The sequence below is a fragment of the Macaca mulatta genome, chromosome 2 (assembly GCF_049350105.2).
Source record: "Macaca mulatta isolate MMU2019108-1 chromosome 2, T2T-MMU8v2.0, whole genome shotgun sequence".
NCBI classification, from domain to species: Eukaryota; Metazoa; Chordata; class Mammalia; order Primates; family Cercopithecidae; genus Macaca; species Macaca mulatta.
In genome coordinates, this window is record NC_133407.1 from 94292241 (window position 1) to 94868956 (window position 576716).

General features: G+C 38.6%; 2 protein-coding genes, 1 long non-coding RNA gene and 3 pseudogenes across 14 annotated transcripts; 3 read left to right on the forward strand and 3 right to left on the reverse strand.

Moving 5' to 3' along the window:
- Nucleotides 1–152578: 152578 nt before the first annotated feature.
- LOC144339055 (uncharacterized) lies at nucleotides 152579–445790 on the reverse strand. Of its 12 annotated transcripts, XM_077991697.1 has the most exons (10): nucleotides 444902–445790; nucleotides 444062–444199; nucleotides 440353–440491; nucleotides 439594–439743; nucleotides 438984–439151; nucleotides 425370–425455; nucleotides 340544–340619; nucleotides 298006–298055; nucleotides 216034–216174; nucleotides 152579–152908 (listed from the first exon to the last, which is right to left on the reverse strand). In XM_077991697.1, the coding sequence occupies exons 5-10, from the start codon at nucleotides 439129–439131 to the stop codon at nucleotides 152873–152875; spliced, it is 537 nt and encodes a 178-aa protein (XP_077847823.1). In that variant the 5' UTR covers nucleotides 439132–439151; nucleotides 439594–439743; nucleotides 440353–440491; nucleotides 444062–444199; nucleotides 444902–445790; the 3' UTR covers nucleotides 152579–152872. The 12 variants fall into 12 exon arrangements, 3 of the variants coding, with proteins under 3 accessions (XP_077847823.1, XP_077847826.1, XP_077847824.1); XM_077991700.1 differs by lacking the exon at nucleotides 216034–216174; XR_013413663.1 differs by lacking the exon at nucleotides 340544–340619 and having other exon boundaries at nucleotides 152593–152908.
- Nucleotides 179416–180528, reverse strand: LOC706634 (glutathione S-transferase theta-2B). The gene has a single exon (XM_001106693.5). The coding sequence runs from the start codon at nucleotides 180462–180464 to the stop codon at nucleotides 179730–179732; it is 735 nt and encodes a 244-aa protein (XP_001106693.2). The 5' UTR covers nucleotides 180465–180528; the 3' UTR covers nucleotides 179416–179729.
- Nucleotides 258914–260417, reverse strand: LOC100428954 (eukaryotic translation initiation factor 4E pseudogene; annotated as a pseudogene).
- On the forward strand, nucleotides 277254–290591 carry LOC106996988 (uncharacterized). The gene is made up of 3 exons (XR_001443091.3): nucleotides 277254–277978; nucleotides 280944–281083; nucleotides 286233–290591. It is a non-coding gene; the product is annotated as an uncharacterized LOC106996988 (long non-coding RNA).
- LOC106996982 (ribosomal protein uL30-like pseudogene) lies at nucleotides 416935–419574 on the forward strand (annotated as a pseudogene).
- A 53382-nt stretch (nucleotides 445791–499172) lies between the features above and the next one.
- On the forward strand, nucleotides 499173–499659 carry LOC114676175 (group 10 secretory phospholipase A2 pseudogene; annotated as a pseudogene).
- Nucleotides 499660–576716: the final 77057 nt, after the last annotated feature.

Genomic DNA, 576716 nt, shown 5'->3' on the forward strand with positions numbered 1-576716 from the left:
AAGACCCTTTTTTTTTAGGTCAGTTAGAAAGATGGGTGAAATACCCTTATAATTTCAGCATTATACCTTTCTTTATATTTACTCATTATACCTTTACTCATTATACCTTTAGTTATACTACAGAACCGTTCCACTATCTGTTATCTATTTGCATGAGTCTCTTTTAACTGATTTTCAAAAGTGGTTACATATACTAGGTGTTACACTTACCGGTTTGTTTTGTTTTGTTTTGTTTTAATGGAGTTTTCGCTCTTGCTGCCCAGGCTGGAGTGCAGTGGTGTAAGCTCGACTCTCACTGCAACCTCCGCCTCCCGGGTTCAAAGGATTCTCCTGCCTCAGCCTCCCGAGTAGCTGGAATTACAGGTGCATGCCACCATGGCCAGTTTTTGTTGTTGTTGTTGTTGTTGTTTGTATTTTTAGTAGAGACAGGGTTTCACAATGTTGGCCAGGCTGGTCTCGAACTCCTGATCTCAAGTAAAGGTGATCCTCCCGCCTCGGCCTCCCAAAGTGCTGGGATTACAGACATGAGCCACTGCACCTGGCCAACACTTACTTTTTAAAAAGGACTTAAGTGAAATTCTGTTAGGTAGTGAAATGCCTTCAAAGCATATTAAACATCTGAAATACTTTCATGCAAGGGCCCTGAGTATTTGGTAAAGTGTTTTGTGAACGTTTGTGTGGGTTTGTTTTTCATAGCTCATTTATTCTTTTTTAGTATTTGATTCTTTTTTAGTTCTTGAGCATATTTAACAAATAAAATGTGTTTCATAAAACTTCGAATTTTCAAAGTAAGTTTCAAAATGCATTCTTTATTGTAAGTTCTAGTTTTTCAGGTATAATTGCTTGTCTTCCTATTTCTGTAATTTATGTATAATGACTAAAATCAATAATGACATCTGTGAATTAAATAACACTGTATTTGTCCTGACTTCTATAATGCTCTCTTGGTTACCTAGTGACATAACTGAGCATTTGAGCAATCACTCCGTGTAGTATGAGTTAATATTGTTTGTACTGAACATACAAGGAAAATATATATTAATTTTATTTAATTAATAATATATTCTAAGATCATCAGCTATTGTTTATTGAGCACTTATTATATGCCAGGAAGTCTGCCAAGGGCTATCCAAATGCTGTTTCATTTCACCTTTGCATCAATCCTCTGGGAGAAGTATTACTAGCATTTCCACTTTACAAATGGGGACACTGAGGCTCAGTAAAGTTAACCCAATGTTACACATAACACATTTGTCAGACACCAAAGCACCTGAGAACTGATTCATCTCTATTTAATTCTGGAACAACGCCACTGCTCATTTTGGAAATTCAAAAGGTATTTTTGTTAGGAATTGATTGTTTTGTTACCAAATCAGTGAGGAGTATTCAAACGGCTCGTCTTGGAATCCCTGTTAAGCATGCTTTCAAAAATTTTCAGAAGACAAAGTGAAGAACAATTTAAATTGTCTATAATCTGACTACAGGACCCTGGAACATTCAAGAAATTTCATGAATTCAGTTAAAAATAAAAGTAAAGGAAGGAAAGAAGAGAGAAAGAAAGGGAAGCAGTAAGGGAAGAAATAAGGAAAGAAACAAAAAAAAGGGGACAGAAAAAGGAAAGAAAAGCATCAAATTAAAACCAGGTTGATAAAATTTTTCACTTTTCCCAACTGCTTGCAGTGGTACTGTAGAGATCACAGCTTGAAATGGCCTGACCACTTTAGCAGCCACACAGAATCTTAGATCTTAAAATGTTCTGTTCTTGAAGAGGGACTGGTTTTATTCAAAAGCCACAATCATTTGTAATCTTGCTTTGCTGGAGAATTAAAACAAATGCAGCGGAATTATCCAAACCTTTTAAATTAAATAGAACTATGTAATCAGTTTACTAGACTTTTAGAGTTTTTAAAAATATTTCTATTTTCTATTTTCACATATATAGGTTATCAATTTGGTTCATATATATTAAACACATAAGATAGTTTGTATATTTGTGTGTATAAACTCATTCACTATATACACATTATATATATAATTATATAGAAACACTTCTTAAATTTTGTCCATTTATTTGATCTCAAATAATTATTACCTTACTTTGATTGACAATGGTACATCTGAGAAAACAGGAATGATTTCAGCAATACTCCTTCCATAGCTGATTATCACCCCATTTTTTTACATGGTTATTATCTATAAAACAACATGCATGCAAAAATAGTCCCACAATCCTTTCTAATATTTCTTCTTTCATTATATACAATACTTCCTTATTTAAGGAATGGAAATTTTCATGTAAAAGTTAGCCCCCCTCCAAGTTTGTTTTTTTTTTTTTTTAGATGGTGTTTCGCTCTTGTTCCCCAGGCTGGAGTGCAATGGGGTGATATCAGATCACTGCAATCTCTGCTTCCCGGGTTCAAGCAATTCTCCTGCCTCAGCCTCCCGAGTAGCTGGGATTACAGGCATGTGCCACCATGCCTAGCTAATTTTGTACTTTTAGTAGAGACGGGGTTTCTCCATGTTGATCAGGCTGGTCTCGAACTCCTGACCTCAGGTGATCTGCCCGCCTCGGCCTCCCAAAGTGCTGGGATCACAGGTGTGAGCCACCGCGCTCAGCCTATCCTCTCTCCTTTTTTTAAAAGATGTTCTTCACAAGTACAGAAACTTACTTAAAAAATGGTGGCCAGCCTTTCATACCAGAAATCAACACTAATAATTGTATTAAAAGTGAATAAGGACCCGCAATTTTAAAATGAGTTATGAAAATATAGTACATGTAATTACTATTAATGTTTATTTAATAATACAATACAAACCATTGGTAATATTTACTTATCTGTAATTTTTTAGAAGTTGGTTTTCCTCTTCCAGATATTATATTCTAGGGTCACTTTTCCTCTCCTATATGAAGGTAAGTGTTTGAGAAATACAAAACATCTTTCATCCAGTCTAAGCAAAATTCAGAAGCTAAAAGGAAGGAATTCATTCAAAAGGAAAATAAATTTTATTTCCAATTATCCAGTCTGTTCATATTTCCATTAGAGTTGGAATTAAGAGTTGACTATACTTGCCTACATAATCTTGCATTTATCTTTCCTACCTCAAGAATTTTGTAAGCCTGGAAAGGTGGTTCACACCTGTAATCCCACACTGTGTGAGACTGTGGCAGAGAATCTCTTGAGGTTATTGGTTCAAGACCAGCCTGGACAACACAGTGAGACCTCGTCTCAAAAAAAAAAAAAAAATTAGCCAGACCTGGTGGCACATGCCAACAACTCCAAAGTACTGTTCCAAACCCCTCAAGTAGGACTCCAAGTAGTACTCAAGAGTCCCAGGTAGTCTCAGCTACTTGAGAACCTGAGGCAGGAGGATCACTTGAACCTAGGAGTTCAAAGTTGCATTGAACTATGATCATGCCACTGCACTCCAGCCTGGGTGACAGAGCAAGACTCCATCTCAGAAAAAAAAAAAAGAATTTTTGCATATATAAAAGTGTGCTACCATCCACCTGATGGATTATTGTGCAGTCACAGAAACTTAGGCTTAGGAAGTATTTATAATTAAGACTTTATAAACATGAAACATGTTTATTTTAATTATGTGGAGGCAAAAAAGTAAGGTACAAAATTACGTATGCAACATGATTACAGCTACGTAAAAGAAAAATAATAGAAGGTAATATATGAAAATGTTAACAGCGATCGTGTTGGGTGACAGAGTTATGAGTGATCTTTCTTCGCTTTTCTCTGTATTTTCCAAATTTTGTATAGAACAAGTATATGTGATTTTCATAATATAAAAAGCTTCATTCAAACTGAAATGTGTGTGAGTTTAGTCATATTTTCAAGTGATGTTTAAAAGCATTCTTCCATTTCACTGGAATTATTTTACATCCAGGCAAGAAAATTCAGTTTGTGCCAATAAAGAAGGCTTACCCCCAGTTGGTAGGTGTGCTGGTAAGCATCATCTGGATGCAAAGCAATTGTGTGTGGGAAGAAATAAAAAGAGAGGGAATGGTTAGAACAATCAGATAATAGGAGTAATGGAAGAGTACTCTATTTAATATAGGGGTCCTATTGACTGACTTTAGTTTAGTCCCCACAGATGCTATCACTGAGTTTTAATAATCATTATTAGTAATTGGTTCATAAGTTTTTGTCTCCGTATCCCACTAAATGAAAATGTTTTTCCACCCTATAACAACAATTTTAAAGAATGAGATTAAAAAATAAAACAAAAACATTGGTGACCAAACTACTGTGTTTTTATTTTATTTTTTTCTGGCGGTAGTTATGAGAAAAGACCAACTGCAAAAATGAGAGTTACTAATTGTAACCCTCAGAAACTTAGTTTCTTTTTCCTTGTCAGTGAAATGAAGACGACAAACCATATTTTATAAGGTAGTCTAGAGAAGTGGCCCCCAAAATCAAGTATGCTCAAGCTAGTGGGTGAAACACCACACACACACACACACACACACACACACACACACACGTATGTGCTATGCATTATAATTTTATATACACATACATTTATTTATCTACCACTCTGCTGACTTCAGCGTTCCATGGAGTGATTGACCTGGGGCCACTGCTTGTTGCGTGTGTCAGATGACCGTGTCCAGGAAGGACAGTGAGGAAAGGAAGGCAGATCGCATCAGGGGGCTGACAGGGCACCCTCACCTGTTAGGCTGCTTTCACCACATTGTAAAGCATTATGGTTTTCTTGTGTTCGGCTAAAAGGAATTGTGGATTATATTATCTGGTGTAACTAAAGTATCCTTTACAAATTGAATGAGCAGCTTAAAAAGATCCCTGTAGTAAAACCACATACTGAAATTAATAATAATAATGTGAATTCAAATGAACAAGGAAATGGCAAGGCCAGCATGTCTCCTAGTAAAATCGCCACTCTAAGTTAAGGATAATGATGATATGTTTAAGCTTTGATATCATTAATAGCAAGCATAAAAACAAAGTGAACTTAGAGCTAGATCCTATTATAAACTGATTAGTCAGGATTTTCATAAAACATGAAGCATACTCAATTGTCCTTGTTAAAATATTATTAGTTGTATATTTTGAAGGCAAAATATTATAATAAATAATTATAAGCAAAATATTCTAATTTATTTAAAATAAAATTTGTTTTATATTTATCAGATTCTTTTTAAATCCCTGTTTTTGTGCACATTTTATAATGTATGTAATATAGTGGTAGTGTCGAAAATATATATAGTCAATCAATGAATATGCATATTTTGTGGATACATGTTCCAAATTGTGAAACTGCTGGGGTGTATGATCAAAGAAGTTTGGCAACCACTGGTTTCAAGGACTGGATCTGAAAATATGTATAAAGTCCCAGGAATAGCACTTGTCACCAGTGGTTGTCAATCTAATGCACTAAGGAAATTCTACTGAGGTGACTGTCAGTGAGAACTAAGAGATATTTTTAAATTCACTTCAGTTTATACCAAGTCTTTATGAACAACCTCATTCTTGGTAGGATATTTATATCACATCTGAGGGCACCAGAGGAGTATCCAGTGATCCATGGGCTAACCCCACTTTTCACCAGTACAGAGAGAACAGAAGGAGGCATGGTAACATGATGGGCTTGAGGCTGGTTGATTTCTGACTCATCCAGATAACTTATCCAGAGAAGTGACGATGATTTCATTTCTAGTAAAGAAAGTGACAAGTGGTATAAAATAAAAATATAATGTAACAATGCTTAGATAAGCCAAATCAGTGTCCAACTCAGAGAAATTTGGATTTTGGCAATGAAAAACTTTAAGTAAATATAGCAATTGGCTTATATAGTTATATAGCAAAATATTTTTTCTCAGATGAATTAAAAATATCATTTATTGGTCCTACATCTTCTCAGGTCAAGTAATAAAAAATTTTAAAAGATGAGCAATAATAGTTATTTCGCCCTCCGTTATTAGATGGTTTCAATACAGGATTAGAGAATTTAGCATAGTTCTTCCCCAGCTTTGCTGCAGAACCCCTGCATTCAAGGTTCTGTTACACTGAGTGAGACAGACTGTTGTGAGAAAGAGGGAGGAGAAATTCACAGCTAGAGAATATTCAGGACCCACATTTCAGCTCCTGAAGTGTTATCTCATTTAAATGTTTTGTATCTGTTAGGCATTCGTATTTGTAACCTGTTAGGTAAATTAGCAACCTTGTTTGTTTCTTCCCTATCCCCTCCTTATTTCCCCCTTCAACATATGGACATTTAAAAGAAAATCAATAAATGAACAAACACAAAGAAAAATACTTGTTTGGAAAATAATTTTGACCCTAACTCTTATTCTTGAGGGATTAAATGATACAAGAGCGAGGGAAGAACTGGACAAATGTGTCTCTCACCTTTTCTCACTTTCCGCCTTTCTTGGACTCTCCTCTCCATCTACTGGAATGTTAAAGAGAGAAAGTTCTTTGGCCCATACATGGTTGGCTCATTCAAATTCCATATGCATTCAGCTGTGCAACTGGGAGAGGCCCTCTGTTTCCTTGGCGCGTTGGGGAAGCCAACATAATTGGATCAGCAAAATTATTGAAGGTGATATTTGAAATAAACAAAAAGCAGAAAGGCTGGGACCTAGAACAAAACAGTGGTTGAGAGATTTCAAAGAATTTCTTCTGACAGATTTTAGAGGGATGTGTTTTCTAAAATCGTAATTCACTCAATGCTTCTAAACACAGCACAGGGCAACAGCAGCCCCTCTCCCTGTCCAAATGCCTGTGCTGCCGTGTGACTAAACACAGCTCCTGCCACTTTCCCAGTTCTGATTTTCTAGCCTTGTGAGAACATCCAGCCATTTAGGGGGTGTCACTCAGGCTTATCCTTTTAATCGGAGGCCTTAGAAGAAATGCCAGTTTGTTTTTGGAGACAGTTAATCTGACGGAAGTAAATTCAAGTTTTGGCAAAGATCTGTGGTAAGATAGAGTGAAAAGCTGCCAAACAGTATTATAAGAAGAAGAAGAAAAGGTACGACCTCCCCAAGTCAAATGCCAGCACACCTACACCAGTTTCAATCAAGCCGTAGAAAAATAAGATATTTTTAGATGTATTAAGCCTTAGTGCTTCTTTGCCCTGAGGGCTGTTTTATTACCACAGAAAGAGCCTGCAATCGCTTTTCCCTGAGGTTTTTATAATTTAATATGAAATGAGCTTTTAGAAAAACTACAAAACAAATCTGAACAGTTACTCCTCCACCTCACCCCACTGACCACAGAGGCCACCATTTTCTCTCACTTTGCTTAATCTCTGAGCCCTTTCCCGCAGCTCTTCAGACAGCTGTCCAGTTCTGCGGGCGTCAGATGAATGAATGCACCTCCTGGTTTGGGTTGCCTACGCCCATCATACTGGCTGAGTTATTGTCACACTGCTGAGCTGATGGCTAAACTGAGACTCCAGACGAACTTGTGGCATCCTGGAGGCAGAGCTGAGTAGCAATCGAAGCCTCCATTGTCAGAGTTACCTGTGGATGGGATCTAGTTGATGCTCTGGCCTAAGACCCGCTTCTTATAAATAAGGAGACTGAAATTCAGGATGGCTGTGGTGGACTCAACATCATGTTAGTCATTAAGTGTTAAGTAGAGAGTATGGGTTAGAGCCTGGGTTTAGCCCATGGGTTTTCCCATGTCACCTCTCTGGACGTTTTATTCATACCAGAAAAATAAGAGTGCTCATTCAAGGAACATAAAGTGCTTCTTTTTCCTTCTTCTGCCTCTTCATCCACTGACAGGTCACAGGAGCCCTTCTCATGCCACACTGTGGTTTGTGATATTTCGCTCCCTGGAATGCCAAAGAGAATGCTGCCATAAGCATCCCTTTACCAAATTCACTGTGGTCATGGGGCAGAGGGGAGGGAGAGGGCAAGGAAGTTCCGAATAACACTCCCTCCGGCAAAGGAGGAAGAGTGGTGAGTATAGGTGATTGGATTTCTTTAATCCCATGTTACAACTGAAGCCACCAAACGGAGCGGGGTATGCTCACAACAGCAATCCCTGTTTGCCAGGAACTATAATTTGAGCCATATGAAACTACCCACATTCAACCATTTTTGACCTACAAAAACAGCAATCGCATATAATTCGACCTAAATGGTACTGAGCAGCCAACTACATGCCAGGAACTCTGTCAAATGTCCATCAGTAACTCAACCCTTCAAATCACCAGTGAGTTCAATGTTTTGGTTCTTCCTAAGCAGATGAGGTAACAATGGCTCAGCAAGGCAATGAGATTTACCTAAACCGTAGGGCTGGGAAGGGAGCATGGCAGGATTTGGCCAATTTGGGCTCACTCATTCCTTGTTCCTTCATGTTTTCCCGGGTGGAGGAAAAGAGTGTTCCTGCTGCTCACTCCTCACTTCCTCTCCCTCTCACCTCCCCTCAGTCCTTCCTGCTCTTGGCACCAGCCTTTCCTGCTCAGGGTCCATGGTGTTCTGGCATGGAGCCCATGACCCTTACCTCCATAACCCTGCACCATCCATCAAGCCTTCATTGGGAGGTCCCCCTCCCCATTCTCCCATCGCTCTCTTGGGTTTATCCATTCAGCCCTCTGATCCCAGGTCTGGCTCTACCTGAGAAGCTCCCTGCTAGAGAGTTATCCTCCTAAACCCTAGGCATCCACTCCGTTCCTTCCACCTGCTGGCTCCCAAATAAAGATGACCTGGGTCTATGCTTAGGACTGGGCTTCACAGACCTTGCCAGTCAAGTCCCTGGCCACAAGACAGTATAGCCTGGCCCAGGAATCCTTGCCCAAGGGTTACTAAAGAGAATTTGAAAGTTAGGTGGCTTTTAAACTTGAGTAGAAATGACATTTTAATTTTCATGAACTTTTCACTGAAATTTGGCATTTTCTTCCATTTTGAATGGAATAAAACAGTAGAATTCACATACCTATAACTTTGTCACCAACAGAAGTCACGGATATTTTCACTTCCAATTCCAGTTATTGCTGAAATACTGTTACATTCATCACAACTTCCAAATCATGACCTGCCACCAGCTGTTATTATTTTATTTATCAACAAAGAAGCACATCTATTTTAACAACAAAAATTTGCTTTTTAATATTTGGTCATTAAATCTTAATGCATTTGGGTTTTTTCCCAGCCTATATATTTTATTTTATATATTTTAAAGCAATTTTCTGAGAAGGGATCCATGGGCTTTGTCAGATAGCCAAAGGGGTCTGTGGCACTGAAATAGTTAAAATCCCCTGGGCCACAGGCTAAAGGGGCAGTCAGTTAGGGTTGCATCTGAATCCTGCCCCCACCAGCTGCGTGGCCCAGGAAGTAGCCGCTGAGCATCTAAGCCTCACAGGTCTGTTGTGAGGCTCAAATGAGATGACACCTGCAACACACAGAGCACAGCACCTAGCAGTCAGGCTCCCAGATGCTAACCCTTCTTATTGTTGGGCCATCCCACCCTGTGGTGTCACTGGCCTTACACAGTCCTCTATAGCATTCAGAGTTGGATCAGAGGCAGTTGGTGATTTCAAGTTCACCCTTGGTACCCAGTGCTCTTAAGGTCCTTCTCCGTACCCACAGACTCTCATGGAATGTTGACTCTCTCAGAAGCAAGGAGTGATTCTTGGGGATTTCCCCCCATCCAAGCCACTGGTCATCAATAAGCAATCCCTGCTTGATTTTCATGGGGCCATTTCTCTATCCAAAGAGGGAGTTTTTACCAGTGGACTTGGAGTCAGACTTCAGTTCTACCAACACTCACATCCTGTCCTGGAATAGACACTAGTCTGGGTAAGTCCCTTCACTTCTCTGCACCCCCGTGGAAGCAGCCAGGAAATCTCTGGCTTGTCCTCTTTTTATAATTTAAATTTTATTTTTTAAATTGACACATAATAATTATACATATTAATGCATAATGTGATACATAGTGATGTATACATCATAGTGATGTGTAGTGCATCATCATATACACTACACATGCATATAATGTGTAGTGATCAGATCAAGGTTATTAGCATATCCGTCATCTAAAACATTGATCATTACTTTGTGTTGGGAACATTCAATGTCCTTGTTCTCTTCAACTGACTGTTGTGCAAAATGAATGAGAGAGAGAGTGCAATGGCCCTTTGAAAACTGTGAAGTGGGATGTAAATGTTTGCCACGCACACCTCCCTCTTCCTCCTCTATGCCTCTGTGTTTGTTTTCTCCTCTGCCAGCAGTACTTTTCTCTAACATATTTCCAGGCCTGACTCAGATGGTGCCTTCCCCAGCAATATGCCCTGATGGTGTCATCTGGGAGATACAATCGTCCTCCCCTTTCTCCTATCACCCCTTTATTTACATCAGTCATTCAGCACTCTTCACTTTCTACTTTACAGCTTGTCTTCCCTGCCAAGTAAGCATGCTGAGGGTGGGATCATTGTCTAATTCCACTTTATATAAACAAAGCATTCTGAGGGCAGAACCATTGTCTAATTTCACGTTGTATAAACAAAACCTGTTGTATTATAGGTCCCTGCCTAAATTTATGAAAAAATATATGAAAACCTTCTTAAAAATATATGGAAAAAAACCATTAAAATATATGAAAAAACTCATTAAAAAACATTTTTCAAGATGTTGAAGATAATTCCTACCCTACAGGAAGGTTAATGGGGAGATAATAAATAAAAACATGGGATAGCTCAAGTGCAAAAGCATTATCCAAACACCATACTCTGAGCTCTGAAGGAAAGGCAAACGGCGAACTCCATGGGCTGGGGATGGAGATATGATATTGTAGGGAGGGCTTCCTGGAGGAGGTGACTATTGCCAAGAGATGAGTAAATGCTGGACTGATAATTTGAATGAAGCAGGAGGGACAGGTGAGGTACTAAGCATGGAGAATTACACAAAGAGAAGACCGAGACTACGGTGCATCTATTCACTCTTTCATTTTCTCTTTCCATCAACAAATCTTTAGCGAAGACCTGTTCTGTCCCAGGAAGAGCCCTAGATAAACTCAGATAATGGAGGGCAACTGATGTGCCATGACAATTATTACTGTGATAGTAAGAGTGTAGCTGTGTCTGTAGTTCCTACCAAGGGCACCACTGATGCAGGAATTCTGGATTGTCGAAATCTGGCAAATGCCATGTTTAGTGGGGGCTCTTCATGAGCAGACCATGTTTCTGCATAGTGATAGGTGGTCATGAGTGACACCAACAGACTTTTCATCCCTGGGTGACTCACAGGACACAGGGACACTCTGGAGGTTAATGGTCACTGCAGCTGTTACCTTTGAACACCTATGGCAGATGGTTTTAGATCCCTCTGAAGAAAGAAAGGCTCTTTCCTAATACACTTGTTTTGGGATCCTTAAATATGCATTTTCGTAACTAGTTGTTCTTTTGTTCCAACTATGCACCAGACATTTTCTGTTAATCATCTCATTTAAAATGCTCAGTGACCCCATGTGAGGTGAATTTCTTCCCCCCACAGTTTACCAACGAGAAACAAAGACAGATGTTAAGTAGCTTTCCCAAGGTTACACAGTTTGTAAATGTCAAGCTAGGTTATGGTGCAAAGCTAGTGTTTTGTTTTTGTTTTTTAACCACATAGTTCTATATCCATGCCTTTTCATGTTACACTACTTATGTTAAAGCTTCTGGACATATGGGGTTGGTTGGAGACATACTTCACATGTACATACTTGTCATACCCAGAGAAAACGTTCCAAAACTGAAGAAGAAAAATGCTGATCAGGTCTATGCTGGGAAAAGTAATATGAACCTAACATTTTAGAATGGATTCTTTAGAATTCAAAAGGACTAATAATAAATATGATGTGGCCATTATTTTTGGTGAGCAATTAGAATAGCATTATCTTGACAGAATTGAATTTCCATGAATGGAAGTAGGAAGAGTACTTCAGAATCTGGCACATCTTCACTTTTATGTTTGAAGTAGGCACTGGAAACAATGTTTTCCTAAAAACTTCAAAAGCCCACTTATCGTTGGAAATTTGTTCACGGATATATGTAGCTGTTCTTTGGCACTGTTTTGTAGAATGCTTTAATATTCCATTTCAGAGGCTCTCTAGCACAATCATACCAATTCAGCCTTCATTCATTCACGCATTTAAAGAATTAATTTAAAGTTGCGCAAAGAACCATTTGAAATCCATAGGACTTGTAGCTCCCGCCAACTGAGTCATGAATATGCTTATATTTCTTCTCATAACGATGTGTTTGTTGAGCACAGATGTGTGTGTGCACAGGATAGCACAGATCTAAGTCTATGTGCATGCCCACATACACATACACACTTTTGCATTCATAGGTACATGTGCTGTGGAATTGCCTTCTAGAGGTTGATTCATTCATTAAATACATATTACCTGGCACACTCCATGTGCATCTCTTCTAGACAACTGCATGGCATTCAAAGGATCCTCAGATCCAGTCTATTGATGGAAAGAAGCCAGAGGAAAATAAAATACTAAGTACCCAACTGAGAAGTGCTGTTACTTAATCTATGGTAAGTGAGTGGTCAGAGTTGTAGAAAGAACAATAATAGTACTCATGGCCTCATACCAGAAGAAGCCACGTCTTTAGCTGCTAGTGCTAGCTGCCATCCCCTGAACTCTTATCATGTGCCAGGCACTTTACAGACGTTATCTCTGGTTCACATCCTTCTTTCTAAGGTGAGAAAGCAGACATTAAGGGACATACCTAAGGATACACAGAAGCTGAGGACAGAAGCAGAATCCACACCCAGTTCTGCAGGCTGCAAAGTCCTCACACTTTCCACTTCACCCATTGCTCCTCTTCACTCCTTTACTTCTTTTCGCTCCTCAGAAAAAACAGGAGGCTTTCCTGTAATGGAACAAACCGAGGCTCATGGCTGGGGCTATGCTTTCCCTTCTTGCGGCCTCCACAGGACACACACATGGGTGCCAGGAGATGGAGCAGAGTGGCAAGTTTGGGAGAATGCTAATAAGAGGGGAGAAATTCCAGACTGGGAATAAGCTGAGCTAGGAGGGGCTGGGCAGGCATTGCCAGAGAAGCCTGTTCGTGTCAGGGACTTTGCTCTGTGCAGGCACACATGGTGGGTAACGAGGCACTCCCTCAGCCTTGGAACCCTCCATATCTCTCATGGCCCCAGGAAAGACCTAGGCTCAACACAAAGTAAAATAAAAATGTAAGGCCCTGTCATAGGACCTCTGGGGCTATGAGGGTGGACCAGCAGCCTACACAGCAATAGGTGGCTCTCTGATATCCCATATTCACACCTCCCATAGATAGTACTGTCTGTGATTCATAATGTTATATATATTGATGCACACACATTTTCATATACATGTTAGAGATAAGAGTGGTCGACATCATTAGAAGACAGCTTATTTATAAAACAACATCCTTCTGATAAATTTTCAGTGGTAAAAACTGGTGTTGGGAGTACAATTTATTATTTCTATTGTTAAATCAGAATAATGTTAATTTTTCTTGCTAAAGTACTTAAGTGCCCTTATTTTGTTTTTACTAGGCATATTTTGTTGTTGTTGCTGTCGTTTTTGAGACAGAGTCTCGCTTTGTCACCCAGGCTGGAGTGCAATGGTGCGTTATCGGCTCACTGCAACCTCCGCCTCCCAGGTTCAAGTGATTCTCCTGCCTCAGCCTCCCGAGTAGCTGGGACTACCGGCGTGTGCCACCACATCCGGCTAATTTTTGTATTTTTAGTAGAGATGGGGTTTCACCATTTTGGCCAAGTTGGTCTTGATCTCCTGACCTCAAATGATCTGCCTGCCTCGGCCTCCCAAAGTGCTGGGTACAGACATAAGCCGCTATGCACGGCCTGTTGTTGTTATTTTTGAAGGAGTAGGAGTTGATTTTGTAGGAGAGATATTAATGGTGTCCTTCATATTAAATGATGATTGTTTGATGCCTTAGACCTCAGAAAATTTAAAGTTTAATAATCCAACTTAACACCTCACATCATAAGGTGAGAATGTTTAAGCAGTTTGCGTGAGTGCCCAGTGAAGCAGTGGCGGGACCTCCTGACCAGCACAATGCTGGTTGGGCGTTATGGCAGCGCAATGGCTGTGAAGAAAACATGACGGAGGAGTGCTTTTCTCCTCCTCTTTCTCTTCTTCCTTTGCTTTATTCTTATTCTCCAAGAAAAGTGAAGTACTAGGCTTTTATTTTCTAAATAAAATTTTTATTTTAGAGTAGTTTTAGACGTACAGAAATATTGCAAAGATAACAGTTTCCATATACCCCACACTGTTTCCCCTATTATTAACATCTTACATTAGTGCATACAGTTGTCACAATTAATCAACCAATACTGATACATTGTTATTAACTAAAGCCCACACTTTATTCAGATTTCCATAGTGTTTTTTTTTTTTTTTTTTTTTTTTTTTTTTTTTTTGAGATGGAGTTTCACTCTTGTTGCCCAGGCTGGAGTGCAATGGTGCAATCTCGGCTCACCGCAACCCCCACCTCCTGGGTTCAAGTGATTCTCCTGCCCAAGCCTCCCGAGTAGCTGGGATTACAAGCATGCACCACCAGGCCTGGCTAATTCTGTATTTTCAGTAGAGACAGGATTTCTCCATGTTGGTCAGGCTGGTCTCGAGCTCCTGAACCTCAGGTGATCAGCCCGCCTCGGTCTCCCAGAGTGCTGGGATTACAGGTTTGAGCCACCACACCCTGCCCAGATTTCCATAGTTTTTACCGAATGTCTGTTTTCTTTTCCAGGCCCCCATCGGGGACACCATATTACATTTGTTGGTCATGTGTCCTTAGGCTCTCATTGGCTGTGATAGTTTCTCAGAATTCTTTATTTTTGAAGACCTTAACAGTTTTGAGGAATACTGCTCAGATATTTTATTGAGTGCCCCTCAATAGCGATAAGATTTGTCTGATGTTTTCTCATAATTAGAATGTAATTGTGAGGGGAGGGAAACCACAGAAGCAAAATGAAATTCTCTTCATATAGTGAGTCTCCATTTTTAACATAAGTAAAACACCTGGCACATTGGGTATACAGCAAGTACTCACTAAATATAAAGAAATGTCAATAAATGTCAGAATTCTTCCTCTCCTCCCTTTCCCGGGTCAGTTTGGTAACCAGAAAATCATTTGTATATGAAATATCTTTACTATGTGTCAGTTCCTCTCCTCTAGGAAAGGTGAGAACCAGAGAGAAGGCAGGCTTGACCCCACTGTGTGCCCCCAAAAAGGTAATCTCTGTGGTATGTGACAACAGGCAGGCTCTTTGCTGTGTGTTCTTAGTGGGTTTGGTCTGTGGGGCAGTAGCAGGAGTTCAGAGGGCAGGAGGAGAGTGAGATGGGATATTTGCTCTGAGCTGGGAACCCCCTATGTTTGGTCGACACGGACTGGCTGCCTCCCCCAGTGCAGGCCCTTGCACTCAGCCCTATTCACAGCAGCAACCCTCCCTGGTTCTTTCCCTGCTCCTCTCCTTCCCCTGCAGGCTGAGGGGCATGATGGTGCCTCCACGCTGCCTATCCAGGGATCTGCATTTTCTGTGACTGGTTTCCACAAATCCTGCTTATAACCCTGTAAACTGTTTCTTTATTTAACTCTCCTCAATTGCCCATTTTGAGTCATTCTCTCACCAGGGTCTTGACCGATAATGTCCCCTATATAAATTTGGATACAGAAGAATCGAAGGGGCTTCTAACAGGTCAGGTAGTCAAATAGCATCTATTGAATTGTGTCCTAATAGGATGGTTTCATATGTTTAGAGGATGAATCACTGGGGCAGAAACATCTATGCTACTGTTCTCTGTCTTTCTAATGCTCTTCAGAATGACCTTTGCAGGCTTTTCCATTTATTTTAATGATGCTGCCATTACACAAAATATTTTTGGAATTCTAGAATCTCTGCTTGAAAATTATATTTAGAGACAGTTTAACTTATAGTGATCTTACCAAACTTGATTCCTCCTTTCTTCATCAACCTGAGTTTTGCATCACTTTCAACTATTTCCAAAATCAAACTCAACTTCAAAGAGTGAAGATTTTGCTGGTGATATTTAGACCAACACGGCATAGTTTCCACAATATTTTTTTTAGAAATGAAAGAAAAGAGAGGGTTCTGGAAGTGTTAAGCCACGGCAAAATTTGAAATAAGTATAGAGCATACATAGGTGGCTACTTTAGGATGGACTGGATTCATTTACATGCATAGATTCTTCTGTGTTTGCTTAAAAATTTGTCATTAGACCATAATAACATAGTGTTTTATAATTCAGGTTCTGAGGTCTGACTGTCTAGATTTAAATTCTGGCTTCATCATTTATTATCTGTGTGTGACCATAGGCAAGCTGCCTAACCTCTCTCTGCCTGGAGCTTCTCATCTGTAAAATGCAGACAATAAGAGTACCAATGTTGTAGGGTGTTCTAATAATTAAATAAATTAGTATTTGTAAAGCATTTTAAATTGTGCTAGAATATAGGAGGAAATCAATTATTAGCTATTGCATCATAAGTCTTGATTAATGACCATTAATTTGCAGCAAATTGGTGCTGTAACTATATTTTTATATTCTTAAATCTTATTAGTTTAGTTGATGGTAGTTATCTTCATTAGCCACTACTAACATGCAAAAGCAAGATTTGTTCAGAGATGAATAAAGTGAAGAAATATACTTATATTTACTTTTTTGTTTTTACGACCAAAAATTGAGTGTTCTTTAAAAAGAAAAATGTCTCGGAAGAGCTAAAATTTCTGACAACATTCGACTAAATAAGCCCCAAGGCTGGGAAAGGAATTAGCGTTGGCTAATTCACCAATTGTTATGGACCTCAGTCCCCCACATATGCCCATGCAGAGGGAGAAAAGTGAGAAATATCATTAACAAGTGTATTTGTTACAGTAAAATGACATACGTAGAAATTGATTTTTTTCTAAATATTTCAAATAAACACAACATTTTATAATTACTCAATGACAGGTTTTACTTTTAAATTTCTAAGCTATAGCACACTCCTGGGATATAAGTAAATACACACACACACAGACACACACACACACACATATTTTTAACTATTATACAGTCAAATTAAGTTGGCTGGAACTACTGAGCAACCCCATGAATTAATGAGGTAAACATTTGCCCCCACTGGGATGTGGAAGACTTCCAGGACTCCCAAGCTTACACCTGCAGAAACCGATGATTCACCTCTGAGTCATTCGGCAAACGTTAGCAAGGAGAAGCCAGCTGGGATACAGAGGATGCACTTGGCTGCTGGCTCTCTCTCGCTTTCCTGGAATAATGACATTAATGACACTTCCAAACAGCTCACCCAGTCACAAAGTGGGAGATTACAAAATCCATGTGGCAGCTGATTTCCTAATAGGATGCATTAAACAGGACATTGCATGTTTTATGGGCTAGGGTTGATTAAACTAGAAGACTTAAAATATGTAGCTAAAGTGGTTGAAAAATAGGCCTTGGAAGTTCAGATCAAAGCATTACAGAGGGGTGATTAGATAAATAAAAAGTTTAAGTCTAACTGAGCAAATAATTGCACATCCCCTGAAAAGCTCAGTTCACAGGGATTGATCAAATGTGAGTCACCCCAGGCACAGATGTCTTTCTAAGAATATTTCTTTTAATTTTTTTAATGTACATCAAAAGAAAAAAAAATCTGGGCACTGACCAGCAAATACTCCTGTTTGTATAAGAAAAGCCTCTTTAAGATACTGACAAATATATATGTATTCCTCATGGTTTAAATAGGCCATTTTCTTTCCTTTCTCTTCCTTCTCAGTCTATAGTAAAAGGTTTTTCCTCTTTTAACATAGATTAATAGAGCTCATCTAAGAAAATTCTAAAATATTTCTGGAGTCTTATCTTGTCCATTATTACATAGAAGTTAGATTCAGGTTTATGTTAAAAGCATGTCCCGATATTTTTTTTCCTAAAGAAAAACATACCACTGGAAACACTTACCTTCATCTAGTTAAAAAACAAAAACATTTGCTAAGCTTATTTGTGCATTGGTATGTGCCAGACAGAACTTATCTCATTTAATCCCCATGACAATGCTCAAAGGCAGGTTTTCATATTTCTATTTTATATGTGATGAAATGGAAACACACTTACAGATTAAATAACCTGTCCAAAATCGCAAGGTTGGGAACTGGCAAAGTGAAGTATGAGCCAAGACCTAACAGTGGGCTTTTCCCACCTAAGGTCACTTCTTACAGTCATTCTCTAGCGTCCACAAATGTGCAGTACTACCTAGATTTCAAACATTTCTATGAGCTGATCTTCACTGATTTTTTGAGGCAAGATCCCAGTCTTATTTCTTATTTTGCAAAAAAAAATCTGATGTAGAGATTATGGCTTTCCAAAAACTGCATAATAATATCAGACAGATGAGCAGGTTGATGTGCACTCACAGCCATTAGGTTTCAAGTCTGTGATTTGGCCATCAGTTCCCTGTGGCCGGGTGACCAGGGGAAATATTTTGGTACCAGGATTTCTTGGTGAGCTCTTGTTCCTGCCCCAGAATCAGCAGTTTCTTTGGGAGCAACATTTGTCTTATTATAATATACCCAAGAAAATGGTGATCAAAATTATTATTGATGATATTTTATACCTTATTTACATACCACTGATAGCCAACACTCTTTTTTTGGTATCAACACCTTATTTATTAGAAATTTTTTACTCAGAAGTTTTACCAATGTTAGAAACCAGAATTTTGATAATTCATTCCACCAAATCAAAGAAAATAAACATGTCTGCTTTCACATACGTTCCCATGAAGATTTGCCAAGAAATATCTAAATAACGTCAAGAAAAATTAGGGGAAAAATAAACATATTTTGAAAACTTAATTGTGGTGCAATTCCTTTCTCTTTTTTCATTTTTATTATTATAAAATATCTAAAACAGAGCCATGTACCTTTAACTCATACCAAATCAATAACAGATACCGTCTTTCAATTTTCTGCCTTACCTACCTCTTGGCTTAATATGTTCTGTACATTGCTTCCCATTCACAGAAAGGGTGAAGGGCTGGGTTTTGTTTCTTTGTTTGTTTGTGCAGAGATGACCACTCATTGGGCTACATGTATCCAACAGTTTTGATAAAGAACCAGAGAAGTAGCTGGTCAGCCGCCTGTGGTACATATGGTCTCACTCACATGAGCTGGCTTTCTACCAGTTTCTAGAACTGGAAATACTCAAAGACAGAGCAGATCAGTGGAGACAAGCAGAATGTAGGTTGGTGTTCCTTGTAGGGCTGCACCCCAAAAGATCAAGCAGAGGACTCAGGTGAAGAGGGAAGCAGACCGATAAATGATGAGAGACACACAGAGATGAGGGGGATCGTGCGGTCTCCTGGAAAGAAATGTTTTCTTGATTACTGACTACCTTCTAGGTGCCTGTTCTATGAGACCTGCCCATAATTCCCACCTATGGGTCCAATGACATTTCCTGTATTCTCACACTAACAGCACCCAGGAAAACCTTGATTTTTCTACTTGAAAGCTAGTTTGGGTTCTAATACCCTTTCTGAAGTTTGTTTACTCAAATATTTCTGCAACAGGTTGTTGCTTTATATTTCAATTCCCCCTCAGACAGAAAAGGGCAAGGAAACAGCTTAGCACAGAGAAACAGCCCTTCCCTCAGGGAGTCAGACTAGCCTGGTCCAAATGCCAGCTGTGTGACTTTGAGAAAGCTGCTAAGTTCCCTAAGCCTCAGTTTCTTCACTGATAAAATGGTATTAGCTCATAGTGTATTGTCTTAGTTCACTTGCGCTGCTGTAACAAAACACCACAGACTGGGTTGCTTAAACAACAAAAATTTATTTCTCACAGATCTGGAGGCTTGAAGTCCAAGATCAAAGTACTGGCCACTTCAGTCACTGGTGAGTGCTGTCTTCTTCCTAGCTTGCACATGCCCATCTTCTTGCTCCATCTTCACATGGCAGGACAGAGAGAGAGAGAGAGAGAGAGCGCACTGTGGTCTCATTTTATAAGGGCACCAATCTCATCATGAGGGCATCATGTAAACCTTATTACCTTCCAAAGGTCCTGCCTCCTTATACCATTGTGTTGGGAGTTAGGGCTTTAACATGGGAGTTTGGGGGAGGACATAAACAGTCAGACCATAACAGGTACTATCAGTAAAGCAACTAGCAAGAGCTCCGTAAATGTTAGTCATTATTATTGTCACTCAGATACCAAACTTAAGGAAACAGATAATATTACAATAAAGAGTGTCTGTGTACCCATCTTGACAAATATTGAGAGACAAGCATTTATTGTGCCAGAGTCTGAAAGACACAAATAGGAATAAGGCAAAGTTGCTTCCCTCAAGGAGCCCCTGGTCTCCTGTGCTCTTTGGAAGACTCTGCTCTAGAAGACATCCTGCTCTCCTTGAGGACCACCCTCTGTTTTGCGGGGAAGATGACTAGCTATGGAAAAACATCCAAGACAGGCCTGGAACACACACCTGTTGCACAACTATACAAACCATAAGACAGAAGTCATTAGACAAACATTCAAATTCCAGCTGTTGTAGTTGCTGCCTTTGGCCAAGTCACTTAACCTTGTTCAATTCAGCTTTCTTTTCTGTGGAATAGGAATAATATTTATTTATTTATTACTTTAAAATCTTCATGTTTTTATTATCATTGCATCAGAAAAGATGCTTATCTTGCACTTTACAGTGTGGTGTCTAAGAAGGAGACAGCTGTGCACAGCATCGCGACTGCAGAGTCCCTGGGGTGAATGGGGAATCATCACCACCATCATCATCATTATTGTGTTAGTCCATTCTCACCTGCTATAAAGATACTACCCGAGACTGGCTAATTTATAAACAAAGGAGGTTTAATTGACTCACAGTTCCACATGACTGGGGAGGCCTCAGGAAACTTACAATCATGGCAGAAGGGGGAGCAGGCACCTTCTTAACAAGGCAGCAGGAGAGAGTGTGAATGTGTGAAGGAGGAACTGTCAAACACTTCCAAAACCATCAGATTTCACTCATGTAAGAACTCGCTTACTAGCCCGAGAACAGTATGAGGGAACCACCCCCATGATCCAATCACCTCCCTCCCTCGACCTGTGGAGATTACAGGTTCCTCCCTTGAGATGAGATTTGGGTGGGGACACAGAGCCAAACCATATCAATCATCATTTACTGTATATCATACCCCATATATGTCATATCTGACAACTACAACCCTAATTTGCAGAGTTATTGTGAGAATTAAATGAAATGTACATAAAATCAGCTATCTGTAGTTATCTCATACAAGAACTCAACAAATGTTCTTAAAATAAACATAACTAAAGCAAGCATAGTCCCTCCTTGTCAGGAGGGTATGTGAGGAGAAAGGCTCTGCCCTATCAACACATTTATCTGTAACAACGGGCAGAGCTCAATAAATTGCCATAATATACTGAGGCTGTGGCTCCATGAAGACAAACTTACAAGCAGAGTGGCCGAGCGTTGTGAACTTCTGTCCTTGTCCTCAGGGATCCACCAGCTGGGGGTCCTTGCAAGTCCCAGTGTTAACATTTAATGTGCTCTGGCACCAAAGATAAAGCAAACATGAAAAGTTTTTCCAGTGCTACCTAGGTTTTCACTGATTACTTTAGAAATCATTCACATATTAAAAATGAAAAACAAAACACAGCAAGCCTAAAATAGGGTTAGTTCCTTTTCCCCTAAAGCATTTTTCCACATTCTCTTTGTCTCATGGAAATGAAGATTCAAAGGAAAGTTTTAAGAGTGATACATGACCATTTTTTTCCCCTAAATTTAGATTTAAACCTCAATGAATATTAATGGGGAGAGTGAACCAATATAAAATAGTGTTTTTCAAAGACTGATAGAGCATCCTTCTCAGAATCAATTGAGATCTTTGTTAAAAATGTGGATTCCAGACTAGTTATCTTGACCCTCTGGGGATGAGGCCTTGGAATCCCCATGTTTAACAGGCTTCCCTGAGGACTGACTCTCACACACAAAGATACTGGGGAAACTCTGATAAATGAGGATAAAATTTTCTGGACTTATTTTGCCTGCAAACAACACCAGCTAATTTTTAAAACAAACAAAGCAATAACAGGTTGATTTTAAAATGACAAATGAGAAGAAGGAGTACCTAAAAACATTTCTGACTTAAATTCAGTTGTCCTTTGATATCTGCTGGAGACTGGTTTCAGGAACCATAGCATAGCAAAACCTGAGGTTTCTCAAGTCCCTCATATGAAATGGTGTAGTATTTGCATATCACCTATGTACAACTTCCTGTATACTTCAAATCATCTCTAGGTTACTTATAGTATCTATACAATATAAATGCAAATGTAAATAGTTGTTACACTGTTTTTAATGTTGTATTGCTATTTTTATTTTTAAAATATTTTTTATCTGCAGGATCTGCAGAGGCAGAACCTGAGGTTACAAAACCATGAGTATAAAGGGACGACTGTAGTAGCAAACTCCAATTTGCAAACAACCATTTTACCAAGTTTGATCATAGGGCTAGTCTAAGCTTACCAATGCGTTAGGGACCATCTAATAATTTAGAAAGAAGAAAGTGTGTGTGTGTGTGTGTGTGTGTGTGTGTGTGTGTGTGTATTACCATCAAGTAGACCAAAATGTTAAATAACTACAAAAGAATAGGGTCACAGAATCACGAATTACATCTCTTTGATGCATAAAAGTGCCAAAATAATCTCAATACTCCAGAAGACTCACCGTATATTAACCAATATTGTGTGCCCACCCTGTTGGACACTGACCTAGCCCCTAACATACAAAAATCAATCAAACATAGTTCTTCTCTCCAGCTCACTAGCGCCGTGATTCTTAAACAGTACAGGCTTCCACAGCCCTTTGAGAGTCTGGTGAAACTTAAAAGCTTTTACGCCCGAAAAAATGGACATATGCACAAACACTTGATTTTGAATATGGTTTCAGGGGACTGGTGGAGACTTCACTTAAGAATCTCTCATCAAGAACAGGCACAGAGTATGAATCGAGGAGTCTCTGAATTCTGGAAGGTTGATGGTGTTCCCTTCCCACAGATGTTTCAAAACACAATTTAACTGTTTTAAAGACATAAAAATGAAGTGTTCTACATTAAAATTGCATCTTTCGAGGTCTTCTAATTGCCCATTTCTGCTTTTGTTTGTTTGTTTTTTGTGTTGATGGTTTGAGTAGTTTGTTTTGTTTAACGCCTCTGCTTTGCCAGAGCCCAAAGTGTGTATTTAAGTTTCCTGTGGATAATTTAGCAATAAGCAGGAGGGAAACACTGGTCTCTCCACATATTTACTACATTACAATATAGGACGCTACAAGCTCTGAGAATGATCTGGGAGTACAGAGCAGAGGGCATGGGAAGAAAGTGTCATCTCAACACAGTTATCCAAATACAAGTTCTGAGCTCAAAGGAAACGTTCTATTAGTGGTGCTAAGGGAAGGAAGTGACTCTCAGTTAACAGACAGTATCCCCAGGGTGCCCTCAACAATCCCTTTGGGCTAACCAGTTAGAAAGGGCATATGTGATGCTGGTATGGAGAACAAAAAGGGAAAGGCATTTGGGTAGCATCAGATGTTCTGTCCTGTTTTCCAACAAAAGATACCATTGAACACCTACTAGTGGTGAGGACTGGGGCAAGGTAACGTGTGAGCCAACATGAAGCTGTGGGCAAACAGAGGAGAGCAATGGGGAAAGATGAATCAAGTGAGAGAAAATTCCTGCCACACAATAAAGGAAGGGAAAGGGAAGTGGACGAGGCAAGGACAGAGGAAGTGGCCACACTTGGAGGACTGTGCTTTGCAATTTACCCAAATGTTGCTAACAGAACAAAGAGGCTCCCAGAGCAAAGACCCAAGTGACCTGGGTTCCCATTCAAAAAGGATTTCCATTCTTATTGTTCAAGTTATTTACCTCATAAGACATTTGTTTTTAACTCTCTCACACACATTGACCCATGTCTTCTCAATCACCACCTGCTTTCTCCCAAACATCCAGAGAACAGTTGACTGTTTGTTTATTTATACTCGGACTGTTTCCAAAATGGATTTATGGCAGTGGAGCCAAGAGGTAAGTCAAATTTCAATGTTAAAAATTCATCACTCTAAGATTTTTTCGTATCTTTAGCTAGACAATACCCTATCATTAGAATGTTACGTTAGGACTTCCAACACTTTATATTCAGGTGCTTCTTTCTGCTCACGTAATAGAGAAAAGAGATCTCTTGTCCTCAACTCTGTGCCAGTTGCTTTTAAATATTTCAAGGCAGGGTATCAGGAACCATATTTTCAGATGGAGAGTCAGCCATGCATGTGAAGTTCCCGGTGATAATAACTACCATTTCAAGTGTACCTGCCATTTTAACATAGAACCACATTGAGTTCTCACAGCAATCTTTTAAGGAACTGATTGCTAAAATGTCTTCATTTTATTTTATTTTATTTTATTTAGCTCACATTCTACAGATGAGGAAACTGAGGACCAAAAAGGGATTTATTGACTTGCTGAGGCACATTGCTAGTAGGTAACAGGTTCCAAAGGCAGGCCTCGCTGGATTCAAAGTCCTGTGTTTTGCTTGAGGGTGCTTTTCCTTTCTGAAAACAGGGAGAATTTGGCAAAGGTGTGAAGCATCAGAGGTAGCCCTCAGTACCTGTGGTCCTAATGTAGAAATGGATACTTGCACAGAGCATTCCTTCTGAAACACACCTTTGCTATTAATCCATCCCAAGGATTTTATTCACTCTGTCCACCTAAATGAACAAGGTTTGCTTTAGCATCACTTAGGCAATGCAAACATCACCTTCCCCCATGGGAATCTTTTTCCTGTTTGAGACTGTTGGTTCAGGCCTGGATTTGTGCATGTTTTGCCTGGCAGATCATTGCCACGAACAATTTAAGTGACAGTTCAACAGAAAGGTAAACATACTGTTTTCAAACACCAGTGTTTTCAAATACCATTGCAGAAGTAAGATGATTAAATTAAGACCCTCAGCTGCAAATTTTATTTTTTATACAGTACTTTAACTTTTTTAGGGGGTAGAGGCAAAGTCTGGACGTAATTCAAAGGGAAATGGGGATTTAGCAGGATCCAATCAGGAGTTAATTAGCCCTTTATATGCCAGAAGCCTGTGAGTATTCTTCAACTAATTCTTGGTTCTGTAATTTGTGCCTAGAGGAATTTTGAGTCCAGGGTAAAAGTCAGAGATTCCACCAAGATTCCAGGATGAATACTCCGACCTGCGTTAGCAAATCAGCTCTTTTGTGGAATGTTCCCCTGTTTCCACATGAATTGACATGGCTTTGTATTTCACCAGCCATTCTTTTCTAAGTTAGTGACCGAGCAATGGTTTTCAAACTGTTTCTCAAAAATGAAAGGGGGACTTCCACTCCCCTCACCCAATGCTTGATATGAATCTTTTCCTCATTATCCATTTAAGGTCATCTTTATCTCAATAAAAATAGTGATGTTTTCAACAAAAGATTATTTTTGTTCCCAACCATAACCAACATCAACTCAAAGTCTACTCCCTATGGCTTGTGAGCCTGGATCAAAGATGCTCCTTTCAAAAACAGACCACCAAAGCCAGTAATACATAGGTTGACAGAGCCGGAAACTTGAAGACAGGCGGGGCCGCACGCAGAGACAGGCACTCCGTAACAGTTTTAGTGACAAATGTGACTGACTGAGATGGATTGACTGCCTTTTTTCTGTCTTTCTTTTTTTTTTTTTTTTTGCCACTTTTCATTTGTTTATGGAAAAATCTTAAAACATAAGTTAATGTATATTTCTTACAGAAAATTTAGAAAACGGAGATAAAGAGAAAGAAAAACATGAAAATTCTGTGTTCTGCTACACAAAGGTAACCACAGTTAATATTTTGGCATATTACCTTCCAGGCTTTTAAGATACACATAATATATATTTTATATGAAAATAGATCATGTCATAGGAGATTTCTTAAAAATCCAAAGTTTTCAAAAATCACTTTATAAAATATCATGAGTATCTTTCTATGCCATTAAAAGTTATTTTACAACATCACTTTTCTGTCTTTATAGTATTCCATTTTGCATTATTATTCATTTTAACAGGAAAATATGAGAGTGTCTATTGTTTTCATAACCTCAAAGACAGAGTATTATCTCTTTTTAATGTTTTCTAATTAGGCAGGTTGACAAAAGGGAAATATGATTTTATTTCTCATGACTTTGATTCTTAGTAAGGTTGTTTACTCCTATATGTTTGTTTGTATTTCCCTCTATAATTGTCACGTTTGCATTTCTCACTATGTATTGCTTATTTTGTTTCCTGACTTTTCAATGGCTTTATAAAAGCCCCTTTGTAGTAAGACTACCAATCATTTTTTCTGCCATCTGTATTAAACATTTTCTTCAATTTGTTCTTTGTCTTTTAATTGTTTATTTGTTTGTTTTAAACTTTTTATTTTTGAACAGTTTTATTTATGGGAGAAGTTCACAAGTAGTACAATGAGCTCCCACATATCCTTTATCTGGTTTTCTCTGTTACCTTACATAATCACAATGCCATTATCAAAATTAACATTGGTACAATACCATTAACAAAACTATAGACTTTATTTAGATTTCACCAAGTTTTTCCACTATATTTTTCTCTTCCGGGCTCCAATCTGGAATACCACATTGCATTTTGTTGTCATGTTACCTTAGTCTCCTCCAATTTAAAACAATTTTAATCTTTCCTTAATTTTCATGACCTTGACACTTTTGAAGAGTACTTGTCAAATGTTTTGTAGAATGTCACTCAGTTTGAGTTTCTCCACTGTGAAGTTACCGTTTCTCTCTTTCCATATTCAATTGTTAAAAGGGAGTCCCTAAGTCTAACCTGTACTGAAAGAGGAGGTGAGCTGATTTCCACTTTCTAGAAGGAGGAATATCAAAGAATTTGTGGAGATATGTTAAAACTAGCACATTAAGTAATAAACATTTGGGAGTGGAGATAATTTGAGGCTATGGAAATGTTCTGTTTCTCTTTAAAGTTTCACCCACTAACTTCAGCATTCAGTACTGGATCTTGCTTAGAGAGATTATTACTGTGGAGTTCTAAAGGTAATTTTCTATTTTTTCTCATTGCTTCTACATTTATTTATTTATTCATTTAACTTTTATTTTAAGTTCAGGGGTACATGTGCAGGTTTGTCACACAGGTAAACTTGTGGCTTGTGGGTTTGTTGTACAGATTATTTCATCACCTGGGTATTAAGCCTAGTATCCATTAGTTATTTTCCTGATCCTCTCCCTCCTCTCACCTGCCACCCTCTGATAGGCCCCAGTGTGTGTCGTTCCCCTTTTTGTGTCCATGTGTTCTAATCATTTAGCTCCCACTTATAAGTGAGAACATGAGGTATTTGATTTTCTGTCCCTGTGTTAGTTTGCTAAGGATTACGACCTCCAGCTCCATCCATGTTCCTGCAAAGGGCATGATCTTGTTCTTTTTTGTGGCTGCATAGTATTCCATGGTGTTTATGTACCACATTTTCTTTATGCAGTCTATCATTGATGGACACTTAGACTGAGTCTATATTTTTGCTGTTATGAATAGTGTTGCAATGAACATATGTGTGCATGTGTTCACATTATATTATAATATAATAATTAAATATAAAAATATTTTATATTATATTTTATATTATAAATAATTAAATATAAATATAATAATATAATTAAATATAAAAATATAAATTATAATAGAATAATTTATAATCCTTTGGGTATATATCCAGTAATGGGATTTCTGGGCTGAATGGTATTTCTGTTTTTAGGTATTTAAGGAATCATCACACTGTCTTCCACAATGACTAAGCTAATTTACACTCTCATCAACAGTGTATAAATGTTCCTTTTTCTCCACAACCTCATCAGCATCTGTTATTTTTTGACTTTTTAATAATATCCATTCTGAGTGGTATGAAGTAATATCTCATTGCAGTTTTGATTTGGATTTCTCTAATGATCAGTGATGTTGAGCTTTTTTTCATACAATTGTTGGCCACATATATGTTTTCTTTTGAAAAGTGTCTATTTATGTCTTTTGCTCACATTTTTATGGGGTTTTTTATTTTCTTGTAAATTTGTTTAAATTCCTTATAGGCACTGGATATTAGACCTTTGTCGGATGCATAGTTTGCAAAAATTTTCTTCTATTCCGTAAGTTGTCTGTTTATTCTGTTGATAGTTTCTTTTGCTGTTCAGAAGCTCTTTAGTTTAATTAGATCCCATTTGTCGATTTTTGCTTTTGGTGTCTTCATCGTGAACTCTTTGCCCATGCCTATGTCCTGAATAGTATTGCCTAGGTTGTCTTCCAGGGTTTTTGTAGCTTGGAGTTTTACATTTAAGTCTTTAATCCATGTTGAGTTAATTTTTGAGCATAGTAGAAGGAAGGGGTCCAGTTTCAATTTTTTGCATATGGCTACTCAACTATCCCAGCACCATCTATTGAATAGGGAATCCTTTCCCCATTGCTTGTTTTTGTCAGGTTTGTTGAAGATCAAATAGTTGCAGGCATGCAGCCTTATTTCTGGGTTCTCTATTCTGTTCCATTGGTCTATGTGTCTGTTTTTGTATAAGAACCATGCTGTTTTGGTTATTATAACCCTGTAGTATAGTTTGAAGTTGGGTAGCATGATTCCTCCAGTTTTGTTCTTTTTGCCTAGGATTGCCTTAGCTATTTGGGCTCTTTTTTGGTTCCATATGAATTTTAAAATCGCTTTATCTAGTTCTGTGAAGGGTGTCAATGCTAGTTCAATAGGAATAACAATGAATCTATAAATTGCTTTGGGCAGTATGGCCATTTTAATTATATTGATTCTTCCTATTCATGAACACGGAACATTTTTCTATTTGTTTGGCCATCTCTGATTTCTTTGAGCAGTGGTTTGTAGTTCTTCTTGTAGAGATCATTTACCTCCCTATTAGCTGTATGCCTAGGTATTTTAATCTTCTTCTGGCAATTGCAAATGGGAGTTCGTTCCTGATTTGGCTCCTGGCTTGACTGTTGTTGGTATATAGGAATGCTAGTGATTTTTGCACATTGATTTTGTATCTTGAGACTTTGCTGAAGTTGGTTATCAGTTTAAGAAGCTTTTGGACTGGGACTATGGGATTTTCTAGGTATATGATCATGTCATCTGCAAACAGGGATAGTTCGACTTCTCTCTTCCTATTTGGATGCCTTTTATTCCTTTCTCTTTCTTGATTGCCCTGGCCAGAACTTCCAATACTATGTTAAATAGGAGTGGTGAGAGAAGGAATCCTCGAATTGTGCTGGTTTTCAAGGGAAATGCTTCCAGCTTTTGCCCATTCAGTATGATGTTGGCTGTGGGTTTGTCATAGATGATGGCTCTTATTATTTTGAGGTATGTTCCTTTAATACCTAGTTTATTGAGAGTTTTTAACATGAATGGAATTTTATCGAAACCTTTTTCTGCATGTATTGAGATAATCATGTAGTTTTTATCTTTAGTTTTGTTTATGTGATGAACCATATTCATTGATTTGTGTATGTTGAATCAACCTTCCATCCCAGGAATGAAGCCTACTTGACCATGGTGGATAGGCTTTTTGATGTGCTGCTGGATTCTGTTTGCCAGAATTTTGTTGAGGATTTTTGCATCAATGTTCATCAAGGATATTGACCCAAAGTTTTCTTTTTATGTTGTATCACTGCCACGTTTTGTTATCAGGATAATGCTTGCCTCAAAGAATACGTTAGGGGGAGTCCCTCCTCCTCAAGTTTTTGGAATAGTTTTGGTAGGAATGGTACCAGCTATTCTTTGTACATCTTGTGGAATTCAGCTGTGAATTCACCTGGTTCTGGGCTTTTTTGGGTTGGTATGCCATTTATTACTGCCTCAATTTCAGAACTCATTTTGGTCTGTTCAAGGATTCAGTTTCTTCCTGGTTCAGTGTTGGAAGGATGTATGTGTCCAGGAATTTATCCATTTCTTCTAGATTGTCTAGTTTACATGCATAGAGGTGTTCATAATATTCTCTGATGGTTGTTTGTATTTCTGTGGGATCAGTGGTAGTCTCCCCCGTGTCATTTCGGATTATGTTTATTTGAATCTTGTCTCTTTTTTTCTTTATTAGTCTAGCCAGTGGTCTATCTATTTTATTATTTCTTTCAGAAAACTAGCTCCTGGATTTGTTGATCTTTCGAATGGCTCTTTGTGTCTCTATCTTCTTCAGTTCAGCTCTGCTTTCAGTCATTTCTTGTCATTTGCTACCTTTGGGATTTGTTTGTTCTTGGTTCTCTAGTTCTTTCAGTTTGATATTAGGTTGTTAAATTGAGATCTTTCTAACTTTTTGAAGTGGACATTTAGTGCTATGGATTTCCCTCTTAACACAGCCTTAGCTGTGTCCCAGAGAATTTGGTACATTGTATTTTTGTTTTCATTAGTTTCAAAGAACTTCTTGATTTCTGCCTTAATTTCATTATTTACCCAAAATTCATTCAGAAGCAGGTTATTCAATTTTCATTCTATGTTTATTATATGGAATCCTTCTATAAGGAACGTATGTCCCTTCTCTCTCAAAAATACATTTTACTTCAGTGGCTAAACAATGTCCCCAAAGGCCTAACCTGTTTATCTGCTCTGCTTTCTGTGCTGTCACTTTTCCTGTGATGGTACAAAGGTTCCCATGGTATATTAGTTTTCTACTGCTGCTGTGGCAAAGTACTAGAAATTTGGTGGCTTTAAACAACACAACTTTATTATCTTACATTTTTGGAAATCAAAAGTCTGAAATGGGTCTCACTGGTCTAAAATCAAGGTGTTGGCAGTGCTGTGTTCCTTCTGGAGGATCTAAGGCAAAATTCATTACTTTGACTTTTTCAGCTTCTAGAGGTCACCACATTCCTTGATTCATGGGCTTCATCCTCCATCTTCAATGTCAGCAGTGTCTGGCCAAGACCATCTCATACTGCAATCTATCTGGTTCTCCCCTTCTGCCTCTCTCTTTCACATATAAGGAAGACCTTTGTGATTACATTGGGTTCACAAGGATAATCCAGGATACTCTCTCCATCTCAAGGTCAGCTGATTAGCAAACTTAGTTACATCCGCAACCTTAATTCCCTTTTCCTGTATAATGTATCATAGTCACAATTTCAGGAATTAGGATGAAGATATCTTTGGGAGACATTATCTGTCTGTTACACAGAGCTATAAACTTTTTCATCTGTGAGCACCGGGAGAAAGAATGAAATGGAGAAAAAGAGAAAGAGAACAATTCTATCAGCCTCAACAAGTGTAATACAATAGAATTAGTTTGTATATGGGACCCTGATACATAGCTCTGGGCCCTCTTTATTTTGGGGGTCAAATGAGTTCAGTTCTGAGACATTATTGAGAAAGATCAGATATTCAGGGCCTAGGCTCCTTAGGTACAAGTAACCCTGAGCCAAAAAATCATTCTTATATTTAAGGGCTACAGACTTCAATTAATTCAAGGACCAAGGAAATAAACTATCATTCCAAACTGACCATTAAAAACAGATTTTTGAGGGGAGACCTTACTAATTCACATAACTATTCTTGATTAGATACAAGCTATTCCAAGGTTCTCTTGAACCTAAAGCGAGGTATTCAGAAACTGGCTTCTCTAGTATTAGTTACTTTGACCTTGTTAGAAGCTGTAAACTCTTATTCTCCTTTGTACTAGGAATTTTCCCTTTCTTCTCTTTTAGATTTAGTGAGCAGTACTAGGTAACAGGGATTTTCTTTTTCTTTTATATTGTGAGTCTCTATTTTTTGTATAAAAGTTCACTTCATCCATCTTCCTTCTACCCCTCTTATTGAGGGCTCTTGTTCTACTCTACTGCACACAGAACTAGAGGAAAATGTTCTATTATTCTAAAAGACAACACAAAACAAAACAACTGGGCTCACCTTCTCTATTGCTTATAGCTCCCTCGAGTGGTATGACTTTTCAGTACTTGGGAAGAACAGGTCTTTGGAACCATCTAGACCTGATTTCAAATTCTGTTTCTGCTTTTTAACAATTATGTGCTTTTTGAAAAATGAAATCTCTTGGAGCTCTATTTTCACCTATTCATAGGCTAGAGTGGTCATTGTCTTTGCCATGAAGGCTAGTTATCAGTCATTGTCTTCTATTATTCATCCATCGAACACCTACTATGTGCTAAGTTCTTGGTATGAAGAACACAAAGGTAAACATAATCTATACAGTAGATTGCCTTCATGTTGCTTCCAATCTAAAGGGGAAGACATACTAAAAATCTTAAGACAGTGTAACAACCATTGTGCAATGGTGACTTAAGTAAAGGGTGATAGACAAGAATTTAAGGGAATCAGATGTCTTTTTAAGTTTGCTAGAGTTTGTTGCAGTTGTAAATGTACATGTTTGCCTCTGCTGGTTGATAAGTTCTTTGAGAGCAAGAACTCAGTCTTCTTCATTTGCATAAATTTATCCACCAGAGAAAGCAAGAACTTAATGGAAATCTGTTAAGTCTAGGTTTTCATGGTGGATACTTCAAATTTTATTGCTAAATGAAATGAATTCAACTGATCATCATAAAAGGACTAGACTTTGGGCTGTTTCATGGCAGTCACTGCTTCCCTATAATCTTGATACCCTTAATATCTTGTTTAGGGTCAAATGCATAGCAGCTACACAAAACATTATTGTTGAATAAATGAATGAACAAACTTGGAATCTAAAAGTACCTTTGTCTATCACTAACCTTCTCATTTAAATAAGTGAAGAAACATTCTTTATGAATGTTTGGGCTAACTGAACACTCAAAAGTCATGATAAATATCATCTTGTTCTTGTATGTCTTAAATATGCCCCGCATGAATAAGGTGTGAGATTTACAATCTCATTTCTCTATGTAAAAGCTTTTTATTTGGCTTCAAAGTCTTCAACTTCACAGCAAAATTTCATTATGTCCCAGTTGAGTTCTGTTTAATGGAATTAAATTTCACCCCTTCTAATTATCTTTTGGAACAGACAATCTTTACAGAATAATTAGTAATAGAAGAACATAATGGATCATTGTCTTTATTACTGCAAAGAAATCCTAGATGCTGCTCTAAATCTTAAAAAAAGATCTCATGAAATATAAAATGTATTGAATCCTTCCTCTTAAATTATATAACATTTAAACTTTGTCAACATAGCTTAAAGATTAGGGGAGGTAATTATTTTCTTGCTTCGCTTGAAATTATTTTATGAAACCACCTTAATGATCTCATTCAAATTAATTATGCTTACAATTTATTTTCAATATTTTTATTGGTAGGACATTTTATTATCCAACACAATTTGACTGCATTGTTTTCACTCATTTTGGGCTTTATTTTGCTTCCATGGACTTTTTTTTCTTGCCTCTAACGTAAATTCATTAGATTATATATATAGAATACAAAAGAGGGCTAAAAACATAGCTACTCCAATATGAAAAACAGATAAGATCTAATTAAAAGTAATTCGACTTACCCATCTGAAAAACCATGGTACCATTGGAAAAATTTCATAAAACATAGTTCAATGAAAAATAAATATCCAAACATGGTTCTTTTATTTAAAAAATTGAAAAGCACCAACACACACACACACACAAAATCTCCTTTTCCTTTTTCCACATTGAATCAATTAAAACACCTTTAAAAAAATGGAAGATGAAAAATGTACTTGAAAAATGAGTAAGGTCCTTCTTGGACTTGTAGTCTTTATAGTTTAATTTGTTGAGAATTTAAAATTACAGTAATTGCCCTTAAATAACTGACATTATTTGACACTACAACAACAGAGGAGTGGAAATGACTGACAAACACACAAAAGACTTTTGTTATCTTTGTTTGTCTGCCTGAATAAATCTTAACAAGTATTTCAAAGATTTAAATTTATAGCATACTTAATCGCCATTAGATGGCCAATCCTATTGGCTTTCAGCTAAGTTTCACTGACACTCAACATTTTTCGTATCAACTTCTTTAACACATCTAGTTAGTCTCAACAACTGTTTTTAAACTAAATTATTACCTCTAAATTAAACATTTTGATAAAATACAGGCAAACCTTAGAGATATTGCATATTTGGTTGCAGACCATCATAATAAAGTGAATATCACAATAAAACAAGTCACACAAATTTTGTGGTTTCCCAGTAAATGTAAGTTATGTTTATACAATACTGTAGTCTGTTAAGTGTGCAATAGAATTATGACTTTTTAAAAAGCCAATGCACATACCTAAATTAAAAAATACTTTATTGCTAAAAAATGTTAATGATCATCTGGGCCTTCAGTGACAGTGAATCTTTTTGCTGGCGGAGATCTTACTTTGATATCAGTTGATGGCTGCTGACTAATCAGGGTGGTGGCTACTGAAGGCTGGGGTGGCTGTGGCAATTTCTTAAAATAAGACAACAATGAAGTTTGCTAGATTAACTGTCTCTTCCTTTCACGAAAAATTTCTCTATGGCATGGGATGATATTTGATAACATTTTACCCATAACAGAACCTCTTTCAAAATTGGAATCCTTTTAAACCCTGCTGCTGTCTCATCAACTAGTTTATGTAATATTCTAAATCTTTCATTGTCATTTTAACAATGCTCATGGCATTTTAACCACCAGTAGATTCCACCTAAAGAAACCACTTTTTTTGCTCATCCGTAAGAAACAACTCCTTATTCATTACTTTTATCATAAGATGACAGCAACTAAATCACATCTTCAGGCTCTATTTCTAATCCTAGTTTTCTTGCTATTTCTACCACATCTGTGGCTAATTCCTCTACTGAAGTGCTGAACATCTTAAAGTCATCCATGAAGGTGGGAATCAACTTCTTCCAAACTTCTGTTACCATTGATATTCTGACCTCCTCCCATGACTCACAAATGTTCTTAATGGCATCTAGAATGGTGAATCCTTTCTAGAAGGTTTTCGATTTGCTTTACCCAGATCCGTCAGAGGAATCACTAGCTATGGCAGCTATATCCTTTCAAAATGTATTTCTTAAAGAATAAGACTTGAGTAAATGTTGTGTTAGCAGGCACAAAAACAACACTAGTCTTCTTGTACATCTCCATCAGAGTTCTTGGGTGACTAAGTGTGTTGTCAATAAGCAGTAATATTTTGAGAAGAATTTTTTTTTTCTGAATAATCGGCCTCACTAGTGGGCTTAGAACACTCAATAAACCGTAAACAGATGTGCTGTCATCCAGGCTCTGTTGCTCCATTTACAGAACCCAGGCAGAGTAGATTTAGCATTATTCTTAAGGGCCCTAGGATTTTTAGAATGGTTGATGAGCACCGGCTTTAAATTAAAGTCACCAGCTCCCCTGGCTCCTAATAAGAGCCAGCCTATGGCTTTAAAGCTTTTAAGTCAGGCATTGACTTCTCCTCTCTAGCTGAGGAAGTCCCAGATGACATCTTCTTCCAATATAAGGCTGTTTCATCTACACTGAAAACCTGTTGTTTAGTGTAGCCACCTTCATCAATGATCTTAGCTGGATCTTCTGGATAACTTGCAGCAGCCTCTCCACCAGCACTTGCTGCTTCACCCTGCACTTTTACGTTATAGACATAGCTTTCTCCCTTAAACTTCATGAACAAACCTCTACATCTTCCTCACCTCTTCCACTTTTACAGAATTGAAGAGAGTAAGCGCCTTGCACTGGATTAGGCTTTGGCTTAAGGGAACGTTGTGGCTAATTTGATCTTCTATTCAGATCACCAAGTCTTTCTTCATATCAGCAATAAGGCTGTTTTGCTTTCTTATCATTTGTGTGTTCACTGGAGTAGTACTTTTAACTTCCTTCAAGGACTTTTCCTTTGCATTCACAGCTTAGTTAACTGGTGCAAGGCCTAGCTTTTGGCCTATCTCAGCTTTCAAACTGCCTTCCTCACTAAGCTTAATCATTTCCCGCTTGTGATTTAAAGTGAGAGATATGCAAGTCTTCCTTTGACTTGAACACTTCGAGACCACTATAGAGTCATTAACTGGCCTAATTTCAATATTGTTGTGTCTCAGGGAATAGGGAGGCCTAGGGAGAGGGAGAAAGATGGGGGAATGGCCAGGCGGTGGAGCAGTCAGAGCACACACAACATTCATTGATTAAGTTGATCATCTATATAGGGGTGCAATTCATAGCACCCTGATAGTAACATTTGATCTTACAATAGTACTATCAAAAGCACTGATCACAGATCACCATAATAGATATAATAATAATGAAAAAGTTTGAAATTCTGTGAGAATTGTTCAAATGCGACACAGACATGAAATGAGCAAGTGCTATTGGAAAAATGGTGCTGATAAACTTGCTTGACACAGGGTTGCCACAAACTTAATTTGTAAAAAGCATGTCTCCTAGGTGCAATAAAGTAAAGTTCGATAAAATGAGGTATGACCATCTGTAGAATTTAATAGTATTAATTGAGCTAAGTAGAGTCTCTTCTTTTATCTCCCCCTATACTGAGGACTGACTTGTTAGGGGAGGGGTGTTGAAATGGTGATTTTGAAAAATATAATTGACTGTCTACCTTCATGTAAGTTGTTAGGTTGGTTAATATTTGGTTTGATGATTTCTTTCTCAGAAAATCAAGTACATTTAAGAAATCAATGCCCAAGCCATTTATTGTGATTTAGATGTCAAGTAGAAGTCACTTAAAGAAAATCAAGTCTGCCACACAATTTAAAATTCCTATGAAGAATATAGAATTCAAATGACACCAGTGAAATATAGCTTTATTTTTTCATTATTTTTATTTAAATATTCAATTCTTATCTTTTCCTACTTCTGAAGAAGACATAACCTACAAACAGACATAAAGCATTTCTTCTTGAAGCCATGATTTTATTTCCTAGTGAAAATAAACATTTAAAACAATTAAATTGCAATATTCCCTTAATTGGTAACACATTTGACATTTAAAAAATGTTTTCCCATAAATTCATTTAACATTTGCCTGGCTGTAAAAAAATTCATCTCCTTCTTGTATTTTAACTTTGATGTCAAGTTCCATCCATACCAAACAAGAGGCATAACTGCTTCTATGTGCATTACAGTATAGTGACTTTCTGTAAGGAAATACTACATATGACATAAAGAATGGTCTTTTGGCATGTGAGCACTTGTAAAATAGCAACTGTATTAGGTTTCTATTACATTAGGTCACGAGTATGAATGGGGCAGAGGGGGCTTTAAGTTCACTAATGCATGGTCCACCTCAGAAGAAAGATTATCTGGTTTTCTTTTTGGATGTGCTCCTCTTTGTCCATGATTACAGCCTATTTCTTCATGAAATTAAAAGATGCTAGCTTGTTTATTATCAGAAAACAAGTTAATTGTTTGTACTGTTTGTGTATATCTATACAGGCTAAGTACACACAATTACGACAACTCAATTTTTCCTTTAGTTCTCTTCTAGTGCCTTTATGAAGTCAATGAAAGCACAGCCTACCTATCCACAGTTCTAAGGACTTTTCTGCTGGAGCTATTTGTTGCATACTAGCTATTTACACTAACTGCCTAATTAACCAGCCGAAACTCTGATTCATTCCTCTGGCCAAATAAGGCAATTTCCTTCCCTCATTCTCATCTGGTACACGTGAAATGTCCCATAACTTTAGATCTGACATTGTCATTGCAATGATACTCTTTCCTTTCCTCTCTTTCCAAATGCTAAAACCTGGGAGCATCTTTTTCATAATAGCTAATGAAGATTTCACCCAATTTCACAGGAAACAAGTCTCTTTTCAGATCTAAAGTCTTTCAACAACTTCTTAATGTGAAATCACTGAGATGCTTTATTTTCAATTCAACTGTTGCAACCCCATTCTCCTTTGAGCTGAGAATGTTCTGAGAATCTTGATTATGCATGATGAATTCAAAATTATGGGGTTTGTCTCACAGACCAGGAAACATCACCTTAATCCATAGTTACTCTAATATTTGAGCCAGTATTTAAAGAGAGGCAATTAACAGTTGGCACAAGGTGGAAATTATTTTGGCAACTCGAGGGTTAAATATTAATTGACCTATTAGTTTTCAATATTCAGTTATTTAAACTCATTTATACACCATGACAAGCAAATGAGTCTGATGGCAATGTCTTCACCCAGCTTTCAGAATTGTCCTTCCTGTGAACTTAGCTGCTCCTAAGCTGATAGGATCAGCAAACTTCCTGAAGCCTACCGGGAGATTGGTAATGTTCAAAGAGTTGTCCAGGAAAACAAGAAAAGCAAATGTTCTTAATCTTTAGGGCAGAAGGAAGGGTAGGGAGAAATTTTAAAATACAACAAGGAATTATTTCCCTGTTGATTGCATTTTGACAGGAAAGCAGAATGTATTCTTACATTGTTTTTTTCTTTAAAGATTTATTTAAGGTAAATCTGTGTTCAAAATTGGGCTTATCAAAAGAGGGAAGATCTTGTGAGTGGCAAATACCGAAACATCATCTGAGGAATTATAAATTGATTGGTTACATATTAAATTAATCTAGCATTTAAATTTAGACTCAGTATGGCCAATTATTCAGCTATAGTTGTAACAGATACTCTTGATTTTATTGTTAGTGTTTGAAAATGTGTAATAGTGATAGAAGAGATCTACCAGTTTCATTCAGGTGGTCTCCAGTAACAACATTAATTTGGAAAGTGATGTGTAAATGCACAATTTTGCCACATGTTTACTTATAAAATCTCTATTCATTTGTGTTCTATTCAATGCAAGTTATATGGTTTGGATGTTTTTGCTAGTGACATCTTGACTCTAGGTTGAGATTATTTGAGAGAGAACTTTTTACCAGCCTCTAGCAGGTATTAGTGGGTTTACTTTGTCCTTATCAGACTTAGGAGAAATAAAATAAACTTTCTTCTATAGTTACTGGTGCAAAGATTGATCTATAGTCACTACTTATCTTCATGTTATAAATTCTTAGGGCAAAAACAGAAACGTTTACTCACAGTTTGCTTGATACCAGAGCTAAAGTAACTTGATTATTCTTTTCTGGTTTAAAACATGTTTTAAATGACCAAGTGAAAGAAAAAAGCAATTAGTACTTTTTTTTTTTTTTTTTTGCATTACACAATACTAGATGAGTGATATGTTAAGACTTTTGTACATATATGTTTAGAAGGACACTCATTTGTAATAATTAGTTAATAGACTATTTAGCAACAAAATGTTCTGTTAGGAGACACACTTTAATTTTTTCCAAATCTCATGTTCATAATTGTCCCCCACTGTTACCAAATACATTATATTGTTAGAGCAATGCAGTAAGAAACACAACACATCTTTGTTACTGAAAACATTTAACAGTCAAGTTGAATTTCATAAAATATTTTATGACAAAAGTTGAGGGAAAAGGCACAAAGAAACAACACAAATGAAATTTAAATTTAATGAATATTCTGTTGCTGCCTACCAGAGGGAATAAACATTTTCACATTTATTTTCTCTTTTAAGTATACCTGGTAACTGTGTAGCTTTCCCCTCCTCACTTCTATTTGGTTCTCTTATTAATTCATTAATAGCTTTACTTAGATAGAGGACCACACAAACATACCAGCATTTTGCTAAGTTGCACACAGCCACGTTAGAGGGAAATAGTAATTGATCTGTAGCTCCTAGATATCTGGCTGTTGATCTCAGTCATACACAGAGATTCTCAGTCATACCCAGGAAACAAAAGGTCCAGAACAGTAGGGCTTTCTTTTGAAAGTAGCTGTATGCTGGCTATTAAACGTTAAGGCTGGTTCTATGCAAGGAAATAGTTGTATATGCTCCTCCAAGAAAACCCCTTATATCTGTCACATTCCTACACTGAGAAAAGCATTCTGGTGCTTTCTGAGATAATCATATGCTTCTCAGGGTTTTGTTATGATTTTTCTATTAAGGCCAACAACGCACAATATTGGTGGGGATGGCTTAGATCTGATCAATGTTGTGGTAATACACAATAATATCTAAACCCTTTTTAATACCCTGCTGTAAAAATGGGGATGAGAAATACCATTTACTGAAGACCTGCTCTGTGACAGGCACTGCATATATTGCAGATACTGCAAATACATTACATAAACTATCACACCACAACAAACTCATGAGCTAAATACCATTATTTTCCTTCCCATTATGCAGATAAAGAAACTGAGACTCAGATGTAGTAACTTTCCAAAATTGTTTGAATTGAGACCTTACACAACTCTGATTAACTTGCCAACCGATACCTAAAAATAAAAGCCTCAGTTGGGTGGAAAAGCTCTGAAAAACATTTTCGTTCAGGACAGTTCAACAAACTATTGTAACCGGAGAATTTTTCAGTTTGAATAAGTCACTTGTTTAAAACGTGGGATGATTCCTGGCCTTGCTTAAAGTGCTAATGGAGTGGCCAGCCTGTGTTTTCGGCTGCTATACCAGGTAAATGGAAGTCCACTCACCACTCACTGTGTGTGACAGTCTATTTTTCTCCCACTGTGGAGTTTTTGTGTTGATGCTTCTCTAAAACTCTTTTTTTTCAGAGTGTGAGCAGGATAAAAATATAAAAATACAAGGATACAATAGTGTTTTTAGAAACACCCTATTTGTTGAAATTTTCAAAGTATTTTCATGGGTAGCAAATACAGCATGTTTTGTTAAGTCTTCCAGAAACATCCAAGTCCTGGATTACTTATATATGAAGATTGGTTATATACAAGTATACACTTCTTATTTGATTCACCAGTAAGACAAAATAATTTGATTCCCACATAGACAAAATTATCCTAAAATGCAATTCAGGATAATCATTCCTTCTCAGATTTTATTTTTTCCATCCTGTTAAAACCAAAACGCAAACAGGATTGGGGGAAAATTCTCTAGTCCAGATAGAAATGCAACATGCAAAGAAAACGCTACTAAAAATGGCACCATACATAGGTATACTTCAAGTAAAATTTTTTTAAAAATTAAAGGAAAACAAAACCAGAATAAATATTTTCATAGCACACTTAAAAAACAAACAAAAAAAGGCACCATAAAAAATCAAGGCTCCTAGAGGCAGATAAAACCTCAGACTGGGTTTAGTCAAGCAGGATACTGAGAATATTTTGTCACAGTTTACTTAATTTTACTTCCTTTTTGTCTGCCTACAAAACTTCCTTCTACCTTAAAGAGTGTTTATTATTATTACTATTATCATTTAATATAATTGACACAGGTAGTCTTTTGAAAGAATAATAATGAGATGGACATGTGGGTCTCTGGCTTTTGGAGAGGGTTATTAGTAAGTCATTTGACAGTAATAGACTGGAAAAATAATTTGTGGCCCATGTAAGTGACAAAATATCCTTAATTTGAAGACATTGCTTATAGCAAATGTTTAGGAGTTGAGAACCCACAGGACTGTTCGGTAATGATATTGAGTCTAAATGCAATGGTAATAAGTAATCCCTTATTATAATGATACCACTTCCCATTTATTGAGGGCTTACTATGCACAAAGCACTGTTCTAAGCACTGACATGCATTATCTCTTTATAGTTCATAACAATCTCTATGAGGGAGTACTATTATTGACCCCACTCTACAGATGGTGAAAACAAGGCTTAGAGAGATCAGGTCACTTGCTCAGTGCTACAGAGTAAGTTGTTAAGCTGAGATCTAAACCCAGATCTCTTTTACCCCAAAACCTGTTGGTTTAATCTACAACACAACTTTGCCTTCTGTACTCTGAATCCTAAAATAGTCAAGCTGAAAGCAACCTCTGAGGCTGCAGTCCAGCCTCTTTCTTGTACGTATGAGAAAACTGAAGTTTTAAAAAGGAACTATGTCTTTCCCATCATCCTAATAACAAATTGGTGACTGAGCAGGCCTAGAACTCAGGTCTCTTGCCTTCAATTCCAGAGAGAATGCCATTCTATCATTTAACAAAATTTGCATGATCCAGGAGACTAGAAGACTAGCTCTGCAGTTTAACACACACACACACACCCCAGATAAAATACCAAAGAGCTAAATTCAGGTTGCTTCTGTGTTTTCTAACTTGCAGCTGCTTCATTGCAGGATCATACAACACATGATGCGACAGGGACTTAAAGCCACACATAAAACATATTAAATGTAGTCAGCAGTGATGAGATTTGGTACCAAATAAGAAGCTTTAATTAATTTTAAATGGTGCTTTTCATAGTGTCAAAAGCTCAGTCCACTGAAGTGGAAAAGGGGGTTGGAATGGCCAGATCCTAGCAACCCAGCTAATCTGGGCCCTTCTGAGCAAGCTCATTTGGAATTCTTACATCAGTGCATCGGCACGCCGAGGTGGGGCTCATGGGGACAAACAAAATAGCAACCCCAACTTCGACACTACTCAGAATCCCGCATCCCGGGGAGGCCTGAGAGTTCAGCTGTATTAAGGGGCCGTTGGAGTTTCCCTGTTATTTGTCTACTTTTTGAGGATTAGAACTTCCGCTGGGCTGTGTTCATCTGTGCTGAGAATTTAAACTCGGTGCATGCAACAACAGGAACAGCGAGATCTGCTAGAAATGTTCAAAAAGAAGTCTGTTGTGACTTTTAAAAGCTGTTAGATGCACAAAGAGCAATAAATTGAAGGGTTTCCGATTTCTTCTGGGAGTCTATATTGAGTAGTGATTTCTTTTTCTATTTCTTTCCCCTCACATCATAAGCCTTTGTTTCAAGGCTGTGACCATACAGATATTCACCATGTAAACCTATGTGAGTAGTATCATTTTAGAAAGGCTGATACATTCATGTGGTTTGTACACCCACACACCCCCCCCCCACACGCAGATGAACAGGAACCTTCTTTTTCTCTCCATGACATAGAAACAGAAACTATCGTTATGGTCCTTCTTCCTAGAGGCTGCAGAACCATGTAGTAAGAAACAAATAGTAAGGACTAGTTGAGATTTTCTGTGACCCAATTTCCTGGCTTTACAGGTGAGGAAACTGAGGCTCAATGTGCCATGACAAGAATGAGGACATGACTCCAGATTTCTCCATTTTCCTGTTCCTTTCATTATTACTCAGCTCATCATTTGTAGGTATTTGTTTATAAGAGCAGAATCTAAATAAGAGCCAGGTACCAGTTGGGAATGTGACAGACTTACTATTTTTAATGTAGGAACTATGTTATGTATCATATTGATGACAATAACGAAAAAAAATTGTGACTAGTTCTTAACAAATGAAGCACTCATGTGGGTCAACAATCATGGATCAAAAATATTTTATTTCTCCCTATTACTTTATCTTACATAAATGCACGGCTTGTCATGTGAACATAACTAACACAAAATAATTATAAGTTTCTGAAGATCATCCATTTATTGACAAGATTTATAAGCTTTTTTCTTTTTCCCCAAACTCAGACTTGATCTGTTTTGTCCTCTACAGAAAGAAAGAGTAAAACATCACCCATTCCTCACCCATGCTCTCTGTCCCTGTTGTATGAACAGGGGTCTAGAATCAAGACCATCCTGCAGCCTAGGTGATTTGCTATTAGTGGTAGGAATGTGCACAAAACAGTTTAGGCCAGCATCCAAAAGCACATATCTGTTCAGTGATCTAGTTCCTGAAAAGGAACTAGAAATGATCAGGTTTCCATCACAGGATTTTTAGAAACTTGATATTGGCAAGATTGGAAATATTTTAAGGAGATTATTTTTAAGGCGTTCCCGTTTTTTCTACATTTCTAGCCTATATCAAATTAGAGTGAGAAAGAAAAGGAAAGAGCTAATAGAATAACAATTGTACTTTGCATTACATTGAAGAACACTGATTTTCTAGCATTCATTTTTAATATTTATTAATGAAAAGTCACAGAAACTCAGGTAAACTCTTTACTGATGGTTTTAAACATTCTTTTTTCTTGGGGTACTTGAGATATCCTTTACAGTTGTTTAAGTCATTTCATTAACTCTGTATTGAGTATCCCTATAGGTTTTTCCCCTGCAAACAATTGACTTTTCTTTTCTATTTGTCCTTTTGCCTCCTTAAACACAATCCAAATATGGGATGTTGGTATTAGTGTGGTTATTACTGGACTTTTGAAAGCATCTCTTTGGTGTCATCTACCAATCATTCCACTCAGAAGAAAAAAAGTAAAATTGAACGGAGCCTGCTTATCTTGTTAATAATAGTAGCTCTCATCCTAGAAATATTTTATACAGTACTCATTCAATATCTTCTGAGAGATGTGTGTATGTGTATAAAAATATTTTTAAAAATAAGAAAGTTCTTGGCATACATGAAGTATAAAACTACCAAATATTAAAATAACAGAATCAATAGAATTTATAAATAGATATTTGCTTTGCCCATCTATACCACAAAATGCAAATAATATATTAGTTAAAACTTAGAATGGAAAGAAAAATGAAGCTTAAATGCTCATCTGAAAACATTCTTTGTTTGCATGTAGGGATGTGCAGTATGAAACTGTCTCTCTCAGCTCAGCCACTTAATAACTAAGTAAGGACTAAGGTAGCAGGTAATAGATCTTGTAAGTACAGAAAATGGAGGGAGTTGTGGGAGTGAGTGTGGGGAGAAATCCAAAAAGCGTTTTGGAAAAGCAGTAACTTTGTACACACTTTTAATCATTGCTGAGAAAAGGGTAAAGAACTTTTGTTAGCCTTATATAAGTTCAACAACAAGAGAGTAAAGGTTAAGAATCCTACTTTCAGTTCTAGTGTGGAATTAGAAGTCCATTTGCCCATCAATACACAGGGGATTTGCACATGAGAATGAATGGGAGTTACATGATCAAATCCTTCAGAGATCTGTGAGAAAATAAACTCTAACAAGAATATTTGAACTATCTTTTATAACAGATGGATCATCATAATAGACATGCATATAGGAATTTTAATATTTCAAGAGTAATGTATAAGTACATGTCTGAATATATAGATGTGTATTTATACCTCTATAAAATATACGATATATTTGAAATCTGCATGTATCTATGTGATTATGCACTAATTCTAGTCAGTAAAACAGCTCATTAAGTGCTCCTAGTATTTTGTGTGTGTGTGTGTGCTGTTTTGAGGACATGATTACAGCATATAAGATTTAATTTAAACAATTGAGATAATACTATGGAAAAACTCAAATGCACTTCATATAAATTTTTCTTTTGCTTTCTTTTTTCTCCCTGTTTTTTTTTTTTTTTTGGTAGACTCAACCATAAACACACAAAAATATGTTCATTACAATTTTTCTCAGAGGAGCCTTTTCAACAATAGATAAAGCATCTCTATTTTTCTTTAAAAAGGCCAAAAGAAGCAAATTTTCCCTTTTCCCTTACAAGCAACATTGTGGATTTTCACATGCAGATTTTAGCATAAAACATCTTCTCACTGTGGGAAAAGTGGTGCATTCTAGTACAAATTAAGATAGATAATTCTTATACTAATATGCATATTATAATATTAAAACATATACGGAGGTGGATGGAAGGCTAGTGTTTATTAGACTATTTCAGTTCTTCATAATCTGTTTGCTTACTCCTATAGCAACTTGTTGATAATAGGAAGTCTTTTGTGAGAAACGGCATGAAAAACAATAAAAAGCATCAGATTTAATAAAGTATCTAAGGAAAGTCTTAAAATGACACCCACACTATGAAGGGAAAGCCAAATTTGCTTTTTCTGAGGGGAATTTGTGTTCGTCAGGAAGGGTTCCTGGAGGCTTTGTTTTGAGGCCTTGATGTGTGACCAGTGCGCTACGGGCCGCCCTTCACCCTTGCCCTTCTTCTACCACGGCTCTGCCCACCCATACTGACACCGCAGGGGGAAGGGTTTCAGAGCAGAAAGAATCAAAAGCTGAGGGACGGGGGAAAAAAAGTGCTTTTCAGGGTCTGATGTGTGGGAATCAAATGAGAGGCCTAGCTCAAATCCGGTCGCCAGGCAACCAAAGTGATATGCTGAGGGAATATCATTAAAGTTGGAAAGTAAGCAGTCTCTCTGAATTAGTAAACCAACCACAGGATCGACGATGCACCGAACTCTCTCAGTGCTGGAGTGCAATTTCTCCAAGGCGGACAAGCGGGGGGCTTTGCTAAGTGTAAGGGGGAAAGGAGAGGGAGAGGGAGTGAGAGAACGCAGCTGATTTGTAGAGTTTTTTCATAAAAAAAGACAATGGCTGTCCAGACATGGAGTTGGTGGTGAAATATGGTAACTGCCACGGCTGCAGCTGGCTCTCTGACACAAGATTAATAAGTTGCCGTTTCCTAGCCGACCAGAACCTAGTGGGAACTATCCAGCATTTTATCTTGAATTGTGGGTAACAGCCTTACTGCAAGCTGGCCTAGTTTACTGCTCTGTTTTTTCCACATCTCCCAAAGTGCAGCAAACATCTGTGACTCTAATGAGGTCATCATTGAGGGTGTCCAGCGAGCTGGGCCCTGAGAACTGACCTCACCTCTGCCTGAACATAAAGTACAAGTGCTGTGGGGAAGCAGGACAAATTAAATGGGGGAGCTGGCACTTGGCTGTGAGTTAAGCTCTTAAGAAACTTTTTGCTGTGATTAAAAAAGAGAGGGAGAGAGAGGGAGAAAGAGAGAGGGAGAGATTGAGGTTCAGAAATGACAGTACAACAAAGCAGTAGCAAGCCTACAGAATTACATTTAGGCCTCACTGATGAATATTATCACTGACATGAACAAGCAAAGCTTATCTAGGCCTTCCTTCTTGAAAGGCTGAATAAAATTGAATTGCCAACTTCTGCATTTTACCACATTTTGGTGGAAATGTCTCAGAGACCTACATGATTTAAAAGGAAACCTGGGTGAATTCAACCACAAAGTGTATATATATGTTTCTGACAGCAAAATTTCAAGCATTATAAACCATGTCATATCATTTATAAGTAATTTGATTACAGACACAGAAAACAAATCAAACTTCTCCAGATAGGTCTGTTTTTGCCCTGCAGTTATTCCAACAGAGGAATGGTTTTTATAAATAACATGACCAGGCAAACATGCAAACACAACCCAAAACTGCATTCAAACCAGTGAACTATAATAATTTTGTTTAGTCATCAGAGGAAAGAACATTGAAGACATGACTCTACCCACTGCTTTCTTAAAACAGTCCATTTCAATGGAGTGAGAAATGTAAGCTTTCAAAAGGAAGAAAAATGTTTTAAGTTTGGAAGAAAAAAAGCATATTTCTGAAAGTTTTCTCTATCATTTAATATATAAGTGTATCGGCCACATGTTGAATATGTATTGTTCATTTTAGCTACATCTGTTCTCAGTGAGAACAGTCATTCTTGATTCCTAAAAAAGAATGGCTATGTGGATAGAGTCCAGAAGGAGAAAAAAAGATGGAGGTCATCTTCAAAACTATCTAGAAACCTTCATTCATATGTATTAACTCACTATGTATGCAGATGTATTTTTCCCTGAGAGCAAATCCATGAAGCCCAGAATGACATGTCATGGTACTTTTACAAAGATTTGATTTTTAAAAAGTAGGCATATGACGAGATTAAATCTGGCAAGTTTTTATCTTATTATTCTCATATTATTATCAGGCTCACTGCAGCCTTGACCTCCCTGGCTCAAGAAATCCTTTTACCTCAGCCTACTGAATAGCTGGGACTATTGGCATGCACCACTATGCCTGGCTAATTTTTAAAAATGTTGCCCAGGCTGGTCTCAAAGTCCTGGGCTCAAGTGGTCCACCTGCCTTGGCTCCCTAAAGTGTTGGGATTATAGGCATGAGCCACTACACCCAGCCTCAGTATTATTAGACCAGATCTGATGCAAGAGATACAGAGGACTTCCAATAGAAACATATCCACTTTCTCAAAAGCTAGTAAATGTTATACAAAACTTTCGTTTGACTAAATATGTAGTATAGGTGGCTGGAGACTGAGAGGGCAGGAGCAGATAGGCTAGATAACAGAAAGTGTTAGCTATTTCTGATTGATATGAGCCTTTCCACTATGATATCAAGAAGGAAATCAAGGAGCTGTCTTAATTTATAAATAATGGATATTATGGATTGGGAATGATTGTGAACACGTGCTTTAACTTAGGACATTTAGGATGAAGGGTTTAAACAGTAATGCTAGCAAAAAGTTCTAGTGTTACCTGCAAGTCCCTCAATTTGGACAGCAGAAATCTATCCCATTACACTTTTTCTCAGTTTTCAGGAAGGGCCTGCCTAATGCCCATTTCAAGGCTGAGTTTATTTTTTAAATGCAAATGAAGGAAGTGTTGCGTTCAGCTTTGCAAACAGTTTTCAGAAATCTTGTTGGCCTACATTTAGCTGGGAAGCAGCACCCAGTACCAAGTGTAGGGGCTCAAACAATCAAGTAGTTGTTTGCCTCACTCACATTCCTGAGGCAATCTGGTTCCAGCTGAACTCCTTGGGAACAGTCTGGGCTATGTACCCCTGGGGCATCTGCCCCAATTAGCATTGACCCTTGTGGGCCTCCTTGCTGGCTCTAGGTTGCTCCCAACCTCTTGAACTCTGGGTAAACCAGATTGCTTTAAGAGCCTCCAAGCTTTCCACAACCCCAAGATGAACTGGACATCCAGGCTCACCAACAGAAATTCAGTCACCCTGTAGTGGCCAAACCAACATGGCCTCCTCCAGGTTCTCTGAGCCAGAGGAGAGACCCATGTGGTGGGATTATTGCTATGACTAAGGAACAGCAGGAAAGAAGGCTCAAAGAGTGCTTGGCCAGGCTAAACTCAGTAGTATGTGGAGAGAGTACACAAGGCCTAAAGCCTCACAGAACTGGATCTTGGATCTTCTCTAACTAGCTGGGTGACCTTGGCAAGTTACCAAACCCTATCAAGTTTCAATTTCCTCATGTGTAAAATGCGGACAAAGATATCTATCCTGCAGTACTTTTGTGAAAATTAAATGGTTTAATGCATGTAAACATGTTCAATAAAATGTCTGGCTTATAGACAGTCCTCAGGAAATGGGAGTTAGTTACAAAAAATAAAAAATAAAACCCATCATGTTTGACCAGGGCAATACTACTCCTGAGAAAATTCAGGCCCACATAATTCTTGAAATCCCTCTTTTTTGTTGTGGTTCATGATCCATTTGTTACTACCTCTTCCTTTCTTAGAATAAAAATAACCCACGACTAATTTTTGTACCTCTCTCGCCTAGCACTTCCAGGAACTGTGAGGCTAACAGAAGGGATATGCAACACGTTCTGCATCCTTGAGGATCTGACTGCAAGAACAGCACAGAAAGAGCATGGCCCAACTCAAGAGGGGTCTAGACATCGAGTTGCACAGGACTGAGTGTGCACAATGGGATTTGAGAGAAGTATTGGCATGGGCTGACGTGATCAGGGAAAGCTACACGGAAATGTTGGGTTTGGTGAGTGTCTCACAGTGAGTGACTACTATGAACCAGATACCGAGGCAGAGCTAAGTAAGGTGCAGCCTTTGCTCTAAGGAGCTTAGAACTAGTGAAGAAAGACATATTAACATGCAATTTTTAAATGGTGCAGTGAGTGAGTGCTAGGAATGGCTTTTGGGAGGAGAATATTGTTAAGAACATGGAAGGAAAAGGGCTTAAGTTGGCTTTGCAGGATGAACTGGGTCTAAGTAAGTCCTAGGCAGGTGGATCAGCATGAACAAAGGTATAAGAGTGGGGAAACAAGCCAGGTACCCCTGTGTGTGCATGTGTGTCTGTGTGTCGGGATGGGGTGGGGGCGGGGGAGGATAGGGAGAGAGGACAATAGAGTATATAAGTGGAAGAAAAATATAGGTCGAAAATTAGATCCAAGATTTAAAAAGGAATCGATTCCAAATAGTTTTCTTTCTGTTTATTGATGTGGCAGATGATCACACTCTGATGGTCCATGGCCGGTAGGTTATAAAGGCTAGAGATTTTACAGTTATGGCTTTAGTGAGTGAGCTATGCAGTTTATTCACATTTCAATACACTCTTATTTCCCAAAGAAATTTCACAGGCTGATGGGATCAACCAGAGTGGGGATGGAATCAGGAGTGATTGTTGTGAGTTGGTTTTCTGATCAAGGCTTTCTCTTAGAAACTAGCCCAGAAAGCAGAAATCTGGGCCCGAGTTTCTGCAGCAGAACCCACTGGCCAGGCACTGGGTCTGGGGTAGGAGTAAAAGGACTGTGAGGACTGGGACACAGACAGCACTTTTGGAATTGGCTAGGAGAAAGGAACTAGCACTAGATACTGCTTTGAGACTCTCTGAAGACCCCTAAATCGCAATCCAATACCCAGCAAGTCCTCTGCTTCTTTGGCTTGAGTCATCTCTTGCATTGGCTGATCCCTGCTGGTGTGGCTGTCTGCCATGCATGCCGGGGCCAGAACAGGAACGGTGTTGAGGTTCTGGATCCTTCCTGACAGGGTCATCCAAGACTCTATCTCGTGGAATTATCCATGTTTATTGATTATAATCTCTGAGCTCTAGTAGTTCAGAAGGTCTTCAGTGATATAACAAATGCTCCTTTGAAGGAAAAAAAAAAAGTAAGAGCCATCATGAGCTTCTTCCCTTAGTGACAAGAGACCTGGGGACATCTGCTTCTCCCACCACTGGGACTGAACACTACAAAACAGTAGTTCTGCTGTGTGACTATTTAAGTGGCACTGGGAAGAGTAAGCTATTGAAGTACAAGCACTCCACTCATTTGGAGTTTCCCTTCTTTTATCCAACATTTATTAAGCACCTATTATGAGCCAAACAAAATGCTAGGCACGGTTTCCATCTTCAAAAGCTTGGGGTTAAGAAGAGTGAGAATGCTGGTAGAAGCAAGCATAAAACATGGATCGAGGCCACAGGAGTTGGCCTTGGGATCAGGAAAGGCTTCACGCAGCGGAGACAGAAAACACCGTGGAACTGTTGACAGGGTTGCATGTGAGGACACGTGGGACAGAGAGCTAAAGCAGGATAGGCAAGCAGGCCATGAATGTCTTATACAGCAGGCCAATGAGACAGAGTTTTATCTTGAAGGAAATAGGGCATCACAGAAGGTCTTAAGCAAGGAAGTGGCATAATCGGTATTGTGTTTTAAAGCAGTCTTTTGGCAGCTGAAAAGTGGAAGCGGTGATGGGGCAGGAAGAGACTGCAAGTCTGTGAGGCAGACAATGAAAATATTATTAGTTACCATCCTATGGACGATACATTTTAGATGCCTGTTAGTTTACTTGACCAAATTCTCAAGGCTCCCCAGTGGAGTTTCTTGAGGACAGGGACCCATGTTTTTTACTGTAGTGTGCTTTCCTTTGTCTAGACAATCCTAGTCCATAGCAGGCACTTGCAAATGGCTGCTGAATCAATGGCAAATCTAGGGTGAGGAATCAGGTTTCCAGTGCTCCGACTAGAGCTTTTTCTACACCCACACAGTGGTTTCCCAACAAGGGTCTTATTTTGGAAATGATTAAAGGTGGGGGTAGCAGCTTTGTGTATTAGAGCCCAGTACCATTAGACCCTTTGTGAATACTGAGTGGAGCAGGCCAGTGTTGGAGAGGGGAGCTAAAGAGGTGAAAAGTGGCCGGGCACGGTGGCTCATGCCTGTAATCCCACCACTTTGGGAGGCCGAGGTGGGCTGATCACCTGAGGGCAGGGGTTCAAGACCAGCCTGACCAACATGGAGAAAACCCATCTCTACTAAAAAACTAAAATAAGCTGAGGGTGGTGGCACACGCCTGTAATCCCAGCTACTCGGGAGGCTGAGGCAGGAAAATTGCTTGCACCTGGGAGGCAGAGGTTGCAGCCAGCCGAGATTATACCACTACACTCCAGCCTGGGCAACAAGAGCAAAACTCCATGTAGAAAAAAAAAAAAAGAGGTAAAAAACGAGTGTTCCCTTTAGTCTCCAGTGCATTGTTAGGGTGTGAGGCATTTTAGTAGGAGCTGCAGCCAGTAGATGGCTAAAAAGGAGGACTTTGGGCAATCCAGATCAGAGAGAGGTCATTAAGCTCTTGGGAGAGGTGGGAGAGAGACAGAGAAGTTTCTAGGAAGTAGTTGGAGACTAGGTTAGGAGAGAGACAAAGCAGGAGGAGCCCTGCTTTGATGTTTTGTTGCTGGCCTGTACCCTCCCCAACCCTCTACCCTGAAGGCAGAGAGGAGCTTTTGAGCTTCCATCTTTGTCTAGTCAGTTCCTTTTGCCATTAGGCACCCATCAGCTTCGGCCCACCCAGAATGTAGAAGTGAGGTATAAGAATGCAGGTAAAGGCTGCACAGCACACGGCTGCATGGGCTCTTGAATCTGAGCTCTGGGATATTTTGGCCTCAGTTTTCTCATCCGTAAAATGGAAATAACAGTACACACTTCAGAAAGTTGCTCTGAGGATTTAATAGATGATATTTGTAAAGAGTTCAGCATAAGTGTCTGACACAAGTTAGGAACTGAAAAAAAGATTTGCACTGGTTAGTTTCAGGAGCTTAGGAGATGAGAAGGTCATGGAACCAATAATTGATGACCCCAAGATGCATCTCTCAATAACGACATTAAACTTTATAATCGGCCACCAGATGGCTCTTGAGAAACTTCCCTTATGTCCATATCTGCTCCTGGTGGGGCTGAGGGATCGGGCTCCATTGTAACAAGCAGAGACACCCAGAGCAGTGGCAGAGGGAAGGCCCTGATGATGGCCAGCAAGGAGAACCAACAGAAGGCCTCGGGAAACCCTGGGGTGGCCACCCAAGAAAGCCACAGCCAGCAGCTGGAAGGAATGCTTAGAAGTTTGCCTACATAATCATTTTTTAAAACATACCAGACTAACCCAAACTAGGAAACAAAGGAAATACAGTCATATCTTCAAATGCAGCCTATCCAGTGCACCATCCCTAACTGTGACCCAGGAAATTTGAGGAACTGAAGTACAAAAGGGGCTGTATTTCTTCTATCATCCTATTTATCATGGACATCACATACAAAAGTAAATAAAGCATTCAAAAAATATTAGAAAAACAGGCAAATTCTTATTTACTTTCAATAACTCAAAGAACCTTTATTCAAAAGAAAAAAAAATCTATAGCAGATTTCTCCAGAAAAATTTCTGATTGAAATATTGACTTATTAGCATTTGCACTGATACATTTTTCCAATTATTATAAGAACCTTGGTATTTCTTATAGAAACTAAATCAGTAGAAAGATCAGCTAAGAACATATATAATAAAGTGTGAAACTGTATTTAAGTTATACCTAAAAAAACAGAGCAAAAATAAAAACATTTGATATTCACTTTTTTTTTTTTGAGGTGGAGCCTCACTCTGTCGCCCAAGCTGGAGTGCAGTGGCGTGATCTCGGCTCACTGCAAGCTCCGCCTCCCAGGTTCAGTCAATTCTACTGCCTCAGCCTCCCAGGTAGCTGAAACTACAGGCACATGCCACTACACCAGGCTAATTTTTGTGTTTTTAGTAGAGATGGGGTTTCACCATATTGGCCCGGATGGTCTCGAACTCCTGACCTCATGATCCACCCATCTCAGCTTCCCAAAGTGCTGGGATTACAGGTGTGAGCCACTGCACCCGGCCAAAATTCACTTTTAAAAATCTGGCCTAAGCCAATGGACAGAAATTAAACCAGTTAATTATGTACGAAGATGAATATTTATTATAGAATTATTATAATGGCAATCATTAAAACTAAACTAAATGTCCAACAACAGGGGACCTGTTAAGCCCATGCAATAGAATGTTATACAGTTATTAGAAATGACCAGCCTGCCCAACATGGTGAAACCCCATCTCTACTAAAATACAAAAATCAGCCAGGAGTGGTGGCGCACACCTGTAATTCCAGCTACTTGAGGCTGAGGCAGAAGAATCACTTCAATCTGGGAAGCGGAGGTTGCAGTGAGCCAAGATCACACTACTGCACTCCAGCCTAAGTGATGGAGTGAGACTCCATCTCAAAAAAAAAAAAAAGAAATGATGTATGTAAATGATTTTAAAGATATGAGAAAATGCTGAAAATATAATAGTAAATAAAAAGGATGCAGAACTGCAAATGAAGTATGATATCACTTATGTGCACCGTAACAAGACTGGAAGTTACCAATTAGCATACTAAAATGTTTAACAGTGGTTATCTTTGGGTGGTAAGATTATGGATGATTTTCATTTTATTTTCTATTATAAAGATTTCCTAACTGTATATATTATATGCATGTAATACTTTTTAATTGGTTTAAAAACACAATAAAATTACCCTGCCCGGTTACAGTTGTTTTAGGCCTTATAAAAGGAACTAATTATTTCTGTTCATAACAAATTCCACTAAACTTTATAATAGATATAAAATATGAGTTTTGAACAGAGTCCACTCCCACCCCCAGATCTCCCAGTCTCCAAGAGATTCTGATTTCTAAAGCTATTCACAAATCGCACCACCTGCCCCACCCACCCCATTTTTTTCTCCATCCACTGGTAAATTTCTGTCTTAAAACACACATTATTCTTTCTCTCTTATATTAATGAGGTAGAAAAAAAAGATAACAAACAGCCACACTGAGTGAGAAGGTACATATGGGTGCTTTGTGGCATTTTGTTGTTGTTGTTGTTTTGTTTTGAGACACAGTCTTGCTCTGTCGCCCAGGCCAGAGTGCAGTAGCGCAATCTTGGCTCACTGCAACCTTCTCCTCCCGTGTTCAAGCAATTCTCCTGCCTCAGCCTCCCCAGTAGCTGGGATTACAGACATGCACCACCACGCTCAGCTCATTTTTCTTGTGTTTTTAGTAGAGACGAGGTTTCACCATGTTGGTCAGACTGGTCTCAAACTCCTGACCTCAGGTGATCTCCCCACCTCGGCGGATGCTTTGTTTTGAGTCAAAACAGTATTATAAAAAAAATATATGATTTTTAAAAAAGCAATCCCTTGTTTTACAAATAATTCACATTCATACATTCACCGTTAGAATCTACAGTAATGAATTTAAAATACAATTTGATTTGTTTTTTCTTTTTTTTTCCTTTTGAGATGGAGTCTCACTCTGTCACTCAGGCTGGAGTGCAGTGGCACCATTTTAGCTCACTGCAACCTCCACCTCCGAGGTTTAAGCAATTCTCCTGCCTCAACCTCCCAAATAGCTGGGATTACAGGTGCCCACCACTAAGACCAGCTAATTTTTGTATTTTTGGTAGAGTTGGGTTTTCACCATGTTGGCCAGGCTGGTCTTGAACTCCTGACCTCCAGTGATCCGCCTGCCTTGGCCTCCTAAAGTGTTGGGACTACAGGCGTGAGCCATGGCGCCCAGTCACAATATGATTCTTGAAGGTATGAGTTTCCGCAGCTTCTTTTCTCAGGATCCATTGCTTTCTCCATCTCCTGTCAATCCCCAGGTTCCCCTTAGACAACTTATCAGGCTCTAATTTGTAAAGAAGCTCAGGCAGAGCTGCAGTGAAACTGACTGGAAAAGGCTGTTCTTGAGGTTGGGATTAACTTAAGGCAAGTGAGACACTTGCTTTGGGCACAAAATTTAAGGATTAGGAGGTGGGGAAACAAAAAACTCATAATCAAGCTCAACACTATCTCAATGTAATATTTTTAAGCATCAAAATTAATGCAAAAATCAATGATAACCAAACATCGAAATTTTGAATAAAGTCCAGTACCACACCAAGACACCAACCCACATTGGAGCCTAAGGAGAAAAAAAAAAAAAGTACACCACCTATAAACATGTTTGTATCTACTTTTTTAGCAGTTAATTTTTCCTGGAACATTAAAGTAGTTTAAACCTTTTGAAACATTGAAATATGGGTGTATTTTTATTCCTAAAGGAATGAAATAATACAAAAATCACTCCTCAAATTCAGTGATTTCCTCAAAAGCAACCATAATGAAAAGGCCCAAAGCTCTGGGCCAAACACTTAACAAATATAGTGTCTTAAGTACACTCAATTGTGGGTTAAAGTTCCTATCCCAGGTTAGGAACTGAGAGTCCAGATTCAAGGAGAAGACGTCCTGCAACTATGCCATTCGGTTCACAAACATTTACTGAACGCCCACTGCATGTACATCAGTGCATAAGACAGATTCGAGGCTGATATCGTGGGACTCATGTTCTGCTGAGGCCTTCATTAATTGGCTTTTCTTGCTTGTTTTTAATGAGTCTTTATTTCTAACCAAGCTTTTCTTTTTCAAGCTGCTGTAAATTTACTCACTGCCCATCTATGTCATTCTTTACGCTATTGAAATACGCTGTCTTGCTCTAACTCTTGCATTTAACACTGGACCTCTATATTTTCAGTGATGGTTTATTTTCCACATGCATAAGTCTTTCCTTTCATACTGCCTTTGCTTTTCCTATTTCTTGCTTTGCTGAGCTCAGTGCTTTACACATAGTAGCTGTTCACCAAATATTTGAGGGTCACTTGATTGTTGAATGAATGAACCAGTGAAAGAATCAGCAAAGGAAGGAAGAAACAAATGAATGTACCTGGTCCCTGGAGAGGTGGAGGGAGGAAGGGAGCAGCATCATCATGTGCCATCTTGCTGTTTTTGTATGTTCAATATATGAATGTGTAATTGTGTATGCATTGTTTGTGTATGTTCAATAGTTGCACCTTCACGGGTGGGATAGAAACAGCAGGATAAGCCCTTCACAGTTGTATTGTCTCAGAAGGACAGCAGACTGGGAGATCTGTGGTATATTAGGCAACTCATTCCCCTCACTGAAAGGGTCTCTGTTTCCTCATCTACAGAATAAGGGAGCTGGATTGTGAAATCTAAAGTACCTTTCAGTTCTAACGTGGATTGCATTCATTGTTTCTAATGCTATTAATACCCAGTTAGTGTAGGTGCCAATAAGCACTGCCTTGGATTCTCTTGTGCTTTTGGTTTTATTGGAGAAAGAATGCCCTTTAATTCTACAATAGAAATATGAGTCAAGAAAAGGGCACAATCATGGCGTTTCTTCTTGACGAAGATTCCAAGAAAAAGCTGTGTGATTCTAAGACATCCCTCTGTTCTCTAGTAATTTTAACGTTAAAATGAAACCTCAAACAATAACCTCAGGTTTCATCTAGGACAAAATATCTCTGGTTTAGCATGTTCTACTTTGAGAATTTTTGTACTCAACTATGGGGTGAGGGTAGAGGAGCATTATTTGGCTTTTAATTTAGCCTTTAAGACAATTGGCAAATCAAATGCCAGATCCTAAATACTATTACAGTAACTAAAATTTGTGAAGTGTTTTACAGTTTACACAGAAATTCTCACATTTATATTCCTATTTAAGCCTCATGACAGTCCTGTGGACTAGGAATTCCTTCCCATAGTTCTCTTTTTCTATGTGAGGAAAATGAGCTGAACTTGTGATGCCCACCTTCAGATCCCAAATCTTCAGCCCCTTACAGACACAGATTTTTAAAATCTCTTTCAAAGAGGAAGGATCCAAAATAGAACAGGCATCTGACAGAGTCTGTGGCATTGTCTCTCAAAGATTAGGGAAAGCATCCTGCTTTGAAGGGGTAGGTGAAATAAATCAGCAGTTCCCCCAAACCTGGCCTCATCCTAGACCTGTGGACTCAGAATCTCCAGGGAGTGGTTTAAATTTCAGTTTTGAAAAAATTTGAAAGCTTTTTCTTTTTTTTTTCTTTTTTCTTTTCAGAAACAGGGTCTCACTCTGTTACCCAGGCTGGAATGCAGTGATGTGATCATAACTCACTTCAGCCTCAAACTCCCCAGCTCTAAGTAATCCTTCCACCTCAACCTGCCAAGTGTTGGGATTACAGACAACAAGCCACTGGGCCTGGCCTCAACATTTTTTTCTTTTAAAAATATTTCTTATATAAAGTTTTAATAAATATTTATCCAGTGATAATGTATTTGTAATTTCTCCACTTGATGAAAAAAGTTGCAACACTAAGTTTGGTTCCCTTAGTTTTTAGTTGTGTATATCTGGCTGTCTATGTATTTCTAAGAACGTTTTTGGACTTTTCGTATAACTGAAAAGCCTAGAAAACAGTGATGTATACCTATTACTTTTACTGTATTAATTCCCTACGTAGAAATCTCTAATGATCTTTCATTACTACCAGACTAAATACTATTGCCTAAGTCTAACTTGATGACAAGCAGCCTGCTTGATTTCATCTGCTCTGAGTTTTTTATTTTAAGCTGTAAAATGAGGTTGTTTGACTAAATAGACTCTAAAATAACCCTTAGCTCCCACATTCTATAGATTTATAAGTGTCATAGATATGAGTACAGTGGCATTTAAAGAACAATAAGCAAAACATTCTTAGGGAAGGCTCTTCCTGAAGACGGGAGTAAGAATGGCTTGGGAAACCCCACATTTCCTGAGTGGTATTGGCCCACTTGAATGTGGTTTGGTTGTCAACCACAGAAGTAAGAATTCCACCCACTTCTGGTGAGGTAGCGAGAGGAAACATCCTTCTATTGAATTGAATTCTTACGCACATTTGTCAAAATATAATTAACTAGAACATCATGAAGTAAAACATAAAGGTCGATCATTATAATATTGACGCAAATATAAACTGCCCAGATGATAATCTAATGTTAACTTTCTCTAATGTGTCACACTTAGATCTTTCAAGATTTTTGCTTTATTTAGCGTTAAGGACTTGTATCTCTTTCTGATTAAATGAATTCATTTCTCTTTCCTTTCTTCCTTTCCTTTTATCTTGCTTTTCTTCCTTCCTTTCTTACCTTCATCTTTCTTTCCTTCTGTCCTTCCTTTCTTTTTTCTTTTTTAGTCCATTGGCATCTTTAAAGGAAAATCAATATCACTATTACTTGTTTTAAACCATCCTATTACATGCATGGAAAGGAGTAAATCAGAGCAATGAATGTGTGTTGTGAAAATGGATAATAAAGCGATGATAGATGACTATCATCGCGGTTGTTATGATACTGTCAAATTAAATGCATGTACAATATGTCCATTCAGAAATCCAGCAAAACACAAAAACTATTCCCTTTTTTGCCTTTTTTGAAGCTTTGTTTTAAAAAGACACCTTCCTGTCACCAGTGCTTATAAGTGAATAAAATGAAATTGATGCCTTGCAGGGGAAAAAAAGGAAAATACTTCTTTACTTTGTATTAAGAATACGTGACATCTTTGCTGTCAGTGATAGTGAAGTGAAATACATACCAAATATGTCTTGACATAACTTGACAGAAATGTATGTCTTCTTTTCTCTCATTTATTTTTGTGATAAGAATATGTGATTTTGCTGCCAAGGAAGCTTGTAATGTTGTAGAGAAATGGAAATGAATTGTGTTGGGCATGTCCAATTCCCCCTGACAGAGTGGCATAAGCTATAGTACTCAGGCAGCCTTGCAGAGTCAACAACAGGCCTCAGCCAGCGAGACCCAGGCGCTGACATTTGTCAAAACAACTTTCCTCAACACATCAAAATGTTCCTTTCTCTTTTGTGTTATTCAGATGTGTTCGGGTAACTACATTTTAGAAAATGGTGACTGTCAAAGAATCATTGCCATCCACATGTGAATGATATCAAGAGGAAAATCTTAACTTTCCCACTGAAGGATGAGTTTATTCCATTTTGATCATTCATAATCCGTGAAGGTCTTTTAAATTAAACCCCAAATCTAATGTAACTAAAAGTATGCTATTTTTTTGTGTGCTTTTTCCCCCACAATCTGACAAAAGTAAATGACACCAGTTGGTTCTTTCTAATTTTCAAAGCATTACACAGATTGGTGTTGTGTGCTGGTGTGGGTTTGGTTTATTGTTCTTGAGTTAGTATGATTTTTACTGTCATTACCTTTCTTAGAAGAACTCAAATCGTGTGGGTACCACTGGCCCTTTAGGAAGCATTCTATGCTTAATTTCTTACTCTATTGCTATGGAGTAGAGAAGGTTAGGTGAGGTGGGTACTAAGTACAACAAAATGGTATTTTATGTGAACCTCCAATTCTGTCTTTTTGGGACTCTTTTAAGGATACACACACAATTTCTAGAACCCTAGCAACAGTTTCTACAATAAATGGTGTTTGAAGCAAGAATCTCTTACCTAGGGCAGACAGAAAGAGAATCAGCCCAGCAGTGTAATCATTGCTCTGCTGTTTGAAGGAATATTGAGCTCAGATGCCTCCAGAAAGCCCACCAGGCCCAGAGGCACTGGACAATAAAAGGGGAAAAATAATAGACGCCAATGCTTTATTAAGTATATTTTTTTCTCACTTAGGTGCCCATTCCCTGGTCAGACAATTAGTTGAGGTTCTTTCCAGAGAAAGTGTTACCCACCAAGAAAAACTCTTTTAACCTTTCAAAATAACAAATATCTTTAATGACTTTTATCCCCTTTCCATTGACATCACAGATACAATGTGGCCTGTCTTGAAGTCAAGCCCAAATTGAAATCACTGCTGGCAGGGACAGGAAAAATAGAACATTTGACAATAAGAGTGACAGATGAAGCATTGGGAACCTTGAAAGGGAGAATAACTCAAGCTATGACCCAGGACAGAAAGACTGCACCTTAGTAAAATACCTGCCCAATCTGTAAGTTAATAGGCAGGTACATTTGCACATGATAACGGGCTAAATCCAACGCTTGATAGAAGTTGGTATTATTTTCCATGTACATGTTTAAAAGGAAAGCTGAACATGCTTCCTAGCAAGAACCTTTTGATTATAACCAACAGTTCATCACCACACTTCCTGGGGAAAACATTTTTATTTGGTTATATAAAAGGGTAACACTTATTAGGAATATATCTAAAGATAGGACTTCTGAAATTTACTCTTGCTACAAATGATTATTTAACATTTATAAGAGTAAAGTTAAAATATGTAAATATATATACACACACACATATATATGATAAAGGCAACTTCATATAATATCCCTTGACTGATTGGCAGAAGGGAGAAACTTTATATTTCATGACTTACAAAATCCGTTAGTTGCATCTCAAATTTTTCTTTTTCTTTTTTTTCATTGTACTTCATTTCTGATTACTTGGATTAGGGGGAGAAACCTCAGTAGGATCTGCATCAATTCCTGATTGCCTGGGATTGCTTTGTTGTTCACCTTAGATACCTTTAAAACATGATTTATTTAAGCCTATTCACTCTTAGTTGGTTTGGTGATTGGTAGTAAAATTGTTTTGGTATCACCCATTGGAGTGAGAATTTTCCCCACATGATGGCCATTGTAGGTCTTTCACATCAGGTGTACTTTACTTCTAGAGTTGTCAGAAAAGAATTTAATTCCAGTAATTAATTATTTGAGACAAGTTTCCCAAGGAGTCCTCAGCTTAGGCTACACTAGAGGCACTACATTCTATTCATACAATATGAAACCTTTTAGGTGATATGAATAATTAAGTTTTACATCATTGTGGAATAAACACATACGCCTACATTTTCACTGAAGTATGTAAGTGGATGGTTAAGAAAAAATGTGTGTTTCCTTTTGTGGATAATAATGGCAGACATATTGTTTATTTTGCCTTTGATATAAATTTAAATCAAACAAGGATGGTTCAAGTTAGCACAGGGAAAATCCAGTTGCTTCCCTGGGTCCATCAGCATCTTAATCCGTTTTTCAAATGTTTTGGAGTCTTGTAAAGCTTGAAACTTTTTTTTTTTTTTTTTTTACCATTCTCCCTTTCCCTTATAAGACAATATAATTTTAAAGAAAAACTTAATCCATATGTTTGTGATTAATCTTTACTAAACTCATCAAAATGGTGTTTTGTAAGAGTGATTTGGTGTCCAACAAGTCTTTTGAGTCTCTCTGTAACAGGCCTTCTTAATGCCATTTCTCTTTGAAGCAAGAAGTTGTGTTTTGCCAACAGTAAAGAAATTCAAAACCCCAAAGGGTTGAAATCAGTGTGAAACTTCAAGCCCAAGGGCTCTGTGGGGTTCTGTACTTGGCAAATGGCTACTTCCCTTCTAACTTTGAAATACCTTATTTTCCTCTCACAAGAAATGCTCTATTGTTTTGCTAAAATATGTATTTAAAATAATCTTCAGATTCTTTAATATATAAAAATATATACATTAAAAAGTGGGGCCTAACGTTTAATTTATTCTAAAGCAATATTATTTGGTTATCCATTTGGATTTTCCTTTGATCCTCATTTTCTGACCCTACACATCTTTGTGATTTGGATTTACCCCAAGATTTACCAGAAAAGATGACCATGAAGATCCTACAAGCTGGAAGTAAGTGCTGGGTAGTTACTGGCTTTCTTCCCGAGGTAGCTGAATAAAGGACATATTTCTTAACGTACTAAGCTAATGTCTCACACTATATTTCATACTTTTATTTATGTTGACAACCAAAAATTCAATGCAGAAGATTTTGAATAATGTGCTCTATGTCACAAGGTGAACCATAATTCACAGTTGTAGATGTTTGCTAGTTTTTCAATGTAGCTCATTTCTATTTATACGTTTAAAGGAAGACCTGTATAATTTCAGTTAGTTTTTATACAATAGGCGAGAGAGAGGAGAGAGAGTGCGAAAGAGGAAACAAAATAGTATGTACAGCAAGTTAAACATCCAAACCACTATGGTCCTTTGTCCTGACTGCCTTCTGGCCATGAAGTGGGAGTGCCCTCTAGTGAAACTTTAAAATCATTGGAAGAGATTGGGTGTAACGTGATTAAGGTTTCCAACTAAATTCTTTTCTTCAAAAATCTTTGGGCATTAACAATTTGCATAAGTTTTGAATGAGAGTTAGAGAAAAACACAAAATACCATCAAGTAAAACTATTCCTTTGGAAAACAAATACAAATGAATATATTACTGTCAATATCAAAAAGTACATGTCTGCATGTCTTTATCATCTATCTATCTATCTGTCTATCTATCTATCTATCGAAAGATCCCAAGGACACATAAGTAGCATATAACCCACATCAGGGCTATGGTTATCTAAAAGAAAACATTTAAAAGCATAATTACCCACTTCTCAAGAAGACGAATAATAAATAAGTTACTTTGGAATGTGAAAACAGTAGTAGCAATACACACGAGTAAACAAGAAGTGAAAAATACATGTTGTCATCTGTATTATTCCAAATCTCTTTGTAGAAAGCAGCACATGCTCATTGTGATAAAATCTGAAAAAGTACAAGGCCAGGAGTCAGAGTTCTTGCCCTGGACTTCACTTACCAGCTGTGTGAGCTTGGGCAAAACATTTAACCTCTCTGAGCCTCAGGGTCATCATCTGCAAAATGGGGCTTAAGAACACCTGCCCTGCTACCTCATAGGGTAGTACTGAAGGAGATAAAGCATGTGAAAAGGCTTTGAAGTAGATGAAGTTCTATACTGTGAAGGTATTATTTTTCTGACTTCTCTCTTCTTTCTACTGAGGAAATTTCAAGCAAAGTCCCCTTTCAGGATGAAGAGGGAAAGAAAGAAGACCCTTCGAAAATTCTCTGGAGTCAGGAATCATTGACAAAACATCTTTCTTCACAATCAAAAAAGGTCACAGAGAAAGAAACAGGTGGCGCCCGAGGAAGGATGCAGGGTTAGAAATTACCGTCGTGGAGCCGCCAGCTCTCCCGGACTAGGCTGACGCCCACGTGGAGGGCCCTGGGCCAGGAAGCACGGCCTGGGCAGCCTGTGCTAGAGCCGGCTGGGCAGCAGCTGGTGCAGGAGTCAGGAGCCGTGTCCCCTCGGGTTTACGGCAGCAAGAGTTTCCGTGAGTCTAATCTCCACCTTGCACAGAGAGAAGCCCAGCAGCACGTATGCTCCGCACCTCTGTGGTTTTAATCCCCCCTCTTCGTGACCATCCACGCAAAACTGTTCCCTCTCTGTTGTCTTTTCAAAACCGAAAATATTTTCATTTTGTTTATGCCAACATAATAAACTCTTCATCTGAGCAAACAATCTGGTTTTTCCTTTTAGTTGCAGTGAGTTTAATTTTAGATTTGTGCTATAACAATTCCTTACTTTTCTCCACATAAAGCTTGTTTTTAGTGGGATGTGGTTTCTCCCTAGCTGTGTTTGCTTTGAAGAGAGTTTTACGTACTTATTTTTAAAATCAACTTGTATAGGTACTTTAAATCAAGACACTAAAAATTTCAGATTATTCAAAAACTTTTCCCTTTTTTTTTTTTTTTTTTTTTTTTTTTTTTTTTTTTTTAACGGCAACACAGGTATCTCCTACGTATTTATTGCCTGGATTTTCACTGTTTATCTTCTGGATGTACATCTTTCTTTTGTCCAGAGTGAGAAACTGTTTCTAGTTTCTTTACTCAGAGGTACTTCACATTGTCAGACATGCATAATCAATCTTGTACTTAAACCTTTGTGAGGAACACAACAGATGGATAATGGGAACATGGTTGCCATTTGGGGTCTGGTCAATTCATGAGCTGCCTCTACAGCCATGACTCCGGTGTATAGGAGAAAAACCATAAAGTTAATCTCTAAAGCTATCTGACAGGTCCCGTGCCTGCTGTTTATGTCCTCCCTCCCCATTTGATCTAAACAGTTGGCATGGGGTTTGAGGGGTGCCACTTCTTCCTCAGAATAAAATTAAATAAGATGTTCATCAGGTCTTCCATTGCTCACGGATTTATCTAAGACAAGTGACCAGTTTCAGTTGAATGACTGGAAGCTCCCATGTCCTAAAATTGCTCTTGGCTAAAGCTAGAGTTCACTTTGTCTGAGCTACATGCTCGTGTATTGCTGGAGCACCACGACTTCTCATTGAAACTTTGGGTTCCTTCTGTATTAGAACCTTCCCTGACCTTTGCTGAACACCACAAAGAAACCAAATGCTAACCTCTGTTTGTCTCAAATTTTCCCCTATTAATGCTTGGTCCAAGTCTACATTTCCAGCCAGTCTTTCATTTAAAAACACAATCTCATTCAAAACCTGCCTGGTAACTTTATCACTGGGGTAACTGTTACCTATGATGCAGGGCTGACCTGGGTCCTTGTAGCACTTGACATCATCTTTTGGACGGGTTACAGAGCCTTTTGAGGGAGTTGTTAGAAGCAGGCTCACCCTGCAATGCAGAACCGGTCACAGAAGAAAATTAGTGCATTTATCTGTCAGCATTAGACTAGATTTTCAATCCAGTTCACTAGTCACAGGGTCTGGTTTTCTCTTCCTCTGGGAGATGAAACTGATATGCTGGTAGGTAGTAAAGGTGTCAGTTATAAATTGGACCGTTGAAGCACGCACACACGAAAAATAGACGAGAAGACTTTAAGGCCATAAATTTAGTTCAAGGCAAAGAATTTCCCTAAAAATAGTCCCGCTTGTTAAAACACTATAGGAAGAATGTATGTCAGGTAACCGTTGGCATTATCAGAACCAGTTCACATTTCTTTTATGGGAACCAATGTTTGCAATTCTCTCTCCAGTGTGCTATTCCTTTTAACTACTTGAGGGAAGACAGGCTTTTGCTGACTCTGGTGCTAAATAAATAAATACCTTGATTGGTTCCTCTTTACTGTTTCATACATAAGTGAGGATGCAGCAAGTCTGACTTGCAAACAGAAGGGGCAAGTTTGGCAGACACCACCAAGCTTCTCCCTGTGTTCTACTTACTGCTTACCTACCATTTAACTAAATGGGGCTCCAATATCAACTCAAAAGAAGCATATGACCTTTTCCTAACTCATTGAGTTATCCTGTTCTAAATTGGTTGTTTCCTACCCTCAATCCTATAAAATTATTCAGGTGGAAACCCTGAAGACCAACCTAATGTTAATGACCCATTACTCAGACATAACACAAACTAGTGGTTAAAGTAAGAATGTTCAGTGTCCAGTGACTCCCATACTTCAAACCAATAAAGCCAATGTGCCCACTCAGTTTGATAAATATTAAGTGTCTGTTGACCCGGAACCACTGTGATGAACTGTGTGGGTTTACAGACACTACCTCTTGACTCAGAGAGCTAATAATATAGATTGAGTGATCCCCGACAACTCATCATAGAATAAATCAGAGTAAAATAAGAATTTAGTAGGGGCAAGCACCAGTAGCATATTATGAAAAGAACAAAGAAAGGAATCCATAATATACCATATAGGTAGTAGTTTAATTCATTTATCATTTAAACCTTTATATATGTCACCAACTACACGTCAGGTATGGTGCTAGATATTGAAGATTTTAAAAACCTTCCCTCCATGCAGCTATATTCTCTCAAGGGTAACAGAAATAAATAACTACAATCTATCTTTACATCCAACCACTTCCTTCCTCACTATATTGTGTCTTCTCCTAGGACGGCCTCATCTTATTCATCTGTGTCCTTAGAAAAGCACCTGGCCCAGAGCAGGTGCTCAATACATGTCTTTCAAAAGGAATGAATGAATGTTAAAATGTGATATGTGTGATAATGTTTCTAAGAAGCTTCACTTTTCCTGGATGATGGGGAAAGTGTGTTGAAAATGAAGATGTGGAGAATGACTCCTAAGTTTTAGTAGGGCCCATAGTGGATAGGAATGCTATCTATAAACTCTACAGTGAACACAAAGGAGAACTAATACGAGGAAAGGGAAAGGGAGAGACACTGAGCTGAATTTGGGACAAGTTGCACTGGAGGTACTAGTTGTATGACGTTCAGCTGGAAATGTCTAGTAGGCAGCTTAAGGATTGGCTTAGAGCTCAAAAGAAAACTTGGAGTTAATTTATCAGTATGTTGAGAACATGTAGATTAAGAATAGTATTAAGGACTGCTTTGATCTAAGTATTTGTGTCCCACCCCACCTCACCCCCATTTTTATGTTGAAATCCTAACCCCCAAGGTGATGGTATTAGAAAGTGGGGCCTTGGCTGGGCACGGTGGCTCCCACCTGTAATCCCAGCACTTTGGGAGGCCGAGGTGGGCAGATCATGAGGTAAGGAGTTTGAGACCAGCCTGGCCAACATAGTAAAACCCTGTCTCTAATAAAATACAAAAATTAGCCGGGCGTGGTGGTGGGTACCTGTAGTCCCAGCTACTTGGCTGGCTAAGGTAGGAGAATCAGGAGGTGGAGATTGCAGTGAGCCAAAATTGCGCCACTGCACTCCAGCCTAGGCAACAGAGCAAGACTGGGAAAGAAGGAAGGAAGGAAGGAAGGAAGGAAGGAAGGAAGGAAGGAAGGAAGGAAGGAAAAGAAAGAAAGGTTTTCCAGGATATAATCGGTTCATGTCATAAACAGGATTAGTGCCCTTATAAAATAAGCCTAAGGGAGCTAGTTCACTCTTTCCACCATATGAAGGTACAGCAAGAAGGTACCATCAATGAACCACGAAATTAGCCTTTACCTGTTGACACCTTTATCTTGGACTTTCTAGCCTTTAGAACAGTGAGTAATAAATTTATGTTGCTTATAAGCCACTCAGTTTATGGTATTCTGTTATAACAATGCAAATGGACTCAGATAAGAACTAAATTCAACTTAATAAAAATTTATTGAGCATCTACTATATTTGAAGTAATCAATTTAAATAGGTAATCCCATTTGATTAAGGAAGTAATCCTTAGACTGAAATATTTAGCATCTAGTGGAAGGAACAGGTTAACACCTAACTCTTTGTTGAAGATGAGAATGTAATGGCTGGGTGGAGAATGAAAGCCCGCAGTAAAGCTGTGACATAGCAAAGCAGGGGGCTCTGGACTCAGACTGCTTGGGGTTAAATCCTAGATTAGTGTGGCTTTGGTGAATTACTTAATTTATCTGGATTATTTGTTAAATACAAGAATAATAGTGTCTCTTCTTAGGATTCCTGAGCATTGAATAAAATAACACAAAAAGCAGTTACTTAGAGATTGAGTGCTCAAATATTAGCTATTGGAGAAAGCAACATTATAAGCTGGCGAGTCAGTTTTCAATCTTTCAGTTTCACATCTCTGCGGCTCTCGTTATTCACAGAGATAAAGGAATAGTGATGCCATAAACTGAAGAAATAAGAAATACCATACATGTCAGAGAAATTTATTTCAGCCTTATTTCTGTAAATTGGTTCTGATTTCTAATTAAGCATTTAGGAAAGAAAAGCAATTCCAAAGTTGGCATGGATGCACTGGATTCCTAAACCATTAGCGATTGATTGAATGAAAGAAGAAAAATAACACAAATTACCTCCATAGCTCCAATATTATTGCCACAAAAAAGAAAGCCCCAATAACCCCACAGATGGATGCAAACATCAAAACCCATAGTTTTAACTGAATGATAAGTGTGCTTGTTACCCCATAACCTTTCTGTGTTATGTCACTTTCTTCCTTGAACTATGGTTGTTTTTGTCCTGAACCTTTTCCCCTGTTATGTGTAAATTCAATATCTATTAAATAAACCAAATAGAGAAATGGAGTCAACTGCAAATAGAAAATGGAGATTATGTCTCCTACTTGAAACAGAGCTGAGAGGTCTTTGGCACAAAGAAAACAAGGACTGACATTCTTGTAAGTGCATGTGTAGGTACAAAATGGTAAGCCTGGCCAAATCATTTTTATTTCAATGGGAATACCATACACAGGAAAAGGAAAACATACATGTTTCTTAGCCAGCACAATCTCCTTCTTACAGAGAGATTTTAAAGTAAGATCAAGATCCAACAAAAGAACATTTAGTTCTAATCAGTCTTCCTGGGAATTCTAGTTCCAACCCAGATGATGCTTCAACAGCCCCATATCTCACCAAGAACCAGCAAGGCCCCCAAGGCCACCTCCCTGTTGTGTACAAGCTGGGAGGCAAGCTATTGAGATTCTTCTGCCTGGTAACCACTGCACTGGCCAACTTGGCTAAACTAGTTCTAGTGTAGATGCATCTAAGACATGGCATTCAAAAAGAAGGCCTGAAATACAGACATTCTTTCAAGAAAAGGGGATATTGCTTTGTAAGAGTGAATCAAAACTCTTCCAGAGGACATAAGGAAAAAGAGAACATGGGATTCTGGAATACTGAGGACCTTTCAAACTCTAGATTACTGAGACTTTTGAGGAAACACTTTGTCTTTTGCTTAAAGTTTTCATTTGAATGGCCTTCTAAGCCAACGGTTAAGTAAAGTGGACAATCATTGCAAGAGAAATTAATTCTGGAATTTTCTTCCTGAATATCAGCCTATAGTACCCTTCTTCCTCTCACATCTAACTTCTTGAGTTCAAAGTATTAATTTGTTTGTAAATTAATCTGCAAACTGAACTTTTTACCATATGCTGGACTAAACATAACAAAATAAAGTGAGCTTTTCACATCTCATTGCACTAAATAATGATATTAGTCCTAACTAAAAATAAAACTTCATTAAATATTTTTAGTATATATAAACGTTTAAAATCTATATATCTTTTCTGCAAAGTATCTGAGACATTCTTACTTTTTCTTCCCTCAGCAATTTGGAGTTCAGATTGTGTGGCCAGACTTCTGTGGAGGCTCACTAGGAGTGATATAACAGTCAAGCTCCTTTGTTTAATACAGTCACCTTTTCCATGATGTAGTTCAGGGTACCCTAGAAATTTTCCCTTCACCAATATGTCTCCAAGTAATTGAGAATCTATTGTTTTATCTCATTTGCTTTACCCAATTTCACTTACCCAGCATCTACCACGTGCTTCCTATGTGCCAACTCTAGGACAAATGCTTACAGTGTAAGGCAAGGTATGAGTTCAGACCAGTCCTCAAGAAGCTGAAAAAACTAGCACAATTTTCTGCTTTTCCTCCAGTTCGTAAAGCCATTCAGACTCAAACTTGGCATGAAAAACAAAATACTTATCACATATTCTCAATTACAAGTGGGAGCTAAATGATGAGAACACATGGACACATACAGGGGAACAATACACCCGAGACCTACTGGAGGGTCGAGGGTGGGAGGAGGGAGACGATCAGGAAAAATAACGAATGGGTACTGGGCCTAATACCTGGGTGATGAAATAATCTGTACAACAAACCCCCATGACACAAGCTTGTCTGTGTAACAAACCTGAACATCCTGCACGTGTACCCCTGAACTTAAAAGGTTTTTTTTTGTTTTTAAAAAAAAGAAAAAGAAAATACCTAACAGAGATGCAGAGACTCTCAATTATACAGTACTACTTAGTGTTGACCCGTTTGGCTTAATATTATTTTGTTTGTTTGTATCTGTATTTGCTTTTGTGGGATTGCATTAGATTACTGACTTGCAGAGACAAATATGAATTGTAGGACATCTAGACTGTTTGGAAAGTTTGTTTTAGGCATGTACCCACATGCAACTTGTCTCTTAATAAATAATTTATGATGATGATAAAAATGCAGATGAGATGCTGTTCCTTGAAAACACTAGGGTATAACATTCTTGCTTATATCTTTTTCGCAGAAATTGAAATCATTTAAGAGTAAACTTACCCTTAGGGGAATAAGTGCTACTGCGGAAGGAGAATTGTATTTTTCCAAATCATTTTCAATTAAACATCTACAAGTCCAAGATCTCTGGCTTTGTGAGGGCATCAAAAAAATGTTTGGCTTCTTCTGGTAATGAATTATACCGGCTCTCTCAGATTTTTTTTCCTGTTTCTTTTGCTCAGAAAATCCTGTAATTTTTTTTCTTTCCATTGTGTTTCCCCAACAAGTATAAAAGGCGCTCTATTTCAAAAAACAAAAACTGAGATTAAGTCTCAGCCACATCACATACTGCTTATGTGCTCTTAGGGAGCCATTGACCATTCTAAGACTCAGTTTCCTAACCTGTGAAATGAGCAGAGCATGCCAGTGCTGCCTATCTCCCATGGTTGCTGAGACCAAGCCATAGGATGCCCTATGTGTACAGTAGTTTTTTACTGGAGCTAAATTTTAAAAATTATTATTTAAAGAAACATGACATAAATGAGCAGAAAATACACAAAATGAAAAATAGCATACTCAAAGGCCCCTTTACAGTTTCCACCTCTACATATAAAAATAGCTGCAGCATTATTTGGAGTTGCAGAAGTAATAAAAATTAGCAATATTGATCACTTTTTGAGCTCTTATTGTAACAGAGGCACAGAACTAAGTCCTTTGCATGGATTATCTCACTGAATTTTTACTACTTCATAGTACCATTATTACTTACATTTTACAGAAGTGAGACTTCAGAGGTTAAATACGTTCATGGGCACACCGGGAATGTCAGCCATGGCAGCCTGTCTCCTGAGCCCACACTCTTAATCATATTTTTAGGTATGAGGAGGCTGTAAGGCAAAATTCTATCCTGAATCCAAAGTCGAGTTTCCAAGCTCTTGGTGTAATGTATAGCATTAAGAACCAAAGGGAGAGCTGGAGTTCACAGCTTTAGGCCTCCTTTATTTGTCAGTACACAAGAGCACATGGAAAGGGCACAGAGACAAGTGGTGCTCAGATAAGCATGACCATCAGACAGGACATGTGACAGTGGCCAAGGACAGAAACAACTTGTTAGTTGAGTCCTGGTGTCAGACCTGCCAACCATATTCCCACATCACGAAGAGAAAAGTCCAGTAATCAGCATGTCATGGTACCTCAATGCATAAGAGCAAATCAAGCTACTCTGAAGAAAACTATTAAATTAGAGGCTAGAGAAAATATATTAATGTATAACAGCTCAGCACCATTAGCAATCATCTTTGCTACCCTCAGAAGTCCATATATGGCAGGTGCTATGAAAAGGGTGATCACTCTTCCCAGCCATACATGGGAGTCAGAGAGCTTCTTTCCCCTCACTGGGCCCTCCCCAGGTATGGGCACTTGGCCAGCCTGTTTCTGCTCAGGTTTGGGCTTCACTGTGTCCTCAACATCGAGGTGAGTGGCTCTTAGGTCTCCCCTGGTCATACTGGGAACTTACTCCCTTTCTCTCACTCCTGAACTGACGCAACAAAACTGAGCTTTGAATACAAGCATATTGCTGTTCTGAGAGCAACACAGGGGATCCTTGGCTTTCTTAGAACCAATATAGCTTCACATGTAAGTGCACTGAATCCAACCAGGCACTCCCTTTTCTTCTGTAGTAAAGATGCCTCCGAGCCTCCTCGATTCTGTATGGGGTTAAGACTCAGCCCTGGGTTCAGGCTGGCACTAACAAGCCCGCAAACATCCTCAGAGCAGAATGGAGGAAGACACAGGTGAAACAAATCAAACAGAACAATCAGGGGTGAATTTTCAGTGTGACCCAGCATGGAGATTTCCTGGCGGGATTTCCATTAACACGAATGGGACTAAATCCCTACACACTGTGTGGAAAATGTGCCTCTAAGTGCTCTGCAGCATTATGCCTGAGGGAACAAAAACACCAACTACCCAAACTAGACGAAGTACTCCTGGGGCTGAGATTCTAACATTCACCACAGAAGGTGTCTCAAGTCATAACTGTCCTGGGTGAGAAAAAATGGACCCCCACTCGGCTGGACACCGTGCACTGAAAATAGGAGGGCTGTCCAGTACCTGCCCAGTGGTACCTCTCCTTGACACAGACTTTGATTGCGAGTAGATGTGGTGTTCCACGCAAATGGCCTGTGTTTGCTAAAATGATTTCCCTCCTGTCCTGATTACCTGAAATTTCAGTAAACCTTAGCGTTTCATCATGCCTACTGGAACCACAAACATAAAGGATGATAGTGCATGATTCATTTTGATGTGGTTTTATGGCCTCTACAAAGTAAACGTTGCAAAGGGCTCTTATGCTAGGATCAAAGAAAATAGTCAAGAAATCACTTAGCTTGCCCACTTTCAGGGAGCAATTTTCTTTCCATAGCATCCATAGGGTGGTTCTGAAACACAAGTCTGATCACGTTGCTTGACTTCTCAAAAATCTTCACTGACTTCCTTATTTCTCTAAAACAAGGTTTAAGCCTCTCTGCAAATTATTTTTCTACTTCATGCTCCACTATCTCTCTCCATGTATTCTATGCTCTGAGTGTATTTTTCTATTTGCCATTCCTCTAAATGAAGTCACCTCTGGTTGACCTACTCATATTGTTCCTTTAGCCAGAATAGCTCCCCTCTAGCGATCCCTGTCCTCTATCTACTTACTCTTCCAAGTCAAGGTTGTACATGTCATCTTCATTAAACATTTCTCATGTCAACTTAACCAGTTACTCCACCATGCAATCTCTGGACCTGTATTGCAGAATTCATTGAATTCTGCTGCCAGCCACTTTAATTTCTATTACAATTTGTTCTTTTCCTTTCTGTTTCCTCAAGTACAGTGTAATCTCCAGAAGAGCTTTCCCAATCTTTGTATTCTCCACAATGCCTTGCATGTAGGAGGTTCTTGACTAATGAGTGAAAGTTAGGGGTTTCACTACTACCTTTTATCTTAGCACCAAGTTTTCAGCTGGGTGTGGTGGCTCACACCTGTAATTCCAGCACTTTGGGAGGCCGAGGAGGGCAGATCACTTGAGGTTAGGAGTTCGAGACCAGCCTGGCCAAAATGGTGAAACCCCATCTCTACTAAAAATACAAAAAAATAGCTGGACATCGTGGGGGGCACCTGAAATCCCAGCTACTTGGGAGACTGAGGTGGGAAAATAGCTGGAATCCGGGGGGTGGAGGTTGCAGTGAGACAAGATTGCACCACTGCACTCCAGCCTGGGTGACAGAGTGAGACTCCATCTTAAATAAATAAATAAATAAATAAATAAATAAATAGAAATAAAAATAAATAAAAAAATAAAAATAAATACCCAGTTTTCTGTCTCCTATAGGTCATGGTGATGAAGATGCTAACTAAAACGAAGTCATTACCAATACTCCTCTAGCTGTTCTTTCACCCATATAACAAACGTTTATCAAATACCTCAAATGAGTCAGGGCACTGTACTGGGGGCACAGTAGGACACGGTCCCTGGCCCTGGAGCAGCTTGCAATCTAGACAGCAATGTAATGACAGCTAAGTGTTAAGGAGCCTCACTCTGTGTGATGAAGTTTGTTACAATTGCGTTTGCACAGAAAGGATGTGTTCAGGGGAATGTGACGTTCAGGGGCTTTTCTCCTAATGGGCAGGTGCCTAAAAAGCTGAGTTGTAGCATCAGGTGACAACCTACCTCACCAATAAGTAAATTTGGCAAGGCCAGGCAAGATTGCGAAATGAGGCAAAGTGTGTCTTTGATATTAGGCTATCTCTCTTCTTGTCCTTTACCCCAACTCCCTAAAACTCACCACCTGCTCCTTGACTCTCCACTCTCCAATTTATAAGGCGATTAGTCTATTAATCTTTGATGCATTTATAAAGTAAGATGGACTGGCTTAAGTTTCTCTTGCAGAAGGTTAAAGAAGGGAGCATGGCTCTATATAAAGAGTGCAGGCTTTGGAAACTGACATCCCTCAATTTTGAGCTTCAGCAATTCTTATCTGAGTTACCTGGAAAAAATCATTTAAACTCTCTGAGCTACATTTTCTTCCTTGGGCAAGTTTCTTAAACTCTACTTCCCTCAGCTGCTGCTTCTTAAGATATTAACACTTACCTGGCAGGGCTATTTTAAGGATTAGAAATATTGTATATAAAGTGCTTAGGCCACACATGGTAGACACTAAAGCATGATAGTTATTAATCGATTCTTTAAGTGGGGTTCTTGAAGAGATACAATAACTTGTTCAAGCACTGGTTTTGCTAGTGGTGGAAACTCAAGGCAGAGTGATAAGCAAATAATGAAAATGTGTGAGGGCCCCAAATGGCGAGCTCTGAGTGTCCCATGAGTGCCCCTGGGGTGGCTGTGTGTGTAACCCACAGGTCATGGGATAAACGGGGTGCTGTGATTTCCCAGCTCTGCCAACGGTATTAGCATGGGAATCCGGGTAAGTTGCTAATCTTCTTGCCTCAATTTCCTCCTGTTTAATATGTATCTTGAGATCGCCTCCCCTGACAAGGCAATTTTGACTAATGTACAGTCAAGCTTCGAGCTCCTTGGGTATAGTGAAGCCATAAAAGCCACAGGTATTACTATTCAATTCAGGGCTCCTGTATCTGCTGTGAGACTCAAAGCAGTGGTGTTCCTTCCCCCACCCTCCTTGTAATATTTGGTTTCTTTGAGTTGCTTCATCAGAAGAAATACTGAGTTCTCCATTTCCTGGCTCACTTTCCCACTGACGAGGGTGATGTTAACACCAAGTCCCAAATCATAGCTAGATCAATTTTATAACAGCTGTGAGAGAAGGGCACTAGCCCTAGAACACAAACACACTTTCTTTTCCAAGAAAGACTGTAGTTCCCTTAGTGTTAACTTCCCCTTGTTCCCCTCGATGCCTCCCCCACCTTCCCTTCCCCTCCTGCCACCAGCACGACCCAGATCACATTAGAGTCCCAGAGCACAGGGAACGGTTCTCGTCTATCCGTCACCAAGGAGGCAGACGGGACAGGGGGAACAACAAGTCATTTGTACCTGATGAGGAGGACACTCCTGGGAAACAAACAGATGAGCCACCCCATGAATCTGAGCCATTCTCCGAGGTAAACAGAACTGCATGAGAAACCACCAACTATCTCCAGCATCGCCCTTCCCTCGCTCCCTGCCCTCTGGCAGCCGGGTGGGGGACATGAAACTGTAGCTTGGACCAATATCTGATTCTGAGAAAGTTAACCCTCACAAAGGTGATTTTCTTTTCCCTCAGTCTCCTGGAATTGAATAACCACTTTCTATTACCTTTCTGTAAATAATGTTTTTATTTGAGAAGTATGTGTCCATAGAAAATAGGGAAAACTAACTTTCAGAAAGTGACCTAGTGTTTGGATAGGGAGTGCCAATTACTAGGCCAATTAGTGCACAGTAAAGGAGAAGTACTTTGAAACATGTTTAGGGTACTTTTCTTAAAACACACCCCCACACACATCAAAACAAAACAAAACTGAGAAACAGTTGCTTCCATGAACTGTTACAAGGCAATTGGAATATTGATTAGATCCCACAAAAGCATTCTAGGACACAAACCCAGTGGAGAACCCGAGTGGAGAACCCAACTGTAGTTTGTTGTGAATACTATGATTATCTCTTAATTCTATATATTGTAATAGTGAATATTAACACTGATGATGGCTGAAGAGTTGGGTCTGCAGGTCAGGTAGCCTGCCCTAGTGGTGGAATACACACACTGGGCTATGCCACGTTACAGAAAAATGATCTCTCTGATCAGTAAAAGAAAAACAAAGTGAGTGACGTGGTAGGTAAGGAGGCATAGACAGACGTTTAGGAAAGGCAAGCTTGGAACCCCAAAGTAGCATAAAGCCCAATTTCTATCATTTTAAAATATGTATTCTTTTTAAAAAACATGAAATGTATGCTTGAACTTGGCAAAATGTGAGCAACCATAAGAAAGCTGAAGGGACTATTTTTATCTTGTGTTGAAATACAAGTGAATTAATGCCTACACCAAACACGGCATTAGAAAATCACGTGACAAAGTTTTATTTTATTCAATGTGTTCCTAACTACTGGCCTAAAAATTACTGCCCTACCCCAAGAACATAACATAGAGCTAGTCCCTTGATATCTACTCTGCGGAAGCCAAACAGAGAAGCTCTTCTTCTTTGGTAGGGCCTGTCATCTGGTCTCCCCTGTCCCATGAAGGAAGGTGATGAAGGATAGGTTAGGATGCATGAGTCCTAAAGAGAGCAAATCCCTTGGGACAACCACCAAGAAAAATCAAAGAAGAGACATCACCTAGCAACTTCTTACAGAACAGATGAGCTGCTCCTATGTTAGCTTTCCAAAAGTCACTAATAACTACATTGGACCTCCAATCACCTCTCAACTATTAACACTAGTAAGAACAGGAAAGAGGAAGAAGGAATGAACTAATAGTTTTTAAACATTTATTTTATGTTAGGCATTAGGCTTTACATATATCATTTTGCTTGATTTGCATAACATTTCTTTAAGGGAGGCATTATTTTAGACAAATACATTGAGGCACAGAAAAATTATGTAACTTGTCTTCTGAGGTTTGTGTATGTTTAAATTTTTTAGAAAACTCAGAAAGCTAAAATCCTAAAGGACATCATTTAGAGTTTTGCATTCCTTGAGGATCCTTACAACTAATGATTTGAAAACTCATCCTATACTTTTTCAGAGAAGAGAATATAAGTCGTTCTACAAGCATTCAAAAAAATTGAGTGTCAGGAGTTCTAAAGGGTGTTCACTGGTTTGATGCATTTTTAATGTATATAGGACATGAAAGAGTGAATTACCCACAATAAAACCTGTTCATTCACCTTCTTAGGTGGAGTAAATAAGTAGGAGAAAGATTTAGGGTAGTGAAATGTAACAACCACTTGTATAAGCTTCCACCCATGGAGACGCTCTAGAAAAGAGTAAGAGGAAAATCGCCTCTCAAGGAAATATAACTGTCATAGGAAAAATGAAAAAATACCCTCAGGCCTGGAGTCAGGAAAATTGGGTTCGAGCCCATTGCCTCTTTTAACTTGCTGTGGGACCTCAGGCAAATCTCTCCACTTCCTTGAGCCTCAGTTTTCTCATCTATAAAAAAAGGGAATTGGGCCCTAGGTTGTCCTTGCCATGCTACTTTTTAATTCCAACACACTATTATTCCCTGAGAGGTAATATTAATAGCTATGTCCTGGTTTGGCTATTTACACCAAAGTGGTTTAGGTCGGTGGTTCTGGAACTTCAGGGAATCCCCTGGAGGACATGTTGAAATCAGACCAGGCTGGGCTGCTGCCCTGCAGTTTCCAAAATAGTAGGTCTGGGGCGGGAACTCTGAATTTATGTTTCTAAGTTCTCAGGTGATAGCGATGCTACTGGTGGAACCACACTTTGAGAACCACTGATTCAGGACTTGAAGGCTTTTCAGTAGATTAAAGATAAATGTAAGCACCTATCAAGGTCAGTTCATTCTAGTAGGCTACAGACTGCATTTTTAAGTTAACCTAAAATACTCTGAAACTATCAGGATGTCAGAGCTGGGGTAATCGGGAAGAAACATATGTTCCCATACTCTAGAAAGGTCTCCTGTAAAAGATGGGTGGCTATGTTTGCCTTGTATATATCTTTCTGGACCTATTCTACCAGGCACTTTTGAGACTGTTTAAGAATTAAGAAAATCAGCTGGGCCAACATGGTGAAACCCTGTCACTACAAAAAAGTGCAAAAATTAGCCAGGCATGGTGGCATGACACCTGTAATCCCAGCTAGTCGGGGACTGTGGCAGGAGGATTGCTTGAACCTGGGAAGTGGAGGTTGCAGTGAGCTGAGATTGCACCACTGCACTCCAGCCTGGGTAACAGAGAGAGACTCTATCTCAAAAAAAAAAAAAAAAAAAAAATATATATATATATATATATATATATATATATATATATATAAAAAACAAAATCACATTTGTGCAAAAGTGGGATGAGTGTATTCAGGCACTGGCTTTGGTCAGGCTTCTAAGTTTGGGAAGCCATAAGCCAACCTCTCCTCTGTCTAGGCTCAGACCTACCCCAGCGACCTACCAGAGACAAATTCCTGAAGTCAATATCACACAGTGGAGTCAGGCTGCCTACTCTCTATTCCTTAATAGCTAACAACTATTCCACCTTGAATCTCTCATACCTCTTTATTTCATCTATAAAAATGAAAATGTTAGCCTCATAGGATCGTCATGAGGATTACATGAAATAATACACCTTAAGCACTTAGAATCTCTGGCACACAGTACATGCTCAATAAAAGCTAAGTTGTTATTTCACTCGTTACCAGAGAATATAACCTTAAACTATCTACTCTCCACCTCTGAACAAATGTACAAGTATAACATAGTCAAGGAAAATATTCAAGGAAAGGTCAAGAAAAGAGCCTCAAGAATGCGCTGCCCATCCACTTCTCTAAATCAAGCCATCATCACAAAGGCTACATGCTTAGACCACACTTTGTTTTGGGGGCTGAGTGTCCCCAAATTGTAAAATTGCTTTTACTAAATTTAACTTTGGCCTTAGTCATGTCCTGAGAGACATCATAAGTAGTTAAATGTAACTTCCTTTGAGGTAGGGATAGGAAAATGTCTTTTTCATTGCACCTTGTCCTCTTTAGAAGGAGCCACTAAACTCATTTCTCCTGAGCAATGTGTTATTGCTGTTCCCTTCATATTTTTATATGTTCTTACATTGTATTTTCCTCTTGTTTTTAGTCACCAGTAAGCTAAGGGCTAAATCTGTGTCTGCCTCCACTATTGTACAGGACATAACAGCATCTGTTCACTTGTGCCCCGGTTTTCTTTCCTTACCTATACTTGACTTACTCTTCTAGCTTGATTTTTCTCGTCTCTTTATTTTATCATTCGGAATTGCATGTATTTTTCAGCCTTTTCCAAGATATTCTGGATACAGTCAAGGCATAAATGAGTAAATAGATTAAATGATTCAGATCATATAAGGCTACAGAGAATTATCATATTTTAAAAATTTAGTGTCTGGTGAGGCAATATCCTCTTCATTTGATTTATAGTTTAACATTAGGATAGAACATGTTTTCGTCCAATGAATGATTTAGTAATCATTCTCCTTTTCTTTCCATAAGGAGAATTTTTAGAAGATTATAGCTTTAAGATACTAGAATACTTAATAGAAAGAAGACTTCATAAAATAGTGCACACATCACAAAGAAAGCATAAATCCCATTCAGTCTCAGGAAACGTATATATGTCTTAGTGATGTAGGGCCTTGCTCTTGCCTGCTGGGAGGGAATGGAAGGCTGGTCAGTATCGTGACCTCCCTGGGAAGATGATGATTTAAGGAAACCTGTGATGAACCATTTTGATAAAGTGAAATAACCTTTGGAAATTTGAGCATGAACCTTCCTGCCTACCACTGTACCCTTACCTACTGGGTGAAACAGTTTTTAAAGTCTAGGATTTTGTGCTTTAGGCTTTCTCAAAGCAAGACCCACCATTATAAATAAGTCAAATTCAGAAGCCTCAGCCCTCGAGGTGAAGCTCAATTTTCTTTTTGTGTGGACGTTGTTTCATGACATGGTATGATTAAATTGCTGTCAATGAAGCAATAATCCCTCTGGGAATTACAAGAACAAAACCCTTTAGTGAGCTTTCCGATTCTCACATCTAACAGAAAGACACAGGCCCTGATCCCGAGGAGCACTGAGTGCTGTCCAGCTGCTAGAACTCGCCAGTGCTGCATCTTCATTGCCCTTCCTCTGGTTCAGTTCCCCGCCCAGAACTCCAGGGAGTGACAGCTGTGCTTGGGCACCTCGTAGGAGGCTCCAGAGGAGCCTGCACTGCAAAACCTCCCGGCCAGAGCTCAGCGGGGAAGGCACTTCTTATCACAGCAGATTTCCATCCACCTGTTTCCTCGGCCTTCCTCTCTCAGCAGAGTACACTACACGGCTTTTTAATTTTGTGGGTGAGAAGGACCTTTTTCTTATTCTTTCCTAAGTTTCTCATCATTTTGGATCAGCATCTCCCTACTCCTTACTGGGAGTAAGGAGTATTCTCTATTTCATCCATGCCCACCATATTGCCTTTCTTTCCCACAGAACAATATTTGCATTTTCAGAGGGCTGAGTTTAATTTTGAGGCAAAAATATAATATAGTCTTCAAAAGATGTCTATGATCATGGAATTCTCACCATGTTGCACTCAGATTTATCTTAAAATTAAAAAGTACACATTTAAAATGTTCGTTTTTCCAGCAATCAATCTTAGCATCACTAAAGATAACCTGATATGATATGCCTCCTGGGAAATGTAATACATACGTTGATTCACCTAATTATTTTTCCTTCCATCATGGTATTACTTACGTACTGTAAAAGTCAAAGTAGCTCAATGAGTTTTGAAAAATCGATGCACCCATACTACTGTCCCCAAATCAAGATACAGAACTTTTCCATCACCTCAGAAATTCCCCTGTGCCCCTCTGTAGTGAACCAGCATCCTCTGGGCCCAAAGTCATATGTTCTGATTTGTAACATCATAGATGAATTTTGCAGGCTCTTGTACTTCAAATAAATGGGATCATATTGTGTGTACACTTTTGTAAATGGCTTCTTTCTCTCAATATAATGCTTTCAAGCTTTATCCATATTGATGTGTCCATCACTAGTTACTTCTTTTTAATGCTAGGTAGTATTCCATTGTATGAATGTTTTACATTTTCTTTATCCATTCTCTTGTTGGCAGATATTTGGATTGTTTCCAATTTGGAGTGACTGTAAATTAGGAGTGATTGCAAAGAAAGCTATTATGGACATTCTTGTAACAAGACTTTTATTGTGGCCATGTGATCTGATTTTTCTTGGATATACATGTAGAAGTAGAATTGTTAGGTCTTCTCTGAAATATTCCTGCCAAAAAATGTCTCTAATTTGTATCAAGAAAGGCCTATATGCCCAACTTTCAGTTTACAGGAAACAAAGAATAGAAGAAAAAGTTAAACCACCACTAGAAAGCAATGACATTTATATGACAATTGGCCTGCTCTCCAACAAGTCAGTGTCATGCAAAAAAATATGTGGGAGGGGTTGAGGGGGAGAGGAGAAAGGGTGGCATTGGTTTGGATTCCAAGAATTGTAAGAGTCATCATATCCAAATGTAATGTGTGGTCTTAATTGGATCCTGGTTTAAACAAACCCAGCTATAAAGATTGAGTATGAATTGGGTTTTAGGCAATATTAGGAAATATTTGTTAATTATATTAGTCGTGATACTGAAAAATTGTCATTATACCGAAAGTATTCTTATTAAACACTTAAAGTGTTTAGAGGTGAAATATAATGTCTGTAATTTACTCTGAAAAACTTTAGCAGAAAAAAGTATATGAGGCAAATGTTAAAAATTATTAAATCTAAGTGATGGGTACATGGGTGTTGGTTACACAATTCTCTTTTCTTTTACCATGTGTTGGAAAATCTTCATAATAAGAGGGAAAATTATTTTTGATTATATTAAATATAATTGTTATATTCGGTTCTAGTAATTTAATGTTTTATTTCCATCCTGTTTTAATCCATAGAAAACAGGCCCTTTTATTTGTTCACTATATTTTTCCTAGTTTAACTCAGTAGATGGCAAAATACAGAGCCAGTGGGGCTACAGTAACATCTTAAAATAAGTTCCCATTTAATAAATGCCCTACTTACAATAGTATCAACATAATTGACAATTTCTTAGACTAGAGATCATTATCCAGTGAGCCATAGCAAGTTGCAAAGCAGGGACAGAATAATAGATTTAGATTTCAATTTATGAAGCCCTTTGTAAAAGCTGCAGGAATTGGAAACATTAAAAATTTTCAAGACATCTCTACCTGTCTCTCTAACATGTTGCAACACTGTAGAAAGTTTATTTTACAGGAGCAACTTCTGTTCACAATATTCTAATTATGAATATCACAATATTCTAATTATGAGTATCACCTTCCACCACCCCAGTGATTCATAGCATTCTTGTCAGCTAAGTTAAACTCTGTTTTGTCTGGTTAAAATGATTTGGTATTTTGCACAAACAGATCACAACTTCTTTCCTCCCCATTCAGAAAGGAAGTCTCTCTTGCTCCCCTCAGAGTGGTATTCATGCAGGTCAGCCCTTCTGCTCTCTTCACCAGCTGTTTTGCCCTCTTTTCCTCAAATGTATTATCATCGTTTCACCGCATTCTGCTATTTTAAATCAAGAGAGCCCCACAGTCAAGGACGGCATTCCTCTTTTCCACCCAGTGCTTTCCTTAATGTTTGTTGAAGAAAGACATTTACTAGTGATTAAAACAATAGGAATATGGAGAAAGAACATGATTTAAGATAAGCATTTGTTCAGGGACATTTCTTAGGGCTCAGATCTTGCGTATAGGTGTCTGGTGAGGACTGCAGGATGTGGAGTAGAGTATACTAGAAAGGATGATGTAAATTCAAAAGACACAAACAATGAGTTTTTTTATTAGCTGCTGTGTGGCCTTGGGCAAGCCACTTAACATTTCTTAGCCTCAGTTTCCCCAACTGCTCAGTGCAGCGTTCAGATCAAATTATTCCAAGATTGTATAAGTTCTAATATTTAACAACTGCTTTTAAGACCTTATAAGTCTGTTATAGATAAGAAGACATTAACTGTGCAATTATTAGATGATTAACATATAATAGGAGAAAAGCTCCCAACCATTAAGAAAATATTTGATTTAAAACTATGAAATTTTTATCAAAAAAAGTTGGAGAAAACTAATTTTTCCAAGAGATATACTATAGCTAATAAACATGCACAAAATACTGCTTTTGTCTTCTATTGACAAGAGAACGAAGATGGAGCCCCTGATGAAAGATAATAAGCAGATCTGTTGGATTTCTCTGAACGGCAAAAGGTCCTATAACAATTTGGGAAATTTAATCAGTGAGCAAGACCATATCAAGTCAAATGCATTTTTGCCGAAGCACGAGACGTAAAAATAGGATCAACCAAATTCACATTCAGACGTATCATTGTAGCTGCAATTGCTTTCCCCCATAAGTCTGCTTTCATCTCTCACCTATTTGTATTCACTAATACTCTCTCATTGTCCTTAATTTTTCCCCAATTATTTTTTTCTTTTATTAAAAACAGACACAACAGATTAAGGATGTAAAGTTGAATAGCACAGCGAATTAGTCAAAACAGACCTTTGTAATGGCACACAATAGTTCCCCAAGGTGGTTTGTTTTATCCCCTTTCAGAGTTGGGCTTCTCCCTCACTCCACCTTTCCTGTCTTAGTCAGGCTTTGTACCAACCAACTTCCCTCAGCTTGGACCAGCTAGGGTCAGCTGGAGGTGAAGCCCTAGTGAGGTGATGGGAAAAAGCGCAGTCTGGCTTGGGATGGGACTCTCTCATGGTATCATTTAGAGGTCATGCTTTTTACCCTAGCAGATTTTCATAGGGTCCTTCATTAAAAATTAAGATTCTACTACATTACAAAACAGTTTGGCAGGCTACTAGAAATTGCCATAAATAATTTATCAGCTCGTCCATTCTGATTTCTTCCAAATACTATCTTTGTTATTTTTAGCACAAAGCAAATCATATCTAACTATTGAGTTCAGTGGAGATGGAAGAAAAATGACACCAAGTATAGCATTTAACCAAATTATGGGAAAGCATTTTAATTATCTTCATATCTTATTATATCAATAAATGATAGACAATATATGATTGAATTTAGCGGTGTGGACCCTGTACTTAACAGGAAAATGTCATTTGAATTAAAAGAAAGCAGACTATTGAAGCTCCAGGCAGGATTGGCTGAAATAGATGATCCCTAAATTATATGACTCAATTCAACCAACATTAATTGAGCCCTCTTATGGTATACAAAATAAGTGAGTCAAATTCTTCTCCATATAGACCTCTCAGTGTAGCAGATATTGCTGAATAAATTGACTGGCTGGAATACAAATTGCACATTCCCATGAGAATGATATGATCTATGTAATAAAGGTTAGATCACAACAAAACCCCTTAGCCCATACTGTGAAGCTCATGTAGAATTCTCAGAATTGTTTGGAAGCCACACACTGAACTACTCTGTTTCCATCAGAAAGATAATTCTTTGATTCAACTCAGGACAGAAAGACATTTCCTCTAGCGGTGTTTCTACCACCTTTCCTGGCACGTGCAGCAAAGATGGAAGAACAGTGGTTGAGGCTGGAACTAAAGAGGAAGGAGAAAAGTGAAGTGGCTCTGGGGCCAGCGTGTATTCATGGTGATCCTGGTGGCAAAGGCAAGAGGCATGGGTGAGCTCCAGTCAATGGAGAGGAGTCAATCAGTAGGGTTGATTATGTAGTGATAGCCCGTGCCTCCCAAGCACTAGTCTAGTAGAAGGGTTTGAGGGGGTCATACTAATAGAAACAAAATAGTGTTCGTCTGCCTGGATCCCTACCCACAGAATAGTGGCAACTCCATTCTTTCTCACACTCAAGGTGTTTTGTGTGCTCCAGAATACAGGTTCTACACCACAAGGGGCTGCCCATTCTGGTCTCAACAATGACTAGGCACACCCCTGGATATCAAGTCAACTCCTCTGCCACTATGACTCTTTTCTGCTTCTAACACTAGCTATGTGGGTCCCAGATCACACCAGGAAAACCATCAGTGGCTTCTGATGTGTAGCAAAACCTCTAATCCTTGCTTTAATTCGGCTTCCAGTAGTCTCAGAAGTATAGAGAAAAAGATACCAAGCCACGTCCTCCTGCCTCCATTACACTCTGTTAGTGGGCTCACAAGGCAGTCCTGACTCACATTTCTTAGCATTAGGCTGCAGTAATTCAGCTATGTTAATATACCTTCCCTGTTAAAGCGGCAGTATGAAGCTGAAGCCAGAAAACAATCTGAGTAAGATACAGAATGATACACCATTGTTGTTGGACCCATTCTGTAAACCTCATTCTCTTGGTTTGTGAAGTTACCTTCCATGAGATTGCTCATTCTCTCCTCTTACGAAATCTCTGATGGTCTATCCTAGCAACCTCCAGACCACATCTGAGTTTGTATCAGTACACAATACCTGAGGTCATTGCCCCACGATCCCTGTTAAAAATGAACAGTTTATGAGTTGGTGTTTATAAGACAGGGAATTCATTCATACAAGTATTTCATAAAAGAGTAACAATGTTCAGAACATAAATTGAATTTAAAATGTTTTGACTACTAACATACGATCACGTTCTAAACTCCCTGGAGCACAACTTGATGAAGTCCTTCCAGTTTTCTGTTTTTCTAACTAGTTCTAAGTCTTACTCGAAAGGATAAAACGGCCTATTTAGGGGACTGTTAAGAGGGATGGAAACAGAAAGGGTGCTTCGAGAATGTCACAGAGTGTGGCAAATTGATAGAAAGGGGGTGTCAGACCAAGACTACCTTAGAACTATGCCACCTACAAGCTACTGGCGCCAAGAGCAACTCCGGTGGCTATGCATGTATAATTGCTTCAGCAACAATCTCAATAATAACTAACACTGGCATGGCGCTTACAGTTAATGAAATAAGAGCACATTCTTTATCTCACTTAATCCCCACAGTGAAGTGATTTATTAGTATTCCCAGTTGACAAATGAAAAAAATGAGCTTAGAAAGACTAAGTAATTTGTCCCAGATTTTCCCAAGTAGGAAAGAAAGCTAAGGTCCAAACCCAGGTTTTCTAAGATTACATCCCATTGTCTACCCATTGGCACATACTGCTTCCATGTTCGCTCATGGACATTTACTCCACAATTTCTCATCAAGGGCCTATTTAGTGCTAGTTACTGTTCTAGACCCTTAGGGGAAGGATGTTTAAAAATGAGCACCCTCAGAAGATTGTCTTTTTAACTTAACTTTTTATTTTGAAGTGATGACAGCTTCACAGGAAGTTGCAAAGAGGAAAAAAACAAACAAAAAAACCCTCAGGGAACTTTTTACCCATGTAGGAAAATAATGTGTATCCATAGGTGTCTACAATGCAGCCCAGAATGCGTTCTTGTTCTATGCTAACAGAGGGACTCTGGGAAGATTTGGGCAGGAGTGATCGTATTTGGGTAATTGGGCAAGGCTTGCTTAAAGAAGTGGAATTTGGATTGACTTGGAAGAGATGAGTATGATTTCTATTAACACACATAGAAGTAGACGGGAAAAGCATTCCAGGGACAGACACTAACTTGGGCAAAGATACAGAGATGGGAAAGTGCAGGGCAGGTTTAGGAAAATAGAAAACGTCCAAGGGGGAGAAAAAGTATATTTTTAATAAGCTTAAATTCCAAGCTCTTCTCTATGGTGTGTTCTGTTGAAAGGTCAACATGAATGGAGAGAGATGGACTTAGCCCCTTTTCTTGAACATCCACAGGGGTGGGCTCAGAACTCTCAGCGCTAAGAAAGCTACAGCTTTGTATTTCTCTGGTACAGAAATCCAAAGGACTTTTATTTGTAGAATGAAGAAGGCATTCTCAAAGTTTTTCTTAGAAAAGTGATACAGTAAGGGTGAGCAGAGACTTAGTAAACTAAGTAAAAATGGGCTTCCAGAATGCTGTTTCTCCTTTTCCTAATTCAGACCAGCATATTTTCTATCTTTCCACTTGCCCACCTACCCTAACCTTGCACTAAAACAGACTTAAGGTTTTTATAATAATGCACACAATTCAGCAATACAGTTTAAATTAAAAATAAAATGAGGCAAAGGTATTTATCAAAGGGATGCTGTGCAGATATTGTTCATTCCATTAGTCAGAACCCTAAGAACAGCTAAAGGAGACGTTTCTCTCTAGCCTCTTTATCCACATTTTTGTTCTTTGTTTGAAAAATTGGTTTGTTTTCATTTTCACATATACACTGAATCTTGTAACTGTTAACAGTGTTTCCTTCTTTTTAGTGGCTTCTAGAAATGGCAGAGCCGAATTTGTGCCTCACGTTTAGGAAATATAAAAAATATTTCATGTCTTAAATTTTGTGCATCAACCTCACTTTTGGCTCTACAGCCATGAAAACATTTTGCCCTCCGATCAATCTAAAGTTAAGAAATACATAAAGTATTCTAACTTACCTGTGTAGGTTTTTTTCTTAAGAAAATTTGCAAGAGTGTTTTCAAGCAGGACAAATATAATTTCACTAGGAAAATAGAATTTGGATATCTCCACTATGAAAAGCTATAGTTGAGTCAGAAAATAGCAAATCTATTGTGTCCCTTTTTTAAAAACAATCAATCTTTTTGAATATTCCCCAACAATTCCCCACCCACACCTCCACCTCACCCCGAATAGTCTTCAAATAAGCATTTGGGAGAAAAGCATTAATAATAAAGCCAATCTCTTCAGGCACTTTCACACATACAGCACCACTGTCAGCTTGAGAGTCTTCAACAAAATATTTTTAGCATGTACATTATATAACACTGGCTCCATAGAGAGCCAAACCACAATACCTTGTTCAGAGTAGGTGCTCAATAAATACTTGTTAATTATATTTAATGTGTGCGTGCGTGCCTATTTACATTGGACCCACCGATAAAAGGATTTTTGCATGGTAAGCAAAATACAAAAATTTATTTACAATCACTCAATGTTATCCTCAACTTTAATACGGCTATAGTTGAACCTAGTTACACAGTAAGCAGAAGCTTTCTTTTAATCCAACGAGCCTTGTCGCTTTGATAAATTTAAGTCTATCCCTTCCTGCTACTTGTTTTGCTGTAACCACTGCCTTGTCTATGGGCTCTTGATAATAAAGTATTTCTGGGTCTTCCATCAGGGAAAAAGAATCACAGATGCAGCTTTTCTGGTTGCTCCCCCACTCTACCTGTTTCAGGGTGTGGAGGAGAGGGAACTAGAATCCACAAAAGGATTCGGCTCTGACTGCCTTCCTTCACCTGTTCAGCAGGTGGGCCCCAGGTGAGCGCCAGACTCCTGCGTTCGGCAGAGTTACTCTGCTCCTTTGTTTAATCACTAGTTGCTTTCTCTGCCTGTTTGTTTTTCTGGTTTGGTTTCCTGTTCTGTTCATTAGTCAGTTCGTTCTTCCTTGTTTGTTCTGTCTCCTGTGTGTTTCTGCAGGTTACCTCGCTCCTCAGCACCGGAAGGCTAAGATCCTTTGTTCCTTGTAATCTGCCTTCCCGTGGTGGCAGGGAGTTGTTAGACACATGTGTACATGCTCAGTGTACAGGGAGAAGGCTAAAGAGTTACCTGAGCACGATGAGTTTGTAGAAATGGCCAGATCTTTGGTAAAGGAGCAATTCTCACCTTCCTCCTTAACCCCTACGTACTCAAAGGATTTCTAAAGAGATATCTTTGGAGTAGGGGGTTCACACTCTCGAGTGCTGGTTTGGTTATGTTTTGTTTTGTGTTTTAACTTCTTAACTCAGCATACTTTTTACCAAGTAAATATGTACTTGTGGTGCTTAGAAAGTTGAACACAACAGCAAAGTGCTATACACTCTGAAAAACAATTCCTATAACCAACTGTAAAAAAAGTGAGAGCTTTTTGTGGTCTCAGCTGTCACACATAGACTCATTTGCCCCTGGTAAGGGCCATTGTTGAATATGTGATCACTTAAAGTTTTGGAACAAAAGAGTAGGATGAGATGCTTTTCAAGTTTCACTGCCTGTTTTTGAGCTTGTTTTAAATTTAATTTGAACAGACTCAGGCTGCTCAAATCAGAAATTTGGGCTCACAAAAGAATCTTGATTATTATGAACCCCCACTAATTTGGAATTTTTTTGCATTTGGAATCATTCTAATGGACTTAACAAGAATGTGCTTTATACATGTGAGGGAAAAAGCAAACTCAAAATTAATATAAAATGCAGCTATCAGAATGCTTAGGCAAAATTGTTTCTAAGTCCTATAAATAGTAACCCAAACCTCTCAAGTCATAGGAAAATCACTTGATAAAAATGTTGAAATCTTCGCTCCTGGAGATTGTGATGCAGTTGGTCTGGGGTGGGAATTGGAAAGCCATATTTTAGTGAATACTTCTCAGATGATTCTATTAGACAAGTTCCAGAAACCTTTCTTTTGAAGCATCCATGAAAAATGTATACAAAAATTACAAACCAGTATTCTCCATTGAGAAACCAACTTTCCTCTGCCACTAATTTCACTACTTAGGAAATATCAAGAATCTAGTTATAACCATTGATTATACCTGAAAGTAATAATTCAATTCCCAAAGCAAGCATCTCTTCAACACCTTGCTGTGCAAAACATTGCCCTAGGTACTAAGGATTACTACAAAAGTCAGTTCTTGCCTTTGAAAAGTTAATTATCTAATGATAAAGTTACACTTATTCATTCAGTATTTCTGAAGTATCTTGAATAATTTTTTTTCTGAGTTATGTATTCATTAAATTAATACATACAGAGTTTCTATTTTATGTCAGGCACTGGGCTCGGTAACTTGAAAATATCTCCCCTGCCCTCCAGGAGCAAGTGTGGAGGAAAATCAAATCAGCTGACAAATGACAGTACACGCTTTGCCTGCTATGACACAGGCAAGCCTGGAGTGCTGTGAGAACACGGGGAAAGGGTCCCTAATCTAGCCAAAGGGGTGTGTGTAGGGTGTGTGTGTGTCTGTGTGTGTATGTGTGTGTGTTCAGGGGTACAGGGAGGTAAATACAAGTTTACCTCAGGGCCTAGTGGGTAAATACAAGTTACTGGGGTGAGGCAGGCATGGAAGAGTGTTCGTAACAAAGGCACGGAAGCAAGAGACCTGTGTGATGGGTGATGCCAAGTCGTTAAATAGGACCAGAGCTACATTCCTCCTACTTAGGATTATTGATATACAACTTCATTCTAATATTCAGATATTGGTCTCCTAGGGAGGGGGCCAAAATGAACCAAACTTTTCTTCATTAAAATAAGTTGTCTGTACACTTGTATACGGGTGTGTCAGGATTTAACTCCATATTGGAATTTTATTGTAGAGCTGTTATTTTGAATAAGAAAATACATCTAATATAATCAGGTGAATTCAGGAGTGAGAAAGACAGAGGAAGAAAGAGAGAGGTAGAGAGAGAGAAGGCAAATCATATACTTTCACATCTTCAGAATTCAAATCATTTTACTACTTCTGTGATTTAAATGTTGTGATTAGAGTCAATTTTCTTCATAAAAATCATCAATATTATAAAATTGCATCTCTAGACCTGCCTATTAGTTGTTGCTAAATGAAGTTGTTTTCATTTCTTTACATTTAACAATTCCTGTGTCAACTCACTTTACTAATAAAACCAATATTCACTTTAACTTCCCCTATGTCCATCTTTTCTCAGTTTTTCCCCTTTGAAGCATCCATGGTTTTAGTCAGAGCAAAAGCAAATCAATGAATGTTTGAATTGAAAATGACCCTAATACAACCAATGTCCAAAAATTTGGACCCATTTTATTATAATTATTTTACTATTTTACAACATATTGAGATAACACAATTTTTCAATTGGGGTGTTCATAAATCAAATCTTTTAACATATTAAGGGTTTGGAATTTTAAGTTTGTACTTATTAACCACAATTTATAGCTACAAAATAGATTTAGGGATATCTGACCAGAGTTGCCCTGTTCTCATTAGCTGTATATAACACACCACACAACACCTTTCAGAAATTGGAATTAGAGAGCTGGTGTCTCCCAGAAAGCTGCCTCAGGGAAGCTAGAAGAATGATGTACTTTTACTCTGTGTCAGTCAAGCCCTGTTGTAGACAACATCACATTGCTTCCTTTTTACAAATCAGACACAATTCCTGCTGCAATGAATTTCTAACAGAAAATAATAGGAATACATCATTTTGGTTTTTCTTTTCAACCATGCAATCAATCAAACATTTATTGAAATACTGCAATCAAGAAACAAAATCAACAAATATTTACTGAGCCCAGTAACTTTGGGAAGGCCTGTTTCCTCAAGGATCTTACCTCTTAGCATTGTAATCAGTGCACTGGGAGGGTCAGAAGACATGCAGAATGTAGCCCAATTTTTAAACATGCAAATAACCTGGTTGGGAAGGTCAAACCAACACACACTAACCAAAAAGTAAGCTGCGCACAGTGTGGCTTTTGGATACTCTGGAGTGGACTATTGCTGTTGGTGAGTTGTAAAGAATAAGGCTAGAAACATAGGATGTGAGCTGGATTATAGAACTTGAAAGCTAAAAAGAGGTGCTTATTAGCAGGAGGGAGCCACTGTGAGTTCCTGAGTTTGGAATGACATAGTGAAACTGCACTTTAGGAAGATTTTTAGGTCTTTAATTATTTCCTCCCACTTCTCATTCATCTGGGAGCCAAGTAATAGTATAAATTATGCATCTCAAAAATTGTCATCTGATTTAACTAATGGACCGTGAAATGTAAAACACAGTGTCTGCTCACATTTAAAGATGATGAAGCCAACGGCTGGTGGGATTAATGTCTACGTAAAGCAGGCCCGAGGTGACTTTAGACCTCAGACAGACAAACTTTGATCTACTAAAGACTACTGCAATTAGCAATAGTAGCGCAAAACAAGAAACCTGCTTGTTCCTGTAATCAAACTGTCCCTTAAGAAAACTGTCCCTTAAGAAAGATTGACAAATATATAAAATGTGTGCCAATTCTTCCTAACTCTCAGGCCTAGGGCTGGTGTCATTAATTGATGACTGGATTCTTTTTTGCTATGTTCTGATTGGCCTCACAGTACTTCTCAAAAGCTCCATAGGAAGTATCTAACTATTGATTGGAGCTGTCCTTGAAGATAAAAACTGTTTGTTACTCTGCACTAACAGGTAACTTTGCCTAAAACAATGGCTAAAAAATTCTCCCAATTAACTGTGCCCACTTACTACAATATCTTTTTGTAATCCCACAATATCTTTGTGTCCTTTGGTTTATTATTTAACATTAGAAGAAAGGATTCTCAAAATTCTGTCATCCTTAGATCCAGTATAATATATTAAAAGAGTGATCTGTGTCATGGGTGTAGGTCACAGTTCGGGTACACAGACACAAGTGCGCTAAAAGCACCTTGCTAGAGAACTCCTCAGAATGAGGTCTCAGTGACAAGAGGACCTCAGAATACCTATCTCTTTCTGCCCTTCTAGGGTGCGCTGAATGGCAGTTAGAGAAGCATAAAATGCTTCCATGAGAGACAGAATGTTGAATGCTGAAGATGATGGTAATAAAAATTATTGAGTGTTTACTATGTGCTACTCATCTAAAAGCTTTCTCAACCCTATCTCATGTAATTGTCACTGTAACTCAGTGATAGAGCTATTATATCCCATTTTACAAACCAGGAAATTGAGATTCAGAGAAATGAGGGAACTTTTCCAAGGCCATACAACTATTAAGCAGCAGAAACATGGTTTGCACTTAATTCTGTTTGATTCCACTACTAGCGCTGTTCAATGGAACCTTTTATGATGATGAAAATGGTCCATACCTACAGTGTCCAGTACAATAGCCACCAGCCACATGCACCTGTTAAGGACTTGAAATGTGACTAATGCAACCGAGTAGCTAAATGTTAACTTTGTTTAATTTATATTTAAATACGAATAGCCATATGCGACTGGTGGCTACTGTATTAAACAGCATAGCACTGGACTATGAATCCTATGAGGACAGGTCACGTTGTTTGGCTGATGACTGTATCAACATTTAGCACAAGAGTCTAGCATATTTAATACACAATAATATTTTAAACAAACGAGTTTAAAATTTGTGCACATAATTCATGTAGAAATCTTATCCCCATGACACCAACTCCTTGGAAAACTCACTGAAGTTCCTCATGCTTCAAGACTCACCATCACCACCAGGATAAAACAGGATAATAATGAAGATAATGTTATTTCTCTACCTCAGTATACAAGGAAAAACTAATCAAAATAAGCCAATTTTGTGAAGAAAATTTTACCTGTAAATCATCGATCACTCAGAGGATAAAACCCAGTTCTTTTCATCTTTCTCAGCAGAAGAAAAAACATTTTTACTTGATACAAAGAAGCCAAGTGAGTTAGAAGTCATCTGCCTCTTTTCTGAATGGAATGGAAAAACATTTCTCTCAGTAAATGTTTATAAATATGGCAATACCCATCACTGGAACCAAAAGGAAGTCAAAATGTAGTTTAAGAGTATGTGGATAATTCCAAAAGTGTATCTTAAAAAGAGAAAAACCCAATGCCCATTTTTTTTTGCCTGCATGATGTCAAAAATCTAGATTTATTTCCCTTCAGAAAAATATATTACAGGCTAAGCACAGTGGCTCCCACCTGTAATCCCAGCACTTTGGGAGGCTCACCTGAGGTCAGGAATTCAAAACCAGCCTGACCAACATAGGGAAACCCCATCTCTACTAAAAACACAAAAAAATTAGCTGGCCATGGTGGCAGGCACCTGTAATCCCAGCTACTCGGGAGGCTGAGGCAAGGGAATCATGTGAACCCGGGAGGCAGAGGTTGCAGACCTTCTGAGAGCAGACCACTGCACTCCAGCCTGGGCATCAAAGTGAGACTCCGTCTCAATAAAACAAAACAAAACAAAATAAAATAAAATAAAATAATATATGTGTGTGTGTGTGTGTGTGTGTGTGTATAACATAAATCATTTCAAAGGTAGCTTTAATTAAATACTTTTTTACATCTTACTAATATAAAATAATGTCCATACTAATATGAGGTGGTACTGGGGTGGCAACTGTTGATAGCTATTTTATTTGAGACAATTTGCAAAGGTACTGTAAGAAACTTTATCAAATCCTCCTAAAGCAAGAAGGTGCTCTCCTGATACCTTTACTTTTGGTCAGGTTTCTATGAAATCAGTGTGTTCCAAACTTTAATGGGCATAAAACTACTCAGAAAGCTTGCTAAAAAGGCAAACTAAGTCATCACTTACAGAGGTTCTGATTCATGAAGTCTTAGAAGGGCCCAGGAGTCTGGATTTAAGCAACCCTTGTCATTTTGGTTCAGAGCTTAGAACCATACACTTAGAAATGCTGTAAATTCTTTACGGTAATTCAATTAAGGGAACCGGGAAAAGATTTACTTGATAGAATGTCTCCTGTCTCAGGAAGCATGAAAAATTGAAATGCTGGGGTCAAGGATACACTGTAGACTGTCCTGCTGCATCAGTTTCATTAGTCCCATCCCCCTTCTCCCTACCACCACCATTTTGCATTTTTGAAGTCATTGATCCCTTACCCCCAATTCTCAAAGTAAGCATGGAATTGCTAATCAGTTTGAGCCCATACTCATTGCCAGCATGGCCTATACTGGTCTATCAGAGTGAAATCTAGGACTTTTGTTTGGTTGGGTGAAGGATACTCTATCTCTCTTTTCCTGGCCAGGTATGGGAAAGAATGCAGTTTCAGTAACTGTTGGCAGCCATCTTGCAACCATGTGGGAAATCAGGCTTGGGATAAAACTGACACCATGAGGAAAAAGCAGAGCAAAGAGACAGACAGGGTCTTTAGGGGGATTGTTGAACTAGATAAAACCTCTACACTTCTCTGTTACTTAAGTTAATACATTCTCCCATTGTTTTGTTTAAGTTTTCTGTTTTTTGGAACATAAAAAATCCTAACTGATACGGGCTGCTGTCTTAAATTTTATACACCCATTTTTCTTTCTTAGCTTTGATCTCTGTGTCTCCAAGATGTTATTCTGCTGCTTCCTCTCCAATATCCCTCTAAGCATTATGTAAGGGCAAGGTAAATGTCTAAGTTTTCACTATTCACTTACCCCTACCATACAATCGCTACAATGACCTTGCAATTCCTCTTCTTCACCTGCCACTTTCTCTTCTCACTGGAACTGAGCCATCAGATATACAAGTAGTTCTACCTCCTGGCAAAGAGAGCTGTTAAAGACCCTTTGATTGATTTAATGAAGTCCATATCTTTACAAGAAACTGCCTTTCCAAAGGCTTGATGAACGTAGTAGCTCCCACTCAGAACCCTCTGTGCCCTTTTATTCTTGCTTCCCTAGGATTTTAGGTGCATTTCAAAAGCATTTAGATATTCTCCAGCATTTGGTTCTTTCATGAAATATCTTTTCATATATTGTCTAGTTGCAGTAGAAAGAGATGAAGATGCAGAGGAAATCACAGTGGACATCCAACAGAAGTCAGACAGCCCCTTGCAGGGACCTTAGGGACAGTTGAATAGATGAGGCCACCAAAGAAAACCTTGGGCTGCCAATCCATCTGTACAAGAAGTAGTAATTGTGGGATTCGGTGCTCTGAAGACAGAAAGCAGAAAAATTCACCCTTTTTCCCCCTTTCACTTAAGAATATGAGAGCAAATTAAATTTAAAAGCCAATAGTAAATACTAAATCTAAGAAGTTTGCAAGGCAGAAGGAAACAAAAAAAGTCCAATGAAATTTCAATTTTTTTTCATGGCTTTGGGAATATAGGTAGAAGAATTTTTACTAAAAACTCCCTTCTAATTACGTCATGGGCTAAACGGAATTGAATCAACTAAGGCCTATAGGATATTTTCATTAATCTCTTGTTTCCAAAGGAAAGACCAAGGAAATCAAGTGTTCATCTAAAGAAATGTTATCACCAAACTTATTTGTTTGTCTATTTATTTAGTTGTTGCTGTCTGCTTTATCACTTATATAATGTTAACATTCTTTTAAAATGGGCAGATGGACCTCATTCAAGTTCTGACAGTAACTCTTTGTTACTAGTACAAATGGCTTCAGAGGTATTTAATTACCATTAGTAGTCATCCGTTTGCTCCTAGCTGGTGACATTTGGAATAGTAAGCAGGCAGCATTCTTTGTGTCCAGTGAGTTCATAGAAAGTTAAACCTACTTTTGACAACAGACTCAAGCTTAGTTACCATTAACCCCTCTTCAGTTACTGGATGATGTGTTTGAACAGTATGAATGATTAATGAAGGCTAAATAGCCCAGTTTCTGTCTTAAAACCTTTTTGTTAACTGCTGAAGAGTTGAGTGACTGACAAGGTGAGTTCAGCTCAAGAAAGTATTTCTGCAATCCATTGCTTGCACTTTGAAAAAAATTAATTTGTCAGCTATTTATTTTCAAAAGAATTGGAAAAATTTAGAAATGCTCACCTTGATGCCTTTTCTTTTGCACAGACGAATACCAAAGACCAATATTTTTATCAGCTTGGCATCAGAAAGTGTACTTTGATTGCATGTCTAAACTAGGGGTGTGACTGATTTCTTTCAATGAAACCAAGATAAAATGTTGTCAACTAGTAGCATCCCATTACAAAGCTTCTGAAAGTAGCCCCTGAATTTTCCTGCAGCAAATTCTAGGATAGTTCTTGGGTAAAGGCCAACCTATCATCCACTAAGCTGAGAAAACTACTTATGTCTGCAGCTTATTCGAGGTAGGTAGATGTGTAAAGATGTTCAGGACATTTGCCGTCTGATCTGTGAGGAGCATCCCTATAGTTAGCTCCTCCAGAGGTATCTTTTGCAAAAGAGATTACAGAAGAGGCCAGGCAAACTGGACGCTAAAAGAAAGCAGAGATTAAAAATTCATGCAGAGGACCAAAAAGGTGAACCTGACAGCTGACTCTAAGAAACAAAAGTACACAGGAGAAAAAAAAAAATCCAAGCAGAACTTTTAAGGAAATAATACAGTCTGGGAACATAGTTTAAGCATATCTTTATATGCGTATCTTTAAACAAACTTTATAGGCATTGCCAGAGGTTTCTTTAACTGTGCCTTAAATTTCATCCTCTTCACTTTTATAATTTTATAGCATTTAGGGTGTCACTTATGATGTACTTGATCACTCAGATAGCCCAGAACTTGAGATCCACAGCAAGTGACACAGATATGTTGATCCAAAGGCCTTTGAAAAAAAAAACAAAAAAAAAAAACCAAACAAAATTGTTATGTCATGTTTGGTATCTATTACCCATTTCCAAATAAAGTGCTTCATGGTATTTTTTAATTAATTCTATACCAATTTTTGTAAATGTGCCTTTTCCATCATTTTTATCAATTATGTATTGTTATAGCTTAAGCATTTCCTCCCAAAGACAGGAAAGTGAAGTGAGACCTGAGACCTGAACTAGTGTTTCCCAAAGAGAATTCACAGGCCCATCTCATTTATTTATTGATTCAACAAACATTTTATTGGGCATTTATTATGTGCCTGACAGTGTGCTAGGCACTGAGGATACAGAGATGTTTAATATCCAGCCCTTGCCCACAAGGATCTCGCTGTCTATTTTAATAGACAAGTAAGGATAATAGCAATAGCTTATATATGTTAATAATGCTTGACACAGCTCAGGGCATGCAGACAGTGTCCAGGAACAACACATTGTGAATGTGTGGTCAGTTAGAAGAGGATTTTGCAGAACCAGCAAATCATATGAATTCTGATGAAGGCATGATTAGCCTTCAATGTTAGGAATCTTCACCCTGGAGTGGATATGCAGCTGACTAGGACAGCTCATAAGACAAGCATGAAGCAAGGAATTTCCTGCATTAGTCCTCTTAAACCAGGTCCCACACAACAGCTAAAAGGGATGTCTAGATACTACCCAGAACTCATCTTGGTCTCCATAGACCCTTCTCGCCTAATTCCCACCTTGTTCATAGTGTGTCCAGGGAAATAATAACCAAGCTCCTGTATGCAACATATAGAACTGAGCACTTTCTAGTTTTATGCTTCTATGTTGAGGTAAGAGGAACAGATCATCTTACTTCTGGTTTCTTCCAGGAGCATTCAACCCAAGTGACCGGCCACATGGGCTGCTGGATGAAGTTCATGAAGTTTCAAGGTGCGATAGTAGTCGAGGAGTGGTAGCACATGGTTTCAGACTTTTCCCTGGCAAGCACTAACTGGAGATGGAGGTAGCAGCAGGGTAAGGAACAGGACAAGCCAGGCCTAGGAAGTGTCAGGGAGGGTGTGTGGGCCACCCAGAAAGCAAAAAAGGCACATCCATTCCAGCACACCAATGGCCTCTAATTGGACAATTTCAATTTTGTCAGAGGCCTTTGTCTCAATGGCTTCTTCTATTAGAGTCTTCCACATTAGCTCTTAAAATAACGGATGACCTTACTGGCAGAAGAAATCCCATTAAAATCAGAGGAGCTTGAATTTAGATGCAAAAGTCTACCCAATACCATCAACGTTAGTTTGGGGCCAGATTATCAAAAGTAAAAATTTTTGGCAGGAACAAGTGAGTGGGTTAATAAGCAGAATACCACAGTACTCAGAAATCCTGCTAGTGGGGCAGGGGCAAGCCTAAGGAAAGAAGAGTTTCGCTGGTGAGTTGCAAAGAGAGAACTTGAGCTGGACAAAATGTTCAGCTGTGTATCCTCAGTGCCTAAACAGGATACGCAGTGTGTATTCACCTGTATATCCTCATTGCCTAAACGGACTCAGCAAACTTGTGTTCAACTCCTGTTTCTATCTCTTACTAGCTGTGTGACTTCCAAAAAATTATTTGTCCTTTCAAGGCCTCAGTTTCCATATCTGCAATATGAGAAAAGGAAGAAAATATATCTCCTAGGGCTGTGAGAATTAACTGAGATAATCCATGTCAAGAGTGAGAACAGTACTTGATATTATGTAAGTGTGATACAAGTGTGCAGAAAATAAGTGAATAATGTCACGAAACCTCAGAACATGCCTGTGATATCAATACTGTTACCTCCAACTAATAGATGAGTAAACTGAAAGTGAGAAGTCCTAGATAAGTTACCCATATTACTTCATTTTCACACTGCTGATAAAGACATACACAAGACTGGGCAATTTACAAAAGAAAGAGGCTTAATGGACTTACAGTTCTACAGGGCTGGGAAGGCGTCACAATCATGGCAGAAGGCAAGGACCAAGTCATATCTTATGACGGAGACAGGCAAAAAGAGAGAGAGAGAGATCAGGTCTCGTAAACCATCAGATCTCGTGAGGCTTATCACTATTGCGAGAACAGCACGGGAAAGACTTGCAGGCATGATTCAATTATCTTCAACTGCGTCCTCCACAAGACGTGGAAATTCAAGATGAAATTTGAGTGGAAACACAGCCGAACCATATCCTTACCCAAGGTCACGGAGCGTAGGATGGCAAGTCAGGATTTGCACCCGTATCTAAATGCTTGTGTAGTCTCTGTTCTTTCCCATTGATTCTATACTGTACTCACTCGTTTTTTAAAGTTGGTCTTCTTGCTTTGTTTAAATGTAAGTGTGTTTGTATTTTTTTTTTATTATACTTTAAGTTCTAGGGTACATGTGCATAACGTGCAGGTTTGTTGCATATGTATACTTGTGCCATGTTGCTGTGCTGCACCCATCAACTCGTCAGCACCCATCAACTCGTCATTTACATCAGGTATAACTCCCAATGCAATCCCTCCCCCCTCCCCCCTCCCCATGATAGGCCCCTGTGTGTGATGTTCCCCTTCCTGAGTCCAAGTGATCTCATTGTTCAGTTCCCACCTGTGAGTGAGAACATGCGGTATTTGGTTTTCTGTTCTTGTGATAGTTTGCTAAGAATGATGGTTTCCAGCTGCATCCATGTCCCTACAAAGGACACAAACTCATCCTTTTTTATGGCTGCATAGTATTCCATGGTGTATATGTGCCACATTTTCTTAATCCAGTCTGTCACTGATGGACATTTGGGTTGATTCCAAGTCTTTTGCTATTGTGAATAGTGCCGCAATAAACATACATGTGCATGTGTCTTTATAGCAGCATGATTTATAATCCTTTGGGTATATACCCAGTAATGGGATGGCTGGGTCATATGGTACATCTAGTTCTAGATCCTTGAGGAATCGCCATACTGTTTTCCATAATGGTTGAACTAGTTTACAATCCCAGAAATGCTGTTTTGGTCCACAATGATAAGGATCTATAATGCTGGGAAACATTTCTAATTTCTTTCTGTTAACATGCCCAGAGCATCTCAGTAGCAGTGCCTGGGAGCACTCACTTCCTCAAAAGAGCTGCAATAACTTGGACCAGTCACCAATTATCAGGGACCCAAAAGACTGGCTTTCAAAGAACCAGTTATAAATAATAATAATTTTATTTACTCTATGATCTAGGCAATGCACACAGACCATGGAACGTGCAGGCAGGAAAGGATGGCAAGACATATTTCTGGCTTGGCCAATTTTTACTTCTTTCTGCAAGATTGGACTAATTCCAAAAGGCTCCCACCTCCTGTGAGAAGAACTAAGGGACCAGAGAGAATACATTCATCAAAACCTGCTCAAAACAAAGGGCTGCCTCTGCTCTAAGTCCCTTAAGCTTCTCAGAGGAAAGGTGTCATTACATGTGAAACATACAGTTGGTTTACTAAGCCTTTGGCCTAGCACAATCACTGTAAGCAGGCTCATCACTTTCCTGTTCCACTGGCCTTTGCTGTTTTCTTGGAAATACTTGTTTCATCACACGCGTTGGACAATTTCAACTTGCCTATAGACTCTCTTAGGCAACAGTATCTTGTTTTATTTTTAACTGAATCTCAGTTTTGTTGAAAGTACATGAAATTTGTATCTGGGAAGATGTTTGGGGCTGCAAAACTAAAAATAGCCTAAGCAAAAAGGAAAATGTATTATTTTGTGTAATGAAAACACTGGAGCCTGGGAAGTCTTAGGTGAGTGAATTCAGCGATTCAATAGCACCATTGTAGATCGAGGTGCATTTCATCTTTTCTCTCTGTTAATGTCAGTAGGTCAGTTTTATCGCTCTTGATTGCAGGTGACAACAGTATCCAAAGGCCAAAGAGTATCTCTCTTCTTTGGATCCATTTTTAAGAACAAGAAGAGTCTTCCCAGAAACCCCCAGAGCAGACTGTCCCTCAAGTTTCATTAGACAGGTTTGGGTCATTGCCCACCAATCTCTGACGAGAGGTCAGTAGACTACTCAAGATCCACTTCCTGAGGCTGCCAAGAAGCCCAGGATTCATTGAAGCACAAAGCTGCCCAATGTCTTTATTCTGTGAACAAAGAAGACTGGCAATGGGCCTTGGGTAGGAAACAACAATGTCTACCCTGATATATGAAGTCATATAGATCTGGGTTTAAATCCAAGCTCAACATTTATAAACTTAGACAATTTCACCTCTTGAAACTTTAGTGCACTCACATGTAAAATAGTACACTCACATCTACCATAAGGGTGGTTGGTGAGGATTAAACAAGGCAATATTTGTTAAAGGTACAGTAGAGAGCTTGGCACATAATTGTTACCTAATACCTAATGGTTTCTCCTCTTTCTTTTTTGCCTCCCTTTTGGAAAGCTTTCAGCATATATGTTTCCATTAGAAACAGAGGACTTTCTCTTTTTCTCTCCATGTTTGTGTAGTCTATTACTCATTCTCCTGCCTTTTCTTGTGATTTCTGGTCTTGCAACACTATTAGTGGTGCTTTTTAAAATGTGATTATTTCTTGTTATTAATACTGCTATTGGAATAATTTATAAATGTGTAACATAAAATGATACTTGCCCAAAGTTCACATCTGGCATTGTATTTGACCCTGATAATGTGGTCAATTGGGGATGCTCCAATTAAAGGTAATGAACTGATTTATTTCATTGTAATTTGTTATTTTTCATAAGTGAGAACCTTCCCTGCACTTTGTCCAGTGAGTATACCCACACATTAGTGTTGATCAATTGCCAGCAAGCATTTAGCGAGTGCCTTTGTTGATATGACTTAGGCTGTTTCTTTGCTCTATGTACTACTTGAGGAGAAACTTAAGAAAGGAACATTCACATATGTTATTATTAAATAAGCTCTCTGCTGCCCTAAGAAAGAGACAAGTATTTTGTTTGCATAGCAGAACACACAAAGGGCTCATGATGATACGTTGGTTCAGATTATTATTAAACGACAAATCTATTTTTAAAAATTGAAGATTATCTTTAACATGTATGAGTTGTAACTGCACCTAAGTAAATTCTAGATAAAATATTTATTCTGCCAGAAATGATGGTCTCTTTTTAATTTTACTTAGAGTTTCCAAAGATTTTAAAAAATATATATCCAAAGAGAAAATGCATCCATTCTTCACCAATCAATCTTTTATTAAGCACCCGGCAACCCTATATTAGGTGAAGTAAAGGACACAAAAGTCAAGGAAGACCTGGTCCTGGCAGTCCAGTGAAAGAGAGAAGACACATCCAATCAGCTCGTGCAATGCAGGACCGTCATGTGGAGTGTGAGAGGAACTGGAGTGGCTTCTAATATTGTCACAACTGGTTGGTGGCCCTGGGCAAACTACCTATCTTCCATGGGCTTCATTTGCAACATGAGTGATTTGAACTACAGAATGTCTAACAGCGGTCAAATTCTAAAATTTTAGCATTCTCAAGTATTTCAAAAATCACTAATATCTGGAGTAGTCAGCAAAGATTTGCAGGATGAGCTAGACTTGAGGTGGGCTTTGAAAAACAGAAGGAGGGAATGTGTTAAGGAAATTTGAGGGAAGGAAAGAAGAACACAGAGCTGCAGGAATTAAAAGTAGCAAGTAATGACTCTGAGTCAGGGGTGTCACACCTGCCAATGTGAGAAAATGTCTTGGGCAATTGCCTTAGGAAATCCAGTTGGACAATGAGCATGGAGCAAAATAGGAGGCTCTTGAAATCTAGGCTGAATGTGTTAGCCTTGATGGTGTTCATGTATAGGTGGTTTCTACCTTTTATCTCCTCTTATTAAATTCATTTTCTCTTCCTCCACTCTTTCTCTTCCACTTCTTTTTCTTCCTTATCCTTTTTTTCTTCTTTTGTTTCTTCTTCATGTTCTCTTTCTTCTCATGACTATTGTAGTAGTGTTAATAATTTACAAGCACTTTTACTTACATGATATTTTTAAATAAAAAAATAATGCATGCCATTCACAGACTCCTCAGAATTCAGACTCTGGAGCTGGAAAATCTGGGTTTGAGTTCCTGGTTATACCGCTTACCAACTGTGTGAGCTTTGACAAGTTTTCTAAGTGGCTGGGGTTCAATATCCTCTGGCAGATGAAGATAATGATACTTTCTAAATTTTGTAAGAATTAAATGACCACCCAAAGCACTTGGGACAGTGCACAGTAAATGGTAGGTCCTATGTGTGTTTTCTATTATTTGGAAAATACCTATAGGGTCATTTTCTGTCCTGTCCATATGGATCACAATATGCATGTTTTTCTAGGTTTTTGTGTCCAACATCTACAGTATGTGAACTATTGACAACTTTCACATAAGAGAACTGGAGCTCCATCTGAGTGAATTATTTAAATGTGCTAACTAAAATTTCAAGAGCATTTAAAAACCTTCTGAGCAAGACTATGTCTTGAAGTTGCAGCCATTTTAATTCGTTTCACCTTCTCTGCCCCATGATCCAGAAATCTCTAATTGTACCGTTGCAACCTCCTGCTCCCTGTCACAGATCTGACTTTACCTGCTACTATTTAAATTTTATGAATCATGCTCCCTCTGTGTGAACTCCTGAAACCTCTGAAACTAAATGAATAATTATCGAGATGAAATTGTTAACCGTTTTAAAAAGATGTTGTAAAAGACTTGTTTTCTCTATGAACCTTTTTTTTTTTTTTTTTTTTTTCTGGTTGTCTCCAATTTGCAGCCATTAGCATGAAGAAAAATGTCGGCTATTCCTCCAACGAAGAGAGGAGATTCTTAGAATCAAGAAGTTTGACATTCTATAAGCAAATACTCCCTCTTTCAAAAAAGGCAGTAGGAGTGTGCCATGGCAACCTCTTCCAGGGAACAACTTTAAGGTTTGGCTTAGTGCTCTCCTCCATATATCGACTTCAGTGGGAGCACCCAGCATGAATGTCAGTGAGAAGACAGCTAGGGCAGGGAGTCCCCCAGTAACACAGTGAGGCCATATCTCAATGGAAAAGCATGTTCTTGTAATGAGCTGTTTATTTGAATATTGTTTTGTTTTTAAAGATTGTACGTTTGAATTTATGCCTTTGTTTTGGAAATACCTCAAGTAGAAGTGTCAAAATGGAAAGAACTAGTTTCCTTTGCCTCATAAAGAATTAAATAGACCTAGGAATTCACCTGAATTTCAGATTTGTTTTCAGATGTGACATGTTATTGGAAACATCTGAAATGAAAGCGCCTTCATCATTCTTAAATTTGGTGATTTGAAAATCTCATTTTCAAATGCACTTTTCTTATTTCCTCATGTTACATGCGTAGTAACACTTCCATTTGTCTATTTTTGGCAGAATGATGCAGGATCTATTTGCCAGAACAATTTTTTTGAAGACCCAGGCTCTCATCATTTCAAGACAAGGGGTCCCTGGATCAAAATAGAACCAAAAGTTTCATTTGGCATCAATCAACCTTGTCAGCAGAGGCCAGGGATTATCAGCAGAGACCAGGGCTTTTATCAAGACGCAGAGCACAAGTAAATCCTATAATCTAAATTTACAACGTTTATGACCTGGAAAGCAGCCCCAGGTAGGCAAAAACTGACCTTTTTCTACTCCTCCAAAACACCTGCTTGATACTGCCTTATCCCCCACAACACTTCTCCACAGCGGTAATCTTGAAATGTTTATGCTTAAGTCGTGTCTTCCAAATTAGCCTCTAAGTTACTTTAGGGCAAGAGCCATGTCTTTCTGTGTCCTGCCCAGTGTTAGGACTGGGTCCTCAGGAAATACCTATTGAATGAACTTACATCTTTTCACATCCTTTCAATTCTGTCAACCCACATAAGACTGGCTAACAGCAAAGCTGTGGGGGAACCTAGCCTACGTTCTTTAATCCAGAATCCCTGAATACAGCTAGCATGGTTCGAGATTAATAGGTACACTGGACAGTTCTTTGGAGCCCCATGATATTATTGGAATGCTTTTACTTTGAGATCTTGACTTCCTAATGTTAACAGAGCTTATTTAGGCGGTAACCTAAAATCCCTGGAAAGATATCACTCTGGAAAAATGAGTAAATGACATCCAATCAACCTTGCAACATCTCTGGATAGTTGGTATCTACTCCATCTAATTATTCCTATGAAAGGTAAGTTGTCTTTCTTACATTTCTGAAATGTGGCCTGAGGTACCTCAAGTAAGAGTAGTTACCCACTGGCTGGTCAACTGTGCCGATATAGAAAACATACTTGACTATATTTCAGTGAGGCAATAAAAGACACTATTTAATTTCAAACTTTTTATTAATTATGTCTTATCAGTCCCTTTCTCCAGAATATACCAATATGATTCTTCAGTTCAGTTCAGACATCCTAACTTTCCATTTTACATTAAATGGGACATTTTAATATGGAAGCTTTTGGAAATAATTAGAATTCACATGTTTTTTTTTGTAATCAGAATTTTAAAATTACAGTATATAATTACAATGTACTATAAGAAATTGTCAAGTGGATAACCTTGTTGCACTGAAATGTTTTTGCTGTAAACAAGTCTATCCTTTAATGGAATATTTGTCAGTGCATGTATCAAAGAAGCACTCTCAAGGCATGTGCTTAGAAGTTAGGAAATAATTATATTTCCAAACATAATCTTTTTTAATCATCCCATTTTGTTTTACTTAAAAATAACCTGTGGGTTTCTAAGACAGGCACAATTATCTTTGATCTCAGCTCCAAGGTACCATCCTTCCAGAAAATGATTTGGGGCAGGGGGAAACAAACTCAGAGGTCAACTTTTATTTTTCTTTCCCTGAAAATCCTCACTCTAATTGCAAATAAATACGCTAGCAAGGAACTGCCTAAGTTTAGCTGCTAGGTTTTTAAAGCAAGATAAGCTGGAAAGCACTGAATTTATAGTAATATTTAACAACTCATCCATGCAGTATTAATACATAGTGATTTTCAGTGGTACATAGACAAGGCTAATTTCAATTCAACAAATTTCTATTGAGCACCTAAGATATGCCGAGGACTCTGCTAAGTTTTGGGGGCACCAGGGTGAAGATGATAAAGTTCTTGACTTACAAAGCTTAGTTTCTGGGGAAGACAAAAAGTAAATAAGCACCTTCAGTAAGTTATGCTCAAATTGGCACGAGAACATGGAAGAGGTGGGGTGGTGAGTTCTTAGTGGAGGCTTCTGCCATGCACAATGCCTGGGCTGACCTGTGCAGAAGTGTTTTTGTAGGTGGGAAAGGTGATAGAGACAAAGTGAACAACACAGACAGTCAGTCTGGTGGTTTAGGGAAACAGCCTGGTGTTTTGGCAATGAAATCTCTTGGATTGGGGTAAGGTAGGGAAAAAGGCCAGCACATGCCTGGCCCCTGTCATGTGCCACAGAAAAGTAGGAATTTTTCTTGTTCCAAATAAGAACTAGTCCCAGGCCAGGCTCTGGTCTTCCAGAAAGGTACAATCGATAGGGCTAATCCCAAACTACAATGTTGAATGTTCCTTGAGAGCACTTTTTTTTTCTTCTTTTTTTTTTTTTTTTTTTTTAATTATTATTATACTTTAAGCTCTAGGGTACATATGCACAACGTGCAGGTTTGTTACATATGTATACTTGTGCCATGTTGCTGTGCTGCACCCATCAACTCGTCAGCACCCATCAACTCGTCATTTACATCAGGTATAACTCCCAATGCAATCCCTCCCCCCTCCCCCTTCCCCCTCCCCCCTCTCCCCTCCCCATGATAGGCCCTGGTGTGTGATGTTCCCCTTCCTGAGTCCAAGTGATCTCATTGTTCAGTTCCCACCTATGAGTGAGAACATGCGGTATTTGGTTTTCTGTTCTTGTGATAGTTTGCTAAGAATGATGGTTTCCAGCTGCATCCATGTCCCTACAAAGGACACAAACTCATCCTTTTTTATGGCTGCATAGTATTCCATGGTGTATATGTGCCACATTTTCTTAATCCAGTCTGTCACTGATGGACATTTGGGTTGATTCCAAGTCTTTGCTATTGTGAATAGTGCCGCAATAAACATACATGTGCATGTGTCTTTATAGCAGCATGATTTATAATCCTTTGGGTATATACCCAGTAATGGGATGGCTGGGTCATATGGTACATCTAGTTCTAGATCCTTGAGGAATCGCCATACTGTTTTCCATAATGGTTGAACTAGTTTACAATCCCACCAACAGTGTAAAAGTGTTCCTATTTCTCCACATCCTCTCCAGCACCTGTTGTTTCCTGACTTTTTAATGATCGCCATTCTAACGGGTGTGAGGTGGTATCTCATTGTGGTTTTGATTTGCATTTCTCTGATGGCCAGTGATGATGAGCATTTTTTCATGTGTCTGTTGGCTGTATGAATGTCTTCTTTTGAGAAATGTCTGTTCATATCCTTTGCCCACTTTTTGATGGGGCTGTTTGTTTTTTTCTTGTAAATTTGTTTGAGTTCTTTGTAGGTTCTGGATATTAGCCCTTTGTCAGATGAGTAGATTGCAAAAATTTTCTCCCATTCTGTAGGTTGCCTGTTCACTCTGATGGTAGTTTCTTTTGCTGTGCAGAAGGAGAGCACTTTTGTACTGATTTCTGTAGCACTCAGAATGGCTCGTATAAAAATCCCCAGACTGTGCTGGAATCCGTGGGCCTTTCTTGCTACCATTCTCTTTATTAAGGAAAGATTCTCAAATGATTACCTGCCACATTTCAGTTTCTACAGAGACAAATGATAAATGATCAGACACTGGCCTTAAGGAATCTTCAATCCAGCATTTATCCTTGGTCCCATCTCCTTAGGACTCAGGGCACTCCAAGGTGGCAAGTAGCCAGGATGACAAACAAAGCCACACTGTGTTGAGAGAAGACTATCTACTTAGCCCTCCTTCCCTTTCCAAGCAATATGTGTATATGTATATAAAGAGAGTGTGTGTATGTGTGTATGTCCATGGACTTCCTGAAGATTCTGCCTTTGTCTTCAGTATAATCAAAAGAAATACAACTTTCAAATTATTCATAAATGTTTTCATATTAGCTTCTTTAGGAGCTCTGAGAGTGTTTTAATACTTAAAAATTTTTTAACATTGGTTCCTTTTATGCTAAGATATGGAAGACAGATGTAAAAAATATATAAGCTTTTCAAAAAATGAAGAATGTTTTTCCATAGGCATTTTATATTAGCTGAAAGGGGAGAATGGCATGGGCATGAGACAGTGGGGGATATATTTGGTTCGTAAGAATTGACATCACTAATTAACAATTATTGAGTGTCTTTTGGGTGCAGGGTGCTGGGGCTACAAAGGATTTTGGTGAGTGGTACCTGCCTTCATGAGCCTGGCCATCACCCTGAGGAGGTAGATAAGCATCAGGGCAGGAGCATGGGAGACTAGATGGGGAAGCAAAGGCACAGAGCCAGGGGTGGTGTAGGAAGGCTTAGATGATAAGAGGTTTTTGCATCTAGAACATTGAGCAGCAATAACAGGCATGAGAGACATAGGGGGATTAATAGGATACTATGTCCCCGAGAATCAGCCCTATCTGCCCTTTTGGCTACAGTGGGAAACCCTAGACCTTTGAGAAACCATTATGGCTTGTTAGGCTTCAGGAGGGAGAAATTCTGCCTGCTCTGGCAAGAGAGGCTCCTGACTCGCACTCCTAGTGGGCAGCTCCTGAAGGAGAGGCTGTCGCCTGGAGCAAGGGTGGTGAGGTAGGCTGTTAAAGCTTCCAGTATTTGGAAGTCTGGTCTCTGGCCCATGATGACCTCTCTGGACTTAACTCAGATTTTGCAAATTCATGGTAGCTAATGTTAGGGTGACCATATAATTTATTGTCTAAACTAGGAAACTTCTGAAAGAGAAAGAGGGCATCAGTAATAACTGGTCACAAACAACAGATTTAAATGAGGACTCTCCTGGCTTGAGATGTAGAGTCTCCCTCGCTGTTAACCATCAACACCTCCTAACGCATGGCCATGCATGATGCCTGCTGGTGTTTTAGCATAGTTCCATCACACACACCTTAATAATCAGAAGAAACAGAGGAATTTAAGGCAATGATCAGTTAATCCTGAGAGAGGGAAGCCAAGTTTCGCAACTAGAGAGAACCCAGAGTGTTACTAATAAAATAATCCAAAATATCATAAAATAATTAACCATACTTAAGTAAATAAATTCCAGCTGTAATTCATTCCAGAGCACAACACACAGAACTGCCCATGTAAGAAGCAGTTCAACAATGAGAACATATGGACACATGGAAGGGAACATCACACACTGGGGCCTCTCAGTGGGTGGAGGTCAAGGGAAGGGAGAGCATTAAGACAAATACCTAATGCATGTGGAGCTTAAAACCTAGATGACGGGTTGATGGGTGCAGCAAACCACTATGGCACATGTATACTTATGTAACAAACCTGCACATTCTGCACATGTATCCCAGAACCTAAAGTAAAATAAAAGAAGCAGCAGCAGTTCAACTGCAAGTCACACTTGCGTGGGGTATGCTCTCTTAATGTTAGCTTGGGGCTCCTATAGGATACCTGCTCTGTTTTCTCTGTCCTCTGGGTTTCTTTTGCAGGTCTTTCCTGGATGCCCCAGTTTGTTTATCCCGATGATCACTGCCTGTATCTTTTTGGGGGTCCCCAATGCATAAAATTCACATTAGCTTATGAATCAGGTGAGATAATCCCAAACACATTCTTCAAATGCAGTAAAAATCTTTCTAACCATTTATATTAATCTGATATAAAAATCAATGAACAGATTGGAATTTAATATGATTTATAAATTACTGGGAAGTGGAAAAAAAGACTCTTTCCTTGGGGACACCGATTTGTGAAGGCAGTGTTTGCTTTGGGGACCGAGTTTAAGTATTAAAAATTTAAACCTTATAATCATAGGGGCCTTTTTGTTTGAAAGATGACCTAGTGTAATAGAAAAACCTAGATTTTGAAGCCTGACAGATTAAGTTTAACCTAACTATGTGACCTTGAGAATATTTCTAAACTTCTCTGAGTTTCTATTTCCTCATTTATAAGCAGGCATAATAATCCTCACCTTTCAGAGTTGTAAAATTCCGAGATCATGCGCACAAAGAGTTGAGCACATTATAACCACTCAGAGTTGAGCACATTATAGCCACTCAATATGTCGTAGCTGTTTTATCATCAAGGTGACCAAAAACATTCTGGGAGAAGAGGGGTGATATTCTTTACCTACGAATTTTATAAACACTCCTAAAAAGGTTCTTAGAGAAAAATCTGACTTGAGAGCACAAGATTTAAATTTGTGATGTTACTTCAATTGCAAAAGTTTGTTCAGATGACCTAATCAGAGGATTAATGAACCATCTTGACTGTGATGTGGATTACCATGACCTTCCTCTTGTTTTGGAGTTGGACACGTGGTGCTACCCAACTGAACGAAAATAAGGAATATTTTTAAACGCACTGTGCCATGTCACTTCCTGCATGGTGGAACCCATTCACAGACAAGGCAGATACAATGAGGACTGTTAGGAAAATAGAGGAATGAAAGGCACATATTGTTCCCCTGAGTCCATGGCAGCCACTGAATAATGGCGTTTTCTTATGGGTAAAAACAGGTTTGCTTTCAGAGCATTTCTCTGTATTTTCCTTGGATCCAGGACTTGTCAGCGAGGACGCAGAAAAACGCAAGAATAAGACTCAATCAGCAATAACTCAACACTCATAGGAAGGATGGTTTTCAAAGACAAGTAGGAAGCTGTTTGTAATTTGAGCTTCTAAAACCACTTAGGGAAGTTCACCAAGTTTGAGAAAAACATGAGTATCTCCCTTTGTGACCAGGTTGCATAATACTATGGAAGGCCCCACCAGGCGAGTGCCTCATTTGTGTTACCCTATGTTTGCTCCTTATGTTTAGGATTCAGCAAGGTTTCAGTGAAAAGGACCCTGGAGAAGGTTTGTAGTTTACGGCATTAGTACTTACAAAGGAGGTGTTTACACTTGTAAAATGATTTCAGAACAACCCTCTAATCTTCCACAAAACTCTCCCCTGAGAGTTTAGTCCCTCCCAACTCTGAAGAGGGTCAAGGCCTTTCACTTGATAAGTAATAAAGTTTATTGTCACACATCCTGACTTATTACAATTTAAATTATATCAAATTTTATATGCATATTAAAAGTCATAGGCTTTTAATCATCAGCATTTTTGCTTCATAACAACCTTAGAAAGAGATAGGTGGGTAGAAAAATATTCTTGTTATTATTATATCAAATTAGTATTTTAAATTATTTAGATTAGCTCTTTTGACAGGGGAGTAGAACTGGAGTTGGAAGGCACATACAGAAAAGAATCAAAATTACACATAAATACATCCTTCCATCCTCCAACTCAGCAACTATATTTCTGGGAAGGTACCCTCCGTGAGTAGTTACCCAGATGGATAAGGATATGCATACGGTAATACCCACTACTGCAGTGTTTGGGGTAACAAAAAGCTAGAAACAAATGGAATAGTATGGAGTAGTTAAAAAGAATAAGGAAATAGTAAGGAATAAAAGAATAAGGAATAAGGAATAAAAGAATAAGGAATAGTATGGAGTAGTTAGAAAGAATAAGGAAACTGTAGGCTACTATGTAAAAATGTCAATAATAAATTGCATATCAGCATGTATAACATGACCTCATTTGTGATGATAAAAAATGAGGAGCTAGCTGGATAAACAGATATTTACATATACTTACAGAATTTTCAGAAACATGCTCTATAGTTATTCAGGCCTAGAAGTTTGGAACCAGAGTGGAAAGATGGACTTATACTTTTCATCATGGACATATGGGTAAGCGTTTCTGAAATTTTTACAAATGGCAAAAATTTTGCTTTTTAAAAAATTTATAAGAGGCTAACTTTTAAGTGTGTATGAAGTTTTACATGGAAGGAAAAAGAAGAAGGAAAAATAGTCATGAAGCTTACTATATATGCCTGACACCCAACTCTGCATCTGACATCTCATCTAAACTTTATGACAACTCCATAAGGTAAGACTTACCTTTGTTTGTGAATGAAAAGTGAAAGTCCCAAGAAGCTGATTCATTACCCTCACAAGCAACAAATGGCTTCAACCCAATTTACTGAGACCACAAAATCCCCATGTATGCATTTCCGTAGGCCATACTAATATAATTGTGTCTAAAGGTCATGAGAATAACACCAAGCAAAAGAACAAATACTCTAACTTCTGTTAGAACCCGAAGCATAAAACTTGTTCCACAACGTCAGCCCTGTGACTGTGTAAGGTGATCACCAATGGTAGCAACTGAGAGCTCCGGAATGGACACTTGTCCTCATTAATAGCTCTGTAAATATGCTCATAGAGTTGTTGCACCAAAAATAAGTTAGAAGCAAATCAGAATGGAGCTGACTCAAAGAACAAAGTTGGGGAGAGAGATTAAACAGGCAGCAGTGAGCACTGGCTTTGCCAGGTTTCAAAAATCTCTTGTTCCACTCAGGATTCTGAAATGAAAGCAAATTTCTTTTTTCTTTCAAAGCAAAATGGTAAAATGGAAAACTAATTTAATGTTGCCTTCAAAATAAAATAAAAGTTACCTGTTTATAGAAATGTTTTGCCTTTCCAAGGTTAAGAAATAATGGAATAAGATCCTATGAAATTATTCATTTCTCTGTGATTTTTTTTCTCTTTGTTCTTCTACAGTTCAAAAATATTACTGACTTGCAAGTGACTCCTCATGCTAATATGCACAATATTTATACATCTCTAAGTAATACCCACTTGCCCAGGAGCATTCCACACAGAAAAAAATAGAATTTTATGTATCATTAAGCAGTTTCCAAAGTGTCAGCAATTTCATGCAAAGCGTCAGTGTAATGACTAGTAGTTCTACTTGCTAAATAGCAGAGTGTTTGGAAATTTTTTAACTGCTGCACTGGATACACCTGGACTCCCTGAATAAGCTAAACTCTCCCTCCCCATCCATGTGAGTTCAGCAAATATAAGCAGCCCCCTGCCAGTGATTTCTCTCTAGGAAGGAGGGCCCGGAAAGGTGAGTGTAGATTAGAGGCTCTAGCTGCCCCAGTGGCTGCCAGCAGTGACCCAGTGGTCAGAGTTAGCTGCATATTTGCAAGACTCAGTACAAAATGAAAATGTGGGGCCCCTTGCGTAAAAAGCAAAAAAAAAAAAAATATGTGTCATTTAAGGCATTCACATAAAATTTTGTCCTCTTTTCTGTGGTCTCTCAACTTGTCATGGTGTTTTTATTTGCTATTTAATGTCTTTCTAAGTAAAGGATAAAATTAAAAATTTACCTTATTTGCATGAATTTTTCTGTTCGTCATGCCAATTTTATCAAGGAGCATTTAACTTAAATGTAGTATCATTGAAATTACACAATTTGTTTTTCATAGTTCATACATGCATATGTATTTTATTCTTGCCAGAATAGTGGAAACATTGCACGAACTAACTCAGTTGTTTTTATTTTACTTTTTGACACTTGCACATGCTAGTAATACCCTTATCTTATTGATAAGCAAGTAAGGGCTGAAAGGAAAAGAAACTATGAGTTACCCTATCTTTCCCTTTTTTTCCATGTCATCGTTTTCAGCATAAGTGGGTAGCTAATACAGGGAAGTAACACAAGTGAAAAAAGACTTGATGGATTACTTGGTCTTTTGTGGTTCTTAAAATGGCATTGCTTTGCATTAGAAGCAAGTTCTGTACTCACTTTGAGTCTCACTGAACTTCCTCACGTCGCAAGCCCATGAGAATTCCCTGCAACATGTCCAGGAGGGCACCATGACTACTCTATGCAAATGAGAAGGCCAGCGACGACTGCACACATTGTGTGTATTTCCTCTATTCAAGTCTATGCTCCACTGCCCCATTGGACTTAATTTACAAAACACGAGTTCTAAGATAAATTATTACGAACTTTAAAACAGTGACAAGAGCGATTCAGGCTCTTCTGAGTGAGAGGCCCTGTGATTGCACAGGTCATATGTCCATGACCATGCCCTCTTTAATCACCAAAGGCAACACCGTCCTGCTGGATAGGAGAGCAATGTCCAGGGGTGACAACTCTGCAGAGGGAGAAGTGAGGTGGGTTAAAAAAAAAAAAAGTCTCATTCAGGAAGAACTGGACAATGATACACACAAAAAATATCATTCTAGTTTACTCCCAGCCTGATCAAATTAAGATGGTCAAGTTGGTCGATACTTTGCCAGAGCATTCAAAAAGGTTTATAGTCCTTTAAAAATTACAGTTTGTTGTCAATGCGATCTCCAGCCAATATATATTTAAATATGTCTGTCCAGCACAGGAAAACATTCAAATGTATTATAATATAATCAGTGATAACAATTCTCATCTACCCTTGGAATGACAGTTACACTGTGCTAAAATGCTAAATATGTATGTGAAACCCTCACCTATTTATAAAGGGTATCTCTTAAGTTCCTAAAAATCCCAAACTAGAAAAAACAGAAATGTTTTAACATGAATATCCTATGAAATATTTTCTCTGTATATCTTCACACCTTAAGTTTATTGCCTTTTCAATTGTCACTAAAAGTCTATTCCTCATTCATTGGGTATTGTTGCACAAATCAGGGGTACATGTGCAGGTTTGTTATATAGGTAAACTTGTGTCATGGGGGTTTGTTGTACAGATTATTTCATCACCCAGGTATTAAGCCTACTACCCATTAGTTAATTTTCCTGATCCTCTCCCTCTTCCCACCCTCCCCCCTCAAGTAGGCCCTAAGTGTATGTTGTTTCCCTCTATGTGTCCATGTGTTTCCATCATTTAGCTCCCACTTTTTTTTTTTTTTTTTAAATTCTGGAGTACAGGTTGTGCAGGTTTGTTACATAGGTAAATGTGTGCCATGGTGGTTTGCTGGACCTATTGACTCATCACCTAGGTATTAAGCCCAGCATGCATTAGCTGTTTTTCCTAATGCTCTCCCCTCACTTTGCCCTCCTCCCCCAATAGGTCTCAGTGTGTGTCATTCCCCTCCCTGCGTCCATGTGTTCTCATTGTTCAGCTCCCACTTATAAGTGAGAACGTGCAGTGTTTGGTTTTCTGTTCCTGCGTTACTTTGCTGAGGATAATGGCTTCCAACTTCATCCGTGTGCCTGCAAAGGAAATGATCTCATTCCTTTTTATGGCTGCATAGTATCCCATGGTGTATATGTACCACATTTTCTTTATCAAGTCTATCATTGATGGGTATTTGGGTTGATTCCATGTCTTTGCGGAATAGTGCTGCAGTGAACATATGTGTGCATGTATCTCTGTAACAGAATGATTTATATTTCTTTGGGCATGTGCCCAGTAATAGGAGTAATGGGATTTGCTGGGCCAAATGGTATTTCCGGTTCTAAATCTTTGAGACATTGCCACGCTGTCTTCCACAACAGTTGAACTAATTTACATTCCCACCAACAGTGTAAAAGCATTGCTATTTCTCCGCAAATTCACCAGCATCTGTTGGTTCTTGACTTTTTAATAATTGCCATTCTGACTGGCATGAGAGATGATATCTCATTGTGGTTTTGATTTGCATTTCTCTAATACACTGATGTTGAGCTTTTTTTCATATATCTTTTGGTTGCATGTATGTCTTTTTTTGAGAAATGTCTGTTATGTCCTTTGTCCACTTTTTAACGGGGTTGTTTTTTTTCTTGTAATTTTTCTTAAGTTCCTTGTAGATTCTAGATATTAGACCTTTGTCAGATGGATAGATTGCAAAAATTTTCTCCAATTCTGTAGGTTGTCTGTTCAATCTGGTGATAGTTTCTTTTGCTCTGTAGAAGCTCTTTAGTTTAATTAGATCCTATTTGTCAATTTTTGCTTTTGTTGCAATTGCTTTTGGTGATTTCATCATAAAATCATTGCCCATGCCTATGTCCTGGATGATACTGCCTAAATTTTCTTTTAGGGTTTTAATAGTTTTGGGTTTTGCATTTAAGTCTTCAATCTATCTTAAGTTAATTTTGTATAAGGCATAAGGAAGGGGTCCAGTTTCGATTTTCTGCATATGGCTAGCCAGTTCTCCCAGCACCATTTGTTAAATAGGGAATAATTTCCCCATTGCTTGTTTTTGTCAGGTTTGTCAAAGATCAGATGGTTGTAGATGTGCAGTTTTATTTCTGAGTTCTCAATTCTGTTCCATTGGTCTATGAGCCTGTTTTTGTACCAGTGCTATGCTGTTTTGGTTACTCTAGCCTTATAGTATAGTTCAGAGTTAGGTAGTATGATGCCTCCAGCTTTGCTATTTTTGCTTAGGATTGTCCTGGCTATGTGAACTCATTTTTGGTTCCATATGAATTTTAAAATAGTTTTTTCTAATTCTGTGAAGAATGTCAATGGCAGTTTTATGGGACTAACATTGAATCTATAAATTGCTTTGGGAATGAATTATGTTTATTGATTTGCATATATTGAAGCAGCGTTGCATCCTGGGGATGAAGCCAACTTGGTCATGGTGGATAAGTTTTTCAGTGTGCTGCTGGAGTCCATTTGCCAGTATTTTATTGAGGATTTTTGCATCAATGTTCATCAGGGATATTGGCCTGAATTTTTCTTTTTTGGTTGTATCTCTGCCAGGTTTTGGTATCAGGATGGTGCTGGCCTCATAAAATGAGTTAGGGAGGAGTACCTCTTTTTCAATTATTTGGAATAGTTTCAGAAGAAATGGTATCAGCCCCTCTTTGTACCTCTGGTAGAATTCAGCTGTAAATCCAACTGGTCCTGGGATTTTTTTTTTTTTGGTTGGTAAGCTACTGATCACTGCCTCAATTTCAGAACTCATTATTGATCTATTCAGAGATTCACATTCTTCCTGGTTCAGTCTTGGGAGGGTGTATGTATTCAGGAATTTATCCATTTCTTCTAGATTTTTCAGTTTATTTGCAAAGAAGTGTTTATAGTATTCTTTGGTGGTGGTTTATATTTCTGTGGAGTCAGTGAAGGTATCCCCCTCATCATTTTTGATTGTGTTTATTTGAATCTGCTCTCTTTTTTTCTTTATTAGTTAAGCTAGTAGTTTATTTTACTGATTTTTTTTTCCCCAAAAAATCAGCCCCTAGATTCATTCATTGATTTTTTTGGAGGGTTTTTTTTTTTTTTTTTTTTTTTTTTATCTCTCTACCTCCTTCATTTCCACTCTGAGCTTTGTTATTTCTTGTCTCCTGCTAGCTCTGGGTTTGTTTGCTCTTGGTTCTCTAGTTCTTTCAGTTGTGATATTAGGGTGTTGATTTGAGATCTCTCTCGCTTTTCAGTGTGAGCATTTAGTGCTATAAATTTCTCCTCTTAACACTGCTTTAACTGCATCCCAGAAATTCTGGTACATTGTCTCTTTGTTCTCATTAGTTTCGAAGAACTTCTTTATTTCTGCCTTAGTTTCATTATTTACCCAGAAGTAATTCAGGAGCGGATTGTTCAATTTCCATGTAGTTGTGTGGTTTTGAGTGGGTTTCTTAATCTTGAGTTCTAATTTGATTACACTGTGGTCTGAGATACTGTTATGATTTCAGTTCTTTTGCATTTGCTAAGGAGTGTTTTACTTCCAATTATGTGATAAAATTTTAGAGTAAGTGCCATGTGGCTCTAAGAAAAAATGTATATTATGTTGTTTATGAGTGGAGAGTTCTGTAGATATCTATCAAGTCCACTTGGTCCAGAGCTGAGTTTGGGTCCCAAATAGCATTGTTAATTTTCTGTCTCAATGATCTGTCTAATACTGATGGTAGGGTATTAAAGTCTCTCATTATTATTTTGTGGGGGTCTAAGTCCCTTTGTGGGTCTTTGGGAACTTTTATTTTATGAATCTGGGTCATCCTGTATTGGGTGCATATGTATTTAGGATAGTTGGCTCTTCATGTTGAATTGAACCCTTAACCATTATGTAATGCCCTCGTCTTTTTGCCCTTGTCTTTTTTTCTTTTTTTAATCTTTGCTGGTTTAATGTCTATTTTGTCAGGAAACTAGGATTGCAACCCATGCTTTTTTCTTCTTTCCATTTGATTGGTAAATTTGCCTCCAGAACTTTATTTTGGGCCTATGGGTGTCTTTGCACATAAGATGTGTCTCTTCAATATGGCACACCAATGGGTCTTGTCTTTTTATCCAGTTTGCCATTCTGTGTCCTTTAATGGGGGCATGTAGCCCATTTACATTTAAGGTTACTATTCTTATGACTGAATTTGATCCTGTCATCATAATGCTGATTGGCTAATTTTGCAGACTTGTTAATGTAGTTGCTTTACAGTGTCATTGATCTGTGTACTTCAGTGTGTTTTTGTAGTGACTGGTAATTGTTTTTCCTTTCCATGTTTAGGGCTTCCTTCAGGAACTCTTGCAAGGTGACCTGGTGGTGACAGAATCCCTCAGCATTTGCTTGTCTGAAAAGGATTTTATTTCTAGTTCATTTATGAAGCTTAGTTTGGCCAGATATGAAATTCTGGGTTGGAAATTCTTTTCTTTAAGAAGGTTGAATATTGGCACCCCATTTCTTCTGGCTCATAGGGCTTCCACGGAGAGGTTCACTGTTAGTCTAATGGGCTTCCTTTTGCAGGTGATCTGGCCTTTCTCTCTGGATGCCCTTAACATTTATCCCTTCATTTCAACCTTGGAGAATCTGATGAGTATGTGTCTTGGGTTGATCTTCTCATGGAGTATCTTATTGGGTTTCTCTGGATTTCCTGAATCTGAATGTTGGCCTGTCTTGCTAGGTTGGGGAAGTTCTGGATGATATCCTGAAGTGTTTTTCCAATCTAGTTCCATTCTCCCCTTCTCTTTCAGGTACTCCAATCAGTCATAGGTTCAGTCTTTTTACATAATCCCATAGTTCTTAGAAGTTTTGTTCATTTTTTTTTTTCATTCTCTTTTCTCTAATCTTGTCTGCCTGCCTTATTTCAACAAGATAGTCTTAAGCTCTGATATTCTTTCTTCTGCTCGGTCAATTTGGCTATTGATACTTGTGTTTGCATCATGAAGTTCTCGTGCTGTGTTTTTCAGCTCCATCAGGTCATTTATCTTCCTCTCTAAACTGGTTATTCTAGTTAACAACTCCAGTAATCTTTTATCATGGTTCTTAGCTTCTTTGCACTGGGACAGAACATAATTCTTTAGCTCAGTCAAGTTCACTAGTAACCACTTTCCGAAGTCTACTTCTGTCAGTTCATCCGTCTCAGCTTCAGCCCAGTTCTGTGCTCTTGCTGGGAGGTATTGCAATCATTTGGAGGAGCAGAGGCATTCTGGTTTTTGGAATTTTCAGTGTTTTTTGCACCGATTTTTCCTCATCTTCATGGATTTATCTACCTTTGATCTTTGAGGCTGTTGACCTTTGGATGGGGTTTTTGTGTGGTCTTTTTTGTTGATGATGATGTCACTTTCTTTTTGTTTGTTTTTCTTCTAACCATCAGGACCCTCTTTTGCAGGTCTGCTGTAGTTTTCTGGGGATCCACTCCAGACCCTGTTTGCCTGCGTATCATCAGTGGAGGCTGCAGAACAGCAAAGATTGCTGCCTGCTCTTTCCTCTGGAGGCTTTGTCCCAAAGGGGCACCAACCTAATGCCAGCTGGAACTCTCCTATATGAGGTGTCTGATGACCCTTGTTGGGAGGTCTCACCTAGTCAGGAGGCACAGGATCAGGGACTCCCTTAAGGAAGTAGTCTGGCTGCCCCTTAGTGGAGCTGGTGCACTGTACTTGGGGAATCCCCCTCTTGCAGACTGCCTGGACTCTTCAGAGCCAGCAGTCAGGAAAGATTAAGTCCACAGAACCTGAGACCATGGCCGCCTCCACCCCCAGGGAGATGAGAGTTCTGTCTATAAATCCCTGGCTGGAGTTGCTGGAATTCCTGTAGGGATGCCGTGCCCAGTGAAGAGGAGTGGATCCCAGTCCCACCTAGAGAAGCAGTCTGGCTACAATCTGCCACAGCTGCTGTACTGCACTGTGGGGAATACCGCCCAGTCCAAACCACCCCGCCTCCCAAGCACTGGCGGGGAAAAACCACCGACTAGAGCTGCAGTAATGGTGGTTGCCCCTCCCCGCAGGGACCTGGTCATCTTAGGCAGACTCCAGGGTGCTGTGCTGGCCAGCAGGGATTGCAAACCAGCGAGTCTTAGCTTGCAGGGATCCATGGGAGTGAGACCTACTGAGCAAGGCTGCTTGCCTGCCTGGCTTCAGCCCCCTTTCCACAGAAGTGGATGGGTCTCCTGCCTCTCTGGAGTTTCAGGAGCCATCGGATTATGCTCAGTGTCTGCCCAAACTGGAGTCGCCGAGTGGAGCGGCTGCCACGGGTCTGCCCAGTTTTGTGCTTGGGACCCCAAGGCCCTGGTGGTGTAGGCTCACAAGGGAGCCCCCTGATCCACAGGTTGCAAAAATCCACGGGAAAAGCGTAGTGCCCCAGGTGAGTAGCATAATCCCTCACTGTTTCCCTTGGCTGGGGGAGGGAGGTCCCTTTGCCCCATCCAGCTCTCAAATTAACCGTCACCCTTTCCTTGCTCTCCATGGGTTGCACAAACCACCTAGTCAGTCCCAAAGAAAGAATCAGTTGGAAATGCAGAAATCACTCACCTTTTGCATTTCTTTCGGTGGGAGCTGCAGACATGTGCTGTTTCTACTCGGCCATCAGCTCCCACATCTAAGTGAGAGTATGTGGTATTTGATGTTCTGTTTCTGCATGAGTTTGCTAAAGATAATGGCCTCCAGCTGCATCCATGTTCCTGCAAAGGATATTATCTCATTGTTTTTGTGGCTGCGTAGTATTCCATGGTGTTTATGTACCACATTTTCTTTATCCAGTCTAGCATTAATGAGCATTTAGGTTGATTTCATGTCTTTGCAATTGTGAATAGTGGTATAATGAACATATGTGTGCATGTGTCTTTACAATAGAATGATTTTTATTTCATTGGATATATACTCAGTAATGGGATTGCTGGATCAAATGGTATTTCTGTTTCACATTCTTTGAGGAATCGTGACATGGTCCTCCACAATAGTTGAATTTGTTTACATTCCCACCAACAGTGTATAAGCATTCCTTTTTGTCTGCAACCTAGCCAGCATCTGTTATTTTTTGACTTCTTAATAATAGCCATTCTGATTAGCATGAGATAATATCTCATTGCAGTTTTGACTTTCATATCTCTAATGATCAGTGACATTGAGCTTTTTTTTTTTCATGTATTTGTTGGCTGCGTGTGTGTCTTCTTTTGAGAAGTGTCTTGTTCATATCCTTTGCCCACTTTTCAATGGGGTTGTTTGGTTTTTTTCTTGTAAATTTGTTTAAATTCCTTCTAGATCCTGAATATTAGAAATTGTGAGATGTATAGTTGCAAAAATTTCCTTCCACTCTGTAGGTTGTCTATTCACTCTATTGATAGTTTTCTTTGCTGAGCAGAAACTGTTAAATTTAATTAGATTTTGTCTGTCAATTTTTGCTTTTGTTGCAATTGCTTTTTGGGTCTTCATCATGAAATCTTTGTTTGTTCCTATGTCTAGAATGGTATGCCTAGGTTGTCTTCAAGGGTTTTTATAGTATTTGGTTTTACATTTCAGTCTTTAGTCCACCTTGAGTTAATTTTTGTGCATGGTAGAAGGAAGAGGTCCAGATTTAATATTCTGCATATGGCTAGTCAGTTATCCCAGCATCATTTATTAAATAGGTAATCCTTCCCCCATTGCTTGTTTTTGTCAGGTGTGTTGAAGATCAGATAGCTGTAGGTGTGCAGTCTTATTTCTGCATTCTCTGTTCTGTTCCATTGGTGTATGTGCCTGTTTTTGTACTAATACCTTGCTGTTTTGGTTACTGTAGCTTTGTAGTATAGTTTGAAGTCAGGTAGTATGATGCCTCCAGCTTTGTTCTTTTTGTTTAGGGTTGCCTTGGCTATTTGGGCTCTTTTTTGGTTTTCCATATGAATTTTTAGAAAGTTTTCTCTAGTTCTTTGAAGAATATAAATGGTACTTTAATAGGAATAGCATTGAATCTATAAATTGCTTTGGGCAGTATGGCCATTTTAATGATACTGATTCTTCCTATCCATGAGCATGAAATGTTTTTCCACTTGTTAGTATCACCTCTGATTTCTTTGAGCAGTGGTTTATAGTTCTCATTGTAGAGATCTTTCACCTCCATGGTTAGCTGTATTCCTAGGTATTTTATTCTTCCTGTGGCATTTCTCAATGGGATTGCATTCTGATTTGGCTCTCTGCTTGTTTGTTGTTGGTGTATAGGAATGCTTGTGATTTCTGCACATTGATTTTGTATCCTGAGACTTTGCTGAAGTTGTTTATCAGCCTAAGGAGCTTGCAGGCTAAGTCTATGAGGTTTTCTATATATAGAATCATGTTGTGTGCAAACAGAGATAGTTTAACTTCCTCTCTTCCTATTTGGATGCCCTTAAATTCTTTCTCTTGCCTGATGGTCTTGGCCATGACTTCCAGTACTATGTTGAATAGGAGTGGTGAGAGAAGGAATCCTTGTCTTGTACCTGTTTTCAAGAGGAATGCTTCCAGCTTTTGCCCATTCAATATCATATTGGCTGTGGGTTTTTTGTAGATGGATCTTAATCAACACCTAATTTATTTAGAGTTTTTCATGTGAAGTAGTGTTGAATTATATTGAAAGCCTTTTCTGCATCTCTTGAGATAATCATGTGGTTGTTGTCTTTAGTTCTGTTTATGTGATTAATCACATTTATTGATTTATGTTGAACCAACCTTACATCCCAGGGATAAAACCTACTTGATTGTGGTGGATAAGTTTTCGATGTGCTGCTGGATGTAGTTACCAGTATTTTGTTGAGGATTTTTTACATTGATGTTCATTAAAAATATTGGCCTGTTTTCTTTTTGTATGTGTCTCTGCCAGGTTTTGGTATCAGGATGATACGGGCATCATAGAATGAATTATGGTGGAGTCACTCCTCCTCAAGTTTTTGGCATAGTTTCTATAAAAATGGTACCAGTTCTTCTTTGTACATCTGGTAGAATTTAGTTATGAATCCATCTAGTCGTGGGCTTCTCAGATTTTTTTTGGTTGTAGGCTATTTATTACTGCCTTGCTTTCAGAACTTATTATTAGTCTGTTCAGGAATTGTTTCTTCCTGGTTCAGTCTTGGGAGGGTGTATGTGTCCAGGACGTTATTCATTTATTCTGTATTTTCTAGTTTATGTGCACAGAGGTGTTCATACTATTCTCTGATAGCTGTTTATAACTCTGTGGGGTCAGTGGTAATATCCCCTTTGTCATTTCTGATTGTATTTATTTGAATCTTCTCTTTTTTCTTCTTTATTAGTCTACCTAGTGGTCTATCTTATTAATTTTTTTCAAATTGGAAAAAATTTTTTCAAACTGGATTCATTGATATTTTGAATGGTTTTTTGGTGTCTCTATCTCCCTCAGTTCAGCTCTGATTTTGGTTATTTCTTGTCTTCTGCTAGCTTTGGGATATGTTTGCTCTTGTTTTTCTAGTTTTGTTAGTTGTGACATTAGGTTGTTAATTTGAGATCTTTCTAACTTTTTTATGTGGGCATTTAGTACTATGAATTTCCCTCTTAACACTACCTTAGCTGTGTCCCAGAGATTCTGGAATCTTGTATCTTTGTTTTCATTAGTTTCAAAAAACTTTTTTATTTCTGACTTATTTCATTATATACCCCAAATTCATTCAGAAGCTGGTTATTTAATTTCCATGTAATTGTATGGTTTTGAGTGAATTTCTTAGTCTTGATTTCTAATTTGATTGTGCTGTGGTCCAAGAGATTTTTTGTTATGATTTCAGTTATTTTGCATTTGCTGAGGAATGTTTTACTTCCAATTTTGTGATTAAAGTTCATAGTATGTGCCATGTGGTGATGAGAATAATTTATATTCTGTTGTTTTTGGATGGAGGGTTCTGTAGATATCTATAGGTCCCTTTGATCCAGTGCTACTCAGATTCTGAATATGTTTGTTAATTTTCTGTCTTGATAATCTGTCTAATATTGTCAATGGTGTGTTCAGTTCTCCCACTATTATCATGTGGAAGTCTAAGTCTCTTTGAAGGTCTCTAAGAACTTGTTTAATGAATCTGGGTGCTCCTGTGTTGTGTGCATATGTATTTAGAATAAGTAGGTCTTCTAATTGAATTGAACCCTTCACCATTATATAATGTCTTTCTTTATCTTTTTTGATCTTTGTTGCTTTGAAGTCTGTTTTGTCTGAAATTAGGATTACAACTCTTGCTTTTTTTCTGTATTCCATTTTCTTGGTAGATTCTCCTGCATTCTGTTATTTTGAGCCTATGGGTGTCATGTGTGAGATCGGTCTCTTGAATACAGCATACCATTGGGCCTTGCTTTTTTATCCAACTTGTCACTCTGTGTCTTTTAAATGGGGCATTTAGCCCATTTATGTTCAAGGTGGATATTGATATGAGTGGACTTGATCCTTTCACTGTGCTGTTAGTTGGTTATTATGTTGGTTTGGTAGTGTGTTTGCTTTATAGCGACACTGGTCCTGTGTGTTTAAGTGTGTTTATGTATTAGCTGGTAGTGGTCTTTTTTTTCTATCTTTAGTGCTCCTTTCAAGATCTCTTGTAAGGCATGTCTGGTGGTAACAAAATCCCTCAACGTTTGCTTATCTGAGAAGCATCTTATTGGTTCTTCACATAGGAAGCTAGGTTTGGCTGGATATGAAATTCTTGGTTGAAAGTTTATTTCTTTAAGAATATTGAATATAGGCCCCAAATCTCTTCTGGCTTCTAGAGTTTCAGCTGAGAGGTCATTACTTAATTGAGCAATTATTTCCTAGTGCTGCGATAGATACAAGGCATGCAACAATGAAGAAGGGAGTTGAGGCATCTACTTTAAGGAGCTTTGGAGTTGATGGGGAGGATAAACAATAATGTCTTGCTGAGAGAAGTACTTATTAATGTGCGTGTGTGTGTGTGTGTGTGTGTGTGTGTGTGTGTGTGTGTATGTGTGTATGTGCATGTTAGCATGTGCATCAGGTAGGTGAGAAATGGAAAAAAAATTGAGGGGGGGCAAGGGGTGTCAGGGAAGGCCCCCAAGGAAGGCCTGGAGGAAAGGAAGAGAGGCACAAAGAGGAAGTAGGGAATGGAGAGTTGAATATTTTTTACAGTCAAGTTAATAGTATATATGAAAACCAAAAGTTGGGAGCAAAAGGTGAGGCAAGACATATTGGAGTAGCCAAAGGAAGCCCAGGCTGAAGTGGTAGGCAGAAGGTCTTAGGTACTACATTAAGAATGTTGGACTTCCCCAGAGTGGGAACTCAGAAAGGCATATCAAAGGAGGTGGTGCTATTAATACAACAGGTCTTGCAAAATGATGACAAAACCAATGTATTGTAATTCAACATAATGAATTACACCCAAGATCTCAAAGCCAGGAATCTATCTTAGGAAGGGCTTCCATGGCCTCTGCCTCTTGGCACCTTGGTCTCTCCAACCAAAATGGAGCAGGTATCAACTAGTTCCTTCTTGAGAGAGCACTTTGCTTCCCGCACGTGTTTCATTGCCTGAGATCCATAAAGCAGCTTATACCAAAAGAAAAAAATTAATCATATTATATTGCTAATGTATTACAAGAGATTATAAGTTCCAGGTGTAATCACCAATTATGCTCAGTTAATATTCTCTAAATAATACACATTAAAATTAGCTGAATAAAGGCCAAACACTGAGCCACAATTCTTAAGATCTTATCTCTTAGTTGAAGAGCTGAATTGGGGGGGAAATCTGTATCTGGCATAGAAGATTCATTGTAACATAAAGTACTTTTGCCTTCTAGTTCCTTGAGGTATAATACCCTCTTTCATAAGATTTCCTGAGTTCTTTCAGGATATAGTCTTTTAAAGTATGCCTGTTATTCATATGTAATTTTCAACCAGGTTCTGACAAATGCTAATGGAAGAAAGGTGCCCATCTTTCTTCCAGTTATAACTTCCATGTTCTCTCAGTTATAACCACTGGGTTATAACACATAGCTCTTTCTGTTATAACGTGGTCAGTACCATCCTGTTTAGCACCAAATTAGTCTCTAAATGTTCTGTTTCCATTGCTTTTGACTTTTTAACCACACATCATATCATGACTGCTATAGGCTTGGATGTTTCACTATGCCCAGAATAATACTTATGGATTAATTTCAAGAGCCCCCATGCCTAAATCACTGCAGTCCCATCTTAACAGTAGTCTGCTTACTGCCGCTTCCTGGTCACATGATCGTGAAAGGCAAGCAAAACTGGAGAGGGTTAGATATTTCCAAGTCCAACTGAAATTGTGAAAAATAAAGTGCTATAGTGACCACAACTGTGAATTGTCAGAAATCATTTCCAACAGCAAACTGGTATAGCTTTTTACCTTCCAGGAAGGATTGTGTCCATCATAGCCTTTAAATTTCATAGATGAAAAAAAATTTGGTAAATGAACCAATCCCTTTGCTACATCTCCAACAAATTAATTGACCAGTTAACAATAGATTCTAAAATAAAACTTTGAACCAAGTGAATTTTTTTTTCTTTTTCTCTCTTTTTTTTTTTTTTTTTTTTTTTTTGAGATGGAGTCTCGCTCCGTCGCCCAGGCTGGAGTGCAGTGACTCCATCTAGGCTCACTGCAAGCTCCGCCTTCCAGGTTCATGCCATTCTCCTGCCTCAGCCTCCCGAGTAGCTGAGACTACAGGTGCCCACCACCACGCCCAGCTAATTTTTTGTATTTTTAGTAGAGACAGGATTACACCATATTAGCCAGGATGGTCTTGATCTCCTGACCTCGTGATCCGCCCACCTTGGCCTCCCAAAGTGCTGAGATTACAGGTGTGAGCCACCTCACCTGGCCTGAACCGAGCGAATTCTATCCTTCACACCAGATGATAAGCTCAGTCAGCATTTTGCTAAATCAAGATTAAAAGGTATATTTAAATATTGTCTTTCTGATGATCAGTTTGAAAAAGACAATTCAAGCCTTTGCTAATTATTCTTCCTTGCTATAAGCCTTGGTTTTTATTTATAACAGAATCAGAAGAAAAGTTTGCCCACTTTGTTACCTACCATGATTTCCACTGAAATCCTTTTGCAAAGTATGTGTTTTCATAACTCTAGTTTCAGGAGATGCTTTCTAAAAAAGTTCAATGAGAAAGAAGTTTCATGGTCAGAGATTTTAGGGAAGGATTACAAATTATGTCACTTCTTGCACATTTACAATAGACATTAGCATAGTAAAGCCACTGAGAAGTCCTACAGTGGAGAAACCTATGTAATTTTATTTCACTCAGACTCCCCAAACTATTTGACCACAAAAACCTGTTTTCAAATAGCACCTATTAACATCCTGTGGAAAAGTGGTCCATTGAACATCCTCAGAAAGGATGCATTAGAGCCAAGAGACATCCAATAAGGCCAAGATATTTTCCAACCCTCAACTTTACTAAATAACTGGACAATTTAAATGCATTTATTAAATTACTTAAATATTAATCATTTTTAAAATATACATTTTAACATCAACTATCTTACTGTAAAGTTCCAGTCATTTAATACAAGCACTATATCCACACAGTCTCTGCCCTTTAGGAACTGCTAGTATTTTTGAATAAAAAAAAGAAAAGATGCATTTCCTTAAAGGGAAGTTGCACAGAAAAGCCACATGTGATTATGTAAAAATTAGTGGGGCAGAATTAAGCACTATGAAAGTTGAAAGGAGGAGGGCAATTGAATCCACATTATCCACTTTTAGAGACAATGGCAAAACACATACACACCCTTTGTTCCCTTCTGCCTGTCATTTTTTCTTCCTTTCCCAGAGACACTCAGAATGCAAAATGTGTTATTTGTTCTGTGCCCACAGCTTTGGCAGGTTGGGATCCCTACATTGTTAAGCTGAAAGGCATTCAATATTAAATTTATTGTCAGGAAGTCATAGATTTTAGGTCAGGGTTAGAAGAAAACTCTTACCCTCATCTAAGCCACCACATCCCTTGCCTGGCCCACAGTGGTATCCTTGCTGCCACCCTGGCCCCCTTATACATGGTTCCCCAGGCAGCAGCCAGAGTGATTCTTTTCAAATGTAAATTTTACCCCGTCTTTTTTTCTAGTGGTTTCCCATCACAATTAAAATAAAACCCAAATTCTCACCACAGGCTACAAAACCCTGCAGTGATCTAGCCCCTGGCTACCTCTCCCATCTACCTCCTACCACACTCCTCCCTCACAGAACTACAACCCCACTGGGCATCTCCTTCTTCTCCCTTGAAGGCCTGCACACTTGCTGCCCTCTTTCCCCCTGTGGCATTTCTCCTACCTTCATCAGGTCTCTGCCCAAATGTTGTCTCCTCAGAAAAGCCATCCCTGGACCCCTTACCTAAAATAGCACACTTATTCCACACCTCACTTCCACTTAATCCTCCATTCTCCCTCATCTTCTTCATTTTTCTGCAACTGGCTTATTGCTTTAAAAATATTTATGTATTTACTTGTTGACCTTCTTGAGGGAGGGGACATGACTCTGTTTTGTTCAGTGTTGCAGTTCACAGTGTCTGGTACACATGAGGCATTCCATAAATATTTGTTGAATGAGTTAGTCAATCATTGAATGATTGAATGAATAAATTTACAGTAGAATAAACATGCACAGCAAAGCAGGATATATGCCAAAGAATATCTGAATAAATTAGAAAATATACACCTTCTCATAAAAAATCCAGCAGATGAGTAACTTTTATGGTGGCACAGGAATTCCAAGAACTTCCTCTGAAGAAAGTCACTTATAGCTGGATGACTTTGCATAATTCACTTAGCTTTTTTGTGTCTCCAGTTCTCTTGACTGCAAAAGGAGAACAATAATAACTACCTTGCAGGATTATTGTGAGAATTAAAAAAGATAACATATATGAAGTTCATAGGCCGGCTGTCTTCCACAGTGGATGGTCATTATTATCAATTCCCCAAAGCTTCTTTTATAGAATTTCCTTAAATAGAAAAGTGCCTTTCATAAGGTCAAAGTGAAGGCCCTTTGGCCTGCTAATACATGAGAAAAATAATTATTCATGAAATGTATGGTAAGTATGAAGCAAATACGTTTTTTAAATTATTGTTTTGAACTATCTAGACCACAAAACCCCTCAGCATTCTGAGGCTATGGACAGGTGATACATCACCTATCCACTAATTTTTTTTTGCTTTCAGGGGACCTCTTAGCTTGTCAGGAGAAAGCTACGTGAAGAGTTTCAACAAGAAAACGCTTTGGTTTTGAAATAATTTGAGAACTCCAAAGAAGTTGGAAAAACAGTATAGATTCCAAATAACCTTCACCCAGCTTCCACCAATGATATTGTGCACAACCATAGTAGAATGTCAAAACCAGAAAATTAACACTGGTCCAATTCTATTAACTTAGATACAAAACTTATTTGAGTATTCATTAAGGATCTTTTCTAATCTTAGAGTTGGGAGCTAATTGGGATCATATCTTGGCTCCATTAATCAGGCTAATGAGACAAACTTACAGATGAGTACATAAAGCTCTAATTTATGTAATTATTTTCATTTTCAAGTAATTTTAGAATTTTATTTGCTTTTAGAAGCTGTTAGTTTCTACCTACATAGAAGTCTGGTCTACCCATTCTGTAAAAGCAAAACACAAAGCCCTTCACAGTTCTAAAGAGATGTAGATAAGAGAATCCCTGATTTTAACCTCTAAGTTCAAGACCCTTATTTCCCTGAAAAACTAATTCCTCCTTTTCCTGTTAGTTCTGGATATTGCTGTGCATCAGTATTGAAAGGGAAATAAAGCTGAGGCAGGCCCAAAATTCAGCAAGCACTTGGACTCCAGCTAGAGGAGGATTGCGGCAGAGAGGAGCCATCCTCATGCCTAGGGAGGGCCTGAAGGTCCTGTGAGAGGCATCCTCACTTGTACTCCTTCAGCCTCTGCAAGTGCAGAAGCCACCTGCAGCCAGGCTGGTCACACACAGAAGGGCACATGCCAGCTGTTCCTCACCCAGGAGATATTCTCCTTGCTGCAAAGCCTCCCCACTCACCACTTCTTCCAGCTCTGAATGTGACAAATTAGCATCGAGTGAAATTTGTTAATTTGACATAACAAAAAGATATGCAAAAGTGTTCTTTAAAAAAAAAATCTGAAAATACTAACACAAAGTCAGCTATAGGTGAAGTAGTGGCATTTTTTTGTTTTGTTAACTGAATGTTGCTGTTTTCCTCTCTTGTGTAACCCCACTCTGCAGGGTGGTCCACTTGAACTAATGAAATACGGCTTTAAATGTTATCAGCGTGGAGATGACTCATGCTCCATAATTAGAGTGCCTTGGGACTGAGAACAGAGTTTTCGGTTTCAGGGCCATCCAGGTTTAACTTTTGATTCTTTATAAGATTTTTTTCCAAAATGTGAAGATCTTGTTCCAGAGAATAAAATAGATTGATCATGGCAAAATTATATCAAAGTACCTCTCTTTTCCCTTAATTCGTGTTGTAATGAAAGATTATAGACTATGGAGCCAGGAAACATGAGTTTGAATCCTAGCTCCACAATTTACTGAATGTTTGAATTTGGGCAAATCTTACCCTCAGTTTCCTCATCCATACAATGGGTAATATAGTATAATACTATCTACTGGGTTTGTTTGGTGAATCAAAGAAGGTCATAAATGTGAAAGTCCTTTGCAAATAAAAGAATTTTACAGGTATGTGCCGGGTGCGGTGGCTCACACCTGTAATCCCAGCACTTTGGGAGGCCGAGATGGGCAGATCACGAGGTGGGGAGATCAAGACCATTCTCGCTAACATGGTGAAACTCCGTCTCTACTAAAAATACAAAAAAAAAAAAAATTAGCCGGGCATGGTGGCGGGCACCAGCTACTTGGGAGGCTGAGGCAGGAGAATGGCCTGAACCCGGGAGGCGGAACTTGCAGTGAGCTGAGATCGCGCCACTGCACTCCAGCATGGGCAACAGAGGGAGACTCCGTCTCAAAAAAAAAAAAAGAATTTTACAGGTATGTTATCATTGCTATGTCACCTGGAGGAAACATAAAATCAAAAATCCCATTTAAATTCGTTAGAACATTTTAGTAGAAAACTTTAAATGTCATGCTAATGAAATGATTTGATAGATAAGCTTTTCCTTTCCTTCCTTTTTTTTTTCTTTCTTTCTTCTCTTTTGAACTAGGGAATGAAAAGAGTATATAAAGAAGAGATAGAAGCTATCTTTCTTCATAAAGTTCTTCGTAAAACAATCTTCATAAAGTTCAGAAAATGTGCAGTGTCCTTTTTCTCCTCATGAATATTCTCCACAAAACCGTGCCCTGAGTCTTGCCATTGTGGAAAATCTGGAGGGAAAGCCTAAAGCCAGCCTGCAAGAGAGTTTTCGTAAGTCTTCATGGTATGAGAAAAATAACCACAACTTGGTGAGCTAAATTAATTAAATTTACATGACTGTCATTTATCCTGAGATTATGTCCTTCTTACCTTATTTAGTGTAAAAATCCCCTTTCTCTTCTGAAATGATGGTGATAGTGGATGGCAACTGTTTTGTTTGTTTTCAGTGTCCTTACTCTGCGAAATAAGAAGTTGGCTACCCTATGTCAGGCCCCAATTATTTTTTGAAATTGGACTGGCCCATGACATGCCAATCTCTGGGAACCCTTGGCTTGGAAGGTTAATTGGAGATGGCAGGAATGGCGGTGGGGAAGCTGGTTCAGCTGCCTGTGTTTTGCTCCCTTCCCCAGAGCCCGCGGGGCCCACTGCCCCACATCCGGGCTGTCGCCAGTCCCTGGCTGTGTATCTGCGTCCCAGCCCCCCTGGCTCCTCATCCCTGTCCGCTTCCCTATCCCAGCCTCTCCTGGCTGGCGTCATCCTTCTAGACACAGCTTCGTAAGTTTGCCATGTGCAGTGACCCTGTGTTGACACCGAGCCATGATACAAACTATGGGATTGTAATGAATCTCTAATTACCCACAGTACCTCAGAAAGTCGTCAGCCTTGCTGCTCAGCTATATTCCCCACCAATTTGGTCATCACCAAGCATTCAGACTGCAGCCAAACTCTATGCCTGGAAACTGGGAGCCCCCACGGTCTCAGCCAAATGAGGCTGGCTCTGCAGGCTTCTGGGAATGACAGGATGATTTGCTCCCTTGTTATGAATCAGAGAGGGCGTTTGCACATGAATCACTTAGCTCTGCGTGGGGACCCTGTTCTCAACTTTTATTTAACCTAGTAGGTTAGGCTGAGTGGATGCTCAGCAACCCTAGGGTGATTGCCCTTGGGTGAGGTGGGGGCGGGGTAAACATTTTTAATTTCGTGGGATAATTCTGAAATCTTACTTCTTAACCTAAGCCCAAAAGGGACGTGATAACTTGTCTAGGTTTAATAAAGTGACAAGCAGCAGATTTTTATTTTCCAATAGAAAATGTCATATCTTACCAGTGGGGAAAAATAGCTTCAGAAAAATGACAACAATAATATCCCGGCTCCCCCAGGATGTGCTAGAAATTAAGCTAGAGGCTGTGTATACATTATATCTAATCTTGACTAAGACAAAAACACAATCGACCAGCAACAAAGACATTTACAAACCAGAAAATTGAGACTAGGACTGGTTAAGTAACTTGTTCAACTCATATTGCTAGTAAGTAGCAATTTGTCTTGTTCTGAGGCATGGGCTTTCTAGGAATATTTAATACTTGGAACTTAAGAGAGATCACTGGTCTTAAAGGGAAGACGATCTTTTAATTTACTATCAGTTCTGAGTTGAAAAATTACTTCTGGTTTTCAAAATAAGTCATAGAATTTATTTTTTTAAAGATTGAGTGAGATAATCAGCATGAAAATAATGACTTGAAAAAAGTTAGTAAAATACTCGAGAAAGTGCTCAACTAAGTCAAGAAACATTTCAATTCAGATATCCCTGATGCAAACATTAACTATTCTTTTCAATATTCAAATATCCCCTTGCATGAGACAGGTGCTGGGGACATAAGCATGCATAAGACACACTCCACCTTCAAGGAGCTCAGAGGACATTACTGATGTTGTTCTTATTTCCCACATAATATAGTATTAAAAGTTATATTTATAAAGTACCGTATTTGAAATTTTTTAGACCAGGTTACTAACTAATATTTCTCCAGTTTTTTAAAACCAAGGCTTACCATAGCATGAACGATGTCATACTGTTCAACTTGTGTGAGTTGAGGATGCCTTTGGCCACTCGATATTCAGGTTATATCCAAGCAATGTGAAAAAATTGTTCAAGGAATAAATGTATGTATTCCATGGTTGTGTTTTAAAACAGAAATGAATGAGCCATAGAAAGTGGTCATGTAACTATGTTTCTGAAGAGAGTCTGTTTTCCTAGCGTCGGGACATGATTTTAGTCCAGAGGCTCCTTGCAATCCAATTAGTTTCTCGAATTCACAAGTAATTTGTCCTTTCTGTTGTGCAACAAAGCTTTGTGATGAAGATAGCACTACTCTGTTCTTGAGACTTCCAGCCTTCTCCTACTACCTAGAATAGACAATAGAAAGTAACTTTACTCATAGGGAGCATTTTTCTAATTAAAATTTATAGTTCCTAAATCCAGAGTCTCTCAATCATGCCATCTCTCACCTCATCAATAAACTAATATGAAGTTTTAGCTGGAAGGGAATTTGGAGATGAATGTCTTCATTTTACAGATGAAGAAACTGATGCACAGAGAAGTGAGGCGACTTCAAAGACAAACTGAAAAAATCTGGTATACAGGATGCTAATGGAATATAAAGATGTTCTACCTGGGGTGAGAAGTTGGCATTACTCTGTTTTGAAGGTTTGCTCCCACTGTGATGTTTCCTATATGTCCCTCTCAAGTCAATGGCAGTCTCATTGTCTTTCTAAACAAGAGCCACTTCCCAAGAAGTCTGTTAATATTTTGGAAATATAAGTTCAAGCAACAAGATAATTTAGGATGTACCTATATGAATTGAATATAACATAGGGTTCCTAAAACCTTTCAAGCATTGTAGTTATTAATAGCTACAACTTACTGAGTACCTTTCGTACGTCATGTATTATATATAGTGTATCACTCATTTTCACAGGCCAGAATCTATTATGAATCCCGTTTTACAAGCAAAGAAACAAGTGATGTTCCTACAGTCATGCAGATTGTAAGTGCAATCAAGTTTCATCCACTTCTAAAGATCAGGCTGCTCCGCTCCCCACCATCTGTGAACCCAAGCCCCAAAATAAACAGAGGAGAGTAGCCTTGCTCCATTTTCAAAGCACATAAAATTGTTGTATCGCGAATTTAAGGCTGGGAGGAAGTTTTACACATAACATACTTAGCTGTGTCTCTCCACCTGCTAGGAGTCTCAACCTGAGTCATGGTCCCCTTTGTCTCACTACAGCCACTAAGTCGACAAAAGTATTCCTCTCTGGCTCAAGAAGAATGAAAGACGGGAGTTATGCCTCCAATGTCCACTTCCAGATCAGCCTTAAAGGAATAAGAAGTAAGCATTGCGTAGGGATCTTTCCAGGCAAAAATGTGTCTTTAATAATATTCCCTTGCCTTGTTTCTACTTGGCAGTTGAAACTGAACTCCAGAAAATATCTATTAAAATTTACCCATTCAGGCCAGCCGCAGTGGCTCATGCCTGATAACCCCAGCGCTTTGGGAGGCCAAGGTAGGAAGATTGCCTGAGCCCAGGAGTTTGAGACCAGCCTTGACAACAAAGTAAGACTCTGCCTCTACAAAAACTAAACATTAAAAACAATTAGCCAGGCATGGTGGTTCGTGCTTGTGGATACTGGGAATTAAAAAAAAAAAAAAAAAAAAAAAAAAACTTGTTACTGTTTCTTTGTGGGAAAAATACTAATGTATCAAGAATATACAATTTTCAAATACATTTCATTGTGGTAGAGAGAGTTCTTACAGTTATTTGATGTGGTTCTAAGATTTCTCACCCTCTCTTGTGACGAGATTGAGATAATCTGCCTAATTCTGGCCAATGGATCATGTAAGTGAATTACGCAGATTATCTCAATATCTCAATATCACTTCTCCTCTGAGGTACATTGGAGCCTGAGGTGGCAAGATTGCTTGATGCCAGGAGGTTGAGGCTGCATGTTCATGCCACTGCATTCCAGCCTGGGTGACAGAGCGAGACCCTGTCTCAAAAAAGTAAAATAAAATTTACACATACAGCAAAGAGGCTTAAAGAGGATTGGCTATTCCATTTTTGTTCTCTTCAACACCCACTTGGATCCAAAGTAGAGAGATAATGAACCTTTCTATAATTCTACTGGAAGACAAAAGAACACAACTACATTGTTAAAGAAGTCAGATAACTGTCTAAAACAAGGCAGCAAACAGAAACCAGCCAATAGAATAGATGTGGGTGGGTTTTTCCCAGCCATGCAGTTGTGTGTAAAGTATTAGACGGCTTTGATGGATTTCCCCTGCATAGCTCAGTACCTTGCACTCATACTTAAAAAAACTTTTAAATAAGAAATTGAATTGATATTTTCAGATAAAAGGGTAGTCTATTTGTGATTATAAAATTAGTAATCAGCATGCTTGGGAGCTTTTCTAGACAACAGAGTGGTGAGCCTAAGCTTCTGGGTTCTCGAGCCAGATAGCCTAGGCTTGAATCCCAGTTGCATCACTTCAACTATGTGACCATGGGTATATTCCTGACCTTTCTGATACTGTCTCAGCTTTTTCTGTAAAATCGGGATAAAAATAATACCCATTTCATGGAGTTATTGTGAGGATTAAGTGAATTAATATATGTAAAACACTTTGAAAGGTGCGTGGTACAAGGTATGTGCATGATAAATGTTCATTCTTAGAGCTTTAGTGTTTTGTTTTAAACAGGTCTTTAATAAAGCTAGTATATGTTGGAACTTGAACAAGAGGGAAAAAAGACATTTTGCATTAAGTATGTACTTTTAAAGCACTCTACTGCTGCCTCCTGTTTCTTGGTGTTCATCTGGGTGTGAACATGGAACTCACTCTGCATAGACAGGAAAGTCACCGTATTGCACTGGTGACTCTCATTAACACCAGTGTTTGGGAGTGGAGTCATCAGCTGGGATCGACTCAGTGAGATCTCAGGGGAGTCATAAGTCGTAGCCCAGCTGCAATATTAGAAGGAATTACTTCTGGCATGTTTCCTGCCATTTGGTATTTGCAGAGTATTTTGTAATCTTCTGGTTACCCTTTGCCCACCTGCTTGTACCTAGAGAGATGGCAAATCTTCCTTTGCTTAACAAATTCTCCTAGATTAATGGAGTAACTCAGAGTAAGAAATAAGAATGAACCTCAAAAGTTTTTTACTTTTATCCTCAAGTTTATTTCTGTGGTAAAACTAAAATAATTTAATCTTTGAGAGATCAACAGAAACAAGAGAATAATAATATTAATTATTGCTAATATGTGTTGAGTGTTTATATATAGTGTTACATATAGTATTCTAAGCATAATACTATGATGCAAATATTCTTATTCCTTCTCTGAGAAGGAATGACATGAGAAAACCAAGACATAGATTCAATATTTTGCCCCATTTGCATGGCTGCTGAGTGGTAGAGAATTCAAATCCAGACAGTCTCACTCTGGGGCCTATGTTCTTCACCGCTGTGCCATAATAGAATCCTGCTTGAGTCCATGACCCAATGAAGTAATTCAGACCTTTCTGCACTCTCTCTTTTGAATGAGAAAATAAATGATGAAGTTTGGCCTAAAATCATGTACCAACATGCAACAATGCAGAGGGGATCACTAGGACAAAGTGGCTATCTGAGAAGCTCTCCATCTATGTCCTTGGTAAATTTCTTACCATTTTGAGTCTTCCTTAGACGGTCAGGAACTTGATTTTTCTAAGACACTACAAAGGATCCCATTTCTCAGGGCTTAGCTCATATTAAGTAGGCTTAGAAGGACTGGGAGGCAAATCAAACTGCCAAAATATTAATCTCTCCTAACATCAAAAAACATTTATTGAATGCCTAAGTATTGGTGATAAAATGGTAATTCTAAGAGTCTCAAATAAAATCCCTGCCCTCATGAATTTTACATTTCAAATGAGAGGAAAAGGTAATCAAAATATAAATGTCTGTAAATCAATCATACAATATCAATTACTACTGAAGTGCTATGAAAAAAATAAAGCAGGAAAATAAACAAAGGGTAGAGGGATGCTACTTTAGATTGAGTGGACGGTGAAGGGCTTTTTTTTTTTTTTTAGACAGCGTCTCGCTCTGTCACCAAGCTGGAGTGCAGTGGTATGATCTCGGCTCACTGCAACCTCCGCCTCCCGGGTTTGAGTGATTCTCCTGCCTCAGCCTCCCAAGTAGCTGGGACTACAGGCATGTGCCACCACGCCCAGCTAATTTTTGTATTTTTAGTAGAGACAGGGTTTCACCATGTTGGCCAGGATGGGCTCCATCTCTTGACCCCGTGATCCGCCTACCGCCTACCTTGGCCTCCCAAAGTTCTGGGATTATAGGCGTGAGCCACCGCACCCAACCAAAGGGCTTTCTAAGGGGATGATCTTTGAATAGAGACCTGGGTGAAGTAAGGAAGCAAGGCAAGTGGATGTGAAAACAGTGTTCAGATAGTGGAAAGAGCAGGAACAAAGGTCCTGGGATGGAAGTATGCTTGACATGTTTAAGAAACAGATACAAGACGAATATGATTGGCTTTCAATGGGCAAGTGAGGAGGACAGTGGTAAGATGAGGTGAAACAGGCAGTTAGGGGCCAGATCACAAAGGGCCTTATAAGGTCATAAGGTTATGATAAGGAGTTTTGGATTTTATTCTAATATGACAAATTATTGGAGGGTTTTGAACAGGGGAGTGACATGCTAAGGTTTGCATATTAAAAGGACCACTTAAGCTACAAAACAGAGAATTGACTAAAGGCAGACAGAGTGGCAATAAGAAAGCAAGATAGTACAGACTGCAAGGTCAGCTAAGAGATAATGGTATTCTGGAACAAAACAGAAAATAGTAACAGGGGTAAGAAATAGTGCTATCTAAAATGCATTTTGAAGGATGAACTCCAAGTTGGGGAGTGGTGAATAGAGACGAATATTTGAGGAGAACCAACCAAAATTTTAGTTTTGAACATGATGAGTTTAGTAAGCCTGTTAGACATCAACATCAGAAGGCAGATTTTGAGCAGGGATTTTGATAGTCTGTAGTCGGTATTCTGTAAAGGAGAGTTTGGGACTAAAGGTAACAATTTGGAAGTCATCAGGATACAAGTGGTTTTCAAAGCCACCTGAATTGAACTGGATTGAATTGGATTCAATCCCTCAGAATAGTGAATGCAAAGACAGAAGTCCCATGAATTTAGCCTGAAACAACTCCAATTTAGAAGCAGAAATAAGAAAGAGGGTAAAGCAAACAAGACTGAGGAAGACAGCCAATGAGATAGGAGAAAAGCCAGCAGCACACATTGTCCCCAAAACCAGAAGAAGAAAATGTTTCAAGATAGTAGGAGCATTAGTTATATTAAAATATTTATGAGGAGTAGAATATGATAAGTAGTTGAGATTTGACTATTGAATTAGGCAACATGGGGGATATTTATGTCTTTGGGAAAAAGAACTCAGCTGAGTGGTATGAAAGATAGCTTGGCTGGGATGGTAAGGAAGCAGGTTAGGTAAGGGAACAGGTAAGGTGAGGTAGCATCCAATAGACAATAGCATCCAACCAATTGAGTCAAATCACATTGACCTAGGTGTCTGTTTTATGAACCATTGTATGTTCATTTTGAGATTTAACTTCCAAGAGTCTTTTTGTTTCTACCACCTCCAGGTTTCTTGAAGGCACTTTGGTATGTCCATGTTGGTGCCAGATGTTAGTAGTGAGGCAGGTTGTATGTAAGTAGAAACAAGGGATATAGGGAAACTCTCTATACTTTCTGATCAACTTTGGTGTGAACCTAAGACTGCCACTAAAAAATAATTTATATTTAAAATTTTTTAAAAGTATAAACAGAGCTGAATATTATTTCTTTGAAAAAATAAAAAATTAATAATTTACCAGCAAAGCCAATCAAGACACAGGAGGGAAGGAATGAGTAATAATACACATGAATAACATAGGAATAAAATAAATACTACTAGATGAAAATCTAGAGAAAATAAACAGAGTGCAGAGATGATAAAGCAGAGATTATAGAGATTAAAAATCAAATTTCGATTAAAAAGATAAAAATAGAAATCCAGATATATGAAAATCATTAGTATTTTCTTAAGTTAAAATTGTAAAAACTTGAGTTGATCTCCCAAATATCTGACACTTGAGCTTCTAAATAAACATGGGCAAAGTAAGAATTCAAAAAAATTTAGAAAATATTTTGAGCTGAATGATAATGAAACAAAAAATATCAAAATTTATCAGATGCAGCTAAAGCAGTGCTTAGAGGAAATTTGTAGCTTACATTAGAAAATAAAAAGGTTTTAAAATCTGTGATCTCAGTTTTCAAATTAAGAAACTACAAAAGGAAAACAAATTAAGCTTTAAAAGGAGAAAGGAAATAACATAGATTAGTGTAGAAATAAATAAAATAGAAAACAAAAACAATAAGGAATATGAACAAAAGCAAAAGTTGACTCTGTGAAGATTAATAAAGTTGATAAACCTATAGCAAGACTAATCAAGAAAAAGATAAAATGAAAAGAGGGCATCAATTTAGATTCTAGAGACATTGAAAGAACAAAGGAATACTAAGAATAGTTTTATGCCAATAAATTCAACAGTTTAGATTAAATGGAGCATTGTTGGGAGACACACAATTTATCAAAACTGACACAAGAAGAAAAAAAAACCTGAATAGTCCCTAATCTATGTTTAAATTTGAATTTATAATTTTGAAAAAATTCTCACAAAGAAAACTCCAGATGCAGAGTTCGTTCCCATGAAAGAAATAATACTAATTTCATGCAAACTATTTCAAAACATAGAGATAGTTTTTAGCAAATCCTGACAAAGATATCACAAAAAAAATTGCAGGCAAATATCCTCCATAAACAAAGAAGCAAAAATTCTGAATAATATAATAGCAAATCAAATCCAGTAATATATAAAAGTAATAATGCATTATAACCAAGTGAAATTTATCCCAGGAATGCAGGTAGATTTAGCATTTAAAATCTATCAATATAATATACCACATTAACAGAATAAGGAAAAACGTTAGCATTCCAAATAGATGTAGAAAAAAGTACTTAATAAAATTCAGCACTTATTCATGATGCAGACTTTCAGCAAACTAGAACTACAAGGCAAATTCTTCAATCCAATGAAGTACATCTATGAAAAAAAACCTCAGCTAACATCAACTTGATAAAAATTTGAAGTCTACTTCATAAGATCAGGAACAAAGCAAAGACGTCCACTCTCACCACTTAAATTAAAAAGTCACTTAAATTAAAAATCACCACTTAAACCACCACTTAACTTAAAAACATTGCAGTAGAGGTTTTGGAATTATAATAAGGAAAAAAAAAAACGTAAAGGAAGGAAAAGTGAAGAAAGAAGTCAAATTGCCTTTATTTGCATACAACATGATTTTATATGTAAAAAACTCAAATAAAAAAGGAACTACTATAACTAATAAGTGAACTTAGCAAGATTGTAGGATAACAAGCCAATATACTATAAGAATTCTATTTTTTATGTTCTAAAAACAATAAATGAAATTTTAAAAATGCCATTTGCTACAGCATCAATATTTCAATATTCTTTGGAATAAATATAGCAAAAGACATGAGATCTTTAAACTGAAAATTAAAATTTTCCTTAAAAAAATGGTCTAAATAATGAAGAGATACCATGTTCAAGGATTGGAGGACCCAAAACTAGTAGATGATGACAGTAATTATAATTTCAATAGCACTAGATGGTAATATAAAATAACCTAGAATATCTAAGACAATGATAAAAACAGAACAACAAAATTGGAGGACTTACTATGATGCTAAGTGAGTAAGAGAGTATGTTATGGGCATAAGCATATTGGTATGTGTTATTAGTGTACATATCAAAAGAACAGAATAAAACATCCAAAGACAGGCTTCCATAGGGGTGGTCAATTGATTTTTATCAAAGACATCAAGACAATTCAATAAGAAAAGGAAAGTCTTCTCAACAAATAGTTCTGGAACAACATGATATCCAAGGAGAAAAAAATGAACTTTGATTCTCTATCTCACATCATGCAAATAATAATAATTTGAGATAGGTTATAATCTGAGTGTAAATGCTAATATTACAAATCTGATAGAAGAACACATAGGAGAATATCCTGACAACCTTGAGGTGAAGCGAAAGTTTCTTAGGATACAAGAAGTGTTAACTCAATAAATTTGATACATTGCATATCACCAAAATTTAAAACCTCTGTACATCAAAAGACAAGATTAAGAGAATAAAAAGACAATCCACAAATTGGAAAAAATATATTTGTCATTTACATTTCTAACAAAGGACTCATATATATAAGATATAAATACCCATAAATCAACAGAAAAAAGACAACCAAATTTTAAAATGGGCAAAAGACTTTAGCAGGTACTTCATAAAAGAAGATATATGAAAGACAAATACGCCCATGAAAGGATACTTTAAATATTACTCATTAGGGACATGCAAAGTAAAATCACAAGCAGGTATCACCACATGCACACTTGAACAGCAAAAATTTTAAAAAATGAAATACTATATATGGGCAAAAAAGTATTACACAGGAAATCTCATACATTGCTAGTGAAATGTAAAATAGTATAACTACTTTGGAAAATTGTATGGCTATGTCTTACCAAGTTTATCATTCACCTGCTCTATGACTCAGGAATTCCACTCTAGCTTTTTATTTAAGAAAAATGAAAACAGATTCACAAACAGACTTGTACAAAAATTTTCACAGCGAAAGTATTTGTAATAGCCCAAAGTGGAAATGGTGGAAATGTCCATTAAAGGAAAATAGATAAACAAATTGTAGAATATTTATACAATGGAATACTACTCAGAAATAAGAAGGAACAAACTATTAACACACGAAGCAATATGGAGGAATATAAAGAATATATTTGAGGGAAAGAATCCACATACTGCATAAAAGAAAAGAGTAGGCATAAGTCTATTTATATGAAATTCAAGAACAAACAAGACTAATCTATGGGTTAGAAATCAGAAGAAAAATGTTTCTCTGAGGTAGAGGGCAGGATTCCCTGGAAAGTGGCATCGAAGAACTGTTTGCTGAGATTAAATATTCTATATCTTTATGGATGCTGATTATGTAGGTTTGTACATTTCTCAAAATTCTCAAACCATCTGTACATTTGCTATATATAAATTTTAAGGCCGGGCATGGTGGCTCACGCCTGTAATCCCGGCACTTTGGGAGGCCGAGACGGGAGGATCACAAGGTCAGGAGATCGAGACCATCCAGGCTAACAAGATGAAACCCCGTCTCTCCTAAAAATACAAAAATTAGCTGAGTATGGTGACGGGCACCTGTAGTCCCAGCTACTCGGGAGGCTAAGGCAGGAGAATGGCGAGAACCTGGGAGGCGGAGCTTGCAGTGGACCGAGATTGCGCCACTGCACTCCCGCCTCGGCGACTGAGACTCCGTCTCAAAAAACAAAAACAAAACAAAAAAAATTAATACACTAAAAATTAAAAATTGTACAAGTAGGCAAAAATAACACATTCTAGGAAAGAAAGAAGTGATAAGTCTGACTCAATTATTGAAAAGCTGAAAGGTTCTAAAACAATGGAAAAAAATGAATCTGCAGTTCGAAATCTTCTTAAAAACAAATTACCAGGCTCTTTCTGAATAGAGAAAAACAGGCTTTGAGATGTGTGTGATCTTGACAAGAACAGATCAGGCAAGGACAATTTTAAAAAGTTAAATTACAGGCTGAGTTCACCTTTGAACTTCAATGTAAAAACCCTAAAGGAAATGTTATCAAACCAAGTCTAATGATTTTCAGAAAGATGCTATTTTATGGCAGGTTGAATGTAATGTGAGTTAAACACAGGAAAATCTCTTATTGTCATTTACTGTGTAAACTGGCTAAAGAAAATTCCATGTAGTAATTTCAATAGAGGCAAATAGAATCATCTTATCTTCCTAGGAACAAATAAAAAGATACTCAATTTTACTAATAAGCAAGGAAATATAAGTTAAGAAAAGATATATCATTTTACAATTTTTTTTTTGGCTCAAAATTAAAAATGCCAAGGTTGACTAGAATGTGGATCAAAGGGAACATAGCCCCGCTGACAAAGTGCAAATTGATACATTCATTTTGGGGGAACAGTTGATGTTGCCTATAGAACTAGGCTCACTCTTTGACCCAGCAATTCCATTTCTAAGTATATATTGAGAAACAAAAGAATTACTGTGACAATTAGAGGTAGGTTTGTGTATTGATTTGGGTGGGAAGAGGTAGAGTGTTTTAGCCATGGGATAAAAAGGAGACCCCAGAGGTCGGGCGCAGTGGCTTACGCCTGTAATCCCAGCACTTTGGAAGGCCGAGGAGGGAGGATCGTGAGGTCAGGAGTTCGAGACTACCTGAACATGGTGAAACCCCATCTCTACTAAAAATACAAAAATTAGCCGGACGTGGTGGTGCATGCCTGTAATCCCAGCTACTCAGGAGGCTAAGGCAGGAGAATTGCTTGAACCCTGGAGGCGGAGGTTGCAGTGAGCCAAGACTGCATCATTGCACTCCAGCCTAGGCAATAGAGAGAGACTCTGTCTCAAAAAAAAAAAAAAAAAAAAAAAGAAAGAAAGAAAAAGAAAAAGAAATAAAGAAAAAGAAAAGAAAAAGAGAGAGAGAGACCCCAGAGACAGGCACTGGTCATGTCTACCCAAGCTCTGTCATTGGAAGAGAAAGTCTTACCTATGTGATTTGGGAGTATCTGGTTCCTGGTTTGAGATAAAGGTGACTGCTTGCATTAGATAGATATCTCATATTGTTTTTGGCTGATGTGTTTAAATATTCAGTTAATATAAAACTCTTTGTTCTGACACTCTGTTCATCAATCAATATCCTATTTCCCCTGTAGACCTGCCTGTAAGAAGGGAATAGATAATTCACCTAGGTTTTTGACAATTTCTCATTCCTGAGGGTAATTTCTTTAAAAGTTCAAAAACTGGCATCTAATTATGATTTGGATCCTCATATACTTTGATTATAGGAAGAGAATTTTATGCCAATCTAAATTATCTGGACATATGTCTCATCGAATTCCTAAAATGGGCATTCTGGTTTGCATGATTCTTGTGTGCCCTGGACTTAGTGTAAGTTTCTCCCTCAAGAGATGATGACTCCCAGCACTGATTGACAAGCATAATTTCTGGATCTTCATCAGAATTCAGATCCAGCTATTCTCATCTTAGGTTGACAGCACTATCTTACTTCATCTTCCAACCCCTGTTGTTGATTCCTGCACTGATTATGTCAGTGCTCAACTAATAATGAAAATTAAGTTACAAGTTAGAACTAAAATATATGAAATCATTTCTAAAACTCAATAAATTTGAAAAGTCAACTAGTTATATCTGTAAGTATGTAAAAATTGGTATAAATAGGACTTCCTAGCCAGAGCAATCAGACAAGAGAAAGAAATAAATGGCATCTAGATAAGAAAAGAAGTCAAACTATCTCTCTTTGCACACTACGTGATTCTATACCTAGAAAACCCCATAGTCTCTGCCCAGAGACTCCTGGAACTGATAAATGACTTCAGTAAAGTTTCAGGATACAAAATCAATGTACAAAAATCAGCAGTATTTCTATACACCAAACATCCAAGTTAAGAGCCAAATCAAGAATGCAATAATGTTCACAATAGCCACAAAAAGAATAAAACACCTAGGAACACAGAAACAAGGGAGGTGAAAGACCTCTACGATAAGAATTACAAAACACTGTTGAAAGAAATCAGAGACAATACAAACAAATTGGGAAAACATCCCATGTTCATGGATGGGAAGAATCAATATTGTTAAAAAGGCCATACCACCCAAAGCAATAGACAGATCCAGCGCTATTCCTATCAAACTACCAATGATAATTTTCACAGAATTAGAAAAAACTGTTCTAAAGTTCTTATGAAATCAAAAAAGATCCCAAATAGCCAAAGCAATCTTAAGGAAAAAGAATAAAGCCAGAGGCATCACACTACCTGAGTTCAAACTATACTGCAAGGCTGCAGTAACCAAAATAGTATATGATATTGGTGCAAAAACAGACACATAGACCAATGGAACAGAATAGAGAACTAATAAGTAAAGCCACACACCTAGAGCCATTTGATTTTCAACAAAGTTGACAATAACAAGCAATGAGGAAATAACTCCCTATTCAATAAATGGTGTTGGGATAGCAGGCTAGCCATATGCAGAAGATTGAAACTGGATCCCTTCCTTTAACCATATGTAAAAATCAACTCAAGATGGATTAAAACTTAAATGTGAAACTATAAAACTATGAAAACCCTAGAAAATAACCTAGAAAATGCCATTCTGGACATGAGCCCTGACAAAGATTTCATGACAAAAACTCCAACAGCAATTGCAACAAAACCAAAAATTGACAAATGGGGACTAATTAAACTAAAGAGTTTCTGCACAACAAAATAAACTGTCAACAGAGTAAACAGACAGATGCACAGTTTGTCAGATGGTAGTTTGCAAATATTTTCTCACTAGAATGGGAGAAAAGACTTGCAAACTATGCATCTGATAAAGGTCTAATATCCAGAATCTATAGGAAACTTAAATTAAGAAGCAAAAACAAATAATTCCACTAAAAAATGTGCAATGGACATGAACAGACACTTCTCAAGAGAAGACATATATGTGGCCAACAAGTCTATGAAAAAATGCTCCATATCACTAATCATCAGAGAAATGCAAATCAAAACCATAGTGAGATATCATCTCACATCCATCAAAATGGTTATTACTAAAAAGTCAAAAATAACAGATGCTGGCAAGGAAGCGGAAGAAAGGGGACATTTATACCCTGCTGGTGGGAATGTAAATTAGTTCAGACATTGTGGAAAGCAGTTTGAATATTTCTCAAAGAACTTAAAACTACCATTCAACCCAGCAATCTCATTACTGGGTAAATACCCAAAGGAATATAGATTGTGCTTCCATAAAGACACATGCGCATGTTTGTTCTGTTCATTTATATACCTAAAGGAATATAAATTGTTCTACCATAAAGACACATGTATGTGTTTGTTCATTTATATGCCTAAAGGAATATAAATTGTTCTACCATAAATACACGTCTACATGTTTGTTCATTTATATACCTAAAGGAATATAAATTGTTCTACCATAAAGACACATGTACGTGTTTGTTCATTGCAGCACTTTTCACAATAGCAAAGACATGAACTCAATCTAGATGCCCATCAATGGTGAAATATGGTACACATATACCATACACCACGGAATACTACACAGTCATAAAAAAGAACAAAATCATGTTCTTTGCAGCAACATGAATGGAGCTGAAGGCCATTGTCCTAAGCAAATTAACACAGGAAGAGAAAAACCAAACACTACATGTTCTCATTCATAAGTGGGAGCTAGTCATTGAGTACACGCAGACAAAAACCAAAGGGAACAATAGACTCCAGGACCTACTTGAGGATGGAGGTGGGAGAAGGGTGAGAATCGAAAAACTACCTGTCCATATATTGGGTACTGTGCTCATTACCTGGGTAATGAAATAAGCTGTACACCAAACTTCCATGACACGTAATTAATTTACCCATAAAACAAACCTGCACATGTACCTCTTGAACCTAAAATAAAAGTTGGAAAAAAAGCTGCTGAACACAAACACAAGTACACGTGTACACATGGCACCTATACTTTGAAGTCAGTTTAATTAGACAGGATTTTTAAAAAGAGTTTTAAACCTAGAAAAGATAGGCCTATCATGACCAAGCACTGACCAGTGGATGAACTATCTACTTGCAGATTTACCTAATGATAATTTTGCTATTAAGATGATAAAGAGCAACATACATAAGCCGTACAAAACCAGCTGAACCCATTAGGTCTTGAATACAACCATGTTTCACAGCAGTCACATCTTACAAGTCCTTTGCTCCTTTGGTTGACTTTTTTTTTTTTTTTCCATCTGACATTTTTGCCTGTCAACGAATAATGCTCACTCATTGCTGCCTCTGGCCCATTAATTTTGCTTGGCTCTCTTTGAAATTTTGGACAACATGCTTCTCAGGTGATTGCAATGAGTCAAGTAGAAAAAGAGGTTGTCAACAGTCCCAGTGAGGTCCTAAGGCTTGGCAGTGGGTCTCATGCAGAGCCTGGTGCTGTCACCGCGTCAATCAGCCCTGGAGCACACTGTTATTATCACAACCAGTCATTCCAGACTGCAATCACAACAGGAGAGAAGAAAGCCTTCTCTTCACAACTGACTGCAAGCAGCTTGATCCCTGTAACCTTGAAAAGTACAGGAATGTCACAGGTAGGAGTTTCCCTGCGACACATCTACATCTCCTTTCTTCCCACTGCACTGACCCCTCCTTCACCCAAATCTTCATTCTTCTCAAATTGGAAGATAGTCATGAATGAGACTGTGTGAGCACAAGAATCTGGCTACAAGCCAAAAGGACAAACTAAAGGTATCACAGAGGTGAAGGAAAGGTATAATTTTGGAGTGCTACAGAAGAAAAATCCAGAGGCAGAGGCTTCAATCTCTGGGGGCACCTGACAGTGCTCTTTGTGAATGAAAACTGATTGCTAGCTTCAACTAGTGATTCGTAGCAGGGCCCATTTCTGGACAAAATTAAAAAGAATGCAAAGATCGTCATCTTTTTTGCCACTTGCATTCATGCCCTTCTTTCCATTCTTTTACAAGGACCTTTTCCCTAAGTTCCCTAATTACCCAACTGGCCCTTGATGCATGCTTATGTTGGAAAGAATCATCCAATATATCACACAAATATTTAAGGGACTGCTATGGTTTACTGTGATGCTTTTTCTGGAGAACTTGGATTTGAATGGAGGATACTATCTCAATTCAGAGAAAGAAGGCTTGACTGGGGACTGTTTGCTCCCCTTGATCCAGAATCAATTGCGGCTTAGTCAGTCTAGAGCTAGAAGTCATTTCCTCATGTGTTGGTGAGAATAGCATGTGAACAAGGCTCATTTAAAGCTAATAACAATTATAGCCATAGCTGCTAGTTATTTAATACCTACTCCACTTACCAGATGCTTTTATCAGTTATTTCATTCAGTCATCACAATAACAATATTAAATAGATACTGTTATTTCCATTTTATTGGTAAGGAAACTGACAAGTAATTCTAAGCCACTAAGCATTAGAGGTAGTAAAGGGCTGAGGGGGACTTTGAAAGACCTGGAGCTCTCTATTATAGAACAACATCTCAAGAAGCAAAACTTCAGGTAAGTTCTAAAATTAAATATTAAGAGTTTTACTGGATTTCTTTTTTTATCACTTTTATTTTAGGTTCAGGGATACAGGCGCAGGTTTGTTATATAGGTAAACTGTGTGTCACGGGGGTTTGGCATACAGATTATTTCATCACTCAGGTAATACACATAGTACCCAATAGGTATTTTTTTTTTGATCCTCTCTCTCCTCTCATCTTTCACTCTCAAGTAGGTCCCAGTGTATGTTGTTCTCCTCTATGTGTCCATGTGTTCTCGTTGTTTAGGTCAGACTTTTAAATGAGAACATGCCGTATTTGGTTTTCTGTTCCTGTGTTAGTTTCCTTAGGACAATGGCCTCTAGCTCCATCCATGTGCTGCAAAGAACATGATTTTGTTCTTTTTTATGGCTGTGTAGTGTTCCATGGCGTTTGGTGTATATTTACCATATTTTCACTATTGATGGGCATCTAGATTTCATTCATGTCTTTGCTATTGTGAAAAGTGCTGCAATGAACAAACACGTACATGTGTCTTAATGGTAGAACAACTTATATTCCTTTCGGTATATACCCGGTAATGAAATTGCTGGGTCAAATGGTAGTTTCAAGTTCTATGAGCAGTCTTCAAACTGCTTTCCAAAATGGCTGAACTAATTTACATTCCCACCAGCAGTGTATAAGTGTTCCCTTGTCTCTGCAACCTTGTCAGCATCTGTTATTTCTTGACTTTTTAATAATAGCCATTCTGACTAGTATGAGATGATATCTCATTGTGGTTTTGATTTGTATTTCTCCAATGATTAGTGTTGTGGAGCATTTTTTATATGCTTCTTGGCCACATGTATGTCTACTTTTGAGAAGTGTCTGTTCATATCATTTGCACATTGTTTTAGTAGAGCTGTTTGCTTTTTCACTTGTTATTTAAGTTTCTTATAGATTCTTGATAGTAAACTTTTGTCAGATGCATAGTTTGCAAATATTTTCTCCCATTCTATAGGTTGTGTGTTTGCTCTGTTGATAGTTTCTTTTGCTGTGGAGATGTCATTTAGTTTAATTAGGTCCCATTGCTCAATTTTTGATTTTGTTGCAATTGCTTTTGGAGTCTTCACATGTAATCCTTGCTAGGTCCTATGTCTCGAGTGGTGTTTCCTACGTTATCTTCCAGGGTTTTTAGAGTCTGATGTTTTACGTTTAAGTTTCTAATCCATCTTGAGTTAATTTTTGTATATGCAGTTTCAATCTTCTCCATATAGCTAGCCAATTAACCCAACATCATTTATTGAATAGGGAGTCCTTTCCCATTGCTTGTTTTTGTTGGCTTTATCAGAGATCAGATGGTTGTAGGTGCGTGACATTATTTCTGGGCTTTCTATTCTGTTCCATTGGTCTCTGTGTCTGTTTTTGTACCAATATCATGCTGTGTTGATTACTGTAGCCTTATAATACAGCTTGATGTCAGTATACTGAATTTCTAATGTAGTAGTATAATACAATCATGACACTGAAAAAGATTAGTAGAACATATCACCTGCTTTATCCACCTACCCCAAAGGAACACTGTGATGATTCAAGAACTTCTTCAAACACCTGAGCCTTCTTCTAAGAAGACCACATATTAGAATACATCTCTGTTTCATTATTTTTTTTAAAAAAATCATATTCCTAGACATGGGTAAAAAAGAAAATGTCCACGCATTCTAAAAAGAAGAAATACTGGCCAAGGTAATTTATAGATTCAATGCCATCCCCATCAAGCTACCAATGACTTTCTTCACAGAATTGGAAAAAACTACTTTAAAGTTCACATGGAACCAAAAAAGAGCCCGCATTGCCAATACAATCCTAAGCCAAAAGAACAAAGCTGGAGACATCACGCTACCTGACTTCAAACTATACTACAAGGCTACAGTAACCAAAACAGCATAGTACTGCTACCAAAACAGAGATATAGACCAATGGAACAGAACAGAGTCCTCAGAAATAATACCACATATCTACAACCATCTGATCTTTGACAAACCGGACAAAAACAAGAAATGGGGAAAGGATTCCCTATTTAATAAATTGTGCTGGGAAAACTGGCTAGCCATATGTAGAAAGCTGAAACTGGATCCCTTCCTTACACCTTATACAAAAATTAATTCAAGATGGATTAAAGACTTAAATGTTAGACATAAAACCATAAAAACCCTAGAAGAAAACCTAGGCAATACCATTCTGGACATAGGCATGGGCAAGGACTTCATGACTAAAACACCAAAAGCAATGGCAACAAAAGCCAAAATTGACAAATGGGATCTAATTAAACTAAAGAGCTTCTGCATAGCAAAAGAAACTACCATCAGAGTGAACAGGCAACCTACAGAATGGCAGAAAATTTTTACAATCTACCCATCTGACAAAGAGCTAATATCCAGAATCTACAAAGAACTTAAACAAATTTACAAGAAAAAATCAAACAACGCCATCAAAAAGTGGGTGAAAGATATGAACAGACACTTCTCAAAAGAAGACATTCATACAGCCAACAGACACACGAAAAAAAGCTCATCATCACTGGCCATCAGAGAAATGCTACCACAATGAGATACCATCTCATACCAGTTAGAATGGCAATCATTAAAAAGTCAGGAAACAACAGGTGCTGGAGAGGATGTGGAGAAATAGGAACACTTTTACACTGTTGGTGGGACTGTAAACTAGTTCAACCATTGTGGAAGTCATTGTGGCGATTCCTCAAGGATCTGGAACTAGAAATACCATTTGACCCAGCCATCCCATTACTGGGTATATACCCAAAGGATTATAAATCATGCTGCTATAAAGAGGCATGCACAAGTATGTTTACTGCAGCACTATTCACAATAGCAAAGACTTGGAACCAACCCAAATGTCCATCAATGATAGACTGGATTAAGAAAATGTGGCACATATATACCATGGAATACTATGCAGCCATTAAAAAGGATGAGTTCATGTCCTTTGTAGGGACATGGATGAAACTGGAAACCATCATTCTGAGCAAACTATCACAAGGACAGAAAAACAAACACCGCATGTTCTCACTCATAGGTGGGAATTGAACAATGAGAACACTTGGACACAGGGTGGGGAACATCACACACTGGGGCCTGTCATGGGGTGGGGGGAGGGGAGAGAATAGCATTAGGAGATATAACTAATGTAAATGACGAGTTAATGGGTGCAGCACACCAACATGGCACATGTATACATATGTAATAAACCTGCACATTGTGCACATGTACCCTAGAACTTAAAGTATAATAAAAAAAAAGAAAAAGAAAAAGCAATATTGTAGATGCAACTAGGTAAGAATATGCCCACAGATTCAAAAAAATTTATGAACCCATATAGGATAAATAGAAACAGAACTATAGCTGGGCAACCAAAGACAAAGAGAAATCTTAAAGGTGGCCAGAGAAAATAAGATATTATTTTTAGAGCAGCTACCAAAAAGACTGAAAGCTGAGTTTTTACCAAAACGATAAAAGTCAAAGCTGAAAGGAAAATGACTGCCAACATGAAATTTTATTACTGGTGCAAATAATCTTCTAGAAAGAAGGTAAAATAAAAATGATTTCAGACAAACAAAACCTAAGAGAATTCATAGTCAGCAAGTCTAAACTAAAAGAAATACCAAATTAAGTTCTTTTGGCAAAATAGAAATTATTTCAGATGGAAGTATGGTAATGCATGAAGGGATGAGAAGCACTGGAAAATGGCAAACATGCTGCTGATACTAAATAAAACTTGATTACTTGGTTGTTTTAAAAAAAAGAGGAAATAATATACATAATATTCTTTGACTAAAATGCAAAAATTAACAAGATCAAAAACCAAAAAGGACTTTTCACCTAGAAATTAAAACACACGTTATTAAATAACACTTGGGTCAAGAATATTATATTGAGGAGAAAACCCAGACTCCAAAAGTATATACTGTATGATTTTATTTATATAAAGTTAGCAAGCAAACAAATGCATGGTAATGAAGATTAGAATAATGACCAGGCACAGTGGCTCACATCTGTAATCCCTGCACTTTGGGAGGCCGAGGTGGGCAGATCACTTGAGGTCAGGAGTTCAAGACCAGCCTGGTCAACATGGTGAAACCCCATCTCTACTAAAAATACAAAAAAATTAGCCAGGCACGGTGTGCACCTGTCAGCTACTCAGGAGGCTGAGGCCTGGTAATCGCTTGAACCTGGGAGGCAGGCAGAGGTTGCAGTAAGCCGAGATTCCATCATTATACTCCAGCCTGGATGACAAAGCAAGACTCCGTCTGGAGGGAAAAAAAAAAAAAAAAAAAATTAGAATAGTGGTTACCTTTGAATATTGACTGCAAGTGGGCACAAATAAACTTTCTGGGGTGTAAAATAGTCTAAATCTTGATCTAAATGATGGTTGGCAGATCTGAAAGCTTTCCAAGCTGTACTATGAAAATCTGTGCATTTTAATATATATAAATTTTACCTCAATTTAAGTAAATCAACTAAAGTAACTCATTACACTAAAAATTAGAAGAAAAATTGTATTATCACTTCACAGTTACAGAAAAAGAATTTAATAAAATTCATGATCTGTTCATTTAAAAAAACTAGGAATAAGAGGAAACCTCCTCAATCTGATATAGGGTGTCTTAAAACAAAAAACCATACTACTGTAAACTGAATACTTAACATTGAAGTACAAAAACTTTCCTCTAAGATCAAAAATAAAGGAAAGATGCTTGTTATCTCAACTTCTACTCAATATCATACTAGAGAGAGCAATAGAGCTCTGTCCTTATTTGCAAGTGAACGACTGTGCATGAAAAAAACCAAAATAATTTAGAGATAAATTACTATATTTAATAAATGCATTTAGCAAGATCTCAATACCCAATTTACAAAAACTAACTGTATTTTATATGTAAATAGAACTATTAGAGAACTAAATTTTAAAATAGCATTTACAAAAACGTTAAATACCTTGGAATAAATCTCAGAAAATCTAATATGCACGAAACTTTAGAGAACTCTATTTTTATTTTTTTTTAATAATTTCAACTTTTCTTTTATATTTAAGTGGTACATACGGAGGTTTGTTACCTAGGTATGTTGTGTGATGCTAGCACTAAAGGTATGATGAATGCCTTCTCTCAAGTACTGAGCATAGTACCCAAGAGGTAGTTTCCCAATCCTTCCTCCCCCGCTTTCCTCCCCACTCTGGTAGTCCCCAGTTTCTGTAGTCACAATCTCTTATGACCTGGAGTACTCAGTGTTTAGCTTCCATTTATAAGTGTGAACATGCAGTATTTGCTTTTCTGTTCCTGCATTAATTCACTTAGGATAATGGCCTCCAGCTGCACCCATGTTGCTGCAAAGGAACAGGTTTGGGGTTTTTTTATGGCTGTGTAGTATTCTATGGTGTACATGTACCACATTTTCTTTATCTAATCCATGATTGATAGGCACCTAGGTTGATTCCATGTCTTTGCTTCTGTGAGTAGTGCTGTGATGAACATGCAAGTGCCTGTCTTTTTGGTAGAACAATTTATTTTCTTTAGGATAATTACTCAGTAATGGGATTGCTGGGTTGAAAGGTAGTTCCATTTTAAATTCTTTAAGAAATATCCAAGCTGCTTTCCACAGTGGCTGAGCTAATTTACCTTCCCACTAACAGTGCCTAAGTGTCCCCTTTTCTCCATAGCCTTGCCAGCCTCTGTTGTTTTTTTAACTTTTTAATAATAGCCATGCTGATTGGTATGAGATGGTATCTCATTGTGGTTTGGATTTAAAGTTCTCTGATGATTAGTGATGTGGAACATTTTTTCACATGTTTGTTGGCTGTTTGTATGTCTTATTTTGAGAAGTATCTGTTCATGTCCTTTGCCCATTTTTTAATGGGATTATGTGTTTTTTGCTTGTTGAATTGTTTAACTTCCTTACAGATTCTGGACATTAAACCTTTGTCAGATGCATAGTTTGCAAACATTTTCTCCCATTCTGTAGGTTGCTATTTACTCTGTTGGTAGTTTATTTTGCTGTACAGAAGCTCTTTAGTTAAATTTGGTCCCACTTGTCAATTTGGGTTTTATTGCAATTGCTTTTGAGGACTTAATCATATATTCTTTCCCAAGGCTCATGCCCAGAATGGTGTTTCCTAAGTTCTCTTCCAGAAGTCTAGAAGTTTGAGGTCTTACATTTAAGTCTTTAATCCATCTTGAGTTAATTTTTGTATATATCGAAAGATAGGGGCCCAGTTTCATTCTTCTGCGTATGGCTAGTCAGCTATCCCAGCACCATTTATTGAATAAGGAGTCTTTTCCCCATTCCTTATTTTTTTCAACTTTGTCAAAGATCAGATGTCTGTAGGTATGTGGCTTTATTTCTGGATTCTTAGAACACTAGGTATTGTAAACATGTTAGTTCTTCCCCAAATCAATTGCTAAATTCAATGCAACTACAATAAAAATCTCAGCAAAGTTTTTTGGGGGGATTGAGGGAAATTGACGAGTTTTTAAAATTAATTTTTGAAATGCAATCAACAGGGCCAGGCACAGTGACTCATGCCTGTAATCCCAGCACTTTGGGAGTCCACGGCAGAAGGATTGCCTGAGCCCAGGAGTTTGTGGCTGCAGTGAGCTATGGTTGCACAACTACCCTCTAGCCTGTGTGACACAACAAGACCCTGTTCCTAAAAAAAAAAGAAGAAAAAAATTGCAAAGAACCAAGAACAGAAAAAATAGTTTTGAAGAATACATTTGGAGACTCAACACCACTGAATATCATGCTTTATTAATTAAGACAAGGTGGCACTAGCGTAAGCTTAGGCAAATGGACCAGTGAAGCAGAAAAAGCAGTACTAAAATAGATTCTGACATACGTGATTTATGACAGAGGTGGCATTGCAGAATTGTTGGTAAAAGAGAATTGGCAACATATAATGGTGGACCAATTAACTACCCATACAGAAAAGAATTAATCTTGATTCCCACATGTGTCATGTAAAGAATCAACTCTAGATGGTTAGCAGATCTGAAAGGGAAATTTAGAATATGACATACGAGAATACCGCATGATCTCATCATAGGCAAAGATTGATCAAACAGGAAAATAAAAGCAATAACCATAAAGGAAAAATTATGAATTGGATTATATAAAACTTAAGAACTCCTGCTCATCAAAAGACTCATTTAGAGAGTTAAAAGGCAAGAGACAGAGCAGGAGTCCATATTTGCAATACATACATTTGACAAAGCATCAGAACATGTAAAAAATTTCTTTAATATAAAGAATTATTTTCCTTTTAATAAGACAGACAATCCAATACAAACATGGGCAAAGGACTTGAACAGGCATCTCACAAAGATAAACTCTAAACAGATAATAAAACGTGAAAAAAATGTTCTTTCATCATCAGGAAAGTGCAAATCTAAAACTACAATAATTAAATTTAAGAAGATTGATAATACCAAGTTTAGGTGGAGCAATAGAAACTCTGACACACTGTTTGGGGGACCATAAATTGGAGTAATCACTTTGAAAAACTGTTTGGAAGTATCTACCAAAGCGGAACACATGACATGATACATTGCCCAGCAAATCGTCTCATGGGTATATACCACCCAGAAATGTACCAGAAAGTATGTATAAGAATGTTCATAGTAGTGTTATTCCTAATTGTCACTAACTGGAAACAATCTATATGTTAATCAACAGATCAGATATTAAATTTTGGTATATTAATAAATGGAATTTTATTCAGCAATGAAAATGAATAAACTTGTTACATGCTGCAACATGGAAGAATCTTACAAGTGTAAGGTTAAGTGAAAGAAGGTAGCATAAAAGAGAAGCAAGACTATAATTTCACTTATATAGAGTTGGCGCACAGGTGAAATAAACCTGTAGGTTTGAAAGTCAGATAGTGGTACCCTCTGGGGAGTACAGAAGCCGTAGTGACTGTGAGGGAACAGAGTAGGGTTTTTGATGTTCTATTTCCATGGATGCTCTATTTCTTGATACGTTAGGGGTTACACAGGTATGTTCACTTCGTGAAAATTCACTGATATGTATACTTAATGATTTATTCTCTTTTAGTATATTATACTTCAGTGGAAAAAGTATTAAAAAGGAAAAACGTTGAGAGTATGAATATGCAAAATAAATAAGTGGAAAATAGTTATCAAAATGAGGGAAACTGTTTTAAAAATAGGACTACTTTGCACAACTCAATACAAATAAATTTGAAAAGCTAGATAAAATAGGTTATTTTCTAGAAAAATATAACTTACCCTAATAGAAACATATAATCTAAACATCCTAATTACTGAGAAAGGAAGAAAGAAAAGAAAGAAAGGGAAATAGTACAACTGTATACATGAAAAATGCAAAAGAACAAATAAGAAAGCTGTTTCAAAGAATAGCAGAATTTAGTACAGTAGCAGTTTACAAAGTCATCGTGCAAAAATCAATAGCCTTCATCGGTACAAACACAACAGCTAGAATATGCAGTAGAAGACATCTTATAGGATGACCAAAAAGGAAAATAAATATCCAGAAGTAAACTTGACTAGGAAATGTCTCAAATTCATGTAAGGAAAACTACAAAACATCCCCCCAAAATAAAAAATAAAATAGAGATGAACAAATGGAAAGACATACTGTGGTTTTAGATTATAAAGCTCAATATTCTGAAGATGTCAATTGTCGTTCAGTGCAATATTTAAATGCAATGTGATTTTAATAAAATACCATCATGCTTTTTTCAGGAGCTGAACAAAATGATTATAAATATTATTTGGAAGAACAATAACCTGGAAAGCCCTGAAAAAGAGGAACAATGGAGTTGGGGATAGGGGAAGAGTAGTCTAGCCTCATTAAATATTAAAATATAGTTAAAGTTTCTATAAGTAAACCATTATGGTAGGAATAGACTGAGCAGTGAACAAACCAGAAAATTCAGAAATTAATCCAATGCATTTGGAAATGTACATGAAAAAGGTAGCATCTCAGATCAATGGGAAAAAGATATACTTTCTAATAAAAAGTATTTGGATAAGTAGAGAACCACATGGAAAAAGATAGTGTTGGATCCATTCTTCATACCACACACAAAAGTAAATTCAAATGTAGCAGAATTAAATGTTAAACTCTAATGAAACCGTGCAAGTCCTAGAAATAAGATTTGAAAAAACATGGGATAATTTCTCTTTAATTTGGGAAGAAGGCTACTTTCCAAACTATGATTTGACCAGAAGAAAAAAGGGAAAAAGTGATACATTTAATAATACATAATTTTTAAAAATTGAATACAAAATAAACATGATAAGAAAAGTAAAAAGTCGAACAGCAAACTGAATAAAATAGTTGCAACTTGTGTCACAAAGAGTTAGTAATTAAATATATAGAACATTTCTAAAAACTGAGAAGTCAAAGGCACAAAATCCTATAGAAAAATGGGATAGAGATAAAAGCAAACATTTTAGTCAAAAAGAAACAAAGCCAGGTGCAGTGGCTCAAACCAGATTCTCGTGACTGGTGAGGGTCTCACTCTGTCACCCAGGCTGAAGTGCAGTGGTGCAATTATAGCTTACTGTAACCTCGAACTCCTGGGCTCAAGTGGTCCTTCCACCTAAGCCTCCTTAGTAGTTAGGACTACAGGTGTGAGCCACTACACCCAGCTAATTTGTAAGAATTTTTTTTTGTAGAGACAGAATCTCACTATGTCATCCGGGCTGATCTTGAACTCCCGGCCTCAAGCAACCCTTCCAACTCACTTCCCAAAGCTCTGAGATTACAGGTGAACCACCATGCCTGGAGATTGGCAGTAAATGTTCTAACACATTTACCCTTTGATATAAAAATGCTACTTATGAAACTCTATCACAAATATCCACTAGCAAAATCTAAAGACATTCAAATGCATCAAATTCACAAAACCATTCATTAAAATGGTTTATTAAAAAATTCGTAAATGCAAAATACTGTAAACAACCCAGATCACTAGGGAAAAGATAAGTTTTGGCACATCCACAGAGTGGCATATTAAAGAGGAATATGGAGTATCTCTATACACTATTATAGAATGATATCTAGTGCATAATGCTAGGCAAAAAAAAAGTTGGGGAAGTGTATAGTAAAATGTGTGTGTGTGTGTGTGTGTGTCTGTGTGTGTCTGTGTGTGTGTGTGTTATATTAGCTTCTTACCTAGTTTAGTGGCATAACCACACAGAATGGAAATGTCCCAAGTAACTTTAAAATGCAGTATTTTGAATATTTACCCCTAGTGGAATACTTGGCCCTCCTTGTTTGTGGTTTCTGTATCCATACAGTCAACCAAACACAGATCAAAAATGCTCAGAAAAAAATTGTCTGTACTGAACAGGTACAGACTTATTTTTCTTGTCGTTTTTCCCTAAACAGTGCAGTGTTACAACTGATTACATATCATGTACATCGTATTAGGTATTACAAATAATCTAGAGATGATTTAAATTATATGGAAGGAGGTACATAGGTTATACAAATACCATGCCATTTTATATAGAAGATTTGAGCATCCTCAGATTTTAGTACTCCATGGAGGTCCTGGAATTGGTTCCCCTGAAATACTAAGAGAAAACTATATATTCTAAGGACCAAAAAAATGGCAAATACAACTTAAACTATTTTCAGTAATCATACTGTTGGTTGTAGTCTTCATATTATTTTTCTGATTCTGTTGTATATTTACCGTAGAGTAAAGAAAGTAAGTATATTAGTGCTGCTCAGAATCAGGAAGGTTTGTGTGGAACAAAGGAATGCAGATATAAGAAGAGTTTCAATAAAAAGTCTATAATCCTGAATTTGACCTGGAAATAGTGTGAAATCGTGATGTGTTTTGCCATAAAAAAAATTCTTATTCCTTAGTTCTGTCCACTGGAAAAGCCTAGAAGCAATGGCCAATCCAGAAGCCATAGCCACCCCCACCATCCAGATAGTGATCTTCACACACTACTTCCCTTTCAAAAGATCCAGGGCTCCTTGGAAAAATGGCTGATCCCAGATATGGGTCAAGAAATGTATGACATCTTGTCACACAAGAATAAGAAAAACATGATTAGGACTATTCAAACTTTGTCAAATGGATGCAACAGCCAGCTTGAAAAGGCCCCCACTAGCTAATGATAGAATAATTTGAGGAGCAATACAATAATACAATATCTAAAATGAATCGAAACTTACCAAGTATGTTTGAATTCATAAGTTGATAATGACACTTCAAAAAATTCATTAGTTATGTTTGGAAAATGTTAGAGATCTAATTCATTATTTTCAAAACTGGTTAATACAGAAAAAGAATTAAGGATTTATTCTTCCTTAATTGTGCTAACTATGCCACAAGGTAAATACATAGCTGATAAAGAATGTTTCTGTAGAGAAGTATTCAAGCTAGTAAATGAAGAAAGAATAATAGAATAGTGCATTCTGAAGCTCTTAATGAATTAATGGATCGAGGCAATGATCATTAATGGCTGTTAACATCTCAAAAAGAGAGACAACCAGACATTATATGCCTCCTGATGGATGTACACAATGTCACTTGTAAAATATTCTTACTAAAAAAAGTCAAGCCTGAGTCTGATCAAGCATCTATATCACGCTACTAATTCGTGGAAAATAAAAGGAAAATAAAGCATTCTTAATACCAAGGGGATATGAACAGCCAAATCCATAGATGAAAAACTACAGGACAAACCTCAACAAATAAATGGTAAGAAGAAAAAGATGGAGAACAGATATATTAAATATGCCTTAAGAGACACGTTATTCAATTGCAATGTATGGGCCTTATTTGGATTCTAATTTAAGCAAACTATGTGCAAAACAGTCATGAAATCTTTGACCAGGTATCAAGGATATTGTTAATTTTGGTATGATATTATGGTTATGTTTAAAGAAAGAGTCCTGATTTTTTTTGGAGATACATATTAAAATATTTACAGATGAAATAATAAGCATCTGAAGTTGCTTTAAAAGAACACAGCTAGGGTACCCAAACAAGTAGGGATGAAACAAGATCGACCATAAATTGGTAACTGTTGAATCCGAGTGATGAGTACCTCAGAGTTCATTATAACATTCTCTCAACTTGTTTAGATTTGAAATTCTTCAAAACAAATTTTAAAAGTTCAAAACATCATTATTCCTTTTCATTCATCCACGCATTCATTCAAAATATATTGAGTAACTACCAAGGATTTGAAAAGGAACAAAAACCTTTGGATTTACATAAATCTGGAGGAAAATTTGACATATTAATACAAAATAGAAAAAATAAGGGCGGAATTCTTTCCAATAAAGATATCTCCCTCTTCTCCATTCAGGTCACAATAAAAGCATTATATTTTATCAGAGCCAAATAAACTCCTTTGGCGTTGCCATTCGCCCTCTCCTCATCTAAAACAATATATTCTTGGATGAGTCTCTAGGAGGCGAACTTCACTCTATCCCTACGTAAATTAATAAAGTAGGTGAGCCTGTGTTCATCAGCCTCGGAACACCCCTTTCAGGGCCTTTTGTTAGCTCCACGCAGATGTCCTACCACAGCCCTGCCCTCCCCCACTCCATCAACTTGCCTGCCAGTGGAATATGTTACCTTTATAGGTGTGTTTGATTAAGCAGTCATTGCACTGTATTAAATGTTATGATATGTATTCAATACATTCAAAAGATATGTATTTTGAAATACACATAGGTATGTGATTTCCACACAGAATATTAATTACTGTGGTTTTAAAATTAAGATTCTTCCTAGAACATCTGATATAATTATAGGCACTCTGACCAACATTTCAATTAGTCCTAGTTATGATTTATCTTTCATAGTATATTCTAAAAGAATAAGTTACTTCTCTCCAAAGAATTCAGCTTGAATTAATCATTTTTATATCATCTCACTTTTTTATGTCCTCTTTTTTTAAAAAACTAAACACTAGTTCTGTAAAACAAGGTACACATTAATGAAGATTTAAAAGATTTCAAATGGACCTTTTAGAGAAGAAAACAATGAGACATAGGTCAAATTTCATAAAGAAAAGGACAGGAGGATTGCTTCACAAACAAAAGAATCAAATTACACATTGATGCAAGGTGGCTCTTGTCTGCTTTACATATCAGGAAAGGGTTTGTAGAACATTGGACATCACACACGAAATGTGTCAAGTACAGAATTAGGAAAGTTAAAAAAGCAATATGCATATTGTATCTGTATAAATAGATATGTATACATGTTTATTCATGTGGCTATGTATAAATATAACCAGAGAATGTTTTGAAATCATTGTTCCGATGATTCAGCATAGGAGGTCAGAGAGGAAGGTGGGCATAGCATCCAAATGCCTTGATGGTCTCTTGGCCAATGTGGAACAGGAATGACAATGTACTCTAGTTTAAACACAAATAATAGGCTGATGTGTAAAAAACATAAGGAAAAACTCTTGGCATAGATGTTTAAGATGTATGTGTGTTAAATTATGAAATATCTATTGCAGTTATTCCCAGACTTTAGTGAGACCGAAGATGAATATAAGAAAATGTTTAAACAATGACTTTGGCATATGAATACCAACTTGCTCTTTTTTCAAGTAAATACACTTTAAATTTCCATCTGCTGTTTTTTTCATTTTATTCAAAATGATATTTTAATGAAAAAAGTAGAAAAGACATAATTTTTTAACAGAAAAAGGAAACAGTCCCTTCTCTAATCACATAGACAGTCTAATGACAGGTATCAGTCTGGATACCATTTTAGCAGAGCTGATTTTTCTTTTATTAAACTCTCTTAAAATTCAAATTTTATAAATAACCTATAAGCACAATGCAGAAAACTTGAAAAAGCACAGAAAATCACTAAGAAAAAAAATAGCTCGAATCTCCCATCCCAAGATAACCACAACTTGGTATGCATGCACCTGGCATTTTTAATAGGTAACTGATAATTTTTATAAATCATAAAGCTATTATTCTGTACTGTTCTTGTATTTTTTTATGTAGCACCATATCGTGAATATTTCTCGAGTATATATTCTTCCACAATACGATTTTTCACAACTGAATACTATTATATTTACATAAACATAGAATCATGTACTTATCCCCTAATTGTTGGACATTTGTGATACTTTTTCCCTTTTTTTCTATACTAAGCAATACTCACATTTCCTGGGGTCTCTTCAGGTGCTGTAAGAAGAGATCTGCTTCACAGGACATCTCTTCTCCTCACCCCCATTCATGTAGAATCTCAGTCTCCGACATCCCTAAGGGTCCCTAGGGCTAGATGTTAATGTTCACTAACAGGCTGGCTCGGGTCTGGGCTAATGATTCTTGTCAGTATTCTCTGGGCACAGTGGTATCCTCTGGAAACCACTGGTGTCCCCAACAAGCTATAAATGATCTACATTCTGTTTCATACTTGGTGGAAGCCTAACTCTCATCTTATCTTTTGTGTCATTTTGTTTTAGAGGGATTCAGACCACACATTGTTGCTTATCCCACAAGGCTCCTCATGAAAATAATTTCTTCAGCTTCTGCCTGCAGGCCCTCTTTCTGCAGACACCAGACATTAAAGCTTGGTTTAGTCAGGGGGGCAGACAAAAATGTGGTTCCAGAGGCCCTGCTTCCTCAGGCTCACCCAGACAGTGGCTAAATGCCCCCTAGGCATAGGCGGGACTCCTGCTGTGAGGAAAATTTTGGGCCGCCTTCTCTTTCTCTCTCTTTCCCTGGAATAAATTCCTAAAAGTGACTGTGTATGTTTTCAAAGGCTTTGTATGTTTTTCTGGGCTAAAGTATGCCTCCCCGCCTCAGATTCAAATACTGAAGCCCTAACCCCCAGTACCTCAGAATGTGACTGTATTTGGAGATAGGACATTTAAAGAGGTAATTACATTAAAATGAGGCGGGTAGGGTGGGTCCTAATCCAATCTGACTGTTGTCCTCAGAGAGGAAATTTTGACCCAGAAAGAGAGAGACACCAGGGATTCACACAAACCGAGAACAGACCATGTAAGGACGCAGTGAGAGGGCAGCCATCTGCAAGCCAGGGCGAGAGGCCTCCGGAGAAACCAAACCCGCTGCTCTTTGGGCTTCCAGCGTTCAGAACTGTGAGAAGTAAATTTTTGTCGTTAAAGCCCCTCAGTCTGTGGTACTCTGTTATGACAGCCCTAGCAAACTAATACAAATGTATGCTCCAGAATTGGGCACACCGCATTGTACTTCTCATATTATTTTCTTCTTTAATTGTTGCCAGGAAATGGCAGAATGTCAAATCTGGAAGGATCTGCGGATCCAGGCGCACCACCACCAAGCGGTACTCACTGGAATTGCTCGCACAGCTTCTCAACATGCAAGTCCTGAAGCCCCTCCTCGACTGACTGAATCAGTCCTCAGGGATGGGGCCCAAATGTGTGTATTTACAAAACCTTTCCCCAGAATTTACAGGACATCTAATTAAAAAGATCACTGACAGCTCTCACTAAAAAATGAGATTGGAAAACAAAATGGTATCATCTCTAAATAGTGACTGAGCAGTCAGCTTTGTTGAGAATCCTTTCCAGTAAATTGCACCACCTCCTTCTCTAGGTAAAGCGAAGTGCTTGTACCTGTCTCCAGTTCACATCATAAGGATTTCTCATCAGTCCACCCTTAGGACTTTCCTTGCCCTGAAGTGATGATTACGATAATGAATATGTGGATAATGATCATAATAGGAGCTGCCATACATTGAGCACCTTCAGGCTAATCACTCTGAAAAGAGATTTGCATAAATAACCCATTAGTCCTTATAAAACCCTGAGAGGTTTGTTATTATTTCAGTTTTTCAGGTGAGTAAATGAAGGCTCAGAATTAGGTTCATGACAGTATCAGAAACAAAGTACATCCTGGACTTGGAACCCCAAACTCTTGGCCATTTGAAGTAAACCATGATTCTTTTCAAGTGACTCAAAAAGAAAATCTTAGTTTCTAAAGGGATCTCAAGAAAAGAGAGTCATATCTCAAAACCTGGGTGGGCATATCTGTGTTGTCCACATGGAATGAGGCAAACTGTGGGAGAGCAGGAATAGATTTAGACCCACTCGTTGGAGAGGACAGGTACTGAGGGCAGGTATTGAGAGGCAGCCCAGGCCATAGGAAACACATTATACTCAAAGTTCTTGACAGCACCTGAAAGATGATAAGTCCTTGCAAGCTGGAACATAGGGTCCAACAGTAATAAGGTGAAGCCTCTATCGGTGAAGAGAGCCTGGAAGTGACATTTGGAAGTCTGTCACCACCAGTATGGCTCAGGTGAAGAATTTGGTGGAAGTAGCATGAAGGAGAGGGAATGTAGAAAACTGGGTTTGAATTCTATCCCTTTTGGCTACATGGCTTTGGGTAAGTTCCTTAGCTCCACTAAGCCCTGTTTTCTCCTTTGTAAAAAGAGAATGACAGCCTCGTTGGTGATGGGAAAAACTAAAGGCAGTATGACTTCAGGAAGGGCACAGCCTTTAGTGGTCAATGTAGAAAGAATAGGTTATTATACTTGGAGTTTGAATTGGCCAAAGCAATGCTGACTCTCATTGTGTAAAAACTGTGGGACAGGTTGTCAGCACTGGGATTTCACTCAGAGCAAAAGGCAGATGTCAAGAGATCATCATCAAGGCACAGGTAGAAGTAGACTGGCTACAAGAATGGCCTATTTCAGAATCACGAAATGCTTGGACTAGGAGCAGCCTACAGGTGAGGGTCAGAATGTGTGTGTGTAGGGGAAAGGGGAGGGACTGGAAGCATAAGACAGAAAAAAAAAAGGGCAAAAATGTGACCCATAAAATCTATATTATCCCACCATTCCTAATAGGATATATTTAGATACAGGAGCTCATCATTTAAGCAACCCTGGCATTAGGACCGAAAGCACTTCCTTTGAAATCAGATGGAGCCAAATGTAAATTTTTATTTAACCTATCAGCCTGGGTTTTTTTTTCTCGATGTTCTTCCCTTCACATCCAGGCTTTAGCTCTTTAGTCACTTATTCATAGTTCCATGCACAGGTGTTTTTCCACTGTATGTGTACACGTTTTAAAGTCCAGATTCTGTAAAGTTTCACTCTAGGCTTTTATCAAAAAACACACTTTTTTTCTTCCTAATCAAGAATATTTAATGGCTACATTGCCAGAATTTCGCTTTTGAAAGCTTCTCGATAGGAAGAGTACCTATGACATAAGGGAACTCAAGGAAGAATATATTGAAATGAATAAATGGACCAACAAATGACTAGCTGGATGCAGTATCAAACCACATATGTATTCAGACCAGGGCAGGAGAGAGGAGGAGTCAGATTTATGTCTTTTTGGACATTTTGAAATATAGCTCCCCAAGCTCTAGATTTTATTTGACCTGCCTTTCCTTAACTTGTAGGAATACACACGACCCTTTTCTTTCAAGATTTCTGTCACTTCCATTTCTACAGCTTTTTTCCTCTTGCTTCCTTCATCTTTTCACTAAATTAAGAAGATGGTTGGCTGAGAGAAGGTTTGGAATGAGATACACTTTTTATAATTGAAGAAAACAACATTTTACAGATCTTTAAAAAATATAATAGGCCGGGCACATTGGCTCACGCCTGTAATCCCAGCACTTTGGAAGGCCGACGTGGGCAGATCACAAGGCCAGGAGTTCGAGATCAGCCTGGCCAATATGGCGAAACCCTGTCTCTACTAAAAATACAAAAATCAGCCAGGCATGGTGGCGAGCGCCTGTAGTCCCAGATACTTGGGAGGCTGAGGCAGGAGAATACCATGAACCCAGGAGGTAGAGCTTGCGATGAGCCGAGATCCCGCCACTGCACTCCAGCCTGGGCGACAGAGCGAGACTCCATCTCAAAAAAGAAAAAAAAGATAAAGTAGAGAAAACATTGTTATTATTGGGATTAAATTAGTATGTTATCTGTTTCTGGCATATAGTTCAGAGAAATTCCTGGTTTGGGAATACAGAAGAGGTAGTCAGAGGAAAGGTGCTTGGGGTAGTGAGCTTCTTTCACAGCACTGAGCAAGCAGTAAGGGCTACGCTCATCCCAGCTCTCTCATAATATCTTTCCAATGAATTTCTTGTCATTACAGGCAGTCCTTTATGCAATCTATGATTCTGTATGTCACACACTAGAGTGAAACAAAGACCAGCTAAATGCCATAAACCATCCAGAAGCCTTTTTGTTCCTCTAAGGAGACCAACAAATCTATTCTTATTGGTATTCCTGTTAAACCCTTATAAATACTGGTTAGTCCTCCATGGCCATTTAAGAGACTTTTACATGGTTTTTGAAATGCTCTCCAGCCATATTGCTTTTATCTTTTTTTTTTTTCCTTTATTGATTTTTCTCCTTAAGACTTTAATTCACTCTTCTGCAGTTGCTACAGTCAAGAGAGAAATTCTGCAGATCACATAGAGATAACATTCCAACCCAGACTGGGTCACACCATCTCACATAAGAATACCAGCGTCCTGCAGATAACCGGTCCTTTCCTGCTTTTCAAGCCCTTTTGGTCTCTCTTTTCATTTTTTTTCTCTCCTTTAGTATTTGAGACTTAATCTTTCTTCAGTCTTATTCTTCATGCTGAGCTCATCTGAAATGTACCAATAATTGCTACCAGCTAAATCTGGTTTCATCATTCTGAAAATTCCTCATTGAAAGCAGCCCTGTGGAATAGGAATCTGATCATTTCTACAAGTTAAAGTGACATTTGGCATGTAGCTTTACCAATACACTATCATGTATGTATAGATAATTCCTGAGTGGGTTTGGTTATATTTCTAAGAGGTACGGGCATATAAAATTTAGCTAAATGCTTCAGCAAAATACCATTTAATTCTATTAAAGTATCATCTAAGTGGCAGCATTTTAAAAAACCAAAGGGCAACTAATCCTTTATGGAGTTTAATATTCTGCTGAAAAGCATCTTTACCTTTGATTGCTAAGTAGACCAAGTCTTGGATACACTAGGAGAATGACTGCCTGATCTACTTCGTCCTCCAGACATTGTATCTATTAAATTCAACAAATATTTTCTGAGTTTCTACAACGTGCTAGCTACTACATGAATATAGAGTTTAAAAAGGTATTGAATATAGAGTTAAAAGAGTCAAACTCACACTTAATATGTATGTATTGTAAGCACATATATGTTTGTTGCAGCATTATTCACAATAGCAAAGACATGGACTCAACCTAAATGTCCATCAATGATAGATTGGACAAAGAAAATGTGGTGTATATATACCATGGAATAGTACACAGCCATAAAAAGAACGAGATCATGTCCTGTGCAGGAACATGAGTGGAGCTGGAGGCCATTATTCTTAGCAAACGAACACAGGAACAGAAAACCAAATGCCACATGTTCTCACTTTTAAGTGGGAGCTAAATGATGAGAACACATGGACACATAGAGGGGTACAACACACACTGGGGCCCACCAGTAGGTGGAGGGTGGAAGGAGGGAGAGGATCAGGAAAAATAATGAATGGGTACGAGGCTCAATACCTGGGTGATGAAATAATCTGTATGACAAACCCCCATGACACAAATTTACCTATATAACAAACCTGCACATGTACCCCTGAACTTAAGATGAAAGTTAAAAAAAAAAATACAAACAAACAAATGATATGAGAAACACATATTTTGAAATATATACTGTGATTGATTCTATCTGGAGGATCAGGGAAGGTTTCCTGAAGGAGGTAACATTTACAATTTTAGATTAAAATATCTTCAGGTAAGACCATTAATTCGTTCCTATACAAGTTCTGCCTTTATCCTTCAGACTGAAGAAATCATCAATATCAGTGTGACATGAAATCACTGATAGTCCTGTAATTTCTAAAGGTACTGGCAACATTTCACAACTCGTTGCAATTATCTTCACAATATCGTTGAACATTAAAGACAAGAGAGGCACAAGGCATGCCTGAAAAAAAAAGTGAAGTTGATTTTAGAGCTTCCTTTCCTTTCTCCTGGTATCTTGTTTCCTCCCCTAGCCCACTAGCATCAACTTTGTGTCTTAATCCAGCTATACCCTGCGATGTGCTAATTGCTAAGTTAAGCATGAATTCCTATCCTTTCACGTGTTTGAATTTTAACTGGGAAAGGCGAGTCCTATTTGCTGGGAAATGCGGAATAGTAAAGCTAGAGCGGTGGAATGATTGACATTAGGGTTGATATCTGGAGAAGTGAGAGCCACCTAGGTCTCTTCCAAGGACTGAATAATGTACAAATCCATGGCACTGTATAGTCAAAATATTACTTACTGGGATAGATATTTCCATTCCAGTTAGAGGGTACACTGGTTTTTCTCGAGGTCACAGAACAAAAATATGGAGTTGCCAGGAATCTGTCTCTTCGCTTCTCTGTTCTAAACTCCCTTAGACCATCCTACATTAGCTCTTAGTATTTATTATTAATTTATTTTATTAATTAAAACAGTTCAGTTAATAACAACATACACTTGTGTCGTGATTTGTAGTTTACCCCCCTGATTTCATGTGATCTCATTTAATCCTCAAAAAAAACCAAAGGATAAAACTGAGGCACTGAGGGGTGGAGAGACTTGTCCGAGACCACACAGCTGTTGGCAGGGCTGGCACTGGCCTGGCATGTGAGGGCCTGGGGTCTGTAACCTCTCTCCTGCCAGGGAGGAAGCTACCGATGTGTTTGGGCTCAGCACGCTCCTACAGCTGTCCACTGTGCGCTCAGTTGAAGAAGCCATTCTCCTAGACAGAGGGAGCTCTTCTGTAGTTAAGGATATAAAAAGAGCTGTGTTCTAAGGCCAGCATTTTTCCCCAGTTCCTCTCAAGGTCCATTCAGAGCCTAGCGTCGCATTTCTGGAGCCCAGGCACTTTAACTGTTATTATTTTGGGGTTTATTTTTTTGTTTGTAGAAAGAGTCCAGGACATGTTGCATATTTATGACCCCAAAATAGGAAGTGTGTGATGCCCACTCGACCGCAATGAATTCCAAGGCATAAAGGCCCCAGAATCTCTGGATACAAGAAGTCCCCACTCTGCCATCCCTTCTTGAGTGGTGTTAGTGGACTTCCTATGTGATCCCGAGGCGGAGTCAGCTGGTGTAAGAGTTGGCAACCAGCTCTGCTCCATAAACGGCATTCACTTAGGAAGCACGACTGGCGGCTTCATGCGATTGGAGAGAAAAGGGGAGAGGGGGAGGTGAAGAGAGGAGGAGGAGCCCTCGGCAGAATTCCAAGTTCCGTGGCACAGGCCCCACGGAACTCTGGAAACAAGAATCAGGCTTGGGCTGCGCAGGTTCCAAGTCACAGGGCTTCCATGGCTGGCAAGCGTCGAGCCGGAAATTCAGTTGAATAGAGCCCTAAATGTTTTTTTGTTTGACATTCATGCTTAACAGAAAATGATGAATCCATTAGCAACTCCTTCCGTTGCCAAAAGAAACAGACTTGCACTTGTAGATTGCTTTCATTCTGCGCTATCAAGCCTCTGCATGTGCTGCTTTCTCAAAGCTGACAGTCATCTATCATTTTTAAATGGGTTTAGAGGTACAGTCGTCTTTGTCTGAAGTGTGTGGATGTGTCAGCGTGAATGTGACTCATTAAAACAGACTGACCCAAACAGTTTAAATGGGATTCACAGTAGGGGGAAAATGTTTTATTTGAGGTTTGTTTGGAATTATTTTGAAGTTTGTCACTAATTTTGAAAAACAATGGGCTCATTTTCCTAACTTCTTTTTCTTCCCTGAGATGTGTCTAAGAGAACAAATAGCTATATTATGCACTGTCTCAAAAACATGCTCTTTGGAAATGAAAAAAGTTTCTAGGATTATGAAATGTCGAGAGTTCCCTTGTGCTCTAGAACATTTCACATACTTAAATGACTTCATGAAACTCCCCCAAGTTTCTCTCTCTCTCCTCAAACCCTTATCCCCAATCCATAAATGACATCTTTGAACATAATCTTTAGACCCGTTTTTCATCATTTCTATTAGCCTTTCAAGGAATGCCTTTTGAAGTCAAAGATTTAACATATGGATTAAATCTTCCATAAAATGGGTTTAATATTAAGAGAAAAACACCTGGCTGTATGCATCTGGGTCACAGGACATTGTATTGTTTTAAATGCTTCAAGATGTTCAATAAAATTGAATATGGCCAAACTCATCTCCAATGTGGGCCTGTGCGCCCTCAAACCTGTTTCCTAATGGCTCTTTCTCTCTCGTCTTGCATCAGTATGAAGTTCCTAAAGCAATAATAGAAGGGCCAATAGCAGAAATTAAGCTCCAAGAAGATTTATATATATCAATGAAGACAAAATTAATTTATTAAGAGTTTCATGGCAATTAGTATAATTGATCTTCCAAGTTTTCTCTGTGGGCACAGAGGGAGATATTCAAAATGTTTAATACCTACAAGTCATGGGCACAACCAAGCAGAACAGACACCGTGGCAGGGTCCTGGAAGCCCCTTGCTGGATGCAAGAGATTAATGGAGCCCCAGCATTGACATCAAGGAAGCTGGGACAGTGTGTTGGGGCAGGAGGCACTGAGAATACTGGTTATTTATTAACACGTATAGACAAATTTCAGTATTTTAATACGCAGCTGTACCAGTGTGTATTGGCTGAATTCCAGCCATACTTTTACTCCTTCACTGCATAAACTCCTAGGATTTGAGAAAACAAAAGCAGGAATACCTCCTGTGTTTGAGCATTGCTGTATAGCTTCCCACTTTTTTTCATGTACAACCCCAAATAAACTGAGTGTCTTCTAAGGCATCAAGCATATTCAAGCTGTTCCCATAGGAACAAATTGTTGGTAAAAGTGAAGAATGAGGATTAAAACATTTAAAAGGGTAAAACAGTAATTACGGTATTATTTAAACATTTTTAAAATAAGCATAGTTTCTTAGTCTTCACCCCATTTTACCCAGAAGACTTCTGAAGTTTTAGCACTGCAAGGCACATTTGTAGAATAAAATATGTAGAATGTGTATTTAACTTATGTCATACCTTTCCTTTAAGGAACTAAAATGAGTTGTCATAATGATTTGACTTAATTAACCAATTCAGTCATTCCTTGCCACCACCACCACTCCCAAAAAAAGGTAATTCAAGGCAAATATTATGATACCCATTTGCACTGGAAATGCAAACAAATGCAATCTTTAAGATCCTAAGCCTCTAGCCAACCAAAGACTAGCTCAAATCCAGCTCTTGCATCCAAGACTGCTTTGATTGAGTTATTAAGTGATCCCACAACAAGTAACATCTATGTAGGAAGAAGGGGAAATGTGAGCACTCTAAGACCTCATCCTTTAAGGAAGTATAATTGGATGTCTCTTGTGTAACTTAGGCCATTTCAGAACTTAAGATAAATACACATCAAATATAAGAGGGGAAAAGAGGAATGCATTGCTTTTATTCCACTGACAGAAAGAAAAAACAGTTTCTATTGAAATACACACAAATATATTTTAAAACATTTATTAAAGAAAACACAGAAAGACCAAATGGGATGGACGGAAAGTTATATTCCCTCTAAAGTTACTGAGAACTAAAATGCAGCAATTTATTTCCAATTTTCGCAGATAACACGCACTATAGCAGGAGAATGCCTTTCTGTTCGAAACTCCTATATTCAAGTCTAAAATATTTTATTTAAACTACCAATTTATGTGCTACATACAACTATATCCTCAATATTTATTTTAAATATTATATATACTTTATAAAATATTTCAGTACAGTTACTGAAACTACAACCACATGCATTTTATTGAATATCGAAAGATAAAATGCAGGCTTTGGAGTCAGACTGTGTGAGTTTGTATTCTAGTGTGACCACTTTGTGGCTCTTTAACCTTGGACAAACTTCTGTCTCTGGCCCCAGCTCATAGAACAGATCTATTAACATCACGTGGTGAGGTGATAAGGACTAAATAAGATATGTTTGTAGAGTTCCAGCATACTGAATGGTAGAGAGTAGATTTTTGGGGTTCCTCCCTCTCCCTGATACATCTTCCTTTTTCTCAGTGAACATTTACCTTTAGCAATCAAAGACATTAATGATTGAATATCTGGTCTTTCTACTGCAAGGTTAGAATTTCTTCAAGAAACAATGTCAATGCAACTTCAGGAATACCTGACCCCTCCTCCTGTTTTTAACCACTCAGAATCTGTCTCCATCCTGGACTATGTGTAGTTCCCAGTATCATATTTTCTGATGGTCTTAGAACTTAAGCCACCATTCCCTGCCACACTGATACCACCTTGCTGATTACTTAACCAAGTGATTCCTTTCAGGTGGAAGAGATGTACCCGGGACCTCTGTAGAAGCAGGTACAAGCTACCAAAATTTCCCACTTTATTTGTTTTGAGTTTGGAATGAGCAACTACTAGGAAAGGAAGAAAATTTTATAAACTATTTATAAAATCACATTCATTTAAAAGCTAATTCTACCCTTGATTGAATTGCAAATAGAACTAAAATCTTTCTTGGTTCTCATATTACACCTTTCCTTTGCTAGTTTAGGCATTTGTGACCTTTGGCTTTATTAATTTATTCAGAAAGTATGTATTGAGTACCTACTATGTGCTGGATGCTGAGTAATTTAGACACAATTTGTGAATTGTGTCTTCTTCAAGTCAAGTCTTCCTTCTTCCAGTCTTGTGGTTCTCAAACTTTAGTGTGCAACAGAATCACCCGGAGTGATTTGAACGCATTGATTATAGACTACTCCCCCAGGGTCTGATTTAGGAGGTCTGTGTAGAGGTCTGAGCATTCACATTTTTAATCTATGGGTTCTGGTCTAGGAAACACTTTGAGACCACTTTCTATATTGTTTCTAATCTATTTGCCATAACGATCACATGCATTAACCTCCTAAAATATAATGTCACTCTATAGAGTAAAAACCCTGTTTGGTTCTCCAATCCATAAAATAAAGCCTTATCAAAACCTTCAGGATATGCCATTCAAGGTTGCTACTTTTCTAGCCTCTCCTTCTGATGATGATTACACATGACAAAATACTCTCCACTGTACTGTTCCTTTCTTAGTTAAGTTTAATGCTATGCCTATCAAATATTATATTGACCCTTTTGGTTCTTTGGAAGCTAAAAGTTTTGAACTTTTCATTTATTAAACAAAAGAAGACAAGGGGTATCTATTGGCTTTTGTAAGTATATTGGCTCAGTGGGCACACAAAGCAACCGTTTAGTAGTAGAAAGAAGTAATAGCATGATGGAAGGGAACCCTGCCAAGAAGGCCTAAACACTGAAAAAATGTCTTTAAAAATACAGATTTAAATTGAAGAAGTATCTGATAACACCAGTCAGTTTACTCATCAATAGGCTGTTTTTGTTTTACAATTATGTGTCTGAAGATAGTAGCAGGAAAAGAGGCATCACTGTGCAAACATTAGTATCTCACACAACTGCATCAAAGAGAAAAAATAGAACACTAGCTTTCATTTTCATTCAGTGATATTAACCTAAAATAACTTACCGTAGTTTTGTTTGAATTCACCAGGTAAAGTTTTAGTATGTGGTAATGACTACGAAGGAACATTCAAAGTATTATACCTATTTGTGTTGACACACTTTGTGAGAAATGTTGTTTGAAATATGCATTGAAATAAAGCATCTCCAAATAACTTGAATATATACCCCGGTATCATCAAGAGACAAACTATGCTATTGGATTATTAAACTCATCTAATTAGGGAGAACTGAAGGTAGAAGAGGAAATGGGAAGGAGAGAGAAAGAGGTTATATATGGACAGATAAAATCATGAATGGTAAATACAATTTTTCTCCCTTTCTCTGAAAACTTGTTGTGTTCATAGTTGTTATTTTTGAAGACATCTTATCTATGGGCAAGCTTCTACTTTTTCACTGCAGAGAGGTGGAAAAATATTAGTAATAAAGACAAGCTTAATAAAAGTGCTTTGGAGTGTTTGTGTGTGCATGCACGTGCATAGGAGGCTGGGGCATGGTGGGAGGCAAGCCTAAGCCTCTGTTCTGTTCAATATGATACCTATTTTTGTTTTGTTTTATTTTTATTGACTGTTCATTTGCTTTTTAAAAACCTTTGTTTGACATTGTTCAGAGAAGGCCCAAGAGCGTGTCCCTACATTTTCGGCTAAAGAGTCATAGGATGACTGGGTGGTTTTCCAATTCCTCCTCCTAGGGCAGCCAGCAAACTGGCCATATTCAGGCTCTCCGCCACTGCTGAGGTCTTGAACAGGCTCTGGAAGAAACAGTTGTCTAGAGGGATTTGTGACAACTATAATCAAACAGCACATTTGTAAGATTAGTGAATGAATTCCACTGAATGACATCTGATGACCACCATGTCTTCAAACCATTGGAAAGACAGCTTGAAAAGACAAGCCTAAAATTAAACTTTTTTATGATTATCCATATTAAACACACACACACGAAACAGCAATCATATGCATAGATCCTCTAGTAGTGGCCTGGTACGTGCAAAGAACACTGGATTTGGAGTCAGGCACACTTGGGTTTGAATCCCAGCCTTAGAGCTGAAACTATAGATGTATTCTCTACCTCTGTTAACTGTAAAACAAAAGTGGTGCTGTGTTGCAATTAAGTATACTGACACATATAGTAAAAAACGCCTGGAACAGAGTCTGGCAGACAGTAGGAACATAGCAATTAACAACAGTAGCAGTAGAACAAGAAATGATTTGATAATTTTTTTTTGGATAGGGTCTCATTCCTGGATTGTAGTGGCATTTTCATAGCTCACTGCAGCCTCAAACTTGTGGGGTCAAGCAATCTTCCCACCACAGCCTCCAAAGTAGCAAAGAATTTAGGTGCATGCCACCATGCCTGCCTAATTTAAAAAAATTTTTTTTTTGTAGAGGCAGGGTCTCACTACATTGCCCAGGATGGTCTCAAACTTCTGGACTCAAGCAATCCTCCTGCCTCAGCCTCCCAAAGTGCTGGGGTTACAGGTATAAACCACTGCACCTAACCTGACTTGAACTTTTATATATAGCTTTCCTTGGAGGTCAGTCCAAAGGTGGAACTAAATCTGGACTACACTTCTAACTTCACACACAAACTTTTACACTAAGATTGTTTAATGCATACTTGCTCTATAAAGGAAAGAATGAATGAGACAAAAATAATCATACTTCTCTAAAGATTATCAGGTTGACAGAATAAAAGTTTTCTCAACAGGTGCTCTGCCAGATGTATCAATAAATGTTTTTCAAACACCTACTAGGTGCAAGACACTGTTCTTAGAGCAAAGAAAGATGACTAAGAATGATATTAACTTTATAAACACAGTGGCTTAACCTCACCAATTGTGGCTTCAGATAGAATTACCCACAGTGCCCAAGCTTCACCTCAGATCAATCAAATTAGAATCTCTGGGAATGAGATTCAGACATCAGCATTTTTCTATATTCCTGTGGTGATCCAATATGTAGGCAGATTGAGAAGGAATGGTCTAGGAGCTATGTGGGGAGATAAGATGAATGTGGGTGAGTAATAATAATGTGAAAGATAAAGGAGTATTAGTGGAAAAATAAGTATCAGAAGAATTAGAAAGCATCTAACAGCAAGAATATCCATACAGAGATTTCAAGAAAGAGTCAGCATTTGAGCAAAGTTTCCACAGATGCTGGATTAACACAGGTGAAACATGGACAGACATGAGGTCCATGGCAGTGGGGTGGCAATATACCATGTGAAAAAACAGGAGATACCAGTAGTGTCTTGAATACACAAAGAATAATGATGGACTCAGCTTTATTTCTAAACTTTCATTTGCACACAACAACCCTGCCCCTGCCACATTTAAGTTTAGTTTTACAACTATTTGGACAATCTTAAGGCTCAAATTTCTAGATTTTTTTTCCTTTAGATCTTAAGTTCAAAGAACATAGACATTATTCAACAACTCTTAGATATTTTTATTTTATATCCTAACAAAGGATTTGATGTGACTTACAATTTTATAGCACTTGTAAAGTAGCAATCATTTTGAGGCAGAACAGAAATCACCTAGGAAAAAAAGCATTATTGTGTCAGGAAGCTACAACGATATTGTTTCTGATATTGAGTATTAAATATAGCCCTGAGACTCCCGGCAGTCAATGCAACAAGGGAAATGTGAAGCCTTACTCTCTTATAAAGGAAGGTATGTAGTTTATTTGAAAGGGAAATACTATCTTATTGCTAAAGTCTGGGAGGAATGTATTACATATGGAAAGCACATTGCATAACATAATGAAAAATACCTTTAATTCTCTTGTTCATCTACAACTTGGAGAACTTCGCTGATTTCAACTCATGCTGAGACTAAGGTCTCTCTAAGGTGAATTTTTAATTCACCTTCGTTTGCTGAGATTAATCAGACCAAAATGATGTGCCCATTCTATTTAGAGAAATGTATACCTGCTACAATCGCTCAACATGGGAGAAAATACCAGCACTGATCTTTCCACTTTCTGGCTTTGTTGATGTCTTAGCATACACAATCTGTAAACCTTGTATTTTAATTCCTCTTTGGTGCCAAGCACAATGCTTAAAGAATCATTTGCCCACCTATATTGTTCCAAATGCATCACATTCTTAAAAGGAAACATGGTTAGTAAAACCCTCTTGAAATTTAAGGCATTTGAAGGAGTTATATTCTTAAGGCATTAATTCATCATATTAAGGTATATAAGCAAATTCTTATAAGCTTTCACATGCCCAATTTGGCAAGGGATCATCCATATGAATAGTCCTTTGTTTTCACTCCAATGATGTATACAGGTTTTCACAGAACTCAAATTGATTCTAGCAATTATTTAAAATTCCTCAGAAATACCTTAAATCTCATATCTTCATTTCTGAGTAGGGACAATGCCAAAATGCCAACAGCTGAGTACTTTTAGATTAAAGGCAACATCCCTTTTGACAGCCTTTCACACAGATCCCGGCAAACAGCAATTCATATAAATCACACACATCTAGTGTCTCACTTTATATGACCTGATGGGGAAATCCTGTGGTTGACTAGTGGAAGATATGAACCTGGGCAATAATTTCTTGAGACTGCTTCAAAGCCAGTCCTACTCAAAAACGATGCTACACGCAACAGGTCATGTTTTAAGTAGACGGTTGTACGTTGAGGTCTATTATTGCATTGCCTTGTAAGATCACATATCAACTTTTTTGACACTTTTAATTATAGCTATAGCAGCAAATTATCTCATACCTATCTACATGTCTACATTTTTAAAGTATTGCCCTTTATTTGAGAAATTCTCCTCATAAATATACTGAGTTATTTTCTAAGAATGCACCTAATGTTGAACCATGCTCTCTTGTTTCCTCCTCAGACCAACACAATTTGTCATGTACAATAACTGGATGGGGTTCAAGATTCAGTCATTGAACATGAACAGAAAGACATGGAAACAGTTTCACATGAAAATGCAGGTCAGAATCAACTTGCTGAATTTTCCAGAACAGAGATGGCAAACACGCTTATACACACTAATGCTTTTTACAGAAAGTGGACATAAACTAATTGATCACACACGTTTCTCTCCAAGAGTTTGGACATGGTCTCAGAACTCTCTTCAACCAAGGACATTATGTAGACATTAATGATTAATCAAAGGGGCACTTTGTTGAAACTTATTTGCCATCCCTCTCCTAAGTCCTCACATTGGCATAGGCCCGGGAGGGAACCAACCCAACCCATCTTAACAGCCCAACTCAAAATTATATCAACCCTTTCACAAACATCTCTAGCAAGTAACCAATCACCAACATGCTGAGTGAACCAGACACATGCAAAAGGGTCCACAAACTCACGTGCAAAAAGACTGAATGATTAACTGACTGTAAATAAGTAGAAACAACTAGAAAGGTATGAATTACCTTCTAGGTAGACTTCTATTGCCATGCTTACTATTCAGTCTTATCACAGCTCTTTGAAAATAAAGGCAGTGGAGGTGGAGTTTGGGAGGAGGTGAGGTTAATTGCTTTGTACTTTATTTCCTAAGAAGAATATTTTATACCTAGGAGTGAACTCTCAACTCTCTGGCATACCTGCATTACTAGGAACAGTGTGTAGAGCTCTCTAAGGATAGGGCAGTCTAAAAATTATCTTAATAAAGGGAAAGATGAGTTGGGAAGGGTCCAGGGATAGAAGAGTCTGGGGAAGGGGCAGGAGTCCCATGCCTTGTGGTTCAGTTTTTACCGTGATTATTCTTGTCCATTCAGTTCCCTTATCCAACTTCTGTGACATCAAACCCCCTCTTCCTTTTCTCTCCAAAATACTGGATCTTATTGAACTAATTAAGGAAATTTACACTAAAGTATAACTAACCAGCACTTTCAGAAAACATTTGAATCCAAAAGAAAGACTTGTTAATGTAAATGAACCTCTAAATTTTGAATGAATCTCTAATCACATAGCTTATCATCTCTTAATTTCCCTACCCAAGTCAATTAGTGTCCCAGGAAATAAAATTCATGGTATTTGCTATCATTTCATAAATTGCAGCTAAATGCTGTATCTTTCCTAAACCTTAAAAGTTACTGTGCCTTCCAGTATTCCAGTGTCCATGAACACTTGAAAATCTTTGAAATGTTTCTATTAAAAATATTGTACCCTAGAAACTACAAATTCTTGCAAATCATCAGCATTGTTTGGGGCGGGGGTCGGGGGAGTTAAATAGCAACTTTCCTTGTGAAGTTTCTAACTATTCTTCATTCAGTGTAGATCTTTTTTTTTTTTTTCCCTATTCAAAGTGTTTGGAATCTTTATTATATTTAAAACACTGATGACATTTACCAATTTTTGAGTGTTCTTCACGTTACTGATTTGTAGGAGTTTTTTATGTATTGCAGATTTAGTCTCTTACTGGTTATGTATGCTGTACCTAAGGAGAAGCAGCACTGCCAAGGACACAGTCTTGCCTGTGCAGAGCTTCACATGAAGCTGGAGACAAGGGACTGGGGCAAGATGGAAAGATAAACAGGGGCAAGTAAGTAACAGAATGAATCCTCATGGCGAATCTCCTGGGCCCCATTCCAGACCCTTCAGGGGATCCTGGCAATTCGAAGTAGCATAGTCGGATAGACCTCTGGTGGGGGTGTTGGGAGGGTTTTCTTGGCCGCCTGTTCCAGGGTGCTCAAGATGAGGCTGTGGGCCTCCTGGCACAGCTCAGCACCCAGGAAAGCCTCCACTCGTTCACGCCATGCTGCCAGTCGTGGCCGTCCCTTGAATAGTTCGTAGCCGACAGCCACCGGCTGCATCAGCTCCTCCAGCGCCATGAGATCAGCCAGCGTCACCTGCTGGCCAGCAAGGAAGAGCCTGTCCCCCAGGAACTTGTTCTCCAGCCATTGCAGGGCCTGGTCTATGGCAGTCCTGTTGCGTTCCACCTTCTCTTCGGGCACCTGGACCCCAATGAGTGGCCCCAACACCTGGACCCACATGGGTACACCAAAGGTGCCGCGGATGCAGTCAGCATGCCAACCCAGGTACTCATGAACACGGGCACGAGCCTGCAGGTCAGATGGATACCAGTGGTCCGCCGTCTGGTACTTACAGCTCAGGTAAATCAGGATGGCTGAGCTTTCGGTCAAGATGAAATCACCATCCTTGAGCACAGGCACTTTCTGCAGGCTGTTGATCTGGAAGAACTCCTTGCTTCTGTGCTGCCCTTTGATAATATCCACAGTGCGCAGTTCGAAGGGGATGCCATTCTTCTTGGCGAAGATGTAGACGGCGCGGCTGGGCTGGGACAGCAGGTTCAGGTACAGTTCTAGGCCCATGGCGGGGGCTGCAAGGACAGCGGGGATGGCAGTGAAGGCGCTGATGGCGGTGTGGGCAGCGGCTCCATTCAGTGTAGATCTTAACCAAAGGTCAGTTGTTTAGCGGCAAGATGCATATACTCAAAAGCAAAGACACAATCACAAAAGGAAGTAATACCAGCACTTCTAAGATCTAAATAACATTGCAGGGATTATTCTAATTGTACTGGTGGCCAAAAAGACTGCAGTGATTATTCTAGCGTTCTATGTGAATTTTATTGGCTGAACCACATAATTTTTGTAGTCAAGGATATTTGGAAATTGTAACTGTGACAAAGATTTTTTTTTAATAAATATGGTATATATACTGTCTTATCTGATAGCTGTTCCAGATATTTATAGGAAACTCCTTTCTTCAAATGATTTGGTGAGGCATAGTCATTGATGTGCCCTAAGCCTAATGGAAAGCAGGCAAAATGGAATAAATGTTAAGTCATACACCCAATATTAAATGTGGAGTTGATCACTTTTATGCCTAGGATTTCATTCAGCCCCTTTGGTTAATAATAATAATTAATGGCATGCCTCAAAAGATTAGAAAACCAGCTCCTCTGCATTTCAAATAAACCAAGTCTTACAAGAGCACAAAGTATGAACAGGTAATTTTTGTCATGAAAACGTTCATCTTTTTCTTTCATACACAAGTAAAAGTATCACGTCTCACATTGAGTTGATGAGAACACATCAATCTCTGATCACCTGGTACTTTAAGAGCAGATTCTGGAGGACTCGTCCATTCAACAAGTTTATTTGTATGGTATAATTTCTAACTTTATTTTTCCCCTGAACCCTGGGGCGAAAATGTCACCTTCTGCTACCATGCTAATTCAAAAATAAGAGGCAGGTAGCTGTCCCTATGGTGACAGAGTCTCATTTTACCCCCCAGTCCATCTCCAACCTGTTACTAAATTACTAAGCACTGGAGCGATGCATCAAAGAGCACAGGGAGATGCTGTTAAGGTAATGAAACCAAAAACCATTCACTTAAAACATGTTGTGTCAGCTTGGAAATAAGGGTGAAATAATCCCTTTATTTTCTATTGCCATCCTTCTAGGCAACCACCTAACAACTGTTCCATTTTCTAGGTTACAGAACCAGGTCCTCACCCTGCACAAAAAAAATTACCTCCCAGAGGTGGAACTGACTTTCTAAAGCTCTTGCAGTTTGGGCATAAAAAATATTTTTTAATATGCTCAAAAACATGTATTTTGACTTTTTCATATCTTCATTATACTATATTAAAAATAAGCAGTTAGACATACTTTCTTTGGAAGCAATTTTAAGTGTCTATTAGCTATAAAAAGCAATTACATTTCTTTAGAGCATCTAAGAATCCAGGAGGCCAAGAACAAGATTTTTCCCTCAGTCATGGTTTTCAAAGGGTCGGCCAAGAGAATTGGGACAGGCTGCATTCCTTACTAATAGTGCACCACAACACGCTTTAATATCCTGCCGAGAAGAATCTTTTACTTTGAAATTTAAAGTCTCATCTGACAGGACCCATGCCTGCAGGAGCCTCAATTTATCTGCTCTAGAGGAAGAACGGCAAAATCCAATCTGAGAATCCAAACCTTTGTTTCCATGGTGAGGTTTCCAAAAAGCTACTGAACATTCAATTCTGCCCACTATAGTTATGGGGTGCGGGTATATTTAAGAATCTACCTTAAGTTAACACAAAGGCACACAAAACATCAGTCATTTCTGCAACTAGAAGCGAGGTCATTGTGGGATGACATTATATTTACCTTGAAAGGTATTGGGATTGTGTGCACCTGTTCACTTTTCTGAAAAATGAAGGGGTTGAACTAGATGATCTCTAGGGTCCATTTTAGGTTACACTTTAACTAAGAGGTTAGCTAACACTAACCTTGATCAAGTCACTCAGCCCACCAATGTGTAAGTTTCCTTCCAGTTCTAAAACCAATCCACAAATCTCTATATTATTTTAGGGGGTATTTTTTCCTTTAATATAAACAGATAATTTTAGAAATAAGATTAGTGTTCTCCATACTATCTGAGATTGAGGGTGGAGGTGAAGGGTAAGGAGCAACTTTTTGTTCCAGTAGTCACCTTTATGGGGAAGTAAGATGGGCAAATAAATAACCAGAATTCAGATCAAGGAAAACAGGTTTAAAAAGGTAAAAATATGGTAATAAAATAAAATAATAACAATTGTGAAAAGCAATATTTCCCTTTGAAACTAATGTCATAGGTCTTTGCCTACTTACCTTTTTAATGTCAAAAGTCTCTTCCCAAGCAGCCTTAAGTTTTTCAATGAACATACAACTAGCTTTTTCAAGAGTCATTACTTGAAACTACTCCTCCACCAAGTTTAGGTAGACTTGGGCCCAGTATGAGGTTTTCCTATAGACTAGGAGATATATTAATTAACCTGAGGCCAATGCAACAAAATAAAATTCCTGAAGGCAAGACAGTGTGATGTAACAAAAAGGATGTGGAATTTGGGTTTAGAGGGCCCAAGCAAAGCAAACTTTGTATTCCTCACTCTGTCCTTTTCTAGCCGTGAAGTTGGACAGTGCTTTGAATATCTCTGGGCTTTGGTTTCATCATCTGTAAAATGATGGATAATTACCCTCCAGAAATTATTGTCATAAGGATTAAATGACATAATGGGGTAAGTGGTACAACTTCAATAAATACTTCAATTACCTGTTGAATTTATTCAATTTCAATTCAATAAATGTTTACTAATGGCCTACAACATGCCAGGTACTACATAAGGTGCTATAGATTAAACGATGGAGGGGAAAAAAAAACACCCCATGCCATTGTTACTCTCTGAATAGAAACAATCCAATATGGCCATTGGCATCTGAAGAACTGACTTGTCAGATTAGACATCAGATGCTATGCTGCTCACTTGTTCCACAGCATAATCTTTAAGAGGAAACAGTTGTTTAAACTGCCCAATCACACCATTCTTCAGAGGCATGATATTCTCCTTTGCTCAAGAAATACTGACAGATCAACTGCTATATGTGGAACACAAAAGTCTTAGCTATAGTTTTTGCTGTTAGGATGTATATACTTCTATAGGGAAAGAAGACATTAACCTATGGCAAGATTTAAGAAAAAGATGTAACTAATTAAATTTAGGAAATGCTCACTACGTCTTCAGAATTTTGCTAGGGCTCTAGAGGATAAAGTAGGAAATATATATGGCTTCCATCCTCAAGGTATTTACAGTCTATTGGAGAGAAGGGAACTAAGGCACACAATTTGCTCCTACAAAATAGTGCATGATTATATGTCAGATGAATCAATGAGATGCCTAAGCAGAGGTTCTGTTGTTGGTGCTATAGGAACTGTGGGCTACTATCCTCAGAGAATGATCTAAGGAGAAGATTAGGTTTTGCTGAACTTTTAAGAATGGGTAGAATTTTAAATAGATGACTATGACAGTAGAAAAGTTAAGGTTAGGGGAGCCTATATCCAAAAGTCTTCATGTTAAAAGAAAAATGAGCACTGCATATTCAGAGGTTAAGGAGCAATATAAGATCAGGGTGGAAAGACAGGGCACCTTCCAATGGTAGAAGAATCTACAGTTCTACAATTTAGTGTTTTAAGTTCTACAATTTACTGTATTCTACAATTGTTTTCCCTTGGTCCTGTGGCAGATAGCCGAGAAACCCACTGTTACTTCGTGTTCCTGTCAATTGAATGCTTAGACCATGAATGACGCGTTCCACCAAAATGTACCAGTTATTATTATTATTATTATTATTATTATTATTTTGTTACTGAAAATATGGCCAAAGTTGAAACCACTCAGTCCATTAAATAAGCTGTATTTTAGGGCCTAATTACCATTTGACAGTGAATAAAGCGGGGATACATTCAGACAAGGCCCAGAAAGGAAATTGGAAAGGGGGCAAGGGATCTGGTTCTCAAAAGTGAGGTTGTTTTTACATTACTGTTTCCTATTTCAAAATACAAAACAGTGGGGAAGTGATGGAGCCAGATGTAAGGAAAGAGATCAAGAGTTGAGAATATGGGCACTGCTTCTGGACACTCCAACTTACTCAAGCTAATATTTTACTCCTTTAAAAGCCATGTTTATATACATTATCTTTTCCCCAATACATGCCTTTGCAAGTGACTTCTAAGTACATATTAAAAGTTGATACATACAACCTTTTCAAATAAAGAATCAATAATACCTGTATGAATGGCTGAGAGCACTTTGAATTAAAAATGTATGCATATATTTACTGAGCATTATTGAGCCTCGGTGAGAACCTTAAGGTTTTTCTAGAGTGGTGGCAAAGGCCCAAGGCTCTTAAACTAACTACTCCACTTCAGTCATCTGGAAGTACCAGAGATATAGAATTATAGAGAGAATATATAGAAAAATAGAAAAACCGAATGAAAATAATACAACTCTTTCTCTTCTAATTTAGTGTCTAATTTAAGCATTTGAACGTTTTTCAAAGTAGTCATTATCTAATATGGTGTTGTTTTGGCTCAATTTAACTTAAGAAGTCAATTTTAATAAATCTGTCTATCCTGGAACGCTTATGCTAAATATTGCTGAAAAGGTATATATAACAGAAAGCCTTGAGTTTCTCTGTTTGTAAGATGATAAAAATTTATCATAATTTGAAAATTCTTCTATGTCTTTTTCTACAACCCAGCTACCTAACAGTATCAGGAAATAGGAACAAAGGAAAGATAATTTTAGATAGTTAATGTGCCAGTGGTAGGTTTCTCCCTGCAAGCAAAACCTGGAACTTAACTTTAGATGGCAGATAATTTCCCCCCTCCCCTGCCTGCCAACTTGTTTGTTGTTTCTAAACAAGCCCTTCAGTTGATATTTATTTTTAATTTAATCTACAGGTCCTTTGTCTATAATTACAATTTATTTGAGCCAGTCCTTTGTGACTGTAAGTTTAAAGGTAAAAACGTTTTAACCAGGTGCATTTTACCATTTTGTTATTGCTATTGTCAAAAGAGTAAGAAGGAAGGAGGAAGGAAGAGCACATAAGGCAAACATGTCATGTTGAATACCTAGATCAGAGAGCAGAGCATATGTCCCAGAGGCAGGCTATCGAGTGCAAATCCACAGTGCACTAGGAGACTTACTATTGGAATTCAAAATTACAATACATCTCTTTTGGATGAAAAAGTTCTGCTACATTGGCAATGGCTAGTACTATTGAAGACCTGCTCACCTTTGACCCAGCAATTCTAGTCCTTGGTATATAGATAGAAAAACTTTCATACTTAGGCACACAGAGACATGTAAAAGATTTTAAAGAAATATAAACAATGCTGACAAACAACATATATACTCATCGTTAACAGGGGAATGGATATAGCGTGTCATGGTCATACAACTGATAAAGTAAAGGGAATTAACTAGAACTCTGTGAATCAACATAGAAAAAAGCTCACAAACACAATTTGAAGCAAAATAAATAACACTTGTACAAGTAGATATGTGGCATATTACCAGGTATTGAAACTTTTAAATTGTGCAAAACAACATTATGTAGTGATTATTGATACAAACATATGTGGTAAAAGCATAAAAGCAGTGTAGAGTACTGAATGCAATAGTGGAGGGGTAGACAGTGGACTTCACCTATGTCTGTAAAGGTGTATTTCTCAAATAATTTGAAGCAAATATGGCAAAATGTTTAGAAAACCAAACAGGGATACTTAGGTATTAATAGAGTACTGTACTTTTCTGTAAGGTTGTAATATTTCATTTAAAAAAAATTGAACAAGAACAAAAGCTTACTGGCCTCGATGAATTTTTTTTAGGTTTTAAAAATTTTATGTACCACATTTCTTTGTTTTTCTCTTCTATTTAAGTTTTTGCTTCTCCACAAGCATATGCAAGAGCTTTAGAAAAAAGATTTACTAATAATTCTTCAAAGAAATTAAACAGGGAATCACAAACAGAAGAATCTTCTACAGTTCTAACCAGATTATTTTCAACTGGGCTGAATTTTTGAAATGATAGGTCATTTGTCACACATATTAAAGTTAGAGAATTTGAAGACTTCCCAAAATATCAGAGCCCAGAAGGCTCTGAGGATGCTCCAAGCATTTGAAAATGGTTGTCTATTTTCTCCTCAATCATTTCTAGGGGCTTTCACTTCTTAAGTTTAACTAAACTTCTTCCAATATTGCACCCCCCATCAGTGTCATTCTGGAACAACATATTCTCTTTGGGCACATGTGCACTGTTCATTTTTATCTGCATCCACTTTTGAGAGCTTTTAATAGTTGCCTTTCAGGCTACACAGTAAGGTTTGCCATTCTCGTGGAAATATGAATGAACGCTTACTTCCTTTCACCTGTAAAGTAAACTCAATCTAAGTAAATCAACTTATAAAGGGTTGGTCTGGCCCCATGAAGTTTCCATTTGCAGATGAAAGTTTTCAATTTAATCAATCTGTACTTTGAATATAATCAAAAAAGAAAGAAGACATCAAGGTAGGATTCCTCTTATTAAAAATATATTTTCCATGGTTACATTTCTCTATTTTCTTATTTTTATTTCTGAGGAGCTCAGTGTCATGTAATCTTCAATAGAATGGAAAATTCTCCAACCAGCAATAATCCAGGAAGACATCAAAAACACCCAGACAGAATAAGGCTAATATTTCTTCACCAGGTGTCTAGCCTCTTAATCTAGTGATAATATCACATTCCAAAGGAAAAGGCACTGAGACCCTCCCAACTACTGCTCTAAGCACTTACTTCTGCACCTAGGATTACCAGCTTGTTGAGCAGCAAACATTCTCACCTGCACCTGAGGTGGGGGCTGATCTCCAGTTGCTGAGAACAGCAGCATTTAAGGAGTAAATGAGAGCCCAGGAAAGCTTTGGTTCTTTAGAAACCAAAACTCAGCAGCAAACTTGCTGGTTTCAGGTGCAGGTGTCAAATTATCTGGGGATTCATTTATGCTTCCTGAGACTGTGGCCTTTCTTTGGAATTTAGAATTTAAAAGGTGGTCTTTTCTGAAAGGGTGTATTTTAGGAGGCTGTATTTTATAGGTGTGTTTCAGATTCAGTTAAAAGGATGGCACGGCACACCCTCCTTGTCAGAGGATAAAGCCGGAGACTCCTCTGTGGGTGATATCACATCAGACCCTGAGTAGGGCCAACGGTCTGATCTGATAGAATGCTTGGTGAAGAGAAGTACAGGGAAACAAAGCAAAGGACATTTTGGATCCCATGTATTGTCCTGTTGCTGTGAACTCACCTTAGACAACACAATTTCCCTCTGAAAAATAAAGCGTGGCTATCAGAATACTCTTTGTAGGATTGCTGAGTGATCACTCTGAGGCTGTCTTATGGAGGAGAGGACACAGAAATGGAGTAAAAAAACATGGGTTCTAACACAACTTAGCCACTAAATTGCGGTCTACAGCATCGTTATCTGTACCATTAGAAGAGGAAGGGCCTGAGTCAAGAAATCTGAATTCCAGCTACAACACGTTGGAATCACTTGGAAAGTTAAAAAGTAACAACAATGCCCTGGCTGGCCTCTCCCTAGAATAACAGAATTAGCATCTCTGGGAGGTGGGCCTTGCATTAGGATTGGTTAAAAGTTCCCAAGATGGCTGGACGAGGTGGCTCACGCCTGTAATCCAAGCACTTTGGGAGGCCGAGGCGGGTGGATCATGAGGTCAGGAGTTCCAGACCAGCCTGGCCAACATGGTGAAACTCTGTCTCTACTAAAAAGACAAAAATTAGCTGGGCATGGTGGCAGGCGCCTGAAATCTACTTGGGAGGCTGAGGCAGGAGAATCGCTTGAACCTGGGAGGCGGAGGTTGCAGTGAGCCAAGATCATGCCATTGTACTCCAGCCTGGGCGACAGGAGCAAGACTCCATCTCAAAAAAAAAAAAGAAAAGTTCCCAAGATTATTTTAATATAGAGTTAGATTGAGAATTCGGGTAGCGTTTTCATACTTCAAGTAACTCACCTGGAAGCTTACTAAATGTAGATTCTGATGCAGTACGTAAGGGATGAGGCATTTTTAACAAGCTCTCAAGTGACGCAATGCTGCTGGTGTACAGATCATACTTGGAGTAGCAAGACACTGGATGATTTCTAAGCACCCTTCCAGCATGGTGATTCAGTGAGTCTACTTTAGCTTTTGCTTTCAACAGAACAGCCCCACCACAGACTGTTGTTGGATAATTGAGAAACTTAAGTCTCCCTTGCTTTCTCTGCCTCACCACTGCCGCACACACCCTTCCCACTCAAGATCGCCTAGATCAGAGAAATGCTTTCTCTATTGCAATGCGCTCTGCTAGGCTTTGTGAAATAATGTCATGTTCTTTAGAATTTAGGAGATACTTTAGAATCTTTTGTTGCTTACGTGACACCAAGGATATTCATTACCCTTGAGTGGTATGATAGATATAAAAACTACAGGAGATTTGTGGGGGATTCACACAAATAACGAGGCGCTCACGATGTGCAGAGCTGAGACTATGAGGGGATACATACCGGAACATCTCACCCAGGAAGGTGGATGCACGTGGGCGTACAGGAGTAGGATGCAGGCTGGAGATTGGAGTGGCTTAGGGAAAGCTTCCCAGGGAAAATTACTTTCAAGCTAAGATCTAAAGATGAGCAAAATTTGGTGGTTGGGAGGGGTGTCCAAGCAGAAGAAATTGTAGTGTAAATGCCTATATGTGAAGGACACACTGAGGAAATTGGAAGTAGCTCCATTTGGCTGGAACATTTAAAAAAAAAAAAAAACATGAAGATTGCAGTTAAGGGGTAAGCTGTGGCTAGACAAGACTGGGTAAACCATAAGAAGGAGTTGAGTCATTATTCTAAAGGAAGAGGAAGGCATCAAACGGTTTTAAGCAGAAGAGCAACATGACACGCATTTTCAGAAATGACTTACCGTGTGCTGCGTGGGAAATGGATCATGGAGGCAGGCATATGGGTTAGAGGATGTCTCAGTATGCTAATAATAGTGGAGAGTGAGTCAGGCTAGCTATTCCATGTCCAAGAAATTCTGCAGATACTTGCATGCACAAAGATGTTTGGGCACTAATGCTTATAATAACAGAAATTTGGAAACACAAAAAATGTCTATTAACTTGGCACCAGTTGTATAGTTTCTGCTATATCCATATTATGAAATACCATGTGGCCATTAAAAAGAATATAGTAGATCTGTATGTACTAACATGTAAAAAGTTCCAAGACATTTTATAAAGTGAAAAAAGCAAGTCACAAGATAATTATATAATATGGATCCCATTATATAAAAACAAAAATAATATATTCTCTATATTTATATTGTATATGTGCATGTAAATAAGTAGAAAAAGGACTGAAAGGATACATCTCAAACTGAGAACAATGGCTTTCCTTAAGAAGAGAAATGGGAGATAATGAGACACTTTCACTCTCTATGCTTCTATTTCGCTTAAGATATTTACAAAAAGTAGTTATCACTTGTGTAATAGAAAAAAAGAACATGAATGAATTGCTACATTGCATAGTTTAATTCATCAATAGCACGAGTTTTATCTTCATTATGTCTGACGATTCCTATGATTTTAAATTCCAAATTTCTAAACAAAAATTAAAAATAAAAAACCTTTTAAGAATTTAAGATTCTAAAAATTCCTCCGCTTTCCCTTCCAAGGCTATGTCCCAAGGCCACCTTTCTTTTCACCTTAACAATCCTCTTCACTTTAATCTTTCCTCTAGTTTTCATTATGCAGCTACCCTAAACCTAAGATAACTCAGGACACAATCTAAACTTCCAGCAGTTGAAAATAATTTTAAAAGATTAAGTAACAAACAGAAATCAACAGAGATTGAAAGAAAGAAGTTTTTCTCTTCACCCTTCTGGGCACTGAGAATTTTCAGTGCTGCCATAATTTTCTAGAAAGATCCTCTGATGACCCCTGAAAACAATCCAGGACCCCCCACAGCTGCCCTTGGATCCCAGTATAACCAATTCAGCTGTGCACTGAAGGGAAAGTTATAAATTGCTTAGAGGAGGAGGTTACAAAAGAGAGCGACCAGCCTGGCTTTTGTTAGGGTAAATCTGGGCTCCCCAACCTGTTAAGATGCTTTGAAAGAGGTAACAAAATGATCTATAAAGGCGAACCAGTGGGTGTCATTTCTTTAGATAATCAAAAACCTTTTGATTGGGGAATACACAAAAGGCTGAGGAAGGTTAGTAACCCTGGGATAAAAGAAAAATTTCCTTCATCAATTAAAAAACAGTTATGGAAAAATGGGAACTAGAACTCCAATTTCCCAAATGGAGAAAGATTAAAATGTTGGCATCATTCAACATTTATTATATTCAACGTACAATTTAAGGGGCTCTCTTGTAAGAAATCAATTACCTAAAATTAATTTGAAATATTGTAAATCAAAACATGAAGTGTAAAAACAAGGATTTATTTTCTAATTAATAAAAGTAACAATAAAGATTTTTATTTCCATTCTAGTAGACATTCTTTGGCCTAGTAACCTAAGATGCATTCACCAGCACTCACACAGCACCACATTCTAATGCTGTTCCTCCTTTTCTCTCCATTCTTAATTTTTTACTTGCATTTTATTCAAATTCTGTGGAGACTCCAATATTTAATCTGAATTGTTTTTGCTGTTTTACTTAGTTCAAAGTCATTAAGTCTTAGTCTTATCTAAACAAAGTCAGCACAAAAATGACAGCAACACTAAGCTTATTGATAATAAAATTTGTAGCTTATTTTTTTTCCCAGAGAAACTAAAAAACTCTTCAAAGACACTTACCACTTAATAATCATTTAATATGGCCAACATGCTAATATGGTACATGTGTTAGAAAAAGAATAACAAAGTCTGTATCATGCCAATTTAATCCTACAGTCTCTAGAAAACCTCCAAATTGGTGAAGCATCATAGAGGCATTGTATTTGCAGTGGGTACTTAGAATTATTTGGCTGGCAAAGGAGAGCAGAGCAAGAAGATGCCAACCATATGTAAGAACAGAGTTGACACAGTGACAGCCAAAGCAGCATGTCTGTCTCATCAGCCTGCTCCAAAATACAAAGGCAGTGCAATGGAGCCAGCTTCTTGAAGGCCAAGGAGTCTATGTGAAGAGGAGATCAGAACAAACTCAATGCTTTACATCCTGTAGAGCAACTAAGATGGAAAAAAAACAAAAACAAAAACAAAAAAAAAACGACTATCTCCAGGGTTGAATGATAAATAATCCAAGTACACAGATCTGATACAGTAAAGTACCCGTACAATGAAGGATATTACCCAATGCAGGATAACTATGGCAAGGGCTGACACTTTATTGCAGTGTCGCAAGAACTTGAAGAGGATTCCAACAATCTGGAGTCTTCTGAGCCTGCTCATAGTTCAGCAGCTGGCTTTACATGCACTGAGTTTCTCCTACAGCATCCTGCAGTTTCCTAACACCAGTTCCAGCCCAATGCCTATCTGTGATCCTGTTTTCACCACTCCATGGTAAAATTTGAAAAATATGGGCAATAAAGTGACATTGTTTTTTTAAAAAGTGCAACTAATTTATTTATTTTCAAATGCTCTTACCTTTATGAAATGATGGCTATAAGAGATAGTGGTGACTTTGTTGCAGTAATTGTTGTGTTATTGCAAAAAAAAAATGTGGCTAAGCTGTGGTTTTTTTTCCATTAAAAAATAATTTGTTAAATCTAAAGATTTGGTGACTTTTGATGAAATGGTAACAATTCTGGCTGAAATCAAGTAGATTTGGTCAAGTCTCAGCTCTGTCACTTTATTAGCTAGGTGACCTCTTCTAAGTCTCTGTTTCCTCACCTGTTAAGTAGAAATAACAGTAGTGCCAACTTCATAGGTTGCCATGAAGATTATTGAGATAATGCTTAGCACAGAGCACAGTATAGAATAATGCTCAAATGTTAGCTTTAAAAAAAAAAAAAGCCAGAAGAAACACTAGTCATCATTTCTGGCCCTCAGTTTTCTCATCTCTCAAATGAGGCATTTGGCCTCAGAAAGGTCTACATACCCTCTAATTGTGACATCCTGTATTTCACCCCATGATTCTAGTTCTAATTCTTCTCATCTATTCAAATCCACAACTTTTCACAGGCTCAGGCTGAATAAATTATGATCCATCCATATAATGAACCACCATCCAGCCATGGGATGACATCCACATATATTATTGAGGGGGAAAAACATAGTTACAAACAGTTATTAAGAGCATAATTTGATTTTTATAAAATCAAATAACAGCATAATTTGATTTTTATAAAACGAAATACATAGAAATGGTAATTTCTAACTCATCCTCCACCCGCCCCAATTACTCTAGGCCAACACTGTCTCACAGAAATATAATGTGAGCCACAATATAAGCCGTATGTGGAATGTCAAATTTCTAGTTGCCACATTAAAAGAAACAGATGAAATTTATTTTAAATATATATTTTATTTATTCCAATATAAGCAAAATATTCTCATTTCCATATGTAATCATTACAAAAAATTATTAATGAGATATTTTACATTTTTTATATTGTCTTTGGAATCTGGTGTGTATCTTATACTTACAGTACCTTTTAATATAGACTAGCTGTAACCAATAGCCACATGTGGTTAACAGCTACTACATCAGACAGCAGCTCTAGGCAAGTAGTCCCCGTCCTCACATTGAATTGGAATTGTCAGACTGAAAGGAGATTCCATTTTATTTATCTCATATACCTATTGTCTAAAACCATTTCCAATGCCTATTGGATACTTGACAGCGATTAATTTGAATGAATACACTTAGTTCCAAGATGGGAGACTTTGCATTTTTAGTCCCCACGTTAATCATAGAATAAAAGGCATTGCACAACTCCTTAAGAAAGAGCATAGAAATTTTGAAAAGCATCTCCCCTAAATCACACCTCGCAAGTCATCTCCTACCTTGTATAGGAGTAAAATCAGCCATACAGAAATGTAAGATATGCCCACAAAATGACCAAAAAAAATTTAAAAGACTAAAGTTAATGCCAAAATATATATTATAGACAAACGAATGTTAAAAGATAGGTGGGTTAAAATAAATGAATAATAAAAACTTTATTAAATGCTTATTATGTTTTAAATAATTTACATATCTCCTTTATAATCTTCACTAAAGCTCTGTAAGGTAAGTCAAGTTGGAGGAATGACACAGAGGAGAAAAATTTGGCTGTGAAATTGTTAAAACAAACAAAACCACTTTGGGTTTAAATCTTAGCTCTATGACTTAAGGCAGTTTTCTTAATGTCTCAGTTTTTTCGTCTATAAAATGGTCATTAAAAAAATACCCTTGATTGCTGTGAGGATTTGATTAATTGTCACATAAACTTATGAATGATAGCTAGCATTATTATAGTAGGATTCAATTAAAAACAGGAGCTATTGTTATCATCTTGGTTTACAGAAGGAGAGACAAGTTCAGAGGAATAAAACAGCCTCAGTGTCATGTAGCAAGTAAGTAGATGAGCCAGAATTCAAACCCAGATCTGTCCAACTTGGTGAGCCCATGCACTTTGCACATTACCATGCCTAAGAAGGTCTCATGGCAGAGGCCATAATGTTTGAAAACAGGAAAGACATTTTACAAGCCTATTCACATGGCAAAGGATATAGACGGAACACGATTTCAGGAAAAAGGCACCGCGCTGAACTGAATCAGATCACAGCAGGGAACTGGAGGAACTCAAGGTGAGTCAGTACAGAGAGTTTGGCTTAAGGGAGGCCTTGAGCCAGTTGGAGGAGTTGAGACTTGATTGCCGCCTCAATCCAGTCGTAAATCTGAGAAACAGTTGACCAATCTCTGTGCAATTATGAAGCTCTTCTTTTTCAAAACTTAATTCCTTAGGCTGATAGGAACATTCCTTTATTCAAGTAAAGGCTGAACATATGCTTCTCTACACTTTTCAAATCCTACCCTAAATTTGTCTTAATCCTTTGAGTCTACAGGAGGAGTGGCGTTCATGTTCCCGTATATTAACTGGGTTGTGAAAGAAAAACCGACCAAACTCTTTTCTGTGGTTAAAACATTGCAACAACCTTGCTCAGGTTAGATCCTTTAGCAGAACCTTTAAACCATCACAGCTGCTCACCATTAGTTACCCTTTCTCATTTGGCTGTTTGCCTAAACCACCTCATCAATGAGGTATGAGCTACCACACCTGGCATGTTTATGTTTGAACCTAGTCATGTGAAGAATGTTATAAAAATATACTTTTTTAAAATGAAGAAAGTGCAGGTATGTATATTTAGAATCTGCATATAAATATGCATGCACCCATATACACATGATAACATATGTTTTTAAGAAACACATGTAACCAGGGAGTCTCTCCAATTGAAAAGATTATTTACCAAAAACATTCTAATTATTTTGTTTTTCTAAAGGCTATTCTGTATTTTAAAATTGTTTATTCTTTTTCTCAAATGATTTACTTTGGCATACATTATTGCCTTACACACATAATGAAACAAAAATCTACTAGCAAAAATTACTAGTAAAAAGAGGATAAAGTTTCAGGGAGATTGTTATTAACTTTTAATAAAAAGTTATGCCCTGTGATATAAGTTCATAGGCAATTATTTCCCATACTTTTCTAAAACAAATATGTGTGTGTGTGTGTGTGTATATACACTTGCCAATTTGAAATAAACTGGACAAAAGATTAAAATTGACATCTTATAAATATTTTTAAAGTTTGCAGTCTTCTCAACAAGAAAACAAACTAGACATTACTGATAAACTGAAACATGATTGAAAAGCAAAAAGTATTGTAATTACTCAAGACATTTTCTCCTCCTCTGGCTTGTTAGAGTCCTGGTGGTTTCATTATGTGACACTTTTCAGCACTTTTAGCTGGTTTGTGGCGCAACCCCCCCCAAAGAAATAAGAAGAGTAATTTTCAAAAGGAACTTTTATTTTTAATATGGATTGATTTTTTTAAAGGCAGCTCCAAGCAGCCCAGTATATCAAACAGGAGCCATCACACCAATCCCAACACATCAAGGGGCAGTTTTAACACGTGAGGTTTGTTGTTTCTAGCAGGTATCCATGTAGCGAGAGAGGTCACCACTCAGCGAGGTGCTTTCTTTCTGGTGTATAAGAAAAGAAATCACCAGGAATAAGGGGGGAAATGGGCTTGGGAAACAGGAGGGGACCTTGTCAATCTCCAAGATGCTAGAAAATGATCGTGGAAGTCTTTTGTTAGGGAATCCTATAATGGTATTGCTGCTCATCTCTTGTGGACACGAACAGCAACTAGCCTAAGATGGTAAGGGCGATAGAGGATTAGACAAATCGTGAAAAGGCCCTGGAAAGGACATTACTGGTGTTTGGAATCATAAAGGCCAAAATTGTATCATTATTTACTCTCAACAGCAGTGTCCTTATAAACACAAGTGCTTGGGAGGAAAAAACTGAAGGCATACATAAAATGTTTATTAGGAGTGAATGTGTATAAATTATTTTACAAATGAGGGAAGAACAAGCTCTTATAGGACTATTCTTACATATTCTTAAGGGTCATAGACAGCTTCTTTTAATGTTAAGAATGTATGCTACTTTTAAGAGAAGGATGTTAAACTTGTTCCCAATCCCTTTTATTTTAAACATATGTATCCCTGAGAAGGTTAGCATTGTGCTGGAAATAATTTTGATGCATATAACAAAGCTATAAAAAAGAACAACAGGAAGAGATAGGTAAATGTGTGAGGTTTCAAAATAGCTGGTAGGCTTGTAAGATCACAGAGCAGGTTCCTGGCATTACCCACTAGGGAGAATAACAGAATATTCCTGAATCTTGGATTTCAGGAAACTACATTGTAGAGCACTAGTTTCTGAACACACAAGTCAGTCTCAGCACATATCTGTCAATCACCCCACTGACACAATTGAAAAGGAGAATATTCTATAAGTATTTTTATAGAAGACAGAATCCAAGTTGTGTTATTTAATAAAGGTAAGTGTATTTTGACTAAGATCAAACAATATTTCATCAACTAACTAAATCCCTTTTCCCTGGGTATTTTTTCTAAAATGATTGTTTGGGGGAAATTTAAAATTCATTATTTACCAGTAATTTGGATGAGTTTTTTTTTTCATTCAACTAATAATAGTAAATACAAAAACAGCAATAGTTACAATACTAATCATGAGTGTTTGTCTAATAATGTAGAGTCACCGTTGATGTGTCAAGCACTTGCTCAAGCCAAGGGGGGATACAGAGATAAATCAATCTCTGCCCTTATAGATTCCAGACTAATAAGGGAGATAAACATGGACCTAAATGATTATAATACAATCAGATAAGTAATCACAGAGTTATCTGTAAAGACCATGATGACCTGGAATTCCGTACATGCAGGAATTGCTATTAAGTGCTTTTTGAATGAAGAGAGTAGCCATCTGCCTGATCAACCTACATGTACATTATTCTGTCATTCTCCCCTTCTCTTGGTTGGACTCCACTTATAGCCTATTTGACCTATGTCCCTGGCCAGACCTTTGGCCAATTTCATAGACCTAATTCATTCTAGTCATTAATATCCTGTTGCATCAAAATACAGTATTGGGTGGGGAAAAGTACAGTACTGGAATTATTTCTCCCGAGAAGAGGCAAACCAAAGCTTCCCTAATAGCAATTAAATGTTTCAGAAAGCACAATAACTTTTTTCCATATGTTGGGAAATAAGGCAATCTTATTAGACAATTAGAAGAGTCCTGGACTTGGATAGGGAAACTAATTCATTGTGAGTCTGTAGGCAAGACATTTTCTGAAAATCTGCCCAAGATTTATATCACTTCTGTACTTAACTGGGTTTGCAAGGCTATTTCTTTCTATGCATTTATTTTGCATTTAGGGTAAGAAACCACCAGGTGGACTCATGAGCCTTTTTTATAGCCTCACGGTTCAAACAGCTAGGCTCCCTGCAGGTGTAGTTCACAAAGAAATACAGCTTTTTTTCCCCCATGAAAACAGTTAAGTGCAAATATTAAAAATATAAGGACTCTTTTTCTAGAAAGAATACAGAACACAGAGCAAGACTTGGAGGAGTAAAAACAGCATAGATTTTTAGAACTGGAAAATCTCTTCTTTCTAATTCAAACTCTGAAATGATGGCCCAGAGTAGCTCAGTGACTTTACTAAGGCTACACTGCCAATCTAGGGAAGAATTGAGAGCAGAATCCTAATCTACAAGCTTCCTATTACTCTTCTACTGAACACATTCCTCACATAACTTGTGTTAATGACTCTTTATAACCCACCAAGGCTTCTTTTCACACTCAAGTTAAGATAGGATATTTCCTTAAATTCACCTTGAATCTCTTAACCCAAGTCTGTACACAACTTTGGGACTTTTTAGGACATTCAAAGCCCCTGAGGATAAGGCCCCACATAATAACTCCTCACAAGACAGGTCTTGTCTTCCTGCTTATAACTCCTTAAGAACTGCCACCACTGCCTGCATACCTCCTGCTCCTAGTCCTTGTTTTACATATAGTGGCAACGTCAAACAAGGAAAAAAAAAAAGAGATACGAATGATAATAATTGCTTATACAATTGTCTCAAGCAAATGGAGAGGTTTTATTTCTTTTCCGTCTGGACTAATTCATCCCAAACATCTCCATATTCTGACTTTTTGATACTTTCAAATATAAATATATTGTTATGTTTACTCTTTAAGTATTTGTTCCTTGAAGAGACGTTTTCAAGCACCTATTAGGTGCCAAGCAGGGTTACTGGGTACCGGACCAGCAGCAAAGCCACACTGTGCCTGCCCTGATGGTGCTGACACTCTGAAGGGGAGGGGGTCCAGGGAATGAGCAGCATGCAAATAAATATGTATGTTTAGATTATACCGTGAGTGTAAAGGAAAACAATGAGGGAAATGAGAATGAATGCTGTGAGTATCTACTTTAAATTGAAGTGGCAAAAAAATTACAGCTTCTTTCCCATGATTTTTATAATTTGTCTTTGTGACAAAATCTGTACTTTTCCAGTGGGATGCTACTTGTTTTCTCAGAATAAAACTTTCAGAAAAAGAGACACAAAATAATTTCTCCATATCACCTTAACTTCCTTGTCTATAAAATAGACAATCATAATGTTCCTCAGCCTACTCACCTCATATAGGTACTTTGTGAATAAAATAAGTCCATAAATGTGAGGTTGCCTCCAATATGTCACATATTATCTAGAACAACTAATAGCATTTATACTGAAGTAGACTTTTTAAAAAAAGAATAACAGCAATACATTTGGAAACATCGTGACGAACTGAAAGAAACATTATGTCTCACCACAGGTTTTGATGGCAATTAAAGATGCCCACTTTCTAAAAATGTAACAAAACTTAGGATTCCCAAGTGAGCCAGCAAATGTGCCCCTTTTAGCTTCTGTGCCAGTATTATAGACTCTGCCTTTAATTTTGTTTAACTGTAATAAAAGCTTATCATGCAGCCAAATCCCCACAGCAATGGCCTCAAAGTTCTGCATGTGGAAGCCTGCTACCTTTCAGCTTCCCCGTTAAACACCTGTTCTGGGCTTGGGCCATGCTTCTGGTTTCTCCTTCAGGTGGAGAGTCTTGCTGAAGGGGACAGGCAGGTATTTTTGCTGTCACCAAAGAGAGCTAATTTGGGAGGCCTAATCTCACAAAGGGGCCAAGTTTCAGCTCTCACAGTGTTAGGTTTAGAGTAGAAGGAGCTCCACCCAGAAATGCAACCTGAATACTTCCCCCTTTGCCCCTCTCCTGTCATTGCTGAGAATCCTCTAAATAACTGACACGTTTTACAGATCTCAGGCAACCAGGTCTGCATGGGAAGCTCCCATTCTTTCCTGTCATCATACTAATTTAATACTTTCCTCCTCAGATGGATATAGCACTCTTGACAAGCAGTTGCCTTGTGGTTTATTTCCGTTAATTCAAACTCAGCAGTAAGTTGATAAATTAGTTATGGGGATTGAAGGAAGGAAGAATTTTACAGGTGTGAATTCTTAGCCATGTCTGATCCAAATATTTCCAGAGGAATCATATGCTAGGCAAATACCATCTCCCCACTTTCCAGGCCCTTGTATCTCTGAACAGAAAAAGTTGTCTTTTACAGGCAACAATTTTGCAATTTTGTTTAACCATAAGGATGAATCTTTGCCAGTCCTCCTTTCCAAAGCACTACTATGGAATAAAAACCCAGTTTCATTCAATAGTTTATTGAATAATAAAGGTTGGTGATGCCAGTCACTGATTTCATTTCCAAACTGACTTAAAATGTATAATAGTGCTAGCAGCTGTTGACCATCTTAATGCTGGTGAGAAACAAAAGTAGTTACTCTCTGTCCCAGACCATTTTGATTTTAGAATGGAGAATTCTGTGCATAAAATATTAGCTTGGAGGATTTTGTCATCAAAGTTTTGGAGAAAGAGCAAATAATGTCTCAAGTACCTGCCTACTCAATCATAATCACTATTTCACAAGTAGGGAAGTAAATTCTCAAAAAGCTGTGCACGATTTTTATAGTCCCCAGAAAATTCTGATGGCAGATTAGCCTTGAGAACAATTACAACTGAGAACATGGTTGGACTCTTGATATTGACTTATTTATTGAGCATCTACTATATTCCAGGAACTCTGGATCATCTGTGAACAAAACAAAGATTCCTGCCTTTATAGAGCCTACATTCTTGTGGTTTTCAAGAATAACGTCCATATATTTTTGGGGAACTATGTCCCTGTTAATTGTTTCACTACATGTTTTTGTCCTACAGTTCTGGAAGATGGAGCCAACACACACACACATACACACAATGCACTAAGTACACATGAGCATGTTTATAAGAATTGAAGTAAAACTGGAGTGATGAGGGCCTCCTAAAATTAATCAGGAAAAGCCACTGGGTTTAACAAGCCTTGATCCTCTGTTTTGTTTTTGTTTTTGTTTGTTTTAGAAAGCAATAGCTATTAAAACAGGCAGGAAAGAGAAAAAAGTCCCAGGTGGGGAATACAAGAGGAAGCGCGCACAGACTGGAAAGAGAACACGAGTCCAAGAAACAAGGGGAACCATTACAGATAAGGCCAGAGTTCAAAAAAACTTGTTGTGGAATTTTACCTTGCCCATTTTCTTCACAGAATAATTAACAGAAGCATTAAATATAATATGTTAATATATCGACATATTATAGGATGGCTTTTCAAGAAAGAAGTGTGTTTTCCAAACACCAGCCATGGACAAAACCATAGGTTAAGGTCAATCTCCACAAGTCAACAGGCTTTTGTGAGATTAAAGAGTCTTTTGGAAGAGTTAACAAATTTTCAGTGTCTTCTCAGTCAATTAGAACTTATATTTTGATGACTTACCTCAGTCATTTATTAAGTTGAAAAGATTTAATGTGCAATGCAAATGTTTAAGGTACATAATAAATTTGTTGTAAGGTCAATACAAGAGATGTTTTCATAAAACATATTTGGCATAATGTCACCACCCTGCTCACCAGGGAGATGCTTAATAAATGACAATCTGTAAAAGGTATCTCTAGAGTCCACTGGCCCTATCGATTATGATCAAGTAAGCAGGTGCTTGAGAAATTACCAGTGATTTTCAATGTTTCCAATAGGCCAATCCTTTTTAATACTAAAGAAAGCACCTCCCAACCCCCAGGTAGTCATTTTTTTTTTTTTTTTTTTTTTTTGGAGACGGAGTCTCGCTCTGTTGCCCAGGCTGGAGTGCAGTAGCATGATCTTGGCTCACTGCAGTCATTGTTTTATCATTACTATGCAGACAGTATGTGGCGCTTGTACCTCTTTCAGAAGCCCACACTTCTGAGGTAGAGATGTGGAAGCCCAGTTAGCTGATTGTGGCCTTTCACCCACGCCCACCTTTCTGGTTATCACAACATTAGCACAACTATATATCCAGCATAAACCGTTCTGCTTTTATCTGCTAACTAGTGATGCTTGGGGTACTCAAAGTAAAGGCTCATTGGTATGTAGAACTCGATTTTCTTATCCCCAATTATATAAACATATATTGAATAAAATACTTTTTCCTGACCCAGGTTTTGGCTTTAAAATGATGTTAAATAGAAGCCCAGATTGAGGGTTCATTCACTCTAAAAATACATGTGAAGGAAAGGCATTGTGTCTTCTGGGCATTTGTATTTCCAATAGATTTTACAAGGTTATCTAGGTTGTAGAAAGATTCAAATCTTTACAAAATCTTCAGAAAGATTTCAATGTCATGTGACCAGACTATCAAATGGTATTTCAAGTTATTTCCTAGAAAGGCCAAGCGACCTATGGAATGTCTATTAATAATTTTTTTAAAGCTATGTACTGAACTCTAGCTCTGCCTCACTCTCTCACATGTTCCAGTCTGCCAATTCACTTCACTGCAGCCCAAAGCAGAGGGGAAGGCAAAGACTACAGTCTGGCTCTCAGGGCTCACTCTACTATTCACTATTTACGTATGTAATGTCAACTCTCTCCCTTTCTCACAATCTCTCTGTCATGAACTTCTTCAATGGAATCACAGTGAATCAAATCTGGAGCTCTTTCCATCCCTGTTGCTAACAGCCTCAATGTACATCTCCGCATGGGTGGTGGAATGGAGACTGAGGATTTCCTCCTCCTACCATACCACCCCTGGCTCTGTGCCATCAAGGTGAGGACAGATATTTACCTGCCAAAACCCCACTCTCCAACACCTCCCTCACTAATTTAAAAATGGTAAGCCTAGTAGGAAAAATTAGAAGAAATAAACAATAATACAAGTGATGACTCATCAAAGCTTAACTCTCAGTGCAAGGTAATCCACATTGCATTGAATCCTCTAATGATTATTGTTTTTACACTTCACAATTGTTGCAGATAAGCAACTCTGTTCACATTATTAAGCACCCCCCAGCTTCAGCTTTCGGGATCACGCGGTTGCAAGAGGGCACATAACAAGCCAGTTGGGCCATTTCTGTTGAGTAACCTTTGTTGTCTTCTCATTATTATGCTTCTGTGACCTTGGCATTCCTGATCATGACAAAATTGTGTCAACTCACTGAAGAAAGAAGGACCATCAAACAGTACTCCAAGCCACGTAAAGGGATTGTTCAAAACTTCTTTAAAATCAAATGAGCCAGACATGGTGGCTCACATCAGTCTGCAATCCCAATATGTTGGGAGTCTGAGGCAGGATGATTGCTTGAGTCTGAGTTAAAGACCAGCCTAGGCAACACAGAAACACCCTATCTCTACAAAAAATAATATTAATAAAAATTATTTAGACATGGTGTCGCACACCTGTGGTGCCAACTCGGGAGGCTGCTGCAGGAGGATTGCTTGAGCCAGAGAGATTGAGGCTGCAGTGAGCCATGATTGTGCCATTGCACTCCAGCCTGGGTGACAGAGTGAGACCCTGTCTCAATTAATCAATCAGTTATTCAAGTAATCAATACTCTAAGTAAAGGAGAATAATAGAGTACTATCTCTTCAAGAAGGGAGCCACAGTCCTGTGTCACAGATTAGGTTTAGCTGAGTGTTTGGAAGCCACTTTACTTAAGGGAAAGCTGTGAGTTTAAGACAATGTCTAGCTTATGTTATGTTCAACCATGAATATGTTTTAATCATACCGTTTGGCCCAATCCCTTCTATGTTAGTGATATTATTTGCCCCAATCCGTTTTATGTTGGTGAAGAAAACTCACTGTGACTAGGTAAGCACCTGTAATGCCGTTCAGATATCTTTATAGAAAGATCTAGAAATTGCACTTAATTCCTCTCCCTTTCCTCTCCACCTGTTTAATTAAGTCTTAATTTTTAGTAAGGCACCTCCCTGACTTTTTCTTTCTGCCCCAGGACATCCTTGAAGGAAGTAGCTACATCTCAGAGGAGGCTCCTTGGCAAAGCATTAACCCAGGGACTGGCATTTCACTTTCTTTCTTTTTAAGTTCCTTAGGAATTGAGCTGTTCCTTGGTGCCCTGGAGTTTTCACCCACTGCTGACTGCTGAGGGACCTCAGCCTGGGTCTGCAAGCTGGAGAAAGAGCCCTCCTCCTGCAGCAAAGCTCAGGCCACGGTGAGCAAAACATCATTGCACAATGGTGCAGTCTGGAGAAGGACCCCTCTTCCCGCAACCAAACATCAGGCCAGCCTGTTGTGACTGCCACAGAGTTGACGCCACCAAACAGACTGAGGAAAGAGTTGGCAGCCACAGCTTCACACAGAATTTCTATTCGGTCTACTAGAGACCCACAGCCCGTGGGGGCAGGGAGTGATGGTGGAAGTAAGGATACATAATCTTATCCCCTCTAGAACTCCAGCTAGGATGCCCAGATATTCAGGCTGGTGAGTTTCTTCAGTTTTGCCTTAACCGAGACTTTCTACTTCTAAGAAAAGATGGGAGAAAACTACCAAAGACTTTTTGGACACTTTAGACTCTTAAAAAACAACCATTTTATGGTTAAGTGTAAATTAAATAATGAAACATGTGGGTTGAATTTTCCTTAAAATGCACAAGGGTTTTACAATTAAGTGGAAAATTCTCCTGCAAAATGCATTTAGAATTTGGTTTCTTGCCATGGTATAAATATTTGAAACAGAAAAACATCTCAAAACATAGTTTAAAACTTTCAAGAAACTCAAAATAGGATTTATTCTGGCATCCTGGTATTAATAATTGTGCTACTACTCTTTAGACCATGAAACTGAAGCAACATTCAAAAGACTCTTGTAATTCATTATGTAATTCAATTATTCCTGTATTAATTTAACAAATCTTTCTCAGCCACTTACTATGGCTCAGGCACCGTCCTAAGCTTTTTCTATCCTGGTCTATGAGGCGACATTGCATCCTAACAGTATTTTGATATTGGAATTAGCTCTCAAAAGGATGAGTCTAAAAGATGTGCATTAAATCCTGGACTAAGCTCCAGAGGGATAGGGGTTATGTTGTTTTGAGAGAGCTTTGGCATATTTTGAGAAACCTTTGACAGATTTTGTAAGAATCTATCACTTCGATAAAGAAACCATTAGGTTAGAGGTAAGGAAATAGCTAACATGCGTTTTCTTGCCTCTTACCTGCAACTGCCCATATAAGTCTGACAAGTGAACAATAAATCACTTTCTATGGTTAACACAGAGAAGGACCACTCAGAAACCCTTTCAAGAAAGTGATTGGTAGCCAGCTGCAGGCAGCGTGGTGAGCTGACATCTTCTGGCTGGAGACTTCTTCAAGACTGGCCCAAGTGTTGGAGCTGAAGTCACACTTTGTTTCGGGGTCCCCTGGCCAATGACTAAGGCAGTGACATGAAGCCAGTAAGGCAAGTTGCAAATGGGCCTCCTCTAATGTGCAATCTTTGCTTCAGAGCTCCCTGTTGGGTTCGCAGAGCCTTTGTCAGGCCCACGGCACAGTCTGATATCTCCCTCTGCCCACGCCTGCTTCTCCCTTTCCTTTCCCAGGGTTGGCTGCCTGGAGAGCCCATCCTGCAGCACTTCTGACAACAAAGGTTTTGCTGTCAAATATTTTTTGTTTCATTGTCAAAACAGATATTTAGGATCTAAATTCTAATAAAACTGTTTTCACTAAAGAAAATTTCATTCCCTACTCTGTAGGCACTACATTTCTATGTTAGAAATGAACAATAGATATCTAGGCATCTGCTAGATGGACTGTTTTCTTTTGCATTTCTCTGACATAGAAATTTCAGGACATGCATTCCAAAAACGTAACACTAAACTAACAATGACCACATGGGCAACTCAATAAAGTATAAGAATCAAATAAATCTCTCTATTTATTCACATACTATGATTCATAGGAAAGAAAAGGAAAGAGAAAAGAGGGAGAGAAGAAGGACAAATAAATCTGGGAGGAGACCAGGAAAGAGAGGGGCAGCACACTGGTGACCAGGGACACAAGTAACTTGTATTTTTCTTCTGAATTTAACAGGAACTCAGGCCTATTATTTTCCTTTACTTGTCATAATTTCTTAAAAGTGAAAAATCTGTACCCTTACAATAAAATGTAACAAAAGAGTAAACCTTTGGTTTCTCTGGGACAAGTATTCTGTATGTCTTGTAAGACATTTTATTTAACTATAAACCGTGAAATTTGGCCTTTTAAAATTGCCTTTAATACCACCTTGAAGTAATGGAACATATACTGGTCACACTTATATAACTTTGTGCTTGTTGTTTGAATTCTTCAGGTAGAGCAGAGTTGGTGAAGGACTGACTAATATCATTACCTGCAGTTCTTGCCTATCCACATGCAAATGACAAAGACAGTAAGTCACTGACATCCTCTTTCTTATTTGCTCTTTACGTTCCCTTACATCAATCATTCTTCTCAAACTTTGCACACTAAAATCACATTCAATGGATAGGAGGCATCTTAAAAAATATGGATGCCTGAAAAGGGCTTGAATAAATATTTCTTCAGAAAAGATATACAAATGGCTACCAACCACATGAGAAGATATTCAACACACTTAGTAAATACAGAAATGCAGCCGGGTGCGGTGGCTCACGCCTGTAATCCCAGCACTTTGGGAGGCTGAGGCGGGTAAATCACCTGAGGTCAGGATTTGAGACCAGCCTGGCCAACATGGTGAAACCCTGTCTCTAATAAAAATACAAAAATTAGCCAGGTGTGGTGGTGGGCATCTGTAATCCCAGCTACTCAGGAGGCTGAGGCAGGAGAATCTCTTGAACACGGGAGGCAGAGGTTGCAGTGAGCCGAGATCACGCCACTGCACTCCAATCTGAGTGACAGAGCAAGACTGTCTTGAACAAAAAAAAGTAATTACAGAAAAGCAAATCAAAACCACAATGAACTGCCACCTTACACCTACAAGGGTGTTGTAATTTTTTTAAAAAAGGAAAATAAGTGTTTGCAAAGATGTGAGAAAATTGGAACCCTGGTACATTACTGGTGGGAATGTAAAATGGTTCTGCACTATGGAAACAGTTTGACAGTTCTTCAAAAAGTTAAACTTAGAATTACCATACAACCCAGCAATTTCACTCCTGTATACCCACAGAATTAAAAACAGGTACTCAAACAAATATGTGTACACATGTGTTCACAGAAGCACTATTTACAATAGCCAAAAGGTAGATATAGCCCAAATATTCATCAACAAATAAATGGATAAACAAATTATACTGTATCTATAGAAAAGAATATTATTCAGCCATGAAAAGGAATGAAGTGCTGATATATGATACAATATGATGAACCTCAAAAAGATTATGCCAAGTGAAGGAAGCCAGACACAAAAGACCACATATCGTATGATTGCGTTTACACAAAACATCCAGAATAGGCAAATCCATAGGGACAGAGCACATGCTGGTGGTTGCCTGGAGTTGGGGGAGGATGGGAATGAGGAGCATCTGCTTAACCTATACAGGGTTTTATTTTGTGGTGATGAAAATGTTTCAAAACTAAATAGAGGGGATGGTTTTTCAACATTGTAGCTATACTAGATGCTACTGAACTGTTCACTTTAAAATTGTTAATTTTATATTATGTGACCCTCATCTTAATTTAAGAAAGAAAGAAGAAAAAAAGAAAGAGAAAGAAAGAGAAAGAGATAAAATGTCTTACAAGACATATAGAATACTTGTCCCAGAGAAACCAAAAGGTTTACTCTTTTGTTACATTTTATGGTAAGGGTACAGATTTTTCACTTTTAAGAAATTATGACAAGCAAAGAGAAAAAGAAGAGAAAGGAAGGAAGGAAGGAAGGAAGGAAGGAAGGAAGGAAGGAAGGAAGGAAGGAAGGAAGGAAGGAAGGAAGGAAGGAAGGAAAGTGAGCAGTTAAAAAACATATATGGGTGCCTGGTTGCTGCCCTGGATTAGATAAGTAAAAATCTCTTAAAGCCTAAAATTCACTAATTTTAAAAGTTCTCTTGGTGGTTTTATTGTGCAGCAAGAGTTGAAGTGGGCCTCAGTTGTAGCTTTATGAAGATGACTAGGGCCGGGCATGGTGGCTTATGCCTGTGGTCCCAGCACTTTGAGAGGCCGAGGTGAGCGGATGACCTCAGGTCACAAGTTTGAGACCAGCCTGACCAACATGGTGTAACTCCATCTCTACTAAAAATACAAAATTAGCTGGGCGTGGTGGTGCACACCTGTAATCTCAGCTACTCAGGAAGCTGAGGTGGGAGAATCACTTGTACCTGGGAGGCAGAGGTTGCAGTCAGCTGAGATTGTACCATTGTACTCCAGCCTGGGCAACAAAAGCGAAACTCTGTCAAAAGAAAGAAAGAGAGAGAAAAGAAAGGAAAAGAGAGAGAGAGAGAGAGAGAACACACTAGCTAGATATTCAAAGTATTAATACTTTAGATTTTGAAGGTTACTTTTTTGGGCCATTTATTGAAAAAATTAACAGAGCATTTACAATGTGCATCATACTACCTGGTACTTTAGACAGATACTTACAAAGAAAGAAAGACGAAGGGAAAGATAATTCTTACTGAGAGTTCTTATTAAGCACAATAGTTTTATTAAATAAAACTACTGCTTACTACTATTTATATACTTTATTAAATATTATCTCAATTACTCCAACAGTTACAGTTACTTTGGGAGCCATTGAGTTAACATTTAATAAAGTATATAAACATCAGTAAAGTAGCTTTCTTTACTGACCAGGAAAAGGAAGGTCAAAGAAGTTATATATACTTTTACTGGGGCCCACCATCTGTTGAGGGACAAAGCAGAGGTCATTTTCAGTTCTCAAGTGTGTAACTAATAGCATCCTGAGGCTCCTGGCGTGGAGGGAGGTACAGATTTACCTGCAGAGCCAAAGTCCCTATGAACTGTGGATGAAAGCAGAAGCTTTGGAGCAAAACAGCCCTGGATTAAAACCCCAGGTCTGCCACTTATTCATCTGCCATATGACAGGAGCCAGGCTAAATAAGCCAGGTTTCCTCATCTGTTTGATGGGATAATAATTCCTACCTATTTAATTGTTGTAAGGATTTAAATGAGACAACAGCTATAAAGCACTTAGCATAGTGCACGCTCCATATAAGCACTCAATAAATGGCGTCTCTTATTTTTTAATTTAATTTTTGATAATTTTGCTCCTAGTTCCTAGGGAAGGATGAACTCTGACCCCCTAGCCATCCCTTTTCATATTGAGCAGTAAGTGTCGCCAGAACTGGACCCCTAACCATCCCACTTATTTTCTTCAGGACAGCCTAATACTATTGTTCTCTCCTATTGTTCTATCCAAATGCTAATTTCTAAGAGACTTTAAAACATTTAAATAGCAGAATTTACTGGCACAAGTTGATCATAAATTCAACAGACATAGGAACTAAAGACATGCATCTATTTTAGGGATAAACAAGCTAATTCTAGCCTAATTTTGTTCATTCTTATAAGCACACTTTTTTTGTAATGTGAACAGATGAATTTTACTGCAGGACTAATTTTATTTTCTTATTAAAGTTTTTTTTTTTTTTTGAGATGTGCTAAAGGACACATTCCAAGAAGCAAGAGTGTAATTATAGATTTAGCATCTCCTGTATGGCCTGACAGAAGTCTACCATCACTTAGGAAGCCATTACAGCATATACTTAATGTCAGCTTGATAGAAAAAAACACTTTCATAGGTTCTCTTTGATTGACACATTTGAAATGACATCAGTTTCCAGCTTTAAACCCTACTGTTATTAGGTCTCTGTTGCTATTTATGTTAGAAATATGTGCACGTGTGTCAAAACAATATATCAACTTTGCTGATTGGCTGCATCTAGATTCTGTTGCCAGGGGTAACAGAACAATTGCTTTTAATCTTTCCAAAATTGCTTCTTGTGTGTGTGTTTCTTTTTAATACTTGGGGTTTTCAGGGATTTTTTTTCACCCCAGAGCAAAAATAAAGAAATTTTGTCTAGGAAGAAAACGAACACATATTGTCTGTGTATACTAAAATGAAAATTAGATGCAAAAGTGTAGTTGTTATATTTGCAAATTTCTGTAGCCATCTACTGTAGATACTGTGATAGTCCTATATCCTTAAGGCTAGATTGACCAGGAAAAGGCAATCTTTCCTTTCAAATGATCCAGCACCCAACCATTTGCCCCTCAGGTTCAAGGTCTTTTCTCTTATGGTGGAAGGCCAACTTCATATACTTTATTGAAGGGTAAGAATGTATATGAAATAAAATAATGTGTCTTTAAAGCTTTGCTCCATCTTTCCTGCCTAATTGACTGGGCAGAGAGTCATGAGCAACTTCTTATTGATTATGAATCCCAACTCCAGCCTCTGAACTTTTGAAAGATTGAGAAAATTGATCTACATGCTCTTGTGCATGTACATGCTATGCCTATAAATTAAACAGACAGATTTTTCTGTATAAGGTTTTGTTGTTTTAACAGCTCAGACTTCATTAGGGTATCTGTTAGAATGGTCCTGAATATCAACTTATGCTAATTTAGGATCGTGAGGACTGTGATGGGACCCAGGAATTTGGTTTTAACCATTGATTCTGAGGCAGATAGTCCAAGGTCTACACATGAAGAAATATTGCTTTGCTTTGCACTTTCCACATAGCACATACTTTCCTAAAACAATTGAGCAAAACTCCAATGACTATGCTCAGTCCTGTACTTAGATGAAACGGCAAGTGCCTCCACAGTAAGGTTTTCTCAAAGGCACCATCCCCTACCCCTTACACCTAACCTCGCTCCTGAAAAACCAATCAACCCAAACTAAATACCCCAAAATGTATTCTGCTTGATGGCCTCTCCCATCCATTTTTGCAATATTTGAGACTTTAAGAAAATGCAAGTAGTCTTGGGAGGTGTAACACCTCAAGTTATGACCTATGACCCTCCCTTGAATGTATAAGAGGCCTTGGCATAATGAAGAAAGATGACAAAAAAGCATAAGAAAACTGGATACCTGATGTTTTTGGTTAAACTGTGCCCTTCCAAAAATATGTTGAAGTCTTAACTCCCAGTACCTAAAAGTGGCATCTTATTTCCTTACTTTGGAAATAGGGTGATTGCAGATGTAATTGGTTAAGATGGGGGTCATTAAAATGAGCCCTAATCCAACATAACTGGTGCCTTTTTTAAAATAAGAAATTTGAACAGTGCATATCTATAGACGGGGGAAACAGTATGAAGACACAGGGAGAATATCATCTACAAAGCAAGGAGAGAGACTTGGAACACATCCTTTCCTCACAGCCCTCAGAAGGGACTCACACTGCTGATACCTTTATTTTGGACTTTTACCCTCCCAAATTGTGAGAATAAGTTTCTGTTGCTTAAACCACCCAGTTTGTGCTGCAACTTTGTGACAGCAGTCCTAGAAAAAAAATACACCTGCCACAAAGAGTCAGCAGAGGCAAAACAGAGCCAAAGATGATTGTCTTTGAAAACAAACTCTTCCTGTTTATGCTGTTGCCTCTGCCTGTAGCTGTCTTGCTTAATAGAGTGAAATGAAATCAGCATTTCTAGCCGGATGCAAGGCCATAACCCTAGACATGGAGAAATTCCTTCTTACACAGAAACAATCTAAAAATCATAACTTTAATAAGTTATGCATTTCCTTGAAGGTGATAACTGTCCAGCAATACCACCCAAGGCAGCATTTTAAGATATTGGCAGCCAGAGTTTCATATAAAAATAAAATAAAACAAGTTGTTGTTTAAAATTCGATGAAGGCATGTACTTTGTAAAAGAGAGACAATTGCAAACACAACCTGCGGGAACCAGATTCTCATGGCAAACATTTCATTTCAGCAAACAGTGAAAGAAATCATTTGGAGCTTTCCAGGGTAGCTCCACAGGAATCAAATTTCTCTGAAATTGTTGTTTGTGTTGCCAAATCTGTTTTTAATGTTGTCTCACCACTGCTTCTCCTCCCTTCACAGAGATGTCTGTTGTGGCACAATATTTGGCCAAGAGCTGATATAATCTCAACTACCAAACTCAGACCATGATCAATCTGCATAAATCTTCAGACAGAAGGGTTTCAGGAATAGTTTACTGGGAAGGAAGGCAAAAAAAAAAAAAAAAAAAAAAAAAAAAAAAAAAGCAAAGGATTGAGTTATAGACTTACACACAAAAGAGGGTATAAGATATGCCATCACACATTTCACCGGTAAAGTAATCAATGTGAAAACCTGGAGGGAGAATCATTTACCTGTGACAGAACAAGGTGAAAGAACTATGGTAGTGGATTTTAAGTTTTCTAGTAAAAAGAAGAACACAGTATAATCAATCAGATCAACATGCAAAGAGTGATGATGAAAATGTAATAACAATGTGGTATTTAATTATAATGTGAGGAGTTGAATGGAATAGAGGACCAATTATATATTCAGTAGAGTAGTAAAAAATGTCAAGCTTGGAAGGAAAAGAGAATTTAAGTCTCATAAAAAGAAGAAAGTGATGAGGAGTGAGAAATATACTAAAAACATTTGTCCTGTTTTGCAACCTCAGAACAGTTCACAGCCTTTTTATTATACCCCCAGATGTACCTCTGGTGTATGGGGCTAAGAGAAACAAGTTAGTGTCAATGATCAACACATTTACACTATCAACTTTTCATGTGACATGGACTCCATTACGGCAAGAAAATGATAAAGCATGGCATTAATTTTTATGTCCACTACTAAACCGCAAACAAATAAAAAGAATTTGCTTAACCCTTTCCACTGCAGAATTGATCCTAACCATTCGAATAGAAATCTTTTTCCCTTTTTCAGAAATTATGTTAAAAAACAAAATTTAAAAAAATCCCTGAACACCTGGAGACTCTTCCTTTTATAATCAATTTGATTTTGTTGCTCATTATGGCTTATTGTAGAACAAGATCTAAATTACATTTTGTTGGAACCAGAAGCCAGCTCCGTTTTTCTAGTTCTTTGACTTTATTCCCTTTCTCTGCCTGTCAGTCATTCTCTCTATTTCTCCCTCTCTTTCTCGCACTCTCTCCTTCGCTTGTCCCCCCAATTCACTTTCAGATTTTAAACTTACCCACGTATCCAACATCATAAAGGACATTTTACTCCATCTCTAGTTTTGTGGCTGAGGGTTGCAGTGTCCAGAACAACATGGCACAAAGTTGTTGTGAGGATTAAAATAAATAATGGAATCCCAGCACTTTGGGAGGCCGAGACGGGCAGATCACGAGGTCAGGAGATCGAGACTATCCTGGCTAACATGGTGAAACCCCGTCTCTACTAAAAAATACAAAATAACTCGCCAGGCGTGGTGGCGGGCGCCTATAGTCCCAGCTACTCAGGAGGCTGAGGCAGGAGAGTGACGTAAACCCGGGAGGCGGAGCTTGCAGTGAGCCGAGATCTGGCCACTGCACTCCAGCCTGGGCGACAGAGCGAGACTCTGTCTCAAAATAATAATAATAATAATAATAATAATAGATAAAGCATGCCATGTAAAGCTTCAACAGTAGAAAGCTCTCAAGAATTATCATTATTGTTTCAAGTTTTGCTTTCTCTCATTTCTTCCTCCAATGCTTGAGTTTATTTCTTCAGATCCAGGTTTTGGTATGTTTGCCTGAGATGTGGAGTGGGAAGGAGTGGGGAAGTAGAAGAGGCTAAGCAAAAACTCAGGCAGGCAGAAGGAGGGAACTATTGAGTTCAGCTAATAAGGCATAAAGCAAAAGCCAGCCAGAAGCAGGCACAGTGAACGGCGGCAGGTATGCAAGTGAGGAGCCAACATCAGGAGCTGCTGGTCAGAAAGAGACCACAAAGGGTCTGATGGGCTGGGACATTGTCATTCGTGGGAGGTAGAGGAGGTAGAGGTGGCAGCAACAAGACTAAGTTTTGAGGCAAAGCCTGAAGCATTTATTAAAAACAGCAGTTGTGCCAAAATAGATATGCTCTGAATGCAACCTTTGAGAAGGTAACCCAGGGCTTCTTGGGACCTTCCGCCCTAGGCGTACAGGTCTATGCTTACTGAACATCTGCTTCTATGGTCCAAAAGCTCGATTATTTTTCAGTCTTTTATTCTTCAACTCTGAAGGAAGACTGCCCCAAGTCCCTCTACCTCCCCTACACCCAGTGGGGCCTTGACCATATCCACTTTCCTTGTTAAATATTTGCAGTGTCTGTTAATACCTGGCTCATCGTGGGTGGCCAGAAACAGTGTTTGAATGAGTGAACAAATGGACATCCATGAGGTCCTTTACACAAATCTCTTCTCTGTTCTCTTCCTCTCTTTTTTTGACAAAAATCTAACACAATCTCTAAAACCCTCTAAGCATCAGCTTAAGGAAAGATAAGCTGTCTTTCCAGGCTCTGCTTCTGAGTCCCTGAGAGGAAAGTGGTGTGGTCGGATGGATGAGCAGAAACTTTGAAGTACTTGGTAAACAGAACTTCCCGTCTCTTAATATGTTCTAGCATTAAATTCTTTCATCATCTCTCCAAAGTTGAAAAATTTCCCCATTTTTATATATTAGAAAATGCAAGAAAAAAGAAATTAAATAAATTGTTCAAACCCACACATTTCACAATAGAGCCCTTGGGAAATAAAATGATCAGACCAATAAAATATATTAGGATGTCAAAGATCACATCACATTTTAGAAATAAACCTATTTAATCAGGGGAGAAATAGGCTTGCACCAAAACACAGAACCAATACTACAAAGGCAGAAAAACGAATAAAACAACAATAACAACCTAATAGGTTAGTTTAATATTAATCTGGACACCGATCTTATGTCTTCCATAAAAATCGACTTAAAATGGATCATAGACCTAAATGTAAAATGCAAAACCATAAAATTGGACTACATCAAAATTAAAAATTTCTGCCCTTCAAAAAACACTGTTAAGTGAATGAAAAGACAAGCCACAGACTGGGAGAAAATATTTGCAAAACAGATCTATCTCATAAAGGATGTGTATCCAAAATATGCAGTGAAGTGTCAAAACTCAGAAATAAGAAAACAACCCCATAAAAAGTAGGCAAAAGACTTGAACAAACACATCACCAAAGAAGATATAAAGACAGCAAATAAGTATATGAAAAGATACTCAATAACGTATGTTATTAGGGGAATACAAATTAAAACAACAATGAGGCCAGGCTCAGTGGCTCACACCTGTAATCCCAGCACTTTGGGAGGCCGAGGCAGGTGGATCACGAGGTCAGGAGTTTGAGACCAGCCTGACCAACATGGTGAAACCCCATCTCTACTAAAAATACAAAAATTAGCCAGACTTGGTGGCCCGTGCCTGTAACCCCAGCTACCTGGAAGCTGAAGCAGGAGAATCGCTTAAACCCAGGAGGCAAATGTTGCAGTGAACTGAGATCATGCCACTCCAGCCTGGGCGACAGAGCTAGACCATGTCTTGAAAAAGAAAAAGAAAGAAAAAAAAAAAACAATGAGCTATCACTACATACCTATTAGAATGGCCAAAATTGAGAACACTGACAACACCAATGCTGATGAGGATATGGAGCAACAGGAACTCTTGTTCATTGCTGGTGGGAATGCAAAATGGCACAACCACCTTGGAAGACAGTTTGGCAGTTTCTTACAAAGCTAAACATCATCTCACCATATGATCCAGCAATCATACTTCTAGGCATTTACCCAAATGAATTGAAAGCATATGTCCACACAAAAACCTACCTGCAAATTTTATTGCAACTTCATTCATAATTGCCAAAAATGGGAAGAAACATAGGTAACCTTTAATAGTGAATGAATAAACAAGCTGTGAAACATCCACATATTAGAATATTATTCAGAAATAGAAATAAATGAGCTGTCAAGCAGTGAAAAGACATGAAGAAACTTTAAATACACAGTGCTATGTGTAAAAAGCCAGTGAAAAGATCAATGGTCGTCCGGGGCTGGAGGAGAAGGAAGGTGTATCACAGGGGGATTTTTAGGGCAATGATTCTTTCTGTTTAATACTCTAATTGTAGATAACATGACATTATGCTTTTAGCAAAACCCATAGAACAACACAAAGAATGAACCCCAATATAAACTGTAGACTTTAGTTAATGCTGATCCATCAATATGAATCAATATTGGTTCATAACTTGTAACAAATGTACCATACCAATGCAAGACATTAATAATAGGGAAAATGAGTGAGAGAGAAGAGGGAGAATATGGGAACTTTCTGTACTTTTTACTCAACTTTTCTGTAAGTGTAAAACTGCCCTAAAATAATATCTATTCATTTCAGAGAGAGAGAGAAACCAGTTGGAGTTGAAGTCTAATTGTTTTTGCTTAATTTCAATTCTAGATAGATAATATGGTTTGCAACTCTTGGAGGGGATAACAGCTAATACAAGATTGTTATTCAGTAAGTTACCAATAAGATATCCAGGCTGCCAGATCTCTCCCCAGGTTATATTAGAATAGCATGACAGGCCGGGCACGGTGGCTCACGCCTGTAATCCCCAGGACTTTGGGAGGCCGAAGCAGGTGGATTACTTGAGGTCAGTAGCTCGAGACCAGCCTGGCCAAGATGGCGAAACCCTGTCTCTACTAAAAATACAAAAATTACCTGGGTGTGGTGGCAGGTGCATGTAATCCCAGCTACTCGGGAGGCTGAGGCAGGAGAATCACTTGAACTTGGGAGACGGAGTTGCAGTGAGCTGAGCTCGGGCCACTGCACTCCAGCCTGGGTGACAGAGCGAGACTCTATCTAAAAACAAACAAACAAAAATGACAATACAAGAGGTGTATGCAGAAGCCTAGTACACACCCAGAAGTAGACATTCCTATAGGACTATCTAAAAGTGGTATAGAAAGAGGAAACAAGGAGAGCAAGGAGCTGGGCTGTATATATGACTTTCTGGAACTCAAGATTCTGGTGAGGTCACTGCTGGGCATACCTGCTTGGTGGAAACCTTGGCCTGAGATGGGCAGAGCTGGCTCTCCTGGCATCCTTGTGTGCAAGCAGGGTCTTGCACACAAGGATATACAGGACATTGTGCCAGGTTGCTGCTGAGACACATCTTCCTGTCCTTGTCATCCTCATGGAGGGCTGGGCCTGTCCAGAGTTGGGTAGATAGCCAAGTGCCAATAAGGCAGAGATTGAAATCTGAGTTTCTCTGAGCCCAAAGCCCTTGCACTTTCTGCCTCACCCCACTGTCTCTCTCAACAATTTTTTCTCTTTGGGCCTCTATCTTGAGCCCTCTATGTTTCTCCCTACACAACACCCAACCAACACAAAAGAGGCTAATACCTCTCTGTACCTCTCCATTACATAGTTTTTAAACTTAACACTCCTTTATTAAGCAGTAACTTTGTGCCAAGCCCTGTTAAGTTGGAGATACTAAAAGAGGAATAAGATTAAACTCAAGGATCTCACAGTCTAGAGATAAAGACATGTAAATTACAGTGAAACAAGATAGTAATTGCTATAAATAAAGGCAAAAAATTTATTGGAACCACAATAATCCAGCACTTTGAACTCTACAGGATATTATGAAACTCTATGAAAGTCCACGTCGTCTACATTTTTTTGTACCTCTCTATCTAGCTTTTTGCCAGAGCCTCACATTTAAAATTCCTTTCAAACCTCTCCCTCCTATTCATATTCTTCAGCCTTTTGTTTCTTCCTCAAGATTGCTAACTCTTGCTGATTTCCAATTCAGTCAAACTGCTAGGCCACTGTATGCACATTCATCCAACATAATTACTGTGATTCTTTCACCTGCAGGAAAGAAGAAATGAGCTTTACCCACGGCACACTGTCATTAAGCAGGGGGGATTACCAATATGCAACCTCAAGGCCATATACCACAAGGAGGGTGATGTGGCCAGAAGTGAAATGATGCTATGGAGTCTAGATGACAGAGCCAGCCAGTTCCTTCCCACTGCCAACCCCTGTGTTAGGGCCAAGCTCCAAGGTGGAACAGGGAGGATGGAGAGCAGTGAGCAACTAGTCCCAAGCCCCACATGTCAGGGCTTTTCTCTGGCGGTAGACAAGGGGAGGAATCAGGTATTGACAGTTCCCTGTTTTTCACACTGCCACAGGCAGGCCGTGTTATGCACTCTTGTCTTGGGACAACTTATCACCAAATGCCTCACACATAACCTCTACCTGCTTCTCTACATTCCTTTCCTGTCACTGTCCGGATTCCCAGGTTGCATTTTAGTAATACCATGGGAGGAGATGCTCCTCACAACCACACTGGACTCCTGGCTTTCTGCCTCAACTCATGCCTTTCCTTCCCTCCTGGGATCTCCGAACCTTCTTCTGCACCTACCTTGACCTCTACTCACTATTCATTTGGCCAGGTTCAGATCTCCTGGGATATTTCCTCAACCATCTTCACGCCCACACATCCTTCCTCTATAATATCTTTGTAGTGAATTAATCTGTTTTCAATTCTGATCCTTTGCTAGACTGTGGGCAATTTCAAGTCAGGAGAATTTTGTCTTTCCATTCCTAATGCCTAGCACTGCCTAGAACTGTGTAGACAACAATATATTTGTATTACTGTCTCCTTGAAAGTACACATTTTTGAGCTATCCTGCTTAGGTCTGAGTCCTGATTCAGTCATTTACTCTGGATTTGGGGGATGCAGCTAATGTTATTCTTCCTCAGTGTCCTCAAATGTGAAACAGGAATAGAAATACTTATCTTATATGTTTGTTGTGGGATTTGAATGAGTAGATAGATGATAGATAGAGCGATAGATAGATAGATAGATAGATAGATAGATAGATAGACAGACAGATAGATAGATAGCTTTTGAATGATACCTGACACATATTAAGTGCTGGATAAGCATTAACTATCATCATTGTCATCATTACCATCATTATTATCATTATCATCAGATTTGTAGTCCTGACAATAGAGCACATCACAACAGAGAATAGAGTTCTTGGTTCCCACAATGCCTTTTTTGAGATTAAGAAAATACTTGCTTAGATTTATCTGACCTCCAGATTGTTCAGAATAAATGGCTGATACTGACCCTTCGTGTTCAGATCTGCTGACACGAGCTTTGCTCCAGAGTGGTTTCTGCTGATTTAAGTAAGTAGAACAACTGTTAAACAGTACTTTAGACAAAACCACAAACTCTCCTCTCAAATAACATTTATAATTAAAGAACAACTGGCTATTTATAAGGGGGGAAAGCCACCAGAATAGATTTTTTTTAAAGGGGGAAAAAGAGAAAATTGTGTTATTATTGGTAATGACTTTGGAAAGATAAGAAATGTTTCTTAAAAGGAAAATTAGCGAGGCTGTTAATTTTAGAATATTACGTTCAAAATTCTGGATTTCTTTAGAATGATACAGATATTGAGAAGGAAAATGCTAAGGGGAAGAAAAAGAAATTTAAAAAAAAAGCTATCCAGGCAACTGCAAGAAACTCAAGCCAATATGTAGCATGCATCTGCTGGCAATACCCTCATCAAATAAGGAAATAAGATACAAAACTGAAATTGCTATTCAAAGAAACTTGATAAACAAAATAATCCATTCAGTATAACAGATGTCTGTACAATAGTGTGTGCCATGACTAAAATATCTGACCCACCCACCTACCCACTGGCATTGCTACCAAAAACATCAATTTAAACTGGGCAACCTGAAATGTGCAAAATAAAACTGGCTATAACTACAATGTCAGCAAAACATATTCACGCGGAAAAGACTGGAAGTATTTAAAAGGCATCATCTAAAAAGTGTGCCTCCAAATACTATACTCTCTCTCCTTGGCCCAGGTACACGTTCTGTCCTTATGACATTTTTACCTCTAGTTCAGTTCATTGGTTCTGCAATTTTAATGAGATAAAAGAAGCTATGCTCAATTTAGTTCACTCAAAAGATATTTGTTACCCGTCCTGTATTCCAGGCCCAGCGGCAGTTACTGGAGATACTAAAATGAATGAGGCATGTTCAAGGTCTTGAAGAGTTGACACTCTAGTGCTATATCTGTTTAGGAGTAAACCGAAGCATCACTTTGGATCTATTTGAGTCTCTGCAAATTTGGACGCACTAGATGAATGGTTCATATTTATCTCTTTGGTGGAAAATTATCAAATTTTCTGGACTATTATATTTCCATTAAGAACATGAATGCCAGGTACCTAGTTTAAGGTTGCTGTTATGGACTAGCCTAAAAGATTTGGTATAAGGCAAGAGAAACTTCAGCACTTTGCGATCTAAATCTAATCAGTAGGAAAGTTACTTCTTATTTTTCATGTTTTCATATACAAAACGGAAGGTTTGAACAATGGCTTTTTATACCCACTGTGTCTTTCTTGGATACTGTGAATATTACCAGAGTAAAGCAATTCTCATATTTCAGGGGGAAAAAAAAAGACAATACACAAATGATAACTGTCAAAACAAAATTAATCATCACATTTTTCTGTTGCCTAATTTCTTGATTAACTTCTGATGGCCCTCTGAGACAACGAATAAAAATGCTCAAACAAAAAGGACCTTAAAAGGAGGTGAACTTTCATTGCACAGTGTTTCTGACAGCTTGCTCCTAAGCAAAGCAACTGGCGTCCCTGGGGACTCATTCAACATTCATTTGAATCATGGAGAAAGAGACCCAGTTTGGAAGATGTTTTTCTGCAGTGCAGAGGGGGACTTTGATCCTAGCTCAGATAACAGCTGCTATCCCTGAGAGGATTTTCTGGTCGTTCTATCCCTCAGGCCAGGTAAGTCTCAAGGGAGGTGTCTAGTTGACCTCAGAGCTCAGCCAAGCAACTGATACCTGAGGGAGGGTCTTTGAGTGGGCAAAGGAGCCTGGCATCGAGTGTTATCATTCTGTCAGTCTCTCTCCTGGCTGGAGACAGAGCACACAGGAAAGGAACTCCTAAATGGAGTCAGGTCTCACCTGGATTCTCCCCCTCATTGTAAAATTAAAGGAAAGCGGGAAGCCAAAATGCCATGATAGATTTTGGTCTCTGCCATTATGTTTTCTCACTATTCTGGAATTGTAACAAAGTGTTTCCTTTGAAATTCCTGACCCTTAGCTTTTAAATACAGAAGCAAAGGTGACTATGTATGATTAATCTCTTAGGAGAAAATAAAATATGTTGTATAGTTAATCAAGTAGCATGGAAGAATATAAGACTACATCAATATATCACCTTGTAGGAAACCATTTTTCTTTTTTTTTTCTTCTTTTCCTTTTTTTCTTCCTTTTTCTTTTTTAGAGATGGGTCTCACTATATTGCCCAGGCTGGCCTCAAACTCCTGAGCTCAAGCAATTCTCCCCCCTCAGTCTCCCAAGTAGCTGGGACTACAGGCATGCATAACTGCACTTGGCTCATTTTCATTTTAGAATTAGGTATATTTGAAAAAGAATTGTAGTATCCCCTTTAAAATGTAAAAAATGACATTTATGCAGCCAACAGACACATGAAAAATTGCTCATCATCACTCGCAATCAGAGAAATGCAAATCAAAATCACAATGAGATACCATCTCACACCAGTTAGAATGGCGATCATTAAAAAGTCAGGAAACAACAGGTGCTGGAGAGGATGTGGAGAAACAGGAACACTTTTACACTATTGGTGGGACTGTAAACTAGTTCAACTATTGTGGAAGACAGTGTGGTGATTCCTCAAGGGTCTAGAACTAGAAATACCATTTGACCCAGCCGTCCCATTACTGTGTATATACCCAAAGGATTATAAATCATGCTTCTATAAAGACACATGCACACATGTGTTTATTGTGGCTCTATTCACAATAGCAAAGACTTGGAACCAACCCAAATGTCCCTCAGTGATAGACTGGATTAAGAAAATGTGGCACATATATACCATGGAATACTATGCAGCCATAAAAAGGATGAGTTCATGTCCTTTGTAGGACATGGATGCAGCTGGAAACCATCATTCTCAGCAAACTATCACAAGAACAGAAAACCAAACACCGCATGTTCTCACTTAAAGGTGGGAATTGAACAATGAGAACACTTGGACACAGGGTGGGGAATATCACACCCTGGGGCCTGTTGTGGAGTGGGGGGAGGGGGGAGGGATAGCATTAGGAGAGATACCTAATATAAATGACTAGTTAATGGGTGCAGCACACCAACATGGCACATGTATACATATGTAACAAACCTGCACATTGTGCACATGTACCCTAGAACATAAAGTGTAATAAAAATTTTCTTCAATGTAAAAAATTAACCTACATATTGACCCTGTGAGGTAAAACTACATATTTGTCATTGTATTTATGATATGAAACATCAAGGAAATCACTGAAGTTACAAAGACATAAGAAAAACACGTTTATGATAATTTGTTTGAAAAGGTGACTATCAGAGAAAACTCCAGCCATCACAAAGTTATTCTGCCACTCATAGTTTAATAAGCCTTTATTTTTCATTTGTGCAATCCTCTAATAAATAAAGGAGTTAACATTTATTTGTTAAGCACTTATTACGTGCAAAACATTGTTTTAGATGCTGTGGGGAATAAAGATATTTATAACAGTCTCTAGATTTACTAGAGGGATCTGTACATGGTAGGAAATGGTAAATACCATAGAGATGACATAAACTAGAGGAGTTAAAAAAAGTCTCCCAATGACCACCAGTCCCAGACGCAGTTTTGATTTCAACTATTAACTCAATTGAAAGCTAATTTCAGGATATCAGGATATTTAGCCAATATCTTCCCCATCACAGAGGGAAAACGAGCTGCTATCAGCCCACAGAGAGAGGCTTACACCTCTCTGCAGAGTTATGAAGGCGAGTGAAGACAGGCAATTTGCCTATCTTTCTCCACTCTCCTCTCTTCTTTCAACCTTTATATTCAGGTATGAAGTGTGGCATTGGCTGCAGTAAAGGAAGCTGAAACAAGAAGAGAAAGAAAGTTGCTTCTCCAGTCTTCTGCAAGCCATCTTGCATTCTTGGGCAAACCTCCCTGGCTCAGCTGGGAATATGTGTTTGAGAACCTACATTCTGAAGGGAAGTCTGGCAATACCAAGGGTATCTTCAACTGATTCTTCTTAACAGGTCAAGAGCCAGAGCCTTGATGAGGGAAAGAGAGGAGATATTTTTGTTTTGTCTCAAGGAAAGTGCCTTCCTTTGAGTCCCTGAGACTAAAAACGTTGTCATTATAAGAACTATTGACAAACATTCAGCATGACAGGAATGTGTGTAAAATACACAATTGTGTAGAAAACACAAACTCCACATGGGATGGATTTTGTGTTTTAATTCAATAAGTTAGTTAGATGTCTTGCAGTATACGCTGGGCACCTGTTCAATATTTCTATTCTTTGTTCAATATTTCTATCTAAAGGAGATCTTTACCACTTAAAATAACTAGATCAGTGGAAAAGACTCATTCTTACTCGAGCATTTATACCAGTTATATCAGATGTGTTCATTCTTTCCCCTTTTTTTCCTACTTTCTAATACTTCAGATTGTCCATAATAGGATTCAATTAGGAAACCTACTTTGTACCTTGTGTCTTAACTTGGATTCTTAACCTTTTAATCTTTTATCCTTTTATGAAGATTTTACATTTCCCCCTTTCTGATATTACCCTTCTTCTAAAGACTTTCAGTGTGAATATCTTTTACAATCATCTCTACATAATAGTGCTTTTTCACATATGTCCAGGTCCCCCCATCTATATCTGCACATTACATACCTATGAACCCGTATCAATACCCCTGCCTACCTACCTATCATGCTAGGGTTGCAGGATGAGCATTCCTCTCTTTTCTGTGTGGACTCCTCTTCTTGTACAGCCAACCAGAACATCCTTGATTGTTTACAAGATGTAACCTTGTCTTTTCCTTGTCTTCTTTTGATACTTTGCCTCATTAAGTTTTTTTTTCTGTTCATTATTATCATTGTCAAGTTCAGCTGGTAAGGTCAGTAATACACCTTCACAGTCCTACCTCAGGACTGTATCAACTCTCCAGTCAGGCTTATGTCATAATTTAGTTCACATTGTCTTTCCCTCTTCCCATCACAAGACATCACACAGGTCCATTACACTGAGGACATTATGCTGATTAGACCTTGTGAGCAAGAAGCAGCAGCTACTCTAGACTTATTGGTAAGACATGTCAAAGAGTGGGAAAGAAAGCCTAAAATACGGAGGCGTTCCACCTCACTCAAATTTCTAGGGGTCTAGTGGTGTGGGGCATGTCCAGATACCACTTCTAAAGTCAAGGATAAGTTGTTGTGTTTGTTCTTTCCCACAACTAAGAAAGAAGCACAGTGCCTACTAGGCCTCTTTGGATTTGGAAGGCAGCATATTCCTCGTTTGGGTGTGTTACTCCAGCCCATTTACCAAGTAACCCAAAAAGCTGCTAGTTTTTAGTGGGCCCCAGAAAAAAAGAAGGTTCTGCAACAGATTTAGGCTGCAGTACAGGTTGTTTTGGCATTTGGGCCATGTGAGTCACCAAATCCAGTGGTGTTTAAAGGCTCAGTGGCAGATAGGGATGCTGTTTGGAGCCTTTGGCAGGCCCCATAAGTGAATCACAGTGCAGGCCTTAGAATTTTAGGATAAGACCCTGCCATCATTTACAGATAACTGCTCTCCTTTTGAGATACAGGTATTGCCCTGCTACTTGGCCTCAGTAGAAACTGAACATTTGACTGTGGGCCATCAAGTTACCATGCGACCTGAGTTGCCCATCATGAACTTGGTGTTATCTGACCCACCACGCCATAACATTAGGCATTTACAGCAACACTCTACAGTCAAATGGAAGTGGTTTATACATAATAGGACCCAGCAGGCCTTGAAGGTAAGGGACATGAAGAAATGGCCCAACTGCCAGGAGCCCCACTCATGCTACACTGATTCTCTCTCCCAGCCTGCATTTCTGGCCTCATGGGGAGTTCCCTGCAATCAGTTGAAAGAGAAAGAGAAGACTTGGGCCTGGTTTACAGATAGTTCTCCACAATATGCAGGTACTACCTGAAAGTGGACAGTTGCAACATTGCAACCCTTCTCTGGGCCATCCCTGAAGCACAGCAATGGAAAGAAATTCTCCCAGTGGGTGGAATCTGAGGGTACACCTGGTTGTTCACTTTCTTTGGAAAGAGAAATGGCAAGACAAGCAGTTATATTCCAATTCATGGGTTGTGGCCAGTGATTTGGCTGGATGCTCAGGGAAACGGAAGGAACATGGTTGAAAATTGGTAATAAAGAAATGTGGGAAAGAGGTAGGCAGATACACATCTCTGAATGGACAAAAATATGAAGATATTTCTGTCCCATGTGAATGTTCACTGAAGGGCAGCCTCAGCAGAGGAGGATTTTAATAATCACAGGGATAGAATGACCATTCTATAGATACCAGTCAGCCTCTTTTCCCAGCCAGCTCTGTCATTGCCCAATGAGCTCATGAACAAAGTGGCCATGGTGGCAGGGATGGAGTTTATGCATAGGCTCAGCAACATGGACTTCTACTCCCAAAGGCCAATCTGACTATGGCCCACTACTGAGTACCCAGTCTGACAGCAAGAAAGACTAACGCTGAGCCCCCAATATGGCACAGTTCCCAGGGGTGATCATCCAGCTACCTTGTGGCAAATTGATTACATCAGACCATTTATTTCCATCATAGAAGGGGTAGAATTTTGTCTTTATTGGAATAAACACTCTAGATATAGATGTTTCTTTCTTTCACACAATGCTTCTGCCAAAACTACCACCCAAGGACTTACAGAATGCTTTATCTACTGTGCGGCATTCCATACAGCATTGCTTCTGATCAAGAAACTCACTTCACAGCAAAAAAAAAAAAAAAAAAAAAAAAAAAAAAAAGAAAGAAAAAAGAAAAAAAGGTGTGGCAATAGGCCTATGTCTGTAAAATTCGCTGGCCTTATCATGTTTCCCATTATCCTGAAACAGTCATGATAAAACAATGGAATGGTTTTTTGAAGATTCAGTTTTTGCCCATTCATGATATTGGCTATGGGTAATTACACTAAAGAGCTTCTGCACATCAAAAGAAACTACCATCAGAGTGAACAGGCAACCTACAGAATGGGAGAAAATTTTTACAATCCAGCCATCTGACAAAAGGCTAATACGCAGAATCTACAAAGAACTTAAATTCACAAGAAAAAATCAAGCAACCCCATCAAAAAGTGGGCGAAGGATATGAACAGACAATTCTCAAAAGAAGACATTTATGCAGCCAATAGACACATGAAAAAAATGCTCATCATCACTCACCATCAGAGAAATGCAAATCAAAACCACAATGAGATACCATCTCACACCAGTTAGAATGGCAATCATTAAAAAGTCAGGAAACAACAGGTGCTGGAGAGGATGTGGAGAAATAGCAACACTTTCACACTGTTGGTGGGACTGTAAACTAGTTCAACCATTGTGGAAGACAGTGTGGCAATTCCTCAAGGATCTAGAACTAGAAATACCATTTGACCCAGCCATCCCATTACTGGGTATATACCCAAAAGATTATAAATCATGCTACTATAAAGACACATGCACACATGTGTTTATTTCCGCACTATTCACAATAGCAAAGATTTGGAACCAACCCAAATGTCTATCAATGATAGATTGGATTAAGAAAACGTGGCACATATACACCATGGAATACTATGCAGCCACAAAAAAGGATGAGCTCCTGTCCTTTGTAGGGATGTGGATGAAGCTGGAAACCATCATTCTGAGCAAACTATCGCAAGGATAGAAAACCAAACACCGCATGTTCTCACTCATAGGTGGGAATTGAACAATGAGAACACTTGGACACAGGGTGGGAAACATCACACGCCAGGGCCTGTCGTGGGGTGGGGGGAGTGGGGAGGGATAGCATTAGGAGATATACCTAATGTGAATGATGAGTTAATGGGTTCAGCACACCAACATGGCACATGTATACATACGTAACAAGCCTGCACATTGTGCACATGTACCCTAGAACTTAAAGCACAATAATAAAAAATAAAAAAAGAAGATTCAGTTAAAGTGTCACCCAGAAGACAACACCTTGCTGGACTTGGGAAAGGTTTTCCAGAACGTTGCATATGCTGTGAATCAGCATTCAGTATGTGATGCTATTTATCCAATAACCAGAATTAACCAGTTCAGGGATCAAAGAGTGAAAATGGAAGAGGCACCACTCATTATTATCCCTTGTGACCCACTAGCAAACTTTTGCTTCCTATTCTCATGACTTTATGCTCTGCTGGCCTACAGATCTTAAGCTGGAAGGAGGAATGCTTCCAGCAAGAAACAAAATAATTCCACTGAACTGCAAGTTAAGACTTTCACCCAGCTACTTTGGGCTTCTTATGCCTCTGAATCAACAGGAAAAGAAGGGAGTTACAGTGTTGGCTTGAGTGAATGATCCAGGCTACGAAGGGGAAATTGGACTTCTCCACAAAAATAAGGAAGAGTATGTCTGGTATACAGGAGATCCCTTAGGGAGTCTTTTAGTATTACCACACCTTGTGGTAAAGGTCAATGTAACACTACAACAACCCAATCTAGGCAGGGCTATTAATAGCCTAGATTCTTCAGGAATGAAAGTTTGGGTCACCTCATCAGGCAAAGAACCATCACCAGCTGACATGCTTGCTGAAGGCAAAGGGAATACTGAATGAATAGTAGAAGAAGGTAGTTATAAATACCAGCTATTGATCATGTGACCACTTACATAAATGAGACTTTAATTATCATAAGAATTTTCTCCTTATTTTTTATGAATACACTTGTGTATATACATGTGTATATATATATATACACACATACATTAAGCAGATATCTTTGTTTTCTTTCTGTTCTTATTTTCTTATTATGTAACAAAAGATGTATTGACTTTATGGCAGTATTTAAGTACTGTTATTTTTATATCATTGTATTTAAGGAATATCAGGGGAAGAATAAACATCACTAAGAACTTTTACTTCCTCTTTTGGGGAAGGGATAAGTATTAGTACCTTTTCCTTGTATTCAAGATAGTTGTATCATGTTATGCAAAATAATGACTTCGTTATTATCTGTATTTGGAGATTAAGCATGATTTACAAGAATGCATGTCGTACCAAGGTGACAAAGAGTAGACTTGTGGTGGTTAATTTTACATGTCAACTTGACTAGGCAAAGAAAAGCCCAGATAGCTGGTACATTATTTCTGGATGTGTCTATGGGGATGTTTCCAGAAGAGATTAGCATTTGAATCGGTAGACTGAGTCAAGATCATCCTCACCAATGTGGGTGGACTTGACCTTGTCTGTTGAGGGACTGAATAGAACAAAAAGGTGGAGAAAGGGTGAATTTGCTCTCTGTGCTTGAGCTGGAACATTCATCTTCTCCTTCCCCTGGACATCAGCACTCATGGCTCTCAAGCCTTCAGACTCCAAATGGGTCTTACACCATCGGCCTCCCCTGGATCTCAGGCCCTCAGGCTTAGACTGAAATTGCACACTGGCTTTGCTGGCTCTCCAGCTTGCAGGCAGCAGATTGTGGGACTTCCAAACCTTCAAAATCATGTAAGCCAATTCTTCTTAATAATTTTTTTTATCTATCTATCTACCTATCTATCTATCCATCTATCTGTCTACCTACCTACCTACCTATTGCTCCATCTATAGCCTATTGGTTCTGTTTCTCTGAAGAACCCTGGCTAATGCACCTTTTATAAGGGCTCTACTTTTCTTCTCCTCTTTCTAATATTATCCTTCTTTCTGGGGAATTTCAGTGTGAGTATCTTTTAAAATCACCCCTACATCATTGTGCTTTTTCACATGTCCATCTACCTATATCTACATATGTGTAAAGATATGTGTTTGTGTGTTTGTCTATCATGCTAGGGTTGCAGTATGAGCATTACCCTTTATTCTATGCAGATTCCTCTTGTTATACAGCCAACCAGAACATCCTTGATTGTTTTCAAATATAGATATCTGATGGGTATGTAATATACATTTATATAATCAATAATATATGAGACATATAATATACATACAATGTTTTCAAGATGTACTCTTGCCTTCCTTTCCTACTTTGCCTCATTTAAAAATTTTTCTTTTCATGCCAGTCGTGGTGGCGTGTGCCTGTAATCCCAGCTACTCAGGAGGCAGATGTGGGAGGATCACTTGAGCTCAAGAGTTCAAAACTGCAGTAATCTATTATCGTGCCACTGCACTCTAGCCTGAGTGACAGAGCAAGAACTTTTATCTAAATAAATATGTATATACATACTCACATAAAATATTTTTCTCTACTCTTCATCATTACATTGTCAAGTTCAACTCTGTACTCAGATATCAGCTTGAGGTCACCTTTTCTTAACTTGTCATTAGTTAATATACATTAAGGAATTACAGTGTTTCCAAAAGTGACTCTCTAAAATTTTTAGAGTGGGCATTAATAAAAATATTTCTGATCTGATCGCCCCTTTGATATTGTTCAACGAAGTATGATAATGAACAGATTCAATCCTCTGAAAATTCCCTTATTTTTCTGTTTGCAAAGATAGCCCATCCCACACTTGGCAATGTGACTTCACCTTCTCCCATAGCAAGGTGAAATTTCTTCCCCCTCTCTTCACCTCTAGGCTGGCCAAGTGACTGGCTTTGGTTTAAACACTGCAATGGCTGTGTCTCTGTGCAGGCTTCTGAGCCTCAGCTTCAAGGGGCCTTGTGACTCCTGCTCCCATTTTCTTGGAACTCAGTAGTTAGTATGCTGTAAAAAAGACCCGAATGGAAGACCGTGTGAAAAAGAGAAGTGAGCTGTGCCAGTCATTCCCAGAATTGCAAACGATACTTCAAATGTGCAAGTGAGACCCTCCTAGACTCACCTATCCCAACTGAGCCCACACGGGATTACGGTCTCGAGAATGAGACCAGTTGAAAAAAGCAAAACAGCCTGGTCAACACACAAAATAATGAGAAAATATAAATTGCCATTGTATTAAGCAATGAATTTTCTGGTGATTTGTTACTCAATAATACAAAATTGATATCATCTTCATTGCACCTAGTACCCTACTAGTTCACATTAGGTACTCAACAGGATTGAAAATATGTGTGGCAAACAAGCCAATAGAGATGAGAGGACCACCACCTTTGACTTCATTCATTCAATATTTATGGATACATAGATAGATAGATAGATAGATAGATAGATAGATAGATAGATAGACAGACAGATAGATAGATAGGTATCTGATGGGTATATTTATATAATCAATAATATATAATACATAAAATACAGTCATATGTACATATAATCACATATATATTCATTATATCTATAAAATCAGGCCCAGTCCTCACGCTGGGGTACAACATCAATAAAATTATATCCTTGCCATCAGAAGTCTCATGATCTACTGGAAGATGGCACAGATGAAAATGAATAATTATACAGCCACATGGAAAAGTCTGGCAGAGTACTACAGGAACACAAAGAAAGGAGTGATTAACCTTGACTGAGAGAAGAGAGGCGTGGGTAGGAAAAATTGAGAAGAAAAAAATCAGAGCATAGTTAACTGAGTTAAAAGCGGAGACAGCGGCAACAGCATGGAGCTCAGAACCACGCTTAGGGGAAGCAAAATGTACCAAGCTGCTGGTCCATGCACCGTCTTCTGCCATAAGGACTTGGAGTTAAACTGTTTGAATAAGATATCACCTGAAATTCTTTTCATGACATATTTGCCCTCTCTTCCCTTGCCTATTTCAAACTTTATTCCTGCAAGCCTTTTTTTCTATTCTTTTTTTTTTTTTTTTTTTTTGAGACGGAGTCTTACTTTTTTTCCTTATTTTCTTTTATCTTTTCTTTCTTTTTTTTTGGAAACAGAGCCTCACTTTGTCACCCAGTGGCATAATCACAGCTCTCTACAGCCTCAACCTTCCAGACTCAAGCAATCCTTCCACCTCAGCTTCCCTAGTGGCTGGAACTACAAGTGTGTGCTACCACACTGGGCTACTTTTTTAAAATTTTCAGTAGAGACAGGGTCTCACCCTGATGCCCAGGCTGGCCTTGAATTCCTTGGCTCAAAAGATCCTCCCTCCTAATCCTCCCAAAGTGCTGGGATTACAGATATGAGACACTTACAAGCTTGCTTTAACACAGTATGATTTACTTCTAATACTAACGAGATGAATCTTGCTATTGGTTAGTATACATTTTAACCCTAATTTTCCATAACATAATATGCATCTATTTATTCAATTGGATAAATACTAGCTGTGTACTTCATCAGGCACACAATTAGGCCACAAGTATCTTGAACTCAACATGTCCCAGACTGAAATTATTTTTCTCTAAAACATGCTCTCTCAATTTTCTATCACTGTAAAGAGAGCTACCTACACAGTCACTCCAGCCATAAACCTGAAGGTATCCTTAACTCTTTACTCCTCAGGAAGTTCCCTCGCAAGTTTCATCCCCATGCCAGCGTAACTCTGACATCTAATCAATCATCAAGTCCTGTTAGTTTCTAAACACCGCTCAAGCCTACCGCATCCTCTTCATCCCATTTCCTGAGTTCAGGATTCTGACTGCTTTCTTGGGTCATTACCAAAGCTCCATTATCTATCATTCTGCTTCCACTTTTGCTTTCCTTCATTCCATCCACTACCTCACCCTCAGAGGCATCTTTGGAAAGTGCGGATCGAATCATATTAGTTCTCTGCTTAAAGTCTTTTCATGACTCCCCCTGCTTCAGAATAAAATGCAAACTTCTAGGCATAATATACAAGGTCCTTTATGGTAAATCTACCTTTATGATCTCAGCTCTCTACTCTCCCATCCCCAACATTTACCACTCACTTTCCCGCAATAGGATTATTTGTAGTTTCCCTTGCTGGCTGAACAATGGTTCAAGCTACAACTGAAGCTTCTAAATTTTTCACATCAGCCACTAAATACAATTCATATCCTGATCTAGCTACAGAGCAGCAACTCATTGTTTAAGGCATATCTCACCTCCTCTGAAAGCCTATCCCTTCATCTATTGTCCTAATTCCTTTGGCCCAGTAGTACAGAATGGACCACTCCTGCCTTTGTGCCCCAATTATATTCTGAACATACTTGTATCATAGTGCATAGTTAGATTGCACTTCATTTCGTGTATTCATTTATGTCTCTGCTTCCTTCTTTCCAATCCTGTCAGCACCAGGCTAATGAAGAAATAACTGATATCTTAAAAAAAAATAAGGGGTGGGCAATTTTAATTTAAAAAAATAGATTAATATTAACCTTTTAAACTGTTAGTATAATAGTTAAAACACAAGAAATGTCCCCAAGAGTTATTTATTTAAGGGCTTTATCCTTGAAAGTCATTACATTATTCCAATAAAGATGAAAGAGTTTATTTTCTCTAAATTATTTAGTTGTAAGAGTTAGCCTTCAGACAGGTGTTCTATTTATGCAGATGGCAAAATAAATTATTCAGAAATAAAGACAGGTGAAACAGATGGAAAAGCAGGGTAAACCAAGAAAGCCATGAGCAGCTGCTTAATAGGCCCCCAGTGCAGCACCCAATTCTGTGCCATGGTCCAAGTTACCTTGTTAGGGACAGTTCTCGATACGTACACCATCATCCACATCTCAAAAACTCCTTTGAGACCTTGTATCAACTTCACTGATATTGTTATTGTTATTATTAAAGTAAGTCATCCAAAATTCTTTATGAAAACTTAATTTTAAGTGTCTTCACCTAAACTATAAAATATTCCTGTGGGCATTTTTCCTTCCAGATCTGAGAGTGAATTGCATTTCTAAATTACGTACTTGAGGTTCTTTTTAAAAAGTAATTCTTATATTCTAAACAAGAAGAGCTATATTAGGCTTCCTCCTAGCATCTTTCATAAATCGATGGAGTTGCCTATTAAGATTCCCTTTTAACAATAAAGGTCTGTTTCTTACTCCAATGATTTGCCGATTCAACCCCTATGGGTAAGAGTGCCAGGAATACCTACTTTTTGGTAAATTCCGCTCTAGGAGAATATTATAGTAGCGTGCCATCATATAGCATGGCGATCTTCTGAAGAAATTCTGGGGAATATCTGTTTACAAAAATGGACCATGAAGGGGAAAAAATGTTCAGGATGTGCATCCCTGCCTTTGTTTAGTTCATTTAATAATGCAAACAATTTAAAGACTACCCACTTAAGGGAGGTCAGTTCAGGCATAGGGGTTACAGGAACAGAGAGGAAGGAATGCTGAAGGAAAGACCAGCAGCATTCCCTAGAGTGATACATTCTAGCCTGAATGCCAGGAGACCTGGCTCCTAGTCCCTACTCTGCCTTAATCTGGCCTTAAGACCAAGGCTAGTTAACTTCTCTCAGCTCCAGTGTTTTTATTCACTGAATGAGAAAGTCAGAATATTACCAAGGTCCCTTGAGCTCTTGTGCTCCATAAGTCTATATGAATTTGAGAAGGGAAAAAGGTAATCATACATCCATAAATAAAAGCACTTAATGCGCATTGCTTGCATTAGTTTTTAATCTAATAGTTATTTCAGAGAACACATTTTAGTTGTAAAGAAACAATTACACCTGCTTTCCACAAATAGAGAGAAGCAGAGGAAGGCTATGATGTAAGTTAAAGATTCAGTCTTCTAAATGGTTTCTATGAGTTGGATGTTTGGTGCTGATAAAGTTGACCATTCAAAAACTTGACTGAATTTTTCACTTTTTACTGAAACTTGTTTCATATGATGTAGACATTGCCTTTAAAAAACTTGTTTTGAACCAATGTCCAAAATGCATGTCTAAATGCTCACTGATGTATTTCAAATACTGAGTATTAAAGATGTCTTCGTTGTTATTGCCATGTTGTCTAAACACCATCTTAGCATTAAAAATTAACCCAGGCTCTTATCTGGGCAACATCCAAACCGAATATTTCTGACTTTATTCACCCCCAAAATATTTTAATTTTAGCTCATGGCCAGCATTGTGAAAGGACTATTACTTCACTAGAGGAACTAATGGTCTAAGAGGAGAAACAAATGTGTAAGCAAATCATTACAACTCAGTGGGACAGTCTGTGATCATTGTGCTGGCTTTGTGATGGATTTACGCCCATTTCAGGCCTTATTTAATGTTCTGTCTTTAAATAAACTTGCTGTTATAGCCTACTACGTTTATCTCAGAAGTATGTTTTATGTCATTTATACATATGGAAAATCAATAATAGCAAGTCATATAAATCAAATATATAACCACTGAAGTAAATATATTTGTTGGTAAATTACCACAAAACCTCCTGCATGCCATCAGCAGAATTCATAAAATACAGATGGGCCTTATTGATCATACTGAGGATCCTGGACTTTTTCTTAAATAATTTATTCTTTCCTTCATTTAAAGAATAGATATTGAGTACTTATTAGGTGCCAAGCACTATTCTCTGTGGTAATAACAATCTATTTAGGGACTTTAAACAGCATGACAGCATTTAGACAGTTTGGTTTCTAATTTGGTTTGGAAGATTAATTGAAAGGACATTGAGACTAAGAGACCAGGGGTTAGTTAGATGGCTACTGCAAGTTCAGACAAAATAAAGACCCAAATAATGAAAGTAATAGTTGCCATGGAGATGGAGATAATCACTTCAGGGTATAAGTAGGAGGTGAAGTCAATAGGACTTGGGGACTATTTAGCTGTAGGGAGTAAGGAAGAGAAAGGTGTCAAGGTGATCACCAGGTTTCTGGCTTGCACGAGTGAGTGCAGCTTGGTATCACATTCCTGATTCATCTCGTACTGGGAATGTTTAATGGATCATTAAAGGTTGTTATCTCCACCTTAGAGATTTACTGATGAGATACTATGGTATTAAGTTCTCTGTGCGCTATTATAAGGGTAAGTTTACCAAAATAACTATGTGGATATTGGTGGATTGGGGCCAGAAGATCAATTGAATCAATTGTCTTAAGACATGAAGTAGACCTCAAACTACATTTTGTCTTTCTGAAAATTGAATTCACTCAAAGACTTTGTGCAGAAGCCATCTAAGATGGCCATAGACTCAAGACTAAACTCACTTGACTGTCTAGAAAGAAAGAAAAATCCAAGACTGAATAAATAATGTGGTCTTTGACTTGCTCATTCTCCTTTTAAGGAAAAAATAAAAATTGTTGCAAATGATGAGGAACAAATGGTAAAATCATTAATACTCCAGATAATGTCACTGGAAATGTCCCCATCCTTCAGGTGTGGCCTCCACTTCTGCTGCTTCAGTCAACAATATATATTCCTGGTGAACCAAGTAAAGTTATAAAGATACCTAATTATTACTCAGAACAGAGATATCAGTCAACACAGTGAAGAAAACCACATTGACCTTCTGTCAACAAGAAGAGGATCCTGTTACAGTCGCTCTTTGCTGCGTGATCCAACAGGTTATTATCCAGCCACTCTTTAGAGTAAAAGTAAACAAGTCAAATAAATGGTCACTTTCAGTAAATTGACATATAAATTATGAGACATTATGTGCATACTCTTAAGGTAATTACTTTCATCATTACAAAACCATTATTTATAATCTTCTAGGTAGGGCATATTGAAAGTTGGAGATTTATGGATATGATTAATAGAGTGCAGTGGAAACTCAGAAAACAAAAAAAAAACGCTAAGGTTGTTTAAATGTTTAGGATCTCAGTATTTCTGAAATACTTTTTATAGAGATGAGATCCAGAGAGGATAAATGACAGGCATAACTAGAAAGTGGCAAGATTTGGGGGGAAGACCCAGACATGCTGATTTCTAATTCATTTCACACTAACAAAAAGCAGTTTTCCTGAATGTCTCCAGGCATGCATCCAGCTTTTAGCAATTAAATTCAAACATGTATCTACTCTTTAGGAAGACCAGAGCCTATACCCACAACCCCAGGCAGTCATCTTTCACATATGGCTCCAACAGTATTGTTGGGAAAACAGCTCAAAGTGCCAAAGACATTTAGGCAGGATCCAAGGCATCGCCTTTATATAGAAAGCACAATGCATTGGATTTTTTTAATGTATCTATTAATTTCTACAGGGAGTTCTTAGAATTTCATTGTAACAAAATCGACACTTCACCATTAATGAAAGAATGACTTTTAAGCAAATCTTTGATCCAGGAAAATCATTCTCGTTCTGTGAAAGAGCTAGTGTGCATAGGTTTACAAAAATGAACCCAATATTGAAAAACTTCACAGAATCTCACTCCAGAAAGTGGGGCTCAAAATGGCTAATCAGAAATTTTTTCCTCCCAGAATTGCCTTTTAAAGAAAGCTAACCCCAGATCCCACCGACTTTTTAATGCTAACATAATTCAGAAGCTTTTCTTCAGCAGGAGAATTACAAGTCTATCTTAATAATGCCTGGGGCTAGAGAGTTGGGAAATTAAATGTTATTTAGTTATCTCTATGAGCAAGAAAAGAAACACTCTAAATACCCAACTGAATTTTTTAATCCTTGAAGAAATATGTGATATATATCAAATGTGTATATATGAGATATATATATAAATTTTTATAGTTTCATATATTTAAAAGATTCATTAAAGGTTATTATCAATTGATTCCATTTATCCTGTGGTCTCAAGTCACCAATATCCACATAGTTATTTTGATAAACTTACTATTATATTAGTGCACAGTGAATCTAATATCATAATATTTCATCAGTAAATCTTTAAGGTGGAGATAACAATCTTTAATGATCTTAAAGTTATATGTAAAAGATTATATGTAATACATAAATTTGACACAGTTATGCTATGTATCTATAACCATATATAGTTATGCTATATATAGTTATACTATGTATCTATAAATATATATAGTTATGCTATATATAGTATATATATTTGTTATGACTATCTTTTTATGGTTTATATATATATATATATATATATATACACATAGCAAAACTATATCAAATTTAATATCACAGTCCTTAGACAACTACAAAAGCTAGATCGTGGCAGTCTCGTTTTGTTTAATGAATGTATGAGAGCCTACTATGTGCCAAGCCTGGTGCTCAAAGAATGATAGAGAAATAAATAAACATGATCACCAACTCCCAAAGACTTTATAAGGTAATGGAAAGACAGCTGTAACAATAAGAAATAGAAAGAGGTACTGAACATGAAAGTATTGACATTCTGCCCTAGAACTGTGTTAGTGAGTCCTCTCTTGATCAGGAGAATAGAAGGAAGTATTTTGAAATCCTCTCTACGTGCAATAAGTCATTTGTTCAATCATTTAACCATTCTTTGAGCAAATATTTATTGAGGATCAACTACATGAACAAAACAAAGCGCCTAGCCTATCAAAGCTTCATTCTAGTGAAAGAAGGCAGATAATAAGCAAGCAAACAAAACAAAAGACAAATAAATTATGTGAATTTTGTTTCAGTAACAATACTATGGAAAAACATCAATAGGACAAATAGGATATACAGCATGCAAGAGCGTAAGAGCAGGCCCCACTGACGAGACCTACGCTGAAGAGGAGGTATTAAAGGGGCAAGTCATGTGGGTATTTAGGAAAAGGGTATTCAAGACAGCAGGTGCAATAGCCCAGGGACACACCAGGAAGGCCTATCTGTCTGGAGCAGAACGAGCACAGAGCAGAGTGGTAGAAGGTGAAGTTAGAAAAGTAACTGGAAAATAGATGCAGATTGAGAATGTCTTCACTAGCAAGGGTCACTAACTTGAATATTAGGTCATGTGTTTATATGAATTTTCATTATGTCTAGTAGGCAAACAGTAAACTGGTAAAATCACAACAGATGTGCTTAGAAGACTTCAGAGGAAAAGTACATCAAAATTAATATTTTAGTCCCTAACAATCTAGTCATACCTTATAGAAGAGTTGACTAAGGAACAATGATTAATAAACATAGAAAGAAAAAGAATAAGATGAGCAAAATGTGATGCCAACTTTCAAGAAACTCTCAGTTCAGTAGATTCCTCTGACCCTTACAACAACCTAATGAATTAAGTATTATTACTCCCATTTTTAATTGAGGAAATTGATGTAAGTAGCTTGATCTAAATTACATACATGGTGGACAAACCAGAATTTAATACCAAAATCTTTAATCTCCAAGTCTTGTGAATTTTCATTCTAAAATGGCCTACTTAAAAATATCACTTTTTCTCTCTTCCCTACCTTTGTAGAAATTGACTTAAACCAATTCACTTTGAAAGAAAGCAATGTAAAATATAACTTTTATAACTGTGTGCTTGTTTATAGAAGAATGAGAACTAAAGGTAGAATGTTTTAAATTGTGTCTATAAGATCTTAATTAATTAGTTTGATACTGTGGAAAATATGTCTCTATATTGCATTCAAAAGTACCCATAATTTGTTGAAGAGTTCATTTTGTGATATAATAAGAGAAAAAAAGATGGGAATTTCTGTTGTCTAGCAATTTTCATTGGTTGAACAATTTATACGGAATGAACTCTTTCAAAAGAAAAAAATTAAAACTAGCAGAAGTCCACTTTCCCATTAGCTTTAAAAAAAAAAAACCCTAAGATTTGTTTTTAAATATAAAGAAAACTGTTAAATAATTCTTTCCTAGTATTCTCTGCTGTCCCATAGAGGACCTGATTAGAAGGTTTCAGAGAGAAACAAGTACAGTAAAATTAAGAATGAAGGTAGATTTTACTTAATAAGCTAATTTCTTGTAGTCTGTATTATTGCAACAATAAAATATATATAAAGTTAAAATTCACCTTCTTCTATGTGTGTCTTCTTGCAATCTCATGCGGCAGGGTGCCTCGGGAAGAAGACTTCACTATCTTTAAAAAAAGAAATTTAATTTTTTTTAAGTGTATGTGTTCATTCACAACTGTTATGTTACCAACTCCTTCCCTGAGTAGCTGAAATTTCCCCTGCAGTTAGATGTTCCTCTTCTTTTACATGCTTTGTAATCAGATAAGCAAGGGAGATCACAAATGTTCTGTCCAAGCCCTGGGGCTGTATCAGGAAAGAAAGGCTACTTTCTTTGCCTTAGCTTGCCATATGCATTTTCACATCGTGAATTCTTTACTGCTTGAAAAGTTAACACCGGCGAATCCCTTTAACTGGCCCTGACTGGTTGAATTCAGGAAAGGTGCCAATTATACAATATTCCTGATTTCCAGAGTTCACAAAGTGCACATTGTCTGAGAAATAGATACATTTTATTTTCTGATTTACTTTTAAAGACATATACCTCTAAGCAATAAAACATCTCAGATTTTTTTTTTTTTTTGAGACGGAGTCTCGCTCTGTGGCCCAGGCTGGAGTGCAGTGGCGCGATCTCGGCTCACTGCAAGCTCCGCCTCCCGAGTTCACGCCATTCTCCTGGCTCAGCCTCCCGAGTAGCTGGGACTACAGGCGCCAGCAACCTCGCCCGGCTAATTTTTTATATATTTTTTTAAGTAGAGACGGGGTTTCATCGTGTTGGCCAGGATGGTCTCTTTCTCCTGACCTCGTGATCCGCCCGCCTCTGCCTCCCAAAGTGCTGGGATTACAGGCGTGAGCCACCGCGCCCGGCCCAGAATATTTTTATTAGGTGATCCTTGACTCACTTTTATTGTTCAGAATGTAGTAGAAATACTGTCTGGGAAAGGGAAGACCCAAATTCTAGTCTTCTCATGGTAAAATTAGTGATGGTGGTAGTGACTAGGTCTATAAGGTCCCCTCCAGATCTAAGATTCCCAAAGCTGTGCTGGCCACTGATGAGTCTCTTTCTCTGACGTCCAGCTTTGCCATGTATCTATAGCATTGTCATTAAGCAGTGGTGAACTGTTTTACTGAATCCCTGTTCTAGCATTTCTGGAGAATATTCCAGTTAAGCGGCAGTGCCATTTATCAGGGAAAAGATGTGGTAAGTTGTTGTTATCAACTTAGAGAATTTACCTTTATTCAATTATTTCCTAAGATGGATATGCACTTATCTCTAACTTTGGGAAGGGGGATATAGAAGAATAAGGCTTATATTTTAACTTTTAATTCCTCCAAACGTAAATGTAGACACATTTGTATCTCTGTAAACTTTTTAAAAACCATTCTCATTATTTCAACAATTTAATTTAAAATAATGTTTGGGGACAACTATTCCAGATATGACAAAGTTTTCAGTGCCTCATTCTCTGACATTTTCAGCAAGTGTACAGCCACAACGAAGGCTGAAGTTTGGCAGTACGCTTTTGAAACCACAGCTGTCTTGAACATGCTTTAAATCGTCTTGACTGCACAATGTACTAGAGCAATGAAGTCAATTCTGCAATCCCAGTGAAATGTTCAAGTCTTCTATTTTCTTTTAATTGACTTTGAAGAGCAGTTTATATTTTCTGAATGAATAGGTGATTTTTTGGCTCTTCTTAATTAGATTATCCTTTTATTGCTTTATAATCTGATAATATGGTCTATATGATTTCTGCTTTCTGCAATTAATTGAGATTTTCTTCATAGACCAACAGTACATGGTTAATTTTTTATGCTATTTATGTTTCACAAGACAGTATATTCATTCCTTTTTGGATACAAAGTTAAACATTAAACATGTTAACGGTGTTATTTAAAACTCTAGAGCCTTTCTTGTTTTTAGCTAATTGTTCTGTTATTTTCTAGGGCACTGTCTGCTACTGTAATGGAACATTCATGACTTTTTTCTTTTCATTTTTAGCTGTTCTTGATTTACCTCCTTTAAAGCTATACAGTTAGGTACAAAATGTCCATGACTGTTATATATTGTTGGAGATTTTTTTCCTTTCCTCAGTGTGAAATATCCCTCTTTGTCACTTTGGCTTTTTTACCTGACTTCTGTTTTGTCTTAGGTTAATTTAAAAATACTTAAACTTTATTTTTCATTAGTGTTAACCTGGTATGTATTTCTTGACTTTTAAATTTTTCTAAGTAATTTATTTTGCATATCTGTTATCAATAAAATATAGTTGGATTTTTTTAACCCAAACTGAGAGTCAAAGTAATAGGAATACATTTATTATAATTTCTTATGTGTAAACTTCTTCTTGCCATAGTAATTTAAATTTTGCTTGTCTTGTTTTGTTATAGATTGAATTTTTCTCCATATTGTTGTATTGATTAAAGCTGTTGTAGAATTATTTTATTAATTTGGAGATAGAAAGATTTGTTCTACTGGCTTTTCTACATGGTTCAAAGATTATGTGCTCTATTTCAACTTTTCCAGCCTTTCCCTTATACTTCTAACATATATACTTAATGTGTATTTTCTATCAGTGGCAAAATTTAATTATAAGTGAGAACCCTTAACATACTTTCATGATGCTATTAGGATCATTAAGTTTTTTATTGTGTCCTCAATTTTGAAAAATTATTTTTTAAATTGATAATACACCACATAAGAAAAAAATTAAAAGGTACAAAGAGGAATACAATCAAATCTGTCTCTCTTCCATCTCTGTCCCCTAGCCTTTCAGCTCACTTCCCCAGAAGTGACTACTAGTAAATATTTCTTGTGTGTTCTCACAGAGATAGTTTGTGCATTTATAGCCTCGTAGTCAAGCTTTTTTTTTTTTTAAGACAATGGTATCATATTCTATACACTGTTCTGTGTGTTTTGTGTTTTATGTATATATTTTGCTTTTGTTCTCAGCAATATATTTTGGGCATCTTTTAATATAAACATAGGAAACCCCTTTTTTGGTCTGATTGTCTTTTGCTTTTTTTAAAAAAAAACTGTTTTAAAAGGAAATATATTTATTAAAGAAGTAAGACATCCATATGTCTTTTTTTAAAAAAATTAAGACACGCAGTGAAAACTCTAGCTTCTACTCTCTGTTTGCCCACTTTCCAGCATCAAACTAGGAAATCGCTATTTTCATTTTCTTGCATTTTTCTATTGTCCCAGAGTTTTTCTGTACAAGTACAATAAAAATGTACATGTTTTCCTCCTCCTTACTCACAAAAGATAATATAATATAGTTGCTCTTTGAACAACATAGATTAGAACTGTGTGGGTTCACTTAAACGTGCAAATCTGTTTCAGTAAATATCTAAGAAAGTTTTTAAAAAATTTGTGACAATTCAGAGACTTGCAGACAAATCACATAGCCTATAAATAGTGAAAAATTATGAAAAAGGTAAGTGGTGAATGTATAAAATATACATAGATACTAATGTATTTTATTATTAACTATCATGAAGCGTACACAGGTCTATTAAGTTGAAATTTATCAGAACTTCTATCCACAAACACAGACCGTACATGGAACCATTTGTAGTCCAGAGAAATGTGAACAAATATAAAGATGCAGTGTTAAATCATAACTGCATAAAGTTAACTGTAGTGAATACTGTACTACTGTTATAATTTCATTGCTACCTCCCATTGCTATTGTGGTGAGTTACTAGTTATTAGTGTTTATTTCAAATATTGTGTGCTGTGGGATGCTCATCATCTCCACTTGAGTAGTTCCTCTCTCCACTAAATAGCATATTGCAATAAAAAGTGATCTCTCCCAGTTCTCAGATATTTGTCATATTTAGTGCAATACTGTAAACTTTGAATAACACTATGGGACTCATACAAAGTGCCACTGGTGATGCTGGGAGTGCTCCCAAAAAGCAGACAAAAGTCATGATATTGCAAGGAAAAAAAAATCAGCAGATATGAACTGTAGATTGAAGTTTGCAACTATAGTTGCCCGCCATGTCAGTACAATATCAATGAATATAATACAGTACTGTAAATGTGTCTTCCCTTCCTGATGATTTTCTTGATAACATTTTTTTCTCTGTTTTTTTTTGGTAAGGATACAGTATTTAACATACAAAACATATGTTTTAATTGATTGTTGATAGGATTGGTAAGGCTTCTGGTCAAGAGTACGCCATTAGTTGTTAAGTCTTGGGGGAGCCAAACGTTATACGTGGGGAACAGAAAATCAAAAATCGCATGTTCTCACTTACAAGTGGGAGCTAAACACTGAGTACATACGAACACAAAGAAGGAGACAACAGACACAGGCCTACTTGAGGATGGAGAGTGGGAGAAGGGTGAGGACGGAAAAAATACCTATTGGACATTTACATTAACTGGGTGATAAAATAATCTGTACAACAAACTCCCACTACACATAATTTACCTATATAACAAACTTGCACATGTATCCCTGAACTGAATATATATATATATATATATATATAATTTTTTTTGGACAAAGTCTCACTTTGTGTATGTGTGTGTGTGTGTGTGTGTGTATATATATATTTTTTTTAGACAATGTCTCACTCCTTCACCTAGGCTGGAGTACAATGTCACAATCTTGGCTCACTGCAACCTCTGCATCCCGGATTCAAGCAATTCTCCTGCTTCAGTCTCCCAAGTAGCTGGGATTATAGCACGTACCACCACGTCCAGCTAATTTTTTTTTTTTTTTTTTTTTTGTATTTTTAGTAAAGATGAGGTTTTGCCATGTTGGCCAGCCTGGTCTCAAACTCCTGTCCTCAGGTGATCCACCTGCCTTGGCCTCTCAAACTGCTGGGATTACAGGCGTGAGCCACCACACCCAGCTGAAAATAAAAAATAAAATAATTTAAACACACACACACACACACACACAAAAGTTAGTTGTGGTTTTTCACCTGTGTAAGGAGTTGGTATCTCTAACTTTCATGCTGTTCAAGGGTCAACTGTATATACTTGCCTTTTCACATAACAATATATTTGCAGAGAACTTTCAATATTTTACCCATCTAGTTTCTACAGTCATTTTTACAATGGTGTGGCACTTCATCATTTGAGTGTACAATACTTTATTTAATCATTCTGCTGTTAATAAACATTTGGTTTTTGTCTAACTTTTTGCAATTACAAAGATGCTTCAATAAATACCTTTTTTATATGTTATTTTACTCACTTCACAAGTATATCTGTTCAAATAAATCACTTACGTGCAAGAATATCTATAGGATAAATTCCCATATGTAGAATTGTGCTATCTTCTTAATGCACAGTTTTTCTTTATATGGATGTTCTATAATTTACTCAACCAGTTTCTTATTGATAGATATTTGGATTGTTTTCAGTATTGTGCTAATACGAAAAAGTATGCAATTAATTTCCTTGTATATAAACAAGTGAAATTTCATTTACGTACGTACATATTTGTAAGGTCACTTCCCAGATGCATGATTGCTGGGTCAAGGCCACTGTATAACCTGATATGTGTTGCTTGACTTCTCTCACTGCTCTTCATATAGACTTTACTGATCTTACTCTCACCAGTAGCATTTAGGAGGCTTATTTTCTCATTCTCTCACCAAATCAATGTGTTATCAAAGCATTCAAACTTTTTAATCTTATAGATGAAAAGTGTTATCTAATTGTACTTTTAGTTTGCATTTTTCATAGTATGAATGAAGTTGGGTATATTTTCAAATATTTAAGAATCCCTTATATCTTCCTGCTTTTGCCTACTTTTCTATTATATTATTGGCCTTTTTATTGATTTATAAGAATCCGTCGTATATTGAGGATATTGATCTTGTGTAACAAATATTTAATCTCCAAAATCTCTCATTATTTATTGTTGGTAGATGCAATAATTCCTTGGAACTCTCTAATATTAATTGTCCTTATTTTAAATTTTTCTTCTGTTTGTTCTCTTACTCCAAGAATGTGGGCTAATCTTTAAAAATTCCTGTTTATCTGTTTTCTGTGTTTACTCTAAACCAGCTTCAGTGATGATGGAGGAAAGATAGAATGTACTGTCAGGTAATATTTTATGTCTTGGTATAGAGTCTCCACATCCTTCCTAGGGGGAGAGAAGTAAATGCCTTGGGCAATATTCTGCCCCTCTGGCCCCAGAGCCCCCTCACCTTGGCCTGTGGGCCAGTTCAGCCACTGCCTACTTTAGCATACATAGGTTGGAGAGACCAGAGGCAGGGACTGCCCTGTCACAACAGTGGGGCTGCCAATTACACATTCTGATGTGTGTCTGCGGACCCTTCCTTCTCCTTGTAATCACTGACTCTGAGCTTGGGCTTCCCCGGAATTGTTTCTACCTAGGGATAAGTCCAGACATACTTCTTTTTAGTGTGTTTTGCTTTGTTGTGCTTTGCAAACACTGCATTTTTTATAAATTGAAAGTTGGTGGCGACCCTGCATCGAGCAAATATATTGGCACTATTTTTCCAAGAGTATGTACTCACTTCGTATCTGTGTCACTTTTGGTAATCCTTGCAATATTTCAGATGTTTTCATTATCATGTCTAGTATGTGGATCTGTTATCAGGGATCTCTGATGTTACTACTGTAGTTGTTTTGGAGTGCCACGAACCATGCTTTTATAAGACAGTGAACTTAATAGGTAAATGTTGTATGCATTCTGACAGCTCCACCAACTAATGGTTCCCCCATCTGTCCCTTTTCTTGGCCCTCCCAATTCCCTGAGATAAAACAAAATTGAAATTAGGCCAATGGCCTCTATGTCTTCATGTGAAGAAAGGGTTGCACATCTCTCACTTTAAATAAAAAACTGTGAGGTAGACATGTCAAAAGGTGAGAGAGGTTGAAAGCTAGGCCACCAATAAAAGATTGTGATTCACTGAAGGCTCAGACAATCGTTAGCTTTTTTTTTTCTAGCAATAAGGTCTTTGTAAATTAAAGTACGTACTTTTTTTAGACATAATGCTATTGCACACTTAATAGACTATAGTGCAATGTAAAAGTAAATTTTATATGTGCTGAGAAACCAAAAAAACGTGTGCAACTGACTTTACTTTGGTATTTGTTTTATTGCAATGGTCTGGAACTAAACCCGCAATATCTCCAACGTATGCCTCTACTCTTTTGTTCAAGTTTTGGGCCATATCTTCTACAGGTTATTTCTCCCATAATTTTATCCTATATAGTCATTTTGTTTGGTGGGTTGGTTTTTTGTTGTTGTTGTTTGTTTTAATATTGAGGAATCCTCAAGATTTATGGTCTGCTATTACCATTTTCTTGATAATAAAAATAAATCAGCATAGTTACTGACGTTTCAGTCTGAAATACTGTTTCTCTCTGTGGCATGTTTTTTGTTGTTGTTGTTGTTTTTTGTTTTTTGGCAACAAGAGAGATGCGTGCTCAGGATACAACCTTAATAAAACCTCCCCAAATTGTCTTGAAAACCTGAAAGGTGGGAACACTACCTACCTCTCCGACTGGATGATTTTGCTCATTCTATGCTTCTTGAGGTCAGAGTTGATAATATCTACAAACTTGGGACTTACTTAACATGGTGTCTGGCTCATAAGAGGAATTCAATAAATGTTTATTGCATGATGAAAAGAAGGAAAGAAGGAAGGAAGAAAAGAAGAAAGGAATTTTAAGAATTATTTCTATTAGGGTTAACTCAACATGTTTTTATTGAGTATATTACTACATGCCAGGTCCCTCTAGCCACAAGTGTTATAAATCTGAGTAAAACACTTTTCTTGCCCTCCTAAAGCATGTGTGTATAAGCAGGGGAAGATTAGAAGCATTCTTCCTAAAGTCTAAGGTTAATATCCTCAGGAAAAAAAAAAAAGATATAAATATATTGTAACTAAATCAGGCTTTCGAGGAGAACAGAGAAGGTAATTACTTGGTAATTTGGACAAATAGAGAAGCTTATTTCTAGGTGACTAAAACTAGAGGTAGAGGGGGAGAGAACAGAGGTCTAAACCATATGTTTTATTATAGGCACAGGAAAGGTTTTGCAGATGTATCGCCAACTTTTCCATATACTCTCAGTCATAAAAAGGAGCAATAACTGCATATTTTTAAAAGATGATTTAAAAGTAAAGTTTCTTGGAAATACAGATGACAGATAAAGTATAGCAGGCAAGAATTATTTCAAATATTAAAATAATCTTTTGAACTTTGTTAATTTTAAAGTAAATTTTGCTTTTGAACACATTAGGCTCGTGCTTTTAGGAAAGTGGTTTAAAATTAGCAAGCAAGAGGTTTGCTTTTGTGGTGGGTGCTCCATTCTGAAAAACTTAAGAGCTCACTTCTGTTCTCCACCATGCATAAATTCTGTAGCGCGAACAGTTCTCACTGGCGTAGCCTGACACAAGAGCAGGGGCAGGATGCCTGCAACCAGGATACTGGGAAGCGACAGGAGGGGTGGAGGATAAAAGGAAAGCAGACAGCAGGGAGGCCAAGAGAAGAGAGATTGATCTTATGATCTAAAAGGTGACAATGCATTACATTCTAAAAGTATGTTTTCCAACATCCTCCAAATGTTGCCTTCTTATGTTCTATGGCATGTGAGATTGGGTTCTTTCTGATAAATAAGCCTACCTGCATGCACAGCCAGACACTGTAAAGCACGGCAGTGGGGCAGCATACAGAGCTGTCCAGCACGTGGCCATCTTTTTGCAGGATGGCGTGAGATGAGAACAGAGAAGAACTGTAGGTAGGGAGTGGTCTAAAGAACCAGCAATGGGGACAAACACCCTGGAGAGTGTCATTAAGTTGCTTGACTTCTTTCTGCCTCAGCTTCCTCATTTACAAAATGGGGGTAATCACGGTAATTAGCTCTTACGATTGTGGACAGGATTAAACAAAATCACATACTTAAAACTCTCAGCATAGTTCTTGGCACACAGCGAATATTTGATAGTGTACTCTTTTTATGATGATTAATTTCTTCATACCACCCAGCTGCAATACCTTAAACAGGTCATTCTTAAAGCTGCTGTCTGGTGATCCCCAAAGGTTCTGAGACCCTCTCAGGGGGTCCACGAAGTCAAAACAATTTTTGTATAGATATTATTTTCAAAATAATAATATGTTCATAACAATAAAAAATATGACTTGCCTTTTTATTCTCATTCTGGCATGAATGCACAGTGAAGTTTTCCAGAGGCTGCATGGTATATCATGCCACAGGAGATTGAATGCAGATATGAGAATCTAGCTTCTTTCTGTGAAGTCAGGCATTAAAGAGATTTGCAAAAATGTAGAACAATGTAACCCTTCTGACTAAATGTTTTTGTTTTAGAAAAGTATAGTTACTTTTTACAAAAATATGTTACATGCACTGCTAGGGAAGCTGAGGCAGGAGAACCGCTTGGACCCGGAAGGTGGAGGTTGCAGTGAGCCGAGACTGTGGCACTGCACTCCAGCCTGGGCGACAGAGCAAGATTCCTCAAAAAACATAAAATGAAATAAAATAAAAAAGTTTACATGTAATTAGTTTATTACTATTTTTAATGAATTAGTAAACAAACATTTTATAAATTACGGATCACAAGGTCAGGAGATCGAGACCATCCTGGCTAACACGGTGAAACCCCGTCTCTACTTAAAAATACAAAAAACTAGCCGGGCGAGGTGGCGGGCGCCTGTAGTCCCAGCTACTTGGGAGGCTGAGGCAGGAGAATGGCGTAAACCCGGGAGGCGGAGCTTGCAGTGAGCTGAGATCCGGCCACTGCACTCCAGCCTGGGCGACAGAGTGAGACTCCGTTTCAAAAAAAAAAAAATTTCTTACTTTAAATTTCTAGTACTGTAAATATAAATATATGGAACCTACATAAATAAAACCTCTTTGGAATCCTTAATAATTTTTACGAGTGTAAAAGGGTCCTGAGACCAAAAATTTTCAGAACTTCTGCCTTAAATCACACAGGTAATCATTAGTATAATTCCTTTTTTCTCTATTTTTATTGATTTTTAAACTTTATTATTTACAAAGGCGATGGGAAGATTTAGAGTATAAAAATAAGTGAAAAGAAGGATTAAACATCCTATAATCAAACCACTCAGTGACAGTCATTATTAATATGTTGGCCTATATACTTCTGGTGTTTAATTCATAAGTATATCATGCACACATAATTAAAATAGAATAATATGGGACATAATGTTTTGGGACTTTTTTATTCAAAATATATCATAAAATCAACCTATGTCATTAACTGTTTTTCTACAATATCCTTTATAATGACTGCATTATTATTTATTTAATTAAGCTCCTATTTTGGGCTATTTATGTTGCTCACTTTTTTTTAACGTTATACAGAATGTTACAGTGAACATCCTTTATATGCATACTTAACGATTTCTTAGAATGAATTCCTAGAAGTAGAATTGTTGCATCAAGGATACGCCTTTTATTTATTTATTTATTTATTTTTTAGACGGAGTCTCGCAATGTCACCAGGCTAGAGTGCAGTGGTGAGATCTCGGCTCACTGCAAGCTCTGTCTCCTGGGTTCAAGCGATTTTCCTGCCTCAGCCTCCAGAGTAGCTGGACTACAGGTGCATGCCACCACGCCAGGCTAATTTTGGTATTTTTGGTAGAGACGGGGTTTCACTATGTTGGCCAGGATGGTCCCGAGCTCTTGATCTCGTGATCTGCCCACCTCGGCCTCCCAAAGTGCTGGGATTACAGGCGTGAGCCACTGGAGTCTCACTCTGTTGCCCAGGCTACAGTGCAATGGCGCAATCTCGGCTCACTGCAACCTCCGCCTCCTGGGTTCAAGGATTCTCATGTCTCAGTCTCCCGAGTATCTGGGATTACAGACACGCACCACCACGCCCTGCTAATTTTTTTGTATTATTTTTGGTAGAGACGGGTTTTCACCATGTTGGTCAGGCTGGTCTCCCATACCCGACCTCAGGTGATTCACTCGCCTCGGCCTCCCAGAGTGCCGGGATTACAGGCGTGAGGCACCGTGCCTGGCCAGGATATCCATATTTTAAGGTTCCTAATATCTGTTGCCAAATCACTCTTCAGAAATGTTGTACAAGCGCATATATAGGCAGTTTATAATTGACACCCTTGCATTATTTCATATCTTTGCCAATCTGATAGATTTAAAATACCTCATTTTTATGATTTATATTTGTTGGATTACTAGCCTGTTTGATTATTTTTTTCATATTTATCCTGGCTTTTTATAGTTTACTTTCTGTAACATGCTTATTAGAATAACGCATTTTTATCGAATTGATGTAACTTCTAAAAGTTGCTCAATTCCCTCAAGTATTATATACTGGGTTACACACTGGCTTATTAAACACCAGTGATTACATAGTTGTACAATGTTTAATATCTTTATAAATATAAGCGAAATCCTGTTGGGTAAATTCAGTTGCTGCAAACCCTCCTCACTGTGTTTTATCTCTATGAAAATTTGAATATCAAAGAATCAGGTAACCATCATTTATATGATCTAAAAATTAGGAGTATGTAATGGAACGGTACAAAATTACAAAATGCTATTTAAAAGTAAGTAAAATTATTTTTTATTTTTAAAAATTATTTTTCAATATTTGAAAATATTCAAAAGCAAATAAAAATAAATATTTTTTAGTTAAATATTTTTTGGTCACAAATAGTTTCCCAAGCCTAGCATGATATTAGCCAAATCAGGCAAAACTCCCACGAATGTTAACTAATGAGAAGAGGAACCATGCCTGTGTGGCACAGGAAAGAGAAAGACAGCTAAGGATAGGATACTGCAGGGATAGAGAGGGCTGGACAGGGCCACCTGGGGCCCCGGCAGACCGTGGTGTTCACAAGTGCTGGATGCGTGTGGGCTGAAACAAAAAAGTGTCAGGCAGTGCGTTAGTCTAAAGTTGGGCTGGCTACAGCCTTATAGTCCCAGCATGCATACCCTCTTCTCTCTCCTCAACCCCTCCCTATCCACTATCTGAGGCCAAAGTAAGAGAGACAGGACTCATGGAGAAGAAGCCGGAAATAGCTGAGCAGAGCAATAGCCCCCAGATTAGCAGGCTGGGGTTCAGTCCCGTGAAAGGCTCCAACAGGAAGAAAAATCCATGCTGATTGTATGGCTCAGTCCACGCAACAGAGGCAGAAGACTTCTATGGAGCTCAGTTTGTGCCTCACACCAAGTCAACAACAGCAGGCTCCAAAGATCCTCCCTGTCCTTGTTAAGAAGAGCTAAACAAGTAGGTTAGACCAAGGCTGTAGCTGCAAAGAGCTGAGCAAGGAACAGACCAACTGAATACCAGCTGCTTCTAACTGTAATACCATTCATCTCACTCTGTCCCTGAAACTCCAGGCAGAATCCTGCACACAGTGGGGCCTGCAAATATTTGATCAGTATTCTTAAGAATTTTTGTGAACTCTTTAAAACAAGGATTTTGTTTACTAAAAATAGTGGGAAAATAAAAGTTACTCCCACTTATGTCACTGATCATTTTATCTAAAGTGGGGCCTGCAAATATTTGATCAGTATTCATAAGAATTTTTGTTAACTCTTCAAAACAAGAATTTTTTTTTTTTTTTTTTTTTTTTTACCAAAAATAGTGGGGAAATTAAAAGCTTTACTCCCATTTATTTCAATGGTCATTTCATCTGCTTAAGTTTCCTACTGGGAATCCTAGTAAATATTTAAGCCATTCCGATCTACCTTGCCAGTCGCTACTTAGGGAGAATTAAGCAGTGGATTACAAGAATGGTTTCTTCAGAAGCTTTGAAGTCTACTGTTTTAGGCTTTACAATCACAGGAATGTCTCATCCACTTCCCCTTCTCCTTTCTTTTTTAATCTTTTGTTTTTTTAAAAAAATAGCTATAAACACACCAACCTATGTTGCTATAATGATTTTCTTAGTGAACACTGTAGTTAAGGTTATATGCAGACTTTTATTATAATCCCTCATCTTCACTAGTTCCCAAGTTTTTGAACACATCCCTTTACCGTAAAACTTTCCAGGCTTTGTTCCTCGTTCAGATAAGCTTTAAACTCAGTCTGCTCAGCTACTTCTGAGAAGGGAGCAAACAAGAGTGTAATGTTTTGCTCATGGGTATTGGAAAGCCTAATTTACAAAAGTTGACATATTCAGCAGCACCACTCATTACTTGGGAAAATGTCATCATCCAGGGAATTATCAAAGAATCAAAAGAACAGGAGAGAGCAGTTAAATGATATGTAAAAGGCCAACCAATTTGGCTCCTACTCAGACATCGCAATTCAAAATATCTGAAAACCAGCCTATTGATAAGTGGATATTCCATATATCAGAATTTTCTACTCTAAGAATGAATATCATTAACTTGAGTTATTTTCATGTACTTGAGAGTAGTTTTTGTGCACAGCTACTACTCTTCAGTGGTTTACTTTGGTTTAAAAATTAATCTTCAATTCACTATGGTTACAAAATCAAAACTTCCTTAAGATTTTACATTTGCCACATAAAACTTATAAGCCTAATATATTTTAGCAAACATTTTAAGGGCCTTAAATTAATATTTTGTCCTACCTACAAAATGGATTAAATACCTTAAAATATTCTTAATTATATTTACTAATTCAATATATTCAATTTTCCTTTAATTATAGCTTTTTTGACTCAATAAGCTTTTCCAAAACGTTTAAATAAATCATATAAATGTAACAAATAAATTTAACTTAAAAACCTCAAATCTAAGCCAATTACTTAATTCCACATTTAAAAGTTGAATCATAAGTCTGTCATTTGCTCTAAGAAGCCAAATTTTCTTAAACAAACTATAAATGCCTGAATTAATAACCAGCACAGATTTTTATGCAAAAATGTCAATACTATGAGTTTGGATTTTATAAACACTGTGTATTTAATTCTGTATTGAGGGGAGTTAAATCTTGTTTACTGGATAATAAGTAATTATGTCATCCTAAGCAAATTTTAGGATTACTTCTCAGTTCCTCAAGACCCTTGTCTGCTTCCATCATGCCAATAATTCTTTTCTGAGTTATTTTCTTCATTTCTTTCTTTTTTTCTTAGTTATAGCACCTGCCTGCTGCTACCCAAAATCCACAATTACCATTAATTCTTAATGCAAAGCAATATTGGACCTAAACAGGTCTTCTTTTCCGTCTCAAAATTTCTACTAAATTTTATAATGTAATAAGCCTTAAAAAAAAAATCCAGTGGTCTTTGAGATATCTGGTGCCTTAACTAATGCTCCTGATCTAACATGTGGAAGCAGAGTAAGATATTTCATTCTAAATAGCATTTATCTTCCTTCCAGGTTAATTAAGTGTTAAGCCTCCTAAGGACAAAGATTATAATTTTTACTCTTTTTTATTTTTATTACTTACTTATTTTTACAGACAGGGTCTCGCTATGTTTTCCAGGCTGGAGTGCACTAGCTACTCACAGGCACAGTCACAGTATGCTGTAGCCCTGAACTCCTGGCCCCAAGTGATTCTCCCACCTCAGACTCGTGCGTAGCTGGGACTACAGGCACATGCTACCACACCTGACTTTACTCTCTTTTCAACTCCGCCCATACAATGGCCTTCTAACAGTGTTTCTGTTGATTCATGGGGGCCCAGAAATCATGCTGGTGTCCTACATACTGGTATCTTTTGAGAGGAAGTGCAGAAAACTAAAGTACAAACTTTTTGCTACTCATTCCATTGAGAAGTGGAATCTATTTCCCCTCCCCTTGAATCTGGGCTGACCTTAGTCACTTATTTGACCAACAGAGTAGAGTAAAGGCAAAGTTAGGCCAGCTTCAAGGCTAGGCTTTCAGAGGATTGGTAGCTTCTGCCTTGCTCCCTTGGAGCCCTGTGACATTGTGATATAAGATGGCATACATACTTGGTCTCTGACGCCGGTCACTCTGGCACGAGCTTCTAAACCCTTGTACTTTCCTGCGTAATCAGGGTGCTAAGGGACGCATTCATTCTAATATTTGGTCTTTGACCCCAGTTCTTGACACAGAGCTTCTAATCTCTTGGAATTTTGTGGGTGCTAGGAGCATTTTTTTTGGTGCCTTTTGGTGGGCTCCTGAATGTGTGCTAACCCATGGTTAATGGGAATAACCCATGATTAGAAGCTTGAACTTTCAGCCCCACACCTCATTATCTAGGATGGGGAGAGGGGCTGAAGATTGAGTTAACAGTCAATTATGCCTACATAATATAGCCTCCATAAAAATCCCAGAACTTTAGCACTCAGAGAACTTCCAGGAGGCTGAACATATGGAGGTCCTGGGAGGAAAGTGCACTTAGAGAGTGCATGGAAGTTCCTCACCCCTCTCTAAATACCTTGCCCTGTGCATTTCTTTCATCTGCCTGTTAACCTGTATCTTTTGGTGTATTCTTTATAACAAATCAGTAAATGTAAGTAAACCACTTTCCTGAGTTCTGTGAGTCACTCTAGCAAATGTTCAAACCCAAGAAGGGGGTTGTGGAAAACTCCAGTTTGCAAGCACGGCAGACAGAAGTTGTGGGTAACCTGGGAACCTACTACTTATGATTGGCATCTGAAGTAGGGGCAGTCTTGTGAGACTGAGCCATTAACCTATGGGATCTAATGTTATCTCCAGGTAGACGGTTTCAAAACTGAGTTGAGTCCTAGGGCACTCAGTTGGTGTCCACGGGATAACTGCTTGGTTTAGGAAAACTCCCACATTTTGGTGACCAGAGATATTCTATGTTGATAGTATAACAGGAGAAAACAGTTGGGAGTTTTCCTATTATATACCACTACCAACAAAAAGCCTGAATTCCCTGAGGCTGCTATAAACTGAGGAAGCTCAAGTCACGTGAAGAGGTCACACACGGGTGCTCTGCCCAACGGTCACCCTCACTACTAAATGTTTGAATGAATTATCTTGTACATACAGCTCAGTCAATACTTCAGAAGACTCTAGTTGATCTCTGACTGTAATTACATGAAAGATCCCAAGCAAGAACCATCCAGCTGAGCACAGTCAACCCACAGAAATATGAGCAATAATAATATAATGTTTTTGTGAGCCATTACACTGTGGGGTGGTTTTACTAGGAAGCAAGATATAATTGGCATAACAGATAATCATGACTACGGTTTTGGGGTTTTAAAAATTTATTTTTAATTGATACATAATAATTGTACACATTTATGGAGTACATGTAATAATTCAATATATGTATACAATGTTTAGTGATCAAATCAGAATAATTAAGATATCCATTACTTCAAACATTTATCATTTGTGTTGAGAATGTTCAAATTTCTCTCTTCTCGCTATTTTGAAATATACAACAAATTATTGTTAACTATGGTCACCCCACTATGCTATATATAGAATACTAGAACTTATTTCTTCCATCTAACTGTAATTTTGTACCTCTTAATAAACTTGTCCTTACTCCTCCTCCCTTCCCAGCCTCTAGTAACTATTATTCCAGCCTCTACATCTATAAGATCAATTTTTTTAGCTCCCACATATAAGTGAGCACATGTGGTATTTTTCTTTCTGTGCCTGGCTTTTTTCACTTAGCATAATATCCTCCAGGTTCATCTATGTTGCCACAACTGCAAATGAGAGAATTTCATTCTTTTTTTATGGCTAAATCATATTCCATTGTGCATATATATATATATATATATATATACACACACACACACACATATATATATATACACCACCTTTTCTTTATCCATTTATTTGTTGATAGACACTTATGTTGATTCCATATCTTAGCTGGGATATAATACTGCAATAAACTTAGGAGTGTAGCTATCTCTTCTATCTCTTCAATATACTGATTTCCTATCATTTGGATATACCCAGTAGTGGGATTACTGAATTATATGGTACTTCTATTTTTAGGTTTTTTTTGAGGAATCTCCTCACTGTTTTTTTAATGGCTGTACTAATTTACATTCCCGTCCATCAGTGTATAAGAGTTTCCCTTTCTCTTCATCCTCACCAGCAATTGTTATTTTCTGTCTTTTTGATAACAGCCATTTTAACTGGAATGAGATAATAGATTATTGTGGTTTGATTTGCATTTCTCTGATGATCGGTGATGTCAAGCATTTTTTCACGTACCTGTTGGCCACTGTATGTCTTCTTTTGATAAATGTCTATTCAGATTACATGCAAATTTTTAATAGGATTATTTTGATTTTTTGCTGTTGGGTTGTTGGCTGTTGGTTGTTGGTTGTTAAGTTTCTTATATATTTTAAATATTAATCCTTTGTCAGATGGATAGTTGGCAAATATTTTCTCCTATTCTGTGTATTGGCTCTTCGCCCTGTTGTTTCCTTTGCTGTGCAGAAGCTTTTTAGCTTGATGTAATCTTACTTGTCTATTTTTGCTTTTGTGGGCTTTTATCGTCTTACTCAAAAAATATTTGCCCAGACCTATGTTCTGAAGCATTTCCCCAATGTTCTCTTCTAATAGTTCCATAGTTTCAGGTCTTACATGTAAAATCAACTCTAGCCTAATTTTGTATATGGTGAAAGACAGGGGTCTACTTTTGTGCTACTGCATATGGATATCCAGTTTTCCTAGCATTATTTATTGAAGAGACCATCTTTTCCACAGTGAGTGATTTTGGTACATTTGTCAAAAATCAGTTGGCTGTCAATGCATAGATTTATTTCTGGATCCTCTATTCTGTTCCACTGGTGTATGTGTCTGTTTTTATTCCAGTACTATGTGATTTTGGTTACTATAGCTTCGTAATATATTTTGAAGTCAGGTAGTGTGCTGTCTCCAGCTTTGTTCTTTTTGTTCAGAATAGCTTTGGCTATTCAGGGTCATATGTGGTTCCTTACAAATTCTAGAATTGTTTTCTGTAAAGAATGTCATTGGAATTTTGATAGGGATTGCAGCGAATCTGTACCGTATAGGCATTTTAACAATATTAATTGTTCTGACCCATAAACATGAAATATCTTTCCATTTTTTGCATGTCCTCTTTAATTTTTCATAAGTGTTTTATAGTTTTTATTGTAGAGATCTTTCATCTCTTCAGTTAAATTTATTCCTAGAAATTTTGTTTGTTTGGTAGCTATTGTAAATGGAATTGCTTTCCCAATTTCTTTTTCAGATCGTTTGCCATTGCTGTATCGAAACGCTGTTGATTTTTGCACCCTGATTTTGTATCTTGAAACTTTACTGAATTTGTTTATTAGTTGTAAGAGTTTTTGGTGAATTTTTAGGCTTTTCTGCAAACAAGACAATTTGACTTCCTCCTTTCCAATTTGGATGCCCTTTATTTCTTGCTCGTGCCTAACTGCTCTGGCTAGAACTTCTACCACCGTGTTGAATAAAAGTGGTAAAAGTGGGCATTCTTGTGTTGTTCCAGATCTTAGAGAAAAGGCTTTTTTCCCATTTGGTATGATGTTATATATGGATTTATTATATATGGTATGCATTGTTTTGAGATATGTTCTTTCTATAACGAATTTGAGACTTTTTATTGTGACACAATAATGAATTTTATCAAATTCTTTTTTTGCATCTGTCGAGATTATCATATAGCTTTTGTCCATTCTGTTGAAGTGATGTATCACATCTATTGATTTGCATATGTTAAACCAGCCTTGCATCCTTGGGGTAAAACCCCCTTGATCATAGTGTATAATCTTTTTCATGTGCTGTTGGATTTGGTTTGCTAGTATTCTGTTAAGAATTTTTACATCGGTGTTCACCAGAGATATTGGCCTATAGGTTTGTTGTTGTTGTTGTTGTTGTTGTTGTTTTGCGGTTGTTGTGTCTTTGTCTGGTTTTGTTATCAGGGTAACACTGGCCTCCCAGAGTAAGTTTTGAAGAATTCCCTCTCCTTCGATTTTTTGGAGTAACTTGAGAAGAATTGGAATTAGTTTTCTAAAAGTTTGGTAGAATTTAGCAGTGAAGCTGTTTAGTCCTGGATTTCTCTTTGTTAAAAGATGTTTTATTACTGATTCAATCTTGTTACTTGTTATTTATCTGCTCAATTTTTCTCTTTCTTCATGATTCTATCTTGGTAGATTGTATGTGTCCAGAAAGTGATTCATTTCTTCTAGGTGTTCCAACTTGTTGCCATATAGTTGTTTGTAATCGTCTCTAATTATCCTTTATATTTCTGTGGCATCAGTTGTAATGTCTCTTTTATCATCTCTGATTTTATTCATTTGAATCTTCTCTCCATTATTCTCACTTTCTAGCTAAAAGTTTAGTGATTTTACTTATCTTTTCAAAAAACAACTATTGAGTTCATTTATCTTTTGTATTTTTATCTCCGTTTCATTTACTTCTGCTCTGATCTTCATGTTTCTTTTCTTCTAATAATTTTTCATTTGATTTGTTTTTGCTTTTCCATTCTTGAGGAAATGGAAATCATTAGGCTGTTTATTTGAAATACTTCTATTTTTTATGTATTTGTTTATTGCTGTAAACTTCCCTCCTAGGGCTACTTTTGCTGTATCCTATAGGTATTTGTATATTCTGTTTCCATTTTCATTTGTTTCAAAATGTTTTTAAATTTCTTTATTAATTTTTTGATTGACCCATTGGTCATTTCCAAGCATGTTGTTTATTTTCCATGTATTTGTATAGTTTCCAAAATTCCTTTTGTTATTGACGTTTAGTTTTGCTCTACTGTGATCAGAAAATATAACTGTTATTATTTGAATTTTTTAAAACTTTTCTAAGCCTTATTTTGTTTCATAACAATGTTCCACATGCTGATGAGAAAATGCATATTCTGCAGCTATTGGATGAGATATTCTGTAAATGTCAGGGCCACTTGGTCTAGAGTGTAGTTTCACTCTAATGTTATATTTTTATTTTCTGTCTGAATGATATGTTGTTTGCTGTAAGTGAGGTGGTGACATTGCCTATTATTATTGTATTGCCAGTCTATCTCTTCCTTTAGATCTATTAATATTTGCCTAAATATTTAGGTGTTCAGTGTTGGATGCATAGATATTTACAATTGTTGTATCACCTTGCTGAATTGCTCCCTTTACCATATATAATGACCATCTTTATCTCTTTTTACAATTTTTGACTTAAAATTCATTTTATGTAAGTATAGCTACTCCGCCTTTTTTGGAGGGGTTTTATTTGCATAGAATGTATTTTTCTATCTCTTCATTTTCTTTTATTTTTCGCACAAAACTGATGTTTATTCCACCTTTGTGTCGTATTCCTGTATCCTTCACCAATGTTACATGAGGAAAAGAACAAAAGCAAAACAAATGAAAAACTGAAATCAGAATCACTGTTATCAAGTAGAAAAACAAATAAGTTATAATCTAGTAGTCATCAGCAAGAGTATAGCAAAGACAATGCTATAAAAAGAAACAAAGAAAATTGCTAGAAAACTATATGCATCATAATCTTTCAAACCAGCAAAATATGCTCCTGCATACAATAGAACATCAACAGTATTTTTTGTGTGTGTAAAGTATAAAAATGCCAAGTTGTTTTTTGAATATTGTGGATAGGTAAAATGTATATGTAATTAATGGTAATTCTACTGAACTATTACAGAGTGGGCCAGGAACACATTTATGGATTCTGGGGATGTGTACTGTAATTCTTTGATTGGGATAGTGGACACACTAGTCAAAAAAAAAAAAAAAAAAAAAAAGCACCCAAGTACAAGACAAAGGCGAATGAGACTTCTCTTATATCTTAGCAACATTTAGATGGAAGTCAAATTTAAATGCAATCCACTCTGCTTTTTGAAGAGGCTTTGGTTCGGCTCCCAAATCTCAACTGCTTGACACGGTCTCCTCTGAGAATACTCAGAAGGTGTCTACTTAAACAACAACCTATTTTTAGTGGTGGAGTGGCTCTTAGTAGCTCTGTCTGCGTGGGACTGACAACCAATCACTATCTTTGGAGGAAGCCCTAACCTTTTCTTGCATACCCTCCCTATATGTGTAACAGCTTTTCTCTTATCACATTCAGTAGTCCATACTGCTATATTATCACCTTTAGCTCTAACGTTAATAACAGCGCCACATACATCATTACTGTAGTCATCAAAAGATTCTCCAATAAGGCGCAGCAGTGTCTCTAGCCAAAAGTGATCGAGGTCACTTCATCTCTGCTATTTGTTCAGTGTAATTAGCCATCATCCTCCCAGTTTGTTTTTCTCATGTTGCCACATAGGCTCAATACCACCCTTAAAAAGTGAGTAGTCACAGCCAGCCATTAAATTATGAGACAACTGGATATGGTTGTACAGAGCCCAAAGTCTTCAACAGTATCAAACTCAGAGATCAGCCACCGGTTTGCTTGCCAAGTTTTGCTTTTATCATTTAAAAAAAACCAGAGGGCCCATCTGTTCTGTAGAGGATGTTTAATATAGTGTTCTGGGGTAGCAACCTCCTGAATAGCTTCTGTTTTCTCCTCTTCTGTAGTCGCGGGATTAGAAGTAGGGGTGTTTTCCTGTTCAATAGTCACCATCTTTGATCGATCTCTCTCTCTTCATTTTCAATCTGTGTGTGTCCTTACAGGTAAGGTAGAGCCTCTTGTAAGCAGTATATATTTGGGTGTTTTTTTCTTTTTTTCTTTTTTTAATCCTTTCAATTACTCTACCCTTTTTTATTTTTATTATTTTTTTTGAGACAGAGTCACACTCTGTCGCCCAGGCTGGAGTGGAGTGGCACCATCTCAGCTCACTGCAACCTCCACCTCCTGGGTTCAAGCGATTCTCCTGCCTCAGCCTCCCAAGTAGCTGGGACTACAGGCACCCACCACCACACCCAGCTGATTTTTGTATTTTTAGTAGAGATGGGGTTTCACCATGTTGGCCAGGCTGATCTCGAACTCCTGGCCTCAAGTGATCTGCCTACGTTGGCCTCCCAAAGTGCTGGAATTACAGGCATTAGCCACCACGCCCAGACTCCATTCAATTACTCTACACTTTTAACTGGAGAATTTAATCCATGTACATTATTATTTATTATTGATAGGTATGAACTTATTCTTTTCAATTTATTGATTTCTAGTTGTTTTGTAAATCTTTTGTTCACTTCTCCCTCTCTTGCTTTCTTCCTTGTGGTTTGATGGCTTTCTATAGTGGTATCCTTTGGTTCTTTTCTTTTTATCTTTTGTGTATCTATTATAAGCTTTTGCTTTGTGGTTTCCCTGAGGCTTACATAAAACATCTTGTAACAGATTTATTTATGCTTAGAACAGCTTGATTTTGATTGTATACACAAACTCGCCACTTCTACTTCCCTTCTTCCCATGTTTTATGTTTTTGATTTCACACTATACATCTTTCTATAATATATTCCATAGGTAATTATCAAGCCTTTTAAAAATAATGTTGCCTTTTGACCTTTATAGTACAGATACAATCAATTTACTCACCACCATTATAGTATTAGAGTGTTTTGTATTTGACAACATACTTACTTTTACCAGTGAGTTTTATACTTTCATATGACTTTATGATACTAATTAGCATCCTCTTCCTTCAGCTTAAAGAACTTCCTTTAGCATTTTTTTGTAATGCAGATCTGGCATAATAAATTCTCTCAGATTTTGTCTGAGAAAGTTTTTATCACTCTTTTGTTTTTGAAAGACAAGATTGCCTGAATATAGTTTTCTTAACTGGCAGTCTTTTTCTTTTAGGATTTTGAATATATTATTCAATTCTATTCTGGTTTGCAAAGATTGTGCTGAGAAGTTCACTGATAGATTTATGGGGGTTCCTCTATATGTCACAATTTGCTTTTATTCTTGCTGCTTTCAGCACTGTCTCTTTGGCTTTGACTGTTGACAGTTTGACTATGGTGTGTCATGGTGTGGATCTCTCTGGAGTTCTCTTATTCAATATCCTTACAGAGTTTTTCAATCTATCTTTCTAATTTATTTTCTAGACTTAGGAAGTTTTCTGCCATTATTTCTTTGAATATATTTCTGTTCCTTTCTCTCTTTCTTCTACTTCTGGCACACCAATGATGCATAAGTTGTTCTTCTTGACGGTGTTTGATAAGTCACTTTAAGCTGTCCTCACTCTTCTTCATTTGTTTTTCTTTTCTGCTCCTCAGATTGGATGATGTCCAGTAATCTGTTTTCAAGTTCACCAATCCTTTCTTCTGCTTAACCTAGTCTACTACTACCATTGAACCCCTCCATTGAATTTCTCAGTTCAGTTATAGCGTTCTTCAGATCTTTCATTTCTGTTTAGTACTTTTTATACTTTCTCTTTGTTGAAAATCTTTGTTCTTGTATCGCCGTCTTGATCTCTATGAGCATCTTTATGATCATTATTTTCAATTTCCTGTCAGGTAAATCACAGAACTCCACTACATTTGGGTCAGTATTTGAAAATTTATCTTGTTCTATAGTTTGGAATACATTCCCTATTTCTTCATTTTACTTAATTCTCTGTGTTGGTTTCTGTACATTAGATAAGACACCTACCTCTCCATCTTGTTAGACTAAGCTTGTATGGAGAAGGTTTTCACCGATTAATCCAGCCAGAGATTTTAAGATGCCTCTCTAATCCTTGTGTTTGTCCAGATTGCTATCTCTGTTTTTGATGGTCCTTGATATGGTTTAGCTGTGTTGCCACCCAAATCTCATCCTGAATTCCCATGTGTTCTGGGAGGGACCTGGTGGGAGGTAATTGAATCACTGGGGCAGTCTTTTCCCATGCTGTTCTCATGATAGTGAATAAGTTTCATGAGATCTGATGGTTATATAAAAATGGGAGTTTCCCTACACAAGCTGTCTTCTCTTGTCTGCTGCCATGTGAGATGTGCCTTTCACTTTCTGGCATGATTGAGAGTCTCGCCAGCCACATGGAACTGTAAGTCCAATAAATCTCTTTCTCTTTTAGATTGTCCAGTTTCAGGTATGTCTTTATCAGCAGTATGAAAATGGACTAATACAGTAAAATGGTACCAGGATTGGGGCGCAGTTGAAAAGATACCTGAAAATGTGGAAGCGACTTTGGAACTGAGTAACAGGCAGAGGTTGGAACAGTTTGGAGGGCTCAGAAGAAGACAGGAAAATGTGGGAAAGTTTGGAACTCCCAAGAGACTTGTTGAATGGCTTTGACCAAAATACGGATAATGATATGGACAATGAAATCCAGGCTGAGTTGGTCTCAGATGGAGATGAGGAACTTGTTGGGAACTGGAGCAAAGGTGACTCTTGTTATGTTTTAGCAAAGAGACTGGCAGCATTTTGCCCCTGCCCTAGAGATCTGTGGAACTTTGAACTTCAGAGAGATGATTTAGGGTATCTGACAGAAGAAATTTCTAAGTAGCAAAGCATTCAAGATGTGACTTGGTGCTGTTAAAGGTGTTCTGTTTTAAAAGGGAAACAGGGCATACAAGTTTGGAAAATTTGCAGCCTGACAATGCCATAGAAAAGAAAATCCCGTTTTCTGAGGAGAAATTCAAGCTGGCTGCAGAAATTTGCATAAATAATGAGGAACTGAATGTTAATCACAATGACAATGGGGAAAATTTCTCCAGAGCATGTCAGAGGTCTTCATGGAAACCCCTCCCATCACAGGCCCAGAGACCTTGGAGGAAAAAATGGTTTCCTGAGCTGGGCCCAGGGTCCCCATGTTATGTGCAGCATAGGGACTTGGTGCCCTGCATCCCAGCTACTCCACCCATGGCTGAAAGGGGCAAATGTAGAGCTTGGGCCATGGCTTCAGAGGGTGCAAGCCCCAAGCCTTGGCAGCTTCCACATGGTGTTGAGCCTATGAGTGCACAGAAGTTAAGAACTAGGGTTTGGGAACCTCCACTTAGCTTTCAGAATATGTATGGAAACGCCTGGATGCCCAGGCAGAAGATTGCTGCAGGGGAAGGGCTCTCATGGAGAAACTCTGCTAGGGCAATGCAGAAGGGAAGGCCTACACAGAGTCCCTACTGGGGCACCAGCTAGTGGAGCTCTGAGAAGAGGGCCACGTCCTCCAGACCCCAGAATAGTAGATCCACTGACACTTGCACCGTGCACCTGGAAAAGTCACAGACACTCAATGCCAGCCTGTTAAAGCAATCGGGAAGGAGGCTGTACCCTGCAAAGCCACAGAGGCAGAGTGCCCAAGACCATGGGAACCTCTTGCATCAGTGTGGCCTGGATGTAAGACATGCAGTGAAAGGATATCATTTTGGAGCTTTAAGATCTGACCCCCCTGCTGGATTCTGGACTTTCATGGAGCCTGTAACCCTTTTACTTTGGCCAGTTTCTCCCACTTGGAATGACTGTATTTGTCCAATGCCTGTACCTATACCCCAATTATATCTAGGAAGTAACTAACTTGCTTTTGATTTTCCAGGCTTGTAGGTAACAGGGACTTGCCTTGTCAGATGAGACTTTGGACTGTGGACTTTTGAGTTAATGCTGAAATGAGTTAAGACTTTGGGGGACTGTTAGGAAGGCATGATTGGTTGTGAAATGTGAGGACATGAGATCTGGGAGGGGTCGGGGTGGAATAATGTGGTTTGACTGTGTCCCCACACAAATCTCATCTTGAACTTCCACATGTTGTGGGAAGGATCTGGTGGGAGGTAATTGAATCATTGGGGCAGGTCTTTCCTGTGCTGTTCTCATGATAGTGAATAAGTCTCACAAGATCTGATGGTTATATAAAAATGAGAGTTTCCTTGAATGAGCCCTCTTCTCTTGTCTGCCACCACGTGAGATATGCCTTTTACCTTCCACCATGATTGTGAGACCTCCCCAGTCACATGGAACTGTAAGCCCAATAAACCTCTTTTTTTTTTTTTTTTTTTTTTTGTGTGTGTGTAAATTGCCCAGGGTTTGCCTTTATCAGCAATGTGAACATGGACAAATACAGCCCCCTAAAATTTAAGATGTACCATGTCTTGTCAGTATCCCAAGACGAGTTTGAGGGAAGTCAGACTCTTTAGATGTAGCTGGAAAGCTTGGGGGATTGGGTGTGAGTTCCAAATCTTTCTGTCTCACAGTGAGGCTGGGTTCAGGTGTCTACATCCCACTCTCTCTAGACTAGTCCAGGAGAAGAGCTGTGGCAAATGCCTTGACTCACGTTCAGGTTGCACCTTCTGATTCTGGAGAGATAGCTTCTGGGAGTAGGCCCGTCATACATCCACCTGTTTGTTTTCTATGGCCCTGGGTTACTTCAAATAGCAAAGTCCTCTGATCTTCCAAAGCAAGGTTGTTAAGGAAACAGTCCCTTGGGTGGGAGCTATGGAAGTTGTGGCACATGATGCCTGGCCAAACTCCTCCCAGAAAGACTGAATAGGCCTGAATTTATCTCTGTGGCAAGCCAGGGAAATAAGTGCCAAGCTCTGGTTTCAGCTAATGGAGAGGTACTGTTTGCTTGCCTCACGGGCTCCCTGATGCAAGTTTATTAGAGGCCAAGCTGTCAAGTAGTCACTGAGTGTGGGTGTGGTAAGCCCCTTATGAAGAGAAAGGGAGAGCTCCATGTGCCTGCTTCTTTCCTGCACTGCCCCAAGAGGTTATAGCCCCTGGAAGTATTTGGATGCCCATTTAAAATCACCTCTTTGTTCTGGGATCAGGGAAGACTCACATATGTTTATTTCCTTCTGTTCCCAGAGCTATTAGGTTTAGGATGGAGCCCTTCAATAGGAAGCTTTAACAATTTGGTGCTCTCAGTGTGTGTCCTAATCTCCTTCTGGTGGAAAAACAGGGAGTTAGCTGTACTTTTTTAGGCCGCTTCTCTGCACCACTCCAGAGGGATGAAGTCCCTGATGGTGCTTGCATGCATGTTTAAAGACACTATTTTTCTCTTGCTATCCAGGGAGATATGGGCATGCTACTCCCCTCTGCTCCAAGAGTCATGAGATTAATCATACAGTCTTTTAGGTGGATGTGGTAAAAGTTGAGGTGCTTAGTATGGGTGCAAACTCCTTCCAGACTGGTGGTGAGTTAATAATTGGCTGTCTCTTTAACTATACAATGCAAGTTAGCTTGAAGCCAGGCCACTTGCCTGCTTGGCAGCCACTGAAAGTGTTTTATGGTGAGAGTAGGCAACAGAGGGCTGTGGTTTTTTAAAGCCTCTTCTATGCAATGCTCCTGGGAGATGAAATACCTGGAGATGCCTGAAAATCTATATAAGACCACCACTTTATTTCCTATAGCCTGGGGGGACACGTGTGTGTCTAATCCCCACAGTGTATAAAACAACAGGGAAGCATGAGGTCAAGGTCCTCTGTGTGAGTCCAGACACTCTTCTCCACGGGAAGAAACTGGGTGTTGGAGACTCCTTTTTCCAATTTTATGGCATAGTGCCCAGGGTGAGGTCTGTGCCCAAGTGTGCCTGGGCGTCTCCTATCTGTTTTATGTTGTTTTCTTAGTTGCTTAGTGGATGGGAGTCTCTCAACTAGTCTCTGACTTTCTCTTAGAGGGAATTGATCCATGGATAGATGTTTATTTGGTGCACCTGTGGGTGGAGGGCGAGTCAGAAGCTTCTGTTTGCCATGCTGGTGTTGTCACTCTCATGACTACAGTTTTAAACCTGAACCTTCGGCTTTACTTGAGCCAAAGCCAGTGCTGAGTTGTTGAAATATGCAACAGTATTATAGCACATTCAGAAAAACATTTGCTTTCACATGGCCTCTGGCATGTCTCATACCTTTATTCATAGCACCCTGGTAGCTGAAGTCTCTTTCTCTCCCTTTCTTTCTTTCTTTTCTTTCTATCATTTTAAAATCATTTTCTTTGGTTTTTATATCTTTCTTTCTTTCTTTTTTCTCTATACCTTTTTTATGTTTTCATCTGCTTTCCATTCTTCCCTTTCTTCTGTGTCTCCTCCTTCTGTCGTTTGTTAGTATTTTCTTTTATGGAGACAATTCTAAGAAATCTATTTTTAAAGTAAGTGACATTAGCTCTAGCATTAACACTGTAGCTAGCATGAACTGAGAACATGTTAAATGCTGAGATTATCTCATTTATCCTTATTGTAACCCAATGAAATACATGTAAATACTTTCAAGTTAAAGGAGAAAACCGAAGCTTGAATTATCATCTGGAATCCTTAAGTTAATCATTCCACAGAGCCATGATGGCATCTTGGATCCCCTGGTACAAGAAACAGCTTAGTTTCTTTATCCAGCTGGACTTGAAAGTTCTCTGTATTCTCTTTCCCATAGTGTATATTTACTTTTTTTTGTTTTGTTTTGTTTTTGAGATGGAATTTTGCTCCCATTGCCCAGGCTGGAGTTCAATGGCTTGATCCCATCTCACCGCAACCTCCACCTCCCGGGTTCAAGCGATTCTCCTGCCTCAGCCTCCCAAGTAGCTGGGATTACAGGCATGCACCACCACGCCTGGCTAATTTGCATTTTTAGTAGAGACAGGGTTTCTGCATGTTGGTCAGGCTGGTCTCGAACTCTCATCCTAGGTGATCCACCTGCCTCACTCTCCCAAAGTGCTGGGATTATAAGCGTGAGCGACCACATCCGGCGTATATTTACTCTTCTATTTATTTATTTATTATTATTATTATTATTATACTTTAAGTTCTAGGGTACATGTGCATAACGTGCAGGTTTGTTACATATGTATACTTGTGCCATGTTGCTGTGCTGCACCCATCAAAGGAATTGGCTCAAGACCATCTCACGTTGAGTCCAATGGGCTCGAGTATTTACCCTGTGGTAATTTTTTCAGTTCCTAAGTGTATATATTTAGCCTTTTAAAAGGCCTTTCATTGGTTCCCTGACCTATTAAGTAAGAGTTATTATGGTAAAAAGCACCAAGTGGAAGCTCCCATAATTTCAACCCATACTTTAGCTAAGATAGCAAACTAGATGCAACCGTTTGATCCAGCAATCATGTTTCTTGGTATTTATCCAATGGAACTGAAAACTCATGCCCACACAAAAACCTGCATATGAATGTTTACAGCAGCCTTATTTATAATTGCCAAAACTTGGAAGCAATAAAGATACCCTTCAAGAGGTGAATGGATAAATAAACTGTAGTACATCCAGACAATGCAATATGATTTAGTGCTAATTAGATACATGCATAGCACAGGTAGAAGAGAAAGCCTATAAAGATTTAGGGGTCTGACATATCAACAAATGTTTTTTCTTGTTATTTTATTATAAACATTTCAAACATACAGAAAAGTTGAAATGGTTTTACAGCGAACTTCTGAGTATTCACCACCTAGATTTTTATTGAGAATATTTAAATTTTAAAAAATTTTTAAACTTTTATTTCAATAGATTTTTGGGGAACAGGTGGTGTTTGGTTACATGAATAAGTTCTCTAGTGTTGATTTCTGAGATTTTGGTGCACTCATCACCCGAGCAGTGTTCACTGTGCCCAGTGTGTAGTCTTTTATCCCTAGCCACCCCCTACCCTTTCCCCTGAGTCCCCAAAGTCCAATGTGTTATTCTTATGCTTTTGCATCCTGATAGCTTAGCTCCCACATATGAATGAGAACATATGATGTTTGGTTTTTCATTCCTGAGTTACTTCACTTAGAATACTAGTCACCAATTCCATCCAGGTTGCTTCAAATGCCATTATTTCATTCCTTTTTATCGCTGAGTAGTATTACATGGTATGTGTGTATATACACACACACACACATATATATACACACACACACATATATATACACACACACACATAGATATACCACATTTCCTTTATCCACTTGTTGATTGGCAGGCATTTGGGCTGGTTACATACTTTTGCAATCGCAAATTGTGCTGCTATTAACATGCATGTGCAAGCATCTTTTTCACATAATGGCTTCTTTTCTTCTAGGTAGATACCCAATAGTGGGACTGTTGGATTATATGGTAGTTCTACTTTTAATTCTTTAGGGAATCTCCACACTGTTTTCCATAGTGATTGTACTAGTTTACATTCCCACCAACAGTGTGAAAGTGTTCTTTCTACCGCATCCAGGCCTACATCTATTTTTATTTTTTTTTTTATTATGGCCATTCTTGAAGGAGTGAGGTGGTATCACATTGCAGTTTTGATTTGCATTTCCCTGATAATTAGTTGTATTGAGCATTTTTGCATTTGCTTGTTGGCCATTTGTGTATCTTCTTTTGGGAATTGTTTATTCATGTCCTTAGCCCTCTTTTTTATGGGATTGTTTGTTTGTTTGTTTCTTGCTAATTTGTTTGAGTTTGTTGTAGATTCCGGATATTAGTCCTTTGTCAGATGTATAGATTGTGAAGATTTTCTGCCACTCTGTGGGTTGCCGGTTAACTCTGCTGATTATTTCTTTTGCTGTGCAGAAGCTTTTTAGTTTAATTAAGTCCCATCTATTTATCTTTGTTTTTGTTACATTTGCTTTTGGGTTCTTGGTCATAAAATATTTGCCTAAGCCAGTGTCTAGAAGGGTTTTTCCAATGTTATCTTCTAGAATCTTTATGGTTTCAGGTCTTAGATTTCAGTCTTTGATCCATCTTGGTTGATTTTTGCATAAGGTGAGAGATGAGGATCTGGTTTCATTCTTCTACATACGGCTTGCCAATGCTCCCAGCACCACTGGTTGAATAGGGTGTCCTTTTCCTACTTAATGTTTTTGTTTGCTTTTTCAAAGATCAGTTGGCTGTAAGTATTTGGGTTTATTTCTGGGTTCTCTATTCTGTTCCATTGGTCTATGTGCCTATTTTTATAACAGGATCATGCTGTTTCAGAGACTATGACCATATAGTATAGTTTGAAGTCAGGTAATGTAATGCCTCCAGATTTGTTCTTTTTGCTTAGTCTTGCTTTTGACACCTAGATTTCATAATTAATATCTTACCACACTTGCTTTATCATATTTGATGAAGTGTTTAAGAGTCCAAGAATTTGGAGCATGTCTAAGATAACCTCTCTGAAATAAAAAATAAGTTGATTCATCTCACATTCCCCACCACTAAGAAAAAGACAGAGTGCTTAGTCATCTCTTTTGGATTTTGGAGACAGTATATACTGCTCTGAGGAGTACTACTGTTTATTTTTGGGGTAACTTGGAAGTCTCACAGTTTCAATGGCGTTCAGAGCAAAAAGAAGGCTCAACAGCAAATCCAGGCGGCACTGCAAGCTGCCTTACTCTTCAAACTATATAATCAACAGAGTCCATGGCACTGCCTGTATCCATGGTGAATATATTGATCCATAGTAAACACAGGTATAGGTCTCTGGAAAATGCCAATGCAAAACCAGAGTAGAAAGGTCCTTTATATTTTGGAGCAAGACCCCATCTTCTATGGCATAAACTACATTCTTTTTTTGCAAAGCAGCCCTGGCCGCTACTGAGCCTTTATAGAGACTAAGTGCCTGCCAAATGGCTATGTAAGTTTTGCTGCCCATAATGAACTGGCATTTTAGATCTACCAAGTCATAATGTCAGACAAATCCAGCAGCAATCCATCATAGTATAGAAATGGTTAAAAATCAGGACCAAGCAGAGCCAGAGAATACAAAAATGCTACATGAGCAGGACTTCTGATACTCACACCACCTAACTCTATGTCATCAATGTCTAAACATCAACTCACACCTAAAATCTTGTTGAGGGCATGGGAAGTATTTATACAGCCAGCTGATGGAGGAGAAAAACAATCTCGGTCTCAGTTCACAGCTGGGTTGTACACACTATGTCAGTACAAACTGAAAATGGACTTCTGTTGCACTATGGCCCCACTTATGGATGGATCTAAATGTCAGTTGTGAGGGACAGTCCTTCCAGTGGACAGAGCTGAGAGCAATAAATTTGATTATTTACTTTTTATGCAAGAAGAAGTAGCTTAAGAAGGATATACATGGACTCCTGAGTATTGGCAAATAGCTTGATTGGTTGTTCAGGGCCTGGAAGGAACCAATTTGGAAGATCAAAGAGGAAAAAGTTGTCTAGAGAAGCTAGTGACAGACCCATTGAAGTGGGCACAGATCTCATGCTACTGCCCACCAGAGAATATCAAAGTCAAAGGAGACACCAAACAACCAGGATGACTCATCCCGTGGATGTCAGATAGCCACTGTCCTTGACCGCCCAATGTGCTTATCCATTAGGTCCAATAATGAAGTCCCAACAGTAACAGGAATAGAGGTTGTGCATGGGAGAACCCAACAGTATGGGCTCCCACTATTTAAGGCTGCTGTTGAATACACAACCTGCCAAACTCTGTTAACAACCTGGCATGAATCCTTTGATAGAGCAGCAAAACCTAAGATCAGCCAAACACTCAGTAGCAGGTTGATTAGATCAAATTCCTTCCACCCTGGAGGGAGTAATGATTCATCCTTACTGGAGTTTGATATTCCTGTCTGCCATGTCTGACAGCACCACCATTCAAAGGCATATAATGCACCTTGTTGATTATATGGATTCCCATATATTGTCAGTCAAAATCAAGGGTTCTATTTTACAGAGAAAAGTTTGCAACAATCAATTCATGACCAAATGATTCACTATTTCTACCACATAGTGCACCACCTGAAAAAAATCACCTACTTATAATGATGGAATTGCTTATTAAAGGTTCAACTAAGGTGCTAACTCAGGGCAAAGACCTCTGTGAAGCTGGGACATTGTCCACCAAGAACAAGTATATAAATTAAACAAATAGTCATGCTATGCCCCCAATAACTGAAATAAACAGGTCTATATAGTTGTCTGACCCTCTCACCATCATTCCCAGTGGATTCTAAGTGGTCTGCTTACAGAATGTGTGCTTCTCGTCCCTGCACCTTTAGGTTTTATAGGATTCAGAGGTTCTAATACCGAGAGGAGTACTGCTTTCACTAAAAGAATTGATAAGAATCTCAATGAGGCGGAAACTATGACTACCGCCTCTACTTTGGGTTCCTCATGCCAGCGACCTAACAAGCAAAGAAAAGAATTACTATACTTGCAGAAGATAATCAAATGTGATTATCTTGAGGAGTAGGGTTTCTTACCATACAATGAGAACAGAGAGAATCTGGAATACAGGGATTCACTGGGGGTCTCTGGGTACTTCTATGCAAAATGATACTGGTCAATAGTCAATTTTAGCAATCATAGCCCAGTAAGGACAAGGAAGCTAAGAGCTCACATCCCTCAAGGATGGAGACGGCATGCCAATTGAGGAACTGAAGTTTTGGGCAAGGGTGAGGGAAATCTAGAATGGATGTTGGAGAAACTAGATGATGAATACCAATTATGACCTCAGATTCAGTTGTGGCAGTGGAGATTGCAGCTTAGTATACTAATCCTTTGCATTAAGCTTCTTTTTGGAGTGATTGCAGCTGCCAATACTTTGAAGACTCAGTGACAAATTGGTCTTAACATATGCAGAGAATGGATTGAATCAGGTGCCTCTTATGTTCTGCCTCACTTCTTCTCAGTCTTCTGTTGCCATTTGCAGTTGTGGCTGTGGTGAATAATTACATGGTAAAAGGGGTGAAGAGCTCCAACATTGACCACATATTTCCTCAGGCATATCATTGACCTTCTGTGGCATTTTTCTGGTGCTGAAGAAGTGGGATACCCACAGGAGTTTACTGGGCATGGATGCACGCACAGCTCAAGTGCAGGGTCTGAGATCACCACCCAAGGCAACCCTCAATGGGGGATGTGACTCAATGACAAGTGCTTCCACTTACTGATTCCTTGGGTCACTTCCCAAAAAAACTACCTGAATGCAAGCTCTTTTCTCAATCTCTGCTTTCCAGGGTAACCCAGGCTAAGAAAGAAGCCAATGAAAATCCACACAGCTCTTGCAAATAAGATATAAAATGCTGCAGAGCTGAGCGCCATGGCTCACGCCTGTAATCCCAACACTTTGGGAGGGTGAGGTGGGAGGATTGCCTGAGCCCAGGAGTTCAAGTTCAACATAGTGGAACCCCATCTCTACACAAAACAAAATTTGAAAATTAGCCAGGCATGGTGGTGCACGCTTGTAGTCCCAGTTATGCAGGAGGCTGAGGCAGGAAGATGGCTTGAGTCCAGGAGGTTGAGGTTGCAGTGAGCCATGATTGTGCCACTCCAGCCTGGGTGACAAAGTGAGACCCTGCCTCAAAAATAAATAAATAAATAAACAAATAAAATAATAAAATGCTGCAGAAAAACAATAAAAACTTTCATTTTGCAAACGTGCTGGTTTCAAGAGTAACAGAAAATATAATTTTTGACTCATTCTAGCCAATTCCTCTATTATCATAAGCCAAAAGTTAGGATAACTCTCTATTCCCTTACAAATTCTTCCTCACCAAAAGTTAATAAAGAGAAATTACTATAGGACAGAGAATATATTTTGTATTTGTTTTCCATTGCTGCTACAACAAATTATCAGAAATTTGGTGGCTTAAAACATAAATCTATTATCTCACAGTTCTATAGGTTAGAAGTTCAGCACAGGTCTCACTGAGCCAAAATCAAGGTGTCAGCAGAGGTGAATTCCCTCTGTAGACTCAGAGGGAGAATCTGTTTTCTTGACTTTTCCAGTTTCTGATGGCTTCCTGCTTTTTTTGGCTTATGATGCCTTCCTCCATCCTCAAAAACAGCAAGGGGAGATCAACTTCTTTTTACATCATATCATTCTGACCCCTCTTCGGTCTTCTTCTTCTACTTTTAAAGACTTTTGCAAGTATACCAGGTCTGCCCAGATAATCCAGTATGATCTCTCTATCATAAAATCACCAAATTAGCAACCTTAATTTTAGCTGCAATCTTAATTTCCCTTTGCCATGTAATGTAACATACTCGTAGGCTCCAAGGATTAAGACACGGACATATTTGGGGTAGGGTGGAGAGCATTATTCTGCCTATCACAATATTACAGAAAAAGAAAGTTTATAAATTTCCTTTTAGGTCTACTGTCATATTACTTTAGACCCAAACTCTCATTCAGTTTAATCCAACTTCAATTTCTTGGCTGTACTTATATTGACTTACAACATTTGATTACATCAGGTCAGTGAGTCCATTTTCATTTTGTAGGTGAACAGAATGGGATATGAAAAGCAAAAGCCAGAAAACCCCCCCAAAAAATGGGGGAGGAAAGGAAGGAAGGAAGGAAGGGAGAGAGGGAGGGAGGGAGGGAGGCGGGAAGGAAGGAAGGAAGGAAGGAAGGAAGGAAGGAAGGAAGGAAGGAAGGAAGGAAGGAAGGAAGGAGGGAAGGAAAAAACTTGGGTTTTATTTTTAGGTAAGAAAAATATGCTTAGATACTCAACCATAAGGTCATTGGGTTGGAGAAGGCTGTCCCAGGAGGAAGTACTCATCTGCTTGAAATTAATCTCTTTTAAACTCAAAGTTCTGGTGAGAGATCCTGGTTGTCACAACTAGTCAAAACTCTAGTTAAGTAGGAACTTTTACTAGCATTATTTGTTAAAAATAATAATAATGAGAGAACTCATTATTTAAAAATCATAATGTAAGTTACTTGCATCTTGTCTTTCCAGCTCAAATTTTCTTGAAGCAACTCTTTTTTCTTGATCATGATATTATGGACAATATTAAAGAGTAGATGGTAGACCATAACATCTCTTAGAAAAACAAAAAGGCATGAACTGATAAAATGTATCTTATAGGCATCTTCAGTAATTACCATTCATTGTTCTCCTGCGAATTGTTCATATTTTGTAGCCTCCCAAATCTGATCTGTTAGATTAAATGTGATGAAACGTTTCAGTTGACAACATGTAATATTTTAGTTTACTATTGATCTCAATCCATGTGATTAAGAGTAATTTTGTAAGACATATTTCTTTTGTACTAGTAAATCCAACAAAAGTGATAAAGAAATGGCAGGGAGGCGACATCCTGAATATGCATTTGGCACTTCAAAACAAATGGATTGTTAAAAAGTTATTTGAGATTAGTTGAGCATGAGTAGGTATTTATTGCTTTCTTCTTGGCCAGAAACTTGTTAGTAAAATAAGGCTAATGGTAGAAATATTTCCTCTTGTAAAGCATAATCATCTCTTCTTGAGAAGATTGGTTTTAAAATATCCTAGTGCTTTTAGATATTGTACCTTTTTGGTTATGCCAAATATCAGTTCACTTTGGAAAGCCAGTAATATGAATAATGATGTCATTCATCATTAGTACAGAGGATTAAAGAGAAAACTGGAATGAGAAAGATGTCTCAGAAAGGGAAATCAGTGTCTGGGTCTGTGTTGTACTATGCCATTCCCCACCTAATTAAGTGACTTAATTCCTTTTGAAACTATGAATTTCCACTCCAGAAAGCATCTATTTATAAAGAACCCTTTTCTCTGCCTCATTCTCAAATTATTTCTTTTTGTTGTTGTTGTTATCCTTATTTCTATCGGCAAAAAATATCTATTGATATTCAAACAATATTAAGACCAAAAAAAAGTTGGCCACATTTACAACTAATCTTACTTGTAAAGATGGAGACTACCTGAAACAAAAAATATTTAAAATCAGAAAATTTGGTTTTTTTTATAATTTGGAGGATCAGGAAGGAAACTATTGGGGAACTATATGCAGGCATTACACAAATGATCTTTGGAACCTGTATTTACTATTCCATTCTTAAAGGACATTTATTCTTAAAAACATTATTAAATAAACTTAAAAAGCAAGCAGATCCACTTCTTATTTACTTAAGAGTCAAGTTCTTGAAAAGTGAAAGGAAATTAAATTATAAATAATTTTGTTCAGATGAAATAAATGTAAAACGGGTAACTTATTTCAGTTGAGGACAATGTGAATTGTCCCATTTTCCACATTTCCTTAATCTAAGGAGTAACAGAAAGGTTTTAGAGAAAATAAATACACAAAAAAAATTTGTCATAAATTGCATTTTAAAAGTCACTGGTAATCTCTAGTCAATCTGCAGACAATGGTAGCATCTTTAGCTCTTTTACTTTTCATCATATCCATTAAAGAAATTCTCAAACATGAAGTCTTTGACATGTATTTGTTCACCAAATTCTAATGAGTATCCCTAGGCACAATAAGTAGGACACTACAATGAGGAGATTTATTTCACCCAGGAGGAAGGCAAGTTAGTGAATTTCTTACATTGTATAGTGCTCTGTCCTCAGAACCCTCTAATTTCCACAATCTTACTTGACAAACTCTACAAACTTGATATCACCAGGAAGGCACCCCCATCCATAATTACAGAAGAAGCAAGTGAACCCAAGAAGTCTTAGTTACTTACCAAATAAGTGCACATTTAAATATGAAACCTATGTTTTATCCAACTCACTAGGTAATTGCTCAGAGAACTCATTATCTAAAGACATAGTAGCCATTAAAAACACAAATACACCTAAAAAAGGCATAGATAAAATTCGTATGTAACAAACCTCTGATGGGTGTTATTTTGTGTGTAGCTATTTAGTTCCTCCTTTAACATAAAAATAATGTCCTTTATGAGATATTTTTCATGTTCCATAGTAAAAAATCATTTACCATGTTCTGGTAAAAACCATTATATTTGCCATGTGATATCTTCCATCAATTTTAGCAGGAGAGTTCTTTAAACATAAGAGACATGTAATTCTTTTGGTGAGGAAGTAGAAAATTGCACTACTATATATTCTTGGTATATTTATTTGAATTAATCACAGTGTATTAGTAATGAGAACATGAAGCATACCTTAATACCAGTACTGACATCTATCATAACATCTGCATTGTATATAGGGGCTTGTCTGTATGTAAAGATTTAATAAAACAATCTTCATGGATTCCCATTTCTATTAGAATTATCAGATTAGGAGGTTGGCTGATTTCCATTTCCAAACATCTCCATGTTAAAAAAAATATTTGTACGTTATGATTACTGCCCTTTGTGGTTGTGAGAGTTTTAAATTCAAAATAATATCACCAAATCCTAGCTAGTCAAAACACTGAAAAATGCACACTGCTCTCTAGGATTAATAATAATAAATTCCATGTTAATGAATGTCTTTTACTAAGTGCAAACACTAGTCAGTTTATTTCATTTAACCCTCATCTCCCTGAGTAAACTCCTTAACTAGGTGTTAATATCCCATTTTACAGATGATAAATATAAGACTTTGCAAACCATGTAACTTGCCCAAGAATAAACAACTAATAAATGTTGAAGTTGGCATTTGACCAGAGTCAGGTAACTCAAAATTCTTGGACCACTAGTTTAAATTATTTTTTTAAATTAGCATGTCAACAATTATCATAGAAGTTTTCATAAGAAAGAGTTTTATTTACCATACTAAAATATCAGCATAGCAAACCCAATTACTTTTAATTTCTCTGCAAGTGTCTTTTACACACTTACAAACTATCCTCTCTTCTTAGAAGACAGGCTAATCTGTCTATATTTTGCTTAAATGACAAATCACAAAAGAACTTCCAAACATTGGGTTCAAAACGGTAATAACAAGAGGCAAGAGATATCCTCGCACACATATATTATACACAATATTGGCAGAGAGCATTAAACTGCATCTTCTTGTAGTGAATTACACAGATATTAAGGAGGATGATCAGTTGACAGGGATACAAGTCTGCTTTCAAATCACCGTAAACCCGTCAAATGACTGCACGAAGTTCCATAGCAAGTCACTCTAAGCAAGATAAAGCTTATCTTGCTTTATTTTGCTGATCAACCTAAAGAATCATCAAACTAAATTTCAAAATTATAATAATCCCAAAGCACATGTTTGTTGAAGACAGGGACACGATGTACAGCTTAGCAGAAAGCAACAAGAGTCTTGCGATTTAATGATTTTTTTTTTTCAGATTTAGAAAGTATAAAGAAATTAGCAATGGGCTTTTGACTCACTTTGAACTGTAGGACCAATATTATGGCTGGCAGGTATCCCCATAATAGGGACATGTTAGTGCCGCAGCCCCACCCACAGACAGCCATACTGTACCTGTCCTTTTCCTCCCAGTGGGTATGAGGGGCATCTCCCCTGAACATCCCTGAAGATAAGCTGTTGTTACTGGTCTGGCCTTAAGCTCCCAGCTGGGGGGATGCTGAGGTCTCCCACAGATTGAACTATGGCCTAATTTAACGTAGAAATCCTGGAGTCAACACTGAACAACAAAGCCACCTGAAAGGGGCAAAGGGAAGGACTGGGACAGATAATCTAGGTTCAATTCCTGTTCCTGTCCTTGCTAGTCTGCATTTTTGGAGAAATTACCCAACTCTTTGGAGTATTTGTTTGCTATTCTGTAAAATTACAATTGAATAATAAAAACATAAATGGTATTGTGAAGCTGATAGAATGCCAAAAGACTTAGCATAGTGGGTTCTCAGTAATTTTTCTTTCCTTCCTTCTTCCTCCCTTCCTTCTTTCCTTCCTACATACCTGTCACTATATCCAAGGCTCTCCTCCTATCTGCTGGGTGGTAGGACCCAGAAGCTTTAAAGAAAGCACTTTTCTGTCATTTAAAGCTTGCACTCCTCAACCTCCTCATTTGGCTCCATGTCCACGTTTGCAGTTTACCTTTCCTACATCTAACCGAGGAAGCGAAAACTGGTAACCCTCCTTCTCAGTCTGTTTCTATGGAGCCCTAGGGTCATTGTGAGCAGGCCTGGGGAGGATTTTTTCACTAATGCTGAACTAAATGATGCATTAAATTGGGTGAGGGCTGCCTTCAGGTGAAGATGAAAAGTACCCTGGCTGCCCTAGGAGAGAATGCTTCCCCCAGGATGTTTTCAGCTGCACTTTTCCATTCCACTTTAAATAGCACAGGTGATAAGGACTTTATGTGCATAACCCTCTGAACCAGCCCAGCAGCCCAGTGTCACCTTCTGCTACACAGAAAGAGAGAAGGGAAGGTTGTGCAAGAAGAGATGCTTTAGCTTTCCTTTCAATTTTTTTTCTTCCTCACTCCCCTATTGGAAGGAAAGAAAATACAAGCACAAAGAAGGTACCACTTATTTTACCAAAACTTCAAAAGACACCAAATCCAGGTAAGTTTCTGGAGTATTCCAGTTATCTTTGATTATAGTTCCAATTAGGATAAGTTTTGCTAAAATGAGTTAGGTATTTCTCTGTGCCTGCCGTGGTCATATAATGGAGACAATCAGTCATTTACTGTACACATCAGTGCAGGACCCAGGGAAAGCTTTTAGAAGATGTGGGACTCCATCTTTTCAAAGGGTCAAAGGGCAGATAATTTCACAATAAAGGGCAGAGAGACTTGGACCTCAAGGTTATGGGAGAAAACCTGCTATCTGATCAGAGTGCAAATTGCTCTAAGGATTGGTTGTCAATCACAGAAGAATAAGTAGACCATTATATTTTACTGTCTGCTGCTTGCATAGATTAATTAAAGCAGTTTGTGTACTTTTTATCACTTTCTTTGTACTTCATGCTGTTAAAAAAATGAATATGGCATATATCCAGTTTTGCCATCAGAGCTTCAAATACAAAGAATATTGACAGAATATTTTTAATAATTTTTAAGAAAATCTTCCCTGGCTATATAAGAGAAAAAGCTGTTTGTTTTTTTTTTTGTTTTTTTTTTTTTGAACCATACAAATAGAAATTACAGGAATTAGCCCTAAAAATATGGATACTCCCTACTTAAAGCTTACATATTTTTACAAGTAAATGGTAGAGCAGGGCTTTAATGCAGGTCTGTCCAAACTCATACCTCACAGAAAATTGTGAAAATTAAATATAACAAACTCCAAAAACTAACTAGAGCAGTGCCTGGCATGCAATAAGCACTCAATAAAGAACACGCATACACACATTTTATTTCTGCATTTGTCCACAGGGCCCTACTCACTGTATACTCTGAACTCCATAGACATCAAATACAGCTACTTAAGTGACACAGTAGCCCAGCAGCTGGTTAAACATCAGCAAGTAGAAATGACAGAATGGAAAAGAGGCTATAGAGAAAGGAAGGAATAGTTTTTAAGGTGTGCTACCTGGAGAAGAAGAAGGCTCTATGAGGTAGCCTAGATGAGGATGGGGGAAAAGTTCTTTTAAAAAGACAACAGGTAAGGGAAATGCTACTGGCTTAGTGGCAAGTAGGAAGATTATAGGATGCAGTGTGCGACTGAGTTCTGCCAGCCACTAGACCTTAGTAACAGCCTGTCTCTGAGTCTCTTTTTCTGAAGATGGAGGTCATAGGTGAAAAGAGGATATGTCGAAACCCTGAGTAGATGTACGACAGAAGTAGAAACAAGGTCTCCTCTTTGTTTGCCCTGGGATGTAGCCATATTTCCCTATGACGGTATGCCCTGTCTGGCTTGCAGACTACTGTACAGTTTTTGCATTTTTTTCTTCAGAAATGACTCACAAATGCTATATTATTTTACCTTACACAAATTGCTTTCCATAAACCAAAACAGGGGGGGCTTGGAGCAATATTATAAACATGGCACATCTGTTTTTAATCAATGAAGAAGTATTATAAAACCTTTACTTTGGGGAAATATCCAGAATTTTATCCTGAAGAAAAATTGTATCCATCTGGTCCCATGAGAGCTGGTTTTTACATTAAGGAATATTTGTTGGTTGGGTGATTGGAGAGTGGGAGTAGGGAAAAGGGGGAAGTTGTTAGATCCAACACTTATCGTTAAGTGGAGTTAGTTTCTAAAAATGTAGCATCCAGAAACTGGTGAGTAATCCTTCTTCGTAGTGCAATATTATGTCACCAGATCTGCTGAGCTAATGCACAATAAAATTAATCCTCCATTTCTGCAAATGCTGGTGATATGGCAATCACAGATGTGCTGAAATAGAAGTGTTCATGCCAGGCAGAGTTCACGAGCCACAGATCTAGCCAATTGTCAAATTTCCGGCCCACACTTCACTCCAAGCCCACACTATCTGAAGGGAGGAGGAAGTCGCTGAAGATTCACTTATCAGCTTTCCAACCCCATCTCATCTCTTTCTCCAGAGTTGTTATTGCACATTTTTGCCATTATTTTAAAATTTCCAGCCAACTTGGCAACATACTATTTATGAAGACAGCATGCGGTGGGGTTTGGGCAGGAGAAGTGAAAGTAGGTAAGGGCAAAGAACTAACATTCATGGGCATGGGCATTAAATAGGGCCGTCTAGATTTAAACTTCCCAAAAACCTTGTGGAGCTGGTGTTATGCTTCCAATTTTAGACTGGGGGAAACTGCCCAGTAAGCATACCAAAATCAGCACAACCCCAAGCTCTTTGCATTATACCATGCTGACCCAGTCAGTATGTCTGTGCTTACATTCTTCTTCTTAATGATCCCTATTGATTTCCAAAAAGGAAGCACTAGGTGAAAGGAATTTAGGGTCAATCTAGTTTAATAACCCAGCCCAATGAATGGCAAAGTAAAGCAAAAGGTACCCTTAACTCACTGGTCCAGTCCATTATGGGTGTTCATGACTATTCTGCGATATCAATGGGGATCTTCTTTCCAGAATCTGGCCACATGCTCATGGAATCAACACCAAGCCCCTCAAAACTCCAGGAAAGAGATTCTGATTAAGCTTGGGTCACAAGCCCACTTCCTGGCTAGAGAGAAACAGAATCTCTTGACCAATATAAGACAACATGCCAAGGAGAATTGGGTTGCTGTTACCAAAAAGTCAAAATAAAAGATAGCCACTAGAATGGTACTTCTAGAACCCTGCAGTTACCCCATCTGTTGTTTGAAATTTGTATTACCTCTCCCTCTCCAACAAGAAAATGGGAAACTCAACTCCATGCGGGCAGAGCCATTGTCTGTTTTGTTCCTCTCTCGAAACCAAACATTAGCACAAAGCCCGACACATGTAGGGCACGTGGTAGACACAAGTCTGTTATATAAACGGACCAGGCAAGATCTACATGTTGCCTGAAAGTCTCATCATGAGAAACTAAATGATTTGAGTTTGGTGTTTACTTCAAACCAAGTGACTTGGAGAGCTCCTGTGAAACTTGTTCTTTTTTCAGATGAATCTCAAAATTTATCGTGACTCCCAGCAGGCCCAGCAACAGTGAGGAAGAAGCTGCCCAGCAGTAGCTTTAGCCCTCCCGCAGAATAAACACTCACCAAGTCTGAGTGCTTGGATGGCCAAAATCACCCCAGTCAGGTGAGCTTTAGCAGTTCTCATTTCACTGAAAATCATTCAACATCCTTTATTTTTAAATAAGAAGCTTAGCTACCATATACAATGCGATATCTCTGTTTCATGTATTTATGACCATTTTAGCTTGTGTCTTAATGTCATAGAAGAAAACCTCTTTTAATTGGGAGGTTGATACACTTTTTAAACTGAAAATCAGAAAGCAAGGATTTCCCCTACCTCATTTTTATCAACCCACTACCTCCTGAAAATGTCATTTTTATGTTTCTTCTTACTGACTTTCTCTGAAGCTTTTGGAATTAAGGAAGAATATCTTATTTCCTGTTATATCCGTAGCACCTAGTACAGTGCCTGGCACACAGCTGATGCTCAATAAATAGTTATACTTAATGAATAAGTATATCAGTGTGCTTTTTCTTTAAATCAGTGTCCAATATATACAACCAATTGTTAAATGCCAACTCTATGCCAGTCAGGGCACTGTTAGAAACCTAGAGGGAATGTGCGTTTGATGCTTTTGTTAACCAAGAGAGTTTTTTGTGTTTTTTCTCAGAGACTCGCTGTCAGTAGAATCTACAGTGAGAAAACACTAGTAAGGGGAAAAAAACCAGGTTGTCTAGTAAAGTCATTTAACTTGCTTCAATGGCCTCTTTGGGGCAGGACCACATGATGACTTTCATGGGGTCCAGGCATTTTGCCATTATCCCTTCTTCCAAAAAATAATTAAAAGTTATACTTTACAACTCTACTGGTATCAAGATGAATATAAACAAGGCTGAATTCATCATCATATATTCATTATCATTAGGTTCATTTTTCTTCTTTGTTTTACATGTAATTAAAACATTGAAAGTACCATAGGCCCCGTAAACACTGCCTGCTGCACCTAGCGGAGAAGTCAGCGCTGCTTTGGGGGCCATTTGAACAGTACTATTCCCCAACCAGAGCAAGTTCTCCTCCTCCCTCCTTTTCTGATGGAATAAAGCTTCACCCCAAGGAGCTGATCTAGGCTTTCCAGTTAGAATCCTAACTCAGAAGACCTCTCCTTTTCTTGTCCAACATAAGAATACTATGCTGAGACCTAAAAGGGGAAAAGTCCTGCCTGCATTAACCTTCTACCAGTTCCGAATCATGCTGACTCTTATCTTTTCTGTTGCTAAGCTGTGGGACTATTATGCCTCCCCAACACTGCAGAGCCCTCCTCTTGTTTATGTAAAGACTCCAATTAAGCCAGAAATAGAATTTCACACTGCAAACGTCGTTTAAAAAATGTTAAGACATTCAGGCCTGTGTTCCTGTTCATTATTCTCTGCTGAAACCTAATATTAGTAACAGCATGTACTGAGGACCTGGACCATGAATTAAAAATGAAGTACTTGTACTGGAAAATATGTGAGCACCTAGTTACTTTATTTGGCAGGCACCTGTAGGGACAGGAGTTTGCTCTGTCTTACACAGCACTTTCAGTGATAGTTTTGCAGAATAAAACTAGAAATCAATTCTTTCCAAAGGATTACCTGAAGGGGAAAAGATAACCAAACATTAATCTACCACCTACACTCTTCCCTGCTCCGATGCCATAGACACAGGGTTCCTAAGAAAAGTTCTGATCCAAACCACTTCTTCCCTGAAACTTTGACTTTCCTAAATCACTTAGCCCTGTTGATATTTTAACAAGTGTAATGTCAATTATTTCTTCATCTAGTTTTCTCCATCACGGGATTAAAACCACCTAAGGACAAAGATAGACTTGTATCTCTATTCGATCTCTAGAAAATGTGGGAGAACAGTTATGGACAGAGTTCCTAGATTAAATCCAATGTAGATTGAAATTCTATCTCTATGGCTCGCCACATAACCGAAGCATGATCATGAGCAAATCATTTATCTTCTTTGATCCTCAGTTTCTCCTTCTGTAAAATGGAATAATTATCTTCTTGAATTAATGTGAGGATTAGGATAAATGTAGAGTGCTCAGTACAGTATGGTATGCCGTGAGCACTACATAAATGGTAGCTGTTATCATTATCATTATTATCATATCTCATTACCTTCTTTGTATCCTTATCCTGCAGCATGATAATTAGTACATACTAATGTTTGCTGTGTAAGTCACGGAATAGAGTTCATGCAGTTATTTGATCCAAGAAGAAGGACAATTTGTTTTGTTTGCCTTGGTTTTTCTTTTTGTTGTTGTTTGTTTGCCTTGGTTTTCTTTTTGTTGTTGCTGTTGTTGTTTGTTTGTTTGCCTTGGTTTTTAACAAGATTAATTTTCACCTGAGTTTTCTCCTTCTTTAGTGCATCATCCCTGCTTCCTGAAAAGATTTGTTAAATACCTGATAACAATTTATCAAGGATATTTTTCATTTCTGATGGATTTTACTCCATTGAAACAAACTCCCAACTAGAAACGATCATAGCCCCTCTTGTAGCAATCAAGAGAAATGTAAATCCGAACATGAAAATAGGTTTGTGTACAGAGATGTCAAGCTTTTGGTTCTGTATATGTTACTACAACTTTAAGGATTATTTGGTTTATTTCTTGCAAGGCAATTCACTCACCTGTCCCTGAAGACCAGGTTTTTTGTTGCTTCCTGCACATGTAAAAAAAAAAAAAATTGCCTTTCTACATCTGCAGAAAACAAGTAGTTGTTGTCATCACTATACTTGCCCTGTGAAACCTTAGCAAGGGGATAGAGTTACACATTCCGCTCCTTTTAAGAGGAGCAGAGCATTTCAGCTCCATCGATGGGGAGTTGCAGCCAGTGGCTCTAATAACCTTGGTTTTTAAGTTTTGTGAATTTAGACATTAAATTATGTTTTAAAATATCACAAAATCCAAAACAGTTTTCAAAACCAAAAAAAAAAGATGAAATAAAAATAAGGGGTTAGAATGATCTCTGATGAAAACCAATTCATAAAGAAAGGTCTAGTTTCTGTTTTTGTTTTCTTTTAAGCTATTACATAACTGATTGTAGTATGTGGTACAGGAAATAATTTTGCCCATGCACCTGCACAGAAAAACCCAAATCAACGAGTTTGCTTCAGCCATCAATCTGTGGGACCAAAAGCTAAGCCTGAAAGCAAAGGTGAAATAAAATACGAAAATTGCACAGCAGCCGCAGAGGAGTCAGCTATCCAGAGGCCCTACTGAAACCCCATCTTTAGGGTAGAGTTTCAGACACATTTTGATGTTTTGGTCACCTGACCCAAGCTCTGGAGCCCAATTGGCCTCCAAATTTACAGGCTAAGTAATGATGTAACTAGAGTGTGTGGGAACCAGGAGGATGAGACAGATACAATTTTTCCCAGTCGTTTATTAGACTTGGCTACTAATTCTGCTTGTTCTTCAGTTTGACTCCTGGTTATCAGGAAATTCGAACTACTTAAAGAACATAATGAGTTTATCTATAACCAGGGCAGAATTTAGTCACATTCATGTAAAATTAAACCACAGTAACAGAAAATAGTAATTTGTGAAATTCAACTATTTATATTTGAATTTGATAGTAGATATATTTTAATGTATCTATATTTTGTTTTTCTGTACTCTTTTTTTTTACTAAACATTATTTACAGTATCACTTATAATATCATTCTTATGTTGCCTGAGAAAGAAATCCATCAAAATAAATGTGTTGGTTTATCCATGATTTTTCTAAACCTTTTCTTAATCTTAGAGCATTTTTGTCTAAACAGAATAAATGTTTATACTCAAGTAATTTGTCACTATGGTAACTTTTGACCTTTAAAATGCTGACACTGTATCAGAGACGACCAAGAGAAGAAATTATCCTTGTTCGACAAGAATAAGCAGAACCAGTTTGGCAAACTTCAGGATGCCTAGGGATGAAAAGCGTTTGTTGTTCTAGCAATGCTACTTCACGTCAGGAAAATGAGAGCATATCCTGGTTTCATGACAAAAACAGGAGCTCTAACACTGATAGCAAAACTTAAAGATTGAAGACTTTTTTTCTCTAAATTTCCTATAACACTACCCTCCCCACCCCCAAGAAATCATGTAATTTCTAATACTCACACAATATTATCTTTCTAATGTGTAGGCATGAGTTTTAATAAATTTTCTGACTCGTAATCCTAAATCTCTTGAAGATAGTCTTACAGTTGTACCTCGCAAGACTTTATCCACAGTTTCATAACAGAAAATGTAATACGTCTCCAAATGGATGGTATGACTATTTATAATGAACTCCCTGCCTATTTTTTAAATTAAAGGATGTTATATTTTGATGTCATTCATACTCATACAAAGTATTTCCCATTCTCAAAATATTTAATTTAGTTAGCAAATATCTTTAGGAAAGAAATCTCTAAAAATCCTTCTTTATCACTCTCCTTGTTTGAGTGTGTATCATGCCAAACACACACACAGTAGATATGGTGTCTGACATCTTCTGAAACCTGTTGGGGACTATATCAAACATTAATGGGGATTAGTGTTAGAACTGGTGTAAACATAGCAAACAATCTGCTGAAAGTGCATACTCACATTTCCATATGTTATGCAGGAAGCGGAGTCATTTAAGAAGTGAGGTACTCAGGGAGATGGTGTTCAGGTAGTGAGTATTTGACTGGTGAAAAGTAAACACACCCTGGATGTATTTACTCTGTAGTACCAGCATATTCATATCTACCCGACTCCAGTCCTTAAGCTTCTCTTCAAGAGACAAGTCAAGTTTGAGATATGCAATTTCACTACACAAAGCTTCTAAAACATAGATAAAAATGATTTAGTACTTCCAGGTGCACTGTAATTCTTGGCAGAAAAAGTTAATTCCAGGTGTGTAATCTCCTAAAGAAATCTGTTGTCAAAGCTGGATAAAACCATCATATCAGAAAAATAAAAGTTCACCTATGAACAAAGTATAAGGTATGGCTAGGAAAACTCTCTGCTCCATGTAGAAATTACAGCGTAAAAGTGAAACTCCCTTTTACTTATGTAAACATTGCTGGGCTTTGGGCATCATTTCAAAAGAGGTAGAGCTGAACATGCATGAGCATATAGAAATATGACATACTCTCGGTGGGAGGTTTGGGGTGGGGTTCTAGTGCCAAGCCAGACTCTAATACACAGACAAAGGAAGAAAGAAGCTGAGTTTTATAGCTTACAGATTTTTTTTCTTTATTTTTTCAGGCCTCTGAACCAACCAAATAACTCAATCAACAACAACAAAACCGAGATGGGCCACAAAGTGGAAAATGTTATAACAGCTTAAGTAACAGGGAGGCGGCGGGGCGGCCCTGGCAGGGATAGGAATGCTGGTGGAGGGTGTGGGGAGGAGAGACCCTGTATTATGGAATATTTACGCTTTGCGATTCAATGCACATTTATTAATTGGTTTCTTTTTAAGAGACACTTATTTATGACAGGTTTATGAACACTATAGCATGTACAGAACTGAAGTTCTCCCATGGCTTAGTTTTATTTCCATATGTTTAGACAAAGTGAACATCACATTTAATAGGAGTACTAGCAGCTCTTGAAGTGTTTGCCAGTGCTACATCCCTTGGGAGTTGTTACCACCAGATTAATATCCTGTGGGTCACTTAATTTTAAAAACCACATTATAGAGGCATTGTGTGATTAGATGTACTGCTTTTACAAGCCAGTTGGGGTGCGTCCTTTGCGTCTGGTTCAGAAAGGCTGGTGAGGGTAACTTATATAGACCTCCAACCTGGAGTGTCTGAGCAGCCAATGATTGTACAGACACATGGATGAGCAGAGAAAAATGTGTCCTCTGTCTACCATCAGAAACTGCCTCGAAGACAGGATCTAAAAGAAACAACTTGCTTAGTCAGAAACCGGCCTGAACAGCTGGGAGAAATTGGCCACTTCAGAGACTGAGGGGTGGTGCTATCATACCCTGAATCAGGCCTGTTTGTCACAAAATGCTCATAGTAAATAAACAGCCATGCTATTTCCACACTCTGCTATCAAAACCAAGTTCTACCAATCAGAGAGTATTTTACTTGAAAATTCAAAATATGCTCTTTATTTTCTCTGTTAAACATTCTCAGGTCTAGGTATTGGGAAGACCACCCAAAAACAACAGGAAGCATGCTTTTGGAGTGAACAAGAGGAATTTGCCACGGGCTTCAAGGACACTTGGAATGGGATGCCCAGTATTTCCTGCGGGAGTTTCAAATGGCATCAGGTGCAGTGGCTCCAGGCAACCTGGAAGCATTCATCATCATTTATGGTCTACTTTTGATTCTATGAGGAGACGATTCACTTAGGCTTCCTCCAGGCCAGGCCCAAAGAGGTGGCAGGCTATGAGGAGAAGAAAGCCTAAAAGGCATCCAGGTGGGACATTGTGAACTAGAGAACCCATGTGTGAGTTAGATTGCAAGTATCTCTGGTCACATTCACAAGCCAATAAAAACAATGCTGTCCTCCACGAGAACAAATCTAATTAGAACAAATCCCAATCCTTTACAAATATTGTAGACTGAAATGCTTGTTTTAAAGATAAAGACATTTGGCCAGGAGTGGTGGCTCATGCCTGTAATCCTAGCACTTTGGGAGGCTGAGGCGCGCAGATTACCTGAGGCCAGGAGTTCGAGACCAGCCTGACCAACATGAAGGAACCCTGTCTCTACTAAAAGTACAAAAATTAGCCGGGCATGGTGGCATGCACCTGTAACCCCGGCTACTCAAGAGGCTGACGCAGGAGAATAGCTTGAACCCAGGAGGCAGAGGTTGCAGTGAGCTGAGATCTCGCCATTGCACTCCAGCCTGGGCAACAGAATGAGACTCTGTCTCAAAAAAAAATAAAATAAAATAAATATAAAAATTAGCCAGGCATGCTGGTATGCATCTGTAGTCCCAGCTACTCCAGAAGTTGAGGCATGAGAATCGCTTGAACTGAGGAGGCGGAGATTGGAGTGAGCCAAGATTATGCCATTGCACTCCAGCCTGGGCTACAGAGCAAGACTCCATCTCAAAAATAAATAAATAAAAATAAAGACATTTGTTCAGCCCTTCGAACTGTCAAATGAGTATGTTCTTGGAAAGGTTCCTTGTCATCAAATATAAATTGCAATGATCAAAGGCAAACTACATATCAATATGTAACGCAAAAGAGTTTACCAGGAGTCTACATTGGAGGAGATGAACTCGACGCAGAAATGGTGCACCTCTGGGTTTGCCAAAGCAGAAAAATTCTTGACAGCCTTCCCAAAAGTACAACCAAGTTCTTGTGCCCCAGAGTGGGGTGAGATCTTAGAGAAGAAAGGCATCTGAGGGATTATTTTTGAAGTCTTGTTCACAGGTTTAAGCAGTTACAATCACAAGTCCTTCTGCTCAACCACGACCATCTAGGTTTGCCCATTACTTTATTTTTTAATCTGACACAAAAGGAAAGATGCAGAGGTGAAAAAGGGAGGGGTAGAAAGGTGAATCATACTCTCTGTATCCTGTTCTACCACTTGCCACATTTCTAAAATACCACGATTCCCAGGCACAAGAGGATGTGTGAATATTTTGTTCTGTTTTTTGTTTTTTTTTTTTTTTTTTTTTTTTACTTAGTACTAATAATACACAAGAGCTGAATAGTTACTGAAACTATTTCCAGTTTCTTGCATTTGATAATAGATGGAGACCCGATTCGAACTGACCTAGACCCTTAGATAACTATCCCAAACAGAGCCATCCCTGAGTAGGTCACAGAGCTTCTCTGTGTCTGTTTCTTTATTTGCAAAATCACATTGTATCACCTGTCAAATTCACAGATTGTTAAGAATTAAGTAAGTTCATGACTATGGAACACCTTTAAAACTATGAAGCACTAAAACGAATTCAGTGGACAGTGGCAATTATGAAGAGGATGATGATGGAAATGAGAGATACTACAAATGAAAATTCTGTATATTTATGAAATTATGGCTTAGTATTTGTCATTTGAGAATTTCAATGGTTTTGAACATGTAGGACTGGGATCATAAAAATTCATGAGCATATTGGTGAGCCTCAAGTAAAATCTGTTTTAAATACACAATGTACACTTTCCAAAAGAAAATTTGTGATATGCATATTTATATATTTACTAGCACTATCAAAAGGTACCAAAGACATTAACACTAAGTTCTAAGCATTTTGCAGACCTCTGGAAGCTATTCTTCCCTGCTTTGCCTACGTAAGTCACCTCCCTTGAATGATACTTGGGAAGGCCTGGTCACGATTATCTTTAGATATTTGATCTGGCTGAGATAATGTCCTGCCCTATGAAGGTGCTGTGATTTCCGCCAAAGGGTAAAATAAACATTTTTCTCAGTATTATTGTCCAAGAGCTTTTACTTTTGACACTCTGGGTCTGCCTCAAGTGGCGGCTAGGTGATGGAGGACGAAAAAGAGGAGTGCGTAAAACCTGAAGCGAGAACCAGAAGTTTTCCCTAAAAGAAGCTAAGATTTTTTAAGATGAAGATAAAGATTTAATTTCGCAATATTAATTTCTACTGCCAGTATAAAACTTTATCTTTCTAAGTATCTGTACATGTCTCTGTCCAAAGTACCCTCCTGCTACTAAGGCAAAGGAAAAGCATATTGATTTTTCTGCAAACTCCCATACCTTTCTTTCAAGTTGACTGCTTGGAAATCTATTCAAATTGGAGACTACATCCTGTTTAGACAGTTGAAGTTGACAGCAGAGCTTTAATTAATAAGGCATGCAAGGACAAAGACACCAGGCCCAAATCAGATGCAGGCGACATCTTCTTGTGGCTGCTCTAAGAAGCACGGCAATCATTTATACTCTACCTTCGTGCTCAGATGGAAGAAATAAGGCTAGAGCATGAAGAGCAAGGCTATCTACTAAGATATGAGAATTACAGCATTCTGGATGAACAGAGTTATATTATCCCTGCTTTCAGATAAGTAAACCAAGAATCAGAGTGCATGGATTACTCTGCAAATGGAGGTAGAAAGCCTGTGCCCTATTTTCTTGTCCATCTTCAATATCCTGTGCTGGGATTTCAAGAACACTTGAAATCCTCTTGCTTTCCTCCTTTTGCCCATTATATTCCTTATCTATGGTGGGCATTTTCAGTGCTGCCAACAGTGCCTATGAATCTATGTTCTAAATGTCAGGACCTGCCAAGGTTTGTTAATTATCCTAACTCCCCCTGCTGGCGGATTTAACTACAACCCCAATTCAAAACTCAATGGAACACAGTAACTGTTTAAAACGTTTTTCAACCTAATTCACATCATAAAAGAGTAGGTCCGAAAAAGGAAGAAAACTGGAAGGTGAATTTTAGTTGAGAACATAACTCACTATAATATAAATAAACTGGAGGTTTAATAGTATTTTTTAAACCAGCCTCTGGGATAAGATTTGTGAAATATGAAGTAGATAAACGTCGGTATAATTTTTCCCCATTCTCTTTTTGTTCCCACACTCCTTTTCATTTTTGTGGCTTGTGATATTTCCCTTTGTCTCTAAGCTCTAGACTTCTACTTAATAAGTACCAATAAAGATTGTATGTTATCCTTAAACAGTGGTAGCATTCCCCACCTGCTAATTGCTTTATTTGTACTTACTGTTTCCGCCCTCTCATCAACAGGGGCTTTAGTATAAAGGGCAATGAAGTAGAACGTGATGAGGCGAACAGGAGCCAGCCGAGTGAATGCTTCTATAATTACACAGTAGCCTGGAGTAGCTCTTCTCAAATCAAATTATGAGCCTGGATTACCTAAAACTCTCAGGACACAGCCCGGGTTTTCATTTGTCTGTAGGTTACTGTCGACAAGCAGCCTTCTTTCCCCTTGCCATTATTCTTCACAGAGATTATCAAAGCTCCCATTCCACTGCAATATTCCCAAAGCAATGAGATGCCATGGAGAAGGCCATTTTCTTAAATGGCTTGCCTGACCCCATGTGCTTTACCACTTACTTTTTTTTAATTTAAAAAAAAACTTTTTTTCATGTTTATAACCACCTCTGTCATTTGCATATCAAAGTTGATTTCCAGCTGAGCTTATTCATGATTCTTTGGCAAATATTTATGCTTTGTCAATGTCCCAACCACCCATAAGGCAACAGGAACAAGAGTCAATAGGCCTCAGCAATGTTTGGATCCTTGTTTGAACACCTGACTATACCCTCGGAACTGTACACTCCACTGGAAACAGCATAGTAATAGGACGACCAGACTCGAGGTCAGGCCATCTGGAATAGGGGCACAGATCTGATGCTGGCTAGCTGTGTGGCCCTGTAACACCCGTTCACTTCTCATTTTCTCCATCTGAAAGCCAGGGCAATTGAACTAGATAATCTCAAAGGTCCCTTCTAGTTCTGTGGTTTCATAGACTCAGCACAGTGCTGCACGGATCATGTGCACAGGAGACTTAGTACATATTTAATTGCAGCAGCTAAGCAAAGCAAAATAGCAATCTATTTCTCAAGTGGTTTAAATGTTTATTAAATCAAGATTTGGTCAAAAGTGAACAAAACATGTTGAGATTTGGTTGGTTAGTGCCTCCTAGAGAGAGAATCCAGGCTCAAGTTTTAGCTGTGTGCAGTGTTGGGGTCGGTCTACTAAAGCTTCTAAGAGAGAAGGACTAGATGATCCCTACAGCTGTTTCTAACATTAAAATTACAGCTCAAAAAGATAAAATTCAGGTCACCAATTCCTGTGTGTAATAGTCAGTGTGTAATAGTGTGTAATAGTGTGTAATAGTCAGTGTGTAATAGTCAGTGTGTAATAGTGTGTAACAGTCAGTGTGTAATAGTCAGTGTGTAATAGTGTATAATAGTGTGTAATAGTCAGGGTGTAATAGTCAGTGTGTAATAGTGTGTAATAGTGTGTAATAGTCAGTGTGTAATAGTGCACTTTATCTTCTTGAGGAAAAAATGAATATTTTTATGAATAATTGTTTTAAAAATTCTCCATTCTGTTCTATAATAAAGATTTTTCATTTGGTTTAAAATAAGTATTTAAAATGGGCATAGTGATTGGGAAGACAGGTAAGATCATAACCATTACAAAGTTAAGAGAATGTTTCAGATATGGTCATAGTGATGCAGTCTGAGGTCACAAGCCAATTTGTTAAGGTGACGCTTAGCTATCACCAGAAAGGTAATGAGCATTTTGTTTTCACGGGTAGTATCTTAATGTAGAACGTTATACCAAACAGAACTTACATTACTAGTTGCATTTCTGTTTAAAAAAAAAAAAAAGCCATGTTTCCCATACTTAAAAAAACAAACAAAAAACTACTCATTAGCAAAAATGTTACAAAATAAACCTAGTTTTAAATTGTTTCCACTTGAGAACTAAAGGACTTTGTTAATGATGAAAATTTAATTTAGGTTTACGTATTATTGTTCCTAATTGAAAAATTATAAGCATAAGTGCTAGCACTTTCTAAGTACTTCTGTATTTACTTAAAATAAAAGCTATATCCACAGGACTAACTCACCCAACAAGTATGATATCAATAACACCACAGTCCTTTTTTTTCTTTTTTTAAGGAGCCAGAGTCTTGCTCTGTTGCCCAGGCTGACAGCAGTGGTGCAATCTTTGCTCACTGCAATCTCCACCTCCCGGGTTCAAGCTATTCTCATGCTTCAACCTCCCCAGTAGCTGGAATTACAGGTGTGTGCCACCACTCCTGGCTGTTTTTGTTTTTGTTTTTGTTTTTGTATTTTTAGTAGAAATGGGGTTTCGCCATGTTGGCCAGGCTGGTCTCAAACTCCTGACCTCAAATGATCCACCTGCCTCAACCTCCCAAAGTTCTGGGATTACAGGTGTGAGCCACCACACCCAGCCTAGAACCACTCTTAACACTTGAAATGGCAATGGCCCCAACACGCATGTGGTACTTGTTGTGAAAAATTATCATCCTTTGTGAGGATAATGGTGAGGATAAAACTGAGATGGATGGGCAAGTGAACATCATTTGGGAATGCATTAGATAAGTAGATACAAAAGAATTCTTAACTTCCAAGTGCACACCTTACACACAGATAACAGGAATTTAAATTCTGGTCGTTCAAGTTAAATCTGAAATCCTTCTTCCAAAATTTTCCTGAAACATTTGCAAAACTTTTAAACCTACTTTGCAAACTTGAAAATTTACGAAAACAATGAGATTAGTTCATTTGGGTTTGATTTTAACCAACATTTTTCTCCCTTACTTATGGTTGAAGCAGGCAGAGAAAATAAATTTTACCAATAATTAACTATATAATAGTTGTTGCTTTCCAATTACAATATCCTTTCCTTTTATCTTATTTACTTCCCATTAACAATACTATATCTGACTTGGTCTCATAAACTGCTATGCATACACACACAGAGAGACACAAATTTTGTATATATGTGTGTATATGTACTTAAAATATGTATTTTATGCATATAAAATTATATGTAACATGTACTTATACTGCACACACATGCACACAGACAGCATGCAAAAGGAAGTATTGCTTGGTTTTCAGTTTACTCTGTTTTTTAAGAACAATGCATTGTTTTTTTATACCTCCATTTCTAACCAGCAACTTACTCTCAAAACTTTCTCCTATGTACGCTTGTAAAACATTCTTGTATGACATAATGGTTATGCATCCAGTATCTGAAGCCAGACTATTTGGGTTACAATCCTGGTTTACTTTCCTTTATCTGGATAACCTTAGGAAGTGGCTTGACTTCACCGTGCCTCAGTTTCCTCATCTATAAAATGGAGATCATATGGCATTTGCTTTGTAGGATTTTTGTGAGGATTAAATAAGTTCATATGCATAAAGTTTAGAATAGTACCTACCACATAAGAAGCAGTGAACAATCAGATACTACTATTATCGTTGCCATTGGCTTAGTTAATGCTATGTGTCTACAACTAAACGACTTTCTTCGTTAAAGATTTTCCAAGTACATCAATCTTTCCCTTTACCTCCACCATTCTTCACTAACATAGAAGAGTTTCACTACTGTTATTTTCCACAAATACTTCTGCCAAACAAAGTTCTCAACATGGTTATAGAGAGGCACAGTCCAACAGAACTTTCTTTGATGGAGAAAATATTCTATATCTGCATTGTTCAATACTAGCCACCAACCACATGCAGTTAATGAGCACCTGAAGTTTGACTAAGGAATTGAATATTTTATTAAATTTAATTTTAATTTTAATTAAAAGGGCTATAATGGCTAGTAATTATCATATTGAACAGCACTGTTATGGAGGATTTTGCAGTCACACCAAGACTTGAATACGTGGCTCTACCCCTTACTAACCCTGTGACATCTCATTTCTCAGAGCCTCAGTTTCTTAATATGTAAAATAGAATAACACCTCTCACCTAGAAAAAATGCAGTCATTATAAAGATCCTAGTTTAGTGCAATTTCTATTAATTTTCCCATCTCCCTACCCTATGTTAAATTGGTATTATTTGGGCAGAATGGCTCTTAGAATGGCCAGATACAGAGCAGAAAGAACCTTTCAGCTCTTTTTAGATTTCAAAATTAAAAGCACTACCCCCTCAAGTTTTCACTTGCTCCACTGTAACTTTCAGTCTTGAGTGGAAATGTGATGCTGCTTTTTGTTAGAGACCCCTGAAAATGTCTGAGCATCTCTCAAATGGCAAGAAACTAAGAGAATCCTCAGGACACTCTCACACTGCTAGAGCTGCATGTGGGGTCCCCAGCAGCCGTGGTCATGGAGAGCTCATATATACAAGCTCCCCCAGATGGTGCACTGTGATCCAGCAGCCTCTTGTTGCTTGCTCATCAAAAAGCAATTATTGGAGCCTTTGTTCCAATCACCTTGTGATCTGGCATCAATATCTTCATTATATGGAACCAATCTCAAATAGTTGGGGCTTCCAGGAGATTCTCTTTACATTGAAAACCCCTTGCAATTACGTTTTTTAAAGGTGGTAGAAGAAATATTCATGTATCGTGGAAAGAGAAGTGCAGTCTCTTCCAACGTCTTCAAGGATGTGGTCATAGGGGTCTGGGAGACACAACCTCAGGACAAATCTGAGCAGTAAATCACAATCCCAGGTCTACTGTGAAAAACTGTAGGAGTACAGATGGAGGCATTAGCACTCCTAAAATTGGAACTTAATTTCAGAAGGGCAGATTTCAGGGAGTCTAAGATACTTTATCAGCAGCCTCAGTCCTTTTCTGGAGTTATATCCTCTCTGGTGAGAAAACCTTTTACTTCTTTTTGATACTTTAAAAGTTTTAGCCAACTTGGATTCTTACCAGATCCTGAAAATAAAGAGTTTCTGGATATCCACAACTATATCAGAATAATATATCATGATTGTACCAAAAATAGGAAGAACTATGCATCCACACAACCATTATAACCTGTATGCCCAGTGAATTGGGGGTTGGGGGACAGCATGGGTGAGAAATATTGATTTCACCCAACTCTGAGATAATCTATCCCTAAAGGAAAAAAACATGTCCAAATTATGTGAGACAGCATGGTGCTGTGGCACAGCAGTGGCTTGCTGTCATAAAGACCCACTCCTTATCACTCAGTGACTTTATTTGGGATTTGGGTCCAGTTACTTGACTTTTTAAGCCTCTGGGTCTGTAATATGTGGATAATACTACTTTATTTTGAGGATTATAAGGATTAATTAGGCAACGTTGGAGTGCTTAGCACAATAACTACTATGGGTTGATAGTCAACAAAGATTTGATTTCTTCACTCTTTAGATATTTTGAAATGATATTATGATCATTCAGTTTAGTTTCCACAGCTAGCCCAATCTGTCCAAATGTCCAAACATTTAGCCCAAAATGTCCAAACTTTACCTTTTATCCACATTTCAAAAATGGGTTAATTATGCATTAAGCTGGGATATCAATGTCAGCGAACTTTGATTAAGATTTGGAATTTAGTAGTCCTAAGCAGGTAATAAGGATTCTGTTTTTCCCTGATGCATAAATTAGAGGAGTAAAACATCCAAAATACAGGTTTGGGGCACTGTTTGCCTGGATTAATACAATTTCTTCACCAAACTCCAGCCTCTTATTGTTGTTACTGAAGAGATCACCTCACTATCGGTTTTGATTACACCAACTCTATTCTCCTCTAGAGCCTTCTTAAATGGACTACACATAAGGAACAGGACCCTTTTGAGCAGCTTTGGAGGCCTCTTCTTGGTCATGATTACATCCAAGGAAGGCCTCACTTCCTGTGCCTCCTTCTGTGTCCCTTGACAGGCTCCTCTCATGCTGACTTGACCAACATCTTATTCGAAACAACCTCTGAATTTGCCTCAATTTTTAGATGGAATTAACCATACAGTGGGAAGGGTTGAAAAAACAATATTTCAGGCCCATTCCAAGTCTGCACTTTTGTGATTTTAAAGTTATCCAAGTGTCTCAACCATCACTTATTCACTCTCCCATCATAGCTATTTTATTCTTTTCAACAAGTACCAAAGTGGAAACACACATCCTCCTTTCATTCCCATCCTACTGCCTCCGCAAAGCTTTATCCAGAATGGAAAGTAAACTTCTTTAGTTTCTCAACTTAAAACTGTAATTAATTAAAAAAAAAAAAGTTCTTCCGATTTTTAGCTATTTAACTTGGATATCACCCAAACCCAGTGCTGAGCATGTAATTACCACACCATAAATACCTGTTAATTGATTGACAATGTTAATATTATCATTCTTTTCATTTCACATACTTGTTCAGTGTTTTACCTGTTGTCTATTTATCCTCCGTGCCTACCTCCATTGTTGTGTTCTCTTAAACTACAAGCTGCAAAGCATAGAAGCCATGTTTCTTTGACTCAATGTGGATAATAGGCTATAGAGAGATGCTTAAACAGGCTTTTCAATTGATTGATTAATACAACGATTGATGGATGGATAGAGGAAAGGGTGAATGCATTATAGCATTCTCCATTTGCTATTCCAACAGGCTAAATTTACCAAAAGGGTCTCGCTTTGCCTCTGCCCCCTGAACAAAGCGCCAGAGGTAGGTGAGTGAGAGGGGTCAAGGAACAGCCATCCCTACTGCACACAATAGAGGAGGATGTCTTGCAGAGGATACGGCTTTTTCTTTGGCTAATTGCTGCAAGACATCTTTTGAAGCAAAGTGGTTATTTTCTATTATTTCTTGGTCAGTTTTCCCAGGGTAACTTAGAGTTTTTAAATTGAAAAAGAAAGAAAAAAATCCAGTGAACCCTACATTTTTTAACCCCACACTTCCGAACTTTGAGTCACATTAAGTGCAACTGATTCCCCTCCCATTGACAACGTATTTATTCATTTCCTAGAGCAGTACACATTCCACCCACAGACTGTGTAGGTTTCATAGGTTTTTATATAGGCTTCATAAACCTATTTTTAAAAAGGAAAAAAAGAGATAAGTAAAATATTTAATTCTTTAAGTTGCCAGATTTAATTTATAATGCAAGTTAATTGCAAGTTCAAATTAAGGACCTTGGGACTCAAAACGTTTTTTTGTTTGTTTGTTTGTTTTCTCTTTTGACCAAATTAAGGAGCAGGCAGGACTAGACACATAGGAGCAGAAGACAGATAGATCTCAGGGTTTTCATGAATTCCGGCTAGAAGTATAAAACCATGTATCTGCTCATATGTGTTACTTCCAATGCAACATGCAAATGAAGGAGTTCCTTCTGGAGATACATCCCTGTGGGCATTCCAAGGGCACTGACTAAAAGTCCATTACTCTCTCTGCCACTTAAGAAAATGCAAACTAGAAAACAGTCAAATGCATTTTTTAATTGTTCATTCATTCATTCATTCATTCATTCCACAAATATATATAATCTACAATGTGCCAGATATGGTGCTAGGTACTGCCGATCCACAGGTGAAAAGATATACAAACTCCCTGCTGTCATGAAGCTTACAGTCACATTGTTTGGCCCTTGGTTTGCTAAAAGTTAATTAATTTGACACAGCATACCTTGGTTATTCTGATCTCTTCTCTTTGGCTCCTTGGCACTGGTCTGTAGACTGTAGAAAGAAGAGAAAGAAGCAGGATTTAAGCTAATGGAGGGATATGACTCAATCCTCAACAAACTCTCAGTCCACTGGGTAGGGAGGAACTGGCCAGGATGGAGCCTGTGCCCTTCCCTTTAGCACTGGGGCCATCACAGTAATGTGGCTCTGTAGTCACTCTAGAAATCGTCATTAACCATTCATGGTCAATGGAGACTCATGGCTCTTAGTAGAGGCTGCCATAATATGCTATTGTAGAAGAACATTTCACGACAAGTTATGGTCAGATTGTTAACTTTATAAAGTAATTTATAAAATATTATCTGCAGTATGATACAATTTCAGTTAAAAGAAAAAGCATCTCTATGCACAAAAAAAGATAGCTAGAATATATGACAACATGTTGGCAATGGATATAGTTCTGTTTAGGATTGTGGGTGCTGTGTGTGCATTTGTGAATACATGTGAACATGTATGCATATGCTTTTCAAATGTTTTCTAAATTTCCTGCAAAGAAAATGTACTAAATTATTTAATTATAAGGAGAAAAATTGTATCCCTCTCCCCAGAAATCTACATCAAATATTAGTGCAACAGAAGGTGGGCTCCAATGAAAGAGGAGCCAGACGCCTATCTAGGCAGCCTCTTCCTCCTCTGTGGTTTAGGAGGTGATATTGCTTGACCTGTCCACACTTGGAAGTAAAGCTCTGAAGTTTTTCTTGTCAAATTTTACTTGGACCTATTAGCCCAGAGCAAAGTAGTAACCACAACTTTTCAAGCCCTGCTATTAAGTGCAGTTATGGTGATATTTCATCACCTATGAATAGTTGGTAATTTTTACAATAACACTTAATCTACCAAAATAAATTATACATGTATCAAAAACGTCATTAACAGAAACTTAACACAATGATATCAAACATATGACCTTTCAGCAAGTAAGATATGTATGTGTTTATATATATATACCCACACATATATATGTATCACCCTTTCCTCTATCCATCCATCAATCGTATTAATCAATCAATTGAAAAACCTGTTTAAGCATCTCTCTACAGTCCATTATCCACATTGAGTCAAAGAAACATGGCTTCTATGCTTTGCAGCTTGTAGTTTAAGAGAAGACAACAATGGAGGTAGGCACGGAGGATAAACAGACAACAGGTAAAACACTGAACATGTATATATATATATATGTGTGTGTGAGTGTGAATATATATATAGTATTTCTAAATCAGCCAAGGTGTTATCCCAACCTGAGACATATATATTAAAAAGAAAGAGTATGCTAAAACAAAAACAATGGTATAGCATACTTTCTTCCATTTTAGTTTGTTTCTTCCAAACCGAATCCCCACTCCCTTTGCTTGGAGGAAATACAAGGCCATTCTCCAGTGAGGGGAAAGTAAATGATTGTGCAAACTCAGACAGAATCAGCCTGTCACAAATTGGCAAATACAATTAATGGTTAGTTATCTACAATGACTTCAGTCCTGTCACTTTTCAATTTTCTGGTCAGCATTCCAAAAAGGAACCAACCCTAATTAGTAAAATAATTCTTCAGGTCTTTATAGAGCTGATTCTCTATAAAGCTCTGTGAAAAGCTTATTTTTGTTTGTTTTGTTTTAAAAGTTATCATAATTCCCTTACTCCAGTATGAGAGATAAGAGCACTTACATGCTTAACCTACCTTCTAACTAGAAAAAATATTTTCAACAATTACTATTATTTTTTTAAGCACGCCTCTAGGCGCACTGAGTTTCTGCTGCCATTAGGTAATCTGTGCTGAATGGTTAAAAAAAAAAAAAAAAAAAAAAAAAAAGGCATGCAAACCCCACAGAAAAAAAGTTGTATTTGAAAGCTAATATGAGATTTGCTTCACCCATGTGAATCATCTCTGGATAATAAAAGAATCTGATTGAGAAGATAATATGTATAGCTAGCACATAGTCAAAATTACAGATGTACGTGTAAATGGTTAAAATTAATTACTGGCTCCATTTAGAAAAGAATCTCCTCTGGACAAAAGAGGGTTTCAGTACATCTCCCTGTTCTTCACTCCTCTACCTTTGAGCTTTTGGGGGGCCAGAAATGCTAACCTTAATTAATGGAAGACCCACTAGACCCCAGGCAAGGGTTTGGGTCCCAGGCCCAGGTCTCCTCCTGCGCCTCTCCCGGGAGTAACGAGCAAGCGGGCTTCATTACTGGCAGCTGAGGGGAAGGGTCACTGGGAATGGATTTGCAGGGCCCTCATTGAGCGATCACTCCATGCTGAGAGGAGCTGGCCGTACTCTGGGACACCTGGTCATTAACATTGCTAATTAGCAGCCATTAATCAGGACGCTCGGTTTTTTTTGTTGTTGTTGCATGTCACCAGCTCAGAGGAACCAAGTGAATAAGAAGATTGTTTCATTACCTCCACAAAAGGTAGAATGAAAGCAGTTCCCATCAGCTCAAGATGAGATGGATTAAGGGAAAGGTTAGACAACAGTTTGAGATGAGCTGGGGAGGGGGCGGACGGAGGGGGCCGGGAGACCTGAGCTGTCTGCCCAGGGAAAATCAGTCACCTATAATTAATGAAATCTTCTGCAACCTAATTCTAATCACCGTGTGAGCGGTTCTTCAACGACCAAATTTTTGTATTTTAAGAGCTTTATTTTTTTCTGTTAGTACAGGGAATTATCTTTAAGTTATTTTAATTCTGTTTGATACTCACTAGGTTTTAAGTTTGATATTTTCAGCCTTCTCATTCTAAATTCATCTTCTCCTTCCCAAAGATTTTGAAGTCATTTAAAATTTTAAGTAGTTATAACTAAAACACTTTTAGAATATCTTCACTATTTTATGATTACTTTCCAACCAATGGTCAAAAAGTAATTTTTAAGTAATTTATTCTACAGTTTTTAGAATGGGAATAAGAAGAAGAAATGGTTTATTCTTACTACTAACTGCACCCAAAAGTCAAAAGGGAATAAAATGATTCTATCGATTTCTATATAATAATACTGAGAAGAATAACATGTCATTGAAAAGGGGTATGGAGTGTGTGTGTGTGTGTGTAAATAAGTTGAGTTCTTCTTGTTAATTCAAATGTAATGTGATAAGCATTCTTTAATGGAATGTTTTCTCTTCTGGAATGTAGTGTTGTGTGTATATACCATATTATATTTATCTTCATTTCTGGAAAATGGAAATCCTGGTAACTGGTTGCATATCTCACAGTTGTTTTAGTTATCGTTTTCCATCTAGAAAAAATGCTGTGAGAATACTTATTTAATTAGCAACTAGTTAGCTATGAATTCATTCTTTTATTAAAATGTTTTCACCCAAGAACTGCAAAACAGATCTTGACTTACATGGGAAGCTCTCTTTATTAAAGAAATAGTGAGCATTTCATCCAACTTTTTGCTATGTTTTGCTCTGAGTTCCGTGGTGGGTTACAAAATGTGGTTTGCAAGTGGCACTAAGTGACTAGAAAGCAGAAATTGCCTAAGTATTTCGTAGTGTCGTGACCTCATTTGGACATGTGTAATAAATATATATTTGCACATATAATATGTACCCCTGCATTTTCAAAGCAAAATTATTCATTTAATGTGCCCTACATTTCAAACAATAAAAGGCTAAACTTGTTTTTTATGTACTAATTTGCTCTGTTTATGAAGAACTATGAAGTTTCGGGGGGAAGGAGGCAAGTATGTAAAACTAATCTGTAGAGCATTTCAATTGGGTTGGAAATCCATAATATGATTTCTAGGACTTCATGGGAAAGTTGAACGCTCAAGGGGAAATTACACAAAGAACAGCTGAGAAAAAGTTGCATTCTGGCACAGAATCATGCAAATGGGGCACATTCTTCAGTTTTCTCATGACGGATTGCCTCTGAAACCACTGAGCCAAGCTGCAGCAATGCTAATGAGGGAGATGCATCAATGAACAGTGTCATCCCAGGGGCTTCTAAAGGGGACAAGGGGGGAGTGGGGAGGACAAGAGGGACTTGGAGAAGGAGGAAGGAAGAAAGGAAGAAGAGAGGGACAGACAGAGAGAGAGAGAGAGAGAGAGGAAGGAGAGCAACTGAATTTTTAATACTTAGGCCTAGGTTATTAAAAAACAAAACCAACTTAGCAGGTAGGATGGAAGGTACAAAATGAAGAGTGCTATAATTCTATCCTTTTCAGATTTGAAGGATTTTAAGAAAAAAATAAGATGGGAGAGAAAACTTTTTAAACCATCTGCCCATTGAACAAAAAATGAAATTAAAGTTGGAAGCTAAAATGCTTCTGCCCAGAGAATAACTTGTGTGTGATTTCTTTATAAGGACTCCAGACTACAGTGAAAAAGACTAGGCGATCATCTATGCCAGGAAAAAAAAAAAAAAAAAAAAAAAGTAGCACTGTTTCAGTCTAAACTTCTTTGTGATTTCTCATTTAAATATTTTTTTAATTGTAAAAGCATATATTTGTAGCTCATTTACACAAATGAAAGATAGTTTGCTTGTCATATCAATGATGTTTTGAAAGATTTTTTAATCTTTATGAGCATACACAAAAAGATTAGTTTTTTAAAGAATATTTCTCTTGAGATTAGCAAATGATTACTTGTGTAGAATTCTGTGAGCAGATACATCTTTCTTGAGTTGCCAAAACCATACATATCACTTGCTTCCATACCCACCTAGTAAATACCAAGTTGATAATTTGCTTTGCATTTTACTTCTATTCTGACTTCCAATGCAGTATGTTTCTGGTGGAAATTAAATCAATAGCTACTTACTGAGTGGTTATTACAGCTAAGGCACTTAAAGGTATTTTTATAAAGAAATTTGAAAAAACACATAACACTGAAGTTTCAGAGCTTTAAAGTGACATCGAGTTTCCAGACATTATGAGTTAACTCCCTTTATAATAACACCACGGTGAGCACAGCCAATTTGGTATTGATGTGAATTGCGTGGTTTACTTCCAAAATGTCCCACTGAAATGTACTCAGTGCTAGTTCAATCAAAAGTAAAGTTAAAATGCATTATTTTTTCTCTTCAATATCTTGTTTTATGAGCATTTAGCTTTTTAAAAATGTGAACAGTCAACTGTGCCCCCTGTTTGCTAGCACTGCTAATTCAGGTCCTTTAGCTAGGTAAATAAACAACTTAAATTGAAAAAAAAAATAAATAACTGCAGCAAATTTAAATCCTTTAAGTAACAAAGAGTATATAAGGAATTCTGCTCTAACACATCAGTATAGGTTGGTGCTAGAATAAAATCCTTTTTGTTATTTTGCTCAATTTCAACCAACAGGAACTACATGATTCAGAATTAAAGCTGAAAAAAAAAACCCAATTTGCTCTATTGTGTATTATAGTTCATATGGTATAGTTTCCAAGACCACCCACAGTTCTGAGACTGCCTAATGGAAGATTGTATCAGCTGCTGTACCTAATGACAACTAGATGAGTTAAGAATGAAGTGTTAGCCTTCATAGTACTTGTGGGCATAAAACAGATTACTCATATCATTTTAAAGATAACCTTGAATGAATGCAAAATACATTCATTCGTGTGACACACTTCTAATCAAGTACATTACCTATTAAAATTAGCTCAAAAAATTTTCTAAGATAAAAAATTAAAATATATTGTATTAAAGGATCTGTTAACATGTATTTAGACGATTTTAAATTATACATTAATGGAAAATGCAAGGCATGTTTCTGACATCTCACCAAGTTATTTAACAGCATAATCATGAACAAGGTTATTAATTGATAGTTCACTATTGTCTATCACACTTCTAAGAGATCCTAGAATGTCTCAAAAACAAAACAAAACAAAAAAAACAGAAAACTTGCCCTCTGGAAAATCTCTAAAGGAGAGAGAATACATTTAAACCACAAGACGCACGTGATAAAGGCTGAGGCAGTCCCTTTTCTTGCTCTCCTGCCTTCTTTCCAAGAAAAGGTATTTCTTTGAAGTTTCCTGTTTTGTTTATTAAATCCCTGTGGTTTACTCTACAATATGGCCATGTTAGGCTTAATATAAATATGATTTAAATGACTATTTAATTTGCTTGCTTGCTTTTAAATCTTAAAGTAAAAATGATACTCCAGGAAGATGTATCGTGTTAATTCCACTGGGGAATACCGTTAGCCAGGATGAGCAGGTGTGGCCATCAATGAGCTGGCCTCTTATCAGAAGAAACTCTGGTCCGAAGCCGGGCTGCAGACGCACTGTGTGACTTTGGGCAGGTCAGTCCTGTAGCTGCTTTGGTCCTCAGCTTTCTCATGTGTAAAATAAAGGAGTTAGATTAGGCATTTGATCTGTAAACTCTTTTCACTATTTGGATGTTGTAATAATTCTGGTGACACATTTTGTTTTTCAGTAAGAGGAATGGCTACTAAATAATTAGGGTAGATTAACTCTGTGCATCTTTTCCAATTTGAGGATTGTGAAAGTGCGTGGCCTCCATATGTGAAATGTAAAAATAAAACCCTACTTACTGTTTTGGCAGATTTAATCCTCCAAAAGTTTAAGTAACAAAACCTGGAAAAAAAATCCTACTTGTATTTCCTTTTGCTTTTGTATGTTTAGTAAAACCAAGTTTAATTTGAAACAAGTATTCCTAACCCTTATTAATCAAACCTTTTTCCTGCAGCGTAATTCCAAGAGGAAGATGCAGGAAGAAACCAAAAGACTTTTAATTGTTTGTGCTTGTTCATTTTAAAAATGTCTAATTTGTACACAGTTAATCCTTAGACTCAGTGTCCAATACATCCTTAACTGTGGCAGTTTGGTTTCTAGCTTAGGCTCTGGAGTCAACCCTGGGTTGAAATCCTACATCTATCATTTAGTTATGGTGTTATTTACCTTCTCTAAGCCTCAGTACTCTCATCTGTAAAATACAGTTAATAATAAGACCTCATTGAGTTTGGGGAAGGAAAAATGAGATAATACATGTCAAGTGCTAGGCACAGTGCTTGCTCCAACGTAAGTACCTTATTAATGTTATCTTTTATTAATACCATTACCACATGGTGAGAACTGATGCTCCCCTTAACATTAAAGGCTCACTGTCAAAGTAAAACAGGTTCATGAAGCATACTGGACATTTATAATAGGAAAGTAACTCAGCTCACTTAGCCAAATGTTGTCCAAAAAAAATACTGTCCCTGATCAAAAATCTTCAAAAAATACTGTCTTTGATCAAAAACCAAAGGACTTCCATACTTCCTACCCCACTCGCCTGCATGATCTCACCCCCAAGCCATTATCATGGTGCTCAGCTTATATATAGGACAGTCCTCTCTGCTGGGATGGTGATGACCTGCACTTTCGCCATCAGTCCCTGGAGATCATTTCGAGGTTATTGCCTGTCCTAGCTGGCCCAGTGTGACCCACCCTGCAAGCACCCTCAGGCTCAATTGGTCAGATTGCTCATCATGTTTCACCCTCCCCTCTGTGCCATCACCTATATTTCCACCTCCTCTCGCTCCTCTCCAGGGCAGCCTTTCTTCCCAGATTTGAGTCCGGCTCTCTTAACTCCTTTATTAGCTCTCTGTTTCACTCAGCATCAAATCTAAACCACTTCACATGGCCTTCAAGTCCCGTCCTTCTTCAGCTTCAGTTTCTGTCTCTGCTCTCCACCCACCTCCCAATCTGCAGCTATGGTGATCTACTTAAAGTTCTCGAAACTCCCCATACACACCTTCACCTCCAGACCTTTAGGGGTCCACTCCTTCCCTGAACTTCTCCCTTTAGACTCCCCTCACTGATTCCTGTTTTGGCCTTAAATTCTCAGCCTATGTGGAAGCCTGTCCTGACTTTAGATTTGGTTAGGGGCCTGCTCATGTGTTCTATGAAGTTACAGTCCTTACCCTTATCAGAGTTTTTATCAAATATCATTGCAATAGACTACATGCTTGTATCCCCAACGCAGAGTCTTTCACATAGTAAGTCCTCAGCTAAATATTTGTTAAGTAGGTTTGTTTGTTTGTTTGTTTGTTTTTTGAGACAGAGTTTCGCTCTTGTTGCCCAGGTGGGAGTGCAATGGCTCAGTTTCAGCTCATTGCAACCTCCATCTCTCAGATTCATGCAATTCTCCTGTCTCAGCCTCCTGAGTAGCTGGGATTACAGGCACGCACCACCACACCCGGCTAATTTTTTGTATTTAGTAGAGTTGGGGTTTCACCATGTTGGTCAGGCTGGTCTCAAACTCCTGACTTCAGGTGATCCACCCACCTCGGCCTCCCGAGTGCTGAGATTACAGGTGTGCTGAGATTACAGGTGTGAACCACCACACTCGGCCTAAGTAGGTTTCTTTTCTATCTGTCACAGTACTTAGAACAATGCTAGGATCATCTTCACTTACCAATATAAAACAGACACATTGATCATAAAAGTCATCCTTAATAAGCTTCATCAGGCCGGGCATGGTGGCTCACACCTGTAGTCCCAGCACTTTGGGAGGCCAAGGCGGGTGGATTACCTGAGGTCAGGAGTTCAAGACCAGTCTGGCCAACATGGCGAAACCTTGTCTCTACTAAAAAATACACAAATTAGCCAGGCGTGGAGGCAGGCACCTGTAATCCCAGCTACTCGGAAGGCTGAGACAGGAGAATCACTTGAACCCAGGAGGCGGAGGTTGCAGTGAGCGGAGATCATGCCACTGCACTCCAGCCTGGGTGACAGAGCAAGACTCCATCTCAAAATAATAATAATAATAATAATAAGCTTCATCAACTTTAGAAACTGCCATTAACCAGCCAACCACAGAACAGATGTAAGCCTAAAGAAACACATCAGCACTCACCATCCTGCCATATTGTTCTGGAGAATAAAATCATGGATGTTGTAAAGAAATCATTTTACTAAATTTCTACTGAAATTTCTACTGAAGAAATATTTTCTAGCTTATTTATGCATCTTCGAGGCCATGCCTTCCATCTGAAGCCTGAAGAACATGGTGGGAGGAGTGTCATGGGGAGATAAAGGCAATATAGCCATTAAGAATGACTGGAGGCCAGGCGCGGTGGCTCAAGCCTGTAATCCCAGCACTTTGGGAGGCCGAGACGGGCGGATCACGAGGTCAGGAGATCGAGACCATCCTGGCTAACATAGTGAAACCCCATCTCTACTAAAAAAGTACAAAAAAAAAACTAGCCGGGCGTGGTGGCGGGCGCCTGTAGCCCCAGCTACTCGGGAGGCTGAGGCAGGAGAATGGCGGGAACCCGGGAGGCGGAGCTTGCAGTGAGCAGAGATCGCTCCACTGCAGTCCAGCCTGGGTGACAGAGCCAGACTGTCTCAAAAACAAAACAAACAAACAAAAAAAAGAATGACTGGAAAGATTTACAAAGTAAAGTCATAATGTGCTTGTAGAAGGGTTGGGGATGTAAATCTTTAGAAAATGTTTTATTTATGATTAAGAAAAACTGTGAGGTTTACCAATCCTTTTACCTCTATAGTGCATTCGGGTGTGGGTGTATGGAGGTGAGCTGAGGAGTTCTCAGCATTGTGTTTTATGACTCACACTAATTAGCTAAGAATTGCTCTTCTTTCTCTACTCTGATTTTACCCAGTGTTTTACCCAGCCATTCTGTCTTGCACATCACCTGCTACTACATGAATACCTCAGATACCTCAGCTCTGATCACAAATGCTTTTTTTTCTGGAATATCCATCTCAATCCATTTCTGACCATATTTCACCTTCTCCAGGCTTTTGATCCCCTTTTGACTCCCCGTTTTAGTTCCTATTATGGCCATTTGGATCCTAGCACTTGTTTCTCCTCGTTTTCTCCTTGACATTCTTTGAGAACTTTGGTTTGCTCGGTATTTGACTAATCTACGACTAGACCCCAATTCTCCTGTAAGAGCAATTGTTTTTGTCTCTCTCTTACTAGAAATACATAGTTCATACACATCATGAGCCAACTTTAAAAAATAAATAGCCATTTTAGAGCCAAATATTCATGGTGGACTTCGGGCCACCTGAGCCACAAACAACACGTTTGTGTGGAGTACGTTTCCCAAAGTGCAGGACCTGCAATGCGCCGGGACATGCCCCAGGAGGAGAGCGGTATGCAGTGGTCCACTGGCATGGCATTAAATGCCACTGGTCCACAAAGTGAGAGAGTCGCTCTCTTTTCAGTTCTCTTTTAGTCCTTCTGATCATAGTAAGAACAGAGTCTCAGTGCTCATCTTAAACACCTTTCCTACACTTTACAACACCTCTAACACGAAACAAAGTAACAGCAATTGTTTGCGTTTATTTAATTTTTATAGTTACTTTGTCTTTATGGTAAATTGCATTTGTGTACCGTTGATAGAAGTGATATTTTTGTAGCAATTAATTTCTTTTGCAAGTAGATTATATTTAAAAGCAAAGTCCATATAAAGAAAATACTATTTAAACAACAGTTTAGGTATTCGTAGCATGTAGCTGTGATAAAAATCATGACAGTGGTTATGAATAGCTGGATTTTGATAAATAATGAAAAAGGCCAAAGTTGTAGATGAAAATTATAAATTAGCACAGGTGGCAGTAATAGTTTAGATATTTTCTGACTCTCAAAATATCAGATTTTTTAATTTCAGGAATAAAAGTATTTTTTACTAATTATCTAAGCATTTTTAATGTCATGAAAAAAATAGAATCTCCCCATATTTTTATGCCTCTCCCTTTCTTCCTCAAAACCATGAAATGATTGTTCCATAGTCTAAAGCACTCATGGGTAAAACAAAAAAAAAGAAAAAAGAAAAAGGACCTTTTAGTCTCATAATTACCAAAGGAATAAGCAGAACCTTGAGAAAACAAGCTGGTGTTCAAGAAAATAATTTTCTTTGCCAGCACCTAACCACCAGCCTCTTTCTTAAGAAGAGGATGAGGCCCACAGGGTAATAAAAGGCCCTATAGAACCACATAAAAGTTCCACATGTGCTACCCCCTGAGTGGCCTTCAAGGGGGTTAGGACTGGAGGGGGCCAGGGGACAGGGCTCAGAGTAAAACAAAACAAAAACAACAACAACAACAACAACAACAAAAATCTTGCTTCCAGAGAAGCAACTCATCTTACACAAAAACTAATTAACATGACAGTTTCCTGTTTGCAGAAGATGTTGTTATCAGTGAAAAACAACAATAATAATTGTAATAATAATATAAGCCCTAGCAGTTGGGGTTTCTGCAATTACAGTGTGAATTGCATGAGAGGATTATATGAAGTGCTCTTGGCTTGGAGGGGGAAGTAAGACGCTTCAGCTTGAAAGTCACAAGCAGCTGCTTGGGGGCCATGCACCTGCCGGTTCCAAGGCTGTTTTCACCTCGAAAGGAAAACAGGCCCCTTCTCTTTCCCATTCACAACCCCCAATCTAAAAACCACCGCAAAGAAGGAGGGAGAAATGGAGAGGAAAATGGAAAGGAGAGAAAGGCGGAAAGAAAATAAAACTAAAGATGTTCATCCATAGCAAGCAAGTCTCCCCCACTTAGGAAGAAAATTGTGGGGCTGGAGAGCAGCAGGGAAGGGGGCAAGTGGGAGGGAATGACTTCATTTTAATGCAGCAACAGACAGAGTGCGATCTGATATTGGCAAAGTTTCAACGAAAATGGGGGGCGAGGGGGTGGGAGGAGAAGAAAGGACTCTTTTACTGTTTCATGCTTCAAGTCTTCCCGAGAAGCATAAGCTCCGCTCGACATTCTGGGAATAGCAATGAGGCACACACAACAATCAAAACACACTAAATCTGTTTGATGATTCAAACACATCATGCATCTGCACCCACAAAATAGGACTTCAATTAAATAACCTTGCAGATTTGAACAGAAAAAGAAGGGAGAGCATGAGGGTTTGTAATTAGTAACTCCGAATACAAGCAGTTTTGTAAAAATTAGGTGTTTGCACACTACCCTTCATTCTAAAGTGAGTTGCAAGCGTGTGCTGTTGGAGAGCTCAAGCAGTTCCTCCCTGACGTTTGCTGGAAGTTGTGTTTTCTGTCCTCACCATGAAAACTATAGGAAGTTGTTTCAACCAGGCCTTTACCAAAGAAGTGAGAAAAAGTCTAAATGAGGCTTTTTTAGATCCACATTCACACAAATAAATGCACATACACAGACTATTCTCAGTATTACAGTAAAACCCTCTGTGGTTTACTAAAACAAAACAAAACACTCCCCCCCCACACACACACAATAACCAGAAAAAGAATAAAAGCTCCGCATCTCAGATCAGGTCATGTACAAACCACAATTTTTGTTCCCAAGAATTTTTGCTTCCAGGGACTTCTACTTCCACAGTAAGGGAGAAGTTATTTCCCTACATAAACATGATTTGGTCTTTGCACATGTGACCTATCATATATGTTTGTATCCACGCTGAACAATAACACACACAGTCTGCTCTGAACGATGTGCTTGAGTGCCCCAGAAAAGGCCTTTTTTGTTGTTGTTAGAGAGATCCAGATTCACCTATTTTCAGATTGACCTCCAAATAAGCTTGGCCTGGTCTCTGCTTGCTTTGAAAATATCAAAAAGGAAATAATTCATATTGAAAAGTGGGAAAATGTTTGTAGGGCTCTCTCTTTGGACTCTTTAAAAACACTTCTCCCTTTTTTATTGAAAAATTATTCTACCCAGCAACCCAAACAGAAATCTGAAGGAATGGGAAGAATATTGTGAAACTCACTAGGACTATGCTCCCTCCCCCAAAATGACTCCAAATGCCACCATTCTCTGATTAAATAAAACCTATTTCAAATATAACCACTTTTCTCAGTCTGGATCTCTGGGATTCATAAACAGACTGTTTTGGCACAACAAGAAAGCCAAATTTGGGAATTAGTAAGACATGAAAATTAACTAAATCATTGTTTGGGGTCTGAAAATATAAATGAATCACAAGAAGAGAGGCAAGTTCAAGAGAGGGAGCATATAGCTAAAATGCCTCAGCACATTCCTATTTACAAGAAATTATTTGAGCAACTGGGGAATTTGAGCTATGGTGGAGGTGATGCTTTTTTAGAAAGTATACAACTTTTGGTCAAAAACAGAGTGAAAAAGGGACCCAAGCCAGGGACATTGGACATGCTCATCAGTCCCAGGGAAAATATGCCCATTTTGAAAGCCTGCAAGCCTCGCAGGCCCTTAAAACTGACAATTTGGTTACTCATGGAAGTGAAATTACCTGCACCCATGGTAACTTGTGGAAGTTAAGTAGAAAAGCTAGACAGCATGTTCTTTTCCCTCTGCCATGATTAAAATCCTCAAAGTGGTGAATGTCTAATAATGCACAGCTACAGTGGAAGCTCTTCAGAAAGTGAAGAGCATTTTTAATCTACTCACAACTCCTTTCCCAACTCAAAACCCTCACCGCATAGTAAGGCACTACTGTTAATTGGAATGTGTCTTATCAGGTGGTAGAAGGAAAAAAAGATGAAAAACCATGATGCTTCCTTACCTCCCACCCAGCCAGATTAAACCTATCTTTCAAGCTTCCGTTTTCCTTCAGAAAGATTTTGGAGCTCATTCCATATTAATCTTTCTTCTTTTCAAATTGGTGCCATGGAGAGTCTGGCACTCATCTGGCATTAATTGTACTTTGTGACATATTTTATTTCATTTTATATTTTTATTTCACTTTTAAAGCAGCACTTGCTCAGGTATATTACGAGGTGGTTCTTAACATGACTTTGTGGTCAGATTCTAGTATAGCTAGATTAAACAACGTTGGACAAATTTTAAGGTAAAAATATTCCAGAGCAATTAATAAACTCATGTACATTATGACATTCCAAGTGGCACAGGTAGCAGTCTTCCCAGCCTTATTTAAATTAAAAGCAAAAAAGAAACCTTTAGCAGAAAAGATTTTCCAATCTCTATAACAGAGTTCCACTTAAGAATTAAGATCCAAAAGTTCACTTCTTTGTTTGATCATTAAGGCTTCACATACTTACCAAGTATCTGCTTTGCATCAGGCACAGCTACGCTAGGCATGGAGATATCACACGGGTAATTCCCAGGCCTCCAGTCCAGTGGGGAAGACATAATAACAGCTTATCATAATGCAATGTGATGACTTTAGTGACCATGCTATGCATACGATAATGTGAATGTCAATGGAGAAGTGCCCACCCGGTAGGAGAAGAATGATAAGGAAGTTAGAGAAAGGTTTCTCCATGGGGTGACCTCAAAAGACAGAATGGCAGGGAGCTACCAAATTCCTGACGTATGTATAACAATTCACAATTTATAACATTTTCTCATATATTACTATAATACTGCCTTTTTCATATCCCATTGAGCACTTGCAATATATTTGATATCGTGAATTTATCTGTGCTTTAGTTTACCTTTCCAAGAAGGTGAATTTCCTTCAGAGTTTTCTCATATATTTTTTTCTATCTGTGAAATCCATCTAACTAAACTCAGCCTTCAACCTGAGGTCATAGTAAAAGACAAATTAAGTTTGGGTCTCCCATATATGTCTTTTTTTCCCCCATATATTCCTTAGAGCAAAATTTTTTGAGTGCTATCTATTAAATTTTCAAGAAAAGAGTAAGATAATATTTTTTCAAAAGAGTGAGATTTAAGCATTCAAAGTCTGTGAACAGTTTAAATCACATGAAGAAAGTTTTTGTTTGTTTCTAATGAAGGTTTACTTGGAGTTCTTTGGTGAAATACAAAAAGGGAGACCTTGAACCCTGGAGGAGTCTCGCTTGACAAGGAGAAAGTAGTTTTGTCTATGGAAACCCTTAAAGATACTGCACTGCAGGTGGGACCAAGGCTCACCTCATTGACTAATGGGTGAGATTAGAAAGATTGCTAATCTTTCAGCCTACATCGTAGTACCATTTACAGCCCATGTTTTAACCACCCAAATCTATTTGATAATAACCTGTGGTTTATTGACATTCAGTGATACACTGTTAGCAGTTCTCATGATGTGTCATCTACAGAGGTTGGCACCTCTTATTGCTCCTTTAAAATAAAAATTTAAGACCCATCTAATTTTCTTCAGTGACATGTTAGACTCATGACATAACAGCCTACATTCTTCCTTCTTTAGAATAATTTTTGAGAAAGAATATAAGGTGGGTCTTTCCCATCCCTACCGGGTGCAGGAAAGAAGACATCTTTCCCGCTCCCTCATCCCTGCATGTCTGTGTAGAGAAATCTTTTATGGATTTTTTTTTTTTTTTTTTTTTTGAGGTGGAGTTTCACTCTTGTTGCCCAGGCTGGAGTGCAACGGCTCAATCTCGGCTCACTGCAACCTCCGCCTCTCAGGTTCAAGCAATTCTCCTGCCTCAGCCTTCCAAGTAGCTGGGATTAGAGGCACGAGCCACCATGCCTGGCTAATTACGTATTTTTAGTAGATATGGAGTTTCACCATGTTGGTCAGGCTGGCCTCGAACTCCTGACCTCAGGTGATCCGCACGCCTCGGCCTCCCAAAGTGCTGGGATTACAGGTGTGAGCCACCGCGCTCTGCTCCTTCTATGGATTTTTAAAATCAATTACAGAAACTTGTTGGGATCATGGGGTGGTAGAAGGCAGGGCAGCATGTGGGGAGCATAGCAATCGCTTCTGTGCATGTGGCCGACTCTCCATTCATTCTGCAGTGAAGGGAGCAGCACTACGCTAGAAGTCAAACAGCCTGAGTCCTAGCCCAGCTCTCCCTCTTACTAACTGTGTGACTGTGTGACCTCCCTGCTCTAAAGCTTCATTTTCCTTGTCTTCAAATGGAATGATAATGCCCTGCCAGTGTCATCCCCGGGATGCTTAAGAGAGGTTCAAAAGAGTCAAAACAGGTGAAAGCACTGTGAAAAGTCTAAAGTGCCAAGTGCTGTACCCGAGGCCTCTCTTGATTATGTACACTATTTGGGCAAGAGCCTGGGCCCCAGGGTCGAACCCATCTGAGTTAGAATCCTGGCACTACCTCCTGTCAACTGTACGACCCTGCGCAAGTTTCACTCTCTAAGCTTCATGTTCTTCATCTATAAAATGGAGAGCACTCACCCTCAAAGAGTTGTAAGGATTTAATGAGATCATAAATGTGGCACCCTGACAGTGTCTGGAATAGAGATTTCTCAATGGATGCTGGCTCATATCATTAGTGAAGAGCTACAGCTGTATGGATCAGATCACCCTTTGCTGCAGTGTGGGAGAATGAGACTCATCAAGTGTGCTTGGAAATCCCATCAGATATAAAATTCATATGTCACTTCCTCGTTGGAAGATTTTTCTCACTCCCCAACCCCTGCGCAGTTTACTAGTCTCTCTCCCATACCACTTTTGTTTGAATATTCTATTGTGCTTAGTAGGCACTATTTTGTAATTTCTTTACTTGCATGTGTCCTCTACTAGACTGTAAGAAACTTGATGCTGGAACTCTGTACTACTCATCTCAGAACTCATCTTAGAATCATTCATGCCTAAGGCAGTGCTCACCTCACAGTAGGCACTTAATGAATGCTTTGGAATGGGATATGTGAATATATGCTATTCTGCTATAAGTTAGCCTTCAGATAAGTGATGGAGACATAAATACGAAGAGCTGTGACACAGGAGAAAAAGCAACATCCTCAGGGATTCATAGAGCGTTCACTCCGGCATTCTCTCCCACTCTTCTCTGTAATGTCAAGTCAGACAGATCTGGTGCCTCTGCTATGCAATTCAAGCAAATATTCATAACTCAATTATTTTACTGGCCCTATAAAACCAATAAAAATGAAGCAAAACGATGCTAGAAATAAATATTTAAAATTCAGTTAACTCCATATTTTGCCAGATTTTGTATCCCTGATAAAATGTCACAAAATCCTGAACTTCAAAGAGAACAAACAGTGTCAGAATCAGGAAGGCTAAAGCAGAGGATAGTACTAGATGAAGTGGCTGTCTTCCCACACAGCGTGATTTCCAGATATAACCACAAGACCCTGGCCTCTTGAAAATTTATTCCCATTAGTCTTTCCCTCTCTTTCTACTTATCCTGATGTTCATGCCATCGTAAGTTTATATGTGTTTGTGTGTATCTGAGGTGGGCAGGGGTGGGCTAGATGCAGCATTTTCAGAAAACACTTGCACAAATGCCTGTTTTCTTTTCACATGCCTTTTCCCATTAGCATATTAACATCATCCATGGGAATGTGCCTTATAATCATAAATATTATTACTACTGACACAGAATAATTCATCAGGTCAACTTTTTGGTCCCACAAAAGGTAGCTTGGCCTTTAGGGAAGGAGATAGAGAGGTAGATTTTAATCACAGGCCTCAGGTTGCTGTGAGCTTGGAACCAGGTGCAGCCTGGAGAAGGTAGACCAAGGAGAGGTAACTTAATTAAAGCCTGGGCCCTGGGGACCCGGGGAGAAAGCCAAATAATGGAAATCAATGTCAGTCAGTCAGTATTCGATCTTGTTGTCCCTTGAGTCTACTCATGATTCTGGTTTGCTGTTGTTGTTTTCCAGTAAGGCTTACCGAGCACAATGTGCTAACAGGAAGATGGGCTTGGTGTACAGTAGTATGACTTCTTCTCTTCTTCCAGGAAACTGACCCTACCGCTACTTCAACCATATGACTTCAATAGAAAGTGGCAATCACAGTTCTTCCTCCCAATTCCCAACCTCAATTGATAGGCTTGGGAATGGGTTCATGACCCATTTGGACCAAACCAAATCCTACCCCCAGAGTTTTCTAACTGGAGCTCAGAGGGGATTAGCCCCCTCTCTAGGGGTAAAGCTGAGAGATGTGGGCCTGAGAGCAGTAGAAGATCATCTTTCAAGCCAAGTAGAAGTGGGGCTGAGAAAATACAGTCAGGAATCTAGGAGAAGAGTGGAGAAGAAAGATGAAGAGTGTCCTGGTGATGGTCCCCCAGAGAGCCCTGTTTGAAGGCATCTCTGAGACAAGCTGCTGATTGGAAAAGGGAAACAGTAAATCCCCCTCTTGCCTAAGTTAGTTCAAGTGGTGGATTTGCTGCTTGGAACCAAATAATCTCCAATATGCTAAATTTGAATGCCTCCTGTGAATCTTTAATCAAGTATAAGCCACCACGCTGGATTCAGGGTTGCTAATAAAGAAGAAAGAAACAAAAGCTGACACATACTGAATGTCCACTACATTCTGGACAGTATATATAAGTTACTATATTCTTCTTCACAGCAACTCTAAGAAACAGGTATTGCTTTTAGGAAAATGAATCTTAATGTGGTTGGTAACTTCTACGCTAAGTTACCAACCACAGTAAGTTCTTATAGAAAGTAAATAGAGACAAAATCTTAATTTAGACATCTGACGCTGTATCCATATCCTGTTTTTATTCCTCTGCTACACATTGCCCTTTATGGGGTCTTATAAAATAATTCAGAAAAGAGAAATTTATACCAAAAATTGTAATAAGATATGAGATAATGCAAATGAGAAGAGAGGAAACATTGAGTATGCATTGACCCACTGTCCAAAGGACCACCCAAATTCTAGGTACCAAATTAGAATGTTGAAGCCCTATTACTGCTTTTAAACCCTGTCCTTGCTATGAACCTAAAAATGTCATTGTTACAAGATGAGAGCCTTAGTCAAGGTTTTTCACCTAAATATGTTCAGATCTGTAAGTTGGAGGTAGAAAATAAAATCTTCAAAGACTTCAGCAATTTTATTGGGAGAGGAGTAATGTTTAACCAAGTCGATAATAAAATGTGGAAAGATCAGCAAAATACAGCCACCCAAAGACAAGGCAGGGAAGATGGGTCTGAACCACAGCAGAAATTACTTAAGTTCTTCCAATGGGAAAACTGCTGGCTGATAGCGAGGGCTGTTAAACAATGAAATGGGTTACCAGGGCAAGCTAAAGAATCTCCTCATCTGGAGGCCTTTAAAATAGTAAAAATTTTCTTGGTCTGAATGGCTTTACGTGTGGTCTTCCTTGAGGCGGGGTGGGGTCAGAGAGCTACAGAGGAGGGATGACCCCTCCAAATCCTTTCCCAAAGGCTGGGATTCTCCCTACCTGACTGTCATCACCTTGGGGAAGGGGGGCTTTGCCATTTGTCAACTGCCCCCTTTCTTAGTTCTTGCCTACCTTAGTAATGCACTAATTCACAACTGCTGCAGAAATAATTGAAATATTTAGACATAATGGGGGAAGTTTAATAGGGTCCAGTGGGAAACCCAGGTGTTTAGATCAGCTTAAAAATAATAACCCCCTCCCCTGCCGGGGGGTTTCCATTCACAATCAGCTCCGCTTTTATTCTTAACCATAAAGGCTACCTCAGACAGGAAATTATTCACGTGATTGGTCTTTACAAGTGCTGTTGGGTTTAAACTGAGGGCTGTAGAGGTCATTAGTGGGCAGCCATGTGATTAACCTTTGCTAGCCTGTTGCTTTTCACACTTTGTTAACAGCTTCCATTATTGCCCCTCTGAGTCTTGAGGAAGCTGTTTATTGACAGTATTAAAAATACATTGCTACAAATTCTTAAGAGCCTTGTGTTAAAGAAAAAATCACCCTCCCAACATCTTATAGCCAGCCGACTGGGGAAATGGGAAACCTCTAATTTGCCATAAAGGTTTATCAAGAAGCACTAAGTAATACTACATTTAACTCAAAGGTAGCACCTGACATCACTCCTTGTCATACTTAGTTGTATGCTATGGTGACAACAGAGAATTTGAGGAGTAAGCTGTAAAACGTCTGGACAAATTTGAGACTCAGACTCAGTTATTTCGAAGAAATTTAGATTGTGCATAAGTTTGGGGGAGAAGGAGGGAAGGAGACTTATAAGAAAAATGTTCCTCTTGAGGAAAATAAAGCCCTTGCCCACATAAGACGACCAAGAGTTTTGGGAAGAATGTGTATGTGTGAGTCAGTACGTAATCTGATGTGAATAAATGATGGTTGTTGTAGTTTTCACCCCACTCCCACCCCCAGCCTGGGCTGTGAAGTGTTTTGGGAGACATTTCCTACAATTGTCTGGGCAAGAAAGACCATATTGATGTTTCCCTACCAGTGATGTGCTTAAAACCTCCTTAAAGGATGGCATTCTTCAAATGATCCTTGGTCCATGACTCCTCCCACTGCCCCCATGACCTTCCTGTAAGAATTCAATGGCCTTTCTATGACCCCCTACCTCAGCATAAGATTTTTTCCCAAGCACTTTCCTTTTACTCTCTGAATTCCATGGGGGAAATCTAACTCCTTGCTCCAAAAGTATCTAAAGCTTTTTCCCTCCTACGTCAGGGTCCATACCCAAGGAAGTGGAAGTAGAAGATGACTCTTCAGGAGATTCATGCCCTGCTGTTACATGTATACATACAAGATATATGTATATAAGGAATGCATAGGAAAGGAAGGCAGAATTCCACAAGAAATTTCTGTGCTTGAAAGATTAAAGGAGACAGTGTACAAAAAGAGAGATCATTGATTCTCCATCCACTGCCTTGACTCTATGTTTGCTTGTTTTCTATTTTTATACTGTTGCTCCACTTACTCATATGCTGTTTAAAATGTGTAGCTATAGACCCAAACATTTTTCCTGGGAATGATGACATGGCAAGTATTATTTCTCTCAAAGAAAAACATAAATTAATTAACGTTCTTAAAAGGAGAGGAGCATAGTAAGTGGGGCTACTCCCTTCTTCCAAAACTGCCTATTGGACATTCTAATGACCTCTATGTTTGTGTGAATTGTACAATAGCTGGACTTTAGTTCTCACATACACACTCTGGTCAACAAATCCAAACAAACAAACACAAAAGGTTCAATTCCCTTTTAAAATACCTTTATAACTTTTTAAACTGACAAGCCACATATTCCTATATTTCACGATGGAAAGGTGGAAGGGAAATTTTTGCCAGAATGATTTTGTATTTTATGTCAAATTGTATCTGGAAGCTCATTTAAAAAGTGGAATTATACACCGCCCACCCCCCAAAAGCAAAGATTTGAGATGAAAATGCCAAAATAACTTTAATTATAGGTTTGTTGGGGGTGTGACATTAAAATATCAGTCAGTGGAAAACTTCGCATTGTTAACATGTCACTCAAAAATTTTGAAATTTGTGTTATACCATTACTATTTATTTGTACATTCTTGGTCTCCAATGCACATACTTGCTAGGATAAGAACCCAAGTCATTATAACAAGTGATCCAACATTTTCACATTTATTTTAAAATTAGAATTGAATATAAATTGATGTAGGCTTATTAATGTAGAACCTTGGTTTCACTTATTGCAGATTTTCAAATTTAGGCTGAAATCATATATAATTTTTCAATATAAAAAATAACAAATTTTAGGCCAGGTGTGGTGGCTCATGCCTGTAATCCCAGCACTTTGGGAGGCCGAGGTGGGCGAATCACAAGGTCAGGAATTTGAGACCAGCCTGGCCAACATGGCGAAACCCCGTCTCTACTAAAAATACAAAAATTAGCTGGGCGTGGTGGTGGGTACCTGTAATCCTGGCTCCTCAGGAGGCTGAGGAAGGAGAATCGCTTGAACCCGGGAGGCGGAGGTTGCAGTGAGCTGAGATCACGCCACTGCACTCCAGCCTGGGAAACAGAGCAAGACTCTGTCTCAAAAAAAATAAATAAATAACAATTTTTAATTTTACCTATAATCTGTCAGTTTTTCTACAAAATTTAAAATAATATTGTGGCACCAGGGAAAAAAAATCTTATAGTAGCCTCTAACATCAAGCTAGACTTATTGTAGCTAATAATTGGTTTTCTCTGCTCCCTCTTCCAAACCGCATAAGAAAGGAAACCATGGAAACTGGGCCACCATAAAGCAAAGCTTTCCAACCTCAGCTGAGCTCTCACTGATCCTCAAAAATGATTTTACACATCTCTTGTTGACTAATTATTGCAGGAGGCCACAGTGGCTGTTTTAAACATTCGTCAACCTCCAGGGACCACCCCTTAACTTCCTTCAACTTAACCTCACTCCTGGGAGATGACCTATGGGCCAATTTCACTGAGGAGGGCCAGGCAGCATGAGCTCCTGGTGCTGGTGCATGACCAAACTAGACCTGGGCTTTGGGCTGCCTGGCTGGGTCTAGGAATATAACTGGCTGAAGTTCTCCCTGCCTACATTCCCTGCTCTGATTAGGCAGCCTCAGCTTGACAGTTCATGCTTCCTTAAGGCCTACATGCTGCTGCCTGGTCCCAGCTAACCTTGATCCCTAGTCCATTACAACTTTTTTTTTAATTGGCACATAATAACTGTACATATTTATGGGGTATGGTGTGGTGTTTCAATACATGTATGCATTGTATAAAAAAATCAAATCAGAGTATTTTACGTAGTCATCTCCTCAAACATTTATCATTTCTTTGTGGTGAGGAGATTCAAAATCCTCTCTTCTCGTTATTTTGAAATTTAAAATGTAATATTGTTAACCATAGTCACCGTACTGTGCATTTCTAACAGCATTTTCTCTCTTCTGCCGGTGGCCGCATTCTTGTGTCTGAGAACATGGCCAGCTCTTCCTTATCCTTACAGATTTCCTTTGAGGACTCTTCCTCTACCATCATTTCCACTTCTCTAAGGCTTTATCTTTGGCTTTTGTCCTTAGTTCTCTCTCTTTTGCAGCCCTTCACTGTCCTCCTTAGAAATCTGACTACACATAAATGACAATATTTATCAAAATGAAGAAGTGGAGAAGAAGTTCTAGTTTGATGAGGAAAGAGAATTTTAGTTTGAGGGACTAATTTCTCAGTCCCTAAACTCACATTTCTCACTTTCAGAGCCATCAAGTAATTCCTCGAACTGAAATTATTTTTCCCCATCAGACTAGCACTTCTTCTCAGCTTCCTCATTTTGATAAATATTGTTACTAATGTTCCAGAGCCATGAGTGGTCTTTCTCTCTCCCTGGTCAGTAAATTACCATCACACTTAGAACAAAATTCAAACTTCTTTCCGTGGCCTAAACTTTTCTATGTGATCTCGGACCTCATACCCATTTACCATCACCTGGTTTGCCATGATTTTGCCATTCTGGCCTTGTTTCTGCTTCTCAGACACACTAAACTTGTTCTTTCCTTGGGGTTTCATGTGGCACTTCTCTCCTCCAGGTAGTTTCTTGTCACATGGCCAAAATATCACCGCATCAGAGATGGTCCCAGAAACTCTGCCACATCACACTGTTTATACTTTCCCCATCACAACTCTCATGACTGATATTAAACCCTTGTTTATTTTTAAACTTGTTTATTGTTCATCTCTCTTCTCTAGAATAGAAGCTCCCTGACACTAGGAACCTGTATGTTTTGCTCACTACTGTAACTTTGTGGACATCAGTGTCCTATAGATCTCAATAACTATTTGTTCTATGAATTAATATGTAAGTGAAATCTGATGGATTCAACTGTCACAGCACCCCTCAAATCCATCCTGCCTTTGTCTTTCCACTGATACCAGCACGGATCAAGCCCTTACTATGCAACGCGTTGGCACTGCCTGAGACATTTCATGTCCCATCAACACTTCATGCTACCACTAGGTTAATACATGAGCAGCAGTTCTGATCCTATTACCCTCTTGATAAGTGTTTAACAAATGGGATATTTCATAACCCAAATTAAGTATAAACTTATTACCATAGCTTTTAATATCCATCCACTTATTCAATAAACATTTTGGGTACAATTGTACAAAGACACTGTGTGGACTGTTGCACTTATGAAGATTAAGCATACCACATTAGAGAGTTCTATTATAGATATGTGCCCCAGATTTGAAGATGAGCAGAAGAGAAAACCCTAAGTTAGCCTGTAGGAAGTGATACTTCAGCTGACTCTTGACCAACCAAGGAAAACACATAAATGCAAGTGTGAGAAATGGGCAACTATTTTCTAGGAAGAGAGACTAGCATATGTAAAAGTAAACAGAGTATTGTGAGCTATGTTTGATTATTAGGACAATTGGTCCAGTTTGGCAGGGGAATGGGGGGGTTTTGTCAGTAGAGCAACAAGTGAAGCAGATTGGTCAGTGGAGACCAGATCAGCAAGGACCTTGAATTCTGTGCTAGCAACAAAAAGGCAGAATAGAGTGGCAATTAGAAGCATATGCCCTAGACTAAGACTGTCTGGGCTTACTGCCTACCCCAACGGGGCAAATTCATTACCCTTTCTATGCCCTTGTTTCCTCATCTGTTAAGTGGAGATAAAAATATAGTAACAGTTACCTATCTCATAGGATTATTATGAGAATTAACATATGAATTAATATATGTAAAGCCATTAGAACAGTACCTGGCACACAATAAACACACTTATTTTCCATTGCTATTCTATAAATAATGGGAAACTATTGAAGAATTATATGCAGGAAAGCGACCTAAGATTACTATCTCTTAAAGATAATTGTTAGAGTAATATATAAAATGAGTCTTGAGGAGAAAGAAACTGGAAGTACAAAAAATCAGTTAAGATTTAAAATGATGAGTAGCTAAAACAGCAGGAAAAAATGGGTGGGCAAAAGAAAAGAGAGGTTTGAGAGTCATTTAAGAAGCAAAATCAGGAGAATTTGCTGACAATGATATGTGTGGTAAGGGTGAAAGAGTTATCGATGATTTCCAAATTTCTGACATAAGAGATCAAGTGTGTGGTGGAAGTCATAAGCAGAATCAGAAACACAAGAGGAAGGACTGATTTTGGAGGAGAGACAATAAATTCAGCACATCAGTGATAGGCTGATGTGATATCCACAGAGCAGACGCGAAAGGCTTCCACAAAGCAATTGAAATATGGGTCCAGAGCTCAGAAAAAAAAAAAAAAAAAAAGCCTTTGAAACTGCATGAGTCGAACACATTGGGTATGAAAAATAAAATCAGAAGAGCTACCTAGAGATCACCAGACAACACCAACATGAAAGGGAAAAGACTCTCATGAAGTAGGAGGACAGCAAGGTAAGAAGGAAATTGTGGAAAGGAGTTTTAAGAATAAGGGGGAGATCAGCTGGGTGCAGTGGTTCACGCCTGTAATCCCAGCACTTTGGAAAGTTGAGGCAGGTGGATCCCCTGGAGTCAGGAGTTTGAGACCAGCCTGACCAACATGGAGAAACCCCGTCTCTACTAAAAATTCAAAAATTAGCTGGGCGTGGTGGTGCATGCCTGTTATCTCAGCTACTCAGGAGTCTGAGGCAGGAGAATCACTTGAACTCGGGAGGTGGAGATTGTGGTGAGCCGAGATCGTGCCATTGCACTGCAGCCTGGGCAATAAGAGCAAAACTCCGTCTAAAGAAGAAGAAGAAGAAGAAGAAGAAGGAGAAGGAGAAGGAGAAGGAGAAGGAGAAGGAGAAGGAGAAGGAGAAGGAGAAGGAGAAGGAGAAGAAGGAGGAGGGGAGGAGGAGGAGGAGGAGGAGAAGGGGGAGGAAGAGGAAGAAGAAGGTCAACAAGATCAGACCTTAGATGTGTTGCCTGAGATAAGAACTTTAACATGCCCACTAGACTTGCAGTTGTGACATTAACGAATTCAGTGAAATATGTTACAGAGGCAAGGTAGAAGCTCACATCAGGCCACAGTAGATTGAACAGTTTAGAAGCCAAATGTGAGGGTAAGAAAGAGACTTCAGATAAATCTCAGGAAGCTGAGGTATGAAAGAGAAAAGATTAGGTGACAGTTAAAGAGGAATACAGGATGGAGGTAGGTTCTTTCTTTTCTTTATTTTACTTTAAGTTTTGGCATACATGTGCAGAATGTGCAGCTTTGTTACATAAGTATATATGTGCCATGGTGATTTGCTGCACCTATCAACCCATCATCTAGGTTTTAAGCCCCACATGCACTAGGTATTTGTCCTAATGCTCTCCCTCGCCTTGACCCCTACCCCTCGACAGGCCCCAGTGTGTGATGTTCCCCTCACTGTGTCCACGTGTTCTCATTGTTCAACCCCTACCTGTGAGAACATGTGGTGTTTGGTTTTCTGTTCCTGTGTTAGTTTTCTGAGAAAGATGGTTTCCAGCTTCATCCAGGTCCCTGCAAAGAACATGAACTCATTCTTTTTTATGGCTGCATAGTATTCCATGGTGTAGATGTGCCACATTTTCTTTATCCAGTCTATCATTGATGGGCATTTGGGTTAGTTCCAAGTCTTTGCTCTTGTGAATAGTGCTGCAGTAAACATACTTGTGCACTTGCTGTGTTGGTGTGTTGAGGAAAAAAATGGCAGACTGAGAGACAGAGACTCTCAAGTTCCTTCTGTCTGCCTGTCCCAATATTTCCAGTTTTATCTCACACTTCTCTCCATCTCACTCCAAATGCTTCCAAACTGGAACTATGGAGTTGAAAGAAAACACTGGAAGGGGAGGAGGTAGACAAGAAACCAAGAATCCCTGCCTCACCATTATGCCTCCAGCCAGCGCCAAATACCTGAACTGCAACTGCTGGATGATTCAGCTGTTTCTCCCGGTGTGTTGTCACATGTTTACCCCACCCAGACTGAATGCTGTTTGGGATTCAGAGGGTGTGTAAGGGAATGTGCATGTGCCTTGGAAGAGAAAATGCTCCAAGTGTCTTAAACTTAAAATGATGAAGCTTAATCCCTCCCCCAACTCCCACAAAAACCTTCTCCATTCTTTTTTTTTTTTTTTTTAGATGGAATCTTGCTCTGTCCCCCAGGCTGGAGTGCAGTGGTGCTCGGCTCACTGCAACTTCCCCTCCTGGGTTCAAGCAATGCTCTGCCTCAGCCTCCCAAGTAGCTGGGATCACAGGTATCTGCCATCACACCCCACTACTTTTTTTTGTATTTTTAGTAGAGACGGGGTTTTACCATCTTGGCCAAGCTGGTCTTGAACTCCTGACCTCGTGATTCACCAGCCTCAGCCTCCCAAAGTGCTGGGATTACAGGTGTGAGCCACCGTGTCCGGCCAAAACTTCTCCATTCTAAACAAACATTTGTCTATATATTGAAGATTCTTAGTGCACTTTAAATAAATTTCTAACATTTAGCTACAAAATTATTTAATGCTCTTAATATCATCCCCATTAGGGAAGGAAAAAAAATGAAAGAAAAACTAGTCTTTTCAAAGAAGTCAACATCCTTCTTTCTTGTTCTCATGGCACCTATGCTTCTCATAAAAGCATTGTAATCTTATAATCCTCTTCCACATTGGGCCTTCTGGATCTCAGCCTGCTTAATTAGCTCTCAAATAATAGCTACCAACATGGCACCTGAAGCAGATCATCTGGCCGTATGACCTTGAGCAAGTCACTTTACTTCTCAGAGTATAAATTATTTACTCAACCTACTTCCAGCTCAGTTACACTGTAACCCAATCACATGTTAGATCTTTATCACCCGCTCTACTGCAGGTGAGGCATACTACAAACCTACTGAAAAAAATCTTTTAGGATAGGTAGGAGAATTCCTGTTTCAGTTTCAAAGTCACAGCAGAAAGTTGAAACTTGCAGCCTTGAGGGAGCTTACAAGGTCATTCTAAATAATGGAAAGATCAAATAATGTTACTGCAAGCTGCTATTGTAATTCATTCTTCCATAAAGATTACCTCTGTTGTACTAGCAAGTTCAGCAAGACCTTGGGTTATCAGCCAAATAAATGCCACTTCAGTAAGTTATTGCTGCCTGGGGCCAGCTTTAACTTGCATCGTCAACTTTTTTCCTTTCTAAAGTTGTACTGTAAGTTTGTACATTCATAAACCGTATTCCCTCTTGGCTTTATTGCTTGCCCTCTTGACTTTTTCCCTCCTCCTGGTTACTCAAGAGAGCCGCATTGTGTGCACTAACACTCGAGAGCTTCACCCAGTGATGTCAAAGAGTCACATTCAAATATTTTTGGGGGATAGAACAAAATGCAAAGGCCGCTGAATACTTTCTTACTATGTGAAAATTGCTGCCTGCATCTTTGCACCACAGTTGTGGGAATTCTATTCAAAGGAGATGTGTTCAAAAGTATATAACTGTGGCTCCCATGTGTGATCATGAAACAATAGAGGAAGAATAAGCTCTGTGACAATTTTTCAGATTTATGGTTCTGTGCAAACTTTACCAACTTTCCATTACTTGAACAGAATTCAAAATGGATTCAGAAAATGTGGTACTTGCCTAAATGACAATAAATGATAAATTTTGTTTCAACAGTCTTTTCCCCCACCCCTTTAAATTGATGGTTAAGTGTATAACAAAAGGAGAAGACAAAAAAAACAACATATACATACTTGTCTGAAAAGGCCAAAAAATGCCACCCACATACACAGAATACCACACACAGTTGCTTTATGAAGAAAAGTCAGATGCCATATAGGGTAACTATTGAATGTTGATGACATTTTTTCAACTCCATACAAATTAATCCTGCTAAAGTGCATCCAGCTTGTTTTTGTCAGTTTCTCTCCATTTAATTGTCAAGTGTAGACTCAAGACACATCGTAGGAACCTTCTTCATAAGAACATTTCTCTCAGTGCTACTTAATTAAACATGGCCTCTCACGTACATGCTCTGTGTCACTGGTCTTTGATAGTCAGTAAAGTGTTTTTGTTTGAAGAAAAATGAGTAGAATAAGCCTCTTCTAGGAAAAATCAATAGGTGTAAATAGGTAGTGGAAGTTGAGAGTACAAAGCCCAGAAACTTAAGATGCACTCTTTTTAAGGACATACTGTTCTCCTATGATATGAAAATGCCTGACATTGCCCTAATATGTTCCCCCATGCATCCTAAATTGTTCTAGAGCATCTTCCACTAAGTTGCTGGAACTGACGACTTTAAAAGCATCACCCTAGTCCCTCATGTTAATAAACAGAAACCTGGTTAATCCCCGCAAGGCAGATTATACTGATTTGAAGAAGGGAGGAGGGAATTCTTGTACTTATATCAGAGTATGCCTAGAATGTTTGGGAATTGATAACTCTGCAGAGTTCTCAGCAGAGAAATAAAATCACACTGTAAAGTTTTGTGTTCTCCACTTTGACTCCTTTGCTTAACTCATTCTCTCTTTCCAACTCCATGCTAAGCATTTATTTATTAATTCAACAAATGTGTATCGTGCACTAACCTGTGCCAGGTACTGTTCTAGGCACAGGAATGAAATAGATAAAAATTCCTGCTTGCATTCCCCACCACTCAGACTTATGTAACAAGTCAAAGTAGAGCTGTCTTTTGTCCCTCAGATCTTGCTGATCTGCACTTTCACTGGGGAAGAGGGTCAATTGTTTAAGAAAAACAGTGTTCTCATTTATTAAACAAAGGTCTCCAACAATTATTCATTCATTCACCCAACAGTTATTGATGAGCATCATGTAGATGCCAGGATCTGAGCTTCATACTGGGAACAGCAAGATAAAAAATACTCAGTCCTTGGCTTGACAGGAATTACATATATATATTTGTAATGTGTTTCATGTGAACAAATTGACTATTGATAGTTTTCAAATTAAATTTGAAGTTTCAAAGTCTGCTGATAGCTGGGAGTTAACTGCTTTTCCTTTTTGCCAGGCCAAGTATTTCTCATGATGCGCTGAAGTATAGACTCTAGGGATAATGGCCATGTTTTCAAAATATGCTATTGCCCAGCTTAAAAGGGGTAAGATAGACTTGGACGTGCATCTGAGTGTTTTCACTCCATTTTCTATAGTCACAGCTCTTGCTATGTTTTCAATTAGCTACAGTAACTAAAATTAATATTGCATTATACTTTTTTGATCATGCTTTAATTTAAGCAACAATAATGATCAGTGCATAAAATAGCCCAAGTCCTTTGTTTAGGGCTTGGTGAATAGAACCATATGCCTGACCTCAACCCTTTAGGGAATGGACATTCAGACAGTATTTTCATGGCCCCTTAACTTTTTTTGTTGTTATTTTCCTGTTGCTTTTTTGGTCTATGTGACTTTGTTTACTCACTATATGTGGCGGTGAGGGTGGAGTTAGAGGGTTTTACTTTACTTCTGGAATTATGGCATTTGAGAATGTTGGCCATTTGTCATCTATTAGTCCTCTTTTCTGCTAAGTGTTTATTCCAGAAAATTTGGGTCGAGTTGTACACAGAAATTAATCCAATTAATCAATTTTTCTTTTCTTTTTTCAGGTTGATTGTGTGTGTGCTTTTGTGTGTGTGTGTGTGTATGAATTAGCAGATAAACAGATATACTTTAAAGTGTTGATATCTAGATATTCCACCTAGAGTAGGTGTTTGACAATCTATAATCGAAATGTCCTATGGGAGGCCTGCAGGGCCCTGTTAGAAGATCACTGTCATTCCTCACCAAGGGATTATGCTATGGATTGGAGTCAGACATTCCTGAGAGCAAAACCTGGCTCTCCCACTTAGCAGTGTATGGCTGGTCAAGTAATTTATTAACCTCACTGAACCTGTCTGCTCATCTACACAATGAAAACAATAAATATTCCTGACCTTGCTGGCTGGGTTGTAAAGATTAGAGATAACACATGTGCTGAACACAACATGGAACCTCTATGATAGGCATTCAATAACTGGCAGGCATCATAAATATTATTGATTTTGTTTCTTCCTTTCCCTCCATTCTTTTCCTTGCTCGCATCACCTGACTTCTCCCATTTCCCTTTTTTCCCTTCTTCTTGCTTTCTCATCATCCTATTCTCTACTCTGTCCTGCCAGTGTCTCAGCTCTGCGAGTGCTGTCCGTAGGCATTGCTCACCCACCAACAAAGCTCGGAGAGAAAGGTACTGTGGAATCTATTCTATATCACCAGCCAAAGGAGAAACAACCAGAGAGAAAGCCATCCAGGAAATATTGTCTTGTGTAGACAACGCCCAGTATATTCAATCAATGCAGCATAGCTGAAATTATCCTGTTGCCTAACAGTGCAGATTTTTTTCCTATGGGTAATATCAATCCTCAGAAATTTAGCATTTATTTATTCATTATTTATCCATTATAAAATCTCTTAAAGATATATGATGGTCTGGATTCTCTACTAAAGTTAAAGCTGTGAAAGGTGTGTTTCTTATTTATCTTTGAATCAACTCACTGTACTGACAGTTGCTGAATAAATCGCAAGTGAATGATGACCCAAAGCTTCCAGGTTTGAAGACACTAAAAAGAAAAAAGTGAAATTTTTATTCATGAATGTAGGTCATACATATTACAGCTTCTTTTTCAATAAAATGAATCAGAAACCTCTACATGTTGGGCTCTGAATTGGATGCCAAAATACAAAGATGAAAAGACAAACATGGTCTCTGCTATTCATTCAATCATTCATTCATTCAGTAAATGTTTTCAAATGCCTACTTTGTGCCAGAACTGAACTAGGGGCTGCAGATACAACAGCCCTAACCGAGATTGATTTGTACCCTAATCTCGTGAACTTTATTTCCTATTATGAAAACTTTAAAGTAAAACAAATGAACCAAAAGAAAAGAAATAAAAGGATTACAAATTATGAGGAGAGCCATAAATGAGGCAACAATGGGCTAAAATGGACAGGACATCTACTATAGGTAGCTTAGTAGGAGATGGCATGAATAATCTGATCATTATAATTCAATATTTGCTTCTCTGCCTGAACCTACTGGTTCATCATTCCCTCCTTCACCCTCAAAAAGTTTTGCAGAAGCAATAAAATATTGTAAGCTCAGTAAAGAAGCAACAGTACGATGTGAACATGACTGAATGAGCAAACAGATCTCTGTGGGCTCTCAATACTAATCCAGAAATACAAGAGACCAAGTAATACATTTAGAATAAAGGCCAAAGGGACCACAAAAACAGGGACAGTAATAGGAATGGGATTGGTGGGAAGCCATCTTCTAGCCCAGGCCTGTGCCAAGTGGTAGCAGCCCTTATCAGATACTGTCATCGAAAGCGTCACTGTGGCACCAAGACCTTGGATCTGCACATGTGATTTCTTTCTTTTTTTAAGACAGTCTTCCTCTGTCACTCAGGCTGAAGTACAGTGGCACAATCTCGGGTGGCTGAAACCTCCACATCCATGGTTCAAGCGATTCTCACGCCTCAGCATCCAGAGTAGTTGGGACTACAGGTGCACACCACCACTCTCAGTTAATTTTTGTGTTTTCAGTAGAGGTGGGGTTTTGCTATGTTGGCCAGGCTGGGCTCGAACTCCTGGCCTCAAGTGATCTGCCCACCTCGGCTTCCCAAAATGCTGGGATTATGGGCGTGAGCCACCGCACCAGGCTGATGTGTGATTTCTTTTTATTTTTCTTTCTTTTTTTTTTTTTTTTGAGATGGAGTCTCGCTCTGTTGCCCAGTCTGGAGTGCAGTGGTGCGATCTCCCCTCACTGCAAGCTCTGCCCCCCAGGGTCATGCCATTCTCCTGCCTCAGCCTCCCAAGTAGCTGGGACTACAGGTGACTGCCACCACGCCAGGCCAGATTTTTTTTTCTTTTCTTTTTTTTTTTTTTTTTGTATTTTTGGTAAAGACTGGGTTTCACCATGTTAGCCAGGATGGTCTCGATCTCCTGACCTCGTGATCTGCCCACCTCGGCTTCCCAGAGTGCTGGGATTACAGGCATGAGCCACCGCGCCCGACCAATTTCTTAATAGCATCTCAGTGACCCTGGGGGTGTCTGTCGCCTGATCTCTGAGACTGTCACTTGTCCTGCTGCCGAAGGAGCCCTATTTTGGCATTAGAGGGCCTAGGCTCACAGTCCAGCTCTGACACTCATTAGCAGTGAGATCTTGGGCAAGTTGCTTCCCATCTCCAAGTCTGTTTTCTCTTGTGTGCAATGGATCTATTTGTCAGAGCAGAAATACAGAAAACAAAATCCATGCTAACTAATTAAAATAAGAAGAAATGTATAACTGAGTTGCTTTCCAAAGCATTGGAAGGGTTGGATAAATAGGCCTCTGCTGTGTTCTGACACAACCACTTACCTCTGGCATCTTCCTTACTAGCAAGGTAGATGCCTCATGCCAAATCTCTCTCCCTATATTCAACTCTATTACTAACGCAAGTCTTGTGAGAGTACAAGTGGTAAAATTGGAATTGCATCCAACCTCACAGCTGCAAGGGCATGTGGAAAATGTCATCGCTACTTGTACAGCCTCTGTAGATGAAGAAGGCACGCCAGAAGGGGTGGGAAAAAGCAGAGCAAGCCTATCCATAGTTTGTCATAAGGGACAACAATGTATCCATTACAGGGTTATTAAAGAATTGGTATTTATGAATATGTTTCCATTTAGTAAACACTGACTTGACCTGACGACATCAGCCAGCACTCCTTGTCCCCTGACACCAGGTACCAAAGGTATTGAGTCCAGCCTGGGAGCCCAGCTCTGAAACCCCACACATATGCCAATGCCCTGAGGCTAGACCTTGCTTCCTGTCTGATGGACCCTGCTGGCTTACAACCTGGACCCCACCCAGAAAGATTCCTGCCCCCAAGCAACTTTATGTCCACAAGGTAGAGTGACGAGTGCTCAAAAACCAGAAACCCAGAGAAGGAGTGAAAACATAGAAGGTGAGTCACTAATTCTGCCAGTGTTAGATGAGACATCACATTTCATCATCCTTGATAATACGTAGTGCAGTTGGTAGAATAGAGTATTACTTATCAAGAAAGACCTCGGCCGGGCGCCGGGGCTCACGTCTGTAATCCCAGCACTTTGGGAGGCCGAGGTGGGCGGATTATGAGGTCAGGAGATCAAGACCATCCGGGCTAACATGGTGAAACTCCGGTTCTAATAAAAATATAAAAAATTAGCCGGGCATGGTGGCAGGTGTCTGTAGTCCCAGCTACTCGGGAGGCTGAGGCAGGAGAATGGCATGAACCTGGGAAGTGGAGTTTGCAGCGAGCCGAGATCGAGCCACTGCACTCCAGCCTGGGCGACAGAGCGAGACTCCTCTCAAAAAAAAAAAAAAAGAAAGAAAGAAAGACCTCAAAAAGTTTCAGTGCTTCAGCAAAAGAAATAATCAGCAAACAGAAAAGCCACAGACTGGGAGAAAATACTCACAAACTATGCATCCAACAAAGGACTCCTATGCAGAATCTACAAGGAATTCAAACAAATCAGCAACAACAACAACAACAAATGATCTCATCAAAAAGTGGGCAAAGGACACGAATAGACAATTCTCAAAAGAAGAGATACAAACAGCCAATATATGAAAAAATACTCAAAATCACTAATTATTAAGGAAAGGCAAATCTAAACCACAATGAGAAGCCACCTTACTTCTGCAAGAATGGGCCATAATTAAAAAGTCAAAAACAATGGATGTTGGCACAGATGTGGTGGAAAGGGAACACCTTTACATGACTGGGGATTGGAATGTAAACTAGTACAACCACCATGGAAGTCAGTATGAAAATTCCTTAAAGAACTAAAAGTAGAGCTATCATTCTATCCAGCAATCCCACTACTGGGTATCTATCCAGAGGAAAATAAGTCATTATAGGAAAAAGACACATGCACATGCATGTTTATAGCAGCCCAGTTCACAATATCAAAGATTTGGAACCAACCTAAGTGCCTATCAACCAACAAGTGGATAAAGAAAATCTGGTATATATAAACCGTAGAATACTACCCAGCCATAAAAAGGCATGAAATAATGTCTTTTGCCACAGCTGGATGGAACTGGAGGCCATTATCCTAAGTGAAGTAACTCAGGAATGGAAAACCAAATAGCATTATGTTCTGATTTATACATGGGAGCTAAGCTATGAGGGCGCAACGGCATAAGAATGATACAATGGACTTTGGGGACTCAGGAGTAAGGGTGGGAGGGGCTGAGGGATAAAAGATTCCACATTGGGCACAGTGAACACTGCTCGGGTAATGGGTGCACCAAAATCTCAGAAATCACCACTAAAGAACTTATCCATGTAACCAAAAACCACCTGTCCCCCCAAAAACTATTAAAACAGAAATTAATTTTTTAAAAGTTTTAGTGGTAAGAGCTACTTGTATGACATATAAACTGTTGCATGAGAATCTAGACCCCGCATACTAAGCTTGATCAAAAAGAAGGATCTCTCCGCACTCTTAATCATTTTTTAAATCAAAATTTTAAAATGTAGTTTTTCTTATTATGAAAATAGTACATGCTTATTAAAGAACTTTTTGAAAATATGGAAAAGCAGAAAGAAAATAATAACTACTTTTTATCTCATTACCCAGCATTAATGACTGTTAACCTTATGGAAATATTTCCTTCTGAGCAAATATGAACCAAAAGAAGCTGATGAACCTATATTAATATCATGTAAAATAGACTTTAAGGTCTAATAGTGCTAAAAAGCACTATTAGAAATAAGAATGGTCACTACATAGTAATAAAAGCCTCAATTCACAAGGAACATATAACAATTTTAAACTCTTAGGTATGTGTTATGGCTTCAAAATGTATAAATATAAAATTGAGATATCAGTTAAGGGAAGGTTATATGTTCATACACTTTAACACACTTCTCTCAGTAATTGATGGATCGAACAATCCAAAAACAGCAAGGATATAGATTTGAACAACACAAAATAACAAGCCTGATCCAAAGGACTTATTTTTAGAACACTGCATCAAACTACTTGTCAAACACACAAGGGCTATTTACCAAAATTAGCCATGCATTAGGCTATAAAGCAAGTCTAATACATTTCAAAGACTCTCTACACACCACATCCTCAGCCCACAATGTAATAAAGATAACTTTTCAAAAACAAGATAACAATCTATTTCATTGGAAATTTTTAAATACATTTTAAATAACTCATGGCAAAATAAGAAATTATAATGGAAATTATATTATTGTATAATTTTTCAATAAATTATGTATGAAAAATGAACATCAAAACTTGAGGGATGCAGCTAAAGTATTTCTTGGAAGAAAATGTATGTTTTGCATGCCTCCAAAAAAAAAAAAAGAAAGGCTCAAAATTCAGTAAGTTAAACATGTATGTTATGAAATTAGAAAATAATTAGGTTTAAGCAAAGCCAGAATGTAGAATGTAGTCACTGAAAAGACTAACAAAATTGAGAAGTTTTTAAATAATGTTAATGAAGAGGAAAAAGAGAGAACAAATAAATAAACAATACTAAAAATTATGAGGCCATAACTACAGATGTTATGTAAGTTAAAAATGATAAATTAATAGTGTGATAACTATGCCAATACATTCAAAAACTTAGGTAAAATAGATACATTACTACAAATACATAACAAAAGTGAATGAAGAATTTTTTTAAAATAAAGAAAAAAAGGTAAAAAACCTGAATAGGTCCATAACATTATGGTTCAGCCCAAAAATGCAAGGTTGGTTTAATGTTAAGAAATGTTATATTTCAAACAATGCAAGTATCACAATAAATAAAAGAGAACAAATAGTCTCCATAAGTGAAAAATATCATTTGAAGAGAGGTAGAAAAAAAACACAGGAAATAAATGAAACAGTTATTTATGATTTAGAAAAAAAAAAAAACTTTCAGCAAACTAGAAATAAAAGGACCTTTCTTAACCTAATAGCAGATAATCATAAACACCTACTACAAATGTCATACTTAATGGTGAAATGTTGGAAATATTCCCTGGAAATACATTTCCATCATTAATATAGCATTTATTTATGAATTACAATGACCTCTTTACATGTTCGTCTCACCTCTCCCAGTTCCCTCTACCCTGTCCCCAATGCTTAGTACAGTTCTTGGCACACTGTAGACATGCCATTCATGTTTGGTGAATGGATGGATGAATGAATAAAGTAGAGTTCTTTAGTGATAATATGCAGGTTAAATAAATGTTACCCAGTAAATTCTAATTCCCCAGTTGTATCAATTTAGCTTTCAAGGGCTCTTTAAATGATATTTGAGAACTGCAAATGTATTTCCTTGTAACACTTAAGAAATTCCAGGCCGGGCGCGGTGGCTCAAGCCTGTAATCCCAGCACTTTGGGAGGCCGAGACGGGTGGATCACGAGGTCAGGAGATCGAGACCATCCTGGCTAACACAGTGAAACCCCGTCTCTACTAAAAAATACAAAAAAACTAGCCGGGCGAAGTGGCGGGCGCCTGTAGTCCCAGCTACTTGGGAGGCTGAGGCAGGAGAATGGCCTGAACCCGGGAGGCGGAGCTTGCAGTGAGCTGAGATACGGCCACTGCACTCCAGCAAGGGGGACAGAGTGAGACTCCGTCTCAAAAAAAAAAAAAAAAAAAAAAGAAATTCCAGACTATTGGGTAAACATATTCCCAAGTTGTTTTCATTTACTTAGCCTTTCCGAAAATCAGTTCTCTCTCTGTAAATGGGAATATAATAATATGCTTGACTCAGAGTTGTTGTGAGAGTTAAATGAATGCTCATGAAGCAGTTAGCACAGTTCTTGTAATCTAATGCGTATGCAACTAATGTTGGTTATTGTTGTGTGGTTGCAATTATTAGTGGCAGTTGTGATTATTAGTAGCATTAGGCTATTTCAGATTTCCATGGCATCTAGTATCGTGCTTGCACATAAAAGCAACTTCTCAAAAAATACTTGCTAAACGAATGATGAATCTGCAATGCTGAGATTTACTAATGGCTTTCAAAACAACCTGCACTGCCTCATTCATTGATTCATTTAACAAAAATAAATTTCATACCTGCTGTCAGATACTGTACTAAATATTGGGGATACAGAGATGATTAATGATTAAGACATGATTCCAGCCTCTGAGGACTTCATAGAGTATCTAAGAACTAGATAGCATGAATTTATTTTAATTTGAAAAATCTACATTGGCAGGTCTCTACTTTTATGCCTATCTCTCATAAACAAGATACATTGACCCTTATCAAGACAGAATCAGCATGGAGAAAAACCAAGCTATGTAAGGGCAGAGTCCCTCTCAAAATAATTTGAGCCCAGTACTAGAGAGACTTCGTCTGGTTGAAGTAGTTGATCTTAAAAAACAGACAGAGAATCAAGGACATAGTATCCAAAGGGAGTCACAAACTGAGGCATGGCTCAGAAGTTATTAGCAAGTGACAGTTCCATCTAGAGGCTGCGCTGTGGCCACTAGGGATGTAGGGTACCAATTGGAAGTCACCATTAGAATACACATTTCATACATTAATGTCCCCCCAATACATGAGAGAATGAATTTGAGAGAAGAGACAATGTAAGGGAAGTGATAAGGAGTAAGGTCCTTTATTAGGAGAGATGTCAGAAATGGCAGGGGTGGTCCAACCCCAAAAGCCCAGAAAAAGCTTTCACATCCTACTATGTTGGACAGACTAAAATAATTGGCATAATCAAGACATATTGTTTAATATTGGCTAAAATTAAAAATTTAATGCTTATAGAATATATTACATTTTGTCATATTTTCTGTTGCTCAGCTCCTTTTGAGAGTCCTTGTAACATTTGAAACCTTTCTGCCTTATGAATCTTGCCTTCTCAAAGTAGAGGCTAGAAAACAAGTCTCCCCAACTCAGTAGCTCCTAAGGTGTAAGCATGAGACCTAGGATCTGCCAATCAAATGCAGCCATGTGAGACATATCCAAAAGTAAACAATGCAAAGAAGATTTGTGAAATTCACCTTCCAGAGAACATGTGACAAACACATCCAAGTCTTAGAGGGCAGCAGGGGCAAAGCTCCTGGTGCCTATTCCCTTACGTTATCAGTGATAGCTGCCCAGTGTTTGTCAAGCCATGGAGCTGTGGCATGAAATGTCATGAGCACTGTTTTTGCCAGTAAAGGTCATTGTAGCATAGTTGGTCATTTTTACTGGTTGCGTAAAAACTTAAGCCAGAATTTCCACCCCACTAGAATATGGGGGTCCTTTACCAGCCTTACTGGATTCTTGCAAGCAACAATCTTGACACATACACTGGGTTAGACTGACAACTGAAAAAGGATCAGCCCTGGGAAGAACAGACATGGGCACCTAGGGACTGATATGGACACCTAGGATCACCTCCTGGGTCACTAAGTGCCATCTCCCACTGGTGATAACGGATACAGAGAATGTGTTTCTTCTATCAATTGTGCCTTGATCACCAAATTCTGTTTCTGCAAAATATGGCTTAACTCAGGGGGTCTCTATATTGTATACTGTTTTCTCCTCTCCAGGAGACTCAGGAGTCAGGGTTAGCCTGTGGTCTGCTGGTCAAAGACCCAGGAAAAAAGAAGAAAATGAGAACCTGGGGAAGTGAGGCCAATTAAGCCTCCACCTACCTTTCAGAGCTACCCTAACTTCTCCCTATATGAATTCTATGTTAATACTTGGAGAGTTCTTCCTGCAAACAGGTATTTCCAAGAAAAACTGACAACACTTAGAAAAGGGGGAAGAGGAAGCAGAATTTTCTCACTTACTACAAGAGAACTGCCCTGACTGCTTTTAGAGAATGAATGCCTTGCTTTCTGCTTATTCCTGTGGTTGCTCGTTATGAACTTTCAAGGTACATTTGATATAAGACATATTTCAATTTCATTTCTTCACCAGCATTAAAACCTTGATATCAAAAGTCTAACTGCTTATACTTCTGTGATAGAAAAGCTGAAGGCTTCCCCTCTTGTAGTAATCCATGAGCTTAACACAGGAGTATAGAGATGAAGAAGGCCTAGGTTCTACCTTTAAGGAGCTAGATTGAGCAGAAGACACATAAAGGTACCTTAATGAAGTAAGGTGTAATATATACATAAACAAAGTATTATGAAAGCTACGCTTGGCTTCTCCACAAGTGGGGAGGGGAAAGCTTTTGAAGGCTTTGTAGAAAGAAGAGACATTTTGGCCTTTATGCATGAATAGAATTTTGATGAGAAAATGAAGATGTCCCGGGAAGAGGAAGCAACATAAACATAGACATGGAAGTACAAACTTTCAAGTACTTTTCAAGAATCATTGAATACTTTCTGGATTCAAGCATAGTTTGTGTTTGTAATAAAGGAATGGAGTGGTGGGAAGGACAGACTGCTTGAGAGAGGTAGAAAGAAGCCAGATACTACCAGTGTTGATTGAAAGATTATGGCACAGAATCACTAAAACTTTGAAATAGAAAAAAGGCAAAAAAAAAAAAACAAAAAAACAAAAAAATCCACACAGAACCTTCAACCCAATATCCCATACACTAAACTCTTCAAAAATCTCTGACAAAACTCCCTTTTGTTGCATGTATTTTTGTAAACTTTTATTTTAGGCCTCGGAGTACATGTGAAGGTTTGTTACAGAGATAAACACATGTCATTGGGGTTTGTTGTACAGATGGTTTCATCACCCAGGTATTAAGTTCAGTACCCAATAGTTATCTTTTCTGCTCCTCTCCCTCCTTGCACCCTCCCCCGCCAAGTAGACCCCAGTGTCTGTTGTTTCCTTCTTAGTATCCATAAGTTTTTGTCATTTAGCTCCCACTTATAAGTGAGGACATGTGGTATTTGGTTTTCTGCTCCTGCGTTAGTTTGCTAAGGATAATAGCCTTCAGCTCCATCCATGTTTCTGCAAAAGATGTGATCTCATTCTTTTTAATGGCTGCATAGTATTCCATGGTGTACATATACCACATTTTCTTTATCCAATCTGTCATTGATGGGCATTTAGGTTGATTCCATGACTTTGTTATTGTGAGTAGTGCTGCAGTGAAAATTCATGTGCATGTTTCTTTATGATCGAATGACTTATATTCCTCTGGGTATATACCCAGTAATGGGATTGCTGGGTCAAATGGTAGTTCTGTTTTTAGTTCTCTGAGGAATCGTCATACTGCTTTCCACAATGGCTGAACTAATTTACACTCCTACCAACAGTATATAATTGTTCCCCTTTCTCTGCAACCTCACCAGCATCCGTATTTTTTGACTGTTTAATAATAGCCATTCTAACTGGTGTGAGATGGTATCTCATTGTGGTTTTGATTTGCATTTCTCTAATGATCAGTGATATTGAAGCTTTTTTTCATACGCTTATTGGCTGCATGTATGTCTTCTTTTGAAAAATGTCTGTTCATGTCCTTTGCCCACTTTTTAATGGAGTTGTTTGCTTCTCTTTTGTAGATCTGTTTAAGTTCCTCATAGATGCTGGATACTAGACCTTTGTCAGATGCACAGTTTGCAAATATTTTCTCCCATTCTGTAGGTTGTCAGTTTACTCTGTTGATAGTTTCTTTTGCTGTGCAGAAGCTCTGAAGTTTAATTAGATCCCACTTGTCAATTTTTGCTTTTGTTACGATTGCTTTTGGTGTCTTTGTCATAAAATGTGCGCTCATTCCTATGTCTGACAAAACTCCTGCTTTGCTTGGTAAAACATGAGGTTTTTTTCTTTTTTTAAGTGGGAGGTTCTTTGATAAGATTTTTGAAGGTATTTTAATTCAGTAAAAGTTAGCATCATGATGATGGCGAGGAAAGCCCAGAATAGATTGAAGTACTGCTGGACTGTGAAGAGAAAGAGGTCCTGAAAGGGAAATATTCAAACTTGAAACTCTGGACCCTGAAATGGCTAAATGTTCAGCTACTCCAATTTCCTCTTGACTGGTTCACACACTTCTAGTTCCTTCCCTACCTCACCTAAGCCCTCTTTGCCTCCCAGAAAGTGGGAAATGTCCCTCTTAAAGAGATCAAATGAAACAAGAAGAGAAACTATATATTTTGTCTGAATCCCCGATCAGCTCAGAAAGAAGGCAGAGTTGACCTAACTTAGCACCATAAACCTCACCTTTCAGCTGGTACCTTTGTGTACCCTTTCCTGATGCCAGCAACTCAGCCCATGTCTCCCACTCAGCTCTCCCAGGCTTCTTAGAACTCAGATTCCCAAGACAAAGGACAATTGAGGCCCAGTTAGTGCTCAGGTTTACTGAGAATTAAGCCATAGGCAGATACCATCAAAACACATCTCACTTGTGACCTTTCACAGCCAACGAATTGGAAGGATTTTCCTTTGCTGGGGATTGAATTTAAAACGACTTCCCAGGAGTGAAAGGTCAGCCCATGGAACCATGATATCCAGTTAAACACAGCTAAATAGAACGTTTTAGCATGACAATAAATGGAGTTATATTTAGCTGATTCGGGAAACTATCTGGCTGAGGGAAAAGCAGTACAGAGATTCTTCATCTACCACCCCCCCTCCCCTGGCTGGGAAAAGTAATGGAGTAGTACAAAGGTGAAGAATTTTACCAAATCTGTCTGGAGAGACCGTTTTTGCTTTCCCAACATCTACCATGTTCTGAGTAGGACATGTTGGTTGAATGGCATAAAGGCTATATTGTTTTCTTGATGCACACATGAAATTCTTATTAGCATGACTAGAGCAAGATGGGTTCCAAAGGGAGAACATATCCTCAAATAACTCTCTAGGCAGCTTTGATTTCTAGATACGTATGAGGTGAAAGCACATTAGCCAAACTGGCTTTGATAACAAACGCATTCTTCTTTAACAAGGAAAGACTAAAGGGAAAAAATACTTGGCACCCCACTCCCTTAACTTGAAATGCCCCATGCCATTTTGAAATAGCCTCATATTTTGCTGTTGTTAACTAACAGATGGTTTTGTTAGCTGGTGACTGTTTCTCTAAATAACTCCTGACGATAAAAGACTGTGACACATGAGAGCAAAATGGGGACCATAAGTGGTAGCCTTTTACCTCCAGAATCTTACCTCGTCGTTCATTCTGAAACTTGATGTGTGTAATTGCAGCCACTGGGAAGGTGTGGAGTGCTACAGCATCACAGATCTGCCAATAGTTGGAAGAGATTAAAGGTGTATGTTGTTTTTTTAGAAGGAAAAAATATATTTAATTGAAACCGATTTAGAAATCAGGATCCCTGTGAGTTTAGAGTGAGAATGTTTTCAATGAAACACTGTTTCATCTTGGCTATGAAAGACTCATACCGTTTCTCTCCCAGGCTAAGTGTGCTATTTGATAGGGAATCCACTGTTTATGCTTGTCCTGCAAGACCCTCTTTACTACACAATGAATTGGTACTTTCGGTAAATATAATCCCATAGTGATTTAGCAAAACCCATCAGTCTCAGCCTTAGCCTTGTGGATTCCATCTAACATTCAGTTTCACTTGTAGTGGCTGATCTCTTTGCTAACAAAGTCTTTTTCATACAAAGTTGCCATCTTCCATTTTATCTTTATCTTTATCTTTTTTTTTTTTTAATCAAATCTCACCTAATCTGGCTATTTGTACCTTTATTACTAATTTTTTATTCTGCCTTTGGATAGTCCAAATTAAGCATGACCCAACCTGGTTGGACATAACAAGGCCACTTTTAAATCTCTAGCTAAGGAAAAGGTATAATCAAAGAACTTAACTAAACTCGTAGAACTGATACTCAGACTTCAAGCCCTTGGCTCCTAAATGTCTATACTGGCCTAGCCACTTTGAGTCAACTCTCAAAGTCGGAAGATCTTGATACCACATAAACAAGACTACAGTCTATATACAATTCAACAAACATGTCCTACTTAGAACTTGGTAAGTGTTGGGAAAGTAACCATTTTACTTCTCCAATTTTATTTTGTTTTTTTCTTGTCTATTGCTGACCTCCCATTGATCTCTTAATACCTTCACCCAGCCTCTAAGGCATGAAGCACTATTCTGTTATGCCTAGAGTCCAAAGACAGCTGCACTCCCCATTTAATAATTTAATCTCTCATCCTTGGTTCAAAGAGTTCCAGTGACAACTTTAGCCTGGCACTAAAACAAACTGTGCCAATCCGTACTCTTCACCAGTTCTGTGGCAACCCATTATCAGCCAATTTCGCTCTGCTCTGTACCCTCTAGGACCCAAGTCATCCCCAAAAGCCCATGGCTCCAAGAGGTCTGGTTATGTAGAGACAACAGGAGGTATTTCCTTTTAGGTACAGCTAGAATATTGTTGCAGCAATCCCGTCACTGTGGTGGTAACAGTAGGAAGAAATAAAAAATGTCATATTCAAATGTTATGGTGACAAAACCAGCTGACTGATTGACTGAAGGACATAAAAAAGAGGGAGAAATCAAAAGTGACATTCAGATTTCTGGCGTGGAGAAGGTATTGAATGCTGGATGTGGAAAAAAGAATAAGCAGGTAAAGAGGTCGGGATTTGAAAACGACTGAAACAAGGGCTAAGTAAGCATATGTCTTGGTTTTATCCCATTATTTATCAAAGCTCTTATTTGTTTTGCCAAGTAGGCTTCTCTCTTGAGAAGAGGTTATGGTCACTCATCTACAGAAATAACAAAGTGCCTATTTAAATCATGTTCAATATAACATGTGTTTGAGTGAATCTTCTCCAGGCTCTTAAGAAGACCAGCCATGGTTAAGTGGTGGAGAGTTCTAGATCAAGTAAGAAAACTCGTGGCTTAGAATTTAAACCACTACTTACAAGCTGTGAGATCAAAGGCATTAAGTAAATAGAGGGTTCAAGAAAATGGTATTTTCCAATTTCAATATTTTATGACTATAATGAATATTTTATGACTCCACTTAGACAAGAAGACTAAGTGGAGTGTTTTAGTGTGCAGCTAGTTCTTAGGACTAGAATTCCCAGCCTTTGTTTATTGTGTCTTCTCTCTCCCATCTAACTCATAAATAATGAAAAGGAAAATATTTGGGAGACAGCAGTGGGTCAGAAATTGCAGGCCAGTTGGGCACAGTAGCCCACACCTGTAATCCTAGCACTCTGGAAAGCCGCGGTGGGAGGATTGCTTGAGCCCAGGAATTCAAGACAAGCCTTGGTGACGTGGTAAGATTCTCTACAAAAAAAAATGCAAAAATTACCCAGGTGTGGTGGCACACACCTGTGGTCCCAGCTACTCGGGAGACTGAGGTGGAAGGATCACTTGTGCCTGAAAGGTCGAGTCTGCAGTGAGCCATGATCGTACCAGTGCACTCCTAAAAAGTTGCAGGCAACAGAAACGCTTTAAAAACTGAGTTCCTATAAAAATTGGATTCACTTACAGTATTGGCTCTCGGCAAGTACGCACACACTAAAGAAGCATAGACATACTGTAATATCTCTGTACAAATATGCATGACCAGGGCATACTTCATTTGAATAAATATCAAAACATAGGGCATGGGAATTTTTGATAAAACTTTTATCATATCACAGAACTTCAAATCCCAGTTCCCTTGTCTATAAGTGTTACCACATCAATATCGACCCAAGATTTTGGTTAACATAAAACACACTTTTTACAAAGCACCTACTACAGTGTCTGGCACTATACTCAATAAATGGTAGCTACTATTGTAGCTATGTTTTGGAATCACTTACTATAATCTGAAGATTAAGTCAAGCAATTTAAAAACCAAAAACTAGCCAGGTGCAGTGGCTCATGCCTGTAATCTCAGTTCTTTGGGAGGCCGAGGCAGGCAGATCATTGAGGTCAGGGGTCCGAGACCAGCCTGGCCAACATGGTAAAACCCCATCTCTACTAAAACTACAAAAATTAGCAGGATGTGGTGGCACACACCTGTAATCCCAGCTACTCAAGAAACTGAGGCACGAGAATAGCTTGAACCCAGGAGGTAGAGGTTGCAATGAGCCGAGATCACCCCACTGCAGTCCAGCCTGGGCAACATAGTGAGACTCTGTAAAAAAAAAAAAAAAAAAAAAAAAAAATCCTGAACCAACAATGGAGTGTTGAAGAATGCAAAAGGTACCCAACCTAGACAGTGATCTCATGGAGTCACTACGATTATTTATTGTTTACCTAGCACTTTAGCCCAGCAAAATTCAAGGTCAGTTATTATTGTCTACAGAACACAGGAAATAAAAATAGCACTTCACAAACGGGAAAAACACAGCACCCTTGCTGGTAGGAGTCATACGTTCAACTCAAAGAAGTTCAAACACTTGATGGTCTAAAGCCATTGTCAATAACCATCCCAAAACATCAAAGAAAACAACCCAAAAGTACCTCTGGCCTTTTCCCCCCCCATGAAAACAGAGGCTGAGTAATTATGTTATATATACAGGATACGCAACCTCAGATAACCTTAGGGCCAGGGTGGTGAAGTTATGCAGGCCTTTCCCTCAAAGACGGCTTTACGCTTTCTCTTTGTGAAAATGACAAAATATGAGCAATCTATCATTTTCATATAAAAATAAATAATTCCTAGAAAACACATAGAAAAGTACATAAAACACATAGAAAAGCAAAGTAAGCTTCCAAAAAAAAAAGACAACATGTTTTGTGAATAAAAGTAACTCACATTTTTCCCACACACCTTGTCGTTGACTGAAATCTTCTTTCAATGAACTGATGATGGCATCATGCAAATGATTTTCAAAATCACTTGCCATGGTTACAGTATAAGCTATGGACACCCACATACCCACCACTAAAATGAGTGTCTCAGTTAGGATTCTTTGGTGGGAGGTGACGGAAATGGACCCCAGTTAACTTAAGCAAAGTAATAATGATCATAATAATCATTAACAATAAAAAAATTATGAAATCTAAAGAAAAAGTGAACATTCAGGCTTTGGGAAGAATAGGATCAGAGATGCTCCAGGAAATTAGGAAATAGGTATTAAAAGACTATCTCTTTTAGTCTTTAGGGGACAGTCATTGGAAGCACTCATGTCAGTGCTTTGTGTCAATGTCCAATTGGTGAATATTTGAAATTCTGAGAAGGTAGGATAGTCTCACCTCAGACATGTGTCTGAGGAGGCTGAGGATAGTGTACATGACCACCTCATCAGAAAAGCAAGGAAGGAGGGAAGAGAAGTCCCAGAATGAAAAATTGAAGTACTATTAACAAAGAAAGGAGAAACGGCTGCTGGGCAGACCAATATTACAGATTCAATCACAGCTAATCTCAGAAAATATTGGTACTGGACAGAAACAATCCATGGTTTACAAAACCTATTTGTGCAGTTTTATTTTTAAAGTGAATGCAGCATGAAAACATATAATTAAAATTTTTAATTGAGAAAAAATGTGATATAGGCTCAGACTCTTAAAGTTTTTCCCAGCCCTGCACACTAAAATCATTCCACCTGCAGCAACAGCAGTACTTGCATGCACAATGTGCCATCAGGAGCACTCGTAAAGCACGGATTATGTTTTCAAATCACACTCATAGGAACCAGGACTTCGTAAAAAGCACCTGACTTCATGTTTTAGGGTAGGAAAAGTTAGGATGGCAAGGGTATGTCAGCATTTTTTCTAGGATGACAGGGGATGTGCCAGAAAGACAACAAATCCAGCTGGAGAGCTACTACTCACAAGGTGTGATAATTCAAACATCCAAAGCAAACAAAAATATGATAATGACTATGGTTAATTAGAATAATTGAATCTGTGAAAGGTAGAATTCATTATGGCCCTGAAAAGAGAAAAGTTTATTTCAAAGGTGTATAAAAGTAATTGTAATATAAAGATAGTATTTTATTTATTTTAACAGATAGTGAAATGTTGATGTATGTGAGCTTTTAATTACTTCCATACATATATATGTGTTTTTAAACCATAGCAATATACTTGTTTTTATCTGTATGTACCGGAAAGAGTGAACACAGGAAGCCATGAATAAGTCAAACAGATCCAGAAAAGCTCACAGTACCGACAACAGGACAGGACTGCTTAACACCAGTGGTCACAGATAATAACCAACTGAGAAAAAAACCATCCGTTGGTCAGTCCCAGAGATCATACACAACAAAAATTGAAAAAAGGAGCTCACAGTGTGTTACACAATGAATAATTAAAACAAAATCCCAAAGAAGAGAATTAACTGAGCAAACTTGATCCCTCGTTGTCTGTGGAGAAAACCTCTGGGTGACTACTTATTAAAATCAAATACTTACTTGATATATAATTTGATTCCAGTAGTGCTAAAACTAGATAAACATATCACAATGGCAGCACAATACCCAGTTATAGGCAGGGAAGACTCCAAATTCCAAAAAAAGTAAAAAGTAGAGGATTTTAGAATTCCCATTATTAACCACCAAGTATGAAACAACCATTGAAAAAAGGTTTCATCCTAATGACCATAGACTTGAGTTTCATTTAAATTGGGCCATGCAATCAATTATTGTCTCTGCAAGAATCAATTCGAATCCTGCAGCCTAAACTGGTCTCAATTTTTTTTTCTTTATGTCTGGTAATATTACTACAACTAGGATGATTACTGCAACCCTAGAAATAGTATCTTCTTAGTTATAGCACCCAGGAAGGCAGTGTTGGGAAAGGTATAAAATTAAAGTTTTAAAAATGAATAAAGAGAGAGATAATTAAGAAACAAATGCAAATCCATTCCATAGTATTAGAACTTTCATAAACACTTTTAGTGTAAGTTTTTACATGTTTTGTAATCACTGATATTTTGTAATCATTGTGATATTTTTCATGTTTGGTTTGTTTGGAGGCATGTTTAAAATATTTAAGAGAGTAATATATATTAAGCTTTGTAGATTCAATTAAAATCAAACAAAGGTATTAAATATGTAATTAATTTGTATTGGTTGGGGTACTTATTTTGACAAAGCCATAAGTATTTTCATAGTAGGTGGGTCAGCAGTGCGAAAATATTTAGACCAGAAGTTAGCAAACTTAGTCTAAAAAGGGTCAAATAGTAAATATTTTACACTTGCAAGCCAGACTGTCTCTGTCACAATTACTCAGCTCTACTGTTGTAGCATGAAGGAAACCATAGATAATACCTAAATGAATGGGCATGGTGTGTTCTCATTAAACTTTATTTACAAAAATAGGCAGCAGGCTAGATTTAGTCCTTGGGCTATATTTTTTTCAACTTCTAATTTGGAGGAATAGTAATGGTTTTATATTTTAAAGATTTTAAAAATAAATTCAAAAAATAGGCATTAAACAAGATACAAATGGTACTGAGTATTTTTTCCACATACGAAATTCCCTGAGATTTGAAAGAAATCAATCCTTCTAACCCCAAGTCCAATCCAGAGCCAACCGTAGATTTTTAGAGGCCCAACTCCCCCTTCTTTTCCACTATCCTATATTGATAATGTATTAGCAATCCCTCATTCTGCCCAAGTTATGAGATATACTTTGCCTGTGATATGCTACTTTATAAGTCACAGTCTCAAAATCTACTTCTACATTTTCTTTCATTATACACATATATTATAAATTATTCTGACCAATGAAAGATGGATGGAAAGACAAGGACAAGGTCATGAAGAGACTTTTTGAGACATCAGTTTGCTAAGAATTGGAAAATAGTCATGAACTACACAACCTTATGGAATACTGGATAAATGTAAAAGAATAACTTAGTGCTGTTATAATGTAAGTTCTATTCAAAATATCAATCTTACCTGCTTTGTTTATTCCCATATCACTAATATCTAAAACAGAAGTGCTTTGAACATAGAAAGCACTCAAAAATATTTTAAAATAAGTCATATAAGTGAATTAATTCATGAGTGTGGCTACTTGGGTCCAAATTTGCCATAATGGTTGGTCCATATGATAGCTAGTCTGCAGCTCTGTCAGTGCCAGCACTTCTGGAAGCAGACACAAAGATGGAATTAGAAGTGCAAAGGTGTACTTCTCTGTGGAGGATAAATAAAGCAATTGTAGGAAGGGAAAGACTTTGTATCAAAATGCCGATCTAACATCTATGAAAAGAGTGCAGGAAGGAAGGAGGTTTGAGAAAGAAGTACTTCAAACAGCACTGTAGCTCGAGAAAGTCCCAGCCAGGCCAAAGAAAACCACAGAACAGACTGTTTTTTAGAGGAGTCTCTCATTGGGCAGAAGTGGCCTGGCTCACAGAACCCCTCCTCTGCCCAGTTACTCACTGGGAGCAGTTCTAAAAGAGCACAGACTTGAAGTTGAAGGCTGTGGTGGATTCCAAAGGTGCAGCATCTGGAAGCTGTCTGCTGATTGCACTCTTGAGCAGGCTCTGCCTTGAGGGAAGGTCTAAGTGACCCACCTCCATGACCACAGAAACAAAAAGGTTCCCGGTTTCTAAGGGTGAGCAGATCAGATTCAATTCCAACACTCAATTTTCTCTCCCATTTGTTACCATGAGCTCTGTGAGCTTTTTCTTCTTGAATATAGGAGGGCGGTTCTTGTCATGTCGCTTCACCATTGGTAGTGAGGCAACGCTCAAATCAGTTGGAGAAGGGAGAGCCAATTAAAACAGGTGGAGGTTTTCTTGGAACACAACTTAGGAAGACGACATGTCTAATACATGTCTCTCTTCTCATTCAAATGTGCGCATGGATTTGAAGCCTTTCACTTACAGAAATGTTTCTTTCATCAAGAAAGTTGACAGATGTCGACTTTTAAATTTACGCATAGAAACGGCATCTCTATGTGCCAGCGCCATTAAAGGCTACAAAGCCATTCCCTCATCTGACAGATATCCCCCACCTAAGTGCTAAGTTTCCAGTAAATAACCACATCTAGTTTGTAAACCAAAGATGGCAACCCTTTGCTTCTATACCTAATTCTGAGACACTTCCTCCATTAGTCCAAATAAAGTGACAATGTATAGACAAAGTAACTATATATTGTATAGAAATATAGCTATAAAATTATGCAAAATGTATAACAATCATACACTACTATTAGTTAGATAGTAAAAAGCACTAATGAAATTGCAAATAAGTTCTATGGATGTTCAAAATAATATTATTTCCAACTGTGAAAACTAGGGGAGAGTTTCATGGAGAACATGGCATTTAATCTGGGCCTTGAGAGATAAGTAAGATTTGTATACATGGAGATGAGGTAAATGATACTGACAGACAGAATCACAGACAAAAAAGCATGGACCCAGAAAAGCACAATTTTATTTTTAAAATCAGGGCAAAATAGTTTTCATGGCAGCAGGATCGATGACCTAATAACTTTCAGGCAGCTCTCTGGTTCCTAAATTTTAAATCGTAAGACATTGATGCCAGTCACTGATATATACACCATTATTGTTATCTGTTCATAAGTTTGACATCAGAAAAATTCACTTGAGCATAGAAGATTGTCTCTTGGCCACAAGAGCCATTCTGTCTTGAGGATATATTTTGTTAGCAGGTATGACATAAGTTAAAACAGAACTGAAGACACCCATAAAGTATAGCGATTGCATGACAGACAGAGTGTTTAAAAATAAGTTTAAGAGGTGTCATTAAGTTCAAGTGGTGGCTCTGACACCAAATAGCTCCTCTTTGACGCATCTGAGAATGAACACATTCTCTCTGCACAGTGTTCCATTAGTGATTTTAATTGCACGCTAAGCTTTATAATTTGTTGCTGTCATTGAGGTTCATGTACTGTGCTAATATTTGTTCTGCATATTATTTAACACCTAATTAAGTTTATTGCCCGCTTTCTATAAACTTTTTCATCTGACTTGCATGTGAAGAGCTAACTTACATATCTATTAAAAGTAGTGCTTGAGTTACGGGTCCTGTTAATATTCTCGACAGTTGTTTAACTGTTTTAAGTCCATGAAAGGAAAAAAAAAAAAAGGATAGTTTGTTTCCTACATTTTAAAATAAACTATACTTACATCCTATTATGTAATATTTATGCCCTCAGGGCCACCAATAATATAAATGCTAACTACCTAGTTGGTTTTTTACACCCTCTCTCCGCCTGCACCCCTGCCATGGAGCTGTTTCTGACAAATGGGACGAGAATATGTACCCTCCTTTAACTCACATCCAATAAGTGAAGGATGCTTTCTTTTAAGTGCCTAGCACAGTGTCTCACACATTGTAGATAATTAAGGTTTAATGAAAAAAATAAAATGCAATATATTAAGAGTTACTTTCTAAACATCCCCTGCATCACATCAGATCTTATGTTGTATTCTCAGTACATCACAGTAGTGGCAGAGACACAAATCAAGAAGATAATTACAGAGCAACAACACATTCCTCATCATTATCTCACCACATATCCTTGCCTCTCCCATCGACTTCCTTTAATCCTTTCTCTACTTTTTTCTAAACCTAAATCTTTGATGCACTAACTCCTGCTGAACATCTGCCATCTGAATATTGAGAAAAATGTGTGAGCACTCAAGAATACTTCTGTGAGGCTTCTCTCTTCTTCCCTTGCTTTCCTCCAATTTCTTTCTCAGCAAACTATCGCAAGAACAGAAAACCAAACACCGCATGTTCTCACTCATAGGTGGGAATTGAACAACGAGATCACTTGGACACAGGAAGGGGAACATCACACACTGGGGCCTATTGTGGGGAGGGGGAAGCGGGGAGGGATAGCATTAAGAGATATACCTAACGTAAATGACGAGTTAATGAGTGCAGCACATCAACATGGCACATGTATACACATGTAACAAACCTGCACGTTGTGCACATGTACCCTAGAACTTAAAGTATAATAATAAATAAATAAATAAATAAATAAATAAAAGAAAAATATCTCGAAAACATGAATGGGTGAGTCCACAGATCCTATTCTTCCTACCAAACACAAAAATGTAATAGAAATGCTTTTATTCATTATAGGCCAGAGGTAATCACCGCATGATAGCAAAGTTCCTAAGATGATAGGTGCTCTTTTCTTACAAGTATAAGTTAAATTAGATAAAAGTCTATGAACAGTAAACTTCGTATATTTATGCTCTAGAGATAATGTGATTATTTTGGGGATGCTGATACAGTCATCACTTTTCCATAATTCTACTGACCCACCCAAAGTATCATTCTTACCTTCACTGACTTGTTTGGTAAAAGCAGGGTTCAATGGCAGAGAATGGGCTGGCTTGCATGTCTCCCACCAATAAAAATAAAACGTGTCACTGCTTCCCTGGTAATAAGGGCTGTGGGCACAGAACAAGCATGGGCTCTAGAGCCAAGTATACCCAGTTTGAATCCCAGCTCTTCTGTTTAGTATCTTACTCAACCTCTCTGCAACTCTGGTTCTCGAAGGTACGAGATAAGGTAGTAATACATACTTGATAAGGTTATTGTTAGGGTTAAATGAAAAAAAAATGTCTTATGAAGTGTCGGGCACAGAGCATGTACTCAATAAACGGTTGTTTTCGTTTTTAAGTTATGTTATTTCCTGTCCTTATTCTCCCTCGATTCCTTTAAAAATGCCCTAGAATAGTTTGTTACACACACCTGCAGCGACGGCATTCCTGGAAAACTCTTGTCATGTCACTTCACCATTGGTAGTGTAGCAACCCTCGAATCAGTCGGAGAAGGGAGAAGGGAGAGCCAATTCAAACAGGTGTAGGCTTTCTTAGAATACAACTTAGTAAGGTGACATGTCTACCGCAAAGTATGTGTTTCAGGTGAGTTTTACATCTTAAAAGAACCCAGAATCTATATTATGAATACATTACTGCTAAATCTTTTTTGAAGTCTTGGGTTTCTTATCATTTCCCACAAGTAAAAATGCTATACAAGTGGAGAGGTGACAGGGAAGAAACTGAATTAATGGCAGTAAGTTATGGCCCTGTTTCATCTGTTGCTAAAGAGCAAATTCAACAGAGAACGGGAAAGGAAGTGCAAGATGGAAAAGAACAAGAGGTGCGTTTGACAGTACGGTATATCAAGATATCAGTATCTAGCTTATTTTTTTCAAAACTCACTAAAAATACACATCATTAGAAGATAAATATAATCCTTATTATCAAGGAGCTTATGAGGAATGAATGAATATTTTTGATTAATTCAGATATGAAGATGTGTTCAGTGGAGAAGCCTAGGTTAATTTCTCACCCCAGATGCCGCCCACATGATCAGAGAGTGGAGAGCGGAACAGAATATTTCAAGCCTGGCTATGCTGTCAGTTACAAACCTCGAAGTTTCTTGAACGTATCATCACATACTCAAATGTAATTTCTCCAACGTGTATGTTCACTTCATGTCATTTTAAATCTATACTAAGCTGTTGAGATAAACAAGCTTTTGGTTTAATTCAAATAAGTCTAAGTTGGTTGATTGTCCTACCTTGTTGCTTTGAAGTAAAAAGAAGATAAGTAGATAATTTTGGAAAAATTAAACTAGTCACTAAAATCTTCAAAATGAGACCTACTTAATATGTTTGTTATGGTGGCGGTTGTTTTCTGCTCCTGTTGTTAAAAAAGGAAATCTATTTTTTAAAAGATGTCCAGGATGATCTGAGAGTGATTTAGATCAATACAGTTAAGACCTCATTACAATGCAACATAATATCTTCAAAGAAAACTGCCAGGCACACCTAGCCAAACCTTAGGGGTTCATTGTTCCGGAGGGTGGAACTGACTGTGATGGTAAAGAAAAATAACCTGTATTATCAAGGCCAATGAACCAGAGGTGCAAATATAGTTAATGATGTGTTTTTACAACAAATTCTCATTTTTCCTTTTAACCCTACTGAGACCATGGTCATTTTGACATTTCCGTATTTGGTGCTAACCTAACAGCTAGTGTGTGTTTTCAAATGGAATAGCTAAAGAATTTCAGAATAGAAGCTCTACCACAATGCAGCTTTTAAATATACTTTCAACTATTCTTTGATCTTTTTGCAAGGAAAACTTCTTATGAACTCTAAAGTGTTCTTTCATCTATTCTACTTTAGGTGACCCGTTCATTTTATTTCTACCTTCATCATGCATATCCATCACCAAAAGTATATGCTTTATTTGTTTTATCAAGTCACAGCATTTTATTTTCAATTGCCTGATTGTACATGATATAAAAAAAGATGTATTAATATTTGCATGTGTTACCTGACTTGCAATTAGGGTTATTAGCAGCGTTATATCCAAGAAACATTCTGTGTAAAATAGGTTCGGGGCTCCTGGGTAACAGATAAAAAAAAAAAAAAAAAAAGAAAGAAATTCAGGACGTTTCCTTCACAACAATCTCTTTCCATCTTCTTGTCTTTTGTTGGGTCTTTTCATTTTAGATTTTCTTCCCCAGAAAGTAGGTAGATACGACTGCCGGCATCCCTACAGCCTTTTGTTAATACAGTAATGACAGAAGTAGACCATTCAAAGGTGTGCTTGAAGTATGCAATTTCCAGTTCCTTTTGAATGGTTCAATACACACCCTTTGCTTTTTATTCAGACTAAACACAATCAAAAATGTCCCTTCAGAAATTGTAGATTTTATGCTTTCCAACTCCACATTTCCCATTTATGTTGAACTAGAAATCAGGAGGTTATCAATATTACACCAAGGAAAATGTGGGAAAGAAGGGATATCCTTTCTTTTAAATAACAACTAAGAACTCTACTATATTCATGGTGATTTTTCTTTATGGCATTTTACTAGGATTCCAAACCACCATGATCCTACTTCACTGTAATAAAGTATCCACATTATTGGGTGAAGCAACTAGGACACACGTACTTCTTCTATGTTACCAGAGTAACTTTTACCATTCAAAAGATACTTGGAACCAGGGAAAGTAAAGATGGCATGTTGATTCTAAAATGCATTTTACTGCATATTTCCAAGTTCTTCAAAATCTAAGACTTAGTTCTGGAAATTAGCCAACAAATCATTTTTTATTAATAATTAGAAAAAATACATAATAAATGAATGCATGGTTCATTTTTTATCTCTGATTTATTTTATTTCATTTTATTGATTTTTGGTTAGTCAGCTTATTCTCACATTGAAGAAAATGACACTGACTACTGGGATCACTAGGAGGTCCTAGTCAAAAATATTCCCCTCCAAATTGAGCTTTAACATTTATTTGGTAAAAGATCGTTTTCCTAGCTGTTCAGTGGTAACAGTTGATACTACTAATAGTCATTTAAGACTGAGTGTGTTTTAGAGGATTTTAGAGAATATTTTGGCAAAGAAATGGGAAATAAAACATGAATGTACTAAGAAATCCAGGAGATCTGGGAAATTGGTGTTGCTCATGTAGGAGCTCCTTTTTCACCACCAATGGATGATGTGTGTGTGTGCATGACCTACCAATCATGACACAGGATTCTCTATAACATAATGAATAACTAATCCAATATTCTATTTGAATGTTTAATAGAGTTTGCACTTAGGAAAATTACCAGGACCTGGTGAATTTGAGATTAAGCAAATTCACCATGTGACAAGATTAAGGAATGAAGATTATTTATTATCAAGAGTTATTTAATTTTCCATCTATTCTTCAGTCAATTCTGATAATTTAAATTTTCCAAAACAACTGTTCACTTTAAGATTTCAAAGTTATTGATTTAAAGTTCATAGTAGTCATGTTTTTAATCTCTGTAATTAATATCTCCACTTTTATCCTTAGTATTGTTTTACTTTGTACCTTTATCTTTTCATTTTCTTGATTCATTTTTCTAGATCAGTCTATTTTTAAAGTGTGTATTTATAAAACATATAAAAGTTCCCATCTAGTAGGTTACATAGGATACAATGAAAGTAGAAGAAATAGATCTCATATAAGGAGTACTTGGAAAATAATTTCTTTGTGAGGTGCAGAAGCCTATTTCTATATATTAGATAAAGTGTTAATTTTATTGCTCAAAAACACTTTTTGGCCCACTTGATTCATCAGTTTTTGACAAGGATGTGGTAATCTTCACTCTAAATGAAATTTCCTTTTTAATTTAGTACATACCAGTTCGTGGCTAAAATATTTCTCTTCCTAGATTGTTCCATTTATTGTTTGCCATGCCCCTCCTTATTTCTTTTTTTAAAAATTAATTTTATTTTATTTTAGGTTCCAGGATACATGTGCAGGATGTGCAGGTTTGTTACATAGGTAAACATGTGCCATGGTGGTTTGCTGCATCTATCAACCCATCTCCTAGGTATTAAGCCCTGCACACATTAGCTCTTTATCATTATGCTCTCCCTCCCCCAAACCCCCTCACAGGCCCCAGTGTGTGATGTTCCCCTCACTGTCTCCATGTGCTCTCATTGTTTAGTTTCCACTTATAAGAAAGAGCATGCTATGTTTGGTTTTCTGTTCCTGTGTTAGTTTGCTGGGGATAACGGATTCCAGCTCCATCCATGTGCCTGCAAAGGACATGATCTCATTCCTTTTTATGGCTGCATAGTATTCCATGGTGTATATGTACCACAGTTTCTTTATTCAGTCTATCATTGATGGGCATTTGGGTTGATTCCATGTCTTTGCTATTGTGAATAGTGCTGCAATTAACATACGCATGCATGTATCTTTAAAATAGAATGATTTGTATTCCTTTGGGTATATACCCAGTAATGGGATTGCTGGGGCAAATGATATTTCTGGTTCTAGGTCTTTGAGGAATAGCCACAACATCTTCCACAATGGTTGAACTAATTTACATTCCTACCAACAGTGTAAAAGAGTTCCTGTTTCTCCACAGCCTGGCCAGCATCTGTTGTTTCTCGACTTTTCATTATGATCAGTGTGAGATGGTATCTCATTGTGGTTTTGATTTGCATTTCTCTAATAATCAGTGATGTTGAACATATGTTTGTTGGTCACATAAATGTCTTCTTTTGAGAAATCTGTTCATGTCCTTTGCCTACTTTTTAATGGGGTCGTTGTTTCTTTCTTGTAAATTTGTTTAAGCTTCTTGTAGACTCTGGATATTAGACCTTTGTCAAATGGATAGATTGCAAAAATTTTCTGCCATTCTCTAGTTTGTCTGCTCACTCTGTGATAGTTTCTTTTGCTGTGCAGAAGCTCTTCAGGTTAATTAGATCCTATTTGTCAGTTTTTGCTTTTGTTGCAATTGCTTTTGGTGATTTCATCAAGTAATCTTTGACCATGCCTATGTCCTGAATGGTATTGCCTAGATTTTCTTCTAGAGTTTTTATAATTTTGGGTTTCACATTTAAGTCTTTAATCCATCTTGAGTTAATTTTTGTATAAGGTATAAGGAAAGGGTCCAGTTTCGATTTTCTGTTTGTGGTTAGCCAGTTTTCGCAACACAATTTATTAAAGAGGGAATCCTTTCCCTATTGCTTGTTTTTGTCAGGTTTGTCAAAGATCAGATGGTTGTAGATGTGTGGTCTTAATTCTGAGACCTCTATTCTGTTCCATTGGTCTACTGCCTGTTTTTGTACCAGTACCGTGCTGTTTTGGTTACTGTAGCCCTGTAGTATAGTTTGAAGTTGGGTAGCATGATGCCTCCAGCTTTGTTCTTTTTGCTTAGGATTGTCTTGGCTATACAGGCTCTTTTTTGGTTCTGTATGAATTTTAAAGTAGTTTTTTCTAATTCTGTGAAGAATGTCAATGGTAGTTTAATGGGAATAGCATTGAATCTATAAATTACTTCAGGCAGTATGGCCATTTTCATGATATTGATTCTTTCTATCCATGAGCATGGAATGTTTTTCCATTTGTCTGTGTCCTCTCTGATTTCCTTGAGCAGTGGTTTGTAGTTCTCTTTGAAGAGGTCTTTCACTTCCCCGGTTAGCTGTATTCCTAGGTATTTTATTCTCCTTGTAGCAATTGTGAATGGGGGTTCATTCATGATTTGGCTCTCTCTGTTGGTGTATAGAAATGCTTGTGATTTTTGCACATGGGTTTTGTATCCTGAGACTTTGCTGAAGTTGCTTATGAGCTTAAGGAGCTTTTTTGCTGAGATAATGGGGATTTCTAGATATCGTTATTTCAATGAATGCCTTTATCTTAAATTATTTTTCTTTTGATATTCACGTCACTACACTAGCTTACTTTTGGTTGTTTTTTTGTATGACATTTTAACTTTTTTGCTGTTGTTGTTGTTGTTTGTTTGTTTGTTTTTTGGACAAGGTCTCACTCTGTCACCCAGGCTGCAGTGCAGTAAACCTCCTAGGCGCTTTATTCTTCTATGTCTTTGCTGAAATTATTTCTTTTCTGAGGCTTTCTATATTTTCATTTGCTTCAAGTGTGTTTGCAGTTGCTCACTGAAGGATATTTTTCATGGCTGCTTTAAATTTATTTTCAGATCATTCTAACATCTTTGTCATCTCAATATTGGCATCTGTTCATTGATATTTTTCATTCAATTTGAGTTCTCTGCAGTTTCTTGTTATAACAAATGATTTTCAATTAAAACCTGGTCTATATATATATACACAAGGTCTCACCCCATTAGAGTGCAATGGCATGATCATGGGTCACTGCATCCTCAACCTCCCAGGCTCAAGCAATCCTCCCACCTCAGCCCCCTGAGTACTGGAACTACAGGCATATACCACCAAGCCTGGATAATTTTTTGTATTTTTTGTAGTTACAGGGTCTTACTATGTTGCCCAGGCTGGTCTTGAGCTCCTGGGCTGAAATGATCCTCCCACCTTGGCCTTCCAAAGTACTGGGATTATAGGCATGAGCTACAGGGCTACTGTTTAACTTTTAACAGGTTTGTGAGACTTTGTTTTAATTGTATCCTTTAAGGAACATGTAGATGGATGTATTTAAATCTACTTTAATATTCTCTATCTCCTAATATTTAATTCATTAACATATACTATGATTACTGATATAGTTGGCTTTATTTCTACCATTTCATTTTGTGTTTTCTATTTAGTATTCTGTTCTTTTGCTTCCGTTTTTTTCTCCACTCCTACTTTCTGTGAAAGTCATGCATTATTTTCTGTTGCTAATTTTAAAGCTAAACATTAAGTTTCTATTGATTTAGTGCTTACTCTTAATTTTTTATTTCCATGTTTAAATATAAAATGTTATAACAATTACTAAATATATTAAACATGCTTTTCACTTTTCCCAAACGCTGAGTTATTTAGTGTGCTGATCATAAAACACCACTCTCCTGTTGACTTTTTATTCTCTAGTTTTAGTTTTACACATTCGAGTTGTTTTGCTTTGTTTTGTTCCACTTTTTACTTGCTATAAGCTATTAAATTTCCAAATGTATTTATATCAGTGTCTATGTTCATTCTTCTCCCTTTTATCTCAAGCTTTCTCTCTGAATTCACTTTTCTTTTTATGGAGGTACATATTTTACCAGATTTTTTAGTAAGGATGCACGGGTCGTAAGTTCTCTTGAACTACGACTGAAAATGTTTTAATTTTTCTCTCATTCCTGAATTTTGTTTAATTGAATATAAAATCATAATTTGTATTTTCTTTCATCATTCTAAATATATTATTTTGTTGTTTTAAAGATATTTCTCTTTAATCTGTGTTAGTCTAAAGTTTTACTATGATTTGTCCAGGTGTAGATTACATTCATTATATTTCTTGATATTCAGAGGGAAGTTTTAATCTAATGACTCACATCCCTATTCAGTTTGGGAAAAACTGCATGTGTTTACTCTTCAAAGACTGCTCTTTTGTTTGCTCTTCTGTTTACCATTCTCTTCTTCTGGGATTTCTACTGTACATGTATTGAAGATTTTTCTCCCCTCTATGCCCCTTTTTTATTTCTTTCCTTCTTCCCTCTCTAGATCCCTCCTCTTTCTTCTTTCTTTTCCTTCTTTTTTTAACTCTTTGTCTCTCTGTACATTTTATTGGACAAATTACTCACCAGCAATATTAGAGAGTTCTAGTTGCTTTACATTTATCCCATTGTTAAGTATAGTCCAATGTTAAGTATTGTCAGCTTTTTAATTTTTTTTCTTTTTCTTTTTCTTTTTTTTTTTTTTGTAGACATGGGGTTTTGCCATGTTGACTAGATGGGTCTCAAACTCCTGAGCTCAAGCCATCTGCCCCACTCAGCCTCCCAAACTGGTGGGACTACAGGCGTGAGCTACCACACCTGGCCAGCGTTTAAATTTTAGTCATTCTAGTAGGTGTGTATATTCATTGTGGTGTAAATTTGCATTTTTCTAATGACTAATTATGTTAGATATCTTTCATTGGTCATTCACATATCTTTGCTGGCAAAGTGTATTTTCAAATCTTTTGCCTATTTTATATTGAGTTGTCTTTTTATTATTGAGTTGTAAGATTGCTTTTTTATTTTTATTTCTTTGTACTCTGGTTATGAGCCTTTTTTAATGTAAGTTTTATAAATATGTCCTCCTAGTTTGTAGCTTGACTCTTCTTAATGGTGACTTAAAATCAGAAGACTTTCATTTTGTTAAAGACTTTTATTTGAATCAATTTTTTTCTTTTATAATTAGTGTTTTTCTATGTCCTGCATAAGAAATCTGTGCCTATCTCAATGTCATGAAGATTTTTGTCTATGTTTTATTCTAGATGTTTTTTAGTTTTAGGTTTTATATTAAGCCTGTGATTCATTTGAGTTAATTTTTATATATACTGTGAAATAAAAGTCAAGATTTATTTTCTCCAACAGAATAGCCAGTTGTTCCAGCATAGTCTGTTGAAAAGACTTCTTTTCCCATTGAATTATCTCACAATTTCAGTCAAAAATCTATTGACTTTATATGTGTATATCTATTTCTAGGGCCTTTTTTCTGTTCAGTTAATCTGCATGTTTATTTTAGTGCTAATACTATACTCTCTTGGCTATTTTAACTTTATAGTAAGTCTGAAAGAAAGGTAATATAAATATATCTGCATGTCTACATTCATATATGTTTTAGACTCCGTTTGTCAATTTTTTTTAAAAGTTGCTGAGTTTAGGGGATTTTTTTGTTGAATCTGTACATCAATGTGAGACAACTGACATTTTAACAAATTTGAATCACCTGATTCATGAACATAGTATATTTCTTTATTTATTTAGATCTTCTTTAATTTCCCTCAGCAATGCTTTATGGTTTCAGTGTACACATTTTTTAAAGATATCCCTAAGTATCTCATGTTTTTATCTATCATAAACAATATAGTTTTTATGGTTTCTATCTTTAATGATTTGGTTGCTAATATTTTTGTATTAAATTTTAATCCATGACTTTGCTAAACGTATTTACTGGTTCTAGCAGTTTTTCTGGATTTTTTTAGAATTTTTGCATACATGGTCATGCCATTCTTGAATTGAGTTTTACATCTTTATTTCAAAAACATATGCTTTTTATCTTTTTTTCTTGCCTGTTGCACTGACTAGAACCTTCAGTAGTAGGAAAGCAAATGTCTTTGTCTTGTTCTTAATCTTGGGAGGAAAGCATTCATTCTTCTACCATGAAGTATGATGTTAGCTCTAGGTTTTTAGTAGATGCTCTTTATCAGATTGAGAAAACACCTTTTTATCTTAGTTTGCTAAGAGATTTTAGCCTGAGTGAATGTTATATTTGGTCAAATGCTTTTTATAAATATGTTTGAAAAAATTATATAAATTTCCTATTTTATTCTGTTAATATGAATTATATTGGTTATTTTTGCATGTTCAGTTAAATTTGCAGTCCTCAGATAAATCCCTCTTCGTTATGATATATTGTCAATTTTATATGTTGCAATTCAATATTAGCTACATTATTATATTTAAAAAATTATTTCATTTATGTTGCAACATAGATGAAAAATATTGACTAAAATTTTTTTCTTATAACGTCTTTGTTTAATTTTAGTATCAGATTAATGTTGTCATTAAAAAATGCTAAGAAGTCTTCTCTTGTATATTTTGAAAGTTTGTTTAAAGTAATACCATTTCTTTCTTAAATAGAAGGAATTTGTCAGTTGAAAGAACCTAGGTCTACTGGTTTTTTGATGTGAAAAAAATTTAAATCATGAATGCAAATCCTTTAATAGGGTTTCTGATATTTTCTAATTCTTCTTGTGTCCATTTTGGTAAACTGTGTCTTTCAAGGAAATTGTTTATTACATATAAGTTGTGGGATTTATTGACATTATTCTGATATCTTATTATAATTTTAATGTCTATAGTATCTATAGTGTGTCTTCACTTTTCATTTTTGATAACTGGCAATATGTGTCTTCTCTCTTTTAATCTTGAACTTTGCAGTTAGAGTTTATTCATTTTTTAAAATGTTTTCAAAGTACCAGCATTTGGTTTCATTGATTTTCTCTATTGTTTGTTATCTGTTGCATTGGTTTTATTACCTTTTTTTAACCACATATCTGTAGCATTTAGAGATTTAACTTTCTTTATTGCTTTCTTTTTCCACACACTAAGCTCTTCTTTTTCTAGTTTGATTTGCTCTTCTTTTTCTAGTTGTTAGAGCAAAAGCTTAGAAGCTTCTATACCTTCCATTTTTCCACTGTAGAAGTATTCACTGATACAAATTTCTCTCAAAACACTGCTTTACCTACACCCTATCAATTTTGAAATGTTGTATAGTATCATTTCTTTTGTGACTTTTTTGACCCAGGAGTTGTGGAGAAATGTGCTGTTTAAGTTCTAAATATTTCATGACCTTCCAGATATGTTTTTGTTATTCACTTTTACTTTAATTCTGCTATGGGCATATAACATATTTTACATAATTTCAACCCTTTAAAATTTGTTAGTTTGTTTTTTGGCCCAGAATGTGATCTATTTTGGCTAATGTTTCATATAAACTTGAAAATAATGCATATTCTGCTATTACTTGGTGAAATGTTCTTAAAATGCAAATTAGTTGATTAGTAGTATTGTTCAAGTCATATATATGATTTCTGATTTTTATCTAGCAATTACTGAGAGGGAGTCTAAAATGTTTGACTATAATTTGGAATTATCTATTTCTCCCTTTACTTCAAGAGTTCTTTTATCAGATATTTTAAAGATCTGTCATTAAGCATATACACATTTAGGCTTTTTATGTCTTCTTGATGAATTGACCCTTTAATCATTATGAAATCTCCTTATTTATTCTTTTAATCAAAGAGTATAGTCCACGTATTGATATGGCTGGTCCTAAGTCTGCTATGTTGCTATTTGTTTTGCATTGGTCCCGTTTGTCTTTGTTATTATTTTGTGCTGTTACAATTTCTGGAAGATTAATTAGGTTCTTTGTGATTTCATTTTGTCCCTCTATTGGCTTATTAGCTGTAATGGTTTTAATTCTTAATGTTTTCTCTTTTGAAAAAAGTCAAAATATGCATGTTTAACTTTTCACAGTCTGCATGCAAGTATATCATACCACTTCATATATAATATAAGATCATTACAACAGTAATCTTCCACTTAACACTGCCTTGTCTTTTTTTTGTGGTATTGTCATATACTTCCACACATGTTATAATCAATCTCCTTAATATATTGCTACTATTTTTGCTTTAGACATTACCTTATCTTTTAAAGAGATTTTTTTTTAAAAAAAAGTCTTTCATATTACCCACATATTTTCTATTCCTGGCAGAATAGAAATTTTAGAACAGAAAATAGAAATTCATTCCTGGTACAATGAAATTTTCTACTGGGAATAGAAAACATGTGGGTAATATAAAAGATATTTTCATTAAAAATTTTCCTTTAATATTTTCACAATGCTCACATAATATTTGGTAATGCTGGTATCAGTACTCTCACCTTTGGTTTTTGAAATATGTCTTTATTTTACCTCCTTTTTAAAAGATAGCTTTGCTTTATATAGAATTCTAGGTTGATGTTATGGATCGAATGCTTATGTCAGCACCCCTCCCCCAACCCCCCATCCCAGCACACAAAATACCTATGTTGAAGCACTAACCCCATTGTGGCTATACTTGGAGATGTGTCCTTTAAGGAAGTAATCAGGATTAAATGAGATCATAGGGTGGGGCCTTGTTCTAATAGGATTAGTGCCCTAGTAAGAAGGAACACCAGAGTATTCTCTGTCTCTTTTCCTCTCTTTCTGTCTCTGTCTCTCTCATTTTCTCTCACTCTACCTCATTCTCTCTCTCTCTCTCTCTCTCTCTCTCTCTCTCTCTCTCTCTCCCCCTCTCTCTCTCTCTCTCTCCCTCTCTCTGTCTGCCTCTCTCTCTCCCACCATGCATATGCACTGAGGAAAGGCCATGTGAGGACCTTAATAGAAGGCAGCCATCTACAAGCCAAGGACAAAGACCTCACCAAAAGTCTAAGCAGCTGGCACCTTGATTGGAGACTTCTAGCCTCCAGAATTATGGCAACATGAATCTCTGTTATTTAAACCACCCAATCTATGGTATTTTCTTATGGAAGCCTAAGCTAACCAATACAGTTGATCTTTATCTTTTTTATACATTGTAAACATGTTTTTCCTTTTCTTTTTGCTTGCATTATTTCTAATGAGAAGACATTTGTCATTCGTACCTTTGTCTTCCTGTATATAATGAGCATATTTTCTCTGGCTTCTTTCCAGATTTTTCTCTTTATCATTGGTTTCTGGAAATTTTATTATGTTGTCTCTGTGTGTGATTTCATTTGTGTTTATCATGCTTGGAATGTATGGATCTCTTACAAATATAGATTTATAGTTTTAAATTTGTAAGTTTTTGACCATTTTCTTCAAATATTTTCTGCATCATTTCTCCATACTTTTTTCTGTCCACATGGGTTAAGTGGCTTGATATTTTCCCATAGGTCTTTGAAGTTCTACACCTTTGTTTGCCAGCCATTTTCCTCTCTGTGCCTCAATCTGGAGAGCTACTACTGCCCCACACTTCAAGTTCACCGATATTTCTTCTGCACTGTCTAATAAACTGTTAGCCTCATCCAGTAAATTTTTCATTTCAAATTTTGTATTTTTTAACCTATGAGTTGATTAAATTTTTCAAAAATACTTTTATATTAATTTGCTAGGACTGCCATAACAAATACCACAGACTGGGTGACTAAACAATAGAAATTTATTTCTTCATAGTTCTGGAAGCTACAAGTTCAAGATCAAGATGTCAGCATGGTCGATTTCTTCTGAGGCCCCTCTCCTTGCCTCCCTGTGTTTTCAGAGGGTCTTCACTCTATGTACCTGGGTTCTAATCGCCTCGTCTTATGAGGACACCAGTTGTATTGGATTAGAGCCCACCCCAAATACCTCATTTAACCTTAACTACCTCTTTAAAGACTCTATCTCCAAATACAGTTACATTCTGAGGTACAGTAGGTTAGGACTTCAGTATACAAATATTCAAGGAACACAATTCAGCTCAAACAACATTCCATTTCACTTTTCATTATTTTTGTATTTTCATACTTTGATTTAAATCTTTGTGCATACTTGTAATAGCATTTTTGATACCTTTGTCTGCTAATTTCATCACCTCTGTCACTTCTGGGTCTATTTCTATTACCTGACTTTTTTTCCTGGTTATGGATCATATCTCCCGTTTCTTTGCCTGTGTAGTAATTTTTTCTTTTTTTTCCCCCCCTTCAACTTTTATTTTAAGTTCAGGGGTACATGTGCAGGATGTGCAGGTTTGCTACACAGGTAAACATGTGCCATGGTGGTTTGCTGCACAGATCATCCCATCACCTAGGTATTAAGCCCAGCATCCATTAGCTATTCTTCCTGATGCTGTCCTTACCTGTACAGTAATTTTAAATGACTCCACAAATTTTTTCTTTGTCATCTCGAGTGTCTGGATTTTGTTCAATCTCTGGATGTTGTTTTCTTCCTTTAAAGAGTGTTGAATTTTGTTTTGTCAGTCAGTGAAGCCACTTGCAGCTAAGCCTGATCCTTTTAAGGATTACATTTAGGCTTTTCTAGGATGGATCTAGAGTAACCTTCGTTATAGAGCTATTTGAGCCCTAGAACTAAGGTGTAACTTTCTTGAAGTCATTATTAATACACTGGGTGTGTGAAGAAATCTCTTTGCTCTGTCTCTTGCCACTTAAACATTTCCTAGCCCCTGGTTGAGCTCCCTTGTGGTTGTTCTTTCCCTAGTAATTTTTCTTTGTCCATCCTCATGGATTCTCCTTCTATGAATATGTAGCTTATTCAGCCAGAGTCAAAGGAACCCATGTGCAGATCTCTGGAGCTCTTTCTCTGCACAGCTCTTGTCTCTCTAATACTCTCCTCTGAAAATTCCAGGTGCTTCCAACCCCCGAAACTTTGATTTCTGTCTTCAAATCAGTGAGATGGCTCTGCTCCTCCTCCTGAGTTTCCCATTTCTGTGCTGCAAAGTTTAAATTGCCTCCAGGAAGAAATCCAATGCAGTCATCAAGCAAATGTCATTTGTTTCCCTCCTCTCAGAGATCACAGACCTATGTTGCCCTATTGTCTAGTATCTGAGAACAATTATTTCATATATTTTGTTCAGTTTCCTATCTGTTTTACAGAGGAAGGTTAGTCCAGTACCAGTTACTCAATTACAGATTAGTCAACAACAATGTAATGAAGTCAATGACTATGTTTTTATTTCACTTGATACAGAACAATCCTGCCCTTGGAGTTTTCATTATTTTGATTGGTAACAAATTGACTTTTATAATGTTTAGGGGTGATTTGCTAGACTAAATAATTTGCTTATCAACTAGAAAATAAGTTAGGGGCATTACTATAAACCTGTGAATCACCCATTGTTCCAATGTGGGTGAAAATTAGTAACCCTGAATGAAAATGGCCTAATAAGTTAATCTAGTTAGAGGCTTATTTGTCCTGCTCACCAATGCTATGATAGTGAGGAGGACTGCTGACTGACAGGTTTTCTATACCTCAGCTCTCAGTATTTAACACTGCATCATTGTGGCTTGATGTGGAATGGCATGAGTACCACCAAAATATTACAAAATGACACAAGTTACAATGATAATAACTTTTACCACTTAATCTCCCAAAGTAAAATAGTACAAGGAAACCAAACTTTGTTTTTAGTCTTTACCCAGTGGAGATCTTTGGGATAAAGCAATTTAAAAGTTTATCATACTAAGTGTTTGGGAAGTGTACAGAAAAAATCTATTCTAACATTTATAAGAGATAGAAAGTTATGAAAACTAGAACATAAAAACATAAGATTTCTTTGGTCTGAATGAGTAAGACCTAATGGAAACAGAGTCACTAAAACTGGCAGGGTGGTGTGTGTGTGTTTGTATGTATGTGTGTTAAGCCTGCTAATAATGAACAAATTCCCAGCAATGCCTCCACTGTGACTAGCATGGCTCACTAGCACATGACTAACAGTCACTCCTTAGTAACTACTTAAAATCTTTCAACCATCACTTGTTTAACACTATGAGAAACTTTTACTATATTCATATTTCATCATCTCTGCAAAGAGTTGTCCGTATAAGATCAAAATAAGAAGAAAATGATCAGAGGAAAAGCAAAGATGAAATATATTGGTAAGAAGCAAAAAGAATAATGAAACATTTGTAGAGATGCTATTTGCTCTCTGTTTTTGAAAAAGTCTGAAAGCCAAAGCTAATTGGATTAGTGTAAAAGATGAAGCACCATTTGGGGGAGACTGATAAAACAAGGCTCAGACTACCTGGATTTCAAAGGCTGGTTCTACATTTCGTATTTGTGTAATCTTGGCTGAATCACTTAACTTTGCTGAAATCCTGTTTCTTTATAAAATGACAAAGTATTAATGATTTTCAAACTGCTCTACAGAGGCCTAGGAGTTTTTTGGCAGCAATTTTTTGGAGTTCAGTAGGAAGGGGTGAAGTTAAGAGGAAGTCCCTACTCATCCTCAACTTCAACCAAAGGAGCTCTACTTTCTCATACATTGGGCTTCCAAATATAATTTTTGTTTCCTAAAGTATTTTGAAACCACTAAACTGGCAAAGGCAAAGAAAAAAATCAGCATGATGTTACATGTCTGGATTGAAGAAGAGCTATCATAGTGCAACAATAGAAAATCTAGATGATCTCAAAATGTGAATGTCAAGAATTTCCGCTCTATGAAGATGATGTGACGGAGACATCTTGCTGAGCTCCAGCTGAGACACAGGGATGGCTCTAGTAATCAGACAGTGCTGGGTGAGGGAGTTAGCTAGGATGCAAGAAATGAAAGCTGCCCTGGGAAACGTTTCTGTTTAAACATTTTAAATTTCATAATAATGCAGAAATAAATTACTGTAAAAGAGTCAAATAATATAGAAATATGTAAAATGTAAAATTTCCTGTTTATCTGCCCATCCCACAATACCACCCTTTTCACCATAGGTAACCACTCTTTTCATTTGGTCTGTGCTTTCACAAACCTTTCTTTCTATGCATATGTATTTTATACATGTATATATACACATTAATCTTTTTTAAAAATAAATGAAACCACATGCATTGCTGTGCAATTTGCCTTATTTACTTCTTAATATGTCTGGGAAATTTTTTGTATCAGTACACGTCTATCTGTCTTACTCTTTCTAAAAGAATTTTATTGTATTTCATAATACATACAAACCATATTCATTTAATGATTCCCAAATGAATGGGCTTTATGATTGTTTCCAGTTTTTCATTACTATAAACAATGAACATCATTGTACATAGATCTTTATGTACAAATGTGAATTCTTCTATAGGATAAATTATTAGAAGTGGAATTAAAATGTTTAAGATTGTGAAAAAAATTTAACTGCATCTATTTACACAAACACCAATACGGTGTTTTCCAACAATTAAATTTTCTTAATTTTTATCAAATTGATAAAGAAAATCTTTGTATTTTAATTTGCATACCTCTGATTACTAGTGATATTGATAATTATTTTATCTATTTGTTGACCATTTATGTTTGCATTAGTTAAAGAAAGCACTAACAATGGGAATTTAAAGACTAGGTTTGGTGCTACATTTATAATTAGGTTTGCAGACTTTGATAAACTAAACTCACCTTTCTGATCCTCATTTCTTAATCTGACAGAAATGATCATTCTAGCTCTGCCTTAATTTAGAAAGTTATTGTGTTTATTAAAATAATGGATGAAAAAGCAAGTATAAAACCCTAAAATTCTAGAAATGGGATTTCTTTTAGTTTTAAAAATGTGCAACATTGTGGAACAATTCTGTAACTGGGAGTTTTCTAAACAAAAGGTAGTTGATATGTGCAGCTACTCATTTACAGACCAACTTGAGTGTCTCCTCAGAAAAGTCTGTGGGCAGAGTAGAAGGCAAAGATACTTGTTCAGGTCCAGAATTGCTCCCTATCCCCACCTGGCCTGGATGAAGACAGGAGAAAGCTTTCTCCTTATTAGATTTTTAATCTAAGTTTGGAGTTTCAAGGAGTGTGGGTGGGGGTGGATACCCTCCCACTTCTTCGGTTCATCCATCAGCAACAACAATGCCATCTGGTTACCGGACACCAGTGAGGCATAAAAACCCCAGAAAAGCAGCTGTCTTCTCCTTTACCTGTGTCAGAATTACTAATTAAATGACAAATTTGCCTTTAGCCATAAATGAAATTTTGTACTGTTGAAACTAGTGCAGCTCTTACTCTTAATTAACTATACTTTTTTGTAACTACAATGCGTCCCTTAAAAGAAATGTGTACCTCAATTAAACAAGGATGAAAATTCTCATCTGACTCTCTTTTTTCTTTCTTTTAGGATGATGTATGTAGTAATTTGTATAAACTTTTAAATGTCATCTTGCCTTCATGTTTTACCCTGAAGTAAAACCAAATTGCCTGTTTATGCTGCTTCCTTTCCCCAGTTTGGGTTTCTAAGATTGCACATGACAGAATTTTCATTTCCATTTTTGTTCCGCCAATTCAAATTGCCAGCATATCACATATGCCTGGATGTGAAGGTGGTATGACTGAGACCTTAGTCATATGACCCTTCACAAACTTTGTAAAATTTCATATAAATATAAATAGGCTATCTCATACTCACAAAATGTCAGCACTAATGTTACTGGAATTCACTGGTAAACCAGAAATTACAAAATCTGAATTGGATTAGATTTTAGATACTTTTCACAATCAACAATTCTACTGAACAATCTAAATATTTTTGGTAACTCATATGCAAAAAAGAGCAATACATTTTTCAATGTCCAGCACAAATACATTTATTTCCCAAATGTCAGCTTCTTCATGTGTAGCAAACTCTTTCACCTCACGCTCCAGGTTGCAACTCTGGTTTTTCTTACACCTTAGTGGAAAGTTAACAGAACCATGAAAACCATGAAAATAATATCTCCTTCACTTTTAAGATTTTCTCCTTCGTTTTGATAATTTTGGGTAGACATGTAACCCCTGGATGCCCAAAATCAAAAGGATGCCCTCAGATTATGATATCTTTTGTTATTGCCTTGAAAACCTTTTCTATTTGGTAACTTCCCTCAAGGCAGGATTAATTTGGATCAGACCGTACATTTTGTGATGTAACCCAAATCCCTAGAGTCACCAAGGCACTTTCCTCTCTGTGATTTGTGTTATATAATTATTGAGCACTTTATTTTCCCTAGAAAGAGCAATGTTGTGACCCTTTTAAACATACTGCATCTACAGGCAATGGTTACCAATTAAATGCAACCATCACTTCTTGAGCTTTGGTTATGATAAAAAGTCCTGGGCTAGTCAGTTGAAGGGGATAAATATGAGTACTTTACCCACTTCAGTAAGTTTGTTATCTAACAAAAAAGCTGTCCTGCTATATACAACTATAGTATAAGACAAAATGCAGAGTTTTCCCTAAGATGGGTGCCAACCAGACACCCAGCATAAGAAAGTCATCTGATCACCTACTGGATCCTCTGGAACTACTTACTGGGTTGTCCTGTCTGCAAACACCAAGTTAATGCTCACGCAGTCTCTACTGCTGTGCTCCAGTCTCTTTTATTTCACTGCTATGGCTCAGCCTCTAAGTTCACCTCAGTACCATTGAGAGTGGGGAGTGCTTAATGGTGTTTTAGAGAAAATGTCAGTAAGAAGATTCATTTTCAGCTAGCACTCCCAACAGGAAGTAAGTCATTAAACCAAAAAGATTTACAATGCTTCTCAAACTTCACTGTGCATATGAATCATCTGAGTAACTCATTAAAATAAAGATTCTAATTCAGTAGTTCTTCGGAGGAGCCTGAGAGTCTGTATTTCTAACAAGCACCCAGGTGATGTCAATGCTGCTGGTCTGCAGCCCACACTTTGAGCAGCAAAGATTTTGAACATTGCTCCCACAGCTGCAGAAGATGCTGATCATGACCGAGAAAATGTTGTCAAAGAGAGTTCAGACTGAAGAGAAATGGAAGAAAGCAGAACCCCACAGTCACCCTCATTAACTAATAAAGCCGCAGTCAACATTTCACACACATAATGGGAGGAGGCAAGGGCTTGCACACAAATCAACTGAAAAGGACTCAGTACTTAAAAGCTACATTTTGGGCAAGACATGGGCAAACGTTCAGAGCAACTTCATCATTAGAAATATGGGATATGAAGCAAAAAGCTGGCATCCCGGACAACAAGCAGCCTGTGGACACAGGAAACATAATTGAAACTGTATCACAACAATTCTCCCCACCACAAGTTTCCAAGTCTCACTAGTTCCTTGGTAAGCAAGAGTCGAAGCCTGATCTAAGAACACACTCTACATCCTCATGCACTGCTGTACATACGTGGAGTAAACTTTACAGGGTCGTTATTGAAGAGCGAGGAGTCAGTCACCTTCAACAAGTTGTTTTGCTGTCTTCATGAAGTACTGAGCTAAAGGACCTCCTCTGTTATTAACACAGAGATAGGAACCTGGTAGAATTTAAGTACTAAAAATCAAGATCCTGGTGCCTAGATTATTGATTTGATATATTTGTGTTCAAATATGGCTATTTACTTCAGAAACAAGAAAATTAAAGTAAGATGTTTTTAGATCTGGTCTTTTTGTTCTAAAGTACATGGCAAAACAAAAGGATCTTGTTGTAAGATTCTTATACTTCTAAGGAAAAAGACCATGGCATGGACCTGGAGGTGGATTTTATAACCATGTTGCAGAGTAGCATATTTTCTTAATGATAATAGCTGTTGTGCCTGGCTGCTAACTCTGAGTAGAAGTCAAAGCCAGACAAAGCAGATTTACTCTCTTTCTGAAGGGAGATTTTTATCATATTATTTTCAGGGAAGAGGCTAAGCATGATCTTCAGTTGAATTCTGAACTTATTACCCAATAGACTTAAAGTTTCTTCTACTACCCAAAGGTTGAGAATATTTTATCTAATGTGGAAAAATAAAGGGATAGTTATATCAATCTTAGATTGCTTTAAGACAACTACTTTAAAAGTTCAGTTTAAATAGTTTCAATAAAAACTGGCCCATCATCACATTCTGTTGAATCCTTTCGACCTCCAATTAACAAATGGGAATTATGGTTTATTCTTTAATGTACATTAATTTGGTTCAAGCAGGATCCAGACTGCACAGCTCAGCATTCTACTTGAATAAAGAAGAAAGCATTCAATCCCCCTCCATAGCAAATTCAGCCTTCCACAAGTCAGTTCTGCCAGTCAGTGATGGCTGCATTGCAAAAACTGCTTTGCAAATGTTTTGCTGGGTTTTGTTGCTAGGTGATGACTGGGAAAACTTTGCAATTCCTGCTGAGAGGTTTAAAAAAATGTGCCTGTAACCAGTTTCATATTAAAGAGGAGGAAAAAAAATAGGGCAGCCTGCACCTTAATTCCTCCAGGTTTACTTCTTGCCCTATACTCCCCCTTAGCTGCCACGTAGAGAAATTGTGACCATCAGGAAATGTATACATACAACACTTGAGGAAAAAAAAAAAAAGAAACAATGTTCAATTTATCGCCAACCAAACCAGAGTAGAGTTAATAACACAGAACTTGTCAAAATGTCTTCCTTCCTTTTACTATGAACTAGACGTTAAATAATGGGATGGGGGAGGGAATAGCAGAGGAAGTGGGTGAACGGAGCAGAACCAACCCATTCTCCCAATGTTCTTTTCTATTCTACACATTAGCAAAGACCCTCTGCTTAAGAAATTGGCCTGAAGCTAGAGTCAGCTTGTACCTGAGCTGTGCTTCAGAAACCCTTGGCCTGGATGCGACTTTCCAGCCAAGCAGCAGGGATTCCTGGGAAAGCCTGGAGGCCTGTCTGAGGCCTGGTCCTATGTCAATGATTGATGAGGACAAGTGCGAGAGGTGACGCACTGTGAAATCAGACTGTGGCACAAAGAGTTAATCCTTGGGCTTTTTCCAAACTGGATCCTTTGAGAGAAAACATAATATTTATTCCTTCCTTTGTTAATTTTGCAGCTAAAAAAGCACTCGATATCTTATTCACTAGGCGAGATGCCAGCCTGCAACCTCCATAAAATTTCAGGAGATAAATACCACACTAGTGGCAGTAATTATTTGTCCTTGCATTATCATCATCAAATTATTTTAAACTGCTGATTTAACAAGTACTGTATTATAACCAATAGAAAGAGAAAAGCAGTTATTTCTGCATACAAATTTCTTTCCACAAATTAAAGAACCTACCTACAAATCACAAAAAAGAAAAAAAAAACTGAGAAATTACAACTCTGCCACCTTGGGCTTCTCTATTCTTAGAAACTTGGAAACAGCTTGGTGGTAAGAGTTCCTTTTCTCCCCTGCGCTAACTCATTCACTCTTTCTCACTCCCCACTGGGTTCTCTCCTGGGAGGACAGGGAAGGCCATGTGTGGTTTTGACTTGGCTGCAAAGGCGAGTTTCTCGTACTTTCGCACCCTCCATAGCAGATGCACAAACTTCGGCAGAGTCTTTTTAACACTTCATTAATTATTGAGCTGTGCCAAGAGTAATTATTGGGCTATGCCAGGAGTCCTTTTCTCCCACATTAGTAAACAGTAATTTAGAGAAGGGGGGTTATAACCTTAGGGTGAGCAACGTTTTCCCCCCACAGCTGTGTGGTGAGCTCAACAATGATGGATATGCTTCAACAAATGAGGAGGTCCACAGCCCAGCCTCTGTTACATGCAGGAAATGTTATGGGCCAGCAAAAAGAACCCACCATGCTAATTCTGTGACGCAAAATTTGGAACATGTCATTTGCTAACAGATCCAAGATATCTGTTCTGACTTTGTGCTTTTGCCCTAATTTAATAATAATAATGATATCCAATAACAGCGAGGGAATTGACTTTCAGGATATTCCCGATATGTTGTAACGGGAACACGCTAACATTGATATAACACTTTCTCTTAATTACTAAGATTTCTTTTCTTTTGCCATTATTCAGTAAAATGTTAATTATCTACATGTCCTTCAATTAACAAATGTCATTTCATGGTCACTTGACAACCCTAACCAACTCTGAGACTCGGCAAAATAGAAATGCCTTTTTTCAACATTTTAAAAGACAAATCAGACACAGGAATGGTTAGTTTGAGCTCTTGTTCCTCGGGCTACTTAGAGCAGTGGTGAGAGTTTGCGGTTTGCATTTCAGAAAAACAGAACCATGGAGTTAGAAGGTTACTTAGTGCAACACTCTTCCCGTGCCATATGACAGTAAAATTCCCTCCAAACAACCCCCCAAAACATGATTATCTAGTCTCTTTTTCAATGGAAGAGAATTCTTTTCTGTAAGATACAACTCATTCTACTTTCAAATGTTCAGCATTTGAGTGTTGTTCATTCTCCTAAAGTAAAATGAATTTGTCTACTTTTAGCTTCTATTCATCAGTCCCTTAGTGGAGATGTAAAACAACTTTGGAAATATTTCATGTCAGCTAGCCATCCCTAAATTGGTAGTTTTCAAACTTAAGGGTGAATAAGAAACACATACTGCTAAAAATGCAGATTCCAGGGCCCCATAACCTAGAGGTTTGATCGTAGGAGTTCTTCAGGTGGTCCACAATAACACCTTGAGAAACACCACTCTAAAGCTTTTCTTCCTGAGGCTAGATTTATTTTGATTAATTCTGAGGGACTACAGGTCACCAAAGAGTTCCACGTTGCCATATCCAATGACCAGTTTTCTGCTCTCATCTTATTCATGTTGGTCATTCTGTCCTTCTTGAAATGCTTTATTTACTTTTCCTCCTGCATCATTGTCTACTAACATATCACAATGGCTTCCCTGGGTACCCTCCAGAACGTATGCAGCAAACTCCCACCTCAGGGTTTTGTCCTTTCTTTTTCCTCTGCATAAAATTGTCTTCTTCCATTTATCTTCTATTTATGATGCCCTCCCTTAGCTATTTAAGGTTTCTGATCAAATAGCAACTCTTCAGAAATGGCTTTCCTGACCAACTTATCTGCAACAGCTCCTGACTCATTCTCTACCCCCTCACACTGCTTAATTCTCCATTACCAGTCATCATTGACACAATATTTATTTGCTCACGTGTTTTCTTTTGCCTCTCCAGTGAGACTAATGTAAGCAACAAACACACTGTTTCGTAAATTGCCATTCCCTCAGTGCCTAACACATGCCTGCACATAAGCCCTCAAAAAAAAAAAAAATACATGTCGACAAAATGAAAGAAAAGTGGTACTGAGTCCTTTCACGAGTCTAGTTAAGCCTGTCTATGTCCCCCCCAAAGGTGTGCTGCCCAGAACACCTCACAAATTCCACATGTGGCCTGACCAGAATAAAATGGAATAATCTATCCCCTTGTTTGCAATACTAGATTTGTACAAACATGGCATCCATTTTCATTCACTTTTAGGGCAGCTATGTCACATTATTGAATCACATTGAGCTTATGCAGCTGCTAAGCCACATTGCCCTGTGCAGCTGGATATTTGGAACCAAGCTCAGGATTTCACATGCATCCCCTGTTAAATGTTCTCTGATTAAATTTGCTCCAGCCCATTAAAATTCTTTGGGATACTAATTCTGTCGTTAAGCACGTTCCTACAGCAGTAGCTCTTCCACATTCATTTCATATGCCTACTGATGCATTTTCTTGTTCTAATCATTATTGAAAAACCTAGGCAGTGAAGAGGAGTTAAAAACCAAAGTTTGTATCTGAGCACTACCATTTACTAGTTGTGTGACCAACCCTGGCGAAGCTAATTAAGTTCTCTGACTCCCTTTTCCTCATATATAAAATGGAGATAATAACTGTGATAAGGTTATTGCATAATTAAATAAGATAATGAAATGTTTAGTACCGTACCTGACATGTACAAGGCAGTGTTATCCTAACACTCAGTGCAGTGCCTGACACACAGTGTGCACTAAATAAACTTTTGTTGGTTTTTGACCAGGACAAGGACACAATCTGTGTGGTAGGACTCTAGAATTGTATATCAGGTTATCAACTATCCATTAATTAGCATGCTTTGACATTCAATTAGTCCCTTGACTGGTTATGAATATATACCCTAGTGTTAGCATCCTATTTGCCTTTTTCCATTTTATTTTTTAAAAGTTCAAGAGAAACAGTCAAATGCAATCTTGAAGTAAGGATACTCTATGTTTGGTGCAGTCTCCAGAGCTACCAAATATCCCTGTCAAAACCACAAAATTTGATGGACAAGGTCAACAAGTTCCTAACTAGACATCCCTGGTGCTCATCATCCCCCACAAAAGAGGACCAAGGCAACAAATAAACAGCTAAGAGTTGACTGCTGTGTTGAAGGGATAGCACTGGAGTGCAGTGGATGAGTAAAGACACAGGTGTGGTGATTGGAAGCCAGAGGGCAGCATGAAGGTACTTGGCCTCTGCAGTGCCATCTCCCTTGCCTGGATCAGATTTTCCTGGAGTCAAGAAGGAGGTAGAAACACATCAAACAAGAAAATGTAAGCAGAAGAATCCCAACTGCCCCACCACCACCACAAAAGCCTACTCTCCTTACTGTAAGAGAATCCCACAGTCCTCACAAGCTCTGAACCCAGTTAGGAGAGCTGCTGGGAATTTATGCAGCTACATTGTCCCAGATTAGAAGTACAAGGTTGTGTATTATCCCCCTCCCACTCAGGCCCTGTGGGCCAAGTTGCTGTAGCATAGCACTATGTTGAGACCAGAGCCACCTCTGGGGTATGCCATGCTCTGGGGCCTAGTAGCCACTGCATCTCTCCAGCATTGGGCCTCCATCTTCTTTCTACCAAACCCAAACTGGGGGCTGAACACCACAACCCCAGCAGTGCAGAGGCTGGGCCCAGGATTGGCTGTGACTCTGGACCTGCACAGCAGGGAACCAAACCTTGCCATCCACACTTCCAGCTGGAGAAATAGTCTGCCAGTACCACCTAAGGCAAACCCACCCTTGAGCTGACCAAATTGTTGTATACGTTCTCCTAAGCAGGAAAGGCCTTCAAGCCTCCAAGCAGCTGACACTCTCCAGGCCAGCATAGCAGCTACATATTCATACCCAGGACTTGATTAATAGCCCTGCAGGGCCCCCACCCCCTGCCAACAAGTCTCTGGCATGACCAATGACTCTATACCTGCAATCGGGGTCTGAGAAACAGCTCTGAGGGCAGCCCCTGGCAGACACACCCCCAGGCTGGTCAAGCAACTGTGCATCCACATCCTGGGCCTGAGAAACATTTCTGCAGGCTACCCCTGGCAGGCAGGCTCCCCGATCAGCCAAGAAGCATGGTGCCCACATCCCAGGCCTGAGAAGCAGCCACATGGGCCATGCCTGGAAGGCATGCCCACAGGCCATCCAGATAACTGCATGCATACACTCCCAGTCAGAGTAACTTCCCTGTAGCTCCAACCCCAGCCCCAAGTTGGTTAACCCACTACATGAACACATGCACTCTTGAACTGAGAAATAGGCTGGCAAGCCCACCCCTGGCAAAGCCACACCACGTCTGCCACAAAGTCTCTCAGCCTAGGCCACTGAGACACTCACAAACATCACTAGTGTGGATTACAGCTAAAGAAATTACATGGAGAATATACTACCGCATCCACATAGAACTAAAGCCAATACATCCCAGTAAAGTGACATTTTAAGACCCATTTACATAAATGAGTCTTTCCTGATGAAACCTACTTCCTAAAATTGGAAGAAACAGCTCTTTCACCAGATGCATAGAAATCAAAATAGGGACACATTTAACATGAAGAAGCAAGAAAACATGCCACTTCCAAAGGAACATGTAAGTTTTTGGTAACAGATGCTAATCACTACAAACTGCCACAAAAAGAATTCAAAACAATAATCTTAAGGAAATTCAGTGAGATATGATAGAACACAGATAGAAAATTTAATGAAATCAGGAAAACAATTCATGCATGATTTGAAGGAAAACATTCAACAAAAAGATAGATATAATTAAAAAGAACCAAACAGAAAATCTATAGCTGAAGAACTCAATGAATGAAATAAAAAATACAATTGACAGTTTCAACAATAGACTAGATCAAGCAGAAGAAAGAATTTTTGAAACATGAAGACAGATCATTAGAAATAACACAGGCAGACAAAGAGAAAAAGAATGAAGAAAGCCTACAGGATTTATGGGACATGGTTAAGTGAACAAATATTCACATTTGGGCATCCCAGAAGGAAAACAGAATGGAAATGGTGTAGAAAACGTATACAAGGAAATGGTAGCTGAAAACTTCCCAAGTCATGGGAGAGAGATGGACATTCAGATTCAGGAAGCTCAAAGAATCTCAAATCCATTCAACCCACACAGATCCTCCCTAAGGCACATTATAGTCAAATTTTCAAAAGTCAAAATAAAGAAAGAATTCTAAAAGCAGCAAAAGAAAAGCATCAAATCATATATACAGGAATCCCCATTAGATTGACACTAAATTTCTCAGCAGAAACTTTACAGACTAGGAGAGAATGGAATGATATATATGTTCAAAATACTGAAAGAAAAACACTCTCAATCAAAATATTATACCCAACAAATATACCTTTCCGAAGTGAAGGAGAAATAAAATCTTTCACAGACAAGCAAAAACAAGAAATTAATCTCCACTAGACCAGCCTTACCAGAAATGCTCAAGGGAATCTTACATCTGGAAGTGAAAAGACAACTACCACTTATGAAAGCATGTGAAACTATAAAACTCACCAGCAGAACTAATAAATGAAGGGGAAAGAAAAAGTAATCAAGTCTTATTGATACAGAAAACCACCCAACTACAAAAATAAATAATAAGAGAGAAAGTAAGGAAGAAAGGATATATAAAACAATCAGAAAACAATCAATAAAATGACAGGAATAAGTTCTCACTTATCATTAATAACCTTGAATATAGACTTATTAAATTCCCCATTTAAAAGATATCAACTGTCTAAATGGATTTTTTAAAAACCAAGACTCAACTATATGCTGCCTACAAGAAAGTCACCTCAATTGTAATGACACACATAGACTGAAAGTGAGGGAATAGAAAAATATATTCCATGCGAATGGAAACCAAAAGTGAGCAGGAGTAGCTATACTTATATCAGGGAAAAAAAAAAAAACAGACTTTAAGTCAAAAAGACAGTAGGAAGGACATTATACAATAATAAAGGGACCAATTCAACAAGAGACTATAACAACTGTAGGTATATATGCACCCAAAACCAGAGCATCCAGATATAAAAGCAAATATTACTATATTGAAAAAGAGAGATAGACCCCAATACAATTATAGTTAACGACTTCAGCACTCCAATCTGAGCATTAGACAGATCATCTACACAGAAAAATCAAAAAAGAAACATCAGATTTCAGTGACACCATAGACCAAAAGGACCTAGCAGACATTTATAGAACATTTCACCCAACAACAGCAGAATACATATTATTTTCATCAGCACATAGAACATTCTCTAGAATTGACCATACGTTAGAACACAAAACAAGTTTCAAAAATTTTTTTAATTGAAATCGTGCCAAGTATCCTATCTGGCCACAGTGGAATAAAATCAATAATCAATAACAAGAGGAACATTTGAAACTATAATAATACATTGAAATTAAACAGCACGCTCCTGAAAATTAAAACATCACATGTTCTCACTTATATATGGAAACTAAAAGAAAAAGTTGATATCATAGAGGGAAAAAGTAGAACAGATAATATTAGAGACTGGGAAGGATGGGGGAAGGTCAGATACGGAGACATTTGTTAAAGGCTACAAAGTTACAGCTAGATGAGAGGAATACATTCTATTGTTCTATAGTACTATAGGATGACTATAGCTAACAATAGTATATTATATAATTTCAAGTAGCTAGAAGAAGGATATTAAATGTTCCCAAAACAAAGAAATGATAAATGTTTGAGATGATGGATATGCTAATTACCCTTATCTGATTACTTACATTATACATATCACATCACTACCACACAAGTATATAGTATTAATTTATTTATTGGGTATTAATTTTGAAATTTTAAAAAAGAAAGAAAATTTAGTTTATTTGGCATGACTTAGTGAACCCACTGCTTTCTTTTCTATATATCCATAAATCCTACTTTCTTCTGGGATTGATACTTGGATTACTAGTTTGTCACTAAGTCATATGTCCCTCTTCTAATGCTTTTTCCATTCTCCATAGTTCCCTAAGTACTAAGCTCATGCACGGTTTTTCTCAGTGCCCTGGAATAGGTAGCCCAAAATAGAAAACTAGTACTTATTTGTTGCCACTAAGATGCTCCCTTACAAATTTAACATACCTGAAGTTTCAAGAGTCTCTTACCAATATCATTCCTGCATTTGTTAGTTTATTCCCAGCCATTTCTAAGAAAAGTATGTATCTACATGGGCACTTCAAGAATATGTATCAGAGAAGCAGAGTTTGTATAGTATGAGCTTCTCTTCCCCTTTTCATCATATTTCAAAAACAGAAAGGCAGAGATCTTCCTATTTTTCTGAATAAATATTTTGAATACATAGTCAGAATTGTTTATTTCATTAACTGAGACTGAAATCTTCATGCCAGGCTGCATTGTTGAACAGCCTCTCTACCCACAGGCAGGGAAGATTCCTATCAGCTTTGATGGTAATCCTTCCAGATCCAGGCTTTCTAAGACTAGTCACTTACTGGGTGATATGGTTTGGTTGCTGCCTAAATCTCATCTTGAATTGTAGTTTCCATAATTCCCTCATGTTGTGGGAGGGACCCAGTGGGAGATAATTGAATCATGAGGGCGGTTTCCCCCATACAGTTCTCTCAGTAGTGAATAAGTCTCGTGAGATCTGATGGTTTTACAAAGGGAAATCCCTTTCACTTGGCTCTTATTCTCTTCTCTTGTCTGCTGCCAGGTGAGATGTGCCTTTCACCTTCCACCATGATTGTGAGGTCTCCCCAGCCACGTGGAACCATGAGTCCATTAAACCTCTTTTATTTGTAAACTGCCCAGTCTTGGGTATATCTTTATCAGCAGCGTGAAAATGGACTGAAACACTAGGCACCCTGTAAATATCAGTTTTCATTATTAGGACTAACTAGTCTTCAGAAAACCTAATATTGATCTCTTCTAAACTCTCGTAACATTTTATCCACACTTCATATGAGAGCTTAATCTGATATTTTCTGTATTGTAAGAGCCTCAAGTACAGAGACTGCAGTTTATTCTTTACATTAAAAATTCCATAGTAAGTGAATCCAAAAATTACAACTGTGACTTTATTAATATCTTTATTGTCTGCAATAACTAAATATTTCTAAATTATCTTTTTTTGATTGTTTTAAACAGTTAATCTTCATTTCCTTGGTGAATAATTTTGCGACGTAGAATACAAAAGTGAATTTTATTTCAGGATATTCTGAATTACAGTAACTGTTGGAGGTTAGTGGACTGCTACCGGCTACAGTTTATTTATTTACATAGCTTTTAAAGGTGTGCCCATTCAGCCTTTGGGCTCACCACCAGAGAATGCAAATATTTGTCACTTTGAAAATTAATTAAATGAACTAGGAAGATAAAAAAATGTTTTCCATCACCATATGGTAGCTTTTTTGTTCTTATTAATGGATTTTAACTTTGATAGAAAATAGTCTGCACATTTCATTTCACCTCTCCAGAGCGATTAGGAGCCAATTTACAAGAAATGCTCCTACTAATAGTAGGCCATTGATAGCCACGTAACTTTTCTGAACCTATATTTCTAGGCAAGATGAACAAAACATGCATATGTATGAGCAGTCATGTTCACCTTAAAGAGCTAACACAATTCTGAATGATGTTTCTGTGACTATTGACTGGTTTGTTCCCTGGGTGATTTTACTCTAAAGCCAAGGACCTTCCCACCACACCACATTAGCACTCTGAAAGAATGCAACATGGCCTCTGAGCACCAAAACTTCATTCATCTAAAACAACATCAAGAAAATCTGTTAAAACACATCAACCAATGGAATACAATAGAGAACCTAGAATAAACCCACACATATGTGGTCAATTGATTTTTGTTAAAAGTGCCAAGAACACACAATGGAGAGAAGACAGTATCTCCAATAAGTGGTGCTGGGAAAACTGGATATCCACATGCAGAAGAATAAAATTGAACCCATATCTCATCTCATACAAAAACTGAGTCAAAATAGATGAAAGACTTGAATGTAAGACATGAAATTGTAAAACTACTAGAAGAAAATATAGGGGGAGATTTTCACAGCATCGGTCTGGACAATAATTTTTTTGACATGATCTCAAAAGCACAGGCAACAAAAGCAAACCTAGACAAACAGAATTGCATCAAACTAAAAAGCTTCTGAACAACAAAGGAAACAACAGAGTGAAGAGACAACCTACAGACTAGGAGAAAATACTTGCAAACCATACATCTGATAAGGGGTTAACATCCAAAATATCCAAGGAACTCAACAACTCAATAGTAAGAAACAATCCAATGAAAAAATGGTCAAAGGGCCTGAATAGACATTTCTCAAAAGACGTGCAAATGACCAAGTATATGAAAGAATGCTCAACATCACTAAATATTAAGGAAAATATAAATTAAAATCATAATGAGATATCACCTCATATGTATTACAATATCTGTCATCAAAAAGATGAAAGATAAATAAGTGTTGGTGAGGATGTGGGGGGAAAAGGAGCTCCTATACACTGTTCATGGGGAGGACTGCCATTATTAGGACTGCCATTATGAAAAATAATATGGAAGTTTTTCAAAAAAATTTAAGAGTAGAATTACCATATGATCCAGTAATCTCACTACTGGGTACGTATCCAAAGGAAATGAAATCACTATCTCAAAGAGATATCTCCATTCCCATGTAGATTGCAGCATTATTAGCCAAGATATGAAATCAACCTAAACGTTCATTAATGGATGAATGTATAAAGGAAATGTGGTATATATACACAGTAGAATACTATTCAGCCTTAAAAAAAAAAAGACATTCTGTCATTTACAACAACACAGGTGAAACTGCAGGCCATTACACTAAGTGTAATAAGCCAGGCTCAAATCTCATTTATATGTGGAATCTAAAAAAGTAACTCACAGAAGTAGAGAGTAGAATCCAGTGGGGGAGGAATGGGGAGATATTGGTCAAAGGGTACAAAGTTTCAGTTAGACAGAAGGAATAAGTTTTTGAGCTCTATTACACAGCATGGTGACTATAGTTAAAAATAATGTAATGCATATTTCAAAATTGCTAAGAGAATAGATTTTAAGGGTTCACACCACAAAAAAAGTATGTGAGGTGATGAATATATGCTAGCTTAATTTAATTATTTTATGCTGTATACTTGTATCAAAATATCACATTGCACTCCATATACATATCACTTGTCAATTAAAAATAGAAATTTTAAAAGAAAATCTGTGAAAAGACACCTTGTTATTAGCGACAATTATTTAATTTTATGAGGAAAAAATTTACTGACCATTTAAACATACACTTCAAGATGCCAGGTACATGGTGGTGCGTAGTCATTTGAGATTTTGCATTGTAGTTACAATGTTTACAGTAGTGGAAAGAATTGTGTCTTCACTGCTTTTCTTACAGTGGGAATTATGGCTGAAGTCAAATTTCGAATGCATTGACATGAACAAATATTTGGCGCTTTTCTTGATATCTTATTTGCATTAGTTTGTTTTGCATTGCTATCAATAAATACCAGAGACTGGGTAATTTATAAAGAAAAGGTTCACAGGCTGTGCAAGCATGAGACCAGCATCTGCTCAGCTTCTTGTGACGCCTCAGGCAGCTTTTACTCATGGCAAAAAGTGAAGGGGGAACAGGCATATTGCACGGTGAGAGAAGGCGCAAGAGAGAGGGGAGAAGGTGCCAGGCTCTTTTAGCAATCAGATCTCACAATAACTGATAGAGTGAGAACTCGTTCATTACTCTGAGGACAGCACCAAGCAGCTCATGAAGGATCTACCCCAATAACCCAAACACAAACACCTCCGACTAGGCCCCCACCTCCAATATTAGGGATTATATCTCCATGAGATTTGAAGGGGACAAACATTCAAACTATATTACTATTACTATTACTACTACTATTACTATTAATTTGTCCTTGGAGTTTTCCTGCTTTATGTGTGGTCCAGGGTCAGCTAAAGATTTCAGAGGAGTTTATGTGCAGATTATGACATTACATAATAGAGAGAAATGATGATAGGAATGATAGGTGACTTAATTTTTCTGCCTAGATGCCATAAAGTTCAATAACTTAATCATTATATATCTTTATATAGATGATTTTGTGTCAGTTTTCTCTGGTATGTGATGTGCCCTTTTGATCTTCAGATTCAGTTTATGGGGCATTTCTCTGTGATCCAGTTTCTTGGATTTCCCTTTACTCACTTTTTCACTTTTTAGCTGCTTTGGTAGCTTCAAACTCCATTCTCTGACTCCTGAGCCAGGAAGACGGTAGCTTCCTACTTAGAAATAGTTGTGATGTCCTGTGTAAAACCGATGGTGATAATAAGTGATAAGCTACATAAAAATGTAAATGTTGCCCAGAAAATGTTCCTTTTATCAAAGATCAACTCCTCTCTAGTTTTTCCTACCTCTTCAATATATTAAACTCATTAAAATAACTTTTGCCTAGATTTTGTAATTTTATCTGTGGAAGGGTTAGTCTGATAAGAGATACTCTGCTATTACTGAAAACAGAAATTTGATATTAACTTTCACAATGTCAGTTATATTATAATATTTTCATTTATTTCTGCATCCAAAGTTCCCCAAAGAATAGTCTTTGTTATATATTTAAATGAATTAAAATATCACCATTGTTTCTTTTACCATATTTTATTTAAGGATGATTTCTTTATTTAGGTTTCACACTATATTATGAGTATTTTGTTTCCTGAGTTCTTTCATGTTTAAATATATATGGCCTGCAAACTTTCTATTTGAATGGTAACATAGATGGATATAATATTCTTGGTCACTGATATTTTTCCCTTCAACTTTGCAGCTTTTTCTTCATTCTTCAGACATTGAGAGATGATCAAGGGATGCTAAAACTAGAGGGCAACATTTTGATGAGTCATAGAATATAAAATAATCTCAGAATATTTCTGTTCAATATACTTAATAATTAGAAAGGGGGAAATGTTTCTTTTACAGAAGAGAAATTTAGCGAACACCGTCTTAATTATGTAATTAAAATTAGCATTACCAATGCTAAGACAAACGGACATCTTATGCCTGCTAATCTGATGCCCTGAAAAAGACACATTGGCTCATGGTATTCTTGCCAAAAATACATAACCTGAATCTAATAATGAGGCAACATTAGACAAATCCAAACTGAGAGACATTCTACAAAATAACTGCCCTGTACTCCTCAAAAATGTCAACATCAAGAAAACTGAAAGGTGGAAGAATTGCTTTGGATTAAAGGAGACTAAAAAGACAGGATAACTAGGCAATGCACAGTCCTCAATTGGATTCTATGAGGAAAACATGTCAATAAACAGTACATTATGACAAATGACAAATTTGAATATAAACTGCAGACTTAAAAATGGTGTGGTAACAATGTTACCTGCTTTTGAAAATTGCCCTGTGATTATTTAAGATAACATCCTTGTTCTTTGGAAATATATAACTATGTATCAAGTATGCTTCAGACAAAAATTATATACATCTATGTAAAATATATAGAGAGAATAATAAAAATGGGGCAAAATATTAAAAATTGATAATTTGGGGTAAAGCATATATAGGAGTGCCTTTCATTATTCTTACAACATTAGAGAAAAATTAAAATTATATTAAAATGAATACAATCAGAACAAAAAATACAGGTGAAGCAGAGAGAGTTAGAAAGTAGAATAAAAATATTAAAGGCTTTACCTTTCATAGGAGGAAATCAGTCAGTACTGTCAAAAATTGAAATATTTTCATTTCAAAAAGTAATATTGCTGATATCTTAATGGTTTTTAAAATCTTTCTTTAAGCTTTGGATCTTTGAGGAAGTAATATGTCTTGTGGAGAAAAACATCAAAAACTCAAAAATCCTGCATTTCAAATTCTAGTAAATTAGGATAAAATTAAATGTATTTTTACTAACTGGTAGGTTGTGATTCTATTTTTATGAAACTATTTCTGTATATGTATATGTATCTATCTATTGCTCCACCTATCAATGCATCTGTCAATCTCTATATGTGCATACAGGTTTGACTGTAGTAATGTTCACCAAATCTTATACTACGTTACTTCTAAGTAATTTTTTCTTTGTACTTTTCATACGGCTTAAAATTTTGAAAAGTATGTATTATTCTTATAAAACTAAAGTGTGTACTCTAACATATATAAAGGCACTTACATCACATTTACATTTTGATCCTTAAAACATAATGGTATTAATTTTAATTTGATAAAATATTAACATGCTAAAGTCATTTCCAGTTCTATAAACAAACTAAAAACCCAACACAAAGTATCTGCACCACATTTCAAGAGTAATGAGTTCAATCATGTTAAGGTTATAATTTTGTTAGTCTGTTCATTTTTTTCCTCTCAATGCAACTAGAAATTAATTCTTTGTCAGTCTTAACAATTAGTGTTCTTATCTTTTTTTCTGAAATAAAGATGACATTAGATCAAAATCTTTTTATTTTTCTTCTTTTAAAAAAATTCACTGTAATAGCCTAGTCGTGACAAGCATTTGATAATATCATCTGCATAGAAAAATAAAATTCAGTGATTTTACAATCATTCCTACCAACTACTCCATTTGGTATATGGCTAAATTAAAAGTTCTCTCTCAGATTCATCTTCAATTCATCCTTTATTTGAATTATCCCATGTAAGCTACAGCACACATTTTTGAGTTGTAATTTCTTTCTGCATCCACCTAGTGCATCTGATGAATTCTAACTGGACTCTAAGTTCCTTGAGAGGAGGCACTTTATCATAATCATGTGTATACCCCCAGAAAATTAAGATAAATTCTGACATTGAAAGGCCTCTTTACTGGTTGACCAAGAGCAGTCTGCTTGCAAAAACTAACAGACACAATGGCTCTATGTAACTCCAGTGTTGGGGCCAAATGTATGTATCTGCCTTCTATAAAATGAATATCACACGTTGTGGGAACTATGTCCTCCTAAACAGATCAGAGAGGTTTGAGTGACCAATTACTTCTTCATTTTGTGTGTGTGTCTGTGACAGAAACTTGCTCTATTGCCCAGGCTGAAGTGCAGTGGTGTGATCGTAACCCATTTCAGGCTCTACTCCTGGGTTCAAGCAATCCTCCCACCTCAGCCTCCTGAGTAGCTGTGCCCAGCCGAATTACTGCTTTTGTGTTCAGCCCAAGAAACAATTGAATGTTCACTGTATACCAGGCACTGTGTAAGACACAAGGAATATAGCTATAACTAGTAGTACCTTCCCAGAAGGACTTCCCAGGCTGGTGAGTGAGATGGATAAGTAAAACAGTTGTCCGAACCAGGTCAGAGCCCTCCCTCACTGCCCATAAAGGCTACAACCACCCTTTAATAAATAATTGTGCTTGCCCTCTGTAGTCTAGGAAATCCTGGAAATTAAGCAAGGCCTGATAAAGTGACTCCTTCAAGAGTCACCTGTGATGTTCAGTGAATCAACAAAGCCTTGACAGTTTTCTTACAGCCTCTACATCCTATCTATAACCACATTCTTTCCAGTCTCTCTCCAATTCCTCTTAGATTCATTCCCTCTTTTGCTTTCCCACCTATACTTCACAACTTTATTATGTTTTATCTCCATCACTTTAATCCTTTCACGGCAATGTAAGGTTCATGTTTTGATTCACCCTCAAGATCTTTTTATTAGAGAAGAGGGCCCATGCCTACTTTGCCTCTGTTCCCTGGCAGAGCCTGTTCCAGAGTCCTGTGTGCTGTAAGAATTTCATAAACTCTGTTGAATGAATCAGAATTCTAACATAATATCATCTCCAATAACCAATATTGATTATGAAGCTGATTTTAAAAAATGGGTTTGTCCAACTGGAGTCACCTGGAACGTTTCCAGTGACCCCAAAGATGAAAATTACCACATGTACTGCTAAGCAACCATAAAATCCAGCAAGCAAAAACCATCCAAACTGTCTCATGACTCATAGCTCAGTTCATCAGTAGGACTGCATCTTTGTCTACTCTAGTTGTTGACTCACTTTCATCTCTGGATATTAGATTATTGGTTCCCTTATAAAATAGCTTCTAGTATCTCCTCATACGATACTCAGAACCCACTGATGTACCCACTATGACACTACCTCCCGGATCTTGGCCAAATCCTGATGTTGGAAAGAATACTAGGTCCTAAATCATCATGCCTTTGTATTTTATTTATGTCACATTCTAAGTCTGGTTTGCACTTATTGATAAGAATTGCCCAGTCTTCAGTTTTAAATACTGATTTTTGTGTCCTATTAAAATCTCCTGGGCTAACATTGTGCTTGATGATACAGAACACAGAATCTTCACATCTTAAAGACCTTTCATCAGAGTTGAGACAATAATTATTTTCTTTACTTATACATACTTTTATTTATAAAATTGATTCATGAAGATGTACACATATAATCTCAGAAATATAGAGAATAATAGTGGGTGTCTACTTTCACTTCCCCTCCAGTCAATCTTATTCCCAGAGGTAACCACCAATAACAATTTAGCATATATTCTCCCAAACATTGTTCTACGCATTTAAATATATAAACAAATATTCATAACTATACATGCAACCTACTCTATAACTTGTTCCTATATAGTTATTTTATATAAATGTAGTAATATGATAGATTATTCATTCATTCAACATGTTGCATCCGTTCCTACTATGTGCTGTGTAGTGCTCTAGGTACTGAGATACAATAATGAACCAATGAACAAAAGAATGCCCTTGGCCTCAAGGAGCTTACATTCTGTTCACATACTTACACACTGAAGTATACTTACATACTTTACATACATATTATGCATAAATGGTTTTTTACCAAAATAGATTATACTACATCTTTTTTAGTACTCTTGGAGCTTCTTCGGAGCATATCAGCTCTATCAGAACATAAAGTACATCTACATCTACATCACTGTAAACAAATAATAGATTGATTAAAAATTGCATCTTATAAAATAGACTAAGATTTTATATCCAGAATATATGTTTAAATCCTACAAATTAATATAAAAATATATAAATAAAAACAGGTAGAAGCAACCTAAGTGTCCACCAATGGATGAATGGATAAAGAAAATTTTACATATATACACACACATATATAGAGAGAGAGTATACACACATATATAAACAAAATATATATAAACGTTTTATATATAGCATATATATATAATATATATAGTATACACATACACACACACAATGGGATATCATTGTGTGTATATAAAAAACCACCAAAATAATGAAATTGTGTCATTTGCAGCAACATGAATGGAACTGGAGGTCATTATATTAAATGAAATAAGCCAAGCACAAAAATGCAAACATCACATGTTCTTACTCATATGTGGAAGCTAAAAAAGGTGGATCTCATTAAGATAGAAAGTAGATTGGTGGTTACCAGAGGCCAGGAAGGGCAGAGGGGAGGGGGGATAAAAAGAGGTTAATTAATGGGTATAAATATACAGTTAGATAGAAGAAATAAGATGTAGTATTAGATAGATCAGTAGAGTGACTATAGTTTGTAATAATCTATTGTACATTTCAAAAGAGCTAGAAGATAGTAATTTAAATGTTTCTATCACAAAGAAAAATTAAATATTTAAGGTAATGAATATCCCAACTACCCTGATTGATCTTGACACATTATACGAGTATATTAAAATATTACATGTACCCCCAAAATATGTACATCTATTATGTATCATTAAAATAAATATATGAATAAAATCCAAAAAACTGAAAAATATGAAAAAATAATTCACATTTTTAAAAATAAATATATAAATCTCAAAAACTACCTGACATTACTATAAATAAGGAAAATTAAAATTAAAATCAAAACACTTGGAACTTCTACTTCTAACAAAAATGAAGTAACAGGGACCAGAGTTAGCCTCTGCCCAAAACAACTTTAAAAACTAGACAAAATATACACACGTAAAAGGACAGCTTTAAGACGTTAGAATCAGGTGGCACAAGAAAGAGGGGAAATAAGGTAAGTCCAACAATCATTCCAGCTTACTGTCTGGAGGAATATTCCAGGTCAAAGTGCAGGGAGAACTCAGAACTCAAATGTTGCCCAGACATCTTTCTGAATAAAAGACAATGAAGAAATGGAGTTGCCAGTCTGGGAGATCAAGGGGAAGTACGGAGAAGAAAGCTGAACAGAGAGAGAACTCTAGAGATCTTCAGAGGGTCCTCTTTGAGTCTTTCAGCTAAGTACTGATCAGCACATGCTTGTGAGGAAACTGAGGCCAGGGAAATAATTACTTGAAATGATTAAAAGGTATAAGCCCAAGAACTTACACAGGGCTAAAAGCAGTTCCTATTCTCATCATCAGATTGAATTAAAAAGTAAAATCGAACTATATGTTGTCTGCAGTAAACTTGCTTTGAATAGAAAGATACAAGGAGATTAAAGTTAAAGGATATACCAGGCTAACACTAATTGAAAGAAATCTGGAGTCCCTACATTAATCTAAGAAGATCAATACACTAAAAGGACATAATAATCCTAAGTGTTTATGCACCTAATAGAGCTTCAAAATACATGAAGTAAAACTGATGAAACTAAAAATAAACTATTTATAAATAATTTAATTATTTAAATAAATATTTTATTTAAAAAGTTAAGCAAATAAACTCACAATATAAAATTTGTTTTAACAACTTTGTTTTCAGAATTGACAAAAGAAGTAACAGAAAATCTTTAAGGACATAGAAGACTTGAACAACACTATCAATCAATTTGACTTAATTAACATTTGTAGAAGACTCCAACCAATGAAACCAGAATATATTTTTTTCCAAAGACAAACAGAACATTTACCAAAATAGACCATATTCTGTGCAATAAAGCAAGTCTCAATACATTTTAAAAGACTCAAATCATACAAAATATATTCCCTGTCTAAAACAGAATTAAATTAGAAATCAACAACATAAAGACAACTGAAAAATCTTCAAATATTTGGAAACTATACAATATACTTCTAAATAATCCATATATCAGGAGAAAATCAAAGGGGAAATCAGAATGTAATTTAAACTGAATAAAAACAAAAACATGCCATGTCAAAATTTGTCGTATGCTACTAAAGCAGAACTTAGAGAAAAATGTATAATACTAAGCATTTATATTAGAAAGAAGAAAGATCTCAAAGAGTTCTCCATCTTACAATGAGCAAAAAAGAAAGGCAAGTTAAACCCAAAGTTGGCAGAGAAAAATAAATAATAAAGAAAAGAATAGAGACAAATTACTTGTAAACAGAAAAACAATAGAAAGCCATCAATAAAATTAAAAACCTGGTTATTCTTAAAGACAAATGAAATTAACAACACTCTAGCTAGGCTGATCAGGAAACAAAGAGAAGACACAAATTACCAATAACAAGAATTTGAGAAATGACATAATTATAGATAGTTTTGATTATAAAAGAACAGAAAGGGAATGTTATTTAAAAAATTATGTCGATAAATTTAACCACTTAGATAACATAGGCAAATACCTTGAAAAAGTAGCCTTCCAAAGCTCACTGAAGAAGAAACAGCCTGAGCAGCCCTATATCTATTAAAGAAGTTAAGTGGATAGTTTAAAATCTTCTCACTAAGAAAACCTCAGGCATAGAAGTCTCCACTGGTGAACTCCACTGATCATTTAAGTACTCTTTTAGAAAATTGAAGAGACGGTAGTGTTTTCCAATTTATTTTATGAGGTGAGCATTTCCATGTTATCAATACCTAATAAAGGCATTGCAAAACAAGAAAATGATAGATCACTATCCCTCACTGACATAAATGCAATCATCCTTTACAAAGTTTTAGCAAACTGAATTCAATATAAACAGAAGAGATAGTACATCATGGCCAAGTGGAGTGGTCTTATTCCAGGAATATAAAGTTGATATACCATCCAAAGTCAATCAATGTGATTTATCATATTAACAAACTTTTTTTAAAAGACCATATAATCATCTCAACAAATGCAAAAAAAAAAAAAAGAATTTGTCAAAATTCAACATCTATTACTGATTAAAATTTCTCAGACAACTAAAAACAGAAGCAAATTTCTCAAATTCTCAAAAGGGCCTCTATGAAAAATCTATAGCTAACATAGAATATATGAATATCTTTATATAATATACATATATATTATATATCTGTAGCTAACATAGAAAAATCTATAGCTAAAATTTAATGATGAGAGGCTGAATGCTTTCCCCCCTAAATCAGGAAAGCGATAAGGATGTTCACTCTTACTTCTAGTCAACATTATTCTAGATATTCTAGACAATACAGTAAGTCAAGAAAACGAAATAAAATCTTCCATATTAGAAAGAAGTCTACAAAAAGCTATTAGAACTAACAAGTTTAGTACATTTGAAAGAGACATGGTGACTATATAAAAATCAATTTTATTTCTGTATACTAGTAGAGAAAATCAGAAACCAAAATTAGAAAAACAGTTCTACTGTTGCTGTAGCAAATTACCACAAACTCTGTGGCTTATAACAACATAAATTTATGATCTTAAAGTTCTGTATGTTAGAAGTCTAACACGGGTCTCATTTGGGGTAAAATGAAGGTGTTGCCAAGGCTGTTTTCTTTTCTGGAAGTATGAGTGAATCTTTTCTAGCTCCAGAGGCTTCTGGTTCCTTGGATTGCAGACCACATTCTCTACCTCCAAAGCCAGAAAGTGACCTTGAGGTTGGCAATAATTTCTTAAATACAACACAAAAGCACAAACTATGAAAGAAAATAATAAAATAAATTTGATGAAAGTTAAAAATAGTTGCTCTTTGAAAGACACCATTGCCAAAAAAGAAGACACGTCACAAATTGGAAGAAAATATATACAAAACAGATCCAACAGAAGACTTGTATCTAGAATATATAAAGAATTGTTACAACCCCATAATAAGACATACAATTGAAAAAAGCAATGGGGAAAAGATTCAGATACATCACCAAAGAAGATATATGAATGAAAAATAAGCAGCTGAAAAGATGTGCAATATAATTAGTCTTTGGAGAAATACAAATTAAAATGACAACGACATACCACTACACATCTACTATTAATAGAATAGCTAAAATTTGAAACATTGAGTGTTGAAGAGGATGTGGATCAACTGGAACTCTCACTGTGGGAATGTAAAATGTTACCATCACTTTGAAAACAATCTGACAGTTTCTTTAAAAGTTCAACATAAACCTGCCGTACAACCCAGCCCTTCCACTCCTAGGCACCCAAGAGAAATAAAAGTATACAGACACACAATTCTAATAGCAAAGAAATTTGAAAACAACCCAGATGTACATGAATAGGTGAGTGGAAAGTAAATTGTGGTATGTCCATACAATGGGATACTACTCCTCAATTAAAAAGTTATAAACTATTAACACACAATATGGATGAATCTCAAAATAATTATGCTGAAGGGAAGAAGCAGACGATCAAAAAAATATAAGGTTTGATTCCATTTAAAGAAAGACTGGAAAATAGAATAGTGACAGAAAGGAGATCATTGGTTACCTGGGGACAGCGGCAGCGGCGGGGAGGGAGGAAATAAGGAAGAATTACAAAAGGCACAAAGAAACCTTTAGAGGTAATAGTAATGTTTATTAACTTGGTTATGGTAATAGTTTCTCTTTCTCTCTCTCTCTGTCTCTCTCTCTCTCTCTCTCACACACACACACACACACACATTAAATTACAAGTCAAGTTTATTGTATGTCAATTATACTTCAATAAAATTATAAAACAAAAAAATGAAACTACAGGAAGTTGTATTCACTCATCAAATGACCAAAACCTAAGAGTCCAGCAGTGGAGAATATAAGGGTATGAAGATTCTCATGCTGTGTTCATGGAAGGTTAAATCTCACAAAATCTGTCAATTAAAATACACAATCCCTTTAAAACTGCAATTTCACTTTCAGAATAGAATCTTAAAGAAACATTTCCACCTGGGTACAAATATAAACCTTGTCTATAATCATATAATAGATCACTCTTAAATGTCTATCAATAACAGAATAGTTAAATAAATTATGAATAATTAGATGATGGAAAACAATTCTTTTCTAAAATAGGTTTTCTTTTACCTCACTATATAAACACCTATTTTATTTTTATAGGCATTGCGTAACTAAATTAGTTTTGTCCCCAAGTTGGATTTTGCTTAATAGGTGAGGGGTGTGTGTATGTGTGTGTGTGCGCGTAGGATCAAATTTTATCTGACAGATGTAAGTTACTTGGAAGAGCTCATTTGATTTATTGGGCACAGAATAATATGTTCTTGAAAAAAAACGTACATGGATATTTGCTTGACAGATTGAAATGCTACACAACTAGCACTTTTTTCATATATATATGAATGTTCTCCTGGCCTAATCACTCAAATAAACCCAAAGAAGTTATTTCAGCATCTTGAATAAATATCACCCATTTTGTAACTTTTCATTAAAGCAAAATATAAATATCACCTACACATTGCATACATCGTCTATAAACCTGTCATTGGAGTACAGATATATGCAAATTATTTACAGTCATGTATTCATACCTACTATCAAAAAGCCAAACAATAGCTAGAACATAAGAGTGGAATTTTCTTTTTAAATTGTGAGGCTTGTATCACATTTCTTTTTGCATATTGGTTCTCCTATGCTATGTCTCAAGCTGGCAACCGTGTAAATTTCGCTGTTCTTCATTTGCCTCACCAGACTTTGCAGTTTGATGAGCCTTAATATATTTAATTATATGACTGCTCTTCCTCAGGAAGGGTCAAGAGAAAATAGCACACTTCCTGATTCACTCATTTCTTGGAAAGGTGGTGGTGAAATATCCACGATCATAACTGCAGTGGAATTGTGCTTGAGATGAAAGTGAACCTGTCTTCCTTAGCCTCTGTTGGCATTTAGCTTCACACTGCTTTTTCTTGATGCCCTGTTTCTCCAAAATGTGGTAAATAGCCCTAGAGAATCTTGTAAGACCTGACAGGAGGCCAGCACCAAGGAGAAAGAGAGACAAACTAAATTCAAGATGGATGTGAGAAGCAATAATCGAAACAGATGCCACAGCCTGAGGCTTGGAGCACGGATGAAAGCCAAATGATTCCAGTGACAAACTGGAGGGAAAGTTGTCGTAATTCAGCTTTGTAGACTCAGAGATGAAACACCATAGTTCTCTTAGCCACACAGAGCAAGACAAGGCAAAGTGAAATGGGCCTCAGAAAAGCAGCTCCAAAGGTAATTGTAGATGACTAGCTAGAAGTCAGGCAAGACGTAAGGGCAGAGTTCCTAATTATATTGAAGACAAAGGCAGAGAAATAAGTGTTAATAGGTTCAGACTGGGACCTTTTCCCAACTAGACAAGGATTCTAGAATTTATTTATTCAAATATTTCCTTTTTTTTTCATTTCCATTTTGTTTGTTTATTTATTTATTTATTTATTTATTATTGTACTTTAAGTTCTAGGGTACATGTGCACAACGTGCAGGTTTGTTACATATGTACACATGTGCCATGCTGGTGTGCTGCACCCATTAACTCATCATTTACATTAGGTATATCTCCTAATGCTATCCCTCCCCCCACCCCCTCCCCACAATAGGACCTGGTGTGTGATGTTCCCCTTCCTGTGTCCAAGTGATCTCATTGTTCAATTCCCACCTATGAGTGAGAGCATGCGGTATTTGGTTTTCTGTTCCTGTGATAGTTTGCTGAGAATGATGGTTTCCAGCTGCATCCATGTCCCTACAAAGGACATGAACTCATCCTTTTTTATGGCTGCATAGTATTCCATGGTGTATATGTGCCACATTTTCTTAATCCAGTCTGTCACTGAGGGACATTTGGGTTGATTCCAAGTCTTTGCTATTGTAAATAGTGCCACAATAAACATACGTGTGTATGTGTCTTTATAGCAGCATGACTTATAATCCTTTGGGTATACCCCCAGTAATGGGATGACTGGGTCAAATGGTATTTCTAGTTCTAGATCCTTGAGGAATCGCCACACTGTTTTCCACAATGGTTGAACTAGTTTACAGTCCCACCAACAGTGTAAAAGTGTCCTTATTTCTCCACATCCTCTCCAGCACCTGTTGTTTCCTGATTTTTTAATGATTGCCATTCTGACTGGTGTGAGATGGTATCTCGTTGTGGTTTTGATTTGCATTTCTCTGATGGCCAGTGATGATGAGCATTTTTTCATATGTCTGTTGGCTGTATGAATGTCTTCTTTTGAGAAGTGTCTGTTCATATCCTTTGCCCACTTTTTGATGGGGTTGTTTGTTTTTTTCTTGTAAATTTGATTGAGTTCTTTGTAGGTTCTGGATATTAGCCCTTTGTCAGATGAGTAGATTGCAAAAATTTTCTCCCATTCTGTAGGTTGCCTGTTCACTCTGATGGTAGTTTCTTTTGCTGTGCAGAAGCTCTTTAGTTTAATTAGATCCCATTTGTCAAATTTGGCTTTTGTTGCCATTGCTGTTGGTGTTTTAGACATGAAGTCCTTGCCCATGCCTATGTCCTGAATGGTATTTCCTAGGTTTTCTTCTAGGGTTTTTATGGTTTTAGGTCTAACATTTAAGTCTCTAAACCATCTTGAATTAATTTTCGTATAAGGAGTAAGGAAAGGATCTAGTTTCAGCTTTCTACTTATGGCTAGCCAATTTTCCCAGCACCATTTATTAAATAGGGAATCCTTTCCCCATTTCTTGTTTGTGTCAGGTTTGTCAAAGATCAGTTGGCTGTAGTTGTGTGGTATTATTTCTGAGGGCTCTGTTCTGTTCCATTGGTCTATAACTCTGTTTTGGTACCAGTACCATGCTGTTTTGGTTATTGTAGCCTTGTAGTATAGTTTGAAGTCAGGTAGCGTGATGCCTCCAGCTTTATTCTTTTGGCTTAGGATTGTTTTGGCAATGCGGGGTCTTTTTTGGTTCCATATGAACTTTAAAGCAGTTTTTTCCAATTCTGTGAAGAAACTCATTGGTAGCTTAATGGGGATGGCATTGAATCTATAAATTATCTTGGGCAGTATGGCCATTTTCACAATATTGATTCTTCCTATCCATGAGCATGGTATGTTCTTCCATTTGTTTGTGTCCTCTTTCATTTCACTGAGCAGTGGTTTGTAGTTCTCCTTGAAGAGGTCCTTTACATCCCTTGTAAGTTGGATTCCTAGGTATTTTATTCTCTTTGAAGCTATTGTGAATGGGAGCTCATTCATGATTTGGCTCTCTGTTTGTCTGTTACTGGTGTATAAGAATGCTTGTGATTTTTGCACATGGGTTTTGTATCCTGAGACTTTGCTGAAGTTGCTTATCAGCTTAAGGAGATTTTGGGCTGAGACAATGGGGTTTTCTAAATATACAATCATGTCATCTGCAAACAGGGACAATTTGACTTCTTCTTTTCCTAACTGAACACCCTTGATTTCTTTCTCTTGCCTGATGCCCTAGCCAGAACTTCCAACACTATGTTGAATAGGAGTGGTGAGAGAGGGCATCCCTGTCTTGTGCCAATTTTCAAAGGGAATGCTTCCAGGTTTTTGCCCATTCAGTATGATATTGGCTGTGGGTTTGTCATAAATAGCTCTTATTATTTTGAGATACGTTCCGTCAATACCAAATTTATTGAGAGTTTTTAGCATGAAGGCTGTTGAATTTTGTCAGAGGCCTTTTCTGCATCTATTGAGATAATCATGTGGTTTTTGTCTTTGGTTCTGTTTATATGCTGGATTACGTTTATTGATTTGCATATATTGAACCAGCCTTGCATCCCAGAGATGAAACCCACTTGATCATGACGGATAAGCTTTTCGATGTGCTGCTGGATTCAGTTTGCCAGTATTTTATTGAGGATTTTTGCATCAATGTTCATCAGGGATATTGGTCTAAAATTCTCTTTTTTTGTTGTAACTCTGCCAGGCTTTGGTATCAGGATGATGTTGCCCTCATAAAATGGGTTAGGGAGGATTCCCTCTTTTTCTATTGATTGGAATAGTTTCAGAAGGAATGGTACCAACTCCTCCTTGTACCTCTGGTAGAACTCGGCTGTGAATCCTTCTGGTCCTGGACTTTTTTTGGTTGGTAGGCTATTAATTATTGCCTCAATTTCAGAGCCTGCTATTGGTCTATTCAGGAATTCAACTTCTTCCTGGTTTAGTCTTGGGAGAGTGTAAGTGTCCAGGAAATTATCCATTTCTTCTAGGTTTTCTAGTTTCTTTCCATAGAGGTGTTTATAGTATTCTCTGATGGTAGTTCATATATCTGTGGGGTCGAAGGTGATATCCCCTTTATCATTTTTTATTGCATCTATTTGATTCTCCTCTCTTTTCTTCTTTATTAGTCTTGCTAGCAGTCTATCAATTTTGTTGATCTTTTCAAAAAACCAGCTCCTGGATTCATTGATTTTTTGGAAGTTTTTTTGTGTCTCTATCTCCTTTGGTTCTGCTCTGATCTTAGTTATTTCTTGCCTTCTGTAGCTTTTGAATGTGTTTGCTCTTGCTTCTCTAGTTCTTTTAATTGTGATGTTAGGGTGTCAATTTTAGATCTTTCCTGCTTTCTCTTGTGGGCATTTAGTGCTATAAATTTCCCTCTACACACTGCTTTAAATGTGTCCCAGAGATTCTGGTATATTGTATCTTTGTTCTCATTGGTTTCAAAGAACATCTTTATTTCTGCCTTCATTTCGTTATGTACCCAGTAGTCATTCAGGAGCAGGTTGTTCAGTTTCCATGTATTTGAGTGGTTTTGATTGAGTTTCTTAGTCCTGAGTTCTAGTTTGATTGCACTGTGGTCTGAGAGACAGTTTGTTATAATTTCTGTTCTTTTACATTTGCTGAGGAGTGCTTTACTTCCAACTATGTGGTCAGTTTTGGAATAAGTGCGATGTGGTTCTGAGAAGAATGTATATTCTGTTGATTTGGGGTGGAGAGTTCTGTAGATGTCTATTAGGTCCGCTTGGTGCAGAGTTGAGTCCAATTCCTGGATATTCTTGTTAAATTTCTGTCTCATTGATCTATCTAATGTTGACAGTGGTGTGTTAAATTCTCCCATTATTGTTGTATGGGAGTCTAAGTCTCTTTGTAAGTCTCTAAGGACATGCTTTATGAATCTGGGTGCTCCTGTATTGGGTGCATATATATTTAGGATAGTTAGCTCTTCCTGATGAATTGATCCCTTTACCATTATGTAATGGCCTTCTTTGTCTCTTTTGATCTTTGATGGTTTAAAGTCTGTTTTATCAGAGACTAGGATTGCAACCCCTGCTTTTTTTGTTTTCCATTTGTTTGGTAGATCTTCCTCTATCCCTTTATTTTGAGCCTATGTGTGTCTCTGCATGTGAGATGGGTCTCCTGAATACAGCAAACTGATGGGTCTTGACTCTTTGTCCAATTTGCCAGTCTGTATCTTTTAATTGGACCATTTGGTCCATTTACATTTAAGGTTAATATTGTTATGTGTGAACTTGATCCTGTCATTATGATATTAACTGGTTATTTTGCTCATTAGTTGATGCAATTTCCTCCTAGCATCGATGGACTTTACATTTTGGCATGTTTTTGCAATGGCTGGTACCGGTTGTTCCTTTCCATGTTTAGTGCTTCCTTCAGGATCTCTTGCAGGGCAGGCCTGGTGGTGACAAAATCTCTAAGCATTTGCTTGTCTGTAAAGGATTTTATTTCTCCTTCACTTATGAAACTTAGTGTGGCTGAATATGAAATTCTAGGTTGAAAATTCTTTTCTTTAAGAATGTTGAATATTGGCCCCCACTCTCTTCTGGCTTGTAGAGTTTCTGCCGAGAGATCTGCTGTTAGTCTGATGGGCTTCCCTTTGTGGGTAACCCGACCTTTCTCTCTGGCTGCCCTTAACATTTTTTCCCTCATTTCAATTTTGGTGAATCTGACAATTATGTGTCTTGGAGTTGCTCTTCTCGAGGAGTATCTTTGTAGTGTTCTCTGTATTTCCTGAATTTGAATGTTGGCCTGCCTTACTTAGGTTGGGGAAATTCTCCTGGATGATATCCTGCAGAGTGTTTTCCAACTTGGTTCCATTTTCCCCCTCACTTTCAGGCACCCCAATCAGACGTAGATTTGGTCTTTTCACACAATCCCATATTTCTTGGAGGCTTTGTTCATTTCTTTTTATTCTTTTTTCTCTACACTTCTCTTCTCACTTCCTTTCATTCTTTTGATCTTCAATTGCTGATACTCTTTCTTCCAGTTGATCGAGTCGATTACTGAAGCTTGTGCATTTGTCACGTAGTTCTCATGTTATGGTTTTCATCTCTATCAGTTCTTTTAAGGACTTCTGTACATTGGTTATTCTAGTTAGCCATTCGTCAAATCTTTTTTCAAGGTTTTTAGTTTCTTTGTGCTGGTTACATAGTTCCTCCTTTAGCTCTGAGAAGTTTGATCAACTGAAGCCTTCTCTTAGCTTGTCAAAGTCATTCTCTGTCCAGCTTTGTTCTGTTGCTGGCGATGAGCTGTGTTCCTTTGGAGGGGGAGACGCGCTCTGATTGTTTGGATTTCCAGCTTTTCTGAACTGCTTTTTCCCCATCTTTGTGGCTTTATCTGCCTTTGGTCTTTGATGCTGGTGACGTACTGATGGGGTTTTGGTGTGGGTGTCCTTTCTGCTTGTTAGTTTTCCTTCTAACAGTCAGGACCATCAGCTGCACGTCTGTTGGAGTTTGCTTGAGGTCCACTCCAGACCCTGTTTACGTGGGTATCAGCAGCGGAGGCTGCAGAAGGTAGAATATTGCTGAACAGTGAGTGTTGCTGTCTGATTCTTGCTCTGGAAGCTTCGTCTCAGGGGTGTACCCAGCCGTGTGAGGTGTGAGGTGTCGGTCTGCACCTAGTGGGGGATGTCTTCCAGTTAGGCTACTCAGGGTTCAGGGACCCACTTGAGCAGGCAGTCTGTCCGTTCTCAGATCTCAACCTCCATGCTGGGAGATCCACTGCTCTCTTCAAAGCTGTCAGACAGGGACATTTACCTCTGCCGAGGTTTCTGCTGCTTTTTGTTTAGCTATGCCCTGTCCCCAGAGGTGGAGTCTACATAGGCAGGCAGGCCTCCTTGAGCTGTGCTGGGCTCCACCTAATTCGAGCTTCCTGGTGTCTTTGTTTACCTACTTAAGCGTCAGCAATGGTGGGTGCCCCTCCCCCAGCCTCGCTGCTGCCTTGCAGTTAGATCTCAGACTGCTGTGCTAGCAATGAGGGAGGCTCCGTGGGCATGGGACCTCCGGGCCAGGTGTGGGATATAATCTCCTGGTGTGCCGTTTGCTAAGACCCTTGGTTTAGTGCAGTATTAGGGTGGGAGTTACCCAATTTTCCAGGTGTTGTGTGTCTCAATTTCCTTTGGCTAGGGAAAGGAATTCCCTTCCCCCTTGTGCTTCCCAGGTGAGGCGATGCCTCGCCCTGCTTTAGCTCTCGCTGGTTGAGCTGCACCCACGGACCAGCGTCAACTGTCCGAAATGCCCCAGTGAGATGAACCCGGTACCTCAGTTGAAAATGCAGAAATCACCCATCTTCTGTGTCTCTCATGCTGGGAGCTGGAGGCTGGAGCTCTTCCTATTCGGTCATCTTGGGTGTGCCCCGATGTATCTCAAATGTTTCTTGAGTATCTCTTACATGCCTGTCATTGTTCCAAGCACAGGCGATACAGCTGTGAACAAAACAAAGGCTGTGCCCACATGAAGCTTACTTTCTTACAGAGAAAGACAGACAATAAAGGTGTAAACAATCCAAAACAATTTTTTAGAAAGTCAGCAGTGATTCACACTAGAGAGGAAAAAATACAGGATAATTTGAGTGAGAGTGACTTTAGGTAAGTTTCGGGAAAGGCCTTTCTGAAAAGGCAATGTTTGAGTTACAGCCTTAACTACAAGGCAGAGGCAGCCACGCAATCATATAGGGAAGAGCATTCTGGAAGAAGGAAGCAATAAATGCAAGGGCTTTGCTGTAGGAGAAACCTGACCATTTCAGGGAGGAGAAGAAAAAAAAAAGCATGAAATGATACCAGAAAGTGAGAAGGGATTGGATTAGGTGGGGCCTATGGGTCAGCAAAAGGTGTTCAGATGTTATTCTAAGTGCAGTGGAAAGCCATAGGGGTTAAGACAGGAAATGATATGATCCTGATGGATTTTTGCTGTTAAAAGAGCACCCTGCCTGCTCTGTGGACAACAGACTGAAGGAGGAAGAGCAGAATCAGGAAAAATTAGTCAGGAGGCTGTTACCATAGTCTAGCGGAGAGACAAGAGGGGCTTGGAACAAAACAAAAGGTGACACATTGGAAATACATTTTGGATAGAGAAACACCAGGACTCACAGATGGATTGGATATGGGGGTAAGGAAAAGAGAATAATCAAAAATAATTCCTAGGTTTTTAACCTTAGCAGCTAGATGCAGCTATTAACTAAGAAAGGGAAGAAAAGAGCAAAACAGTTTTCAGGAAGGAAAGTCTAAGTTCTTTTTAAGTTAAGCTCTTAAGCCTAAATTCTTTTTAAGATGGCCATTCTACCCTAACATATTGATTATGAATTTGGCTATATGTGTCTGAAGCCCAGGAGAAAGGTTTAGATTAGAGATACTACATGGAAAGATATCAGTGTGTACAAATGGGATTTATTTTTTTATTTTGTTTATTTTTTGAGACAGTGTCTCACTCTGTCTCCCAGGCTGGAGTGCAGTGGTGCAGTCTCCGCTCACCGCAACCTCTGCCTCCTGGGTTCATGGGATTCTCCTGCCTCAGCCTCCTGAGCAGCTGGGATTACAGGCGCCCACCACTACACCCAGCTAATTTTTGTATTTCTAGTAGAGACAGGGTTTCACCATATTGGTCAGGCTGATCTCGAACTCCTGACCTCAGGTGATCCACCTGCCTTGGCCTCCCAAAGTGCTGGGATTACAGGTGTGAGCCACTGAGCCCGGCCTGTACAGATGGGATTTTAAACCCTAGGGCCAAATGAGAGCACCTAGATGGAGAAGGGAAGAAAATTTTTAAAATAATAATAATAATAATGAGATTGGCATAGGATTAGTTAATGGTCTCCCCAACCTTTAGAGAATGGGAAGAAACAGTTAGTAAGAAAGGAAGAAAACACAGCAATTTTGATGTCAAGGAAGCTAAGAAGGGACGGTAACAATGGCAGCCAATCAGCAACCCAGAAGGGCCATCTGAACAGAATTGTAACCCTGTGTCTTGAAGAGCTGAAGGGAGTCTGTGATTGAGGTGACAGATATATGGAGCCCAGGCTTGCTCTGACAGAAGCAGTCCATGGGTCTCTTTGGCAGCCAAGGAGAGTTTGTGAAAATGGAAACCCAGCAATTGTAATGTGCTGTCCAGTGGTTTAGTTGAGACAGCAAAACTTTAATAAAATTATGCATGTGCAATTTAGGGAAGACTGCTTACACACATCCTACCTTGTGGACATCAGCTTTGGAATTGGGCTATGTTTGAGCCTACGTTAGTGGTACGGATTGGGGGTGGGAGGGCCAGCAATAGCTAATCTGATTGCCAAAATTCAGGGGAAATGGCAACAGGAGAAATGAGATAGGAGATGACACAAAGGAACTAGAACGTCTAAGCCCTGGCCAAGAGAAACCAGGAGATTGGCAGGATGTTAAGAGAGCAGAACAGGTAGGCAAGCCTACTTGCAAACATCAGGTGCCAGGTAGTGCTCAGGAAGAAAGGACGGTTACCCAGTTGCCTTAACCTGAAGTTCTGTAATAAGCCCAAGAAGGGAAAGAAAGTCTGCAATTAGAGTTGGGAAGGAAGAGACCACAGTGGCAAACATACAGCATGTAGCACAGTGCCAGGCACATTGTAGGGCTTCAGTTTATGAGAGTCACATTCATTAATTATTGTTACTGTTTTAGTCAGAACAAAGCCCCCCTATATACAAGATAATCACAGATTCCATATTTAAAGCCTATAAGAGAATAGCCTGCCTAAGATTTTGACCCTGAAATTACTTTCTTTACAGAAAAAAAAAAACTTTGAAATTCTATTTCAGAGTTCCTACTGAGTCATTGTGTGCTAAGAATACATAAATATGTTCCTGCTCTCTTCAAAGGTTAAGATTATCTTCTTCTAAGCATACCTTCAACTTTACATACAGCTTCTAACAATGTTGCTAGGGAAGAAGATTAAATCAAAAGGCATTGGTGAGCCTTGAGGATTACTTACAGATTTCATTCATGAAGGCTCTATTTCTTCCCATTAATATTGATAACAGAGAGACCCCTGCTCAATATGCTGTGTGCATGTTACATGAGGCTGCTAATGTTCTCATGGGCCAAGGAAAGAAATCCAGAACTTGGTTGTAGTGGAATTTAATAGTCTTTAGTTCCACTAGTGTGCACCCCAGCTGCACACGTGTATTTGGAAAGACTACTAACTAGGGTGAACCACTGAGCTTTTCTTTACCCAGTCTTAAAAGGCCTCCCCTCTCCTCACATTGACCTACAGTATCCCTTTAATAGTCTTCCTCTACAAATACAGAATGACAACGTTTCATTTCCCCCCAACCCTGAGACAGAGTCTTGCCCTGTCACCCAGACTGGAGTGCAGTGGCGCGATCTCAGTTCACTGCAACCTCCGCCTCCCAGGTTCAAGCAATTCTCGGGCCTCAGCTTCCTGAGTAGCTAGGATTACAGGCGTCCACCACAATGCCAGGATAATTTTTGTATTTTTTAGTAGAGACGGCGTTTCACCATGTTGGCCAGGCTTGTCTCAAACTTCTGACCTCGTGATCTACCTGCCTCTCCCTCCCAAAGTGCTGGGATTACAGGTGTGCGCCACTGCATCCAGCTAACAACGTTTAATTTTAAAAGGCGGATTTCTAAGTTCCTCCAAGGACTAGCAAAATCAAATTAACATTGAGAATCTTTTAGGAAACAAACTTCTTTGTAGCTGAACTCTCAGCCTGAGATGCTACCCAGATTTCTATTTCATCTTGTGCCCGAGGTTTGGACTAGATACAGAACTGGCTTCTCTCTTCTGTGACTATCAAAACTCCAAGGTGTCATTTAGTGCAATGCATTAACCTATTGGCCAAGCATAGCTAAGTAAAGCAATGGCAAAGTCGAGGTGAGCTACGTGTTAGGAGGCATCTGAACAACTGTATTTGTCCAGCAAAATCTATGCGGATGCCTTATACCTCCGAGAGCAGAAGTACAAAGGACATGGAAACAGCCAGTGGGGAAGGTGCCATGGATAGCTGTGCTTCCCCAACCTAGAAAATTCACATTATCGTTAAAAGGTAGCAAGTGCAGAAAGTTTTGAAGTCAGCATTTAGCCTTTTTTCTAAATCCTGCTGATAGTGAGCAGAGTGGTAGGAAATCCTAAAACAGCCACTGTTTTCTTTATGTTGGCATTAACAGGCAACATGAAGGGTTTAAGAAAAACTTTGTTGGAAAATGTCCACTTTGAACAGCAAGGGATTTGGTGTCTATTCCAATTTCTTTCTCGCCCCCTCCCTTTCTGAGAGGGGAATTCACTCTTAAGTTGAAAAGCAAACAGCCACAAAAGCATTTCCAGGTACAAAGCCACTGGGTATGTTCTAGCCTTTTGGTAGAGTCTCCTAGGTCTCTAGCCACAGTTGGTTTTATGTTCCAGGCATCAATCCACACTCATGATTGATACCGTACACCTGTATGTCATTCGGAGGTTCACCCAGCTCGAGCAAATTATATTTTAAAACTGCACTGATCAAAAAAAAAAAAAAATCAGGGGAAGGGATTTCCTAGCTCTCAAATAAAAATGTGCAATGGAGCGCTTACTAAGTAAACAGAAAACATGGGCAGCTGAGAAATCAATTTAGCTGAACAAACAATGTTCCATGTAATGAACTACTAATTATCCTTTTATGCCATGTCAGTCTGAGTGATTACAGAGCTGTGCAGTTTAATTTGACGTTTGAGCATTGCCTTGCTCCATTAGCTTCATATAAAGCTACAACACATTCAAAAGCGGGGGGGTGGGGGGTTCTGTATTTATCTGGAACTAAGTAAGCACCTGTATTAATAATAAGACGAGAATCTCAGAATCTTTTTAAAAATGTGCTTTTAATATGAGGATGAATAAAGCATGGAGAACCGGAGGGAGTGTGAAGATCAAACCAGGTGTCTTTTGGTCAGTGGAGGAAACACCCGGAAGCAGTGAAACGCACTGGGTTTACTGCAACAACCCCAGCTACGAAAATGCCACCCTCTCCATGATTAAGCACCACCAAATCCCAAGCTCCAAGCAGCTGCTGGGCTGGGAGGCCGAAAAGGCAAGAAGACACAGAGCAGGGTTGAAATGAAGAAGGAACTCTTTTTCAATGAGACTCATTACATTATGCAAATCCTAAAAAAATTGTACCCTGTGTTGTAATGAGAATATGACTGCATGGGAAATGTGGGTTACAACTCTTGACTTTACCTGCTTTTCACATATTTTCACATAGTGAGTAAAATCACTGTGGGAGGAAACGGCAATGTGGGGATTTTTATTTTTAATTCCATCCAATTCAACAAATAACTCATTGAGTTCCTGCCATGTGCCTGACCTGTGCTAAATGTATGGAGAATGAAGAGAGAAGTAAAAATACGCAAATCCTTCAAGGATTGGGCAGTCTTTATATCTGAGCCACATTCCATTTCTTTAACTTGCTGAGCAAAAAAAACTGGCCTTCTAAGGCAGTGGTTCTCAACTTTGGCTGTACATTGGGATTACCTGGGGACACTTAAAAAACCCAAAACCTGGATTCCATTTCCAGACATTCTAATTTGATGGCTCTGGGAGAGTCATTACTTTTAGACCTACTTAGGTGAATCTAATGAGAAGCCATTATTGCAATCCATTGCCATGTTGACTAAAGTTTTATCTTCAAATTATGCCATTTACTCAACCCACAAATATTTATTGAGTACATATGAGGCATTTGCACTGCACTGAGACTTGTGAAACGCTGTGCAGTGTTTTCATCTGAGCAACAGGTTATACCTCCAAAGTGTCGGCTCTGGTCACTAGACCACTGAAATTAGGATCTTCAGTGAGCAAGGGTTTCCTAACTCACTTTTTTTATCCCCAAATCAGACGATGATTAACAAAACAAATTCACTGCTTAGCACTCATTTTTCGAGCCAGTTTTTTTTTTTTAAAGTAAGTAAATAGAATAATATTGTCAGTTAAATCTATGATAAAGAGTCTCAGGAAAGATATAAAGCTGTGATACAAGGATTCCCCATCCAAGAGAGGAAAGAATCACCCATCTTTTCAGAGAACATTACAGGTAGAATTGCACAGCACTTCAGAAAGATCTCAGTGTCCACAAGTATTCCTATCCCTACTCAGCAGATACACAAATGGGGTTGGCAGGATCCAGTGGCTCCCTTGAGGTCAAACATTTAGTAAGTAACAAACTGAGATTTTAAAGGTAGTTTTGGGCCCAGCGCGGTGGCTCATGCCTGTAATCCCAGCACTTTGGGAGGCCAAGGCAGGTGGATTACCTGAGGTCAGGAGTTTGAGACCAGCCTGGCCAACATGGCGAAACCCTGTCTCTACTAAAAATACAAAAATTAGCTGGGTGTGGTGGCAGTCACCTGAAATCCCAGCTACTTGGGAGGCTGAGGCAGGAGAATCACTTGAACCCGGGAGGCAGAGGTTGCAGTGAGCCAAGATCGTGCCATTGCACTCCAGCCTGAGCAACAAGAGTGAAACTCCGTCTCAAAAAAAAAAAAAAAAAAAAAATACAGTCTTCTGACTCCTTGAATCATAGAATCTCAGAGCCGGAGGAGATCTGTCATGACCTAATTCAAACCCTTTCTGGTGAGTTCCCTGAGTTCTAAAGAATCTGAGTGACTTGGTCAGTCAGCCAGTGGCCAAATAGCATTTAAAGCCTTAAGACTGAAATTCTGTCTCCCAACTCTCAGGGTAGTGTTTTTGTCTCAGCAATAGATTATATTAATACCTCTTCCAGCTCTGGTGACTAGACACTGAAATTAGGATATTCAGTGATCAAGGGCAACTCACTCGTTTTAATCCCAAATCAGATGATGATTAAGAAAACAAATTCACGCCTAGCACTCAATTCTCAAGTTAAGAAAAGTAAGTAACTAGAATAATACCATCAGTTAAATCTATAATAAAGAGGCTTTTTCAGGATCCCAAATCTTTAACTAATTTGTGTACCTGGAGCCTACTCCTTCTCCATGGCTATATCTAGGACACGTATGCAAGTATGTTCTTTATTACTAGTTAAGTCTGAAGTTCTCCATCCAGGCTGCCCATTAGAATCACCTGGTGTGCTATTTTAAAATATCCATGCCTGGACCACATCCCCAGAAATTTTGATTTAATTGGTCTTGGTGGGTTCTAGGTATGAGTATTTTTGGAAAAGCTCCCCAAGTGATTCTGACGTGTAGCAGGGTGAGACCACTAACTCAACGAGTTGCCCTCAAATATATTGGGCCACCTATTATTTCATGTGCTCCTCTTCCCCCTGAGCAGATGGTCAGTATGGGAGAAGCTCCAGTCTCCTTCTCCAGGCCTTCTCTCCCCCAGGATCTACCAGGATTCCTTGTTGGCCTTTTAAGACAGAAAATAGCTTCTCCCAAGCAAGGGATGATCAGGCCTCACTTTAAAAGAGAGACTTTTTTTTTTAATTCTAAAAATATCTGGCCAATACTCCTTAAAACTGTCAAGGTCATGAAAAACAGGGAAAGACTGAGAAACTGCCACAGACCAGAGAGGACTAAGGAAAAAATGACAAATAAATAAAATACAGCATCCTGATTGGATCCTGCAGCAGAAAAATAAAATACATTATTAGAAAAATGGGTGAAATTCAAAGGAAGTCTAGAGTTAATAGTAATGTATCAAAAAATTGGTCTCTTACTTTTGATAAATTGCCAAGATAATATAAGATGATAATATAGGGAAAGCTGAAACTGGTTGAGGGGTAAAAGAAAATGTTCTATAATATCTGTAATTTTTCTGTAAGTACAAAACTATTTCAAAATTTCAAAAAAAGCTTATTTTTTAAAAAGAGGGAGTGGCTGGTCACAGGGGTTCACACCTGTAATCCCAGCACTTTGGGAGGCCTAGGTGAGTGGATTACTTGTTGTCAGAAGTTCAAGACCAAGCCTGATCAACATGGTGAAATCCCATCTCTACTAAAAATAAAAAAATTAGCCTGGTGTGGTGGCATGCACCTGTAATCCCAGCTACTCGGGAGGCCAAGGCAGGAGAACCGCTTGAACCTGGGAGGCAGAGGTTGCAGGGAGCCAAGATCGCGCCACCGCACTCCAGCCTGGGTAACAAAGCAAGACTCCCTCTCAAAAAACAAACAAACAAAAAAAAGAAACAGAGGGAGCAACTTGTTTAGGTGCACTCAAATATATTGGGCCACCTATGATCTTCAGGGGCTCCTCTTTCCCCTGAGCAGAAGGTCAGTATAGGAGGAGCTCTCTCAAACGTGAGAATATGACAGATTGCTTACCTCACCTGGTTTTAGTCATGATACCATTTGCTCTCCCTCTCAAAGCTTTACCCCTTGGTAGCATAGCTAATTGCCTGTGTCTGAGGACTCCATTTAGTCCTTAAAACTATTCCATAGCTCCAGGAGGAGATCTGAGTTCTCCCCAGAGGTTAGAAGCTATCACAGACAATTCTATCAGTTACAAGTATAGTATTGTGTATTAGTCACGTGGAAAAAGCAGAGGATTGTATAGCATTATACCAAATTTCAACTCAGAAGAAGATAGCCAGGCTGCCATACTCTGAGACGTGAAGCTACACGGTGTAGTCATCATAACAGTATCTCCATTGTGTTGGCAGCACCATTTCTACTGTCATGTTCTTACCACGCTCGCATGCATATTTTATGATCTTACTGAATGCAATGTGTTCTGTACATATTACATATGTAGTCTCCAAGCACATTAAAAACAGCTGCTGCCTGGCTTCCTGTCTGTTTTCCCAGCCTATGAGCCTGGTTCCCAGGCTGACTTCCAAGACTCTTCTCCTTAAGAAAAAAAATGAATGAACTATTAGCAAGTGATATTTGGCCACTAGATCTTCAGAACGATCTTCATGGGAGCTTACTGAAGCTGAAAGGAGTATAACTTCCTAATAGAAGAAAGAAGAGCTAATTCCCTTCATTTCTATTGGAAGAGAAACCAGCTCATGGTCAGTGCAGCAGTTTTGTTACTAAAAATACAAACCCACTTGGTTCTGATCTGACACCCACTAGAATTATACTACCTGTATCCCACCAGCAAAGAATGTCCTAGGAGCTTGCTAGACAGTGTCTCTTGGAGGTAAAACAAAAATAAGAGGCTGGGAGAAGAAGATGCTAAAATGTGGCCTTAAAACAAGGCTTTTTTATCCAGTCGAGTCTGTTCTCTCCCTAGAGCAGAATAGGGTGTTTTAGCTTTGACCAGAACTTGGATAATGTTTTAAATTAAACCTCTCCATTGGGCCTGCTTCTGACTTTCCATCAGCCAGGACAGGATTTCGGTTGCAGCATGTTCCAGTGCAGAACCTAGAGGCTAGGTGGTCTGTAATTGGACCACGCACAAATTGTCTCTCCACTCAGCCTCCCGCATCCTTGTGTTGTGCGTATCTACGTTCTCCACTAGATTATAAACCCCCATGAAGGAAAGAATCATATATTATTCATTTTGAGGTCCTTTGCTATGCCTGCCACAGTGCCTGTCAAATAGCAAGTGTTCAACACATGTTTGTGGAATATGTCTTGTAGTTCCTTAAGTGGCAAGGCTTCCTATGGAGCTCGTTTACATCTGCAGTCAGGATCCCTGGAGTCACGCCAGCAGGGGAGGTCGGGGCAATGCTCAGTCAAAATTCAAATGGATGACCCTATGTTTCGCTGCCCACCCTGGAGAGAGTACGGGTTGATTCATTGGAGACTAAAGGGAATGCTAGAAGCATCTCAGAGGCATGCACTATGGTCCCAAATGTTTTCTCGTCTTTAAGTCAAAGGGAAATCATCGTTATTTTACTCCATGGTGCAGACTTCATTACCCAAAATGCAATGTTACAAGTATGTGTCAGAAAGGAGACACAGAATACAAGGGCACTGGGGACTAAGGCAAAGAAGAGACAGAAACTCTTTTAGCACAATGGTATACAGATGACTTGGAAGTAAGAGATTGCGGTGACATCGTCCATAACAAATGGACTTACAGTAAAGCACACAAAACAAAGCCAGGAGAAAACATATTCTTCTTTTTTTTTTTTTTTCCTGAGAAGAAGTCTCACTCTGTTGCCCAAAATTTTTTTAAAGAGAGAGAAGGAGAGTAGAAAATAATATCACCCAGGCCGGAGTGCAGTGACACAATCTTGGCTCACTGCAACCTCCACCTCCTGGGTTCCAGCGATTCTCCTGCCTCGGGCTCCCGAGTAGCTGGGACTACAGGCATGCACCACCATGCCCGGCTAATTTTTGTATTTTTAGTAGAGACGCTCTTTCACTATGTTGGCCAGGCTGGTCTTGAACTCCCGACCTCGTGATCCGCCCACCTCAGCCTCACAAAGTGATGGGATTACAGGCATGAGCCACCATGCCCGACCAAAACCACATTCTTTTACTGTTAAGTTGGAGACATCATCCAACCTGAGTCCACAAGGGATACAGACTAAAGAAAGGAATTTCTATTCCATTCCACCCATCTCCAACCACTTCAACTGGCATAAAGTTTCAGTTTTATACTCTAGGACCTTCCTAAGAAGGTCCCCCCTCCTTTCTTACAGAGCCGCCCACTCAATCTTTTTTCTTCCACACCTCTTTGGCTTTAAAAATACTTTATTTCCTCCCACCAGGGCTCTACCTTGAGCTAAGCATCCAGGTGGCTTGTCAATCACCAGCAATATGCATTTATATTGCTGGACTCTGAAGGTAGCCAACTAAAGAACATAGAGAACTCTTAGTAATTACCTTTCGTCAAGATACAGTATTTATAAATTAACCATACCCGTCATACTGCCAGGTTAACCTCTTGCTAGCATATCTCCTTTATGTCATGAAGCTAAAAAAGCACCAGGTTCTTTCCTTACTTTAAATCCTGCTGCTTTCTTGTGTTCAAGCACTCCCCTTGTATTTCCCCGTGTACACATCTATCTTGCTTATTCAACTGACTGTAAGGTTGTTTGAGGGAAGAACCGTGTCCCTAATGTTTATTGTAGATTTAGTATGTGCTGGGCCCCAGTAAAGAGTAAAATACTTTGGGAGGCCGAGAAGGGTGGATCACCTGAGGTCAGGAGTTCAAGACCAGCTTGACCAACATGGTGGAATCCCATCACTACTAAAAATACAAACATTAGCCGGGCATGGTGGCAGGCACCTGTAATCTCAGTTACTCGGCAGGCTGAGGCAGGAGAATTGCTTGAACCCGGGAGGTGGAGGTTGCAGTGAGCCGAGATCATGCCACTACACTCCAGCCTGGGCAACAAGAGTGAGATGCTATCTCAAAAATAAATAAATAAATAAATAAATAGAGTAAAATGGTGAGGAAGAAAAGGAAAAATACCTGGGACATTCTGTGCTTTTATTTCAAGTCCTTAATTTTGTGTATTTTAAAATAAATCCTATATAAGATGCTTGTAAAATAATCTTGGCCATTTTGGCTGCCAAAATCCAACAAAGTCTGAGTCATCTTATTCATTATTTTCACGTGTTAAAATTCTTCTCTGCACACAGGTGTGGGCTTGCATGTATCTTCTTCAGCCAATCTAGACAACTAGTTTCTCTTCTAACTTGGCCTATCCTTTTTGGCCTAATATTAATCAGATTTCTGCTGAGATTATTCTGTGTAACAGGCAACCCGCAAAATCCCAGGAATTCATAAAAACTAACATTTATTTTCACTCACAGGTTTGTATAGCTGCTGTCATTTGACTGATTTCAGCTGGGCTGATCCGGGCAAGGCTGGACTTAAGCCAGAGCACTTTCAGGTTTGTTTCCACGTGCCTTCATCCCAGACCTCAGGGGGAAGGGGCAACAGTCACCTGAGATGAGCTGTTCTCGAGACAGACGGAAGAAGCTTCAAGAGGGCTGGCAGAAACTTACCATGCGTCTTTTGAAGTCTGTACTCACAAACACCATGCTACTTCCACCCACATTTCATTGGTCCAAGACAGTTACAGGGCCAAGCCCAAAGTCACTGGAGGTAAGGGAGCATGCTCCTCCCTGAACAGTTTGGAAAATAAGATGAATATCTGCTGTTTAGTGATCTAGTCTATCATAAGCCTATCCAATTTTATGCTTACTATTTCATTTGACTGAAATGCCCCTACTATCCACAAACCCACCCATTTAAATCTGGCCAATCCTTCAAGTCTCAGTTCAAATGTCACCTCTTCCATCAAACTCTCTCTGGTGTTACTGGGCAAATATAAGCATTCTTTTTTCAAAACTCCAAAATCTGTATAGCTCTGGAAGAACTGCACTGCAACCCTCTTTATGTGTAATATCCCCTATAAAATCCTAAACACCTTTAAAAAAAAGGTGGGGGATGTAAGCAACTCATCTTTTTAAAAACAACATCATCTAATGCCTCTAGCATGGTAGACAGCATATGTGACATAAAGAAATTAATATGGGCTGGGCACAGTGGCTCATGCCTGTAATCCCAGCACATTGGGAGGCTGAGGCAGGCAGATCACAAGGTCAGGAGTTCGAGACCAGCCTGGCCAAGATGATGAAACCCCGTCTCCACTAAAAATGCAAAAATTAGCCAGGCACGGTGGATGGCACCTGTAATCCCAGCTACTCGGGAGGCTGAGGCAGGAGAATTGCTTGAACCTGGGAGGCAAAGGTTGCAGTGAGCCAAGAGAGGGCCACTGCACTCCAGCCTGGGTGACAGAGCAAGACTCTGTCTCAAAAAAAAAAAAAAAGAAAAGAAAAAAGAAAGAAATTAATATGTATGCCTGTGTGTGAACATATGACTGGAGGGTGGGGGTGTCTACATAAAGGAGAAAATGTAACAATGATTAAAGATTCCAACTCTGGCATCAGACAGATCTCAGTTCAAATCCTGTCTTCCCCTGTCCTTGGCTGTGTATCTTCTGGAAACGTAGTCAACCTATTTGTACCTCAGTTTTCTCAGCCATAAAATGGAAATTATAACAATCCACGTAAAAGTTGAATACAGGATAAGCATCTAATAAGGGGGGCTATTTTATTATTACCATATACATTATGGTAAAATGTTATTTCTCTTATTATATACAACGTGATGAAAATATTTTTTAAATAAGTACATACTGACAGGGACTAAAAGGGAACATGTGTTAGGGTAGTAGGATTGTAAGTAAAACATCCTCTTTTTTATTTCCTTCATGGATAATATGGTTTTGTTTACATAATTTAAAAAATTAAACATCTATTTTCCTTGGTGTTCAGCCAGCTCCAGGGGGGGACACCCATATGGACCTACCCTGCTCCATAGAAATGACTTTTTGAACAGATGCTCTGTGTCAGGCCCATTATAAGTCCTTTTTCTTATTCTCACAATAATCATATGAGGTAAATAATTTGGCCATTTTGTAGAAGAGAAAGGTGAGATTCTGAGAGGTTAAATTATTTGTTCAGGGCTCTGTAGTTAGTAAGTGGGAAATATGGGAAATAGATACCAGGCCTGACTCTGAAGCTCAGACTTCCTTCTCTACCCCACATTCCTGTCCAGACTATTTCACAGGCAATTTATAGTGTGAAAAACAAACCAGCAGAACTACACAGATCCTGGCTCCCAGTACCATTCTCTAAAAAACAGGAGAAACAGCTGATTCTAGAACTATAGCAGGAAAAATACAAGGTCAGCCTGGACCATCTTGTAGGGCCAAAAGGTAAGGAAGTACTGGAGAAAAAAAAGTTTTGAAGAAGACACACACACATACAAACACACACAGATACAATTATGTCTAAGGGGCATGACAGCCAACTGAAAGAGCTTCCAGCCAAAGGTAGAACAATTTGAGACACAAAGTGAAATAGTGTTGGATTATAGCCCAAAGCATAAAATAAATATCCCTGAGTCAATACTGATATAAATAAATGATTGACTAAAGAAATAAATGAGGAAGAATAGACAAGTTTACCATGCAGAAGACTGCCAAATAGCTTGTATGGATACTCCACCCTAAAGGAGGTGAAATATAACTCCTTAAGTACAGACTGCACATGGTAACTTCCTTCAAAAAGCACAGTATGAAAAGGGGTGGGGAAGAGTAACTTTATAGCAGAGAAACCTGACAAACACTACCTCAGCCAGGCAATTAAGGTCAACATCAATAATGACAAGCAATGTTGATAGTAAGTACGCTTGATATGATGTCATGAGAATGGCACTTTACCTCTGTAGTTTCCCTCCCAGAACCTCGTAACCCCAGTCTAATCATGAGAAAATTCTGAGGGTTCCCTTAATGAGACATCCTACAAAATTCCTGACCAGTACTTCTCAAAAACCATCAAGGTCATCAAAAAAAGAAAAATCTGAGAAACTGCCAAAGTCAAGGAAACTAAACTGAACAGGATTCTGGAGCAAAAGGAACAGTAGGTGAAACCTGAGGAAATCTAAATAAAAGCATGAACTTTGCTTAATAATAGTGTATCCATATTAGTTCATTAATTGTGACAAACGTACCATTTTAACATAAAATGTCAGGGGAAACAGGGTGGGGTGTATATGGGAACTCTCTGTACTATCTTCGCAACTTTTCTGTATATCTAAAACTATTCTAAAATTAAATTTTTATTTAGAAAAACAAAATCCAGAGCCTATTCAGGCTAAGTAATAAGTAAAAACGAGTTTCAACTCTGGAATTGGCCCTGGAAGAATCTAGAGTACAGGCTAGAAAAGCATTTTCTCGTTTTCTTGGAAAACAAGAAAGTACCACCTGACAAAACGCTTGTATTCCATCACATTTTAAAGCCGACTGGCCTAACCAAGTGGCTATCTGATGATCCCAAATGAGGAAGCAATTTGCCAAGTCATAAAGCAATCTATTCCATGGTTATCAGATGACATCTATCAAAGTCCCCCCTGTTATCTTTCTTACAGCACACATTATTCACTTCTCTTTTAGAGCTTACCCCTTGTGAATAAGTATTTCAACACTTATCTGCTCAATGTCTATCTTCCACAGGGCACTGGAGTTTTAAGAGGAAAGAAACCTCTTTCCGCACTGTATTCCCAGAACTTAGCAGAGTGGTACCTGCTAGGTGCTCAATTACTATTTACTGAATGCTTGAATGCCAGTGCAGCCTAGAGGAGCAATGATCAACACTGCTAACTGTGGTGCAGGGAGAATGACAAGCCTGAGCTTTCCGAAGATTGAGGGGCCACTGGGACAAATGTAGCTTCTCTCTCAATCTTACCATCTCTTAGTTCACCCTCCAAGTCACCAAATACAATTATTTCTCTTTTTTTAACTTAAGGTCAGGGGTACATGTGCAGGTTTGTTACCTAGGTAATAATGTGTGTCATGGGGTTTGTTGTACAGATTATTTCATCACCCAGGTGATTAAACCTAGTATCCATTAGTTATTTTTTCTGATCCTCTTCCTCCTCCCACCCTTTACTTCCAGTAGGCCCCAGTTTGCTTCCCTTTATGTGTTCACGTATTCTCATCATTTGGCTCCCACTCATAAGTGAGAACATGCAGTATTTGGTTTTCTGTTCCTGTGTGAGTTTGCTAAGGATGATGGCCTCCAGCTCCATCTATATCCCTGCAAAGGACATGATCTTGTTTTTTTATGGCTGCATTGTATTCCATGGTATTTATGTACCACATTTTCTTTATCTAGTCTACCACTGATGGGCATTTAGGTTGATTCCATGTCTGTGCTATTGTGAATAGTGCTGCAATGAATATACGCGTGCATGTATCTTTATAATAGAACAGTTTATATTCCTTTGGGTATATACCCACTAATGAGATTGCTGGATCAAATGGTATTTCTGTCTTTAGGTCTCTGAGGAATTGCCACACTGTCTTCCACAATGACTGAAATAATTTATACTCCCACCAACAGTGCAAATACAATTATTTCAAAGGCTTTCAAACAAGATCAAGGAGTGAAATTTAACCTGTTTTAATCAAATCTAGTCCTAGAAAACACTAAAGTTTCCTAAAATGCAAGGAAATTATAAGATCCACATATTTTCTTTTATATGGCTCATCTGTGCTCTCAGAACTGAGTCTAGTCCAGGCATCACAAGGAAAACCAAGACCCCTAAAAACCACAGGAAACATGTGGCCAAAAGCACTGTGGGGAAAAACCAAAAGCACAGCACAGATTTCAGTAGGGACACTTGGTATTAAGTCTCTCTGGTATATCAATCTTCATTATTATTATTTTATTCTATAAGTGCATTCCAGATCACAGCAAGTCAGTAGTTTTGCCATATCTTTCACTGCCTGGCTTTATGTAAGTGCTGCTAAGAATAAAATTAAGCAGTGGGAGAAAAACATCAGTTTGGTGTCTAAATTTAGAAAACTTGATGAATAAATCTATTAAATCCATCATGGGGAGAGAGAAGAGCAAATCATGTCTTATTGGAAAGATAAAATAAATAGAAAATAAAAGGTGATTGTCTTTATAATTTAGAACAACAGATTTAAATGTACAGTCCCCCCCTTTTATTTACAAATGAGTATATTGGTTGATTGTGTTATTTTCATTCACATAACCCTCAACTTGAATTTTTAAAAAGACATACTGTGAGGCAAGAAACCATGCAGAGGATCATTATTGGAGCCCTGAATTCTGTATTTATTGGGGAGGGGGGGACCTTTATGAGATCCTACTTATGTGATATAAATCATCCTCTGAAGATCATGGAAAGCAGGTGCCTAACATTCTGCACTGCAGACATCTGGCAGGCTTTTATCCTCACACTCCACCCTCCCGCTCAACATCTGGCAGCCCCTTCATCCCTGCTCCCCACCCCCACCCCCAACTGCCTCCCAACATCTGCCACACACTTCTCTTAACCTCAGAAGCAAATCCAGTCCAAAGCTCAAAGGCACAATGTTCCAGGGGTGGTGACCTGGAGTTACACGCTGGGTGGGAGTAAAGCAGGGTTTGTTTTTATTTTTTTCCTAAACTTTAAATGAATACACAATTCACTTGGAAGTATGCTTTCATGTCACACTGGTTCTCACTGAGAAGCTTGTTTAAAATTGAAATCCATCGTTAATATGAACCTCTTTTTATAAGTTTTAAATCACCTTGGGAATTGGAGGCCACAATCAGAAAAGTATGGGGAGGAGAATAATTTTATGCTGATGACATGCATCTTATGAGCAGGGAGAATTAATTCTGATTGGGGAAAAATGGACAGAATGCTTGTGGCTTGTCTATGAAATACAAATCACTTAAAGGAGCTGTCTTAAACCTAATCCAAAACGTTTTGAAACCTATTTAAAGAAGTGAGTGCCATTTGAATTCCACATTAGTTTAGAAATTCTGCCTTATGGCACTCACTGGTTTTAGAACTATCTCACTCATAATCTCCCCCGGTTCTGAACAGGAAGGCAACTTCCTAGTTAGGGCTCACCCTGCAGTACATCTCCTCACCTGAGTAAATCACCTGACTTAATGCTTCCTACTAACACATTTGTATTCCAGCTACACTACTCTGACAGTTTGCTGCTAACCATTTCACGGTATTTACCTTAGGGTTACCTGAATGAGTAAACTCCCCAACTATTTCCTCCCACACCCACTCTCAGCCACCCATACACACGTAATTCTCCTTCTCCTCCCTTCTTCAGACCAACCCCTATTCCTTTCCTTCAAATGAAGAAATGCTCACTGTTTCTTTTTCCAGGGGAACATGAATAAAACCACGTAACTCTGAGTGATCTGGGCACAGGTGACTTCCTGAGGTGGTCCTGGCTCCTGATGAAATAAATATTCCAAACTCAAAGCCACTCTGGGCCTTGGATGGCTGCCAAGATGCTGGATGTATCACAGAGACTCCGCAGGCCAGAGCTCTATCAAAGCATTTTATCATTTCATTACACACTTAAATTAGTAATTACTTCTGGGATATTATTTAGATTCTGTTGCAGTGTGCAATTTCTTGTTTAAAAGTTTAAATATGTTTAGTGACTATTCCTTTTTTGAAATTCCTTGCACATATGTTTGTCTGGGTTTTTTTCCCTAACAATCCTTTATTTTGGTTCCAAAGAATGCTAGAACAAAGAGATACATCAACATTGTTTTCTCTTTTGATAGTTACCTGGAGTAGGGAAATTTTTATGCTTATTAAAATCACAGGGGATGGTAAAGTTAGATTGGAAGTAGACTAGAATTGTTAATGGCCTTTGCATGTTGAAGTTATTATTACCAGGATGATGGTGACAAAAATTAAGTCTACAGGGAGAGCACAACAAGCTGAACTGATACATGGTTTACCAGAAAGAGAATGTCAATGGGAGACAGAGGACTTGCCTTCTAGTCCCAGTCTCCGTTTTGTTAGCTTTGTGATGTTTGGGTCTTGGTTTTTCTCATCTAGAATAAGTTTGTCTAAATATAGTTTTCTTAACTTTGTATTATGAAAAAATCTAGAGTAGCTGCAACACTAGAAAGATGGGGGACCAAGAGCAAAGAAAAATCCCTTTGGCTCCAGAAAATCTCCTGAAAAAGAGGAAGGCTTATCAAGCTCCCAAAGCCATCCAGTCAAAGCAGGCACTTTTGGCAAAGAAGGAGCAGAGGAAAGGAAAAGGGCCAGGTTTAAGCGACTGGAATTATTCCTATATGATTCCTGGCAGCAGAAACGTGACAAGGTGAGTCTCAGACGACTAGAAGTGAAACCTCACGCCTTGGAATCACCAGATAAACATTCCTAGGCCTTTGTTGTACGCATCAAAAGGATTGATGGCGTGAGTTTACTGGTGCAGAGAACCATTGCAAGACTTCGCCTAAAGAAAATTTTTAGTGGTGTCTTTGTAAAAGTCGCCCCCCAGAACCTAAAAATGCTGTATATAGTGGAACGTTGTGTGACCTGGGGATTTCCAAATTGTGTGACCGGGAACTCATTTTGAAACGTGGACAAGCCCAGGTCAAGAGTAAGACCATCCGTCTGACAGATAACACAGTGATTGAGGAGCATCTGGGGAAGGTTGGTGTCATTTGCTTGGAAGACCTCATTCATGAAATTGCCTTCCCAGGGAAGCATTTCCAGGAGATCTCATGGTTCTTGCACCCTTTCCACCTCTCAGTGGCCTGCCATGCTACCAAAAATAGAGTGAGCATCCTCAAGGGGATGGGCATATCTGGCTATTGGGGCAAACGCATCAATCAGCTCTTCCCCCTGCTGAACTAGACCCATTCATTTTTATCAATGAAATGGAAGCATGTGTTTTTGGTTTTTTGGGGGGAATTTTTATCAAGTATCTTCAGAGAAGATTGTTTCTTGCTTTATCTTCAAAAACTGGAAAGGAAGGTCAAAGAAAAGACAGTAGCTATGTTCATGGCAAGCATCTCTCATCACAGTCCAGTTCCAAGGAAAAATTCCAGCGTTTTCCACATTGGCTGCCGCCTCGTCTGAAATCAGCACATTCCATGGAGGAAGGAGTCTTGCTTTGTTGCATCTTCTTTCCTAGGGTTTAATGTCGCCAAATGAGTAACTCTAGCATTTATACAAGGCTCCTAAGACTACTGCAGGAGCCGACCAAGCCCAGGGACATATTTGAATCTGGAGATTCTTGGGGCCTGGTTTTGAAAAAGACTTGAAATGCACATAAGAAGAAAGGCACACAAATAAATGTTCTCTTGACTCTGCAAAAAAAAAAAAAAAAGAAAGAGAAAGAAAAGAAAGAAAGAAAGAAAGAAAAAGAAAGAAAGAAAGAAAGAACCTATTTTAAAAAGTAGTGAGAGTAGTATAAGTAATCCAGCTTCAGTAATTATCAATATATCCGGTCTCATCTCTATTGCTTTAATTTGCCCCTCCTTTCCTGCTGTTTTTTTAAAGCAAGCCCTAGACATCATAACATTTCATCTGTAAATATTTGAGTATTTCTAAGAGATAATGACTTTTGCCTTAGCCACATTAATTAATCATTACATCAAAACAAACTAACTGACAAGACCAAAAACAAAAGAACAAAACCACTTAACAATAATTCCTTCAATCCCTTTCAACTCAAACATTTCAAGACCCAAAGCCTAGAAGCTAGACCTGAGTCAGGTATAGCCACAGAGTCGTAAGAAATGACGCTTTTTACTCTATTCTATAAATGACTAAGAGTTTTAACATTTTTACCTGATAGGCCTTACTGGTCTCCAATTCTGGACTTCAAACCAAAGAAGAACATGAAAAACATAGAGAGCATTAAGTAAAGAGCCAACCAAAAGGTTTTGGTGTTCAAAAAGAAGGCAGATTCCTTATAAAACTTGAAAGTACTAGAATTATTCTGACTAAAAAGAAGACATGCCAATGGAGTACACTAGAAGCGAAAATCATTCATTCATTCATGTACTTTTTCATTCATTCGTTCGTTCACCAAGCACTAATTGAGGGACAATGGTGACAGGGATGCAATGACACAAAGTGTCACCACAGGAAGTGTGACAATAAGCTAGTCTCCATCTTCAATTAAGGAAAAAGTAACACCAATGGGGCTAAACATGCAGCGGGAAGACCAGCAAAATATTGAAGAGGGTTTTCAAGGGACACTGGGAATCTCCTCTCAGAGAGAGGAACTTCATTTTTGTTTAGGATGGTTTAAATATGCATAGAGGATAGAAAACATTTTATAGATGCTGTAGGATTTTGTAGACTCCAAATTTATCCTTTGTCAAAAAAGGTATAAAATACAGAATAAATACCATAATGATTTCTATTACCTGATATTTGCATCTGTCTCCTGTTGGGCGTTACCCTATATGTAAAGACAAAATCACCCTAAAAATTTAGATTTTCTGGCTAGGCACAGAGGCTCACACCTGTAATCCCAGCACTTTGGGAGGCCAAGGCGGGTGGATCATGAGGTCAGGAGATCAAAACCATCCTGGCTAACATAGTGAAACCCCGTCTCTACTAAAAATGCAAAAATTAGCCGGGCGTGGTGGCACACGCCTGTAGTCCCAGCTACTTGGGAGGCTGAGGTAGGAGAATTGCTTGAACTTGGGAGGTGGAGGTTGCAGTGAGCCGAGATTGCGCCACTGCACTCCAGCCTGGGCAGCAGAGTGAGACTCTGTGTCAAACAAACAAAAAAAAATTTTTGGTTTGCTCCTCTCTGAAATTGAAAATGTAAAATATAACTCAACTTCACCTCTCCAAACAGAAGTCGAAGGTGTGCGAAACACAATTGGAAGATAGAGAGGTCCATTAAAATTTATTTCAGTCTTATTTCTCCTCAATGCTCCTGCTACGAGGATACCAGGCTCTATTATCTGATAACTGTAAGATCTATAAGTTGCTGCATCACCACAGTAATTTTGATATTGGCAATTTAAAAGCCCAGTGACTGAGAAAGACCACCTAACTCAGATACCTGCAAAAAGACAGCCCTGAGACAAACAGTGAAGTGATTGACACCCTTATTACTCTTCCCTTTTCTCCCACCCCATGGCCTTCACCTGGGTTAGCCGTTCACAACCTCCCTTAGATAAGGTTCTGGCTCCTGACTTCATTCTGCTGCCTCCCACCTACCCCAGTCAAAGAAATGCCCCTACCTGCTTCACATTCACCCAGAGTCATTTTTATCATGAAATTAATGTTTTTAAAAGATAATGTGAATGCAAAAACAACTGAATTTGTTTGCTCTCCCAAAATGTATATTTTCATTTTTATGTAGACCTCCTAAATTCATCAATTGGTCATTAATGTAAAACAGGTGGGTACATACCGCTGAATTTACCAAGAGCTTTCTGATGCATTGTCCAATTTAATCTAATCTCCGCAGCACCCCACTGCCCTCCCAACCCAGATTTGTAGCATTTTACAGATGAAGAAACTGAGGTCCAAACAGACTAAGTTGCTTTTCCATGATCACTCAGAACTAAGAGTCATTTCTGACTTCAAATCCTGCCTCAACATCTGGAAACCTGAGTGCTTATAGTCAGTCTCTCTTATGGAATACAAGCAGGGCCATCACCTGCTTAACTGGGAAAGAAGCAACACTCAACACTCACCCTAAGGTCTGACCCTTTGCAGACTGGTCCTTTAGATTTCTGATTCCAAATGCTTCACTGTTGTTGTTGTTGCTCGTTTATTTCATTTTGTTTCCACAATCTCAGCATCCTTAGCTAAAAAAATGCTTTAGCCCTAAGAGACTTTTCACTGTGGACATCTTAGACACTTGTGGTCCTCCAGTAGAGGCAAGGCCTCCAAATGGCACTTCACACTCAGCAGACACCCAGGCCAGCTCTTGAATCCCTGCTTGCCATATAAGAAAGCAAAGTCAGTCAAAAAATAGGGAATGTCTCAGTCTTCGGTGCATGAATGGTCAACTTTGGCACCCTTGGTTGACTTGGTCAGTGATCTGGAAAGATCAGTATAAATAAATCACATAGTTGCCACATTGAAATGAGTGTCACTGGATTAGCCAATGAGTGAAAAGAGAAGCAATCAGACCCCTTTATAAAGCAGACAGTACTACCACCATCCTAGGGTTCACTAAGCCACCTCTGTCTTTCACTACACATAGGGTTTATGTTGAAGGGAAACTGGCTAGATCCATGTATATTCAAACCTGTGTGATAACGCACCATCTTCTCACAGGAATCTCCTAGACTGGGAGTCCAGATGCCCACTGTCTAATCTCAGACCTCACGAGCTCTGTGATGCTAATAATTCACTTAACCTATCTGGGCCTTGATTCCTTCATCTGTAAAACAGGCCACTGAGAAGGTTTGAGCTGAATTAGAATTCCCACTTCTAACACTGCACAAGGGACACTAGACTGCATTCTCTTCTGGAAGGATGTAACTTTGCACAAACAGGCAGTAGGACATACACACTGGAGTTAGTCAACCTGCATTTGAATTCTGCCACTTACTAGCTATGTGTCTCTCAGCAACTTACTTAACTTTTCTAAGACTCAGTTTTGTTATTTATTATAAATAATTATTGAGAAGTCAAATGAAAGAATGCATATAAACTGATGAGCAGAGTGCCTGGCATACAATAAGTGATCTTAAAAAATGCTAGTTCATATGACATTTAAACATGTTTCTTATCTTTGTGCATCAAAAATGTGCATGTGTATCAAAAATGGAAAGGATTCATTTCATTCTGTTTTTTAAGCTTTCTTGTTTCTGTGTAAACCTGGAAAAATTGTTCATAAGCTCAAGTTCAACTCCAGTTATAAATTCAAAGATGTCTGATTAAAAACTCTCTACCTCCTTGTGGAAACTCATTTATTTAATATTACATTCAGCCAGCTGTGAGCTGGTCAACTGAGCACCCACTGTGTGTCAAGCACATCTGAAAGAATGTAAATGTTTGAAAGGATCATTTAAGCAAAACCTATACAAAGAAATATACTCCTAATTCCTTTATTTTTTGATTCTGTTATTTTATATCATTGACCCTTAGACACAACCATTGAAATCAGTCCAGCAAGAGAGTGTGTGTTTTATGTCATTCATTTACTCAAAAAATATTTATGACCACGTATTCTGTACATGATGCTGTGCAAATCTGAGGCAGATGCAGATTATCTAATCCCCATCTCCTGGGAGCTTGTTGTCTTGTAGAAAAGATGCCACATACAGATATACCTATCAACCAAAGCAGTATTCATGTGCCGTTAAAAAAGACGAAGTAAAGAAAAATGAAAAATTATTTCTAGCTGCAGACAGAGAAGAAATAGGGTGAATGTCTTGAAGAAGGTGGTATTTATACTGGTCCTTTAATGGCAAGCAGGATTTCAATGATTAAGAGATAGGTTTTAGGGAGGAGAGTCCCTGAGGGCCTCCGAGGAATTAGGAATGACAGGCACCAGTAAAGACCGGGAGAGTCAGATCCATGACATCCATCCATGAAACGTGGCAGAGTCCCATCTGGTCAGCATGTGAGACACAGGCAACAGTGAGCACCAGGTTGGGAACGCTTTGCCTCTGTGGAGTTTAGGCATCATTTAGTAAACAAGGGCAAAGCATGAAGGATTTGAAGAGCAAGGGGAAAACGCTCTCAGAAGTGTTTTAGGAAGACTGATGTGGCAATAGGATCTATTTCTCCTTTCCCAGAGAAAAGCCCTACAACCTATGTCCCTCAAAACAATTTGTTTATCCTCAATGTCTCTAAAAAGTGTTACGGCCATCCTTAGTAGCATATTAACTGTTTAAATAAAAGCATTGTGTGAAAGTCTGCAGTCCTTATGTCAGGGTAACATTGAAGGTGCAAGGCACATGTCAGAAGATTAAATAAACTCACAGTAACCTATCCTCTCTAGGGTGCTGGCTTTAAATTCAGGTTGCATCATAAATGAATAGGGTTTGGTGGCCTCCCGCCTATCTCCTGGGAACATTTGTTTGATTTACGAAAATACGACACAATTGGACACACTCAGTATAATTAGCATTCGATATTTGGGAGAATGCCCCAGACAGCTAGAATTCAAATGTACTGAAGCCAGACCTGAATGTTTCTCTGTCCTCCTCTTCCATTTTTTTTTTTCCTGCTCTCTCCTTTCTTCATCAGAGGACCTTGCAAGGTAGAGATTCGAGGGAGCAAATCCCAGATGTCCCGGGTGCTCTACACACCAAATCAAGCAACAAAATGCATGTTCCAGCCTCTACCGTTCTGCTACACGTAGAGAACAGAGGCTGTTGTTACATGGTCTGCTCCCCAGACTTCTTCATGCAACTGTTGATTACACAGTGTTGGTTTCACATAAAGAGTTTTTCTGGAAGAAGTCCCATTTCAGAGAGAGGTGCTTAGTATTTAACAGTGCTCCTGCTAACAGTGATTAAAGTTATTGCTGTTACTTAAATAAAGCAGGGCATAAATACACAGAAGACATTGGGGGAACTACTGCTCACAACATATGAAAATATCCTTTTTTCTCAAGCACAGGAGTTTGCCTGTTCATTTTAAATCTGTTTAATTCCAATTTTAGGGGGGCCTTGTGACAGTCATCCAAAAGTTAGCTGCCAAAACTGTGACTATATTAAGCTGTTTATCACACACCAACTCAAGGTGGTGCGTGCTGGTAGACACACAGAAAAGCAAAGAAAATTGGAGCTCATTAGCCAGAGAGGCCAGGAAAGCTTTAGGAAAATTCTGAACTGGGAAATATTTGTTAGAGAATTTTAGTTATGTTACTTCTAAGGACCAAAAAAAAAAAAAAAAACCCCAATCTAAGTTTATAAACAGAAGCAGCATAAATAAGTTAATTTTAAAGTCATAATAGACAATGAAGAGGTAAGAATAAATAGAAAACAGACCTCAAACTCTAAGGCAAGCGAATGGAATCTTTGATTTCTTGATCTTCTGGTTTGACATGGTTGACACGCTTCCTGTGGCTCACAACCTGGAAATGCAAGGCAAGAAATTCATTTTCTATTTTTTTTCTATCCAGAAGTTACATGTGTCATTTTAGAATCATCACAAGTTTGAACTGGATGGGATCCAAAAACATGTCATCTTCCTGTGAGTGTGTAGCAATATAGCAATGCAGAAATGGAATCATAACTGACCTGGAAAACAAGGAGGGCCTCTCCAAACTCCACATCCAAATGGACACACCACATTTGGTTTCTTCTCAGCAGTGACTAATTTTGATTAGATTTGAAGGCCCAATTTAAGCTTAGCCTAGAAGCTGCTTCCACTGCTTATTAGTGGTCTGTGCCCTCATTAACTATCATTGAAGAATGAGGTGGAAACAGTCATTCAAGAGCATCTACTCAACTCTACATTCAAAGCTACAACAGTTTATTTTATCCTTTGGTTTGGTGACGGCTTGGGAAGGGGAAGTCAATTTTCCTTCATTTCTTGGAATAGAATTGGAAACTAATTGCATGTTGCTCTTAAAATTCCTTAAAAGATAGTTTGAAACTAGCCCATAATGTCACATAACCATAGATGACAATTGGCCCCTAATTGTACCTCAAAGTTTAGCCACTGCTGGTTCATTTATATTTTCCTTCTCAACACGCTTTCCCCCTCCCCAGCACCCCAAACAAAACATCTACTTTTAAATATGATTTGTGGAAAGTCCTAAATGGAGTACCATAGATGAGTAAACAGTGTCACCTAGTGGGCTAGAGGACACTAGGAAAAGAAGAAAACTAGAGAATCTGCACAAATGAAAATATCGGCCAACTGGCAGCATCAGGCCACATTTTGCCTTCATTTTTGCCCTCTGTTGTCAACCATGAGCAAAGAAGAAAGTTTCCTCAAGAAGATACTAATAAATAATCACAAACAAATAAATCCCAAACCCCACAGCTTTCCCTCCCTAGTTCCCTAATAAAGATCTTACCTAAGTAAAAATAACAGCTGGCATCAATTCAGCATTTACAGAGGGCGGATATTTTGCAGAGAGCTTTACCTGGGACATCTCACTTAGTTACCCAAAGAGTCCAGTTACTGGTTAGGGAGCTTTGGTGACTTGCTTGAAATCATAGACTCTGACACAGCCCCTGCCGTAACACCCGCTCTGTGGTACTCCCCACACAGCTCAAGGGCAAACAATGAGATCTTGGAGGGACAAATACATGTAATAACACAATAATTAGATACATATTAAGCATTTACTGTGCCCCAGACTATTTAGGGAATACTAAAATGCACTGACATGGATCCTGCCCTCTAATAAGTTGTCATTCAAAGGATACATTTGTAGAGTACTTTAGAGTTACTATCATTTCAGGCTATCTTCATGTCCCTACAATGTAATCAAGGTCCTGATTTTAGAAATGAAATTTTGTGATTCATCCAAGTTCACACAGGTAAGAAGTGGCAGCTCTTTAGATTTAAAGGCGAGAGAATCACTCCACCTCTTGCTGCCTCTTTCACCAGTGCAGCTGCTAGAGATCTCTGGTTTCATGACAAGGTGTGGAGGCCACAGACGGCAGAGAGCTGACTCAGAGAACAGTTACCATAGGGTTCAGGGGTGGAATGTTCTTTCTCTCTACCATCTCCAAACCATCCCGACCCTGACAGGAATGACCATAAATCAAATCTCTTGATAGATCAGATTAAAACAGACCATTTCTATTCTATGGGTCTCAAAGAATGAGAACTCTAGGGGATTTTCTTAATTTGAAAAGAGGTGCCGGGCACAGTGACTCACACCTGTAATCCCAGCACTTTGGGAGGCCAAGGCGGGTGGATCACCTGAGGTCGGGAGTTCGAGACCAGCCTGACTAATATGGTGAAACCCCATCTCTACTAAAAATACAAAAATTAGCCAGGTGTGGTGGCGGGCACCTATAATCCCAGCCACTCAGGAGGCTGAGGCAGGAGGATTTCCTGAACCTGGGAGGCAGAGGTTGCAGTGAGCCAAGATGGTGCCACTGTACTCCAGCCTGGGTGACAGAGTAAGAGCCTGTTTCAAAAAAAAAAAAAAAAGAGGTAGGGGGGTGGCAGGGGGCATAGCATAAATGAGAAACCTACAGCAAACATACCTAACAGTAAGAGATTGCATGCTTTCCCCTGATATCAGTAACAAGACAAAGATACTCTCTTTCACCAACCTATTCAAGGTCCTAGCCAGTGCCGTAAGATAAGAAAAAGAAATAGAAGGTATACACATTAAAAAGGGACAAGTAAACTGTCTTTACCACAGGTGACATAATTATTAAAGTAGAAAACTCCAAAGAATCTTTAAAAAATTCTTGGAACTACTAACCAGGTTTAGCAAGGTTGCAGGAAAAAAGGTCAATATACAAAACTCATTGTTTTCCTACATACCAGCGATGGAAAACTAGAATTTGAAATTAAAAAATAATACCATTTACAATACCACCCAAAAAAAGAAGAAGAAAAAGGACTTGGACATATATCTAGCAAAATACATATAGGATCTGCATGTAAAAATTATCTTCAGTAAGGAGAAAAAAAATCCTTCTGTTTCATAAAAATAAGTTAACAGAACAAGGAACAGTGTATTCTGTTTATCTTTGTACAGAATGGGAAATTCTTCCAGAGACCAGACTCAAGATTTCAAAATCCTGGGATTAGTGGCCCACCTGGGGCCATCTGGGCTCCTTCTCTCTTCTGTGGTCTTCTTACAGAATAAGGGAACCAGGGTGTGGCATATTCAGAATGCCTTAACTCACTTAGGAAAGCTAAGGAGAGAACAAAGAAGGGAGGGGAAAAAAATAGGGTTTTTCATTAAAAGCCTTAATACCATCAGATGATTAAAAAGAAGCAAGTACAGCCTTTCTCCTGACTCTAAAGACGTAATGTTTTGCCATTCTTCCTGCAGTTAAGATCCCAGATCTAAAATCCTTTGAGGATCTTTTTAATTAAAGAGATCATTTTAGCCTATTGAATGAAGCTGAGAGATGCAGCTCAAGTTTTCCTGCCTCCTACCTTCCACACTATCAGCAGCACAAAGTTCATCTGCATAAACTATGCATCCTAAACCCAGACAAGTCCTTGTCTTGACTTGTATGATGCTTACTCGGTGTTACTCTGGGCCAGGCACTTCTCTACTAACGCACTTTACACCTATTAGCTAATTTAATCTCAATACTCCATGAAGGAGGTGCTATTGTTAGTCCTATCTTAATAGCTAAATAAATTAATAGCTAATACATGTTTTAACATTGCAAATTTTCTTTTAGGAGTTTTACTTTGGGCTTCCTTATATGGCCAACAACTTATAACATGTGTCAACTAAAATATCTTATAATAGTCTGACTGCTTCAACATTTCAAGAAGCTATTGTTTGTAAAAAGCAAAATGTATTGGTGCGGTGGGATCCTGGTGTGGAGGTCAAGAGGCAGGGAGGGTGACTGAGTTCAGGAGCATCTCTGTAACCCCAGTGTTGTGCTGATTAGTGTTCAGCAACCAGCTCTTCATTTAAATAAAAGGAGAGGTGGGCAGAAGAACAAAACAACAGCATAGAAAGCCCTGATTTGTTGTGGTTGCCATTTTCTGTGTATAAATACTCTCACCATTGCCAATTTTGAAGCTCATGAAGTTCCTGAAAATTTAAAAATAGGCTTTCAACCAGCCAGTAGGGGTTGGCTCTAGCACACCTGCAAAGCTCCATGAGGACAGAGTCCATGGCTGTTTTATTCAGCCTCACAACTAGCATAGTGCCTAGCATGTAGTATGCACTCAGGAAATACGTGTTGAATGACTGAATGAGTGGATTAATGAGACGCAATCAAGTAAATTAAACAGAGGGAAGTGCACTGTCTTCCTTTGGCTATACTATAATCAGAACCTGGCTGCTTCAATGACATCACAGTCTTGATTCATTATGATGGTTACGATTTGTGCTACAATTCTGTGGGGGGAAAGGAGTGTTATCTCAACATTGTGCTTTGTTAATCATAATAGGAGTGCTAAGGGAGATAAGACTCTTGAATATGTGTTTTCAAAAGCTGGAAAAAAAGAGACATTAGATTTGTTTTTGTCTGATTTAATCAAACAGAATATACTTATAATTTTCAAATGGTATTATTATTATTTAAACTCCTATAAGCAAAAAATTGTTCTGTTATATGTATCTGAGACTCTAGCCTCCAACCCCTTGAAACAATAATTGAGACAATTATTTTGATAACCAAATATTCTTGGGAACTCAATTGTTTCACTGGAGCTGAGCAGTTAGGGGACTAGCTCTCCACTGCCCCCAGACAGTTTTCCCTGCCCCTGGAAATGGTTTTCTTGTAGCACACATTGGACAAAATGTTAGAAGGGAGTTAGTTATCCACACATTTGTAAATAAGTTAATTTATTTCAATCTAACACCAGTTGTATGCTCAAACTTCAGAACCTTTAAGAGATGCATGCAAACACTGTAGAAAATACCATTAAGCTTTTAAACAGCAAATGAACAAAGTAGCAGGGCCCTGATATATAGCCTAAATTGAGATTCAACTCAAACTGAAGTATGTAAGCAAATGGACTAGTGGCTCCCAACCTAGGGTTGCCAGATAAAATACAGGATGTGCAGTTAAACTTGAATTTCAAGTAAACAATGAATAATTATTTAGCATAAATATTTCCCAAGCACAGCTCCCAATATTGCATGTGACATACTTGTACTAAAAATTTATTTGCTGTTTATCTGAAGTAAACATATGTATTTTAATTTGCGAAATCTAGCGACCGTATCTAAACAACATATTTGCTTGAAATGGTTTAAAGAGGAGTCTGAAATTTCAAATAGGTTCAATATTTAAATGTAAAATACATAAAGAAAAAATTGTGAGAATTCTTTTATAACCGCGAATGTTGAAAGCCCTTCTAACTAATACAAAATCCAGAAGCCATGGAAGAAAAGATCCACTCTTTAAGAATAAAAAGGCTATTTTCTGAAGAAAAAGAGCCAAGTGAAAAACAAATGACAATTAGGCAAAAATATTGGCAACCTGAAACACAAAGGGCTAACGCCCGACATAAAGAAACAGTATCTACAAATCCCTAAGAGTAAAAGAAATATCATTCATCCGATTACAATGTTCACAAAGATATGAACAGATCATTCACAGAACAGAATATCGATATGGTTCCTAAATAAGTGGAGAAAAATAGATGCCAAACTTCATTTATCATAATGAACATACAAATTAAAACTAGATGAAGTTGTTCCCCCGCTACCTATCAGATCGACAATATTCCAGAAGTTTAAATAATAAATTATGTTGCAAGATTGCATAAAAATAGCACTTTCATATATTGTTGTTGAAAATACTAATTAGTAGAATTCTTACGGTGGGCTATCTAGTAGTATCTTTTTTTTTTTTTTTTGAGACGGAGTCTCGCTCTGTCGCCCAGGCTGGAGTGCAGTGGCCGGATCTCAGCTCACTGCAAGCTCCGCCTCCCGGGTTCACGCCATTCTCCTGCCTCAGCCTCCCGAGTAGCTGGGACTACAGGCGCCCGCCACCTCGCCCGCTAGTTTTTTGTATTTTTTTTTTTTAGTAGAGACGGGGTTTCACTGTGTTAGCCAGGATGGTCTCGATCTCCTGACCTCGTGATCCGCCCGTCTCGGCCTCCCAAAGTGCTGGGATTACAGGCTTGAGCCACCGCGCCCGGCCCTAGTAGTATCTATTAAAACTTCAATTACCTATCCCATTAACTTAGCAATTCTACATCTAGGAACTTATGCTACAGATATAGAAATGCTCAAATGAATAAAATACAAAGATATTACTAGCAGCATTATTGTAATAAAAAATTTTGACGACAAACTCAGTGTTCATCAACAGAGAACTGATTAAATAAATTATGGAATATTCACACGGTGGAATACTATGGAGCTGTAAAAAAAAATTAAAAACTATTAATGTATTGATATGAAAAGATTTCTAAATTACACTAATTAAAAGTAAGGGATATATATAGCATTTCTCTATTCTTGACAAAAGACAGAAAAAATATATACATATATATATTTGTATTAACTTCTATTTGCATTTAAAAAATATCTCTAGGGTTGGGCATGGTGGCTTATGTCTGTGATCCCAACAATTTGGGAGGCCAAGGTGGGCAGATCACTTGAGGTCAAGAGTTCAAGACCAGCCTGGCCAACATGGTGAAATCTTGTCTCAACTAAACACAAAAATTAGCTGGGTGTGGTGGTGCATGCCTGTAATCCCAGCTACTTGGGAGGCTGAGGCAGGAGAATTGCTTGAGCCCAGGAGGCAGAGGTTGCAGTGAGCCAAGATCATACCACTATACTCCAGCCTGGATGACAGAGTGAGATTCTGTCTCACAAAAACAAAACAAATATATATACACACACACACACATATATATATAAAAAACATATATAATATGATGATAAGAAATCAATAATAATGTTACCTATCAGAGGGATAGGGACAGTTGAATGAAGGAGTGGTAAGAAAATAGCTTTTTAATGAATAGCTTTTATATGTTTTATATTTGAAACACGAATGTATTACCAATTCAAAAAAGTATAAAAATAAAATTAATGTCCTGTGATTATCCCGATACTGATGTCATTCAAAAGTAGGAGGGCTTAATTTTTTGATTGAGGTTAAAATACTTTTCGAAACTCTGTAATCCACCTCCTTATCCCACTGTGATGAACTAACACTCCCAGTATTGTTTTTACTCTGCAGAAAAAAGTTATACAGATAACAGAGTTTCAAGGCCTGATTCAACTATACTCAGGTTGTAACTATTACAAACCCTTAAAATTCCTCATCAAACCTTAGCCTAGGTTATCAGCAACAGCAAAAATAAATAATTATTGAGCACTAGCTGTAACTAAGGCATTGTGCTAGCTTCTTTGCTTCAGAAAAACCTATCAGCGCTTGCACTGACAGGCTTACAAGAAAGGCGTTGTGTATAAATTAGAAAGACAAAAGTTTCCATGAATGGTATAGACAAAAAAAAAAACCCGAAAGAAAATGTTATCACCATACTTTGTGTAAGAGGATTTATTGGCTATTATTTATAATTTATTATAAAATTTATTAGCTATGAATTATTAGCTATTAAGATAGGACTAACAATAGCACCTCCTTCATGGAGTTGTTGAGATTAAGTTAGCTAACAGGTGTAAAGTGCATTAGTGGAGAAGTGCCTGGGTCAGAGTAATACAGAGTAATCATCATACAAGACAAGGACTTGTCTGGATTTAGGGTGCATAGTTCATGCAGATGAACTTTGTGCTGCTGATAGTGTGGAAGGTAGGAATTAGGAAAACTTGAGCTGCATCTCTCAGCTTCATTCGATAGGCTCAAATGATCTCTTTAATTAAAAAGATAGTCAAAGGATTTGAGATCTGGGATCTTAATTGTACAACATACTTTGTGTAGCTTCAATATGGACCTTAAAGGATGAGAGCTCCAAGCAAGAAGAGGAGTCCAGAGTCATTTCAAGCAAGGAAACATTATGAAAAAGGGCACAGAGGTGGGAAAATGTGTACCATATTCAGACCAATGAGCAAACTCTGTCCTCCCCACAATATGTATAAAGGGGAGGGATGAGAAGAGAAAACATTAAAATGTGAGTTAAAAACTATGGCAGAGACTGCTGGCTCTTTGCCCCAAAATACGTTATTCTCCTCCTTTTTAAAAATAGAATGCTAATTTTTTGGCTAGATACAGGTAGCATAAAAGACCACATTTTCTCAGCCTCCCTTGCAGCTAGAGGTAGCCAAGTGACCAGGTTCTGGTGCATGAAATGTGAGAGGAAAAGCTCTAGTCTCCTTAAAGGGAAAAGGAATGTCCCAAAATATAAACACACAAACAGGAGCCAAAAGTCTGTAAGGAAGAGTTGTGGTAGAGACACCTAGAGCAAGATGCGGGAAGATGAAGAACAAACTCTGCCTCCACTCAGCCCAAAATGCCAGCTGTGAGCCTGTGAAAAACAGGGCTTCAATTAGAAGACAAAAGGGTTGCTGTCATGAGGACTCTGATACATTGGAGCACAGATGGCGTGTTTTTTGTTGTTGTTGTTGTCGTTGTTTTATGACCAAGTAACAAAGGACAACATACTGAGGAAGGTGCGTTTTCTCCTGCTTGAGGCAATGTGGTTCTAGAGGAGTGAAAGCTAAATGTGCTGCCATTTTGGCATCTCACAGGTTTGCAACTTTGGAATGTTCTAGAAAAGGATCAACAACGGTCTCATGAAGATTGGCAGAGAACAAGGAGCCACTCTTACATGGTAGAACTGGTTATGAGCTCATAAAAGGCCCCATGAAGTAACAGAGAAGAAACTGAGTGATACCAGAAGTAACTGAGAGAGACTTGGAACAGAGGGTCTGAAGTCTTGTGTCATAAAGGAAAATATAAAATCAGCCACTGAAATGTGACTTACTGCTATTAATGTCAACTTGTTTTCTCAGGGATTATTGGGGTACAGTGACTGCCTGCTACATAAGTGTCAGTGTTCCTTAGACAAGAGCCCCCACTAAAGGAACGAAGTAAAAAACATAGCCAGGATAAGCCAGGACCTTTCCATGGTGTTGAGATTCTCTTCCTGGGCATGAGAGGGTGATTGATCAGTGATGGTGACTCAGAAAAGTGAAAATGATGAGTAGTGGTGACCCCAAAACAGAAGGTAGCTACATTGTAAGGAAAGAGCCCTGGATTGCCTTGGAAAATCCAGACCCCAGGGAAGAGGATAGCTAAATCTCAAGAGCCTCAGGGGGGATTTTGGCACCTCAGAGAAGATGAAAGTGTACCTTCACTTTGACCAGTAGTGGTCATCTCTCCACACAAATTGATTTAACACCCTCTATATTCTCTAGAGCAGGAATAACTTGAGATTTCCAGAGCCATACTCAAACTGCTTGCAAGTCTGAAACACATTTTCCCCATAACCCTCAGTACAGAGAGGATTAATGGGCCCACCTACTGTTTCTACTACTTGGCTATAGCATCTGATAAAACCTTGAGGGCTCCTGACTGCCCAGTCACCTCCAGGAGAGACTGCGCCTTGAGCTCAGAGGACTGAGAGTCACTTCTTTGCTATTAATTTCTATTTGTTTAGTGTGCCAGTCATGGTAATCATCTTAAGTTCAAGGTTTTTGCTTGTGGCTAGAAAGGAAAGCTATTGTTAAGGATGTGGTCATTCTAAATTTAATCTTTAATTCTTTTTTTGAAGTCTGGTGTTATACAGTTATCTGTCACTCAAGGAAAGGGGGAATGGGAAAGGGAAATGAACGAGGGGGAGGGAGAAAGGGAAAAGAACTAGTGGGAAAGCCATATGTGATTGTACCTGGAGCTATAGAGAACTTTCTCGCAAAGTACCACAGACTGAGTTGTATACGACTCTGTAAGTTTCGACATTCTGCACACAAGAGTGAATAGTCTCCACAGTCATATTCTTACATTCATAGTATTCTTATATTTTATATGAACTTTTGTGAGGCTAAAAGTATTTCACATTTCAAAGAAGACTTTTCTGGCATTCTGTTCAGTTTAGTTAAAATACTCAGCTAACCATTTCAAACTTCCACAAAAGAAATTCAATAGGCAAAAACAGAATATTTGATTTTCACTATTTACATTGGCTCTAACTGTGTGTACCACTAGGGTGGGGGAATGGGAGGAAACAGGATTTCCACAGTTGGCTCTTTATAAGGTTCTGGTGAACCAGACCAGATTAAACATTAAATCGCCTTTGATCATTCTCACCCTAACGTTTTCCACATTCAAACAGAACCTTCAGCTAACCAAAGAAATCTACATATTTTTTGTGCTTTGATGGCATCTAAGCATATATGTAACTAATCATTTATTAATGATTCTCAAAAAATCTTTTAGGCCACATCTAGGTATCTAAACAACCGGAGTTTTCTTTACTTTTTTTAAATTTTGTGGGTACATAGTAGGTGTATACATTTATGGGGTACATGAGATGTTTTGGTACAGGCATGCAATGTGAAATAAGCACATCAGGGAGAATGGGATCTCCAGCCTCTCGAGCATTTATCCTTTAGTTTACAAACAATCAAATTACATTCTTTATTTCAAAATATACAAGTAAGTTATTATTGACTATAGTCACCTTATTGTGCTATTAAAAAGTAGGTCTTATTTATTCTTTCTCATTTTTGTGCTCATTAACCATCCCGGCCCATCCCCCAAACTCCCCACTACCCTTCCCAGCCTCTAGTAACCATCCTTCTACTCTCTATCTCCATGAGTTCAATTGATTTGATTTTTAAATCCCACAAATAAGTGAGAACATGTGATATTTGTCTTTCTGTGCCTGGCTTATTTCACTTAACAAAATGATCTCCAGTTCCACCCATATTGTTGCAAATGACTGGATCTTATTCTTTTTTATGGCTAAATGGTAGTTCATTTTGTATATGCACCACATTTTCTGTATTTGTTCATCTGTTGATGGACACAGGTTGCTTCCAAATCTTAGCTGTTGTCAACAGTGCTGCAACAAACATAGGAGTGCAGATACATCTTCGATAGACTAATTTCCTTTCTTTTGGGTATATACCTAGCAGTGGGCTTGCTGAATCATATGGCAGTTCAATTTTTAGGTTTTTGAGAAACCTCCAAACTGTTCTCCATAGTGGTTGTACCAATTTACATTCCCACCAACAGCGTACGAGGGTTCCCTTTTCTCCACATCCTTGCCAGCATTTGTTTTTTGCCTGTCTTTTGGATATAAGCTATTTTAACGGGAGTAAGATGGTATCGCATTGTAGTCACGATTTGCATTTCTCTGATGATTAATGATGTTGAGCACCTTTTCATATGTCCCTTTGCTATTTGTATGTCTTATTTTGAGAAATGTGTCTTCAAATCTTCTGCCCATTTTTGGATCAGATTATTAGATTTTTTCCTATAGAGTTGTTTGAGCTCCTTATATATTCTGGTTATTAATCCCTTGTCAGACGGTTAGTTTGCAAATATTACCTCCTATTCTATGATTCATCTCTTCACTTTGTTGATTGTATCCTTTACTGTGCAGAAGCTTCTTAACTTGATGTGATCCCATTTGTCCATGATTTCTTTGGTTGCTTCTGCTTGTCGGGTATTGCTCAAGAAGTCTTTGCCCAGACCTGGAGTTATTCATGTGACTAAGTCCACTACATCCTGGTAATTGGCACAGCCTAGAAGTAGCACACCACATTTACTATCTGGTCTGATCTATTATATGGTCATTTGGACTATTTATTCCCTCACTTGGTCAAAAACCATTTATTGAGCATGTACTATGTGATCAGCCTTCAAGTGGATGCTTAGGTTATAGATGTGAATAATAGAAACATGGTTCCCACCCTCTTTGTGCTTAAAATCTGGTTGAGAAAAGACACTAACAGCTAATCTTTATGGAGCATTTACTCTATGGCAACAACTGTGTTATGCACTTATGCATTTTGTATCAGTTCATTCTCACAATAACTCCAAGAGGTAAGAACCATTATTTGAACTGGAGCTTGAGGGATCAAAAGATTTTCCATAGGCAAAGAATGAAAAGAATCAACCCCAGAAGTTGATAAAACAGCATAACAAGTACAAGAAGATAAAGATAGCTGGAAGATTTGGTATGAGTATACCATAAGGTTCATGGAGGGAGAAAAAGTTGAGAAGTAAATTTGGAGACTTATCTCCCAAGCTATGGGGGTTTGGAAGTTTATTCCAATGAAATAAGCATAGATAGCATTTGATACCTCTTCCTGCTTTTATTTGGCCTTCTGAAGATTGTGGACCAAAATTTCAGTGCAAGAACGTGGCAGAAGACAGAGAGTAGAATTCAGCTTGAGAAAAACTAGGCTGGCTCTCCCAGATGTCTTGATGATGAAAACAAGCTACAGTTACATCTCCATTCAACAAGCACCTATCAAGTGTCAAGCACTGAGCCAAGCTCTAGAGATGCAAAAATAAACAGGTGGAACACATTCCTTGGGCATGAAAGTTCATAGTCTAGCAGAAAAGAAAGATTATTAAACGAGCAATTACAACTTAGTTATGCTGGTATTTTGGTCTGGGAAGCATGAAGTGCTGTGGGCAAAGTGAGCAGAGCATATGTCTTAGCATGTTGGAACCCAGGCCCAGGAAATGACTCAGACCCAAAGCATAAGTAGAATTTAGCCAAAGTGGGGAAAAGAAGGCATAGCATGTGCAAAGACACAGAGGCTTGGAGAAACGAGGTGTGGCTTGAGTGTGAAGGCAAAAGAGTTGGTTTTATTTATCTTGTGCACTTCGTGTTTCTTTCTCTTTTTTTAAACCACGTTTCTCCCCCAGTAGTCTAGGAAATAAATGGAGGACTGGAAAATAAGAAGGTATGGAATTTTTAAAAGGAAAAAACCAAGTGGAAATAGGAAAGGAAGAAAACAAGGCAAGAAAAAGAAGGAAATGAGGAGAGAAGACAGAGAGGAAGAAAGGGGAACGGGGCAAGGGCAAGGTGGGGGCGGCACAAGTCAGGAAGAGAGGTGCTGATCTAACTGCCGTTGTCCCTGAACCACAGGGACCTGGTGGAGATTAAAATGCTCTGAGAACACTAAAACCCAGCGTGTTTTTGAGAGAATTCTTAAAATAACAATCAGAAGGAAGAAAACAATTATTGAGCATCTACAGTATGCAATAGGTATTTTCACATATGGTATCTCATTTAATCTTCGTGAAAGCCCAGTTTGATGAATATTATTGTGTTACCTAGGAGAAAACTAAGGCTTTGAAAGACTAAACTGAGTGACCGAGTTTACACTGTTGGTAAATGATGGAGCTGACATTTATACCCGGGTCTACTTGAAAATCTCTGCCATTTTAAGACAACAGGAGAATACAGGCACTGCAAGGGGAAAACGCCAAACAACCTTCATGTTTCTCGCCATTTTGTTCAAGGCTTCCTTTGACCCTGAGAGAGGAGTCATCTGCCTTCTAACATGAATAAAATGCATGGAAATTGCACAACTCAAATTTATAAATCTCTTTAATCTACTCCTGGCTGTACATATTATCCATGATCAGTGATCATAAGAAAACAAGGAAGAAATGGGCACGTGAACTTTGATACTGACCTACAATCTCAGATTCAAAGACTTCTCTTTTGTTACTGTCACAAGCAAACAATATGGCATTAGCCTCTTTGCAGTTATGACCTTGCACACTTATGTAGTTCTGTAAGTTAGATTTCTAGAACTGGAATTACCAGATCAAAATAGTTAGACTTTATTTTGGTAGCTACTGTCAAGCTGCCTCCAAAACATCTAAACTTTTTACTTTTATGGCCAGGAGCGAAAATTTTGGTAAAACCACCACCATAGATGTGGAGTCTCATATCGTTACAAAATCATGTTTCATATTTCACATGAAAAAAAAATCATGTTTTACAAACAATTTTCTTTAAAAAAAACAATATTTTTTCAGGAAAAAATTGGGATTTTATTACAACTAAATGGAAAGCTTAAGTATTCTGAAACACACTACCTGACACGGATCCCATCAGAACTTCAGAGCTGGCAGCAGACATAGAAGGCCAGAGCTGGAGGCCCAACCAGGCTCCCAAAGCCAGGCAAAAAGCTGGGAGTTCGCAAATGAGAACAAGATCAGAAGTGGCAATGCCAGTGGCAGCCATCAGGCACTTTAACCTGAAATCTTGATGCATAGAAAAAAGGGGTAGTGAAGTTAGTAAAGGTCCACATCAGTTTATTTATTATTCTGTCAACAAATATCTGCTGAGCAATTACTATGTGCCAGGCACTGCACTAGGCTTAAGAAATATAAAAATAAATAAATGTTCTTCCCTAGCTCTAGACTTGCTCATAATCTAATGAGAACCCTCTCCCTTGTTTTCTGGAACTCCCTGGCTCCAGCGTTTGTTCTGAGCCCTTATTCCACCCCCAGCTTCCTTGCTTCTCTCCACAATGCACATACCTTACAGTCTGGTCCAACACCAGGTTGGCAAGGCCTGGCCAGAATGGGAAGAGATGTGTGGTGAACTACAGGATACACTTTAGCCCATCCAAGGTCTCTAACCAGGCCAATGGAAAGCCATCTACTTTTGCCTCTTATCCAGCCATGAGTCAGTCTTACTCACCTGTATTTTTTTGTTCATTTAATATGTTGAACAGTTAAATACTTCCTGCTGCTCTGAGTGGATTAAGACAGCCGATTTGGAATGGCCATTCACATTCAGTTTTACAAACTGGAGGGAGTGAGTTCGATGTTTGTCTCCATGGAGATCGCTCTGCAGCAGAAGGGACAGGATCACTCACTGCATGTAACAGGTCATCCAAAGCAGCCTCTGAGGCAGATCTCACAGGGTGACACCTCTAGCCTGTCAGAACACCTCCCTGCAGGATCACATGACCGAGTTACAAACGAGGGGAAATATATTTTAGATTCTTACACTGAACTTGTAGATTCATTCAAATCCATCTCTTGTATTCTAAGGGTAACCTCAGTCTATGCACAAAATGAGAGATCGGCCGCGCGCGGTGGCTCACGCCTGTAAACCCAGCATTTTGGGAGGCCGAGGTGGGCGGATCACTAGGTCAGGAGATCAAGACCATCCTGGCCAACACGATGAAACCCTGTCTCTACTGAAAATGCAAAAAAAATTAGCCGGGCGTGGTGGCGGGCGCCTGTAGTCCCAGCTACTCGGGAGGCTGAGGCAGGAGAATGGCGTGAACCCGGGAGGCGGAGCTTGCAGTGAGCCGAGATCGCGCCACCGCACTCCAGCCTGGGCGACAGAGCGAGACTCCATCTCAAAAAAAAAAAAAAAAAGATTAGAGTTCAAGGCAGGCTAAGATCTCAGCGCAGTTAAAGTGCTTGGTGTGCTCCTCCTACAACCCACCTTGAAGTGCTTCAGAGAGGGCGGAACCAGGAACTGGAAAGTGTAGATTCTCTTCTTTGCTCTGATGCTTGATGCGTGGTTTCAGAGACTCTGCATCGAAAATGGTGAGACAACCCACAGCCACCCGGACCTTACAGGACTGCCATAACAACCAAATCAGATGATGCATGAGAAAATGTTTCTAACTGCAAAGTGCAATTGATATATGAGAGGTGGTGGTGGTGGTGGTGGTGGTGCTGGTGGTGACAATGATGAAGGAGGAAGACATGGCCAAAGTCTACCACCTCAATAACGTTGGTCAGCAAATCGTTTTGTCACTATAAGTGCATTACCTCTCAACTCTAAAGTTTATTTCATTAACTGTTCTAAGTGCCAATTTTAGCCTTAGAAACCAAAGAGTAACCCAAACACAGTGTATCCTTTCTTGGGTTCAGATAGCAACATTCTGAGGAGCTAACAGTTACCAATGAGGTCACTGGGCCCAGTATATGTGTCTATAGATATGCAAAAATAAAATTATGAAAGCTTCAAGTGGGAGAATCCCACGGCCACACAGGTTGCTTAATCTTTGCGCTAAACGACTTCAATCCCCAGGGAGTGGCAAGACGAAAAACAACTGCATACTGTTGCTAGTGACCCAGCTGCCAGGTGTGTTTTCAGTTCATGTGAGTGCTCTTTATTGGGAAGGAGAATGGGTTGACCTAGTGAGACATTTTAAAATGGCCCTCCTTAATGGAGCGCTCATTGTAGACATCTGCAGTCTTTTTTTTTTTTTTTTTTTTCTCCAGTTGAAAAAGCTATACCCTTTCTGCCTCAATCTTATGATTTCCACAGTTGGCTCTAAGAAACTGCAAATAAAACCCAGAGGCCTCCTTAAGCTAAGACTTTTAGAATTGGCTTGCTTTTCCAAAACCAGTGGGGGAATAGAAACGGTGTGAGAGAGAGACTGGGTTGTGACTGGATGGGACCACAGATACAATTTTCTTGAATAAAATTAGTATATAATGAGACGGCTGCAAGACCAGAGATTATATAAGACATAAAAGACATGATTCCAAATCAAAGCACTTTATTTGTCAAAGTAACTAAAATAGTTGTTTAAAACACACACACACATGCGCACGCATGCACACACACTGTTTTCTAAAGCGTGATATTTTCTGCCTGAGCCTTTTCTTCTCACTTGGCAGCCCTGTTGTGTACACGATCTCTACAGGAATGCAGAAAAACCACCTGAGGGAGAAAATTACTAATCACTAAAAATTACTAATCACTCTCTCACACTAAACAAATCCCACCGGGAGGTTTTTAGTTACACACAGGGATATGGGCTCTCTCTTTTTTTTTTTTTTTTTTTTCTTCTCAGGTTAATGATACAAAGGCATACAAAATTTTAAAAAGGAAGCATGTCACATCTTAATATGCATTAGCAGGGATATTTTTACATGATAGCATCTAGGTCTCAGTCCAAAATAAAGGCAAAGTAGACTGAAAGTCTCTACTGCCTACCACTGGGTCTCTCAGAAAGAAAAGAGCCTGGAGGGAATCGTACTTCCCACAGCATTGAATACAGCGCCTATCATTCCGCCAGCTGTCTCCCTGTCGCTCTCTCTAACATTCAACGACCTCCTTTTCCCATGATATTCAATTCACAAAGCCCATCAAGTGCCTATCATATATTATTTCATTAAATAGATTAGTGTGTTATTTATGGCAGGCCTCATCCAGTTATATCATATCTTCACATTGTTTATCTCTTACTTGTTTATCTTTTACTGTTTCTTTCACCCACTGTAAATAGTCTAGGCCCGTGTCCCTACTTAGTTGATCAGAAGTTGAGGGTATCCCATTCAATGGTCATATTACAAATGAGAGAAATTAGTAGAAGCAATAGAATTAAGAGTTTCATTGTAATGCCCCTTGGATTTTTTTTCTTCTTTATTATTATTGTTTTCACTGATTATACAACATAATACCATTCACTATTAAAAATATGTTTAAGCAAGTGAAAAGTGTATCAAGTACAAAGTGAATGTTCTTCCCCGCTAACTTCTTCTACCAGAGACCATTATATACAAATACATTCTTTATGTATCTAAGTATAGATATAAACATAAACATGTCCATCTAAATATAGATATAAACATAAACATGTCCATCTAAGTATAGATATAAACATAAACATGTCCTTCTAAGTGTAATAATGTGAAACATACAATTCTGTAATTTTATTTTCACTTAACAGTGTATCACAGCTGTCTTCCCATATGAAAAATATGGAGCTACAATCTCCTTTTGAACAGCCACTGAGTATTTATTCCATTTGGAGTTATATCATAATTAATTTAAATAATTTCCTATTTGTGGACACGTATTTTATTCCCCATTTTTCACTCTTATCAATAAATCTTAGAAAAACAGGCCAGGTGCAGTGGCTCACACCTGTAATCCAAGTACTTTGGTGGGCCAAGGCAGGTAGATTACTTGAGGTCAGGAGTTTGAGACCAGCCTGGCCAACATGATGAAACCCCATCTCTACTAAAAATACAAAAATTAGCCAGGTGTGGTGGTGCATGCCTGTAATCCAAACTGCTCAGGAGGCTGAGGCAGGAGAATCACTTGAGCCCAGGAGGTGGAGGTTGCTGTGAGCCAAGATCATGCCACACTGCACTCCAGCCTGGGCAACAAAGTGAGACTCTGTCTCAAAAAAAAAGGAGAAGAAGAACAAGGAGGAGGAGGAGGAGGAGAAATAAAAACTTATAAATACGTCTTTGAATACCTTTCTAATTTTCTCCTAAGAATAACTTTCTGGAAAAGAGATCACCTCATCAAAAGACATGAACACAGTTTAAATTTTGAAATGTATTGACAATACACCTTGCAGAAAAGGTAATCCAATGCACCCACATCCTCACAAACACTACATATGATCAATATTTTTTGTCTCTGACAATCTGATAGATACTTATTAGATATAATGCCTTTATTTTTTCAGGTGAATTTCCTTGATTGTTAATAAAATGAAATCTTTTCAGATGACTATTTCATTAATATTATGATGAAATCTAATTTTTAAGGTTAAAATTCTTCACATGTTATTTTGTAGATTAAAACTACCCCTTGCTTTTATAGACTTCTATCCATCTATCACAGCATTAAGGAATCATACCTATTTTATAGATGAAGAAGCTGAGTCCAAAAAAAAAGTAGATGGTTAAAAGAAAGTAAGTAGTTGGCAAGCGTTCACATACTACTTCTTAAAACAACAACAATAACCAAGATGGAGCATACTCTGTGCCCTAGATAGGATGTAGAAAACAGAAATGAACTCACATTTATCCCTATTCTAATCCAAGCCAGACAGCGTTGAATTGCAAATGCATGCAAAAAAAAAAAAAAAAAAGAAACCTAACTGATAAAGCATTTGAGTTTTTGCTCCAAAATCCCAAAATGTAGGCCCCTTGATTTAACCTAGGAAAGAACATGTAGGAAAGGGTGCACCTCAGAGAGAAAGAGTGTGTGTGTGTGTGTGTGTGTGTGTGCATGTGTGAGCATGCACACGCATGTTAAAATGTGACGCTTGGTCTTCTAGCTACATTTTTCGTTCAGACTAATTAAGCAACACCTGCTAACAACCCTGACAAAGGTGTCCCTTTCCCTCATTCCAGCCCCCAACTCCACATACACTGGCTTTGCAACCCCCACACACCTTTATTTGGTTGGGTTGGGAGCCTGTTGAGACCGCCCTGTCACCACCTGTGTGGCAAAACCAGCCTTCCCCGAGATCAGCTGCTCTGCAACAGTGCACAGGTGTGTCCTGGAGAAATCTCAGCATTCTTGTTCTTCACTTAGGCAGAAAGAAAACAAAAAGGCAGAAGATTAAGTTATACACAGGTACAAACAGATGAGAGAGAACCCAGGAGAAGCCATGTAAGCTATAACCACATTTAGATAAATGCTACTGCAGGGTTCATGGTGATGCAGCTGAGCTCAAAATAAACTTTAAAAGAAAAACAGAGGCTGAGAAATCTTACTTTTATGTGACAGCGCCAATTACTTTTAGTTGTTATGCCCATAAAAATTCTATGGTAAATATGATTATATTATTGGAGGAGGAGATTAGAATAGAATTGACATGTATTGAATACATCTATTATGTGCCATGTAGTATTTATGCCAAGACTTTATGTGTTTTTCTTAAAAGAGTGCGCTTTTTCTCCCAGACACAAAATACATGAATCTACAGAAGTAAGGCTCTCTGGTATCTTCTCTTGCCCCTCACCAGTTTGTTGGCAATTCCTGGTGCCACAGACCTGCTATCTTTCAACGTGAAAACCTCCCCCTAATCCTGGCGTGCTCTCGTCCTCTCTCTCCTCTCTGTCTCTCTGTCTCTCTGTCTCTCTCTCTCTCTCTCTCACACACACACACACATTGTGATAATAATAATGAAAATGTTGCACTCTTAGGAAGGCACTACACAAACCCAAAAATCACTGTATCCTGCTGATGTTGTGTGTAATCCAAGGAGACAATAACGGAAGTTTCGTACCTGTTGTGTTGAGGGAAGGCAAGTTAAACTCCTTAAAGAGAGAAGGACTTTTTTTCCGGAGAGGTCAGGTGGCCGCTTGGATTGTTTGTTTGTTTATTTGGGGTTGACTCCTATGCTGCAATAAGACTTCCATAACCTTGGGCAATCAAAATTCCAGTCCTCAGCTACAGAATATTACTCATTCTGTGATTTAGGTTTTCTCAAGCATTGGCATGCCGGGACATCAGAACATTACAGAGAAAAAAAAAGCCAGAGCAATTAATTTTTCTTATGTCTACAAGAAGACAAAACATTTTAGGCAAACAACCTCAGCCAACTTGGATAATTAACAACCATGTTTTAGAGAGGCGTTCCACTCAAGGAAACTCAAGCTTGGTTTTGTTTCTGGGTTTTTAATTCCTGAATATAAAGATGGTGATATCAAAACTAACATAAACCTATTTCTGGTAGAAATTTGCCCTTTCTACCTGCTTGCAGGATGCTTCAGACAAGCTGGCAGGGTGTAGGTGGCCTTAGCTCAGAGGCAGAAAAACGAAGAGCAGAAATGCACAGGTCTCCAGGCTGCTGCTCCTACACTAAGGACAAATGACCTGAACATGGTCCTTCCCAGACCTTAGAGATGCTGTTGAATTATGACAAGCCATAGAAGTAAAAAGAATTGAGAAGGAGGGGTTGTGGGGTTGGGGGGTGCATAGCTTTGTGTTCAGGAGCACAGGTGTTCAGGTCACTGGGGTTCAAATTCCACCCAGCTCAGCTACTTACTAATGCCATGACCTTGAGCAAGTTTTCTAACCTACTTTACTATACCTTCATCTGTAAAATGAGCGCAGTAATAGGACCTCCCTCATGAGTTTGCTGCTATGACAGAATGGGATGATGCCTATTACACTCTTACCTGCACAGAGCTGGTGTCATGGCTTGACAGACAGCAGAAATTGGCATTTCTATCCAGTGCCATGCTCCTAGAGAGGACACATGACTTCTCCAATGTCTCCCAGCTGGTTAACCAGGACTGGGACTCAGTTAAGCCCACTTCTTTCATTGTTCTGCCATCACCAGGGTGAACCGATTTAAGGAAACAAGTTGATTTTCCATGTAGCCCAGCCCCGCCTAGCTCTACTGGCCCCACCTTTACCCTGGGCCCTGCCCTGCCATGCCCTGTTCTGCATTACCCTGCCCTGCCCTCCCCCAGCCACCCTGGATCAGCCTCAGTAGAAGGATCTGGATCAGCCAAGCCTGAGCACCAGTCTAACAGGATAATGAGGCCAAGGTCCAAAACCAACACCTTGTCCCGCAAACCCAGATTGAAAACTGCTGCCATGGTAAGCAAAAGGTGCGGGCTTCCAAACCAGGAGAAAGGGAAGTGCAGGCAGGTAGGTGGTGCCCCAACCAGCTCTTGCCAAGAAGCTATGTGAGAGGTTTGTCAGGGTTCTGTCAACAATAATAAGCCCAACAAACAAACAAAACAAAGACAGACAAACCTTCACTCAAGGGTGGAACGAAGTGAAGGAAAGGCAAAGGGCAGGGCAAAGGAATGGGCATCAGCTCCAGGGTTCCTGAGAAATGGGGACAGCAGTTCAGAAAATGAAAAGCAGCAAAGGAAGATGAGCCACACCAGTCTGAGCAGAGAAGAAAGACCTGAGCTGTCATATTTGCACCAGTTCTGCCCCTATCAGGCTCACACAAAGGTCTGTGTTCCATGCTGGGCACCTACAAGAGAGGAGAGAGGCAAACACTGGGATGTGCCCAGGAGATGGCAAACAGGCTAGCGGTGAGTCTTAATACCATATGAGAGGAGAGAAAAGACTTCAAGGTGATTGTTAAAGAGATGAGACTTCTCGGTGTGATATGGCAGCTTTCACTGAATAGCTGATATTTTCCCAGGTAGGCCCACTTTGTCAATGTGGCTCCAAAGGGCAGAGCGAGGCTTGGAGAATGGAACTCGCAGGCAGGCAAATTTCAGCACAACATAAGAAAGGTGTGTCCGCTGACATTCAAAGTTGTAATGGACTCCAGTGGGAAAGTTGAGCTCTCCTGGCGGTTATCAAGGAGATGATGGAAATAGTACTGGCAGGATTCCTGCGTTGGGTATGGGGGTTGTAAAGTTGACCTTTGACTGTTGAGGTCCCTTTCAATTCCAACACTGGTAAAATGGGGTGAGTCAGTGAGCACACCTAGAGCTACTTTTATTTAGAATAAATACTGATTCATGTGTCTTCCCCTCTTCCCATCACTTGGCTTTTTTCTAAATAAGTCAAGGGGACATAATTGTTCTCTAACCTCAGATTCAATAACATTTAGATGCTGATTATTAACTCCTTGAAAATAAAATGCTACATTACAAATCTCTCTCTCTCTCTCTCTCTCTCTCTCTCTCTCTCTCTCTCTATCCCTCTCAAATTCTAGTGTGTTGGAAACAGGGAAATCAAGAAGTGATAAATATACTTTTACAAGCTCAAGACTCAACTACATACATTTTAATATTCTGTATGTCAAGTAAACATAGAAAACAAAACTAAAAGGCAAATGCCTTGGAAAATGATCATTTTGAAACAAATGAGACTAAACAATAGTGTCTAAATATATGAGTAGTTTATATAAATCAATATGGGGACCATCATAGCAATAGAAAAAAATGCAAAGGGTATGAATAGAAAATATTCAAAATGAGATATATAAATGACCAATAAATATATGAAAAATGTTCAAAGTAGTCAAAGAAATGCCAGTTAAAACAATAATGATGCCGGGTGTGGTGGCCCACACCTGTAATTCCAGCACTTCAGGAGGCTGAGGTGGGCGGATCATCAGATCAGGAGTTCGAGACCAGCCTGACCTACATGGTGAAACCCCCTCTCTACTAAAAATACAAAAATATTAGCTGGCGTGGTAGCACGTGACTGTAATCCCAGCTACTCAGGAGGCTGAGGCAGGAGAATCACTTGAACCCGGGAGGCAGAGGTTGCAGCGAGCTGAGATTGCACCACTGTACTCCAGCCTGGATGACAGAGCAAGACTCCGTCTCAAAAAAAAAGAGAGAGAGAATTATATTGCACCTATAATACTGGTTTGCACTTTTTTATTAAAAATTCAAACAGATCTGGATCCCTATTTTCGGGGTGAACAAACACAATGGGTGTCTACACAAGGGTGTTTGCTTCAAAGTGGGGAGCATTCTGACCCCTTTAAAGTAATATATTAAAGTATAATCTCCCTTTAGACAGAAACAATTGGCAGTGGAAAATTTCAAGCACAGTTCTATCATTCATTTGAAATGGATTCAGTGGCTGAACTCTTTTCTGGTTTTTAGTTGCAGCATTAGAAAAGAACCCAGCACAATTTTTGCAGAGACTTCTTGCAAGGTCCTCATCATAAGCATTACATATTTTATTTGCTGAAATGTAAAATTTACCTTTTTGATAAGGGTGCAGACAGGTCTTGGTGAAACATACCAGACAACCCTAGATATGAGTCACAATTTGCTACTTCCAGCTCTTTTCAAGACAGAGGTAAATATTTTATTAAACGTATGGTAAGTTTCAGGGCCCCTTAGGTCCATGACAGGAAAAATGACCAAGGGTCTCTGAAACGCAATTTCAAATGGCTGATTTTAAAAAAACAAACACACACTCAAATTTCATTTTGATGCCTGTAAAAACTTACGTGAAAAGTTTGGTTTAGGAACATTTCGAGGTACTAATTGGAAAAGGATCCCTGAATATCTTTAAAATTCCCTTGTGCTTTCCTTCTCCCCGACTAGTGAGAAAAACTCAGGGGTAACTGAGTGGAAAACAGGGAAGAAACATTGTGATAAGGAAAGTATGAAAAGATGAAGTATGGAAAAATCTTCCCTGAAAGAGACACTACTAGACTATAGTGACTGGGATGATGATCAGGAAGGCAGGGATGGTTGGTTAAAAGTAGAAGGAAAGAACCAAAAGGTGTCTTTAAAAAGGAAGTAGAAGTAGGAGACAGGAAAGTTGGAAGGAAAAATAACATGAAAATGAATTCAGTACAGCCAGCTGAAGGACAATCGCTCTTGGGGCTTTTCTACAACAGCTGAAGGACAATCTCTCTTGGGGCTTTTCTACAACAGCTGAAGGACAATCTCTCTTGGGGCTTTTCTACGAGCAATTAGTCTTCTGGGTGTTCATCTCCTCAAAGGCAGGGGGACAAACATTGGGATGTGCCCAGGAGATGGCAACTAGGCTAGTGGTGAGTCTTAATACCACGTGGGAGGAGGAATAGAGAAAAGATTTCAAAGTGATTGTCTTGGAAATCTTTTTTTTTTTTTAATTTTTTTTAATGTTCCCATTTTCCAGTCTCATTGGTTTGAAATATTGTTGATTGGAATTGAATTTATAGAATATTGAATTTCTCCTTGTTTTATTTTCTAAATTTTAGTAACTTTTTATTATTGTATGGTAATTGGAGGAAATTTAGAGAATACAGAGGAAACAGAAACAGTAAAATAAAATTCACTTTTACTTTCCTCTCACAGGTAACACTATTAGGCTGAAGTATAAATATTCCTGTCTTTTTACCATTGTTTTCATTTACAAAATGAGGGCTGAAACCAATGAACAATATCTGAATGTGGCACAATACTGTTTCAAAACAAATAAATTTTTAAAAGAGCAGAAGCCATTTGACATTTTCTAGACTTCTCAATGATATAAAACCTTTAACTCATTGTTTATTAAAAAAAAAAAAAAAACAACTAAGGAGCATCAACTCTGATTTTGTCAAGAGCTGACACCAGAATGGAGATAGCCAACGAGAGAAAGAGGATAAAAAAGGAAATTTGTCCAATCCAAAAACTCTTACACAAAGAGTAAACTACTTTGTATAAGCAAATAATATAATGTATAAATTACTTTGTTTATGTAAAAAAAATAGCATATTATATATATAAAACAAGTGTACAATTGCGTAAGCAAATGCTATTACTCTACAGAGTTTCCAGGTAACAACTTTCACTCCAGTCATTATTAGAGTCTGTATTGCATCCTAACACTTTTTTTCAAACCAGTCGAAGGACATCAGGACAAACCTCCCCGAGATATGCCATGTAAGCTGAGACCTGAGGGATGTGCAGACAGGTGTGAGCAAGTTGACAGGCTAGCCTGGGGCTATAGTAGCAAAGAAAGAGCCTTTCCAGTAGAAGGAATAGTGTGTGCAAGAGCGAAGAGAGCATACCACTTTCTAGGACCTAAAAGGATTCAGCATGTAGATGTGGAGCCCCAGGAAGATGCATGATGTGAAATGAAGATGGAGATGAGGCCAAATAGGGCACAGTCTTGCCTAGCCCCTCACCAAGCCTGTCACCAGCACTTGTTCCACTTAGGAAATATTAGAGAGGCTATTTTTTGTGAGCCCTAAAGAATGTTCTTTGTAGGGAAAGGCACTGACCTGGATCTTTGGCATGGTGGCACTCTACCGTGGAGCTTACCATTGCCATCAACATGTGGCTCCTGCCACCTCTATCAAGGCTGGTCAAAATCCGAAAGCAAGTGCAATAGCCAGCACTTCTATAGCACTTAGTATGGTTCCAGGCATGGTGCTAAGAGCTGTGCATGAACTGACTCATCTAGTCTGTGACATAATCTTATGAGATAGAGCCTATTCTTATCCCCATTTCATTGATTAGAAAACTGAGACACAGAGAGGCTAATGTGCCCAAAGGCACAAAGCAGGCAAGTGGCAGAGGCGGGCAATTTGGCTCCAGCAGCCTTGCTCCTAAGGGTTACCCCACACATCCTTTTGGTGAGTACTATGTGCGTACCATATGGCCTGCACTTTGCATCCATGTGAAGCAAAAAACCAGCATGTGGAATGTGTCCCGGTGACAAAAGGCCCCACTTGCTACTCTGCTACATAAGACAAGACTGCTCGGCAAGTCCTTAGCTAAATATTTCAGTCATTCATCAACAGGTGTGCCTCCTTCAGTGGCAACAGAGGAATGATGATTCTCTCTGGTATTTGTATAACACGCTGTCACTTACAAAACACTTCCTCATGTTGTCTCTTGGTTATGGTTGTCACAACAACCCTGGGAAGCCAGAAAGACAGGATTCTCCTGAGAATCAGACTCTGAGGACGGAAGGGACTGCCAAGGACACTAGCAGGGGAGCCCAGGCTCAAACCTTGGGGTCCTGACTTGAGCAAGGCTCTAAGGAAGGTCACTGCACCTGACCTGGCCTTGGTTGGAATACTGGCTTAGCCAATTAGAAACTACTTAACTCGCTGATGATACAGGCTCTCTGCCTGAATTTCCTCACCTCAAAAATAGGGATAATACCTGCAGTATACACTAGCTGTAAGCGCTTGATGAGGTCACAGGGGACAAAGGCCATTCAGCGAATTCTGTGTTTCCTTTTTACTGTCAACTTCATGTGCCTGCCCTTGGAGAAAGTGTATGTCACTGAATTTTTAAACTAAATTATAGTTTAGATGTTGTTCTATAGAAGAGTAAGTACGGTATGGTTGCACGAATATTCAACATTGCCTCTCCTGTCTCCCCACCATCATTTTCACAGGTTTCAATTTTCTCTTCAGAGTTTTCTTAAGGCAGGCAACTTAATCTGTAGCCTCCAGACTATGTGCATGTGATGGAGTGGAGGGCACAGATTCTCCATCACATTTCTGAAGGCAACAGTATCTGGCGGCTCAGATGCAAACTCCCATGGCCAGAGACAGGATGGGACTTGCTCCAGGACCCCTCCCCGGAGGCAGCACTAGACCCTGGCCTTCCTGAAGCCCAGCCCAGCATGCAGGCCACTGGATCACACTCTGTTTTCTCCCAGGTCCCAGGGACTCCACTGCCCCCAGAAGCATAAAAGCCTGCACATCGGGGTAAGATGTTCCACCAGAGCATTTAAACCCCCAAGGGCAAGCATCACAATCCATCTGCCATCAGCCCTGTGGGCTTCATTCTGGCAGCCGTGACTGCTAAAAGCATGTTCTGTGTTCCCCTGCAGAAGTAAACAGCAGAAAACACTGAGAATTGGGGAAATTCACTGTCATCTTTAAAAATATATAACAAAAAAAAACCCACATGTCATGCATTTTTTATGTGAAATAAGTTCAGAAGCTGAAATGTCTGAGGGAGAAAATGAGTCTTTGAATAGAAGCCTGCAGGAGGGACAGAATGGAGGGAAAAGGCCACATTTTGAAAATAACTACATTTCTCTTATTTCTTTTTTTTTTTTTTTTTAACACTGCCTGTTCAAGTGAGAATAAGCAGTCTCCAACAAGTATCCTCGCCTTGGCTCTTCCTGAGGCCTCTAAATCCAGGGAGGAGGAAATGGTGTAGTTTGCTTTGCATGTTTCTGCTGTATTTCTGTGGCGCTTGATTGCCCTGGTGGTGTTTACCTCACAAATGCTGCCTAATTCAGGCCAGAGGGAAGGCAAAGCCAGTGAAAAGAGCTCCACGGGCTAGAAGGTGAGCAGGCTGAACATGCAGCAGTGGAAGCCTATTCAGAAGCAATCAATAAGAGGTAGTAGTAGCTTTGGCTGCAGAGCATTCAGTGCTTGTTTGGGGGATGGATAGGGACAGCCAGCCTTTGGTTACTGACAAGTTCTCCATTATCTTAGAGGGTGGACCCAGGAAGGGGTGGCCTCCCCCTGTCCCTGACTCAACTGGAGCTCAGTTCACTCTGCTTTGAAGGAGTAGGAGGAGAACATTACTCACAAAAAGGAGGTTTGTAATGGGCTATCACACTCCCTCCTCCATCACCTTGTATCCCACAGCCACCGATATAGCTCTGTCCTTTCAACCCTGTCTGTTCCAGGAAGCCTTTGTGGATCTCCCAGGGCAGAGTTAGGGGCTCCTTCTGGGTCTCTCATAGCCATCTGTTTCACTTTGTTAGTGGTGCTTCACTATGCTGAATTTTAAGTATCTTTTCACTTGTCTCTCTCCTCTCCCTGGCTCTAACTTCCTTAAGGGCAAGAACTAGCTGGTTCACCATTGTATTCCTGCACCACAGCATAAGCACTCAATCATTATGGGTTAAAGGTTGAAATCCAAAAAGAGAAAGAGAGATGCTAGACACCTACTGACCAAGGAGGTGCCCTCCATCCTGCTTAACCACTGCCCAGGCCAGTCCTTGCTCTCCCTGGAAGACTTTGGGTCATTCACATGCAAGGAAAATGTTAGTAGATGAGTTGGATTATGAGCTGTAGTAGACAAAACAGAGGCTTTGATGTTAGAACAGCTCTGGCTTTGATTCTTGGCTCCACCAATGCATACTCTCCATATAAGCTTGCATAATTTTTTGTAAATTCTCTTAATTAACTTTCTCATTTACCAAATGATAAGAAGGTACAACAGAACTAATATAAAGGTATGTGAAATAGTCATGCAGTTGTTGGTGTTACGAGTGTTAGCTCCTGCATTGCTCTGCTAGTCTGTTTTCCACTCCTGCACTCTTCTACCCAACTCTTCAAAAGCTCCTGTACCCCAAACTCTACTGCAGCCTCCCATTCCCAGTGCTTTATACAGTGAGAAACAAAATAACTATTGATTTTCTCTTGTTTCCAAAGGCCCAATTTTTAATAAACCATAGATTTGGAAAACCTGAGTGATCCCTTCTTTCTGCAGAGGACTTTCCACCTCTGCCTCCAAGCCCTTTAGGAACAAAAACCTTCTACAAGCTGAGAGAGTGAAACGAACAAGTTAGATGCTGGTTTGGAAGCCAAGCTCCTGCCCTTTGGGGCCAACTCCCATTAAGAAGAGCTGGTGCTGGAGAAGGGAGATGATAGAACACCTGTGTAGGTTTCAGCCTCCCTAAAGAAAGAGGACTTGAATCTCACTTGTTCTGAGAGAGTCTGCTGGTAGACTTGTAGAGTGTCAAGGCAGAATTAGGAGGTGCTGCAGGAAGGATACATACAGCATGCACCATCCCTTGGGGGAGCTAAGAAGAATGCAGTTATTTCTTAGGAGATTGCTCCTGTCGAGGACATGCCTAAAGACCAAACCGACTGGCTACATCTCATGGGAGACAGAAGGAGATCTCAACTAATCAAAATTGAGAAGTACATGCCATGCTCTCCTCCAAGTCCAAAGTGGCATATTCACAGATCTCTACAGTTTTCACATCAGTATCAGGAAGGAGAAAAGGAAGAAGAGGAAAGCCCACAGTTACATAGGTGTAAATATGAAATGACTAATGTGATCACCAAAGGAACAGAGCTGACACAGATATAACTGGACTGTTTTTTATGTCATAAAAAAGTTGGTTTATGATAAAATTTAAGTTCATTTATAGAAAAATAGGGAGAGCGGCCGGGCGCGGTGGCTCACGCCTGTAATCCCAGCACTTTTGGAGGACGAGGCGGGAGGATCATGAGGTCAGGAGATCGAGACCATCCTGGCTAACATGGTGAAACCCCGTCTCTACTAAAAGAATACAAAACATTAGCCGGGCGTGGTGGAGGGCTCCTCTAGTCCCAGCTACTCGAGAGGCTGAGGCAGGAGAATGACGTGAACCCGGGAGGTGGAGCTTGCAATGAGCTGAGATCGTGCCACAGCACCTCCAGCCTGGGCAGCAGAGCGAGACTCCGCCTCAAAAAAAAAAAAAAAAAAAAAGAAAAGAAAAATAGGGAGAGCTACATTCTTGCTTTTTTGTGGGCTTAGAAATTCACCAGAAATATAAATATACTTACAAAAATATAAATACACTCACAACAAATATGAAACATCTAAAAAGGGGCCTTGTACATAGGAGGTTCTGAATAAATTACCTTCCCTAAGCTGGATTATCTAAATTTTTATGCTAATACTTATCTCTAAAATCAGAGACATTTGTAACTTGACTCCAGTAATGAGTAAGGCTTACTTTGAAAATGCAAATAAATCAACCAACAATCTTTATAACATCCAACAACAGTAGAAGAAGAGCACTGTCCTTCCAGGAAGTGACACTGTAATTAGTAAAACAAGATAATGTCCATCATTACTAATGGCCATTGCCCTCATGGTGGTGAAGGCAGAAGAGCAATATAAAACCCATAGGCTCTATCTCCCAAGCATACACAAATCTCAACCACTTCTCATCATTTCCCTGACTGTCACCCCAATCCAAGCCACCATGTCTTACCTGGACACTACCCAGGCTTCCTGCTTCTGCTCTTATCCCTATAGTCTGCTCTCAACATAGAGTGGCCCTTCCCTTTTAAGAGCATAAATAGGATTATGTTACTCTTCCCCTTAAAACACTCCTAAGTAGCTTAAGTCTCACCATCCTTCCCTTAAGAGTGAGCTTGATTCCAAAGAATAGAGTAGGGAAAGGTGAAAATAGTAACTTCATGGTGGAGAAATCTGGAAAACCTACCTCAACCAAGTGATAAAGGTTAACATCACTAGAGATATCATGTGGATGCAGGTACCTGTTGATATGATGTGATAAGAAGGGGACTCACTTCTGTATTATTTCTGATGACTCATTGCCCTAGTCCGATTATGAGAAAAACAAGAGACAAGCCCAGATTGGGAACATTCTATGGGGTGCCTGACTGCTATTCCTCAAGACAGTCAAGGTCATGAAAAACAAGAAGACTGCCACAGACCAGAGATGACTGGGGAGGCATGGCAACTAAGTGCAATGTGGTACCATATATTGAATCCTGGAACAGAAAGAGGACACTGATGGAAAAACTAGCAAAATCCAATGTTTAATAATAGTAATAAGCCAATGTCAATATTCTAGTTTTAACAAATGAACTGTGGTAATGTATGATATTAACAGAGGAAACTATATAAGGGATATACAGCAACTTTCTGGACTATCTTTATAACTTTTATGTAAATCTAAATTGTTCCAAAATGAAAAGTTTTTTTTTAAAATTCATGCAGAAATGTAATTATCTTAATATTTCTGTAATGAACTTTAGTTTTTGATAGCCCGTTTTCATAAACAACAAAAAACTTTCAGTGTTATCATTTCAGTACAACAAAGATACTTCCAGAATAACATTTATTCATATTTAGTTAAAAAAAAAAAAGATACCAAAAGACTCCACACATCTCTGACAATCTCAGTTCCAAAATTCTTACCAAGGTCTAGAATGTCCCAGGTGACCTGATGGGGCTGGCCACTCTTCCCTCTCCAGCATCCTTGCCTCTTCCTCACCTTACTGTTCTTGAAAAGCTTCAAGCACATTCTCACCTCAGGGCCTTTGCATTTGTTCCCAGAAACCTACATGGTCCCATTTTTCTCAAACCTCTACTCAAATATCAATTTTTCTTTCTTTAAGAACAAAACATGTATATTTCTATTAGACTACCTGACACAGAAGATCGTGCGGTATGGATGGACAGTATGAATGAGAAATAATACAAATATATTTTATTTGAAATAAACAAAAATGCTTACACAGTTCAACGGATCACTTGGAAACAAACTCCTGCTTGGCTATATTCAAAGAAGTTTTCCATGACTACACTTCAATAACACTCTGACCGTCATCCCCAACACTGCCTAGCCCTTTACCTTGCTTTATTTTTCTTCATACTTCACATTACATGACATTACATTATATTATAGACTCTTTTGGGTTTGCTTTTTTGGATTTTTTTGTGGGGTTTTTGTTGTTGTTGTTTCTTTTGTCCATGAGGAGAGGAATTTTGTCTGTTTTGCAGTCAGATGGTCTACCCCTGAGCTACACCCCTAAGATTTTGTCTGTTTTGATCACTGCTGTAACCTCAGTGCTTAGCAGTTCCTGGCACATGGTAAGAGTTTAATCTGTTGAATGAATGAATGAAAATAAAATTGGAGCAGGTCTTGCTGCAAACCATGTCTCTTCAGGTGGCTTTGGTTCATTTCAACTAGAAAACTGAGATTGCCTTCTGGGCCCAAAAGATACCTGATGATGGACATGTTTGATGTAAATGAAACAAAACCTCCTGCCTTGGACTAATTATAAGAAGCTATTTATAATTAGCTCGTTGTTAAATTAATCAGCAAGCTGTTGCTACCTTCAGAATAAAGTTTAATTTCCCAAATGATTTTGGCACTGCTGATAAGCCCATGGGCAATGGACAATATTTAACTGCCAGCAGACGTTGAAGAAAATGACTTGTTCGACTAAGATGCTGGTAAAATGTATTAATGAAACATATCTTTTTAACTTATTGGCATGAATAAGCCAGATTCCTGACTGTAATTATTTTTAGAATCAGAATAGTCTACATACTTCAAATTACGCCCCCTACCTGAGAGAACTTTCTGAAATTATAGAAATGTTCTATACCTTGATTGGGTTGGTGGTTACATAAGTAAACACATTTATCCAAATTCATTGATTGACTTAAAACCAGTGCATTTAGCTGCGCATAAATTTTACCTCAATTTTTAAAGTGTATCCCTATGTCGGTGATAATTTCATTGTCTACAACCCATCTTAAGAAAATTCGTTTTGTAGGAGAAATGCATATTTTTATAGATAACTGTATCAGTTATTAAAGGGGTGTATATATCACAAGGACCAACCTTTGAACTATATTTTTTTGTTTGGAAGTTTCTAACTAAAAGCACTGCATTCGTATTTCCCATTATTATTATCTTATACATGTTTTTTAGTTTACACACAAAGCATCTTGAAAATGTTTGTTCTCTTCGTGCAGAAAAATGTAAAACAATAGTAGCAAAGTCTGTACTCCTCGAATCTAAATATTAGTAGCAAAATTTACTTGAATATTTCCAGTTGCAGGGAGAATTTGCATAGAAAAAAAGGTTTTTTTCTTTTGTTTTGTTTTTTGTTTTTTGAGACAGAGTCTCGCTCTTGTCGCCCAGGCTGAAGTGCAGTGAATGGTGTCATCTCTGCTCACTGCAACCTCCACCTCCCAAGTTCAAGCAATTATCCTGCCTTAGCCTCCCTAGTAGCTGGGACTACAGACATACACCACCCCGCTGAGCTAATTTTTTTTTTTTTTTTTTTTTCAGTAGAGACACGGTTTCACCATGTTGGTGAGACTGGTCTCAAACTCCTGACCTCAAGTGATCCACCTGCCTCAGCCTCCCAAAGTGCTAGGATTACAGACGTGAGCCACTGCCACCTGGCCAAATAAAGGTAAATATTTTAATTGGAATTAAGTCAAGTGAAATCCCTATTCCTTAAAGGGGGAGAAATAAAGACACCTGCAGGTAATTAACATGATCATTAACACAAAGGGGAACACAGGTAATGAACTACGACTACAAGCACTCAGCTTGACTAGGCAATATTGTGAATTTGGAATTCCAACAGTAAATTAGCTTTTAAAATTATTCCAGAACAATAACTCTGTAATATACGTTTCTGTGTCTAAATTGCTAGGAACTGACATCAAATTTTCCTAAGAGGTGGTACTTATATAAAAGAATAAACATTTGCAACATTTCTACCTTGAATTTCACAAAGCTGACCTAATTTATTATCCATTGCAATATAAAAAACTTTTCTCACCAGAAGGCCACTCCAGGTGACAATTGGATGTGTGAGGCTGTTATCCTTTCTCTCATAAGTATTTGCTTTGACTACCGACTCTCCTAACTATCCATGTACTTCACAGCACTTCTCACCATCTGAAATTACATCGTTTATGTTTGTTTGTTGACTTGTTGATGGGCAGCCTCCTCCATTACCATGTGAGCCCTCTGAGGGTAGGACTTGGATTCTCCTGTCTTTGTTTTGCCCCAGCATGTAGAACAGCGGCCTGGCACATAGTGGCCATTGAATCACAAGATTCAGCCACTCTAATGATGTATGCATGCCCTGGGAGAATGGAGCCCACAGGTAACACTAAGAGAACTGTACTACCTCACCCCAAATGACTGTGTCTGGGACCACTGCAAAGAGACTCATCCAGGGGAGCGGTGCAATGGCCAGGCGAGCAGTGGACCAGAACAGGAGTGTGGTGACTAACGAGGGTAGGGCAGTGGAAGAAGGGAGGGATCGTCAGAGCCACAGGTAGTGGAGAGAATGCCACAGGGAGCAAGGTGCCTGCACTGGCTGAGGTCTAGGGACTGTGGCACAGGGAGCCAGGGAGGGACAAACAGCCAGGTCTAGATGAGCAAGTAGAGAACAGGACAGAATCCACAGTGCAAAGTTAACAACAAATAACAGGCAGTACGAGGGAAAGGTTCCAAAGGTGAGGCCCAGATTAATCCAAAAAGTTGATACAGACAACCAAAGTTGTTGATAGGATGACTGTGGCCCAGTTAAGGACACTGAGTCTATTCAGACAAGTAATCATAAATGCTAATTCATCTTCACACTATTTCTGTCAAAACTAATATTGTCTTTGGCTTTAGAAGGTAGATAACATGACGTATGTATGCCCATTCAATGACAGCTTGAATCGAGTTTCCTTTTCACTTGAGAGTTGTAAGCATTCAGGATATATGCATATACATGATTTGTACACACATCCTACATATTTTTTATATATATATAAGTCAACTATATCTATAACTAATGTACACACAAAGTCTGAGAGATATATACATAACACATCTATAGGTATAAGTCTTTAGTTGATGGAGAAATAAGGAGAAAGACATAGAAACAGGAGAGACTGGAAGCAACAGAGAGACTAGGAGTTAGAGATTGAGAGAAAGAGAGAACATGAGAGACACTTTCAGAGATAGAGCTCTTCATTCAGGAAGAAGCCAAAGTCTTGTTTGTTTTTTGAGGGGGGTGGTACACTTTGGATTCGGAACGCCATGTCGTAAAAACAATGTCCACATGTCTGGATTATGTTTGGGTTATCTGCACCCTCCGATCTTAGTGCAACAGGATTTGCCAGTGGACCATATCCACTGGAACAAAGACGCAAAAAGGTTTTCGCATTCCTTCACACACACCGTCACACTGTGACCTCCAGGGTCCAAGGGCCACTTCTGTCTGTGACATGTCCATCTCCTGTCATTAGGCCTCCATGCCTTCAACCATGAAGAGTTTACTAACAGGGAGAAGGAAAAGGAGCTTGACACCTTTCGCAGTTTAGTAAAAGCCCCTTTAATGGTTATGTTTTCTTTAGTATTGCTGTTTTCTATCTTTTTTACCTAAGGCTGCACTTGACTACAGGTGAGGTGGCAGTCAATGACTTGGTTGTGGTCATTAGACTTCAGGATGTCATTGTTTGTTGATAAGTAGGAGTACTGCTCAGCCTCTTCCTTTGCTAGATACAATGCCTTTGAGTGAAGGCTCCTAACTGCTAGCTAATATCCCCGCTGAGTGTCAGAGTGCTAAGGCATGCATGCTACTCTTCAATGTGGGTCACTTCAAAAGATAAATGCTGGAGGATGTTAGATTAGATTTTCCTGAAATTCTAGCTTTCATTTGTATAAATAAATGTCATCTAATGCTTACCAATAGCATTGAACCAAAATGAATAAGAATCTTGGGTTTCAGACAGAAATGACAAATGGAGATATCTGTGTCAGTGGATAAAAATTGCTAGAACTCTTCTAGCAAGCCCAAGCCTTGTCAGATACTGCCTACATGTCAATGTGAAAACGATTAATGGAAGAAGGGTCAATGCACTATAAGAAAACTGAATTTTCATTTTAATAATTGGAAGGGAAATTAATTCATAAGGAAATGAGTTTAAAAGACAAATGAGTTGATTCCCATAAGCTGTCCAAAATAACCCATTACTTGATAATTCATAAGAATATCCAAAAGTAATCTGATGTAAAGTATCTACCTTTAATCCCTACAAACATTCTTTCTGCCCTCATTTGTTCTTCCCATTTATCTAACTCACCAAAGTATACAACTATCCATATAGAGAATTTGTGACCCCAAACTGTCTTCTGAGAAATCCCATAGGAATGTGTAGTGGCACTGAATGTCTTTACTTATTAAAGACTACTCCTGTAACCCACAATTAATCTATTCATTCTTTTCTTCATTCAGAAAATATTTACTGATAACTACTATGCACCAGGCACTGACTGTGCTGAGAATGCAATGGGAAATAATATAAACAGGTTCCCTGCCTTTGTGAAACTTATAGTCTGCTAGGAAAGAAGCTACTAATCATCAAAAAATCATATAAATAGGCAGGGAGCAGTGGCTCACGCCTGTAATCCCAGCACTTTGGGAGTCCAAGGCAGGCAGATGACCTGAGGTTGGGAGTTCAAGACCAGCCTGGCCAACATGGTGAAACCCCGTGTCTACTAAAAATGCAAAAATTAGCCAGGCATGGTGGCACACACCTGTAGTCTCAGCTACTCAGAAGGCTGAGGCAGGAGAATCCGCTTGAACCCCGGAGATGGAGGTTGCAGTGAGTCAAGATTACACCCGTGCACTCCAGCCTGGGCAACAGAGAAAGACTGTCTCAAAAATACATATATAAATGTATCTATATTTTATATAGATTTTTATATAGATTTTATATGTTTATATATAAATATATATTATATATAAAATGTATGTGTGAGTGTACATATATAAATGTATGTATTTATATATAAATAAAACTACATTTATATTATACATATATGTAAATGTAGAGTTGCAACTGTGGCAAGCACTATGAGTGAAAAGTACATGGTCCAATGAGAGTTTATAGTCAATGGATTTGACATAGAGTTATCAGAGAATACGTCCTCTAGGAAATGACAATTTCCATCTCTATAAAGAGAACAGAAAAAATAACCAAGTTATAGGTGAAGAGATTGGGAAAAGAGAAGCTGCACAGGCAAAGACCATGTGGAAAGAGGAAATAGGATGCATTTTAGAAATCAAAAGTAAACCAAGAACTGCATTACTCACTAGGAAAATGCAAATCCAAACCACAATGAGATACTACTTCATAACTATTTACATGCCTATAATCAAAAAGATGAACAGTATCAAGTGTTAGCAAAAATGTAGAGAAACTGGAAGCTCCATACATCACTGGTGGGAATGTAAACTGGTACTGCCACTTTGGAAAACAGTTTGGCAGATTCTCAAAAATATTGAACATAGAATTACCATATGACCAAGTAATTATGCTCCTGGGTATATATCTCTTGGATATGTAAAAATATTGAACTTATTGTCTTGGATATGTAAAAATTTGGAAATACAAAAACGTGTACATGAATGTTCTCACCAGCGCTACTCATAATGGCAAAAAAGCAGAAACAACCTAAATGTTCATTAACTGATGAATAGATAAACAAAATGTGATATATCCACACAGTAGGATATCATTTGGCAATAAAAAGGAATGAAGTGCAGATACATGCTACAGCCTGAATGAACCTTGGAAAGAGTATGTAAAGTAAAAGAAGCCAGACACAAAAGGCCACATATCCTATAATTCCGTTTACATGAAATTTCCAAAATAGACAAACCCATAGAAGCAGAAAGTCAACAGGGGTTGCCAGGGGCTACAGGGGAGGAAAATGAAGAGTAACTGATAATGGATTTCTTTTTGGGGTGATGAAAACGTTCTGGAATTGGATAGTGATGGTTGCACAACCTTAAAACATACTAAAAACAACTGAACTTTAGACTTCAAAAGAATGAATGTTATGGTATGTGAATGATATCTCAATTTTTTTATTATACTTTAAGTTCTGGAATACATGTGCAGAACGTGCAGGTTTGTTATATAGGTATATATGTGCCATGGTGGTTTGCTGCACCAACCTGTCATCTACATTAGGTATTTCTCCTAATGCTATCCATCCCCTTGCCCTCCACCTGACAACAGGCCCCAGTGTGTGATGTTCCCCTCCCTGTGCCCATATGTTCTCATTGTTCAACTCCCACTTATGAGTGAGAACACGCAGTGTTTGGTTTTCTGTTCCTGTGTTGGTTTGCTGAGAATGATGGTTTCCAGCTTCATCCATGTCTCTGCAAACAACATTAACTCATTCTTTTTTATAGCTGCATAGTATTCCATGGTGTATATGTACCACATTTTCTTTATCCAGTCTAACATTGATGAGCATTTGGGTTGTTTCCAAGTCTTTGCTATTATTTTAAGTAAATTTTCTCTTTACTTTTTACTCTCAGGACAAGAGTAGCAAAGAGGGTTATGAGCAGTGCAATTCAAAATGAGGCTGAAACAAAAGGTAGGAGCTCAATCACGCAGGGTTTTGTAACTTATAATTTCAGTCTGTGTTCTAAGAGTAAAGGAGTCTTTTAAGGGGAAACTATATATGATTAGATTTGAGATAAGAACCATCACTTGGGCTATATAATGGATAATTGACTTAAGAGGGCAAGAGTGAATGGTTAAAAAGGCCAAAGAAGCCTTTATACGAACCTGGGTATGAAAAGTTGGTAACATAAACTAAATAAGGAGAAGCAGAGATAGAAGTGGATGTATTTAAGGTTATTAGGAAATAATATCTCTACTATTTGATGAGTGTGATGAAGGGTGGTGTCAGAGGTGACACTCAGGTATCTTACAGCATAACAGAATAAAGTGTTGTTCCATTTGCTGAAAAAAAGAATGCTGCTGAACACTGGGCAAAGGCAGGAAGATAATGATCTCAATTTGACATTGAATTGTCAATGAGAATGTCAAGTAAGCTGATAGAGAAGGCTGGAGCTCAGAAAAGAGGTCTAAACTAGCTAGACATCTGTGAGACATCTGCATGAGGTGGTCATGGAGGCATAACAGGCATGGACGAGAAGAGAAGGCAATGGAGAGGACCTAAGGCCAAGCCTTCAGGAAATCTAATACCTAATGACAAAGCAGAAGACAAAGAGCTACAAAGCAAGTAGAAAGAGTGCCCAGGGAGGTAAGGGGTGGAAGAAATTGTTTCAAGAAAGAAGATGTGGTAGCGTTCTCCACATGTCAGTCTTGTCTTATGAAAAACATGTCCCAGGAAAAAGGGAGTCTGTGGTCAACTCTAGTGGAAAATATTGAATTAAGCAAAGATAAACAGTTTTCCTTTCTATAGATGTCCTCAGATGTTTTCACATATTTATGTGTATTGTCACTCTCCCATGGAATATACCATATCCCAAATTTACTTGGCCATAGAATGCTTTCTTGGGATGAAACACCTATTAATATGGTTTGAGATTCTGTTTGAGGAACATTTCAGTAGGCAACATGTTGGTGAAGCTCAGTTGTCAGCCCACCCTCCATAACCCTCTGTAACTAACAGATTTGTGTGGGAAAAAATGGTCATCTGTCCTTTGCTTTATCTCTGTCCTCCATGACACCAGTACACAAGCCTGTTAGGATACATCAGACTTGAAAAAATGGCTGAGGTAACTAGAAATAATACAGTCCAGGAAAGTGAAGTGAGCAGAGGATACATGGATGGACATAAAATTATATGTGACTTTTCTCACATCTAAGGGTAGAGCATTGTCTTTGTCTGTTTGGGCTGCTGTAATAAAACTCCTTAGGCTGGGTGGCTGATAAGCAACGGCAGTTTGTTGCTCACAGTGCTGGAAGGTGGGCAGTTCAAGATAAAGCTGCCAGCAGATCAGTGTCTGGTGAGGGCTCTATGCTTCACAGAAGGTGGCTTGTTGCTGTGTCCTTACATGGTAGATGGGACAGAAAGGGAAAACAGGCTGACTCAAGCCTCTTTTTTAAGGACGCTAATCCCACTCACGAGGGAAGAGCCCTCATGACTTAATCACCTCCTAAAGACCCACCTCTTCACATCACCACAATAAGGATTAGGTTTCAACATGAATTTTGGAAAGACACACACATTCTGACCATATTAAGCATCCAAGAAAATACCCAATAGCAGAAGGAGGGTCCGCATAGTCGAATGCATTCCAGCCCCTAAGTTTGCTCCACTGCACTTACAGCCCTGCCTCTCCAATGGAGCATCTCTGCAACGCACATCTCCTCCCACTCTCAGCAAACTGTACTTCTTACCTTCTGGACAGGAACTGTCACCTCAAGTAGCGTTTTTCTTTCCCCATGTAATATCTTACCCTGAGCCTGAGGTATTCAGACTAGAGAACATTCCTGAAACAGACTGGGTAGGATTTAACACATCAGGCTTGGGATAATCGAGGTGGATGGCAATGAGGATGCAAATAATAGCTTTAAGGCTCTGAGACCACAAAGCAGTCTAGAGTTGGCCTAAGAATTCCAAGTGGATCTCTACTGGAATTATTAATACATGTTCACCATACAGTCTCTTCAGTAGCTAACCATTGGAATACACACACACACACACACACACACACACACAGAGAGAGAGAGAGAGAGAGAGAGAGAGAGAGAGAGAGAGAGAGAGAGAGAGAGATTTCCAAAGGACCAACATTAATTCTCAGATATGGTATAACTAATGAGGAGAAAAAATGTTTTCCTAACTTCCTTCACATCTTGCGAGATCAAACATCTCACAATGGAACTGATACTTCACATTCTTTTGGCCAGTTTCTTTTGTTCTCTGTACTCCAGCCTGTTTTAAATTGTGCTCCTTCCGGTCTACCGAAAACAAGAAACAGTCCCATTGTTAAGCCATACTTTTATCATTACTAAAAGACAGCTTATAATGAGCCCCATCAACCTTTTCTTAAAATGGGAGATAATGTGTTTGATTCTGCCAGGAAAATATAGCTCTTCATATTCTTAGAAAAACATTTGGAACAAGAAATTGTAATAAAAGCTTCTTTAATTATTAAATGCATCAAACACAGCTAAATTCAGACATAATTTTTATGCATCATTGAGTTTCCTCATAAGAGATCCTTGAAACTCTAGAACTTCATAAAGGTAACGATAGGTTCTATGTGCCATTTTCAAGATTTTTAAATATCCAATGGAAATCATACACTTGGTCACTAAAAGGGAGTCTATGATATCTACAAGTTTCCTTGGTTTGGATGGGAATTAGAGCAATTTGGTGTTGAATATCTATTATTGCACTTTCATCACAGTAGTTAACTGATAGCTATAGTTGTCTTTGCTTATTAAAATCGAAAAACTCGGCCAGGTGCAGTGACTCACGCCTATAATCCCAGCACTTTGGGAGGCCAAGGCGGACACATCACCCGAGGTCAGGAGTTCAAGACCAGCCTGGCCAACTTGGTGAAATGCCGTCTCTACTAAAAACACAAAAATTAGCTGGGCATGGTGGCGCATGCCTGGAATCCCAGCTACTCCGGAGGCTGAGGCAGGAAAATTGCTTGAACTCAGGAGGCAGAGGTTGCAGTGAGCCGAGATCATGCCACTGTACTCCAACCTGGGCAATAGAGTGCGACTCCATCACAAAAAAATAAAAATTAAAAAATGGAAAAACTCAGAATTACTTAATAAATACAATTTCGTGGGGGAAAAGTCTTTCAAAGTTTACAGCTCATGGGGCAAGTGGACTTTTGATATTAACAATGTTGGAAATCACACTTCTATATCTCCTGAAACGATGCATTAAATAAAGCAGCTGCTTTCTGGCTTAGTAGTCATATAAGCAGGCAATCTTATGCTGACAAATTTTTGTTTCGTTTTCTGTGTTTGTGTTTACAGTTGGAATCATCTCTTCCCTTGTATCCACAAGGTTATAATTATTGGGTATTCCAATTAAAGCCATGTAAGAGCTCATCTATTGTTGCATGATTTTGAAAACATGGTATCTCTTTTGATGACTATGATATTATTAATCAGCTAATTATCATCATTGGAAAAATGTGTGCCCTAGTAGTTTTACAAATACCTTCTCAAAACAAAGTAATTTAAACTCTTAAAATGTATGCGTTATTTTCAGATAAGATGCATTTTTGCGTGTAATTGTTCAGCTCCAAGCAATGGCAAAAATAAGTATAGGACCCCACAGGAATTGTGTGTTACCTTGTTGACTTCTGATGTGTTTGTGACTCTCTCCAAGCTCAGCACAAGGTATTTGTCTGTCAGCAATGGTCAGCTAAATGATCAGCTGACACAGCTCTTCACTCCATGGGTCACTGGCAGAACAGACAGGTTCAAATATACAAGATATTGGCTCTCCCTCTTCCTGAATGCCTTTCTTACTTCATTAAGCTTTAAGCTTAGCTGTTTGTGTTGAAAAATAACACACATTGGCACTCAAAAATATAAGCTCACTGCTGAAATGCAATCTATTAATCTATGTAGGAATAATTTACAGACTGATTCCCAAGGAAGATTTTTTACAAGGCTAAGATGAGAAGATTTTCAACTGTGTTTTATTTTCAGGAAGGCTTATCCATACATTCATATAATTATGACACAGCAGTACAACCCAAATGTGGTCACAATTATCCATTCTCCCTCTCTAAATCACACCCATGAATGTGGGAAATATCAACCATAACTAATCAAAATAAATATTGACCAATAAAATATATCTGGCATTTTCTCAATGCATCATAAGACAAGTGTTTGACTTAGTGCCATGGTATTACGTTTCTCTGGGAATGATTGAGAAAGACCAGCAAGTAGAAGAAAAGAAGCATGACTTGGAGCCACATGGAAATAATGCAAACCCTAATATTAAACAAAAATCTTTATTCAATATAACTGGCAATTGTCCTTTGATTGAGAGACTATTAAATATGAGATTTAGTCTCCTGAGTTCAGAGAGACCAGAAATCCCATCTCCCTAGTTCATCACTTCATTCCAAGTGTCTGACACTTGGTGCTCATAAATATTTGTGAATGAATGAATGGAGTTGGAAAGAACTTTAGGAAGCCTGTCAACAGGAAATTTCATTTCGTAGAGGGAGATATTTGAAATCAAAGGAACTATGGTGCTTTCACTGCATCTTGCTGGCATTTCTTGGAGGAGAGCTTGCTCCTCCCCTCTCAAAGAAAGGTCTGTATTCTTTTATTCCAGAACTCTATTTCCTTTAGAACTGATAGGGTTAAAAGTGGCCACTCCTAATGTAAGATGTGTTTTCATTTTATTCCACATCCCTATAGTACCAGAATAGTTTCTCTCTAGGATTGCCCCAACTATGCTTCTCCTGAAGTGATAATAATTGCTGATGAAGGTTGAGGGATGGGCCCAAGGTAACCCCGCCAGCCCAAAATAAAGGGAAACATTGTGAAATTGGAGGAATTTTAAAAGTCGCTCTGGTGAAATAGAAAGTGTAATTGAAAGCTCAGGATATATTTAGACAGAAAAGATCCTATCCTAATGCCTAGTTTCCATGGTGTTGAAATGTAATCTAAAATCCTTATTATATAAAGTGGAAGCATTTCCCTTCTCATTTTGAATTTGCTTGAGGGCAATGGCATTAGAAGATTTTGTCACTGTACAAAACAGAAATGTATCCTTTGTATGTGGTTTTGTACTGGAAGGACAGCATTCTACAAACCCCAAATTACATATTGAAGACATAAACCAATGTATAAATTCTACAGACTGAAGGGAGAGGTTTAACAACCTGCTATGGTGTTAAAGCCAAATATACACGTCCACGAACCTAAGAGGCTGGACTTCAGCCTTTCAGGACAATGTAAATCAGACCCAAAAGCAGAATATTCATCTTCCCATTGTTACAAGGCACCCAGCTACATGTGGCCCTAGAAGAGCAACATTCAGACCAGATAGAACACATATTACACTCCAGGCACTTAGGATCAAAGACAACTCTAACACAACTACACCAAGTGGCATAGGGACAATCTGACACACATAAAGCAAACAAATTAATACTTATGTTCCCACTAATTTTTATTACACACAGCATAAGTATGTTTCACAGGGAAGTGGTAGAAGGAGGGAGAAAAGTCCTGGGGCTTATTTGTACAGACAGTTTTGAGCCTGAAAGAACTTGTGACCTATAGCAGATATATTCAACATGATATCATGACAGTACTGGGCATTTCAGAAGACCCTGATTACAGAGGAAATTGATGACTGAATGAGGTGAAGGTATTGTAAACAGGAAATAACAGCCTGGGAGAATGCTCAGGAGTGAGATTGAGATGATTTGACAGGTTACTGGATAGATGTGCTTGAGAAGCCTGAGAGCCTGAGGCTATAGGAAAGCAGGGAAGATGAGAGAGAAGCAGGCTCTACACAGAGAGGACTGAAGCCCCCAATGTGAAGAGGTTGGCCCTGACCCTACAGAGAGCGTCTACTGGACTCCTAGTTTGCCTGGATGAGCATTTGAGAATTCAGGAATATTTTTCCCTTTGATATGCTTGGTTAGAAGCACTTTGAAGGTAAGAACAATAACCTCCTGTTCTGATTGCATTTATACCTATGCGGGAAAAATGAAATAGGGCATTCAGACACATGACCAGACCTCCTGGGAACCTGGGAAAATCAAACCATCAGGTTCAAGGGAGTTTCCAGGTCGGAACTGGAAGGACACTCCAGATCCAAGGACCCTCCAGAGGTGAAGTTATTTGTCCCCCATAAAAGTCCCTAGTCCCCTAATCTGGTATTTAGTTACAGAGTTATAATCAAATATATCTCTAAAGAAATTTTTATTTTCCCCAATAATGTTTACAAGACACCCTCCACAAGACACTTATCCTAAAAATGGCCAACGTACTTGTTTAGGTGGCTCTATAAATGCCTGTCCTGCTCAGAGGGTCCTGTGGTCTCCCTAGTGTGTGCTCTGACATGCAACTGCAGTACTACACACTGAAAAGTGTTGAGACGTGATTGCACCACTCTTGATTTTGTCATTAAGTAGCCAGTTGCCACTGGAAAGAGAATTTTCCTATTTTGCCCAAACTTGACTAAGCATCAGAATCTCTTGGAAGGTTTGTTAAAACACAGATCACTGAGCCCCACCCTCTAGTATTTGTAATTTAACAAATCTGGGGAAGTACCCTTAGAATTTGTATTCCTGAAAAGTTCTTGACTGCTACCTGATACTCCTGGTTCAGGAATGAAACTTCGAGAACTACTGGATTAAAGGACATTATTGTTGAATACTGGTTTTAACATGTACCAAAAAAAAAAAAAAAAAAAAACCCACCTACCAAAACTACCAAGATCTATGTTTTTCCAATGAGTATTTCAATGATGTTCTTACTGGCATATTCAGCAACAAATTGGTAGTCCAGAGCCAAGCAAACAGTGAACCTGCTGAGGGGTTAGTTAAGGAGTGTTCCAGTGGAATAAAGGAAAGAATCTAATATTAACTAACAGGCTCGGGTCAAAACTATCACATGAACTGAATTTCATTAAAGGAGCTGACAGGCAAAAGGCCAGATCTGAAAAATATTTGACTCTGAACACCTGAAATACCTGACTTTGTCAAGATACAGATTAAATGTGGCAGCTGTGAGGCAGTGGGTAGTGGGAATCAAGTCAGGGAGACATCTCCTGGAGAACGTGGCAGAGATGATGTAAATGCCAATTCCAAGCCAGACTGTTCCAAGGTTGCTATGAGAATGAATAAATAAAGGCACCTTCTGCAGGTATTATAGGTGGTTATCATGTGACGTTTGAAGGAGATTAAAAAATAATCAATATCCAAAAGTACCCATAATATATCACCTAGGGAACTTTTCGAAAATACCTATTCCCAGGCCCTAGTTCAGACCTTAAATAGAATCCCTAGTGGTAGAGCATGGATATCAATATTTTTTTAATCTCCCAAGTGATTTTGATTGATAGCAGATTAAAAATCATTTGGCTGGTTGCAGTGGCTCACATTTGTAATCCCATCATTTTGGGAGGCCAAGGTGGGAGGACTGATTGAGCCCAGGAGTTCAAAATCAGCCTGGTCAACATAGCAAGACCCTGTTTTTTGTTTGTTTGTTTTTTTGTTGTTGTTGTTGTTGTTTTTGAGACAGAGTCTCGCTCTGTCGCCCAGGCTTGAGTGCAGTGATAAGATCTCGGCTCACTGCAAGCTACCCCTCCCGGATTCACGCCATTCTCCTGCCCCAGTCTCTGGAGTAGCCGGGACTACAGGCGCCCGCCACCACGGCTAATTTTTGTATTTTTTTTAGTAGAGACGGGGTTCCACCATGTTGGCCAGGATTGTCTCAATCTCCTGACCTCATGATCCACCCACCTCGGCGTCCCAAAGTGCTGGGACTACAGGCGTGAGCCACCGCGCCCAGCCGCAAGACCCTGTTTCTAATAAAAACAGAAAAAAAATTTTTTTAATCACTGGGATAAATAACGATCTTGCTATCCTTGGTATGTTTAGGGTAGTATGAGAAGACAAAGTAGAAAAATAGATGCAAAAGAAAGAAACAGGCCAAAATATATCAATAATCAGGAAAAAAAACTTGAGTGAACCAAACTTTTAAAGACAGATATTTATATAGTGGACAAATATACAAAGATCCAGATATGTTTACAAAAGACACACTATAAATAAAAGGAGCCAGGCACAGTGACTAACACCTATAATTCCAGCACTTTGGGAGGCAGAGGTGGGAGAACTTTAGCCCAGGAATTTGAAACTGCAGTGAGCTATAACTGCACCACTGCACTCCAGCCTGGGCATCAAAGCAAGACCCTGCCTCTTTAAGAATAATAATTGATTAAATAAATACAAACAAAAGGACAAAAGAAGTTAAAAAATAAAAGGATGGAAAAGCATAGTCCTCCAAAATACTAACCAAAAGAAAGCTGCAACTGCTAGGTTAGCATTTAAAATAGAATTTAAGACAAGCATAATTAAAGACTAAAGTTTAATCCATAATTATAAAATGTTAAATTGTTCAGAATAACAATTGTAAACTTATATGCACCCAATAAAATAGCTTCAAAATATATAAAGCAAATATTAATAGAATTATACAGAGACGTTAACAAATCAATGTTGTATTCAGAGGCGGCTACTAATTTAAAAGACTCTTGGTTTTTTTAACACTCTAATTCTTCCATGGTTATGCAAAAGGTAGATATAATTAGTCGCTCTGAAGACGGTAAACTTATACTGGCTCACTACTCTATAGTAGTATAGTATAACAGAGAAGTGATGCACATTTTCCCAATATAGACACAGAAAACATACTTAAAATTGGGGTGAAAATTAAAATATGACTAAATCCACTCCATTTTGTACATAAATAGCTTTGATTAAAAACAATTTTTAAGAGCAATTTGGATTACTAACCTGGAATACTGCAATAGCATCCTAATTGACCTTCCCATTTCACCCACTTTTTGGGTTTTTTTTTTTTTTTTTTTTTGAGATGGAGTCTTGCTCTATAGCCCAGACTGGAGTGTAGCAGCACAGTCTTGGCTCACTGCAACCTCCACCTCCTGGGTTCTAGTGATTCTTCTGCCTCAGCCTCCCGAGTAGCTGGAATTACAGGCGTGCACCACCATGCCTGGCTGATTTTAGTATTGTTTTTTAGTAGAGACTGGGTTTCACCATGTTGGCCAGGCTGGTCCGAACTCCTGACCTCAGGTGATCTGCCCACCTCAGCCTTCCAAAGTTCTGGGATTACAGGCATGAGCCACCGCACTCAGCCATGTCACCTACTCTTGATCTGGCTGTCCTTAAGAGCTTCAGGTAGCATCCTGTTATTCTTTCATAACACCTTTTGTCATTGTGTTCATAATTTATAATAGTGTTCATAACTCTAGTTATAATTGTATGTTAATTTCTATGCTGATTTGTAACTGTCTATCTCATAACTATAAGCTCCATGAGAACCAGAATCAAGTCTCTTTTTCTTAGGCCCATATACCCAATATTTAACAGAGTGTCTGGCACCTGGAAGGCATCCAATAATGTTTCTGAATGAATACTGTCATAGAATTTAGAACAGGTAAGAGACAAAGAAGTTCATCCCATGTTATCTAACTAAAAGTATACATTACACTAGAAAAAAATTACAGCAGAAAAAAAATCATTAACTGAAACAAATTTTATTTCTAAATCATGAAGCAAAATGACCATGCCTAGCTATCATATGCTGGTTTGCGTTGGGCAAAGTCTTCCTAACTGGATGCTTTATATAGGAAAAGATAGTTCCTCCATTCACTAACAGAAAGAGATCACAATGATATGTACTAAAGTATCTATTAAGTAATTGCATAAAAGATGACTGAAAGACAAAATGAGCATAAAATTTAAGAGGGGGATGAAGTCTCAAGTATTTTTCTGCAATTTTTTCTGTTGGGAATTATTTACAGAAATAAAATGTTTTGGTGTGAAAGATATAAAATGGTGCCCTAGATCTTTCTATATTGTGCTCATAATTTTAGTAAATATACTATAAAAAGATACAAACATCAATAATGGAAATAGAATTTATTGACAACATGAGTCCTTTACTTTTTGAAGTAACTTCTATCCTCATTTTACTTTCATCTATGTTTACCTGTTCAGTTTATGTTCAAAATTAAACTCATGAACTTCCCTCCAAAATCAGTACTTACTTGGGGGTGATCCAGTCTATATTGTGATCCAGTCTTCAAATTTAGAAACATAAGAACCATTTGTTTGTTTGTTTGTTTAGAAACGTAAGAACCCTTTGTTTGTTTGTTTGTATGTTTGTTTGGGGGTGGAGGATTGAGGCAGAGTCTCATTCTGTCACCCAAGCTGGAGTGCAGTGACTCGATCATAACCTACTGCAACCTTGAAATCCTGGGCTCAGGTAGTCCTCTCACTTCAGCCTTCCTATAGCTGAAACTGCAGGCACTCTCCACCACACCTGAACTAATTTATTTTGGTTTTTGCAGAGACAGGGTCTCACTGTGTTGCCCAGGCTGGTCTCAAACTCCTGGCCTCAAGCAGTCCTCTCACCTTGACTTCCCAAAGTGTTGGAATTACAAGTACGAGTCACCACGCCCTGCTGGAACCATTTTTAATTTGTCCTAATTGTGCACGTGTGTGTGTGTGTGTGTGTGTGTGTGTGATGAATCTTGTTATTAACTCTTTGAAAATGCTTCCTTAAACCTAAAATCTATCTACAATATTTATTTAGTAATTCCTTTCTTCTAGAAAAAAATCAGAAACAAAGACAATACAGATATGAAAAAAATTATCACATCATTATATATAATAGTAAAAAAACATTAAAAAGTCTCATATATCCATCAATGGGAAATTAATAAATAAATTTTTATATCGATGAAAGAAAATACCTTCATTTTTGCAAGGAATATGTAATATGCAAAAATACTTATAAAATATATTGAGTCTGGGCACAGTGGCACATGCCTGTAATCTCAGCACTTTGGGAGGTCGAGGCAGGAGGATCACTTGAGCCTACAAGTTTCAGACCAGCCTCAAGAACACAGTGAGACCTCATCTCTACCAAAAAAATTAAAAAATTAGCCAGGCATGGTGGTGCACACCTGTATTCTCAGCTACTCGGGAGGATCACTTGACCCCACAAGACTGAGGCTGCAATGAGCCATCATCATGCCACTGCACTCCAGCCTGGGTGACAGAGCAAGACCCTGTAGATAGATAGATAGATAGATAGATAGATAGATAGATAGATAGATAGATAGATAGACAGACAGAGCCTAAAAAGATATATAATAAAATGTTAACTTTTTACATTTCTATATTTTATAAATTTTCTATAATTTTTTTAAATAAAAAGGCAAAGCAAGTTATTAAGAAGGAAGGGGGAAAGAAAGAGAAGAAAGAAAAGAAGGAGGACAGAAGGGAGGGGGAATTTCTTAGATGTATTTTTTCCTGTCTGTTGGTACTTGAACCACTAAATTCCAGTGCCTGATCGTGGCACCTCTGGATCCCTCCATGGCTCTAGCATCTCTTCCTCCCATCCCTCCACCTACTGCTACTACTTTGCCTCTGGTCAAGAACTCCACTGAGTCCAGATTTCTCTGCCAAGAATAAAATGAAAAGTACACACTCATATGCTCCTAGTGGAAATATAAATTGACACAATATTTCTGTAAGACAATTTAACAGAATATACTAATAACCTTTAAAATGTTTATATATTTTAGACCAAGTCATGTCATTCTAGTAATTTCTCCTGTCGAGAAAAAAGTGAGATTATTTTTAAAATCATTCTCATGGATAGTGTTAAATGTTAGAGAAGAAAAAAATAGAGCAATTTCCAGCAATAATAGACTTTAACTTAAAGCAAAGCCACAAAATGTAATATTATGTGGCCATCACAGATGATGCTTCCAAAAAATGTGCAAAGGCATGCAAAAATGCTGGCAATGTAGTGTTAAATATTAAAAGCAGTTATAAAAATTTATAAATAGTGTTATCTCAAGTCATGTTTTAGTTATAAAAGTAAATATTTACATAGAGAAAAAAGCAACTAGAAGGAAGCATACCAAAGTGGCTGCCTCTGAGTTGTACAATCATGGAATGCCCTTCTTTTCTTTCCTTTGTTATTTCTATTTTCTACTATAAAGTAGTATATCTGGCCAGGCGTGGTGGCTCACACCTGTAATCCCAGCACTTTGGGAGGCCGAGACGGGCAGATCATCTGAGGTCAGGAGTTCAAGACCACCCTGGCCAACATGGTGAAACCCCATCTCTACTAAAAATACGAAAATTAACTGGGTGTGGTGGTGGATACCCGTAATCCCAGTTATTCAGGAGCCCAAGGCAGGAGAATTGCTTGAACTCGGGAAGCGGAGGTTTCAGTGAGCCGAGATTATACCATTGCACTCCAGCCTGGGTGACAGAGCAAGACTCTGTCTCAAAAAAAAAAAAAAAAAGGAAAAAAAAAAAAGTAAGTCTACCTTATCAGCCTTGTCTTTCATGACCACTCCTTCAGTCAGATGGTCTTCCTCCAAACACCATGTTCTTTCCCACTTCCATACCTTTGCTTATACTGATTCTTCTACCTAGAATTCTCATCTCCTTTTTCTCCAAGAGCAAGCTTCGCTCTCTCCATTCTATAAAAGCTTCCCTGTCTGTCTATGTTGATCTTCAACCATCGCTTTTTATTCTGAACTTCTGCTCTTCCTCAGTCAGTGGCATGATATGCCATTTCCCAAGGGCATAAATCATCTCCTTTAATCTTCAAACCTCCCTGGGAGATTTTCATTATTGTATCCATTTTGTTGGTGAGGATACTGTGTGAATCAGAGAGATTAGGTAACTTGTACAAGACACTGTTTCATTACTCTTTAATTATTTCATGTTTTTACATGCTTCATCTCTTCACCAAGATTATAAGCATATTGTTTTCCAGGATCTTATTTTATGCAATAGTATCTTACTCATCTGATATTCAAGAATTACCCTTTACCATAATTTTATTTTCTAATTGTTTGCTTTAATTATCAAACAGTATTTTATGGTAACCTCTTTTAATCATTTTAACAATAAACTGAGTATTGTGAGCCTAACTTTTACTCCAATATGTAGAATTAATTGTAGAATCAATCACAATATCAGTTGAACACAATGATACTCTCAAAGGCTGTTGGGGAATAGGATAATTTGCCCTTGTACCAAATGTCAGCTACAGAATCCTAGCATGTCTTACATAAGTATTATCAGTTAGACTCATGTATCTAATTCCTTTCCTCTCCTCCCTCCTACTCTAAAATGAACAGATGAGCTCATTTTAGCAAGTACAGTATCATGTCTCTGCATTTCCAGCTGCATCTGTCTGTTGATAAAAGGAACTTAGTACTGAAACACAACTGGACTAACTGTAATTGAAACTGTAATGAAAAATGAGCAATTTAAATAATGGGTCAGATAACAAAAATCTGTTTTACTTCAAGAATCCTTATATAAGATTTATATATTGCAAATTTCCTGTTAAACTCTTGCTTGATTGATAGATAGACAATATGTTATATGCAATCAGACACATACATATACTACAATTATTGCTACTGAAAGTCTATTCAGACTCACTTGTTGTAAGATTAGACTTACAGTTTTCCAACTTTGCTTTATGAAAGGAATTGAAAGAGGCCTTTGGAAATATTCAATATAATAGTTTGAAATATTCAGATTCCAGGACTTTCCCCCAGGAAATTCTGACTCTGTTGATGTGGGTTGGAATCTGAGAATCTATTCTTTTTTAACAGGCATTCTAGATGATTCCAAGGTTTTCTCACAAATCTAAATGGGGTTTGTGGGCAACCTACTCTCTCAGTTTCTGCATATCAATTTATTTTTTTTAATTCTTTATGACAAAAGAATATCTTAGCTGGGTATAGGACCCTTTCCCTTCTTTCAAAAATTAATGAGAGCTTACTAAGGGTCTGTTCTCAGTGATAGCAGTGAACAAACAAGTCTTCCATTCTTACGGTGCCCATATTCTAGTGGGAAAAAAAAGATACAACAAACAAACACAAGTAAGCAGATAAGTGCTATAACTTATAGGAAATAATAAGGCAGATAGAGAATGACCCAGGAGAGAGTTGCCATTTTATTAAAATGTAGGGGATTAGAGAAGGCCTCCTTGATAAGATAATACCTGAACAAAGACCTGAGGAAGGGAGGGAGCCATGTGGAGTTGGTCAAAGTGTGTTCTAGGCCAGATGCAAGGCAGCTGTTGTGACTGGCAAGGTGTGAGCAAGGGGAGAAGGGTCAGAGACTGTTAGAAAGGAAAGGAGAGGTCAGGTGTGGTGGCTTACACCTGTAATCCCGGCACTTTGGGAGGCTGAGGCAGGCAGATTACAAGGTCAAAAGATCGAGACCATCCTGCCCAACATGGTAAAACCTCGTCTCTACTAAAAATACAAAAATTAGCTGGGCGTGGTGTCGTGCGCCTGTAGTCCCAGCTACTCAGAAGGCTGAGGCAGGAGAATCGCTTGAATCTGGGAGGCGGAGGTTGTAGTGAGCCGAGATTGTGCCATTGCATTCTAGCCTGGGCGACAAGAGCAAAACTCTATCTCAAAAAAAAAAGGAAGGAAGGAAGGAAGGAAGGAAGGAAGGAAGGAAGGAAGGAAGGAAGGAAGGGAGGGAGGGAGGGAGGGAGGGAGGGAGGGAGGGAGGGGAGAGATGGGAACCTCTAAGGGGTCTTGAGCACAGAAGAGACGTGATGTGACCACTGTGATCTGAACATCCAGGTGAGAGATCACAGTGGCTTGAATTCATCATTTACAGCAGAGTTTCACTGGTTTGTTGCTTTTTTCTCTCAGATAAATTAGATTACAGTGATTTCGGCTCAGTTTTCTGTAGATGCTATATGTTATTGTTGCCTTTTGGCTTCCATGTTTCAAATGAAAAGAACAAGGACACGCTAACTCTTTTCACTTTTTTAAATAACTTGTTCTTTCTGTTTGGAGACTTGTAAGACCTTCCTGTTTATCCTTGAACTAATATTTCCAATGAAGCAGACAAAGTCTGTAGGATAGAGTTAAGTTGTCAAATCAAGGTCAGAAAAATACAAACTTGGGGATAAGAAAACTATTGGAAGCCCTGAACCTGAGCACATAGGCCAAAATGAACTAAGGGCAAAAATTCAGCTTTTGAAGGAAGTTCCTGGGGCATTTACGTGGCTGTAGGGCGGCTGCCCTTCCCCAGTCAGCCTCAGCCTAAGCCAGTTAACCTTAGATCCCAGCCCCCAAGCTGCACTAACATCCTACATCTTATGCCTTTACTATCACTTTCCTTTGAAGAAAAACAAAAAACAAAAAAAACACGTGGTCAGAGTTATACTTGGGACCATTTCACTGGCCACATATGTTGACAAATTTAAATTCTGTATGTCTACTTTCATCTCTATTCATAAGCATCTGTTCTAGATACTTACTTAGTACTTAGATAGATCTAAGTATCTATTCACTATATCTGTGGCCCTGAAAGAACTTGGATATATTTATTCAAATGTATAAGTAGAAATTCTTCTTTATTTAGATGCATTTCTTGATTTTTTATTTCATATTTGGCTAAAAGCTGAGTTCATTCATGTCTATAAAAAGTCGATCTCATTTTGGATGTAGGCAGGGAAGAGCCTTGAAGAAAGTATTTATGCCTTGTGCTATTTGGTGGGGGAGGGGTAGAAGGAGCAGGGAAGCCTGGCTGAATAAAGGGTGAGAGAAATGAGACAAGGCTCCTCCATCTCCTGTGGAGGGTGAGTTAGAGCACAGACTCAGGAAACTATGTCAAGAAATGAGCAAGTGTCTAATGGGAGATCGCTGTAGGAAAGCAAATGACTGTAATATCTGATAATGATCCACAGAAAGATAAAAGTGTGATAAGGACAAATCACTTCTGATTCTATTCTGTATGTCCTTCCCTCCTCTGCCTCCTCAGCTAGTAGACTCTGCCTTGCTCCCACTCCCTCCCTGTCGCCCACAATCGCTGCATTTTTTTCTCTCATCCATTCTATGAATATCTTCATCTGCTATTTTTGTTTTCAGATGAAGAAATACTTCAGTGCATGCCGTGTGCAGCCTAGAAGATACATATGCGATTGTAGATGAAGCTAACTGACCAGGCAACACCAGGAGGAGCACGAGGACCAAGAGAACTAAGTGGGCAAGATGCCCAGGCAGTGGACAGAAAACAGAAAAGAACAACATCCAAAGAGCCACCTGGAGAACAGATGGGGACCGGGGACCAGAACGCTCTTCCCAAATCAAACAGAAAACAGGAAGGCTGTCCAAAGATTTGGGGGCCGAGAGAGTGAGCAATGCAGAAGGGATTGTGACCACCAAGCCCCCTTTCTAGAAGATGTGTCCAAAGCAGGTCCAAGCAGATTGGGGGTGGGAGAGGAGAATTCACATTAAAAATTTATAACGTGCCCAATGAGTTCTAGTGGGAAATCTCAGAAGATGCCACCAATTCCAACTTTAAAATACCCTTCTTCTTCAATGTCTGTATGTGTTTTTAGGAATCCAAGTACAATGAAATATTCATCATGGAGAGTTTTTGATGGTAAAAGGGTATCCCAGGGAACATCTTCTGATGCTGTATTGTCACCCTTTGTGGAATTTTCACCCTCTCACTTCGTTCTTTATTAGGTTGGAATTGGGATAAAAGAGTAGAATGGGTCATAAGGTCCTGTTCCAAGTAATTAGAGAGTTTTTTCTTTTATCTAAATGTGCCTTGTTAAAGTATATCAGTGTCAGCCAGGTTAATTGGAACTTTAATACATAATTGATGTTAATTTATGGCCCTTTTTGTTCCAGGATGCTACTGCAGACCTTAAAGTCAGGATACAGTTTTCTTGTTATTAATTATATACAGAAAGCCAATATCCCCTTTGAGAAGAGGATGAGAAGAGACCCATGTCATCTGTAGCTTATTAAAGATACAGCGTGTCAGCCATAGGTCACTTTCACTGCATAAGTCCCCGGTAAACTCCACATTACTCCATAATAACATAATACACTAATCACAGTCAATGAAAATTAGAATTTTAAGCTAAAGCTCATAACATACTGTATATTAAAATGTTAACATGCAATGTTTTAAAAAGTATTATGCTTCTATGGATTCATTGTATTCCACAGGGCCACAGAAACCTGGAATCATTTTGGAAATCAGTACACCATCCTGAAACCAAAAAGGTCTCCATAAATATGAAGGCAATAGCAATGCCGTCCCTGAGCCTGCCATGAAGTCAGAATGCCAGATGAAGACTATAAAACTTGGATTTGCTTGCAGCGTTTCCATTGAAATTCTAATTCTTGGTTAGTCACCTTTTTGGAGACAGAGGAAAATGATGTGTCCCAAATCCAATTAAAGATTCTGTGTTCTAATTTTCTTCTATTGTAAGGAATTCAGTAGATGAAAGTACAGAAGTATAGGATAGTGCAAGGCTTATAAGCCACATAAGCCCACATGTTGTCCAAATGGACTTAGCCAAAACCTTGAGGAAGAAATTGAAGGAAAGGCTAACTCCCGTAGTATGAACTTACTTGATGAATAGCAGTGCTAGATTTACAGACGGCTAAAAGATGCTAAATTTGCCAATGTTGCTTCATGACTATCATTTTGAAAGAGTGAAGAATAGATGACTTTATATAAATCTAATGCTTTGGAATTTTTCTAATATGTCACCATGTTGATGTTCAACTTAACATTGCCATGATGTGCTCAGATATGACACAACGTGATAAATAGCAGGAGTGTCTCACAATGGAACATGACACAACATGGTGTGTCAAGTTTCTTTTGAACCTTTCTTGGGATCCAATATCAGCCAAAAGGAGGTCATTTTAATTATCAGATGATTAATTAATTAGATAGTTAATTGTCAGAGGTAGATGAATTCAAAGACAATGTGGTTCTGTACATGCACGTTTGTACACAGAGGAAAATGTGACTTTTTTAAATGTACCTAGCTAAATTAAAAGACACTAAAGTTTAAGAACGTGACTCATTGTTTATTCAAATAACATTCATCAGCGGCTAAGATGCATTATGCCAGATGTTGTGTGTGAAGCACGTTCAGAAGTAGAGAACCATCCCTGCCCTCAAAGGGCTGATGTTCAAGTTGAAAACATAAAGCTTTCTTTAAAACAATTTGAACATCTAGAGAAAGTTCAATAATTTTTTTTAAGTTAACAACTAAGGAACAGTTTTAAGGCAATGAATTTTTTAAAATGAACTATTTCCAGTACTTTGCTGCTGTTTGCTTTTTAGAGGAAGCTGTCATATTCCAGGAATAAGGGTAACTGCAAATAACTTTTTTAATCATAGTAATGAAACCCCAGTAGCAAACACTCTATGAGTTAGATGTAAACCAAAAAAAAAAAAAAAAAAACCAATTAAAACCCTATGTAAAACTTTAATAAATCAGTTTTTTAAAGTTATTGTCTATGTTTTAGTTTTCTGCTAAAAGCAGAAATCCAAGACATGACAAATACTTCATTTTCCAAAAACAGCTGGAATCTTATAACCTTTATGTAAAAGGCTGCCAATATTGTAAGTTCCTTTATACATATTTAGAAGGGATCTTTTTTTTTTTTTTTTGAGATGGGGTCTTGCTCTGTCGCCCAGGCTGGAGTACAGTGGCGCAATCTATGCTCACTGCCACCTCCGCCTCCCGGGTTCAAGCGATTCTCCTACCTCAGCCTCCCAAGTAGCTGGGACCACAGGCACATGCCACCTTGCCCGGCTAGTTTTTTGTATTTTTAGTAGGGATGGGGTTTTACCATGTTAGCCAGGATGGTCTCGATCTCCTGACCCCGTGATCCACCTGCCTCAGCCTCCCAAAGTGTTGGGATTAGAGGCGTGAGCCACCGCACTCGGCTGGGATTTTTGACAATCAATAGCAATTCAAGTATCATGCAAAAGCACTGTCAAGTGCATTTCTTAAAGCATCTATTTGCATGAGATTTTGTCCTAGGCATTATAAAAACAAAATAAGCATATAGTTAATGTTCTGCAGTCTAAGATGTAAAGTACTTTTCATTGTTCTAAACTAATAAAGCAGTTTTTGTTTTATTCCCCCAACTCCCCAACATTTGTAATTAGTTCTGTTGACCTTTCTGGGCCATTCTTCATCTGCAAAATGAGAATATACTCCCCCCTCACAGAGCCCAATGATTGGCAACAACTCTAAATCATTTGTGCTGTTTTCTAACCATAATATGTTAAAAATCAAAGATTACAAGAGTATTAGGAGGGATTTTAAGATGAGAAAAGAGCTAAAGTGAACTTTAGTTGTGTGAGCTAAAATAGTAAAAGCTCCCAGGACTTCATTTTAATATAGCTGAAGCAATTGTAATTCATTGCCTTTTAAGATGCTTTTCACAGCAATGTTATTCTTGATCCTTTGCTTTCCCTTATGTCTACTGCTAATCCAACAGCAAGTTTTGCGTATTCTATCTCCACAGCATACCTGAATCTATGCATTCTCTCCATGTCTGGCACCACTTCTCTGTGCAGGTTTCACTGTTTCTCCCCAGAAGGCTGCAGTGGTCTCTTCAGGTTGATGTTGCCCAACACAGCCCATCCCCTACACCTCCACAAGAGTGCAGTGCTTTAAATGCACCTCAGTGGTCTCACCAAGCCCCCTCATTATCAATAGACAATCTTTCTTATTTCACTGAGAAACCAGAAGCAAATTAAGAAGAACATTCACAGAGTTTTGCCACCCCATCTAGACACATACTTGTGTCCACATTCATGCATTCTCCCTTCTTTTCCATTACTCTGGATGAATTGTTTGCATTCCCATCTAAAGGCCACCCTTCCACTTGTCTTCTAGATCCCACTCCTTCTTACCTATTTGGTGACTTTACTCCAGTGATTTTCCCTCTCCAGCATCACCAATTTTTCCTTCTCTAGTGGATTATTCCCACCGACAAATAAATCCAGTATAATCGCTCACAGTGTACAAAAGAAAGTTCTCCCGAGACCTCACTCTCCCATCTCCCAACCACTGCTCTGTGAATCTCTTCTTTGAACTTCAGGTCCATGTATTCCCCTCCCCATGACACAACTCCACATAGGTGTCTGAAAAGCATCTCAAAGGTAACATGTTCAAACTGAGCTCCCAGCCTTCCCTCAAACCTGCTCTTCATGCAATCTTCCTCATCTCAGCGAGTGGTATGCAGTACTTCCAACTACTCAGTTCAATCTTGCCTCCTCTCTTTTCCTCATTAGAAAATCCTGTCATTTTACTGCATCTACTTTCGAATGACGTTTCATCAACTGTTCTGCTACCACCCTCGTCTAACCCACCATCTCCCATCTTCTAAATTACTGCAGTAGCCTTTAGGCAGACTCTCCTACTACTTCTACTCTTATCTCCCTTCAATCTATTCTCAACACAGCAGCCAGAATAAGCCTTTTAAACATAAGTTAGATGAAGCCTCTCCTCTGCTCTAATCCCTGCAATGACTCCTCATCTCATACAGAGCGAAAGTCAGAGTATGTACAATGATAAGTATATGATATATATATATCATATACTTATAAGGATATATAGACAGATATATCCCTACATGACCTGAGCCCGTCACCTCTCTGACCTCATTGCCTTCTGTTCCCTCCTTGTGCATCTCACCACAGCTGTACTGGGCTCCTAGCTTGAACATACCAAGAATGCTTCTGCTTCAGCATTTTTGCCTTTGCTTTTCCCTCTGCCTGGAAAGCTGATCCCCTAGAGATCCTTGAGAATCCTCAAGGGCACATTTTCTCTTCCGTTTCAGGTCTGTGCACACATTCACCTTCTCAGTGAGGCCTTCCCTGATGCCCTAGATGAAACTGCACATCCTTCCACCTCACAAACCAGACACTCTATTTTCCTGTCCTGTTTTCTTTTCCTCCATAACATTGTCTAACACACTCTGTTAGCTCCGTGAGAGCAGTGAGATTTTTGTCTTTTTTGTTCACTGCTAAACGCTCATGCCTAGAATAATGCCTGGTCTATAGTTGTCACTCAAAAAATATTGCATGAAGGCCGGGCGCAGTGCCTCATGCCTGTCATCCCAGCACTTTGGGAGGCCGAGGCAGGCAGATCACCTGAAGCCAGGAGTTCAGGACCAGCTTGGCCAACACAGTGGAACCCCATCTCTACTAAAAATACAAAAATTAGCTGGGCATGGTGGCGTGCATCTGCATCCCAGTTACTCGGGAGGCTGAGGCAGGAGAATTGCTTGAACCCAGGAGGCAGAGGTTGCAGTGAGCTAGGATCGTGCCACTGCACTCCAGCCTGGGTGACAGAGCAAGAGAATCCTTCTCAAAAAAAAAAAAAAATGCATGAACTAATGAAAATTTGTGTCCAAAACCAAAGCCCGATGTCAGTGAGGGTGCAGGGCCACATGTACTCTTGTATTCTGCTGATTAAAATATACATTTTAACAACTTTCTGGTTGCTAGTTGGATAATAGGAATCGAAAATCCTAAAAACATAGATACTATTCAACCAGAAACCACTTCTGTAATTGAGTCTAAGGAAATTTTCATAGATACGTGCCAAAAAGTTTACATAGGGATATTTATTGTAGTACTCTCTGCAGTAATGAAAAATTGGAAACAATCCTAAATGTCAAATAAAAGAGAGTTGACAGGATAAACTACAATATGATACATCGATACAATGAAATTCTATTCAGTTAGTCATGTATTATAGAACATCATAGAACGGTCTGCAGTGTTAATAGATATTAGAGAATAAAATCAAATTTTGTGAGATAACAATGTTTGCAGAGAAAACAACTGGCAGTAGAGCACCTTTATTTATCTCTGGATGATGGGATATGCATAATTTTATTTCCTTTTGCATGTCTGTATTTTCTTAATTAGCGATAGCGAAAAGGTATCATTACTATAATAAGAAAACATCACTAATAACAATAGTTAATATTTACTGAGCACTTCCAATATGCTGAATACTCCACCTGTACCATCTCATTTAATCCTCAAAGAAGCACTATGAGGTAGTACTATGATTATCCTCATATTGCAGCTTTGGAAATTTAAGCTTAATGAGCTTAAGAATTTGTCCAAGGTCACACAGTAAAGAGCACCAACCTAGGTCTGTACTCTTAGCTGCTCTCGGGGTAGGATAGGTATGAAAGGTTCTCTTTCCTTTTTTTTTTTTTTTTTTTGAGACGGAGTCTGTCTTTGTGGCCAAGGCTGGAGCGCAGTGGCACGATCTCGGCTCACTGCAAGCTCCGCCTCCCGGGTTCCCGCCATTCTCCTGATTCAGCCTCCGGAGTAGCTGGGACTACAGGCGCCCGCCACCATGCCCGGCTAATTTTTCTATTTTTAGTAGAGACGGGGTTTCACCGTGTTAGCCAGGATGATCTCGATCTCCTGACCTTGTGATCTGCCCGCCTGGGCCCCCAAAGTGCTGGAATTACAGGCGTGAGCCACCGCGCCCGGCCGTAAGGTTCTCTTTTCTTTTATGATCCAAACAGACACAACCTCAAAGCCAACCAGAGCAGGGATCACCAATTCCTAACTGAATTTTCATGCGATTGCTGCACTTCAATTCTATCAGCAGCTGCCACAAGCCTCTAAACTCCCCCTTGCCTCCACTTCCCAAGCAGCGGCTTCCTCCCTCACCTACAGTCAGCGGCAGCGGAACATCACAGGTGATTACTATGAACATCTGCAGACCTTCTCAAGCACCTCTATAGTTAATGAATTAGGAGACTCCAGAATTATAGCCATATAAATGTAATATGCCAAAATGCAGAATATTTATAGTTTGTCAATTAAAGAAAGACTTTATTAAAATTAAGATTTCTGACCTCCCCAAGTAGAAACTTAACCAAAAAATAATAATAATAATAAGTGGGGTAAAGGCCAAGGGCTAACCATTCTTATTGAGGAATGAAGAAAAATTCACAAGATGAAATGACTAATCTGTTTCCATATAACTACAAAAGGCCTCCAACCTTTCAATTAAATATGCAACAATGACTAGTTTCAAGAAGGATAAAATAGTCATTGTAGTAAATGCATGTTAAGAAAATAGTACCTCTTCATTATGCAGTTAACCTTTTTCCAAGAAGCTGAAATCACCAAAATAATTTGATTCCATACATTCGAGGCAAGTGGCAGATACTCAGGGCCAATTCTATACCCAAAAAGTTACGGCATTAATTGGCAGAGGGTTGCCCAACTCAATACAAGGATTGAGCCCGTTATATTGCTAACACTGTTAAAGCCTCCAAGAGTAATAAAAAAATGAAAGAAGGAAGATGAAGAAGAGGAAGAAGAGAAAACAGCATGTTTCTGTCCTAAAGGTGCTTGTGATCTGCTCCCTGCGGGCCCCCTCAGAATATTGGCTTGAAAATGATCAAATGCCACAATTTAAGTTGGTCTCTCTGCCCCACTCCTCACTACACTCTGTCCATCTGCCACACAGCAATCTGAGTAATTACTTAAAAACATATACCAGAACTTGCCACTGTGTCACTGTGGAGTTTAAAACCTTATGACTCCCCATTTTACTTGGTGGGCGGGTAGGGGTTGGAGGACATACTCCTTGTCAAGGTACCATAAAGGCTTAGCTGCCCTGGGCCCTGCCGACTTCCAAGACCCCCGTCTCCCCCACACATCTCCACTCTCACTAGCATCTAGACACACTGGCCTTTGCCTAGTCCTCCATCAGCCAAGCTGCCACCTAACTTAGGGCCTGGGGACTGCAGTCTCTCTCCTGACCCAGCTGGTTGCTTTTTTCAGTAAGATCCCAGCGCCTGTGTAACCTACTGAGAAAGGCCTTCCCTACTCAGCACCAATCAGCCTCTCAGCCCGGCTTCACGCACTCTAGCATTTCACCTGACACTTTTCTTCACAGCCCTTTTCACCATCTGAAATCGTCAGATTTACATGGGTTGTTATTTAGTGTCTGTCTCCTCCTACTAGAAAGTCAACTCCATGACAGCGCAAACCATGCCTGTCTTGTCCACTACACACACTTGGCTTCAATAAGTATTTATGGAATGAATCCGTGAATAATAAGCAGGCAGAAAGAAGCATGTCAGTGTTGACTGGAGTTATCCAAGAAAACTCCAGGAACTCAATGGACCTTGCAGGATAAATAGCACTAAACCAACCAATCAGAACCTGATTGAACTAAGAACTCTCCTCTTTTTTCTTACTGACATTCCTGGCCTCCTTCAGCATCTTCAAAAGGCAAACAAATAACTCCAAAAGCAATTGCTAAATGCTTATTAAATGGAATAAGTTAAAATAAGTTAATTGTGAAACAATTCCAAGTGACGTATATTATTTTGAGTTGAAGCTATAAGCTTGGGGTTCACTGAGGCTGTTTTTGGTCTAGTCACAAAAGCAATGGTGTCCCAGTTAGAGACTGCCCTATGTCTAGAGTAAAAACAGAAATGAAGCAGAGCCACAGGAAACCCAAAGAGGTCTTGATGTAAGCAAAAAGTCTACTTCAAGCAAGCTTCTTTCCCACCGCTAGGCCTCAAGCCTAACCTAACAAAAACTACATGGAATGTGAAATCCTGTTGGCTTTTGTGACTTAAATGCTGTAGCATTGCCTTAGTCTTTAACTTCTATACCATGCTTTTATTTCTGGCAATATTTATCTTTTAAAAAATAAATCTAAGGCGTAATCTCTCTCTCCATTAGGTATCTGTTATGAACAGAATTGCATCCCCCCAAAATTAATACGTTGAAGTTCCAACCATCAGTACCTCCAAATGTCACAATATATAGAGATAAAGTCTTTAAAGAGGTAATTAGGTTAAAATCAGATGTTTAAAGGGTCCTTACCCAATATGACTTGGGTCCTCATAAAAAGAAGAAATTTCAACAAAACATGCATGAACAGAGAAAAGGCCATCTGAGGACACAGCAAGAAGGTCATCTGCAAGCCAAGCAGAGAGGACTCAGAATCAACCAAAACTACTGACACCTTCACCTTGGACCTCTAGCCCTCAGAACTGTGAGAAAATACATTCTTATTGTTTAAGCCATCTTGTCTGCAGTGTTTTGTCATGGCAGCCCTTGCAAACCAATAGAATACCCATACTCATAAAGTTTTTCATTGTTGCTGTGTCAAATAATGATACCCATTTCCAACTCATGGTCCCCAAAACTTGTCACTTCAACCACAACCAGGTGAGATACAGAAGGGAATTACACATTCAGTTGGAATGAGACACATACAAAAAAAAAAAACCCTTAAAAATCGGGATCTTTTTTCTATTCATGTCTTTCATTATAGTGAACAAGAAAAAAGGTAAATAAATGGTTGTTTGGGAAATAAGGAATTGACAGATCTTTCTTTGGTATGATATCAGGCTCAAGATCCTGTGCTTGTCAGACTGAGACTAAGATTGCAATACTTTTTTACTTCATGCGTTATGTCCTGAAAAAAATTCCAAGTCCAAGGAAAAACTTGATAAATAGAAGAATGAAAACGTGCTATCCAAACTATGTAAAAATGCCTCTAAGTTTAGATTGTATTGTCTATAGCCATCTAATTTGCATGTGTGATAAAGAGTATCATCCAAATATAACCTTATGAAATTTTTTTTTAACTTCTAGAAGTCAAAAAGTGCCCAAACACACACACACACACACACACACACACAAACTTATGCTTTGTAGAGGGGAGGGAGGTTTGCCATATATGCGACAAACCGTAGGTTAAATCCTTATTATGTAAAACACAGCTTATAAATTCATAAGAAAAAGATAACTGTTATAATAATAAATAATATTAAGCAGTTCACAAAACAAATTCAAATGTTCTACTAACTTTGTATTCTTCTATTCATTAAATCAATATTTATTGGTCATTTGGTATGTGCTCAGCATAATACAAGACACCAGGTACATGGTGACAAGCAAAAACTGACCCTTCTATGTAATTGTTTGCAGTATAATATTAAACCCAACTAACAATAAAAGAAATTCAAAATAAAATGGTGCCAGGGAATAATCAGAGAAGTGCAGAATTGTGTACAAAAATATTAATTGAGATATTATAATAAGGAAAACTTGAAACTACCTTAATGTTTATTAATTCACTGTAAGTTAAATAAATGGATATAGACACCAAATTTGTCCCTAAAAATCTGTAATGTCATTGGAAAATTCCCACTACAAAATATGATGGAAAAAAGCATATGATACTGATGTTTAGATATATGTAAATTTCATATTTTCTACAGTAAAAGAATTATTCTAATAATTCAGGAAAAAGCTTTCTAAACAACCAACATGAATGCTTTTGACAGGGATGCCATCGTGTAAGTTAATTGCCAAATTAAATATACTTTTTTTTACTATTATTCTTCAGTTGACAAATAAAAACTGTTTAATTTGCAGTGTATGACATAATGTATTGAAATATACATAAATATGCTTTTTTGGATACTCACAATTTGGGTACATTTTGGAGCATACTGGGGTTCAGAAAATCCTAATGCTGAAAGCAACACAATACCCTTAATTGAGTGATAAAATGCTACTTTGTTGCTTAAATTAAAGAAAGGTTCAAAAGTTTAGTTTGACATTCACCTCTGCCTTTATAAAAATAAACACAGCCTATAAAATAACTTCAACGCCCAGAGTGCCGAGTTTTGTCGGGCCCTGGCTGTGCCGGGCCGAGCCCTGCGCCGCGGAGGTCGCCGCCTAGCACGGTCTGCAGATGGCAGCCTCCCGCGGAAAGCCCCGCAACGCCGCTTCCTGCCTGGGGGCGGCACTTGGGGCCCGCGCCGGGGTTTCAGAAACCTGTTCGAGCCGTTCCTTTATGGCGGAACGTTCTTATTTAGTAAATATTTATTCCCCTCTCCGAGGACTCTGCACTAATCACTGCCACTTCTCTTTAATAATAAATGGTGAACTTCAAATGCGGCAGAACTCAGCCGGCTAATCAGTGCTCGCCGGGAGGTGCAAAACTCTCTGAAGCCCACCGGTGGACATGAAAGACGGAACATTTCCTGTTCCAGCTCTCGGTGGCCCAGAATAAACTTGAGCCGAATGAGAGGATGTCGAGGCGGCGGCCCCCCGCGCGCCGGCCCGGGAGCCCGGGTTCCATCTGCCTGCAGCCGGGAGCTGCACCCCTGCCCGCTTTGCCCCGGGGATCCTCGGAACCTGCGGCTCTGCCCGCCACACAATCTGGGCTGCCGCTCCCTTGGGCTTCACGTGAAAGCTTCCTTTTAAACTCTCTATTTGGTCGCAAGCCATTTAGCCCTTTCCGTGGGCCCGGGCGAGGGGCGGAGAGCGACCCGCGCTCCTGGGAACCTGGGGGCTCCGCGCTGGGGACTCCGGGCCGCCCGCCTCGGCTCTGGCCAAGGGGTCAGCACGCGGGATGGTGTTTGCGCCAGCCTTCCAGCCCTTTGGTCTCCAAAGGCTTTTTGTATTCACTAGGGAAGGTAAAGGCCGCCCCTTTAATGATTGCATTTTGGAATGTAACAAACCATGAGGACCACCCGGTACGCTTGCATTGGCATCATACGACCCCCGCGGTCCCACTGTCACCCACGGCTGATTTGGAAATGCCACGGGGCCTTTGGACATAGGGACTTTTGGCCCAGACACAAGAATAAAAATACTGAACACGTCTTGAGACATAACTCATTTATCTACAATTCTGTTTACTCAAGGTGTAATTTTAATTCTATATTGCCCATTCTAGTGAAGACATGAGTGTTTGAAGCGGACTGAGTATAGTTTTCTGATAAGCCATATTTTAGCTTTAAATAAGAACTGCATTGCCTCCAAAGTATTCCATCTTTTGTGTAACAGAGACCCACAGATCCTAAGTGAAATTTGTTCTCAAATTTAACACATTTCTGTAACATATTTAAACCTGACTTAATTTAGAATGGGTTGCTGGCACCATTGGGATTGATATTAAAATGGTTTTGCCTCATTCACATCGAGCCCTGCAAATGTACTTTAAATTCTACGCTCTTAATAATCCCTAGCATGGAGAAAAGATTGGAAGCTCTTTTTCTGCAACCGCTCACTAAAAACAACAACGTGCACGGTTTCAGTGATGAGCTTGGAGTGCCCCTCTGTGGAAGAAGGTGGGCACTGCAATTTTTCTTCCTTAAGTTGACTTGCTGCTGTCTTGGGAACTGTGTGGTTCCTTACCTCTGCCCACCATGAAATCCGATGTTACTTTTCCATTAACTTTTGTGGATTCAATCTCATTCCTTTTTTTTCCATAGAAACTTAAATATGTGTTAAAAATAATGAATGAATCTTCTTGTCTCCTCTGCCCCCAAAGCTTTACAACTGATAATAAAAGATGAGAACATTTTCTTACAAAGCCCAAAGTTGGGTTAGTACCTATTCTGACATTTAGGACTAGACAGAATGGCGTGATAAGAAGCACAGATAGATACTCTCTTATGTGCCAGCAGTGGCTGCTACAGAAAGCTACTGAGACAGAGTTGGGGCTCAGGAAGAAAAGAATGATGTGATACAGAAAGGTGTAGAAAGTAAGTTACTCTCCCTCCAAAGAGTTGAAACCTGCGTTGTTGATCTATAACAGTGCTGGCCACTGGCTGATTGTCGTGAGTTCATTTCACTTACTTCAGTTTTAATCTCAAAAGTCAAAACAGCATATTCAGGCCAGGCAAGGTGACTCACACCTGTAATCTCAGCACTTTGGGAGCCTGAGGCAGGAGGATCACTTGAGGTCAGGTGTTTGAGACCAATCTGGGCAACGTAGCCAGATACCCATCTCTCAAAAATTTTAAAAATTAACTGGTCGTGGTGGCAGGTGCTTGTAGTCTTAGCTCCTTGGGAGGTTGAGGCGGGAGGATCACTTGAGCCCAGGAGTTCAAGGTTGCAGTGAGCCAAGATCACACCACTGCACTCCAACGTGGAGTGAAACCTAAACTTGGTTTCCCTCAGAGGTGATCAATCTTTATCTGAGTCGTATGTTCAAGTTACACTTTAATTAGAGATATTTTCCTTAGGATGCTTTTAACTGCGACTAAAACCCAAAATCTGTCTTATACAATACATGAGTACATTGACTCATATAATCAAAAATTCAGCTCAAGCTTCAAGCAAGGGTTGATATAGAGGCCCCCATAGTGTCACCATAGTATTAATTTCTTTCCATTTTTCTGCTTTATTGTCCCAGATATTGCCTAAAGGTGGGTGGATGAAGCCACCAACGTTATCATGGCTGCTCGAAGGAGGTAACTCAATGTTCTCTAAGAAGGAGCAACACATGAAAATGGCTGTCATTTGAAAAATATATATTTTTATAAAAGAGAAAGTAATCTACAGATAAGACAGTATTTCAGAAGCAAAGCTGTATTTATTTTGAGTCTGTGTAGGTCCATGGTGGAGGAACTTGTCCTCCCTTTTGCTACCATATAAACATTTAGTATACCAATAAAAAGAGGCTGTGGTGAATCCCAACACACATGCCAGGCTTCACATAGCACACCAAACTCAGTGCTGGGAGACACGCAAGAGGATGCATGATCTTGACTCTCCATCATCTAGAGCAGTAACTGAGACCCAGGGCAGAGAAGTGAACATAAATTTCATCGTATGAAAACTGAAAAGGCACTTCAAAATGTAAGTGGGGATCAAGCCTCTGCACACCAAAACTTGTTTATTAGTCAAGAAACAACAACCGCAGGCTGAATGCACTGGCTCATGCCTGCATTCCCAGCACTTTGGGAGGCCAAAGTGAATGGATCTCTTAAACCCAGGAGTTTGAGACCAGCCTGGGCAACATGGGGAAAACCCATCGCTACAAAAAATTAGCCAGGCATGGTGGTGCACCTGTAGTCCCAGCTACTTAGGAGGCTGAGGTGAGAGGATCACTTGAGCCCAAGAAGTTGAGGCTGCAGTGAGCCAAGATCATGCTACTGCACTTTAGCCTGAGTGACAGTGCAAGACCCTTTCTCAAGACTCTATGGTCTAATTTCAGATAGCAAGCTTATTTTTCTCTGATACCCACAGCTCCTGCTTGACTTCATATGATGTTTTCTAAATTGATACACACACATGGCGAAGAATGCATTCCATAGTGTAGGAAATATAACTGGTATATGAATATCAAATGCAGGATCTCACCAAGATTATTGTTTAGGATGAGCCTATAGTTTATGTATCAGTGATAGTCCATCTTTTATAATCTGTTTTTTAACTTTAATTTTAGAATTCACAAATAGCCATGAACCTTCCATAGAGTCAACCTTGCACATTGAAAGCAAATTGTACACGCTGCTGTATTCACAGAAAAGCTTTGGATACTCTGGATATGTATAAAGGTTTAAGAGAAAAAATTTCTAAAGCTTTAAAGGCTGTCAGTCTCATTAGTGTCAAGCCACTGATTTCTTTACCTTTTTTTTTAACTTTTTAAAGAAATGAAGCTCATTGGCTTTCACTCAGTAATGTTCTCACTCCTCTATTTGTTTTGCAAGGAACTTCAAGTCTCTTCTGTATGTAATCTTCAATCTGCCAAATTGTATGCATGACTTGTGTTGGTGTTAAAAGATAATTGCTCATTTGAACATTCTAAATCTAGCCTTCCATGGCAAGTTTACATTCCTCATGCAAGATAAAGTGAATGGGGAGATCATAAAACTGGAGCTATGAGGAACACTGTTTGATCATGGTAAGATCGGTTTTGTTACTTAATTACTTTGTTTAAATTCATCTGAAGAACCAGTCGTAAATATTTTAAACCTTATCAAAGAAACACTTGAAAAAAGGGCCTCAGATTTCTCCTTCTGGCAGTAAAAGAGATTAAATATCCTGAAAGATCCTGCCCCTCAAAAACACGTAGATCCTGGATAAATCATCCTTTATTTCATTTCCGAATTAGTAAAGACAAGGGGAAATCTTCAATATCCTTCCAAAAAATAAATTTTCAAAAGGCAAGACAGTGAAAAATAATAAAAGGGGGAAAATGGGCTGGCCTAAAGACAAAAGCTACTATCAGAGCTGCGGTAGCTGAACTAACTCTTGGGCTAGAAGCAAATACAGGAACTGTACCTGAAAGTACTACTTTAAGCTAACATTCTCAAAGGACACTAAAGTATTGCAGGTCAGTATTTCCCCTGTTTCCTAGCAAAAGCAAAGTGTTTTCTGGAGAAAATTATCCCCTATGTATTCCCACAGGATTCTCACAGATTAGAAGGAAACAAATATGAACTCAAAACCAAAATCAGCAAATACGCATTGAAAGAAGTCACCCTTATTACAAGTCACCAGTAACTACAAATAGATTTAAGCCCCTAAGCAATTCATATTTTGGAACTGTCGGATATAGAATATAAAATTGCAATCTATGAACTGTTTAAATAATGACAGATGTGTTCATAAAATGATTGTTAAGAGACTGTAAAAAAATGCAGATTTATAAAATAAAAGCAAAAAGGACTTTTGGAAATAAATATAATAGTTGAAAAAGAAAGTTTAACAAATAGTTTAAGTTGCAGATTAGCTGTGGATAAGAAAGAATTAGTGAACTGGATGATGTATCTGAAAGAAATATCCGGGATCCAGTATATAGAAAAAAAGAAGGTAAATATTAAGATAGATTAAAAGATATGGAAGATAGAATAAAAGGCTTTAATATATATCTAGTCAGAGTCCTTGAGAGGAGAATAGAGAAAATTGAGAGCTGCTATATTTGAGGAGAAAATGAATTTCTCAGAATTGATGAAATACAGGCCATGTATGGTGGCTCACGCCTATAATCTCAGCATTTTGGGAGACTGAGGTGGGCGGATCACTTGAGGCCAGGAGTTCGAGAGCAGCCTGGACAACATGGTGAAACTCCATCTCTACTAAAAAAACAAAAATTAGCTGGACTTGGTGGTGTTCACCTAGAATCCCAGCTACTCAGGAGGCTGAGGCAGGAGAATCTCTTGAACCCAGGAGGTGGAGGTTGTAGTGAGCTGAGAGCATGCCACTGCACTCTAGCCTGGGCGACAGAATGAAATTCCATCTCAAAAAAAAGGAAAAATAATTGATGAAATACATATGTTCATAAGTAAAGAAAGTCAATGTATAATAAGCAAGATAAGTACAAAGAAATCCATAAAGATACACATTTTAGTGAAATTGCAGACCACAAAAAACAAAAAGAAGATATTAAAAGTAATCTGAGGCCGGGCACAGTGGCTCACACCTGTAATCCCAGCACTTTGGGAGGCCAAGGTGGGCAGATCACCTGAGGTCAAGAGTTCAAGACCAGCCTGGCCAGTAGTGAAACCCTTTCTGTACTAAAGATGCAAAAATTAGCCGGGCATGGTGGCAGGTGCCTATAGTCCCAGGTACTCAGGAAGGCTGAAGCAGGAGAATAGCTTGAACCAGGGAGGCAGAGGTTGCAGTGAACCAAGAGCACGCCATTTCACTCCAGCCTAGGCGACAAGAGTGAAACTCCGTCTCAAAAAAAAAAAGTAACTTGAAGGAAAAGGAATGATGATTAGCATCGCAATAGTAGCAATAGAATGCTAAAGAAAGGGTTTAATAACTTTCAAGTATTTAGAGAAATTAACTATCAACTTAAAATTATATACTCAGCAAAACCATCTTTTCATAAATAATTCGAAAATAAAGAAATTTTCATTTTTAGATGAACAAAAAACTAGAGTTTGGCATCAACAGATCTTCATAGAAACTCCTAAAAGATGTGCTTCAATAGAAGAAAATTATTGCAAAAGTCTAAAATGCAGAAAGAAAAAATTGGTACAAATGTAGATAATTCTAAGATGACAACATATGCATGAAAAAGAGATTAAAAAGGATGAAGAGGAAGAAGTAGAAAAAAAGAAGGTGAGGAAGAGAAGGAGATATAATTTACAGGGTTTAAAAAATAAGGTATAGAACTAAAGTTTTTGCTTTCAATGGCATTTGAGTCAGAAGTAGGTAGCTGATTGAAAACTGTTATAAGATTCTTTTTATTTTTCAGATCATTTAACTTATTGATTCACTTTAATATTACTTAAGTTTAACATGTATGATAAGATTTCAGTAGTACTGAAAGAAAATAGTGTATTATGTTTAAGTAGTAAAGGGGAAACATTTGGTTAAGAAAAAAATTTAACCAGAAAAACTAAATTAATTTTTTAAAGACAAGGGAAGAAACAAGAGTGAAACAAACAGGGGAAATTTTACATTGATAGAAATAAGTACCAATACACCAACAATCACACCAAATGTAAAAGGAGTAAATACCAGTTTAAAAAAAAAAAGAAAACATAGCTATACTGTTTATCATAGTCATACTTTTAAAATGTGGGAAGGTTAAAAATACAAAGACAAAAGAAATACTAGACAAGTATCAAAATAATGCAGAGGCCACTACATTAATATTAGATAAAACAGAATGTTGGTGGGACCTCATCTCTACAAAAAACACAAAAATTAGCTGGATGTGGTGACGAATGCCTGTAGTTCCAACTACTTGGGAGGCTGAGGTGGGAGGATCACTTGATCCTGGGAGGCAGAGATTGCAGTGAGCCGAGATAGCGCCAGTCCACTCCAGCCTGGGTGACACAGTGAGATCCTGTCTCACAAAGAATGTAAGACAAAGAGCATTACTGGAAATAGAGAAGTGTACTATCTATTGATTTTAGTTTTCAATTCACTATGTGATTATAGCCATTTTAAACCCAGATATATATAAGAAAATTGCCTCAAAATCATTATAGGATACTTTAACACACCTCTAGTAATTATTGACAGCTTAGAAGATAGGAAATTTATAAAGATAAACAATATTTAAGCAATATACATTAAAAAGGATTGGTATTAATATAATTAACATATTTAGAATTGTACCCCTAATACCTAGAGCATAGACATTCTTCTCAACACAGAAGCAATGTTTTCAAAAATCAACCACTTAAACACAGCCATACAGCAAGACTGGATGCATCTCAAAGGATGAGTGTCATAAATACCATATTCTCTGGCAACAATATCATCAAAAAGGAAAAAAACAATAACACAAATTTGATGGACGACTTCGAGTCACACATTCAAGAAGTTTTAATCAGAATAACTACAAAGAAAAGTATAACCTAGTACATCAGTGTAAAACAGCTGAAAACCAAAAACAAGAAGCAAATTTTTAAAGTAGTCAAAAGAGATACTGTCTTCAAAGAAGCAACAGTAAAATAAGGGACCATCTTCTCAACAACAACCATGAATGTCAGAAGACAATGTGCTAAAAGAAAATAACAATAATGTAGCATTTCATACTCACCAAGAATACCCGTCAAAGATAAAAGCAAAAGAAAGTTTCAGACCTACAAAGTGTGGGTGAATTTCTCACTAACAGACCTGCATTACGGGAAATGCTAAAGGGCGTTCTTCAGGCAGAAGTAATGGCCAGTGGTCCCAGATGGAAACTCAAAGGTGCAAGAAGAAATGAAAACCAACAGAGAAAATAATATAGAAGTAAATATAAATGAATATTTACAATATAAAATAATAAGAATATTGCTTTGTGGGGATATAGATATAGATATGACAGTAATAGCACAGAAGTCAAGAGAACAAGTAGAGTGAAAATGTTTTTCAGTGTCTGTGATTAACACAGCTGTTCTCAAAGTGTAGTCTCCAGGTTTGCATTTGCATCACCAGTATCACTTAGGAAATTGTTGGAAATGCAGATTCTCATGCCTCACCCCATGCCTGCTGAATCAGAAACCCTGATGACAGAACCCAGCAATCTGTGCTTTAACAAACGCTTAAGGCAATTCTGATGCATGTTCAAGTTTGAGAACCACTGGCCTGGGAAATCACAAAAGTGACAACTTACACAGATGTTTAATAAATTGAGTAGCATGTTGTTATCTCTATGGCAACCACTAAAAAGTAATAAAATAATATGTAATTACTTAACCAAGGAAGAGGGGACTACAATAATAAAAAATACTTAATCAAAATAAAAAACAAGAACTTTGAAAAATGAACAGAGGCAATTCAGTGGAGAAAGGACAGTCTTTCAACAAATGGTGCTGGAACAACTGGGGATATTTAAAAAAAAAAAAAAAAAAAAAAACCTAGACACAGACCTTGCACCTTTCACAAAATGTGACTCAAAGCAGATCATAAACCTAAACATTAAAACACAAAACTGTAAAACTTCTAGAAGATAACATAGGATAAAATAGAGGTGACTTTGGGTTTAGTGGTGTGTTTTTAGATACAACACTGAAAGCACAATCCATGAAAAAAAATTAGCAAGTAGGACTTTATTAAAATTAAATACTCTTCAAAACACACTTTGCTCTGCAACTGATGGCATCTGTAAGACTCAAGGCAAAAGGAACTACAGAAGTACTCTAGTTGATAAAGTTTTTCCCCATAGAGGTATGGATTAAGAGTTCTAGTACTGCCTGATACTGCTATACAAGTATACAGGAATTCAACAATTAAGCAAATGGATAGCAGATGATAGGAGGCAGTTTTCTCACTATTGAAGTAGGAATTTATAGATAAGGAAAAGGAGGGCAGTAGAATGATGCATGTGGTAATGGATTAGAACTAGAGACATCGGTAAGAACTTCTATAATAATTAACAATATGGAAACAGATGGTTACACATAGAAATACTTATAAATATGTGTATATATACAAAGTAGTATACATACATATATTAATTGCTCTGTCAGGTGAGAAGCCTGCAAAAAAAAAAAAAAAAAAAAAAAAACTACATCCCAATAGCAATGAACACACCTAGCACCCAGATCTTGGTTCCTAATATCATTCTCCAAAATAAAGGAATCAGGGCTCCCTGGAGAAATGAGTGACTAGGACTGGGGCAGGAAAATACAAGATGAGCCTGCAGTGTCTTATAGTGCTAGAAGTAAGAAACTGCATTCTCTCTCCCTTACTCTGTCTCTCTTCTTCTTTCTCTCTCTCTCATACACACACACACACACACACGCATTAATGAGAGTATCTCAAAGGGGCTCAGGACCAAAAAGCTCCCAATGGCCAAAGCTAGAAAGATTTCAGCAATGAAATAAGTAGTTTGGGATTAGAGCCCAGAGTACAAAACACATATCCATGAGCTCAGATTTGATATAAATATATGATTAAGTAAGTTAATAAACACAGGAAAAGAAACAAATATTCAGTACAAAAAAAAGAATTCCAAATAAATTATACTGGTATGGTGACTAGGTTGGCCAGGCTTGGTGACTACACTGGCCCGGCTACACTGTTCCATACCTGCCACTGTCGGATTGGGCTGCTACCTCTGTGCCTGCCAGTCATGTTATTAATACTACTGCCGCTGCTGTCACTGCTGCTGCTGCTGCTGCTGCTGCTGGGACCTGGCCCTGGGTCCCGCGAGGCCTCCAAGAGGTCACACGTGCACCGACGTGGGATCCTGGAACTGGCAGGAACTGTGGGTTGTATTGACTCCCGAACCCCACTTGCCTATATGAAATACGGTTGCTATTGTGGTCTGGGAGGCCATGGCCAGTGCCGGGATGCCATGGACTGCACCAGCAGAGAACAAATGCCAAAAACACTCATGCAGGTGTGACCAGGAGATTGCTAACTGCTTAGCCCAAACTGAGTACAACTTAAAGTACCTCTTCTACCCCCAGTTTCGGTGTCAGCAGGACTCACCCAAGTGTGACTGGCTAGCTTGACTTGAAATGTTCCTTTGCACAAAGAAATAAAACTCCTTCTCGCTAATGAAAAAGTATTATATTGTTACTTCATCCTAATGGAGGGGAACCATAATTTTCCACTCCTTAAGGGCTATGTATAAGGAACTTCCTTCCAAGGAGTACAGTTAGAAGGGGGAAATTCGTGTGAGTATTTTTATGATAGGGACACTCAAGAAACAGTAACCCAACCAAGTGATCAAGGTCAATATCAAGCATCATAAATCACGTTGATAATCTTGATATTATCTGTGATGAAAATGGCACTTTTCTTCTATGATAAACCCATAAACCCAGTCTAATTGTGAGAAAAACATCTGTCAACCTAATTAACAGAGAGGGAGACTGTCTAAAAGAAAATGATGTTTATTTGGGAATAAGCGTTGCCATGGCAATAAGCATCCCATAGTAAACTACATGAGTATTCAGGGAAATAAAAGAAGAAAAAGGCTTTTAGAGGAAAAATGAGGAGTATACAATTGTTTGGACACTATTATCCTTGGCTACGAGGATCAATAAGAAGAGTGGCACTAGTCTGAGGTTGAACAGGAAGTTGCTGGGCAGATGTCCTCACAGGGGTACTTCTTTGTATATAGTTGCAATGACCTTTGTGCAAGGTTGTGGTTTCTGCAGGCTTCTGTGATAGTTCTTGTTACCAGGCATTTGGGAATGAGAAACTTCCCTTCGAGACCTTCCCTGGCTCTCTTTGTCAGGAATTTTAATGCAAGTGACTCCATTTTGATTCTGACAACTTTCACATAATCAATAGATTTGTGGAATTTATTCTAATTATATTGGAATTTTACAAATTCCAACAGAGGGCATCCCACAGTATACCACACCTGTATGCCTCAAAACTTGTCAAGGTCATTAAAAGCAAGGAAAATCAAGAGGAATCAGGAGACATGAGAATTAAATGTAATGTAGTATCATGGATGAAATCCTGGAACAGAAAAATGAGATTAGGTAAAAACTAAGGACATTTGGATAAACTATGGACTTTAGTTAGTAATAATGCACCATTATTACTGGGGGTACATAGAAACTCTGTACTATCTATTCAATTTTCCTGGAAACCTAAAACTATTCTAAAATAAAGTCTCATTTTTTAAGGCAAGATGACAGAAAAATAACATTGACTAGATGAGAAAAATGGAAAGCATATGGTAAGATGGTAGACATAAATACTTGCATTAAGTGCAAAGAGATTAAATTCTTTCCATTAAAAAAACAAAGATCATCAGGCTGAATTTTCAAAAACTATTATATGTTGCTTATAAAAGAAAACTTTAATAAAATGCACAGAGGTGCCTCATGCCTATAATCTCAGTGCTTTGGGAGGCCAAGTAGAAGGATGGCATGAGACCAGGAGTTGGAAAACAGCCTGGACAACACACTGAGACCTTGTCTTGACAAAAAAAAATATTAAAAATTCGCTAGACATGGTGGCACACACCTGCAGTCTTAGCTACTCAGGAGGCATAGGTAGGAAGATTTCTTGAACTCAGCAGTTTGAGGCTGCAGAGAGCCATGATTGCGCCACTACACTCCAACCTGGGCAATACAACAAGACCCCAACTCAAAAAAAAAGGTACAGAAAGATTAAAAATGAAAGAATGGGAAAAGATATGTTATGTGAATATTTACCTACTATCAAAAATGCTTAGTAGGAAAAATAAACCAGATATATCTTTTTCCACTATTTTACTTTCAATATTTCTGTATCTTTAGATATAAGGTTGATCTGTTTGGGATGTACTAGATTAGATAGAGTTTAAGACAATAATTTACTGAAAATAAAATGAACATTTCACAACAACAAAAAGGTCAGTTCACCAAGAAGATACGGTAATTTGCAATCTGTAACTACCTAGTAACATTGCCTCAATGTGTATTAAGCAAAAATTGACAGCATTAAGAGAAGAAATAAACACATCCACATTAGTGAGCTTTTTAAAAGACCTATCTCAGTATTGCTAGGACAGGCAGGCAAAAAAGGGGTAAGGATATAGATTATCTTAAATATATGATTAACAACTTGAACTTAGAAATAGAAAACCACCCCCACAAATGCAGAATACAAATTGTACACGAAGAACGATACAAAAATTGTCTGGCTGTTCTACCATAAATTACATCTTAACAAATTTTAAAATATTAAATTAGAATATATTATCTGACTACAGAGGGACAAAACTAGAAATAAATAACAAAAATGATTATTAGGAAATGTCAATATGCTTATCAATTAAACAGGACAGTTCTAAATAATCTAAAGATCAAAGAACAAATCACAATGAAAATTAGAAAATAGTTTCAATTGAACAATAAACAAAACACATTTCAACACATGTAGGCTACATACAAAACCATGCTTACAAGAGAAATGTATAGCTTTAAGTACTTACATTAGTAAATAGATTAAGAATTAATTATCTAAGCATTTATTCTCAAAGAGCTGAGAAAAGAACAGCAAAATATTCCCAAAGAAAATTGAAAGAAGAAAATAAGAAACATAAAAGCAAATTGATCTAGTAGAAAACAGATGTACAATATAGAAATAAGATAAAACACACAAATTATAAAACCTAGGAATGAAAGAGGAGCTATTACTACAAATACTATAGACATTTTAAAATTAATTTAAAAGATATAATAACTTATGCCAATAAATTTGACAATTTAAGTGACACACATGGACAAATTCCTTAGAAAATATAATTTCCAGAAGTGACACAAGAACAAATAGAAAAGTTTTCTTTGTGGGAATTTTTGTTTTTTTACAATATATTCAATTTCTGTAATAGGTAGAGGACTATTTGAGTTATTTGTGTCCTCTTTCATAAGCTTTGAATTTTAAGCTGTCAAGAAATGTGCCTATTTTATTTAAGTTGTCAAATCTATAAGCTTACAGTTGCAAGTGATATTTATTATCCTTTAATGTCTGTAGGGTTGGTAATGATGTCCCTTTTTTATACCTGATATTGGCTATTTGTGTCTTCACTCTTTTTTTTTTCCCCTCAATCAGTCTGGCTAGAGGTTTATCAGCTTTATTAATCTCATCAAATAACCAACTTTTGATTTCATTGATTTTCTGTATTGTTTTCAATGTTTCCTATTTCACTGACTTCTGTCCTTATCTTTATTGTTATTCTCCTCACTTTGGGCTTGATTTTCTCTTCTTTTTCTATTCCTTTTTGATTTTTTTTTTTTTTTTTTTTTTTTTTTTGAGAGAGAGATAGGGTCTCACTATGCTCTCAAACTCCTAGGCTCAAGCAATCCTCCTGCCTTGGCCTACCAAAGTGCTAGGATAACAGGAATGAGCCACTGCACCTGGTCTCCCTTTTGTTATTATTAAGGTGGGAGCTGATAAAGGACATCTACAAAAGAAACTTAAAATTAATTTCTTATTTAATGATTAAAAACTGAATGATTTCCCCTTAAGATCAGGAACAACACGAGGATGTCCACTCTCACTATTTCCATCCATACCATAGTGCAGATGGAGTGGAATAAAGCAAGAAAAAGAAATAAAAGACATACAAATTACAAATAAAGAAATAAGCCTATCTCTATTTACAGAAACCATAATTTTCTATGCAGAAAAACCTAAAGAATCTATTTTTAAAAAAGACTAGAAACCATGAGTTTAGTAAGGTTTCAGGACATAAGATCAATATTTTAAAATATCAATTGCATTCTATATAATAGCAGGGAAGATTTAGAAATTGAAATTTTAAAGCAGAATTATTTACAGTATCATCAAAAAAAAATACTTAAAGATAAAAGATAAACCTAAAAAATATTGTAGAAGCTGCACACTAAAAAGCATAAAACATTACTAAGAAAAATTAAAGAACTACATAAATGTACTGAGTTGACAGATCAGGATACTCTATATTGTTCAGGTATCAATCCGTGCCTAATAGATCTACAGATTCAATGCATATCCAGTTAGTATCCTTTCAGGTATTTATTTAAAGAAATAACCAAGTGTATTCCAATATATATACAGAAAGAAAAAAAAAAACAAAGAATAACCTATTTTCCCACCAGGCATCCACAGAGTTCCTATACTCATATTTCATACTATCTTTAGGATTTAGAATTTTCCCTAACTAAATTCATTTGCTCTATGCTCATTGCTTAATCTACTGTACATTGGATGATTGTACACTTTTTAAACCACATACAATCATATTTTATTAAAAGCAATGATTGACATAAATACATTCAATTAAAGTAATTTTTTGTTTGGCCTGTTGGGAAGAATCAAGAAATTCACATATCAATATATAAATTTACCACATAACCCTTTATCTAAAAAAGAAAAGTATGAATCTATATTTCCTCACTTGTAAGCAATAGAAGTAATGAGTATATTCTTCTGCATTTTTTGCACAGCAGCTTGTCACTAACATCTGCTGCTCTTTATATGATGCTTATGTGAAGATATGTGCTAGTTATTGTAAGCTCTATGAAAAAAGGAAGATAGAACGTGTGTGAACCAAAACCATAAAATATGAATATCAGGATCCTATTTTTAAAGCACTGCCTATGTCTTATTTTATCATGCATTTGCCTCTAGTTTTGACTTCACCTATTTATGTGAATGATTCTGCAAAGTAATTAACCAAAATCCATGTCATTTGGCCTCTTCACCCCGTACATTCTGCCAACACTTGCCTGACCCAATCATCTCCCACATCCTGTGTGTGGCATGTTTCCAAAGCCTTCTAGAAATTCAGGGTTGATTTCTGCTGCACCTATTTGATTAGCTCATTTTGCAAGTTTCTGGGTCGATGCAGACGATCACAAAGCCCGCTTGGCCAAGGGACAGAAATCAATAAGGAGGGAGACAGCAGGAACGGCAGGGGTCGGGTTCAGAAACCTTGCCACACAGTGCGCTGGCTTTGTTGAGCTTCATGGCACAGGCCCATGTTCTGTAAACTTTTCATCTGCACACAAATTGCATTTCACAGCGATACTAAAAGGGTGGGTTACTGATGGTGCATGTGGGAGGTATGTGCACAAATCCTGTTATCAGATAATGGGATTACCATGCATGCCTCCTGAGCATGCTTTGAAAGTTTACTCCTGAATCTACATATACAGTCACAGGCCAGCCATTTTATAGCACAACAAATAAAATTGCTGCCAAATCACTTTTAAAGTTGCTATTACCATCATTATTTCTGTCATCACTTCGGAGTTGCGCCAAGGTAAGCACTATTTTCATCACCCCCCCCAACCCACCCCGAGTAACACGAGGTTGTTTCTTAGTGTTTGTTCTGAAGCCCATAGAAAACTATAGGCCTTGAGGAAATAAAGAAGAAAAATTAATAGGAAAAAAAGAAAATACCAAGTATTTTAGCAACACTGATAAGATGTCTTCTACAAAACTTATAACCAAAAATCAATTTTAAATGATCATTTACCATCCATGTTGTCATTGGCTTTGGTGTAAGTTTTCACTTAGTCTTAGGTTACAGGCAGCATAGGTGCAGGATCCAGCTTGTACCCATTTCAAAAATTTCATGTTCATGACTTTTGCCCTCTTGTGGCTAAAAAGACCTCATACCGTGCTCCAACTTCACCACCCCAGGTGGAGAAATTGTTCTGTGTGGGCAGACCAGGCCACAATCCTCAGGACTATGGTAATTATTGATCAGAATCCCTGAACCAACAGTCATAATGTCATAATGCACAATCTATCTGTTAAAATAAAACTTTTTTTTCTTTTGTGATAGAGTTCCCTCTGTCACCGCTGGAGAGCAGTGGCACAATCTCAGCTCACTGCAACCTCCACCTCCTGGGTTCAAGCTATTCTGCCTCAGCCTCCCGAGTAGCTGGGATTACAGGCATGCACCACCACACCCGGCTAACTTTTGTATTTTTAGTAGAGATGGGGTTTTACCATGTTGGCCAGGCTGGTCTCGACCTCCTGGTCTCAAATGATCCACCCGCCTTGGCCTCCCAAAATGCTGAGATTACAGGTGTTAGCCACCATGCCTGGCCAAAAGAAAAACTTCAGACAGGCAGGAGCAATGGCTTACGCCTGTAATCTCAGCACTTTGGGAGGCCAAGACGGAAGGATCACCTGAGGTTGGGAGTTTGAAACCATCCTGGCCAAACGGCAAAACCCTGTGTCTACTAAAAATACACACAAAAAAATTAGGCATGGTGGTGTGGAACTGTAGTCCCAGCTACTCGGGAGGCTGAGGCAGGAGAATTGCTTGAACCCAGGAGGCGGAGGTTGCAGTGAGCCAAGATCATACCACTGTACTCCAGCCTGGGTGATGGAGCAAGACCCTGAAAAGAAAAAAGAGAGAGAGAGAGACAAGAAAGAAAGAAAGAGAGAAAGGAAGGAAGGAAGGAAGGAAGGAAGGAAGGAAGGAAGGAAGGAAGGAAGGAAGGAAGGAAGGAAGGAAGGAAGGAAAGAAGGAAGGAAGGAAAGAAGGAGAGGAAGGGAGGGAGGGAGGGAGGGAAGGAGGAAGGAAGGAAGGAAAACTTTAGGCAAATTAAATTTAATTTAAGAAAGTTTAATTGAGCAAAGAACCATTTAAGAATTGGGCAGCCCCTAGAATTAGATTAGGTTCAGAGCAACTCCAAGACTGCCACATGTTTCAGATCATGTTTATGGAGAGAAAAAGGAAAGTAATGTACAGAAACAGCCGGATTGGTTATAGCTCAGCGTTTGCCTTATTCAAATACAGTTTGAACAGTTGTCCCCTTTGATTGGCCAAAACTCTGTGATTGGTATAAGAGGTAGGCTATAGTCTGTTTACACATCCAGCTAGGTTACAGTTCACTATGTTTGGAGAAACCTTTAAGCTGAACTTAAAATATGTAAGGAGGCAGTTTTAGGCTTGACTTAATTTAACAATTCCTCCTTTTGGTTAACCTCTCAAAACTGATTTTTTTTTTTTTTTAGAGATTTTTTGACCCCTTTGAAAACTTTAGGCATTGATATCACTCTGTCATCATCATAAATGGGATTATTTGGTCTCAAATCCCACTAACAGTAGATTTTGTAAGGTGGGAATAAAAAAACAGAACAATAGGAAAAACATTGATTAACATCAGGCTACTTCGGGCTACTTTTTTGTAAGGGTTAGAGGAGACTTTTTTATTATGCTGGAATCTCCTGTGTTCAGGAGGAAAAAAAAAACTGGTCCGTTTTAGTATGCACCTGCTTCCTCAAAGTTTCTGTTTGATTACCTCATATTTAGCATGAGTGACTCCATTTTGGTTTGGTTTGTGGGGGCCTAGTGCACAAGCTCAGTCCAAAAATAATAGCTACCCATAATTTTGTTCAACAATTCCCCCCTTTTGGTCAGGTTCTTACCTGGGTGAGAGTGTGACAAAAATGTAAGGCGTTACCACCACTTTGTTACCATCATTTTGGGTTTCCAGTCTCAGCATGTCATTCCTAGGTTATGGTGTCCTGGTGATTATGCATTTCTTTGAGTTTTTGTCACTCCAGTCTAAGAGAAACAATTTGACATTTTATGGATAGCTGTGTGCAAACATTTACAACTTTCAAGAAAATATACTACTATCATGACCATCAGGAGGTCCAAGAATTTGGAGTATGTTCCTTAGCCAGGGTCCTCATGAACCAAACCAAGTGAAATCAAGTAGATCAAAGAAAGAGCCAAATGAAGAGTCTACTCATTTTAACTGAGCAGCCTGTTCATTAATCCCCTGCAACCAAGTCTCTGCAATACCTGCGTTTTCATCCACATGCAACAAGGACTATGTAGCTGACTATGCAGTCAGCTACTGCATAGATTCTTCCATTTTCAGCCAATAGGTAATCTAGAACAATTCTATTATCTAACACATCTATAGCAAGAGAATTTAAAGAAATCTGTTATGCAACCATAGCTTTTGCAGTAAGATCTGCTGTAAAGCCTATTACAAGGAATAAATTTCTAATTTTGCATCATTTACTCCAAATCGTGGAAAAATAGACCTAACAAATGATGCCCATTCAGAATTGTGAAGGCCTCCTGGCAATGTTCTCTTTAACCTCTGGTAAGGGTTAAGAGGAGTGAACCACTGTTCTGTTTCTGAGGGATTCCAGAGCAACATATCAAATATTTTTCCCTCAAATGTAATTTTATTTATTTGGAAATTATTCGGGAATGCAAATAAATCCTTTTTACACATTTATACTTAATGGATCATTTTTACTACAAATCATACGACAAGAAATACAATACTTGTATAGATAAAGATAAATATACAATTTAGTGAGTGATATATCTGATGAGTATATAGTTTTACCTCAGTGAGTTTCTGGGGTTTCTGTTGTTGTTGCTGTTTTGTTTCATTTTGATTGTTTTTTGAGGCAGATTCTTGCTCTGATCGTGCCAGACTGGAGTACAGTGGTATGATCACGACTTACTGCAGCCTTAACTTTCTGGACTCAACCAATCCTCGCACCCTAGTCTTGCATATAGCTGTGACTACAGGTGCATCACTACACCCAGCTAATTTTTTTATTTTTTGTAGAGATGAGATCTCACTATAATGCCCAGGTTGGTCTCAACTCCTGGGCTCAAGCAGTCCTCCCACTTTGGCCTCCCAAAGTGCTGGGATTACAGGTATGAGCCACCATGCCTGGCCCTCACTGAGTTTTAATTTGCATGGTCTTGATTACTAATGAGTCTAAATGGCTTTACATATACTTATTGGACATTTGGATATTCTTTCTCTTGCACTGTCTGTTCCAATCTTTGCATTTTCCTATTGGATTGGCTTTTTTTTTCTTATTGAATTGTAGATCTTCTTATATTTGGGATATGAGCCCTTTGTCTGTTAGATGTGTCACAAGTATTTTCTCCCTCTCTGTGACTTTCCTTTTCATTCTCTTGATGTGCCTTAATATGTCTTCTGACACATATAGTAAAATTTAACAATCTTTTTTTCCCTAAGCCCCATTGAAAAATATCTTTCCCTGGCCCATGAGCATAAAGAAATTCTTTTTTTTAATTGCTTTATTTCCATAGGTTATTGGGGAACAGATGGTATTTGGTTACATAAGTTCTTTAATGGTGATTTATGAGATTTTGGTGCACCCATCACCCAAGCAGTATACACTGCACCATATTTGTAGTCTTTTATCCCTTGCTCCCCTCCCACCCTTCCCCCTCAAGTCCCCAAAGTCCACTGTATCATTCTTATGCCTTTGCGTCCTCATAGCTTAACTCCTGCATATCAGTGAGTACATATGATGTTTGGTTTTCCATTCCTGAGTTACTTCACTTAGAATAATAGTCTCCAATCTCATCCAGGTCACTGCAAATGCCATTAATTCATTCCTTTTTATGACTGAGTAGTATTGCATCATATATATATACACACACACACACATACATATATGTACATATATATGTGTGTGGGTGGGTATATATATATATACACCGCAGTTTCTTTATCTACTTGTTGATTGATGGGCATTTGGGTTTGTTCCACGTTTTTGCTATTGTGAATTGTGCTGCTGTAAACATGCGTGTGCAAGGATCTTTTTCATAAAATGACTTCTTTTCCTCTGGGTAGATACTCAGTAGTAGGATTGCTGGATCAAATGGTAGTTATACTTTTAGTTCTTTAAGGAATCTCCACACTGTTTTCCATAGCGGTTGTACTAGTTTACATTCCTACCAGCAGTGTAGAAGTGTTCCATGATCACCACATCCGTGCCAAAATCTACTGCTTTTGATTTTTTGATTATGGCCATTCTTGCAGGAGTAAGGTGGTATTGCATTGTGGTTTTGATTTGCATTTCCCTGATCATTAGTGATGTTGAGCATTTTTTCATGTTTGTTGGCCATTTGTATATCTTCTTTTGAGAATTGTCTATTCATGTCTTTAGCCCACTTTTTGATAGGATTGTTTGTGTTTTTCTTGCTGATTTGTTTGAGTTTGTTGTACATTCTGGATATTGGTCCTTTGTACAATGTATACATTGTGAAGATTTTCTCCCATTCTGTGGGTTGTCTGTTCACCCTGCTGACTGTTCCTTTTGCCATGCAGAAGCTCTCTAGTTTAATTAAGTCCCAGCTATTTATCTTTTTTATTGCATTTGCTTTTGGGTTCTTGGTCAAGAAATCCTTGCCTAAGCCAATGTCTAGAAGGATTTTTCCAATGTTATCTTCTAGAATTTTCATAGTTTCAGGTCTTGGATTTAAGTCCTTAATCCATCTTGAGTTGATTTTTGTATGAGGTGAGAGATGAGGATCCAATTTCATTCTTCTACATATGGCTAGTCAATTATCCCAGCATCATTTGTTGAAAAGGGTATCCTTTCCCCACATTTTTGTTCACTTGGTCAAAGATCAGTTGGCTGTAAGTATTTGGGTTTATTTCTGGGTTCTCTACTCTGTTCCATTGGTCTATATGCCTATTTTTATACCAGTACCATGCTGTTTGGGTGACTATGGCCTTATAGTATAGTTTGAAATCAGGTAATGTGATGCTTCCAAATTTGTTCTTTTTGCTTAGTCTTCCTTTGGCTATGTAGGCTGTTTTTTGGTTCCATATTAATTTTAGAATTGTTTTTTCTAGTTCTGTGAAGAATGATGGTGGTATTTTGATGGGCATTGCATTGAATTTATAGATTGCTTTTGGCAGTATGGTCATTTTCACAATGTTGATTTTACCCGCAGGGGATGTGTTTCCATTTGTTTGTGTTGTCTATGATTTCTTTCAGCAGTGTTGTGTTCCCAGGTCAATGGAGCTATGATCCTAGAAGGATTGTGGTTTTCTCTACTGTGTCATGCAAGTTGTCAGAGAAGTGAGGGAAAACCAGCAGTCACAGCCTTCACCCAGCTCCCCTGCAATCTGAAGGGCCAGTCTCACTCCCACCATTTCCCCACCAACAGCACCAAGTCTGTTTCCAGGCAGTGGGCAAGCAGGGCTGAGAACTTGTCCAAGGCTACCTGCCTCCCAGCTGTAAAAGCAAGTATGGATTTCCTTCTTCCCCCACCTATGGAGTCTGCACACTGGAGTCATGCCCTCCCCTAGCTCTGGCCAAGAGGTTTCTCAATCAGTTCAAACGGTTACAGAGTTCAGCTGGAGATTTCCTTCTCCCTGTGGCCTTTTCCCAGGGCCTCTAGCCACCCTCCCAAAGGATCCCTGTGAGGCCAGGCAGGAATGACCTGCTTGGGGACCCAGGAGCTCCCAGCACCTTTCCCGCTGCTTCCTCTACCTCTGTATTTTGCTCGGCTCTCTAAATTGACTCAGCTCCAGGTAAGGTCAGAACCTTCTCCCTAATCTAGACCCTCAGTTTCCCTAGTTGGGGAGTGTGTTCAGGGGCAGACGATCTCCCTTTCCCACTTCCACTGTTTGGGCACTCCGAGTATTTGGGGTGTCTACTGGGTCCTGCAGGAGCAGTCTGCTTTCTTCAGAGGGTCTATGGGTTCTCTCAGTTTCCTGGTTTATTCCTGCAGTCGTTCTGGAGCTAAAATTCATGATGTGAGCCTCCACACTCTGCTCTGTCCGTCCAAGTCAGAGCTGCAATCTGGTCCTGCCTCCTGTCCTAAATTACTCTTTTAAATCATCTATAAAATCTTTATTGTTTTGCATTTGGCATAGAGAAGGTTTACTTTTCACCTAAAATGTATGTGGATCTCAGTGTAGATTATGGATCCAATGTCTTTTCTTTCTTTCTTTCTTTCCTTCTTTCTTTCTTTCTTTCTTTCTCTCCCTTTTTTCTTTTTTTTTGGGGGGGGGGGGCGTTTATGGCTTATTTGTCCTAGCATCTTTTATTCTTTTATTGAAAAGATAGTCCTTTCCCTCCTGCTCCACAGCCTTCCTTGTAATCAATATAATTAACTTATAAGTATATATCTGAGTCTTAAGCTCTCTATTTTGTTCATTTGTCTGTCTATTATTAAACCAAAATGATGCTTCGTAATTACTAATGCTTTTAGGTCTTGGTATCAAGTAGAGCAAGTGTTCCCACGTGAGTCTTCTTCCTCAAGAGTATCCAGGCTATCCTTGGCCCTGTGCAGTTCCATATAAATTTTGGGATTAGCTTGTCAAGTTTTACACACACATGGAGAAAAACATTGTTGCTATTTTTGACTGGGAGTACATCGAATCTGAAGATTAATTTGAAGAGAATCAATATTCTTTAAATGTTGAGACAACTCCATATATATATATTCATTTATTTAAGTTGCCTTTATTTTCTCTTATTAAGTTTTTCAGTTTTCACAAGGGTTCTGCACATTTTTTAAAGATTTATACCTAGGTACATGACTTCTTATGCTATTTTGAATGCTATTTTTTATTTTATTTTCTAAATATTGATTGCTGATTATAGACTTACAATTAATCTTTACACTGATTTTGCATCCACTACTGAATTTGGTTATAAATTCTAGTAATATATTCATAGATTCTTTTGGATTGTCTGTGTTACAATCATATCATCTTCAAATAATGACAGTTTGGGTTCTCTCCAATCCTTGTATTTCTCTCCCCCCACTCCCCTCCCTTATCTTACTGCTCTAGGGCTGTGCTAAAATTCTGAATAGAAATAGTGGTAGTGGGCTTCCTTGTATTTTTTCTGATTGTCTCATTTGCACCCATGGAATTTTTGTTTATAGAGGTGAGTGAGTGACAGCACAGAGAGATTAATGCCATTGAAGAAGAATTTATTTTCCAGGAAAAGGAGACATGCTACACCATACAGGTCCACTTGGGGAGCACGAGGTGTGGTCAGGAGGCAGCAGCAGAAGCAGGGAAAAGCCTAGGCCAGAGCCTGTATTAGGCTTCCTTGGGAAAGGCAAGGCAGGGCAGAGTCGGCAAGTTTAGGAATGGCAAATTTAAGTAAAGATCGGCAGGCTTTGGGGTATAGGGAGCTCTCTAGTTGCCTGGTACCTGGCCCTGCGATCATTTAAGGCAGGGGAAATAATGGCGTGGTGTATGAGAGTTTGATGGGGAGTGGTTGGTTTGCATTTTAGAGGCCTGCTCCCAAGTTGTTTACTATTTTGAGAAATTAGCTAGCCCTGGGAGGGCAGTCTCTCCTTGGCCAGCAAGATTTTTAAGAAGTCAACACATCATAAGATACAGAAAATAAAAACATAATAAACACTGATCCAAGAGAGAAAGCTTCCAACATTCCATTCAGGTTTTCTGTTTTATTTTGTTTTAGATATTCTGTATCCTAAAACAGTTCTTTTCTATTCCTCAGTTTTCAACAGTTTTTTTCCTAATTATGAACAGATGTTGGATTTTATCAAATATTTTTCCTGAATCAATTGATTATATGACTTTCCTCACATCTAGCAATATGAATATTCAATTTATTGAACTTTTAACGTTAACCAATATTTTTATTTCTGAGAATAAACCCAACTTGGTCATGATGGGCTCATTTATATACATTGTTAGATTTGATTTGTCAACATTTTGTTAGAATTTTTGCAACTATACTTATAAGAGAAATTGGTCTGTTTTGCCTTTTTTTGTGTTGTCCCTATTGGATATTGGTACAAGTTTACGTTAGCCTCCTGCAATTAGTTGAAAAGTACACCTCAGAAATATTTACCAAGAAAGAGTTGGCCGGGCTCCGTGGCTCATGCCTGTAATCCCAACACTTTGGGAGGCTGAGGTGGGTGGATCACTCGAGGTCAGGAGTTGGGGACCAGCCTGGCCAACATGGTGAAACCCCATCTCTACCAAAAATATAAAAACTTAACCGGGCATGGTGGCACACACCTGTAATCCCAGCTACTCGAGAGGCTGAGGCAGGAGAATTGCTTGAATCCAGGAGGTGGAGCTTGCAGTGAGCCAAGATGGCACCACTGACTCCAGCCAGGGCTACGGAGTGAGACTCTGTCTCAAAAAAAAGGCCAGGCGCAGTGGCTCACGCCTGTAATCCTAGCACTTTTGGAGGTCAAGGCGGGTGGATCACTTGAGGTCAGGAGTTCAAGACCAGGCAGGTCAAATGGTGAAAACCCGTCTCTATTAAAAATACAAAAATTGGTGGATGCCTGTAGTCCCAGCTCCCCTGGAGGCAGAGCTTGCAGTGCGCCGGATCGCGCCACTGCACTCCAGCGTGGGCAACGGAGGGAGACTCTGTCTCAAAAAAAAGAAAGAAAGAAAGAAAGAAAGAAAGAAAGAAAGAAAGAAAGAAAGAAAGAAAGAAAGAAAGAAAGAAAGAAAGAAAGAAAGAAAGAAAGAAAGAAAGAAAGAGTTAATAGAATATTGGCATTTTTTTCCTTGTTTGATAGAACCGTCCAATTAAGCCAATCAGGCCTAGAATCTTCTTTACAGGAATAACTTTTAACTGGGATTTCATTGCTTTAATAGTTATGAAAGTATTTCAATTTTCTATTCTTTTTTGTATCAATTTTGATAAGTCAGTAAGTTTGTGTCAGTTTTTAGAAGTTTGCTGTTTTTCTGGACATTTCATCTAAATTTTCAATTTTTTGGCATAAGCTTGTTCATATTATCCTTTTATAATCTTTTTAATGCCTGCATGATTGGCAGGTTTTTGTTTCTGATATTGTTTATTTGTTCTTTCTTTTTTTCTTGATAAATCTCACCAGAAGTTAATCAACTTTTTTAGTCTTTTAAAATAACTCTTTGACTTTGTCAGTGCTTTCTATTAAACATTTGCTTTTCTCTTTATTAATTCATGTTCTCATCTGTTTGACTTCCTCCCTTCTAATTTCTGTGGATTCACTTTTCTGTTGTTTTCTAACTGTTTGAGATTGACGTACAACTAAATAAATTTCAACCTTTTTCCTTTCTTAATACATACATTTAAGGCAATAAATTTTCTGTTAAACTGTTCTAACTCCATCTCTAAAATTTTTAAATGTACCATTTTTACCATTATTCAGATAAAAGTATTTTCTAATATTTCTTGTGATTTCTTCTTAGACTCATGGATTATTTAGAAGCATATTGACTAAACTCTAAGCAAATGGGAATTTTTTTAATTAATCTTTTTTATTACTGATTTCTCTAATACATTGTACTAGAGAACATATTCTATGTGATTTCAGTACTCTCGCATTTATTAAAAACCTTCTTTACAGCTGCTGTGCATTGTCAATAATTGTATATATTCTGCATGACTTTTTGAAAAGAATATGCAATACATAGTAGTTGGTGCAATACTGTTTCGTCAGATATGTTAAGTATATTGCTCATATCATTTATATACCTCATGATTGTTTTCTCAGTAGTGAAAATATGTATTTAAATATTCTTTATGATGAACTTATTTCTTCTTGCAATTCTGCCTGATTTTGCTCACTATGTGTTGATATTGCCATTGAAAGCATGCAAATTTAGAATTGCCGTATCTTCCTGCGAAGCTTAACCTTTTATCATTATGAAGCAAAGCCCTTTAATTCTAGTAATGCTTTTTGCCTAAATTCTATTTTGTGTGATATTACTGTAGCTGCTCCAGTTGTAAAACAAACTAGGGAGGAAGGAGGGGTAAGCATTTCACTTTCTATCTTTTTGTATCATTATCATGTTTATCCTTTATGGATATAGATTTGGATATATCTATATTTGTGGATAAATATAAAAGATTGCTTGAAAAATTATATATGTGTACATATAGTCATACATACAGTTCTTTAACTGGAGCATTTAATCCATTTATAATTAATGTAATTACTGTTGCCTTAGAGTTATATTTATAATCTTACTCTATGCCCTCTCTTTGTCTGACAGCTCTATGTTCCTTTTTCTTTTTCTCCTCTCTTGCATTCGTGTGTAGTGATTGCTTGGGGGTTTATTTATTTTGTTTTGTTTTTATCGTGCTATTTTCCCTGTTAGTTTGAAAGACATATACTCTTTTTAGATTTTTTTTTTCTTTAGCGATTACCCTAGAACTTAAAAAATAGATCCTTAATTTCTGACGCCTAATGAATTGAAAAAATATTTGTGGAAATAATTGAATGACAACAGTAGCATTGTACTGTTCCAGGTGTTATTTTTATCTGCTCCATTCAGGCACCTAGAGGCACTAGCAGTCAGCATCACCTTGCTTGGGATTTTCTGGGCCACCCATATGATCAGAAAGGTGTAAACCACACACAATCTGCTTTACCGCCAGTGTAATTTTATAGCTATGTTCCCAGTCCAAAGGGTACGAGCGGGGCGTTATTCATCAGGACTTGTGCACTTTGCATGCCCTGGATTCAAATCTAGCACCCCTAGCTCAGGGAGACCTCAGGTCTGCCTCACAGCTGCCTTTTCTGAATCAACAGCAAAAGTGATCCAGTGGTATATTCACGCCCTGACCTCCCACCCTCTGCTAGATCTCAGTCCAATCATTGTTCACTGTGTTGTTTACTCTTTGATGTATTTTAGAAAAAAGTTTAATACATTTCATTCAGCTCTTTAGTTGCAATGCCTAAGAAAAATTACCCTCTCAGTTCCTGCCCCTGACATTCCTGGAGCTACCTATAACTTGGTTACTCCTCTAACCAGTACTTACTGAGAGCCTACTATGTGCCTGACCCTGTTCTATGCTCTAGAGAGTCTGCGGTAAAGTCCAGGTCTCAAGGAGTTGACATTCTGGCTGAAAAAAGAGATGTTAAACAAGTAAACTTGTCTAAATAGATTGAGAGAGTGAACTACACAACGTCCAGCAAAGAGCTTCTTAGGCAGGTGAAACAAATCCCAAGGCCCTGAGGCAGGAGGGTGCTTGGTGCTTAGAACTTCAGGAGGAAGGTCAGAGTGCCTGGAGTAGATGAGAGAAAGGGTAGCAGAGATGAGATCAGGGTGGCCAAAGCCAGATTGCATAGGGACTGGTAGGGATTTATTCTAGGTTGAATGAAAAGTCCTTGGTGTGGAAAGTTTTGAAAGACTTGTGTTTGTATGAAGTTGCTCTGGTAGCTTTGTGGAAAATAGCCTACAGATCTTTTCCCTGATTCTAATCTAACACACTCCAAAACATTTCTTTTCCCTTCTGAATTAGCTAAAGTCACATAAGCATAAAGGAAAAAAAAATCCTAATTAATATACCTTGAGTGGTGACTGCAGGATTTGGAGGAAGCTGCAGGATTTGGAGGAAGGATTTGGAGGAAGGATTTGGAGGAAGACAGTGAGGACTCCTATTCATGTTCCAGGCTGGGAAATTAGCTGCCATGGGCATATAGGACTCAAGCCCTACTATCGCAAGTCTGGCCTCCCAAGACTGGCTCCTTCTTTGACACAGCCACACCTACAGCAAAAGACTTGAGCAACGTGCTGCTGCCCAGCCCCAGGTGGTTCTAGGAACCTGCCACTCTCCTGAAACAACCAAGGCCCTGATTTCAACCTCTATCACCCGTTCTGATTTCTCCCTCCTTCATCCCCAGTGGGCACGTTGTTGCCCTCTGCCACCCAATGCTTCAATTGAGATCACCTGTGTCACCTGACATGTTCTCAGAATAGAAAATGATCAGGCTCTGGCACCAGGGATAAAAGTTACAGAGAGCAGATAGGTAACCCCAGAGGAGTAGCTGAACACATAATCAACCTCACTACTGCAGAAACCAAACACATTCATAGACTGGTGCAAAACTTCATAAAGCAGTTTTTGACCGCCCTTGAATAAAGTGGGAGAAACCAATTATGGCATAAACAGAAAGGCCAATGCTCACATTAAAAAACTCTAGAGAAAATGGTGGGCCAGGCACGGTGGCTCACGCCTGTAATCCCAGCAATTTGGAAGGCCAAGGCGGGTGGATCACCTGAGGTCAGGAGTTCCAGACCAGCCTGACTAACACAGTGAAACCCCATCTCTACTAAAAATACAAAAATTAGCCGGGTGTAGTGGTGGGTGCCTGTAATCCCAGCTACTCGGGAGGCTGAGGCAGGAGAATCACTTGAATCTGGGAGGCGGAGGTTGCAGTGAGCTGAGATCTCACCATTGCACTCCAGCCTGGGCAACAGAGCGAGACTCCATCTCAAAAAAAAAAAAAAAAAGAAAGAAAGAAAGAAAGAAAGAAAGAAAGAAAGAAAGAAAGAAAGAAAGAAAGAAAGAAAGAAAGAAAGAAAGAAAATGGTGTCCTTGTAATCCCAGCACTTAGGGAGAGGATTGTTTGAGCCCAGGAGTTTGAGACCAGCCTGGACAACATGGCAAGACCTTGCCTCTATTTTTGTATTTGATAAATTTTTTAAAGAAAATGGTTTCCCATTTCTCAATTGTGTGTGAACAGATGCTAAATATCACATATACTAAGATGGGCCATGAAGTCAAAGTAGCCGTTTTATTCCATGTATGGCAACACTTCATATCCTCAGAATCCACCTGTCTAGACATTTCAACTATCCAGAATGCAGGTACAAGAAAGGCAGCAAACAAAAACTTATCCAAAGAATTCAAATATATTTAACAAGTTTTACATTTTAAAGTATCTCCTTTATCTCAGGCTATTCACATTTATCTCAGTTCTCTTTTATCTTAGTTCTTTTTTCCCTGAGTTGTACACAACATCTTGATGTTAGAGGTGAGAGACGGGCTACCATAGGAAACAGCCAGAAATAACAGTCTGCCCTCTAGAGACCAGAGCAAAAATCTGAACATACAGATGCAGCATCTCAAAAATATAGCAATTTTGTCTCTGCGCAAACAGCACTACAATTTTCAGTTAAGGCATTGCAGCATTGTATGATAGCTGAAGTATATAATGAGTTCCCTTAAAGATCAAGATCAATGCTTGAGCATGGGAGGTCGAGGCTGCAGTGAGTCATGATTGCACCACTGCACTCCAGCCTGGGCAACAGAGCAAGACCCTGCCTAAAAAAAAAAAGAGAGAAAAGAAAAGAAAAAAAAAAATCCAAAAAAACCATCCAGAGGTCCAGATCAAGATCAAGAAAATGTTAAGTTGTTTTCCTGGAAGGGCAAGAAATGTGTATTGCATTATAGAACAAATCCCACTAAAACATAACCAGGATTCATTTTGTAAACTGAGTAAATGTGAAGGTGTAACTTACCTATTCAAAACACCATTTTACTTGGAGTAACGTTTTTTTCTTCTTGTCACCTGTGATTAGATAAGATCTAAGAAACTAATTGTGTGGTGAAGAACCTGGGTTCTGATATCAGACAGATCTAGACTCAGTTAACAGCTGTGTGACTTTGGACAAGTTACTTAACTTCCCTAAGCCTAGGTTCCTGATCTCTAAAATGAGATTATCAGTACCTCCCTTACAAGGTTAACACGAGGATTAAATAAGATGAAGCACTGTGAGTCACTTCCGCTTCACAGTAATTGCTCAATAAACAAAAACTATTACTTCTACTATCTCAATACTGGAGGCAGTACTGCCTAATGACTATGGACTCTGCAGCCAAAGTGCATAGGCTCAAAGTTCAAGCCTTGGCTTGGCTACTTACATAATAGTGTGACCTTGAACAAGTTACTAAATCTCTCTGTGCCTCCATTTCCTGGTCTTTAAAATAGAGACAGTGATTGTACCTACCTGATAGAGTTGTGAAGAGGATTAAGTGAGCTAATGCAGGGGTCTCCAACCCCGGTGAGTGGCAGGCGAGCATTATTGCCTGAGCTCCGCCTCCTGTCAGCTCAGCAGTAGCATTAGATGCTCATAGGAGCGTGAACCCCACTGTGAACTGTGCATGCGAGGGATCTGGGTTGTACGCTCCTTATGAGAATCTAACTAATGCCTGCTCATCTGAAGTGAAACAGTCTGGTCCTGAAACCATCTCCCCAACACACAGTTTCTGTGAAAATTTGCCTTCCACAAAACTGGCCCCTGGTGCCAAAAAGGTTGGGGACCGCTGAGCTAATGCATTAGAAGTGCTTAGATCAGGGCCTGTTGCACAGTAAGCACATATAAGTGTTGACTGTCATTGCTGTTAATGACTGATCCTGCCATTGTTGGGAAGCACTTTTCCTCCTTTGATTTAGCCATGACTTTCTCCTTTGTCCTCCCCTGGCAATGATGTCATATACAAAGTCCTTTTATGTGTATCATCCCAAGCAAGTCTTAGGACATGATACAAATGTTTATAAATTTCACACAGGTATTTGTCCAAACAAATATTTAACTGAATCATGAATCCTAGTATCAAACAAGTATCACATCATATAATGGTACACTTTTTAAGATGAAAGAAACTAACATCTATAGTTAGAAAAATACGGTCCTCTGCCAGGCATGGTGGCTCACGCCTGTAATCCCAGCACTTTGGGAGGCCGAGGCGGGCAGATCACGAGGTCAGGAGATCGAGACCATCCTGGATAACATGGTGAAACTCCGTCTCTACTGAAAAATACAAAAAACTAGCTGGGTGAGGTGGCGGGCACCTGTAGTCCCAGCTACTCGGGAGGCTGAGGCAGGAGAATGGCATGAACCCGGGAGGCGGAGCTTGCAGTGAGCCCAGTTCGCGCCACTGTACTCCAGCCTGGGTGACAGAGCAAGACTCTGTCTCAAAAAAAAAAAAAAAAAAAAGAAAAAAGAAAAAGAGTCCTCCAAAGTAACATAGTATTGGAACAAAAATAGGCACATGGACCAATGGAACAGAGTAGAGAACCCAGAAATAAAGCCACTATCCTACAGCCAGCTGAACTTCAAAAAGTCAACAAAAATAAAGGCTGGGCGCAGTGGCTCATGCCTGTAACCCCAGCACTTTGGGAGGCTGAGGTGGGTGGATCACGAAGTCAGGAGATCGAGACCATCCTGGCCAACATGGTGAAACTCCATCTCCACTAAAATATAAAACCTTAGCCAGGCGTGTTGGCATGCGCTTGTGGTCCCAGCTACTCAGGAGGCTGAGGCAGGCGAATCACTTGGACCCTGAGGCAGAGCTTGCAGTGAGCCGAGATTGCACCACTACATTCCAGCCTGGCCACAGAGTAAGACTTCATCTAAAAAGAAAAAAAAAAAAGTCAACAAAAATAAGCAATGGAGAAAGAGCTCCCTATTCAATAATGGTGCTAGAATAGCTAGCCAGCCATATGCAGAACAATGAAACTAGATCCCTTTCACCATATACAAAAATTAACTCAAGATGGATTAAAGATTTAAATGTAAGACCTCAGACTATAAAAATCCTAGAATAAAACCTAGGAACTACCCTTCTTGACATCAGCATTGATTTACAGCTAAATCCCCAAAAGCAATTGCAACAAAAACAAAAATTGACAAGTGGGGCCTAATTAAACTAAAGAGCTTCTGCACAGCAAAAGAAACTATCAACAGAGAAAACAGACAACCTACAGAGGGGGAGAAAATCTTCACAAATTATGTATCTGACAAAGGTATGATATCCGCAATCTATAAGGAACTTAAATCAACAAGCAAAAAATAACCCCATTAAAAAATGGGCAAAGGGCCGGGCGCGGTGGCTCAAGCCTGTAATCCCAGCACTTTGGGAGGCCGAGACGGGCGGATCACTAGGTCAGGAGATCGAGACCATCCTGGCTAACACGGTGAAACCCCGTCTCTACTAAAAAATACAAAAAACTAGCCGGGCGAGGTGGCGGGCGCCTGTAGTCCCAGCTACTCAGGAGGCTGAGACAGGAGAATGGCCCGAACCCGGGAGGCGGAGCTTGCAGTGAGCTGAGATCCGGCCACTGCACTCCAGCCTGGGCGACAGAGCGAGACTCTGTCTCAAAAAAAAAAAAAAAAAAAAAAAAAGGGCAAAGGACATGAACAGACACTTCTCAAAAGATATGCGAGCAGCCAACAAACATATGAAAAAAATGCTCCACATCACTAATCATCAGAGAAGCAAATCAAAACAACAATAAGATACCATCTCACACTGGCCAGAAGGGTTATTATGGAAAAGTAAAAAAATAACAGATGCTGGAAAGGCTGCAGAGAAAAGGGAACACTTATACACTGTTGGCGAGAATGTAAATTAGTTCAGCCACTGTAGAAAGCAGTTTGGAGGTTTCTCAAAGAATTTAAAACAGAACTAGCATTCCACCCAGCAATCCCAAATCCCACTACTGGGTATATATCTAAAGGAAAATAAATTGTTCTACATAAAAAGATACATGCACTTGTATGTTCCTTGCAGCGCTATTCACAATAGCAAAGACAGATTCAATCTAGGTGCCCGTTAATGGTGGACTAGATAAAGAAAATGTGGTACACATGCTCCATGGCACACTATGCAGCCATAAAAATGAACAAATTCTGTTCTTTGTAGCAATGTGGATGCAGCTAAAGGCCATTATCCTAAGTGAATTAACACAGAAACAAAAAATATATATATACTTCACGTTCTCACTAATAAGTGGTAACTAAACATTGAGTACACATGAACATAAAGATGGCAACCACAGCCACTGGGTACTACAAGAGGGAGGAGGGAGAGAGGGGAGTATAGGCTGAAAAACTACCTCATTATATACTGTGCTCATTACCTGGTGATGCAAACTTCCATACCCCAAACCTCAGCATCACACAATATACCCATGTAACAAACCTGTACCTGTACACCCTGAATCTAAAATAAAAGTTGAAATTATTGAGAGAGAGAGAGAGAGAGAAAAGGAAGGAAGGGAGGAAGGGAGGAAAGGAGAAAAGGAGGGAGGGAAGGAGAGAAGGAGGGAGGGAGGGAGGGAGGGAGGGAGGGAGGGAGGGAGGGAGGGAGGGAGATAGGTCCCTTATCTCTCTAATTCCTGGAGATTATAGCTACTGAGCCTAATCGTGAAATCAGTTTAAACAGGTGCAGTTTCTCCCATTTAGCATAAGGTGGCACCAAAGGATGTTTTAATTTGTGGCTCAGTGCATTGGACAAGGTGCTCTAGCTAGTCAAAAAACCTAGGAATACAAGCAAGATCTTCTGGACTAACTGAATAACCCTGAGAAGCCTCAGTTGTCAGCAGCTTCCTAGAACCTTTTGTGCCCAAACTTCGGAAAGTGTTTCATCTTGGATAAGAACAGAAAAGTTCTCTTACAAAAATGTGCCTAAAAATAGCCTACTGTTGAACTATTACAGGGGTCTACTGTTTGACACCTGCCAGGAAACTGTGTTTTCTGGTAAACAAAAAGTAACCCATGTACTGTATAGGAAAGCCATCAAATTTAAAATACTAACAAAAAATCATCAATACCATGACTTGGAGATAACCATAACCTCTCCCCAAAATTTCCACCTCCCAAATTGCCTATTCCTAGCTTCCCACATTTTCTATTTCCCAATTTCAGCCTCCCAAGTTCTCTACCAATATTTTCCAGTTGTCTAAATTCACAATATTTGAGACATTTTATTCTTTCCTAACAAAAACAATAGTAATATCCCACCTAGAATTATATTGTTTTAAAAGTGCTTAATCATTGGAGATCTGTGGCACAGCAATATGAATATACTTAACACTACTGAACTACACATTTTAAAATGGTTTCAATGCTAAATTGTATGTTTTTTACCACAATTAAAATTTTTTAAAATTGTTTTCAGAAAGAAAAAATGTTTAACCATTAACATTTTTATATATTTAGTTCAAATTAATTTAAGCAGTCCTGTCCATAGTACATTGAATTGTACATAATACAGCGCATTTAAAAACGGGCCAATAAGCAAGCTTATGCTAATAAAATAAACAGAATAACCTTGTGACTTTGGGACTCACTGGGCATGTGTTCCAAAGAACATACCATGCCTAGTGCTGTGGGTATCAAGAGGGCAAGATAAATGTAAAGGTTAACAATAGCCCTTCAACTTCGACTGCAATTTCTCCAGTGAGTTAGTCACAAGATCCAACTGACCAGAGGTATCTCTTTAGATCAAGTGATGCGAAAAAGACTGTTTTTTAAAAAGTCCTAGTCTTTGGCAACTACAAGATCATTGATTGTCTAAGTTGTGAGGAAGGAATAAGAGAAAAAGTGAACTAGTTGTGGTCAGTCTGAGAATCCATGTAGATTTTAGGATGGAGTGGCAGTGAGCGATTTTGTAGAAGGGGCTTTCACAGCTGGAAGTCATACCAAAGTGAGAGTCTATCACCTTAGAATCTCCAAAGGCAGACAACATGGGTTCAAACCCTAGCTCTGCCACTTATTAGATGTGTGGTTAGCTTTGCACGTAACTTTATCTTAGTGCATCTACTATCCTCCTCTGTAAAACAGGAATTATAATGGTAATAAAGTAGTATCTATCTCATAAGATGGGTAAGTAAATTAAAAGAATTAATAGTGTGAGGCCAGGCGCAGTGGCTCACGCCTGTAATTCCAGCACTTTGAGAGGCCGAGGCAGGCAGATCATCTGAGGTCAGGAGTCCAAGACCAGCCCGACCAACATGGAGAAACCCCATCTCTACTAAAAATACAGAAACCACCACATGACTGTAATCCCAGCTACTCAGGAGGCTGAGGCAAGAGAATCACTTGAACCCGGGAGGCGGAGGTCGCAGTGAGCCGAGATAGTGCCATTCACTCCAGCCTGGGCAACAAGAGCAAAACTCCATCTCAAAAAAAAAAAAAAAAAGAATGAATAGTGTGGCACTTGACATATTGACATACAGAAAGCACCCAATAAATGTTACCTATTAGTAGAGATTCTGGAGAGCCTTGAAAATCAGTTGAAAAGTTTGAGCAGTAAGCAGCAAGGAGGCACCCTCAGGAAAGTAGGATGAAGACAAAAGCACAGTAGATCAGTGTGTGGACAGAGGAGACTGAGGGGAAGCAGGGGGAATGGAGACTCAGAAAATTGGGCTTGAGGTTTCAAGCGTCTGGGCTGAGGTGGTGGAAGTAGGGAGCAATGTGTATGAAAAATTGATTGGTTATTGTGAAGAACAAGTGTCAGAGGATTTAGAAGTGAAAAGAGCACCCTACTAGGAACTGGGTGACTTTGAGGCACCCTCATTGTCTGGGGTAAATACCAAGGTTCTTGGTCTCACAGCCAAGGAGATTGAGGTCACAGACACACATACAAACAGAGTGAGTTTGGAGCAGGAGTTTCATAGGCAAAAGGAAAGAACAGCTCTCTGTTACAGAGAGGAGTCCTGAGCAGGTTGCCACGTTGTAGTACAAATGTCAGGGTTTTTATAAATGGGCTAGTGTGGAGGGGGCTCATGAGGAGGGGATGTCTTATCCTCCCAGGGCCCGACGGTTCAGTTGGGACCAGATGTGCTATCTGTGTAGAGCAGAGTTTTTTTTTATCAGCTCTCATCCCATTTCTGGGCCACATGGGCTGACTTTTAGTCTGTGTTTCTCTGTCTTGCCTATCTATCTGGGAGGGAGAGTTTCTGTGTCTGTTCCCATACATCTTCCTGCAGCTGCAGGCATACCCCTCAAGTCTGCTTTTAACTTCCCTATCTTAGTGCACCTAAAGGGAAAGGAATGTGCTTATTACGGCCACTGTTTTACTGGGACGCACTGTATAGGTGTGAAGTTTGGTGATTACCCAGGAGACTTTCCCCAGCTCCTCCTGTGTCTGAGCTGTCTTATCTGTGTTTTGCTGTTTGCTCTTTCAGGCTGCTGGTTGTTAGAAGAGAAGTGACTTCTTTGAACTGCATGAGGTTAGAAAGGGAGCTATCTCTGAGCTGCTTTTTGTTACAAGGAAAGTTTTCTGCCAGGGACTCACTTTACCCTAACTGTCTACCTAAATAATTTCTCTCTGCCTCCTATAACATATTTTCCCCCTCTGAAATGGAACCCCTAACTGCTGTTAGGGGGAATTGGGTGCCGACTTCTGACTACTTCCTACTGGAGAGGGGCACTGTGTGGGGAACAGCAGCTAGGGCTCCTCCTGGGGTTGATTTAAGGGTTCCCAGTAGAAGAGAGGTTTCATTTTCAGCTTTATTTGCAGCATCATTTGAAGCTTGGTGGTTTCTAGGTGAGAAGAGATAAAGTTTACAAGGGGGTTTGGAATATAGGGTTCAACTGTGAGTATTAAGACTGCCATTATTAATGGGGACACTGTAGGCCATAACCATGACAACTGAGTTTGTTTGATACCTGTGAGCCATTTAGATGGGTTGTGCTGTTGTAAGTGGGTGTATGGGGCTTGGCTTTGTTTAGCTTCCTTGGTCTCGCTTTCCCCCAAAAAAGGAAACCTTGGGGTTATACGTTACCTGTGAGTATTTGTAGGATAATTGTCCGGAACTAGAACATGTTTCCAGATTTTTACATTACCCATGCCTTTTTGTTTCCTTTGAGCTGCAGCCAGAAATTGACAGGAATAAACAGGGTTAGTTTAAAATGTAGGCAAGAACTGCCTGTAATCCCGGCACTTTGGGAGGTCAAGGCAGGTGGACCACGAGGTCAGGAGATCAAGACCATCCTGGCTAATACGGTGAAACCCCGTCTCTACTAAAAATACAAAACATTAGCCGGGTGTGGTGGCGGGCACCTGTAGTCCCAGCTACTCAGGAGGCTGAGGCAGGAGAATGGCGTGAACCCGGGAGGCGGAGCTTGCAGTGAGCCGAGATCGCACCACTGCACACCAGCCTGGGCATGGGAGCGAGACTCCGTCTCAAAAAAAAAAAAAAAAAAAATGTAGGCAAGAACTTAAAAACAACTAATGAGATTACAAGTCAATGACAGATGTATGATAAGTTTTAAAACATAATTTGTCTCTCTCTAGTCCTCATTTTTGTTAAAAACAACTTATGGTAGGACTGAGCTGTCTGCAAAATAGACTTTAGTTGTAAACTTGGTCTGATTATTTGCATAAAGTTCAGCAAGAATAACCATTTTTTAGATCGGTTTTGATGGAAACTTTTTCCATGAGGAACCTCAGAACCTTTTAAAGCCAAGCCCAGACATGGGTTCAAACCTTCAAACACATGTGAATTGAGTAACTTCTTTCTTCTTGAGGTTCCAGGAGCATGGAGTTTCTAGGCCTGTTAGAAAATGACATTCTTTTTACTATTATTATTATTATTAATATTATACTTTAAGTTCTAGGGTACTTAACCTAGAACTTAACACACACGTGCACAACGTGCAGGTTTGTTACATATGTATACATGTACCATGTTGGTGTGCTGCACCCATTAACTCGTCATTTACATTAAGTATATCTCCTAATGCTATCCCTCCCCCGTCGCCCCACCCCATGACAGGCCCCAGTGTGTGATGCTTCCCACCCTGTGTCCAAGTGTTCTCATTGTTCAATTCCCACCTATGAGTGAGATCATTCAGAGCAAACTATCGCAAGGACAGAAAGTGACATTCTTTACTCACTGCAGGCTAGGAGCCCTATACTGAGAAGCTGTAGCCAAGGTATGAGGCCAGTTTCCCAAGGGCCTTTTTATTGGCTTTGCAAGTCAAGCCTGACTCCTTAAAGGAAACACACCCTTCCAGTCAAAGCCTTGGTAAAACAACCAGTTTTTCCAATTTTGTCCTGTTGCAAAATAAAATGGATTCTTGTTGCATTGATGCAAACAACTATATTGTTGTAATTTAAGAATACTTATAACTAGTTTTCAAATTCTAGAGGAACTAGGCAGAGAGAAACAAACACGCTTCAAGTCCTATTTACAGGAGTATACTTTACTTAGTTGTTAAAGGCCGTAGCTAGCTCAAGACAAGTTTCCTTGACTCTGAAAAATAAAATAGGGATTAGCGGTGTTCCAAGCAAAAGTCAAAAACATGCTTTTGTTTTCTATTATTTCAGTCCATTCTATTAACTTTTGTTTTGCTTGATATTTATAAACATTTTAGCTTTTCATGAGTTCTGTATTTTTGTTGTTGTTACTGTTTGAAAGACCCACATTTGAGAGCACTTGTTCAAGTCCCATGGCTTGATTATAAAACATCTTTTGAAGATAATTAAAACAAAACAACAATTATCTGTAAATGACAAAATGTCCAGTTTGGATACTGTCAGAAACACAATTGACAAAGAAATTTGGGTATTTTTGTGATTTACAGCAACCCAGCATAACAATCTTAGTTGTGATTAATTGCACACATTCAGACACTAGACCCCTAGACATCCCAAGCAGTTGTGGAAAATATGTTAATACTATTCCCTAAAATATAACCGATTAGACATCATTTTGGCAATTCCGTGTACCAAAACATGTTAAATAATCCTGTTTACCTCTCTTCCGGATGCTCCAGGGGCCCTCTGCAATACACAAAAGCCAAAGTTTAGGAAAGACAGCCTTGAGACTAAAGTTTGATTTTGGGAAGCCTGTTAAATATATTCAAAATTCAAAACACTCAATATCATGAAATAGAATTTCAGATTACCATAAGGTTTTTTTGTTTGTTTGTTTTGTTTTGCCAAAATGAGTCAAAAATTTGAAAAAGCAAAAAACATTCATCAACCTTTTCTATTACATGAAAATCCTGTTCAAGACAGAAAGTTAAATTTTACCCTTGCATTAGTTTGCTATTAATGTTAACCCTAATTTTTAATGAAACCTTATAGACAATCATATTTAATTTTAACAAGTTTGGCCATGAAGTGAGATTTTCACAGACCTGTTACAACCCTTGACAAGTTTTGGTAAAGAGTAGATTAGCATTGTAAGAAAACCTTGTTGTGCTTTTGTTTTAGTGTTTAATTTACAGAAACAAAACATATAATACCCTTTTGAATTTAGTTAATATGGTCACACACAGAGTTTCCTTTGCAGGACTAATTTTTACAAACTCCTCACAATTTGCTTAAACCATTCACTTTATGTTATTTAATTTTAAGGCAATTCTTTATTCCTAAGCAAAATGTATATTTTCGTGCCTTCTTATAATTTTTAACTAAAAACATTTTTACTGTTTTTATATACCTTGCCTGCAAATCCATGTTCAGTAGTTTTAATTACATGTCATAATGGTAATGCTTAGCACTTTTTAACTTTAATGTAAAACCTGCTACATTTTTTAAATTATGCACTGGATGCAGATGAAGTTTGACTCCTTCCAGCACAATTAGGGACGTGGCGACTTCCACATGTTCTTGGCCTTACCAATTGTGAACAGGCAAGTTTACAGCTTTTAAAGGCTAAGGAAGCAGTTTATGGCTGGGCACGGTGGCTCACGCCTGTAATCCTAGCACTCTGGGAGGCCAAGGCGGGCAGATCATGAGGTCAGGAGATTGAAACCATTCTGGCTAACATGGTGAAACCCCTTCTCTACTAAAAATACAGAAAAAAATTAGCAGGGCTTGGTGGCGGGCGCCTGTAGTCCCAGTTGCTGGGGAGGTTGAGGCAGGAGAATGGCCTGAACCTGGGAGGCGGAGCTTGCAGTGAGTGGAGATCACGCCACTGCACTCCAGCCTGGGTGACCCAGCCAGACTCCCTCTCAAAAAAAAAACCAAGGAAACAGTTTACAACCTTAAATCATTTAGCATACCTAGTATCTGGCCTGTATAATTTAGACTACATTTTTACACCTCGAAGACATTTGTATTTTACCAATAATTCCTAAGACCGTTTTTATTTTTAAAGATTAAAGTCACGTGAACTGAAAGGTACCACAGCTTTTACTTTTCCTTTAAAAACATTTGATTTAAGTGCTTATTTTTCTTAGGCCAATTAATTAGAACTCTTTTTAATAGACATTGCCCACATAACACATATATAACCACACAGACAAACAGAAGAAGATCCAGTAGTTATAAAATTTACATCTGCCAATTTCCCAATTGGATTATTGGCCTCTGGGTGAGGCCCTATAAGAACAGGGCTACAATTTCCAGGGCCTAATAAACAAGCATAGCCAGAAGACAAGGACAGATTTGGAGAGGTACTTATTCACCTCTAATTCCAGGGGTTCCATAAGGAAAACAGAGATTTTTCCCAAAATGGGATCGTGACACCTTTTCTGATTTCCCAAGGCATCCCAGGCCACCAGAAGTCATTCTAGGGTCTTTCATGCATGCAACAAGAGTGGCAAGACAGAGTGGAGAAAAGTAATTCAATCGAGTGAGGAAAAAAAACCTTTTCCAGGAAAACTAGATTTATGAAGAGAAAAACATAAAGGCCTTTTGAATGTACTCATAACTTGGATATCCATTTTTAATTAAGCTGAGTGCTCTTTAAGAAAATCCTTTTTCACTAATTAACACTTTGTGGAGGAGACAAACAGTAATTCTTACCATTTGTTTTTCCAGTTTGCACCACTACCTGTTCACAATTATGTTCAGGTTCTCCAGTTTTCTCTGGGAGAAAGTGACTAGGCTCAGGCAAGGGCAGATTTTTAACTGGACTGCAGATCCCTTTAGCAGGAAAGCTTGACATTTGAGGAGGCAATTGTCTGTTAGCCAGAGACTTTCCTTAGTGGACAACATTCCGTTATATGGTATGGAGTTAAATAGTTAAGTTATTTCCCATGGTTAACCCAGCGGCTTCTGGTACCAGCAAAGCCACCACTGTAACAGTTTGAAGGCAGGCTGACTATTCTTAAGCTACCAAGTTAAGATCCTCGCTTAAGTAACCCACTGGCTGTTGAGCTGGACCTCAAGCCCTAGTTAAAACTTTCAGGGCTATTTCCTTCCTTTTCAATACATAAAGATTAAATACCTTCCCTATGGTAAGACTAAGAACTGGTCCTTTTTTTTTTTTTTTTTTTTTTTTTTTGAGACGGAGTCTCACTGTGTCGCCAGGCTGGACTGCAGTGGCACAATCTCAGCAACCTCTGCCTTCTGGGTTCAAGCGATTCTCCTGCCTCAGCCTCCCTAGTAGCTGGGACTACAGGTGCGTGCCACCACGCTCAGCTAATTTTTGTATTTTTAGTAGAGACGGGGTTTCACCATGTTGGCCAGTATGGTCTCAATCTCTTGACCTCATGATCCACCCTCCTCAGCCTCCCAAAGTGCTGGGATTACAGGCGTGAGCCACCTCACCCGGCCAGAACTGTTGCTTTAAGGAAGGCTTGCTTTATCTAGTTTAAAGCTTTTGTGTTTTTAGGTTCCCAAAGGGGGTTGAGTTGCAACTGTTTGAGTTTCTTTTATGAGGTGGTATAAAGGATGAGCTACTTTCCTGTGCCCAGGTACTTACAGTCTACAAAATCCAATAATGCCTAAGAATTTTCTTAACTGTTAAAGGAAATGGGCTTAATCCTTTCCTCACCAGGTGCTCTGGTCCCTTTTGATAAGACCAGAACTAGGTACTTTACTGAATTCTTGAGAGAGCTGAGCTTTAGATTTTGAGACCCTATTCTTCCTTTTTTTTTGAGACAGAGTTTCGCTATTGTTGTCCAGGCTGGATTGCAATGGTGTGATCTCAGCTCACGGCAAACTTCGCCTTCTGGGTTCAAGCGATTCTCCTGCCTCAGACTCCCAAGTAGCTGGGATTACAGGTGCCCACCACCATGGCCAGCTAATTTTTTTTTTTTTTTTTTTTTTTTGTATTTTTAGTAGAGACGGGTTTCACCACATTAACCAGGCTGGTCTCGAACTCCTGTCCTCAAGTGACCCGCCCACCTAGGCCTCCCAAAGTGCTGAGATTTCAAGCGTGAGCCACCGTGCCCAGCCGACCCTATACTTCTTTCCGCTAAGAAATTGAGGAGAGTCTTAATGCCTTCCTGAGCACTTGATTGGGGCACAGAGGGAAGTGTCATTTACACATCGCGAGACCCTGACCTGAGGATGGAAGAACTTAGAGAGGTCCTTTGACAGCACTTGTCCAAACAAGTGAGGGCTGTTTTGAAATCCCTGAGGCAGCACCATCCATGTTAACTGGGCGGTCTGGCCGGTGGGGAATCCTCAAAGGCAAACAATATTGAGAGTCAGGATGTAACAGTATGCAGAAAAAGGCATCCTTTAAATTCAGGACTGTAAACCATTTAGTTCCCTGCGGTATCTGGGTCAGCAAGGTGCAGGGATTAGGAACCACCGGATGAATTGGGACTATGGCCTCATTCATGAGACAAAGGTCCTGAACTAGTCTCCATTCCCCACTGGGCTTTTGCACTCCTAGTATCAGGGTGTTTCGAGGACTGTTACAGGGTCTGAGGAGGCCCTGCATTTTCTGGTTATTAATAATAGCTTCTAGCCCTTTCCTGGCTTCTGGCCTTAGGGGATATTGTCTCGGGTTAGGAAAAGAAGTGGGATTTTTAAGGTGCATTTGAACTGGCCTAGCAGTTTTAGCTCGACCCCTTCTTCCTTGAGTTGCCCACACTTTTAGATTAATATTGGCTTCCACTAAGAGAAGACAAAGTTTATCCTGGGGCCACGAGGATGCTGGCCCCCACGTGGGCTAAAATGTCTCTATCTAATGAAACAGTGGGACTGTCAGGCATAATCAAGAAGGTATGTGTAGACAATAACTACCCACAACTACAGCTAAGGGTTTGAGAGAAATGTCGGATTAGAGTCTTTGCTGAGATACCCATCACGGTTGTGCTATGGGAAGAGGGGAGGCCTGGACTGGAGAGGAGAACAGAGAGACTAGCTTCAGTATCCAGGAGGGGGCCCACCCTCCTCCCTTCAATTTCCAGACTCACCCGGGGCTCCTGAGCATGATGGCAGTCTGAGTCGCTGGAGCCAGGGGTTTGAGCTCCAGAATCCATCAGTCCTGCTGGATCCTCTGTGAGACTGGTTCTGGACCAGGTGACTTCTGTCCCCAGGGGCAGTCTGATCTCAGTGATCTCCACCACAGGCTGAACAGCACTGAGGTGGCTTTTTCTTGTTGCCTAGGCAATTCTTCTTAAAGTGCGTGGGCTTGTCACACTGATAGTGATTAGTGGGTGCTCCTTGGGGATCCTGAATTCTGCAAGGCTGCAAAGCAGCCACTAGAGCCTTAGTCTTTCTCTTGTGCTTTCTCTTTTTCTCCTGGGCCTCCTCCTGGTCCCTATTGTAAAAGACCAAAGTGTCCACCTTCAGGAGGTCTTCCAAGGTACTACCTGGTCCTATGGCCTGTTTCTGTAGCTTCCTTCTAATATCTGGAGCTGCCTGCTTTTCAGCTGCAGTGTGGGTTTGGCTTAGAAGCAGCATAACATCCCTGCATGTGAGATCAGGCACTTGAGTTACATTTTGGAAGGCCTTGATATACCCATCAGGGTCATCAGAAAAGCAGCCCAAGTCTCCCTTTATTTGCCTAGGGTTCTGTAATGAGACGGGAACAGGCACCCTAGTGATGCCCCTTCCATCTGGCATTTTTTTGTAGGGGTAGGAGTGAAGCTGGGGCAGTGGCGAGCTTCGCAGATGGTGGAGCTGGAGGAGCAGTTGGAGGGGGGCCAGATAAGGAAAACTAGAAGGACTGGGACACTTAGAAGCTGCCTCCAGTGGCTCCTCCAAAACTTGCTTTTCTAACTTAGGGGAACTACTCTCTACAGACACCTGCCTGATATGATTACCAAGAGGGCTGAGTCGATCCGGCAACACTCGCAAAGGTCTGGATTGTCCCGCAGGGCAAAGAAAGCCTATACATAGGGGACCTTGGGCCATTTGCCCTCCCATCTACAGAAAAGATCTAATTGTTGGATAAGATTAAAATCAAGGCTCCTTGGGGAGGCCGAGGCGGGCGGATCACCTGAGGCCAGGAGTTCGAGACCAGCCTGGCCAACATGGTGAAACCCCGTCTCTACTTAAAACACAAAAAATTAGCTGGGCGTCGTGGTATGCACCTGTAATCCCAGGGACTCGGGAGGCTATGGCAGGAGAATTGCTTGAACCCAGGAGGCGGAGGTTGCAGTGAGCTGAGATTGCACCATTGCACTCCAGAATGGGGGACAAGAGCGAGGTTCATCTCAAAAAAATAAAAATAAAAATGAATCCCCTTTCTATTTAGATGCCATTCTAGTTGTAGGTAAAATAGGTGTCTTAAGAGAACATAAGGGTCATATGGTGGTCTTCCTGCTAATAGAGAGAGTACTGAGACTAAAATTCGGGTTTGGAGGATATGTTCCTCCTCACTGCTGAAAGCAGAGTTCTTTCGCTCACAGAGGCGGCATCAGGTTTGGTCTCTATTACAGGGGCATAAAAGGGAGAAGAACTGGAAAGCTAGAGGCTTTTGGCAAAGGGCAGGCAAGTTTCGCCCTGGAGAGGATTCCCATTCTACTAGGTGATGCTAGTGGAATACCAGGCAGTAACTTTGCCTCCATATGCTCTTTAAACAAAGGACAGAGAGAAGTTTGACCTGTGGCAAGCTGTCCCCACAGCATACCTCCTAGCGGGAGAAAGTTAATTCACCTCCTGCAGGGCCTATCCAGTCCACTGGGCAGTGCTGGCTCCTCATATGGGAAAAGAAACAGCCTAGGTGGACAGAGGGGCGTTTACTGGGGGAAGCGACCTCCCAGCCAAACCCAGGAAGTGCTATCACTAGGAGTTAAAGAGTCTTTGAGATCTGGATCATGAAATCCCCCTGTCTGTAAAGAGTCACAAAAACAGCAATCCCTTGACCTGCATTCCTGGTTGCTAAGGTGGTTGCTAAGCCTGCCTAATTGACTTATTTCCCTGGGCTATAAAAACTCCCACAGCATTGCATACAGAGATAGGATGGGAGGTATGGTGACCCCCGGAAAGGCAAGGAGAAAAATAAGATTTGCAATAGGAAAGCTTGGGGATCCTGTAGCTGACACCCAGTTGGGCGGACGGAGCCTGGGATCAGTCCAGGAACCTTTTGAATAACACCAGGGTGTGGCCCTGGCCAGAAATTCTCAGTTGCTCCAAGACCTATTCCAGCACCACAGCCAGTGTCTCTGTGGAAAAAAGGAAAAAAAAAAATAGTTTGGACAGAGCCAATATTCCTGGCAACCTGAGGGCACTGGGGGATTGACTAGGTCCTCCCCAGCAAGCCTCACATGAGTCTTTAAGACCAGCGGCAGGCTCTTGTGGCTCCTTAATCGGCCATCAGATGACCAGTGTTTTCAATCGTTCTTTGAGAGAATAAAAAACTGAGGATGAGAAGCCTCGAACGTGAAAGGACAGAATCCGCTCCCTTACAGAGTCCACTACTTTACCCACTCTTCTGATGAATTCACCTTTAAATCCCAGACGGGCCCCCAAAATGAAGTGCCCTCGTTGTCTAGGGTAAATACCAAGGTTCTTGGTCTCACAGCCAAGGAGATTGAGGTCACAGACACACACACAAACAGAGTGAGTTTGGAGCAGGAGTTTCATAGGCAAAAGGAAAGAACAGCTCTCTGTTACAGAGAGGAGTCCTGAGCCGGTTGCCACATTGTAGTACAAATGTCAGGGTTTTTATAAATGGGCTAGTGTGGAGGGGGCTCATGAGGAGGGGATGTCTTATCCTCCCAGGGCCCGACAGTTCAGTTGGGACCAGATGTGCTATCTGTGTAGAGCAGAGTTTTTCTTTATCAGCTCTCATCCCATTTCTGGGCCACATGGGCTGACTTTTAGTCTGTGTTTCTCTGTCTTGCCTATCTATCTGGGAGGGAGAGTTTCTGTGTCTGTTCCCATACATCTTCCTGCAGCTGCAGGCATACCCCTCAAGTCTGCTTTTAACTTCCCTATCTTAGTGCACCTAAAGGGAAAGGAATGTGCTTATTACGGCCACTGTTTTACTGGGACGCACTGTATAGGTGTGAAGTTTGGTGATTACCCAGGAGACTTTCCCCAGCTCCTCCTGTGTCTGAGCTGTCTTATCTGTGTTTTGCTGTTTGCTCTTTCAGGCTGCTGGTTGTTAGAAGAGAAGTGACTTCTTTGAACTGCATGAGGTTAGAAAGGGAGCTACCTTTGAGCTGCTTTTTGTTAAAAGGAAAGTTTTCTGCTGGGGACTCGCTTTACCCTAACTGTCTACCTAAATAATTTATTTCTGCCTCCTGTAACAACTTGAGCCTGGCTGTGGCTCCAGGAGATATGGGTTTTAGGGGAGTCATAAAACCCCTCCCAGGTTCCAACTATTCCTCTGTCAGTTTGGAGAATATCTTCACTGCCTCCTTCACAGGTTGTTGGCAGAAGAAAATTAAATGATATACATAAAAACACCTGTAAAGCAATAAAGATGCATATTATAATATTACAATCTAGATATAATCTAGATTAATAATAATATAATCTAGATACATATTATAATTTTATTGGTTTTGTTTGTATTGTTTGTAAAATGTCTCATAGGTGAAATTTGTCAAGTGGAAAATATTGACAAAATTTTCTAACAAAATAGGGAATTTGGGAAGTTGAAATTTCACGAAGGGCATATAGATAATCCAATCAAATCTGCAGCTACGGAATAGAAATATTCAGAAAACTAAAACAAAAGAGCCAGATCTTGGGGCCAGGTACATGGCTCCTAACTGTAATCCCAGTGTTTTGAGAGGCCAAGGTGGGAGTATCACTTGTGCCCAGGTGTTTGAGGCTGCAGTAAGCTGTGACTGTGCCAGTGCACTCCAGCCTGGGCAACAGAGCAAGACCCTGTCTCAAAAATAAGTAAATAAATAAATAAATGGATGGAGGGAGGGATGGGTGGATGGCAGATTAGCTTCCCCAAAATGTGCCGCTTTGGCATAAGAATTATTCTGAGCTAAAGGCACTTAAAACACAGCAGATTCAGAAGAGTATTCTAATGTCCCTCCTTTTCTTCCTGAAAAGTCCCTTGTGCAGGCCGGGTGTGGTGGCTTACGCCTGTAATCCCAGCACTCTGGGAGGCTGAGACAGGTGGATCGCCTGAGGTCAGGAGTTCGAGACCAGTCTGGCCAACATGGTGAAACCCCATCTATACCAAAAATACAAAAATGAGCCAGGTGTGGTGGCAGGCGCCTGTTATCCCAGTTACTTGGGAAGCAAAGGTTGCAGTGAGCAGAGATCGCACCACCACACTCCAGTCTGGGCAGCAGAGCCAGACTTTGTCTCAAAAAAAAAAAAAGAGAGAAAGAAAAACTCCCTTGTGAAAGATGCTCTCCTTGTATCTCCTTGTTTAATGGTGGAGTCATAGCCAAGAGAATTCTGTACAAGCAGACCTTGTTAAAACAATTCTTATCTTCCTTTAACCTTCCCACATAATTTAGTTACCCGCATAACTGGCTATCTTTGTTCAACCTGACATAAAGGCATTTGGGTTTTCCCACTTCTTTGCATCTTCATTTCCTTACGAGGGCTCCAGTGTCATGCAAAACATATTAAATTGTATGCTTTTCTCCTGTTAATCTATTTTATGTCAATTCTTAGGCCCACCTAGGAACTTTAAGAGGATAGTGGTAAAGTTCTGTCTTCCTTACAAAATGATTTTTTAAAATTCCATCATGCATTGTCTCGAAGAGACATAATTAAAAAAAATTGAACCACCAACTGAAAAGGCTGATTTCTGGTTCAACTAATAGTTTAACATATACATCTATTTCTTTTCTAAAATGTCACTAAGTGAGGAAAAACGTTTAAATCCATAAGGACAAAGAGAATAGGAGAAGAGACAACAGTAGATGTAACACATTTTTATAAAACAAAAAGCAGCTTGTCTAGCTGATTTCTCAGGAAAGAGCTACCACATTGTCTGTAGGAAGGGATCTCAAGTAAAAGCAAACCACCTTGCCCTGTATAACAGTCAAGAAGCTTACAATGGGGGGCCACAGAAGGCAAGAGATGCTGTGAAGGTCAAAAAGCAGAAAATTAGTCAGAAATCCATACATGGATCATCGGATTTGGGGTGGACAGCCACCCCCAATATGGCTGTCACTCAAAGTGTCCATTGGTTGGGGGGGACTAGGGGTAGAGAGGAGTTGCCTGTGTCCACAGTTAAGGCTTTCATGTTGTTCATTTAAAAACTGAGGTCAGGCGTGGTGGCTCACGCCTATATCCCAGCACTTTGGGAGGCTGAGGTGGGCGGATCACCCAAGGTCAGGAGTTCAAGACCAGCCTGGCCATCATGGTGAAACCCCATCTTTACTAAAAATGCAAAAATTACCCAGGTGTGGTGGCGCATGCCTGTAATCCCAACTACTCAGGAGGCTGAGGCAGGAGAATTGCCTGAACCGGGGAGGCAGAGGTTGCAGTGAGCCAAGATCGCACCGCTGCACTCCAACCTGGACGGCAGAGTGAGACTCTGTCTCAAAATAAATAAACAAATAATAACTGTGAGACCTGTGCATTAAGGGAGTGGACTTAGTATTGAATCTCAACATCACCAATCCCATCTTCCCAAAGGGAGGTGAGGAAGGGGAACAAACTCCCTTCTCAGAAGCAGTATTTTAGTTGCTGCCCAGTCTTGTAAGTAAAATCCCCTCCCAACCCCAAACCCAAAAATTGAGAAGTGCAACTTCTCAGACGTTCAGAAGGATGAGGAAGAGGAAAAGGTCCCATAAGCAGAGGGCTAGAAAGAGCAAAGTATCATACTGCTGTTTAGCATTGGTTTAAATGGATGCAAAAGTGGCAATCAACACTTTGATTTCTTTGTACCCTAAAGTTTCTATCTCTTTGCTCACAAGTTAGAAGCAACTCAGAGAAAGGAGTCACTCTTGATTTCGGTTTGTGACCCAAACACAAAAACTGAAACTTGGAGACAGAAAAAGAAAGATAGGAAACCACCAGCCTTACATCAACCCAATCAGGCACATCTAAAAGACTCAGTGTGACTCTTTTTTCTGAAAGTAGGCCAGGCGCGGTGGCTCACGCCTGTAATTCCGACCATTTTGGCAGGCTGAGGAGGACAGATCACGAGGTCAGGAGATAGAGACCATCCTGGCCAACATGGTGAAACCCCATCTCTACTAAAATACAAAAAATTAGCCGGGCATGGTGGTGCACACCTGTAGTCCCAGCTGCTCTGCTGAGGCAGGGGAATCGCTTGAACCCGGAAGGTGGAGATTGTAGTGAGCCAAGATCACGCCACTGCACTCTAACCTGGCGACAAAGCAAGACTCCGTCTCAAAAAAAAAAAAAAGAAAGAAAGAAAAAGAAAAAAAAAGAAAGTAAACAGTCTGAGAAAAGGGAAGGTAAATGTCTGTTACCCACCTTCTCCTCACTCTTTATATCTTGGTAAAGGACCCTAGAAAATAATCAGTAATATTAGCTTCTATCTGCAACCCCTCCTTGCTATGTCATCAGGCAAATGCCAACCTCTTTGTGACTTGTTTCTCAACAGTAAAATGTACATAGTGATGAGTAAAAGTGCATAATCATTAACAGGACAGGCTCTCTACAGTGAGACAGAGCTGGGCTCAAATCCCGATATCCCTCTACTTATTAGCTGAATGATGTTAGGCCATTCATTACTTAAAGTCTCTGAGCCTCAATTTTCCTATCTATAAAATGGCTTAATAGTATATATGCCATAGAGTCATTGTGGGGATCCAATAAGATTATGTAAATAAAATCTTTTTTTGCTCTATACTTTGGTTTGGATATTTGACCCTTCCAAATTTCATGTTGAAAAGTGACCACTGACCGGGTACGGTGGCTCACACCTGTAATCCCAATACTTTGGGAAGCCAAGGCAGGAGGATTGCTTGAGCTCAGGAGTTCAAGACCAGCCTGGGCAACATGGTGAAACCCTATTTCTACAAAAAATACAAAAAAATCAGCCAGGCGTGGTGGCTCACACCTGTAGTCCCAGCTACTCGGGAGGCTGGAGCAGGAGAATCGCTTGAACCCTAGAGGCGGAGGTTGCAGTGAACTTTCTCTGTTGGAGCTCCGCCACCTGCCTGCAACATTTGCAATAGAGCCCCAGTGGGGCAGGCAAGGCATGGGGGACAGAGCAGAAGCAGCAAAGTATGCTTTAGGGGAGAAAAGGGAAATCTACAAAGTATGCTTTAGGGAGAAGGGGAAATCCAGTGACTTTTTAAAAACCTCATCAAATACATTGAACACAAAATGATCCTGCCAACCTGTCACTCCCTTATCCTACTTCATCCTGGGTTAAAATCAGCTGCATAGGAAAATACTTCTATCCTGGCAAAAGCAAATCAGAAAGGAAACTTCACAAGTCACCCAGTCATAGCATAGTCTTCACAAAGCTCTGTCACCCCTGCCTTGCCTGCCCAGCTGGGGCTTTATTTGCAAATGCCAGAATGTCTAGGCACGTGGCAGTACTCCAACAGGGAAAGGCACTAGGGGGGTGTGAGGGGATTCTTTCCTCTGGAGTACCCACCCAGAGGCCACCCAAGGCCTGCACCAGAGATTGAGACTACATACTGTACTGTCCTCTCCCTTGGGTGGAGACTGGGCGTATAAGGCCCTCTGTGTAGACAAAGAGCTTCCATTTAGACAGCACCATCTGGCATGGTTCCCTTTCATGATTAATTGCAATGTTTTTGCTTTTAATTTGGCAAGGCTTATGGCCATGTAGTTCCCAAGCCATGTCATTCTCAAATATTTCACTTGGCCATATCTTACAGACTCAGGGATGCTCTCAGTATGTGTGAGGGGATGTACAAGTGAGAAATGAGGGAAGCAGAGACAGCCACCTTTGTTCAGTGCCTTCTATGCACCAAGCACTATCCTAGGGGCTTTACTTATGTTATTTCATTTTGTTCTTACAAAAACACATCATGCATATGAGGGAGCTGAGGCTCTGCTCAGTTATAGGTTGTTATTTTCTCAAAATCATAAAGTTAATAAGAGGCAGAGTTTGGAGTCATACTGAAGTGTGTCTGCCTCCTAAGCCACTGTATTTTCACTGCATCCCTCCACCTAAGGGAAGGGGAGGGGAGAAAGCAGCCAACCATGGCTGTGACTCCGTGGTTTTGCTTGGAGTTCCTGAATTACCAGCAGTGGATCCTTCCTTACCTATAGGCTTGTACTCTTAGCCAAGAACTCAACGGCTAAATGACAAGTAAATAGCACACAATTGAGAAATTGCTCAGCAAACTAGAATCTAATCTATTCTGCTTTGTATGCCAACTGATTGCCTTATGGACCAGTGGTCTCCAATATTTTTTTGAATGTGTATCTTAGTAAAAAACTGTTGGCCGGGCACAGTGGCTTACACCTGTAATCCCAGCACTTTGGGAGGCAGAGGCAGGTGGATCATGAGGTCAGGAGATTGAGACCATCCTGGCAAACATGGTGAAACCCCGTCTCTACCAAAAATACAAAAAAAAATTAGCCAGGCGTGGTGGCGGGTGCCTGTAGTCCCAACTTCTCGGGAGGCTGAGGCAGGAGAATGGCGTGAACCCAGGAGGTGGTGGAGCTTGCAGTGAGCCGAGATCGCGCCACTGCACTCCAGCCTGGGCGACAGAGCGAGACTCTGTCTCAAAAAAAAAAAAAAAAAAAAAAAAAAAACTGTTGATCACATACTCTCAATAAACGTCTGTTTATTTTTTAGAGGCTATATGAAAACTAGAAAAAGCAAAAGTGAACATTCATCTTATTCATCATATGACATTTTAGCAGTTATAATTTTTAATATTTTTCTTTCCACATTTGAATGGGTCCACTTGCACTCATTGCTGTGTTAACAGTCATTAACCCGGAAGACCACTGTCATACTCAGTTACTGTTGAGAGGCAAACCCGCTGCTGTATACCAAGATCCATCCATCAGCATTTAAGAAAACCCTACCTAGCAACGGTTATAAGTACCTACGATGGGAGATTATTGTTTCAGTAGCCAAAACACTCAGGTGACTTCATGGCATCTTCCACATTGCCAATCAGAATCCTCCTAGATCCTTTCATGCCCAAGTGGCACTCTGCTCCCTAAATGTTGGGCGCATTTGCCTAGCTCCTTCCTAAATGATCTGATTAGCGTAGTTAATTTGTTTAAAAATGGGCCAGAACTGAAGAACATACCACAAAAACTCAGATTTTCGTGTAAACTTTCATCATGAAAAACGTGCCCTGAATTTGAGGTGGAGAGGAGCTTGAAACTTCTTCATTTCTATATTGTAGAAAGTTATTTGGTCACAAACGAGCATCTACTCTCCATCCCACTGAAGTCTAATTTATGTTTTTTGGTCACAGGTTCCTCTTTGGGATGCCTACAGCTCTACGCTCTGAGTGAGGAGGCTACATGACATCTTTTTAAGTACCCCTTTCCATGGCTTGTCTGAGCTGAGGAGAGAGGCTGCCTAAGCAGGACCCCACTAACAGGGAGTTCTCTCTCCTCAGCCACAGGTGAGGTGTATCCGAATGAAGGGAGTAAACGGGGCAAAGCAGCCAGTGGAGTGTATGCGGTTTGGGGGATGAGAAAACAGGTCAGGAAAACGGTAACTGTCTAGAGAAGACTGTTCAGGAAGGTGATCAAACAAGGAGAAGGTTCCATGACAAACATCACAAGTCAAAGTTCAAACCCAAGAGCTTAAAGAACCTGGGGATTCCAGCAGAGCCAAAACTGGATAGGCCATCTGGGCAAATACCAAAGAGGACCGTTCCCTTCAGGCAGCTTTTACATGCTCAGTGAGACATGGCAGAGGGAAGAACAACTCCAAGCTGAAATGCCCTGGTTGTCAAACTTTAGTGGGCCTAGGATCAATGGGGACTTTGTTAAAAATGAGATTCGAATTCAGTATATTTTGGAGGGGAACAGGGGATGGAGACTATGAATCTGGATTTTTAACAAACACCCCAAGAAATTCTCATGCAAGTGTTCCATGAACCAGGTTTTTTTAAAAGCACTGAAATTAGCTATTATCATGCTCAGGTTAATAGGCTACCATTAAAAAAAAAAATATCTCCCTGGGGTTTAAAGTGTATATATACACACATGATTGAAACTCTCATATAAGTTAATATAACTTTGTATTTTTCCCACTGAAAGAGGTACCCCAAAATTATCCCGTGTCAAATTAAATACTACCAATAAAAAAGTTCAGTACCACGAGGCAAGGAGTATAGTGAATGACAGGCAATAGTACTTGTGATACCCTCCTAATGGCAGGCTGCTGCAACATAAAACACTCTTGAAGAGTTATCTTACAATTAATTGTGTCATAGGGCACAAAGCTGATCTATGTAGAGTTTATATTAGTCCTGTAATAATTTCTATTTCTCTTTATAGTTATCTCTCTTTTGCATAAGTCATGGTTCAAAGGCAATACAAGCATTTCTCTAACATTAAAATCAGTTTAGTATTTTAAGACTTTGGGAGAAAGGACCATAATAGGGCTGCCAAGTAATATTCAGATCTTGAAACAACCAAGAAAAGTACAAAGACTTGGAGAAAACAGTAAGAAAAGCAGTGAGTTGATAGTAAGCACTCTATTGTAGAAGAAAAGAGAGTGGTGATATCAGTCTGTTAAAAAATGTGGGTTTCTGGTTTTTAAGGAATGTCGGCTCCATTTCTAGGGCAGTGACAGCCAGTGATGAAGATTCAGCAGTACAAAGGGTATGGGCTTGATGTTTGGCTGGTGTTAAAGAAAAAGTCTTCCTCGGTTCTGAGAATAAAGAGTGAAACCTCTATGGTGCCTTTTTACATGTGTCTGTTCATTATTATGGGAATATGGTATGAATTATAGTGCTGGTTTCTGTTGGAATTCAGTCTATTTCCTTGTTGCTTTCTGTATCCTAACATTCTGCAAAATATTTGATATAACTGCCTGCATGACTATGATATTGGCATTGCTTCAAATGTAGTAATTTGCTCGCATACTTAATGCTAGCTTTTACTGAACTATTTGTTTGGCTACATGTGCTGTCACTATCTTTATAGAAAGGCATTCAAAGTTATGTTGCTGCCTGCTTTGTGCCCATTTTAATTGATATATTTACTCCTTACAGACTATGCAGAAATTTATTCTAATATATTTTGTATTGTAACTCACTTTTTAGTACTAGTATTTCCATTAGAAATACTAGTACAAACTGTACTAGTACAGTTCCATTATTTTTCCTTTTGCAGCACCACATGTCTGGCAGAAAGCTTAATTAACCAGTCTATTCGTGATGTTTTATTTCTGTCATAGGTACCAATATTTAATGGTAATCAACATATTTCATTAGAGCTATGTATTTTATATTTTCCAAAGGTTAATAGAACATTATATATTATACTATATTACACAAACAAAACTATATCTTCCCCTAAAAAAGTTTTAAAGTCGCTTTTAATAAAAGTTTAGAGATAAGGCCAGGTACAGTGGCTCATGCCTGTAATCCCAGCACTTTGAGAGGCCGAGGTGGGCAGATCACCTGAGGTCAGGAGTTTGAGACCAGCCAGGCCAGCATGGCGAAACCCTGTCTCTTCTAAAAATACAAAAATTAGCCAGATGTGGCGATGGGCACCTGTAATCCCACCTACTCAGGAGGCTGAGGCAGGAGAATTGCTTGAACCCGGGAGGCAGAGGTTTCAGTGAGCCAAGAGATTGCACCACTGCACTCCAGCCTGGGTGACAGAGCGAGACTCTGTCTCAAAAAAAGAAAAAAGAAAAGTTTAGAAATAAGTCTATTATCGAGTGTTTGCTATGCTGCAGGCAATTTTTTGTGAGTTATTTTATTTAATCCTTATGATAACCTTAAGAGGTAGGTAGTATTATTATCCCTATTTGATATATGGTGGAACTAAGACTCAGTGAGAGGAAGTGACTGGCCCAAGTCACACAACCTGTAAGTGGGCTTTGAGGAGGACACCAGGAGCCCGTAGGCTCTGTCCCTATCTGTGTAATCCTATCTGCCCCCAACGGGAGCCTTCTGGCTTCTGCTGTATACACTGACTGAGGAAAAGAGTAAGTGAAAATCTTAGATTACCATGCCTTGTGATGTCAACCATGAGCAGAAAGAGTTACAAACAGGAGTCATTCTATTTAGGTTCTATTTCTCTAGGTCTAGAGACCTAGAGAATTTAGGTCTCTAATTCCTACACCACTCACCAAGTGAACCCAGACAAGTCACCACCTTCTCTAGTCTTGAGTGTCCTCAAAGTATAAACTAAGCAGCTAGACTGGATAAGTATCAAGGGCCTATCAGTTCTAAATGCTAGAAATTAACTTTCCTGTCATATCTGTAGGTGAAGGGAAGCCATGCTGGAAAATTTAACTTCTCTTAGGCGCATTCAGTCCTGTCCTCATAACATTCCAACCCTACACTCTTAATCCAACACTTATTCTACACCAAACATTAGACACTGACTCTGATTTAACCCCTTAAAGAACTTTAAAATGTCAGCGGCATTATTCTCATTTTATAAGAAAGGGAATTGAGTCTCAGAAAAGATAACTAATTTATCTAAAGACACATAGCAAGTAAGTAATAGAATTAAGAGGCTAGGTGCAGAGGCTCACACCTGTAATCCCAATACTTTGGGAGGCCGAGGTGGGCTGATCACCTGAGGTCAGGAGTTCACGACCAGCCTGACCAACATGGAGAAAACCTGCCTCTACTAAAAATACAAAATTAGCTGGGCATGGTGGTATACACCTGTAATCCCAGCAACCTGGGAGGCTGAGAATCACTTTAACCTAGGAGGCAGAGGTTGCAGTGAGCCGGGATCACGCCATTGTACTCCAGCCTGGGCAATGAGCGCAAAACTCCATCTCCAGAAAAATAAAAAAGAATTAGGAGTAGGCTCCAGGTTTGTCTCCCTCCAAAGCCCACCATGAACCATCACGCTTCTTTGAAGTAACTGCCTCCTCCAGCTGTGCTACACATGGATTCAATGTGGAGATGGGAGAGATCAACCATGGTAGCTATAAACCTTCCCTCTTTTCTATCTGTGGTACAATTTTGTGAATGAGAATGTGCATAGGGTATGATTTGTAACCTTTCCAAGCACTCTACTTCCTTCTTCTTCCATCCTCTAAGATGGCTAAGATGAACTGCTTATGAACTATTAAATAGAATGCAGAGCCAGGTGCAGTGGCTCACGCCTGTAATCTTAGCACTTAGGGAGGCTGAGGCAGGTGGGTCGCCTGAGGTCAGGAGTTCCAGACCAGCCCGGCCAACATAGTGAAGCCCCATCTCTACTAAAAATACAAAAAATTAGCTGGGCGTTGTGGCAGGCACCTGTAATCCCAGCTACTAGGGAGGCTAAGGCAGGAGAATGGCTTGAACCCGGGAGGCGGAGGTTGCAGTGTTCCGAGATCACACCATTGCACTCCAGCCTGGGCAACAAGAGCAAAACTCTGTCTCAAAAAAAAAAAAGAAAGAAAGAAAACACACACACACACACACACACACAGCAGAATATGCGGTGTAGGGGACTTAAAACATTTAGGTTCTGCTCTAGTTTTACCATTTATGTGACTTTGGTAAGTTCAGAATCTCTGTAAAATAGGATTGAGTATATTTTCTCTGCCTATCTCACAGAAGTGTTATAAAAAAAAAGCAAATTTATTCATCCATTAACAAATATTTGGCGAATTTGGCGAATACCTAATACATGAAACGCACTCTTCTAGATGCTAGACACCCCACACATTTCCAAATACCCATTGAGTGTGTTGACCCATCCCAGCAGAGACCCACAAGTTGTGCACTTATTACAACACTTGGACTCTGGGTACTCTCATCTGTCATAGTCAGATCATCTAACTCAATTACATCATCACTAGTTCATGATACCGAGGTGGTTTCAGCAATTTATTTTGCAAGAAATAATTGTTTTCCCACACTCTTTGCCTCCTACAAGTACCAGCTTGGACTTTTTGGCGAGTTCCCTTAGCCTCACACTTCTTTGAAGTAACTGTCTTTAAGTAAGAAAGTTTTAATAAGAGAGTTCTGCCCTGCTTTACTCACCTGCCCGCCCAGTCCTTCTACCATCTGTGCTTTTTATTTCCTTATATAGACTCAAGGAGGGGTGTGCCCAAGAGCACAGAAGGTGCCAGGAAGGGACAATGTTAAAGAGGTTTACATACCAAGTGACTGGATCAAAAAGGGAAGAACTGGGCAGGAGCCATCACAGTACACCACTAACACAAGCTACATTTCTGGGGAAAAAGGTATTGCCTTGAAGAATAATTCAGTTTTGTCAGAGAAAGAGAGAGAGAGAATGCAGCAACCTTCATCAAACAAGGCATAATGACTCGCTCCTTTCCAGCAGGTTTCACCAGTTCCTCCACCTTTCAATAGTTTGACCTGATAGTAAGAACCAGGGTTGGACTACTTCCTGGCTCTGCCTCTGATTAAATCATAGCAAGTTTTTCTTCTTGTGGTGATGAATTTATTACTCACCAAAGTAAACCACAGCTGCCAAACTTGATAATTGACTTCTCTGGGATTCTCCCAGAAAAAGGTGTACATCCTTCACAGCACACAGTTATGAAATTTATGTCACCTTCAATTAAATCTGTATTTTTACTTTATATAAGTGATGACAAGTTGTGTTGGATGTATTAAGTCATGATGAGATTGCATTATCTACTTCTTGTCATAAAAACACCAACAATTGCCCCATTTTCATTGAAAGTTAAAACCTAAGGTATACAGCAGAGACTGTGTGTCCTTTTAAGTTTTTTTCCTAGCTCAAACATCAGTTTACAGTAACACAATCTGTGAGATCTCATGGGGAGTAAAGCAATTTGGACATCCCCACTGCAACTTGATCCACAGACTGTTGAATGCAGCAGACATCTCATGTTACTGTCTTATCTATGCTGGAAACACATTAGAGATGCCTCATCTCCTCTCCCTTTGGCTTCCAAGCATCTCTCTTTACACCCTTTCTTTCAACCTCTTCACCAGTCTCAGACAGGGAATGTACTGCTCCCCTCTCTATCTGTTCTCTCTACTACTGTTGGTCATATCTACTTTCTTATTCCATTGATTCTCTCTCTCTTTCTAGTAATTTCACTTAGTTAGTATCTTCTGGTTCACTGCTTCTTCTCTCTGTCTCCCCTTCAGAAAAAGCCTCCCCAGCTGGGCACGGTGGCTCATGCCTGTAATCCCAGCACTTTGGGAGGCCAAGTCAGGCGGATCATGGGGTCAAGAAATCGAGACTATCCTGGCCAATATGGTGAAACCCCGTTTCTAATAAAAATACAAAAATTAGCTGGGCATGGTGGCACACGCCCGTAGCCCCAGCTACTCAGAGGGTTGAGGCAGGAGAATCGCTTGAACCTGAGAAGCAGAGGTTGCAAAGAGCTGAGATTCTGCCACTGCCCTCCAGCCTGGCAACAGAGTGAGACTCCATCTCAAAAACAAAACAAAACAATAACAACAACAACAACAAAAAAGCCTCCTCTGCCCTAGAAACAAAAATCCTTGGTGAAGTTGTTCCATTAGTACATTACCCTGCTCCTCTCCTTCCCTTCTCTGCCAAACTTCTGTTCTCCACCCACTGCTTCCACTTTTATATCATCCATTCCACTTTAATCATTTTCAACCTCAAGTTCCAGTGAATCTACATTGTCTAGTGAGGTTCATCTTGTCTATCTGCAGTTCTCCGAAGTTGATGATCCCCTTTTTGAAGGATTCTCTTTCTTTGAATTCCAAGAGAATTTTCTAATCAATCCTCCCATCTCTGTTTTCTTCACTCTTCATCCCTTTCTTCTCTACAACCACTCCCCCAGAAATCTCACCCAGACTCAGGTCTTCCAACTGCTCAATTCAAGCCTTACAGGGCACTTTTAAGCAGCTGTGCCTACCTAAGTGGCATGACACTCTTTCACAGACTTTGCTTCCTGAACAGCAGCAGGTGGAGACTGGATGTCTGGCTGGAAAAAAGGCCTGACTCATTCCTAGCCCTGTTCTCCCTGATATTCCTGTCCATCAGCTCCTTGCTCATTCTACTGTTACAGACTCACCGCTCTCACATCACCACATTGTTCCATCTTGGCAGCACATGTGTTTATTGTGTCTCGGATCCTGAGTTTTCTCCTGAAGTGTAGTTCTACATTTTAGCAACTTCCTAAATATTTCCCCTTGCTTTTCCTATCACTTCAAACTCAAAGCATATGAATAAATGTATTTACCCATGGGGGAGTTGGGGGAACATGGTACCCTGACATTATTATATCATGTCATGATGAGATTGCATTGCCTACTTTTTGTTATGACAACACAGTTGCCCATTTTCACTGAAAGTTACAAAACTAAGGTATACAGCCAACTATGTGCCCTTTTAATTTTTTAAATGTTAATATTTTAATTTTAATATTGACAAATGTTATCAATTTTTAATTTTTTTAATTTAAAAATTTTTAATTAAATTTTTATTTTTTTAATTTTAATATTTTTATTTGATTTTATTTTATTTTTTTTGAGACAGAGTTTCACTCTGCCACTCAGGCTGTAGTGCAATGGCACAATCTCGGCTCACTACAACCTCTGCCTCCTGGGTTGAAGCGATTCTCTTGCCTCGGCCTCCCGAGTAGCTGGGACTACAGCCATGCACCACCACACCCAGCTAATTTTTGTATTTTTAGTAGAGACAGGGTTTCACCATGTTGGTCAGGCTGGTCTCAAACTCCTGACCTGGTGATCTGCCTGCCTCAGCCTCCCAAAGTCCTGTGATTACAGACGTGAGCCACTGCACCCAGCCAATATTTTAATTTTAATATTGACAAATGTTATCAATGTTATTATCATTCAGTCAATCTCAAAAACCAGTCGTTTTTGCTCCCTCCTCCTATTCTAATTACCAAGCCCTCTTAATTCTTTCTCTGTTCTTCTCTTTTTTTCCCTTACCATTTCCAATGCCACCACCTTGCTTTCTGTAACCCATCTACTACTAGCTTCATCTTCATAAAACACCGATCACAAACATTTAATGCCTACATTAGCCAGAAGTTTTCAGTCATAAATAAAAATGTCAGTTCAAATGAAAATGTATGAAGAAAATTTGGCAAACACTTAAATGAAACAGCAAAAATCTTCAAGCATGGGTGAATCTAGATACTCAAGCAATGTCATTAGGAATCTCTCCCCAACACCCTTGGGCTGTTGGGTGGCTTCACTCTCAGACACGTTCTTCCTGAGTGTGGGGAAAGAGCAGCCACCACCTGTAGACCTATAGTGAAAGTGTAATCATTAGCAGAAGGAAGAGTACTCTTTCCCAGTCGCCCAGCAGAAATACTGACGCTACTTCCATTTCAAAGAGCAGGGTTGGCTGGGTGCGGTGGCTCACGCCTGTAATCCCAGAACTCTGGGAGTGTGAAGCAGACGGATCATGAGGTCAGGAGATCGAGACCATCCTGGCTAACACAGTGAAACCCCGTCTCTACTAAACGTACAAAAAATTAGCTGGGCGTGGTGGCACCTGCCTGTAATCCCAGCTACTCAAGAGGCTGAGGCAGGAGAATCATCTGAACCCAGGCAGCGGAGGCTGCAGTGAGCCAAGATCAGACCACTGCACTCCATACTGGGCAACAGAGTGAGGCTCCATCTCAAAAAAAAAAAAAAAAAAAGAAAAGAAAAGAAAAGAAAAGAAACAGCAGGGTCATAGGCCCAACCCTTGAATCAGGAGGGTAATGTCAACCCACCCAAACTGCATGGATTAAGAGTAGAAAAAGCATGTCTCCCATAGAATATAAAGGTACTAGTACCAAAAGGAAGCATGGTTCTGGGTAAACAAAAACCACCAATGTCCAGTTGATTCTCCCATGACTACATGGGACGTTAAATTCCCTTAGTCCGACTGACATTCAAGATCCTTATACCTCAATGTGGCCTAAAACTTCCTTTCCTGTTTTCTCTTGCCTTATTCAATGCAAACCTTTCACTTTAGCCAATATTAACTATTTGTTATCCCCTGCTATCTCCACAGTCTTTCCTATTTCTACACCTTTGTTAATGTCACTAGCCCTACCATGTCTTCAAATTCTACCCATCCTCCAAAACCAAGATTAGGCCACCCTCTTTCTGGTCTACTTTACCCTCCCAGATTGCAATATTTTATGCTTTTATTGACTCAATTAATATTGATTGACTACCAGCTGGTCAGATAGGAGACAGTGTCTGTTATCAGACTGTAAACACTTAACCAAAAGATTGATAAAGATAGAGAAAGTTGATATGAAAGTGAATACTTATTTAGAATGAGAAATTAAATCACAACTAATTATTGATTTTGAAAAGCTGCCATGTCACAAACATTACAAGATCCAAAAAGCAACAATATTTTTATTAATGAACTACCTGGCACCCCACTATAATACTTGTTTGCTACATTTTTGGCTGTGTATTCTTTAATCATCTCTTCATTTGATAATTGATTTGTAATATTTTCTGTAAAGAAAACAGAAAGGTAATTCAGCATTTCCTCTAGCCTGGGTGAGCTTTTCTGCTTTTTTATTATTGATATGTTTCAAAATATATGTCAGCTTCATAATTCATATTTGGTAATGTCAGATAAATATTTAGAATGCTGTCAAATTTGGGGAGAGTGCTACTGTCAAGTTTTTAAAAATCTATGATCTTTAAGGTTTTGAAAATTTTTCAGCAGACTAGTTTCTGGCTCTCCATATTTTAAACCTCGTTACTTCTCCACAACCTACTGCCTCTGGTGCCGGGTGCTATGGGATGTACACATATCATGATGAGAATTCTGGTCCTGCTCTTTTGGGTGAAGAATGACAAGTGAGTCAGCAAGAGGTTCGAAGCCATTCCATTTCTATACTGGAATGGCTAGCGATAACTTTACCCATGAGGGTGACAGTGAACATACAAATATATCTTATAAAATCTTCACTAACTATATTTCTAGCTTAACTGTCCCTTAGCTGGATCCCAAAACTGTTCATGGCCCCTCCAAGGCCCTGTGGGAAAGAGTTACAGTTGGAGTGGAAAGTTATACCAAATAAATCTATTATGGCTGAATATGTGACTATTGAAATTTTTAAAAACATGTGACCGTACTGCCAGGAAAAAATGTGAATGACGTTGAAATGGACCAGAAAAAAAAAAGGTGATGAGTGCCTTATTGGCACAGCCTACTCGGTTTTCTGATTCTATATGGGCCTGGGTCTTTTCATAAATGATTGCTGTCCACAGAAATGCAAATGCATGTTACCTTGTGGAATACTATCGATTACTGCTCTGTGGACACTTACTACTTTTGTAAGTGCATCTGCACAATCCTAGTTGCATATTTACATATATAAAATGCATGTGTGTGTATATATATATAAAATGTGTGTATACATATATATAAAGTGTGTGTGTGTGTGTGTGTGTGTGTATAGAGAGAGAGTGTGTGTGTAGGCCGGGCGCAGTGGCTCACAACTGTAATCCCAGCACTTTGGGAGGCTGAGGCTGGCAGATCACGAGGTCAGGAGTCCAAGACCAGCCTGGCGAACATAGTGAAACCCCATCTCTGCTAAAAACACAAAAATTATTCGGGCATGGTGGCGCATGCCTGTAATCCCAGCTACTCAGGAGGCTGAGGCGGGAGAATTGCTTGAACCCGGGAGGCGGATGTTGCAGTGAGCCAAGATGGTGCCACTGTACTCTAGCGACAGAGTAAGACTCCATCCCCCCCAAAAAAAGTGTGTATATATATAAAATGTGTGTATATATATGCGTGTGTATATATATATAAAATGTGTGTACATATAAAATGTGTGTGTATATACACACACACATTAGATATATGATGTATATGTAGTTTAAATTTTCCTTCAAACTAGTTGTAATCTCTTATTTGTTCCTTTATTAATCAATGAGTTAAATAAAATTTTTGATACACGTTTATTTTATCTCTATGAAAGTCATGATTTTACCTTTATCTTTTAGCAATATACCAATATAAACACATTGCTAGGGCCCCTCCCAGGACCTGGGAAGGTGCCCATGCAAGATAGAGCTCTAGTGCTAAAGTTTCCTTAGCTTCATGGAAAGCCAACCTTGCTTCTGGCTCTGACATTTTGTGACACAGGAGACTAGGGTCACTAGGGTGACTTGGTGTGCTTTCAAAGGCACCTTAACTTTATGTCAAATTTAAATTTTAGAAGGGAGCCAACAAGAGAAACAGAAAGAGCTGTGGAACTGACATGATCATATTCAGAGCAAGAACAGTTCCCAACACCATCGAGACTGTGTGGAGCACCCAGGAATCAAATCCCAGGTTTTCTCCTACCAGGTTTCTTCCCATATTCCCCCCTAAATCTGACTGGGAACTCTTTATTCCAGAGTACTTCCCTTCTTTTTTTTTTTTTTTTTTTTTTTTTTTTTTTTGAGACGGAGTCTCCTTCTGTCACCCAGGCTGGAGTGCAGTGGCATGATCTTGGCTCACTGCAACCTCTGCCTTCTGGGTTCAACTCCGCCTCCTGCCTCAGCCTCCCGAGTAACTGGGACTACAGGCGTGTGCCACCATGCCCAGCTAATTTTTGTATTTTTAGTAGAGATAGGGTTTCACCATATTTGCCAGGCTAGTCTCGAACTCCTGACCTTGTGATCCACCCTCCTCGGCCTCCCAAAGTGCTAGGATTACAGGCGTGAGCCACCGTGCCCAGTCACACCCCCCTTCCTAAAGGAGAACATGCCAGATCAGCAGGTACAGATATCCAGCTGCTGAGGTTTGTCTGATCACCTAGACTAGTTTGACAAGTCCTTCTGGGTTTAAAGAAGTGCGAGCCTAAGGGAACTGGCACAAAAGTCCAAGGGAATGCTTGTAGGAGCAAAAGAGTGATGCTGAGTTAAAACACAGCCTCTTAAATGATGAATTATAGAATTCTAATGCCTGTTTACTAAATGATGTTCCCAAAACAATCAATACCTATACCTATCAGTTCTCAGGCTGGAGTACTGGCAGCCACCAGCAGACCCACGCCGGATCAACCGAGGGCATCAACACTTCCCTCTTCCCTTTAACCGACCTGAGAAAAGTTGCAATTTTTCAAGATGAATTTTAATTTGTGAAATTCAAACTAGAGCTGTCTCTTTAGCAGTCTCACATTAGAGCTGAAACTCAACTTTCAGGTCCCATTCTTCTTGTACCTGATAGTGCTTCTTCCGTGGAAGAACCGGACCTCAAAGAACTGTGCAAAGGCCTGGCCCAGAATAACCTGAAGCTTTTGAAAAATGCAGGTCTCCATCCTTCATCCTCAATCATTCTTTTGAATAGCTTTAAGGACCAAACTGTGTAGTTAATACAAATGTAGGAGAAATAGCCCATCAGGAGCCAAAAAATTTCCCCAGGTTAGTGCTATGTAGAACACTGTAGTTGAGTCGAACATTCTCCAAATTCTTCCCAAAGTATAAGAGATAGTAACAGTTAACATTTATTGAATGTCACTATGTGTCAGCCTCTAGCATAAGCCCTTTACTTGTGTTTACCATATCCTAGATGAGTTGATTGTAAAGGCTTTGTAAGTATTAGCTATCATGAACTCACCTGGAACAGCTGTAAGGGTTATAAGTTATATATAGCTAGTGCCTGGCACATAGTAGGCACTCAATAAATGTTTGCTAATATTGGTTTATACAGAATGCTTGAAAACTATGACTTTTAACTGGAGTGATTCTTTTATCTTAGATGGAGATATGTAGATAAAAATGATAGTAACTATTTATCTGCATGAGTTGTAGCAGAGACTGGATTTGTTTTTATGACCCTGAGGAAAAGATTTTTTTAAGTTGGTATAAGTCATAAGGAGCTGGTAAAAGGAAAGAAATGGAGAGAGAAGAGAGAAAAGGAAGAGCAGAGGAAGGAAGTTAGGAGATACGTTTAGAAGTGATGAGCTCTTAGGTATCTGTGGGGCTGTTCTAGAAGGGGCAGGACAGACTTTTTGTTTTTTTGTGTGTGTGCTTTTTGTTTGTTTTTGTTTTTGAGACGGAGTCTGGCTCTGGCTCTGTCACCCAGGCTGGAGTGCAATGGCGTAATCTCTGCTCACTGCAACCTCTACCTCCCGGGTTCAAGCGATTCTCCTGCCTCAGCTTCCTGAGTAGCTGGGATTACAAGCACCCGCCAACAAGCCTGGCTCATTTTTGTATTTTTAGTAGAGATGGAGTTTCACCATGTTGGCCAGGCTAGTCTCAAACTCCTGACATCAAGTGTTCTGCCTGCCTTGGTCTCCCAAAGTGCTGGGATTACAGGCATAAGCCCCGTGCCTGGCCAGGTTTTTGACAAGGATAATTATAAGGAGAATTCAAACACCAGATAAGCTTGCAGATCGAGGAAAATTTTACTCTAGCCTAATACCAAGTCCCATCTCAAATCTACCTGGATGGCTTGAGATATGAAATTGAACACCATGGACACTTTTCATGGGCCTCCAGCTTCACAGGACAAAGAGTTTTACAACAAATGAAATGCTGATCAATTATTAAAAGGATAAGAGTTATTCCTGAATAAACAATAGGTAATATCCACACCATTTATTTTTAAAAGCTCCTTGGAATTAGCAAGAAAGTGAACTTTCCCCTATCAGCCCAACATTCCTGAGGCCAGTAACTAAGTTACTTTTTTTTTTTTTTTTTGCCTTTCTGTTGTCAGAGGACAGTAGATGATATTTGTAAAGCATCAGGTTCCTTTTACTCTGTTGATGGAACCTGATGCTTTACGAGTATTGCAGTGATGTGGAACCAATCTAAATGCCCCTCAATGACAAACTGGATATGTGTGAAAATTTTGTACATATATACCATGGAATACTATGCAGCCATAAAAAAGGATGAAATAATATCTTTTGCAGGAACATGGATGAAGTTGGAGGCCATTATACTTAGCAAACTAAACAGGAACAGAAAACGAAATACTGTAAGTTCTCACTTAAAAGTGGAAGCTGAATGATGAGAACTCATGAACTTAAAGAAGGGAACAACAGACTGGGCGTGGTGGCTCATACCTGTAATCCCAGCACTTTGGGACGCCAAGGTGGGTGGATCACCTGAGGTCAGCCTGGCCAACATGGTGAAACCCCATCTCTACTAAAAATATAAAAATTAGCCGGGTGTGGGGGCAGGTGCCTATAATCCCAGCTATTCAGGAGGCTAAGGCAGGAAAATTGCTCAAACCCAGGAGATGGAGGTTGCAGTGAGCTGAGATTGTGGCACTGCACTTCAGCCTGGGTAACACAGTGAGACTCCTTCTCAAAAAAAGAAAAAAAAAAGGGGGAACAACAGACACTGGGACTCACTTGAGGATGGAAGGTAGGAGGATGCAGAGAAGCAGAAAAAATAACTATTGAGTACTTAGCTTAGTAGCTGGGTGACAAAATAATCTATACAACAAGCCCCCATGAAACCAGTTTACCTATATAACAAACCTGCACATGTACCCCCAAACCTAAAATAAAAGTTAAAAAGTAAAAAGCATTATGGAGTTTGTTAGTTAAATAAATGTGAAAATGAAATTCTTAGAATATGCTGGACTTTTTTGTAAAATGAAGAATTTCCCCTCCTGTAATAAGGAATTCAACACTTATAGACATTTTAAAAATAAAACACTTGACAAATATAAAATGATACTTTTATTATCAGTCAACATAGTCCTTGACAAAGCAAACTTCATTATATAACTGTTTTTAGAAAAAAAAAAAAAACAGAGCTTAAAAAACAAAATATATGTTAACTGGATAATATGTATTTAAATAGGCCAGGTGCAGTGGCTCATGTCTATAATCCCAGCATTTTGGGAGGCCAAGGCAGGTGGATCATGAGGTCAAGAGTTCAAGACCAGCCTGGACAACATAGTGAAACCCCGTCTCTACTAAAAATACAAAAATTAGCTGGGCATGGTGGCACGTGCCTGTAGTCCCAGCTACTCGGGAGGCTGAGGCAGGAGAATCACTTGAACCTGAGAGGCGGAGGTTGCAGTGAGCCGAGGTAGTGCTATTGCATTCCAGCCTGGGCAACAGAGCAAGACTCCATCTCAAAAGAGAAAAAGAAAAAAATATAGATTTCAATAAAATATTTTACAAAAATATGATAAAAGTTTATTATAACATAATCAGATTTCTGATTTTCACTTGATTTAAACCCAGCCTAATGGCAAATGCAAACTGTAATAAGGCATTTTGTGGAACATCATACAGTTAACTCACTAACAAATACCTTGGTGGATAGTACGGTATAGTGGTTAAGTGAGTTGGCTTAAGAGCCACACTGTCTGGTTCAAATCCTGACTCTCTAACTCACTAGCTATTGACCTTAGGCAAGTTACTCAAACTTCACCTCCAAATGCTTTACCTCCAAAATGGACATAACGGGTATCCACTTCATAGGGTTACTTCAAGCTAATAAAAGGAAAGCACAGGCATGAAGTAATTGGCCAGTCAATGTTAGATACCACTGTTATTAGGATCAATTTTTTTTTTTTTTTTTTTACCTACAGGGTCTTACTCTATCACTCAGGTTGGAATACGGTGGAGGGAACACAGCTCACTGCAGTCTCAACCTCCAAGGCTCAAGTAATCCTCCCACCTCAGCCTCCCAAGTAGCTGCGACCACAGGCACGTATCACCACGCACAGCTAATTTTTTGATTTTTTTGTACAGGCCCCCAGGATGATGCTCAGGCTGGTCTTGAACTCCTGGGCTCAAGTGATCCTCCTGCCTCAGACTCCCAAAGTGCTAGGATTACAGGCGTGAGACAATGAGCCCAGCTAGGACTAATATTTAAGAAAGAAGAAAACACATTACTCTTCAGAAAGGTTGACTGAGATGCTAAGTTAAAATACAGAGCCACAAATGAGCAACTGTAAAATTTGAATGCCTCTGTACTAAATGATGTTCCCCAAGTAAAAATACATATGTTGGCATAAAAAACCAACATTATATTTTCAGAGACATGGATTTCTCTTGTTTGTTTTTTAGCATGCAAACAATGAGACAAACAGTACCTTCTGCTATATATGTGAAGGTGTGAGTATTGTTTAAGGGGTGGGTATGTATCAGAGAATTTCATGGGGTATTCCATGCAATCTCAAAGTGAACTTTTTCCACTCTAATGATTGAGATCATGTTCAATAGCTCTTGAAGACAATCACACTTGATAACACACTGTGGATTTTCTGAAACGTCATTGTTATCATAAGAAGTAAGTATGTCAAATATATCATACACAATAATTTTTTCACAAAAGAATGCATAACAGTTGTTTGTAAATAATTGGCGAGATGGATTGTATACCATGATGATTCCCAGTGGTGCCTTGTTTTATATAAAAAGTGTTAATAATAGCTAACATTTACTGAGTATTAAATATGTGTGAGGAATAGTTCTATGTGCTTTACATGTATTTTCTCATTCTATCCCCATGACAGCTGTGAAGTAGATATCATTATTATGCTAATCTTATGGAGGTTCTGAGAGGTTAAGACGTTTGTTCAATATCACATAGAAGTCGTAAAGATGACTCAAAACCATGCAGTCTGATCTTCTTAGCCCATATTATTAACCATCTCATTATGTCACAAAGAGATAAACTATCAGACAACTCTTTACTTTTCAAAAAAAGTTTACTAAAAGTTTTGTCAGCATATCCTAATGCTTTTAAAACATGGTATCACTTATAAAACCCTGTATCACACACATCTCAGGGGCATAAAATTTGTATAAAACTATTTTTATCAGTTCACTCTGGAAAAATAACATATTACTCTCCTTTTAAAATATTTTTTACCTTAAAATCATCTGGTTAAATGCTTTTAAATCAATCTGTACAAGATTACTCCTTAATGTACTTGAAATACAAATCTAAAACATACAAAACCAAAAATACCATTTTCTATTTGGAGATGCATATATATGTAACATAGTTTCCTGTGATAGACGATACTGCAGGGTATAAATAAATTTCAAAAAGGCTATGATTAGTATCTTTAGAGAAAAAAGATAAAACACTGAATCCATGAAACAAAAACAGGTTCACATTAAAAAAAGAATTCTTGGAGAACAGGAAATATACAGCAGCCAACTTCCAAGATGGTCCCCAGTGATTGATTCCCACCTCCTAGAATTCAAAGCCTATGTTATCTCCTCCCACACTGCATCAGGGTTGGTCTTCTTGACCAACAGAATACAACAGAAGCGATGCTATTTGACTTCTGAGACTGAGATATAAAAGACATTGTGTTTCTGCCTTATTCTTTCTCAGGTCACTTAATTGTGAAAAGCTAGCTGCCATGTTATGAGGCTGCTCAAGTAGCTTTATAAAGAAGTCCACACAACAAAGAAGTGAGGCCTTCTGCCAATAGCCATGCATATTACCATTTCAGATGCCCATCCTCCAGCCCCAGTCAAGCCTTAAGATGACTGCAGCTCTGGCCAATGTCTTGACGGCAACTTCACAGGAGTCCCTGAGCCAAGCCACTCAATTAAGCTGTTCCTGAATTCCTGGGCCACAGAAACTGACACAACACATATCTGAAGGCTTAAGTTGCTATATTTTGGGGTGGTTTGTTACACAGCAATAAATAACTAATACAAAAGTTTACTTTAAAAATAAGACTGCAGGAGTTAAAAATACAATAGATGTTTAAAGATAAAGTTGAGGAAATCTCCCTTACTAGAATAAGTGGCAAAGAGGTAGAGAACAGGACAGATAAGATTAGAAACCTAGAAGACAAATCTAGCGTATCTAACCAGAAAGACTTCCAGAAAGAGAGAACAGTAAAAAGGGGTGAGGAGGAAAAGAAGAATATTATGAAATTTTTAAAAAATGTTTCAGAAGACCATGACTTTCTAGATTGAAATAATCCACTTGGTCCTCCACAAAATGAATGAAAAACCATGGACAACAAAGCAAGTGATTGTGAAATTCCACAGTCTCTGAGGGTACAGAAAGAAAACTTCCATGAAGAAAAAACATGTCACATGTAGAAAATCAAGGGTTAGACTGACACTTGACTTCTCACCATAACATTAGAAAAGACAATACAGCAAAGCCTTCAAACTTCCAAAGACAGATGATTTTCAACCTATGTTTCTATATCCAGTCTAGCTATCAATCAAGTGTGAGATTAAATAGTCATTTCATATGTTACTCAAAAACTTCATCTCCATGAATTCTTTTACACGAAGCTGCTGGAACACATGTACTATTGAAATGAGGTATTAAATCAAGAAAGAGAACATATAGGAGGGGGAATTAGGGGACAAAAAAGAATACACAGTCTTTATTCAGAATTTAGAATTAAAGGTTTATATTAATTAACACATCAATTCATCAATCTCCTTTTAAAAGGGAAACTCCTGCCTGGCCTCCCCCAACCAGGACCATTTGCAGGTGGGTTGGCAACCTTTGGGTAAAAAGTGTGGCTTGCTTCTTTTATTTTTCCTAGTCAATTCCATCCTCACTCCCTAACTGCTGTTTTAACTGCCCTGAGGTTGGGGTGGAAGGCATGAAAGAAGGACAGGTATATTCTCACTCAGATGTTACTATTATAAGTTGGTCTCGCCTCACACTCTCTGAGCCTCCTGAACCACTTCTTTAAGGGTGTTTTTTTTTTTTGTTTGTTTGTTTCAGAGGTGCTTTCATTGGTTCCTTGGTGATTCCCCGGCAAGTGAAGCTTTTCTACATAGCCTTCTGGGTTTGGTTTTGTTTTGTTTTTATTTTTTTGTTTTTTTTTTGTTTGTTTGTTTGTTTTGAGCCAGAGTCTCACTGTGTCGCCCAGGCTAGAGTGCAGTGGTATGGCCTTGGCTCACTGCAACCTCTACCTCCCCGGTTCAAGTGATTCTCCTGCCTCAGCCTCCCGAGTAGCTGGGATTACAGGCACCTGCCATCAAGCCTGGCTAATTTTTTTTTTTTGTATTTTTAGTAGAGCCAGGGTTTCGCTATGTTGGCCAGGTTGGTCTCGAACTCCTGGCCTCCGGTGATCTGTCCGCCTTAGCCTCCCAAAGTGCTAGGATTACAGGCATGAACCACCGCGCCCAGCCTCTGCATAGCTCCCTTGACTTAAGTGATACGTTTCTACTCTGGCTGGTCACTTTGCTCTTTCCACAGCCTCAATAATCTGGTGGCTCATCTCTAGTGTCCATCTCCTTAGTTCCCATTGCCTCTCTAAAGGGCTCAGTTAGACAGAATCTAAGATAATTCCCAAAACATTTCACTCTCTCTTGCACAGTGTACATCTAGAAACATTCTTTACCAGAACAAACTCTGAGTAGCCAGGACATTCATAATTTAGAGACAATGTTTCCTCACTCCCACAATCAGAGAAACCAGTCTGCCACAGATGTGAGTCACACATGAGTCTTTGTGCCTGGTGGCTCAAGGACACACATTAAGCTCTCCAAATGGTCCTATTAACGTATCTGTCATCAGACTTGAGGTGAAGGGGGAGGCGCCCCACATTCTCCTCCCTTATTTATTTATTTATTTATTTATTTATTTATTTTTGAGACAAAGTCTCACTCTATCACCCAGGCTGGAGTGCAGTGGCATGATTTCAGCTCACTGCAACCTCCACCTCCTGGGCTCAAGCAATCCTCCCACCTCAGCCTCCCAAGTAGCTGGGACCACAGACTTGCGCCACTATGGCTGGCTAATTTTTTTTTTTTTTTTTTTTTTTTTTTGTATTTTTAGTACAGATGGGGTTTCACCATGTTGGCCAGGCTGGTCTTGAACTCCTGAGCTCCATTGGTCCATCCTCCCCATCTCCCACAGTGCTGAAATTACAGGCATGAGCCACCATGCCCGGCCGTCCTCCCATCTTTAATAGTTGGGAATCAGCACAGCTTCACCAAAGAAATTTCTTTCACAAAATCCTTTTCCAATCTTCACTCTTTATACTTCTCTGTCTTCCTTAAGGGTAAGGGATTATCTGAATCATGAAATCAGTATATATCTATACATTATTTTTTTGGAAATTTCTTATTGGTCTAATGCTGACACTGGAATCTTATATCAATTGTATGTCAGTGCCTAGATCAAAACTTCCAATACCACCACCTGTCACACTCACATGATCATCATAATGTAGCCTGAATTTTCATTTAACCAGGATTATGACACAATTATATTAACTATAGCAGGAGAAGAGGGTTGGGGGGGCAGTGTTCAATAGGGGAACAAGCTAAATCTTAATCTCCCATGGAACACTGTCAATTAAAAATTTAAGACATAACAGCATATTATTTACAAATGTGGAAGCAAGTGCCAGAATAAACTGTTAAAAGAGTTGAAAATTGTGGTCTCTTGGGAGTGGGACTGGGGAGCCAGCAATTTATAACATCAAACAGCCATAAATGGTTTATAACAAAAAAACAGTGTTTGACTTCATAAACTAGGCTCACACGTTACTTTAACAAATAATTTAAATTAGCAAAAGGGGGACATCAGGATTTTTTTTCCAAAACATATAATAAAAGCCAAATTGCACTGGCATAAAATATGTAATAAAATGTATATTTTTTTAATTAAGTAAAGAGTTTCCTGTGAGCGCAGTTATAATCTGTATCACAGTAAAATGATACACTGGAATGTCTAACAGGAAGAATGTATAATTATATTACAAAGGAAATGCTTTGGAATCTGTTTTCCCCTCATACACCAAATAAAAATGTCTCTACCTAATGTAAGAAGTTTTAAATGCCCCCATGAGCTGCAGTAAGAGAGGAAATACCACCAGGAAAATAGAGGACCAACAGTGCACAGATTTGAGCAAGAGGACGGTCTACACATCAGCCACCCTCCCCCATGTTCCCAGGTACAGCTGATGCCTGGAATTCTTCAGCCTGGTAGAAGATAGAACAATCTTCTACTGGTAGAAGATAACAATTCTACCCAGTTAGAAGATAGAAGGTAGAAATAGAACAATCCACCCTGGCTAATGCAGGGATAAAGTGTCTACAAAGAATTTAAAGAAAACTGTAATGCATACATTAGCAAAGGCTTAAGAACCCAGTGTAAATGGGTCCTGTTATAACAAACTGACATCCTTACTAGACAAGGTCAGTGTGAACCTCACACAGAAAGGGATCAATAGAACCTGGTGGGGAAAGGAATGCAGATCAAACCTAAACCCGGGCTACAGGTTCTTCCCGGTTCCAGAAGGCACTGGAAATGTATATGAGAATTGTGTATTTATCTTTAACGTAGTTTAAAGCAAAGAGTTTTCATGCTCAAGTAGATTTAATCAACATGAATGCTTTTATTGTCCTTATAAAACCCCACGTTAAGAAACCTCTCTGAGCAATTAGCATAGATCTGTGTCTGGATACTTTTTGAGACAGGGTCTCACTGTGTCACCCAGGCTGGAGTGCAGCGGCATGATCTCAGCTCACTGCAGCCTCGACCTCCCAGGCTCAAGTGATCTTCCCACCTCAGCCCCCCGAGTAGCTGGGACCACAGGCATGCGCCATCACACTCAGCTAATTTTTGTATTTTTTGTAAAGATCGGTTTTCTCCATGTTAGCCAGGCTGGTCTCAAACTCCTGGACTCAAGCAATCTACCCACCTTGGCCTCCCAAAGTGCTGGTATTATAGGCGTCAGCCACCACCCTGGCCCTAAATTCTGATTTATTCAATTCTCCTGCAATTCTCCTCCAGTCTCAAGCAAGAAGGAAAGTCCTTTGTAACTTTTTACCTAAGAAATTTTTACAGAGCCCAAAACATAGACATATGAAGTCAGAGGCTCTTCTGGTCTCTGTAAAACCAAAGTCCATAGAAGACATAACGCTGTGTGTCTTGCAGTAGAAGTAGAAAAGGAAAATCCTATATATTTTTTATTATACTTTAAGTTCTAGGGTACATGTGCACAACGTGCAGGTTTGTTACATATGTTTACAAGTGCCATGTTGGTGTGCTGCACCTCGTCATTTTAAGAAAGGGAGAGAGAAAGCACAGATTCTGGAGACTGGACAGGCGACAGACATTGGTGGGTCCTGAAAAGTATCAGGAGCCTATGGATAACTTGATAGCCACGCCCAAATGAGGAGGAAAGATATCCAAGGGGGAAGGCTTGTCATCCTCCTAAGGAGAACAGACCCCCAGACATAGGGGCTCCCAGGATCCCCAAAGATTCTCCTACCCCGAGCACGGTCCAGAAGCAGCTAAGTGCTTAAACCTTGCTGGTGAGACACAGGTACATCAGCAGAAACCAGCGTGAGCCATCTCTCACTAAACAGAACGATCAGTGTTCCCCCAGAATCTTAGCATGGTCCCATGGGAAGAGCCAGTCATGACAGTGAATGCTGTCCCTGTACTGCAGGATGGGGGCTCAGAGTCAGATTTCTGTTGATTTGAGGAAAATAAGGAAATGTGATATTTTCTGCACAGCTGAGCTCGTGAACTGGAATTCACTCCCACAACAGACAGGGATCTGGAACAATGGACACTACCTGACTTTCACAGGCACAGTTTTCATGTCCAGTGGAGATAAAATCAGATATTTGACCCCTCTTACAGAATGATGTCTTAATAAATTCCAATGAATAAATGGAGTGGAGAAGTTTTTAAAAAGTCATTCCTCGTTGGGAGTCATTATCATCCCATTTCTGACTAGTTAGGTATATTGTTTGGTGGATTAAGCTTAAAAGTATGGAAAATAGGTAAATCAGTCCAGTTTGTTAATTCTGATAGTTCAAATATGGAGTGCATTTATAGTTACAGTATATATCATGAGAACTTCAAGAGATTTAAGAATACTATAAAGGTAGAATATTTGCCTCTGAGAAAGAACTCGCCATAAGATCAAAAATTAATTCATAATTTCAGCATACCTCTTATTGCTTAATAACATTAAAGAGGAAAGGAAGGTATATTCTACATAAGTCAATTAGATTTTATTTCTTTTGATCCATATAGAATCCTTAGTATAATTATTAAAATTCACATTGGAAAAAAATATTTTGGCTAATTTTAAAAGACTCCATCAAATACTTTCAACTCACTAATTTAGTGGGGTTCCCAAACGTAATGTTTTCATGCCTTTGTAATTTCAAAACCCATAGTTAGGGTGTTTATTCTTAACATAACAAGAAATTTAAGACATCAAGATTAGTGCAATAGACAAAGTATGAGATACTCTCTCGATCTAAAGCAAAATCAATCAGAACAGATTCCTTGCCCAAACCAGAAGTATTAACAAAATATAATCTGTTAATTGCAAACAAACTAAAATTATTAAATAATCTGAAGTTAAATTACATTTCTCATTCCAGAAATATAAATACTAGTAGGTTTTTTTTTCCTTTGGCATTACAAAATTATACAGATGAAAGAAAGAAGGAAAGGAAGGGGAGATGGGAGAAAGGGAGAAGAGGAAAGCAGGAGAAAAGGGAGAAAGGAAGGGGCTGCCTTGCCTTAACAATCTTACAATCTTTTTTCTTTTTTTTTTTTTGTCTTGTTCTGTCACCCAGGCTGGAGTGCAGTGGTGTGATCTCGGCTCACTGCAACCTCCCCACCTCCGGGGTTCAAGCGATTCTCCTGCCTCAGCCTCCTGAGTAGCTGGGACTACAGGCATGAGCCACCATGCCCAGCTAATTTCTTTTGTATTTTAGGAGAGATGGTGTTTCACTGTGTTACCCAGGCTGGTCTCGAACTCCTGTGCTCAGGCAATCCGCCCGCCTCCGCCTCCCAAAGTGCTAGGATTACAGGCGTGAGCCACCTCGCCCAGCCTCTTTTTTTTTTTTTTTTCTTTTTTTTTTTTAATGGAGTCTCGCTCTGTCACCTAGGCTGGAGGGCAGTGGCGTGATCTCGGCTCACTGCAACCTCCACCTCCCGGGTTCGAGCGATTCTCCTGCTTCAGCCTCCCAAGTAGCTGGGATTACAGGTGCCCGTCCCACGCCCAGCTAATTTTTGTTTGTTTGCTTGTTTGTATTTTTTTAGTAGAGATGGGGTTTCACCATATTGGCCAGGCTGATCTTGAATCCCCGCCTCAGCTTCCCAAAGTGCAACGATTACAGGCGTGAGCCACTGTGCCCAGCCCAATCTTACAATCTTATTGAGAGAAAAAAATACAACTGAAAAAAATTAATAAACAAAGTAACACAATCACACACTAGATTAGATGCCACAATCAGCTAACACATCATTTCACTAAACAGGCTGAAATTAAACAACCATTCAGTTTGGTGTATGTGGAATGTTTTATTATCAATTATTAGGTGCCCAGTGTATGTCAATATCAAATAAAGGGCAAGGAACCTGGAAAAGAATTGAGGACAGATGGAATAATTCATCAAGGAAGTGGTTCTTTATTGATTTCACTGAAACCCAAGGTTACCTTTAATAGTTTTACGTCTCCATCTTTTGTAGGGTTTTTTGGTTTTAATTTTTTTCTTCTTTTTTCCGTTTCAGTCTTCTCCAGCAACAAAAGCCAGTAGGCCCAGGTGGTTTGGCAGTAGCACAAAGTGTTCAGGGTAAAAAAGGCCTGAGTTAGAGTCTTACCTGGACCTTTCCATAACGTTTTGTTTGTTTGTTTTGCTTTGTTTTTTGGAGCTGGAGTCTTGCTCTGTTGCCCAGGCTAGAGTGCAGTGGTGTGATCTCAGATCACTGCAACCTCCACCTCCCAGGTTCAAGTGATTCTCCTGCCTCAGCCTCCCAAGTAGCTGGGACTACAGGTGTGTGCCCCCATGCCCAACTAATTTTTTTATTTTTAGTAGAGACGATGTTTCACCATGTTGGCAGGGCTGGTCTTGAACGCCTGACCTCAAGTGATCTGCCCTCCTCGGCCTCCCTGAGTGCTGAGATTAAAGGCATGAGCCACTGTGCCCAGTACCATGACAACTTTTGGGAGAAATTTACTAATTTGAGTCTAGATTGGTATATTTCTGGATATGGTGTCTTCAAACCAGTTAAGCGTTTCATACTGAAAACAAAATTAAAGTTACAGTTTACTAAAATTAAAGTTACAGTTTATTAAAAATCGTTTTTGTGTGTGTCTGCCATGTGTAATCTTGGGCTAAGGAGGTAACTCTGTTTGTCTCCATTTCTTCACAGGTAAAGAGGAGATTTTAGTGCCAAGCTCAGAGTGAGGATGAGAAAAGTGCAGTTAAGAAGCTAGCATCTGGAACAGACAAGGCGTGGAATCAGTGGTAGCCATTATTCTTTCCCCTTTGGAAAGGTGGTAAAAAAGTGAGGACGTCTACTGTAGAGCAGTACTTCTCAAGCTTTAATATGTATATGAAACATCTAGGATATTGTTAAAATGCAGATTCTGATCCAGTAGGCCTGGGGTAAAGCCTGAGATTTGTCATTTCTAATGTCATTGGTTCAGACACCACTCTAAGCAGTACAGTTTCACAGGTAAAAAGAACATGGAAATGTCAGAGGAGAAAGATTAACGTGAAGGGAAATAAACCAACATTTATAGAATGCCTACTGTATGCCTAGAAATATATACATAAACACTATTTTTTTTTGAGACAGAGTCTCGCTCTGTCGCCAGGCTGGAGTGCAATGACACAATCTCGGCTCACTGCAACCTCAGGTTCAAGCGATTCTCCTGCCTCAGTCTCCCGAGTAGCTGGGACTACAGGCATACGCCACCACGCCCGGCTAATTTTTGTATTTTTAGTACAGATGGGGTTTCACCATGTTGACCAGGATGGTCTCAATCTCTTGACCTCATGATCATCCCACCCCGGCCTCCCAAAGTTCTGGGATTACAGGCGTGAGCCAGCGCGCCCGGCCAAACACAACTTTTTTTCCTCATTTTATTCTTAAAATAACTCTGAGAAGTAGGTTTTATTTCCTTTATATATAGCAGGAAATTGAGAACCAGGTGCCCTTGCTCATAAGAGATTGCTATAATCCAAAGTTCACATTCACTGCACACCTTGAGAGAGGACACTGAGGTAGCCACATCAACGGAAGTAGATAAGGACAAAGGAGTCTAAGTACAAAAGACTGACCATGTAAGGGCGGGCACCAGGGGCCTCCGGAGGGAGAAGTGAAGGGGCTCAGTGATGTGTAAGTATAGAAACAGACCGCAGGGGTAATAAACCCCCTTGTTCCCAAATGCCTTTAAAAGCCAGGCTAGTTGCCGTTCTAAGTTCAACCCTTCACCTTTTGTGTCAAATAATCATTGACAAAGCCCTGATGCAACTGGCGCCTTCCATGCAATGAAAAAAATGGATCTGATGCGGCTACACCTCTCCAAGCTGTTTCTATGGTTACCAAGATAAGAAAGAAAATGCAAAGAGGTCAAAAAGAGAACAAAAGTCCTGCAATTCTAAAGGGACTTTCTCCACCACTGAGCTTGGCAAAGAGTTCATATCTAATCTACGTTCAACATTACACTAGCAAACGAGAGCTGCAGCCAAAGTTATGAGTCCATGATGATAATGAGGTCTAACAGGTGAATGTCACATAGCAAGATAAAAATGTTGCCATAAGGCAATTGCAGTGTGTAGGTTCCATAAACTGTGAACTTCATTTAGGGCAGACACAAAAAACATAATTGTTTTAAATAAACTACAACTTCAGGATGACATATGTAACTGTTTTTATGGCTCCATATTTAGAAATATACCAATTTGGGCCCAAGTTAATACATTTCTTCAAAAGTTGTCATGAAACCTATAATTGTTAAATAGAAAGAATTCATGTAATCTGTTTCATTATACTACCAACTCCATTCCTTGAGGATACAGAACCTGGGATTAATTGAATTGAATAATTTCTCCTCCTTGCCTGCATGAGTAAGATAATCCCTTGTAGTAATCATGATCAAAGAATCAAAATAACACCAGGACAATGGTAAAGGAATGTGGTCCAGAGAAAAGCAGGACCAACTTCATGACGAGGGAAACCAACATGTATTTAGTCTACATACATTAATTTTATTTACTCTTCACAACCTTGTGAGCTAGGTAATGATATGCCAATTTTACAGATACTAGGACTGAGGTTAAGATAAGTTAATTAACTTGTTCCTGATCATACTACTAGTAAGTGGCAGTTAGGATTTAAAAAAGCAAAGGCAATGCTTTTACAAAGCATATAAGGTTTGTCATAGAAAGTGTTGGCTGGGTGCGGTGGCTCACGCCTGTAATCCCAACACTCGGGAGGCCAGGGCAGGTGGATCATGAGGTCAGGAGTTCAAGACCACCCTGGCCAAGATGGTGAAACCCTGTCTTTACTAAAAATACAAAAATTAGCCAGGCATGGTGGCGGGCACCTGTAATCCCAGCTACTCAGGAGGTTGAGGCAGAGAATTGCTTGAACCCGGGAGGCAGAGGTTGCAGTGAGCCGAGATCGTGCCACTGCACTCTGGCCAGGGTGACAGAGTGAGACTCTGTCTGGAAGGAAGGAAGGAAGGAAGGAAGGAAGGAAGGAAGGAAGGAAGGAAGGAAGGGTGGGTTTATTGCCTACCTATATCAATTCTCCTCTTCCTCCTTAACAAAATCTCTATTTTTTTCTGGGCAAACTGTCACTTGGAATAAAAGAATATATTTTCCAGCCTTTCTTGAAGCTAGTTGTGGCCATGTGCCTAAATTCTGGACAATGAAATTCAAGTAGAAATATTACATTGGCCGGGTACAGTGACTCACACCTATAATCCCAACACTTTGAAAGGCCAAGGCAGGAGGATCACTTGAGGTAAGAAGTTCAAGACCAACCTGGCAAACATGGTTAAACCCCATCTCTTTCTAAAAACACAAAAATTAGCTAGGCATGGTGGCCGGTGCCTGCAGTCCCAGCTACTCTGGAGGCTGAGGCAGGAGAATCCCTCGAACCCCAGGAGGTGGAGGCTGCAGTGAGCCGAGATTGCGCCATTGCACTCCAGCCTGGGCAACATTATTTTCTACTCTCTTTCTCTCTCTTTAAAAAAATCTTTTGCCAGGCACGGTGGCTCACGCCTGTAATCCCAGCACTTTGGGAGGCCAAGGCGGGCGGATCACGAGGTCAGGAGATCCTGACCATCGCGGCTAACATGGTGAAACCCCGTCTCTACTAAAAATACAAAAAATTAGCCCGACATGGTGGTGCATGCCTGTAGTCCCAGCTACTCGGGAGGCTGAGGCAGGAGAAGGGCGTGAACCTGGGAGGCGGAGCTTGCAGTGAGCAGAGATCACGCCACTGCACTCCAGCCTGGGCGACAGAGCGAGACTCCGTCTCAAAAAAAAACAAAACATTTTTAGAGATGGAGTCTCACTATGTTGCCCAGACTGAAGGGCAGTGGTTATTCATAGGCGTGATCACTGTGCACTGCAGCCTTGAACTCTTGGCCTCAAGATATCCTCCTGCCTTAGCCCCTCAAGTAGCTGTCGCTGGGACTGCAGAAGCATGCCATGTCACCCAGTTTATTTTCTATTATCTTATCAATAGAGCGAGACTCCATCTCACACACACACACACACGCACACACATGCACACACACACAGAAGAGAGAGAGAGAGAGACAGAGAAAGAGAAATGTTACATAGGACTTTGGAAAGTATTAACAGCAATCTCTCCTGTGTACCATCAACTCCCATCACTGGACTCCTTTCTGAGTCACTGGTTCTTAGTTCTCAGGCTATCCGGACTCGAATGACTCCAACTGTGAAATCCATCACAATTGGCTGAAACTTTTACCCCTCCGCAGCTTCAGCTTCATTCCTACATGATTCTCCCATGGGGATGATGCTCATCTGCTCCCCTGAGCTCCCCAGGATAAAAGGTAAGCCCTGGATGCCCACATGAGCACCAAGGAGCCACTATTTTTATCTAAAACTTTAGATTGAAATTTCACTAACAATGACCGAGTTCATAGCTGGCCCTTGGTGCCTGGTTGTACCCCCTTCCTGAATCTCTGTGGGATTGGAGCCCAGCTCTGAACCCCAGCAAGCTGGCTGGGGACCACACTGTCTCCTGGCTACTGCTGGCCCCGTTTCCAGAGCTGGACCTGCCTGCTCTGTTCCTTCAAATTGGATTCCATTTGGCCACTGACCCCTGCATAAAACAAATGATCTTTGTTGTATGCAGTCACCTTCCAACCTCAGCAAGGTATTGTCAAGCTGTTATGCTTTCCAAACCACCACAGGTACACCCTAGTCAGAATATCATTAGCCAGTAAGTCACAGATCTGTCTCAGCTCAAAATCTCTCCTCATTTCTTAGAATGCCATTCTATGAGAGAAGAAAGGAGAGAGGGGGGCAGAAATCTTTTTATGAAAATGAAATGTACCTACCCTAGCCTCTCTTGATTTAAACTTCTTATATATGTTATACATGTATAATTAGATCAGTTTTAAATAATAGAATTATGCCTAAAATCTGATCATTATTTCCTACTCTCTTTCTCTCTTTAAAAAAAAATCCTTTTTCTTTTTTTTTTTTTTTTTTTTTTTTTTGGAGATGGGGTCTCACTGTCACCCAGGCTGCAGTGCAGTGGCACGATCTTGGCTTACTGCAACCTTTGCCTCCTGCGTTCAAGCAATTCTCCTGCCTCAGCCTCCCAAGTAGCTGGGATTACAGGCACATGCCACCACGCCCGGCTAAAAAAAATTTTTAGAGATGGAGTCTCTAAAAAATTAAAATACATTGCCCAGGCTGCAGTGCAGTGGTTATTCACAGCTGTTATCATTGTTCACTGCTGCCTTGAACTCCTGGCCTCAAGAGATTCTCCTGCCTCAGCCTCCCAAGTAGCTGGGACTACAGGAGCACGCCACCTCACCCAGCTTATTTTCTACTGTCTTATCCATGGATGAAAACAATGTGTTAATATTCTAGTTTAGAGATTCCAATTGGATCAAGAAAGTTTCCAGGAGACACGAATTGGCAAGGAGTCCAATTTGAGAGCAGTCTAGTTCCAGCATGCCTTGAAGTGATTAAACTTCTTTATGATTGAGCAAGTAGGCATAAAGGAGCTGCTTGTAAGGTAACAGTGGCTTCTTTTCCTTCCTTCCTTCCTTCCTTCCTTCCTTCCTTCCTTCCTTCCTTCCTTCCTTCCTTCCATATAACCACTTTTCTCTTCCGGAAAGATCAAGCTCTTAAATATGACTTCTCAGGCTTGGCTTCCAAGTAAAACCAATTCAGAGAAGGAAGAAGAAGCGCTTATAGTTAATTATTCTGAGCAATTTCAAAATTCTTAATTGCATTAGAGTGTGAAAAACCAATGGAGAAATGAATCACTCTTTATCAGAGATCTGCTACTGGGGTCAGAAGCAGACATTATTGATCTAAGGTAGGAGAAAAAGGGTTGTGACTCCATTTTGGACGCGCATGTTTTTATTCAGCATAGTTTTGCTCAGAAACCCACCCTTCAAAGACTCTGTAAAGGCCAGAAAGAGAAAAAAAAAAACGAAATTGCCTAGGAAAACATGAGTTCCTCATGGATATTAAAGTAGAATCCTTATCAATTTTACAACTAGGTAGAGTAGGCCAAGCAGCAAGAAAAAAGAAAAAAAGTAAAATAGGGATTTCTTTTGTGTTGATGCAACCTGGAGCCTGCCTTAGGTGAAGATCTGAAAGAAAAAAACCTGTCTGTGATACCCTACCAAAATATATTTTTATATTAAAACTATTATTTCTGGATGTCTTCCTGACTCTCCTACAGATTTAGACGCCACTTCTTTGTACCCATTGCACTTGGGACATGCCTCCAATACAGCAGGTTATCGTATTATGGTGTCACAGTTTTAGCTTGTCTGGCTCCCAACTAAGCTGCTTGGGGTCAGAGACTATTTGCTGTGCCTAGTATAGGGTCTGCCAATGTGTACTAAATTAATAAATAATTGTAGTTCATGAGATAGTAGAAGGTCTGCATTTCTACCAATGGAATTATATTGGAAAAAATGATGATGACAAAACTTAAGCCTATTTCCCTTAGCCTTTTGTCCAAGACAAAATCCAACATAGGAGGTACGACCATCTGCTCATGATTTTTGGAAGCACATTACTTCAGGAATTGGATCATAGGAAGAAAAGACCCCTTTCCTATAAAATTATTTTATGTCAGTGTTGCAAAATTTAGCGGTAATTTATATTACCTTCTTTCTATTTGGGTTTCTTGAAATACACTTGTATTAGTCAGAGTTCTCCAGAAAAATAAAACCAATAGGAGTATCCTTCTATCTCCCTAGAAACGGATTTATTATAAGGAATTGGCTCATATGATTATGGAGACTGGCAAGTTCAAATCTGCAGGCAAATCTGTGAGCCAGCAGGCAGAGCGGCAAGAGAAGACCCAATGGTGCAAATGAAGTCTAAAGGTTGTCTTCTGGAGAATTCCCTCTTACTAGGGTCTTTAGGTGGTTTCTATGTTCTAGTCTGGCCTTGAACTGATTGGACAAGACCCACCCACATTATGGAGGGCAACCTATTTTACTCTACCAATTAAAACGTTAATCTCATTATTCTGGGTGGTTTTTGAGGGTGTTTTTGGATGTTTGACCAGTTGACACATAAAATTAGCTATCACAACATTCATGAGTCAATGTTTGAATAGGCAAGGTTTGCTGTGTATTGCTCTGCAGAATGAAGGTTCAGAGTAAGTCTCAATTGAAGAGGATACTGCTGGTTTTGTGCAATTGTACCTAACATGAGCTTTTGCTTCAGAGAGACCTGGGGTCTAGGATCTACTATGCCAATCTACTATCTGTGCGACACTGAGCAAGTTATCTAAAGTTTGTACACTTCAGTTTCCTCTTTTGTATTTTAGGAGTAATAATAGTACATAGTACCTATTCATGGAGTTCTGAGGATTAACTGCACATAAAGCACTTAGCTAAGTACTGATCACATTCACAGTAAGAAGTCAATAAATGTTCATTGTTGTTGCAGTTGTTTCTGTATGATTTTGTCCTCGACTAAATGGTCTATTCTTCAAGGCAGATTTTTTTAGCCTCTCTCAATCACACTCTATGCTTAATGCATTATGTGCATTTGATCAGTTTAACTGCTCTCAGATTCTATGACTCTATTTTCATGATAAGAATACCAGGGTCAGGGGTATATTTTAATAGCAAAATTTGTCCTTGTGTGTATGTGTGTTTTAAAAACAAACCAATATAAAAAATAGTTCATATGCTACTGAAGGGTGGAGGACGCTAGACGAAATCCATGACGCAGAAACAAGCTCTAAATAGGCTCTGGTGAAGAAAGATAAGGACCTTCAAAGGAATAAATAAATTTACAGATGGAAAGATCTGGAGCATACGAACAGCATTCTACAGGCTTTAGTCACATAACAAAATCGATGTGAGTTCTATTCAAAGAAACTCCAGATTATTTTGAAGCAAACCTAAGATCATCATTTCTTCTATATATATTTTGATATGCATCTCTAAAAAGGACTTTCCTTTTTAAATAGCCACAGAGCCTCCACTCCCCTAGGAATAAAGGAAAATTATTTAACATTACTAAATATCAAGTGCTCACATTTTCCTTACTGTAGCTATACAATCATTTTTTAAAAAAACAGTTTGTCCATATCTAGATACAAATAAGGTCTGCCTGTTATTGGTTGATATATACCTTGAAGATTGTTTGTTTGTTTAATCTATAAACTTCTTCCTAAATTTTTCTCTTTTTTTCTTGTAATTTTATTGTTGAAGAAAAAGGGTCATAGTCTTACACAAGTCTCCACTGTCTGAATTTGCTGACAGTATCTATGGAGACATTAAACATGTTCTTGTAGCCTGAGTATTTTCTATAAATTAAAATCTTAAACTTGATAATTTTTAGATTTTGTTTTTGGTGAAGGACAAGATTACCTTACAGGTTTTAAGTTCTTCCATCAGAAGCTACATAGTGTCTGGTTGTCTCCCCTGGGATGCTAGCAGCCATTATTGAGTAATGTCTACCTAGTGATATCCTGATTCTGCTATTCCTTCTTTATTTGTTGGCTATAATGCTATAAAACATAAACTTTCTCTCATCAACCATTAGGTTACTTCGAGGCACAGGTCATATTAGGATCAATGGCTATTGAAACCACACCCTTATTTAAAGTTTGATAATTAAATTTTATAAATTTGATATTACATTGTAGAATCAATCAGTCACTCTCAGCTGCTGGATTGCGCCTATAATCTCTATAATGCACATTGTATTGTGAAATAGGTACTCATTTTCTTTTTTTTTTTTTCTTTTTCTTCTGGTGGGGGATGGAGACACAATTTCACTCTTGTCGCTCAGGCTGGAGTGCAATGGAACAATCTTGGCTCACTGCAACCTCCGCCTCCCAGGTTCAAGCGATTTTCCTGCCTCAACCTCCTGAGTAGCTGAGATTACATGCACCCACCACCATGCCCAGCTAATTTTTGTAATTTTTTTTTTTTTTTTTTGGTAGATACAGGGTTTCACCATGTTGGCCAGGTTGGTCTTGAACTCCTGACCTCAGGTGATCCACTCCCCTCAGCCTCCCAAAGTGTTGGGATTACAGGCATGAGCCACCGCGCCGGACCTATGCAATAAGTACTTATTCTCAATTAAGGTTGATCAAGGAGTGTGGTAGATGATCAATCAAAATTTTAATCTGTAGCCTAATATTAATTATTTAGTTTACACCAAAGTCTTATTATTATGGATAAAGATGTAATGGATGGGAGTATTCATGTATCTATGTTTTCATTTCTTTTTAATTATTTCAAAGTAGAATTACTAGAACAAAGGATTTTACTATATTTATGGCTATTGTTCCTTATCGCCATATTTCTTTTCAAAAGGATTGTATTAATTTACAGTGCCATCAAGAATGAGTACATGGCCAGCTCCAGTGCCTCACACCTGTCATTCCAGTGCTTTGGGAGGCTGAGGCAGGTGGATTGCTTGAGCCCAGGTATTCAAGACCAGCCTGGCAACATAGCAAAACCCCATCTCTACAAAAAATATAAAAATTCGCCCCACATGGGGGCATGTGCCTGTAGTCCCAACTATTCTGGGAGGGTGAGGTGGGAGGATCACTTCATTCTGGGAGGCATAGGTGGTTACATATAGGTCATTGTATCCTCCTCCGGGGTCTGGGATGATTTTCCAAGGATAACCAGGAGGCATGAGGCAGAGTAAGACTCTGTCTCAAAAAAAAAAAAAAAAAAAGAAAGTACAGAATTTCTCTTTAACATTGACAATTGTTACAATAAAAAGCTCTACATTTTTGTTTCTTCGTAGATATGAAAAGATATTTCAAAGTTGTTTTCATTTCCATTCCTTTCATTACTGTCAAGGATGGACATTTTTCCATGTATTTATTTACTAATTATATTTCCTCTTGGGTAGAAGAGATATTTTTCTTAAACTATGAAAAAGCATGTCTGAACAAGGTAACTATATAATGGGAGCAAGACATTTCAGAATCTGAATTCTTAGTTTTCATGAATTGGCTTAGTAGGAAAGTATATAAACATTTCTCATTTTAATTTACTTTTTTGTAAAGTTGAACTGAATATATTTTAGCCACGACAGAAGGTTATTCAGAAAATTCCATGAGTGTACATAGCTTAAATTCTTGTGAAAAAGGATGTACCCAATAATTACATTTGATATTTTTAAAAGCATAACTTTAACATATGTATTTAGCATTACAAACTAAAAATTAACCCAAGATTGTCCCTGAATCGCTTTACATTCAATTATATCCCTGAACCCGGTGTCTTAGTCTGTTTGGGCTGCTATAGCAAGATATATTAAACTGGATTGCTTATAAACAACAGAAATGTTTCTTACATTTCTAGAGGCTGGGAAGTCCAAGATCGAGGTGCTAGCAGGTTCCCTATCTGGTGAGCATTCACTCTCTCCTTCATAGATGGTGTCTTCTTGGAGCATCCTCATGTGGTGGAAGGGGCAAACAAGTTTCCTCAGGCCTCTTTTATAAAATGCTATTTCAAAGTTGTTTTGCTTGCATTCCTTTGATTACCATCAAGAATGAACATTTTTCTATGTATTTATTTACTAATTATATCTCCTCTTGGGTAGAAGAGCTATTTTTGTTTAACAAGATAACTATAATGGGAGCAGGACATTTCAGAATCTGGTGAATTCTCGGTTTTCATGAATTGGCTTAGTAGGAAGGTATATAAATATTTTTCATTTTAATTTCCTTTTTTGTAAAGTTGAACTGAATATACTTGAACCACAATCCGATTCATTTGGTCATGATTTAATCACCTCCGCAAAGGCCCCACCTCTTAATACTATCACATTGGATGTTATGTTTCAACAAACACATTTTGGAGCAAGACAAACATTCAGACCATAGCATTTGGAATTGGGAATAACACAACTATTAGCCTCTACACACTCCTGTTTAGGGGGATAAATGGAGTGAATATAAATTAAACTTTTTTTTTTTTTTAACAAAAAAGCAGTTCTAAAAATCAATTTATTTAGCAAACATTAATTATTTCATTGGATTTCTTGAGAATGGGAATGTGGGTAATGTTTTGAGGAGGAAGCTTCCCTAGGGGTTGGAATACATGATGACATTCCCTCTCGTTTTGTTTTTCCATCAGAAAACCCAGTGGATTTGACAGCCTATCCTGTGGCCAATCCAGATATAGGTCAATGTATCCTCCTCCGGGGTCGGGGGTGATTTTCCAAGGCTAACCAGGGCTCTGGCAGAATCCAGAGGGGCATGCAAGAGAAGAAGGGGGTTCTGGGGAAGATATTCACAGAACAGCC

Bases quoted from the DNA above. Each gene is read 5' to 3' on its own strand.
- LOC144339055 (XM_077991697.1), bottom strand. From the start codon at position 439,131: ATGGCTGCCACTGGCATTGCCACTTCTGATCTTGTTCTCATTTGCGAA. The intron at 340,620-425,369 runs GTCTGTTTTCTA...AACTATTGGCAG, and splicing joins CGCTTGCCTTAGAGTTTGAG to ATCTGTGATGCTGTAGCACT. The intron at 152,909-216,033 runs GTAATTTTTGTA...TTTTCCCTCCAG, and splicing joins GCACCTGCCACCACACCCAG to ACGGAGTCTTGCTTTGTCAT.
- LOC706634 (XM_001106693.5), bottom strand. From the start codon at position 180,464: ATGGGCCTAGAACTGTACCTGAACCTGCTGTCCCAGCCCAGCCGCGCC.